The sequence below is a fragment of the Corvus hawaiiensis genome, chromosome 5, assembly GCF_020740725.1.
Source record: "Corvus hawaiiensis isolate bCorHaw1 chromosome 5, bCorHaw1.pri.cur, whole genome shotgun sequence".
Classification (NCBI taxonomy): Eukaryota; Metazoa; Chordata; class Aves; order Passeriformes; family Corvidae; genus Corvus; species Corvus hawaiiensis.
In genome coordinates this window covers 62,834,086-63,362,845 of record NC_063217.1, presented here as the reverse complement: position 1 = coordinate 63,362,845, position 528,760 = coordinate 62,834,086, and the positions used below count along the sequence as shown (strand labels likewise).

The 528,760-nt window shown below is 39.0% G+C and overlaps 3 protein-coding genes, 2 long non-coding RNA genes and 1 pseudogene across 30 annotated transcripts in view; 3 read left to right on the top strand and 3 right to left on the bottom strand.

Annotated features, from left to right (window-relative positions):
* Positions 1 to 32,268: 32,268 nt before the first annotated feature.
* On the bottom strand, positions 32,269 to 58,096 carry LOC125325818. 6 transcript variants are annotated; one of them, XR_007203556.1, is made up of 6 exons: positions 57,434 to 58,096; positions 55,745 to 56,456; positions 54,783 to 54,867; positions 53,020 to 53,124; positions 43,426 to 43,599; positions 32,269 to 40,944 (listed from the first exon to the last, which is right to left on the bottom strand). It is a non-coding gene; the product is annotated as an uncharacterized LOC125325818 (long non-coding RNA). The 6 variants fall into 6 exon arrangements; XR_007203555.1 differs by lacking the exon at positions 57,434 to 58,096 and adding an exon at positions 55,387 to 55,441 and having other exon boundaries at positions 55,745 to 55,828; XR_007203557.1 differs by lacking the exons at positions 55,745 to 56,456; positions 57,434 to 58,096 and adding an exon at positions 55,387 to 55,714 and having other exon boundaries at positions 32,269 to 33,886; positions 34,661 to 40,944.
* On the top strand, positions 47,711 to 79,129 carry IL15 (interleukin 15). Of its 5 annotated transcripts, XM_048303297.1 has the most exons (10): positions 47,711 to 48,158; positions 53,046 to 53,130; positions 58,148 to 58,277; positions 59,326 to 59,430; positions 76,607 to 76,716; positions 77,141 to 77,222; positions 77,375 to 77,416; positions 78,037 to 78,096; positions 78,253 to 78,396; positions 78,924 to 79,129. In XM_048303297.1, the coding sequence occupies exons 3-10, from the start codon at positions 58,215 to 58,217 to the stop codon at positions 79,035 to 79,037; spliced, it is 720 nt and encodes a 239-aa protein (XP_048159254.1). In that variant the 5' UTR covers positions 47,711 to 48,158; positions 53,046 to 53,130; positions 58,148 to 58,214; the 3' UTR covers positions 79,038 to 79,129. The 5 variants fall into 5 exon arrangements, with proteins under 5 accessions (XP_048159254.1, XP_048159253.1, XP_048159257.1 ...); XM_048303296.1 differs by lacking the exon at positions 53,046 to 53,130; XM_048303298.1 differs by lacking the exons at positions 47,711 to 48,158; positions 53,046 to 53,130 and adding an exon at positions 56,428 to 56,502.
* Positions 59,522 to 110,516, bottom strand: LOC125325819. 7 transcript variants are annotated; one of them, XR_007203564.1, is made up of 10 exons: positions 110,060 to 110,516; positions 105,647 to 105,746; positions 98,833 to 98,982; positions 82,991 to 83,085; positions 79,861 to 79,977; positions 76,616 to 76,720; positions 72,078 to 72,227; positions 62,364 to 63,567; positions 61,088 to 61,824; positions 59,522 to 59,609 (listed from the first exon to the last, which is right to left on the bottom strand). It is a non-coding gene; the product is annotated as an uncharacterized LOC125325819 (long non-coding RNA). The 7 variants fall into 7 exon arrangements; XR_007203558.1 differs by lacking the exon at positions 59,522 to 59,609 and having other exon boundaries at positions 59,921 to 61,824; XR_007203560.1 differs by lacking the exon at positions 59,522 to 59,609 and having other exon boundaries at positions 59,921 to 61,824; positions 62,364 to 63,561.
* Positions 110,517 to 140,000: 29,484 nt separating this feature from the next.
* INPP4B (inositol polyphosphate-4-phosphatase type II B) lies at positions 140,001 to 455,749 on the bottom strand. Of its 11 annotated transcripts, none has more exons than XM_048303080.1 (27): positions 455,336 to 455,747; positions 417,257 to 417,479; positions 413,929 to 413,987; positions 350,176 to 350,260; positions 340,945 to 341,169; positions 339,246 to 339,290; positions 316,120 to 316,238; positions 314,056 to 314,172; positions 269,803 to 269,853; positions 266,372 to 266,451; positions 258,220 to 258,331; positions 255,487 to 255,559; positions 249,697 to 249,844; positions 239,694 to 239,824; positions 232,285 to 232,389; positions 227,815 to 227,923; positions 218,515 to 218,692; positions 213,025 to 213,237; positions 205,121 to 205,265; positions 194,588 to 194,760; positions 192,958 to 193,081; positions 191,925 to 192,042; positions 184,936 to 185,076; positions 182,150 to 182,247; positions 177,458 to 177,570; positions 174,437 to 174,591; positions 140,001 to 145,294 (listed from the first exon to the last, which is right to left on the bottom strand). In XM_048303080.1, exons 2-27 carry the CDS (start codon positions 417,366 to 417,368, stop codon positions 145,162 to 145,164), a joined length of 3,162 nt encoding a protein of 1,053 aa, XP_048159037.1. In that variant the 5' UTR covers positions 417,369 to 417,479; positions 455,336 to 455,747; the 3' UTR covers positions 140,001 to 145,161. The 11 variants fall into 11 exon arrangements, with proteins under 11 accessions (XP_048159037.1, XP_048159044.1, XP_048159035.1 ...); XM_048303087.1 differs by having other exon boundaries at positions 145,169 to 145,289; positions 455,336 to 455,749; XM_048303078.1 differs by lacking the exon at positions 140,001 to 145,294 and adding an exon at positions 145,337 to 146,696 and having other exon boundaries at positions 455,336 to 455,749.
* Positions 431,476 to 434,054, top strand: LOC125325756 (annotated as a pseudogene).
* A 67,252-nt stretch (positions 455,750 to 523,001) lies between the features above and the next one.
* Positions 523,002 to 528,760, top strand: part of USP38 (ubiquitin specific peptidase 38) — an 18,819-nt gene continuing 13,060 nt past the window's right edge. The window contains exons 1-2 of the mRNA XM_048304463.1: positions 523,002 to 523,742; positions 525,064 to 525,199. Coding sequence (XP_048160420.1) covers positions 523,058 to 523,742; positions 525,064 to 525,199 — 821 coding nt within the window. The 5' untranslated portion in view covers positions 523,002 to 523,057. The remainder of the gene's footprint in view (positions 523,743 to 525,063; positions 525,200 to 528,760) is intronic.

Here is a 528,760-nt window from a genome sequence, read left to right as displayed (position 1 = left end):
CTTTCTTCCAGACAGAAAATTCAGAATGGATAAAAAAGAAATTGCATATATATAACAAAAAAGAAAAAAAAATGCAGAGAAATATTGATATTAATATTAAATCTTCACCTCAAATGATATTTACTATTTCCTTTGAGAATTTACAAATACAGATAAAGTTATTTCAGACTGAAAGTATTAGATTTAGTCTCAAATCATAACCTTGCCAGAAATCCTGCACCAGGAACTAAACTGTAACTCCACATCCTCTAGGTTGATACAAGGTGGGGTGGGACTGGATGTGCACACATCCTGTGAGCACAGGACGATGGCCAAGTGCTGCCATTCAGGGAGGACAGCCTCATTCTGTAACAGCAACACAGCAAATATGAAAAAGGTGATTTCAGGTAAAGCAAACTGTGAAATAAGCTTTACAAAAAGCAATGTCTGCTTCAGGAGTGTTTGTTTTCAGAGTTTGTTTCAACATACACACTGTTCATTATTGCCAATCACCCTGTACCAATTACTGCCTAGCCCAAAACCCTGCATATTTCTATATACATACACACTATATATATCTATAATAGACCCAAAAAGAAGATATGCAGCAAGAGAGTTTTGTGCTGTGACTGCAGCTGAAAACACAATCAGCAAAGTGGTTCTGTATTCTTCAGTTCTGCTGTTGCTCTCCACAGGACTTCCTGAATACTTGGGACTGTGTTACCATCTTGCCTTTATACTAAATAGGAGCATGCCCAGATACCACTTAGCAGACACTACCATTTCCATGACTTTGATTCCTGATAGAGTCTACTTTTTTTTTTTTTGTGGAGTCTTTCCTGCATGATTTAGAAGCATGACCTCCATGAAATATTTAGAAAGGAGCAAAAGAAACTGTGCTTTCAAATGGAGTAGGTTCTTTTGAAATGGAAACTAACCTGGAGTAGGTTGGTTAGAAAAATTACAGGCAGTGGTACAATGCTCTACACCCAGAAAATTGGAAGAATTTGTAGCATAAGAAAAGTTTTTAAAGCTCCTATAGAATTGCACCACTAAGAAGATAAGAAACCCAGATATTTTTCTTTTTCTTTTTTCTTTTTTTTTTTTTCTTTCTGATGTGAAAATAATAAAAAGAAAAGGTCAGGTATAAGAATGCAATATAAAAGCACTGGAAACACACTTTAGGACCTTTAAATGGACAGCACATTTTTTCCAACCTTCCTAAAAGAGAGTGCTGTAAAGAACACATTCTAAATTCCCCCCAGAATTAATTTCCACATGGCTGTGATATATGAGACAAGTCAAGATAGCATCATAATTGTGAGGCAGACAAACATTCTGTTCTCATAACGGAAAATTCCAATAGCCTGAAACTTTTTAATTAGAGCACTGAATCTCTGCTGCGGTACCAAGTTCCTCCTGCCAGTGCACAGCTGATTTGGTGACTACCCAGGCCCTTCCTGCATTCGTTAAATCAAAGGTAAAGGAATTTTCAGGATTATTACTGAAATTTGATCTATTTAAGGAAAGTAATGGCATTTTCTTCCTCCTCTTTTATTGAATACGGTTTTATAGGTAATTAAATTGAAATATGATTTTGGACACATTTATGTTACAGTGCTGCTGGCTGCTGTTGTTGCACACAGTGCAAGTGCTGTAGAGGGGAAAGAGATGCAGCTGCTCTATCCACAGAAGCGCTGCGGGGGTGATGACAAATGGGGAATTTTCTCCTAGCCACGGCACAGAACCTGTACATCAATGGCTGCCACGCATTCAAGGAAAGGTTATGCTCAGATGTTTCCTGGGTAGTCCCTACCAAACCCAAATCTGTCTAAGAAAGATAAAAAGATTCTATTATTATTTACTTGATTGATTATTCCATTGCCAGTTAAGCAGCCAGAAACCACAAAACACTTGCCTATCTCCCCAGCATTTGCTCGATTAGCCTTGCAGACTATGAGCCAGAGTGACCCTTTTCTCCCATTTCTGCATGTGAAACCTGAAGCACATTCTCATGGAGAAAAACAAATCCTTCAGCATCCTCTAAATGTAGGTTTAATTGCTTCAATGATTGCCTTCTAATGGAACTATTTCTGAGAAGCTGGGGAAAAACTGGAGTCAGCAAGATCCCATTTTACTTCCTCTAGATTTTTCTTCCAAGAAAGCTTGGGAGGACGAGAGTGACTTATTATAGACTGAAGTAGGTTTTTATGAGGATGGTTGTTTGGGGCATCCTCATCACAGTCTTGGCTACAGATGCATTCAGATTTTATATGAAGCGCTGTAATTCCAGAAACATGGGTCTGACTTAACATGAAGAAGCAAAGTAAAAATGTCTTGAATTCACACTTAGGAAAGAACAGGCTTTGTACAAATGTTTGCTTTTCTACATTGCCCTCTGTTAGCAGAATGATGTATTACTGTCTACAGCCTAGTAAGACAGCCTTACTTTTGCTCTGTGGTCTGTTTTACACTTTGCACACCACTTGCAATGGTATCATCGCAGTTTTGTTTTTCCTTAAGTGGAAATAAAGCAGCCAGCCCATTTTTAGCTTAGAATATCTGGAAGTAAAACATAAGTCATGGCTCTGGTATTTCTTAGTTCCTGCCTTCATGATTCTGAACCTCTGCCCAGCTGCAATTCACACACAAGGTCTCTTGTATGTTATCTTTCTGCATGTTTCATGGAAGTATGTAGGCAGGAAGAAGAGAGGAATGCTATCTGTGCACCAGCTGAGCATCATCTTTCTTCAGACACTGCAGAAATTGTGTGCTAATTCTCCCTGTGGACACTATTGAACAAAAAACTGTGCTCCAGGAACTCCATGTTATTACCAAGGAGTTTGATAGTAAGAGCTGGTCACAGATCAAAGCTGTACTCTGTTGGGTTCTGCACACATTTAATCTCTGCTTCACAACTTTTATAAAACACAAATCAACAGAGGGTGAGAACAAGGGGCAGCAGAGATGAGCAAGGTGGGCAGTACCATGGAACGTGGCCTGCTATCAGTGCTCCTTCAGGCATCATCACTAAAGAAAATGTTTAAAGGGGGTCAAAACCATTTTATTCTCCTTTATAGATGGAAAAAGTTCTGGATAGTTAGCAATAGGGTGCACTCCTACATCTGTCCTTTGCAGTCTCTGGATGTTTTGTATGTTGAGAGGCTGTTCCCAAAAAAGCACATCAGCTGGAGACATCACTTCAGGCATTGCCTGAAGAAGCTGGTCAAAGGACTACCATCAAAGAGGTCTGGACATCACCACAAAAAGTGAAAGGGCAGGTGAGGGGTGTGTAGAGATTAGAAGGAAACCAGTTGTCTGAAACTCTCTGAAAGTGACTGAGTTTCAAGAAAGAAAAAAACTGCAAGCAGGGATCAGAAGAACAAATACTTTCCTCAGTTTGATTTAAATTTACTGAATTACTTACAGTGAATAAAAAACTCATGCAAGGCAGTACATAAAAGCAATCTAGAATGATTTCAGATAGTTTCTCTGGATTTGTACCTCTCCTATGCTAATTAGAGAATAATTAGTTGCTGTACCTCTCCTGAAGTCTGTGCATCTGTCTGAGCTGGTGGCATCATGCTCATGAAGATGCGACCTTTGGAGTAAGCACAGTAACAGGACACTTTGGAATCATCATCAGTGAACAAAGCTGAAGTTCTTTATCCCTATTTCCTGCAGACGGAGCATTCCTACTAAGAAAGGGAGAAAGGCTGGAACTTGCCCCTCAACTGGGTCCTACTGCCAGAGCACAGCAGGGATGGAGGCATGTGGTACCACCACCACGTCCAGGCACTTGGTGTTCTCCAAAACACTCTGGTGTTATGATGGCTGATGTTTATCATCAAATTTATGCAAAAATTGGGTGTAGCGGGTAAGATAAGATTGTCTCAAACACCCTAGTACTTTGGAAAAAATTAAACTTAGAAGAGAAATTTAACCTATGTACTTAGGGAGTCATACATTACCTTTGTAGCTTTTGCTGCTTTTTACATGCAAGCCAGAGTAATACCCCATTTCCTATCAACGAGTAAGCCTGGACTAACAGAATTAACTAAGGTGGGGAGACCTCATTGCAGGCTGCAATTTCCTCAACAAGGGAAGAGAAGGGGCAGGCACTGATCTCTTCTTTGTGGTAATAGTTACAGGACCTGAGGGAATAGCCTGAAGTTGTCTCAGAGGAGGTTTAGGTAGGATAGCAGGAAAAGATTTTTCAGCCGGGGCACTGAAACAGGCTCCCCAGGGAAGTGGTCACAGCACCAGCCTCAGAGAGTTCAAGGAGTGTTTGGACAACACTCTCAGGCACATAGTGGGATTCTTGGAGTGTCCTGTGCAGGGCCAGGACCTGGACTTTGATGATCATTGTGGGTCCCTTCCAACTCAGGGTATTCTGTAATTCCATGACTCTAAATATAAGGGCAGCCTGTTGTCAAAATGTGCCTCTCCATGTCTTTGGCAGCAGCCTGTGCTCGTGTCAGTGCAGAGACTGCAGAGTCACAGCCTCAGCTTTACTCGCATTCCCCCTTGTATTGTTGGCGAAGAGTAAAAAAGAAACTTCAGCCCATGGCTTGAAGGCATGCCCTCCTATGTCACCTTCACCTCCATAGGCCCACGTGTCAGACTGATGGAAAATATTGAATATTTTAATTAATACTATCATAACATCATAATTTGGATCCTCAGTCTCAAGAGCCTATAACAATAAGAGCAGCAAGGCTGTCTTGTACCATCTTTTCCCTTCCCCAGGTTAGTCTGGTAGCCACTGGGTTTCCATACCTATGCTTTCTGCCAACAAAAATATCAGCACAACCTGGATAATTTCCTTTCTGCCTGAGAGTGAAAAATAACACAAAATACTCTTTTTTTTTTTCTTTTCATTCATGGCCTAAAGTTGACTTCTGTTTTCATCTTGTTAAGGAAACAAACAACTAAACCAAATAAAAGCCAAAGGCATCTTACCTTTCTTCCCTAGGCCAACTTGAGTGTTGACTCCTCTCAGCACTGACTCCTCCAGAAGAAACAAATGGCTCCAGGTGCTTACAATTCCTCTGGCTAATCATCTCCCTCTGGCATGGCATGTGCTATCACCACTCCTGTCCTTTCAATCCAGAGGGGTTATATCTTTCATCATTGGTTACATATCAAAAGCATGAATCTAACACATCTACAGTTTATGCTAAAGAGAGATCCTCAGTAATGTGTGCTGTACAGGAAAACATTACCTCTATGCAGTATATTGAAATAGGCATTCACAGAATCACAGAATTGTTGGGTTTGGAAGGGACCTCTGGAGATCATCCAGTCCAACCCTCCTGCCAAGGCAAAGACACCCACAGCAGGTGACACAGGAACACACCCAGGTTGGAATGTATCCAGAGAGGGAGACTCCAAAACCTTCCTGGGCAGCCTATTCCAGTGCTCTGCCATCCTCAGTGTAAAGAAGTTCTTCCTCACATTGAGGTGGAACATCTTGTGTTTTAGTTTATGGCATTTGCTCCTTGTCCTGTTGCTGGGGACTACTGAAAAGAGTCTGGCACCATCTTGTCACCAGTTTTGAGATATTTATGTGCATTAATGAGATCCCCTCTCAGTCTTCTCCAGACTAACCAGGCTCAGCTCCCACAGTCTCTCCTCATAAGAGAGATGCTCCAGACCCCTCATCATATTTGTTCCCCTCCTTCTGGACCTTCTTCAGTAGCTCCTTGTCTTTCTTGTCCTAAGGAGCCCAGAAACAAACACAGTACTGCAGGTTGAGCCTCACCAGGGCTGAGTAGAGGGGCAGGATCGCCTCCCTGGCTACACTCTTCCTGATGCACCCCAGGGTACCATTGGCCCTCCTGGCCACAAGAAGGACAGTGCTGGCTCATGGTCAGCTTGTCACCCACCAAGATTCACAGGTGCTTTTCCGCAGAGCTGCTTTCCAGCAGGTCAGCCCCCAAACTGTGCTAGGACTTGGGGTTATTCCTCCCCACATGCTGGGACTTGAGGTTATTCCTCCCCACATGCTGGGACTTGCATTTCCCTTTGTTGAACCTCATTAAGTTTCTCTCCATGCAACTCCCCAGTTTATCAAGGTCCCACAGAACAGCAGCAGAGCTTTCATGTATATCAGCCACTCCCGTAGTTTTGCATCACCAGGAAACTTCCTGAGTATTGATCTTTGGTCATATTACAACAATCCTTAATATTCCTGAAGTAATATTGGTATTATCTAGGCTTTAACTTTACTCAGATCATGTTCATTGACATGAAAGGAAGTATTTCTGTGAACATGAGTGGGAGTTAGATGAGGGTTAATTAAAGAACATACTAGAGTTGTGTGAGCTTTTGCTTTTAGTAGTGACATAAAAAAGAAGATAAAAATTCAGAAACACAGTTTGCATAGTCTTAAAGTTTTAGTCTCCTGAACAAAAATCTTCTCACAGGATTTCAGAACTCTAGAAAAGCGCTGTGCAAGCTGGGAGGATTTTTATGCTGACATAATGGTTACATCAGGAATAACGAGTAAAACAGAAGTTGCAGATTCTAGCAGAGGAACTAATTTCAACAATAAGAGGAACCAAACCAAAGGGAACTGAAATAATTGGATTTCCTTAATTGCAGCTCTTTCTAAATAAGGACAGGCATGGAAATTTTCAGTAATTTTGTAAGAGGAGTAACCTGTGAATGGCAAAAGCAGTGTTCTCTTTAATGCACACAGCTGGAAAGAGAAGAGGCAACCTGTTCAACACAAATCATGTTCATTCTACCTGCAAACTGCCTTAAAATCCACCCCTTTTCCTTTGGTAAAACTCTGGTTCAGGTTTTCATTGTCTCATCTCTCTACATCTGAAGCTTCGTCTTCCTCGTTTCAACACATCCACTTTCTCTCCCTAGAAAACAGTTTAACACATTGCATAAAAACGTATCTTGCTGACTTAGGACCTCTTCAGCATTTTCATACTCTACATCCCTCATCTACCTCTATTGGATCAAATCTGTTCCATGCTATTAACCCCTTCTATCAAAGCACACACTGCTCAGTGCTTGCTTGCAGCTGACCAAGAAGATAAGAGGTCACTCTCTAGCTGCTGGTGCTCTCCAGTACTGCACTACTGCCTTCTTCCTCCTTTATCATATTCCTTTTGGAAATGAGAAGCTTCCTGTAAAGAGAATCTACAGTCACTTCAAATTTCTGCTTAAGTCTTAGTCATGCCTTCCCATAAGCCTAACAGCTGACTCATTGCCCCTGTGTTGTGGTTACCCCCTTCACACTTATCCCAAACTCTCAAGCTCAGCTGGATGCTACCTTTGGTTTTACACCTGCTCATTTTCTTATCACGTACTAAGGTTACAAGATCTGTGAGGTGGGGGCAGGGCTTTATTTCCTACAGCTTCAGACACTCCATTACCAGATGAGCAGTTTAAGCTTTTCAGAGGTGTGTGCACAAGATCTCAGTTTATGTAAAGCCTGGGACATACATGGCTGAAATCCAGCTTCCTCCTGTGTCCCAGAGACTGCTGAACCTGTATTTAGTTTTGAAAACATACCTGGTTTTCCCCTTCAGCTGGGATAAAGTGGTATGCTTCCTGGCCAGCTGCCTGGGGGAGGCGGGAACAGATAACTGTGGTGCCTTCTGCACGCAGTCACTCTTTGATATCCTTTGGCTCATTCTGTGAGGAAAAAAAATAAAGTACTTAAAAGGACCAGGGACCAAAAGTGACAGTACTGCATTACAATCCACTTGATTAAGCTGGTATGTCTAAGGTTTGGTTCCCTTCGACTGTCTTCTGTCATCAGCTGCAGCACTGCAGGGTTCATCACAGTGAGAATGTCTTCAATGCACCTTTTTATTCAGGAAGAATTGTCACAGGGCAACTACGTGGAAAATAAACAGTTGCATAGCTGTACACAGAATACAGGTGTGTGCACCTGGTTTTCTTCCCAAAGCCAAACTGCAGTCCTCAATCTTGTCACCAAGGAAGACAGCCGCGCTGTGGAGTGTGACAGCAGGAACAAAGACATCAATTTGTGGGGTACAGAGGACTAAATTTCTGGGTAGCTTCAGCTTCTCCCTTTGCAGTGTTTTCAATTTGGCATGCATATTAAAGGTTGCCTGTAGACATATATAGATATAAATATTGGATTTGTCACCAGGTGAAAATTCTTATGTGACCAAGGCAAATTTCCTAATAAAAGTCAAGATTTTTAATTTAAGTATTCTCCCTGTTATTTGTGGGAGGCTCAGTGCAGCTGCACAGCAAACCACTACTCATACATCATCCCCTGACATCAACAGTTTTCAAAGAAACTATCCCTTGGAAGGTGCTCTCATATCTTTAGGAAAGGAAATAACAAATACACACAACTAAATAAAAAATAATAGGATGAGTGTGTGCATGCTGCTTTGGTGTCATGATCATTTTAATTAGTCAGAGACCAACAGTAGACCACACAACATTGTGAAATCATCAAGAAAAAAGTAGGTGTCTAGCTGTCTACTGGAAGTAGATTTTTCTATTTACTTAAGTTCTCTGTGTGTGTGCATGCACAAATATGTAAAGCCATAACCTGTAAAGAAGGAAAGAGTTAAGCAGAGAGCAGAAAATAGCAGAAAAGGGCAGGAGAAGAGGGATGGAGCAAGGCATCACTGCAGAAATGAAAAAGAGGTTCAAAAGCAAGAGAAGAAAGCCCAGAAAGAAAGGACTTGGACATCAACAAGCAAAGGCCACTTCTCAACAAGCAGTGACAAATTGCTCAATCTCCTTCCTTTCAGACTGAAAGGAACTGATGACAGGAAGCACTGGGGAGTAGAAGATACAGCCTGTACAGACCTGACAGAGGCCACAAGATCTTAGTCCAGAGCACTTGCACATGCAGGTCACTGCACAGTGACACACCACTGACAGTCAACAAAAAGAAAACTATTTACTGTAGAGATTAGCCCTGGAAAATGGGAATAACCATCCAGGGACCTAAGGGCCTTTGACAAAAGCAATGTAATTTCTCATTACTTGACTCCACAGAGTAATTAATCTTTTCAGAAAGCTTCTAGGCAGGAAACTCTTAGATTCATCTCCCCTTGTCCTCACTGGACAGATTTTCACTGGGCAAGGAGCCCAAGTGATCTGAAAGAGTGCAGCCCCTCAGAAATCACAGGCTGCTCAAGGTGACTGAAGGTGGCAGAAGAAAGGTCTTTCTATGCTGAATCCTGCCTGACCTCAGAGAAGCCTCTTCCTTTATAACAGCCTCCTCTTCATTTTCTGAGGCTTAAATTATCACCGTGTCTTTCTTGTTTATGAACATTTTAACACTGACATTATATGACAATGTTAAAATTGGAATGTCATTTCAGGAAAACCTATAGCCAGCCATGAAAGAAAAATATAAACTACTACAAATAAAGAAGTCAACATGAAAAACTCCTTGGGAATAACACAGAGGTGCCTGTAAATAATACAAATAAAGGTTTAATAGAAAATAGCCACAGAGAAAGTAACTATGAGAAAGCTGATAAGGAAAAAAATTGCAAGGCTATATGTGTAAATACTGAGGAAGCACAAGGACCTTATGATGTGACATGCTTAGATAATATGGATTCCAAGCATACTTCTATAGCAGTGAATTCAGTAGCATCTATATTAAACCACTAAGGAGTTTCCCTCTTTACCAACATCTACCCAGTAGCTGCCATTTCACACAAATCTGTTGGTTTCAATGATCTAAATACTAATCAAAACAGTATTATGTTACTTCCTGGAACTGCCCCAAATACCACAAATACACAGTATTTGGAAAAAGATTTTGTTAGGAAAATCTCCTTTCCTCCATCCTCTTTTTCCACTCAGTTTTACCTTTCATGTTTAGTTAGATTTTCTGAAGATCTCTTTTCTCTTGCTGTCAAAAGAACCAACAAAATATTGCATGTAATTTTTCAAAAGACTTTATCAAAGGATATTTCATGTAATTTCTTAGGGAAAAGTGGACTCTTCTCTTCATGCCCGTAAACACTGGGCACCTGGCAGGACATGGCTGAACACCTGGGCTGCAGTCAGTGCAATCACTTTGCACTTTGAACCAGTTATGTTTCCAGGGCAGGTTGAGGGGCAGTGCTTGGGTGCAGCCCTTGGTTCTCAGGCAAGCGTTGTGTGTTGGGCTCTGCTGAGCAGGTACATTTACTCCTCTGTGTCCCACTATAACAGAATCTGTAGCTGTGCTGCTGAAGTGTTCCACATAAAATAAGGCACCATATATGGGACAAAATTCAGGAGTTGCTGAGGTCAAGACCACCTTTTGTCATCTTTTCAAGTCACCTGGAAAAACCGCCAGAATTCCCTCTGCTGCATGACACAGACTGAAGATTTCAGCATCAGTGACAATTAATCCCACTTTTACCTGTTTCCTTTAAAGACTGCATCAACTAACATTCCTTGATTCCTTGGCATTTCTTTCTCACAGAGTTCGTCTTTTTCTTTCTTTTTTTTTTTTTTTTTTTAACAAGATAAGCTGGAGAGAGGGCTCCATTTTAAAACACAGCTACCATTGGGGCAGCGTTTCAGTGTAGGAAGATATAACACACCTCTGCACTGTCCCCCTGTGTATTATTTAATTCTTCAAAAGACCAAAAGGCAGACAGCAGTTGTCTTGGTTTGAAAGACAGGTGTCTGCTAAGGAAGGCAGTAGCCTCCCTTGGAATGGCAGATGCAACCTTCTTCCCTCCAAGTTATTATAACTTTGAAATCAAGGGGCTTTTAGGCAAAGATGTGGGAAATAGGAATAACAGTTCTTTACTACTGTATATCTCTATGTGTAGAACAAGTCAAACAAACAACAATATCTATGGCAGTAACAGCAAACAATCACAATCCCAGTCCCAGCCTTCTCGGCTGTCGGGCCCTTTCCCCTCGGGTGCAGTTCCGCTCGCAGCCGGCAGGGGCGCTGGCGGCTCCCGGTGAGCAGGGCAGGTGTGATGGTTCCCCCGCGGCTGCAGGGGGCGCTCCGGAGCGAGCTCGGGGAGCACACGGCACCAGTGGTCTGGGAGCTTCACAAACCCCTGGGCAGCCGATCCCGGTGTCCAGCCGGACCCTCGGGAACAGCAGGCTGGAACGGCAGGCTGGAGCGGCAGGGATGAGCACAAATCTCGGGTGGCAGACGAGATGTATCCAAGCGGGGAACCCCCCGGAGGTCTAGGCAGGCAGGGCGAGCAGGGCTACAACGCAGCGAAGGCTAGAAGCAGCGGCGGGGCAGGGCGGCCACAGCCCGGCCTCCAGCGGGGCAGGGAAGGTGGGCCCCCCGGGGATCCTGGGGACTTTCTCCGCAGAAAGAGAAAACGGCCGCAAAGAACAAGCAGCTTCTCTCTCTCGAACCCAGAGAGCGACTGACCCCACACCCAGGTGAAACAAAGGAGTAGCCAAGCCCACCCCACCTCTAGTGGGTAGCTCTTTGTCTTCCTTAAATACCCCAGCGATTTGTTGTCTTAGTAACAGTATGGGGGGAAAATTCCTTTAACAGAAAAAAAACCTAGAACTCTTAAAACCCCAACAGCAGTATAAGAAGATCAGCTGCACAAACCCATTAGTGACACAAGTTGCTTAGGTGGAGCACTTCTGAGCAATATTTTTTTATGCTCTCTGATTTTGCCTGTTGCCCGGGACAGGCATCTTAATAGTACAGATGCACTTTAATATGATATAATCCATGTCCTCCAAATTGTCCCCTGGAGCTATCCAGGAGGCTAATAAGTGATATGATCATTGAAAGTGTGGGACAGCCTCATTCAAGACAGAATGTTGGGGAATATCAAGACTTGGGGACTGTCTGAACATCCCCCCTGACTTAAAAAGCACAGAGCAGGTGGGTGGAGAAAGGGAAACTAAAGAATCTCCCAGATTTTAATCTTCCTTATTTTGGTCTTTTTAGTTGAATCACTTCTACACATTTTTTATTCACCACCTTAGCTGTTGGCCAGGCCTGGTAAACAAGCCAGGTGACTCCTTTATACATACAAGTGGAAATTAGATGGTTGAAACAAAATTTGAAAAAAATGAACAAATTGCTCTGGCTTAGAGGTTGCCAGAAGAAACCTGGGTGCTCTCAGCAGCACAGAATGCAGCATGGGTGAGGTACCAGCAAGCAGCTCAGGGGAGAATTAAACAGCCTCTTCACTGTGCTTGGGATACAGGTTTTGCCCATCTTACAGGGGTTCTTTCTGCCAGACAAGGCACTTGTATCCCAGATTGGTTCTTCGTAACAGTTTGTACTGATAGATCCAACACAGAAAAATCCTGTGCTTCACGGTGGGCACAGCTATTATGGCTTCAGAACAAAAGGCAAAATAAAAGCTGGAAGAAAGTGAAACAAGTTCACCCTAAATGAGATTAATCACATCCACTGCTGATACAATTATTTTCTTACTGTAAGTGCAGCTTTCAAACTTAAAGGCCATCCTTTCTAAACGCTGAGCCATGTATCCTGAGAGCCACTGGACAGGCTTCTGTTCCTTGGAGTGCCTAGAGGAAAAGGAGGACATGGCTCTGTTACAGATCTCAGCTCCATATGTAGCCGGGATCTAAGGTGGCTTTCCATTACTGACCTTCAGTTGCTCCCTTTCTCCTACAAACAGTGGGACTCACCCAGCAGACCCTTTTGACACTGCCCCACTGCATTTGAACTGCATGAGACGTTACCAAAAAGCTCTCTCAGCTTTGGAATGAGTCAAAATCACTTTGATTGCTCCAGAAAATTAGCAGCAGGTGTGAAAAGAGATAATACTTTATAATGCATAGCCAAAACTAGGGGGTTTGTAAGATTGACAAAACAGGGTGGCTACATCCTGTGGATTCAAATATCTCTTCCCAACACATAAAACAGAGGAGTAGCCAAAGTAAGGACAGTGCTTATATTTTCACTCTGCAGTGGCACTCAAATTACACCTGTCATTAACATTTGATAATGACTGCTAAATTGTGAAAAATGAAACTTTGAACACATAATAGGTTGTAGGGCTTTGTTTTGTTCTGCTGGGGGTTTTTTTGTTAAAAATTTTTTTTGTTAAAATTTGCTCAGAGTACTGGGCTACTCTGAGGTTTGGCTCTAGTAAAAAAAGAATCTCTTCTCCTCAAAGGATATAGTCAAGGGATTCTTACCATGGGAAAATATAGTTTGAGGGGTTTTTTTGGGGAACAGATTCAGCAGCACACAGTGAGTTAAAATGGAACTATGCGATGTGAGGATGAGAAATGGGGTTGCCTAAGCAATGTTACCTCCTGTGTCTTGTCTTGAGATACTCTTCACTGTAAACAGCGCCTATACATAATGTAAGAATCTCATCTTAACTTTGGTCTGCTCCTCACATGTTCTATCACATGCTCATGAGTGATGCCTGGGAAAAGCTCAGCAACAGGAGCCATTCTTGGAGTGAATTGGTCTTCAAGCGCTGGAAACAGTTAAAGCTACAGAAACAGGAAGGAACAAGCAAGACTCTCCCACAGAGACTAGAGCCAAACAGTCGGCTGGCAAAGCCTGAAGAACAAAGATGTTAATTTATGTAGCCTCAAAGATTTTTGTGGATGTCCAGCTTCCCTTTGTGGCATTAGTCAAGGCTCAGGCAGACTGAAGAGTAACACCTAGAGCCTGAGCTCTGCCAAGAGCTCGAGATAACTTACTGTGTGATCACCCAGATGTACTGCTTTGATCTGAATGAGGCCATGGTGGTTTTGGCAGATTAACCAGAGTACACAGCCCAGGTTTTTATGCTGGTTTTGTGAGAATAAACAATGCTTGATCTGACAGCATGCTAATACACCAGCAGGCTGTTATACCTACTGCTTTTGGACAAATCTGAATCTTCAGGGTGAGTTTACACTGGATCAATGCTGTGTTTCATGCAATCAGGAGCTCTCAGATTCCAATTTAGAAGTTTGAAAGTTGGATTTACTATATAATCAATAGATGGCCTCAGCTGAACTCTTGAAAATGAATCTGCTCAATGTACTGCACACCACCTAGTACACTTCTATTAACTATACCGGTAGAGAAGTATGTTTCAATGACAGCTGGAATTTCCCTAGCCCCTCTCCCTCTTGCTTCAGCAGTAGACAGAATCCCAGTAGGGTGAAAAAGGATGAGCATATGGCTAAATCCATTACTGTTGTTATTACAGCATTTAACTTCTGTCCCTGGGCTTGTTTAAATGCAATTTGTGATGCACCTTCTCTTTTTCCCAGCAAGGACCACTGATATGGAACATGTACACAGGCTAAAGCTAAAAGAGATCCAGTGTAAAAGAGGATGCATGTATCAAGGGCCAGGAAATATTCTATGGAAACATCATGCCTCATAGGAAGATAAACATGCAGCTGAGAGGCAATTTTGTAAGAGCTGTGGGAAACAACACTTCTGGGGCCTGTACCACAACTACCTCAAGAAAAAAAAAGAGTGTTCCATATTATGAAACAGTGATAGAAAGGGGACGTTGCTCCTAGTGTGAGTAATGCTTGCAGACACAGTCGGTTCACAAGCAGCCAGGCTGCAGAAGTGTCCTGCTGTTCCTGCAGCTGGGATGGATAAACAATGGGCAGCTGATTGCAGCTGACACTCAATCTCAGGAGACTGGGAGATTCACTGGAAAAGCAGTGGGATTAGAGTACATAAGTACACGGATGAATTAGCCTCATTTTGAGGCTAAACAACAAGTGTGGTTGCCAATAAAAGCAAGAAAAAGCAAGTCGTGTATCACTGAGAACATATGGCTGATGTACAGAATGTCAGTCGTGGCTGACCAGCAGGGCAGAACAAGCCATAGGCTTGAAAAATGAATTAAGTACCAGATTTCATTTGAAATACAAGAGGGAAGAGAACAGTAATCAGGAAGTCTCCATTTTGTCCCAAAAAGGATCGCTCTAAAGAGCCTCTATAATTTTAAGGAGTTTCCAGGACAGTAGACTGAGTTTAGAAGAAGTCCCCTCCGTGCCTGCCAACCAGACCATCCCAGCCTGTCCAAGCACAGGATTCATGACATGGAAGCTGGCCAAGGCCAGGCAGAGCTGCAAGGAAAATGCACCACAACCTCTTCTCCAAAGCTGGTGTAAACCCAAAGCCACTGAGCTGTGTAATATAAAAAACTGAGGCCATTCAACCTGGCCAAATAAGCCCTCCTACTTTAAAAATCTGTGGCTTCTTTGATGTCAGGGAGAGTTTCCACTGTGACAGAAGATACAAATCAGACATTCGAACCTTTGCCACATCTCCAGGTACAATTATTAATGGAAGACAGAACCTCAGCTGCCTGCCAAGGGACCCTGTGTCAACTGAACCAGATCCAGAGAGACTCATTGTCTCAAACATCATGACACTCCCACCTGAAAAGAGAAGAGGTAAAAAAAAAAGGATGCTGAAGTGTGACAACTATTAAATGTGCTGGGAATGGAATATTAGACTGAATATTTACAGGCTGAAGCCAAGAAGAAATTAAATCCCCTAAACATTAGATATCCATTGAAGAAATAAGAGCCATTATTTATATACCTACAAGACCAGCTACTGCGTAAGGCTCACACAACTTGTAAAGCTTTTAAAACAATTGGTTCACGATGAATGCTGTAAGGTGAGGATAGACTCAAGAACTGGAATTTGTAAAACAAAGTAAAAAAACATGCTATGAGCAAGACACTGATTTTGAAATACTACATGTTTTGCAACAAGAGCAGCAAAAGTTCTGTGTCCCAATAGGAGTCTGAGGAACAGCAGCACTGTTTTAAAACTAGTGGTCTATAGCATACACGAAAGGCCAGACACACAGGGGTAGAAATGCAGATATAATCTATGCTCTTGGGCATGGAGCAATTCTTTTGCAGCCTAAAGTGGATACATGGTCTGCCCACAACAAAACATCACAAGTGCACCAGGCAGACTGTTCACATCAGAGCACTGTATAGAGCACAGTGGCAACAGATCTCTGACTGCAGCAGACACAATGGCAGGCACATTTCCAGGGACAAGCACTGCATCCAGGTGCACTGCTGAAGGCCCTGCAACAATATTTCCCCACTGGACTTTCACTGAGCCAAAACACTCTCAGGAATCATAGTTTAAGGTTGGAAGTGACCACAGTGGGTTGAATTTCAGATGGCTTTTCTCTGCCCATCTCTCCAGCCTGTTGAGGCATTTCTGAAGGGCTGCACAGCCCTTGGAGGTATCAGTCACTCCTCCCAGCTTTGTGTCGTCAGTGAACCTGCTGAGGAGGCCTCTACCCCTTCATACAAGTCATTGATGAGCAGGTTAAACAATACTGGGCCCAGTGTTGAACCTTGGGGGGCTCCACTAGTGACAGGCCTCCAGAGAGACCCTGTGCCACTGATCAGAGTGGGATCTGTCATTCAGTTCTCTATCCACCTCACTGTCCACTCATCTAACCCACTCTCCTTGATTTTTCCTATGTGGATGCTGTGAGAGACAGTGCTGAAAGCCTTGCTAAAGCTGGGGCAGACAATCACAGTCCAGGGCTGGCCATGTGGTCAGGAGTAATTGCCACACAGGCTGCTTTCTAGGGTGTAAGTAGCTGTCTAAGCAAGGTCAAATTTTCCATTAAAGAGATAAAGTATAATCCAGAAAATTAAAAGTTGGTTACTTCCCCCTTGGCACACCAGCAATTTCTAGGCACACCACCAACAATACGGGACTCAAGACTAATTACTACTTCTTCTCAAAGGAGCAAGGTATTTACTTATAAGGTATATACTTGAAGAATTACTGCTAGCTCTTCAGCTTCATTGTTTTGAAGTTCACATTATCTCAAATATAATTTATCTGAAGAGGCAATCCATTTCCCTCCTGTATTTCTCATGAAGAATCATCAAAAGATTAACACAGAATATCTCAGTTTTAGCAGCTGTTGGCACACGTGTAACCAAAAGAGGACTAAACCCCAGACAAACTTTCCTCTGTCCTTTCAGGTTTCTCACATGATTTTTGAAGTACATTTTTCCTAGTGGATCCCAGCAAGGTATGACACTAATGTTTTTAAAAATCTTTCCCAACAGCATTTTATGGCAGAGCTGTCCAAGACAAGAAATGGCACATTAGTGATACAAGAAGTTTCTAACTAGGTGAAGTGCTGTTCTACAAAAAATTCCTTTTTTTTCCCCCTTCAGAGAATAGTCTCTGTATCCTTTCTGACTTTTTAGCAGTCTTTTCTTTTTCAAAGTCCATTTATGCAAGGTATTTTTCTAAGCTTGTTTACTTGCTTGCAATCCATGGAAATACAACGTTATTAAAATGAGGTCAACACTGATTTAATAGTCTCTCAGGGAAGTTTTATGTTTGGTATTAATCTCCACCACTGTCTGGCAATAGTAGCCTTATTTAAGATCAGTGCCTGAGGCCAAAAAGGAAGGGAAAGCTCTTTACTCTGGAGACATCTGGAGTGGAGCCTCCCCCATCCTCTACAGAGAGCTTTGCAGTGATATTGAGGAGAGATAAATGAAAGGGCCTAATGAAATGTTAAGGAGAGAATTTTTTTTTGCTTATATAGTTTTGGCAGTCTTTCAGTTTAAATTAGAGCAAACCACCTATTGCCAAACTGGAGACTTACCTTTGAAGAGTCCCTGGGACAATGTGTTGCAATATAAGTATCTCTTCAAAAAGCATAAAGTTGCTGAATTGATGCTTAAAATATTTTAAGTGGGAAAGACGTTACACTCTGCATACTCTTGTGATTAAATATACATTGACGACGTACAATAGACTTGGAGAGGGGTGTATGGATACTATAGCTGCCTTTGTGGGTTTCTTCAAAACAGGAAAAATTTGAAATAACTACATTTCATAAATCAAACATTTATCCCAGTCATCTCCTTGGTTGGTGTTTTTCTGGTTTTGCTTAGCAAGACATTATTGAGCCGACTGACTCCTGTTTGCATGTTGGAAACATTAACCTATTGCACACCAGGAAATTTGGTTTAATATTACAAAGCTTATGGTTGGAGAGGTTTCAACTCATTTTTCTCTCTTCTCTCTTCAATATGGTATCACCTGCTATTACCAACTGATCTGTTGCTGTCAAAAAAGAGAATCAGCTCATTATGACCAGAAAGCTTAGACTGATTTTCTACATTTCTCAAATTGTGTTTCAGTAATGGCTCATTTAAATTTGCAACTGGTCCCTGTTGTTGCCAGTCTAGTCACACAAGAACAGTTTTTCTTAACTATGCCATTGGCAGCAAGAATAGAAGTGTGTTTCCCAGTGTAAAAATGATCCTATGTAGGCTTCAATGGTCTGGCAACAAAAGTCAGGATCCTGTAGAGAGGCAAACTTCTCAACAAAGAGGCTCCAAAGACAGGAGAAACAGAGAAAGAAAAGGGAATGGCTCAGAAAAAACATCAAGATTATACACTACTCAGTCATGTCTATAAATTGTGTCTGAAACACCTTTGTAAATAGGCCATGACTTCATACCTTCAGTCAGCTCATCTGTAGGTGTGATTGAGACCATCAGATGGGAAGCTTGGCCTGTGTAAAACACACATACATGGGTTTCAATTTGTTTCAAGTATATACAATCTCAATTTTTATTATACCTGGTCCTGCCTATCACTTCTAGCCCTTCAGAGCCATTGACGTCCCCCTTCCTTCTGTTCTCCACATTTTCTTTTTGGCTTCAGCTGTGTAGGAAACTATAAAATGGATAGTGGAATAAGTGAAACATAGATACCCAAAGCAGTCCAAGCTGACTGTGCTTCAGCAGCTGAACTGCAGTTTGTTGAACTCCTGCTGAATTTTGTGCAAGGGACTGCTGGAAGTGTGTTTTCTTGCCAAGGAAGGACTATTTTACGTGAACCAGATTAACTGCTTATGATGAAATGCAACCATTGTCACACTTGGAAGCATCTTGCTTCTAATGCACCTTGAAGGAAAATTGTTTGAGTTTGAGCTGTGGAGAACTCTATAAGCAAAGCTTTTGCACATGCTTTATCTCAGTTACCTCTTCAGGAATGCAGCTAAACACGGAGACATATCTAAGAATAAAAAAAATCTCCATTTGTAATAGGATTCTTCAGTGGCTCTGACCATTTGCCTCTGATGAAGCAACATTTGGAAAACACTAAGGAATGCCTCAGGGAAAAAGCTCCCTTTCTGGTAACCTTAATTTTCAAAGGGCACAAAAGAGACTCAGGGACTGCCAGAATTTGTTACCTTCAGTGTCTCTGTTCCTCTTAGACTGCTATTGGTTTTTGAAGGTTATATTAAAATGAAGACTCCTTTTGGGGGAAAGCATTCCAATACTTCAGAACTTTAAGCAAACACATGGCAGGGCCTCCCTTGGAGTGGACAGGGCTACCTGAAAGTACAGATGCCACTGTAAAGGAGCTTATTAAAACATTTCAATATGCAACACAGTAGACTGAGAACGACCTAGTTCAGGAAAATGATTCAGTAGTTAGTTCATTACCCTTTTCTTCCACTGAATAGCAACATAAATGCTGTCCTAATGTATAAATAAGACTTATAACATCTGTTTTGAAAGCCACATCCCATATCAATTTTTGCCTGGAATGAGATTAAGATTCACAGGGCTCAAAAGCTCTTGTTATGAGTCAATGAATGTTACCAGTGGCATTTTCTCTATTGTTTTTTCATTTGACAGTTTTCCCTTTTAGGGATGACTTCTCACTGAGACATCAGCCCTTACATTATTATCAAATTGTTAAATGGTTGAGGACATAGTAGACCAACTATGAAAGTGAAAGAGCTATTTTGTTAAGCAGGAAAAATTTGCAAAAAAATCTTAGACTGTTTCCATGGTCTTTGAGACTGCATTAGTGGTTACTATATTAATCTTGGAAAACATTAAAGTATTGTTACTAAACTAACATCTTCAGAATGCAGTACATTTCCTCTAGAAATGAAAATTTTCTCCCAAAATATCATAATTTTTCTTCTTTAGCTTTCTCTTCAGACAGCAAGCAAACAAACTACATTGCAGTAATTGGAAAAGAAGAAATCCAAATACTCCATTTCTGCATCCTGAAGAAATGTAAGCCAAAATTCCTCAAACTTCATCCTGTGGCAGAGTTTGCCAAGAAAATGCAACACAGTGAGGGTTGCAAGATGGGAACCCATAGCTCAGGAAAAATCAGAAAGGTAAGTTCATTTGCTTCAGACTACCAGAAAGTCTTTGGGGTTGTTTTTGGTTTGTTTGTTTTATTTTTTTTTAATTTATTTTTTAAGAGCCTGGTAGTAATAGACTCCCTGATATATTTGATTTGCAAGAGTAAAAGCTCTTGTACTGTGATAGTAAGTTCCTCATTACTAAAATGAATTTGCCTCAAACCCATTAAAATAAGAAAGAAAGGGTGGGGGTGACAAGAGGCAGGGCATTCGATCAATTAGGCAGAGAGAAGGCATTGAACTATTAACCAGTAGTCAAGCAATTTTGCTACTTTTACTAATTTCAAGGGCATATTGTCACAACTAGTCTCAGCTTTTACCACCTGCAAGGTAGACTGGACACTTAATCTCCATTCTGGCCTGTACAGAATAAACTAACAGACTACACATTAAATTGCATAATTATGTGCCAAGAGAATTGTGCAAACCTGCTGTAATGTTGGTTTCTTGGAGGATGATAGGGAATGGTGTCTGATTTTGCAGATGCACTGGAATCAGCTGGGCTGATAACACCAGCCAAGGGTCTGGCTGTATGTATGAAGAATACATCTGACTTTGACTTCTGTGAGGGCAGATGTCTCCTTATTCACTCTCACAAGGACTAAAGTTTGTATTATAGTTCTAATAATAGAAGTGAAAGGGAAGATATCACCAGTACTCTTGATAATAACTGTTCTGTTCACATATTGGGTCAAGTTAATTTCTGAGATAATTCTAGCTGAAGCTGTTCAGCCTACAACAGGCATTAATTTAATCCATTAGATTTGTCCATTACTTGCTGTCTTGGGACATTCTTACATTCAGACTGACCAGCATGAGATGTAACACACACTGTTAGGAGAATAGCTGCTAATAACAATGACTTCAGTGAAGTGAAAACACATGCTAACTGAATTCCAAAGCATGCAAGAAAATACGCTGGCAATTGCAGCAAACAAAACACCACAGTAACTGTGCTACTGGCATCCTGCAATGGCTAGGAATATAAAGAAAAATTATAGATGCCACCCCTGAAGAGGAAATCTAAAGAACAATCCAACTACCTCCATAATGTCATTTTACATCAAAAGCACACAAAAATATCAGGGAAGTAGCACCAGGTACCTCATGTCACCATTTTTTCTCTCAGGCATTGAGAAAAACACTTATAAAGCTCAGGTCATCCATCTGATGAAAGGTCAGAGAGAACTCTGCTCTGAAGGATGGGTGGGGCTTTGAACAAGGCACATGTGTACTACGGAAACCATGAGGCAAAAGGATAAAATGGCACTAAATTTTATCTCTAATTGTCATATTCCACCCTAAACTGAAACTTTAATAAACAATTCTTAAAGAACTCCAAGCTATGCTAGAAAGACAAGCACATGGTAAAAGAATTTTGCCCATAAATATCTCTCCTAGGCTTTAAATAAAGCTCGGAAACTTGGTTGACCTGGTCACCAGTAGCAAATTTACTTTAGGTCATTGGTGCTGGCAATCACATCAGCCAAATTTCCGAGCTTTATTTATTGATTTAATTCAGGTCATTTTTGTTGAAACTTTCAAACTATTGGTGCCAGTTTTTTAACATTTTTGTCAAACTTTATAGAAGTAGCTACAAACTACTGGTTTATTCTCACAAATGCTATCAGAACAGGAACAGTAATTGCTAGTAGTGATTATCAGAAAGAGTAGGAACATAGAACTCTAGACTCGGGGCACAACACTGGAAAAGTAAAAAAAAAAGTTTTTATTATCTGCTCTGAGAATTTGTAAAATATGTAAATTTAAAGCAGCTGGAGATGTAGTATCTGTTCTTTCATCTTTGGTACCTGAAAATGGAATCAGCTTTCCCATTAAAAAATGGAAAAATCCAACATATTATATTTCAGCCCTGTTTTGAAAGCACAGACATTTAACCTGTGCTGATTTAGTCTGCTAACCCTTTCCTTGTGGGCATTTGCTCAGCACTTGCACTTGAGTACAAAAGTGCTTATTATATTCTATCACATTTCTAGTACTTGTATTAAAGTACTTTTTTCTCAAATACAGTAGCATATATTGTCCTTTTGATCAGAGACATTTGCACGGCATGACCCACTTAGGCCTGCAGCTAATACTGTCAAGTATTTTATTTTTTCAACTCTCCAGGGTAAGCAGTTACAGAAGGGCAAGGCTGCCTATACCTCGAAACACTTGCCATGATACTGCAGAACCACCATCTCTCAAGACACTAGGCTGAAGAAAGCAGCAGTAAACATGCAGCATGAAACTGCTCAGAATTGACTGAAAAGCAGTTAAGAAAACATTTCCATCTGTCCTCTCCCTGACACTTGGATTATTGCTAAAGCTTAGAATTCTGAGACTCAGACTTTGCAATCAGTAGCACTATACAGGCTGCACCAGCTCAGCACTTTAACACATCTCCAGTCTTGCCAAGGGAATGCCATCTAGGGCTAAATATCTCTCAGATTTCTTTAAGGTATGCATGAACAGTGAGACAGTGAAAGAGTGAAATAACTTCCAAAAAGGATTCCATTTCGTTTGTCGAGACAGACATAAAATAGCCAGAGCCATATCATGTCACGTTAGTCGTTCCAAAGCCTATTCCCAGAAACGTTGCCACTAGATTGCAAGACTGCTCAGCTTTGTTAGATCTTGGCCAACTTAATGCTATCATGAAAATCCGTCAGCAGGACAAAGTAAATGCAGTACCAATACTCTGATGTCCCATCCCAGAGCTGCAAGGCCATTCACCGCTGTGCTTTCTTAGTTTCCAGTACTTTGGTGACACCAAATCTTCCTGAAAAGCTGCTTCTGGCCAACACAAAGAACCAAGATGATACAATGGATGGCTTCTTGGTGCACAAAGGAAACCTGATGGTAAGAGCAGTGTTTTGGTGTTATTTTTAATGCAGTAATTCCTCTGTTCCAGTGTGCTGGTTCTCATTGCTTCTGAGAAAATAATGGAAGTGCTTTAGGATCAAGACTCCATTCAAGAAAAGTGGCAAGAGTAGAGTTGCTTCAGTCAAGGTGGCCTAACACTGCCTTCCTTTTCTCCTTTTTATTATCCCACTGTTCTCTGCAAGTGGAAAGTTCACTTTTCTTATAAATTACTTCCTCTGGCTCTGGGAGCTGTTTGACTCCCAGGACTTGCTCCTGATCTCTGCTAAGTTGTGTTTGCTGCCTCTGCTTCAGAAGAAAGTGCCTGGAAGCTTGCCCCATCCTTTTACCAGCGGATCTAAGAGGAGATACTGCTCCTTCATGCAAATCTTCCTTCTTTTATTCTGTAATAAGAGTTTCAAACAGGAACTCCTAGGGAAACAGCTTAGACAAGACATGTTCTACAGTATCCCTGGCAAATTATTATAGATTGACTATTTAAAATTAATGATTTATATGTGCAAACTTAGATAGAGATTTTTTAAAGAGGTCTTTTGGTATTAGTTATGCAATAAAATCAAAGACTGCTATTAGTCAATGAAGAAAGCAAAACCCATTACGTAGTTTCTAATTATATTCTATTTAAACAGATCATGATGACAAAATCAGAGGGTCAATTTCTATCTAATCAAGTAAATAAAAATACCCCCTTCCTAAACACAGGAAAACAGTATTTTGTCAGCACAAATATGTCAAAAATAGATGAAAACTTTAGACCTTATTGACTAATATCCATGTTTGTATATCCATTTTTCTGTAGTGATTTCAGACAGTATTTCCAAGAGTAGTGAAATTTTTAAATATATTTTCACCTTGTACCTGTAGCTTTATTTTCCTTTTAGGATGAAAAACAGGAGAAATGTTTTCAAGTGACTAAATAGTTCCTGTGAAACAGCACAAATTGCAAAAATCTTCCAGAGTTTTTCAAGAGAAGAACTAAGTAGGTCAGTACTTACACTTTTCTGAAAATTTGATTTTCTGAAAAAACAGTAGAACAATTGCTCTGTATAAAGGGACAGCATAAGGCAGGCTGAAATTGCATAGAAATAATGAAAGAGAAAAATATTGTCAAGATTTTGGTGGGTGTCTGACAGCTATCATTCCAAACCATTAAATGAGCATCCACTTTGAGAAAGAAGGAGGAACATTTCCTATAGGAAATAGCTTATTCTGAAGCAGCAATATGTTTTGTTTGCATTGTTAAAACCCCACCCAGGGACTCCTGCTTGAAGGCTGCATTGCAAAGGGATGCTTGAGGCATTTATTTCCAACAGTTGCAGTTCCATACTTGCTAAAATGTCGAAATATCTGAAAGCACAGAAGTTATTAAGCCAGATATGGGTGACAGCAGGAAAGGAAGTCAAAATTTGTTGAGAAGTATGTGCTACCTGTATCCTGTCTCAAACCAGCAGTGTAGCAGCTGATCATGGAGTCTCATCACATAGAAATTTAAAGCCAGTCGTCTGGAAAGACTAGGGGGAAAAAAATTAAGGCACTATTTGTTGTAGCTAGAAGATAATAAGCAACTTATCAGTGATGGACAGTTTCTCGTCAGCATTTAGACAGAAGAATTCTTCCAATTTTACATGTTATCAAAAAGTGCATGGAGATATTGCTACAATCCTTGAAAAAGGATTTATGAGCAATAAAAAACTAATTTATCTTAAAAAAAAAAAAATCCAAACAAACCCTCACCTTTTATTGCTGCATTGAGTTAATATTGTGCAAGTTCCGAGCTGCGATTCACAGAGAGTGATCCGATCCCTGCCCATGGCAAGGGGGTTGGACTAAATGACCTTTAAAGGTCCCTCCCAACACAAACTATCTTATCATTGTATGATAAACAACAATTCTGGTTTTTTTCTGTACAGAGATGTTTTAAAAGTTTTCAAATATACTTGCAGCTAAGCTTTTGCTTTTTCATTTTTTCACCATTTGGGGTTTTTTTCTTTCTTTTTCAAGTATGAAGATGTATTTCCTAAAATCTTTTCAGCCAGCAGGTTGTACATTGCCCAAAGTTGTCTCCATATGTCTTATTGCTCTGGCTTTGTAGCATCTGGCTTTACAACCATTTCAAAGGTAGCAGAAATAGGTGTTGTGAAAAACCTCAGGTAATTAAAGGAATAGCAAAGAAAGTTCATTTTAAAAAGTCCCATTGCACATCAAATAACAACAGCAACAAATGTAGGACAATTTCTCCTGCTGAATCTGAAAATTATGTTACTATTTCTGCACTGGAAAGTCCCAACATTCTTGGATTAGAGCTGTCATTTTTTTTGAAAAGTCTAAACAAGCTAACCTGTATTTTAAAAGATCCTACAAATCTTGGCATTTTGTTATACCCCTACTCTTGTCTCTAAGTTTTCCTTCTGACCTATGAATTGTCAGCATCTTTCCTTGAGCTTGATTGTCGGTGCAATAGCATCCTAAATAATCTGACTAAATTTTCTCCCCAGTGCTCCTGTATTTATGAAGCTGGATTCAAGAAAAGGCTAACATGAACAAGAATGATATGGCAATGTACGTGTTTATGCTCAAAACTGTAATTAATACTTCCCACCCCTCCTCTTTCCCCCTGCAGGCATGCTGCTGCCAACCAGTATGTTAAACACTAAACTTCACACCTCCTTCTTTTCTTGACTAGACTCGACATTACATTTCTCCAGGCATCTGTAATTAGATTTCCAGACAAACACGAAATTGCCATTCCTAATTCACTCTCTGAGTCGGGTGGGATTTCAAAAGCAAGATGGAAAGTCTCCATCCAGTAGGTGTTCTCCCAGAATTCCCACACCACAAAACCCAGGCCTCTGCAAGATGCTGTGTTAACATCATCCTTCTGAAATTGTACATTTAAGGCTCCCAGCTCTGAGAAGCTCAGGGTTTTTTGCTGTGCTTCCCCTGGCCAGTAGCAGACAGGTTATTTAAGCAAACAGTCTTCCCTCAGTCTGTGCCAAGAGCTGTAGGCAGCAAGGGCATGGGATCAGAAGCAGTCCGTTTTATTCCAGGCATATTCTATTTTCCTCCTTCAGGCAAGAGTCACAAACAATGCCGGACCTCATTTACCCATTAAAATATTCCAGTAGAGCTATTATACCTGTTTCTGGTTACATATTGTAACATATTGCCTTCTAGGAAGGATACAATCAAATGGCAACAGTCTCACAAGGAAAAGGGTCACCTTGATCCCAAACCAGTCCACAGCCAGACCATTAGGCATATTACTCAGAGGCCCAGGAATTCAGCTGAGGGCTCACACTGTACTCTGCATCTGGAGCTATAGTATTAACAGAAATGACAACCAACTGATTTTTAATAGGAAGGTGGGACACTGTGGTTTCTACTGAAAGGAAGGATGTAATTTAACTCTGTAGGGTTCTAGGCTGTGGATTTGAACAGAGAGATGTTGGGAAGGCCAGAATCTTAAAATTCCCAGTTAGTACCTCAACATATGTCCATGCCCAAGAAACCGAAACCAGGAAAAGACATAGATACAAAAAGCCCCTCTGATTTGCAGAGGTTATCCAAACATGGACAGCCCTATTTATACTTAGAGAATCAAAGAGAAGTTATTAGCTGAAAGTTGAATAAGACTGGGTATCTGCACAGAATTTAGGTACACTTGTTGCAACCAAACAGCTTCAGATCTTTGAGGACACCTTTGCTCTGTGCTCCCAAAAAAAGCAGAGTTCAGAAGAAATTATAAATGCTTTAATACAATTTCTTTGAACCATTCAGCTGCAAGTTAGAAAGGTCTTGTAGCATCTAGTAAAATCCCTGTAAAAAAGGGTTTTGGAGAGGAATGTTTCTGATCCTTTATTCTACTATTTGTATTAGAAGTCAAGAGGAGAAGAAAAAAACTTCTCCTCTAGCTTGTGTTGAAGGAGCTGCCTTTGTAGTAGTGACAGTGAATTTTTTACAGAAAACGTGTTTACAGTCAGTGGAATTTCTCCACGTCAACATTCATCCAGAAGAGAGAACAGGTGAAGCCACATACAAGCTATGCATATGGAAAGGGTTGTGGTAGGCCTGCTTTTACTTATGTTCATTTATAAATCCTAGATTTAAGCCATTTCCATGTCCTCAGTATTTCTCTTGGTAACCAAGGAGGTTCCCCATGAGAGGCAGAGATGCAGAGAATTCTACTTTTAGTTTCCTAGCTTGTTATAATGTCTGTACAGGTGCACTGCATTATCATGCTGCATTGCATGGTCCTCACTGTTCTTGGCTGTCACATCATTAATTGGAATTTAGGGTACTTAACACCTTGAAATACCTGTTTTTCAAAGTATCAATTCTCTTAATGAGTCTGTTTGAAAGACTACACACAATCTGTGTCACCTCAGAATTACACTCTAAAAACCTCAGTTAAATATTCTATTAAATAAGACTGCTTCTGGGCACACTCCACATTAAGAAACAGAAAGAGAAGGGACACTGCAATAAATTTCACGAAAACATACTTCAGGGAGGATTACCCACATTAAACATTTACTGTCCAGTTCTCTGTCCACTTGCATCCCTTGGCTGCAGCTGTTTTACACTCCAGTGTTCTGTGGACTGAACTCCAACTAGATAATGTTCAATTTTTTGCTGCAAACTGTGACAAGTCCTTTGACTCTGTCCTTTAACTGTCAAGCTGTGCTTCATGCACATTCTCATTTCTTTTTAGAAACAGAGGAAAAAAACCATCTAACCATCTATCTGAAAAATTATTCTGAGGGCTGGGTAAAAAATGCCAGAGGTTTCCTAGGCTGGCCAAAACCCCCAAATCTTACAATATACGCAAGACAGAGATAGTGATCCATCTTCACATTTTGATTTTGAAGTTTTAAGCAATAAAACGTGTTTATAAAACTAGTATGGTTCAAACTGTTCTATTACTTATTGAGTTCAGGCAAACTTAACAGATAGGTATCTATCAAACTGACATCATATTGTAGGATTTTCTTCCCTGCCTGCTTTTTTACAATCCCCAATTCACCTTTATTCCTTCCTTTCATTTGTAATCCTGAAATGTCCTTTTCATTTGCCTCTGAGTTGGACTGAGAATTATTTAAACCTCATCTTAGTTTCTATCTGTCTTTAACTTTCTCAGCTAATTTTCACTTCAATGTGCCTAAAAGCACGTTCTTGTCTCCTGATCCCAGGAAAGGCTTCTGCAATCCCAACTGTCATTTGAAGGCACTTAGTTGTGCAAGATACCAACAGCACCTACAAGTACACTGAGAAACTGCTGCAGTCACAAAGTCATTCCTCATGAGCCTTTGCTAGGCAAATTTTTCTTAAATGTGCTCCCTTTGGCAGTTAGTGATCTTAAAGGCCTTTTCCAAGCTAAATTTTTCTATGACTACTCACAGGGTCTACTGCAGAGACACATTTTCTTTATTACTGTAAGTTAAGAGAAAACACTCAGTGTTGCAACATGAAAGATCTACTGGGAAGAGGCACTGTAGTAAGATGAGTTTTTCTGTGAAGAAAACATAGAATTACAATTCATATTTAGAATAAATATTGGATGAAAAACTAGTAACCCAAGAGTCTGTGAAGAAAAATTTATTGAAATGGAAATTGCTACAGAACTAAGAGAAAACACAGAATAAGTAGAAGGAACTAAGCCTGTTTAAGGACAGGGTTGGAAGCACAGGGGAGTGATCCATCTGGGTTTTAATGCTTTTGTCCTGCTGCAGCTGCACAGGCAAGCACAGAAAGGATATTCACATTGTTAGTCCTGGACAGCTGACTTAGGGGTAACTCTGACTCATAATTTTCACCCTGCCAGATTCCTACATAGTGCAGGGATACCACTGCAGAAGGATAAGGACACAGATGAATGCTTAGCTTGGGTTTTAATAGACAGAATTTATGAGGACAACTCCCTGTGGAAAAGACTATGGAGCAATGATACTTCAGCCCGCCTTCACAATCCAACAGGAGTGATGCAGCTGTGCCAGCTTCCCAGACAGATAAAGTGAGCCCAGGGAGAGCTATGGAATAATTGTGTCTGGTACGTGAGTCAGCCCACTTAGCGCAGGACCCGCATTGGTGCCACGCAGCCACATTCCTGAGCCTTCCCTGCCTATCTGTCAAAGGTAATAGGCACCCCCTTTGCACAACAGCCACAACACTACTGCCCAGTGCACCCCTCCTCCTTCAGCCCTTTTCAGCCTTATTTTCAGGCAGATAAAAAGGAAGGCATAATAATTTCATACTAGGACTAAAGGTATGAAACTTATGAGATGCTCTTCTCATTATCCACCCATTCCATTTTACTTTCAGGTGACAAAATTTCAAAGTATTCCTATTACCTCAGTAGTCAAGAATAGTTTCTTCTAGTGGTCATCCAAATTATCTTGGTTGTCATATGCAATCTATAAAAAGGAGAGCTATAGGTCCTACTTTAAAAATGATGTGATCTAATAATGGGATCATTGTCTGTCAGCATTGGGTGAATTTCTGGTGACCAAATAGATGGAAGAGTGTGCACTGAGATATCCACTGAAACTACTGGTGGAGCATACAGAATGGAGTCTTCTCATCTGGTCACTCCTGTGTAAACTGGTACTGTCCTGCATCCTGCCCCTTTCACCATTTGATGCTGCAACTTGGACCAGAAAAGTCCATGGCCCTGCCAAGGTTCTGCTACTTCAGGGTAAGGAAGTCTCTCCTAAGATTTTCTGCATACCAGCTAACCCCGCACAGTCCAAAAATCTATATTTGCGCAGACAAATTATTCCTGTAGCTTCAATTTTATACAGAACGAAAAGCAGTAACCCATTTTCCCGTGATTTTCAGGAAGTTACTTAGGAAAAACCAGATGGGAAAAATTTCAGGTGCAGAGAAAGGATACACCCTGCATTCAGGCCTGCAATGATGAAAAATTCTTGTTACCCCCACTCAGTTACTTCTGCTAGTGGGAAGGCTTCATGTTCTTGAAGAAAATCATAGCTTAAGTGAAAGCAGGGTAGCACAAAGGACACTTCACAGTTCTGTGAGAGCAAACAGCAAAGTCCTTTCAGTAATAGAGGAAGATGCAAGAAACTTAACCCATCACAGCTGATATACACAAGCTACAAACACAGGGCTAAGCTCATAATTTCCAAAGAGGAAATTCATTAATTGTGTGAAGCTGAGAAGAAGCCAGACACATGGCAATACTTGCAAGACTGAGGGTTTTCGGCATCTTATATTAGGAAAGCAAGAGTTGTTGTTATGTCTATTTAGAGAAACAGAACTTTTTTGTAAAAACGGGTCTGAGGGAGCAAAAGTCTGAAGTGGAGCATCTGAGGGAGCTGGGCTTGTTCAGTCTGGAGAAAAGGAGGCTCAGGGGCGACCTTATCACTCTCTACAATTCCCTGAAAGGAGGTTATGTCTGGGTGGAGGTTGGTCTCTTCTCCCACCTAATAAGCAAAATAAGTGGAAAGAGGTTCAAGTTGCACCAGGAAAGATTTAGACTGGATGTTAGGAATTTTTTTTTCACTAAAAATGTGGTCAAGCATTGGAACAGGCTGCCCGGGGAAGTGGTTAAATCACCATCCCTGTAGGTATTTGAAAGATGTGTTGATGTGGCACTTGGGGACCTGGTTTAGCGGTGGATTGGCAGTGTTGGATTAATGGTTGGACTCGATGCTTTAAAGACCTTTTCCAACCTAAATGATTCCATGATTCTATGAAACTCTTGTCCAGATCTAATGGTGAGTTATGACCCTAACGGCAAGGTTTAGAGAAGTTGGTAAAGCTGAGCAGAAGCTGCCTGTTACACTTTTGTGGTGTGTAATAAACACACAAATTCTTATCATAATAGGACTGTAAGGTCTAGCAAACTTTTATTCAGAAATGGTATTGGTTTAGACAGACTTCTTGAGAAGGAGGATGGACTAGGTGACTGTAGCGGGTTCGGTTTGTAACCGGGCAGAAACACCAATTTAGTGTAGTGGTTTGGTCCAAAATACTCATTACTATTTACCTTCTGTAAGATAAGAATTAGGAGAAAAACAAAGTAGGCACTAAACTTGAAAGAATAAAAAGAAGTTTATTAAGACCTAAAAGAGGGAAAAAGAAAAAAATAAAATCATACCACACCTTCAGAACTCTTCTCCTCCCCCCACCTTTCTCCCTTCTCCCACTGACAATGTAAAAAGACAACCCTTGAGATGTTCAGTCTGTTTACCACTGCCATAATAGCCTTGTTCAGTTCATTTAGGAAGAGGAGTCTCTCTTGCTCATGCTATGGAGAAACTATCACAACGAGACAGCCGCCCAGGTCGGTTCTCTGCTTGCATCATGTGAAAGTCCCTTCCCACGACTTGCAGCTTTTCCCACAACTGCTTTTGAAGGTCCAATCTTGAGCTACTGGAGTACCATTTTAAGGTTGAGCCGTTCAGAAACAAAAGTTCTCTTCACCCATCTCTGGAAGCATTTCATCTCTAAGAATAGAGGCCCTTCTCCTTCCCTGGGAGCAAAGGGTCCTCCTCATCTTCATCTCTAGGACTATCTCTGGGAGCACCTCTAGGAACTGAGGTCTTCTCCTTTCCATTTGAAGCAAAAGTCCTCATCGCTTCCATCTCTCCCTGTTCAAACTTCTCATGAAATTACAGCTGCTTCAGCATCTGCCTATCTCAGCGCAGGTGCTTTTGCTCACAAGTATGAGTTGAACGCTCCACCCCCCATGCCTTCATGAAATTACAACAGGTACTCTGATACATCATAGCTTTACAACAGAATTTCAGCTTTAAGCATCTCCTCTCTCTTCCCTCAGGTTTTCAGCTCTTCACAGCACTAAAAGGGTTAACCTCACCCAGGCCTTGCAGCTGGAATGTCGCTTATCGCTGTTGCTCACATGATCTTTGCTGGGCAGTGGTGGGCAGCTTTCAGCTGAATCTTGGCCACACTGGAGAGGGGGAGCCGAGCTGCTCCGGCTGCCCACAGAGCAGGGCTGGGGGCGGGGGGGTGGGGGGGGGGAGGGGGGTCCGCAGGTGGAACAGGGCCCATCGACTCCAGGATGGCCGTGGCCCAGCCCGGCCTGGCCCGAGCAGGGCCTGGGTCGGGCCCGCTGGCCCCCGCACGGGGCCCACAGTCACCTGTCCCAGTGCCGGAAATGAGACAGAGCCTCTGCCTCGGGGTTTGTCTATTCTTAAATGTGGACCACAGAGGCAGTCACAATTTTAAGTGGCTTAAAGAATTGTCCATATTCAAACTGGCCAGCTGATAGGTTCTGTCAGGTCATAGAGGAGCTGTAAGAACCCCTTTGCAAGAACATCACTTCCGGGACTATGCTTGCTAACCCATGACAGTGACCTCTAGCATCTCTTTCAATCTATTTTTTTGTCATTTTCTGTAATCTCCTGGAAAGATTCTCTGAAGTGCTTTAAATTTACATAGGCTAAAAAGATAATTATTTTTAATGAGAACCATGATTTTAGTCTCACGGTGCAACTTCAAGGGTGCTGCATAATGTTAAGCATATTATTCAGGCCCTGTGGAGCTTTCCCAAGATAAAAAATGCCGCAACCATTCCCTACCTGAAATTTGGTCTGAATGGCAATACTGAGTCACTAATGACACTGACAGCTTTTTCACCCTTTCCTCCTCTATTAAAACAAACAAAAGTTATGGCTTCCTTCTTTATATTAGTGCTTTAGTGTTTCTTGATATTGTTGATTTTTTAATGTATCTTCATTGTACTTAGAAAACCCCCTAATGTTTCTACATATTTGCACAGGTAGGGAGTTTGACCTTTCATGGCGATTTTGCCTTAATTAAAATAATCTGAAAAGTGAAGTTTGCTCCTTTTAAAAGTAACTGGATTAATGCAAACATTTTCAGTGCCTACTTCAAACTAGTATAAATGGTCTGACATTAAATGAGGTTAAAAAGTCCCCTATAAACTACCACTACTGTTATTAAATTTAATTAAGATAGAACAGCAGGCAGTTTGAATGGGAAAGTGTTGCACAAAAATGGCAGCACAGAAAAATTATTCTGATGTTGTCATTAAAGCTAATTGGAAGCAAGGGTTTCTAAATGACAATATAATTAACAGGCTAATGAATACCAGATTAAGATTGTTATTAACAATGAAATTTGCAAATATACTTGGAAAACTAGTTAGGGGTATCACACCATTAGAGCTATTACAAGGTAAAACTCTACAAATTATACAGCACTTCATCTGATGATGGTACAGAGCTCCAGCCATGTATCAGCAATTAAACCTTTTGCCCTCACACCCTCTTCTTCTCCAAATTAAGTTATAATTATCACAGATTAGCTATAAAATGTGTGTTTTGAGAAATTATGCTAAAACCGTGCATAGAGCTCATGAAAATAGCATTGTTTGATAAGGCAATGATCAAAGTCGGGAGAAGGCCAATGGTTATGTGCAGCCTATGGCCTGAGGCTAAAAACCAGCCACTGCTGGGATTCACCACTGAACAAAGTCTCCACACATTGAGGAACAAGGGGTCTGCTAAATAAGGCTAATGTGGTTTTACGCAGAAATGAAATTATTTCTACTTTTAATGGGAGCATTTGGGCTGCCCCCTTTTCCATGAACCCCTGCTAAACAGCAGATGGAACCGTGCTGGCTCAGATCTAGGAGACTGTCCTTTGTGTGTCAGTTTGTCACCATTTCAGTGCTTGAAGTGAAACCTCAAGGACAGGGCAGGAATGATGAGGGCTCTTAGTGAGGAGGACACCATAATAAACAACATAAAAGGTGACAAAGTGAACAAATTACAGAAGAGCCTGATGGTCGCTTTCCTTGTTCCAAAAGATCTTGGCTGTGTTTGCAGTGCTGTAAGGATCCCGGTATTCTTGCTGGCTTGAGATAGTATCTGTAGAAGATATTATAGTTGAACAGGTATTAGGTATAGTATACTCTTCTCACCAGGCATGGTTTAGGTTTCATTCTGTTGCTGAAGAATGTGTCACAATTTTTTTGCACGTTAAAACCACATTTGCAAGTTTGGGCTCAGGCATGAACTTGCTTGTCCTGAGTCTAATTGTTAACAACTGCTATTATTACTTTCAGTAAGGAACGCAGGCTCTAGAAAGCAGTGTTTTGATTTTATAGGTTTTTCAATAATGCAAAGAGAATCGGTGAATAAGAGAGTAATTAAGCAGACTTGTGACAGATCTTTGCCTCTGGTTAGTTTCTGCAACATTGTCATTTGTATATGTATTTTACAATACCTCCATAGCAAGATGGGTTTGTCTTCTGCAAAATTTGTTAACATGAAGGACAGAGCTAAAAGAGCTGACAGACAAATATAACCTCAAATGGCCTAGCATGTTCAAATAAGTGAATGTTATTTTCTCAGAAGCTGCAAAAGGACAAAAAAAGGCCTGAAAAGAATACAGAGTATGCCACAAAACAAAAAAAATTGCTGGATTTGGGTTATGGTGGTAAATGTGCCAAAATTGCAGGAGTTTTTAAGAAATCTGAGAGGAAAAAAGTGAAGTGCTGAATAAAAACTTAAAAGCAGAATTTTAAAGAAAGATTTTACTTAACTAGCAACTACTAGATGAGAAAATATTCTACATGAGTAAAGGTATGAGTAAAAAAAGGAAGGAAGAAAATTATAAGAAGCACTTTACTGCAATTGTACCAGACTGATTTTCTTAGAAGACTTTGCAAGCTTCTGTTTATAAGCATTTTTACAGGTCAGAAAGGTTCAACTTTTGTCATGGAAGAGAATTGTTCAAATCTGAAGATTCAGGCTTCTAAGCTAGAATATAAAACAGTATCATAAACAACAAACTACACAATTTCCTTTGCCTCTACAACTAAGCATATCTAGATAAACACATATTTCACCCTTAACTGGGGCATCCAAACAAAATGAAGTGCATTCAAAAAATTCATCCCAAAACTATTTAGTGAAAAACTAAAAACATCTGGAGGAGACAACATAAGAACAAGCACAATGACAAACTGTAAGAAGAGATGATCTGAAAAAACCCAAGATTGATCTCATATCCGTTGACTCAAAAATTAAATTTCCCTAGAAGTCAAGATTCTTTTCTTCACAGTAACCATTGGGAACCAAAGAAAATTTTTCATCAACTACTCTTTTGCCAAGACTGAAATAATTCACATCCTTTAAATACAACTCTTTATGTAATCCTTGCTTCACAGTACTTGGCAGAGCCAATAAGGTCCAAGTCATACACAGTTGTGTGGACAGAATGAAACTCTTAAAACATCAGTAAAATTGATCATATTGAACCCTGACAGGGACTGCATCTTGCAAGATAAAAAGTAGATTATTTCAGCAGTTACCAAAATGACATCATATCAAAAGATGAAAATCTTTGTCTGGAAGAGACATTTCTTACCTGTAATCCCTTGGAAGGGAAAGGTACACCTTTACTTTTAGGTTGGCATTGAAATGACCTCAGCTAAAGTCACTTTATTCCCAAATGAAGGCAACACAACACAGATGTTAAAACTGTTCTTTATACATATCACTCTTTTTGCTTGGCCTGAGTTCTTCTAAATTGTTTTGTGTGGAAAAGCTCTTACATGAGTTAACATTAAAGTTGTTATGATATGTTCACACTTATGTAACACACTTTTCAGTTGTTGATGGGAATATTATAAAAAAAACACATTCATGCTAGTGTGAAACATGGCCTTAGAGAATCTTCCTGAAATTGGCAGCAAAAGCAGAACTCATAACTGAAAGAACAATGTTTTGTTATTGAGTCTTGAAGCTCCTCAAAACAAGCAGGGAAAAAATCACTACTTGTTTCATCAGACTATAAAAAAATACTCCCTATCTTTACCCTTGAGTAAAGCACCAGCATAATCATGCTATTGATAGAAACAAGATAAGGTTTTATTTGAAGTAATCCATCCTGTTTCTGTTCTGCTGCTGATTGTTTTCATTTTCTGTGAGAGGATGCCTTCTGTGTGGTCCAGAAAATACATGCACACATTGTTTTTAGATGCTGTAGTTGCTGAAGTCCAGCTGGCTTTCTGGCAGACATGGCACTTCTTAGCAAATTTCTGTCTACATTGGGTTATAAGCATTATATCATATCTACAGGAAGAGTGGTGCTGGTTTTCAAATCACAGTATGCCCCACTACTGATGGCAGTGTTTGTCTTGGGAATGAACACAGCATTATGTCGAGAGATTGAGCTCTTCCAAAGGGTCACTGGGTGGGAATTGCCCTGTGCAACTTCAGTTTCCACAGCTCTTGAGTGTGTAAAGCCCCTGGCTTTTAAGCATGGTGAGAAAGGGTCAGGGGGGGATGGAAAAGGGACTAAGTCAGTGCTCTGCAGCCAGAAACCTTTCCCTGTATGAGTCAGCAAATAGACACAGTAGTGAGTTCTGGACCTCACCAGTACAACAGTTAATGTTTACACTTTCTTCACACTGTTGACTGGCTTGAAAAATCACTATTAAAAAAGTAGAGGTCACACAATTATTATTTTGTTCAGAACACTTTAGCTGCTGAACAATATCCTATAAGTCACATCTAATAATGAAAAGTTCTCCACACAAACCTTTGGGCTTTAAAGGATGGGGGGAAAAAAAAGCTTAAATTCTGTAGAATAAATCTCCATTTACTGCAGAAAAATATCCCCAGGGTATGGATGTAAGCTGAGCAAGCAGTGAATTTTTCAACTATGTACTTTTTTGGTTTAGTATTCATTAATATTCTCCATCTGACAGTGGTTTCATTTACAGGTGTGCAAGAGAAAACTGAATTCTAAGATTTATTTAGTTGAGAAGAGAAAGCTTATAAAGGTCAGCTCATGCAAAGAGGAGACATTTTCACATAATTTCACATACTGCTCACTATGAATATCATACAGTAAATAAATAGTAATTCCTAGCTTTTATATAGTGCTTTTCAGTTACATATAAAACAAAGCTAACACTTGAATTTGCATTGCTAACTCCAAGTGCATAAAAGAATGCAATTTTAACAAAGCCAAGATTTGTTCACAAACTGCAGAATAATTGATTTATGATGCTGGTCTTCCATGGCCATTATAAATTAATTTTTCATTCAAAAGGTTAAGAAACAATTTGCTCCATCTCCATAATAAACATATCACTTTCTAACTTTAATTAGTTGGAGAGTTTTTGTCCGTGAATACCGGGCTTTTTAACGATTCATACCCATGTGCTTCTGGCCAGTGGATGGCAGGCAGGCTGCATCCTGGGATAACAGGTCTTTGGTTTGACTCAGTGGGGACTTCCTATTGCCTTCCTGAAGATCTGACTGATGTGTTGGGGTCCAAGCTGATAAAAAACAGGCTCAGAATGACTGTCCTTGAGATATGGGGGCAGAAAGAGTGAGTGCATCAGTCTAGATAGGTAATCTCCCATGCCTGAAAACCTACCACCAGAAGCACTTGCAGAAAATGGAAATTGGAGGAGGAATAAGCCCACATATTTCATTGTGGACAAATTATGACAAATTATTACTTTTGTGACAGGATAAAAAGTCTAAATTATACAGGAGAAGCAGTAGCTGTCACATCATCCTGACTTCAGTAAGATTTTTGACATCCTGTCCTGTGAAATTAATATAAGCAACCAAGGAATCTGCCAGCATGAGGGGGCACAACTTGTTGGAGAGGTGGACTCAGGAGTGCTGCGCACTCATGTAATTGAGAGAGGAACTCATGTAATTGAGAGAAAGGAAAATGGGTAGGTCATCCAGGATTGTTCAAGCAGTTTCGCTTCTGATGCAGCTATCAAATGAAAGCTCTGTTCACAAATCCTCAGGCAGTACTAAACAGAAGGAATGAAATGTTTTGGAAGGGAAAAGCAGACCACAAAATAATACTGAAAAACTTTTTCATGCATTTGCCACAGGATCCCCCCTTTACTGTTCACCTTCCTTGCATGTCCTATTATGCCATATTCCTGTAAAGTTCTTCAGCACACTGAACATTTTGAAGAGAACTTCAATAAAATATCCACCAGGTATGGTTTAGGCACACGTGCTCACACTTTAAGGCAGAAGGATAGACTAGCCATTATCAAAAATCCTTTTCAACTCAGTTTTTGATCTATTTTAACAAAGGTAACTCCCAAATTGTATTATCCACACAACTGAAGAACACTCCATATAAACACTAGAACATATAAACAACAAGAAATCATAATGATGACAAGAAAAACAGCTTTTCTCCTTCTCAAGTGAGGAAGTAGTATTCTTTAATTATCAGATAAAAATAATAATATTTCTAGTACTTTTAAAACCTCAGGTTATACTACCTGTCTCTCAGGAATCACACAGTGGCTATTTATATTCCTGAAGCAGCCTTGAGAAGTTTACCAGTTTCATATATTCACCCTACTTCTGAGAAATGTACAAATTAGCCCAAAACCCTCATTTTAAGCTAAACTTGTTACTTCAGCCAGAGCACAGAGGACTTGATTTAAAGTTGCTGAATATAGCTTTTGCTAATTGCGGTGACTGGCAATGAAAAAGGCCTCCAAGACCTTGTAGTTTAGGATAATATGAACTTGCACCATCATCAGTTTCAATTCACTTTTTCATACATTCAGTGCAAAGACATATTCCTTCCCCCTTGCCAAAGATTAAATGGATCTCTTGCTCCTCTGGGATGCCAGAAGACTGTGTTTATCAGATTCTTAGGTCTAAGATTCTATTGACACGTGTATGAGAGTAAGTTAGATTTCATGCAGTCACCCAGAAATGAAACAAGTAAATGCAATTTTAAGGACCAGCTCCATGTAATGTAAATCTTAGAAATCACAGAGTCTCCACCAGTATAAATACATGGAAGGGTTTGCAAGAAAGTGTTATATCAGCATGAATTCAATTCTATCCCTCCCCTAAGCCACACAACATTGATTTTTAAAGATGGGGAACTAGCTACCATGGGAGCTGTACAAAAATAGATGCTCTCTGGTACACAGTGGGAGTCACTTCAGAAGGAATCCTGTGGTTAGAAAAAGCAAATGACAAGATGTTGCCAGTAATGTAGGTATCTGGGAAGTGACAAGAAATACCATGGTCTTTCATATCTGAGGTTTTGGACAGGTTTTATTATTATTTATTTCTCAGGGGACATCACATCCACTGTCTTCTGGACCATGCCTACCAGTCATCCATGCCTTGCAAGTTCACTATGTACTGTCTTCATTACATAGGAATAGACTAGCATTACTATGTGTAGTTGCACTCTAACAAACTGAAATCTTTTTGAGGAAATGTATTTTCCTGAGTTTAAACTTGATTTAATTCCTTGATTTGCTTTCTTTCCGAAGAGCCACCTATCAATACTTGAATTCTCACTTGTCCTCTACAATCTCTTTAGCTCTTTCATAGTGCTAAAGTCTCAACTTTGTTCCAGTGAATAAACATCTTTGCCTCTATCGATTAAAATTCACAATATGTGATTTTTATTTATATTTCAAATATTTCTGGATGCTACTCTTTGGTTATATTTGACAAAGTACTGTACAAGTACACAAGACAAAAAAAGGCAAAGCAACCATGGGTGCTTTGAGTCTCACCTCTTCAATAACATATTTTTACAAAAACCTGCTTTTTTCCCCCACAATTTCAACTCTTCAGAGAATATAATAATCTGTTGACATCGTTCATCTATTATTTTAATACACACAAACTCTGATCCAACCATACTGACAAAAAGTTTTAGTTTATTGTGTTTCCCTAATTTCGCCAGAGTTGCCGCAGCAATTTAAAGAGCTGCTGCTGCTTTACACTCCATGCTAGGACACAGCCCAGAAGTTTGTCTTTTGTTTTTCTCTATTTGGAACAATCTGGAGCAGATTTCAAAGCCCATAGAAGAGTAACAAGAACATCAAGTCATATATTGAATTGTTAAAAACCCGATATTCACGGACAAAAACTCTAACTAAATAAAGTTAGAAAGTGGTATGTTTATTATGCAGGTGGGCAGCATGGGAGTCACCTCCTAGAGATGTGCCAGCCCCTTACACGGTTATTTGCCCACTGTTTATTTCACAAAGTGCTACATATTAATCATATACGTACCTCCAGCACCTCCCATTGCTGCTTCCTGTTAAAATGAGGTTACTAGTCCTTTGGACATGCACAATTCTTTTCTTGATTTGGGTCGGTGGTCTTGAAAGATGAAGTCAGGGATCTCTTCATCACCATGAACTTCCTACCTTCTATTGTGGCAAGCCTTGGCAAGCCTTCTGGAGATGGTCTATACCTCCCCCCTGTATTTGATCATGCAATCTAGGTGCTAGCTATAATTCTATCAGCTTCTTTTATCCTTATGACAGTTCATTTACTATAAGCAAAGTTTCAGACAGGTACATAATAGTGAATAGCACTATACTTCTTGGCTAAATTTCTAACTCTTCATTAACTTATCCTTTGGTTCAATCAGTACAAATTGCTTCTAACTCCTAGGTAAAGTTTAACTCTTCATAATCTTGACTCAATATCAGGGATAGCTAGTCATACCAGTATTAGTAAACACTGTTTGCACCTGCAAGCCAGCCCCATTTTGGACATTCATATAGACAATTCACGGAAGCTGCTCACTGGACAAGCAGGGTTCAGTGGTGTGATACTAGAGAGCCTGCCTATAAACACTTTGTCTGGTTTTGGGGTACATGAAGTACACACAGATAAATCATCAGGGTAACAGAGAGGACTGGAAACGCTCTGTACATTTCTCCTGCTCCTTGCTACTGTGTGATCCTACAATGAATTTCAGTCACCTAGCCTAGACAGTCACAAGGCAGAGGGTGGGAGAGTTCAGAGTGAGCAGGGGAGGTTAAAAATGGGGAATCTCCATTCCTGTGCATGTTGAACATTTCTGTGTCCCTCGTGGCCCCACTGAAAGCAAAGGCACAGCATTCAGAGGAAGCTGCTGCTCCTGAATAACAAGTGCTCTGGGGAGAGGTAAGAAGAAGCAGATGGGGAAAATCACTGGTCTGAGGACAATAAACTATGGTAAAACCCAGGTCTGAAATCAAAAATGAGCAATTATTGATGGTAAATTTCAAACTACCACCTTTTCATCAACTCCTCAAAATTTTGCCGGCTCCCAGAGCATTCACTCCTTCTGTACATAGTGTGCCACATGTTAAGATTACCTACAGAAAGCACATTGATTTTTTTATGTAAAGGAGTGATCCTGTGGGGTGAGGGAGTTCAATATTCCACAAGTGTCATAATATATAAAAAGTCTCTTTATGTACCCTAGAAATCTGAAAGCAATGTGACAAAACTAAAGACAACTTTGAATTTGGTATGACTCCTAATTTAAACTAGTTGGAGAAATACCTTTCCTCCCTTTTGGCTAAATACACTATGTTGTGCAGAGTCTCTTAAATTTTTAGGGTTTAAAATACATTCTGTCCACGTGGTAGCTAAATATCTTGTTTTCTCTGTTTATTCAGAAATTACTTTTCAAGAAGTGTTTTATACTTTTGTCACAAAAGCTCTCAGCATTAAAGAGACAGTTGTATTACAGCATAAAGGAACCATAAAACAGTAATATGAGAAAATTGATACATATATCACGGTTATTTTATTTTAGTATTAAAGAGAAAAAAAAAAAGAAATGATCTTGATGGAATGCACATCATTACTCAGTTGCATTCCTCTTTCATCTCTCCAGTTTATCAATCTCTCTCATGTTATTTCTTTCTAGTAGGACTTACTTGTATCATCATATGGGTCAGGATCAAATTTTCCTGTGTTTCTTAAAGCTTCAACTACAAATGGCAAAGTGAGCCACAAAGCAGGCTGCTAACCTCAGAGAGGGTGTCTACATGGACTGAGACTGAGAGATCTTGGGAAAATGTGTTAACAAATAGCTGAGAGGAAAGGAATCCATCCTCCCTCTCCCAGGAGACTCAGTTTCACTGTTATAATGTAAAATTTTGATTCTTCACCTCACTGTTCTGGAATTTCTGCTGAGAAACACTTACAAAATGCTTGTTTAGAAAAAAAAAGAAAATAATTGACTGACATGTTTTGGATGCTGTGCTTTATAGTGCATAAAGGCACTGCTTTCAGGGGAGGATGCTGAGCTACAGACCCTGGTTGGAGGCAGTACCAGTGCAACCAAGGCCATTTAAACCCTCAAAAGGCCCTTCTCAGCCCTGCTGCTTGGCTAATTTAGACATTGCTCTGTTCAGCATTTGCAACCTAACACGGAAACGTGCCTGCTTCCCCAAGGCACTGCTTTGGGCTCCAGGTACCCAGTGCAGAAGGTGTCCAGGCACCTGAGGTCAAGTAGCACAGCACCTAATTTCAAAGAAGCGCTTGAGTAGAGAACTGTTCCTGTGGGAACTATCTCGGAATGTAAGGATTAGAGTCATCAACAGTTTTGTGGATTTGGCATGTAGTTCCCTGTATCAGAGAGTGTGAACTGCAAGAGCTTTGTGCTCTGGCCACTCCACTCAAGGCTGATTATCAGAGAGAGAAATAACACAAGTGTAATCTGAGAAAACCTCTACAGTGAAGACACTCCTTTTGGGATGTTAGCCAGCTTTTTAAAAATTCATATAATTATTTTATATGTAGAATTTTCCTATCGTGCAATTTGAAGAGCAACTTCCTTAGGAAACTTGTAGGCTGTAATACTGCAAGTATTTTGTCTCAGTAGAGTAGAACTTGTCCACCAGGCATTTAGAATTATATGCTCCTCACACAACTCCAGCTAAGCACATTTCTCTGTGCTTTTTTCCCAGACTCAGAAACACATTTCTACACATTTTATGCATTAAATGCCTTTCCCTTTGTTTTGCTTTTGCTGACTTAGCAATTGATCTGGTTTTGCTTGGAAACACTGTCTCTTTAAATAGGAATAGCTCATTCTTAGTGGCTACAGTTGGTAAATTATAACATGCCAGAAATATTGTGCATGCTTCTGAAAGGTGTAATAATAATGTCTCTCCAGATGTGTCTAGAAATTAAATAGCAGTTTTGAAATGCCAGTTTTTAATAAGCAATCTGAAGAGTCTATAATTTAGGGAACATTTTAATTTAGTATGAAAAAAAGAGAGACAGATTATAGCCCTGTATGAGCCATGAAGCAGAAGTTGTCTAGATTTTCAGAGGGCACACATTCCCAACTAGTAAACATGTTTAGTACATTACATGTTCTGTTACAGCACTAATTCCTCCATAGAATTATTTCTGTCCTGAATAATGGTGTGTGTAGTTACAGCACTGGTGCAGAACAGGTACCAAATTCAGTTCTGTGTATGAAGATCATAATTTCCAGAAATTCCTACCTTACCTGAAAGAAAGATTTACATGACTCCCTCATCATACAAACTCCCCTCTGTCCTGTCCTTCTCAGTAGTAAGGCACTCACTATCACTAGAATCAAGGCCCCTATCACTAGAATCAAGGCTCACCTTTGCTAAACTGCCATGGAGTAATGGTGAATGCTGATGGGATGACTGGGATGTCACTTCTCACAGGCAGAAGGCTGTTTCCCCTGGAACTACCTCCTCTGGCTGCAACACTGGCAATGGTGGAGGGAGCCAGAGGTGTACATCCTTATCAGCACTTTATATCCACTCTGTCACCTAGAGGAAGAAAACAACAGTTCTTTCATTTTCCTATGCAGAAATTCATAGGGTTGGTAATTGATGGTGTCATAGTTCAGCTCTGCAGCAAAAATTCAAAGACAGCAGGAACACTATAGCGAAAAAAAATGTACTTGGGAAGAGGTACATTTTAAATTGCAATTATTGTCTTCTGCATGCGCCTGTATATTTGGGTTCAGCTTCTATAAAATTTTTGGAATTCATTTAAAGAAAATTAAAATCATTATAGACCATAATGTCTTATCAGAGCTGATAATTTATCAGTGAAGACGTGCATTTCAAGACCTTTTACTAAAATGACTGATACTGAGACAGTAGGTGACAAGAGCATAGTGCACTCCCTTCTTTAAGCATTCAGAAATTTAGCAAAGGAAGTTGGATTTGGGCTGAGTCAGCTGGGGCCATCCTAAAGGGGTCTGTGTTTGCTAGAACTGCTGGTGTTTGTGTACCCACCCAATCACACAGACTGCTCTGAAAAAGCCTTCTTCCCTCCCATTTCTTCACTCCTGCTCCTGTAGTAATACTTCCTCTCCTGGTGTTCAGCAACAAAACTAACACCAGTTCCAAAGGAATTCCATGAGAATATGGACAGACTTCTAGGAGCAGAGGAAGCACAAGCTTGTTGTTGAGTCACACACCTGCACAAAACATTTGGGTGATATTGCTTCAAATCAGGATGGTCATGTTTGAGTTCTCAGTTTTCCTGCTTTATTTCCAAAATGACAGTAATGCATTTGTTTTCACTTCACTGTTTGCATTCACATTCTTTGTCACTACACTTAAAACACTGAATTACAATTTAGCTGCTCTTTAGTGAGAATAATTGCCAGTATCTTGCCAAACAGCGTGTGTCCACTATAAATGAAACCTGCATAAATTAGAAAGGAGTATTTTGCTTGTTAAGAGACTCTGAGAATAATTTATGCTATAAAAAAACACCCTGATATGGCTAGTAGCAAGTAGATGATTATAAAATTATAAAATTATAAAATTAGGGAGCACATTTTTGTGTAATTAAGAAAATGAATGAGAACTAAATTTTGAGGAGTGCTGATGGTATTGCCACCCTACTGTAATATAGTACATACTGACACATGCATTACTTTTATATACAACTACTGTAATTTTTAGGAATAGTTATTATATTAAGCTAGAAATATATTTTAAACTTCAGAAATGCCAACAAAACACAGTGCTTAAAAAAAGAAAAAACCCAAACACTCAGAGAGATAGTGTCATACATGAAATCCCTATTTGTGCTTGGTCTTTGCATATTAAGTGCTTTAATTAATTAATTCTGAGTTAAATATTTTTAAATTGAATGTTAAAATTAACCCATCAGCCCAGGTACAAAAATCAAGTTCCATTATCAGTGTTTTCAGTTGTTCAAAGTAGTTTATTAAGAGAGTTGCACCCTTCCCAGTTAAAAATTCCCCAGTTAAAAATCCCCAACTTATGCTCCCTTTTCAAACTTCAAACCACCTGTACACCATAAGAGTTGTCTTTCCTGTGTTTACTGTATACTTTTACAAGTGTTTTAAGATAGGTTGGATGTATTTTAATACTTTTTTAGGTGTTTTTACTTGCACTTTGGTTCCAAGGCTAACTCCAAAAACCCCAGTTCTAACAGCCAGCAGCTATTTTTAGCCCCATAGCCGTTACCCTGTAGGCAAGCTCCATGGCAACCTGAATTTTAATGAAGGCATTTTAGCACCCTTATCTCAACTGATACCACCCCTCTGACAACGACGAGCCATTGGTGGACGGAGATGATCTGTCAAAGGGAAAGCACCAATCACTTTAAACCGAAGGGGCGGGCTGTGGGTGGCTGTGGGTGGGCTGTGGGCGGACTGGGGCGGAGCAAAGGCACTATAAAACAACGAGACAGGCTTCAAAAAAACAGATCGAGAGAGTGTTCCCTGCCGGTTAGTTGTGGTGGATGTCAGTGCTGGGCGTTAAAAGCCTTTCTCCTATTAAGGAGCCTTTAGTAACTTTGCTTTTGGACCAGCCAAAAGCCAGCCCAGCACTGCAAGTCCTTTTTCTCTACCTGAGGTCCAGTGCTGTCTCAGCTGGAAGATCTCAGATCCCTGCGCTCCTGGGGCATACCATCTACTGAGCCATAGGATCCCAAATTTTTATATTTTTCTAATTTCTGTAATTTTTCAATTTTTCTGTTTACAATAAATTTTTTTTAACTAAGAGTTGTCTCATTTCCCACAGATAGCGGAAAAAAATCCACTGCATATGTAATGATTCCATTTTGCTGTGTTCAAAGGAAACTGTTGGGAAAGTGATTTTTCAAAAAAAAGTAAGCAAGTTGTTCTTCTCCTCTTCTAACATAATTACTTAATACCTAGAGCTTGGGTGCTTTTTTTTTGTCTGTTTGCTTATAAATTTCTCCTAGTTTAGAAAATGCTGTCAAATTTAGCACAGCAAAGGTATCACATGAAAGAGAAAAACAAATGGAAAACACTCCATTTTTTTTCAGATTGAAACAGTGGCAAATATGAGAGACTTTGGGATCCAAGTTCAAGTACATACGTGTACACACATGTACACCTGATACCATTTATTCTCACTCTTTGAGCTGGAGTGAGCTGAAGAAACAGATCTTTATGACCAATTTTGTCTGAAAATAAGTGTTCTGATCATAAGACAGTTAATGAATGGGTATGTTCCTTTGGACTAAATATTTATTCAATCTGATGTTTTTCCTGCAATGCTGGTACTTCTTTTTATAATCTGTCACTAGCTGTGGAAAATCTGTATTTTTATTTTTGCTTTTAAATCCTGCCTAGGTTTCTAACAGTTGCCAGGTGAAGCAGATTTCACCTCTCATGTCTGTACACCTGCTTAAAAAGTGACAATCACCCCGTGCATTGAGGCAAAGTACAGGGCATGCAAGTAGCTGCTTTTCTGGAGGCACAGGTAAGGTATCATGTGAGAGAGCCAAGAGTCCCTGGCAAGCATGAAATTGTGAGTTCTGTATTTTTTTTTAGTTCTTTGCAGTGGCAGTGACTGCAAATCTGATCCCATGCAAGAGGTAATTAACATGGTGGTTTTTCATTCCAGTGCCTTCTCTGCAGAATGGATGCTGGACCCAATGTTGGACCTCAGGACACTGGGGTGCTAAGAAATGGCAGCAAGCTGTCCCATGCAATGAATTTGTCATGCAGCCACCTGTAACTACTCTCTGGAAACATTCAGTCCCAGGCCCTGTTTCTCTCACTTGTACAACCACTGTTGAATATACGGAAATCTTAACTTACGTTCATAAATAAACTTTTGGAATCTCTCTGTAAGAGAATATGCCAGCACAGTGAACTGACTGGTATTGTTTTATAAGTAGTGTTCCTGAAAAAATGTTATTTCACTCAGAAACAAGAAGGAAATGCCCAACTCCACATACTCATCTTTTCTTCAGTAAGGAGACAGTGTAATGTCTAAAACCCTGTCATTTAGCTGCAGAATATTTTTACCGCCTTTTAGTGTAACATGCACAGAATAACAACCAGCACCCAGAACAGCACAGATGAGGACATAAAGAAGATTACACAGAGATCAAGTACTGTTTACGCTGCTGTCTCTTGAGTGCATGAACCTTACACAGGTAAGTGACGGTTCCTGGAAACCTGACAGTACTCCTGGGGAGCTGCTCGGTCTCATCCTCAAGACATTCAAGTTTATCTCAAGGAAGAAAAGTTTTTATGGTGAGGTGTCTAAGCAGGACTTTAGGATTACAGCTGGCATTCCTGGTGATTATTATAGACACTAAACTTTCACTTTTCTTAACAGCTAAAAATCCCAAACTACTGATTTCAATGCAATTTTCAGGTTATTCTTTTCAGCTCCTTTATAAGGATCCCCTTCTGCCGGCCTATGCCACCTCTCTGCACTGTTGTTCCACAGCAAGCCAGATGTGGAAGCCTCTTTTCTGTCTTCACAACCCTCTTCCACGGCTTCTTTGTGTTGTCATGAAAGGCCACTGTTTTTTCCATCTGGAGGTGGCTGCCCCAGTAAAAAAACACTGTTTGGGCTGCAAAGAGGAGGAGTCACAGCTACAGTGTCTGCTACCAAGGTAAACAACTCTGCCGAGCCCTGGCTGGGAGGTTACACTTAAGCTACAAGATGCAGCAACAAGGGCACTAAACATGAGCTTTCTTGCCTTTAGGGAATGGTAAAAGGGAATGTCCAGGAATGTCCATGCTTTGGATAGCAAGCAGTCAGCTGCCTTTCGTGTTTGGCAGTTACTTGCCTGCCTTCTAAATTGTAGGCATATGTATTTCCCCACAGGGTTTTTTTGTGTTGTTTTGTTTAGGTTTTTTCCCCCCAAGTTTGAAAGTTGCTGGAAATGGCATCAGGAAATCCCTACTGTCTGCTGTCATGAGAATGATTTCCACGTTATCAGGTTCAAATTTATTTATACAACAACTGAAAGTAAAACAGAATGGAGGAGGGGGTGGAGCATTTGCTACTGTCACTCATGCAAACCTTATCCTAACTTCTGTGTCGACGTGCTGCTCAGCATTCTGAGACTTGTGAGTATTTCAGAACTTTTGACATCCTCTTGTTTTTCTTTTCATTGTATTAAAAAGATGAGGGAACTTAGAGATTAGCTTCAAATTATTGAATACTTTCAAAAACTGTCTCATAAGATTTCTTAGAAAAGATACAGTTTACGTATTGTGTTTAATGTTGCACTGGGATCTTGTTTCTCTGTTTCTATTGTGTTAGAGAAATCAGCAAATAGAGAAAACTGGTGCTAGCTCTTGAAAATCTGTCATTGTTTGGCAACAAATTCACACAGCAAAAATGAGGAGAAAACAAAGCTACTGCTCTGAGCCTAGTTAACACACTAAGGACAGAGACAAAAAACTAAGAGAAAAGTTGTTTACATACTAGTGTATACAGTTGAAAGAGCATTAAATGCAGGCAGAGAACAGAAAATCTGCGGTCAGTGGAATCCTACTGAAAACAGTGACAGAGTTTCTGTACATGATAGCAGTGTAATAGGAAGGTTTTAATCAGTAGCAAACAAGAGTAAACAAATGCATTGATGAGTCTTGTTAAAAATAACACTTTCTACCTAGTCATGGAATCACATATTCATTTAGGTTGGAAAAGAGAGAAAAGACGTGTAGGACAGAAACTTGTCAAGGATTGTATTGTCAAAATCTGCAAGATATATCTGTGTAAGTCTAACAGGAAGTCCCCATTCCTGTGCATAACCACTACCTTGTGATTCCTTCTGTATACAGAAGATATTTTTAGGCAGCTTACTTTTAAGAGAGTCTGATGCTGCAGAACAAACTCCTGATGATAATTATCACAACACGTTTGGCTATACTTTCCAAGTAGTAAATCGTGCAGCCCTTCCTTTTTCTCTCAGGATTGTGTTTATTTCCATTTACAGTTAGTTACCAGTTTATTTGACATGTACCAGTTAAATGGAAAGGTAACGCCTGGTTATTTTGTCTTGGAAGGAGATAATTATAGATCAACATAGTGTAAACGAACAATATTTATACCTCAATAGAGGTGTTAAATTTGGGCATCTACTGGGCTGTTCTAAGCTTAAGACTATGACTTTATAGCTGTGCCCTGCTCTGCACCCGCACCAGAGGGCAGCAGTAGGAAACACCTGGTACAAGCACCAGCACTCTGGGAATGGGGATATCCGGGAACGTGAGAGAGACAGACTGCGGGAATTACACCCTGTGCCAGAGTTCCAGGAACGAGGATATCCAGGGGTGTGAGAGAGACAAGCTACTGGAATTGCACCCCAAGACCGTCCCTGTATGACACAGGGGATTCCTGGTCCTCTCTCTGCCTGGCTCAGCACAGTGACTGAAGGGCTAGAGGAATGCTGTCATGCTCCTGCATGTCCCACCTGTGACTGCCCCAGCACTCCTGGTGACCTGGCACATTAGGTGGGAGGTTCTACAACTGGAATAGAACAATAACAAGGAGGATGGTCCATCTGGCTTGGAGCTGTCACTGAGGTTAATTCAGTCTATACCCTGTCTCAAAAATTTCTTCCATAAAGAGAAAGAAGATTCTTTCCTAAGGGAACAGAAAGCCCCATATGCAGATCAGGCATGCCTCTTCAGGAAGTCGACTTCGTTCCTGGGGCATGGGTTAAAGATATGAAGTGTCCTCCTGTGGCACAACCCTCCGATTATTATCCATTTTCTGTTTCTTCAGATAGGCAGTGATAAAGTTGCAACAAGAAGTTCAAGGGCAATTAAGAGACTCCAGGGCCTTGGGTAACTGTTAAGGGGTCAGGAGCACAGCTGTTGCTCTCCTCTTATCCATCCAGTTGCAGGGAAGGACTGGTACAATCCAGCAGACCCATACCTGGCTCCAAGCCTGGTGTCACCTGCAGAATGTAGGGATTTTGATCATGATTTGGCCTGCTCAACACCAGACCTGCTGGCAATGGATGGGATACACTTGTCCCAAAGGAGGAAAAGCATCTTTGCACAGAACTTAGCAGGGCTTAGCGAAACAACTTTAAACTAAAATGGAGAGAGGGGTAAAACCAGGCTCACTAGAGGCAAACTTGAAGGTAGCCCACCAGTTTCTGAGTGACTATGTGCTAGCAAGTTTTTTCTGTCTTCCACTAGAGAAGATGGAGGATGGAGATCTACATGGCAACAAAGACACAAGGGTCAGTGATGTTTTAGAAACCATGGAAGTACCTGAGAATGGTTGTGTAGGAATTAGAGCTTCTTTCCCAAGGAGGTGGTAGAATCAACAGCTCAACTGAAGTGCATCTACACCAATGCACACAACATGAGCAACAAACAGGAGGTTAAGCAGGAAGAAAATTAGGAGGGCTAAAGCCCAACTGAAGCTTTATCTGGCTACTGCCCTAAAAGACACAGAAAATTGTTTCTTTGAATACATAAGCAATGGGACCAGGGCTGTCAGCCTGACTGTGCTGCTGGGTGAAGGTCATGGAGCAGATCATCTTGAGTGCTATCCCATGGCAAGTACAGAACAACCAGAGGATCAGGCCCAGTCAGCAAGGGCATAAGGCAAGTCCTGCTTGTCTTATCTGATTTCCCTCCACAGCACTCTTCTGGAGAAACTGGATGGTCATGTGGACTGGTGTACTCTTTGCTGGGTGAAAAACTGGCTGCTTACCCAAGCCCAGAGTGGTGGTGAATGGAGTTAAATCCAGCTGGCAGCCAGTCACCAGTGGTGTTCCCCAGGGTTCAGTGCTGGGGCCAGCCTTGTTCAGTGTCTTTATCAATGATCTGGATGAAGGTGTCAAGTGCACCCTCAGTCAGTTTGCAGATGACAAGTCGGGTGGGAGTGCCGACCTCTCCTGAAGGGTGGGAAGGCTCTGCAGAGATCTGGACAGGCTGGACAGGCCCAAGGACAACTGTTTGACTTTCAACAAGGCCAAGTGCCGAAGTTCAACCCCATGCAAAGCTACAAACTTGGGGCAGAGTGGCTGGAGAACTTCCCAGTGGAAAAGGACCTGGGGGTGCTGGTCAACAGCAGCTGAACATGAGCCAGCTGTGCCCAGGTGGCCAAGAAGGCCAACGGCATCCTGGACTGGATCAGCAATAGTGTGGCCAGCAGGACCAGGGCCGTGATTGTCCCTCTGTACTCCGCACTGGTGAGGCCACACCTCGAGTGCTGTGTCCTATTCCGGGCCCCTCATGACAAGAAAGACATTGAGGTGCTGGAGCGTGTCCAGAGAAGGGCAATGGAGCTGGAGAAGAGTCTGGAGCACAGATCCTGTGAGGAGCAGCTGAAAGAGCTGGAGAAACTTAGTCTGGAGAAATGGAGGCTCGGGCATGACCCTATCACTCTCTAGAAGTCCCTGAATTGAGGTTGTAGCCAGGTGGAGATTGATTTTTTTCCCCAAGTAACAAGTGATAAGACAAGATGAAATAGCCTCATGCTGTGCCAGGAAAAGTTTAGATTGCATACTACAAAAAATTTCTTCACTGAAAGAGTGCTCCAGCACTGGAACAGGCTGTCCAGGGAAGTGGTAGAGTTACCAACACTGAAGATTTTTAAAGGACACATAGGTGTGGTGCTCAGGTTAATGGCTGGACTCAATGATCCTGAAGGTCTTTTCCAACCTAAAAAATTCCGTGATGTCATTATGAATGTTTGAATTCTCTGGGAAAAATAAGATTATGGTCAGATCCATTCTAAGGCTGCCTAAGTGTTCACTGAAAGGGGTCACAGGGAACAGATGTACAGGCTGATGCGGAGTAGTTGGACAGTATAGATAATATAATAGATTTTTTCTTGTAAGTGAAGAGTTCATTCTCAGCTTGCAGTGTCTTTCAGGCCATGGACAGTGATATATTTGACACAAACCTGCCAATGTCAGGTTCAGGGTTCTGTCAGAACAATGTTTCTCTCCTCTGTGCTCGGAGAGTTCAGCTTGTGCAGCCAGCAGGGAACAAAGCAGTCTGGAACAGCTCACTGTGAGACATTCTGTTCTGTCCAAACAGTGTGGTTGGTGGCATAGAGTGGGTCACTGCAGGCCAGCACAGTGCTGCTGCTTGCAGGGATCAGGGAAGCACAGCAGCCCATACTCAGTTTTTGGAACAAACTTGTTAGTCTGCACAAAAGTACAGATTTTATTCCGCTTGCTTTTTTACATGACTCAGTCTTGTTGCTATACTATTTCAACACTGCACCATCAGTAGGAGCTAAAACCCAGGAGAGTGAATACTCATGCATTCTTGGTTTTTATGAGGCTTTTCTGTGCACTTAAACACTCATAATGGAAAATAGTGACTTTAAAGGTTATTTTAATACAGGATGGTAATTCACTGCCAATTCTCATTATTATAATACATTCCCAATTCTTTACACCGAATTATAGTGTTAGGCAAAACAAGAACATCCCAAACATGTCCATTTGCTCTCCATGCATGCTAAAATCTTTCTAATTTTCAGAAGTGTTTTAAAAGTAATTGCTTAGAAATTGAGGGAGGAAATCCCTACTATCAGTTACTTATTATCAGCTACTTATTTCTCAGAGAAACATGTATGAAGCAAAAACTCATTTTCTTCAAGCAGTTCCCAAATTTAAAGACATGTTCTCACTCAGCTGAGGTGTCTGATTCCCATTTTACAGGTTTTGATAGGACAGAAATTAATTCCAAGAATGAATGCTGACATATTAACAAACAAGGTGATAGAGTTTGTTTCTGCAAAGAGCAAACTCTTGTGGAAGCACTATTAATAGTTCCTCATGGGAATATATTAATAGGTCCCTCATGGGACCTCAGAACTCCTTTTTGAGCTGATGTTTAATGGGACAGAGCCATGTTGGAGGTCCCTGGTACCTACACAAACAGATTATTCTTTCACAGAGGAAAGGAGTTCTGGTTTTGTATCATTAATCCCAGATCAATTTACCTTATCACTGCCTCTGTGCCCAACAGAGAAGGTTCCTGCACACTGAAGGTTCCTCTGCTCTTGCTGGTCCACTGCTGTTCCCAAGATCCCATGCTCAGAATGAACCTGAAGGTAGGACCAGAAGAGAAAGACATTTCATGCAAGCTGCCTGTACTATATCAGTGTAAACAGAGATCCATCCCACTTGGCCAGGGCTGTGTCACCTTTGAGATAATATTCTGCACAACTCTCTGAGAAGTCTGGTCTAGGATTTCATCCACATCCTTTAAACAACTAGGGGCCTGTTCTCCATCATCTATCAGGATTTATGGATGGCTGGGGCTAGATTTTTATGTCATGGTGAGAACACAAAGAATTTAGGCACCTTGGCATCTAATAAAAGCTTTCTGTGTTCCATTCATGAATTAATGTACTATTGTAAAATAAGAAAACTGATTCCTATTTATTTATTATTTACCTTAGAAATTAGTGACAAACAGCAGAAACACTTGGAAGTCAGCAGGAGATGTACTATATAATTAAGCTGTTGTCCCTGCTGGTAAGTTATTATAAGCAGGTAACCAGATACATGCATCATTACAAATTATCATGCAGTATTTCCTGGTGTAACAAATGAGGTATGCCCTTAGCAGCAGCATAGGGTGATCATTCAGACATTGTTGATACAGCTGCTATAAATTACAACTGAACAGTTTAATAGTTTACCAATTAACTCAAGTGTTAATGCTTAAATATTCTTTACCAAAAAATGGCTAATGGAGTTTTTTTGCCCACCAAGGAACTGCTTTTAAAAGCCTCTTTTATAAAAATACATGTAGACTAAATGGGGTTGCACTCGGTCATAGTTAAAAAAATCTTATACCAAAGTTGGTAATCCAGCCCACTCATGACTAAAATTTATCAAATGTATTAGGATGATATAATTTAAGAGAAGAAAATTTACTGACTGCAGTTTATTTTTGAGTAGATGGATCACCATATTCTAAACTGCTAGTCAGAAATGATGCCCTGCAGTCTCTGCCAGAAGGCTGTGAATGTCAGGTGTTGGTAATTTTCTTCCCTAGAGTTTAAGCTGTAAATAAGTACAGTGTGGGAAAGTTTATTGTCTCTGCTGGAGAAAGGACCTGATCTCATTGACAATGTCGGGTCACCATCTGCCACAGACTGTGTTTGTGCAGATACAAATTGGACAATGCAGTTGTCGAGCTAAAGATCTTGTGAACAACGTGTACAGTAGAAGACCCATTTTTTGTAAAAGAATAACAACTGTGACAAGGTTTTACTTCACATATCTTAAAACGAATTTTAGCTGTTAATACGTTGTTAACATATTATTAACATTGGTTCTTGTTGGTTGATAAACAACATGATAGAAAGTTGGGCATGAACTCTTTCGATGCTGCATTGGCTAATTAAGAGTTACGGCACTTCTACCAGTGGGGCCTGCATATATTCTGGCAAATGACAAAGCTGCTGTCTGTCTTCCTGTAAGGGGAAGTGGGACCCTTACCTGCCCTTCCAGGACTAAGGAGAGGTTTTGCCGGGACTCTATAGAAATCTATGTGCCTGACTTCTGAAAGCTGCAGCTGGTTACTGCCATCAACCTACTTGTAAGAGGAGAAGCTGTCAACATGAGCACACTTGCTCAAAAATAACCGATTATATCTGTTAGTATAAGCCATACAGTCAAGTAACCTTGGGCTGAATGTCATATTAACCTCAGGCTGAATGCCATGAAAATAATAGACACAGAAGAGGCATACCTATAAGAACCAAGGGTTTGTAGTGTGCTTGTAAGAACACAGGAGTGGGAGTCACAGTGGCTCTCAAAGGCTCATGTACTGTAACCTGTGGCAGAAAAACAAGGAGTACAGTTTGTTCAGCAATGGTGTAGTTCCTAGAGTGTTGCGGTGGGGATTTCTGCAACATGTATAGGCAGCGAGGCCCTTGGACAAGAAATAGGGAGCGATTCTTGATAGATGTTTCGGAGATGTTTATTTTCCAGCCACATGGCTGGGGTCCTGCTGAAGAACTCTGCAGTCACGGCACCAGCAGGGTCCTTCCCAGGCAGGGAACACAAAACAACCGATGGGGAATGAGGTTGACCAGGGGGTAGGGAAAGCTCGTAGGCTGTGTCTCTACTCCAGGGTCCCCTCCCCCTGGACCCCATGCCAGGGGGGAGGAACTCCAATACTAGAGTTTTTCTTTATGCTGCTTCTTGGCAGAGTAAATAGGTCAATTGGTGTTTCACATTCCTGAGGTTTAATTAATGCTGATACTATGATCAGTTGTACTCAGGGCTGTCATGTGCAGTGGAGAGGCTGGGCAGCAGAGGGGATGGGAGGAGGGGTAGCACTGGGAGCCCACCTGGGATTGCACTGGTGCCTGTTCTCAGCCTGGGAATTCCAAGGGTAAACCTGTCCTGCAAAGACCAAAACTGGATACTGGTGATGGCCAAAGTCATCAGATTGGGGTTCACGTATGCTGCCTCACTGCTTACAGCTTTCTTTCACTAATTTTATTTTATTTTTGGCCATTTTTATTGAATAAAAAAATGTCTACAGCCTTAGCTACACTATCTTATAGTAATTACTTACATGGCCACAAGACGTGATTTTATACTGGCTGGAATATATATATATGTATATCTATGTATGTATGTATATATATATATATACACACACATATATATGTATATATATATATATATATATATGCCGCTTACCAGTATATTATCCAGTTTCTTCTTGATCATGGATTAGTTAATTTTTCTCAAAAGTTCTGAAGGATAAGAAAACAGGAATTTCACTCTACAAATGCAAAAATATTGGAAGAACCTAAGTATTTTGGGCCCAGTATGTGATATCTGGAGATGAATTTTTATTTTTGTTTTAACTGATTGTTCAGTGTTCTCTAGGATTGTCTGTGTTCACTTTAGCCCCCAGTGTGTTCCTGTGCAGCTGTAAGGACTCGCAGCCATTTTGAACTAAGCTCTGCAAGGGCACTTTTTCTTCAAGCTGTAGCATCTACCCTGGAGAAACCTGAGCTAGCATCTGACCTAGCTGACTATAGCAACTAGAAATATTTACTTGGGGAGCATGAAGCATCCCATCTTAGGGGCAGATATGCAAAGCAACCAAAAGGTAGGATTTCTTGTAAGAGGGAACTCAGAAAATTATTGTTGCTTGTGAAAAAATCTGTGTTAAGGAGCTTGCCCAAATCACAGGGAGTTGGTGAGATGAAGGCAAGGACAAGACTCAGGGCTGCATCCTGCTGCCTTTGTCGTTGAACCCAAGTTTTCTTTCTGTGATCTTGTGTCTCCTTTTCTACACATCTTTTTTTCAAACAAGGACATTTATACAGGGGTTTGCTTTGGTTTGTTTGTTTTCCAGGAGCTTGGTCCACTCAGTGAAAACAATCCATCTGGCTCACAAACTCTGTAAAAGAAAAAGGAAATCATTACATCATACTTTGAATAAAGATGTAATACCTTTTTATAATTATGAATTCATGGGAAGGTAGTGAGCATGGGATTGAGTTTCAAGTTCTTGAATACAGTATGCTTTAGTGTTCATAAATCCTTCTACTTCTGCTACACTCAACCTTTCTCCTACCTTTCACCTCCACCATGTCTTAATTCTTCGCTGTGCTCTCCATCCAGTCATAACAACTCAAATTCCACTGCTGTGCACCAGCAGCATCACTGATTTCTGTTCCTAAGCCTTCACAATGCTGTTCCTGTAGAAAGCCTTTTTTATATCTATATACACATATACAAAAAGTTCTGCTTGCCTTGGAAGCTCTGAGATGGAATATGTCCGCGAAGAGACTGCTGGAGACCATCTACGCAATGCCAAAAAATCTATTCTGCAATTATGTAAATAAATTAAGTCACTCAGGACTTGGCCAGGTTTATGCAGGTTTTCTAGGCTGCCAAACTTGAAAACACTACCAAAAAGCACAGCTTTAATTAAATACTTAAAAACATTATATGAAAGAAAGGCATATTTTCTGCTAATTTGTTTCTGGAAATGAGTGAATTACTCTTAAGGGGACTTAAAAGAAAATCACTCGCCTGAGTAAATGACTCGGTGCAGGAAATTCCAGCTCCAACAAGTGCATTGTGGCCAAAATAAAGGTAACTGAAAACTGTCTTATTGTTTGAGACCCAGCTGCTGAAGGGCTACAAAACTGGCAACAGTGCCTTTACACATTACAGAAACAACACTATTCTCAGCCCATATCTCTGAAATTCTTGATACTTAATTTTCTATGAAGACAGTGCTTACGCAATCACACATCTGTATTTTCGTATTTCCATCCTCCACCACATTTCTTTTAATTCAAGGCCTAATTTCATTCTATAATTCACATTGGAAGAGGCACCTACAGGACCCTTCTTCAAGCCTCCCACCTAAAGCAGGGCTAACTTTGACATCACAGTGGGTTGCTCCAGGCTTGGTTGATTTTTCAATATCTCTGAGGATGGAGCTTCTACAGCTTCTGTAGGCAGCCTCCTTCACAAACTGATTTTCTTGCAGATTATGTTGGGACTGCTTTTATAAAAAAATGCTAATATTAATGTCCAAATAAACTGTTCTGTCAACATGCTTTTGTTTTCTGCTGTATCTCTTCAAGGTCTTGCTATGAGTACAAAACCAGTTGCTTGAACGAAAATTTGCTTGTTTCTTCAACCACAACCCTTGCAAGACTTGAACAAAAATCTAGGGAAAAAAATTTATAGAAGGGAAGTTAAACATTCCAATTGTATTTTATTGTGTTATCTGTAGAAAGGTAACAAAAAGGGCAAAAAGAACTGGTTAGACAGTCACCATGACTGTCATGAGAAATCACAAAAAATTATCCTTTGCTGAGAATATGCATTTTCCAGGGACCCCCCCTTTATCCTGCAAAATTCAAAGATGGGATTCTATTATCTAAATAAAAGTAACCTTTTCAGAAAGTCTGTCTTGTGTTTTCCATTAATTTAGAATATGTACAGGGGAATTGGAAAAGTTACTCATGAAATTTCAGCAGCTTCCTGCTTTCAATGATCTTAAGGATGGGCTAAGAGACACTCAGAAATCTACTGTGGCTTTATACTTGCATGTTTTTCCCCCACATGTAGGTCCTGAAATGTAGTTTCCTGATCCAGATGCAGTGCTTCTCTTCTGAGTAATGGTCCAGCAGGCAGGATGCTGGGGACGGCACGGCCAACACAAAACTCTGCTGGAGCATTGAGCAGCCTGCAAAGACAGGTAACAGTCACTTAATGTGACATGTGGAGGGCTGGGAGCCCTTGGTACAAGAGCCCTCTGCACTCCCTTGGAGGAGAGAGGGCTGAGGGCAAAAAGACTTTCCCCAGAGATAAGCAACCTTCCTCTGGGTCATGGTGAGAAAGTGAACCACCCCCAGCATGCCTTGTTTCTATATGGTAATAGCCTGTACCCAGTTGGCTAGTTGGTTTCTACCCCACTCTCTGCCTTCCCCATATAACCTCCGTCCTCAAGCCGTGATGGGAGGGAGTCTTTGTCCCTGGACTTCCCTTCACAGAGGCTGCGGGACAATAAAAGCCACCTCTGTGGAATTGCCATACGAGGCTGCTGTCTCTCTGTCCCCGAGTTCGCCTTGGGTGGTTTCACAAAGAGCTGAATCACACGAGCTGGAATCACTTGAAGCTGAGAAATGCTGAAATCACTTGCTGCCCAGGGAGGCTTGCCACCACCTCTGGAAGAGACACTCTCTCTAGGAAGGCTGTGGCACTCTGGGTTGTCCACCCCCAGCCTCCTGAATAGCAACAAAGACATTTTTGGAAATTTCAGCAAAGCTCTTAATGTTATTTTGCAACCCAACATGAGAAGTAGGTAACAGAGCAAATTTAAGGCTTGGAAACATCTCCAGTATTTTAGATTAAATCCCTACACTCTGTGATTTTCTACTTTGATTTTCCCACTCCTTGTTGTTCAGTTGTACAGAATTACATCATAAATACATCTGGGGTTTTTTTCACTTTCATATTTTTCAGTTGATTTGTGGCACAGCAAGTTCTAGCCAACTTTTCTGCTTGGACCTAATCCCTATATCTGGCTGATATTTCACAACACTGGAGGCCAAAACCCCTGATTCTCAAGGGTGTTTAGTACAGGGGGAAAGTCCTTTAAAGTGTCCAGCCTCTGTATCACTCTTCAGAGCTCCCCACACATCTCCTAGATGACTCAGTAGCAGTTGCATTTCCAGTAGGCACTGTGGCCTGGTGACCTTTTTATAACCCCAAAGTCATTAGCATTTGGTGTCATCCCAAAACAGGTTGTGCAAGAGGCAGATCCGCGCACAGAGCTGAGGTATTTGACTAATTTACAGTTCTGCCCAGAAATGGAGGCTGGATGGCACCTCCACAAAGCCAGAACAACGGTTAGCAAAACTTTTCACTATTTATAAAATTTTAGTGAACAAAGGCATTAATGTTCATTGGCTACAAGTCACATAGTTCTCTTATTCATATTAATTCTTCTACTGGTTGATGATTCTTACGTTAATGAGTCTCATGCTCGGTCTTTCTCATCTTTTCTGCTGGCTTTCCAGTTGTTTTTCTGCAGAAGTCACAGAACAAATTAATCATCTCAAATTTGAGTTAATTATTGATTGCCCAATAGCTTTGTAGGATTTATGCAAAGTGCCAGAGTGATTGCATCAGTCTTAGCTTTTATTAAAAGCAAGAAAATAAAGACCCCCTGATTTTGGAGAAAAATTTGGAACTCAAGTGTCACCAGTGAAGGCTATGGAAAACTGGGAGCAGGTCATGAATCAGTCTTGAGCATGCCAGTTCTTCCACAGTGATTGCCAGTAGTACATGTGAGTCAACCTAAGGTTATTTACTCTTCCAAGGCTATGAAAAATCAAGTGCACCACAAGCAAGTCTTTATTTATGCTGAGCATTTCAAATACAAATTCAGCCAATGTTGTTTTGACTACAGATTTTCCTCAACAGCTGTTAAAAGAATATATAAAGCCATTACTCTTGTAGCAAGAGGCAGACACAGGATTATGCGACCATCAGTAAGCAAGCTTGTTTTGCCCTCTGGTCATACTAATGTTGCTGCTGTTGTGACTTACCTATTTAAAAGCCTTCACTCTTCACGATAACTTAATTCTCATATGTTCTGGAAGAAATTCTGTTTGCTTCCAAAGCCAGTGAACATTTTTAAATACAACTGTACCACTACCTCTTTTAAAGATATATATATAAGTTTAGTCATCTGTTATTTTTGCTATTACTTTATCATCTCTTAAATTAATAATTTTATTCTGTTTCTTGTGTTTATACACAGTGAATGGTGTAGCTATGAAGGTGCAAATGAAAAGTCAACATCCTTCTCTATAAGGCTTAGTATCTAAAAACAGGTGTAACATACAGCCAGGTGTAACATACAGGTGTAACATCTATATTGGGCCCCTCGAAAGGATTAAAAAGTGCAGATAAGTTGAAAATATAAATCATAGTAGAATAATCTACTATTAGGAATAAAGCTGAGGGGATTCCAGCCACTAAGAATAAATATATTGTTGTGCACTCTGTGATTGTTTTCTACAGGTTCTTTTCCTTTAAATCTTTAATAATCATTAAGGACTTGAACTATATGATGCTTTTCTAGATAAGCTATGTTTTCGCTTGTTTTTAACAGAGATTGTTTATAAAATAGTCTTAAAAACTACTGCACAAAAGCTAACTTAAGCACATTCTGCTCATGTCAGAAGTTTCAGAACAGTTTCCAGAGGTCAGCTCAAAGAGGTATCACTCTGTGCAGAACAGACAGGTAGTTACAACATAACCAGAAATTTAGGAACCAAGGTTCACAGTCAGTTTCCCAGAAATCAGATCAGCCTTCCATTACCACAATTACTGAGTAACAGAATCTCTGTCTGTTGGCCACTTTACTATGAGTTATCTTCATATACCTGAAGAAAAGAGGCTATAAACAAAAAGTTAGTAAGTAGCTAGTCCTTGGGAACTTGACAGGGAAGCAGTCAAAGAAGATACTAATCTATAGGCTCACAAATAACCCCTTACCCTTAGCATATGCAGGGCACTGAAGAAGCTCCTGTTCAGTGCCAGTCTGTGAGCTGTGATGCTCTTCAGTGGTTCTAGAACGTCATTGTTAAGGATATTGCTGAATGAAAGTTTTCCCCTGACATGTTTTAGTATAAACCACCAAACTAACACAAAAATGAGACCAAATTTTAAAAAGAGTGAGGAGATGTATGTTTCACCTGGTGTCTTGCTTCACTGATTCTAAGAGCCACTAGTGCAAGGATTTTTCTCCTGTCCATGTTCCAATGACTTCAGTCCTCTGACATCCCTGGCCTAAGCTGGAATCAGACCTTTTTTGCAAAGCTGAATGAAAATGTGTTCTGTCTCCAAGTTTTCCAGATGGTAGTGGGAACAAGGGGAAGACCATGAAACAACCATTCCAAAACTTACGAAAAATACAATTTTCATTATTGGCACAAAGGAGAAATGGATGTTATATTTTCTGTTCCCTAGCTCCCAAGTGAGGATAATAAACAAAGTCTCTTCCATTGGTCATTCTACAATTTCTCGAGATTCTCCTGCCTAGGCATTTTGTCTGGTGACTGAATCACAGGCAGGGTAGTGGAGTGACACCACATCAGTGTCCAGCACAGACTTGTGAATCACTGTTCTTTCACAGCATTCAATAGTGGTTTCCTAAGCCAAGAAATAATACTTTCCTGAATGAAGTTATTCTGGGAAAAGTTTATTCACAGCTGGTTTTTCTTTTTTTTTCCCTGGAGGAAAGAGAGAAAAATGTCAGTATGGCAACTTACTTTCAAATGAAAGTGTCTTTGAGTGGCAGTATATTAGCACTTTTTTTTAAATTAAGAAAAGCTCTTCCTCTAAATACAATCTAGAAGTTTCACTTCACCTCAAGACAGGTGATTCATTAAGTCCTTTCAGAGGGAATGTGGAATTTTGTTGAACTGACTACAATCAAAATCCCCCAGTAGTTTCTAACAGAGATTCTGGGGAGGTCGGGCAGCAGTTGAGGGAGAAAAAGACCTCACAGTGCCATTTGTATGTACTGATTTAAGGAATGCAGGTACAGAAATAACAGTTATTTTGATGAATTCTGTTAGTTATAAAAAACGTGCAGTTTATATTAAAAAAATATTTTTCATGCAATTCTCTTTTCTGTGCTATCAGACAGCTTCCAACTAAACTTATAAAGAAAAGGCTGCTATAAATGCAGCTGTTTCTCCTGCAACATAACACAATGCACGAGATGATTTCTGTCCCACAATACTCTTTGCAAAGTGGAGTTGCTAACCTTTATGTTGACATTGACATGGCTGAATTCTTGTGTAGGTATCTCCCCTCTCTCTTGAATCCTAAGTATGCTTTTCTTCACATCTCCTTGTCTTACTTTCAAGCAAACTTTTCAGCAGAGAGCCTTGATTTGCATGATTTGTACTCTTTGCTTCTCTGTCCTTAATTGCTCTGCAATTTTTGTCATTTAACCAGTTGTTTGTGTTCCCCAGAAATCCCTAGCTACATACAAGTAGCTGTGACTTCCCATTTTCTACAGAAAACAAGATAATGACATGATTTTACTTTTTAATTTTGTTTTATTACAATTCCAGACAAACACAGTATTATTTAATGGACTACGGCTTTGCGCCTGCAGTTATGCTCATTTTGTTTCATACAAAAGAGATGTTTCTCACCTCATTATCCTGTTCTACACAGTTAGAGACTAACCCCATTTGCCTGTTCCCTTGCTTCTATTCAGAATGAGAGGTTGTACCATAATCTGCCTTATCTTAGACTTTTCAAGCATATTTTGGTGGATTTAGTTGTTCAAAGCTACAACTCTCTGGGCTTCTAAAGAGGCCTTATTTTAAAGTTTTCTGTAGTAGATGATGTGAATTTCATTTTGCATTGCGATACCAATGCAAAGGGGAGATGATAAAACAATATAGCTACATTAAGGTCTGGAATCATATGAATCAGCTACAAAATTTCTCATTCTTATCTGCTGTTGATTTGAAAGTCCATTTAGCTTGAGAGGTATGCTATGGCATTTTAGACTTAAGTTTCTGTCTTCATGTCCTTCTCACTGGGATAGAGTTTTCTTCCTAGTACCTGGTACAATGGTGTTTTGGAATTGAGATGAGAATAATGATGATAACACTCAGGTTTTAGTTGTTGCAAAGTAGAGCTTATGCTAATATGAGGACATTTTATCCTAAGATTGGCCATTCTTGCTACCAGTCTTTAATAAAAAAATTCTCAAAGTGCCAAATAAATTAGGACCAAATTTTTGTTTAGTCTGTAGAAAACAACTGATTCAACCAAGGTCAGGCATAATCCAAATTCAGTGGTATCTTTTACTTGCCTATTCTGACCAGCAGCTCCCCCTTCAGAGGCTCTTACAAATATGATGGCAAAAGGCAGTATTCAGATGTCCTGAAAGGTCTTTCCTCTTCTTTTCCATATCCTTTTCCATTTTGAGAAGAGTCCACATGCTGTTACTACAAGAGATTAGGCTGTGATATGCAGTTGCAGATGTGTTATGAGACAAATAGCTCCCCCAAAATGTTGAAGAATCTTTTTAGAAGCATAATATAAGTAGCACTGAAGTTCTAAGTGCAAAGTATGTGGTTTAGTAGCCAATCTCTCAAGAACAATTTCACGGTGTAGGCACAGAGGAGAAACTAAGGGAACTTCTAAGGAGGAGGATGGTTGTTTACCTGAAAATCTACACTGGCATTCAGAAGCGTGGGTATAAACCCAGTTGAAAACTGCTGTGGGTACCTGCTGCTACCATTTGCTTTGTCTCTAGATAATCAGAACACAAAGTGTAGCTCGCATGTATAGCATTTAAATTCAACTTTTCTCATGTTTTACTTTTGAAAGAGATCAAACTCACAAAGACTTTTTCAGTCTTTTTTACTCTTGTGGTTTTTTTTTTGAAGGACAAAAGCCACACTCATCTCCTGCCGGCATATAACGGAAAATGTCTCTCAGATTCATAAGATTTTATGGTTGCTGTAGATTATTTTGCATAATTTAAATGACACATGAATATTTCAGGTCTCATTTTAAACTGTGAGCAATTTCAGGATATATGGGTCACAGTGAGGACAAAGTAGTTTTCTAGTAGTTTTCATCCAGCTAAAGACGAACAATTTGACAATAATGCACATTTATGTGCTGTGAATGTGTGATAACTTTTAACGAGAAAATAATAATTTCACTAACACTCAGAGAAAGAGAGTGTTGAGAGTGAATCCTAACCCAACCCTAACCCTAACCCCAAACCCTAACCCTAACCTGAACCCTAACCCTAACCCTAACCTCCGTATTACCCTTAGTAAAAGTGACTTTTCAACAACAACGTGGTTCAATAAGATGAAGGGCTACAAGTGATACTCAGCCCTCTTTAGGATGTGAGGGGTTTTGCCAGTACCTTTCCTAACAGCGTAGTGCTCAAGCCAATATCGAAAGTATGGAGCAGCCAAACACTGGGACCGAGTGATTTATCTCAAAGCAACCTATGACACCTGTTTTGTCCTGACTAAAATATCAGAAAATAAAATATCCTTCATTTAAGTCATGAAAATTAATTTTTATTTCTGTTTATACTTATTTCCTAAGGATCATTTTCTCTAATTCATATAACCAATTAAAATTTTTGCAAATGAAAAAACCTCTATTTAAACATCCTACTTGGTGTTTCTAACCAGTAAGAAACCATAATGCCATATTTTAAGCAATTTTTAAAGTTATACATTCAGGTTCTCAAAATTGTAAATGACAACTTTTTGCTTTCTGGTTTGTTTTGTAGTTTACTTACAGTTTTTGTCAGTCTGGATGCCAAAGAAATGGGACTGGAAATAACATGATCAAAGAATATTTGAATCTTGTGTGAGTTAAATGTGACTACCTAAACTATTTCTGACACAGAAGAAAAAAAGGAGCATTCTCAAAGTAACAGTTACTCTTTTTGTTTGCTGTTCTTCAGATTTTCTGAAGGACAGGGAAGCACCTTTGGGAAAAATATGCTAAGCATTTGAGTAGTATAAATGCTTCCCTCTTACTGAAATCAATAGAATGAACTGGTATTCATCATCCCTTCAGCTGACCACAAACTTGGGTTGGTGGGGTGCAACTTTGCTATGTGCTCTGAAAAATTCTACACATTCCTGCCTTGGTGTAAAATGTAATCTTGAATGTATGCTACATAGTCCCATGTATTTAGAATTAATAAACAGAAGCCCATGTTTTTTGTAATTCATAGTTTAAAACTAAGAGAGAAGAAATTTGTTTTCTCTTTCTCAGCTAGATTGTTCAGTTTTGAAATGATGAAAATGTTCCCAGAGTGCCTGGTGAACTGAAAGAAAAATAAAGAGATCAAGCTCACAAAGAAATAAAACACCTCTTTTCAGAAAAAGGGTATCAGTATTTGCTCCATTGTAATGTCTGAAAGTAATATGTATGTTTATTCAAGACATTGTGACATTGTGACTTACAGAAAACTCAATCTGACCTAAAACCCAAAAGCTATGTTCTCTTAGGTTACATATGCTTGTAAAACCAGTGCTCTTCAGAAAATAACATTATGAAGAGGCCTCCTTAATGTAACATTTTGCATTTTTAAATTACTTGCCATCATATTTTATGTTTAGAACTCAACAGTGGCTGTAAAAAATGAAACATAAGCTGAAAATATATTTGCACAGAAGAAATTTTTACATAAAATTCCAAGAAATTAATTAAAAAGCAAATATTTATCTATGCTGTAAACAGCAGGGGGAAAAGGGCTAGAGAAGTTATAAACTTGAAAATGCTAGCCCCAAATGTTACAAGCTTCATTATCAGTCTCTTTTGTTGGAAAACAAGGATATACGAGGGAGGTATCAATAAGCAAGCTCTTCCCTTGGTATTCTCAGCTGGAAGCAGCTGGAGACATCAGGCCTTTACTTGCAGTCAGCTCTGCTATTCCTAAATTTTGTGTGCTTCTCTAATTCATATCAGCAGCATGTACCTATTTTAACCATAAGGAATATAACCTCATCCTATTACCCATAAGGTATATACTACAGGAGACCAGCACAGGCTAATGAAATGTCATTATATGGGAAATAATTCATCCAGCAGGGTTTTCTGCAGGCCTTTGAATGTGCAGAAGCTGTGTAAAGAAGTTATAATAGGAAACAGGTCATCAGCAAGATGACTTCTGTGGCCACTCTGATGCAAAACTGTTGCTGGCTGTTCATACAGATACAAGATAACGATCAGTAATGTCCTTCAGGCTCTAAAAGCAAAAGGTCGAAAACCCAGTGGGACAAGAGCAGACACAGCAACTTGCAGGCTCAATGTCCAAGTGTAAAACAAATAATAGCATTAAATCTGGCCTTATCAATTTGCAACAATGATTTTCTGAGACAGCATACAGTAGTGACAGGAAAGCCTAATGAAAAAATCAAGCACGTAAAATTTTGAAAATGAATTAGGAAGAACATTTTGTTTCCTGGATCTGAAATGCTGCTGGACCTGTTCTTGCAAAACCTGGGAAAACTTCAAGGTGTGTGTTCTCAGGAGGAGGAGTCTAGTGCAATAGTTTGGAAATTCAGCTGCTGGAGAGTGGGAGCAAAATCAGTAAGCTTAGAAATGTAGAAGTTCCTGGTTTTAGGGAAGGAAAGTGTTAAATTCTTCAGCATGCGCATTTCAGCCGTACTCTCTGCTATGCTGATTACCCAGTTTACATGTCCTATGGAGAGGGCACAAGTAACATTGGAGAAAGTTTGTGCTCTCTTGTGCCTTAAAATAAATGGTTTTTTTGCCTTGACAACAGCTCTGGTTTTCATTTGGGAGTTGGTGTAATCTATCAAAGTAGCAAGAATGTGCTGATGTGTTCACTCTGACCCAAAACAGATGCAAGACAACTACATTTTGTTCTGGTTTTGTTCCCTTTGTGGAAACAGGCAACCAATGCTATCAGTTAAGTCTTAAAAAAACCCTCAAAGAATAATGTTCACATGGACAGAGTCAGCTGGCTCCTTGGCCCCTAGAGGTCCCGCACTGAAATGCCCAGAGATTTATTATGAGCAGCATGTCATAGAGAATGCAGTCATAAGACTCTGGTATAGAGCTAAGTCTAAACATTCTCCAGCATACAGTCAGGGAAGTTTCAGGAGCCAGGTGGCAGGTTGGGACTCATCTGTGATAGTTCCCATGAATTTTCCCTGCTGCCTTCAGTTGTGTTTTGGCATGTGTCTCTATGGGCATGATGCCTATTTTGGCTTTCCACCAAAAGGTGCCAGGCTGTATGTGAATGGCCAAATATATTTGGTGACTTTTGATTACCAACCATGAGGACCTTACATGGTATTTGGGTAAGTATCTGCCAAAATCCAACTCTGTTAGCTGTTCTTTGCAAGACAGGAAAGTAAATTAGTTTGCAATGTTGGGCTTCCATTCAGGATGAGCAGATACCTTGCTGTGGTGGCAGGGAAGCGGTAAGCTGTTGAGAAAGCAAAAAAAACCTATATAAGACAGCAGGATTGTATTGCCTTCAGCAAACTGAGTTGTGTTCAGGCACGCAGTATGACACACAGTTATTAATATCACCAGTAATTTTTTTATTCTTAAATAGAGACCATGACTGTGAGACAGATAAAACACTGTATCAGTCCTTGTTTAGAATGACGTAAGTGTGATTTCTTGCTTTACCATTCAAAAGTGATGAAAAAACTTGCTTGAAAGAAAATATTATGGAGAAATCTGATCTTTAACTTAACCCATTCATATGCCTTACCACAATGTGGATGTGGCGCATACACTAAACCAGTTACCTACAGCTGAATCCAGCATTTGTGTCAGTGGGAGCTATGGAAAGCAGTCTGATTTGAAAATGAGGGTTTTTTTATTATAGATGCTAATCTGAAGATGTGCACTTTCCAATTTATAAGAAGTATCAATTTTTGTGGCAGATTACATTATACCCCAAATTTTTCTTTTACTTATCAAGACTAATCATGATTCTGTAAGTAATAGACACATATATGGGTAGAAAACTAATAGAATTGATTGGCTTTTTGCAATGTGGTCATGGTTTATACTTACAATGTGTATTTCATCTCTTACAGTTTATCTTGCTTCTTGTATGAGCACATCAGAATCATGAATTTTCTCTGAATTACTCTCAATGAAGTGAGTTGCTTCTGGCTTGACATTTTGTATGTTAAACCCATGAAGTAAGCAATCCTACAGTGCAGACCTGTAATTTTAGCCAAGAGTTTCCCCTGTTTCAATAGTATCAGTCCACACAGCTTTAGAATACAAAGGCATCCAAGGATTCATTTGTGCTTTGCAGTGTTGCCAATTATTTTATATACTGCTACATTTAACACCCTTTTCCCAATCTTTTTAAAAATACTTTTGTTTAAATGAATGTTCTCACTTGTACCGTCATGTCACCCCTTCTGAAAGAAAATTTAAAGTTTTCTGGATGAGTGCTGTGCTGCACTGGTAAGAACTATGACTACCACTTACGGTTTTTTGAGAGCTACAGTACAGAAACCAGCTTAATATAATTTAGTGTTGCATTAGGTCTCATTATTTTGCAAACACGCAGCTTCTTCCATTCCTCTATTCATTTTGGGTTTGGCTGCCAGGAAGTAAAGGGAAAATCATCATTCATATAAATTGAAGAAATCTCAAATATTGAGACCTACTGTATTGCACTCAGCCCCTGTTACATATAGAAAAAAGTGGACCAGTGTGCAAGCTCACAGTGGCTACATTCCACAAAAAGACATTCAAAATTTACATGAAAGGGGGAGGTTTCTGTAGCACACACACTAAAGCTTTTCCAATAATAGTTTCTCCTGTATCCAAAGACAAGAGACTAAGAATGATTGTCCTGTTGCTGTAAATCCTATTACATTGTTATTTGTACATGATTTAAAGTAACATAAAGCAGAAATAATTGGTTTTCCAAATTTTCTTTTCTTTTCTCTGCCTATCCTATGAAATAAATCTGTAGTAGTGACACTTTGTTCTTCTTAGAATCCTGATTCTGGTTTTTTCTGCCTGTTGATCTGCTAACAGTGGTTGTGTGCTGCTTCCTCAGTTGTTCAATGAATCTGTTTTTCTTTGGTTAATATTTTGGTCAAATTCTCAACAACTCTGGAAATTAAAATTTCATTGGTTTCAGGAAAGCTATGGCAATTGTCACATATTAGGATTCCATTCTGCTCTTTAAAGAAGATTAAGAGCGGAAGAAAAAGTAGAGTGTTTCAAACTGCATCCTGCCTCTTTAATTCAGGATCCAGCAAATTCCAGTAGAAGTATCACTGTAAAAGAGGGCCACAGATTATAATTCTTGTTTTTAAAAAAGCTCTGAAAATACTGCCTTACTTCACAATTTTGAGAATTCCATTTGCTATTTTTAGTCTTTTATCTATTACAAGTGTGTTATGGACCTCTATTAGTATATGGTATTATTCACAGTGTTTAAGCTGAGTATTTTGCTAAGGATGAAATATTATTTGTCTGTAGAGGGATTCCTTGTGGAATATAGGATACCCCAGGAGAGCTTGGGCGTCCCAGGGCTGCTGCAGAAGTAACCCTGATGGGGCCTCAGGCTGAAAGCAGGCTTGCAAGGCACCTGCTAGCCGGCAGCCTTGAACAGCCTTGGGAAAAGGCATACACTGGTCAGCTCCCCCGCTGCTTAGAGGCTTTCTCATGGGAAAGGGGCGTGAGCTTTGGAAAAAGTATAACTTGGGGTAACCGAATAATAAAATGGGGGCACGATGCTCAAATCGTATCGGTGTTCGTATCGTGACTCTGGCTGGATTCTCCTGCTCCCGGGACTCCCCCCCCCACTACATTTGTCCAGCAGTTGTTCCTGTAATAACTATTTTTATGGTCTCAGAGTTTCCAATTATATGCATCAGTATGACATCATTTATATTTTTTTGCTGTTTAAGTTTCCATGTTTAATACTGTTTTAGATGTTAACATGTTACCCCTAAAGGCACAAAAATTTCCTCCATAATTGTGTGCTCATTCCCTGTTGGGTATTTGTTGTTACGATAAAAATATCACAAATAATATTTACAAGGAGTGCCTAATATCAAACATATAGATCAGGACACATTTTGCTAAACAAACTTTAGTTCTGGCTCTATTTTGTGTGTTTTATTAATGTCCTTTACACTTTGAATCTCCTGTTATTTTCACTGCTTATTAATCTGTGAGAACTTATTCTGAAAGGCCTTTTAACTAATTATTGCATATTGCATCCTGAAGGGTATAATTTGGGGATAAATGGTCAAATCTAACCATCTGTGCCCTACAAATGAGTTTTTTGCTATGTACGTTTTCTTTACTGTGTGTTTGAGCTAAATTAATTTTGCCTCTAGAAAAACTTGGGGAGTCTTCTGTGTCAATCATCGTGTTTGTCAAGCTAACCTAGCATTAATATCAAATATCCTTGCATCAAGAAAACATTAAATTGATCTTTCACAATTTGAGGAGTGATTGATACCTTGAAAAGACTGACATTGCATGGAAGGAGGTAAAGAGAAAGAAGCATTCTTTTCTGGCTGGATTTTGCCATCTGGCAAATATAAGGTCTATAGCCAGGTACCGGACACACCTTCACTAGGCAATGGTCTGAGCTCTGGGCCTGAAGCCTGTTTTGCAGGAAAAAAAAGGCCAAAGGAAATATTTAACTTCTTAAATTTCAGGTTCTGATGTTTAAGTTACTGAGTGGAATAGCAATGACTCTGTGACCTTTTGGCAAAATTTTCAAACAGGCATTGTAAACTTTACTCTCTAGTGTAAATGCCAATTAGCAAGAGCATACAGGAGAAGGAAGGACTGTCAGGAGGAAGAACTACTTAAGCAAACAAAGAACATATAAATACAAAATGTGATTAAACTGAGAGAGTCTCCTGCCATGCTGACTACTGAGAATACTCTTGAAGGTTAGCACTACTCTAATACAAGCAGAATAAACCATGTAGGATAGTACTCCACAAGACAGTCACCACTATACAACAAAAACAAGGAAAGCTGTAGTTCTCGGGGGAGGGAGGTGAAAGGGAAGTAACCGAATAGGAATCATATTTAAAGAATAACCAGTTTTAATGCTGAGAAAAATGCTTTAGCCAGCCTAACTCTAGCTAAATACAAAACTTCTAAAAAAGCACTTAATGTCATAAAAGCTTGAAGACTTAACAATCCAAGGCATGGTTTGGCTCTTAGCCAGACAAGCATGCAGCCATATGATTCAGTTTAAGACCTAGTAATTCCACTGTCTTCCTTTCTGGATCAGTAAGTAAAAGCCAGACAGAAGCATGGAAAGCTCACTCTTCGCCTTCAAACCTTGAGGCGAAGAGCTGCTGATAACACCTGGTGGAGCTTGAGGGCAGATTTCCTAGGCTTCTGTGCAAAGATTGGTAGGAAGAGAGAAGAGGAACTAAATGGATTCAGGCACCATGATAGCATAGAAGCAACTCTTTAGTAGCTGTGGCATCAAATGGTATTCAGAAGTAACCAGAGATGTAAAATAAGTTTCTTTGGTAGATGGAACTAATCTGTAGAAATTGGAAAAGAATTTAAGGTCCTGGTACTAGATCCCATCATAAGTAAATATTACTTGTATTACTTCTTTCTGTTGATATAAAAAATTCCTGATACGCAAATAAATTCACCCTCAAAGTGTGTTTGAGGGCTGTACCTGTAGGTAGCATCTGTGCCAGAGTTTCTCATTGTCTCAGAGAACATTAGTGTGGTTCTCTGTCTTTATCTCTGAATTCAATTTGAATAATTACATTCTGATACTAATTCACATTCAGGGCTTTTCTTGTTTGTTTCCCTTTGGTTGTTTCCTGTAAGAAGCCTAAAGGAACTTAGGAATGAAAGAGCAGAGAGATTCTTCAGTGAGTCTGCTCCTTTGACTTTCAGTGTTTTCCAGCATTTACTCCGTGACAAGGCACTAAGAACATGTCTTTCCTCTAAAACTTACCCATGAAAATTTGATTTCAAAATTACTTATTTAAGAGCTCAATATGGAAACATCTGTCTACTTCGGAAGTACTGCTTTCTTTATGGGCTCCATTCCTCTTCCAGTCACTTCCATTAGTTTATGAAATCTTTTCTCTCCATGGCTTCTCCCCTGAAAAAAAGTAAAAAAGAATGTTCTTTTGGTACAAGACTAGGGAAAAAAATCTGATTTTCTTCACAGTCTTATGGACTCTGACATTCTGTATGCTTCTGAGCAGAGAGAATGTGCTCTAGTATTAAGCACAATGCACAACCTTAAACAGATACAGTGCTCTAGTTGTGCAGCTACTTGGCACTTGTCCCCTTGAAGGTAATTAATTGTACTAGAGCAAGACGACAGAACAATTAGTTAGTAGAGCCAACAAGCAGAGGACAGCAGAACAAGAGCCACAGGGTGAGATTTTGTTGGGGGAGGAGGCAGAGTTCTCTAAAGGAGGTTCTAATTATTGTGACAAAAGAAACACTGAAGAAGAATTGCTGCAACAATTCAAATGAGTGGGTGTAAAACTCAGCTCTGCATGATGTAGACAGTACTTGAATAGGGATCTAAAAAGACCCCTACTTTATGCATGAGATGTTGCTCAGTAAAAGGACTGGAGAGAGCTGGAGGTGAGGGTACAATTTTAGAGGGAAATTTGCAACAGTAACAGAGAAAAGAAGATTTGAAGTACTTTGCTGCACAAGAAGCCAAAGAGAAAATGCTGAGGACACGTATTGTAGAACAGGGGAGAAGACGAGACTGACTAAAATGGGGTAAATAATGTGTAAGAAGTCTATTGCACTACAGAATGAAGACAAGAAATGGGAAAATAGGTTGTTACGAGAGAGGTTTTTGAGAAGGCTGATTTGCCCATGGGAACAAGGAAAGGAAAGGGCTGATCAAGGAAAAAAGCTGTGTGCTAGAAGTCAGGAAGTTACAGAAAATCTGAGAGTAGCCAAAAATTAAGAAGGTTAGACTTCAGGGCTCTGGGGTTTTTTATAGGCGAGAGTTTTCTGCAAATAGTGAAAGGTTGTCAGGACATACCAGGATTTTGAAGGAAGTGGACATAAAGTTCTAGCAGGGGGAACATATTGAGGTCTGAGCCACGTGTGTGATACAGTCATGAAGAAAACACTGGCAGTAGACAGTTCCCTTTTTCCCATAGAAACTGAAAATATTATCACCAGTTTCTAAATCCCTCATAAGATCTAAGTACATTGTATGTTTCCGCTCACTTGTTTTCAAGAACAAGGAAGCAGATGAGGAATAAAGATATAAATAAAGAATAAAAATCAGTTCAAAATAAGGAGAGAAAAGAGAAGACCTTTGCCAATAGCACCAAATGGCATGGCCAGGAAATAAACTTTCTTACTTATGAATATCTCATCTCAAGGATTCAAGGAGAAATTTATAAGCAAATATTAATAAAGAAGTTTAGACATGTGGTGTATAGGCAGAAACATGTAATTTTAACTGTCTCTATTTTCCATCACATGTGACTTAAATACTGTAAAAAGCCATGAGTATTTTCTTTTGACTAACTTAGATTATTGTTTCTGTGACAGCTAAACCAGCAAAATCATTGGCTGTTTTCTGCTTTGTTAAAGAAAAGTTTTTTCATTTGCTTATACATTTGCTTCTTTAAAGAGAAGAACAATAGCACTGTATCTTAGGTATCACTCAGAGGTAACTGCTCTTAAAGTGCTTAATTTAAATTAGTTATTAAAAACCAGCATTCCTTTCCCAAACATTACTGTGTATATCATAATTGATTTTTTTGGAAGAGCATATATTCATTTCCAAAGGCTTTAATCTTTAGAGTAGCAAGTAATCAGGACACAAGCTACAGATAAAAATATTTATGTCCATAAATACGAGCTACTCCCTTTTCCAATGTTCACATGGGTAAATACCAGAGGTGTAATGAAGACAGAGAGTAATTGGTTAATGATTACACAGAGTAAGAAATCAAAACCAGACATTATGCAAAGAGAATTTTTACATTACAACATTATGTTTTCAAGGCAGGAGAGCATTTGTCAAAGCTTCTAAGCCGGCTAGCAATACTTCTGTAGTTGAATAATAGTTTGGATGAAAGAATCAAGAAATTCAAGTAGAAAATGGCCCTGCATTTATGAAAGGAATGTGTTGGGGGATGTAGTTGAAATTAAAGCCTCTTTATGAACAAATGGAGTACCCTTTAGAGTATGCATGTAGTATATTTTTCACATATTTATAATCAGTACAAGATTTGTATTACTCCTAAAAACTAAGCATCTATTTTACGTTAGCAATTATAATTTTATTAGTTACCTACCACATTTAAGAAAACCAAAGATGCAGACAATGACATTTAATCATTAAGAACACAGTGTTCTGGTGTCATTACAATGAACAATTATTAAAAACAGGACAGAAATAACAAACTACTGATAACCCTGGTCCGTTATTCACTAGATATTATAATATATTATTTCCTCACCATGAACACTTTGTTCTGCAGCATAAATTTGACAATGCATTTGGACTGGGACTCCCTCTCAAAGCTGCTTTTTAAGGACCCATAACACTAATTATAAATTACAAAGTTGGTTTGTGTTTATGGACCCATCTTTCATATTTTAATTTGTTGCCACCTCATCTCATTTGATAAAAACTGGCTTGTAGAACGATAAAAATGTTTAGCTACTGTAAAATATTTCTAGTATACTTAAAAGTATTTTCGTAGAATTTGGGGTTAAAACATGTTTTCTTCAGCTGTGTCCACCAACCAGGTGTAAAATTTCTTTAAATGCACTTGGAGTTTCCCCATAGGGCTATTTCTGAACTTCACTTAAATAATAATAATAAAAAATACCCCAAATCCAACAAAAATAGGTTATTTTCTAAGGATGAGCGTATCAAATCAAAGCAGTTAGTATGCATATTTAACAAAAAAACCCAAACAAAACCCAAACCCAAAAGAAATAACATGGCAATTTCAAATCAATTTTAACTGTAGAAAGGTTAAAGCCTTTCTGTCATACTGTAGCAAAATGATTTAGCTCTTTTGACCATATCCAAGAAGTTAATAATTACTTTCCATTGCTTTCCTGTACATTTGAAAAATATATGTGTATAAGTACTTAATATTTTGGGTTTAGTACTCACATATTTTCAATTTCCATTCATTGTGGAAGCAGTGACAGGTTTAGCCTTGCTTGTGGACCTACTTTGGCTGACCATAACACAGCATCTTCCATATGGAAATTGTTCAGAAGATGTAGGAGGTGTTACTTGCTCTGTCCTTACTGCAGTTTAGATTGTCATACAATCATTCATTTACATAGCTCTTATTTAACAGATTTTGGACAAGCAAAGGGGATAAAAGGGGCTGACACTGCTTCGCATTATGGGATGTGGAAATTTATGTAGGATTAGGTAATTATGCTATTTCAGCTATATCTTTGGGACTTGGAAACACAATAATTACAATGTATTTAAAGCATTTTCTGTTTAAAAGAGTAGCAAATATTTGTTACAAATACTCTCCAGATGTCCTGTCACACATGATGATTATTCTCCTGGGTCTGCTTTACTAAGGTGGCTTTCAGCAAGTGAGCTGCAATACTGACAGTGCATGGATCAACCTCCCATTTGGATATTTTTACCACTACAGAGTGCTAGCTCTTGTTTTATTATGTTCTCTGGTCCATTTAAAAATATTTACTTGCAAGTTTGCATGTAAATAAACAGCTGCTAAAGAACTTTGAGTCAGTTATAAAGTATTGCGTGTATATTAAGGAATAAAATCTTGGACCAAAACCACTGCACTGCAGTAGATAATTAACCTAAGCCTGTGAGGGAACTTAATCAGCTTAAATCAAAGGGCTTGTGACTTTGCAACAAAGGTTACCAGGCTGTGCACAGGGAAATGTTTCTTGGTGGACAATGCACAGCTTCTCACAGCTTCTCCTTATTTCCAGTTGCCAAACTCCACTGAGGAAATTCTTAAATGCATCACTGCCCACTATTAGACACACATACACTGTGTAAAGAAATGTAAGTATATACTCTATCTAAATATTATATTTAATAATTATACACATAACTATAGCATTTGATGCGTTCAATGCAGAGTCTCACATATATGCAACCACAATATTGGAATTAATGTTGTAGGTAATTCATTGAATTTGGGTGACAAATGGTAGCCAGGGGAGAGGTGGAAAACAAAAGTTCTTTAATACTGCCTCTGCATTGAACTGCAGCCTGCAGTATGAACAGACAAATAAATAGGGAGCCCAGAATGAGTTCAGGTTTTCGCAGTGTGCCTTCAGCATGATTTTCTACCAGCTCTTTGGTAGAGATTATGTATTTCTCCAAGCTACAAATCACTTGGTCTTTCCAGCTACACACAACAGTGTCTTGTCTTTATTGGATGTCTTGGCAAATTGGTTAATTAAGTCAGTACTAAAGCAAAATTCTGTGCAATCAGATTGTGACAAGGTATCACCTTGGTTGTCTTTCAGAATACACACCTGAAAAGTGCTTGTCTGCAGTATCAGCTGTATCGGCTTCTGAACAGCCATTGCTTTTGCCTTTTAAAGAATGGGATGGGACTAATCATCTTCTTCCTGTGGTAACTACAAAGTCAATGTCAATCAGACAGTAACTACAAATGATTTATGTTTACTATCACAGCTGTCATTTGTCTCCAGTCACTTCAGAGAGTGGATTTAGAATTTTATTTTTACACTTTAAAAAAATTTTAGGTATTTTACATCACGTAATTGAACTTTTCTCTTGCATTATGTTCTATAAATCTGGCATTTTAAAAACCCCACATTGTTTATACAGTGTGTGACGTGAGATGGAGTTTTTATGTATCTATGTGATTTTATGATTTGTCAAATATGCTTGCTTGCCCCAAACATTTACCATATGTATCTACACATGTAAACAATGTATCTGTAGTACCTTAGAATGCTGACTCTCTTTTTCAGCATAAACATGGTAGACACCTCCTGTTTAGCCTAATGGTCACTGTTTCTCTTCTGTTCTAGTGCTTATGTACCAAAGACAGAAGCAGGTCGTTGCAAGTGGGCAGCAGTTCTGGAAGATTTGGAGAGGATCAAGACATCCAAAGTAAGTTCATAAAACAGTCAGCATTTAATCATAGAAGAAGATAATCAAATATTTAGCGCTGTACTCAGCTAAGAAGTGCGAGGGAGAGGGAGAGGGAAAGGGATGGTGTTTGTTAGCTAATGTTCCTAATTCCAAATCTTGTTTTCTTGTAGGATATTGATGTCAGTTTATACACTGCAAACGCAGATGAGGATGTAAGTAAACTTCACTTATGACCACAAGTAATGTTTAATGTCATGGCTTCATTTCCTTACTAGAAAATTTCTCCTAAACCAGGCTTGTTCTAATTTGATAACTGTGTCTAAAATCAAATAAATTGCCTTGGAATAAATAGTTTTTCTAACCAAAGTGCCTATGATAAATTATGCAAGCAGGTATTAATTATTTTCATTTAGTCATCTGCTACTAAAATTAATCAATTAAAAAAGATGATCAAGGCCATGTTGGACAGGGCTTTGAGCAACCTGGCCTACAGAAAGGAGTCCCTGGGCATAGCAGAGAGATTGGAAGTACAGTATCTTTAAGGTCCCTTCCAACCCAAACTATTCTGTGATTGCATGATTCAAAAATATTTTATCAAATGCTAAAATAATGCTGGTATTCATTTGTAATTTAAGGGAGCATGACCTCCTTACCCATTCTGAATTCAGATCTCTGAGTTAAAGTGTTAAAACTACTAAGAATAATATCAATTTAATTTCACTATGTTTAGTTATATGCCAGGTTCCTATCCTAATTAATTATTTTCCTATGTTCTTCACTAAGACACTGTTTCACCTCATCTTAGCAAACTGCTTGGCCTTTTTGTTCTTAGCTTTCACAGTGCATCTCTGCAGATATTCAAATGTATTTGAACAGTAAGAAAAGATGCCCAGTAAGTAAAATTCAGCCACTTTGTGGCTGATTTTATCTTAGATTATATCTCACTTATATCATACTTGTGTTTTAAATTATATCATAAATTATGTCCTACATTCGCTTATTGCTTTTTAATCATAAAACTATTGCAACTGCATTTTTTTTTTTTCAGGAAGAATGCCAAGAACTTGTAATGAGGTGCTTTTTCTTAGAGACAGCAGTGATTATTCAAGAATGTCGTATCAAAAATTGTAGTAAAACACAGGATGTATGGAACATATGGAAAAATGGAAATGAAAGCTTTGAAAAAAATAAGGTAAGTAACACCAACAGTCTGGAAAAAAGGCAGAAATACCTCTTTTTTACATAAAGAGTGGGATGGTAGAGATGAAAACTAGTGAGATTCCAATAACCTGCACATGTAACAATGAAAAATCAGACCTAAGTGGTTTTTAGAAAAGCACTTTCAGGATTCCCATCAAAGCAAATACTTTTGTGCATGCATACATATGTCAGGGTGTTCGAATGTGTGTGTATAAATGACAGTTTGCAGCTTCAGAACCTGAAGTCAGATATATTAGACATATGCAGAAAAGTATCCTAATTTTCAGAGGGACAGTCATTTGCATCCTTCACTGAAGTGATGCACATCTCAAAGATGATCCTATTCAAAAAGTAAGCCAGGAACTGCACAGACCATAATGACCATGGAAACCTCCACTAATGATTTCTGTAGCCATTATCTGCATTGGAATTCTTCCCAAAAAGAAGGCAAAAAAATTAATTCTCTGTCAGGACAAATGGATCAGTATCCTGCTTTATTATTTGCATTTTGTTTTTCAGTTGACTTCCACAAAATCAGAAAAATGCAAAGAATGTGAAGAATATGAAGAAAAAAATTTTGCAGAATTTGTACAGAATTTTGTAAAGGTTATACAGAGGGATTGCAAACACTGACCAAAAGACGCAAGCTGGGAAACAAGATTCTTACATGAACATCTTCAGAGAAATTAGATTATCACCAAAAATAAACTGGAAAAAGAGCACAATTTACAATCCTCTTGGCTGTCTCTTAGTATATCTATTTCCATTGTGGTTTTCAGGTAAAATCAATTACTTCTTCTACTCAAGAACTCAAAGTCAAAAGTTAGAATATTTATTTAAAGACTCTTCCTTGCCCTTTCCCCCTTTGGTACAATGCTAGCATAAGGGCATTAAAAATTATCTCCAGTCTTCTCACAGAAGGTAAAGCTGGTGCTTGGTTCTGCTGTCCAATGACATGTTTTGTTCCTTCATTTGTTACGTCTAACGTGACTTTATTCATTAATGTAATGACTACAACTCCTTTATCAGTTACCAAAGATTTCAATTGAAATTTCAACCAAAGGAATGTTAATTTCATTCTCTGAACAAAGGAGGTGACCAAGTCTTTTATGCACTTAAAAAAACCCCAAAACTATGTGGTAGAAATCTTTCCTGTGAAGTAGGGTTCGTAACTTTAGTCTCCTTTTGGGAAAGAACTTTGAAGGCACAAATCACTTTTGACCAGTTACTGGAAATCTTAACTGTTTTTCTATGACTCAATGCAGTCAGCTGTCCTCTGGTATCTCTGCTATGTTTCCCAGTCTTCTTTGGGCTCTTTCTAAACTAACTGCTTTCCTCATGATTCATATCCATGTCATACCAGCTGCCATCCATAATAAGTAATTCTTTTCTCCAGGCACTTCCATTTCTCTATCTTCAACTGATAAATGGCTGAGTCATTCAGCTGTCCACTTACCAGGAAGGAAGTCTCAATCTCATTATGGCAGCAAACACACTGTCTGCTTCTCTCTTATTGTGGGGATGCTCCCAACAGTTAATCTTTAGCACTCTGAGGAGATGAATCTCCAGTAAACTGCAAGAGGAAGAACATAAATGTGAGCATGTGGGATGTCATCTTCCAGGGGACTTGTAGACAGACAGGTTGGTAAATTTATAAGCACATTGATGTCAGCATTAATCACTAGTAGACATATCACAAAATAAATAAATTATTTGCCACCACAAAACATCAACAACGGAAGTGTTTATTACGTAGTTTGGATGAGATAAAATGGTCCTACATTTTAAATTTTTCCTTAATTCAGTATGCACTGAATATGATTTCCCTTCCTGATGTCATATGCACAGGAAAGGTAACACCAAGTTACAACTTCAGTCAAAGAGATAAAGGGACTTTCCTTATTTCTAGCTTTGAGAGAGCAGCATTATACTCATGATGGGAGAACCAAAGAGCTGCTTTGCTCAGAGTTTTCTTTATCTTGACCATTTTGAAAATAAATTTACTGATTAATTTTATTTTGTTTTTCACTAACATATTTACCAGTGGCAAATATTTTAAATACTGTGAATTTGTCTTTTCAAAAAATATTGCTAAGTCTGTGACCCCTCAGCTTGTCACCCTGTTAGCCACTTTCTGTTGGACACTGGCCATATCCCTTTTATTTCATTTTACCTCCACCTGGTCCAGGTGCATATTCTGGAATGAAAAGAGGCCATTTTCTAATCTGCCCAACATTTCTCCTAGGGCTTACTTTTTCCTGAGAGCTAAGCAGCCAGCTTTACTACATCCTGAATCCAATGGTTACAATAAATTGTCTGATTGATATAAAGGGTGGTCTAAATTAAGGCCAGCTTGTTATTTGTTTGGGGTTTTGTTTGTTTTTTTTTAATTAGGAAATTCATATGTATTCCAGAGGAAAAACATGGACATATCTGATCTGACTTCTTAGTCCTGTAGGCAGAACAGTAAAAACTGATTCAGAATGGCTACTTTTGAAGTAAACATCCCCAGATTGAAGAAGGTATTTCTTCTATACAAGTTTGAGTTATTTGTGTGGCATTTACTAACTAATATTTTCCAACTGCTGTTGGCAAAAAGTAAGGAAAAGATTAATACTGTATTTTCTCCAATTAATCCTGCTCAATTTGGGGACTAAGGTGACTCACAGCAGAGTGTTTCTATGTACAGAAAGAACAATAACTCTACCTTTTGACATTAGAAGAGAAGAAAAAAGCTCTTCCACAGAAGTTTTGGACTACATAGTTCTGTGTTCCTGACTTTGCAATAATTTAAAATCTGCTTTTCCTTTCCATTCCTACTATTTGGTATCCACATTTCTTTTCTATATCCTAACAGGACAATGCAAGTAGCATTATCCTGACGTCCTCTGCCTTCTTGTTTTATTGGACCCTGAAGATAAATACGAGTTGTTCATCCATAGAATGTTGCCTCTAGTGGCTCCCAAATGTTCAAGCACCTGTTGATCGTGTACTGCTCAGATGATTTCACAGACATTTTAAATTCTGAACTACAGATACATTTCTTGTTGGGACCTTCACTGTTTTGAGGAAAATATAAAAGAAGGAATTCTTTACATGCAGTGAGATAGCTGGGGGATCAACAGCAATTTCAGATTATCCATCTTGTTCATATGGTTATGTGAGCAAAATAATACTAAAGAAATGTACTTTAAGCAGCTCCATGTGGCAAAAGCTCAGAGAGACAATGAATATTTGAGTCAGCCAGCCCAATGTACAGTGGTAACACTTACAAAGGAGGGCAAACAGTGTATTTGAGATCTATGTATCTATATAGTATATATAGATATCAACAGGCATTCTCCATGGATAAAGCACTGTTTCAGCTGCTTCAACCTTCAACCAAGGGTTCAGGTTCAACGTTAATAGCACCCAAGGTGGGTAGTTACTGTAGAAACCACAACATTCCAAGTACATCAATTACACACACAGTTGTTGTTAACTCATTTGTCCAGGCAGCTGCATCATAGTTACTGTGGCTCTGCTGCCCACTAACCCCAAACTAAGAGCCCTGTCATCGTAGTGAATCTTTGACTCTAAACCCTTTTCTATTTTTATGTGGGCAACACCCCAACAAAATGAAGCTCTTAATATTTAGTTGCATTTCTCATAGGAATAATACAGAACAAATATATAGGAACAATATGATAATAAAGTAACCTGAGATTAGCCTAGTTGTATTATCAACAACTCCTGTATCACAAGACTTGCCCTCATCACAGTTATACTGACAGGTGACTGAGCTGCCAACCCCTTCCTTGTAGTATCAGAAACACACGGAACATGAAACATCCACTACAGGAATGAGAGCAAAAAGGAGGAAGGAAAATGAGTGCAAGCCACCTTAAATGATAACAGTGAAAGCAAAATTATTCCAACCCACTGTGAATCAACTGCACCACATCTTTCTGAGCAGCAGAATTCAGCAAGGGGCTGGATGAAAATAAGGAAATTTGCCTGCAATTGGAAAGTTCAACAGTAAATTTCAAAGAGTACTTCCCAGAACTGCAGTCAAATCATTCATGTCTTCATCTTAACAGGAGCTAAAGGCAGCTTTCTTTGGACATTCCTGTCCTGAGTCTCTGAGTCAAGGTCATAATAGGATATCTTGGCAGGAGAATTAAGAATGTGAGAATGAATTTGCTGCTCAGAACAAGTGGATCAAATCAAAGCAAGAGACACAAATTTCATTGTATCTTCAAGTCGATATTGGTGTTCTTGAGAAGAGAAATAATATTAATTTTTATCCAAAGTGGCCTTCACTTGCAGCTTATACATATGAAGGCAAAACTTAGTAGCAATAGGAACAGCATCACATGCTGGAATTCCTGTACAGCATCAGGAGACTGATCAGCATGACACCGAGCCATACTTGAAAGGGACATTCTGTAATGTCTTAAAGGGTTATATCTTCTCTAGAGGCAGAGAAGAAACAAACTTTGCTCATATGAACTCTGTGGCATTTTACTCTCATGCACTTAGGGAGGAAAAGAAAGCAATAAATGAGCAAGCTAAGCATTTTTTCAACAAAAAGTTAAAATCAGCACCTTGAAACCATCTCCTTCCAAATAGTTTCCTTCAAACAATGTCAGAGAATCCACCTCTTCTTATCAAAAGGCTTAATTAAGCCAATAATCAACACCTTAAATAAAGACAAAAGGAAATAAATACATTTCATAACCTCACCCTCTTCTACATGCTTATTAGATGTGGTATTTTCTTGACCAAGTCAAGCCAACCAGGAATCAATTGGCTTTCTAAAAATGGGGGAAAAGATGAGGCAATACAGTAAAGAATGAAAAATCTGCTTAGATGACTGACTTACCTCTGCCATGACATAAGCACCTCACTACCTCTAAAAGTTAAAAACATATAGGAGGAAAAGGAGTGAAGTTAGAACATAAACAGAAATCGGGGGTTTTCTGGGAATTTTCTTGAGAAATACCAAAGGCTAAAAAAGTTTATTTTAACTTTAACATACAAATTACTATCTTATACTGCTTCTCTTCCTTCTGAGTCTGAATCAGATTTTCAGAGATGAATGGTGACTACTGGGTTAAAGCTTTAAAATCTCAGGCAGATGATGAATTGGGAGGGAAGCAGCCAAAGAAATATCAGGAGTTATCTAATGTGTGAGGCATAATCTTTAGAACGTGTTCTCATAAACAAAATAAAAGAATTGAGTCATCCTGGTTTAATTGATTATAGTCCCTTTGTAAAAACATATCCAACAGGAATGCATCATGACAGTTCCTATCAATTCTGATGCTATGTCACCTAAGGAAAGAATTGAATCTTTCATCCTATTCCTTCAAAATCTGATATTAATAGGGAACATAAAAGTGTTTATATTCCAGTGGGATGTGTCCACAGTTCCTTCAAATTTCTAAACCTGAATATTTATTTAAGATTTATCTTGTAACACAGTCTCTCCTTGTATTCGAATTCCCTAGGCAAGGAAAAACAACAGCGTGGTTTCACCTCCAGACTGTTAATTCCACAAAGTCCTCAGCCATACAAATTTTGCCCCTTTTTTTCTTTTCCTAGTGGGACTTAATACTCCTCAGGGCTTTCCTGTACATTAGAACTGTTTCTAATGTACTGCTTTTACAAGCTTTAGTAAGGGAAAACAAAGAACTGCAAGCAACTTCTTCTAAGTCAAGATGCTTTCTTGAAATCAAATTTTAAAATACATTGACAGTGTTGCTGAAAGAACCTTCATTAGACCGAAATACAGTATTTTGTTGTCAGGTGAACAGAAGCCATCAGCTTGCAGGTTTTTTTTATTTAAAGTCTTTCAGGAAACAACTGCATTCAGCTTTTCAAGATGAAATATTGTATATCAGTAATCCTTACAGAACCTTAATGGCCGCTCTACCACACACGACAGACCTCGATAAAGTGACAAAAGAGAATTTAAGAGAAATTTAAAATATACTTATGTCGTTGAAATATGACACAAACAATGATAACATTAATTGAGTGTATCTGTGCCACAGATAAAACTGAGAAATCATTCTTTTTAAAAGTTGCCTTTCCCAGCTCTTCTAAGAGTCACATACTCCCTGCAGTTAACTGGAAATCTATAGTCTTGCAGTAATACAGGACATATTAGTAATCCCAGCTCGGGGGTCTTTTGAGCCATTAGTTTCCCAATGAGCCAGAATTTTCTGTATCAAGAAAAGAAAAAATCTAGTATTTCTTATGATTGGTAGAATCTACTGTTTTTCAATGCAGTACTGAGAAGTGAAACCATACTTTTGGTCAATCTCAAGGCATTCAGGTCAGTGTATTCAGTCTGTAGTACCTGAAATTCCCCTATCCTCTGAGGCAGTGATACTGAATAGCAGTTGTTAATCATAATCCATTATAACAGCTGGGAATTTCTTCTCCTCGTTAACCTTAATTGTGGCTTTTAAAATCGTATTTTCCAAAAATCTTCTTTTTAATTTATTAGTTGAAGATAACAAATGAGAAATTACATTTCCTTTGGTTGTTCCTTTGGCAAGCTTGCTACAACTAATTCAAAGAAAATTAGATCATTATGAATAATTTCTGCAACTTTTTTCTATAACAAGCTTCATGCTTTCATGCATCATTTGACATTTTAAAGTTTTAACTGAAGTCTTCAGACAACATTTCTCTCTCTTATAATTCCTACTGCAGGACAGTGACCGGGCTTTATTTTACCCCAGACAATCTTCCTAGCAGTAGGTATCAGTCATTTGGATAAGTTAACTTAACCAAAATCCCTTGGCTGTAGGGTAGTTTTATCAAATTGCATAATTCCTTTTTAGGACCTTATCTTCCAGTATTTTATACCACTAATAAATTATGAAGATCTATCTGGGACAACTTAGACAGAATTCAGTGAATTTCTGAAGTTGTTTGTAAGTTTTAAGTTCTCCAGCTACAACAGATAAGATGCAGATGTTAAGCACTGTCTTAAAGACCTAAATGGGGGGGGGGGGTTTCAGTTTTTTGTCCCCTTTTTTCCCCATCGTGACCTTCTGGGATCTTCTGAAAGCACAGATAATTCTGGATAGTCAGTGACTTATTTCAGCAGTGGTGAAGGAATCTTAAGCAGACAAACTTCCACAAAGGGGGCATCAGAGCTGGGACATAAGCTTCGCAGATAACATGCTTGTATAGGGTCTCAGTTATCTGGTGACTGACAGTTAAGTCAAGCTACAGAAATGATGCCCTGTCCTCCTCAGTGCACAGGGAAAGGCACCATCACCAGCAGCCAGTGGCTCTTTGGAAACAGCTATTGAGAAGCCATAATTTCTGTCTCTGTGCAGCAGAGCTCCTGGAAGTCCCACTGCCAGCCAAGTAGGATGGTGATGATAGCTGTGAAACTATCTTGGAACATGGTGTTTATACAGAACATTTTCTTCCAGGAAAGCTGCCTTAAAATAAAAATTTCAAAGCGGTGTTCTCTGGACTTTATGAAAGGCCTCTATGCATATACAAATAAAAAGAAAGGCTGGGGAGGCCAACAGGCACAGCACAGCCTATTTGGGCTTGGCCACATGAATTAATGAGTCTGCATTTAGTCCCAGAAAGCAAGGAGCAATTTTAAGCTGCATTGACCTAAAGGGACAGGACACAAATAATAGCATTGTTGACAAATATGCTATAAGATAGGATGAAGGCATAGAAAGTATTCTTTTTCCCTCTGGTCCTTGAAGTTATTCCAAACACTAAATATTAAAGTTGACAATATTTGGAATTTAACACTCAGATATCTGTGACTCCTCTCACTAAGCTGTTACCTGCATCTTCCAAGTCTGCACACCATGACCAACTCAAGGAGTACTGTATGTTGAAACCAGAGCATTCTTTCTCCCTGACCAGCTACAAGTAGCATTTCAAGTGCAAACCAACTCAGTAATGGTAATCTCTAACACCTAAAGTACTTTGTAACCACCACAGTCATCCAAACTCTGGGAAACTGAGGAGGAAGATAATGCACAGCTGTTTTCTTAGCTGCATATCATGCCCCTGAATGCTGAGACTAGCAAATCTCAAGGTTCTGAGATAAAGGAAGTAAGAACTAAGTAACATATTCACTGTTTACAATGCCAACCTATGCTGAGAACACTTTTGTTTATTAATGATAAAAAACAAGATCTGCCTTTACCCTTCCCACCTTCTTGATTCATGGTAAAAAGCATTGTATGTGCTTCCTTCTACAGCCCTCTTCTCTTTAAGGGAGTTACACTTCGCACAATAGTTAGGACACGGGGACATATGTTGTAACTTGTAACTTGAACAGTGCAGCTGGACAATATTTCTGCAAAGAAAAGGTGTTTACTTCAAACAATATTCTCTCACAGCTGTTGCTACAACAAAAGCATTTCAAGAGAGCTCAGAAATCTAATCATGCTTCATCACTGGTTGTTTTCTGGTTTGTAAGCAGAGTTGCAAATAATTTTTTTTACTTGAAAATATTTTCTACCAGAAACATATTGCATCTTCAGAAACAGTGTTTGAAGCAACTTAAGCTGAAGGTTTATTATAAGTCTACAGATGTTATTGTAAAAAGAGAATAAATATTTTTTGTCAAAAATCATGTAGCGAAGTAGTTTGCATTTTTCGCAATTCCTAGGAAAATTCCTTGTGGCATATAAAGAGTATAGATTATATTCTCAAACTTTCTCAGTACTTGAGGGAAATTTACAGTGGTTTTTATTCTCTACTCCAAAAAGTCTTACTGGAATTTTCAACTTTCACTATCTTCAAACAAACAAAAAAAGGCAACTTTAAGTCAATAATGGTTCTCAGTCAATCCAGAAAAACCGGCTCAACAGTAAAAATCTTGGCTGTATCTAAAGCCGTTAAGAATTTTCCATTCCTTGTGTAAATGTAAAACTCAATCTCCTTTGAATACAAGTGTTTCTTGTAGATTTTTTCCAAGATTGCTCAAATACTATCTGATATGTACCTTTGGCAATAGTTCTACAATGAATTGTAAACTCATTCTTGTTTTGCAAATATAATGGTAAAATCCACATTGTGCTTGAAATTTCTTGTATTTTTCCTTGATGAAAGACCTGGAAGTGCTTTTTACTAATTAAAATCAGAGATGTGAGTTGTCCAAAATATATACAAGTGCTTTTAGAATCAAAGGAGATTTAACTCCATTTTTATTCCACATACAAATACTCAAAACTTTCTCAGAATATATTCTAACAGGGCAACATTACTGTAAAACATAAGTCTGAATTTTTATAACTTCTCTGTAATCATTTCAAGAGTTAGAAATTCAGTAACACCCTTGCTGAGGGTAGAGGGTTAAATAAAGAATAAAGAGAAAATTTTTAAAAATTGATAAGCAAAATAAATTATTTGAACATGAGCCAGATGACTATAATTTAATTTTAGTTTTGTATATTACTAATTTTTTTGTCTTATCATCTTCCTTATAGTCTCCCTTCCAGCATTTCTTTGAGTTAGGCTTTAGGCTTTTAAAGAAATCCCTTAAAGCATATGGTTACACCTTCAGGGTTAGATCATGCCTCCAGGACACAGCCTTTCATTTGGGTTGTGAGAATGGCATTATCCTGCTTAGAACAAGGAAGTTGAGGAGCAGTGAGATGACAACTCCTTGGGATGAGAAGCAGAATTTACAGAAGTCTGTGCATCACCAGCCTTCTGCTGTGGACAGCTATCAATGCTGTATTGTTTAGATGCCTTCTTTTCAGGAATTTGAAAGAATTTTATAAAAGCAAAAGAAAATGAGAAAGGTAACTGAGATGAGTCACTGGTAGCAACTCCTCTGCTGTAAGGGTCAAATTTCAGACTGATATACAACTTTCAGCTAAAAGGATATTCCCAACTACAGCAAAGTGGTAAACTCACTCATGGCCAGGCTCTTGATCGCAGGATCAAAAGAAAGAACAACGAATATTTTCTCTAATTAAATTAGTTCCTTTTTCCTTGCTATTTAACCTCAAATATATTTATAAATAAGTCAAAATTAGTAATCTTTCTATGCCTGCTGACATAAATATGTAATTTGCCTCCTTACCCTCACAGTCCTTCTTTAAACAGAGTTGCTAGAGGTGTAATCTTTCTTAGGGACTCATGTGAACATACATAAGATCCAATGTTAAATGGCAAAAAGCAGACAATGCACATACGAAAAGTTCTTGTCAGCTGTGCACTGTAATCAGCCAACAAAGAACCCCTGAACATCTCTTATCCCCTGCTACTGAAAATATCTAACTAGCTGTCCAGCCATCCACCTGTCTTGCAGGTAAACACTTTTGGAAGTCCCCCTCCTGAGGAGGGGAGTGTGTGGAAAGATGGGGATGTGTTTGGCCCAGAGGTCAACCCACAGTACTCACTCTGTGCACTGTCAGTACAGAGCTATTGCCCTTTTGAGCTCAGAGGCCTGCAAATTACAGAGATCCCTAATCACACTTCGCTGCACACAAATGACCTCTCAATTTATTGTTCCATCCTCAACATGCACTACTCAGCATATTCAGTGCACTAAGCACATTTTGGAGTTGCTGTGGATTAAAGATTAACTGTGACAAACTGAACTTTTCAGCCAAGTATCCAAAGGGAACATACCAATTAAGCAATGCTGAAGTTCCATGCAGACAAAGCACACATTCTAGTAATAGCTTTCCAAACTACATGGCCAGGAGTAATTTGTAAGCTTTACAACCAGGTTAACAAACTGGATATGGATTCTCTTGTGCTCCCATTTCTATGTCTGTGTGGTCCCAGAGAGGGTTTCTTACCAAAGTGAGGGTTAATGAACAAATGTATGCAGTCCTTTCCTCCCTGCAGAGCCATCACACTACCACAGAAGAAAACACAAATGAGTTTTGACTGTGAATGTCCTCAGACCATCAAAAGGAAACCTACTCTGAAAGATTAATCTGAGCTCTCAAGAGCATTGCAGGCTTAAGCTGCATATTAGTGTTTAGTATTTCACTAGAACAGTTAAAAAACCACCAAAAGTGAAAATCTTTGCTGCATTCTGGCCCTTCATGTTGGAGGATTTCCCAAACAACTTCTAAGAAATTAAAGGGGTATTTATTGTTATTATTACTGCAACAGTAATAGTTGACATAAATAGAATCTGTCTAGCTCAGTGAACTGTATAACCTCTTCTTGGAAGTGTTCAAGTAACACCAAGTTTATTAAAAAAAAATTCTTGAAACACATGCAGTTGTACAACTTCTTTCATGGAACAGACAGCAGATGATAAAATTATAACCATTAGAATAAATCACAACAATATCTCTTTTTAAATCTTAGACATCCATGATACACTTATTAGAGTACCTGTAAATTAAAAAAATAAAAAGAAAAAAAGTAGCACTAACAAAACCAGAAACAAAAAAAGCATGACTGGGCTGCTGATCTAGCAATAGGATGAAGGAATGAGTAATAAAAATCTCTCTTTCAAGCATATTTTTCTAGTAAGCTTGCAAAGTAGACAGCTCATGAGTGCCAGGTTGATTTGGAGGGAGATATATTGTTGGGGGTAAATGCACAATTTCCACGAAGGGATCAAAATTATCCTTGAACTGACAGCTGTAGCTGAAAGACTGAAAATAACCCTTGTGTTTTCAGTGCTCACACACTTCGTCCTTTCCTACGATTTCATTTTTAGCACATGCTTTATATACCTCGTGATTAGTCATGAACACCCAAAGGTGTTTGTAGTGCTGTACTTAGTAGAAGTAACTTTAGAAATTCCATTACTAGACTGGGTTTTTGCTGGATCAAAGTTCTAATGAAAACTCATTTAAGATAACAAAAAACTTTATACCTATATTTTTCTAGCAAATTTTGATTAAATTTAATAAAAATAGATGTGAGATGAGATTTTTTTCAGTCATAATGGGCAGGCAATTTAGTTGCGAGTGTTCTTTAGCAATGTGCAAGGTATATAGTTCTGCAGGTGTAAGTCAGGCACAGACCTGAATCTTTTTTTTTTTTTTTGGTCTATAGAGAAGCATGTAAAGATATTGTCCATCTATTAAAGTATGCAAAGGAAATGGATAACTGTCATGGGATTGCACAGAGAAGATTTACATCTTCACTAAAGAATTTGGAAATGCCATGAAACATTTGTCTGTTCGTGTCCGAGCATATAAAACACTTGTCTTGGAATTCCATTTAGGTAAAGGCTTCATAAGCTCTGGTTTAGAAATCACCAGATGGTTGAGATTGAAGGGACTTCTAAAGGTCATCTGGTCCAACCAACTCTGGTCAGGCAGAGTCATCTAGAGGAGGTTGGCCACAACCATGTCCAGTTGGCTTTTGAGTGTCAGTTTTCTTAAACTATAGAATGACAGATAATAGTAATGGATGGTGTCATGCTTTCGTTCTGTGCTGTTCACCAGGAAATTAAGCTCCTTGTGAAGAACATAAAAACAATTAGTTAGTTATACTTTATGTTAAGTTTGTCCTGATTCCTATAGCATCCTGGAAACAGCAGTCTGACTCATGGTGTTTTTAACTCAGCCCACTAGGAACAATATGCCAATAGTACTTATGAGAGTGGACATGATAGTGGGGGTGTGTATAAATAAGATCAGTGTTCTGAACCTTAAAAAATGGCTTTAAAGAGAATTTTTTTTTTCATATTGTATTCTGTGCATTTTAACTGCATTACACATCTGCTTGATGGTCAATAAAAGCTATTATAAAGAATTTCAGATTTTAATTATCACTCCTGGATTAATATTTTCATAGAAAACAGCAACATTTTCAATTTAAGGATAGATTGGGAGTTTTGCATGTAATTGCTTAGTGTACTCCTTCCAGATTAAGCCAAATGCCTTGGCTCTCTTAGGTACTTAGCAACACTATAGACAATTAAAACAGAAAAGCACAGACAAAAGAGCTCACTGTGCATTGAAACACAGCACAGAAATCAGACAGACTGATCTGTAGTTTCAAGAGGGTTTATTCCTATAATGCAACCAACCAACAGTTGACACTTTACATCTGATTTTACCTTGGCATATGCTCCTCTAGCTAGGCACTGGGAAGAGTTTCCTTTCAGATCACACTTAATACTGCTCCCTTTTATGAAGTACTTCCCTTTGAACAAGTAATTGAAAATACTTGAGTGCATTTCATTATAGGATTATCTCCCAGTCACATTCTAATAGAAATATATTTATTGTTCTGCAAAGACTTGTTGAGCAAACAAGAAAAGCCCTTGCCCTTCACTAGTATTCTATTTACCTGAAGTCTGATTTAAAGAATTTTGATGGAATGGGCATCTCTGTGCAGCATTATTTTTTCAAGATGCCTATTTAGAACTTGTTCAGCATTAAAGTTAAGTCAATTGGTTACTTTCAGTAAGATTATAATAATTTCCTACCATGCACATTAACAACAAGATGATTCCACACTATTGGACTACCTTATAGCACAGAAGACTAGAAGTTATATAGCAATGAAAACAAAATTGAATGTGAGGCAGAAAAAGGATTGTATTTTTCAGGGTTGGAAGAGATAGCATGGGGAGCTGGGAGAGGGAAAAGGCTGGTAGAAGGCAAAAGAGTATTAAGCAGGTTTAACTGAGAAGGCCTGGAAGCAAGCTGTCCATGAAAAATGTGGCAGCTTAGGTCTTGTGTCTGAAAGACACTTTGAAAGGTACCGTGAGGAACAGGAATTTTTCATTTCCCCCTTCCCCTGTTCCTCTGCTGACATGTTTTCTCTCCACCTCATCCTGTACTCCACAACCCATCCTAGACCGAGAACTCCACCCTCCTCCCCACCGCCAAAGGCATCGTAACATCCATCCCCCATTCCCTGCCTCTGATTAACCTGCTTTTCTTCCCTGCCCTTCTGGGCAAGGAGAAACTCCTGAAAATGTGAGTTGAAGACAAGACAGAACCAGAAGCCGAACCCAAAGATCTGTGGATCTCAGAGAATAAAGCTTTCTGACCTTTTCCTGGCAGACCTGAGGCAGATGTGTTGGTAGGACAATATCTGCTTTGGATTTGGGCTATTTATATGGGCTGCCATTGCCTTCCTCATCCTCACATAAGCAGCAGCATGTGGGGCAAAGATGGATTCTTTAGACCACAGCAGTCCGTCTTTGCCCGCTCAGGCACAAGCTAAACATGCAATTTGCAGCACCTACAGACGGAAGCTGAAGAAAACCAAGCAAGTTGTATGCATATACAAGGCACTGTTTGCATCCTACAATCCTGTTAAGTGTCCTCAACAGAAGAGGCTGACTGTTTAGGCAGTAGTGCATGGAAATTTGAGAGCAGCTGTATGACATTTCAGGCCTCGAAGGCAAGCGTGTATACAAGTGCTGTTATCGATATCTTAGAGACTTCACCTAGGACAGATATCGTACTCATCAGGGCTGCAGAGAGCTCCAGGTGAATCCAACCTGTCCCCCAGTTTTTGCCCTGTTTGTCAGTTTTCCTGCTTAGGGAATCAGTTGATTCACCCCAAACACAAGAGGATGTGTAGGTAAAACGTGTTGGTTCCTAATTCTCTCAGATCTCGTTTCCCACCTGTTCATATTTTGAGTTTTGCCCTCCTGTCTCTGGCACTTCCAGCTCTGCTTCATAATCTGCCATTCCCCAGTCTGTCCAAGCACAGTTTCAGGACAGGCAGAGAAAGATCTCATCAAATCTGAAGCAGGAGTTGGTCAGGCATTAACTTGAGAGACCCTGGAAATTCTCAGTATTCATCACTGAACATAACACTTCACTGAAGGGGAAAAAAGACATTGAGAAGTAAGAAATTATTCTTTTTGGGGGGGGATAAAAGGGGCAAAATTATCAGTAATGACTCTACAGTACTTTGAATATTTAAAATGCTATATACTTTATGCATTTATGAGGTTGATTACAAAAATCACAATCACGAGAACAAGTAATGGGAATGTGGTGTGCAGACTAATCTTAAAACTTGGGAGTCAAATTCCAAATGCCTAGAAATGAATTTCCACTCAGTCCCCTATGAATTTACTCACCACAGTACCAACAGGACTACTTGAACAAAGGAATGTTCTCCTATTTAATAGTGATTACATATTATGTATTGTAATTATTGCTGCTCTTACTTCTATAATTATGGAGGCTTATTCATGAATATAAAATTCACAGTTTGGGGTGATGATCTATTTTGAGCTAATAGGCTAAATTCAAACATAGCTGTGTCCAGGTTTCCACTATAACCTTCTAAACTTCAGTGTTAGTAGAACTTATGGTTCATTACCTACTAATGCCCACAACTCATTTAACTCACATAATGATATAGATGTTAAGACATTACTCTCCTCTATTCGAAGACTGTACTACCTGCCACAGAGCCACATAAATCATAAATTGTAGTTGGTCTTTCAAAGGTCTTAAATTCTACTTTTATCAGGGACTCCCTTTCAGAATAAAGAATAGTGCTTCTTGCTGCGGTCAGTTCTAATATTATAGCTAAGAGTCTTGGTGGTGTTATTTTTTGTATTGAGACAGGCCTGATTACAAGAAGGAAATACAATGGAATCATAATGATGTTACTTATTTTGTATTGAAGAAAAAGTAGAGGCATGTTCTGCTAGGCATTGCACAAACACAGCATAGTAGACAGTGACTGCCCTGAGGAGATTACAGTCCCAGTAGGATTTACAAAGAGTAGGGAGTAAATGACATCCAGTACTAGGATTCTCTTTCTTGGTTTACTGATACATGACTGCATATCCCACCTAAATTATTTTATTTGATGAAGAGATATTTCAAATCACTAATGCAAAGGAAGGAATTTTGATAATCCAACAAATCCTAAACTTCAAGCCTCAGACAACATCTATTAGTAAAGATGCTGTTTCTCACACAGAACAATTACTGTATCTTCTGGCTTACATTCAGTGATGAATACCTGGGAGCTGTGCTTAAAGCAACTTGTTTAGCACCATCACCTACCTTGTATGCCTTCTGTGTTTAGCAGACTAGAAGGGGCCCAACATGAAAAAGTTAATAGCCCATTCCATGCATCCCTGACCTAAAGAGACAAAATCAAGCCAAAAGGAATACTGCTAGTCCTAGCAATGCACATATATCTCTATAAAGAAGTTTTCTATCCCTTTTTTGTTACATCTAGTGTTAAAAACAGCACTGCTAGTACAATAAAGGCCATGGGTTTTTTAAAAGTGCAAATAGAGAAAGGTCAGGTATTTTTTGTACAGAGAATTCCATCAAACTCCTGTGTAAAGGAAAATGGCCAATACTGCAGCTGCAGTGAGATTCCAATGCTGTTAAACTTCTTGAGGCTCACTATTACCCCAAGGAAATTTTTGTTTTTCCAGTTTCATAAATCTCTGTTTTCTTTATGAACAAAAACCAAACAACAATGTGAGCAGTTGGGCCTGAGCGTGTGACTTTATGGTCAGCACGAGCTTTGCCAATGACCTTAGTGATCCCAGGAGGAGTAAAGCCAATGCACACATGAATTCTGGTGCTTTTCACTCTTCACTTCTGAATCTGCTTGTATGTCCTTAAATGCTGTACAAACCAGAAACATTGATTTCCCTTAATGCCTAGGTCAGCATCTGTAATGATTTAATTAAAAGCTTGCTCTCTGAGGGGGTTTCTCTCCGTGATGATATCCGTCCACTCAGTTATTTCGTTTCTCACTTCTTGAACTGAATAAAGTAGTAACCTTCATATTCTTGAAAATAAAATTTTCTATTAATTTCATCATTATTAAATCAGATTTAATTTTCTACATATGTTGACTTATCTCAGTTGGTCCAAATCTTTACTGAGGAGTAAGGTTTCTTCCTCTGACTTACCTGCTTCTGATACCTACACACAGCTTAGTCACATTTAAGGGTAATTAAAAATATTCCGGTCTCATTCTGTGGCACTGTGCAGTTTGTGAAACATGAAAAATTTCCAATTTGTACTATTTTATCTCTCAACTCAGTTGCTTTTTTTATTTTAAAATATGTTTGACCATTTTACTGGTATCAAATCATCATATCAAAGCATCAGATTCAAAAGAGCGATGATGGTGTGAATAAGCTGCATTGCTTTGCTCTTCATATGCCCACAGCTGAATTCTTTAGAAGGTCCCAATTTCAGTCAGGCTTAACCTCTGCCCTCATTTATGCCATCAAACACAGCTGGGTAAAATTCAGCATAAAATCTTTGGTTTATCCCTTTTGAAAAAGCAATGTGTGAGAAAATTAGAGGATGGTTTAACTTAAGTTATAACCTAAGATTTCTCAGTAAGACAAGCTGCCAGAAAGTTGTATAGTCAAAGCAAAAATCAAGCTACCAAAATATGTCATACTCATTCTTTTGGAATGTTGTCGCCTGAAGCAAAGAGAAACCATGATTTTCAACACAGTTACATTTTAAAAGAAAATAACACAAAATATTTTAAACTGAAATGTAAGAGAAAACCCACAACATCTCTCTACCCCATTGCCAAATGTTTTAATTAAAGGTTTTAGAACAAATTATAGAAGGACAATTTTGTAAAAAAAAGGAATTGTTTTGTTTGGAAGTCTTATGAAATGGTGTGGAACCAGATAGCAATTTTTGGTGTGTATTGGTTGTTCTACCACAAGTGTTACTTTTTCTCTGTCACTAAAACAAATCAATTAATGGAAGTGTACTATCTTGTATGTTTGAAAGACTGTTCTTGCTTAATAAATACTCTTCTGCAATCCAGAAAAAAACCAAAAAGGTTTTAAAAGAAATTAATTCTTTTGTCATGTCATGGTCTGGGGTTTTGTTAGTAGTTTGTAACGAATATAGTTTTAGTAGTCTATAAAACATATTAACTGTGTATGTCTGTGTGTTACTACATACATATTATAATGTGCTTAAACCCACCTGCATGATAATATACAGTAGTGTGTCTGTATATGTAATGCACATGGAGCAGTGTGGATAGATAGACGGCAAAACATGTAAACCGCTGCAATGTTTTGAAGTATTGGCAATTAAGCCTGTTTCTTCCTGAAACAAAATCACAGATACAATTCTAAAATATGCAGAGACATGCATATCTACACAAAAACTAGAATACTTTTTGCATTATGACTCCTATTTGTTTAAATGTTCCCAAACATGAAGTCCTCAAGACACACAAAGCCCTAGAACACACCTAGGTTATGTCAAAAGGGGAATTATAAAAGTTAAATATCTGCTCAAAGTATAGTTAGCAGTCCACTACTATTTTCAGAATGCTTAAGTCACTGGACTGCATGAAAGAACTATTCTTATTAACCTTAACACACTTAATCTAACAAAAAATAATTACCATAAATTTAGCTCTCTGACCCTTTCAGAGCCTAAGCTTAATCATAGCCCTATCTGCCCAGATGGTTTTATCAGACTTGGAAAATGGTATCATTTATACCACCAGGTTCAGGCAGAACCTCTTGATTCTTCCAACCTCTCCTGTCTCCAGCCAGTGTTCAGCAGTAGCTACAGGTGTCAATACTAATCCCAATCCTAACAGCATCCTTAACCTTATGAAAACCCATCAGGAACCACATCCACGCCTAACCAGACAGCCTATGTCAGGTCTGCTCTGAATTTAGCCCAGAAGCTTCTTCCAGACCATAAATTTACCTTTGGTTTTCTTGGAGACCTACCCCTAGAGGGGTGGTGCAAAACAGGCAAAAAGTATTCAAATGGGATGTTCCTAATTATGAAAGTAAGAGAACTCTTATTGGAGGTAAATGGATATTTTTTATTCAGTCGTACATGTCAAATCCCTTTTATCCCTTGCCCTTTTTGTTGTGGAAAGAGGCAAAGTATTTTAAGGAGAAAAGCAGTCCTTTAAAATCAAGTTGAAGGACCAGTAAAGTACCTTCTTGGGAATTTTGCAATTACATTTTATCACAGCAAAAAGAGGTTATGATGAAAAATTAGGTCATTGGTGAATCAAGTAAGCATGCAAAAGCAGAAATGAAGAGGAAATAATGTAAATCAACTTCAATTTATCTACGGAGAGAAGCTAAAGAACCCAGCTACAGCAGGAGATGTGTTCAAAAGTTGGTTTGGCCTGTCCACCAAACACTTGGGATCTCAAGCTGATGGGACAACACAGACAAAGTCTCTATTTCCAGCACAGCCGTTCCGTCCTTTTGTTTTCACTGTCTGGAATACGATTCTGAGCAGAAGCTACTGCCATTCTTTGTAACAAAAAGAGCAGATAAGTGTGGACACTGTTCATCCTTTAGCACATTTAAAACATGACTGCAGACAAAGAAGCACATGTGAATGGATGCATGTTGATATTGCTTAAATTCTTCCAACATTTTTTCCAATAAACTGAGCAAGAACAAACTGAGACCTCATAGAGTAATAGTCTCAGTTTGAGAATTTTTCAAGCTGACATTTGAAACTTCAGATCTAGTCCAAACTGCCAAACAAAACTTATTCTGTCAAAAATACATTTAACATGGCTATTTTTTTGCCAAAAATATTTTGGAAAAAAAATGGTCTTCTATGTTGTTTTTTAAAACTTATTTACAATATTTCAGTTTTTGAAACCACATTATACAACTGAACTTCAAATACTTTATGTGAAAACTGAAAGCACACATATGTCAGAACCATCCATCACTGGAATTCATTAAAATGAAATCAAGATCGGTATTTAGCATTTTGTCATTTTACTTTACTTGAAACATGTTTTAGTTGCTCAAATCATGAATGTGATGTAGTGGACCTGTTCCAGTCTACTTCAATGAGGCTTCCACTGGATCTCATATCCTGTGGAATTATGAGATGTTTTAATTGCTCAAACATAAAAAACTATGAAATTTTCTTAATTTGAAGGTTTCGTTTTCTGCCATAGACAACTCAAAGCATAGCCTAATTTTAGTTCTGTGACTGAATAGAAATCCTCACTTTGTACTTTACACATTCTACACTTTATAAGTACAACCCTTGGCACAATTACACATTAATTGACTCATTCTCATTGGTATTTGTAAGATAATAACAGAACTTTTTTGCACTGCATTTATATTCTATGGAGACTGCTTATAATTTTTAAAATAACAAAAATAGGAACTTTTCTTTCCTAGTATTCTTCAAATTCCTCTGTGTCTCAAACAAATTATTTTCACTGATGATGTTTCAAAAAAAACCCTCCCAACACAAAAATCCCCACATCAACATGTGAGCAGGAAGGACCTGAATTAGCTACCATTCTCCCAGAACTGCTAGTCTCTTGTGATAATGGTATTTACCTGCCTGCAACTACATATCAAGACATCAGTAGTCCAAAAAAAGTGAGTTGTAAACTACATTAATTGTGCATTTCCTCTTTTTTTTTTTCATGAAACACATAGTGAGACACAGCCTTCCATCCCTAGAAAATGGCAAGGAACGTTTCTACATTAGTGGAAAAGGTTATTCACCTTGCATTCTTTTATGAGACAGTAATTGCTTCTCTGAGTTATTGCCAAATGGTGCTGGAAACACTGGTTATGTGATCTCTGAAGTCTTCACAGACTGGCATCCACAGGCCTCTTTGACTGAGCTGATCAAATTCATTCACCGGATCCCTGCTAAAACACAAGATTTGCCCCCACGTCAGAGAGGGGAGTGAATGGCAAGCCCAGCTTCTTTTTAGTCAGGTATCAGATCTGAGAGGAGAAGCAGTAGCTCCCACATGAGGGGCAGTTAAACTATACCTAGAGGATGCAGTTTGCATGGACTACATGAAATCACTCAAAGAAAAGGCAATCATTTGCAGCCTGATGCCTGCTTCAGAAACTCGGTAGCAGAGAGGATCAAGAATGTGTCCAGCATACCAGTCTTTCACTTTCTTACCCCCACAGCAGGAAATCTGTCTTCAGGCAGATGGCTAATATCACCCAACTCTCTTTCTCCTCCAATACTCACTGAAACACCTGTTCTCCCTGGGTAAGGAGAAAGCAGAACACAGGGCCTAGAGGACTCGCCTTTTTTCTCCTGGGAACTGCAGTTCTTTATGCTCTATCTTTAGGATCACAATGTGTTCTAGGTTAAAATTCTCGAACTCCCTGAGTCCTTTGACTCTTCCTTGCCTAGAGGTTGGGAAGAATATCACATTACAGAGAAGTCTGATGTTGTACAGCAGACTCACAGATCATAAAGTGACTCTGCAAATATATTCCCCACTTCTAACAATGACTGTGCTGATTCTGTGCTGCCTTTCAAGTAGAAGAGTGATGACATTTCAGAAATAATGTAATTTCACTGTTCTGAATGAATGAAAAAAACCCTCATGGAAACCAGAGGCTTTAGATCAAGATCATCTCAATTATTTGGAGGCCATTTTTATCCTTTGCAACTTTCCAAGATAAAGAGAGTAGGATTGAGACCTGTCCAGCCTCAGACACTCTATCCTGCTTACACTGATCATTTGAGCCTCTGAGAATCTGGACTCTCATCTCTTTCAACTGCCTTTAAAAATAAAATATTGGTTTTATCTCACAAGGAAGAAAATGGATATGATTATTTACATCCTCTAGGGATCTAGCACAACATTTTTGTCTAAAAAGTTCACTCAGTTCTGCCATGTTTGAAAACACTGTCAATCTAAATTAGCTCCAATTTTCCTGGTTATTTCACTGTTTAATATTATTTTTCATGAAGCTATTCTTTTGGGGCACGGATTTTTTTTTTCTTTGTTCAACTGAGTTTTTGCTAATAGAAAAATATCTCTTCCATCTGGTGAGAACCTCCGGAGGCTATAGACATTAATAAAGACAAGGGTCACAAGCTTATGCAACAATTTTATTTTTAAGAAAATATTTCTCCTGGAGTTGTCTTCTAAAAATTAATACATATCAAATATGATTGCTGAGGGAAATAAGGAACATTTCTTGAATAACACCAGTTTCTCCTCATTTCTGTTTTACCCTTAAATGTAATACCCTCTGACACCATTATCTTTGAATTGCATTTCTGTAGTATATTATAGAAAAGTCATTTAATGATGAAGGTTTAAGCTGCCTTGTGAAAAAAGGACTATTTTCATGGAAGTGAAGGGGGTCTTTTAAAAGGAAGGTTAAAAAGACATTGTGTTATGCTCCAGAATAATCTTAATAATCTTAATTCTTACCATGCCAGTGCAGATCTTGAAAATCTTACACTTTCTTCCCCATTCCCTCTTCTCAAAATTACTCCTTCCTGTGAGTTTCAGAGTCCTGCAGTGTTTTATCTTCTACAATATCCACTTTTCCCCACAAAATTCTGTGCCAGAATTTGCTTCAAATAGGTAAGCTTATTTTCAGAGCATAATTAACAGTATCAGGATAACAAGTACATAGATCTCAGCAAGACAGATACTGTACCAGAGCTGCCCATCAGAAACCTTATCTAATTTTCCAAATTAAATTTTCCTTTACTTTTCATAAAAGTAAAAACCTTGATGCATTGAGGACATGAAAACTGTGGGATTTTCACTCCCAGAAGCCCTCAAGCAGAATGGTCTCAGTCCTGTTTAAGTCATTCTTTAAAGGAGTTAATATTTAATCGACACCAGTCAGATCCTTTCCTAAGATAACTACAATATTCCGTCCAGGAGGATGACTTGGGAATGCCTCTGCCAGTTCTCCTTGCAAGAAAATATTTTCATTTATTCCTTGCAATTTCAGAAGGCAAGGAGCAGCCTTTCTGAAAGATACCTGATATCTGTTCCTCTTGGGACCCCAAATGGTGGGGTTTTTTCAAAATTTCTCCATTTCAAGATTTGTGCGGCCAACAGTGGGAAGATGGCTAAGTCTGAAGCTGCACCTCAGATCCCTTCATTGTACTTGAAGAAAATTTTCTCAAACACAGGAAGGAGATGTAGCAACAGCTTAATTTGCCAGCTAGAGGTAGAATAAAGTGAAAGGCAAATTTCCAAATCCAAGTCTTAAGTAAAGTAATATGAGCTGTAATTCAAGTCTCCTGAAGACTTTACAGGAAGCACTGAAAGCTTGCTTTCCTACCTAGATGGTAGATAGATCTAAGAATAGAAGAGTTAACAATCTGTCATTTATCAGATAGAAAATGGATATTGACACTGTGACTTTTTGTATTACAAAAATCTCCAAACCAAAGTAAGAATCACCTGCTAATTAATTTATATTACAGCTGGTTATGTTAGGCTTCCAGAAAAGACCAAGCTTTTCTTGGACTGTTTTTCACTCTCTTTATTTACAACCTAAGCAGACACTAATGGAACTGCAACAGCAATCTGACGACATCCTGACAGTCCCATGCTGCCAGCCAATTCTAAGAAAAACTTTACCTGCAACATATGGCTAAAAGCCTACTACCATTTTGCTGTAAGTTGTGGCAAGTCTCTTCTCTTTCAGATGATCTCAACTTCTAACATCCTACCTCCCCCATTAAAATTCTAACTGATACAGTCATTGTCACTTTCTGACATGAAGGGGTCCATGGAGCCAGTGAGGCATTCATTGGTGACCTACATAGAAAACCTGTGGAGCCAGTGTAAGGGTGCTGCTGAATGCCCTGAGATGTCAGTTCGTGTAAAGGAATTCCTGGTGTTACCACTTCATATGGAGTTAATGTTTTGCAGGAGAAAAGGTGCACACACTATGCAGAACTGGGACCAATTTCTGTAGTAAATTATTATTATTCGCCTTTGCTTGCCTTCACTGAAAATCCTTGCTTGATGGCCTGCTGGCACCTACACAGAAAAAGAATGTAGGGCAAGACCTCATTCAGCCATCCCTCTTCAGAATCAGGCGTGCTTTAGATTGTCGGGAAGAGCAGACCTCTGTCGACAGCTACAAAAATCTAAATTGAATCTTTAGTGGACCTTTTCCCTTTCTGACAGGCACACAGGAATGCTAGTGTGGGCTATTCTTTTCCAACGACATTATTTGCGTGACACTTCTTTTCCAGTTGTCAGCTCCTTGTGTGTCAGAGGCAGTACCATACATGCACGGGCTGTACATTGGTGTGGGATTTGGGCTGCCCCCTTTGCTTTAATGCTTTTCAAGAATGGGTATTTATTTTTGGAATATTCACCAGACTTGGGAAAATCCAAAACTGACAGTGCCTTCAACATCTGCACTGAAATACTGCTTTCCTCTGTAAACTAGTTTCTACATGAAAAAGTCTGATGAAACTGAAATCCTGAAAATACATACTAAGCCCTGAAACACATATCACAATTGAAAGGAGAATGTTTTCTTTGTTATCCTTTTATTGATTACCAAACTTCACCATTAACCTAATCTAGATAATTCTTGTGTTATTCTGAGGGGCCACCGGCAGAAATTCTTGAGCACTGGTCAGACATAACTACTTTTGAAAATCTGTGGTAAAACCATGCTGGGAAAAGGGGCTACCCATAAAATAAAAATACTTTTTCTACTCCTTTAGGTGAACAAAGATGGATTTTTATGCCATCAACATGGAATCCTTTCTAAAATCAGTGGGTATTGGAGAAACACACAGATTTTGTTGCACCGATATAGTATCAAAATGGAGTCCCAAGGCTCCACTTGAGAAAGGAAAACATGTTTTTTTCTGACTGTTGCTCCACTTTGAGTCCTTATTAATTAGTAAGGAGAAATACAGCATTTTTCATATATGTTTCATTAAAAATTGTTACCAAGATTTCTGTAGTGATGCTTTTTTCTCTTTACATCAGTAGCTTTTGCAGCCCATGTGTTGTATTGATTTTCTCCTGAGAATATTTATGGTATGTTTGGCTATGACATTTCACTGCACTGATTTTGAAGATAATGTGTAAATAAATTGTCAATGGTTTACTTTTTCAGGGAACCAAAGTTGAACAACTTGCTGGTCTTACTAGGATTCAGAAAAAATCTGATGTAATGTGCTGAGTGATAATTTTCTGGAACATATTACCTGACATTTTCTCACCCATGTTCTTTGATACAAAGAAAATCATATTTTCTAGACAGTGAAAATTAGATTTTCTGTATCAGTTTGGCATGTTTTGTGAAAACAGGCAGATTCAAAAGTTATCAGTCTAGTAAGCAATAATAATAAATTAATCTCATCCAGAAAGATAACTGGTATCATTCAAAGAGAAATTAACACAATAAATAATTTTTAAATAAGCATTTGAATAGCCAAAATTGCCATTATAGAGTTGGCTGCAGAAAAGAAGAGGAATGAATAAAATATATGTGTTTAAAATATAATAGGGTCACAGAGTAAATTTGAAAACTGGATTGAAAAACTAGTGAAACACAGTCAGTGAATAAGACAAAGATTTTATATGAACCTGCTTCTTTTTACTTCGGTTTTGCACATAAAACCCACAGCTCTTCAGCTGATTAGTTTTCATTAGATGATCAAAAGCAGCACCTTGTATGACTTTCACAATTATTTTGTCCTCTCAGTTGTAGACATGGTACTAAGTGATGTTTTTAGCTCCTTGATAGATCCAAGCCTTTTTAGTGTAGCACATTTTCCTTTCAAGTGTGGCAACATTTGAGGCATTATTGAACACCAACAAACAAAAAGCCCAAACAAAAAACAGACCTCATTCTTCTTTGGGAAAATAGATTATTATGTTTACTATATTTCAGGACCACAAGATGGATATTACTCCAAGAACCGGCTTTGTTACCTTCATGAGAAAGTTCCATTGTGTAACCAATGGTGCAGAGCCAGGGTAAATTGCATAGGAGAGCTTTCCCTTCAAGTTAAATAAAGCTTGAGGACAATGTCAGACCATCACGGCTGACCCCTTCACATGCCAGTGAATTACCCATTGCCAAAATGATCAGTGACCTGTCTAAGTCTTCCAGCTAAAGCAAGAATGTTAGTTCTTAAAAAGAGAGCCTGGCCATGCTGTTGAAAGACCATGGAAGATGAGACCTGAAAGCCATGAAAGATTAGGAATTTACTTGAGATATGCCAAGATAATCTCAGAAAAGCTACTGCATGAAAGCCAAGAAGAAATGGGTAGCTCCCTGGATATTCCAAGGATTTTTAGACATGTATCTGTTGTATGTATTCCTCGGTGTCTGCTCCAGTGTCTGTCACAGAGCAAGTTCTCACTGCTGAACACAACTTCTGCCATGGCATTAACCCTGTTGCCTCAAACCCATGGAAGATTAATGCCACTGACACTAAAATTTTTCCTGCCATTTCATTAAAATTAGCCAACAATTTCTGAGTTTATTGGAGGACAAAATCAGACATGACTATATAAATCTTGTTTTCTTAGGAAAGTGGATTAAAAAAAATTTAAAGGTGCCTGGCACTCTGACCTGCAGAAAAAAATCATAGCCCAGGCATTCAATGTCACCATGAACATATTAGTAGGGCATGAAAGGCAGTGGAGAGGGGTCTCTGTCGCACCTCCCACCTTGCTTGGGATTCCCTATGTGATCTACAACTCTAAGTTGTCTTGGGTGTTTGAGAGAAAGAAAAATATAAATAAAAATGCCAGAAACCAAATTAGCATGAGAGAAAGGATTGCCTCAGGCACCTGACTGAAGTCCTGATACATGACACTTAACTGCAGTCATTATTTCAATGTGAAGATGTCACTCTGCCACCCCCAGATACTGACAGGCTCCTGCTGAGATCAAAACCCCCACCATTATCCCTTGTCCTATTATAAAATATCTCCTATCTTCATATTCAAAGACATCTACATATAATAAAGCTCTCTACAGCCTTATTGACTGATCTATTGAAAAATAATGCAAATGGAATGCTGTAAATTCACATAGCTTGTTTTCTGCCTAATCTACATAGCCCACTGTTTAAGCCCTCCTTTCTATTAATTTCCATTTCATACAGAAACCAGAACTGAGCACCGTTTCTATCTGAAAATTCTGTATGTGTTCATTCCAGGATGGCAACCAATCTTTTCCCAGAGCATCGTGCTGAAAGCAAATGTTGAGGCAATCATCTACAATGTATTTAAAAAAAAAAAAAAATCATAAAAAAGCACAGCCAAAACCAGACAAAATATTTCCACACACTCTTTTGCACAGTTTAACACTGCAGTTTTATAAGCTGATTCAAGTAATCCATGTAGGACATTCTTGTTCAGACAAGCCCTTCTCAAGTCCATGATTTCAGAACAGTACAAGTGAATGTGAACAAATGACAAACTGAAGCAAGATTCAAACCTGCACAAAGCATGTCTGCGAGCATCAATCCATTCATTACCACCAGCTTCCCCTCCAAGCCAACATACTTGATTTTCAGTACCATCATCTTTACAGCACCTACCAGAGGCCAAATCCCACTGGAGAGCCTGAACTTTATTCTGCCATGTGTTGTACTGAAATCAGTCTATTTCCAGGACACACACTTTCAAGAAGAAAATGTACTGAAATGAAATGAAAGGAATGAAATAAATGTGCTGGCATTTAGCGGTCAAAGGGGAAAATGTGTTAAACATTTCATCTCTATACATGAAAATTTTGTAGTATTTTTAAAATTTTAATTCCTCTGTTTGGAATCTATCCCAGCTACTTACACACATTCCCTATGTCAGTATCTGGGAGTCCACCCCACCCCTAGAGCTTTCATCTTAAAAGCCCTCTGAGAGCAACAGGAGAGTCATGCCAATAGGAATGCTGGCACAGAAAAGGCTGCCTGGCCTAAACTTGCAAATAGGAACAAAACATTTCAACCCAATGCACAGGCTGGGGCCACAGTGGCAGGATATAGTGACAGAGGCAAGAAAATCAAGGCTGAGCATCTGTGAATGAAGGATAATGCTGTACTGCTGCATATTTCTTATAGCTTTGGAGGCTAGACATGGGAAATGCTCTTTCCTCTCAGCTCAGTTAGATCAACACTGAACAGTGCAATTGCCTGAGCTGTAAAACAGTCCTTTTGTCACTTTCCACTAATCGCTAGTCTGCCAAAAATGCATTGCTCATTCTGTCCTTTGCCAGATGTAATTGAGGCAAATTCAGGTGCATACCAGAGTATTTTTTGCGTATCTTTTGTCACATCTCAGTTTGACAGCATACTATTAAATAACATGGCCCATGGTATAAAAGGAAAGGCTGTAGTGAGTATTCATAACTTTTGTACAAACTTATCATTTCTGATGTCTTGTATTTTAGAGGACATGTTTAGAGGACATGAAAGTTGTCTTCTTTCACCTTCCAGCAAACAGAAGTCTGAGCTAGGTAAGAGTCAAGCCCCTGCCATGCCTTGTCAGGGTGGCTAATGGACTGCAGGGCACAGGGATGGCTCCTTGCTCTCAGCTGACTGTGCTGTGAGGGCTGTCACCTGGGGAGTGTGCTCAGCATGCCAGGGCACTGCAGCCCTTCCTGCTTGGCTGGGGATTGCTGCCCTCCTCAGAGCAGGCTGGGGATGCTTCCTAGAGCATCCTGCTCTCCTCTCTGCCATGACTCTGGGACTGGCCTGCCCTTTATTATTCTAGGTCTGTTCTTAATCTCTCTGTAGCTATTCCTGTCCCATGACTTAAAACCTTAATCTTTTTCTAGCGCCCGCATTTAATTTTAAAATGTTCTACTTGGCGCTTGACATCTTTTGAAGAATTTCACCTGCACTGCCTACAGCCTTCTCATGCCTGTTTTATTTTATGTATCACCTTCCACTCCAGAGAGTAATATCATTAGCACACTGTCTGCATAAATCTTCACTTTGACATCAAATACAATGTTTTATTATACTGTAATTTTGTCAATTTCTCTGCGGCACTTAACAGTGAAGAGATATCTTTTTTAAATCTTAGTGTTGTCTGAACCGTCAGAGCTTATCAAGCCCCCTGAGTGCCAACATGGGTCTTTTTTATGCTGTTATTTCTTGGCTGAGTCATTTCAATATTCTGTGTTTTCCTAGTTGCAGTCACTTGATCTTCTTGACATTTATAGTAAGTACAGTAATCCAACTACATGGATTTAATTTCCAAGTTGAATCTCGTTTTCTAAGAATTACCACAACCAATTAAATGTGTCTCCCACTTAGGGATTGTCCAGCTTTGGTAACTGGAATAGAAGGCTAGAAAGAGAGGAGAGTGTAACCTGAGTTCCTCGCTGGTGGAGAATTTCATGCAGTGAGGCCTGAGAATGTGGTAAATACAGAGTTATATATTTTGCTTTAGAAAATGAGGGTGTATGCATGCACAGTAACTAGAACAGCTCTGCTGTTACCAGTGAAAAGAATGTCTATGTAATCTGAGTTGAATATGTTGTAATAATGTTCAATGTGTTCAATAAATAGAGATTTATTAGTTCATCCAGTGCTGCATTGTCTAACTTACCCACATTTCTCTCTATCCAATTGGAAAATCCAGGTTCTAATATCAGTGAAAATCCAAGTTCTAATATCCTATCAGGTAAGATTATATCACATCAAACTTTTCAGGTCTTAACTGCTTTTCCCCTTTGTGGTAGCCCTGCAGTTATTGCTTTTATTTTCTTTATAGCAGTAGTTTTCTATATGCAGAAAACACACCACTGCATTGTTAGTTCCATAACATTTCCCTCTTGATTTGAAGAGCATCCAGGGAAACCATGAAGACAGCAAATACCTTAATATTCATTCTCACTTTTAATCCCATTCAGATCATGATTCTGCATTGTCTCTGTACCTTCCCCCTCAATAAAAAGAATAACTCCTTGATAGTAACATTCCTAATTTTTTACAATATTAATACTGTACTATAAAGACAGATGCCTGTGCAATTTGCATCACAATCAACTTTTTGCAGTTAGTACAAAATTTGCCTTTATTTATGCTATCCACTACTACTTCCCAATTTTTACCTTTTTTAATTTCCTGAATCCTTTATACCTTTTTTCAAAGGTGTTATGTTTGCTACAGTCTAATAGCAAGGTTCCATTCCTGCAATTCATCAGCCTCCATCAGACATTCATAATCTGGGCTTCTGGTTTCATCACAGGAAGCAGTGGATTTGAGGAGAAGGAGTAAAATCAAAACCACAAGCAGGTACATATGATGCAGTGCTTCCCCAATATTTATCTAAGAGGCTTTTAAAAATTCAGCTGTTGTGTTCTTGCCCTGTATCGGCTCTGGTGAAGCAAACTCTTTGGTTTCTTTGCAGTTTTGCACAATGTTTGAGGAACTTTCACTGCCTCAGGAATGCTCTTTATCCATTATTTGTAAGCTTTCTTCCCCTGTTGCTTCCTGTGCTGTATGTTGTGTTAGACTGCACGTTTTTGTAACAATGCTTGTGTTGAGGGCAATGAGTGAGGCTTTAACAAGATAATACTCACAATGTCTGTGTCCTGCTGGAGGCTAAATAGGCATCCCCCTCTGCAAGGGAGGCAGTGCAGATGCCGAACTTGGGCTGGAAGGTGATAAGCCACACCCTACACAGAGTGGAGAGTGGAAGAGGAAGAGAATTTGGAACCTCTTGGCTTCCAGCTGCCTGTTCTGACAAGCCACAGGACTGGAAGCTGTACTGGATTACTGTAAATGGATTCTTTAAATGACCTTAAAACACTCATTCATGACACTCTGGGGAGACTGAATGGCACTGTTAAATTGTGTGCAGTTGAAGCAACCATGGGCCAATTAGCCTCAGCTGCCGAATCTTCCAGTAGAGCACTTCCTATCAGCATCAGTGCTCACTTTAGCAAGTTCCCAGGAATAAATCTTTTGGCACATTATGTCCCAAAAGAGAAAGGGGTGGGGACTTAGGGCACTCTGAGCACCTCACTCTCCCAACAAAAAACCTCAAAAGTTAATCTGAAAAGGAAGGTTGTTAAAGTAATTTTGACCCTTGAAGAATACAGGCTGTCAATACAATCACATCTAACTGAAAGCATCAAATATAGTTTATACCAGAAATTGTAATTCCACTTCACAAAGTGTTATCTCTCAGCAATACAAAATGGACAAGTAATTAACCTGTCATTTTTTAAATTGAAAAGTATGTACTAGGCAATTGCTTCATTTAATTAAAAAATACAATGTTGAAAAAAAATAAAAGCAATAAAATAATTATTCTTAAAAATTAGTCTTAAAAGGTTATTCATTGAATACCTGCTACCCCCCTGCCCAAAAAAACCCTCAAACCTCACCATGAGATCCACCAGAATTTTGTTCTTTATTTAAGGCAGAAAAGTTGTAGTCCATTCAGAAAATAGTATAAGAGTTTGTTCAAGACATGCAGAAAGTCTACAAAAAGCATAAACATGATCATTTTCTACATATCCCCAGGGATACTTTCAAACAAACGTATTGATTCATCTGTAGTGAATTCTATAAGAAAATTAACAGAGACAGAAGCTTGAAAGAGTCCTACTTGCCACTGATTTTTCATCAAACCAAATGAAGGAAAGTAGAAATAATTGTACCTGCTGCTGTGTTGTTTCTCATCATAAAGGTCCAACAAAGAAAAAGAGGTTTCCTGTGAAACAACTACAATGTACAAAAAGGATAAGCCACTGAGTGGACACTGCCAACAAAAGCAGTTTGCTTGAGGTAATGATAATGTCAGGAAACCATAATTAATATCAAATGTCTAGACTTAAATACAGCCTGATCAACACTGCTTCTCTCCAGGTATTTAATTTAGAGAAAATACTTGCTCATAATATTAACCTTGGGTTATTATTTTATGCAGAGCAGTCAGCCAGGAAGTCCAAAGAGCCACATTTCTCATAAGGAAAAATCCGCCTTTTGCATTCTTACCTCTTGAAGCTCTGCTTCCTTTTCAGTTTAGATAGGCTAGGTAGAGACGGAGGAAAATACATGAGGAGTGTCACCGATGAACTTTCAAGTTGTTTATGCAGATCCTCAAGAAGAGGTAACTTCTCAGCTGGCTCTTGTTGAGGGAGAACACTTGTGTGTCAAACAGAGCATTATGGTACTGAACAGTTTCTGAGGTAAGGATGAAGTCCTTGAAAACCTTCTGTCCATTTAGCTGCATAAAAACTAATTCCTACTGTGGGAAAGAAGATAGACTGTTGCTTTCTCCAGTGCTACAAAGAAGATAAGACACAGCTCCTTGATTGACTGAAAATTGCCAGTGCAGCAATTAATCTACTGCCAGTCCTACTTTGTCCAAGAAGTTGAATCAGAGGAGGCTTAGGTTGGATATCAGGAAAAGGTGGTTGGCACTGGAACAGACTCCCTGGGGAAGTGGTCACAGCATCAAGCCTGACAGAGTTCAAGAAGCATTTGGACTATCCTCTCAGGCACATGGTGTGACTCTTGGGGATGTCCTGTGCAGCGCCAGGGGTTGGACTCGATGATCCTTGCCTGTCTCTTCCAACTCAGGGTATTCTGTGATTCTAAAATAAGGGAAAAAATTCCTTATAGCTCAATGTAAGTTTGGGACAGATCAAGTCCTGAAATCATCATTGTGAAAACATAAGGTTTTAATTGTCCAGCATCAAAGGTACGATTTCTTCTCAGAAAATGTTTGGTAGAGACCTGCAAGCTCAAGAGACTAAAGTTCCTTGGCATTTCCAAATACTGGAAGTCAGGGAAACAGTTTCAGTTACACCATGGATTCCTTCACCTCTTTGTCCCTTGTACACTGTGGCTTGCAAGTGATTCTTTGGAATGGTCTCTTAATCCTCCTGTCTTTTAACCACAGGGAAATTGAGAGGGGTAAATTAAAAAGTTCTATGCAAATATCTGTTTTATAAGATTGTTAAAGGCACATTCACCTTTGAAGTTATTTCAAACACAGAAATATCCGGAGCTGGAAGTTAAGCAGGATATTTTGATAAGCCACCATGTCCTTTCCGCTGGCATCACCCATGCAGTGGAAAAGCAATTGTTATTTTATAACTTTCATGGAAAGGCAGTGTTACTGAAGTGAAGGCCATCTCTGACACCACTTACTGTCAGCTAGAGATGGGGCCATGGCCAGCCCCAGGACATTTGCACTCTGACACTCTCAAAGTCTCTAATTCCTGCATGTACTCCTCAGATCTCATGAAAGGTTTCAAGCTGCACTCAGGCACTGAGTTTTCAGCTCAGACTGAAAAGCTTATTATTTCAAGAGGATTAATTTGGTATTAAGACCATGATTACTCCTTGGATAGTTTTCAGTATGCTATCTGTTTGTGGATTAGCCTGATTCTTTATTACTATTGTTGTTGCTATGGACAGCACTATTTAATTATTTTTATTAAGTCTCTGTCTAAAAACCCCAGAGAATACTGCAATAAACAAATGACACAATAATAGTAAATCTATATACTGTTGGGAGTACATGATACAAGTTTGGTTTATGTCAGAAGCATATTACTAATAACAATTCAATTCTGAGCTTCTTTTCTAATAGTTTCAGGGAAACTATTAAAAATGGGGTTAATTTATAAGTACAGTTACCGCACTTCATGTATTTCAGTTGGTATAAGTTACATCTGACAGCTCACAAATGGTCAGTTACATTGACTGATCCATTGCATGAGATTTACAGTTTACTCTTTTCCCTTCTTGGTAAAATTCAAGACTTCTGAAAAAAGAGTCCCGATGTTTATTTATTAATCGATAATTCATATGGAAACTATAAGTTCTCATAAAAGCTTCTGGACAAGGCTACAAGACATCTTGTAAAAGTCCACAGCTGTATGAACTTTTCACCCCTCATTCCCCTAACTTTTCAATGAGTATCTCAATATTAGCACAACATATCTCCCATGTGAATAAGAACTTAGTTTCATGAATGTTGAGAAATTAAGGAACCAGCACTTGATAGAAAGGCACTACCTACTCATGCTAAATTGCATGAACTCATTGTAATTGGTCTTTAAGAAAAAGACACTTTATATAGAGAAAAAAAGCCAGATTAGCCGAATGATGCTAAACTGTCCATAGCCCAATCCTGGTTTACACAGTTTCATATTGTTTGATGGAGACACTCTCAAATCATACTACAAATATCCTTCCCTCCTTCCCTGCAAGGAAAAGTCATCACAGCACTTTGATGAAAGGAGTTCTGAATTTGGTACTTATATCACACCAATTCTCTGACACAATTTTTTTTTTTTTTTTTTTTTTTTTTTGAGGGAGTGAGGAAGGAAAATTCAGCAACATTAGTTATTTGGGTTAGTTACGCTCCTTCTGGGAATTTTTACATCTAGTCAGTCTCTTCACTGCGGAAATCCACCCTCCAAGTGCTTAAAAAAGAAGTGGGGAGGTCTGTAATACCAAAAAAGTGCCTGTCAAACCACTGCCAATTAGTTTTTCTTGCGACTAAACAGAAAGTCATGCACAAGCAGGGTGGTGGTCTTTGCCATGGATTCATTGCCAAGTGTATGGTTGTATAAAAAACCAATGCCTTCAATTCCCAACTCAGAGCTAGGGAAGTAGCTTTTAGAGGTTAAATCTAATATGTGTCACTTTCAAAACAAATGTTTTGAAAACAAAAATTTACAGAAGAATTACAATATTTCCTTCTATCCTAAAATGTCAACATAGACTGAAAAAGAAGAAGCCTTCAGCCCAGTTTTGGAAAGTTTGACCAGTCAAGTCACTTTGAACCTGGCCTCAAAATCCATTTTGTTTTAGTATCATTTCTGCATGCACCTTGGTACAAGGGCTCTCTCTTCAGTGAGCTTAATTTTCAACTGATAGGGAAAGAATGATCTTAATTTCTGAGCAGGGTCAGTAGGATTTATCACAATACAAATTAAAGCAGCTGATTCAGGGGAAGAATGGTGGAATATTTTTCTGGAGTTCATGAAATGGTTTATTTAATGCTGGCACATCTGAAATTCAGAATCAAAGAATTTTCAACTGGGCACTGCTCAGACCTGGCTACAGATAGAGGGCTTTTTTTATGGTCTCCTTGTGTGGATTCAACAGACTCTTGTATCAGACTTCACTGACCACCATGTAGCCAGTTTAACATCCATGTATCTCCAGAGGTTTGGCTCTATGTCCACAGATTCTGGGAATTCTGAATTTATATTTTTGACTCCTGAGAAATTACACCATACTCTAAATAAAAATCCTAGTTCCAGAAAAATAAATTAAAGAGAAAATTCTATATGGCAAATGAAGAGCCACGTTTTGCAGGTGGTAATAGACTGAAAATGCTGCCCTGAGGGGCAGACTGGATGGGACCTGCGGTAGGTTTAAACTTGGTTTCATGGGTGAGTTGTTAAACCAATGAGAAAACTGGTAACGCCTCTACGGTCTGCATATTTAAAGAAAGCGCAAGCGCGGGCTTACTCTGTGTTCGGGCTCCCCCGCCGAGGGTGGGGGAGTGCCCCCAGGCTGTGTCCTGGAGCGGGCCCGGGTTTCTGGGAGAGCTACTCCAGAGCCGCAGGCTGCCAGAAGCAGCCGTGAGCTGTGGCGCAGCAGGGCCCGCGCGGCCTCTGGGGTCAGCGTGGGCCGGTGGGGCCCTTCCACACAGCCAGCACCGCCCGCGCCGAACCGAAAAACACCACACGCAGCCGACGGTGAGAGACAGGACTGGTCTTTCCCCAGTGCCAGGCCCGAGTAAGATCAACTTCTCAGCTGAAGGCTTGCAAATGCCAGCTTTTATTCCAAGTGAGAAATAAGGGAAAGTTAGAGTTATGTGAAGGAGGCTAGCATGGCGACTCCAAGGTCAGTTGTGAAGGAAGGGAAAGAGAGCGGAGGCACTTCCAGCACCAGAGCTTAAATTTTTCTTGCAAGCCGTGGCGAGGACTGTAATATTACAAACTGTTTCTCTATAATTCATTGAAGTACATGGGGGGATGGAAAAAATCCACATGCAGCTCATGAAAAGGGCTCAATGCCAGAGCCCATAGATGTTGTGAAAGACTTTTAGAGATTGAGGAAGAGAGCCTTTGCTTTAAGGATGGAGTAGCTCATCCTTAAAAGACCAAACCCCATGGCTACTATGGCCCATGATTGGCAGTGTGGGAAGACTGCAAAATTCATGGGAGGGATATTTTTTCACTGACGCAGATTTTTCCGGGCGGACTGTTGGTTTGTGAAAGTTTGAACCACGCTAAAGAAGTTTGTAGAGAGCTATCTCTCGTGGGAAGAATCCCATGGCACAGCAGAAGAAACTCTTTTCCTTAAACATAAAGAAAACTCTTAAAATGAAACACTGACCAAACCCCATGTTTTGTTTTCCCTTGTGCGGGTTGGTGGGAAAAAAAGGAGGTACTGGAGGAAAAAGTGGTTTTGAAGTTTTGCTTTTATTTCTTATTCTCTTTACCTTTGTAAAGAGAATACTGTATATTGTATACTGTATATATATAGAATATTGTATACTGTAACTGTTCAAGTGTGGATCTGTTTTGCCTTGAAGGTTTTATTCCATTTTCCTCAATAATCCTTATTTCACCTTATGAAAAATGAAGTTTTAATGTCTCATTCTCTGCTCAACTATAACAGAAGTAAATAAGATTTTGTGTGCCCGGCACTTAACCAGTGTCAAACCACAACAGACCCTAAGCAACCTGATCCAGTAAAAGGTGTCCTTGCCCATGGCAAAGAGGTTGGAACAAGATGATCTTTAAGGTCCCCTTCCAAACCAAACCATTCTATGACTCTATGAAGCTGCAGTTGATAATAGAACACTAAAGACTGTGGGAAATAAAGTGGAGTAAAAGGACCCAAAGACAGCACTGGCATTACAAATTTTCAAAACATGGAAACTTCACTGCACAAAGACATTAGTTGCCAAAGTGAACAACTTTCTGTTGACAAGGGATTTCCTGAAGCACACATTAGCATCTCATAAAGGCACAGTCCTTTTCCAGTCTCCTTTCTCACCTTCCTCCCTCTTACTAGAACTCTGCTAAATCATCAGGGGTGTGGGGAGGCAGGAGTAAATCAAGAGAATATACTTGTCATATATGCTCTTATCTTTCTTTTTTACCCTTGGACAACATTAATAAAAGAAAGTTTGTCATTGTTCCAATAACAGCAGCACTGCAGAGAAGTATCCAATGGTTCTGCTTTGTCAAGTGGAATGTGTTGACATTCTAAAAGGCTGTCTGGGCACAGGTCTCCACAAAACCTTTGATAATGCTGTCCATTCCATACAGACCACTAAGACTCTTGATTGTCAAATCATAGAGAACCTTCAAAGACAGTGTTTCTTCGTAACTAAAAATATTTAACCACTTAGCTTATTGTGTGATTTGATTTCTGCTGGTCATCCTCACTCCCAAGATAAGTCATTAAAAAGCATGGTAAGTTCACATTTAAGCTATAAAGGTAAAAGGTTAGATCTTGATGCCTTTAACAAATTTTTGTTCAGACTTTATTCAATAAGGTCACTTATCCATTTGTGCACCAGAAAATAATCTGAAACCAGAATTAAATAAACCAGAGGAATCCCTGTACAGAAACTCCTACTTCATTGAAAACTGTTCTGCTTTTGCCCCTGTTTTTATTTACTGATCTGAAACAAAAATGTGTGGCTTATACTGAGAGTCCATACGGGCTTTACAAAGGCTGTCTGTATTAGTTAAAGCACAGCATGTACTTTTAAAATAATTTTCAGCAATACAACCTGTGCAGGAATAAGTGCTTAGGAGAGCATGTTTGAAAGTGAATGTGACACCTGAGGAAAAGAATGTATCAGCCGTCACAGTTTCAGCAACATCAGGAACCTGCCTGGTTCTATCTGTGAGCACGTTTAAGCTTGCACTCAACAATGTAACTGGTGAAGGAAGTCTAGTTCCACCAACAACTCACTGCTCTGACATGATGGTAGGTTCCTATTTTGTTCTATCCTGGAATCTGACTTTTTTCCTCTGGCATACTTAGGTCCTAAAAATGGCTTGATTGCTTTGTGCCATGCTAGGTTTGTGTATTGACCTCCCTCAGTGTAGACTAACAGGGAGGGGGAATCAGTTGTGCCCATAGAAAAAGTTGCATTTGCATTTTACAAGGAAACATTGCCATTTGCTGATTATGAGGGCTTTTGCACTGAGGAGTAATAAAAAACATAAAGAATACAGTTGGAACACATTTAAAGCAGTTTAGTTAGTGCAGAGAAACCCAACTTAAATTGTTTATTCAGAAAAAACTGTCAGGAAATAAAACACTTAACTGTGTGCGCCATTAGCAAATACCTTTTAACCAGCTCCAGTTGACGGCAGCTATAGAATACCAGGGATATTTTTGTTGCCATTGTTTATTCCTTTAAGGGAACCAGGAAGCTCAGAATGCATCCTGTCCCAGTCGTGTCTCCTTTTATCCTCCAGAAAGCCAGAGTGAACTTTTCTTGCAACATATTTTTTAAGCTTTGGGCATCTGTGTAGCAACATGGCATATGACCTCCAGTGATATATTCTCCCTCCAAACATCTTTCCCAGCCCATTCTCTGTAGCTCATTTGTTTTCTGAAAGATTCACTGTCTGCAGCATTGCAGGAAGATTCAGATGAACATCAGGAAAATCTTTCCAAGATTAAACATTGAAAGTCACAGGGAAAATTTGACTGGATTTCTGGGGGGCAGAGGAAGGATGCACTGTTTTTTCTTCTGTCTGAAGTCCCAATGGTGTGCCAGCAAGATAAATATCACTCAAGAGTGAAAGAAGGAGGGAGATGGGCTCTATAAGCCCCAGTTTTCTATGATTCAGTGCTCTCCCATCAAAATGAGAAATTATTTAAGGATAATTCACAGCTGCTTAGGAAGGATAAAAATAGGTCCTATCTGCAAAACTCAGATCCATGATTTACATACTGCAAAAACTAAAATGGACAAAGATTCAGAGATCTTTTCAGGGATGCTGCCCTAAGAAAACTTGGTTGTTATATAATACGAACTCCTACAAATACTAGTATCAGTTCAGTGAAAAAACCTGAAAGTTGCAGGTAATGGATGTATTTTTATGGCCCAGAACCAAGATGGTAGAAAAATCAAACCATTCCCAGTGGTCCTAGGTATAAACAACAAATGAGCTGTACTAATTAGCTTTCACTTACAAGTGCAAATCAGGTTAATTAAAAATAAACTTTACTACATTACTGCACTGAAGACACCCCTCTCTGTAATTCAAGTACAGATGAATGGGTACAGAAAATTTGATCTATATGTGTTCACTGGGTTAATTAAAAGTCAGGCATGCATCTGTAGAACCAGATGAATTTTTTTATTTCTACAATGTCTGTTGGCAACCTGGGATTAAGAAAAAGATGAAGAAAAAAAAAGCATCTGATATCCGTTGAAGTTGAAAGATTCTTTACACTAGGAAATCTAAAACACTGCTGACGTGAGAAATGTTGACTCTCAAGCAAAGCATTCCACACCCTGTCCTCTGCATGGCCTTTTTTTTTTCTATGAAGACTACTGTGTCTATGGTACAAACAAGCCCAAAAGCATGAACTCATTCTGAATTAGTTTACTGTCAGCCTCTTGTTTAGAAATGTCAGCAGCACTGAAAGCAAAATGACTAAGTAAATCTCTGTCTAATTCTTAAGATGATCTTGTTGACAGAGACTTTAAATACACCTTCAGAAGTCCTGGGGTCTCTCTCACCTTTCCTGGAATATTCTTTGAAGAGATCACAAATGATGCATTCCCTAATGTGGTACATAATCTCTTCAAATGGAAACTGTGTGTCAGGAAGAAATGTTACGCAGATCTCCTCTATTTGGGGAATCCCATAAATCACCTCATTCACTAAAAATTCAAGCACAGCCATGACTTAACCTGCCTCACAGGTTTATTGTGCTTTATATTCCTCCTCCTTTCCTCTTCAGTGGCACGAAATAGTAACTTAGATGCAAGAAAACACAATGTGCATGAGGAAATATTTTTCAAGAATGCTTCCTCCACTACACTTTTGACAAACAAATGGTTGTGCTCTCACACCGGCAGCCTCCAAGGCAGCACCAAGCAGGACATTGGAATATCTGAACATTGCTGGACAAAGAGGCTGAAGATGGGAGGACAAACAGTTCTACTGCCCAGGGACCCCTCAGTCACCTTCAGTCCAAGGAACTCAATGCGATACCAAAATGGCAACATTCACACCTAGAACTGGACAAGATCAATTCTTGCTGGATTTCTGCCATCACAATGTGAAAGGACGTTAAAAGTAGATGAGAACTGCAGAAGGTGAATCCAGTGCAAGAGCAAGAACCTGGCACTTGTAAACTCCATGCCAATCTTAGTTATTCCAGTGAACTATGAAATACAGTCAAGGATGACGAGGCCTCTGTCCCAACAAGGCTAAAAAGTCTCTGCTGTCTTATTCATAAAGCTGAGATAATTAAGCAATAATTCTACTTATGTTTCAGCCGCTACTTTTCCTGTAAAACCTGCTGAGTAATTTAACATACCCCAGAATGAAAACAAAGCAGTGAAAAATATGCTTATTTGAAGTTGCACTCTTCACTTAAAGAAAAACTCTTGGGGAGTATAAAACTAATTCTTAGTACTATCACAAGTATAAGAGAAGAATAAACTTTAATTATCTCACTGTTACAATTTTCAATAAAGATTTATTAGCAATCAGTTCCAACTGACAGCAGTTCGAAATCTTTCAATGCTGAACTTAGGATGAGGAAATATAAAATCTATTTGATTCCAAGGGAAAGAAGATATTTTTAAACAAAACCATAGGTGCAGAATACCCTGCATAGCCACAAGATTAATCTTTCTGAAACAAAACAATAATTAAAAAGGCATGTATAAAACAACATAATCTAAATACAAGTACCTTAATCATGAGTATAGTTTAATTGTGTATTTATCATTAGCAACCTAAGGTTGGCAGTCTAAAGCTTAGTAACCTAAAGAAAAAATCGTATGTGTTTTTCCAGCACCTGTTTTAAGGAAGAGTCAAACTTTCTGAATGTCAGCTGTATCATATTTGGGAAACAGATCAGATCACGGCTTCGGATAAAATCTGTCCTCATCAGAAAGCACCTGACATTCCAAATCAACTTTGTCTCAGATTACAGCAGCTCAGCATTCAGTGTTGAATTTTGAGTTGGACAGAACTCATCACTTTAATGCCAAAACAAAATCACCCAGCTGGCTTCCTACTCGCAAGTGAGCAAGGCTGAAACTGTTCTGAAATTTCGCTGTTAGCGTATTTTGGTATTAACAGTCATCTCTTGTTGAGGATATTCTAATTTCCCTCCTCACTACTCTCTTGATTTCATGTCAGAGGAAGAAATATGCCACTGATGTAGTCAGATTGGTAACAGCAACTTTGTTTTGGAGGGAGTGAATGCACCTAAAATCAGAGTGAAAAGCCTTCTTTTTCTTCACATCAAGCTTCTAAAAGACAGAGAAGCTGCAGGAACCTACATTGTCTTGCCACACTACCTGCAAAATCTATAAAGAAGCAAGTGTTGCAATTTCTTCAGGTGACAGAATAATAAATATGTGAGAAGTGAGCTATTCTGCCATGCTTTACTCTAAACAGATTCTTATTTACCTTTTGATATGAAGTCATTTGGAACTGAAAGATGGAAGACTCACTCAGCTTGGGTATGGTGCACTAGCTGAGATCTGATTATGAGTAGGAGAAAAGTAGGGGGGAATCATATATGTTCTCCTCCTCCATCTCTTGAAAGTTTGAACACATATTTTAACACTTGAATAAAATATTACTCTGTTTTTATTATACTTGCAATGCTGTGCTGAGCAGTTTCATTTGAATATTCCACAGATGGTGTTACCTCTCAAAGTATCAAAGTATCACCAAGGATTTTGCTATTATTAAGACACTGGAAAAGGGTTCAGTATCATTTCAGCCAGCTGGTTGGGAAAGGCAAAAGGAAGTTTACTCCTCCGATTACTGTCTCTTTCCCAAATGATTTGATCTTACTGAAAGGCTGGAGTCCCCCTAAATTTTCTCCTGCTGGAGACAACATCATAAGGTCAAATGAGAATCAATCATAGGAAAAATCTTTCTTCCACCCAACTCCCTCTCTGCAACACACAGACCCACCTTGCTCCTCTGCTCTGCTCCAGCACATGGTCCAAAGAGTGGGGTGTGCTTTCAGATGGCAGAACAGCAAAGATGGAGCACAACCTATCAGAATTCTCCTTACAGATCCACTGCTGGAGTGGAGAAGACAGACATACAAGCAGCATCGCCCTCCTCTGAAAAGGAAGGGGTCAAGGAAAAGGCAGAGAACAAACAGGCAGTGAAAAGCAGGGACAAGAAATAGATATCTGTAACACCGGCTGCACCTGTGTAGCAGGAAGCTCTTCCTAGAGCGGGGCAATGTGGATACAAAAATGCTGTTAGCAAGGAATTTTCCTGCTTCTTTCTAAGCCCGTGAAATACTTTTCTCTCTCACCGAAGATAGTAGCAGAGTTCTATAAACTATGAACACCTGCGACCTTGCAGAGCCTTGTTTATGGTACAGTAGAAAAATATTTTGACAATGGATGTTTTAGGATTTTAGCCAATCACCCCCAAGGGGTGGCTGGTCCTTTGTCCAATTAGACTATGAAGAAAAAAGTCTATAAAAGAGTTTGTAAAATAATTAAATAACTCAATCTTGCTGCACAGTTCCTGCCTGCTGGATCTTCTCTCCTCTCCTCCCTATGGCTGCGGGATACAGTAATAGGGCAAAATCACTTGAACAATACCCTGTCTGCAAAGCTAACAGTGCTGGATGGAGGAGGGGGTGTCATGCTGCTTTTGGTGCTGAATAATGCTGAAACCTGCCTGACTCATCAACCCCAAAGTTAAACATCCTGGCAGTGAGGTGGACACGTGGCAGACCTCATAAAGGAACAAACAAGTGACACTACTGGTGACATATCTAAATGATACTGCTGGCCCAGAAATATATGATTGATAGACAATCACTTTATATTGACATTATACATATATATATAAGGTATCTTTTTTATATATACATATATGTACACACATAAAAATATGTAACAGTGATATGTTCTATCTATCTATCTATCTATCTATCTATCTATCTATCTATCTATCTCTATCTCACAATAAAAGCCCAGTCCCACTTTTTAATGGAGAAGTTTCCTAATAAATCCCTTCTCAGGGTGTATGTGGAGATTGCTCCCTGGAGTGGGGACACCCCTCAAGGTTACTCCTTGAGGCTGCATGAAAGAGATTGCCACCATAGCAAGAGATTGCCATGGGTGAGTAACATCAATCTCTTCTTAATAATTGGTTTGCTGGCTTTAATATAATTGCTTCAAGATAATTGCTTTAATATAATTGCTCCAATATTGCTTCAAAAGAAGTGCACTATACTTCTAGTTATAGCTACCTATACTGTGTGGTAAATAATTCTGATTAAGATCTTCTAGTCTAATCATGTTCATAATAAATAATTTATTTTTATATAAATTTGGTTTGCCACCCTTAATCCTGCTGGACAAAGTTGGATAAAGGCTCAGTTAGACCTGTATAATCCTTTGGACATAAACCATTGACTAAGTCTGGGGCCAAGATTGGCTCCAGCTGCATGTAGGCTCCTCTGTGAGAAGGAGTTTGGAATGCAAGGGGATTCTTTCCACACCTTGTGGCTCAAGAGAATTGTGTGAAGCCAGACAAACATGAAAATTCTGATTCTACTAGAGTTAAGGATTCTAAATTCAGACTTTACAAGTCTAGATTTTGTTCTTGATTGAAATATTTGGAAAGACACTGGAAGAGAGAAACACATTTAAAATTACATAATCTTCTTTTTTTCCCCAACAGAAAGAAATCTCAGGTAAGAGAGAGACAGTTCTGTGGGGCTCACTATTGCTCTATCACTGTTACTTATGCCCAATTCTGTTTTAAAATTTGAGAAGGGTGTGAGAGAGAACTGGCAGCAGTTACTCTGTTTTAAAACAGCAGTATACAATTTTATTACACTAAAGATCCTGATAGATTTATACACCACATTCACATTTATTTCTTAAAGTATTTCTTTGCCAGGCAAGTTTTCTTCTACTCTAATGAGGACCTCAGAAACAGTTACACCATTTTATGGATGTTTTAAGGAGAGGAGAAATGCCAGGAAAAGTAAAGTAATTAGGTCCTTGGTGTGAAATTAGCTGCTAGACTGCAGGCATGGAAAAAAAAGGAAAAAGTCCTAGACAAAATTAATTGTCTCATATGCAGGATATGATCTCCATAGCACCAGGTGACAGAAAACCTCAAGCTAGTGAGAGCGAGAAATATAATGATCATAACTGTTAATGCCATGTCCATGAAACAGAAGTCAGAGAAATCACTGCCTTAATAACAGCTCCCTCTAAGGAGGAACAATCAATACCCAACTACACTACATGTCAATTATCTGCTTAATTGTCCTATATGTGTCACTACATACACCCTTTAAAGGGCTGCAAACAGATTTTTGCCAGTGGTTTTCCTAAGCAAACAGATCTGTCTACACTTATGATGCATTTTCCCATTTTCACTGCCTTGTGAATCTAATAGTTAAATTTTGTCTCTCAGGTGACTGCTTCTAATTTTTTCTCTCCTCCATGGCTAAGAGAAAATTCTTCATTACTTATACTTGATAACTGAACAAGCATCTACATGCTACTGTCTGTTAAGTACAGCAACACATACTGATCCATAATTGAATTAAATGAGCATTTGTACAGATAAGCAGAACAGAGAACTCTTATGAGAAAAGCAGAAAATATTTTTTAAAGCAATGAGAAAAACAGTTAAAAGTGGCCCCTCAGGAGACATTGCAGCTTCAGAAAACACTTTTGCATTGCTAAACTGAATAGAATGCTTTCACAGATCTCTGCACAGGCTCCATGAATTTTTGGCTGTGTAGTCTCAGGCTAGTCTGTGCACGGAGTATGGAGAGTGAACAAAACAAAGGCTACACCAACACATCTAATACATTTGGTGGAAGCTACTTTACAGATGCCACTTCTGGAATTCAGTGCACAGACTACATTTAACATGCACTTCCATTTTCCCAACATGCCTGTACTTCCACCTGAAAAAAACTGGCCATCATAAATTTCTGTGTTTGGTTTGCATCTCTGGACCAGAGGCTGCTCTATCCTCCACTCCAAATCCTGATGTTGCAGTATCAGTGCTGTACAGCAATCGTTCTTGTGTCCATTAGTGTCAGACACGCTGTAAAGACCCACATATCCTACAGCACAGTGAGTCAAGTGCTTTGGGCACACAGAGTTCACTGCACACACATGATCAAATTGGTTTATCTGATAATCTGGCTAAGCATGACACAGTGTCAAAAGGAGACAGTCACTGACAAATACGAACTGTAAAATACCATAACTTGGCACTATAAACCTGGTGGCATTAAGGGACTATTTCATTCCCATGAAAAATCATGGTGTTGTACAGAGTTCTCAGAACCCAGGTGCCTGAGGAATCTTCTCATTCCGTGGTGAACTCTGGTGATAGATGACTAAAAGCCATTTCAGAACCTTGGTAGTGTCACACATCAATTGATCCTAGCTAACTGCAGATGTTCAAGCATTTCTGTTCTTTTCTGCAGCCTCAAATTCCTCAACAAAGGAGTACCCTGTCCCGGGGTGATGTGATGAGGCTGCTTGTCCCTTAGCCGTCCTCTCAGTGCCCAAGGCCGCTGTATCTTTAAGACGGACCCGGGGAACGGGGCCGGAGCCGCAGGACCGGGTTCGGGTCGGTTCAGCGGCTCGGTCCAGCGGCTCTGGCTGCAGCGGCGCTCCGCCGTGCTCTGCAGGGAGGGCACCGGGGCCAGGGCACTGCTTCTTGGTGGTTTTTCGTTCCCGCTAGCTTGGGAAAAGGTTTTTTTTTTCTTTCCTCCCCCTGGCCTCCCTACCTTCCTTCCCTTCTCTCTGGTCCGGGGAGCTGCGGGGTGGCCCCGGCTGGTCCGAACCCCGAGGAAAGCCAGGCCACTGAGCGAGGGGACACACAGGTCTGCCAGCTTCGCCTGCTGCGAGGAGGAGGACCGGCGCCGGAGAGGCAGCGGGTTTTTTCCATCTGTTCTCCAGTTTCGCCTGCTGTGGGGAGGAGGACCGGCACCGGAGAGTCGAGAGGTTTTTTTCCATCTGCCCTGCTCCAGGCTGCTGTGTGGACTCCCCTTCCCCTTCTTGTAGACTGGGGGGACCAGTTGCAAGCCGGTATGTTTTTTCCTTCTCCGGGCATTTGTTGTATTTTGAAGGTTTTTTTCTATTCTGCCCTGTTTTGTTCTGTGTTAATAAACTGTTCAGTTTTTTTCCACTTTCACCTGCTGTTATCAATTTTTCTCATTGGCGGAGGAAAGGGGGTGGCCCTTTCCCTTTGGAGGAGGTGCTCATTCCGCAGCGCTTCCTCCTAAAATTTTGTGTCCAAAAACTGAGACAACCCATAATCTTCAGTATATTAAAGTTCTTGGAACAACTTAAAGATTGCTTCCAGATCAGCTGAGTTTTGCAGTCATTTTAAGGGAGGATAAATAGGTAGCACCATTTTGTTGAATTTACCATCAAACTGCAAATTCATTTTTATCAAGTAGTCCAACAGTGATTTGAAACACAAGAACCTTAACACATAAGGGTGCCTAACTTGTATGATAACCGTTGTCTAACTACAGTGAATTATTTGTGCTTTTGTAGGCTTGATTCATGCTCTGGGAATAACAATAATCAACAGTCAGCATAAGAAACTTTCCATGCATTGCTGTACAGTCCACTAGAATACAAACTGGCCTCCAGCTTTGGCAAAAGTTCATCTTATTTTAAGAAAACAAACATGAAACCTTAAGTATTTTTTTTAGGTCCCATATTTGTCAGGTCACTAGAGCTTGTAAGTCATAGAGTGATTTAATAGACTATATACAAAAAAAAAAAAAGGCACTGCTACACAGAGGTAATTCTAGTGCCTGAACAAACATTTTGTGTGAGTTTTATATTTGATATAAATACATGTGTATTCACCTGAGGCTGTAAGCCCAGAAAATGTGAAAAAACAACACAATAGTGTTCAAAGTCCACATATCTTGTGGTATCATTAATTTCATAAACAGGCTTACAAGGAACTGAAATCTGAGGACCATTATTGCCTGAAGAGACAGATACAGGTATTTAAATCTCACACACCAATTTGGCTCCTGACCAAGAGGTGTCAAAAAGGTAGAAGTAAGGTAACCTTGTCCTCTACAGTGCTTACTGAACGATATTGTAAAGCTGCAGAACAAGTGGTTACAAGCAGCAGGAAAAAAACCCATGCAATAGTCTGATTCAGAAAAATTGCATGCCAGTGTTAACTTTTCCTTACCTTGCTTGATATCTAAATGCTATCCCACCCTCACACTCAAAGGAAAAATATTATTCAAATAACAGCCACAATAAGTGCTCCCATCAGCTCTAGGGTATGAAATCAGTTTGGGAGAAAGAGTTATAAATCTCTTATTTTTAAGCATTTTCTAATTCTTAACAGTAGTTTCCTTTGCCATTTTGTATCTAATATTTGGTGGGTAAACCAAATATTTAAAAATCAGGGCACAGGCAAAGCAATTTTCAGCTTTCACCTCCTGATGTAGCATATTTGTAGGAAAAGAGCCCATGGAGCCTGGAAGAACAAGCTGACAGGTTCTGCTGCCAGAGCCAGCAGGGAGAGATTGCAGTAGTGCAAGGAATTTCAATGCCACTGGGTTTGTAGGCAAAAACAACTACCCACCAGTACATACCCTGCAATTTGTCACAGGCAGCTTGCTCTCAATTGTTCTTTTTCATTCTGTAAGCAGTTTTTAAAAACAGAAAGACAATTAAAGGTACTAACTTTTACATGCTGTTAGGTTACAAAATGAAGGCTTCTGAAGTTGTGAAGCTCCTGAGTTTTCCTCACAGTGTTGCCGTCCATGGCTGTACTGCACAAGCAGGTTTGATGCAATCCCCCTTGGAAATACTAATTCCGTGCAATGATCCTCCAATCATGGACCCTGAAATGCTCCATGCTCTGAGACCATGGGGAAGGCACGATCCCCTCAGGGACCCCACCCTGACCCTGTCATGGCTCTGAGGGGAAGCCGCCTGTGTCTTCTCTCCAAACACTTACCACAGCAGTAGTGGGAAGATCCTTGTCACAAGTTTCACTTGAGAAAGCTGATTTCTTTTCTTTCTTTTTTTTTTAATAGATCTCCCCTTCCTGCCCAGCTTGTCCTGACAAGATGGAGCCTTTATTTCGTGGAGGGTTCTCCTCACCTCACTGATAAATGGCAGCTTCCTCAGAAGGAAAATCACCATCACCACACAAACCCTCCGGCTCCTCCAGGAAGAGGCCTCATGCCCATCCTGGCCTCAGAGGCTCTCACTGTGTGTCCCCAGGGCTCCCGCAGCCCCTCCGTGGGGCTCTGACACCATTTGGAGGAGCTGCCTTCCTCAAACACACTCTCCAGAGCTTCCCAAAAGTCCCCCTTCTCTCCCCACACCTTCCAGAGGGTTCTCCTGCCCCATGCAGGAGATAGCCCCAAGGAGCTTTGGCAGGAGGGTCACAGAAAGCTGTGCCTGCCTGCAGGTGTCCCCACTGTGGACAGTAACACAGAGCTCTGGAAAACCCTCCCTGGAAAACACAGACAGTCTGGCTTTCCAGAAGGTGGTTCTTGGAGTAGGATGGTGGTACAGAGGAAGGTGAGATGCTGGCTCTTGCTGGGAGCTTTTATTCCCCATGTATCTGTCTCCCTTTCAAACTACAAATTAACTTACCAAGATTCATCCAAAAGACACCATTTTTCTGGATGTTAACACCATTCCTGCCTGCTCATTTATGATGCCTACGACGAAGCATGTCTCTGTGCGGAATTGAGGGAAGCACCTGGATTGATTGTTTTCCTCCATGGTGCTGCTTCCTCTGGACCCAGACCCAGGGAGCTATCAGAGGGTTTACACTCAGGGCTGCTTTCATTAGTGATTACCCCTGAAATGTATCTCGAAGGGTTGACAGAGAAACAAAAACCCCAAACCCTACCTCAACAAAACCCAACCCTTCAGTATTCAGTCCCAAGATGTTTAATATTCCCAGGGAGATCTGATTTTGTTTGGAATGATTGCTAAACCCATCTGTTTAAATAGATAATTCTGTTCCAATGACTGAGAAGTAGGTGCCATTAAAAGAGCTTTTCTGGAAGTGCTGACTCTGAAGACAGAATCTCCTCATTTATCTTTCTTCAAGACAATGGGAAGCCATTTTGGCAGGGAGGAGACCAAGGGCCATTTGGGGCAGCCAGTGTATTGCTGTATATTTGAATGCCATTGCTTTTTATGGCCGTGCAGATGTGAAAACTGCCAACAAATTTCTTGTCAGCACTGCTGTGATTATTATGGAATTTCAGTGCAAGTCTCAGCAACTCCTTACATTTCCTCCAAGCTCTGAGAAGCATGTCTCTGCAGAGAGGAATTCAGGATGTGGTATTCAAGCTCCTGCTTTATTTGTCAGCTTAATCTCATAATCCAGATGCTTAAAGCAATGTGGCTGTTGGTTCTTTCCCTTGAAATGGCAGTCTTGCATTCCCTCCTACTGCTGCTCGGGTCACAGGGCTGGCAGGTATTCCACTTGCGGCCATACCTGCTGTGCTGTCTGCCTTGCTTTCAATAACAATGATTTCCAACCTTTGCAGGTTAAAAAGCTTGGTCTTATGGTTCAGCACGGCTTTGTTATCGAATTACCACACAGAGAGAGAGAGACATTAAGAGTCTCTACATGTAGCTGAAAAGTATTTTATTTACCTTTCATTTTGAAACTTCCTTTCACCAAGTAAAAAAATTAAAGTTGATAAGCAGTTTGACCAATAGGCAACTTTCAATATTACTGTCCTGTCTGCAAATAGATTAAGGGCTAGAATCATAAATTACTTACTTACTTTTAATGTCACTGCAGAGTAAATGTTGTTGTTGGCTAAATTCAAGATGTGCTTCCTGATTATTAAAAAGGATCTTTGGTACTGAATTTTTGCAGACTGGCAACATAGTGCAGACATATCCATACAACCCCATGTTCACTTCCTTAAAACAGCTTTTATCTTGCTTTGCCATACCTTGAGGATTCTTGAAAATACTTTTTCTAACACATCTTAGGCTCCTCTGAGCTTTTTAAAAAACAGCTTCCTTTTCCTTTCCTCAGCAGAACAACACTGACAGCTGGCAGCTGCTGTGGCTAGGATTCAGAAATCCTAACTTTGGCTATAGGTGTCTAATTTAAACTCCTTTTCAGAACTCCCTATTTAGTCCCTTCTTAACTTAGATAAAGACTAGTATCTTTAGAGGACAGTTCACACATTCCTGAAAGAATTGGATTTATGATGTTTCTGGCTGTGGCCATTTTTCTCCTCGGAACGTAAATGACAACTAGACTAAGAATAGACAATAGAAGTGACATAAACCAATGCCCAAGTCTCCACTTTAACATAAAATCTCTGACTATATACTTCAACTTGCTGGTTTTGAATTGCCTGTCCTAAAACTAAGGACTACCTCACATGAACCTGACATGAGCTAAGCTGCAAAGTGCTCCTTCCTTTATCTAAATATGGCCAAGCTTCATCTATTTCTCATGCTGAAGGGTTTGGATTCAGTAGGCAACACTGGATAAAACAACCACTCCTGATGGAGAAGAGCGCATGAGAAAGTTTGCAGGTGATTCCTGCACATGCCGCTAAGGAGTCTGTATGCACATGTGGGGTATCAGTCATGGTCAGATGGGAAACTCTCTGAGAAGAACTGGCAGTGGCCTTGGGATTTGTATTGTTCTCCAGGTATATGGGATTATCTGGGCACACTTTACCTGGTTTATGTCATACCACAACCAAGGGATTTATGGAAATTTCTGGATTTTGTAAGCAATTAATTATATATTTCTAAAGAGTGAAGTCCTTCAGTCTAATTAAAGTGATCGGGTTTAAAGTAGAAGTACCTCTTATAACATGAAGCACGGAGGAGTTCATAATTTCTTCTGGCCTCAAGTCCTAGGAAATTCTGTTGAATAAAGCAATAGGATCTGACATGCCGTAGAAGAAGTGCACAACTATTTTTTCCCATATCCATCTATCTGGACCATTGTTTGTCTTGTTCTCTTTGTTATGGTAAGTTCAGATATAAATAATCTGTTATAAAAGTCTTTACAGGGAAGAGTAACAGTGAATCAGTTATCAACTACCTACAAATAGAACTAATAAAATGTGGACTTATAATAAAGATCCATCTTATAAAACCCACACCATTTTAAAATGTGATAGTCTTAATGATACCTAATTTATCAATGAGAGAAATGCAAAGATTTAATTTTCTTTTGGAAAACATTTTGATGTGTGGAATTCATCACAATTCCTCCAGCAGATCAAGTGAAATAAAGCAGCATTAAATTTAGATTGCAGTCTCAGGACTGTAATGGCAATGTATTATATCTTGCATCATTTGCAAAATCCCAATGCAGTTAGCGACTTGGAAAACTGTGATCAATAGCATTTTCACTGCTGAAGTCTACATCTCAAACTCAAGAATATATCACCACAGTGATGGTAATTTGCTGGAGAATAAGGCACAGAGAAAAAATGCATTATGTCTCTGTATTCCCACTGGTGCACAATATATATATACATATACATAGTTTTGAAGAAAAATACATATTACTGTGCACTACACTTTTGCCCTTTTGCTTCATGTCCTTTACTAGACAGTGGAAGAGGATGAAAATATCAGCCAATAAAAATTGTAGCAAATACCAGACAAAGAAATAGAGAAGTTTAACATACTGAGGTCAAGCTCCTGTGACATGGATTTCTTTAGGGAAGCAGAGACGTGTAAGAACTGATGTCTTGAAATGGCTACCTGAACATCCAGCTGCCTCAAATAGTAATAGATATAATACTTTCCTGTCTGCCTTGTGTGCTGAACTGGAATTTAAGTTGCCGTAATTGCTATTAATCTTCATTTTTCTGTTTGAATAACACGTTACAGAAGTAGGAGGTATTACGACACATTTCTGTGTCAAACCCAGTCATGTACTGAGCACTGCACAGGGAGAAAATGACTGAAGAAACTGTTGAAGTAGGATAAAGCTTTTAGTACCATTGTCATGGGTTAGCTAGCCTAGTCTCAGAAGTGATGTTCTCGCAAAGGAGTGCTTACAGTTTTCCCCATGACCTGACAGAACCTATCAGCTGGCCAGTTTGAATATGGACAATTCTTTAAGCCACTTAAAGTTGTGACCGCCTCTGTGATATACACTTAAGAATGGACAAACTCCCCCCCCTGCCAGTCTTTCTCTCATTTCCGGTGCTGGGACAGGTGGCTGCGGGGCCCATGCGGCGGCCAGTGGGCCCAGCCCAGGCCCTGCTTGGGGGTCACAGCCATCTGAGAGCTGATGCCCTGGTCCACCCGCTGAACCCCTCCCTCCACAGCCCTGCTGTGGGCAGCCGGAGCGGCCCAGCTCTCCCCCCTCTCCACTTCGACAAGCCACATTCCAGCTGCAAGGCCGAGGTGAGATTAACCCTTTTATTGCTGTGAAGAGCTGAAAACCTGAGGGAAGAGAGAGAGGAGATGCTTAAAGCTGAAATTCTGTTGTGAAGCTATGATATATCAGAGTATTCCGTTGTAATTTCATGAAGATATGGGGGGTGGAGTGTTCAACTCGTGAGCAAAAGCACCTGCGCTGAGATAGGCAGATGCTGACACAGCTGTAATTTCATGAGAACTTTGGACAGGGAGAGATGGACCAGATGAGGACTTTTGCTCCAAATGGGAAAGGAGAAAACCTCAGTTCCTAGAGATGCTCCCAGAGATAGTCCTAAAGATGAAGATGAGGAAGACCCTTTGCTCCCAGGGAAGGAGAAGGGCCTCTATTCTTAGAGATGAAATGCTCCCAGAGATGGGTGAAGAGAACTTTTGTTTTCTGAACAGCTCAACCTTAAAATTGTACCCCAAAAAACTTCAAGAGTGGACCCTCGAAAGCAGTTGCGGAAAAAGCTGCAAGTCAGGGGAAGGGACTCACATGCAGGCAGAGACTCCTCTTCCTAAATGGACTGAACAAAGTTATTTGGAAGTGGGCGGCTGTCTCGTTGTGATAATGTTTTCATAGCACGAGCAAGAAGAGACTTCTCTTTCTAAATGGACTGAACAAGGTTATTATGGAAGTGGTAAACAGACTGAACATCTCAAGGGTTGTCTTTTTACATTGGCAGTGGGAGAAGGGAGGAAGGTGGGGGGAGGAGGAGAGTTCTGAAGGTGTGGTATGATTTTTTTTTCCTCTCCTTTAGGTCTGTTAATAAACTTCTTTATATTCTTTCAAGTTTGGTGCCTGCTTTGCATTTCTCCTAATTCTTATCTCACAGAAGATAAACAGTAATGAGTATTTTGGACCAAACCACTACAACCATGCAAGAGCGCTGAGCTTGCTATTCTAGTTTTTACGTTTGAAGCTGATCAAAAAAGCCAACACTCAGGATACTTAGTTTTCCTGACAGGTTTGGCTAATTTTCATAACTTTTTTCATTTGTGCAATATCTAATTTCAGATGGAATGAAAAGTATTTTTGTCTTCCAAATAAGAATTACATTAGGTATAAATTCTCCACTGACCTATGGCCCTAGCCCAACCTGAAAATAAGGACTGTACCAGAAAAACTGTATTAGTTATTCCCCAACTGCAACCCCCATCAAAACATCAAACCAAACCTTCCAAAAGGAAATTTAGGACTAATATACAATATTGAAGAGTGACATACCATGTGTTCCAATTAATCAGTTATTTGCTTGATCAGCTGATTTTAAATATACATAAATACTCCACCCAAATCCTGGTTTTGATTGTATTATGAATAACATAGTCAGAATGTTATTTCTAAAGCTTATTTTTTGTTTTCTTGCTGTCAAATGTATTATTTGTGTTCCCTAAACATAGATTAACTTCATATTTGTGGGTGTCCACTTTATTCTTACAGCAGATGATACTTCAAAACTTTATTGGAGGATCAGATCATTTTCTGTTAAAGAGTAAATTAAATGTGCACCCACAAATGTCAAGTTTATCTACATTCATCCTGCCTTGGATGAAAAACACAAGCCCAAGTTAAAGAAATGGAACACAAGTCAGAACAAAATGTGTTCTATACCTGATAGATGAAACAAATGTGCACTTTGAAGAAGGTAAGTGGGAATTACACCTGACATTTCCTGAACTGCATTTGATTATCCTGCAGAAGATTAGGTGGGTAGTGGCTGATCCTTTTGCCTCATGATTAGAATAATTTTGTTACAGGTTCCAGGCTTTGGTTCTCTCACTGTGAATGGTGAATCCACACCATAACTTTGTCTACTTAACAAGTTTAGTGAAAACTCACTTTAAGACATAAATTTTCCAAGCCTTGGATAAGGTGTTCTACTTAACCTAGATCCAAAAAGGCTAATCTGCCATATTATCCCTACTGCATAATAAAGTCTGAACTGATCCAAAACTCCTACATTTTACTGAAGTGTTCTCTATTTGCAATTGGCATACCCAAGGCAAAGCTGTCCCGCAGAATTTTCTCCTGGTGGATCTGATCCCTGCTCCTGAGGTGTAACTTGGTAGCATGACTCATACACAGTTTGCTGAACCTGCACATTTGCCTTAATTTTTAAAAGTGTTCTCTGTTGAGCAATTCTGCAAGGGCTCAAAGGGCAAAGCTTGTACAACAGTTCTCCTGACCCAGTTCTCCATCCAGCTTCCCAAGTTACCAGACAACCAATGAATGCAGGAAGCTAGATTGTAAAAAAAATAATTCTGGCAAACTAGGAGATTCCTGTGGCGTCATAGATCTATATATTGCTGATAGTGGCAGGGATTTATTGAAATAGGGATGATTCAGATCCAGACTCACCAGAGTATCTAATCCATAGAAGGAACTTCTCATGTATCTGGTTATCTTTTGTAATACCATCCTTTCTGAGGACATGAACTCATATCAGCTTAAGTAGGTTATTAATTAAATCATTAATTACTAATGAATTCTTAATTAGATCATTACTTAGAAAGGAGATAAGAGGTGTTAGAACAAGACAAAAGGTCAGGATATTTAGTAGGCCACAGGATTACGACAGTATTTATGATCCATGAGGGTACAATCACAAACAATGAAAATACCCAAAGGTCATTGGATCCACACAGTTCCATTCCCAGCTAAGGTGTCACCATCCTTCTCCCAGACCCACCTCCCTGAAGGAGAGCAATGAGTTAATCTGTGTGTGAGCCCAAGATCTTGTTTATTGCCATTACTGAGGCTCCATGACATCGGTGGCCAAGGGCCCTATGCAATCCATCAGCCTTTGGGGCTACTTAAACTCAGTGCTCAAACCAATGTGGATCTGGCTGCTGCAAGTGGAGCACACCTGGGGGTAAGAAGATCTGTTTGTAGGCCCATCACTAAACATCAGTGAACTACTAGTTTTTGAAGAAAAAGAAATAAAAGTAGTATAATCACAGCATGATTAAATTAAAATATTTAAAACACTTAATGATGCTCCTCACAGAAAGATATAAGGAGCATGAAAACCTTCATGCCAAAGATGTGCATTACTTGTACAGAAGATACCTTATACTAAGTAGTGGTCAGCTGAAAAAAGAATCCATAATTAGGAAATGTGCCTTTCAGAACACTAATCATAGGAAAGGATAGTTTTGAATTAACGTCATATTGCAATTGAAAGAAAAATCCATTGACTCAGCCCCAAAAGTCTCCATTTAAAACCTGTCACCTCATAGCAGTCTCCTTCTCCAGACACCTAACAGCCATGGGAGCTGGAAGGTGCACCTCAAGCACAGAAATTAGTGGGAGTAATCTGTAATGATGGCTTTGCAAAAGTCAGGATCCTGTATTTTATGTGCTTCATGCTCTTGAACAGAACAGTGGCTCTTTCTTAACTCTACAATTTCACCTCGCGCAAATGGCTGTTTGTCTGTGTGTGTGTGCGTGCAGACAGTTAATAACTTGACAGGCATTTCAGTGCCTTAGTACTGCTAGAAGTTGTAATATTTTCATTTTAATGGTGTCCAAACAAATCATATGTTAAAAATAAACTGCATGGTAGCACAGTGGGAAGCAGAATTTAGCAGGCGGAAGATCAAAAGGAATTAAGTGCCAGAGCTCTAGCCTATGTGCTCGTAAAAATTGATTTGACTTAATAAATTTAATGCAAAAGGGAATTGCATGGTGTGCACTGCTTTCCTGTTGATTTTTAAAAAGTGTGGGATCACATCTCCCCTGCTGGTGTCCATTAACTATGCCCATGAATACGTGAATATAAAGTGGGTGCTGCACTTCTTTCATTTTTAAAAATCTTATTCAGCATTTTATGGCCAAGCACACTAACTGGATTCACACAAAAAATCTACTAACAGCTACTACCTCCCACTCATGAAATGATCACTTCTATTTCCCATACTGATATTAAAAAAATAAAAACCCTGATTTTCAATTTTTTTTTAATAACCCTCTCTTTCAACAAAGCGTGGAGGTGGTGTATCATGAGGAGGTAAAGATAGCCATTAAAAGTATTGTTTTATTCTAGCTAATGTTATTTTGTGAGTTTGGGAGTTTGTTTTTATTTCGCGCTGAAAATTACCTTGGTTTGTATCAAATATTCCTGTGGAAGAGTGTAAATAATTAACTTATTTAAACTTACTTAACTTAAAGTACTTACAAGCAAGTACTTTCTCTTTGTATCAGGACTTGCAATCAAACTCTAAAAGCTTTCATAATCTTTGGATGTGATTACAATTCTTATCAATCATAAGAGATTGCCTTGATGCATTCTTGCACTCCTTACCTTCTCAGCTGAGCACTGTCCTAGTCCCTTGCTGTTGGGAGAATGTACAAAGTGGTACAACCCTTTTTCCCTCAAAATCATTTTGCCTGTACGAGAATATGTGTGCACCATACCTGTTTGGCCAATCAGCCACAGCTCTTACAACAATCCCATTATTTGTTCAAGGTTATTTTTAATATTTATGTTGATAAATGTGTAGTCTATGTCCATCGTAGCTGCTACCACAGTCACAAAGCAGCAAAATCTTCCAACTCCAAGAACATCTCAGGTGAAGACAAAAGCTGAATGCAGTCTGAAGTGCAGAGCTTAGACATAACCTTCCTTACCTGTCCTTGACTAGTCTGGACATCTCTTTGCTCCCTGATTTAATGACACATGTTCTTATTTTTATTGCATGTTTATTTGCTGTGTGTTTCACATACATCCCATGAGCTGAACTCTGAGTTCTGACACATAACCACCACAAAACAGCTGCTCTCTGAACAGAGAACCCATGTGCCATGATACAGTGTTGGGGTGAGGGGAGGCAGTTGTGCTTGCCCATTAATCCCCAACACTGGAACATAATTCATGGTACTGAGTGGTAAGAAGCCTGGGATTTATTGAGAGGTTTCTTTTGGGATTACTGAGCTCCAGTTGAGCCTGGCTGAGAGCTGCCGTGTTACAGAGCAGGCAGCAGAATTTGGCTGCTGGAAACCAGCCCTGATGTTAACTACAGTAACATCAGTCTCATCTTTGTCACAAAGACTTTGAGTTCCCATCTGGAAACAGAATCAAGTCAGATGACTCAATTTATATACATTGTTTGACACAACCTTGTCACTATTTCCTGGTACTCTGGTCTTGTTTGAAAAATAGTAAGAGCCAGACTGTAATGTTTCGTACCAGAGAGAAGATAAATTCAAATAGAGAGTATTGAGAATCTACCTTGATTTAAGTAGGAAACCAGACTTAAGCTCATATTTATGTGATGATTTCTAATTGCTGATAAGTGCCCACGAAAGTTAGGTACTACATCTTACTAACAAAACCAGATCCCATTCAGATGCTTTTGAATATTTTACTCCACTAAAAAAGTCCTTCTAAAGAGACTGTGGTGAAGGCATATATTTCCTTCTGTGTGCAGGTTCATTAGTGTCAACTACTTATTGTAATAACTTACAGGAAACTGCCATCAACTTCCTTGGCATGACCATGCATAAATTCTTCCTGTGTGGGGCCTTGTACAAACAAAATGGTTTTTTCAGTTATGAACCAAAGTTCAGGAATGTTAATGATTCTGAAACCTCTCACAAATCTGGTCCTTGGAGTTTCTCACCTGAAGTGCCCCATTTCTGATTCTTTGCTTGTGAATGATGACTTCAGGACCAGACTTTAAACTTTCTGTCTCTAAAAGAAAACTTCTGAGGAGTGGTATCACCCAAGGAGTGAATTCTGCTCTGCTTATCTATGACAGTTGTTCTAATTCTGTTCAAGTCAGCAGTTTCAACTGCTTTGCAGTGCATAAATTGCAGCAATCAAAATTATTGTTCCATGAAAAATGGATATATATGTGGCCTTTGCTGGGGAAAGATAGAATGAATACAGCAGTATTCTTTCTTTGTTCTTCTGTTATTCTCCCAGCCTTGCACCTGCAGAGTGGTACTGTTGGGGCAGACACTTAGGAAAGTCATTGCTACTGGGACAGAATTAGCCCCTTCCTTCCTTCTCCTCCTGTCCCCCGATTGAAGCCTTTGGTTTTCATGAGAGACTCAAAGACACACGTGCACCAAGCTCACAACCTGTGAGCAGAGAGAACTCCCCTGACCAAGCCCACTTCAGTCAGTGACGACAGAGTTATGAGGGGGAACAGCCAGCCAGGGCTTGAGATCTTCAAACTCCTGACAGGAATGGCAGACTCCAGCCTGGGAAACACCTTCTCTTTCCCATTTCTCTCCCTCTGTTTTTTCCCCAGAAGCAACTTACCATTAGAGTCAGCACATGCTACCAGACATGCTACAAGCTAAAGCTTTGTTCATGTGAGTCTATCTTTGGTGCCACACTTCCAGTAGCAAAACTGTATTTGACTGCTAGAAATATCACAAGATTCATTTTTTTAACTGATCATATGTCACTGCCTTTTCCTATCCTAAAACATATAAAAAATATTAAAACATAAATACATTATGTATGTATATACATGTAAATAAACACATGGAAGAAATGTTTCCATTCAAATTCTTATCCCTGCTTACTTAGAAGCAGTTTACATCCACTCCTCCAATAATGTTAAGAATCTTCCCTGCAGCAGAGCAAGTGTACTTCTCATTTATGAACTGGGTTAGGACCAGGCACAGACAGCTGTAGTGGTTTGGTCCAAAATACTCATTACTGTTTATCTTCTGTGAGATAAGAATTAGGAGAAATGCAAAGCAGGCACCAAACTTGAAAGAATATAAAGAAGTTTATTAACAGACCTAAAAGAAGAAAAAAAAAATTATACCATACCTTCAGAACTCTCCTCCTCCCCCCACCTTCCTCCCTTCTCCCACTGCCAATGTAAAAAGACAACCCTTGAGATGTTCAGTCTGTTTACCACTTCCATAATAACCTTGTTCAGTCCATTTAGAAAGAGAAGTCTCTTCTTGCTCGTGCTATGAAAACATTATCACAACGAGACAGCCGCCCACTTCCAAATATTGTTCAGTCCATTTAGGAAGAGGAGTCTCTCTGCCTGCATGTGAGTCCCTTCCCCTGACTTGCAGCTTTTCCCGCAACTGCTTTCGAGGGTCCACTCTTGAAGTTTTTTGGGGTACAATTTTAAGGTTGAGCTGTTCAGAAACAAAAACAGAGGCCCTTCTCCTTCCCTGGGAGCAAAGGGTCTTCATCATCTTCATCTTTAGGACTATCTCTGGGAGCATCTCTAGGGACTGAGGTTTTCTCCTTTCCCGTTTGGAGCAAAAGTCCTCATCTGGTTCATCTCTAGGGACTGAGGTTTTCTCCTTTCCCGTTTGGAGCAAAAGTCCTCATCTGGTCCATCTCTCCCTGTCCAAACTTCTCATGAAATTACAGCTGTGTCAGCATCTGCCTATCTCAGCGCAGGTGCTTTTGCTCACGAGTTGAACACTCCACCCCCCATATCTTCATGAAATTACAACAGGATACTCTGATATATCATAGCTTCACAACAGAATTTCAGCTTTAAGCATCTCCTCTCTCTCTTCCCTCAGGTTTTTAGCTCTTCACAGCAATAAAAGGGTTAATCTCACCTCGGCCTTGCAGCTTTGCAGCTGGAATGTTGAATGTTTCTTATCGCAGTGGAGAGGGGGGAGAGCCGAGCCGCTCCGGCTGCCCACGGCAAGGCAGTGGGGGGGTTCCACGGCTGGAACAGGCCCATGGCTTCAGGATGGCCGTGGCCCGGCCCGGCCTGGCCCAAGCAGGGCCTGGCCGGGCCCGCTGGCCCCCACTCGGGCCCCGCAGCCACCTGTCCCAGCGCCGGAAACGAGAGAGAGCTTGGGGGGGGAGTTTGTCTATTCTTAAGTGTGGATAACAGAGGTGATCACAACTTTAAGTGGCTTAGAGAATTGTCCATATTCAAACTGGCCAGCTGATAGGTTCTATCAGGTCCCAGAGGAAACTGTAAGCACCCCTTAGCAAGGACATCCCTTCCGGGACTATGCTTGCTAACCTATGACAACAGCCTACGCAGAAATGCATAGGGTCTGCTTAGCTGGGCAGAGCAAGCAGCACACAATCTAGCTTGTATCTAGAACCTTCTTGTTAATTCCATTAACAGCATCTGTCACATAACTACTGAAGGCTGTGATTTGTACAAGATCTGTCATTAAACTCACAGGAAAGCTCTTGCCTAGCAGAAGCAGCATTTGTGTACACATTCTCTTAGCGGCAGCAATGGTCAGCCCAGTGCAGAACACTGCAGACTGTGGTTCAGGAACATCAGGTCATACACACAAGCACGCCATGAAGTAACATTGTAAAGGGAATTGGTGAAAATATATTTTTACTATCATATTACTCTATCATCTCACTACAGCTGTAGGTTCTTTCTCTTTTTCTCTCTTCCATTGTCATGAGAAGAAAGTGGCTCTCAGCTGACAGACAATAAAATCCATAAGCATGCAAAGTGACACAAAGTAATTTTAAAAGACTTTATTAGTAAGAGACAAAAACCCTAGGCACCTGTTAGTTGAATACTAACAGCTTTTTAACTTATTTCCATAAGAACCATTAATTTCCAGTGTTTACTAAAGGTTATCAAGAACCTTGCAAATAATGAAAATCTCACTGAATATATCTCAGTAAAACTAAAAATGCTAACGTATAAACAGAGATAAAAAATTATGCAACAACCTTCTACTCATAGTACTGATAATACAGACAAGCCACATTTTATCATATACCCAAAAAGAAGATCTGCTTGCTATATTTCAGCCAACGATGGGGAACTTACCTTTCATTGTGGTGAGAGACAGTATAATAAATCTAGACAACAGCAGCTCAAAAAAACAGCACAGAAGTAACCCATACTTATTTCCCAAGGTCCATCACTGAGATGGTGAAGATGTAATACCAGACAAAGCATGGCACATCACCTTTTTAAAAGTCTTCATTATGAGAGGTGTTGATCCCACCTGTATTACAGATCAACAGTTACGTAAAAGGGATTTCCTTACGGGCATGTGAATGTTTTGATTGCTTTGAACTAGAAAATGCATGACCCACTTGATTCTGAGATTAAAGTTGTGGTAAGACTAAGAAGAATAGGAACTATTAATTTTTGCCCATTTCAGGCTTTTAACTGTTGTATCAAACTTTTCTTAAATCCTTGCTCCTAGCAGTGATGAGACCTATGAGTGGGCTTCCACCAACTCCTTTAGGAGGGAACACACTCTCGTCAGCATGGACAATCCTCCTTCTGGGCAACACCACCGCAATGACAATGAAAAATGAATAATAAACAAAAAAGTCAGAAACATAAAAAATAAACATTACATTTATTTAAATAAAAATATACACACAGTGTACAATGGACATGGCTTACAGACAGCAAATGAAACAAAAATGATAAGTCCTGAAATATAAAAGGCATTGGATTGCTATAGCTGTGCTTCATTTCTCTGGAAAAACACATGCTGTGGACTGAAGTCCTGTTAACGTTACTTATACACAGCCCTGTGTGCTCCAGAATGTAAGACAGGAACATCACAAGGGACAGCTGCACAAAAGGAAAACAAGTACCAAAGTAGTTTGGGATTTTAGAAGTTTTAAAGTCAGACCATTCATAAACAGAAGTGCTGAAAACTTTTTAAGCATTTTGCACACATGGAAAGAGTAACCAAACACCACTGCCAACAGTTAGAGATCTAAGTAAGAGCAGCACGGCTCAAATCTCACCACTCTGAACCCTGCATGTCCAGGGCACTCTTTCATCATAGTCAGACTCCTACTGTAACTCTTTTTCTCAGTCAGCACACAAATCCCAAGCCTTATGTTTCAGCTCTTTGGAGTAGGAAGACGCTCGTTCACAAATGTCTTCTAGTTTATTTATCCTAAAGTATTTGCTCATATCTGAGCAATGCAAGTTTTCAACCTTGGATCATGAGTATCATGCTGATTCATGGTTGTTATATTACTTATTCAGCAGATGCTATGAAAGAAGAGGAAATAAATGTCTGAGTGCTGCAGAGTGCAAGCTGAATGCTCTGGCAAAACAACAGGCGAGCTGTTGCATGACTAAGGGAAAAAACCAATGTTTTAAGGACTGAAGTCTAGGAAGTTTTTTTCTCTCTAAAAAAGCATTTGTCTGATTTTTTCTTTTGTAAACATGCATTATACAAGGTAAGTTTGTGTTTTGAAGAGCAGCAAATTTCTTTAAAGCATTTTCATTGTAAACATCTGCTTTTAAGCTGCAAGGAAGTGAAAAGCAAGATGCAAATTCATGTCTCATGGCATTGCCTATACAGTATACTTCTTTACAATAGAGAGCATAAATACAGATACCAATGGTTTCAAGTTTATAACATAAGCAACACAATATACTTTTGAGACTGTTAACTGATTACATACATTCATTCACACAAGTAATTTTGCTGCATAGTTTTTAATGCAATTGCTTTCTCTATTACACTGGTTGATGTTCAGTGCATTTTCTGTTTTTTTTAAATGGACCATAGGATTTCTTGGAACTTGAGTTTAATCTAGAGATAAAAATAAGATTTTCCTGAAACTTTTAATAGGCATATTATAGAGTAGGCTTCAAAATGAAGTGTTGCACTTCTTTATACCTAAATTACTAGGGAAAATTTAGAATACCATTACAATGAGTTCCACTGCAACTAAGTGAATTTTCATCAGGAGAGATTGATTTAGACACAAAAAGTGTTTGTTAATTTCCTTGTTTCACTTATGTAATGGCAAAATTCAGACAGTACAAAAATTAACATTGCAAAGGACTTCATTAAGGCTATTTCTCAGTTAATATTTTGTTTCAGTTGTCCTCCTAAATTATTTGGTTTTTTTATAACACAGACATTGCTAGTATTTCATCAAAACACACAGCTTCACGTAGGAAAAATCATATAACATAATTTAAAATTTTTGTTTCCTAATTGCTCCATAAAAGCCAAAGTATAAACATTAACAAGGATGTATTTTAAATTCCTTAAAAGACTTCAGAAAAAAAGAACATACCTATGACTGACATTAAACAGGTAGGTATGTATTATAACAATATTACAATCATTTCTGGGAAAAAATAACTAACATTCCTTTCCTTATTTTTTTAGGCATTTTAGACTAGCTCTCTATTTAGACACTACTCTGTGGTGCAAAACCCCCATGTAAGTGTGTGATGCATTGTACAAATATTGAAAGCTAGAAGCCCTTATTTCAGGATTCCTAAAGACAGATCCTGATTTGATTTCTACAAATAATATCTTCTGTAAGACAAGATTTGGCTTTAGATGCCAGATGTATTTTTGAATTTTCACCTTTTAGCCCTTGAGAACTGCCCTCCCCTAAAAGCAGATTACTTGATACCTTACCAAAGTTTTAAGAGAGCAGGTATGGAACAGTTTCTGCGAAGCCACCACCAAAATCACTATGCTTACCTTATCTCTTTGCAAAACAATAGGATATATAAGCAAACAATGTAGTTTGCTTATAAAAATTAATTTGTTTAGTTTTACTCCTCTGATATCCACAGTGAGCTGCAAGATAATGTACAAGACCCCAGGGATGATTTAACTCCTCTGTTAGGCATTCAAACAATGCACAGGGCTGGAAGCTGCTACAAAGAGTAAATGTACTCCAAGTAATGCAACTATCAACCTGCAGGAAACCCTTCTTCGTTTCTTCACAAAAGGCGAACCAGAAAACCCTCAGATTTTGAATCCATGGTCACCTGAAAACTCAGCTGATGGCACAGCCTTTGCTCACAGGGACCACAGTAGCTCCCAGCAGGCAGTGACCAAATAGCAAAACATTTAGGCCTGTTTTGGTACTGAAGCAATGGGGCTTTTCCAGGAGACTTGGAACATTTAATCAGGTTTTACAAAGCTCTCCTGACCTACAAAAAGATGTTCCAATCCAAAAATTAGTGAGAAAAATTTCAGTATTATTTAGCACAAAACCCAGCCAACTCTTTTGTAATGGCCCAAGCACAATGAAGTTTTACTGCAGCCCACTGATGTGGTGTTTGGGGTTTTGTCTTAATTATGTTTAGCAAATATAAGATTATTTAATTTCACAAGAACATACTGTGAATGGCTGTTAAAACAAAAAGGACAGTAATCCAGTGCCAGTTTTTCTTTTTCCTCACCAAATCCATGGCTTCGACGTGAAAAACAACTTCAACACGAAAATAACATGGTAGTGACAATGGCAATTCAGAACCCAGGTAGGATTAAAATGCTGAGGCAAAATCTTGAAAGACCATTTTCCTGACAAGAAAATGTAGATAATTTCATATTTTGAACTTGACAGAATGCCCATGGGACTCAGATAAAGAACTGTAGGTACCTACAGCGCCCAGCAGGGAACACCATCCCCACTGAGATTTTTACAGATAGTTTCAGGATTACTGTACAACAGTTGGCATTCTCTACTGTATACTTGGGGGTTATTTCAGAGGTCCATGAGGAATTTATCACTATCTCTAAACTGCACATGCAGGGCTTTTGGAGCTAATAATAAACATGTATGTAGTGAGGGCTAGTGCAGCAGTCTGACAGAAGAAAACACTATTTTTCTAGGAAGGTTTACATTCCATAAATCCACAAAAAAGTTTCATACAGATCAGCTACGTTATATTCATAGACCCAAACACTAATTTATGCACATATCCAGCCACTCAATGAGTATTGCCCATTTCTACTGGTACATGACAAGAAGAAATCAAGGCATTATGTTCTCATCTGAGCTTATCTGTGATGCAATGCCAAGTCTTCAGACATCTACTGAAGCAATGCATTCCAAGAACAAGGAAGTAATTAATGATAGCACATTATATAATAGAAATAAAAAACTAATGCACCAAAACACTACTTACATTACCTACTTTTCTTTGGAAAAAGAGTTCCAATTAGTTAATATATTGTATAGGTGAATTTCTGGCTCCACTGAAGTCAATGAATATTAGAACAAGGAAAAGGCTTGTTTTCCTACAAGCTCCAAAGCCTGATCTTGCAAATATACACGATGGATTTCATTTTAGCCAAATGATAGATCAGTTCCATAGGATCACCCAAAAAGAATTTCCAGAATCAGGCTCTTAAATTCTTACTGTTATAGTTACAGATTTATACCCAGTAATGGGTATTAATGGATTAAAAAGAACAAATTATAACTCATGGTGCATAGAGATTTCTTTGACTTCCACAGGAGTGAGCAAACATTACCTTCTTTATCCATGGCAATTACAATTTCCTACAGATGCTCAAATTCCCAGGATATTTTCATTAGGATTAATTTCTTATACTTCTGCTCTAGATATGAAAATAAATGCATTACATAAAGGTCAGTAACCAGTGAATACTTGGGAGTTTTAGTTTGTATTTCTCTCTGGGAGGCAGAAGAAGGTAATAAATAGACACGATTAGAAAACACAAACGTTCTTTGCAAGACAAATTTCAGGGCTAACACAAGCTGGCAGAGCATTAGCATTCATTTTTAAAGCTGATAGTTCTTCATCCTAGAGTGTCTACCTGCAGCATTACAAATTTGATACAAATCAGCTGCAGTGGCTAACTAGTCCTAATACAGCAGTTTACTCATAACATTCATTTTAGGCTCTGTAATAACATACATGTTTTCATAGCCTAAAAATACATTAACTCCTGTGTATACAATTTATTTTCCTTACCACTAAAGAAAATTTACTTTTAAGGGTTTTCACTAAATAGGAGCTCAAATTCAGGTCACCTCACTTGTGGAATTAATCTCCCTGATTTCAGTGTGATTTATGTGAAAGTGAAATAAGTGGTATTTGGCTGGGGTACAGAAAACCAAGAGTGATACATCCAAATGAACTGCAGGGAATCAGAATGGAATTACTGACATTATTAAAAACATATTATGAAGTTACTATGCTTACGTAAAGAAGCTAAATGTAATTACCAAAATTATATTTAACCCAGGTATTAACATTAGCATCTTTCATAAATACTTCTGTGAAGGATTTAATCATTAGTGATCAAGACCTCAGTGCTCTGCTGGTTCCAGAAAACACCCTTTCCAGCAGTAAGAGACCTCTTAAATCAAGTCTCAGGGTTTGGTTTGGAGTCTGAATGCCACCTTCCAGATTGCTAAACTCTGTTCCTACAGCAAATGCCATTTCCCTTTTTAATCTTTAATCAAATGACCCCAAAAACTAATTCCAGCTGGCTTATGACTCATAGTAAGCTTCAATTTCACAAAGGTAAGTTGAATATATTTGATTTTCAGAATATCCAGTCCATTGCTTTTTCATGGTATTTATTTCATAATGACTAACCAGATTTATTTTACTGTAAAATGATAAAACCTGATAAAAATAGCACCTCCACTGGTTATACATTCCCAATTCACACGTCATAAACAGCAGTTGTTATATTCACTAATTAGCATGATGTATGCTCCTGATTACACTTTTGTTAAACTTAGGTGTCAGCTTTTCCATATGTCCCTTCTGGAGGTCTGTAGTACTTTGGGAAAGCCATCAGCTGTATCATGTTGAATGCATACTTTCTGCATTTGACATTCTTCAGAACATTCTCTATGCGGCATCCTTCTCTAGTGAAAGGGGGAAAAAGTACAACTTCATGAAACACAGAATAAATAAATATGCTTTATTTGTTCATTGCAGAGTTTCAGCAACAGTTGAAGTAAAAATAACAAAGATTCAACTCTACATTTTTGTTTTCCACGAGTGATGATACATCTTACAAAATTAAATCCAAGGCCAGGCCCAGTACAGTTATTGCCCTCAGAAATAGGTGATAAGATTTTCCATCCCCCCTAATATATCTGCCCTTGAGGTTTAAAGTTCAGTAAAAAAAAATTAAATACTTTAAGGATACATTTTGTTCTATTCCAGAAATATATTTGCCTTTTAAACCTTTTCACACCTTTTTTTTTTCAATTTGTTTGCTATATATGTGCGAGTATACGTTGCCCTAAAATGCGCATTCTAGGAATAAGGCATTTTATTAAGTCTGGCCCTAGACATTTGTGAAGGAAAGTTTCATCTCTGCTTCATTTCCTGTATGTTCAGCTTTGCAATGAAAAAAAAGAGAGAATGGCTTTTCAAACAGCCCAATCCATTTCTCTGCTTTATAAAGGAAGGATGTTCATTCACATACAGTACAAAAGTCACGAGTGCCAAAGTGGTGCATCAAGACATAAACAGGACTTTGTTAAAAAGAATACAAAAGTGTCTTGAAAGCAAAAGCAACTAAAGCAACAATTACAAACAGGTTAATTTCATTACAAACCAGAACTTACTCTATTCCATTTAGTTACTCTACAGAAAAGGGTTAGTTGTAGCAAAGTAATAGTCATTTATTAAATGAAAACAATCCCATCAGCTAGTAACAATGAAAAAAACACAATGAAGGATAAGTCTCACAAGCCATCGCCCTGCCAGATTCGTCCAGGGGTTAGATTGTGTTGTGCAAATTCATTTAAAATTTTTTTTTGTCAGACTAATTACTCTGGAACGAGGGGTTCAAGCATTCAGGATTCCACAACTTCTATACAGTGACAGCATTGTAAGTGGGCTTTCTTTGCGCTAATTACAGTGGGAAAGCTTTACCATGAACAGAAAGGCAAATCAGTTCACTCAATGCATAGTATACTTCTTGGAGTTCAGAAAAAAAGAATGAAAACACAGTACATTTCAGACATTGGTATCTTAAAGATGAATCCTTGGGGTCTGAGACTGTAGAAATATTACATCATAATTCCTTTTTTCTAGAGTTAGTTTGTTGCTGTTTGTAGAAAAGAAAAGAACACAAGTGAAGTTTATTGATATTTGGCTAATAGCAAAGCAAGACTTAAAATAAGCCACACAACCAGCAAGTGTGAGCTGACAAGCAGCAAGGCGACAGGATAGAAGTGTCGAGAAGTTGGCTTGTTATCAGTTAGACAGCCTGTTTCGGGATCATCCGATTCATTCAGTGCTCCCTGGGTTTGTCTGCTGTTAAACAGGGGAAGTTAGGAACAGATAGAACAGCATTTAAGCAGCAAAGAAAGCCAACACACAGGTATTTTGACAAAGTGAAAGTACATAGCCATTTTGATGAAATAGATTTATCTAAGTACTTCCAGTATAACTCTTGTGTTCTACAGCTGACATGGGAAGCACGAGGACTGGGTGGCTACTATGATATTAATCCTGCTAGGTGCCTTGGAGTAGTATTCACAAGTGAACATTAAATAACTTCCACAATGGACTATACTATCACTAAAATGAACACACACACTGAACAGAAATGAAATATGGAAGTTTAAAAAAAAGTTAAGGAAGCAAAGAAAAAAAGATCATGAGTATGTCACAGTGCAACACTGAAAAAATAGTGTCTCCATGGTGTTCACAGGTTTTTCAGGCCTGCTTCAGTATCTATTAGGAAGTTCATTGGCAGAAATAAAAAGGGCTAACACACTAACAGCTATTCTAAAATAGTATTAAATGATGGCAAATTGACTTCAAAAATTCAAAAATGCTGGTGACTCAGTTTCAAAGTCTGAAAAAAAAGCAGTTCTTTTTTTTAAAGGTTTGCACTTACATTCCTGTAAGTAAATCACCTTGTATCTTCTTCAGTCAACTCAGGGAGGAACTAATCTGCTTACAAGGAAGTTCTACTGAATCACTCTAAATTGTGTTGTCACTCTCCTACCAGAGCAACAGGGATACTTTCACTGCCAGGCTTTCCTGTTGTAGTCTTGGCAGCTTCTCTACAAGTAGAATTACTTACACTTCAACCACACTTCCTCAATCCCTCTGAAGATTACTTACATACACTCAGGAGATCTGCTTATAGACTTCCTTTGGGCAGTAAGGACTGGTAAGATTTTTATTTTTCTATTTACTATGAATATCCTGTGATGAAAAAATAACTCCCCATTTTTTTCTGTGGACTTGAGAATATCCAAATATATCAGATGACAACATAGTGCCTTTTCAGAAGCACATGTCCCAAGTATGCTCTTTTTTTCAAGAAAGAAAATGTTGGCAGACATAAAGAGGCTGTGGGACAGTAAAAGGTAATCTCACACAGCCCCAGGTAAGATGCAAAGGGTACTCTGAAGACAGCAGCAGTCACATCACCTTACAGAAAGCCTGCCTTTCTGACTTGTGTATTAAAGGGCAATGTTGCATTTCTTAAGCTTGGATACCAAGAGAAGTGCAAGAACTGCATTTACAGGTGGAATCCTAGGCAACGGGTTGATCAAAACCATTCCTTGCACAATTTCCCTTTTGAACAAGCCTTCCATAATAAGTTCTTAATTTTATTCTTTGCTTTGAACATTCAATCTGTATGTCACACTAATAAAGAGGACAAAACATGCTATTTCAAATAGCAAAATAAAAGAGAAAAAAATAAAATCCCTACTATTTTCACCTAGGTCAAAGCAATCACTGGTGGCAGCATGTCTACTGCTTTTGGTTTACAGATTTCAAGTGTCCATGGATAGAACTTGGGCAGAACTCAAACTGTACTGTAGATGTTCTCTCAGAAACTGTAAAGGAATGCATGATTTACTACTGGCTTTGTCAACACTGAAATAAGTAATTCTGTGTTTCTCTATCAGACCACCCCAGTTAATGTCTCTGTCCTAGGGTCCACTCCAGAACTTTCTTCCTCTTCTGCTCACAGTGACATTACCATTTGTGATCAGCTGTGAGGATTAACTGTGTTGCTCTGTTAATGTTTTCCTTCACCATGTATTTCTATACAGTTTTAAGAACCTGCTGCTTGCTGGTTTTCCTTTTTTTTTTTTAAATCTCCATAGCATTCCACAGGTCTGCCCCTTAGATCCTCTTGCACTGTCCCCTCACTCCCTTCCTACTCTTCAAGGTGAGCCTGCTGGTTTCAGCTTACTCCCCTTATGCCCACAGTTCAGAGCTCTAGCTCAGCCCTCATAGTCCCATCTCTTCCTTCACAGTCACAGAGTTCAGGTGATTTTTGTTTGCCCTGTGTCTCTTCCATCACAGATATCATACGTGAGTGATCCTGTGGCAGAGACCAAACTTCTTTTCTCTGGAGAAATCCACCTGAGCAGCAATAAAGTTGAGCATTCAGTAAGTTTGCACAGCCACTGCATTAACCAGATTGATTGAGTACATCAATCTGGAGAGCCTTGGCTTTGCATGCCAATGGTTTATTCCAAGCAGGCTGAGTCACACACTTGCAGGTTGTGCCTACAGGGATGAACCCTCCTACTTCTGTGGTGCTGGACTCCACATCTCAACAGTGTGACTGTCTTTTATCTACATTGCTACAAGTCCCATTAGCATCAGTGAGATTTATGCAGGTGTCATGATGGAAATACAGATAAAAGCCATTTGTTCTATTATTTTTTTCAATAGAAAAGCCTACAGTACATTTGTTCTTTGATATGCTGAAAAGAATGATCAGTGTCTTTTAACATAAAAAGTTCTATCTTCCCCCCAGGAAAGTGACTGTGAACAGCTGATGCACAGGGACTTTTGTTCCACAAATTAGTCACATAATTCTATGCATGATTCAATAAGACATCCTCAAAATAGAGCAAGAGGATCCAGCTGCATTATTAGCTACCTAAGAACAGGCTGAGCAGAATAGCTAAATATGCTTTTAATTTAAGAGGAATATTTGATCAGGGTCAGATGTCTTGCTAGGCTCTGCCAGTTTTTTTCAATGCACTGCAGTGACAGTGCCTTCCAACACACCTTAAAGTGTCCTCTGCAGTGACTATTAAACAAAGCAAGGCCCTACACCCAGCTGTCAGCATCATAACACTTATTTCCCTGGCTCATCTAGCCCTAGAGAAGTTTTACTGCAGACAGCAGGAATCCCACTTCCGCCCTGTCAGCTGGATTTATTTGGCTTCTGACTGACAGCACAATCCAGAACAGAGTGCTACATGTTAAGGTGTGAAGATTCAGTTTCAGATGTTATCTCAATTACAAACTGTACTTTAACACCAAAGGGAAGGAAGAAGACTCCCAAAATAACCAGCAAGCTTGTATTTCACAAACATATACGTAATTTTAAGAGGAGTAGTGAAAGCTTCCAAGGCTGTAACATCTGGAGTCATGAACACCCCACTAACCTATCATACAATTTTTATTCATTTACTCTCAAATTGTTCATTTGAGACTTACAGCACAACACAAATATATTGTAACAGCCAAGGGTGCTGTAAGTTAATGACAATATAACCATTTCAGCCTGCCTTCTATCTCATTTGATGTTTTATCATCTTAAACTCCTATTGGGATAATGCTGCATGCTTATCAAATGAGACAAAGGCAAAACAGCAGGTATTTTCTGTTGTTTTGAAATTCAGATGATAGATTGTTTGAATCTCAAAGCAGTGAAGCAGAGATGATGAAAATGGTGTGAGGAAAAAGCCTCACAAGTCCTTATAGAGTCAAGCGCACACATGAGGACACATTCTGGCTTTTGATTATCAGTCACACTGACACTCCTGTGCAAGGTTTTTGGAGGAGATGATTTTCACACTTTGGGATGTATGCTTCTCTTTTTAGAACTTTTCCAGCTCCAGTTATTAGTGACACTGGAAATGCTGAACTGTCCTACAGCAGTTCTTAAGGTAGAATAAATAGGCAGCTTTCTATCAACATGGGTCCCATGTGCTAGTGGTGACTACAGTTTGAATTCATGTCCTACTGCACTTGTATTTTATGGGAATTTTCCTTTTTTTGCAGACAGACTCAAGCAAGCAGTTTCTGGTCCTGTTGTGTTTTTCTTGTCAAGCTCCAGTGCTGACACAGAAAAATAGCAAAAGTGAGATGCTTCTCTAGAATCCCATCTGACAATAGCAGAGACATTTCTTCAAATAGAAAGGGTTGCTAACAGTTCTCAGTCTTACACAATTGTTATAACTTATCTGTTGTTTATATTTTAAGACAGTCAAATGCGGAACTTTCAAGAAGCAGCTTCTCTAAAGAAGTTTTTGGAATGAAAGCACCTTAATTTCTACACTAAACATGTTACTGGGATTGACTGAAACACTTCAAGAAGGCAGCCTTAACTTTTTCAAAGAGAAAAGGTGGGATCCTTGTGAACATCTCCTAGCCATTACAGAGCTGCTGCATTATAACGTCTAGAAGAATAAAACATGATTCAGAAGGAAATAAACAGGTCTCAGTCTAGTCCTGAAGGATTTCTGTATCAGAGCAGAACTAAGATAAAACATATAAAGGAATATTGGGCAATAAAATTTTATGTTGAAAGATAAAGTTGATATAATAAACCGACAATTTTTAAAAATAAAAAATGGTTCTGCATTGTTTCAAAATGGAAGATACAGGAAGGGAACCATCAGAGACATTTTCTGTATCAATGATCTTTACAATTATTCTTTTTCTGATGCACATTGTTGTCAGTAACTTACATTTTTTCCCCTCAAATCTACATGGCACTAAATAAAGTAGAAGATGCTAGAAATCACTTTTTGCTGCTTACGTCATCCTATAATCTTAGTTCAAAACAACCAACATTATTGAAAATGATGAGTAGTCGTAGATCTAAGAATCCTGAGGAATTCAGTCAGTGATTTAGAGACAGCTGCTACTTCAACATACACCAAAAACCCAGACTGTTTATCAAATTGTCACACTAAACCCCCTCCTCCTGTTTTACCTTCTGTGCTGCAAGTTTTTCCCCACTCTTTGTGCTTGTGCTGGCATCCTCTATTTCCCTACTCCTTTCTTTTCTCATGTGTTACAACACGTAACTTTTCTAATGCATTATTTAGGAAATAAAAAGGAAAGCATATCATATAACATGAGGCTTGACCACTGAGTTGGACTGAGCAGCAGATTCATGGTGTAGTCATGATGATAAGACACCTAGATCTTGAAAAACAGCTATTATGAAATAACTGCAGGTTTTGAGCTCAAAACTACTATGAGGTTTCATTCTGTCCAGAGCTAAAAATTCAATTTTGAGGAAGTGGTCAGAAACAGCAAGCTACTGGAGGCTCAGCTGTGGACAGGGTACAGATTTTAAGCACTATTATGAACAGGCCATAACAGTTCAGCACAGAGCAACAGATTAAAAAAGAAACCCTCTTGCAGCAGAATTTAATAACAAGCAAGAAGACACTTGGTCTTACAGCCACAAACCATATCCAGGAGAACCCTGTTGTCTTATGTGATCACATTGACAGACAGGGATCCTTTGGAAGGAATGCTGAAGTCAAAATTCAATTTACACAGTTCCTCTTTTCCTCCGCTGTGTATGTGTTCTCCTTGAAGTCAAAATAATTATAAATGTGCAAATTTCTGACCTATTTTATCAGCTTAGCTGTGTTTGGATTTCCCAGGGCAAGTGAAAGAGGCACACACCCTGCACTGCAGCCAACAAAACAGCACAATTCACTCCAGCTTTGGGCTATAGAAACATCTCCCAAAATGCTGGTTCACCACAGAACAACACCCCTACTATGTGTCTATGTTTATTTTTAACATACTGTTGGGGTTTTAGTTTAGTCTTAGTTTTTTTTCCTGTTAAAGGAATTTTCTCCCATATGCACGTTGCTAGGGGACAAATAGCTGTACTTAAGAAAGACAAAAAGAGGAGTGGGGCGGGCCTGGCTACTCCTTTGTCTACACCTGGGTGTGGGGTCAGTTCGCTCTGAGCGTCCGGAGAGAGAAGCTGCAGAGAAAGGAGCTGCTGCTTCTTTCTTTTTGGCCGTTCTTTCTTCCTGCTGGAAACAACGCCGGGACCCCAAAAGCCGCTTTCCCTGCCCTGCTGGAGGCCGAGCTGTGGCTGCCCTGCCCCGCTGCTGCTTCGAGCCTTCGCTACGCTGTAGCCCTGCTCGCCCTGCCTGCCTGGGCCTCCGTGGGGTTCTCCCATCTGGATACATCTCGCCTGCCACCCGGGATTTGCGTCCGTCCCTGCCGTTCCAGCCTGCTGTTCCTGAGAGCCCGGGATCGGCTGCCCAGGGGTTTGTGAAGCCTTTGTTCCATCCTTCCCGGGATCCCAGGGCACCAGAGCCGCGGGTTTCCCGAGCTCGCTCCGGAGCGCCCCCTGCAGCCGCGGGGGAACCATCGCACCTGCCCTGCTCACCGGGAGCCGCCAGCGCCCCTGCCGGCTGCGAGCGGAACTGCACCCGAGGGGAAATGGCCTGGCAGCCGAGAAGGCTGGGACTGGGTTTGTGATTGCTGTTACTGCCATAGTTGTTGTTGTTTTGTTTGACTGGTTATATACATATATATATAGAGTAAAGAACTGTTATTCCTATTTCCCACATCTTCGCCTAAAGGCTCTTGATTTCAAAATATAATAACTTGGAGGGAAAAGGGGTTATATCTGCCACTTCAAGGGGGGCCTCTGCCTTCCTTAGCAGACACCTGTCTTTCGAAACCGAGACACATACCATTAACTCAGAAGAATAGGTGAAAAAAGGGCAGTTTCAAGCTTTATATCTAACATGCATAAAACATATGCTATATGCTACTGGATAATATACGTCTCTACCAGTGTTAATCCTAGCACTTCAGAAAGCTTTGCTGATGGCAGAAGAATTAATATTATACTTTGTGACTAATAAAGAATGCCTGCAAGAATGTTTTTCCCTCAACATTAAGAATATCTATATGGTAAAAATTAACATTGACATAATTATTATTGTGAAAATATAAGAAACATAAAGAAAAAATTCCAGTTAGAATCACAATTTTTGTCACAGTAGAATATGTTTTATGTCACTGGTGCATTTGAGACACCTACATTAGCAGGTTAAATCCACCCTCAGCAGCTGAACAGCAAAACCAAGTTGACTTTCTATGCCTGTGTCTCTTAATCTGCCAAAATGGACAACCAGATACTGCCACACAGGAACAGTACTTGGTCACGCCAACTCGCAAACTGCCCTGGAATCACTTGAGAGTGCACTAAATCTGCCCAAACTGGTCAGGAAACATTTAAGAATTTCACTGTATAAAATGACTGAGATGATGTTCTAGACTCTATCCCCAGGGGTTTTTAATTTACAAGTATGGGCAGAGGCTTCAAGTCCTGCAAAGTCATTGTGGTGACTGTGTGAGAGATTAGCTTCAGAACTGAAAAGTGATGGGTTTCCACAAGAGATTCTTCTTTACCTGTCAAGACAGCTGAGCAGTTTTTGAAACATGATTTTCACCTCTATTATACTCCAAGGAAAGGATTTGCTGTTTCATTCTGCTGTTTACCAATACTGCTCTGCAGTATTATGCATCAATTCTACAAAGGTTTCTCTTTCTATCAAAAAGTATGGTTCTAATAATCTTCCTAGACGCTCTTCTATAAAGTATTAGAATTACATAGATATGGGAATTTCTCAGGACAAAATTACAATACCTTTCCTGACAAACTTCTCTTGCAATTCCGCTTGAATTTCAGTTTGAAATTCAGTCCAATGTACACCCAAAACTAAAGCAAATGTGGTCTATATCTTTGTGCAGGAAAATAACCAAACAAAACCTCACAGGTTTTACCTTCAGGTAAGTTCTGAAAACCTACAACATTTCCCTTCCATGAGGTTATGGCACTGGCATAATTGGTTAGCGAGTCACAGTGATTTCCAGACTGTTTCTGTCACAGTAAGAACGTTTTACTGAAGATGTGTTTATATATTTAGGTCACATAGCACAGTGAAACATAAATCCATGATAAATTCTTTCATATGTCTAATCAGGTTTAAATACCTTCTGTTGACCATGAAAATAAATCTTAGTGAATCATCCCTTTTCTTTTGGCAGAGATTTTTTTAGTCTTTTTCTCCATGATGAGGACAAGTAGCAAAGCTGATTTAAGAGGCAGAAAGGGCTTCCTATACTAGTTAACAGACATGCATGAAGGATGATGCTTAAAATCTGTCATTCATTTCTAGGTGTTCAAATCTATGGGTAGGATGACAATTAAGGTCAGAGAACTGTTGGTGTACACAGAAGATCATTTAATCTATGCTGCATCTGTAATTTGGGTATTTTAAGGGAGGAGGGTGCTGAACAGCAGGAATTCTAAATCTGAATGTTGTGACTTGCTGGGTTTTTTTCCCTGCAACTTCAGTTTGAGATATACAAAAGGAGGAATGTGACAGCTTCTGATTAATGACACCAACCCGCATAGTCTCTTCATGGGATTAACCAAAGTGTGAGTCATAAACCACAGGCAAGATCTGAAAACTGCTATTCTGTTCCAGCTAAATAATGCCAGTTCATTAAAAACTTTCACCTAACTCACTGATGTATTTTTTAAAAAACACATTAACGGTTTGAGATCTGATCTGTTCTGATCCCAGCTGTTCTTTGAGCAGCACACACAGTATGTGGGTATATTTATACAAGGGGAATTTGTGCACATTTAGATTCCCCAATCACAAAAATAAATGTACCTAAATCTGATTTTAGCTGCTATCAAGAACAAAAAATGTAGCCTTGCTTTGGTTAGGTAGGGAGCTACTCAAAGCAACCTATCCAAAAATTCATAGGCTGGGATGCCGACTGTAGCAACCTGGAGATTGTATCCCAACAGTTCTACCAATAAACCACCTTCTCTTCTCTTTAGTAGGTAGATTTTAAGAGAACTTCATAAAATGCAAGGAAAATTCTATTTGAATCCCAAACACACTACTTCCATCTACTTCCTTCAGGGCAAATGACAAAGCTGGATAAAATTCTCATTTAAATTCTTTGAATGCATTTGTTGCCTTTTCTGTTAATAGATACAATGTAGAGACTCAGAGGAATAAACCTTTTCTATGAGAAATTAAGAGTGAATATAATTCTTTCATCTTACTTGTTTTGTTTTAGTATCTTTTTAGAAGATGGCTAAAGTTTTTGGAGCCTGTTCTTCAGAAGGAAGCAATTTTCTTTCCCAAGTACCAAGGAGCAGAACTGAAACTGAAATATTTTAAACAATATATTGAATACAAGCTTTTTTTCTTTGGTTGTTAACTTGCATTTTTATTTGAATGCTACTGCAGATTTGTTAAGAAGTTCATTGTATCTCACAAAGACAATATTAGCACAGACTCACTTTTAAAGCAAAAATAGCACTGCACTGATGGGGAGAATTAAGAGATGAAAATCCATACTGTTTTGCCCCTCGTATCAAGAAAAAAAAGACTTTTGGAAGATTTGAGGTCACTAAGGACTAAAAATTCAATAAGCCATGTATTTACCTTCTGCATCCCTAAATCTTTGCTGGCAGCAAGGAGTAAATAATTTATAACACAGGTGCAAATATCTTCCTCTCTGTAATTACGCTACAATTTTTTTTTTCTTACTGTTACAAAGAGCTGAAGGATGTGGTTTTGCTCGGTGCACTCGCAGTAATTCTCAGTTTGCTGAAGATGAAAGATGCAGCTCTCAGGATAAGCTCTGTGAACTACGCTCAGGACTCCCTGAGCAGAAGAGGAGCTCACTATGCTGTCAGCATCACTTAACCATGAGCTATGTCACTGACAGATGAAAAAAAAATGGTAATTTACTTCCTGACCTGGACTGAACTATCAGATACATACTAAATTTTTAAAAAGTCAGTGTTTCCTGTGTTGCAGACTGTCTTCTCAAACACACAATCAGTAGTGAGGAAACATTCTCACCAGAGTTTTCACTACAATGCCTTGGGACCTTCTACACAAGTCTGCCAATTCCTGAATTGGAATCTCTGGGGTAGAGATATTTTAAGTATGAATGTTCCCAAGCATATGTTCAGCAAGCCACATATGCAAGTGCCAAGCAGAACAGCAATGGGGTTTTCCACTTTTGGTGGTAATTGCAATCACAAGTAAGTGGAATGGATGCTATTTTTAAATGCTTATAATTAGGAAAAGAGGGTGTTTTATTAGGAAAAATCCAAAACATATAAAAAAATTGGAAACATCCAAGATGTTATGGGAAACATTCATCCATTCTTATTTTCTTCTGAAGAAGCAGCAAGCCACTAGCAATGCTGGACTATTTCCTTCCTTCCCCAGGATGGGACACAGAAGGTAGCAAGAGGGTATAAATCTCTCACTGGGATGGTGGAGAGCTATATCTGTCTACAGAGAATTTTTCTACTCTATTATGTGCACTGCTTATTTTGCACACTGGAAGGAAAACAGTTTAAGAAACATTTCCATGCTTCATCATCTTGTGGTGCTCCCACTTTAGATAAACACTGCTCCAATTTTCCAGAAAAGCCCTGTATTTTGAAATAATTTCAAAATATTACACAACACTGACTGAGGTTGTGCTGGTGGCAATGCCAGCGCCTCAAATTTTACCCTGTCTTTGTAAGAATACAGTTCTCAACACAGGTCTGAGACACATTATATCCTGGTATTGCTCATGTTTCTGGCCATGTTTTCTTTAACCACTAGGAAAACCAGTAACACTTAATCACATGCTTCAAGTGTTTGAATAAATATGAGCCAGAGGCCAGATGTTCATACAGAAAAACCTACAGTGCAGCCAAAAAGCACATAGGTTGTTAATGAGAAACATTTCATCCTCTCCAAATGCCCATAATGTCAGGCCTTAAGGAATTCTGCTTCCTTTTAAATTTCTAATAAATGCTAATCCCCTTCAATTATCTTGTAACCCATCCCACATTAACCTCACTGGGAATGATACTGCCTTTCCAGGTGGGTGAGAGGTGTCAGCACTCACAGTCCTCTCTAGCACTTGCTCACGGCCAGTGGACTATTAAAAAATGCAGACACTGTCCAAAAAAGTCTGAGTAGGCTGATGCTGTCCCTGTTTTTTAGTTAATCCTGAGCTTCTGTAGCTGTTGGACAGCACTTACAGGCTTCTGGTAACTAAACAATTTATCTTTTTTTTAAAAGATCTCAACTATTCTTATTGCTTTACTCTCAATTAACCTTTATTAAAAACTTATTATCAGTTCACATCATCTTATCAGAGCCTAGTATACACATGGAAAGGATTCTGTTTGTCTCTTTTTCAATTCTGAGTGTGTTAAATATGCTATTAATGCATTGCTACTGACAGCTTAAATAAAATCTATAAAACACAAAAGCTGCAATTAAACAGCAAAAGCAATTTTAAAAAGTTATCTCTGCTGAGCTACAGGCATCTCTTGTTATCTCATTAATGTACACAGGGGACAGGGTTGGCTTGTGCACTGTTTATGTACCACGTGGTTCATAATATCCTTCCTACTCTCTTACAATGTAAGAGTTGATTAAAGCAAGCGCTCTGAATTCCCTGAACTACTTTCCTTTGGTTTTGCTCCTTGCATGAATTGTTAATGATGGCAGATATGAGATTCAAACAAAGCTAAAGGCATGTGAGCGCAGGCCAGCAGCTGCACTTGTCAGACAAGAATGCTCGTCAATGCAGACAGAGTATTTTGGTGCTTGAAATAAAAAATGACATTTTCCCAGGTATGGTACACAGTAATGAAACACATGCAGCACGCTGTAGTAAATGTAAAATATTATAATCCACCCTAAGATGGAATTGCTCACAGATAATGGAAATTGCAGTGGAAAAATAATGGGTTTACATTTGACCAATAATGGTCTCTTGAGTACAGAATAATCTAACAACTGAAGAAGTAACAGACAATCTGAGGGCAAGGAAAGAGTTATCTACTGAACACTTGCTTCCATAAAGAGGACATACTTTATTTAGAAAGCTTCCTCTCCCTCCCATTCAAATGATTAGGTGCATATTTTCACTAAGCAACACTGATTATAAGTTCTTTCTCAAAAATAAACACATCAAATCACAATGGTAGAAAAATTACAGCAGCATTTCTGAAATACTGAAAAAGTTTTGAAGAAAAAACTTCTACACATCTATCTACTCAAAATGGCTAAATATTCGCAGAATTCATAGTGTTGCCAAAATTATGTAAGCTAAAATAACTTTGCCCAGAAGAGTTACCCAGTAAAGTTTTTCTGTGAAAATAGATAATTAGGATAAGGGCATTATAACTACATTGCTTAATGGCTACTGTTCTCTATGTAAACAAGGAAAGTACCCAAAGTGGACTTTTACCCTTATTTCAAAGCATGCAATAGTTATTTTATCATATGAATTGAGCAAAAAAGCAAAGGAGACAGCCAATATATTGTAGCAGCTGAAGTTTAAACAGCAACTTAACAGTGCACTTTTAGCTTCTTACACATTTCTTCTTTTTAATACCTTCTGGCTTCCTTGACCTCATGATAGTGAATAAATTAGTGTCTAGTGACCACTGTATGTCTAAAAGCACAGCAGGTGATGATGCCAGCAAAATTTTCATCATGCTAAGTTTTGCCCTCCTACCTTTATTTCACCTTCAACTGCTTACCATGATAACTACAGAATACACTTCCAAGATCTGATCCAACTCCTTTAAAAGGCAACATTCCCTAACCATGGGTGGCAAGTCTTTGGGTGCCAAATTTAACAGCCTAGGCTTCCCCTACATCTACAGAACAGCCTCAGGAAGATTCAGGGCCCCTAAATCAGGCAACTAACCATCCTCTCCAGGAGAGTACTGGGAACTTGAGTCCTTAACTAGGCATTCATACAATAGATATCTAAAGTTTTATGATAGAAACAGCTTGATTTTAAGTGTTGCACTGAATTCAATGGTCTTTGGAAATAACCTCTCCAGTGGCAATTGCCCAATGTTTTTTTTCCCCCATCTTCACAGAGCTTAATGATCTCCAGCCCATACTTGTATTGCCACTGCATCACCTAAAAAAATGAACCTCACAAGCCTCAGATTTTCTCTCCAGCACCATAAACGTAGTCAAACGATGAGTAACAACATAAACTTTTTAAGCGCACTTGATGACAGAGTATTTCTGAAGGACAGTCTTGATTTTTCTCTATAATGTGAATAGAAGAAAAAACCAAGAGATTTACAAGCAAGCTTGTAAAGTTGTCTGGTTTGGGCTACATTACGATGTGGTACAGAACATTAGGCTTTGCAACAAGATTAAATGTCTTTGTTTCTCTTTCGGTATTCCATACCCAATGGAGTATGGATAGTGAGCTTCAAGTTTTTACTTTTGCCGTATAAGATCATTTGACTTTTTCCTCTCCATTGTAATATGTATTTCATTTAATAAACCTTATAATTAAAAAAAACACAACCCTAGTCTATTCAAGGATTACAATTCAGAGGGGGTTCATTTAATTCCAATAGATTTAACATCTGTGGTTTAAGTTGCAGAGAGCTTCAAAAGTAGCTATTGAAGTATTACATTGCTTCATTTACAAAGGAAATTGGATGCCTAATGCATTTTGTAGTACAACAATAATGAAGCTGTAGTATTTGCATAAAGCAGCCCACAGTAATACCAGGTGTTGGTCCTGTCTGAAAAAAGGTCTTCAGACTTTTGCTAGCCCAGTGTGGACTCATTATTCCATCTGGTTACACATTAGCAGAAAGATCAGTGAAGTCCTCACTACAGAAAGCCATATTTGGGGAGAATTGATACCTCATCTGTGCCTGAAAAGCCGAATGCATGGGGAGAAGGTGCTTTTTAATTTAACTATTGGCGTGGACTGTTAGTGGAGAGCAGACCAGCCAGAAAGGACTGACCATAGCATCATAAAAATCTGCATTCCTTTCCCTACTTGGGATACAGCTGGTGCAGCTGCTTGGAGCAGGGCATGGGACAGGACTCACCAGAGACCTCTGACAGCAAATTTCTAGTCAGTGTTTGCTGGTGTCATTCTTCTAACTTTGCTAGAGGTATTCCAGTTTTATTTCAGGTAAAGGTTGTTTGTCCATGAGTGTAATAAGTGTATGGGGCACAAGCCAGTATTTTGGAAAAGACATAAATGTCCAAATTCAAAGCACTTCAGGGAGATGGTGGCTGTTATCAGCACAGTACTTACTGGACTGCACAGCTGGGATTATGAAACATGTTCGAGTTTTGCTTTTTGGTCTGATCTTTCTCTGTTTCAGAGGATCAGTCTCTTTATCTTACCAAAATATTATTTGCTAGAATTATCTCATCCTGATAATCATGATGATCATCTTTTCATCTTTTGGGTATGTATTTATGTAGGTCTAATTCAAACCTAAGAGCTGAACTCCAAATGGTGTTACTGTATTAACTGTAACAACAAGCAAAGCACAGTATTTCAGGGTTCAATCTGCTCAAGAGAGAAACACTCTCAGAATAGAACCATGTCTGGAAAATATCTGTCCTGTGTCCAAGCATCCAGATAAGCATGCAGGAGGTATACTGTGCTGTGAGTTCATTACCGCCTCATTGCAGGTTTTCTACATTGGAATTAAATTGAGACTGAAATGAGTTTTGTTATCCCTATTGTGCTGCACGAAAGAAGATTCTTTGTGACAGCAGGAAGAATGATTGCCTTTGGGATAGAAAACATAAAATTTGAGATACATCTGTCACAAAATGATTTTTAAAAAGTCAACTAAGCCTACAAATACTTTTCTAGACTACGGTGCTCAGCACCCTCTTGCCAGTGAATACCCTTGGTGTGAAAGTGAGAAAATGTGTCTGATTTGAAAAATGTTACTGCACTCAAGTTTCCCTGAAAACCAAGAACAAGAGCTTGATCACATTATATGAAATGACCACATTTTCCTAGAGCTTCTATCCCACCAAAATCTTCATCTACAAACAAGGATCAACACATGAAGATAATAAACCTACAGGGCAACACAGGACATGAAAGTCTCAAGTGTTTCAACTTTTAATTAAATCTTTTAATTGCCAATCAAAGAATGCAAAACAAAGCAGAAACCACAGTGATACAGAAAGTACTCTAAAACCAGTTTCCTGTCTTGGAAAAATATTTGCAAAGTTTGTAAGCTATTTTAAATAATTCACTTCATTAAGTCACATAATTAATCAGCAATGTGACAAACAAAAATGTACCAATTCCTACATTCCTATATTTGCATATAATTTTGTGTGTGTGTGCATGTTATGTGCACTCTCACACCGACCAACATCCTAGGGAGACAAAGCTTTGATGTATGCAAGGTTGTCTTATCAAGCATCACCAAAAGATGATTTCAATCCCCTTTAGCCAGAAAAATATTTTATTGACTTTTGATCTACTAGATTGAAATTATGCAAATTACATTCAGACAGACAATAAGCACAGTCACAAAAGAGTATTCTAATACTTCTGTAGAGCAAAGACAGCATGAAGCATAAGGCTATATTCACACTAAGGGCTTCATGGAATTGTGGATGCCCCATCCTTGGGAGTGTTCAACACCAGGTTGGATGGGACTTGGAACAACCTGCTCTAGTGGAAGATGTCCCTGCCTATGGCAGGGGGTTGGAACAAGGTGATCGTTAAGGTCCTTTCCACCTCAAGCCATTCCGTGATTCTATGAAAGAATGTACTTTTCTCTCTGAGAAAGAGCAGAAGGATGTAAGTTGCTACAAGAGCACAACAGTATTTACAGAATGCAACAAGGCAACTTAACAGGGGAAAAACAATCCTACAGAAGCAAAAGCAAAACCCCTCTACCTGGCAGTATGTCTCAGGCTACTTCCACTGCACAAGAGAGAAAATAAGCAACATCATAGTGGTCTGATATGTGCTAGCTCACTTTAAAAATAAATTCAAGACGCATCTTCACATGGCAAATGATCTGCATCTGAGTAACAGAAATGTCAAACTAAGTTTAACATGATTGTCTACAAATTTGCAGATAATACTACTGTGGCAGCAAATTTTTACAGAGAAAGGTGACATAGGGAGCAACCTTCTCCCCGAGGCGACCACGCAGCAGGAAAGTAAGAGAGGACTTTATTCAGGATGATGTTGAGGGAGGACTATCCATCAACACTCAGGAGCTTACACACCAGTTCAGCAGTGTCCAGAAGGCAGAGAGCCTTGAACTGTGCAGCCAGCATTGCTGCATTTGCTATGTCAGCATGAACCCAAGTAGCAAAAGGGAATGTGAAAAGAGAATTAGTAATGTGCAGAATAGTGAATATCAGTAAGGTAATGAACATTATTTACAAGCTTTGCTATTGCACAGTCAAGTACAGCAACAGGACTCTTATTTAAAGCAAAACAGCCTATGAGAAGAAGCTCTTGTAAAGAAAAAGTAGATTCTAATTTAATTTCCAACAAAGGAAGGACTGTGATGTCATAAGGAACTTGGCACCTCTATATTAAGCTTTCTCCCACTTAAGAATTGAAAGAGATACAAGTGCATTTCTTTCTCTCACCCTTTGCTTGTGAATTATAAGCTTTTTAAGTCAAGAACATTTGACATTAAAAATTGCAAATGGAATAAATATTCTAACCAGTTATAACCAATATTATCAAAGCAGACTCTTGTGGATTTTCAGAATCATTTCATGGACCTTTGAGAATGAGATATTGTTGTAGCTGCTTGCCTCTGCCTGATGCTACTTTGATCACTTCAAAACCAGCCAATAATGCCTCTGCCACAGGGCCAATTTAGCCATTTTTATTTGCTTTTCTAAGGCTTTCAATATAACAGCCATTTAGCTGAAATAAACTTAGAACAGAGACCATGCCAGTCTTGGTTAAACTGAGCTAAAACCCAAAACAAACAAAACCAAAAACATATGAAAAACATTGCACAACAAGCTGTTGTAGACCCTTCCATCTTCTGCTTATCACACCACCACAAGGCAGTTTGCTGGAAGTTGCAAACCTTTCTGTGCTGATTACTTTGTATTCTGTAGATGCCCTGCTGTCAACAGTTTTGAATGAGTTATAAAGGGATTTACATAAAAAAATCACCAGCTTTGGAGCATTGAGGAATGATTTTTGCAAAATGAATATAAAACCCAACATTATTTTGACAGGAATTACATATTTTCATCAGACTTGTCAGTTCACCCAAGATACCAACTATTAACCAGATGATCCTACAACAGGGTCTTATAAAATACACAACTGTGTGATGAGATTACACCTTAGTCTTTCCAACGCTTTAGTAATCTAAACAAGTTCCTCAAATCTGATAATGCTGACTGGGGTGGGGCTGAGGAGTAAATAATTTTTTTTTTTTTAAACCAGGTGTATATCACTGATATACTGTTGATAATAATCAGCTGATGCCTTTTTAGCCTTTCTCTAGAAGCAAAGGGTACATGTTAGTTCTTGGTGTGAGGGGAAGGAACAGGAATCTGTGCATTCCCTCTGAGCACAGGGACTGAGTTCAGCTACATTGAAATGAGGGATAAGAAGCCTCAAACATTACAATGTCCTCTCGAGTGAAAGGAAATCTGCAGTCAAGGGGGAGGCTGTAGCATTAAATTAAAGCTGATGATATGTCAGGAAACCTGTATGATGAATGAGAGGGGTAGAAAAGAAAGATTTCTTATAAATGTACTACACGATAGTTTCATACAAGGATAAGTGAAGTTCCTGAGCACCACACGTGGAGGCATCTTCTGCCTCACTAACAGGTAACCTAACTAGGAGGCTGGGTCATATACCAAAGTATTTCATCCCATGACAGAAGAGAGAGGGAACAGTGATTCCCTTCTCGCCGTCTGACCTCCTGGTCTAAGGGATGTTAAAACTTGGCAAAGCCTTGCCTGGAATCACAAGACTCTGCAGAGGTAGAAACTTGCTCTGGCACCTTCCTGGGGCATTAGGAGCATCTCCAAGAGAGGAGAAAAGCCAGGTGCTTTTCCCACTGCTGGAAGACAATATACACGTGGCAACATCCAGGCTGGGGAGAGAAGACAAGCTGCCAGGGAAGTAAGGCCAGAGCAGGGCACAGGAGCAGCACTGAAGATGCACAGCCAAAGCAGTGCCCAGTGATTTTGGCATTAGGGGTATGTTTAGAACCACAGTATGACTGCAGCACCACTAAGTCCCAGGGCTGCAGAAACTACTTTAACTGTTCTAGCAATAGGAGTCAACCATGGAGTTGGCTGTGCATTTTGGGAGGACTCCAACATTTCCTTTGCATTAACTTCCTTATAAACACATGCTTTCTAGTCATACAAATTATAGTAGAGACTTAAGCTATTAAGAATGCAAGTTCCCAAAATTATCTCCCAAATTTATCTCTGGATGATCCAGAGTACAGGATAGCAATATAATGCTGCTAGCTCTATTACTGGGTGTAATTCCAGCTGACTGCAGATAACATCATGAAGGTAGGAAATACATAATAGGTATGTAATAATCCAAATGGAAACTCCTCTGGTGACTCCACTGCAAACAACTACCAGGACTTGCAGGTAAACACTGAGAATGAACTTGTTGCTGCCAGCTATGCCAATGAAAGGTTGCCAGTGGCTGCTGTAATGATAAGGACACGCTTATGAAATGTCAATCGCCAAGCTAGAGCTGCCACAGAAAGCAACAATGAGAAACTACTACTAAAACTAAGTCCCTCAGCTGAGCTGAGAAAGGCTACTGTCAAAAGAGTTCTTCAAAATACCACACACCAAGATGTTACTGAAAGAGAGTAAGAAACAGAGAAATGCTCACTGGAAAAAGAAAACAGCAGCAGACTGAAGGGAGAAAACCCCCATACAACAAAGACAGTTTCTCAGATGATGGTTATAAAATAATGGGGGGGAGGGGGGAGGGGGAAGGGGCAGAATAATGCCTCTCCTTCTATTTTGGTACCCAATATGATTTTAGATTCTTTCCCTCAAGAACCTGAGATAGAAAATTTCAGATCCAGTGGCTGAGGTTGAATAGGACCATAACTATTTGAAAGCAGAACTGTATAACAGAATGTGCCAGGTGGCCTTATGAATACATAATAATAAATGGAAAAAGAGAATATGGAGATGGAATGCCAGATTCTCTCATGTCATGTACGTAACAAGCACCAGGCCAGTCCCCAGAGATGGTGGCTGGCCCTGAGCCTGCACAGCACCCCAAGGGATGGAATTGAAGAAAGAAAACTGAAACCGGGGTGATGGACAAGAAAAGATGATTAGCCAAGCAGGGAGCATTCTGACAAAAAGAAACTAAATTTATGAAGGGATTAAGGGAGTCTAAAATGAGAGCAAAGATAAACCTTGAAGTGTCTGTTACCTGCTTCCTACATAAGCCACCCAGAGCTGTAGCCTGACACTGCATCATCTTTCTCCTGAAGAAATGCAGACTCTTCTATTACAAAACCACCTTTTTGAAAGAGCAGCTGGTTGTTTCTCCTTTCTGTGCCCCCTCCAACCTTTCAACAGTTTGTAGGTTGCTGGGACCACAGGAAGGAAGTTATGAGCTCTCCCTGCCCAAGTTATATTCTTCTGAAAAGAACATTGTTTTAGAGGTCAATAACTTCTTGAAGAGATTGCACGTTTGATAGCTTTAACCAGCTATTGTATGCTATTACTGCTCTCTTACTCTCATTTCCTGCTTCTTTCTTATCTAAATTTTAGACTCTGCAATGTTCCTCTTCCTGGAATTTAGCTGTACATGGCCAAACCCACAGTGATTCAGCTGTAGGACTTGAATTTTTAACAGAAAACAAGCATATTAAGAATGCAAGTTCTTTTCCCCAGGACTTTTCCCACATGCTCTTCCAGGAAATTTTAATAAAGTGAAATATAACAGGAAGAAACCTGGTATTACTCAGTCTGGCGATTATAATACATCTGATCTTTGATTTCTGGTAAGACCTAGTCTTTCATGGAAGCTCTAAATAGACAATAAAGCACCAAATGAATGAGACAATTAATGAAGTTTTCCATAAACAACTAGAAGAATCTCCAAAGTGAACACCAAACAATATTTTAGGATAATCTAACTGCTTGCATGCTAGATTTGTCTAACCATGACAGGTGAAATCCAGGAGAACTATGGGCCTGCAATATATGTATGGCAGAAGTGACAGAAACACTTTCCATTAGAAGAGGTTTTTAGGAAGCATTTTCCTTTTTAAATTTTTTTTTTTTTGGTAGTTAATCAAATGTAGTCTTTAAATTCCCTTCTGCTTTATTAAGCATCCAAACACAGACTGTGGCACTAAATGGGAAACCAAATTTATTGGATAAGCTTTTTCCATTTGGCTGGTTTTAAAAACTAAGTGACCATAGAGTGCACATGGTAATTAATTACACACATTTCTCACTGTCTATACTGAATAATTAAAACATTCACAGAGAGCAAAGACAAAGCTCTACTCTCTGTACTCTCATTTGGATCAAGACATAACAAATCTAATTTGGGCTACTTAACAGATTGTTTACCTCATCAATATCTCAGTGAGAAATAAAAAGTACAAATCAGAGCAGAACAACTCAGAGCAGGGCAAGTTTTTGATTGGAATTCCATGAATCCAGTTCTTCTTTGGAGAACTCTGGCACACACAACCTGAAGTCAAAGGGCAAAGGGTCTCTTCAGCAAAAAGATCACAGGGAATCAAGGGTTGTTTCTTGTCACAGAGTTGAAACCTAAGCATGGCCCGACATTTTCTTTTTCAACAGAAAAAAACTTTCTAAAAATATAAAATAAAATATTGTACACTGCAATTGATATAGTAATATGTTTTCCTATTATATAAAATTTACTGTCAGGTTCTGAGTCCTCTTGAAGCACTCACCTTCCCTAAGTAGTCACTGAAGGAGGAAGAGGTGACTTTCAAGGACTCACTCACCCAACACTGGTGTCAAAATTTAGACACAATACAGATTTCTAATGGCTCTACCTTCCCATCATGCACTGACAGGAAAACTAAGCATTATTTCAGAATTCTTGCTTACTGCCTGCTACATTGATGTACACTGAGTCACTTCTCTAAATATTCCTTGCAAAGAGTGGCAGAGGTTTTCACTGTTTTCCCTAGAACATGCCTTCCTCCCAAGTGATTGGTCCAATAATATTTATTATAGGTTCCAGGGGAAAGGTAATTATAATTAAGGTTACACAATGCTTTCCTTTAAGAACCTACTCTCAATTGTTAGTTCATTTTGAATGGGAAAATTCCAGCTTACAATGTCATTTAGAGAAGAAAAAAAATACAGCTTTTTTCCCCCATTTTTTTGAGAGAATTACTAATACCTCCATGATGAAGAACAGGATTTGATACTCTGCACCAAGATAATAAAGATGTGAGAGATGCAACTATCAAAAGAGCCTGCTCCTGCAAGACTCTCAAATCTCTTCCTAAAAAAAGCCTTGTTAAAATTCAGCAAGTACATACTTTGAGGATTCAATTTATGCCAGGTCAAGAGGCTGGACAAGGCTTTTCCTTGCTGTTTTTTCCGCTGGCAGAGGATGACCGGTATAACATGAAGCCAAAGCCATAAGGCAGGGGACTGGCTCTGCTGTTCTCTCTGTGCTGTGACTGAGGCTAGTGCCCAAATTCTGAACAGGAGAAGAGGCAGCCACGTGTCACAGAGGAGAAAGGAAGGAAATAAGCAAAAGTCTAGTGAAAAAGAGGAAGATGAGAAAGATCACGTGAGAGAGTTCTCCGGACTCTGACTGGGGTGCTGATCAGAGAGAAGTCTGAAACCAGCACTTCGGAAGAATTTGGAGAAATTAGGTGATGAGGTGGAGAATGAAACTTCTGCAGTCAGCTGGAGAACATCCCCTTGCAAAACATGAACTCAAACATCTGACCCCAGTGAACCAGACAAAACGTGTAAGGCTATATCATAAAACAACTGCCAATTCTACTTACTTAGTTTGTCCACGTAGAAGTCTGAACCTCAGGACCTTCAAGAGTGCAAATAAAGTGTGCATGGGTTGCCTTTCTTTTATTTTTTTCCTTGGTTTAAGGCTTTAAAACCTGAGAATTGCTTTAAAGATACATTATAACATTCAATTCTATAAAATTGAGAAGTTGTATTAGAAAAGCCTAGATTTAACATAGCCTTTTCAAGCTACTGCTTGATACTTTGCCCACAATGATTGTTTATAATCGTCCTCCTCCTTCCAGAAGGATGGTCAGAAATAGACCTTAATTCTAAAAGGCTCCTGCAAGGTGTCAATGGCATTGACTCTCATCACATCTTGTGGTCATCTCTCTCCATTTTGTTTTCTTTTCCTCTGCACCCTGTTGCTATTAAAAATCTCCAAACCAGTAATTTAGTTTTAGAAAACAAAATTGATGGTGGTTCAATGCACCAAAACTGGACCTGTTACTTAATGCCCAGGCTCCTGTCAGTACATCAGGTGATGCAAATCACTAAAGCTTTTACCTCAAAATATAGATGTTAAGTTTCTAGAGAGCCATAGAATAATGTAAAAATCTATATTGAAAGTCAGGCTCTCCATTTTTAAGTTTTGTTTACACTGTGCTAATACTTTTAGAAGGAAAAAAAAAAAGACGGAGAATGTCAGATGGGCTGGGAAAAAGGACTGGTTGGAGGAGAACTGTTGGGGTGGATCAGCCTGCTCTCAGGCTGAAAACATCAAATGTCAGTCAAACCAGGGCTATCCACTGGGTGGATTTCCCCACCCAGGACAGTGGATCGGAAGGCGGACCAGACGAGATAACTCAGGTCTAGGTTACCTCCCCCTGGGTGGCTCCCAATCCTAAATTACCTCCCCCTGTTCCAGAAAGTTCTCCCTTTTGTAGTTATTAATTGGTTCTCTGTTATGACTCCTGCCTCCCTGTTTTCCCCATTTGTTCTGAAAAATTGTATCCTCCCCTCTGCTTGTACCCCATTGGTTGTTTTCCCTTTCCCTGCCTTACTCCACCCCCCCATAAAGGGGGCTAGCCCGCGTCTCTTCGGCGCTTTTTGCTGGTCCCTGGTTCCTCCTGTAAATAAACCTGTTGGAATCCACACCAGAAGCCCCTCCCGCCTTCTTTGCCTCCGGGCTAACTCCAGCCTGATCATCGGCTGCCCGACGACGCGCTTCCTCTGAGGAGGAGCCAGCGCACACACCCATCTCACGCTGATTCCACTGAGCCGTCCAGCGAGGACGCTGTGGAGGCCAACGCTGCGTCCCCTCTGCCCGAGGGCACGCCGGGGCTTGTGCTGACAAGCCCCCGGTTGCGTTAGAGAACTTGTGCCTCCTCTTCTGTGTAAACCCCTCATGTGCTGCAGCTCTTGCCACAAGCTCACGGGGGCAGGGTGAAAGCTGGGAGATGGGAGAATGGCACAGAGAGATATGCACATGGATCATCCCTGTCTCTAATCCTTTTGTCCCTTTGTTCCTGCTTCCTAGTCCATTTGGCAATTACAGCTCTGGTGTTTGGTACAGGCTCTTCCCTGGCCAAGTCTAGCTCAGCACCCAGAATATCTGAAAATCCCTGATTAAAGAGGTATTACAGCTTTTTCTCCTCCTCAATTCACACATCTTTAAAAAATGCTGTCCTCAAACAGCTCTTTAAAAAAGGAAATATTTTCTTCATAATTGGCTCATCAAAAGCCCAATACCTCTTGCCCAGATCATTCATTCTTGGAACTTGTGCTTCAATGAGATTTTTGATAGGCAGTTTATCTAAAATACCCTGAAATATCCTTAACTGCTATTCCAAGTGGATACAGTGTGTCCCATATGGAGTCAAATTTTGTATTCAATGTCAGAAATATGTGACAGGTGGTGTACCCTGCTAAGAATGAGGATAAGCCTGACAGCATGGAATATTCACCACAGACAGTGGATTTGTCATTTCCTTTGTTTATTGCTACTTTTGAGGCTTTATTGAAAACATGCTCAATGACAGGAGATTCTGAGGTTGTTCACTACCCACAGCCTCCAAAAGGGATCCTGTCACTGAAACAATAAAGCTAAATAGGTTCAGAAAAGAAATAAATTTTAAGAAAGGAAAAAAAAAAAATCAAAATTTTTTTACAGAACTGCTTCATTATGCACTGCCCAGCAGGGTCCATCCTCACTTAACAGTGGCCAGCTCTAAAGACAAGAAATAGAATCATGTGACAGATACTGCAATGAACTCAGGTAAATCAGTTTTGTGCCCCTACTGTCTCTTGGAATAGAGTTAACATTGAATGATAGGAAATATTCATGTATTGGTGAAGGGAAAAATAAGAATATTGATGCCTATAAAAAATGACTTGGAAGTGGCAGCGGCATTATAAACAGTAATATGGTGTGAATTACAAGCACTTGATACAGAGGAGATGATACATTGATTTTCCTCATTCCACACTATGCATGTCACTAAGATCAATGGAAGTCACATACCTATATCAAGGAAATTATAATATGTGGAATTATTTATAGAGTGGCTGCTTCAGGTACACACTAATTGCAGCATCATAATGGGCCAACTTATGACTGAGGACAAAGCCATCTATTACATATTGTAAATGATAAATCTTGCATTCCCATCATTGCTTCATTCACCACATTTTTCATAAGTGAAAGGAAGATATAACAGAAGGATTCTTGTATAGCCTTTTTTTTTTTAATAAAGAATCAATAAACATTGTATAGTTTATCACTAAAAGACAACGGTTCCACTTACAAACGAAGTCATTAAAAACCGGCTACTGGCAGTATTTTCCAAAACAGGGTTACGCAATGTACACCAAAGCAAAGATGCTGAAACTTCAGGAATCACTTCTGGATTGCTCAAAATTCTGGGGACCCCAAAGAAGCTGAAAAGCAGCAGCACACAGAAGTTCAGCATCTCCAAACTTCTGACGGCAAGAAAGCAGGGATCTGTAAGCACATGCTTCCCTTTTCCAACAGTCAGCAAAGCTGTGTCAGCACTGGCAGGAAAAGAAAAAGCCTTACAGCTACACAGGCACCTTTATAATTTTCATATCTCAAAATGATGGCATTTCCAATAAAGGCTGCTTTTGAATCACCATTTACTTCTACAGCTCACTTAGTTTCACAGCAGTCTCTATCTCCTACTGTTAACTCTTGAAAGAAGCCTTTCAAAGATCAATCCAATCTGTTAGGATTCTGGATGTTAAAATTGAATTTTTCATGTCTACTTGTTCTTTTGAAAGGCTTAAAAGCAATTTATGGCAATCAGCACAAAGGGATTTGATTGACAAAGTTTAACAAAGTGATCTAGAGATGATTCATTGAGGAAAAACTGCTAAAACTGTAAATTCAATGGCAAATAGTTTTTCTCTGCCTGCCCTTGAAACAAAATAGGTTCTTTTAGATGTGAAAATAATTCTAAAAGCTCCTAAAAGTACCTAATGAAAAGTTTAGAAATGCATAGCATTATCTTTCAAATCTGCAAAAGTAATCAAATAAAATGAAACTACAAAAGGACAAGTACCACAATGGCTACCAAACAAGTCTGTTGACCTCGTTCAAACAAACCTCAAAAACACAGTTGCCAAACTTCCCTCAAGTGAAATACAGGACATTTAGCTGAAACACCTGTGGAAATTAAGGGGTTTTTCTCCTCTCCTTTGCCTATTTGCTCTTTCCTTCCCAGTTTGTTGTCTCAAATTGCCTTTCTCTGCAATTCTGCTTTCCCTGTCTACCGACAGGAGCAGTGCTCAGCTGGAGGGTCCCTGCCAGGCCACCCAGGCAGCAGTGCTGTGTCCCTTCCAACACTGCTCCAGAGGCACTCCAGCAGTGGGCAGTAGTCCCTGCTGAATGTCTGTGGCACCAAAGATACAACCCCCCTCCCCCCCCAAGATAGATCTTAAACTGCCAGGCCGACTCCCATTGGGAGCACTGTGGAGTGAAGTACTGTGCTCCCATTTGACATTTTTACTCTTCTGTTCTGAATTTTTGGGCTTGCATTGACCAACTCATGAGGGGAAAAAGAGCAATTTGGGAGGGAAAAAGAGTAATCTGGCTGCTTTTCTTTTTTTTATATTTTATTTTTAAACCTCCAGTTACATGGACAGTGTTACACTGAAAACAACTAGCAGAGTTAAAATATTTATTAATTTATTTATTTATCCTCATGGTGCAAATTATTTTGTATGTTACTGCCACTACTTGCAAGGTCTTTGCTTTAATAGTCATGCAATCCTACCACCCGAGTAAAAATTATTGCCTCCCATCAAACACACCTTTCACCTACTTTAGTTCACGTTTGAAATTCATTTACAGGGTAGGAGCAGGATAAAGCTTTTCTCTGTTTGAAACTACAGCATAACCAATAGATTTTACATTTTTGCAATGGTGCTTCAACCTCATACATCCATCTGCTAATTTAATTTTTAAGTATTATTCAGATTTTTTTGTCTTTAGACCGTTCTTTTGTGACTTCAAATTACTGTTATCTGCAAATATAACTAATGTGTTAATCTTCTCAATTTTCAAATCAGTCACATGATATAAACCCACTCAAAATCATTCACATTTTGATCTACAAAAACCTACTAGATTTTTGTACTTGCAAGTTAGGGGTTTTTTAAATTATATTTATGTCTGTAAAAATTTTCCCATCCACTACTCAATGCTATTCTAACATTATGATGTTTTTATATAATTGATTAGTTTTCCTGGTAACTTACTGTAGCTTACACACTTTTATGTTTATTGGAGACATAACAGAAAAAAAAAGCATTTGAAATGCCAACACAAATGAAATTTAACACAGAAAACTCAGAATTCATTAATGATAAAAAATGTAGTTATGCAAGACTGCACACAAGTCATTCACTCACTGAATTACTGCAGAGACTGAGGGATTTATGCAAGGTAACAACACATACAAAACAATACAGCTCAGTTCAACACGCCACATTTCACTGCATTAGCAGCACCTTGTGAACCAAACCTACAACTGAGCCATCTCTGGCCATTTACTCTTTATAAAATTACCTTTTTTCCTTTAGAACAGCTACCTTTGCCAAAGGACAAAAGGACATGTGGGTAAGCCTACAGTATTAATCGAGACATTAAACACCTAATAATAATAATAAATATGAATGGCAATAATAAATATGAAGGTCCAGAATTACCCATTACAGACTGTAAACATGATTGTTTACTTCATATGATCTGTGCAAATCCACCATACAAACAATTTGTGTTTCACTAAAGTCCAAGAAAGATATGATTCAGTTACTTCTGTGCAGGCTGACCAAAAGATTTTCTATCAGTTTTACAGTGACCTTTGTTCTATGTTATTCTAGTGTTGTGGATACATTTTTAAATACTCCTATAGAAAATATGATTAAAACTGTTATGATATGATTAAAATCATATGATTAAGCTCATTAAAACCAATGATGAAAGTTTCTTTGGACAATCTAGCATCTGGATTCATTTTATGATCAAAACTTGTTTGCTCAATAAAGTTTTTTATTCATCAAAGACTCAGGTAATGAGAAATCTTTACATCTTTTAATTACACATTCCTGATAACATCAGCCTCAATTTTCTGTTTAGAATAAAACATGATTTAATTAACTTTTTTTTAAAGCACAGTAATGACTTTATCAGATATTAATGGCAATCACCAACAGTCCAAACTTAGTTGGATGTTTCTTTTCAATAACACAAACTAGGAAGAATTGCCATCTGTAACATATGCTTCTTTTGCTTTCACAGTATTTGTATAAATGTTATACAAATTATTTAATGACTGTGTAAATGTTTTTAAAAAATACCCTCAAAACTGAAAAAACTTTTTTTAAAACCACTGCTGTTCAGACTGCTGCTCAGATTCTACAGTCAGTGAGCTGACACTCTGAAGGTTTCACATCTCTATCTCAGAAACTGTTAATTACTGATAAAACACACAGCTGCAAAGACCCTGCACTCCAGAGGTGACTTACCAGTGGTCAGGCTGCTGCTCAGACTGTGCTCAGCCAGGCCCGGGCTCTGCTGGGCATTTACAACCAGCTTTAGACCCTCTGTGCTTGTGGTCCTGGCCTAGCTCAAAGGGCACTTTGGAGCACTCCACCTACCTCCTCATGCAATCCAGCGCCCGAATGAAGAAGTCTTTGTGCAGCTGATGCTCGTCCCTCAGGATGGAGCACTGCTCCAGTGTCACCGACATGGATGTCCTGTCTTTGGCACTTTTGCAGCAGGTGAAGCGCACTCCGTTCAGCTTCCGGCAAATCTGAAACACAGGCAGGCCCCACAGGTTGGCCCTTCTCACACCAGGCAGGCTGTGCAGCCCCTACAACTCTGCAAGCCCAGAAAGTGCATACAGAAAGCTACAGTATTTCTCAAGAAGCAAGCACCTATTAAAAGTTAGTACCAGTGCATCCAGTTCCTGGACTTGAAATAGGACTTCTGTTAGCCTAGGCTATAAAAAAAAACCAGTTCCTTCACTTAATCTAGTGACCACCCTGCTCAATGAAAGCTTAATTGTCTGAACACCTAATGAATAAAGAAAAACCTTGATAAGTCTTAACTCACGAACATGAATGCAGCAGACTAGCTTCTTGTGAACATATGGATTCAGACACATCTGAACTTAAATAGTTTTTATTTTCAACAGGAAAACTGTTCAATGTGTGACTCACAATTAATAAAGTTTAACACAAATGACTGCCATGGATTGTCTACTTTTACTTACTCTTTGAAAAATTTATAAGAGAAACATGACATTTTTGAGGATAATTTCTCCCCTTAAGAATAATCTGTGGTTGTACCAGTTCATTAGTTTATACTTCGGTTTCAAACAATATTTGACTAGAAGAAGAAAAATTTGAAGGAGAAATGCCATGCCCAAGTTTGCATCTACCTTTCACCACATATAATTTGTCCTGAGAAAAGGTAATACTTTGCCTTGCTTACACCTATCCCTGGAGAATCATAGGCATATCAGAATGAAACCCCAAAATGTTTATGAGAAACATAAACAAGGCAAGGCAATAAATTAGAGCAGCAATCATCCAAAGGAACTTCCCACATTGGCTATCATGGGAGAGCTTGTAGGATGAAACTGGAACATGATCTCCATAGTGCCACTTCAGCAAATAAGCATTTCTCCATCTGTTAAGTGCATTCTCAGGAATTCTATTAAAATCAATGTCCCAGAAAATACTTAGTCTTTAAGGCCTTTGTGATACCATGGTGAGGACAATCTCAAAAGTTCAATTCAGGGAATCAATTAAGGGAATCATACTTAGAACCTGAAGAGGTACAGAGTAGTGAAGGAGAACCTATGAGTGTTTCTTCCATCCCGTAATTCAAAATTTTAAAAGTGAAATCTGTTTAAAAATTTGCACAGTTGCACTGGGATTTAAATAAAGTACTATACAATAATTTTCTTAAATAATGCTGTGAAAGAAGTGTTTAATTGAAGAGATTAATTCTCTTCACAATAGTGTCTTCGGAAGTCCATGAGTCATGGGGGCTATTCAATGTGAATGAGTCATTAAAAAAATTTAAAAGATAAAAAACCATAAAAAAATAAAGTCATAGAAAATCCCAGGCAATTACTCTGGATGAGTGATGGGCTCTGATGTAGGGAGGACACAGGAGGAGAAGAAACAGACTTAACTTCTATTAGATTTATTCTTACAGTCCTGTTATATCAGGGATTACATGTAGGTCCAGATACATATGTGGAATCTCATACACCTACTGCAATAAAAAAGTGATATTGCACAGCTACTGCACTGACAAAGTTATATTCTTACATCCTTTTCAAAAAATAAATGGAACATAACACAACAGTGTGTAGATCAGTGGAACCAGAAATACACATTTGAGAAAGTTAAAGTAAGGGAACCTAAAGAGAAATAGAATTCAGTGAAGGGAAAACCTGAAGCATTTTGTTATATCCAAAGAATGCTTTTTACCCATGAAATTATTTTCAGGAAACCCTGAAGAGATGGTAAAATACAACTTTCTATACCCAAAGATTTTGCACATTCTGGCATATTCTTTGTAACTCATTTTATACTGTACCTTCTACTTTTTTAAAAGCAATGTTTCATAGTAATTGCAGGACTGGTACTGCAAGAAAACCTTATATTTTTACTTACAAAGGATTTATACTGCAATAGCATGTGATAATATTTATTGACCACATGGCAAAATGTTATTAGTAATGTGAAAGTTACAGCAGTGTTATTAATACAAAGACATAGTTCAAAGACATAGTTAAGATTGTCTTTTCCCCGGTGTTAATAAAAAGTCATGGAATTTGTTATTAATAATTTTGTATCAAATATTTATTTGCCGTGAAGGGTATATACATTTGAAAGTCTCCCAAAACACAAAGCCTTGCTTCACTTTCAGCAGATACCAAAAACTCCCTGCTGGTATAAGACGGCAGAGATACCAAGGGTACTTTTCTAAATATAAGACAACTGCCTGGCTGAATTTCACATTCCTGAAAAGCCTGAGCTCTTTATAAACATCTAAGAGTTCTTTTCCTGGCCTTTTTTTTTAATATGTATGCGCAAACCCCATAGAATTGGGAAACAGAAAGGAGTTATGGGAAAAAAGCAAAGTAAGTATTAATCATTGTTAGATAAACAATTTTCTTTGTGTTCTCCCTGTGTCTGATTGTCTGTCCTTTGCATCTCTTTTGCAACAGTTATTTGTGAAATTAATTTAATTACAGAAAATCAAAAGCTGAATGTAGTAATAGTAAAAAAAAGCCAGACCAAGCAATCATGTCCCACATCATACCTCAAGGACATGACAAAAAAGAAATTATTTGGAGTAATTTTATATTATCAAAGAATGGATATGAATCAAATAGCTTGAAATCTGGCAGGTTCTACCAGTTTAAAAAGTGCAAAAAAGAAATTATCTGCAATTTAAGTGGAGGAAGAAGAGATGCATTTATGAGTGGAATGAGTGACTATGAGAATGGGTATGTTAGAAAATGATTTCAGCACATCTGCCTACTTTAACCAGTGAGTTCTCCAATCATATCCTTAAAATCCATTGCACTTACAATATCAGCAGGCTTATGAAAATTAGTTCATCATCATCAATTTCTTTGGAACAAGAGAGCTTACCGTCGCAGCCAGCCACATGATTTCTACATTCTTTCTCTTTTTGGCCTGGATATTTTGATGAAGACTTCCGAGCAATCCCTTTAAATCATTTTGTTCTTGAAAATGGGGCAGACCTGGAAAAAAAGGATGATAAAGTTGCTCATTATGATAAGGTTGGTGATATGGTTGTCCTGACTAAAGAATGCTCATGGTGAAGAACAGGTCTATTATATACAGCCTTGTTTGGGAACACAGGATGGAAATTACCAGCTAAATATTTAAGGAATAAGCAAACCTTATGTCTGAGTATTGGGTTGTCCTTCCTAAGATACTCATGTGGAAAATTAAAGTGTCTTCAACCTTTATCTTATAAATGGATGGTGAAAAACAAAATCAAATCTCTGCTGTAGTTCTGTTCATCAGCTATTACAGACATTCAATGGAAATCAGAAAAAAACCCCTGAATGTATTACAACCTGCTCTTTGATGGGATGATTTATTTTATTTTAAAGTAAAAAATTTTGGTTTTGTTTTCAAATTGATACATCTCATTTTTGTTTTGAAATGTGCCTTAATTTTGTATATAATGTAACATAAGGTTAAACAGCACTAAGTATCCCCTCTGAGGTTTAACAAAGTGTATTTCTCAGTCTGAAATTAAATGGGACTTTATTTTGAAGTAGAAAATAATTTCAGGTTTAGTTAAGATCAAAAATTTTACCTGTTTGTTCTGGGTATGGCATCTAAGATGAAGTTTAATTTGTCCTACATCTCTAGCAAAAATTCAAGAGTAGGTGATTTAATTTCCTCCTCTGTTTCATATGTATATATAGGAGGGTTTTTTCTAATGTAACTTTTATCTTCACTAGCTTTGAAAATCAGTAGAAACAAGCAGAATCTGTTTTCTGAAATTATTTCTTCTCATGGTGGTGAAGTAAAAAGAAGCTTAATTATAGTTATCACCAAAAAAGAAAGGCTCAGAATCAACTGAGACAAAGTAAAACTAAATTGGTAAATGAATACAGTTTCTTCAAGGAGAGAAAGTAAATTGTCCATCCAGTGAGGGGGGAAAAAACCAACAACCCAGGCCCCAAACCCAAGCCCAAAAGACTTATACTCAATTGAAAGAATAAAAATGAGAGAAGTATTAATGAAGGTCAATATCCATTCTCCTAACCTGATCCAAGCTGGAATGATCCCTCTTATCAACAGGCTTTTAACTTTTACATCTAATAAATTCTGTAGTTTCCCTTATCCATGATTCATAGTAAGAAGTAATTTAAATATATTCAAAAAGAGCGAAGTTGCTTTACTCATACTGTGCTGTCTAAAAACCCCCAAACAAATAAAGAAACAAATGAACAAACAAAAAAAAAAAGGGAGGAAAAAGTACAGTCAAACTAGTTTTGCAATAATGTCAATGTGGATTGTTTTAACTGTGTATTACAAGTCCTGATTGTACACTTAGATTATGCAGAACACATAAAAACACATCACAATCTGCTAGACTATTACACTTATGGCTGCATCTGTTTCTTTAAAACACAAAGTACACAGTGACAAAGATGCTTCGAGATTATGTAAATGTATCACTAAACACTTTATCGCTTCTAGGCAGCTTTCCTTTGGTCCACAGCAGAAAATGAAGCATCTCTGAGGGGTGACTTCACCACAGGTAAAGCAAAAGTCTCCTAATTTATAGTACTGCCCAATCAGTTGCACCTTGACTGGAAATGATCAATTGCTTAAACTCCTTGGGTCCCCCACAGTATTAAACCATCAAATCAGGCTCATCGATTATAAGGGGGAGGAGCCTGGAAGTACCAAACAGCCTTTTTGTTTTCAGTTAATTATCTACTACTGAACAACAATCTAACATTTTTGGACCCTTAGTATTCTTAGCTTTTGTTGGGGTTTTAAGAGGTCTAGGTTTTTTTCTGTTAAAGGAATTTTTTCCCCCATACTGTTACTAAGACGACAAATCGCTGGGTGCTTAAGAGAGACAAAAGACCTGGCTGCTCCTTTTGTTTCACCTGGGTGTGTGGGCATTTGGGTCTCCAGCGTTTGGACAGAGAGGAGTCGGCTTGCTTCGGCTGCTTTTCCTTGTGCTGCAAAGCCCCGGGATCCCAAAGCCGCCTTCCCTGCCCCGCTGGAGGCCGGGCTGTGGCCGCCTTGCCCCGCTGCTGCTTCGAGCCTTCGCTACGCTGTAGCCGTGCTTGCCCTGCCTACCTAGACCTCCGGGGGGTTCCCCGCTTGGATACATCGCATCTGCCACCTGGGATTTGTGCTCGTCCCTGCCGTTCCAGCCTGCCGTTTCAGCCTGCTGTTCCTGAGAGTCCGGGATCGGCTGCCCAGCGGTTTGTGAAGCCTTTGTTCCATCCTTCCCGGGATCCCAGGGCACCAGAGCCGCGGGTTTCCCGAGCTCGCTCCGGAGCGCCCCCTGCAGCCGCGGGGGAACCATCGCACCTGCCCTGCTCACCGGGAGCCGCCAGCGCCCCTGCCGGCTGCGAGCGGAACTGCACCCGAGGGGAAAGGGCCTGACAGCCGAGAAGGCTGGCACTGGGTTTGTGATTGTTTGCTGTTACTGCCATAGTTATTGTTGTTTGTTTGACTGGTTATATATATAATGGTAAAGAACTGTTAATCCTATTTCCTACGTCTTTGCCTAAAAGCCCTTGATTTCAAAATTATAATATCTCGGAGGGAAGAGGGTTGCATCTGCCATTCCAAGGGAGGCTTTCCTGCCTTCCTTAGCAGACACCTGTCTTTCAAACCAAGACAGCTTTTCTATAAAAGCAGTACCACATGGGTCCCTCAACCAGAGCTATATTTGGCCAGCATTTTGGTAGGAATCTTTCTGGGAACACACTCCTATTTTCAGTTTCTGATAAAAGAACATAAGATATTAAGAAACAGGTGAATGATGGAGTGTATGTTCATCTTAAAGAAGATAGAAAGTCAGTGTTTGCTTAGTTACAAGCAAGAATCTTACTGGCAAGGGAAAATACAGACATGAGAGGAAAACTAATAGCAAAGGTGGCAATACCTTTCTGGGAGTGGAAAATTGAATTTTTTATAGGGAATATATGAATGAAGCAGCAGGCGAGGGAGGCTGCCAAAGGTGGATGCAACAGCCTGGCAAACAGGGCTGTGAGTCCTCAAATTCTGTTGGGCTTTATGACCACCGTCTGGAACTAACAGCTTTGGGAACAGGGTCCTGCATTCATTTTGTAGCACAGATTTGGCACTACAGGAAATTATCCGGAAAGGTGGGACAAAACCATCAAAGAGCCTTCAACACTGAATGCCTCTCACTTGGCTACAGCACCGGGGCTGCTGCCAGCTCTGTATGGAGGTTTGTCCTCCAGAGGTGGGGGAACAGGGGAGGGATTAAAGTCGTCCCCCAAATGAACAAGTTTGAGGGCTTCACTTTTTTCCCAGCGGGCTGGTTTAAAAGGCACATTCCTCCAAGGCAGAAGAGTGATTCTGTATAATGGCAGGCAACTACTGGGAGGGCAATGGAACCAACAGGTGCTTTGTGTTCTATAAAAATTTGTATAAAGAAGAGACTCAGATCTTTAAGGTAGAGAAAAAAGAAAGAAGAAAGAAGGTTATAATAACCAGAAAAGAGATGATGAACTAGACAAGATTAGTTCTCAAAAGCCTGCACAGTCTGAAAGAAGTCCAGGAACTGTGTGGCTCACTAATAATCCTGCAGGAAGGCAGTACAAGTTTAAATTCTGTTAATGAAAACCACCAATACTATCTGCATGCAAATTTGTGCATTTATATAATCGAAACAATTTATGAGGTAGCAGATCTACCTTAGTCCTAACTCTAGACGAGGTTAGTTTTTCAAGGATATTTTCTTGGCAAGATTCCCCTGAATTAATTACCCAACTTGTGTGAGTTTCTCTGTAGACATCCTAGAAATACTAGGTCTGTGGGTGCATGGATGGGCATCCTGCCCACCTTTTAGGAACAGAGCTTTTGTTTCTGTCAAAATTATTAACAAATTAAAATCATCTTGATATAAAAGATAAACATGTATTCATACACAGTGACATATCAAAGCTTTACACAGGATTTAAAAATCAGGCTCTTAAATCTGCAACATTTGAGACTATAGTTTGGGCATTAAAACTACTTTAACAGGATTAGATTGATGCAAATGTCTTTTCAGTCCTTGCTTTCGACAATCAGAGTTAAGAGCATAGTAATGTTTATGATATCGAATTTCTATAAAATTGGCATACAGGGCCTAGTCTAATGAAACCTTGTTATTCATATTTTGATGATGTGGCTCTTTGCCTGTATTTGCATCTGCAGATTTCTCAGTGATTCACCAAACCTCAATACATTTTCAGAATAAGAACAGAGGGAATGACCGAAACTGATGACATTTCCCACTGAATATCTCTGTCCAAATACAGTAGATTCAGACTGTCCTTTACTTGAAATATTAAGACACTTATTATTTTAATAACTTAAAATAGCTGTTCAGTTCATCATTACTCTGTTTCATTCTCTCTGTAGTTTCTGCTGTGGCATTGGGCCTGAATTCATTCTTGACATCAGCAGGGCTGTGTACAGATAGAAAATGTTTAAATTTATGGAACAAGTTATGTGATTCTGCTAACATTACTGTCTTATAACCTTTTACCCATCAAAGCTTTTCAAAGCCATCTGGATATTGCATTGTTTTGTACTCACAATCAGGAGGCATTTTTTCCGTAAATAACTTGTAATATTCTTTGAGAAGTTCTAAGTTTTCCTGGTTAATGTTTTCCTGCAAAGTGGTATCTCCAAACCTAAGAAAATGCACAATAAATTATGAAAAAGAACCCAAACCCACAAACCAAAACAAAGATAAATTATCCTTCACCATTATCTTTGCATAAAGAAATAACTTTGATTTTATATTGCTTGTTTTATAGTGCTGAATGTATTAGATTTTGTCAAACGTGCAGTAGTTAAGTTCTTGTGTGCTTTGGAACTAATTTTTGGAAATGAGATCATCACTGATGGATAATTCATCCAAAAATTTATTAACATAGTAATCCATTTACAAATGTGCAGTAAGGCACTTATTATTTTTGCCCTCACAAATCCTGAATAAATGAAGAAGCATCCTGGGGGGATTCCAAATGGGACCATAGGCAGAGAACACCAACTCCTCCATCTCTTACTGCTGCTGTTGCTTAAGTATATGAATTTCTACAAGAGCTGGACAATACTGAAGAGACACAAGATGGAAGAAAAGCTTATCTACAAACTAACTATAGTTATAGCAACAAATATCTTTCTCTCTAAGACCAAGATTTCTACAACAGCCAAGTTTCACCCTCCAAAAAAATAAATCTCATGGTACCTCTCATGGTACTACAGGAGATGTGATTGTAAAGACAGGAATGTCCCCTGGGCAGTTAGGGCCAAGTTTTTGCATTTCATCTTTAGAATAGCTTTGAAATTGAAATGGAGGAGTAAAGGAAGAGAGGCATGGGCAGGTAAGTGAGAAACTCAGGTAGAGAAAAGGGGACACAAACCAGAAGATACCAAATATACTGCTACATTGTGTACAAGTGAAGCAAATATTTAAATTGGACAAAGAGGGAGAAGACTCGGCTACTTCCTCAGTAGCCACTGCTGCACTGTCACATGAGAATGTTTCCTTTAAATCAGAAATAATCTCAAGTGTATTCTATCAAAAAACAACAAAAAAAGGAGATGTTTTTATCTAATAGAGTAACATTTCCTAGAAATTTGCCACAAAAATGTTTTTATATTCTCATGTTCTATATCCCACAAAAGCCCCCATATTTTTAACCAAAAATCATGTGGAGTTTTCAGTCTCAAAAACAAATGTGCAACTTTAGGAGTTAAGCAATATTTTTAATTAAGACAAAAGCAGACTGTAACTGCATGTAGGAAAGCTGCTTCTGCATTGAATTGATTTGCTCGGTAGATATTAGTACATATCCATATTTATAGATATGCGGGTATTATTTTTTCTCTCATGGCTTTCTTTGTGCACAATGTAAAATGACCACTGTGAACAGTACCTCCTGCCACTTCACCTGCAAGCCAGGCATTTTTTCATGCCAACTCCTCTACAAGTCCCCATGTAATCAGGCCATTTTTAAACCTTGTCAAATCTTTCTTCAGAACATTTGTAACACTCAATCCCTCCTGCCTATCCTACCCATGTGAGCTCTCACCAACTTGCTTCTTGGTTACCACATACTGCCTTCTCTCTTATTTTGGAAAATTAGATGTACCCCACTCACAACTGTCATGCTTTTGCACATTATCACTTTTGCCATGTCACTTCTCTCAGCACTTTCCTCTTTATGGCATCAAGAATAACCTATTTTCATTTTCAAGAAGTTCCCAAATTCTCTAACCAACTACCCAAGTCTTTCACCAGTAAAATGCCAGTTCATACTGTCTTTTGATTCAGTCTATGTCTCCCATTTCAATTTTCTGCCTAAATTTTCTCACATATCACCACTCATCTTGGAAAAGTCTCCAATAAACATCCACAAACATACCTGATGGTCTTCTTTAACAGACTGATTTTACTTGGCTCTCTACAAAGAACAGGAGGTGAAACTCCTGGGGTGCTTAAATTCTTGCCTATTGTGCAGGTTAAGGATTTTCCCTGCCTCCCTCTATTTCTCCAGCTATACTTTTGCTCTTGAGCTTCTAGCAAATGCAATCTAAAGACAAGTATTATGTATTTTGGATGCTATGTTAATAAAAGCAGCTAGAAAAAAAAAGTTTAAAAAAAGTAGCTGTCTGTGTTGACATCTTGACTTCTACCTTGCAGTTTTAGCCCTGCACAAATGTGGTAATTTAACATGACCGACAGATACACTTCTCTTGGAAGAAAAAATTATTATGTTGGTGAAACTTTGACTGTTATTATACTAATTAATTAGTTTCCAGCAATCTGTTGCAGAGGAGTAATAATAAAATATCAGAACTTCATCAGCTTTCATGTTTCTACACACATACTATTAATGCATTCCCTATTATTACCTACCCCTCCACAACCCTGGAAAAAAATGGAAAAAAAAAAAAAACCCTGAGAAAATTTATCTAGCATATGACTTGTCCAGACTCTTCAACCTCACCTTTAAGATATAAGCATTTTTATTTTTCAGACTCTTGTTTGAGAATTTCAAAGTACAACATACAAACAAAATTCTGCATCTGTGAAACAGAAATCCATTTTGCATCTGTGTCCAAGAGAAACATGGCACCAACTCTGTGAAACGAAGCCCTGCTTATGGTCCTATCTTCATTTGGACTTTTTCATTGTTCTGCATTGCTTCACAGCCTGTGATTATTTCCTTTAATGCCTTTTAAAATATACACTAAGTCAATGTGAGACGGTCCAAGAGCAAATAACAAAAAAGATTTCTTTTTAATCCTGAGAGATATCCTGTACCAGCATGTAGTACTTGGACAGAAAACGAAACATGACTTTTTCTTACCTCTCTGCCAGTGTTTGCTGTTCATTGATTCCAACATTAAAGAGCACTGGATACATGCGAAGCAGCTTTCCTTCTTTAATCTCTTGTGGCAGCAGCTCAAACATCTTTGCTGGAAGCTGGACTTCTATAATGTAATGTTCACTAGGAAAAATAAAAACAAGAATAAGGATGGGGTTCTTGATTGGTTTGCTTAAAATAATCTTCATAAATTATAGAGAATGTGTAGACTTATAAATCCCTCCCTTTTTCCCTTAATTGAACCATGAAAAAGGATGATTCAGCTTGCTTGTCTTCAGAGCATAACCAAGCTATATGAAGAAAGGCAGGTAACCATACACTAACTTCTTTACTGAAGTGAAAAGAATGAAATTACTAAGACAGAAAGCAGCAAAAAAATCCTCTGCTAGCAAAATATCAATAAGAATACCTCAACTCTTAAAATGCATCTTGCTGAGTTACAAAAACAACTTCCTTCCAAAGTAACAACTTGATCTGGTATCTACTCTAAAAGTAATATGAGCAAAAACCTTTCACAAAAACTCAAAGTGAAACTGTTTTCTTCAGTGGCTGGATTTTCTCCCTGGGTGAAGAAAGCATCACCAATAACAAAATTGTCTCCGTGAGCATAATAATTGAAGGCTCATTACACAAACATGAATCCTGTTTTAGGAGAAGGGATATGATATATAGTAGATTGTATTTGTGTTTGGTCTGACTTTATGAAAAATGTGCTACTTTGGCTGCCAGGCCAAATTCTGATCACGTGGAAGCCCCAAGTTGGATTTCACCTGCCTTTGAGAACGGATGCCTGACCCCACAACAGAAACAATGGGATGCTGCTAACTTTGCTTTTATTGTTAGAGCAATCAGTCTAATCAAAAAAGAACAGACTAGAAGCAAATCCATTTGTTTCCAGGATCTGGCATTTTAATCAGAGAGGGCTGACTGATAATGGAGACTGAAATTTTCACTCCTGCAGAGAACATTTGGAATACGACACCACCACCAAGGGGTATTATAGCAACAGGAAGGAAGGAAGATCTATCCTGCCTACAGAAGCCCGGCCAAGGAAGTCACACAAGTTTTGTATGTAAATTTAAGATGGATAATTGTTTGCACCTATTTAAATAATCATGAAGTCCCTCCAACTCTTATTTCAATCTTATAATCCAACTCTTATAATCAATCACATACTTGCTAAAGAATAAATATGCCATCTGGATCACTGACATGGAGAATCTGGGTGAGAAAAGACAGAAAACCTTGATGATAAAGGTCAGTTTCTGCAGTAGCTCTGACACCTTTGGCAAGCTTGAGGGATGAGTGGCACCAGCTCAAGTGTTTGGATAAACAGGTTCCACTTGGAAGAGCCAGTGGTCATGTTTAAAGTTTATCCTGCTCATGTATCTGAGAACAAAGTAAAATGGATCCAGTGCAGACCTGTGACTGCAATATAATTGCATTCAGCAAGGACAGCAGCATCTGTTTAGTACAGGCTAGAACTGGCATGCAGTCTTTGAGCAGATGCCAGATGTTCCTGACTGAGAGGGAGTATCAGTCCTGCATGGACAATACATGTCTGGGGGGGAAACAAAGTAGTTCTACTTCCCAGGTAAGTTTGTGTCTTGTTTAATTAATGTGCAAGAAGTAGAGAGCTAGCTAAAAGGATAGTAAAGAATGTGGTTCCCATGACCTCTGTGGAGGCCAGTGGGCCGGCCTGCTGGACAAGGAATGAAGGGAGTCCTATGGCGGGACAACTCCTAGGTTCCTTTCTACGTTATGCTCTGTTCTGTTATGTTAATGTACCCCAGTCCTGCTTCCCTGGTTGGCTCTGTTGTCTGCTCCACCCCTTGTTACCTTATACGCCCCATTGCCACACCCTCAGAGTTTCCCTACTGGTTCCCTTACCCTGGCCCTGCCTTTACACCGCCCCCTGCCCTCAGATCATTGGTCCCTGGTGCTCTCTCCGCTCCCCTATATAACCCTGGCCCCCCTCATTGTTCAAGGCCTGCTTCTCTGGAAGCTTGCACAAGCGTGGCTGTCATAAATCTCTCCCATAGAACCCCATGCAAAGACCCTTCCTGCTCCTTCATCGTCGGACTGTTTTGCAAGCTATCCGATGTATGTGTGTACATGTGTGTGCAAGTGTGGTGGCTGCATCGAGCGGCTTCCTCCTGGAGACGCTTTTGGGAAGGTTGTGGCACTTTACCATCCAACTCCACCGCGACAGACCTCTACATAGCAGCATTAATTCTCAGCCTGCCTGAGAGCCCTCCTGGCTGCCGTCAAGTGCTACCAGAACACTCCTGTGATGGAGTGCTTTGATGAACTTGAGAATAAATGTTGGTTTAGTCTAATTCAAAGAGCATGCGCTACAGAACCAAAATGCCACCAAATCACTGCATTGTTACATTTCACTACTCCCAAAATCACTACAAATCTCTGCATGTGAAAGAACATTGAGAAATGCTGACCTTTATGCTTGATAAATTAGCATCAGAACAATTTGAGACTTTCCCCTTGTCCTTTCTTTTCTTTTTTTTTTTTTTTCCTTTTCAAAACACTTTTGAAGTCTTAGAGATAATCCTTGGTAATTTTAAAAAGTCTGTTACCAATTGCGCAATGAAAACAATGCATTTCTGACTATGTAACAAAAAGACTATAAAGCTATGACAGAGCTGTCTAGAAAGTCCAGAAATAGGACTGAAGTCAGGTGAAGAAAAAAAAGGAACAATTCAAAGTACTGAAATCCGGAGGACTTGTTTGACATCAGTTTACCAAAGATCTTACAGGTCTATGATTCTACTTAAAGAAGAAAAAGCAATACAACAGTAGATTTTATTATCATGTGCTTTCTCTCTTTTATGGCTAGATTCAGTGCAGAGATATTAGGTGATTTTGGCAGGAGATGGATTAGGTGGGTACAACATTTTCCAATGAGATGGAAAAATCAGTACATACTTTTTAACATTTAATGACCTTTCAGGAAAAAAGAGTGGAGAAATCAAGCATGTGTTTTAAGAGACTAAATAATAAATCTTCATCTATTTAAGAAAAAATTCTGTAAGTTTAGGTCTTAAATATTTAAATGTATCTTATTTGCCTAAGCAGGACTGCTTAAAAATATCCCTCTCTAACTTTCTTTGCATTATTCTCTAATATTTGTAATCATCACATATGATGATAGACGAACACTTGTAGTCCTGTTAGAAGACTTCTAAAAAGTAGCCCCCAACACAGCTCGAGGTCATGGATCCTGCAGCTGTTTTGAGTTGGCTGAAATTGCACACCTTTAGCTCATTGCAGCAAACCCAAAACAAGTCATTTACATGGACTTTGCTTTGTAAAAGAAAAAAAATGCACACATGGTCAGTCACAGCAACTCAGCTTGGAGGTTCTTTACCCAGCTCTTCTTTCAGCTGAGTGCAATGTTTTAGATCACTTCAGTGTGGTTTTAAGTGCTGGTCCAGTTTTGGGCTTCCTTGAAAACATGGTGTCAGTGACTGATACCTCAGAATTAATGTGCACAACGGTTTGGGCCGGAAGGGACATTAAAGATCATCTTGTTTCAACTCCTCTACTGTGGGCAGGGACACCTTTCATTAGACCAGATTGCTCAGAGCTCCATCCAACCTGGCCATGAGCAGTTCCAAGGATGGGGCATCAATAACTTCATAGTGCAACCCATCTGAGTCCCTCACCACCCTCACAGCAAAGAATTTTCTCCTAACATCTAATCTAAACCTGCCCTCTTTTAGTTTGAATCCATTCCCCCTTTCCTATCTCTCCATGGCCTTGTAAAAAAGTCCCTCTCCGGCTCTCTTGTAGCCCCATTAGGTACTGGAAGATACTGTAAGGTCTCCCTGGAGCCTTGTCTTCTCCAAGCTGAACAACCCCAAGTCTCTCAGTCTGTCTCCACATGAGAAATGCTCCAGCCCTCTGATCATCTTCATTAAGTCCTCTGGACTCCAATAGGTTGATGTTCTTATGTGGGGTCCCAGAGCTGCACGCTGCAATACTGCAGGTGGGGTCTCATGAGAGTAGAATAGAGAGGGAAAACCATCTCCCTTGACCTGCTGGCCACACTGCTTGTGATGCAGCTCAGGATACGGTCAGCTTTCAGAGCTGCATTCTATCAAATAAACCCACCTAGTTGATCTAGGAAAGCCAGTAGACATAACCTTTATGGACTTGCGCCATTCTTTTGATACAGTCTCTCACAGTATCCTTTGGGACAAAATGTCCAGCACACAGCTAGATAACTGTGTTATGTGATGGGTGAGCAACTGGCTTACGGGTCGGGCAGAAAGGGTTATAGGGAATGGGGTGACATCAGGCTGGTGTCCAGTGACTGGTGGGGTTCTGCAGGGCTCCATCCTTGGTCCTGTGCTCTTCAACATCTTCATTAATGACCTGGATGCAGAACTCAAAGGAATACTAAGTAAGTTTGCTGATGACAGTAAATTGGGAGGAATTGTCAACTCCCTCAAGGGCAGAGAAGCCCTGCAGAGAGACCTCAACAAATTAGAGAGATGAGCAATCATCAATTGTAGGAAGTTTAACAAGTGAAGGGCCAGATTCTGCATCTGGCATGGGGCAACCCTGGATGTACAGACATACTGGGGAATGAGAGGCTGGAGAGCAGCGCTGTGCAAAGGGACCTGGGGGTCCTGGCTGATGGAAAGTTGAATGTGAGTCAGCGGTGCCCTGGCAGCCAAGAGGGCCAGCTGTGTCCTGGGGGCATCAGGCACAGCATCGACAGCTGGGCAAGAGAGGGGATTGTCCCGCTCTGCTCTGCACTGGGGCGGCCTCACCTCCAGTGCTGGGAGCAGTTTTGGGTGCCACAATATAAAAAAGACATTAAGCCATTGGAGAGGGTCCAAAGGAGGGCCACGAGGATGGTGAAGGGCCTTGAGGGAAAGGTCTGTGAGGAGTGGCTGAGGTCACTTGGTCTGTCCAGCCTGGAGAAGATTGAGGGGAGACCTCATTGCAGTTTTAACTTCATCACAAGGGGAAGCAGAGGAGCAGGCACTGAAATCTTCTCTGTGGTGACCAGTGACAGGACCCAAGGGAATTGCATGAAATTCTGTCAGGGGAGGTTTAGGTTGGATATCAGGACAAGGTTCTTCACCCAAAGCAGTTGAGCAGGTTGAACAGGCTCCCCAGGGAGGTGTCACAGCACCAAGCCTGACAGAGTTCAAGAAGTGTTCGAGCAAAGCTCTCAGGCACATGGTGTGATTCTTGGGATATCCTGTGCAGGGCCAGGAGTTGCACTTGATGATGCTTGTGGGACCCTTCCAACTCAAAATATTCTGTGATTTTGTAAAGAATGTTCAAAAAGTGCATATTTTGGCCTCTAATAAAAGAACGTGAGTTCTTGAACAGAACTTCACCTCCCCTGGGTGGCCGGTGTCAGCCACCCACACCAGCAGGTCAGTGCTAGACAGTGCCACACACTTTGGATTGATTTGTTTGTGCACACAGAATCTCAGGCGTAAGTACTTCCCTAGAAAAAACAATTACAAGTGAAAATGCTGACTCTTCAAGATAAGAATTTGTAGCTTGATTTTCTGTCTTGCATTTCTACGGTCTTTTAGTCTCATTTATCGAGCCACACCATGTAACAACCAAACTGATCTAAAAATTGAGGGTTTGTTAAACAATTATTAGAAAATAACTAGGTTTTTCACTATCTTCTCTTTTTATGGTTGACTTCCAATGCTGTCTGATAGGAGCAGTCTCATCACAGCTCTAAGAGGAATGGGACTCCTCCACATAAGCCTTATAGATTTTATTTTTTTCTGATTCCAATCCCATCCAGTGAATACCTGCCAGTAAGTACAGTACAGCAATCACAGGCTGTAGCTCTTCTTCCTAAACACTGACTGCTCCATCAATACAGAATGCCTGAGGCAGCTGAAAGCTCAGATCTCCTTCAAATCCAGGACCTCCTGGTGTGACAGTTCAGTGTACCACAGTAATGGCAGCAAGCCAGTAAATGTAGATGCTGGATATTTCAGGATTTTTGGCTGCTGTGATTTACAAAGGATGTATTTCTTCTGTTTTATCCACACATCCTAATTATTCCTAATTATTCCCAATGTGGTGCCTATCATACTCCAGCCTTCCTGCTATTTACTTCTGTCCTTTCTTGGAAGGCCCATACAATGAGAGTGAATCATCCAGAATAATTAAGTAAATCAGTGGTGAAAGCCCCCTTCAGAGGAAACATATTTTCAAAAAGTTGCTGCTTCTAGCTGAATTTAATTTACAGTCATCTTAAGAATAATGATACTATTAAGGAAGTGATTTCTGCAAAAGTAAAAACATTTGGAGCTTCAGACTAGAATAATAATAATGATGAAAAATCCATTCCAATCTTGTTAACCCTCAAATAGCCAAAATTAGTGGAGTATTGCAGTTTATGTTCTGATATTCAGCAGTACTTATGTGAGATTCATAAAGTATAAGTGACTTTGTGCAAGGATTTCTAAGGTTGTGTATGTCCTGTGCGATTTTCAGCAGCTAAGAAAGTCTTCCTTTTTTTAAACTTGACCAATATGTTTTGGCATCTGAGTTTTTTGGTTTCCACCTTTAAAACAATCAAGGCTCTTGGAATTGCAATTTCATTTGTCACACTGAAATACAAATTCCGGACATTCGAAACCAAAGTTTCTCAGTTAGAGGCAATATTTATAAATAATGACCTTGCCACCTGTCTAGGATTCAGTATCTGTGTATGAATACTGCACCAGCAGCTCTGCGCAACACATTCGTATTAGTAACTGGAACTTGTAGCTTTTAATCAGGAGAGTAACCCAGAGCTTACTAGCCTTTAAAATCCCTACTACCTCACCTTCTGAAAAGTAAAACTGCTGCACTTTCCATAAAATAGAATTCAGCAACAAGAAAACCATTAGTTGGGTTTCATGGGCTACAGATTAAAACTGCAGCTTTGTTTCCTGGGCTCCAGGAAACAAAGTTCTTACCGCCTTCCAGTTATAATAGGCAAAAAATCTTCTGATTTGGCTTCAATGACTTTAAACATTACTTTCTGCAAATCTGAAATGCCCACAGCCATGTCCTCCAGCATCCCTGCTTCTTCACCTACATGAAAAGATTAAAGAGTTTATTAACAGAGTTGGCAGATCAGTCACTGGATAGGTTATAGTAAAGCAATACAAGGATTATATTTTCCAGTTTGTGCATCTAAAAATCACAGTCCTAAATCCACATTAAAGTAACCTACATAAAACCAGACTGATTTCTAGAACTGCTGACAATTCTGTGGCCTAAATGGTAACTATGAGTATTAGGCAACTCTGAAAATCAGCTTGCTCTATATAGGCATAGAATAACCTCAGAAAAGCCTTTTTTTTTTCTATTCTGAAAGTGTTTAAAAGGCTGTCCTGCTGATGGAGGACAAAGGTTTTGAGAATAACAACAATGAGCATCATGCAAAAGGGAGAAGACAGCAATCTCCAAGTGAGCAACTGCATTAAAGAGCTGTACAAATGCTAAATTCCTTTACTTTGATCACAATCTCTGATTTGGGGAATGATGCCAATAGATCTAGCTCAAAGTTTGAAACATAAGGCAACTTGTCCCTCCAAATGTCCTTTTTAATACCTATCAAATAATGGTATCTGTAACAAACTAGGAATTAAACAGTTTTCAGGCTATCCTCACATTATCAGCACTGGTGATCAGGGTTGAGGCTGATACAGGCAGTATCAGCTTTATAAACCTGGTATTTTGGGTCAGGTCTGCATGAAACAATTAGCAGGTCATGTTCTCAGAGGAACTCAGAATAAAATAGATGAATCATTTCTGCTGCAGAATTGACAACACAGTGTCAATGACTTCAGCTGTGCTATTATGTGCAAGTCTACTGTCTCGTAAGGATAATATTTGATTCAACAAGCCAAATTACTGGAAGCAGAGCAGAGGTTAAAATAAGGACTTTCTGGCTAAACTTCAGGGCTGGGGACAGAAGGAACTTTGTCCAAGAACAATACTTACTATATGTACTAAGGAGTCCTTCATATTGCACGAGCAATCCAACAGTATGAAGCTGTTGTAAAAATCCTTGATCATGTAAACCTGTGTGCAATTTGATTATGAATCCACAGACCAATCCAGCGAGCTATAATTAAGACACATGCAATTAAGAGGTGTACTGTTACACAACAAATAGTTAAAATGAGGCTTGCTATCGTTATACACAACAGAGGTAACATCTAGATATTTGAGAAAACAGCATAGATATTTCTGTTTAGTGACTATATACATGATTTCACAATAGTATATTATTGATGCTTTTTTTTGGTATATAAAGTAGTGAAATATTCCCTTAATTTATATTAGATAAGAGTAATTTGTTTTGTGGCATTGTGTGTTATTTACTGACATAAATCAGACCAGAACCTCACTTGTCAGGCTTTAAACACATAAGACTGTGAATTATGATGGATTTGAAAGTGGTTCAACATCTAATGCAACTGAATCTCCTTGGAAGTTGCAACACATAACTTATGGGAGAAATTAAATAAAATATTTAGAGAAAAATCTTTCTGAAATACATGATCGACAGGAGAAGATGTAAAGAGCTTCAGTTATTTACCAAGGGAAGACAGTTCTGAGGAGAGACATGCTAATAGTCTTCAAACACTTAAAATACTGTTACAAACTGAAAAAAATTATCTGCTCTCTATTTCCAAGGTCACCAGGAGAAAAAAAAATCCCTAGCCTGGATGCTGTCTAGCCAGTGCCTAGTGAGGCCACATCTGGAGTGCTGTGTTCAATTCTGGGCTTATTAGGACAAGAAAGACAAGGAGCTACTGGAGAGGGTCCTTAGGAGGGACACAAAGGTGATGAGGGGTCTGGATCATTTCTCGTATGTGGAGGGACTGCGGGAGCTGGGCTTGTTCAGTCTGGAGAAGACTGAAGGGGATCTCATTAATGCACATAAGTATCACAAAGGTGGGTGCCCAGAGGATGGTGCCAGACTCTTTTCAGTGATGCCCAGTGACAGGACAAGGAGCAAAGGCCATAAACTAAAACACAAGATGTTCCACCTCAATGTGAGGAAGAACTTCTCTCACTGAGGATGGCAGAGCACTGGAATAGGCTGACCAAGGAGATTGTGGAGTCTCCCTCTCTGGATACATTCCAACCCCACCTGGGTGTGTTCCTGTGTCACCTGCTGTGGGTGTCTTTGCCTTGGCAGGGGGGTTGGACTGGATGATCTCCAGAGGTCCCTTCCAACCCTACCTATTCTGTGATTCTGTGATTTTGAATATCAGCAAGACATAATCAAAGCTAGACTTGAGAACTATATAACCTATGAAGTGTAAAAAAAGATTTCTGGAGCTTTCTTTGTGCAAAGGTGAAATTAGGCAACTTTTCCAGTCCCCTCCAGACCTTCTTCTCTGACTCAGTGATAAAAGTACTATGGACTTCTGTTTACTATTTATTTTCCTATCACATTATAAAATATTTAGGTTAATATCATGGAGAATAAATGAAAAAGTTGTGTCAAATTGGAAAAAGGAAAAAAAAACCAACAAAAAAGAAAACCACAAACACTGGCATGAACAGTATGCTTATAATTACAGCAACAGAAGGAAGTAAGTGACACAAGACAACCTACTGCTTGGCTAAAGACGATGTCTCTTCTTAGGGTCAGCATCAAACACTGGGGCAAACCACAGGCAAGTTCCTGGAGCAGGACAAACGCCATGGATTGCTTGGCCCTTGTCACCACCTCTCCCATGCAGTCCTTCAGGGTAATCACCAGCGGGTACAGCTGTTCATACCAGTCACCTAGAACAAGACAGGTCATCCATTCCAAAGTGGAAAACTTGCAGTGAAAAATCCTTTTCCACGAGGAAGGACAGCTGCAGCAATTGTGTAGATCACCCTACCCTTTAAAATGACCCTGCCCACACCATTGCAGGGTCAGAAATGCCACTGGAGAACATGCTTATGAGTAGGACTCCATCTTACCACTGGGACTGGGATTAAATCCCTGGCCTGAATCCAACTGCACCATGAAACAATGGCCTTTTTTAACAGTCCTAACATCTCTGTAAAACTTGTATTTAAGTGTCACAAACAGAGCATACAGGCAAACACATAGAATCATTTAGCACAAGATAAATACAGTGGAGATGAAGGTCTCCTGTTCTTTCCAGGACTTACAACTGGCTACATAAGAAATGAAGTAGCATCAAAAACCCAAACCCAGGGAGAATAACCCTATATTTAAGAAAAATAGGTGCTGGAGGGCAAAACAGAATAACAAATAGGTATCTGGAAGGGTATTACCTGCTTAATGTACAAGCTGAAAAGATAATAAGCTTCAGATTGTATTCCTATTTTTTTTTTTAGCTTCTCTCTATATTGTTCTCTTCCAATATTTAGAGTTATTGAACTCATTTTTTTAGCTACTTCTATCAGAGAGATTTAGAACTAATTTGAAACATGTTTTGCTCTGTTAAAATACATGCTAGGAATATCAGAAAAAACCAAACTAGTGGAATGCTTGAAAAATGGGATTAATACATTACAGGAGTGGAGGAAAATCAGAACAGCTTATACAAACTTGCCCAGTTATCCAAGCTGTTCTTGAATTTTACAGGATTTAATAAAATCAGACCTGCACTGTACTTGCATATGGCTTTGCCTACCCCCTAAGTCAAGCAAATAATAAAAACAAACAAATAAATCCCTCTCCTTCAAAATCTACATTTCAGTTTCATTGTATAGTTTAAAATGAGAGAAATCAGCACTCTAGAAGACTCTATATAAAAGTTGGGAATGCAACTGACTTAATACAGTCCATCATTGGCTTACATTTTCTGTAGATTAGTGTAATTAAGAATCAATGATAATTAAAATGTTGTAATTGGGTGCAAGACAGCAGCATGTTGTTTCAGGTATCATTGTGAGTCAGGCCAGTGAAAACTCATTAATACTGAGGAAGTTCTTTAGGCAGGAAGACACAGCTGCCTGTTGCCAGTCAATTTGGCTGAGCTCCAGAAAAACACGTAAATTAATAAAACTGTAGCCAAGAAGACTGGAGAGAACTTTGAAAGCTGGGAGAAACTACAAAAAGTACAGAGCAGGAAAGGGGGAACAAGGACAGAGCAGGAACAGAGAACAACCTGAGTTCCTTTGTTGTCTTTGTGGTCAGACAACGTGTGTTTTAACACAGTCATACGTAATTAAACATGAGTAATACAGACCAAGGAAGCTTTCCCTGGAAAACAGTAGTTCTGAAGTGAGTGTCATCCTGACAAAACAGATCATAAGCCAGCCCCAGGTACAAGCTCCAGCAAAAAGAGGTAATTTTATACATGCCATTGACTAACAGAGTGATGACACACCACGTGCCAAGGTCTGGTGTACACGTTTTAAAGAGACTGCTGGAAAAATTGAGAGCTTGCAGAGCAGAGCTACCAAGATTTAGAGTTTAATCTCCTTAAACTGATGAAAAAGGCCAAGCAGCAACTTGATTTTCCTCTTTCATGAGGAGAAAATAACAAGGACTAACAGGGGTGTTTATTCTAGGGAATAAAACCTAAAGAACAACCAGAGGCTGCTGCAAAACACAGAGGAATTTATAAATAAGGTAGACAAAAGGGTGTGACGTACTGGAAGTCAGAGTAGACAGACCAGACAATCTAAACTCTCCTTTCAAGTCAAATTACAGTCATTTATTAATTTAATCAATAAACATATGCCAGCAAAAGCAACTGCAGCAAAATAAGCTCAAAAGATAAAATGCACACTGAACCAACAAGCAGGGCCTGTACGTGGTAAGAATAGAGCTTGATGGCTGCTTCTGACTTGAGCAAATAATGGAAAAGATTATACTTGGCCATTTTAAAGTAGACTTGAAGATACAGCAAACAGACATCTGTTCCCCTTCCATGGGAAAGCAGAGCTGGATACAGACACAGCCAAAAATGTGGCAAATACTCTGACAGCCAGGGCAAAAGAAAAAGCAGAATTTCTAAAACTAACCACACTTCTTCAACCTGCTATTAGAATTTCAGGTTACGTGGATAGGGCTAAGGAGCATTTCTAACAGCCTTTTTCATAAAGGAAGAGCATGTAGGGACAGGACAAGGGGGAATGGATTCAAACTGAAAAAGAGTAGGTTTAGATGAGATATTAGGACAAAATTCTTCACTGTGAGGGTGATGAGGGACTGCCACAGGTTGCCCAGAGCAGCTGTGGATGCCCCATCCCTGGAAGTGTTCAAGGCCAGGGTGGATGGGGCTCTCAGCAACCTAGTCTAGTGGAAGGTGTCCCTGCTCATGGCAGATGGGTTGGAATGAGGTGGTCTTTTAGGTCCCTTCCAACCCAAACCATTCTGTAATTTTATGAATAGAGGGGGTCACATACTAGCCACAGGTCACATATTATTTAGATCTGTTTTTACTGAGCTGCCACTTAACCAGTCCATCTGCACTGTGGATTTCTGTTTCTTCAGGAACGTAACTTTGTATTTGTCCTTACTGAACTGCATCCTAATATTTCAGCGCTCCATTTCATCAGAATCCACTCTACTCCTGCTCCCATAGTGCTTAAAGCCTCTCCCAGCTTTAAGTGTCTGCAAATTTTATAAGCATCATCCATATTTCATAAGGCAAGTCAGTAATAAAAATACTGAATAATACCAGACCCAGAACAAATGTAAGTGGATTCTCTTCCATGCAGTCTTCCCAGCTGGCAGTAAACAACTGATAACCACCTTCTATTATGATTTTACAAATTATTTTGCACATACCTTGTGGCAGCTTCAAGATAATTTTCTCACTACATTTTTTTGGGGGGAGACTACATGTTTGGAATACTAACTTACTAATGTAAGTAATTTTTGTCTGTAATAGTTGCATTAAAAGGAATTCAAAGATTTTAAATTCTCAAGGCAATTTTTTTCATTAAAGAACGTTCACACTAAATTTATTAAAAATAAATCCTACTGAGTACTTAATGTCCCAAAGAATACAGAGCCTTGCTTACATATGTATTTGGCTTTTCGGTAAACAATAAAAATTGTAAGTTTGTAGAAAACCTTACTCTAGCAACTGAAAAAAGATAAATTATTATAGAATATAAATAGAGTTGGACATGTCACTAGTAAAGAAGACAACCTTTGTGTGATTAAGTTTTCCAAAACAATCTTCTACTCCTTGCTCACACTGAAATTTCTCCGTCTCGGTTAATAAGGATGTCCAGTCCCCAGAAGGTGGAGCTAGTTGGCAAATCTGAGAGGGATTGCATTGTTTCTTGAAAAAAAAGAATGTTTGTGAATGGACAAGTATATTCTCATGCTTATCCTTTATTTTAAATCAGAATAAGAGGTGTATCAGAGACTGAGATATTAGAAAAGCCAACTCTAGGAAAAAAAGAAATTTTTTGCTCTCTCAATCTTTGCTCTGTTAAAACTGCACTGTGTCACTTGTTATGCAGGATGTCCTGCTGCAAATACTCCAGCAGGAATATTAATGAGGATCATTCATTAACAACGCACAAAGGTCCAAAAATCCATCAGTAACACCTGCTTATATGTAAGTGCTGTAGCTTGTAAGTTGTTTCTTGAAACTGAGAAGCACTGTGAAACTGAAGTTTGTGAAACAAACAAAAATTGTACTTTGAAGCTTAGAAGTAAATTCAGTAGATTTTGGAAAAAAAATATTGTCTTGTATGCAAGGCATAAATATGTGATACTAATACAATTAATAAATAGATATTATTTGTAAAGGGAGCTTTAAAATCCTTGTCTAAATTCAGATTTATAGTATCTGGACCTAACCTGCCACAACTCTGTTGACACCTGACACTGCTGCTTGCTTTTGAACTACTGCTGATGTGTCTAAAGGAGTTCTCTTAGAGTGACTTTGTAGAAGGACTTTGTATACATTTTAGAATATAATACCTTTCAGAACACCTTTGTAGAATCACTTCAGGAAAGGAATAGTACAAATTACTGCTTTTGTGTTTAACACATTCACGGACTCACACACATTGACTCTTCAGATCTCAACTTTCTTTTAAATTAAAATCACAAGATTTGTATCCACAACACACTGGAAAATCCTTTGAAAAAGGATGAAGAATTAACTGAATGAGTAAACAGCTAAAAAAAACACATTAGGAGCAAGAACAGAAGCAAAAAGGAGACTCTGGGATGACTGTCAGGTTGCTAAAATGACATGGGCAGCCTGTCAGTTTGGAATAGTTAGCATCCAAAAGAACTGTCAGACCCTCCTGATGAAGAAAAGAAACTCAATACAAAAATTATGCTAGTCAGCCAATGGAAACTAAAACAAGGCATAAAAACTAAACATATTAAAATAAAGAATGGAAATATGAAATTAAAAAGATAATATCACCGCTATGCAGTTAAAATGCGATTAAAACAAAAGTGTATGTTCAGCAAAGCACTGAGTAAATATTCCATGTCCATTGCTAAGAGAGTTGTGGCAGTTCAGTCTGTGTCAGGATTTGCCCTTTAGTTACTGGAAAATGCCCTTCAGTCCCATGTTCCTGTGATCAACAGGCCTGCACAGGCAAATGACCTGCTTAGCACCCAGCTAATCAGTTCTGCATGCTCATATCGGAGCTGCAATATGTCAAACCACATGTTACATTTTATAAAGTTTGGCAGAAAAGCAAGCTCCTGCTCTTTTCAAAGTCAGGCCCACTGAAGTGCTTATTAAAATATGCTGGTAACTAAAACTGAAAAGCACTGATGCTTCAGCATAGCACTCCTATCTCCTTTTGCCCTAGCAACAGAGAAAAAAGCCAATTTTGTCATTGCTGTTTGTGCCATTTAAAATCCATTAATGGCTTTAAGTCACTTCAAAACTTAAATGGTGTGAAGGTAAAAACTAAACCTGAAATAAAAAGCGGAAGAACGCATAATGTCATACTCTTAAAGCAAATGAGGGCACTACAGACATATAAATGTAAGTGTAACATATATAAGTATAAATGTGACATATAAATGTAACAGCAGATACCCAAGAGGTAACCTTTCACTTGAGTTAATCACTTTTACAGGGAGGTTTGAAAAGACTGACTTCGAAGAGTTCACATATTCAACTTTGCACCATAAAAAGGTCAGTGCCTTACTTCTTCATCTTGCTACCCAGCTCTTGGAGTTCAGTTTAACTCCAGCATGAGGGCTAAGCTCTTTGAGAAAGGATGAGGCTTTGTACTCATAATGCTGCAGCAGTTCTCACAGGAACAACAAAAACCTGAATAAGCTTTCCTGCTATTCCTGCACTTTAGAAAGTAGCGGTTTATTCCAGAAGAATGATTTTGAATTCTTGGGATTTATTATTCCATTGCAATCATCCAAGATTTTCTACACTGTCACATGGATTAATAGTGAAACCTGAAACCATCTAATCATACGTGCACAAGTATCTCAGCAGGTTTGGTCACTGTGAAAACAGAAAAAGAAGACAAAGGCAATAAAAGACAAAGCTAAGAAAATCTAATATACTTTAAACATAGGCGTAATGGATAAATCTTGCTCTGTGAATGCTGTGCAACTAAGTATTCTGATACCTTGTTTTAGTTTATTGATTCAGTTAAATAGTCTTTCTTTCCCTTACACAATTTTTCAGCTTCTGTTTATAGCCAAAGTACTTAGAGAAGGTACTGCTGAAGGGCTTGTCTTGTATTGCTGGGCTACATTCAGCCCAGGTAAGGATCCTATCAAAAAGAAAAGGATGACACAGAAGTGAAAGGGAGAAGGAAAAAAAAAAAAAGGCATAAGTAAAATTGATGCGAAGACAAGCTTAAGAGAAAAGGGAAGAAAAATTTGAGGAAGAGGAAGGGAAGAGAAAGCTTTTCAGATGTGATTGCTCTAAATAAATTATGTCTGCTACTCAAGGAGACAGAGACCACAGGAATATTTTTCATCTTCCTGACTAAATGATAGTTTATAAGAAAAGCTTTTCTGAAGATGCAATTAAAACTAGAACATGGCTTTACTTCCCATTTCTAACAGCATTGCATTGGAAGGAATGCACTGAAAGGATGCAGTGCCCATCCCCAGGGCATTGAAAGTCAGAAAGTTTGAATCTAGACTTATTTAGTCCCCAACAGGTATCAGATAATACAAGAAAAATCAACCCACATATGTCTACAGCAATGTGGGTATGAACAGAGGTTTCCTCTAATTCCATCTAGGAAATGTGGCAACATTCCCCAAGTGCTCTTCGCTACCTATGCTGAAGGTATCAGTGGCCAATTCACAGAGCTAATGATTCCATAATTCACTTAAAGGCAAAATCCAGGTGCAATCACACTGGCAACTCAAATTGTTTGAGATAATGTGGTGGATCCTGTATGTATCAAATTAGGGAGTTCTCACCCAGAGCCAGTGGAGGAATAGCTGGGTGGGAGCTCTGATGGGATGGTACAAGGAGCAGATGGAAACAACAGCCACTTTCAGCAGCCAAACACAGAGATCTGTCAGGGGCTGTGTAAGCACAAGAACAAACTGCTGTGTTTCACTGGCACCTCTAATGCTGCAGGACAGGCTTTCACGTTCCAACTCTCATGGAAAGTGAAAAGGCAAAAATAAAAAGAATTTAATGTTGTCACATATTTCTCCAAGGCAAACCAGACTAAGAGTTAAAAGAACAACAAAAAAAAGCCCCTCTCCTTAAAAATCCTTCTACTCTTCCTGATTTATCCTGCAGAGGATTCATAATACTGCAACTGATGAAACCATAGCATGTTACCTTGGTAACTGTAACTCAAATTCAGTCTTTAGAATACACTCAAAGGTCAGACTGCATGAAAAGTTAAGGCTAAGGAGGGTATAATTCACATTGAAAGGCAGAGTACAGAAAAAAAGTGCTCCAATATTTCCAATTACAAAGATTTCAAACAATAAATATAAACATGTTTGGAAAAAAAAGAAAAAGATCACACAATGTCAACACTGAGACTGCAAATATAAACCTACTTTAGGAAATTCTGAATATATGTTATAACAATATCTATATTTATATGAAGATGCTATTGCATCAAATTATTGTCATAACATTTTCTATCATCTAAAATGAACACGTGTGCATTCTTTGAAATGTTATTCATTGCTATATGCTACAAAAAAACCAGTCAGGTTCACTAAATAAGCAAAAATTTCATCCCATACTTTAAGGCATATTTATCGATATTTTGTTCAAAACTCTGTATTCTTTTTTCTTACAAAAGCAGCCCAGTTTTTCTGAGGATCCACTCCAGCACTAAAGCTGTTTCTGACTCAAGCATCAATCATACGTTTGCAGCATTAATGAAATACATTATGCTCAAATATGCTCAAATATATAAATATATAATACATAATAGCAAGATTTGGCAAGCTTTTAATTTATGTCATGTTTGTGAATTTTAAGTAGCACAAAAGTCTGTAATTTTAGAAATTTATCTATGCATGTATACACAGCGTGATTTTATATCTAGGAAAATGCTGTGAACTCACAACCAGGCTTCAAGTGTAAAATGAAGCAGAATTAAGGCCAAATTTATAACCATAAACTTAGAATCTCAGTGTCTGTGTAGGTACTTCACAGTGCACCCTTAGGGTTTCATGTTAAGTTTCAGAGAGGGAGATGCAGAGAAAAACAAACATCTAAACCCACACTCTCATAGAGAAGTCAAGCATGAAAAATTCTGGCCCCAAAGGCAATGGTTTTGAAAATGATTAGGGAACCAACTTTGGCACACACCTGGATAGCTCTTCAGAAAGCTCCATCTTTAAAGTTAGTCCTATAAAAGAAAGCAATTTTAAAACTTCTCCATTTCTATATGACCTTGAAAGTCCTATAAGCTGTCCAAGGCATTCCACAAATGATGTCTTCCTCAAAAAGAACATGAAAACTCAGCAGGCTGCCCCACAAATCTCTGCAGTTCTCAGGTGATGGAGTGTTACAGAACTTTCAGGACAGCTCAACAAAAGCACTGACTCTGCTCTCACTGAAGGGCACCTCTACTGTTTCAAGAGAAATAGGGGAGGCCCTGAAATGAAGGAAAAAAAGAAGAATTTATTCCAGCACCACAGCAGCTTGATATTTTTTGTGTCCTTGGCCCACCAGCTCCAGAAGACAACTTCTCAGCTGGATGAAACTCATCTATAATTTTCTAACCATTACAACTATCATTATTGCTTAGCAAGAGCTACCTTTCATTCTACTTGATGGCTGCTTATTATAGTACTTAAAATGATGTAACTTTCCTTTTTTTTTTGGCTTGTGACCTAAAAGCTCTAACCAATATTCCATTTGCCTGTGTAGGGTGTGAGCCTGAATCAAAGCTATGAGCACACTCGAATTAAAGACTCAAGTGGACGGGTTAAATCCATATAATGGCGTATACAGAATAACAGAGGACATGTTCAGGGGGTTGAAGAGAGTGAAGGAAATTATGTAAAAATTCATGTCTCTAGGCATGTCAGAAAGCATTCCAAAATAATAATCCTAAATCGTACCTTTTCTTTCAGATAGAGGAAGGAGGTCTGGAAATCTGAACTTTTGTTCCATGGCTATGAGATACAGATAAAACCCATGACATGTATGTCTATGCATACACACACAAATGCACTGCAGTCACCTGGGGGAAAGTTTGGGTGAAAGTGTACTACTACCACTTTGCCTGCAAAACATTTCTACAAGACATACTGGACTTCTAATAATAGCAGGAAAGCTTGTTAGCACCACAGGGAAGAGAAGGGAGTTAGGAACAAGAACAATATTCAGTTTTTCTCTTTTAATCACAATGAATATGCTTGGGTTCACCATCTGAGGATTCTTTCAAGTTCAAAACTACACCTACCTGACTGTTAAATATTTTTACCTTCTCTGAGGAAGGCAGGAAAAATGCAGAAAGCTGTGTTGATACTTTTCACCTGCAAGCCTTCACTAGAGAACAGAGATGATATCATCTACCTCTCTAACATTACATGCCTGGTAGACAGAAACTTAGAGAACCAAACAGATAAGGAATAAGCTGTTCTCTGGATTATTCATACAAAATCAAATCCAACACATCTGGCACTGAAAACAAGGACTCTCTCATACTGGTAAAAATGCAGATGCTACAGCTGCATTAAAAAATCAACACTACAACTAGAATCTCCCAGAACTCACCAGTACTTCACAAATGGCACACAGTTAAAAAAGTAATTTTAATTCTTATTATGTAAGAAAGAAATTACAAGTGAGTACTAATAACTTTAAAACTCTTGATATAAAATGATGTAATTAAATTCTGTGGAGAACATGTAAAGGAAGATACAGTATAAAATGCATAATTTAAAAAAAAAAACAGTCCAAACTATACAAAGCTCCATAAAATAAAGTAGTTGTCTTGGTTTGTTGTTTTGTATGGGGAGTTGTTTTATTTACTGAAGAGTGACACAAAGGTTGGCTCTGATTTCCTTATATTAGGACTACCACCACTATCACTAAGGATCTGTATCATTTGTTGCAACACACTTTCAGACTAGAAAGTCTCATCACACTTATTAAGCCGATCTAATCTATGCATCAATAATGCAAACATGAATAAGCCATAGGAGAAGATCAGAAGATTTGGTGACAAGGACCTGCCATGGACAAAATTTTCTTTACATCATCTCATGGAATTATTCTACTTTGCCTTTTGACACAGGCTGACAGGTATATCCAGGTAAGCATGAATTATATCAAATCAGAAAATAAAAATCAGTATATCCCCTCAGAGAAGTGGAAGGGTTTGCAGGAGAATGACACTGATACAGAATGTTCACCTTTCCTTAAAAGTTTTCTGTGGGGTAAGAGAATCCAATTTTTTTTCCCTCAAAGGAAATGCAAGTTTACATGCAAGTAAAATCTAAAGTAAATTAAATTTCATCAGCCTTCAAAAAGAAAACATTGTGGTTTAAAAAGGTTTACACTGTAGCACAAACAACTGAGCATGGCAAGCAGTCTGAGCACACAATAAAGCTGTACTTTGATAAATAACCTCCCTACAAGGGTGGAAAACCTTGCTATTAGCACTCTCATCAAAGATACTATGGAGTCTTCTCTAGATGACTTTTCTGTAGCTGTTTAAATTTTCATTTACTCTAGGCAATGATTTAAAAAAAAACATCTGGGGGGTTGCTTACCACCTGTATGCAACACCTTGGAATCTGCTGCTGAAGGCTCATTTTCACCCTCTTTAATGTTGCTGATGTCATCTTTTTCAAGCAGTCTGTCCACCATGGCAATAAGGCAGTTCAAACTCTTTGCCACATTGGCCCACACCCTGTCCTGAAAAGAGCAGAATTATCACTGCATGTTACTGAAGAAGAAAAAAAAAGAGAGACAATATTAACTTATTAACACCTTAAAGTGGAGACAGATGTGCAAATTACTAGAAATATTAGGTGTCAGCATATGACTGTTTCTCTCATCCTTCAGCCTATTACCAACCTAAGCCCTTTTCACGGAGTTTTTTCTTACAGTGTAAATGAACCCAAACTCTTACGCGTTTTAGACACTGGAGAACACGTGCTTCAAACTCTACATGAAAATGCAGGCAAAGTTTCAGGTCTAATAGCAAGGAGCTGAGCAGTTTGTCTATTTAAATGATACCTTAAGAGTGTAGACATACTCAAAGCCTTGCCAAATCAAACTTTGTGTGGGACTGCCAGTTTTGTCATAGTACTTAACAACCTCTTCTTGAAAATTTAACATATCCTGTATTTTATCACATCAGTTACTCTGCTGAAGCAAATGTAAAATTTAAGGACTAGAATGAGAAATTTGCTGTCACGGCATGTTTATTAGGTAACACAATTTCAATTTTGTTCCTTACCTCTCACATAAACTGCAACCATCACACTTAACTGAGTTTACAATAAATAAGAGAATTACAGAAGTAATAGAGTGACAGAAAAAATTCTGTGTGAGCAGAGAACAAAAGAAATAATGTGGAGTGTAAGATAGAGCTGTTATGGAACTGAGATACAGGGAGGGTCCTTCAGGTGCTGGATGCTGCAGAATTCAAAGCTCTTGCACCTACTTTTGTGCCACTGAATAAGAAGAAAAAAACCAAGCCATACAAGAAACGAGGATGTACATAAGACACACAGTCAGACTAAAACCAAACATAACAAACCCACAGAAAACCCCCCCATGTACATGTTTTAATGCTGAGTCATTCTGAAAATAATGCAGAGCAACCAGAGTTTGCTTGAGGGTTAAAAATGGGATAATAACATCACTACTTTGTTTTGCACTTTACAGTGCCAGAAGCATTATGGCACAAAAAAGAAGTTGCAAAAATAACAAGAGAGAAGGTTAAAGAAAATTGAAAACTCAGAGAAATACCATAGTTCCATATAAATGGCAACACTTGGATTTTGTGTGAAGGCAAAGCTAGAACTACTGCTACGGCAAACATTTAAATCTAATGTTACTTTTCAACTATATGCCAGGCTTAAGCCCTTATTCTCACTAGAGGGATCTGATCTTTCCCTGTTCCCTCCTCCTGAGGACACAACCTGTGACAAGTGGCATCCTGACCTAAGAGACATCATGTGGGCCTGCAGACAGAAGCACGGACTTGCCCAACCTGTACAACAGAGATCCTCTCCTCCAGCTCCCCAAACCTGATTCCTGGAGCATTCTTGTGGGCTGCGTTAAGGACAAGTGAGCATCTAGTTTATAGGTCAACGTAGAAATGATGGTTTCATTTTCTCCCTAGATAAACCCATGCTTTAACCATACTATGAAAAAGATACTGTTGATTTACAAGAGGCAAGAAGTTGGTCACACCCAAGAAAAACTGCATTTAATCCACAATATTTTAAGTGCTGCATGTACAATGCAACATGTAGAAATATCTGCACCAGTATACATGAAACATACATGAAGCCATTAGACACATATGAGTATCTGATATTCACATGCTTAGATACAATTAAAAGTCAAAAGACAGAGGACAGGTATATATTCCTTCAAAAGTGTCCTCCTACATGCACCTCAAGCAATCCTGAAAAACATTTAGAATATGTGTGAAACTACTGATTTTTACCACCCACAAGTGTAATTTTGGGGAGAAGGATTCTATGAAGAGCAGTGAAATACTGCAAATAGTAAAAATTCTGGCCCCAAATATCAGCAAGCTTTACCAGAGAGTATCAGGGAGCTTCAGAGCTTCCAATCACTGAAGTTGCTGCAGAACATGCAACTCAAGTTGCTTAGCGTGGCTGCAGCAATGTAATTTCCCTTTTCTCTGTCTGCTGGGGGAGTTTAATCCTAACACAAAAAGCATTAAGCTCTTAATGAGTATTTGGAGTTATTGCACAAGCAACACAAATATGAACCTCTGTTTCACTTTGGAAAGAGTACTTTTCTCTTTTCAAACCAACTATTAACCCAGCATTGAGATTATGTCTATGAAATATTCACACAAACATTCCCTGGGGGTTTAGAAGCAAAATTCATAAACATCTATTGACAGAAAGCTCACTCTTATTATCATGTATCTGGCTTTTTCACATACGAGCAAGTGAGAGGGAGCAAGGGCCTGTGTCACAGCTCTTTTTCTCCACACAGGAGGTTCCTGGGATTGTAGGCAGATAGAAAAAGTAGAGGTATGTATCATTCATTGAGATGTTCTTCTCTCTGCACCAAAGGCAGTCACATTTTTCTAAGAAGGCTGTTGAAATTCTGTAGTTTCGCAGAACAATTTTCAAGTAAAAATGCAGTTTCCAATCAGCAAAAAAGTCAAGTGGCTTTCTATGATTCTCCAGGAGAAGAAATTAATCCATTTCATATTGTCATCCTTTACTATTTCCAGAATATTTTCCTGTAGCCTAGCACACTTTCCACCAACCTTTCATCTCCTTAAGCAGTCTATTTTCAATTTGCCTAAGAACAACCTCACAAGTGATCATTTTACAGCATGTGCCAGGTTACAGGACAAAACACAGTCCATGCAGCCTCTTAAGTAAGCATTCTTGTAAACCCTCTGTGTGAAGTGAAGGATCAGAAGAATTATTTCTTCATACACTGAAGTACCCTTGTTTCCTAAGCAGGATATTTTTCCCCAGATCGCAGGTTTCTCATTAGTTGCTGGAGCAATGTGGATGGTAAGTTTGTGGTATGAAAGAATGAGAGAAACAAGATCTCTGTCTCCTTCTCATTGCTGCTTTTTTAAGTATAAAAGTCAAGGCAGTGGCAGGGAAGGTGGAAATCTGTAAGATTCTGTCACTGCACCTAACTGGATGTCTTGCTTCTAAACACTGCCAGCAAGTGGAGTTCCAGGGGCTGTCTCTTTGTTTTTAAAAGATTCTCAGCCTTTCTGAATTCACCACAGAACTCCTCACTCATTTCTTGTCCCTCCATATACACCACTGCAGTTGTGTGCTTTACTTGTGCCAGGTATGACACAGCATCTGCACTTCCCAGTGCTCAGAGGATGCTGCGTCTCCTTCCTGTGAGTGGATATTCAGATATTTCCTTAAGGTCCTTTTGAGCTCTGTTCACAGATAAAGCAAATATCTTAAATAATCTGCATGGTTAACACCCTCTTGTGCTGTGGCACATGGAATGAAATAGATCACACACACATCAGTCTTTCAGCCTGTCTTGGGGTGACTTTATGAAGTGTATCCCCTATTGCCGCTCTATGCCCAGACATGATTCCTGTGCCTTTCTGTGCCTTTAAAACTGGGTGCAAGAGAAGGAAAAAGAAAAAGCCAGATGAACTTTTCAAAGCAGTTTGTGCTCCAAGGACACAGAGATTGCTGCTTTCTGCAGCAGCAAGAGAGGAGAAAAGCACCTTGGTTTTTCCCAGCTCTCGGCCCCTTTTCTCTGGAGAAAGACAGAGAGTTAAACCATTTTTTTTCTGGGACTTCGGCTTCTTCTTCTTCTTCTCTTCTGGAACTGTTGAGAACACTAGAACTCACTGGAAGAGCTTTCCACCAAGGCACGGAGGGGCCTATGCCGAACTCCAGCTTGAAAGAGGAGAGAGAGAGACCACAGAAAGGACTCTAAATCTTCCCAGGTTTCTCTTCATAGTGAGAGGTTTTATTATTTTGCATTATTATTCTTTTCCCATGTGTTTGTTGAATAAATAGGGGTTTTTTTCCTTCACTTTCCTCCGAGGAAAATTTTTTTTCCCAAATCTGGTGGGGGAGGGATGGCTGTAACCTGCCTTCCATCAGAGGATGTTCAAATTTGGATGTTCCTCCAAATTTGTCTCAAACAGGCACACGGCCCCACATCTGATCACCACAGAAGCATTTGTACACAGTTTATTGGAAATGCCATTTTATCTGCTCTTTGTAGCTCCAGCCACGTGAACCAGTCAGTCAGAAGTGTAGAGTAGAGTCAGCTCCAAGTGGCAATGTGCCCATCTTTTCTTGTATTATACATTAAAACTTGCTTTGTGTCCCCCTGCAGGGAGGTTCTAGGATAGCAGAAGCAGCTGGTGAGAGGAGAAGAGAGTATCTACCCAGAGGCAATGTAAAACTCTCAAGTTAAATATTTTTCCTTTGACAGTGATGCTTTCCTGCTGCCTGTGCTTAGTGTACCAATATAAAAAGCTCAATCCATACTGCTGCCAGTGACTCTGGGATGAGTCTTTGTACTTCTGTGATGGTCATAAGGTGCCATAGTCATGTGAAGTGGATGGAACAGGGTCAGCTTAAAGAGTTGTTTAAGGATTTAGATTTCAGGCAAAACCAAAATTCCAACTGCAAAATGTAAGCAAGCATACTACTGCTTGATAATAGTGAGAAAAAAACCCCACAACAGCAAAGGAGGATACAGCACTGTGCAATGTACCTCAAAGTTTTTTCCTTTATAGTTGACTTTCACAGTAGATTAAGTATTTTTTCAAATTTTATATGCATTTGTTCTTTCTCTTTCCATAATGCTAATGACAATTTGATTATTAAAACTCACATTATATATCACCTCTGCTGACAGAAAGAACTGAAATCTATCTAAAGTCTAGTCTTTCAAATTTAGAAAAAAATCACAAAATTTCTCTAGGATTTATACTGTCTCAAATTTGACAGTGATTCTGACTCACTTAAACTCAGAAAACAGTGAAAGATACACTTAATTCAGAATGTAGATAATCTTACTAATTCAGCAGAAAAAACTAGATACAGTTTAAAATGATGCACTTACACATTTTAATAGGTCAGGACCAAGCACCTGTCTGACATTTTTTTATCATCAATAATGAAAACCAGCAAAGCTATCTTCTCTTCAGAGATGCTAAATTGCAGTATTAAATTAAAATACAGCTTGCACAAAAGTGCCATTTTTTCCAGTGCAAAATTTCTCTCTTCTATGAAACCTATTTTGTATAAAAAAAAAAATGCCCTAGGGTATATTACCGTGTCCCACAGCCATAGGGAGGAGGAGAGAAGATCCAGCAGGCAGGAATTGTGCAGCAAGATTGATTAATTTAATTATTTTACAAATTCTTTTATAGACTTTTTTCTTCATAGTCTAATTGGACAAGGACCAGCCACCCCTTGGGGGTGACTGGCTAAAATCCTAGAACATCCATTGTCAAAATATTTTTCGACTGTACCATAAACAAGACTTCTCAAGGTTGCAGGTCTTTCATTGTTTACAGAACTCTGCTACCTCTTCTGTGAGAGAGAAAAGTCTCTCACAGACTTAGAAAATAGCAAGAAAATCCTTGCTAGCAGCATTTTTGTATCTACAATTGTGTAATTTACATTGCTGAATGTTTCAACAGCTGAAAACAAACATTTTAGCATTAGTTTAAAGGAAAGAACCACAATTCCAGCCCCTCAGGTTGTTGAGAAAACAAGAAAAAGTGAATTCAAGGCTCTAAAACTAGAGGACAAATAAAAGAATGAGTTATTTATTGTTTAAATCTCATGACTACTTAATGCATGGGGCCGGAAATAATTGCCTTTCCTCTAGAAGAAATATATTCTTCTTCCCTTATTTTTGGTGTGGATAAAGATTACAGTTCAGGTGCAATACCACAGCTCACACAAGTTATTAATTATTTACAATAGAGATGAATATGCTGGCATCCTTTACATTTATAAGAATACAGTGATGAACTCAAAGTATGAGCCTGGACTGAATAAAAATAGCTTCAATATATATGTAACAAAGTAACAGATCTATTATGAAGACATCTACCAAAAAAATTGATTTATAAAATCTCAGCCATATAAATAATACATATCTTTGAAAGATATGCTAAGAATGTTAAAATGTAAAAGTTATATTTAATTCTTTTACACAACCTCAGACACCCTCTAAGAACAAAGTCTAAGGGCAAAGGGCTCTGTTTTGCTGGGGGTTAATTCATGTCTATTTAAACTGGTTACAGCCTGAGGGTTGGGGAGGAGTATCGCAGCGGGTGGGGAAGAAAAGAACATTTCCTTCTGAGCAGCATATGCTGTTCCAGTCCTTAAATCTGCCCAACTAGCAAAATCAACCCAAGTAGGAGCAAAGAAAGTCTATTATTCTGTCTGGGCAACAAGATACTCATCATCTTCACTGTTACATGCACAACCAGGCAGTCTCAGAGCAGCACACTGTATACTTAGGAAAATCCTTCAAACTGAGCTTCAAAATCTGTGATGCATCTGAAAAACAGGGTTTAACAATTTTGCACCCTTTACCCCTGTGTAGTGGTTTGGTCCAAAATACTCATTACTGTTTATCTTCTGTGAGATAAGAATTAGGAGAAATGCAAAGCAGGCATCAAACTTGAAAGAATATACAGAAGTTTATTAACAGACCTAAAAGAAGGGAAAAAAAATTATACCACCTTCAGAACTCTCCTCCTCCCCCCACCTTCCTCCCTTCTCCCACTGACAATGTAAAAAGACAACCCTTGAGATGTTCAGTCTGTTTACCACTTCCATAATAACCTTGTTCAGTCCATTTAGAAAGAGAAGTCTCTTCTTGCTCGTGCTACAAAAACATTATCACAACGAGACAGCCGCCCACTTCCAAATATTGTTCAGTCCATTTAGGAAGAGGAGTCTCTCTGCCTGCATGTGAGTCCCTTCCCCTGACTTGCAGCTTTTCCCGCAACTGCTTTCGAGGGTCCACTCTTGAAGTTTTTTGGGGTACAATTTTAAGGTTGAGCCGTTCAGAAACAAAAACAGAGGCCCTTCTCCTTCCCTGGGAGCAAAGGGTCTTCATCATCTTCATCGTTAGGACTATCTCTGGGAGCATCTCTAGGAACTGAGGTTTCTCCTTTCCCGTTTGGAGCAAAAGTCCTCATCTGGTCCATCTCTCCCTGTCCAAAGTTCTCATGAAATTACAGCTGTGTCAGCATCTGCCTATCTCAGCGCAGGTGCTTCTGCTTACGAGTTGAACACTCCACCCCCCATATCTTCATGAAATTACAACAGGATACTCTGATATATCATAGCTTCACAACAGAATTTCAGCTTTAAGAATCTCCTCTCTTCCCTCAGGTTTTTAGCTCTTCACAGCAATAAAAGGGTTAATCTCACCTCGGCCTTGCAGCTTTGCAGCTGGAATGTTGAATTTTTCTTATCGCAGTGGAGAGGGGGGAGAGCCGAGCCGCTCCGGCTGCCCACGGCAAGGCAGTGGGGGGGTTCCACGGCTGGAACAGGCCCATGGCTTCAGGATGGCCGTGGCCCGGCCCGGCCCGGCCTGGCCCAAGCAGGGCCTGGCCGGCCCGCTGGCCTCCACTCGGGCCCCGCAGCCACCTGTCCCAGCGCCGGAAACAAGAGAGAGCTTGGAGGGGGAGTTTGCCTATTCTTAAGTGTGGATCACAGAGGCAGTCACAACTTTAAGTGGCTTAGAGAATTATCCATATTCAAACTGGCCAGCTGATAGGTTCTATCAGGTCCCAGAGGAAACTGTAAGCACCCCTTAGCAAGGACATCCCTTCTGGGACTATGCTTGCTAACTAACCTATGACACCCTGCAATGACATGTGACAAGGACACTTGTCACAAACAAGCTTCAGCTTGTTTATACTGATTTGTAGGGTTTCGCATTGAACACCGACCAAGGGTTTCTGGCTACTTACCCACTCTTCCTCATCATACTCAGAATGATGGGGTATAGAGTCCTGCCTTTTAATCTGAGAAGGATGATCCTGGTGCTGTACATCACCCCCTTCTTCTGCACTGTTTCTATGCACAGCTGGTTTCTTGAGGACATAGCCAGGCCGGGCTGTGTACAGTGCTAAAAGGGCACTTCTGACCAGCTGGTCCTTGAATGCGTGCACGAATAACTCCGTCTAGGAAAAAAACAAACAAATGGAAAGGTTAGACCAAAGAATGCAGTACTGCAGCAAAGGTTTATAACACTGAAAGGGTATATGTTTCAGGCCTGACTGGGATGCAGAAAACAAAGCAGGCCAACAAATAAGGGGAACATTTCAAGGGTTTTAGGGATATCATCACATTCTACAATCCCAGTGTTCTAAGGATTAACACAAGAGTTCAGTATCTATTATAGACATCATCATCTTTTCACATTTTATTCGAATTCCAAATTTCGCCTGCAGAGGCGAGCCTCAACAAGAACCAGTTCCAAGAGTAACCAACCATTGCACAATAATTTCTGAATAAGTGTCAGATAAAACATGATTAACCAGTTTAATCATCTCCCTAAATAAAACCCACCACTCTACACTGCTGAAATAGCAGTATCTGCAAAAGCAGTGTTTCCAGAGATAAATTTCATTACCTGTAGGTATCAACCCAGATATCAGGGTAGGTGACACCTGATTTCAAGCTTGATTTTATTTATTTTTTAAAGAAAGGAAACCCTGAAGTAGCTTTCTCAGGTCTTCTGAAGATGCTATTCAATCTCTGTATCATTTTTCTATGTTGACTGTTACAGCTGGAATTTTACCATATTTTTTAAATCCTTCAACCTCCCTGCATTATTCACCTCCCTTCCACCACCACAAGAAAAGTACAATGCTTTCTGGATATGGGCTTCTCCATGTCTAGATTGCCATCATGCAACAGCACTTATGGTTGCCACCAGTGTGCCACACATGCCCATCTCCTGTGTCTCAAACACGTGGCCCCATCTCCCCTGGGAGACTTGGCTTATTCACTCCATCAGCTGGCAGAACCTACGGAACAGGAGAGAATGAGGTGCAAGGACACTTCCTTTCACTACAGGGTAGTAACCACTAATAAAGCCACAGCGACAGCTTGGGAGACTCCCAATTTTGGTTACTTCAACGACATTGAGCAGGGTTCATCTGTCACAGTAGGGAGACACATCCCACCCAGAGCTCCCCTCCCAAGATAGAAGTCCTAGTTCACAGGGGATGATGAAAATTTCTTTCACAGCACAATTACCTGAATTTATTTATCCCAGGTCAGCGGGATTTGCCTTCCTATTTTCCGAGAACATAGTGGATTGGCGTGTGCAGGCAGATTCAAGTGCTGAAGTGCCTTCTGTGCACACAATCTTAATTAAACAGGGATGTGGGAAGGTATGTAGATAAGAGTCAGAGGATCCGGCCTAAACAAGCAGGAAATGCTAGAAACAAAGGTTGCCCAGCCAGGCTTCATTCAGTCCTTATGTGCTGTTTATGCAAAAGCTGAAGAAAAACTAGCAAAAAAACCCCAAACCAAACAAGTTTCAAGTGTCAGCATCTCCCTGGAACTCCTGAGAAGATGCCTGGAAGTTTTTCTCCCAGTTTCTCCACTTCTATTCTTATCCCATCCCTTTTTCATACTACTTGCTCCCCTTTTGTATGCATCCACTCCTACTCAACTTCTTTCTCTTGCCTTCCTGTCTCAATACCCTCTCAAAAGTTTATGGATATTTAAGACTAAAAAGCTCTAAATAATTGATGGCTTTCTTAAGGCTCCAGCTGCTGGATTAGGTACTTGCTTTAGAAGTTTCTGCTTTTTCCCATTTTCATTATGTTTAGGAAAAAAAAAATTTCCTAATGGTTGCACATGAAAAGGCTGAAAACTTTTATTGCAAATAAATCTCTAAAGTTTTAAAAATAAGAACCTCAGGCATATCTAAGATAAGTTATTAATTTTTTAAACCCAAATCAGGACTTCCTTCAGACCTGACTTGGGATTCTTTAGACTTGGCAACACTACTCATCTCCCTGGCAATTTTACCAGACCCATTCCTTCTCCTCCTTACCAACTTGGTGCCTGACGGAAAGGGTGTTTTTTAACAGTTTCCTTATATGCAGCCCCTCAGGACTGTCTCCTTGTAGTCCTCAATTGCTCTGCAAGACAATTTCAGTTTTCTACATTTCCAACCTTCAGATGGTGCATGCTTGGAGAATGAATAAGTCTTTGAGGAATATTGCTACCAAACCCTACCATTCTTTGCCTTACCATGGCAAAATGAGATTTGAGGGGTTGTGTGGTAGCAGCAGAGTTCCTCTTCAAGACTATTCTACAGTTCCATATCAAGAGAGTTGAAACTCCATTACTTGTCTATCCTTAGAAACAGCAATATCATGGTTTTGCTGACGTTTCATACCTATCTTCCCCACAAAGTCTACTTGAGATGATTTCAAGTCTCTGGATCAGGCATGGCAGACTCAAAAAAGCTTTAAATTTCAGAAAATTGTGAGTACTGGATAGCTTCATGTAAAGAATGTTCACTATGACTGCAATGTATATTAGGTAATGATCTGAAAAGTTTAAGTAGTATAATTGAATAGAAATATTTTACAGGGAAAATTAATTTTTAAAAGCAAATCAGTACAGAAGTGAGACTCCATTTTTTCATACAGAAACTAAAATGATTCTTTAATTAAATTCCATTCAGGGTTCCCATTGGTTTAACAGCAATCTACATTTTAACCTCATTTTCTAACAGCTCAGTACAGCTAAATCTGCAGAACATCACTATTTATGAAATTGCATTGAAATCACAAAACCAGTTTATACAAAGAAATGAAAACTTTGCGAATTCTTTTAGATACTCTACTAAAGAGTATTTCTGCAAACAAAGATAGGCATAGCTGGAAAATGAATTTATCAAGCCTTCTGCAAGCTGCAAATGCTGATACACTTGTTGACAGCAAAAGGCTTCCTTAATCAATTAACAAAAAGTGATGATAAAAGGTTAGTCTCAGGAAAACACTACAGTAAATTGCAAATTATATATGGAGAAGTAAAACCATGCTTAATATGAGAAAATAAGCTCAATTTAAGAAGGAGCAGTGGAATTATTTGATTTAATTTTCCACTTTCAATTCATGCAGCCAGTCCTTTCATTTCCAACACGAACACTTAAATGTAATTTACATTATTGATAGTTCTGATTTACTCGCTGCTACCTAATAATTATAGAAAGAATTATTATATATATCAAGCTTATATTCTATCTATCAAGTGATATGATTTTTAATAAACTTGTGGAATTTAATCACCAGGGAAATAATTTTTATGACTTCTACAAACAGCTGTTTGATTTCTAAATTTCTATTAAGTTAAAACACAAGAGCTTTTTTTTTTAACATATAAGAAGTATAGGAAAGATGGAATAGCAGAAGCACTACATATTCCTCAGGAATAAAAGTAGGTATCATGTAATTATATTCAGAAGAGCATGTGCTACTCTATCTTAAATATAACCAGGAACACTTTGATAGTCTTGATTCTCCACTAGTGCACCAGATTATACAAACAGATTATTTTAAGACATCAGTTCAAGGCTTTGAATCAACTATGAGGGATCTAATTTCAGTATTGTGTTGGTTCACCCAGTTTGGGGCCTTGAAATGGTATTTCCCTTCCCTGAAGCTGTTTCTTGGTCTTTCCTCCCCCTCTCTCTTCCCCTCTTTACAAGCAGCTGTCCCACCACATTTGTTTTCTCAGCAATGGTTCCACCCTATTATTTCTCCATTATCCATCTTTTCCTGTGAGTAAATTTGGTAATAGACAGGGAAGCAGGTATTGAACCACTCATGCTGCAGTTGTTCAGACAACTAGATTAATCTCTTACAAGCAAAAGGTGGAGGCTAGACAGACATCCACAGAGTACATTGGGTGAGACTCCTTCGTCTGGGAACCTGAGCTCATGTACAAACAGCAATTTAGTCCTGGCCCTGAAAAGGTGATAGGAACATACACAACTAAGTCACCAGCTATAAATGTAAAGTATCTATGTCTTTTTCAAACTGAATTGCCTTTTTTGGCCCTTTTCTATAGCCAGAGTCTCCAGCAGGCTGTGGTTCAAGCAGTGCTTTAGTACCACAGCTGCCTGCAGCCCCTCTGGAATCATCCCCTCCTCCTGCCCAGAGGCAAATGGCCAGAGCAAACACACACATTCCTTAGCAACCACACTTTGGATCTTCAGAACAAACACTTCTTTGTCTGATTTGCTTTACCTGTGCATACAGATTTCTTTGAACTAACCACTAAGAGAGCAGCTCCACTTGTTCTATGCACAGCTAAAAACACCCTCCTACATGGAAAGGTACACCATAATTGCTACAAGCCCCCTCCCTAAATTCCTCTGTTTCATTTCAGGCTGAATTCTGCTTTTGTCTATTATCCATGGCATTCACAGTGACTCCAGTGTTCTCAGAGTTACTGTGGATTTATACATCTGCAACTGAGAGCAATGTTTCTCTCCCCCGTGGCTCCTCTGCAATGCCTTCACAGCAAGTGGCTGAGCTCAATATTCAGATTTGAAACTCTCCCATTGAACGAGGAACTGCTGGGATAATGGTGCTCAACAGACCACAAGGGCTGTCACTTCCCAATAGCTGAAGATATATTGAAATGGCTATTGATCGTGTTATTAAGCCATACTGGGATCACGTTACTGAAGGAGTGGCCCATAGAGCAATGGGAAACTCTTTGCAACCTCTCAGGTCATAGCTATAGTACTCCATATTTTTATAGGATAACATATGCTGGGAAGTACTACAGGCTTCAGCTAATCTCCATTATCAGTCTGTAAGACAAGCAGGAAATATTATCTTCCTTAATTTAGAACTAAAGGAACTAAGATGAGGAAGAGCCTACAGCTACAGAGGGATATAACAGGAGAAAGAGAATTAAAATTTGAGATCTCCTGGTGCCAACTTCCCAGCTTCTCCTTCCAGGCTGCATCACCATTTCTGATCATGTTATTATTCTAAACCTTACACACAAACCTGGCTTGAACCACCTCCCATAAGCAGCAGCTTGAAATATAACAGAAAGATAATGAAAAATAATGATTTCTCATACTACAAAATTATTTATAAATTTTGATATTTTGATAAACTGCAGTATGTGGCCACTAGAGGATAAAGAAGATACATGAAATTAAACTAATTACACTTTTAAAAAAAGATAATCTTTATAAATTTCATTAATTTTCTATAAGGAAAGCCTAAAGAAATGCTACACAACATTATTTTTCTAATAACAACATTTTGACACTTATTTTAGCTGAGTTTATTTGACATTTCCTGGTGCTGTGCAACTCAATTTATGCAGAACCACTCCCCCTCCCCCCACCTCAGCAGTTAAAGACTCGGTTATTCCATTTTCCATTGCAGTGAAGATTTGAATCTTACTTTTTCTGAAAGCATCTTTAAAGAATTCTTCAAGCTGTCTGGAGAACGTTGGCTTGCAGAACTAAGCAGCAGGTCTGCATGGCTTGATATGAGAGGTTGCAGATGATTGATGTTGCTGAGAACTTCTTTTGCCTTGGCTGTGTTTTCAGGTGAATAGTAAATACACTGGTATCCAGTACTGTGATAACAGAGAGAGATAACAGAGAGAGTCACATAATGTCAAATTCATTTCTGCTATTAATAGCAATGCTTAATGTGCTAAAAATCTTACCACTACTTTTGCAAAAAAAAAAAGCCAGATGCCTGAACTTCACAGATACCATTGAAATGCTCCTGCCTTTAGGGGTAAAAACAAATCTTTCCTTGAACAGTAGCATACAACAGACTGCCTACCACCACATGCTCCAAGTAGTACAGTTCAAAATTCCTGTGAGTGACTGATCTGAACATAAAACCCCCATATTTTTATGTGTTTCTTTTAAACACTGTAATTCTAGAGATAAAAAATATTTGACCAAGTAAGGTAATAATCCCAAAGAGCATAAGACTCCTTACTCTTCCAACTGAACTCCTCAACAGATTATTAACTACCTCACTAAGTCTTTCAAAATGGGCCATTACTGTTTAATTGATCAGTGGCCCCCACTGTGTTTTGATTAGCCTCAGTGATGTTCAGGAAGTGATGACAACCAGAGTTATCTCCAGTAAAAACCAGGTGCCTGATTTGCAAGAAGAGACACAGCAATGCGGTGTGGGAGTTAATCACTTCAAAACCACACAAATGCATACTGCAAACTTCCTACTTTCAGTTGTTCAAATTACTGCAGTTCTTTTGGAGGACTTCTCCTATCCATCTTTCCTCTTCCCCCCCTTACTAATCATGCAATATCTCCTTATACAATTATTCCCAAATAATTATTACCATTTCAGACAGCGCACACCCACTGGTTCTTGCCTGTAGTGCACAGCTCCTCACCTAAACCTCTTGTACATAACTCTTCCTTTTATAAAGCCTTGCTTCAGTCCTTCAGAGAAACTAACCAAATATTTTGCAGATTCAGATTAACACAGGAAAAAATGTAACCAAGCACCTCTTGGCACATCACCAGTGTCAGAGGAATGTACATACTACTCCCAGCTGGTTCTGTTTGTACCTCCCTTCTCTCCTCTTGTGTCTTTTCATCACAAGTACCTCAGTCCCTTCAACTCTTTCACCACTGATTTCTTTCTTAATTTTGCATACCAAGACCCAAATTTTGACACATGTTCAATCCTCTGAACTTCATGCATTTTGTTTCATTTCAGTCGTTTTCCAGATCTCTTCACTCCCCAGCTTCCCCTTTGTGTCTTCTACTGTGTCCTTTCCAGTTCCTTCTCATTAGTTTTCTACAAATTAGAAATTAAATCCTGATGGGTCCCTTCCAATTAAGCAGTGATTCTATAATTTTGGCAAATAAGGATAGCTTCAAGCACTCTAAAATTAAGACTCCTGCTTATATATTTTGCTGAGTTACAGTCCCAAATTCCCCAAGACCAAGACTATTTTTCTGTCTTTCACCAATGTCTTAATTTCTAGACACAATTCTATGTAGAGGCAGGCAGGATGAATGGCATCTAAGTGAGCAAAGCTCAGCCATGCTACCAGCCACATCTAAATTACTTACTATACATCTCCAACTTACACGAGGTACTAGACTCATGTCCAGTAGAAGTCGTAATTCAGCAAAATGAACCATATAAACTGTCTCTCCTAATGAATTAGGCAAAAAAAAACCAAAAAAAACCTCTGGCCCTCTGAGAAATGAGGAAACTGCCACAGTTCTACCTGTGAGGTGGCCACACTGTTAGTGAGAGGGACTTCCAGAGTCAAACCTACCTCTACATTCACTGCAACACTCAAGCTATCAGGCTCAGTAGACAGGGCAGAGACAAAGATTAATAGTCTATGTTAATTGCAGTGAAGACATAGTCTTAAAAGTCTTGATACTTCTGTAATTCCCCTGCAGGCTTCTCCCTCCCTTTATCAGAGTCTTTTTTGCAGGCTGAACCTGGCTAATGCTCTTATCAAGCTCACCACGCACACACTCCTTTCTGGGATTTCCCTCAGTCTTTAAATCATTTTCACTGATCTCTCATAGCTTTAAGCTTCACTGAATATTGCAGCAGAAAAGCTACAGACACCACTGTAAGAAAGAGGGAAGAGTGACACTAAAGGTGTGGGCAGTTCTCATTGCAATAAAGTAAATCATAGCTTTTAAGTAAAGGAATTAGTGAAGAGAGAATGACTCTTTCTTCAGAATGAAGTGTATTATCAGATTTCATTTGGCTAATTTTAACATTTCTGGAACCGCAGAAAGCATGAGACAACTTCAAATATTTAGTTTCTCTCAAAATTTGGGGGCAACTTCCTCCATCCCCCTAGGGAAGTGTGTAATTATTTTTCAGAAACAACATGTTTTGGGAGTATTTGAAGTTTCTAACTGTTGTGTCTCCACACTGTTGTATTTAGGACAAGCTGAGGTTTTCTGTCGCCTTACCCTTCATGAAAAGACATTACAACTTACAAGTCAGTGAAGTTTCCTCATCCACAACTGCTTTTAAAGCTTGCTGCTGCATATAGCTATGGTATATAAGTACTATTAGTTAGGAGAGGCAGCTGCCAATGGAACTTAAGAGAAACTTTTCACAGGCGTCAAGGCACAAACTAGATGAAACTTTTGCATTAGGGTAAAGGCCACATGGGTAGGTCCAGCAGCATTATGAAAACCTACCTTTGATATGTAAATTATGACTCATGTACCTACTGAAAAACTCTATAATAATGTCTCCTGGGTTAAGTTTCAAAGCTTTCACTAAGCATATAAAACCACACTTGATCATTTCCATGTATTGGCACTATCATTAACTATGAACACATGACTGTCAGCAGTCATTTCAGTTTTAAAATTGCTTTAAGGACATTCTCATGTAATTTGATGTCTTGGGGATGGTTTATATCCCATATCAGTTTTTGGTTTTGTTTTTATTTTGTCCAGAATAGCTACTGCCTCCCCCGGCTCCGGAAGCATCACCATGGGTGAGGAGCAACCCAGGATCCTGCAAGGGTTGGGGGCCAGGGGCTGCTGCTTCCTGCTGGTGGAGGTGATCGACTCATGCAGCACCCTGGGTCTGACTGGATATTCTGTTGCCCTGTGGCTTTTGCCTGTTTCTTTCTTTTCTTTTTCCTTCAGTACTGTGACTGGGGCTTGCTGGCTTGCTTCTCTGCTCCTCTGTCGTTTGGGAGCCCAGGGCTGCTGCATGCTGTGCCAGGAGCTGGGAGCCCTCCCTGCTGGGCCGCTCCCTCTGTGTGGCAGCCCAACACCGGGACCAGCCATCACTGGTGAGCTATCCAGGGGAGCGATCCCCTGCCCAGCCCTTCTGTTTTCTGCCGCTGCTTTGGGCCTTTTGCTACACTTTGTTTGCCACCCCAGGTGTGCCTGCCCCAGCCGTTCACGCCACTGCTCTGAGGTTCCTGCTACAGTCCATTCTGCTATCCGGAGGGGCACTGGGATCGGCTGCCCCCATGAGTTTGCAAAGGAAAGCCCCTTCTCTCTCTCTCTCTCTTTCTCCCACCGGCAGAGCCGCCATCGCCATGTGGAGAGAGACGGCCGAAACTCGCGCCACAGCGCCCCCTGCAGGCGCGGGGGAATCATCGCAGCTGCCCTGCCTGGCCGGGAGCCACCAGCGCCCCTGCCGGCTGTGAGCGGAACTGCACCCAAGGGGAAAGGGCCCGCGGCCGAGAGAGGCTGGCACTGGCTTCTGGTTCTGCTTGCCACTGCTGTTGTTGTTTTTGTTTGTTTGTCTTGTTTTATAAATATATATATATATGTCTATGTATATGTATATGTATGTATGTATGTATATTCTAGTAAAGAACTGTTATTCCTTTTCCCATATCTGTGCCTGAAAGTCCTGTAATTTCAAAGTTATAATAATTTGGAGGGTAGGGAGTCATATTTTCCATTCCAAGGGAGGTTCCCACCTTCCTTGGCAGACACCTGTCATTCAAACCAAGACATTTGAATAAATATTAAACTGGGTACATTTTAATTCTAGATTAACAAAGTTTTTGCTGGAGAATAAATACTGCAATATGCTAAATGTGTAATATATAATCTAACTTATAATGAACCTCCGAGTTACTCCACTCCTGCTGTTGACTGCGTAAGTTGTGTTACTGAGTTAAATTGTCACCATCTGGGACTGGCTTAAAGTCTTCTAACAATGAATATTTGACCTCTCATTTTTCACAGCCAAACCCACTGACATTAGCATCAAGAATACAATTCAAGCATAGACAGCAAGTGCATCTACCCCTAGATAACTTCAGTTTAATGTACATTACTGAAGATGCCGATTCAGTGTCTTACTCATGGATCACATGTGTTCTGTCTAAAGTGGGAACTTATGATCAAAAATAAATTGCTACATAAAAAACTCTGGATAATTCATGGTCTCAGAAAAAAACCTAAACCAGATGATCAGAGCTGAGGTTACGAAAACAGGCCTGAGAGACACTAGAAGTTTGAATTACTTTGTTTTTTTATTTCTTAAGTTTCCCTTGCCACCTTGGAAGTTCTAACTTTGAATATGAGGAAAATGAAATGATGCTATTAGTTCTGTCTATGATGATCAAATGTCCACAAATCCTTATCTTGAGGCAATGGCTAAGGGTGTATGCACAGAACTTTTCCTACAGCTCCTCTATTTTTCTTCATTCCTAACTCCATGAAGTCCAATCTCTCACACATATACATGCAAAAAATAGGGGAAAGTGAGCAAAGAATAACATCTCTGTGAAAAGTGTTAGGCATGACAGACATTCCCTTTGAGAATAAAGGTTACAATTAGATCAAACATAGATCCTTATTATTTCAACATCTCTGGGACTTACTGTGAAATGGTACCATTTCAGGTTCCTCAGAGAATGGAAATGGGTTGAAGGCTATAAAATTCAGGCAATAGGAACACAGAATATTGCAGCATTAATAACATCTCTGGTCACCAAACAGGTACATTAGTGAAGGCGCACACTTCATATCTTTGCTAGAAATCTAGGCCTCAAACAGAAATAGTCCTTTTAGACTGTTCAAGCCCAACTTAAATTATTATAGCTTTGTGGGGGAAAAAAGCCCAACAGAAAATCCTTTTCAGTAGTGTTCCAGTTTTAAGCTTTTGCAAATTTAAAACAGAATAATTTCCAAACAGCTTGCTGGAAATTAAACCACAGTGAATCACAGCACCCAATGCAACTTGTGGGACACCTCTTTTTCTTGATGGTTAGAACTGGGGCATTAAAAAACTTGCAATCATAAGCCTATGTGTTTTGGTTAAAACAGAGAGGATTAAATTAGATTTTAAATAAGAAAAAAAGTCCTTTGTGTATCTCAAAAGTGATTTATGAACATTTCAAGCAGTGAGGCATTATATGGATAAAACTTAGAGAATGTCTGATTTAAATGTTTCTGCACAACTGAGCTCTAAAAACAATAATTTGCTGTGCCATCTAGACTGATGAGAAGACAAGCCCTTCCATTTGCTGGAAGGAGAAATAATCTGTACGATCAAGCCAAAAAAAGACTGCATCTGAACAGCTGGCTGACTTTCTCTTTCATACAGAAATAGGAAAGGAAAAAATAAAAAGAACATACCAATACAGTATAATGAAAAATATTCTAAAATAAATGTATATCATACACAAGTAATTAATATTCTGCAATTATTTATATATATATAATATATATAATATATATATATATATATATATATATATACTTTAATCACCATATTTCAATTATTTTAGTGTAAATGCTGTCATGCCTAAACAAAATTTTTAAAAAGTATCAGTTGTTCTTACTTGGTCCTATGAAATTCACTACTCACTACTAAAGGGACAGACATACTTGACCCATGCCTCATAAGCATACCTGATTGATGTTTATAGTGGAAGGGCCTTTGATCTGTCTTTTTGGTACAGATAAAGAATAGTATGTGAATGGGTTATAAAGCAATGGAAGGGACTTCAGATCACATACCAGAAAGTACTATATTTTTCACCTGAAAGAAAAGCTTTTCTTGCTCTTATTTCAGATCTTTTTTTTTTTTAAAATAGGCCTTTTTAAAATTTAATATGACCTTATTGAGGGCAATAAATGAGAGAAGAATTGCAAAAACTGCATTTTTTATAAATACTATTATACAGTTCCCTTTGTGTCTGCACAAAGATGCATATTCTGTGTAACAGAAAGCATGCCAGAACTATCTTCAGATACACATTTTCCCCATTCTTCTGTTTGATAAACTTTCACAAAACTTATGTCTCAGTCTCGTTTTTGTTTGGCAACTGCAAATGCTACCAGATAACAGTTACTCTTGTCTGTTAATTCCAAAAGTCTAAGATTGAGCAAGAAATATTTTGAGATATGCTGACACTGCTGAATATTTTGATAAACTGTTCTAATAATCAGACTGAAGGTCAAAGACATGCAAGGCATTGTGTCACATCTTGAAAGCTACCAGGACTGGCTTGAGAACTAATCTCTTCCCAATCTTGCTCTAGGTCTTCAGCTCAGTTAGCCTAGAGGAAACGGCTGCTGAATCTGCATTTTTTTTTTCTGTTCATTCTATATTCTGACTGATATCTCAAGGTGTCACTTCTTCCTTCAACCAAATCTTCAGAAAATCTGTCCCCATTGTAAGAAAGAAAATTTAAATTGCAAAAGGTGCCCCTGGGGACACTATGCATCCTCAAAATATCTTTATGCAGCGAAACAAACAGGTGCATGCAAAATAACACTGTTGTCACCACATTGAAATACATTTCTCCATTGTAAGATTGAGAATGGTCCTTTCATGTACTCATTTAAAGCAGTCACCCTCCTGAACATTCAATAAATGAGATTGTATTGAGAGCTTGCTTGCTTGCTTCTGTCTTTCAACTCCCACAAGTTCTTATAGTTGAAGCTGAAAAACCAAAACATGGAGTTTTCTCTGAGCTGCCCTCAAAGATAGCAGGAAAGATGAATTTTGGAGGCTTCCTCCTTTCTGCTTTGTGGGAATTCATACACTAAGTAATCATTTCCCCAGCCTGCCAAGTGATTAGCTGAAAATTGTAGTGCACTGTTTCCAGTGCTTGAACTTAAGTTTGCTAGCCTGACTCAGGTTCTTTTGTAAGGAAGAGTCTGACAGGATAGTAACACAGCTCTAGTTACATGATGCTGAAGACAGACTTTTGCTTTTCCAAGAGAACCCAGAAACACAAAGGAAACTGTCAGAGTAAACTTCTTGTACCCTGTCCTTAAAAAGTGCCAAAACACAGGTGTTTCTCAGGGATGCAGGAAAATCTAAGCAGCAGGACAAGTGTAAGGTGATGTGCAGGCTCTTGAAATAGGCCTGAAATGCCTTTGTGAACCTGCACAAAGCTCTCGCCCATCACCTCCTCTCCCCTGTTACCAGCAACTAAGAAACAAGGGCATTGTCTAGTGATGCCTATGAGATACTGCAATGTGTGCTCTTCCAGGAAGTAGTTCTCTTCCCTATAAGACATTTTTCCTTTTCTCCAATGAAGAGAAATCACAGAGAATAATTTACCTCACCGCTATCCTCCATCTCAGGAAGTCACACTCTGCCAGCAAGTATATGCTGCAGGACTGAGCTAGTGAGAAATGGTTCATTTTCTGAAAGCTGAGTACTGTGAGAACTGTAATGTTCTTTGTATCATATGACTTTATAAGATTATGTCTATTATATGATTTATATCCTATGAATTCAGTAATAAATTATTATAATAAAAACCCACAAACCACTATTGCAAAGACACTAAAGGAGCAGATACTTTAAGAAATGTGTTTAGACATTTTCTTCAGCAGAAAACATGTACTTCGTAGGCCTCCATATGATGGGGATAAGGCTGCTCATGCCAGTCTGCTGACAGCAGAATATTAACACAAAGTTCATTGATGTGTCTTACATGATCAATGATGTACATGTTTCATTGGCAGGTTTCAGAATCAGAGGTGGTCAGGGAAAGAAAAGATTTTTAAAGATTTAACAGAGTTTTTAAATTGTGTAGTGCAGGCAAAACCCCCTCAATAATACAGCTTTCAAAGCAAATAGATTTGTTGGGTTTTGTTTGGTTTTAATATTGATGCCAACTCCTATTCAGTGTAGAAGTCAACAGCACATTTTTATAATTTTCCTTTTATTCTTTATGATATTGTATCTATGAAACTTTTTTGAGCATTGAATATAATGGAATTAATTTTCTGTGGAGCATCATGATAATTTAGATCAGAGTACTTCCTTCCTGAATTCTCTTTGGAATGGTGTAACACCGGGGTTAGCACCATCAGTTGAAGCACTGAGCAGTCACAACTACAGGCGCTGCCAGTGACAGCTGCACCTGCTTGAAAATCTTAACAGCCATAGCAACAAACACAAACACATCCAATTCTTAGGAAAAGATGTAACTAACACTTTTGTGCATGTTCAACAGTTAATAAAGCATTTGAGTTCCACAATAAACTGAAACCTTTACTTTTGATTAGCCTTATTTTGGCTTTCTGAAGCATAAGAGTAGTTTGCTGTTTCACAGGTGTACTAAATGTATTTTACTGTTAGCATACACATAGGACTGTCAGAAATAAAGTTACTACCTTAAGCTACAGTTTCTGTATTTAAAAATTCTCTACAGCTACATTCCTCTTAGCACAACAATTGCCAAAGAGATACCTCATTCTGAACAGCAGGTTTTCAAGCACTGATATACCTCCAGCTTCCTGAAATACGAGGAAAAAATTCACAATTTTGAACCATTAAGGTTGCAAAAGACCTCCAAGATCATTGAGTCCAACCTTTGACAGAACAACCACCATATCAACTAAACCATAGCACTGAGTGCCAAGTCCTGTCGTTTCTTGAACACTTCCAGGGATGATGACTCCACCACTTCCCTGGGAAGCCTGTTCCAATGCAGAACAACACTTTCCATAAAGAAATCCTTCCTGATCCCCAACCTGAACATCCCCTGGCACAGCTTGAGGCCATTTCCTTTATTTAAAATTAATCTTAAAGTAGACCGTGCTTCAATTTTCAGCAAAGCAGGGAAGATAAAGGAAATATTTTATAAATGCAGTGTCCAATCCTACTAGATTTTAATATTCCATGCATTCAGCAGGATAAACTGTTTTGGTATTCCATGAGCTCACAGCATTTTAATGCAACTCTAATGGTATTTTCGTAGCTACCAGAAAGAATACTTACTTTCGTCTTTCTGCCTCAAATTTACTCAGCAGTTTCCGGAGACCACCATTCTTAAATCCTTGGAAATGTGCTGCTGGGGCTCCCACGGTGATGACATCATACAGAGCATCTGGAAGGGAATAGACAAACACAGATATTTGAATGCTCCTATTCCCAAGTCATGGCAACACTGTGATATCTACTCTACAAAAAGTAAGGACAAGTCTTTATCATTTCCAGGGAATAATTGATAATCCATGTCCCAAGAAGGCCGAAGAGCTAATCAATCTTTCCATACAGCCACCTGCACACTTTAAAAAGTTCATCTGATTTATGGCTACATCTAAATTATGTGCCACAGTGTAGAACAATATTCCAGCTCTGCAGTTTACAAAACTGCCAAGTAAATTGGCCCATTGTGTATTTCACTTTATTGCCCCTTTCATTTTTTAACTTGTAGTCATGTTGAGATGCACAGATTCCAGCATTTTAGAATCAAAAGAGACCATTATGATGGAACAGTCTGACTGAATAATAGAGGCTACAGAATTACAGCTAATGATTCCTGCATCAAGCTTATGCCTCTTGGTTGAATGATGGCATCTCTTTATTTAGGCATCTAATCTTGATTTAAAGATTGCAAGTGACAATGAATTCACTGCATTCCCAGAGAAGTCAATCAGACTAGTAAAAATCCCTACCTCTTTTCTAGTTTGAATTTGTTTAGATGTAATGCTAATGTACTTTCAGTTATAATGGTGTTTAATGCTAAATTGGAGAGCCCTGCTCTATGATATACACTAAATTTTTATATATGTTTATGAACACAAAGTCAGTTGTTCTCAGCTGAGAAGCTACCAGAATAGGAAATAAACTATGCTACTGAAATTCTTGCTGAGACAACAAACTCTTGTCTCTTTCTGTATATACTTAATGTCTTATGGCATAGGGGATGAACTTTTTGTGTGGATATGTACTTACAGAACTGGAGATAAAACATCATTTTTAAAAGAGCTTGTGATTGATTGTCAGTACAGAGATGAAGATTTAATTACATCCCACACCACAATAATTATTTCTTCAAAGTTTAAATTTACATTTACACTAAGTAGTACCTGTTTTGTACTGAAACTTACTGGAGGTATAAAAATACAGTTGAGAATGCCTCATTCCTAAAATGTATTTCTAAAGGAAACATTACAGGATGTTTTTTGTGAACTGTTTTATTCATCAAGGAAGTCTCCCATGTAAATTAAAATCTAGTCCTCTCTTAAAATAGATCTTGTCTTGCATTCTGATGATAAATATCCCTAGAAGCAAGAACACTGTACAAATGATTCACAGTTAATGAACTATGCTTTACTTCCCGAGCTGAATCTCAGAACATATTTGCTCAAATTGATTTGAGTTCTAATGAGTTGGTGACTCTTCAATTTCCACTTAAAAGGAGAAGTGACATAATTTCATTAGCCTAAGGTGATCTTCAAGATTCTTAAATAGCCCATTCTTTCAGGCCTTAATTGAGATTTATCCATAATACATATTCTTTGGCTATTAGAGCTCCATTGGTATTTGACAGTAAGGAGTTCTGTTGCTTAAAACAGCAGTGGCTTGAAATCAAGATAAGAGATGAACTCATAAGGGTTCTGAATATGTTTAGAGGTAACTCATGAAATGACAGGAAAACATTTAAAAGACTAAACCCTGGTTCTGACTGTTTTAAAAATAAACATGACCCTGTTTATAGTTACTTTGGGAGGGGAGGATTTGTCCAGAAGGAAGCTTTCATTCAGCCTGTGGCCTCTTCTCAGCATGGTCGAGGAGCAGCTGTCTGAGACAGAAACCCACCCAGCACAGCTGAACACCTGCCTGACACAACCTACATGGGAGAGTGAGGATGGCAAAGGATGAGGAGCATCCATGCCTGGTGATGGGCACAGGACAATCTCACTCCCACTTCCCAGAGCACAGTGCAGCAAGGCTTGGGAGGAATGCCTTGTGATGTGCTCTACTTACACGTCAGTGAAGCTCCTTGTGAAGGACATGCAGTGTCAGCATCAGTGCCCTGCTACAGAAGTGCTCCAGTAACTCATAACCATCAAGCAAGAGGAGGCTACTGCTAGCACCCCTCTGCAATGAAGACAGAGCTCAAAATGCAGCAAAGCGCCACAGGAGCTGTATCTTATTGTCAAGAACAGCTCAATCCCAATTTTGAATCAACCTGCCCACCTCCACAGGAGGCAGTCAGTGTCTCAAACTGGCCAGATGCAAAACAAAAATCAGTTGACCAAATCTATTTAAAAACATCTAATCTAAACATTTAAATCTATTTAAAATCTATTTAAAACAAGAATACATTGTATAAGCAGGGACAAAAGCAAAGCTTTGTCAATATATAAATTTAAGCTCTCTACTATGAGGAAGAGACCACAATGTGGTGTTTATCAAATGGATAGGGATACACTTGACCCATTGGGAAATCGTATTTTTCTCAAAGATTTCCTACTGAAAGTTCAAGCGCACAGGTACTTTCTCTTCCATGACAGTACCCAGTAACAACCCAAATCAAAGTTCAGTAAAAGTAAACCTGTTATTGTACATGTCAAACACAAAAAACCCACACACCAATGTGCATATACAATAGGTGGGATTAAAACCTATCTTGCATTCCCAAAATTAAGATATCCAGTAGTGTAAGGGTTAATGACACCTCTATGGCTCATTAGCTTGTTTAAATGTCACCTCTATGAATTTTTATTCTCTCCCTTCCAAGGTCATTCTCCTGGTTATATTCCAGATGTCCTTTGCCAAGCAAAGCATGAGATGAAAAAGATCAGCTTACAATCAAAGTGCTGCCTACTCCAGATTGATTAGTAATTGCTAGAAACTGTTCAGACTGTGTATATCTAATACAAGACACAGTGAACATTAGATAAATAACAGAGGCAGAGGTTTATAATTTAAAGCTCCAAATTTAGAAGACAACTAGAAAAATTCTAACATTTATCTCTTTCTGCACCCTTTTTGATTATGGATTAACCATGTGCCCCAAGCACAATGGTTTTGGAGAAGAAAGGAGAAAATTCATAAAAAAACCAAAACAAAACTCAAGTACTGTAGAAGTTGTGGGTGCTTAAGTAAGTGACATATTTCATTCCACTTTTTCTGGCCACCATTACAAACCTAAAAATACTTTCGAGTTAATTAATTAACTTCAAACCATTAAATTGAAATCTGTGTTGTTACATTATGTCACTATAAGTCCCCATCTTGTTGAAATGTTTGGAAGCACCGGTTTTTAGTAAAAGTAATAAAATATTGAACCAACCAGTACCTAACAGATAATTGGAAGTCCCTGTGTTCCAGCTTAGAACTGGATGGACATCAGCCTCACACAGTATAAAACTCCTATGACCACTGTTTGTACTTACTGTTTTACAATCTTAGATGCAGAGTGTATTAATTAGGCAAAAACCTTACAGAGTGTAATTTCTGTGTTTGCAGTGACAGCAAATTTAACAGATCTCAATTTATCAACAAATTATTCACTGTGCTATGATTTGGTCATATATATGTATCAGTATAATCTTTGATCTGTAAAGGAAGCTGCTAAAATCATGTGCAAGCAGCAGCAACAGAATTCTGTATTAAAAAGAACCACAGAAGATGTTACAGAAAGTTATCCCCCCTTTCCAGGAGATGTTGGAAGTTTGCAGTATTTTCAGCATAATCAGTGAGGTATTTTCACTTAACACTGAGCAAATGCTTACGTGGGGTAGGTGGGCATGACAGGGTAGCACTGCATAAGCTGATTTAGAAACAAGCAGCGCTGGGCTCATTACAACTTCCTAAGAAATAGGATAAATTAAGTTTAGAAGTAATACTGTCCTTAATGGAACCATGTACCTCACATCACCTAGGCTGGTGAGCTCATCCCAGCAATCTCTGGAAGGAGAAGTACTGGACTGTGCTCTATCACTATCTCTGGTGGCAAACTGGCAGCAGGGAGGGAAGAAAAGCCACCTTAAAATGAGAGTGTGTTAAGTCTGGCTTTTACAGCATTATGGATCACAATGAAAAATTAAGTGGGTGCCCAAGAAGGACGTGAATCTAAATGAGCATTGAGCAGCATGTCACTACAAATCATGACAGTTCTGCACTGCTACAACAGAATATTTTTAACCATGCATAGCTTACCAATACATTTCAGTGAGCATATATTCTGCATTTACTTATTTGCTTGAAATGTCATAGGAACAAAATGAGCACATCCCTGGAATCTATTTTTAGAAAGGAACTTAGAAGAAATTTAGTTAATCACCCCTTAGTTTTCCAAGATCTGCAGTCAATGTCCACAACTTGTGGCATCAGAAGATGAGGCAGAGAAATCAGAGAAATCCCTTGCACAGCTTTAACTTCGGACCTGATTTCTAAATTTCAGTGTAACTGTATTTCAAAACATACTTTGTCATACTTGGGGAATTTTTTTACCTTTCAATCGAGGACTATGCACATGCATTCTTTGCAGATGAAGATTTATTGGGATGAATTCTAGTGTTTTTTCTCCTTTGCTACAGCTTGACTTGAAGGAAGAACCTGAAAAACAAAAGTTTAAAGAATCATTGCCTTAAGCATCCAGATGTTTCTATCTTCCTTTTAAAGTGAGGATGATACTTGTATGTCAGGAGTCATCTTTAATTTACTTTTAATGTGTAATTGTATATTATGAGATGAAATGTTCACTAACTGAGTCTCAGCATGTATCCATACTGGAAGCAACAAACCACCTTTTAATTCACAGAACAATCTAATTTTTTATCCTAGGAGATAGATACTTTTCCCTGCTCTCTGAAATCAGTCTACAGTCTGCTGGAGACAATGTAGCAGTTAATGTGCATTATGTTTATTCTATGCTAAAATCACAACGGTACAGAGCTATGATGGCACTGCATTTTTCCAAGTAACATTTTTTTCTTCAAAGAAAAGTCTTATATTGAGTGGGCTATGCATTCTTCCTAGAAAGCTCAAATAAAGAAGCACAAACTATCTTAAGGAAAGCTATAAATTAGTTCACAGGAGGCATGATGCCTTGGAAAAACAAAATGAAGATGAATATGCCTGCATATTTCAAAAGTATGAGATTATGAGTAGCTTTATGGCTGTGTAAATGAATATAATTAAAGTCTAGCACTATGAAAATATAATTTACCTGAAGGTATTTGATACAGAATCAGTATAAAATGAAAGGGTGTAGATTAGGAAAGAGATGTGATCTTGTTTTCTCACTCAGGCAGCCCAACATTTACTTAGGCCACTTTTTCAGCACCCTATCATTTTGCCAACTATTAATTATTAGAACTAAAATTAATCTCATTCAGATAGAATTTTTAAATAAATTTTGTCAAGGTTCAGCCTTTTCTTGAAACAAACCCACAAAATGGTAAAGGAAATATTTAACTTTGTTTTTTACTTGCTCAGCCAAGACTTGATAGCCTTTATCTGTTGAAACTTCCATAGTTTCCAGCAGGACTAAGCACTGAGACTCCCAGCACAAACTACTCTGCCAGAGGGCACCAATGATGCTCCAGACCAGCCAAGCCTGCTTAGGCTGCTCCCTAACCTTAGGAACTTGAAATAATAATTTAACACAGATGAAGAACAAAGGTACGAAGAAAAGCAATTTACAGGAGTCAAAATTTTAGATGAGACAGGAAACCTGAGAATGCAGATTGAAATTAGGAGATGTTGATGATGCAGTGTGAAACCTGCATCTGAAAAACACAGACAATTAGGGAAGTAGTGAAGGCAACTCAAACTATCAGAAAAGAAATGAGAATAGGGTAGGGAAGGAGACTGTAAGTAGTTTGGAAAGAGAACAGAAAGGGGGGAGATTATTTCTGAGAATTCAGCTGAAACCAAGTTCAAAGCTTAAGGAATGATAACTGGACCTGGACAAGGAAACACTGGCTAAATAAGAGGAGCATAAGATGACTGCACATTAAAAGCACAGGTGAAAGAAGAGTAGGAGGGAGAAGAGACTGCTCTCAGGAGTACACTTCTGTCCCAGCAGGAGCACAACACATGCAGCATTGCTGAGTTGTGTTACTCATTTTCTCAGGGAAGATCTGTGGAGCAAGTATCCCTTTCCATCCCTTGCCAGAAAATTACTGCATAAGGAACACCCAGCTGCTATCAGTTACTAGATTTGCTCAAGTATGAGATCCATGCAGCGGAATTAACATCTCAATCTGCATTTGCCAATAGCATCCACACCATAAAATTAAGTATAGTCTGTTTTTAAGTAACTTGCTAAGTTTTATTTAAGAACTCAAAAAAAACCCCCAAATAACATTCCCTCAATTGAAACAGTTCTTGTTATTAGTGTTGCAAGATCAAACTCCTCAAAGCTAGGAAATACCAGAGTATAGATGTAACTTTCATCTGACATGTACCTGAAGAAGAACTGTGAAATGGGCTTCAATAATATATCATATATCAGCTTTTCCCAGTTCATTGAATGTCTTTGCTGCTCATTTTAGAAGCAGTGATTCAAGATCTTGTGTCCAACTTTTATTTTAGTATGTATTCAGGATTTAAACATGTTGCTCAAACCTCCCTCAGAGTCAAGGTTATTACTTTCCTCAAACCTGTCTACTATATACATGTTAACAACTTCTAAGGGCTTTACAAATGTTTATAAAATAATTTTAGCTGGCTGAGTTATAATTTCACCCATCCTAATGTCAGAGAATAAACATTTAAGGAACAATGCGTCAATATAAGATATGGAGGAACTTGTCCTGCAGAACACTCATTTTAATGCAACGTCACATTCTATTTTGGAAGCACAGCTCCCACTGGGCTGAATTGCATCCATAGGTACCAAGCACTTCTGCAAAACAACTTGTGTTTAGTGCCAGGCTTCCAAAAAAAGAACAACACTTCTCAAGTCTGACTTGCCTACATAGGAACTTTGTGACAGAGGCAGGGATAGTGTCCAGTTTTTGAGAACAATATTCAATTGCCTTAGCCTTGACTGTCTTTTTTCCTCCTTCTAGGGCTGAATGAATAATAGATTTTTCAGTTTGATGACTGAAACAGAAAAAAAGTAAATTGGGATGTAGGAGAAATCATTTGGGGATGATTTCAGGTCAAACTGAAACAAATGTTCAAAGTTCCACTCTCTCTCAACATCACCAAAACTGTGGTTTAGATTCACCTGAAATTGTTGTGGTTTATGTTACTGTACTGGTTTTGCACTGCCTGGTTTTTGGTAGCCAGGGGGCCACAGAGATGGCTCCTGTGAGAAGCCCCTGGAAACTTCCACGATGTCCAGCAGAGCCAATCTCCGATGGCTCTGAAAGATGGACACTCTGCTGGCCAGAACTGAGCCAATGAGAGAGGTTGGTGACGCCTCTGTGATGACATATTTAAGAAGAAAATCAAAACGAAGTCACAGGTTTTTGCTTCTAGTCAGAGAAGAGGAGGAGGTGAGAACATGTGAGGGAAACAACATGGAGACACCAAGGTCAGTGGAGAAGGAGGGGGAGGAGGTGCTCCAGACACTGGAGCTGAGATTTCCCTGCAGGCCGTGGTGCAGCCCATGGTGCAGCAGCTGTGCCCCTGCAGCCCATGGATCCATGGGGGATGCAGAGATCCACCCACAGCCCATGGGGGAGGTGCCCGTGCCGGAGCGGGTGGATGCCTGGAGGAGGCTGTGATCCAGTGGGAGACCCGGTGGAGAGAGCTGGCCCCTGCTTCCAGGCTGGAACAACCTGTCCTTGGAGCACTTGTCCTTGCACCCCATGGAAAGAGAGAGCCGCGGTGCAACAGTTTTGGGAGGACTGTGTGCTCCTGGGATGGACCCACAGCGCAGCAGGTGCGGTGTGGCTGCTGCTCCTGAGAGTGGAGCCACGTTAGGGAAGTTCATGGAGAACTGTCTCCTGTGGGAGGGACCCCATGGCTTCACAGGGGAAGACTCCTCTCCCAGAGCAGCGGAAGGAAATCTCGGTGATGAACTGACCAGAAACCCCCATACCCCGTCTCCCTGCACTGTCGGTGGGAAGGGGGGAGGGGCTGGGGGGAAAAGGTGGTTTTTTACGGGCTTATTTTACTTCTCATTATCCTCCTCTGATTCTGTTAGCAATAAATTCAATTTTTAAGTTTAAATTAAGCTTGTTTTGCCCTTGAAGTGTTTCCTCCTGGTCCTTATCTCAAGTCACGAAGCCTTTGTTAACTTTTTTTTTTCTTTCTCTCCTCTGCCCAGCTGTGGCAGGGAAGGGTGAGCGAGCAACTCTCATGGCTGCCTGGTGCTGGGCCAGTGTCAAACCACGACAGTTACCTAACTCTTATATATCTTCCTGGTATGTTTCCTTCCAATAACAATACTTTCCTTTCTCTACAATTCTCACATTACTGAGGATAAAAGTGTTTGTCAAAACAACTCAAATTTGAAATAGCCTTAATTTTCTCAAACCTCCATTTTCAGTAAATATGCTGCTAAACCAAAATTGCTCTCTAACACGTGGTCTCCTGACACTTCCACAGCAATCTCTCGATTTCAAAAAGAAATTAAGTGGTCTCCTAACGGTCTTCTCTGTTGCGAGATGGTCAGTCTCTCACTTCTTTCTAGCTGTATCTCCACACTTCTCCACTAAATTCCACAAGTAGTTTGGTTAGTTGAAGTGGGTGTCACTCAGAAAACCCAAAATGTGATTGTGTTGGAGGAACATAAGAATATTTTGGAGAAATTTTATTTGCAGATGCTATCTGCCCTTCCGAACACTTCAACCCAAATTCAGGCAATATCCTAAGATGAAGAAAGACACCTGCACTGGCTAAACTGAAAAGCAGAATGGGGTTTGGCATGGGTTTTATTTGAAATATGTTGGCCTGAAAAGTCTGAATTAAAATTGTCCTCACATCCCTAATCTTAGCATTTCCTACTTCCTAAGTACTTGAATTTCCAGTATCTGCAATGTGCTCCCAACATAACTATTTGTGCAACTACAGTATTAAGTCAAATATATGTCTGGCTTGCTTTTCTTATCAAAGGCTATAATCTTGCTTTTTGAATTTATAAAGTGTACTGTTTATAGAGAAGAAATGAACAAATTAACACCTCATCATTGTTTCTCATATTTGCTACAATTATTAGGTTGCTTTGTTTTCTGATAAATGTCCCTTTTTTTTATATGTGCTGGTTCAGTCCTCCTGGATAGTCTCAGTTTCCCAGGTCCACTTCATTTCTCTCAAGACCCAATTAAGACAGGTCCTTTAACATTCTCAACCCTTTATAAAGTCACTTGGCACAATACAGGTCTTGCAGGGTTTATGCTTAGTAGATTATATTGTCTGGTTTTTTAATCTCAAGAGGAAGTCCTTTCAATATTTTCCTGCAAGTAATAATAATTACATTGATTTCTTCATTGTCTGTATTTATTGGCTTGCTTATGACACTTTCTGGAGTGCTTTCAAGTTGTAATTAGCCAAAGACTGAAAATACATGTATATATTATTTAAAACAGAATCACATGAAGTGTCATACTGGGTTAGACAGTAGTCTGCCAAAATTGGAACTGGAGTATTCTGATGACGGCAAATAATCATGGACACTTTGCAAACAAAATGGAAATTATTATACAACATTTAGTGCAATGCATGAGCTTTTTTTTTCCCCCAACAAATATTTAAGCAGTTGATCAACTGCTCCCAAAAAGCTTACTTTTAGTTAGAGAGTGGTTTTCCTTCATACACTAAAATAGGATTTCTGTTGTCTGTGACCAAGAACACTATCCCAGAGCAATCTGGTATGAGAAATACCATGTTCAGTCCTATATTAAAAGATAATAGCTGAAGGATAGAAGTACAGTCTTAATGCCTATTTTGGGAGGCAAAGATGTGTCTCACCTAATAAATGCAACAGATTCATTATACTGAAAGCAAATGCATCCAATTAGCTATAAGAAGAAATTATTCTTATGTATTTTATTTGTATAACGAACCTGATTGCTCCATTTCTCAGTACACACACAAAGAAGTTTTGGTTGGAATATGTAGAAAGCTAGAAGTAATGAAGAAAATACTGCAAATACTTCATAAATATTTGCCAGGTATTTCACAAGATGCTATCATAATTTCTATCTTTATTTTCACAAATATTCATAACCATAATGTATCTTTCTCTTAGAAATATTCTAGTGTTTATCTCTGACATGCACTGCTAAGCCTACATAAACAAAATTGTGGGAGCAAGGCCACAGTGGGAACACCTAATGGTGAAAGCATAAAGCAAAACAGCATTTGCAAGCAATAATGGCAGCATGGTCATTGAAAACACATCTCTGAGATGGTGATTGTGAGGACTGGTATTAGAAATCTGACACCAGCAAGAAAGCAGCAACAATGACACAGCCTTTGTGGTAATTCAGAGCACACGTGCCCATTTCCTTATGGAATATCTCATAAACTGGGCAGGGAGAGGGGGAGGAGGAAGGCACACTAGGCAGGAAGAGGCAGAAAGTCCTGCTGTAAACAGAAAACTTTGATGACAATACAGTATGATTCAGGAAATTATTCTGCTGGTCTTCTAAAACAGAAAAGAATTATGTAAGTTCCTTGAATGATTTGTGAACAAACAAACAAAAAAAGAAATAATTTGTTCTGCTGATTTTTCGTCATCTTTTTGTGAATAAGAAATTCTACAGGAGGAGAAGATCAGTTGTCTTTTCTGCACATTTGTCACTGATGCTGCCTTATTCCACTGGCATGTGGACACTGCAGTACCATATAGACCCTGACCACAGGATTCTGTTGGATATTGAGGGAACAAGCTCTCAGCACATATCGGAGTCCAGGACCACCATTTCCACATGAAAAAGAGCAGGGCAGCACTTACTGCTCTTTCTAGACTGACGATATATTTGCATTGCCCATCCCATATTAATTCTGTGCTTTTCTGGCACACTGTGGGCAAAGACAACTACTACACTAAGGACATGCATGGAAACCTCATAAGGTTTAACAAGACCAAGTGCAAGGTGCTGCACCTGGGTTGGGGCAGCCTCTGGTATCAACATAGGCTGGGGATGAACAGATTGAGGGCAGCCCTGCCCAAAAGTACTTGGGGGTGCTGGTGGAGGAGAGGTTGGACATGACCCAGCCATGGGCACTCAACCCAGAAAGCCAAACGTGTCCTAGGCTCATCCAAAGCCCTGTGGGCAGCAGGGGAGGGAGGGGATTCTGACCCTCTGCTCCTCTCTGGTGAGACCCCACCTGCAGGGCTGCCTCCAGCTCTGGGGTGGCAGCACAGGAAGGACATGACCTGTTGGAGCAAGTCTAGAGGAGGTCACAGAGATGCTCAGAGGGATGGAGTACCTCTCCTATGAGGAAAGGATGAGAGAATTGGAGTAGTTCAACCTGGAAAAGAGATTTCAGGCTGATCTAATTGCAACCTTCCAGTACCTGGAGGGCGCTTACAAGAAAGCTGGAGAGGGACTATTTACAAGATCATGTAATAACAGGACAAGGGGGAGTGGATTCAAACTGAAAGTGGGGAGATTTGGATTGGATATTAGGAAGAAATTCTTGAGTGTGAGGGGCATGAGGCACTGGAACAGGTTGCCCAGAGAAGCTGTGGATGCACCATTGCTGGAAGTGTTCAAGGCCAGGCTGGGTGGGGGTTTGAGCAACCTGTTCTAGAGGAAGGTACGCCTGCCTGTGGCAGGTGGATTGGAACTTGATAATCTTTAAGGTCCCTTCCAATCCAAGCCATTCTATGATTCTAAGATTTTAAGGTGTTTCATTCCTGGTGAATATGCCAGTATTTAGTAGCTAACAATCTAGTAAATTCTTAACTGTTCCAGAAAAGAGACTACTTCCATAAAATCACAGATTCCTACCTGTATGCTTCCCAAGCTCTGCAAGAGTGTCCTGGTACATGCTCAACATCTGATCACAGTGAGCAATTACACTTTTGCGCATGTTGTCCCAGTGAGGAGCAAGTTCCCCCAGGTCTTTAAGTTCTTGATTCCTGTACCAAAAGGCAAGAAGAGAAGGCACTAATTAACTCATTAATCCATTAAGATTCATCCAAATTAATCTAAAACAAGTTTGTTACAGAACATCAGAACTATATCCTAATCGAAACAAAATCTGTTTTCGGAATGCTTGTAAGATCTGCTTTTCATCTCTATTTTACAAGTACACAATAAAGAATGTCAGTGAATAATGCAGTAATTTTTGTGTTCAGGACTCATTTGGTATAAAGGCAGTAGCCTACAAACTGAAATACTGTTTCTTTTGTGGAGGAAAGAAGGCTGCCAGGCTCCAGAGAGCTGTCCAAAACTTTTTCTGAAGAAATATGAAACACCATTGGAAAGAATACAAAGTTTGCTTTTTCCCCAACACTTTCAATATAGTTGTTTTGATACACTGCTCTTTGGATACTTTCATACACATCATAAACGTAATTCTAGCAGTGTTTCTACAAAAGTCACTTCACCAACACACCAGCCCTCACCACATTTCTTCAGCATTCAAAACAAAACATACACAAAAAAAAACCCCAAAAAGCCACACCACCGGTCCCATAAAAGTCGTGTCCAGCCTTACAGTATTCATCAGGTCAAAACAGCAGTGCTATGGTAACCAAATATGTCACTGGAAATCCAAAAGGAAATCCAAAAGGAAATCCTTTAGTAAATTATCAGTTTTCCTGTACACTCTTGAGAGCTGACCTGAGTGAAACAGAGATAATTTTAATTTCCTGCACAAACAAGTGCCTTTCCCTGGGCTTTCTGTTTGGTTTTCTCTTTTGCAAAAGAAGTTTCTCCTGTATCTATCCCAAACCCACTTTGTGGGACCTGTTTTTAAAGAAAATGAAACATCTTGACTCTTCAAACATCTGGAACTGTGCAGGAGAACATTTTTGCAACACAACCAGTTGTCCTCATTTTCCTCGAAGCATCAAGAAGACTGTTTCACTGCAATTCTTGGAAGTCTCCAAAAAGACTTCCAGAGGACAGCTCTTGCATACAGAAAAATTACTGAAGAAAAAGGAAAAAAAGGGGGAGAAGGGGTGGAAAGAGGGAGGGAAAAACCAATGAGCCTGCAGCACAGGAACAGAGTTCACTTATGTGAACAGCAGATCTGACCATTAGTCAAAAAGTCTTAAAATTAAACAGAACAGCCACACACTGGTACAGTGATGTTTTCCCCATCATCATTAGCTTTGCATTAGTGTGAACAGAGTTAGAATAAGCTCTATAGGCCTAACTCTGCTCTTGGTGAACGTGACAACCAAAACCAAACAGATTGCACTGGAAGCAGAATTAAAGCATTTTGTTTATACATGTCCTTGAGAGTATCAGCACAGAAACAAAGATTACACCACATGAATTTGTTGAGAGTTTACTAATGGCATGATTACTTTTTGCTATTTAATTGCTCCTGAAGCTGAACCAATTCAACTTTTCTCCATCAATACAAACTGGCAATGTTGTAGCATAAGAATAATCTGCCGTGAAAGGATGAAACCAGCATTTTCAATGACCATTTTCCTTGCCAGTTTTTTAGCACCTTAACATGAGGTGTCCCTTAAATTAAAATCTTAGGGCTTTCCTCTTCAGAAAAGTGTGTAAAATTTGTTAGGATATGCAATTTTGTTTGTTTGCAGTGATAATATTTTGGCCCTTAATATTTATGGTGTCCGATTTAATAGTTTTAGGAACCATGTTTGGACCTGGCTGGCTTCCAAAACTTAACTGCTTCTTCTATATGGGAATACAGTATTCTATCCAAGAGTTATATCCCTGCCTCTATCTAAGCTCATGCCTGGACCTGTTGTTCTCAAGCTGAAGTTAAACAACAGCAGGAATAGAAACCTTTTATCTCAGACTAAAACATCCAACCAAACCCAAAAATTTGTTTAACAGGCTGACTATGAGTCAACTCCACTGACACCAATAGCAATGCGAAGGAGAAACTCAAATCCCTCAATATTAACTTTAATAGGTTTTCAAGAAATACCAAATCCTGCCCCCATTACTGGTGACAAGATTTGATTTGTTTCATCTCAGAAACATGGACCAATCACTGAAGTAAAAATTCAGCTTCTAATATGTCACAAAAAAAGACTACAATGCTTAAAGAAAGAGTACAGTGCTATAGCAATCTAGAGCATATGCAGGATGGAAACTTTGAAGACTACATTTTCTGAATTTATTTTCATTTTAAAATACAGCAAAATCAAAACCATGAGACAACAGGATTATATGACAGACACTTCCTCAGAAAACAGCCTCCTTGCACATTTAATACCTTTATTATTTTTTCTAATGGAATTATAGAAGACAGAGGACTTAAATAGGATTTATGTCTTGTGCTCTTTTACAATTTGTCACTGCTGTTGTTGACTCAATACAATTCTGAGTTATGGATGAAAAAAAAATTGTCTTTTCTATATCTAAACTCCATCAACAATACTCCATAATACCAAGCTTTATTATTATTACATGAAAGACCGCTTCCAAAAGTAAAGAGAGTGGAAAAAACATATTTTTCATATTTGAAAGTTTATAGTTCATACTAATACTCATGGTTTTGGAAAATTTTAATCTATTTTAATAATAATACTTTTATGATAATTTATTTAATTGAATAACTTTTGGAACACACAAACTAGTAATTGTGTCAAACAACAATTGTGCTGTAAAAAAATTAATATTTATAATAGATATTGGTTCAACAGAGGGCAAATCAGTTACTGATCCAACTTTTCAATGCATCCATGGAATTTTTAATAGCTTGTCAACTGAGCAGGAAGCTTAGTGCAAGCTCTGTGTTGTTAAAAGAGTTATTTATCATCTTATCCCCCCCCACTCCAAATCTTCTCTCAAAGTCTTTTCCAGATAATTGCTCTCATCACTGTGACAGATCTTGTGCTCTCACCATCAACTTAAGTTCATTTTACAGAATGAAATCCAGGCTTTGTCTAGAGCTGTATGTCTTTGTCTTGCTGTTCAGCTCCTCAAACTGCTTCCTGGACAGTTTTTTCTGTCATTGCCCAATGGAAACTCCACCTGAGAACGTGTCTTAGCTTCCACTATCTCCTGCCTTCATTAATCAGTTACATTCCTTGGTGGCCTTGTCATAATCTTGCTCCGTTTGTATCTAACCAGAATGTGGATGTAAACAGTCTGTCCCATTCCTCATTCTCCACCTTAAATATCAGCTAATTAGCTAATTTTTAAGTCTGTTTTAGTTACATTCTGGTTTTTACATGCATTCTTTCCTTTGGTAGACTAATTACGTCTTTCTATCAAGAAATGGCTGAGAACCCAAGGCTCAGATGAGTATTCTGCCTTTGATTTACCAACTCATGCTTTTTTTATTTTTCAGAAGACCTTAGGTGAGTGATTATGGTAAACCACTAAAAATACATGAAAGAGGCACAATGAATTTCCTGTATGATTCATGTTGGTAATTTCTACTTAAACAGCTCCTGCTTTGTGCCATGCACTCTAATGACACTAGTAACAGAAAATGACTTGCTCATCACTTTAGATACAACAGCTTAGAAGTCTGAAGGAAGCATATTCAATGCTAAAATACAAACCCTGATTTCTGTAACGAGCACTTTGAACAACTGGTATGCATCATGTTGCAAAATTAGAAGGAAGTCCCAATATTGAAATCATGTTTCCCATGAACTTGTTTTTGCAAAACTACCTCCAACAGTCCAGACACCATTGTGGAATACACAGTGAAAACCTGTGGTCAGTGACAATAAATTAAAATAGTGCAAAACATCAGCAAGATGTTAAGATGAGGAAGAGGAGTGAAAAGAGGGCAATCCCTCAAAGAACTTTCTTGAGTCTGATTACTCTGTCTCAGAAAAGGGAACAGCAGAAATAGCCCTTTGCATCATCAAGGACACAGCACAAATCCTGACAAATTGAAAGATAAAGTTGAAAAGATCAGTGCAATTAAAAGGAGATAATTAAGAGAATATAAGATAAAAGTACATAAACCAAAAATACTGTATGAAGACCAAGTAGCAATGTTTTATACATACAGCTTCAAAAATCCAATGATGCGATTCCCAGTGAAGAAAACATGACAAATTCAAAACCTAAAAAATGAAACTATTTTGACCTCCGCCAAGCAAAATTAGCTTCTAAAATCTACTTTCGCAAAACATCAGAAGCAAAGAGCTTAGCAGGATTCAAAACAACATGAGACATTTCTTGAGATTATATTTGCAAAACTTCTATCATAACAGCATAAAAATTCTGAATATTTATCAAACAGGAGCTTTGGAGTAAATATACACCATAAGCTTTGGGATATGACTCAATCACTCATGAGTAAAGGAAGCTTAGAAGTTTCTTTCTAAGGAAAGGAGTACAGGAATTATTTTTTCTCACAAAGTTCACTTTAAAATTCATGTACGTGTTTATGGATAACCATTTCATCTTTTTTTTTTTTTTTTTTTTTTTTTTTTAGAACAGAAGCAGATAAAATTACTCTCATTTCTCTTTGCTGCAAGATATGCTCCTGTGATATATAGCCAATAAACCCCAGACAAACAATATAGCATTCCCTCCAGAAATAAAGTAATCATAGTATTTTCACTGTATTGTTTCCAAAACAGACAAATAATTATTAAGGAGGAGTTAATCCTTTCTGGGGAAGCAAAAAAAAAAAAAAAACCAAAAGCCAAAAGCACAAGCATATTTTTCATTATTTACTAATAATTTTCTTTCAGAATCTCTTGAAAACAGTTGCCATTTTTGTCTTACAGAATTTTCCAAAATTATTCCAGGTTTTGGTAAGCCTGACCTGACAGGCAACTAGAAACTACAATGTAGGGTGTGCCTACCTTTTACATGCCCTGAACAGTTGTTTAGAAACAAATAAACAGAAAAAAAAAAGAAAAACCAAACAAAGCAAACAAAACAGACAAAAAATCACACCAGAAACACATGAGCAAACTACCAACCCCAAAAAAGCCAACAAATATATAAAAAAGTATTTTAAAGGCTGTTTTTGTATACATATGAGGAGAATAGACTGGGGTTTGCAAAGCCTCAATAATATTTTATACAGTTCCTAAGAGGTGAAATTTTTAAGTTCCTTTTAATTTCTATCCACCACCATCTCCTTTTTATTATACAAAAGTGGAGACAATATATAAGCTAAATTAAACTCATTTCTTCCTTCCTGCCTTAAGACCCTTTCCCTTCCATTCTTGCCTTAAACTCTTTCTCTACTAATGTCTCTCCCTTCCTTGGATATTTCATTACTTGGATTTATCTTTCAAAACCTCAACATCTTCAAAGAGCATGATCATTTGAGGTTAATTGCATGATTTTCATTTAATAGCAGAGGATAATTCTCCTGTATTAGACAATTGCAGAGTCTTGAATCCAGTAATACTTAGAATGGCATCTGTGGAATTTACACTTTTATCCTAAATTATATTTTAGTAACTAGAAATAGCATCTGGAATTGCTTTAGGGTTTTTTTGTTTGGTTATTTTACAGTTTTGATTGTTTCACCAGAATACAGTGGAATCAGCTTAAGACAATATTGCTTCAGTTCCATGATATAAGCAAAACCCTTTTATTTTCACAGTTTAAATTTAAAACTTTATTTCCTTCTTTCAGCTTGGAGTCATACATGTGGCAAGATTAATCGCATTATTAATTGAACAATTACTCAACCATTTAAACATTTTCTGGGTTTCTGTTTTCTTTTTTCCCCCAATTTATTAATCAGAATGCATCATTCAAAATACAGAGTGAGGATCTCTCATCATAAAACTGTACAAAGCTTTTTTAGTTGCCCTAATGCCTTAAGCAACAGGAACTGCCAAAATTACACCCGAGTCAGTGCTATTAGAGCCAAAGATAAGTACTGCTAAGTTCAAAACCTTTAGCTAACAGTGTAAAAATTCAAATGATTTTTGTGATGACAGAGTTTGAGTGTGTTAAAATAACTATAATCTTGAGAAAAAGACAATTTTTCACTTCAATTTTGCATTTTTTCACTATATTGTGGGAGGCTCTAATTTGCTCAATATGGACTTCCTTAGGGCATGCTGTGCACAAATATAACATCTGGAAATCTTAGCAGCCTTCGCTAAGAATGATTTCTCTGGAGTCTTAAAACCTGTGTGGATCTTGCAAAAAAGCCTTCTCTGAGAGGGCAGTCTCAATATAGAATGTAAGTTAGCATTTTATAGATTCAGCACTGCTGAATTCTAGGTAATGTTATGTAGAGGTAACTGTCACAAAAATATCAGTGATGTCACTCCATTCCAATGCAGTGCAACTTTAAATACCCAAAATCAAAGTAAAATCCAGCAAATTTTACTTAAGTCATCTATGAAAGCCCCTCTTAGACTTTCACAGGGGCTATCTCTTCCAAAATAGGTTGTGAACAGTGAAATCAAGAGGACAGAGAATTATGTAGTGTTTATTCATTACAATATTTTATCCTTTAGTTTATAACAGGGTTTAAAACTGATCTTGTCTGATGCAGACAATTGTCTAAGCACTATTTACAAAAGTCAAGCTACACTTATGTTCATATACTTATATTCCTTTATGCAGTAACTGATGGAGAGTAAGAAGAGCAATCATCCTTTGATGTACAGTGAGGTAAATACAGCATTTGTATGTATTTGAGCTACATTTACTGACAGGTTTGGGAATTTTTGAAGTGTTGAAAAGAAAGTACTTACAAGAAACAATGTTGTGAAAATTCTTAAGTGGACAGGCATATTAACAGTGTCTCTCTGAATGTGATTGATTCAAATATCTTCAAAAGTCATAGTAAGTTTACCCAAAATCACTTTTATTAAATGCTATCACCTCTTATCAATACATTTTTGCAATGCCACTGCTCAAAAACAAGTCAAGTAAATACCAGCATCCAAAGGTCCAAAAAAATCAAAGCCTACTCCCAACACTTGGCATTGGGGCTCCATTTCTCAATAGTTGTCTAATAAGAGGAAGTAGAAAAACATCTATTTTTCTGACAGCCTTAACTTTGTCATCATTCCATAATGTTACATGAAAGAAATAAAATACAATACATAGATTAAATAAAATACAGAGATTTGCACCAAAAAAAAAATCCTAGTGTTGATGGGACAGGACAGTCATTTCAGGAGAAAACTTGAGTGTGTGCTTTGTACTCTGGAGAGAGGGTTTAAGTTCAGTAATTTATATTTGAAATCTGCTTATGAGTTGTGATCACAAATGCCATGAGCCAAATTCAAGTATAGGTGGCATTTCTTTTCAGCCAAATCTCTTGCTGTGCGGATCCAGTTACACCAGGTGCATCTGCAACTGCAATCTTCAATTGTATGGGTCAATCAACTTTCTGAACCATTACTGTAAGCTAAGTCTTTTTTAATAATCACTAGGTTCAAAGAACCATTTGGCTAATCTTGCATGACACATGTAAAATATCAGGACCAGATTTGTGTAAAGAAATATTAAAAACAGTGGAAAGGACCCATTGGAACACCTTGAAGAGGAAACAGAAATAATTTTGTAATAAAAACCAGCTAAGCAGACTGTATGACCCTTGCTAGAACAATAAAAATTACCATATAGCTCCTATTAAAGTTTCTTCCAGGGAGGTTTGAAGGATAAAATCTGTAATGCATGCATTTCTTTAAAAATATTATTTCATGCTGAAACCCAAAGTTAAATACCCTTAGAGGTTACATATTTCAGAGCATCATGTCGGTAAATGAAAGAGTTTGTTTAACAATGAACACTGGAGCTTTATCAAGAGATAAACAATTGTAAGAGCTGTGAGGAAAGGGAATTTAAACTAAAAATTATAATGAATACTGAATAGGATTAACACTTACTTGCATATTTTTATAGGTAATTGCGTCAGACCTGACTATATTGAAGCCACAATAAAAATAAAATTAAACAGGCTGAGTATGATAAGAAGTGGCTTCTGAGACAAAAATATTTATCCTTTTATACTAACTGGGGGAAAAAGACACAGAGAAGTATACCTCAGAAGAGAATAGCCTGAAGATGGTGCAGTACATGTTTTGTGTGAATTCAACAACTAATATAGTAGCATCCTCCTCACACGTTTTACTTGATTACAAGTGTAAGGGCTCCACAAGAACACGTCTTTGCAATTATTTCAAAAAGCAAAGCCCAGACAAAACTGAAGCTCCAACCCATGCTCTTATATGATAATAGATGACAAAGATGCCCCTATTGCCACCATCTGCTACTATCCTACCACGTGTTGTTGCTCCTTTTGGTTAGTCGTACCTCCTCCCTCAGACTCTATCAATCACTTATCTCTCTTTCACACCCACACTTTCAACTAGGCTTGAACAGCTTAACCATGTTGCAAATCAGGAAAATCAGAAGCACTTGTCTCAATCTTTGAGCAACTTTTCCTTCTGTTTCTTTCTCAAAGCTTTTCTTTATTTTGGTGAGGAGAAAACCCCACCATGGTGATTTTTTACTATGAGTTTATCCAGGGAGGTGAATTCTATAATATGAAATAACAACAAGGGCTATTACTTGCATTATGCCTTTGGAGAGAATAATGCAGTAGTAGTAAAAGTGGTTAAAGTAATCCTCTAACATTTAAAAGACATTTACCTGTGGGGCAAATGAAAATATGGGAAGTGCATGAACTGTGCGAGTCAGCATAATCTATTTTTATTGCTTACTAAAAAAAAAGCCTTGCACATAAGTATTCTCAAACAAGATGAGGCCATAAATGCCTAAACACAGTACTAAATGAATAAAATAAAGTATCATAACAATTCATAGGATTTTTATAACACATCATCACCATGCATAAGTATGTGTCAGTCCACTGACTCTATAAAAATCAAGATTCCAGTCTTCTGCATGCTGTTCTATTGGCATAAAAACATCATACAGAAGCAACAGATGGGGTGAATAAAAATAGAAAAGAAGCTCCATATTGCAGGACAAACAACCTCTGTAAACCACAACAGGAAAGTGCACAGGATGGCTTTGGGATGCAGCACTAGGTCAGTGTTAGTCTCATACATGAGACCAGATGCCCATCTATGTGTGAAGCAACTTCCATGAGGAGAGAGGCAATATCTTCTACATCACCCATTAACACTGGATAAAGAAGGCATTCTCGTCAGGGTAGCCCTGGACTACTTAAAGGGGTTTCCCCACATTTTATCAGCACAGCTTACAAGGATTCAAGGACAAGCTGCCATTTTAATCACTGCAGTGGGAAATTAGACATACAGAGGATTTTGGGACACCTGTGTTCCCTATTCTCCTTTTTCCCCAGGCTGTACACATTGTAACGATTCTCAGACATCTCTCCTGGTTACAAGACCAAACATGAACTAAGGTTTCAAACAAACATTACTTTGGTATCCTTTTCTTATGCCACCTCATTTAGATTATCTAGAGGAATGTCATTTTTATCCTCATTGCTGATTTATTCACTACAAACTTGTCATTTTCCATTGCATAATGTCTGTCTGTGTTATTAACTCTACCCAGACATGTAGGCAAACACACCACAATGCTGTTCACACCCCTGTCATTTGCTGATTCTTTATAAAATGTTAACGTTCCAGATTATTTATATTGTTAACCAAATGTTGACATTCACAGATTTAAAGTCATGACCGCACTTTAGCACAGTTTGTTGCTCAGAACTTATGAGGTCACTGGAGTCCTAAAAATTCTGAGCAGTCAATTCTGTTGTTCAGTTACAGCTGTAAATTCTTAGCAGCCAGAAAGTGCCCATTTCATACTTCAAATTGATATTTTTTAGCTCATCATTTGCATGATTCCAAGTCAGAAAAATAAAATTTACTTCTTACTATTGCTGCTGCTTCTTCCTTACCTTCTCATATCCTCCTTTATGTGCAGATTTATTAGTTCTTTAGGAACATGGAAAGAGAGGGTGGTCTCAGCCATCTGTTCCCGGATCCGCATCCACTTGTTGTCAGAAGTAGGGAATCTATATAACTTACAGACTGGGTTTCTTAACACTGCAAAGGGGAAAAATCATATCATTGCTTTACTGTGGTTATGTGACTCTGAAAATTTATGGCAACAATTTCATGCAGAAAATAATATATATTGTTTTCCCCCTTGCTCACAAAATTAATTTTAGAACCATTAAAATTCTATTAAAAGCATTTAATTTTTATTTCATTTTTTATACCAGAATGTGGAGGACAAAGTATTACTAGTACAGTCATTAAATCACATTTTACCAGCACAGTAGCTAACCTGTGAATTTAGGATTTCAAAGTAGTGAGAATGTAAATGAGACTCTCTTTTCGTACATTTAAGCTGAAGTTAGGAAAACCAGAATGAACAAATGAACAATGAACTCAATACAGTCCCTACCATTGCTTGCCACCTGCTAGAACCACTCACAATTCCAATAAATTGCACAGGACTCAGAGTTCAGCTGCATCTTCCCCTTGACATGCACACACAGAAGTCATTAACACAAATAGAAGGTGTGCTTCTACATTAAAGGAAACAACTTTTGACCATTTTAGAGTTACCTTGATCATTGATGTGGTCAAGACATAGAAATAAATATAACAGCCCTGTCACTGTGTTACACACACTGTTTTCAGATCACTATTGCAACATGACATAAGAAAATCACATTTCTTGGTGTTTTGGAAGCTTACAATCCATCATGTTTTTATTTTACAGTTCTCACATGTTGGCTACATTTCCGTTCAGATCTTACAGTGATGCTCTATAATAAAGGTGGGAAATTTCTACTCTCTCCTTTCCATCTTTTTCTTTTACCCTGCTCTTATTTTCCAGAAAGAACAAATAGGGGAAAAGCTGAGGAAGAAAACGTTCTGTTTGACTACTTTGATAAGCTTACTTGGAGACAAATGATTGTCATTTAACACACATGTCCACAGCTTCCCAACTCGGAATGACTTTGGACAGCCATCCAAATCCTCCACTGGTGCCTTTCTGTCAGCCTTCTGGAAAAAGCTGCCTTCCAGCAGGCTCCCATTGATCTGCCGCTGAGTGGTCTGTAACTCAAAGGAATGCATTCCCCATGTGTGCTGTGGGGAAACTGCTGCTGTCAAAATGACATCTGCTAATAGACATTTCAATTCACAACTCCCTGACACCATTAATGCTTATGTAGGCTGATTTATAGAGAATAAAAAATAAAAGATACACAAACTCTCTTGTCTATCTAAGCAATCAGGTTTTTTAACAGAAATCCTTTAGGAAAGGCCTAAAACAAGACCAGAGATTCAAAGATACTGACAGTAAACCCATCGCTGGCAACTCAAAGAAAGGAGCAGTATTTAAGTAGTTGTACTGCTCTGTATTCCCATCACTCTACTATTTTTCAGCATTAGTCTTTGATGAAAAAACTGGAAGCCTTTTTAGAGTCATTTTGCCTTTAGTTATTAGTGATTTTACTTTCAAAAACTAAATTCTGACTCAGTGTTATGAAATAAGCCAAAGAGATGCTTGAAATCACTGACATATGAATAACAGTAATTTTTCTTTACTACTAATACCCAAAATATCTTAATGTTCAAACATTTTTCCGCACACTTTTAGAGTTTGAGGATCTTCACTACACAGATTTAACTACAGAAAAAAGCATCTCCAAGCCTATGATCAACTTCCACCCATTGTCTGGGCTTTATTATATCACTTGGTTAAAACATGCTGCAACACATATTTCCTATTTTCCTTCTCTTTTGCTGAGATTCTTGTAATCAATGAAACCAGTCTTGTCAGTAATACTAACAGTCTCTGTCATTTCACAAGGCTGATATATGGCACCAATCATCTCCCATTAACAAGGCAGGGAATACAAATTTTCAAATGTCAGGGAGAGCTTGGGAAACTAAGGGCTAATTCAGGTCTGGCCTTAAACAGAAAACTGCCGAACCAGATGATAATTTTGGGTTGGGTTTGGTTTTTTTCTGTTGTGCCCCCTGATCAGTTGGGAGCAGCCTGGTATATATTACCAGGACATTTTAAATGATGATGCCCCAGACACAAAAGACTCTTTTCTTTATTTTACCTTTTTATGTCTACTTCCTAAGGAGTTTATCAAAGCATGTTTTTCCAAGAACTGCCCTTAAATTTGCACTCAGAATCTATTACACTGAAAAATACACATTAATCTGTTAGAACCTAAAGCAAATATGTAGCTGAAAAATCTCTTTCCTTCCATCTCCCCCCTGTAACCACAACCACAACCATCACAAAGAAAAAACAAAACAAAAAAAAAACCAGAAAACCCATCAGGACTGCAGCAAGGGACAAAGGACACTGAAAATTTGGATCTAAAATTGTGACTTTTACGGTTGCTAGAATTATTAAACTACTCTCCAGGTACTAGCTGAATTTTCAGGTTTTTGATTCAGGTCTGAATTTTCAGATGGGGGTAATCTCAAGTGCCTTGTAGTTTTTTAAAATGGTCAAATCATCTCTCCATGGGTTTAGGAAGAAAATTTAATTTACAAACTCAGAAAAAAAGCCAGGGAATTTTTCCCAAAGAATCCAAATAATTCCAATATGCAGTATTATTAAAGCTTGAGATTGTCAATAAAAACTGCATAGTGCTTGATGTTTTCCTCATAAACAGAACTACTGAAATCATGCAATTCCATACAAATTTCAGGAGTGTCTTCCTTTCCAACTACAACAGTAATTAATTTCTAACTATAACAAGTTTTCTAGAACAGAATTCTAGAAGACATGTAAAAGCACCCAAACAATAAGAATGGCAAGAGTAGAATTGGCTTTTATAAAAAGTAGTTATTAAAATGAGTGGAAGTTTTGTAAACATGATCCCTCCTGTATTTAGACAGTGATCATGAGAGGGGTTAAAAAAAATAAAATCCACATGAACTGCAGTGCTTAAAAAAGAGAAAACCCAATTTTAAAAGCTTTTCTCTGTAGCATCAAGCCTAAAAGCCAGTGCCATGTATTTACCCATCCATATTTTTGGACGTTCTCATTTTTAAATGTGAAGACCTCTGCATTTTTTATTCCATGCAATATCCTTCACATTGCTTCCCTTGTAAGCAGAGTAAAAAAATAATAAAAGATTGAATACTCTGGTTTTATTTTCATTCCCTGTTGAACATAGATCAAAGCATATCTCTGCCATTTATTAATTTACTAACAGTGTTTCTATTTATATCTTTCTTTGCAGCATAGGTATATGATGTGTATTACCTCAGGAATAATAATTACAGCTTTCTTAATTTTGCTTAATTTCAATTACTTTTATTCTCTTTTTTATTTACAGTGCAATTTGTTTACATGCAAACAACTGGCAAACTCTCCAGCATTATAAATAAATGAATTTTGAGACGTGAATTCAATCTCTTGGGGTATAAATGGAATAGTGATAAGGCACTGAAATACACTACTCATTCCCACTCACTGAATAAGCATCTCATAACTCACTGGAGGGCTGCAAGTTCCCTATCCTAAGATTTAAATTTCAGGAGAATGCCAGTGTTCTTCTATGCCTACAGGCTTAAGGATTCACAGAGGGGTATTTTTTCCAGTTGCATCATTTTGAAGGCCTGATACACAATAAGAAACAGAAAGTACCAGAAAGCTTTACAACGATATACACATGTACTAAATATGTATGTATATGGGGGTACTTCTGTATGAACACAGCAGGGAAAGCAGTACAGGCACTGTTGATGTTATCAGGTTTCCTGACACTTTTGCACAGGTACCCATATGAGAAATCCAGTCTGTCTCCAGGCAACACAGAGAGCCTTAATCCACAGGAAGCCCAGTCACAGAGGCATGCTGGGGAAGAAGTCTGATGGGTTGGGGAAAGAGGCTGACAGTATAAAAGGAGAGCTAAAATTTTCTAAGAAAAGAAATTGGGAATTCAGTAAAAAGAATGGGACTGACAAAACCTAGAACCAGTGCCTGGTGTCAGCAGGAAAGTGGAGATGATGCTGGAAGAGAAAGTCACAAGTGCAGGAAACAGACTGAAGAGTAATTATTTATCAGAACAAATTTCCTGTGAGTGCAAACTCTTTCCAATATCCTGCATGCTGTCATTTCTTGCATATGCACCTGCGGTTCTGCTCCTTCCCCTCAATTCTTTTAAAAAAACCTGAAAACCCAAAAAATGACAAAAAAAAGGCCCTCCACAGTATGTTTGACTTTATAAACCCTAGTACTGTTGGGTGGGGTTTGGTTTTATACTGTGTGTTTGTATATGAGAATAATAAATGTAGAAACGCTGTCTAGATATGCTATAGAATCACGTGCAAATATTCTTGACAAATTGATCGACTTCAATATTCATAAAACCAACATCTGCCTTGGAAGTTCCAACAAAATACATACACAATCTACAGCATTTTCCTATACAAAAGAAGTCAACAAAAGACCCCAATCAAACCCACAAAAGGGAGGCAACAAATAGGAAAAATCAGTCGTGAATCAGTATTGTTCTCTGAGCAGAGATGTCATTTCTTTAAGTCCCACTATTCTGGATAACATATAGAATCAGAATCAAACAACTGCACTGAGTTAGATCAAATCCTTCAATTTGTCTCTGTATCTTGTCTCCAAGAATAGCCATAAATAGATACCTAGACATGCAAGATACCCTCCCTGCCTCCAGCTGTTTCCAGTTCAGGAATTTCTGGAGCCAGATGTAATTCCTGTACATTCAGTAATTCTCAATTAACATCTTTCTCACTTGGAATTGATGAAAAGAAATGGTAGCTCTGTAGGAGAAATTTTTCCATTTCTCATCTAATCTTAATAACTCACAGAAAAAAATTACAGCATTCATGCATACATGGAAGAACTTAATTTTTGGAGGTTTTTAGTGCTTCCTTCAGACTGCAAAGCTAGTCTAATGAGTCTGTCCTATCAGAAGTCATATGAAAAAGTTTCAGTAAAGGTTTTAAAAGGCTGTAAAATTTCAGTAACATTCCTCCTCAACTGTATGCAGCAAACACAGAATTCTTGACAGCGCTGTGGTTTCAGATGACCCATATAACTTATTTGTGACATTGTTACTGCAGAGTAATGGAGATTCATAAACTTGGGCTAATAAAAGTTTTATGGTGCAGCATATCAGCATGTAATATTTCTCAGTATAATGAAAGAGAAATAGCTCTAGTTTAACACCATGCACACAACCCCAGAGTTGACCTAGAATTGAGAATGCCTTGCCAACAGCTCCCTTTATTCTACAACAGACAGCTTCCAGATCAAACTGAAACTGCCACTTCATCAGCTATGCGAGAGATTGATTCTCCCAGGTATTCACTTACAAATAATGCATAATTATTTAACAGAATGCCATGCAATGACATGACAGAATCTTACGAGGTTAATTCCATGCCCATGGAAGTCACTGACAATCTTGAAAATCATTGAACTGTAAAGATGTAGGAGATGAAGATTTCATGCACTGCTTCAGAAAGCATAACTGACACACATTTCCTCACATTTCTCAATAAAATGATACTGTCAAATATGTATAAAACACTAAAATATTGAACTTAAACATCTGTGCAGCATTTGAAGAGTTTTTATGAGCTCTGTCACAAATCTATGTGCTTTCTTCAGGACCCGACATAGCATTGAAAGAGCCATCTCTTAGAGATGCTGGAATTCTTACCTGCATTTAAGGAAGGTAGGTTGTCTTTCCCACTTAGGCCTTCAGTGGCTGTACACTCACCAACCAATGCACACTGCAAAAGAAATGCAACAACAAATATGACACATTCAGGGGTCTGAAATAAATCCATGGCAGTTTATAAAAGGTAGCCAGAAAACCATCACTGATAATAATATAAACTTCCGAAGCCCTAATTATAATTTACATTTTTTCTTTATATTTCTGTTCCAAGACACTGTAACACAACCAAAATTATAGCCAAGAAAATGACAAAATATGATCAGCTGTTTCATAATAAAACAGAAAGGTTTCCTAGCAGTATAGTGGCAGAAGGGTTGAGAGATATTAATAGTTTAGCTTAATAATATATTTTATTATATTTTTAAGAATAAGGCACTTTCGTTTAAAACAATTTTTGACAAGTTTTGTGCTTTCAAAGGAGTTTCTTTAGGCAAAGCAGTTTTCACATGCACTCTGCAAGAAAACAATTAATTTTTAAACAAGGGAAAGGTAGGAAGCACATAAAAGTCTTTAAAATGTGCTTGCAGTTTGTGATAAAAGTAATATGTTATACAAGAGAACTGGAATATTTCTTTGATAAGATTAGTGCATAAAAGTATAAAAAGTTTATGGAAAAATCAATCAGTGTACACCTGTGTTAAATGTAGTATGAAGTATAGTTTTAATGCTCCTCCTACCCCCAGCTAGTAAACAAATGAGAGTCTCTAAAGGTGATAGGGAGCTATGTTCCCCAGTTTCTAGAAGTTCAGTTGGAAAACCTAAGGCAGAGAGCAAGACATGATGTATTCTCTACCAGTTGATATCTGGAAATGAATTTAACCATCACCTTCCTCTTCCATGAGAAATTCCTGCACATAGTTTATCTAAAAGTGAGCAAACCCAATTCAAAAGTTATTTATTTGAAGTAATTCAGTAACTCTACATTCTAACAATTGCATCCTCTCTTGGGGTGATTTTACGATGTGTATCCCCTATCTCTGCTCTATGCCCAGAAATTAATTTTTTGCCGTTTCTGTGCCTTTAAACTGAGCCTGAGAGGGGGGAGAGAAAAAAAAAAAACCAGCAAAACTTTCAAAGCAGTTTACAGTTTGTTTTCAAGGACACAGATACACAGACTCCTCTGTGTTCTGCTTTCTACGGGTAGAGAGTAGAAGAACCACCCTGCTTGCTTTCCAGCCAGCTTTCAGCCCTTTTTCTCTGGAGGGAGACGGAGAGTTGAACTTCTGTTTTCCTGGGACTTCGGTTTTTTTCCCTTTTCCTCTGCTGGACAGTTTCAACATCAGAATATATTGGGAGGACTTTTCCACCGAGGCCTTGGCCCTGGAGGGAGGCCCACCACCCCGTCCCAGCTCCAAGGAGGGGGAGAGAGAGACTACTGAAGGACTCTGAAATCTTCCCAGGTTTCTTTCCATGGCGAGAGGTTTTATTATTTAGCATTATTATTCTTTTCCTGTGTGTTTGTTAAATAAATAGTTTTTATCTCTTTCACTCTCTTCCGAGGAAAAAAATTTCTTTTTTCCCGAACCTGGGCGGGGAAGGATGGTTGTAACCTGCCTTCTATCAGAGGATTTTTTCCTCCAAATTTGTCCAAACTGGCACACATCCTCACTATGAACATATAAACCAAGACTCTCCTGCAACTAATTTGTACAAACTGAGGAATCCTTTAAAGACCACAGAAAATACATCTGTCGCAAGGCTGGTCTTTCTTTACAAGTATTAGAAACCCCCAGAAAGATGCTACTAAAGCCTTCTGTCTCCCCCAGGCCAGATGCAGCTCATTTATTACATCTCAAATAATTGCAAGGAGTCTCATTTCACATTTTGAAATGGAAGAAAAGCAAAATGAAAGAGAAGGCTGAAAAAAACCCTCATGTTGCATATCTTGTACAAGTTTTACAGTTCAAAATCAGAAAGGTTTCACAGCATTTGTTAGCTTTTTGGAACTGGTCCCACTCATCTACTGTTTTAAAAAGGCATTGAAGTCCTTTGAGATAAGTGGTGAAAATAAAGTGTAAAATCTACCCTCAGAATTTTACCCGAGACTGGTTTGGCTGAGCAGAAAATATATTGAAAATAAGGTCCTTTTCTCAAAAAATACGGTTTTATATTTTACTTCCAAACAAAAAATGCTGCATTCCCTCTATCAATATGTACTTTTTTTTTTCCCGTGAAGAACAGAATACACCACAGTGTTAAGCAGTAATCCATCGTATTAGGGCTGCAAAAATTGTGTGCTCCCATGAAATGCAGCTGAACCTGCACCTCTGCAAGGGAATTCACCTCTTCTTTGGCTTGCCTGTCTGTCATTCTTCCCAGCTTTTCAGTATTGTAGGCACAGATTGCACATAAAAATCAACATGAATAGGACTTCAAGGGCAGAAAGCAGAGCGGCTATCCAAGGAAAAAAGAAGCCATATTTACGGCATCTCTCTGGACAGTTTTTTGATCAGAAGAGATCAAATACATTCAGTTGAGATAAAAATAAGCTATTTTTTTCTTAAGGAAGGAAAGGGACTAGGAAACTCAAGTTAGAATATTACTCTGTATATTTTCATGAGGGTTTTTTTTTAGTCGAAGGAGATAAGTGTACATATTACTTACTCCAGAAATTTTGTTTTAAGTCCTTAACCCAATTTGGTAATTAGTATTTTAGACATCTGGTACAACTGATCATTCTAATTAACTTTGTGCAATAAACTGAGTTTCTACCTTTTGATCCTGGGTATCTGCTGTGATGTGGTCTGTTTCCCCCTCCTCTAGCTCTCCCATCTTCACAAGATTGACTTCAATGGTACCAACTGTCTTTCCACCATCAGATGTTCTGGAAAAAAAACAACCCACGACACTGGGTCACTTGCAGCATCAAATTCTTTCAATTAAAATATTGTCAGTAAATATTTAGTCCCTTCTCCATTCTGTACAGCTGCAGTCACCTGTATTGAATTGGTTATTTACAATCACAAACCAAATGTTAAAAATGAGGCAAATTCTTTAGGGCACTGAATATTTTCATCACAAAACTGAGAATGCGTAAGTGCTATAAATGGTGCATGAATCCACGAGCACTGCCAAGTGTTCATTCTAGACCTTATCCTGCCTGTGGACCATCGGATAAAGGGCTGTAGTACTGCACCAATATTCCACTTAGGACCTGCAATCCCATTGCAGAGTGCATGGCTTTGTTTCCTAACAATCTTCAAAGAAAGGACGTACTCAGTGTATTAATAAAAACCCTGCAAAACCAAAACAACAAAACTAATCTGAATATCACTTTTCCTTTTGTAATCTCTTCCCAGAGTAATTATTCAGAATCCATCCTATTTCTTGAACTACATAGGAATGGTAGTACAGTTCCAGGTGAATTCCTTTACTGTCATCTCCATAAATAGTTTACTTCCAATTAATCAAAAACAAATAGCACTTCAGATGTACATCACCAAGAAAAGAGCATCACTGACTACCTTTTGGAAGAGACAAGGGTTTAAACTCCAGAAAGATACAGAATGCTTTTTCAGCTTTCACTGCCAGCACAGCACCAAGGTTATAATGGCACAGTCTATCTTCCCTGGCTTATTCTGAACAGCTGGATTTTTTGAAAGGGAGGAAAGAAGAGTAACAGACCATTTCATAATAATGAGGGAAGAGTAACAACAGGCACCAAGCAAAAACAGGCAAAAGGAAATTACGAGAGTAAGTTCAGCAGAATTACAAAAGCACAGTGAGGAAGGAGAATAAAAACAAATGTGTTTGGGGCAATACTGTGTATAATCTGAGATGTGAAAATGAAGAGTGATGAATAAGGAAAAAAGAATACATAGGAAAGTTCAATGTCATAAAATCACAAAATCACAGAATTATAGACTATGCTGGGTTGGAAGAGGCCCGTTAGAATCATCAAGTCCAACTCCTACAGTAAAATCGCAAAAAATAGTTACCCCAAGCTTCCAATTTAAATAATTATTTTGGTTGCAAACCATTAGGCTCAGTAGAATACACTTATTTTGCAACTATACAAATCTGGTCTTCTATAAAACCTTGCAAAATAAACATAATTCTTCATATTTTACATGTTCAAAACTTCATTTGCTCTAAGGCAAATTAATTACTGACAATAAAGGAACAATTAAAAATGAACCAATTCCAGATAGTTTTGCAATTGAAGAAGCCTATGTTAATTAACAGAGTATACAGAAGGAAAGTAGAAAGGGTTCAATGTCCAAATGGTGCTTATGAGCAGAAATACATAATAATTTTGAAATGCATGAGAACAACTTAAGTCCCTTCTGAATGAAGAACTTTCCCCTGAGTTGCCACAGCCTCATGGTTTGACTTCACTTCTTTTCTCCTTCTTGCATCAAACCGGCACCCAAACTCGGCTATGTCAACAAATGCACTACAGTATTCCCAAGCAGAAAGGGAATACATTATTGTCAGCAAATCACATATAGCTTTAAAAACCAAAGTGTGTGGTTATAAGATTGAAAATTTTTCAACATCTTAAGGTGTTCTGATCAAAGTGCCAAGTGAATGAACTGATCCAAGCCAACAAGGCCTGTTGCTCCAGTAAAATAAAATGGAAATGGAAATGATAGTTGTACTTTTGCAGTCCTTGTCTCTTGTTCTTTAGAATGTGACATATTCCCCTTGCTGCTGTTATTAAAAGCTTGGCCTCAGTATGGCAGTGAGCACTGCATTGCTTGCCTGCATGAGGAGTAATACGAATTTTGTACAGGTTTAAAAACAATGATTGATCTAATTTCACTTTTACTTTTTAAAAAAAATTATTATTATTATTATTATTATTATTATTATTTTCTTGTCAAAATCACTCCTGTTCTGGTCTAATACATATGCAATATTACAATCTGGAACATACATTACCTGCAAGAGAAGGTAATGCAACACAATAAAACTAAACAGCCGGACTTGGTGCATTGTAGTTGTACTTCTTCCTCCAGTTATCTTCCCACACAGAAATATGAAAACACAATTTAACAGAAAAAGCCAACAACAACAAAACCAACAAATCACCAAATCAAAGTTTCTTTTGAATGCTACAGGCATACAAATCAGCAAAGAGCTCTATAAATGCCCAGGGCGAAACTGCTGTGAGCAGTGTCAGACTCTGTGATTTTAAAACCCCAGCAGTACATGACAGTCTTCAAATAGACATGTCAGGCATTTCAAATTTTCCAGCAATACCATGAGATTAGTATTTCACTTGAAAGAAAATTAAAAGGGAGAAACAGAAGTGATGCAGTGGGAAAAATAAAAAAAAAACCCTTAGTGATCATACTTTAATAGGATAAAACCTATATTATTTTACTTTGCACAAATAGTATTGAGCACACACACACACATATATGTACACACTTCGTGTCATTTGCCTGCACAGATGTGAAGAGAATCTCACACATACACACTGCTCAACAGAACACCAGAGAAATAGTTGACTGATTTTAGAACACTTCATAATGCATTAGGATGGAACCAGCTTATTTGCTGAAGTTTAGTAAAGCTGAGAAGGTCACTCTGCACCCGCATGGTGCAGTGAAGATGGTCCCTGCATCAAATTGCTCTCAGTCATGAGACAAGACACACTATATCCCCACAGAACAAAGGACTGCACCTTGACAAACTGCACAGGGCAAGTTGGGATGGGGGATACTGCAAAAAGAATAAAATCAGTGTCAATGTAAGAAGCCCATACATGGCACAAAATCCACCTGTCTTATGGAGCTGGAAATTGCTGATTTTGTTTTAGTGCCCTGGGACAAGGAGCAGCAATCATCTGATACCTGTTGACAGAGCACCTGCATTTGAAATAGATTTCTCTACCATCCCAAGTCCTTAAGGACCCCCAGGTCAGTATCAGTTCCCTCAAATGTGAGGAAAGGAGATCGCCAGTAACATCATGAGCAGCAGGAATTTGTGCCCACCTTATTACTTCTGGCCATAAGATGCTGGCCAAGGCATCCAGAGAGGAAAAAGGTAACCAGTTAGTGATGGAAAAGTAAGTGAGCTAGATGGACTGAGAACAGCAGTCATTTGCCTCCAATGCTGATCTCATCAAGTCTCATTACTATGTTGAATATGCAAATTTAGGCCTGCTAATTGGTTCCCATGGCCACACACCTTTCTTCAAAAAAAAAAAAAAAAGAAAAGAAAAATATTCAAAAACACACAAAGAAAAAAAGGAAGCAAACTGCATGTTTGCATGGCTGTGTTAATTATAAAAGACAAAATGACTGCCTGAAAAGCAGACTGCAGACTGGGTCTAGCAGGCAGCCCCTTTCTCCAGTGCGTAATACACAATAAATGCAATTAGCACAGATTAACTTGCAGATTGTCATAAAATTAATTTCTCCACTGGTATAATATATTTTTATATATCCAAGCACAAAAGTATTGTACTTGCATAAAAACGTTTATTCTGTGAATTCACAGTGAAGCCTATTACAACAATCAGTACTGGTTTTAAACAAGTCCACTGTAAATAACATTCTGTTGCATTCTAAGGTAAATAAACAAAGTTTTGCAATGCTCAGTTCCTTCTGTTTTCGTTATTTCAATGTACAGTTGATTAAGCTTCATTTCAGAACAAGTTTCACCTCAACTTTAGTGGAGATTTGCCTGACTTATAAAGCCAAGCTGTTGTTCACCAGCTTCCTGGGGTGGATGACACAACATGAAGCAGCCAAGAAACAATTTCAGGATGGAGACCAAGTACAACTAGTTGTAGACAAATTTCTTTTGAATTTTAATAGGGAAAAGTAGTGAAATATATAGTATTTTATGGTCATCATTTCCTAGGGAAGTTATGCTAGGTAGGTAAATGACTGCAGAAATCACTGTGCTGCTTTCCAGTTCTCTCTAGTTAGTTAAATTTTGTGAATATTACTACTACCAAAGTGCAGTTACATGTTTTCTGGCCCACTGAACTACAAGATGTTAGGAGGGAGGGAAATTAAGAGCACTTTCTTTCCAAAAATACTTAGGTTTATCTCCTTTATTTAAAGAAAATTCAGTCCTGTCCAAGATTAATGAAGACAAGTAAAATTAGATAGCTAGACAAACAGATACTGTCCAAGAGCTTAAGCACTGACGCATGCTTAAAGAAAGTCTGCATAGTACATGATTGATAGACATGCAGAGGCACAACCTCCCAGATAATCTGTATAATTCATGCACTCTGTCCTAGTTCTTGTTTGTTTAGCTCCACTGCTATAGAGTTCCTGCTCACAGGGGCCAAAGGATCTGAGTGGAATTGACACCAACCCAGTTTCACACTGAAGTACCCTACCTACACTTTTGTCTAGTTTCTTAAGAGCAGCATGACAGACATATGTACGTTATTTTTGCAGAGAACACAAGAGAGAACCATTATCTTTTTCTTTTGCTGCTTCTTACATGTAACTAAGTGGAAATCAAACAAAAATTGCCCAAGCTCAAGAGAGCCTTCCTGGAAACAGGCAAACTACCACCACAGGGGAAGGAGCTAATGGAAGTACTGATTGCTAGCTCTTTGCAAAAAGCCACAGAGCTCAACCAAGGGAAAAAAAACCAAAGAACCAAAACATTGTGCTGTTCTTAATGGAAGGGTATGGTAAAGTGTTCCTCCGAATTGAACTTTTAAATTAAATCAACTAAAAAAAAATCAGCTTTTGTTGCTAAATTAACAGCCCGTATACCTAGCTCTCATTTAGAAAGAAAAAAATATGCGTGATTCTTTTTTTAATTGGACACACAGTATTGTAGAGTCAATGTTAAGAAATCTTCTCCTACTGAAAAGGACTTTTGTTTCGTTCAACAGCCCATTTTATCCCATTCATCATCACAACTGTATGAGAAAGCTGGAAGCAAGTGACATTGCGTTATCACTGCAAAATGAAACATGCAAGTCTACAGAAAGCATCTCTCTTTTTATAAATTTCATATTGGAAACTGCAATCCCAAATCTCTAGCAACTAAATTCCTCTGACAACATCAGTGGTGTACACTGAAGTAATTCTACAAATTGACCTTTTTGTGTTTTGATGATTAGCTACACGTGCACAGATCTACCAGAAGCACTCAGCCACCAGTTTAGAGAACCTTTATGGTGGAGAAAGGACAATCCGAATAAAAAGTCCTTTTGTAGAGGTTTTGTAACTTGTGTCCCTAATTGCTATTAGGGTACAATGGTGGGAAAAGGGAAAAGTAGAGCACAGTGTGTCAACAGTAAGAAATTGTAGACACATGTTAGCTCTCCACAAAATAACAAAAAAATACAAGAATATTCCTTGAAAAACACTTTTATATTGTTACATTGTACCTCAGGAAGACAATGGCAAGACATAATAACTAAAGAATGAAAGGAAAACAAAAAGAAAACCCAGTTAAAAATCAACCAGACTTTATAATTACACCAATAATTACTGGGTACACCACAGAGCTATTTCCAGGTCCTTAAATCTCTACTTCTAATCTAACAAAGAAGAATCTCAATCACAGGCACTTCCTGATAAACTCATATCCAAAGAATATCAACAAGAATTAAATAGAAATTCATGCTCGGACAAGTCCCTTGATATATCCTTTATCCTCCTGAGAGGTACTATTACCTCAGGGTGATTAGAGGAAAGCAAGCTTAAATTAGTAGACTGCTCTGGTTAAATTGCCATCAAAGAAATGCAGATAATTTCTACTGACTTTCTGCTGCTGAATAAACATAATCAGAAAAAATCCCACATTTGAATGGTTAGGATTTTTTTTCTTAAAAAAAATCCAACTGACTATACCCTATCATTTAATGTATCTGGAAATTAATTTGAATTGGTGTATTTGTCTTCTAGTGTTAGCTGAACAAAGAGGACAACCACGACTAAAAATATTAATTAAACTTTTCATCTATTTCTTACAAGTTTTCCATCTTTACTTTTTGATTACAAATTGGATGGGTGAGATACAAAATACTTACTCTGAAACTGTCCTGAAACTTTCCATTCTGTCAGTTACTGTGCCATCTGTTGAAGGCAGTCTTCACGAATTCTCAATATGTCAGTTACAGAAGCAAAGTTTATCCCAAAGAGCTAGAGACGACTTGAATTCATGTAAGAATAGATTCTTACAATCAAAAAGCTGGAATTCATTTATCTAGCCTTCGAGTCCCATAGGGATCTGTCAGTTCACATTTTATTTAACTGGGTTTTTTTGTTAGACAAAGTTATCTCCTTGTTAGGTGTGGCATTTTCTGTGATTGGGAGAAATTAAAATCAAAGTACTTTGTTAACTTTGCCCTGTAAACTACACACATTTATATGCAACTACTCTTGTTGAAATAGGAAGGCAGGTGCCAAAATACTTCAACAGGTTATCATTTCTAAAAAATGTCCTTGACACAGTGGCAGTACCACGACACCTCTGAATGGGTCATAATTTGCTCCGTAAACCAAATTAAGGCTGTCTTCCTGTGCTCAGGGTAACAAATGTAACACAACTTTCCCACAGCACCTACGTACAATATCGCAGGCACAACATACACCAGTGTCTCAGTTCTCCCAGTCATACCTTCTTTCCCCCCCAAATGTTGCCTTTGTAGATGCATGATGAGTTTGAGCACTTGCTCTGTGAAGCTTAACTGTACCTTCCCAGTAATCCCAAATAAGCCTCCATTGCACTTGGAATAATCAGCTCAACAAAATCCCTGCACTATAAAAAGTCCAATAAATTTATTCTGAAAATCACCACCTAAAAGGGTGCCCATAACCTTCAAAAGGTTTTGATTTGTATCTTCATTTATCTTAAGCCATGCAGGAGAGTAACAGGGTTAAAACTGTTTTTCCTTCCTTCAGTGCACAGCTTTAAGAAATGTCTGTTCAGCCCAGCCCCAGGTTTTGAACATTGGCTCTGACCCTCCTGCAGCTCTGTACCCTGTCACTGGTTAGAGCTGTACATCACATCCCCCATAATTTCAGTATGGCTGCATATAACAATGAGTTTAGGAGACCACAACCATTTTCACATGGGATAATAATTAAGCCCTCCTTCTTTCAACATGCCTGATAACCAAACCAAACTGTATACTGTTAATTGTTTAAACCACACACAGTAAACCAAACTGGGAATCTTATGCTCCTTTCTAAAGGAAACTTTGAAAGAATATTCCCTATGCCAAATTGCCTGCAATTCTTCCATAGGTTATCATATTATAAAATCACCTTTTCTAATCTGGCACCTGGGAAGCTCCAGTTTATAGGGTTGGTATTTAATTTTGGTGTTTAATTTTGAATTTGTGCATGGCAGAATTAGAAGCACTTCAAGTTGACCTCTAATATATACCTGATGGAATATGGAGTTTAAAACCAGTCAAGCAGCAATCATAGAATTCTTTAGACTGGAAAAGACCTTTAAGAGTATTGAGCCCAACCATCAATCCAGCACTGCCAAGTCCATCATTAAACCATGTTCCTCAGGGCCACATCTACATGTCTTATAAATACCTCCAGGGATGGTGACCTGCCTACTCCCCTGGGTAGCCTGTTCCAGTGCCTGATAACCCCTCATGTGAAGATTTTTTTCCTGATATCCAATCTAAGCCTCAACTGGTGCAACTTGGGGCTGTTTTCTCTTGTCCTCTTACTTGCCACCTGGGAGAAGAGATGGACCCCCACCTCACAACCACCTCCCTTCAGGTAATTGCAAAGGGTGATAAGGTCCCCACTGAGCCTCCTTTCCTCCAGGGTAAACACTCCCAGCTCCCTCAGCCATTCCTCATATGACTTGTGCTCCAGACCCTTCCCCATCTTTGTTGACTTTCTTTGGATGAGAAGTGCCAAGGGTTATTAACTCACCCTGATTTGCAACAGAGGGAAACACTTACCTGAGAGTAAGGGTCAACTGTTGTTCCTTTGACTTTACCAGATCTACTACTCTAAATGTTGCACAGCCCAGGAAGCTTCGCTACAAATCAAAGCAGAAAGAAAAAATAACACATCCATTCATTTTTTAGTTGTTACTTCTTTTCATCTCACACTTGAAATTCTTTCTTTGGTACCTAAAAAAATATTGCATTTCAATATAACAGTTTGACACTCTATCCACTAGAAATTTTTTTATGCATCCGTATCATGATTATCAGTAAAATGTTAAAAACTTTGGTTTTATCGGCAGGAAACTTTCTCTTTTCCATTAAGAATGGTCAAACAACCTGACAAAATAACATGTTGTAAGACATACAGCCACAGGAAAAATTTCATTCAGTACAAGTATTTGCATTTTGCATCTATTTCTTTCTATTTTTCTAATTTCTGGATTACAAGAAATGCTAAGTTTTTTACCAAAGTTGTTCTTGTTATGGTTTTTCCTCAAGCCTTTGGCACTACCATGTATTCCAAATATGAACATATTTGCTAGGAAAGTATTTTAAAATTGAGTTCAGCACAAGTTTATTAATAGAAATGTTATATTTCTCTAGTTCTTGGCAATGCTTTAAGTACTTTTTTCCTCTATTTCCACTGTAAGGTGAACCTATTCACTGCATTACAAGTACAAAGAAATGTGCTAAGGCAACTAGAATGCCTAAAGTTGATAAGCTACACCACTACATCTTTTTCTTCTATGAAAATTACCTTCACACGTTAAAAAAAAAAAAAAAGTACAAAGAGGAAAAAGGATTAAATATTCTTTTGCACTTTGGTTATTTTTTAACCTCTCCTGGTATCCTGCTGCACATTGCTGAAATCCCATTTTGTCAACTTGGCCAGCAGTAGTATTCTTGCCTTGGTAACAATGGGAAAGAAGCTAACAGCCTACGGCCATCTTCTATCCATTTATCTTTCAAATATACAACACAATATCACTTGCTCTAGATAAATTATAATGAGATCATGACATTATATTTAATTTTTTTCAATAAAACAATAAGAAGGACACAAAATTTGTTTTTTATTACATAATACTAAGTTTACTGTTGGAATGGCAAATTAAAATTCCAGGCTAAATTATATACATTCTTGGATATACAAATTAAAGGAGAATCAAGTCTCTCTGAGTCAACAGAGGCTGCCTGCAGAGAGCAGCTTTCCCTTCAGGGAAAAACAGAAAAGAATTTGCTGCTGCTAAGAAGAGTAAATTCCTCTGGTAAAAAAAAAACCCTTCAGCCTGCTTTCTCTCAGGAAAGCCAGCAGGATATTGAGTTTTTGATTGCAAACAATAAAGCTCTACACTAAGATCAGTTTTCTTCCATAGAAAATGTACAGTTCAAATAACAATTTTGAAATTAGGTAAGCACCAGCACTGGTCTCCCATTTGGTAAACTAAGTCATGAGGTATGACTTGCTCCTATCAATGGCACAGGCTTAGATTTCCTATGCTTTTGTCGACACGTAAGCAGCAAAAGAAAAAAAGATACCAGTTGAGAGTCTAGGGAAGGCTGAGAAAATGGTGGATCTGGGAAGTGATGAACAGGAGTAAAGGAATCACAAAGGCCTGTAGGATATATATATAGAAAAATAACACAGCTGCGCAAGCAAAGATCACGGGTAATTTTCAGTGCCAAATTAAATGTACTTCTACGAAAAAGACATCCAGGTGTGGCACACAGTGATGCACAACCTTGCTGGAGTGAACACACAGGTAGTTCTGTCTTCCTTTAATTCAGTCAACATGACAGTGTTTCTGCACTAAAACTCTGTGGTCACACGTTTAGCCCAGATTATTTATCTTCTCCCAAGAGCATACCCTTCTTCACACTGTGAGAACACATTCCACAGCACAGGGTCTCTATGGCAGCCTTTATTCTGGCATTTCATGACATTTGAGTGCTTATGTTTGAAACCTGACCATTTGGAAAGGGGAAGAGGGGTATTTGGAATGAAACTGATAGGGTTTTGTCACTTGGGGCTTCTTTCTGCAGCACAATAGAGCTATAAATGTATTTAAGGATCCTAAGTCAGAGTCCTCATGTGACCAGGGCCAAGAAGCAATTACACTGCTCTCTTATACAGTCAAAGAGCTTTAGACATTGTACCCACGAAACATCTCTGAGTGTCTTATCTACTTTTCCAGTGTCATGAAATTAAAGGTGAATGATTTCATCAGCTTAAAACATTCTACTTAGTTCTCTTTTTTTATATTTTTATACTTATTTAGAAAAAAAGTTTCTTTTCTTCACAATACAGAGCTAGGTGCAAAATCAAACAAAATTTGAAATGATCCCATGACCCAAATGAAGAGAGTTATGCTAATGTTCAGGGGATCTGATATCAAACTGGAGAATAATTTTTCCATACTGATTTAGTTTCCAGTAGTCCACCCTGGCCTGAACTGGCAGTCTACAAAGCAATCTAACTTTGCCCACATGACTTGGAAAGGCTTGAAAAGTAGGCTTTAAACAGAATTGCTGCTGTAATGCTAATTGCAGAGTAATGTTCCTTTGGAATTTTGCTAGTCTTGCAGTCACAATAATAAATCTTAAGATAGGTGCCTTGACTAGTTTGATGAGTAATCTCAGCTAGCCAAAGAGAAAAGTCTCTATAATAGCTACATGAAAAGTTAAAACACATCAATTATTTTACTAAGATTGAACTTGCTGACAAGTTACAGATTTTTCAAACACTAGCTGAAGTCCTGAAAACTATGCCAAGGAAGTCCTGGTAAGGCAGAAAAGTCAACACCTTAGGCTAAAAATTTAAACCCTCAGTTATTTTACATGTTTGCAGACAGATCTGACACCTGCACCGGGTGGTGTTTGGTCTTTTATTCAGCTCTAGCAAGACCAACCTTTCCCACCCTCACAAGGTGTCCATATTATCTGGGAGGTTTTAGCCCTCTCAGACGCAGAAATTACTTCCCAATACCTTTGTCAAAAGCTCTATCTATAGATCTGCACATAAAAATGAGTCCTCTTTATGTTGCCACTGCACTTTCTGAAAACACAAACCAAAGGCAACTCCTGCTGCAGAACATTTGATATCCTGCAGATGAAGACCAGAAGGTGACAGACCAGGCTCATTGAGGCAATACCATCCCAGCCTCTCAATCTCATCCAGATTGCTTGTATGGCATTAGCAAGGAGTTTACAGAGTCGTGCTTGTCTCAGGTTAGCTTCATTTGAAAAAGATTTTCAAAAGAGATGTGAACCAGATTACATCAGTTCATGAGACTATCACTCCTGCATTGATTATCTTGTTCATTTAACACAACTTTTGCTATTAAAAAGGCTTGTCAGCTCCTGTTGAGCAGTGAGTGTCTGTGCCTGCTGATGAGATGAAAAAAAAAAACCCCAAAAAATCAACGAAAATTATTGCTTACCCCAACATCTGCTCTTGGTTCCTTGTGATCAGGTAGGACACTGGTGCGGACCTGAGAGAAGGGAGGGAAAATAAAGGCAATAAATCATTACATTTTTTGTTGTTGCTTCCCAATTAGAATGAAAGAAGTGATCATGCCTTTCTTTCCTCACACTTTTGACACTTTGGAGATAAATTTAAATGGAGCTATATATGTATATATAATTTATAACAACTAGTAATTTAAGCACAATATCTGCTGGTTCCTGTGAAGAAAGTATCTTACCACTGCCCATTTATCATTCTGAACTTTCCTGAGTCTCTAAAGGGAGAAAAGCTGTGTTCAGGTTTTCCTTTCCTGAAAGGAGATTTTTTGACTGTAACTTGAGTGACAGAATTCTTCATCTAGAGGCGTTATCTGGAAACAAAATTTTCAGCCTCAAGTGAAAGAGCATAGTACATTAGAAAGTATTTTCTCCAAGTACTTGCCTTTGCCAGCTGATCTGCAGCAGAAATCCTGATCCCCAGTCCCACTCAGTGTATGACCCTGCCTCCTTCTGCCACTTGCTGAGCATTTCTGAGGTAAGAGACATTTGTAGGCATTCAAGGAGGGAAAGTCTCTATATTCTCCCCTACAAGGGACCTCCAGTTGTCCCTGCATTTTCTGCAAGGTGGAGCTGCCACTGTACTCAACTGCTTTCATTTCACAAGAGCAAGTATGGGATAACCTGACTTCCTCTTCTGTATTTCCCAAAATATAGTATGGGTTGGTCTGTGGATGTGGGTGGGTGTGTGTCTTCAGTGTCTTCATAATTTGATTGTTGAGTGGTGGCTGAGAACAGACAACTGATTAACCAGCAAAAATTAGATAGAAAATATATAAGAAAACTTCTGTGACATCCCTCTCACATGGCCTGCCTGGGCCAAAACCAGCCCTTTGGAATAACTTGGTGTTAAAAGCAACACACAAGGGAGAATACACTGAGCATGAACATCTGTTTGATTACCTAGCCTAAATAACAGATATTCATTCCCAAGGACAAACTTTTGGCTTGACTTCCAAGTAAAACTCAAACTCATTTTGTAAATCTCTTGGCAAAAGACTCATTTTTTTTTCTATGCACTCAAATGTGACCCTCAATTCTTCTATTCTAGCTGCAACTTAGTACACAAAAAGAAGCTCTCCTTTACAGCAAAGATAATTTGTATGTTTATTATTCTAAATACATGTTGTTATAAAGCACCAATATAAAGTCCACAACAAAGACTTGACAAAGTAGAACCATGGTTTTTCTCAGCCAGCTCTTATCCCTTGATTCCCTACAGTGAGAACATTGTCTTTTCCACAAAAGCCTGAAAATAGTAAAAAGTGCTATAATTAATTTAATGAGGGACAGAATACTTTAGAAATCTGTGGGAGTCCTCATTTGGATGCAATTTTACATTTAGATTTTCCCCACTAATATAACATTAGCAACTCCAAAGCTTTTGGCTTTCTACAGAAAACTAGTACAAAATGTTCAATAGCAATATTTGTATTTAAAATTTACCTTTAAATGTTTCAAGTCACAAATGGAAATGAAATTACTGACATTTTCTTGTTGGTGATACCTATCTTTCCCCATTGAAGCTGGGGAAATAACTTAGAGCAGATCTGTTTCTTAAAAGAAAGATGGAGTATCAACACCAGACCAAAAATGCTGTCATTTTAAGATGCTAAAAAGCTGTTCAATGTGCCAGCCTCAAAGAGGTGATATCTGGCCCAACAAGAAGTGAGGTATTTACATTTTTAAATTATTATTATGGCTATTTTTTCAAGAAAAAATAATAATTTAAGAATTAACCTTCCTCTTCATCATTTACTTAGGCATTTGTAACCCAGCAGAGGTTCAGCAAGTATTTTAAAACGTGTACATGTTTTTATATGATACTAAGTTGTGCTTCACAGCAAGAGAAAGTTCAAGTATCTTTTACACTTATTGAAATCCAGGGAATTCAACACTCATTTAGAATCATAGAATATTAATTCCTTCTTTTGCTGGATAAAGTCTCAATTCAGGAGAATGTATTTCTGCTTTTCTGACGCAATGTAGAAGTGGAAAGGGATGTCAACACCTGACTAATCTAGAACCTTCCATATAATAAAAACATATTCCTGACTTTCAAATGGATTTAAAATACAGAAACAGTATCTGTTGCATTTTGCAATACTTTTTAGTTCAGCTAGGTTTGTTTCTTTTCCTTTGGTTTTAACCACTTTATAACCAGTATTTGTACAGCCAAATGTAACTGTCTTTGGTGGGACTGACATTAGGCTGTACCTCTCTTCTCCCTAAAATATATTTTGTTTGAAATTAAATTGAATATATTGATCCAAGTGTGTGCAAACATATATAACTTAAGAAAGAGGTTTATTATTTGATATTTACTAAAAGAGAGGCCATATATGTGTATGTAAATACATACATGGGCAGTACGATCTGATCCCTTTCAGGCTGTCTGTTGGTTGAGTTCCTGAACAAACTCTCTGAATGCTGCAATTATTGGGGTATCATTATGGGATGGTCACACAGGCCTCATTACAAACACAAAGTCAGCTCATAAACATTTATAAAACATAAGAAACAAGCCAGTTCTAGTCCCAATCCACAAAATGAAAGAAAAAATGGAGATAAATACAGAGGATTTGAAAGGTCAAATATCCTCCTAGTGCCTTTCCTAATTAAACAAACTGCCGCACTTTCTCAAACCTTGTCATAAATCAACTTTTCCCTACTGGCCCCCTCTAGAACAACTACGAAATATAAACACAAGCAGAAAGTCAGATTTTAATCCCAAGTATCCACTACTCTGTTAGAATTTCAGTTTTCTCATTTGCTCTAGGTTTTCCTGTGCAAAACGCAAACCTCTGAGTGGGGAGTTCATTTACAACTCGGGTAAGACCATGCTTCCCTGGAATAGCACACGCTACAGCTTTACCTCCTCAGACAAGAAGAGATCACAAGGGTATGCAAGAAAGACAGTTTGTGACCTAGGCGAAATGCAAAATGTTTCTGGCTAGTGTCTACTCCTGTGATTTTATTTGTAGAATAATATGGTTAACTTTTATACACCACAGGTTGTTGTACCAGGAAGAACACCAGTGGACAACAGTGGGCACTTGTGATACACTTAATTTTCTTTAAATCTCATCCAGAACAATATGCAATGAGTAATGCATTTTTCACAGACATATCTGTTAAATTTCTCTAGGCATAAATGCTAAATTCAGCTTCAATGAACTGTCCTTTAGTAGAAGGCAGTTTTGTGTAATTAAAAGGAACATTTCTTTCAGTCGTTTGCAGCACTCTGAGCCACATCCACACACACTGTCAAAGTACAGAAGATCGAACCATTATCATTACTGAATCTTTTTTGCCTGCCCTTAATTAAAGCCTTCACATTTCAGTTGATGATCAAAGGCCATGTTCAGAATACAATCAAGTTTTGCAAACAAATAATGCTAGATCCTTTCCTTGGTTACTATGGATTTACTCCATCAGATCAACCGTGGCTTCCAGTGGCTTCCCAGTACTCACTGCTTTTAGCTGCTCAAATGCTCTGCTCTGTCATCACTGCTATACACTCCTGGCATCTCACAGTAACTAAGTACGCACATCAGGCAAGGCTAGGCAAGGCAAGGAAAGATAAAAAGAAACTACTGAAAGCAGTCACTGAAAAATTGACTTGCACTCCTTCAATAAAGCAGCTTCCAGGAAAGCATTCCCAGCTTCAGTAAAACTGGCAGTCATATGGGAACATAATGTGCATACACATTAACCTGGAGGTGCTCTGGGACAGTGACCATCTGCGCCTTTCTGCCCCCACAGGGAAAAGAACACTGAACTCTGCTAACACAGCCATTCAGCTCCACAGACAGCTGCTGTGGGCAGTCAGCCCATCTTCACCACCACTGCCTGCCTGAGCAAGGCACCACCACCCATTAGAATCTAGGAATAATTATTTCTTGGAATTTTTCAGTCAAAGAAGTTGCAGCTTTATGTATTTGTGCTGGGTGAGCTGAAAATGCTGAAATTGTTACTGGGTTCTGCAACAACATCAATCAGCTTTTGTAAGATAGGACCCCTTCCAGTACATGCATCAAATTAATTCTTAAAAGAAGATATTGTACATTCACCAGCTATTTATTTTCATCATATAGATTAACAATTTGCTAAATAGCCCAATCAACATATTGTAGTCGGCAAAGTAAAACACTTCCATCAATACTTTGTTGGATATGCGCTTATTGGATGAAGGACAATACCAATACAGTAATTTTCCAACCTTTAGTGCACAATTATTTCCAAGAGGCCATGTAAAACAAAAGAGGAAATCTTTTCCCAATGGGCATGCACATGGTATTGCAGGGTTTACAGTTCCAATGCAAATGCTGATCTGCAGAGAAACTAATAAATATTAAAATTGAATTAAAGATGAAAACAAATACAGGGAATATAAGTTATAACAAATTACTTCAATGTTTTATAATAACTGTATGATGTTTATTATATATTAATGAAATTTAAAATTATAAAATATTTATATATATGTGTGTATTCCCTATTACAGATAGTAGGGAAAATACGTATGCCCCATTACTTGCTGTATAGCAACTGACAGTTTCATCTGTTTACTTATCTGAAAAGGTCAACAAGTAGGGCAGGACTATCTGCATCCTTTCCATAGGCAGTGTTTGAATGTGACTCTTTTGCAGAGTGTGGAGTCAAGACCATTTATTTGTGCAGCACTGACACTGCGTGCTGCCTCCAGGCACACTTCTCAAGACTTACTGTGAGGATAATAGAAAAGACATGCTTCTCAGTCTCTAAGAATCATCATAAACTGCTTTTCTTTCAGATGTCTCTACCGCTCAGTATCTTTCTCTGGGAGGCTGCATCTTTGTGTGCTTTCTATAGAATACATGGCACAAGAGAAGCATTACGAGATCCCCCAAGCAAAGACCGAGGTTAACAGAAATGAACAGCTTATGTAGGTACATAACTTGGTGTATGAATAATGAGCAGAAAAACACAAAAGTCTTGAGTGTTTCCTTACAAATACAGTTTCATTTGTCTATTTTTACAGCTTGGGCATTTGATCAGAATCGCCTTAAAAAACCCCACAGTTCAAAAAGAACAGATTACTTGGGAATTCTATACTGAGCACACCACAAAAAATATACCATCTCCGCAACATCCCCATGGAAACTGGAACTGATCAAGAAACAGAAAAGATCTATACATTATGAGTGCTTAGGGGCATGCAGCAGAGAGTCAGATCTGATCCAGCAAGGCCTATTAACTCAGCATAATTGCCAGCCATGGCAGAGCTGCACCACTTTGCATTGTGCCTCAATGCAAAATGACACCGGCCCTGTCCATGCAAGCACGCAGTGAAGCTCAGATTTCAAGCAAAGGTTTCATAGTGGGGACACGGCCCAGCTTGGCATGGATCAGAGCTTCAGCTGCTGGCACTTGGTCTGCAGATTACCGAACACTACTAAGGTGTGCAAAGAGGGAAAAAAGGCAGCTTCTGTTAGCAGCCTTTCCCCCATGAAGCACTAAGATCACACACACAGCTTGTTCCTCAGTACACTGCAAAAAAGCCTGAAAATCACAGAGCTGGAAACACCCCTTTGAAACACACTTGTAACAACCTCGCCATATTTAGGTCTATTCTATTGCACATTTATCTATTTTCAAATAGTAAATAAATAATTCTTGAAGGCAGAGTCCTAAGATTGATTTTTCTCTTGTAGTTATTGGAAATAAGAAAAAGCTGCCAAATCTAGCCACACAAATCTAAATGATCTTTAATATATTTTTAGTGTATGCAATGAAAAAATGGAAGGAAGGAAGGAAGGAAGGAAGGAAGGAAGGAAGGAAGGAAGGAAGGAAGGAAGGAAGGAAGGAAGGAAGGAAGGAAGGAAGGAAGGAAGGAAGGGAGGGAGGGAGGGAGGGAGGGAGGAATTCGGAAGGAAGGAAGGAAGGAAGGAAGGAAGGAAGGAAGGAAGGAAGGAAGGAAGGAAGGAAGGAATTCGGAAGGAAGGAAGGAATTCGGAAGGAAGGAAGGAAGGAAGGAAGGAAGGAAGGAAGGAATTCGGAAGGAAGGAAGGAATTCGGAAGGAAGGAAGGAAGGAAGGAAGGAAGGAAGGAAGGAAGGAAGGAAGGAAGGAAGGAATTCGGAAGGAAGGAATTCGGAAGGAATTCGGAAGGAATTCGGAAGGAAGGAAGGAAGGAAGGAAGGAAGGAAGGAAGGAAGGAAGGAAGGAAGGAAGGAAGGAAGGAAGGAAGGAAGGAAGGGGTTATTTACCTTGTTAACAGAGAACACAGCATGAGCACTGGATTCAATTTTTTTAACCAATTTGAAACAGCTTTTTTTTTCCTACAGAGAAAGATCTGTCAGATGTAAGGTTATGTGACAGATTAAAAGTGACAAAGAAAAATGGCCTCTATAAATTAGAGATAATTAACATTTGAGTCTTAGATCATGAAAAATAGATGTTCTTCTGCTACTCGTAATTAATTTGCTCTTTATTGAAACTTGGGGTACAGATACTCTGCCAGTACCAGTTGCTGCAGAACATTGCTTTATGGGGAGGGGAAAAGCTGTGTACTGCTGCGCCCAGTTAAACCTTCTTGTGTTGCATGATGAGGTCATCATCACTCCCCTCCCGAACAGCTCCCAGCAAAACACAACCCTTGCACTGTGATTCCAGTGCACACTTTGCAAGGAACACCTACAGGTAATGGCTCAGGCATTGCAGGGGGCTCAAACACAGCTGCAAAGTGTGTAACCGTGACAGGGAAGTGACACTCACCCACCCCAGTACCCCCCAGCAATGAGTGCTGACTGATGCAGACAGCAGCGCACTGCTGTTTATCAGTCAATCTGTTCGGTTTTTTTAGCGGTCGAATTTTTGCAATTAATGACCACTGGTAGCAAGCTAATGAACTACAGGCTTTTTCCTCCATCTTTCAGGCTTTTTTGAACAAAGCCCAATGATGTGAAGTAGCCTTCTAAAGTCTTAATAGCTACTGAATATTCTAGGCATTTGGTCAGTTATAATTTTAATAAAATATAATATAAAAACACATTTAAGTCTGTAGCTGTCACAATCAGCCAGTAGACCGTGCCCCTTCCCCATCGAAATTTCCAGGAATGACCCCTTTAAAGTCTGTTTCATCCTGGCAACAAGCTGCAAAATTTGAAGAGTAAAGATCCCCTTCAAAGTGCTTGTGATGCCTGCTCTTCCCTGCTTTCTTCCACTGTGAAATAAAATTCACAGAAGGCAAATTCTGGCTTCTGTCAGCAAGCTACAGATGGAGCACTCCTAAGCTCTTTTGGCTCTTCATTTACATGGGCCAGCCAATGGGGAGTTGTTACTTGCTCAAATCCAAATACCACAGGCTGGTTATTGCAATGCCACTATCCAAAAATCACTGAGACAGACTCCACAATCCAAAAAAAGCAGCAGTTAACAGCAGCCAAAGAAATCCAGATGTTCTGACAAATTATATCCCAAAGAATACTCACTCCAGAATGATGAAGAAAATAGGACATAGGAAGATATGCATAGGGGGGTTTTATCACGCTTTTTCACCCCACTACCCCCACATCCAGCTGTGCATATTGCTTCAGCAAAACATGACTATCTGGCAATCTCTCAGTCTGTCTGTCTGAGCATCTTGGTCCCCTGAAGCAGCAGACTCTAACCCAAGTGTTGAAGTAGGACTTTCAGGGGCAAATGCCTTCCTAGAATGCAAGATTTCAGCACTGCTCACAGGGCCTGAGGCAGATGGGTAGGAAGAGGAAAAAAAATAAATCTCATTCCCATATGAACATCAGAGAACGTGTCCAAAAAACCATGCTAGAGAAGCCAAGGAAAGAACTTGTACTCTAACCACTTATTTCAGGGGAAACTTGAGAGGATATAAGCCAAGGGTGGTAAAAAGCACATACAGTTGTCTGATGAACACCCAGGCCATCTCAGGGTCACTTAAGTGCATAGCAGACAACATGAATTAAGGCAAATATTACTGGACTGATCAGATGAGCTCAATGGCATCATGAAGTTTCCAGAACATGACCTTCTGCATGAAAATTTCAGGAAAATTTCAACTTTGACTCTGAATATCTTGACAAAATAAATTGAAATACCATATTTTTTTTGCTTTACTGAATAAACAGCCTTTTTTTGAGTATGCTAAAGTCTGCATTTCATAATTTGTATCTATTGCCATAAAAGTTGCATTAAGAAATCTTACTATAAATTAAACATGATGCCATTTCCACTGATGAACCAGTTACAAGAAACAAGATTTATATTTGCATCCTATAGAGGTACTTCCAGCACTCCCAGTTCCTCAACAGATTGCAACCTCTACTCAAGTGACAAAAGGTTATTCCCGTGTTAAACACAGAAAAAAAGGTCTTGCTGCCTTAAAAAAGTCCAGACCTTTCAATACTCTGCACAAAATGTCCCTGACTCACGGGAGAAGCTGAAATGGAGAACTCAGAATTCAACATGCTGGAGCAGTCACTTCCCCAGTACATGAAGCTCCAAAGTTCCCTTGAGAGGCTGGTATTATCCCTGTGCCAACACCTCAGTGAATTGCCAGCTGGGGGCCTTAAGTTCAGTATTTTGAAAGAGTTATTTTTATGTGAGGTACCGAACTCACTAACCAAATATCAGCTCTCACAGAAGCTAACAACTGTTTGATCAGCCCCCAAAAAAGGTTGAAGATTTTGTCCCCCACTGCTTGTTTGACGGTAACTTTTTAACACAAATTTTTAGATTTTGAAGTGAACATTTTAGAGCAATTAAGCTCAGGGAGCCAGTCTCGACCTTCTTCATTTCTCTCTGGGTGTCTCCGGCAGGGAATTCCAGCAGTGGATTTTCCCTGCAGCTAATGCTACAGGCAGCTGCAGCAGTAGCATCACCAGGAAGAACTTTCGTGAACACTTAAAAAGACTCATATTGATTCCCTACAGCCTGTGCCAGATGTACACGCAGAGCCATCCATCAGTAACCTGGACATCTGTGAGACATCGAGAGAAGCAGAGAAAGCTGCTTATGAAAGAATATGACTGGAGCATACATTTTCTGGCTAACCCCAGTCCCCTCAAAATCCATCATAAAAGTATGAAAAGCAAGCAAGACCCTAGTATTTTCAATAAAAAGAACTATTAGCAACACAGGGCTGTAAAAACCTTCAGATCATTTGTTTTATTATTTTACTGTCACAGACACCACATAATAAAACCTCCACCACCTATTTTTGAACTACACTTTGAAATTACTTGAATTTCTTCTCCCTCCCTTCTGACTGGAAGGTCATTCAAAAAAATTATTGCAAAAATAGTTCAGAGTCATGTTTTAATTTACAGCTCATCATTATTCATAGTGAGTTTATACTCATTTGCTCTTCTGCCAACATGGTCTTTTAGCTAAGTAATTATTTTCTGTTCCTCATACTGGTCTCCTGATGTATTAATAAGAAAGGAATCATATGCCCTCTCGTACTTCATTTTGTTAGGATAATAAGCCAAGCTTTTCCAATACGCTGTCATACAATAAGCTCTCCATTCCCCAGATCACATCATCTGTTCCAGTCCCATTCATCTTTCTTGAACACAAATGATCCAATTACTGACAGCTTTCCAGAACAGGCCTAACCTGTCTATATGGAACAGAGATTCCTGGATTCATCTGGGAATCAGTCCTGTTTCCCTCTCTCTGCTGTGTTAGAGCCACTTCTCAGTTACACTTTGAACAACTAATTTACCTGTGTTTTCCTTCGCACAGTTTGTTTCTGACTCATGAAGTCTTCGTTCATCCAAAAACTTCATGTGAGTAGAAAAACACAGGGTCATGTACTGAGAGACTACTGTATTTCATCCTGTTCGTATTACTACGGACTGCCTTGAATCAGTCCAACTGGTTAAGAATTGTGTCAGCTGGCAAACGCTTTTTCCTTAGGAGAACTAAGGGAAATTTCTGCACACACCAGACTTTTCTCTAGCACGTAGAAGCTGAAGGACTCTCACATAATTATCCACAAAAGCAAAGAAAATGATATTCGTCAATAAGGATTTTTCTTTTGTTCTTCTGACAGTTTGTGATAATGTTAAAAAATAGTTGAGGCTGAGGTCTGGTGGTAGTATTACCTAATAGATGGGCATTCACTTATCTTTTGGGGAACTAGGTGTAAAATTGCTCACCAGATTTACTGTTGTAGAAGGTATAAATATAGTTCAGACAGATGAGAGGGAGTACATAAATTTTTGGGGCTTCCTACAATCTCTATTTTCTTTGCCTTCATAGACAGGGTCTATCTATTCATAAAAGTCTGTTTTAGCAAGACTATAGCTGCACTTTCATAGATAATGGCTCTTCCAATCTGTGGAACCGCAGTACTCTCACAAGCACTACTGTTGTCTTCAGGGCTCCCACATGCTTCATCCACATTGCTAACAGTCCACGCTTGAGAGGAACAAGGAATTTTCTCAGAAGAACCTCCAGAAGATCCTGGGAAAATAAATGTTCCCAACTATCCAAACATAAACACTCCCAACTATCCAAATATAAACATTTCCAAAGCTATCTACAAAGAAAAAAATGTACTTTTTTTTTTTTTTTTTAATTTGAGAAAGCATTTTTTTCTTGGATTAAAGCAGTTAAACCTGCATAGCAAGCATTAAGTTCTTAAGTACACAAATGCTAAAACAAATAACCTCCTGATCAGCCATCTTTAAACAGACAGTCTTTGATAGTGCTCTGACCTTTGCACAATCTCCTTCTTTTCTGAGATGGGAAATTGGAAGGGGTTTTATTCATTTATTTATCAAATAAATTCATTGTTGGCTTTAGAAGCAGTTTCAAGACAGATGTGTCATCTCTCCCGCAATCTAAATTAGTTTCTGCTTTAAAGGAAGAAGGAGGTATCACTGGAAACAGGTATCACTGTGGGCCCATTTCACTCTGCAGCAAACTAAACATAACTTTTTCCCCACAAGAGAAGGCAAAAAGCAGATTTCACACAGTTCTTTCTCTCTCACAGGTTTATGTGAAGAGCATTTCATTTTCCTCTCAGTGATATTATATTCATAGTCACTTTGCCATTAAATGCACATGATTTTGCTCTCAAAACCATTTTACTGGAAGACTGGTTTTCCTCACCTGAGTGTCACTGCTTAATTGCCACTTAAGATAAACCCTTTCCCCCACTACAATGTCAACTTTAATTTTTTTTTAAAGCATAACTGCAATCTGCAAGACATGGTAATCCTTTTCTATAAGCATGATCAAGCTCTTGCAGAGATCTTACTTAAAACCAAATAAGCTATGAGCACCCTACTTTCAGATTGATAAGAAGGCTCAGGGAAGTTGATAGTCACAGCTGCCTGAGCTAAGTAATTAAATTCTGATTCTTATGAAGCACAAGGTGTGAATAAAGACATTAGGTATATGTATTTTAAGCTATCATTTTGCTTCTTTCAGAATTAATATTCTGAGGATGCAGAAAGATTCTAAGGCTCAGAGTAAGCCCCAAATATATTTAAATATTTTCACTACTTAGAAAAAACAAAATGGACTTTTTTCTAAACCTGAGAAGTGGTCTTTTTGGAGGACTGTTTCAATGATGGCTTTTGTGCAAATAAACAGAACTATTAGGAACAATATTCTTAGCAAAGCTGTTTAGGTCTGAAATTTGGCCACCATGCTTCTATTTCTAGACATGACTTATAGATTCTTTCTTGCTTTAATATTGCATCTTCTTATTTGTCTATTCAGCAAGATAATGTTTTCTGGGAAAGATAGGATCTGTTATTAGACAAGCTGATATAAGATGGAAACAGACACTTTTCTTGGCCCATGGTTCCTTCAGGAACTCAAGAAAGCTTGTGCTCTTGAAAATTTTCTCCATCATATCTGCTGGTCTAACAAAAGGCTACCTGCTCCTACAGACCCTTAGCTCATCCCCAAACTGCCATAAGCAATGTAAGAAAACAGACACTCTCTCTGAGGTATTCCATGATGTTTCAAAGCTAAGCCATCTCCACTCTATCCCACAAGACACATTTTCTGAGAGATAGCCAAATGTCAGCCACTGCAACTGCCAACACTGCAGCTTATTAAGTGAAGGAGTCACAACTGGTTGACAGAAAAGTTATGGCACAAACTCCAGTAACAGCATTCCCCCCTTCATATATTACATATTTTTGTCATTTGTGATGCGCAGGATAATTTTTCACTCTCACATCCTTTGTTGCTCCCAGCAGTGCTCTGCTGAGATGACAGGGCTTGCTGAGTCACCGTTTACGTCCTCAGTGAGTGGCATGAAATACTGTGGGGTGCAGAGACTTCAAGTCAGCATCATTTCTCAGGATATGTACAAATTGACACCAGGAATGGGAACAGGAAATTTTAAATAGGCCTGTGTTTCAATGCCACTGAACAAACTGCATTTTTAAAAAATACTCTGGCAGTAAACAGCCTCAGCTAAAACAAGTCCACTCATTAAGAGTACACTTGGTTTGGAGAAATGCATGACATTCTTTTTCATTTGAGTCCAGGTCTAGATAAATTAGCTTATGGAAGAAAGCTGCATTTTAAATCATTAACAGTTCTCTCGAATATCAAAATTGATATTAGAAATTCACTAGAAAGTGAGCCTACAACAAGAGTAGGAAATAAAAAAGGCACAAGCACATTTCAGCAGCAATGATTTTATATCATCTAGATTAGATGACAGAGTTGATTTCTGTCTAAACAAAGTCAAAGGAACAGATATATCTTGCATAGATTAACCTAAATTTACATAACTTTAAGTGGGTCACTACAGATAATGCAATGTCTTGAGGAGGGACTTCTGAAAACCAGTGAGAGATTCTATCTGCTTCATAAACCACATAGTCTATGCTTCCAAAAATGTGTTGGTAGCCTTATGTGTCATAAGGCTGTATGTCATATCTCATAGGTATCATAATTCATCTGAGTGCAGAGCAGCCTCACTTCTTCCACACTCAATAGAACCTCATTCCCTGACACAGGGAATAATTATTTGTAAAAGAAAAGCATTTTAATACATGATGAATGATGTGAATGGTAGCTTTACATGTGAAAATATGGTAATCTCTTCAGCTTGAGGACAGGTGGTGATATAGTACCCTGAATCGTACAGCATCCTATGTGCTGACAGGATAATGGTAGTTCTAGAAAATTAATGTTTAGAGGCTTCCCCTTCCACAACTCATGTCTAAAAGGGAAAAAGATATATGCAACAAAGAAGAGCTTATATGTGAAATAATGTTGTATTCATAGAATATCGTCCAATTCATGCAATAAATTCTGCATAAATCATTAGACCCACATTGCATCCAATATGACTATTACAGTGGAATCATAGAATCATTAAGGTTGGAAAAGCCCTCCAAAAGTAGGTCTCCAAACTCAACCATCTTGTAGATTGGACCTTCTAGCAAAAATTAGAAGCAAGATGAAACTCCACTGGATAAAAATGCATTAATTTTTGTCTAACTAATTCTAGGAAACATTTCAAGACATGAACTAATTTACCATGAATGTCAAGGCTCATGTGCCCAGTTTTCTAATAAAACCCATTCAATTTACAGTGTTAAAAAAGCCACATCCAGCAACTGAATTGTACAAGTTGATTCAGAACCAAGCCCCAAAAATAAAACCCCAAAAACACAACCCAAAACCACCCACAAATACCCCCTACACACAGAATTATGACTTTTATTTCTTATACTACAGGTAAGCAGTCAGGGTCCTCATCTAGAACAGTAACAACCACATTTAAAAATGACAAACAAAATAGGAGAATGTAATGATGAGGTCAACGAACACTGGAGATGGGAAGAGAGTATAACTTTACAGGAAAACAGACATTTTACAAACATCTTTTGAAACACCCCGTATAAAAGTTTATTGCATCTTTCTGAAGACAGAAAAATCCCATCCTCACAGGTATTCCCCAAGTTAGTAATTATTTTGTACAGTACTGGTATAATCAGAACTTGTTTTAAATGAATACTGAGACTTTCCCCCACCTTAAAAACTCCCATAAAGTTGGCCTAGATTAATTCTATCATTTCTAGTTCATTTCATAAAAGAAAGAATAAAAAGGGTCAAAATGTTTTTCAATATTTTGACTAGCAAATGGAAAAATATATTAAAAATCTAATAGGTTAATAATTTAACTAAAAAAAAAAAAAAAGGAAAAAAACCCCAGCAAAATCAAAATAAGTATTCCCATACATATTTGGTAGAATTTTCTACAATTTCTTCTATTTGCACATAAATGTTAGCACCATTAAAAACCTCTATTCAGATGTACAGGAATGAAAATGAGCAGTTATACCAAAGTACACAAATTGTTTATTTATACACCTTCAGTAGACACAGCCTAAAAGAGATTAATTTCTTTCTGTTGCAGTCTGTGATTTCATTAAGTCGCTCTGCTCAGCTTTAAGCACTAAAGATCTTGAAATAATACCAAATTTAATACTGTTGCAAGAACCTTAACTCCAAGGTTGTCAGCATAGACATCATCAGGGAGCCATTAATAGAATGCTCTTTATTGAAGTCCATATCTTTTGGTTTTGAAAATATCAGAGTGGAATAAAACCAACATTAATGATCTTCAGTAATTACTCCCTGCAAAAACTAAAACGCACTTGGACTTGCAAGTACACATTTAAAAATAATAGCTGAGCATTCTTTGAAAAGGAAGGCCCAGCACTGATACAAATTTCATGTGAGGCTTCAGCTCAAGATAATGTTTGGATTAACAAAGTGTGCATGGCAGGTCTGATTTAAAGACTGCAGCTTAAACTTCTCCTTCTGCACAGAGCTCATGGCACAGAAAGGCAGTGATTTATGTACCACACTCTACACCATCCCTGCTCCACAAACCTCTGAGCAATCCACAACTGCAAATATGTTGAGAGGGACAGTCTCAGGGCATGCGAAGGTCCCCAAAATCCCAAGAATTCTCAAAGTTGTTCTGAGTTAATGATACTTCCTTTTTCCCTTGTATATGCAAGAAGAAACCAAGAGCCCTTGAATGAAACCCATGAAGAAAGTTTTACGAACACAGGAGGGACAGAATTGCAGACCTCTGCAGGAAGGTCAATTGTGTGAAATAGCAGGCTCAAAATCTAGACACTTAGGGAAGTTATTTTCCAATCTACATCCATCTCATAAAAGCCATCCAATGTCTATGTAAAACTAAATACCTTTGTCCTCCAGAATGGAGGACCTAAGCTGCTGTAGTCCATATTGTAATGCCCAGATACCAAATTTCTGCTCCCCATGTCCTTTCATTTCTTTCATGATAATTTTTGTTCTTCCCATCACAATTTAATTCAACTGCTAATTTATTTTCTTACCCAGGATCTTTGTTCTTAACACATAGCAATTCCTTCCCATGCTTCCACAGTAAATCACATCATTCCTGAAGCAGCACCTCACTTCATTCCTCACCATCACTCACAAGAAGACACAGAAAACAGGATTTTCAGCCTCTGTCAGAGAGAATTCGACTCCACAATACCCAGAAAGCATCCAGACCCTGCTTTTCTTCAAAAGTCATGTGCCAGCTGAGGTGTATTTGTTTCCTCAGATCTTTTTCTCCTGGAAGCAAGAATGATTTTCCCTCCCTCAACAATGAGCTGAACACAGAGATCTGCAAGGCCCTGCTGAGGGAAGCTGGTATTTAACATCTCAGCTTTGACAGCCCTAGTATGGATCACATATCATAAGCATTTTTCCAGGATTTCTGGACTCCCAAGAACAGAAATTTTTTTTGGCTGGTGTGCCAAACTTCAATTCTTTTCCATTTTTCACTACCAAGAATTAAATAATGAAGTTTGCTGCAGAAGTTTCCTTTTCATATAAGTCATTATGAAGTATTACCACTGGTGTATGAAACAAAAGTTAAATGTATTACCGTTTTTTATATTATAGGCGTAAAAAGGAAACATATGTAAAGAAATTCCTTCATTAAAAAAATTTACCATTTCCCCTTTTGTAGTTTTATTTGTGAACAGGGATGGTAGAAGCCTTTGGAAAAGGCATACTGCTGCTGAAGGACTACTTTTTGGTGCATGTCTCTTCCAAATTCTTCCAAGTGACAGAACCTATTTTATTTCTAACTTCAGTTTCTAGTTAAAAATACCAGTTATCCATAACATATATTCACAGAAACTTGTTTCTTCCAAAAACAATGTTAAGAAGCAGCAGCTGGAAGTGTCAGCATCATGATAAGTATCATTAGTTCTGTGGCCAAAAAATTCCTATTAATCCTTCTGGGTTGCTGTGTGGATTGAAGATCATTTTATAATCAAGCACTTCACTTGACAAGTGCCTACACACAAGAGAGCTCCTGCCAGTACTATAGCTACCATCCTTAAAAAAAATAAATAAACTTCAGGCAAAAAAACTGTTATAAAAGTGAAGTCTGCAAGATTATTTTTTTTCCCTGCTAAAAAACGGTCTTTGGAATGGCAGAGAATTATTCATATTGTAACCTTTTGTTCATCTACTGTGTTGCAGATGCTAAAGATCTCTCAAGGGCAGAGCTACTATTCTTGTTCCATTTCACCAAAGACACAAGCACAGTGTCATCTCAGCAAACTACTCTTTCCAAGAAAGAAAATCTGAAGGCGGATTGCCATTTTGTCTTGAAAATATTTCTCTGTAAAGATAAACACCAGTGCCTAATGAATATCACTGAAGAAAACCAAACTTCCTGAGCAGAGGTTCAGTTAGCTTCCAGCAGTGCCTCCATATAGAAAAGCAACAATAAAAGCCACTTCCAGTTACGCAGTTCAATTGTATTAACAGCAATATTTTTTCCTCTCACTTTTTTCTCCCCTAAATTTCCCACATCCTATGCTGATAACAAACAGTTCCAATACATTCTTTAAAAATCCTGCTCTGTTGGCAACCCATGAATCATCTGGCAAAATAATTCCTCTTGCCTGCAGGGCACAGATAAAGGTTGCCCTGTGGCACAGGGCCAGTACCGCACATTCACTTGCTTGAGACACTAGGAGTCAGCACAGTTACACTGAACCCAGAAAAGGGCTTTAGTCCTTTCTTATATCTTTTTTCTGTTTTAGTAACCAGAAACCAAACTGGGCTCTGTGCTTGACTTAGAGCAACCAGTTCCTTGGTCAGCAAGTTCATGCCCCAAAGGAAAGTCCTCTAAACTCCCACATTCACAGCCTTTTTATATTGAGGCCTTTACAAACTCCATCTGCAAAGTTTCAAATTCAAAATTATCAAAGTTCACATATATGCCTTTTGACTTTCTTTCGTTACTCACCACAGCATTGGCAAACGTATTCCTGGGTGTTATATACCAGCATTTATAATAGGGTTCCACAAAAATTCTTTCTTGTACAAATATTTTCTGTACTTAATATATGTCACTTTCCATGAAGCCAGATAGACACACCAATGCACTTAGTGATTGTTCTGTAATTTAGTCCTGACTTTCTGGCTTTTTACTTACAGAGAATAAGATCTGTTCTCTCCATGTATGAAAAAATATTACTCACAAATGGCTTTGTGCTCCTGCAAATTACAAGAATTCCTGTACAATAGATCAGGAGAGCCTGACACCCACATTTCAAATTCTAAAAAAATTATCAAAAAAAAAAAGCATCTCCACTTGTTTCCATATTAAAATAAGCAACACCACCACACTCAAAATAAGTGAAAACAAGCTGCAGTAAATAATCAAGGTGAAGCCCCCAGAGGCTGACTGGCAGCAAAGTAGGACAACACAAAATATTTCAGTGAAGGTTACACACAGTAACATTCAAATTAAAGGCAGCTCAGTTAGATAACTAAATGGAATGCCAGCTCGAATCATGTTCCTGTTCATCACACACAGTAATACTCCATGGAATTCCCACCCCAGTGTATCTGCTCTTGCAAGAAAGGGTTAATAAACCCAGAAGCTATGGCAAAGCTTTGGATCCCAGTTCATTTCACGTAGACAGATGAACTCTAGCTACAAAAGCATTAAAAGAAAAAATCTGTTTCTACTACCTTTATTGCCGTGTACTTATATACCTTTGAGCAAGAAAAAGAAAAAAATGAAATGCATTACAGTTTTGTTACTTGGTTTATCTGTTGAGAAACTGTTTTAAATTAAGGCACTCTTGTTCCATTGTGGTCAGAACTCTGCACCAGAGGTGGGGGGAAAATTAGTAACTTGCTTTCTCCCACAGCTCAAGACTTCCAGAGATACAATTAATTACTTATGAGAAATTTAGCTACAGAAAACTAAAACCATTCCTCTCCACGAGTGATACTTTCACAAGAGGCATGAACAGGGCCCTTCAGAACAGGGCTGCTTCAGAACTCCTCACTGGAGTCAGAAAGTGCCTTTGGCACTGGAATGCATGCTGGTTTTGGGAAGAGGTGAAAAAATTATGTCTGAACAAGTGCACATAAGTTGTTGCACCAGGATGAAAAATAAATTCTAATGCCACTGGTAGCCCTCTGGCATCCTGAGGAAGAAGGAAGAAACTTAATTTTTCTACTTTGTTAGAAAGCAGATGTCTAATATCAGAGTAGCCATCAGTAGTGTCTAAAAGCTGGGGTAGCCTTTAACCAAGAACGAAGGACTGAAGCTGAAGCTTTTAGGACATCCATGCAACAGCACATGGGGACATCCAAACCAGACAGGGGGTGGTGTATTAAAGACTCCAAGCAGTTCTAAGCTTCTCAGCATTCCTTTATTTAAAACTAGTGACAGAAATGGCAGAGTTTTATTAGAAAAGACAGCTTCCTTGCATCCAAATATTGCTAGAAAATAAAAAAGGATACAGGGATGGAATGAGCCTGGCATTTTTTACATTATCTTCTGTTAAAAGAGAAAGGTAATTCTATAACATCCCCAGCATTTCTCTGTAAAATACTTAGGTATTTCCATCCTGTTTACCCAGCCACTATAGTGGTGCTTGCTTAGTTACTTGGTTCACTGCTCCTAGAAATGAATCAAAACATATTTAATCTCATGCACTGGGGGTAACTTTGCAAAAGAAAAAATCCACTGTAGAATAGAAATAAAATATTTGTGACTTGCCTATGATAACATAGTAAGCCTGGGGCAAAAATTAAGAGCATTGTTTTTTGTCTCCTATTCCACATACCACAGGATTACTCAGCTTCCTTCCTCTCTCCACAGCTGGGGGTGTCCCCCTAATGAACATATTTATCTATTCTAACCAGTGTACTGTGTTAATACCTCTTCAAAGTCCAAGACCTAATTGAGACCATCCAAAAGATCTGTGTGTGCCAGCCACACAACCCAGCCAGGCAAAGCTCCTTTAAAAGCCAGGCAACTCAGGGACTTCTCATCCAGCACCCTACTCAAGTGATTTGTCTCCTCAGAGGCTTTAGAAACACTGTTAGCAAAACATAAGGGGCCTCTCAGAGCTATGAGCATCTTCTTGTTCTGAAGAACAGTTTGGGTGCTAAGGACAGAAGATAGACCAATACAAATTCATTGAAAGAGCTCTGGTTGCTTAACCAACTTTTATAACCTCAGATCATCTGAACAGAGTAAAACCAGCTACGTAACTAGTTTTACTACTTGACCAGTAGTTTAGGGGTGGGTTTTTAATGACAAATTTAAAATTATTTTGAAAAAGAAAACTGCTAACGTAAGTTGTGATAAAATAAACTCAGATTTTCTATGTCATTTTTAGAAATATTTTTCATTCTGGTTGGACAGTGGCAATGTTTTCAAGGAAGATAAGCATAATATTTGTCACTCCCAGTTCAGAACTTTGGGATCTGAAAGCAAGTTCCCGTGGCTATTGGTGTCAATCAAAATTTTGCACTGCACACTTCATTCTCTTTTCCAGTAAAAGACACAGGACCATGTCAACACCTAAAAAGTGAAAAATGTCTTAATTCCTTGTATTAACGAGTCTCTTTTTGATGTTTCTTTTATAATAATGCTTTGGCATATCCATAACTAAATTGAGCATCTTAACTCTTAATTTCACTTCCCCCTCCCCTTTCCCTAAGTCAATACAAACATCACAGTAATATCACCATCATTGAAACTGCAACTACACTTTACTGCTAAGGTAAATGGTTTACATTCCAGGAACATCAGTAATTTCTGCCCTAACAGTGTTTAAGGCTATTGGTTATCATCTTCAAAGTCAGCAAAAGAAAGGGATAAGCTTAAAAGGAGACGAGAAATTAATGTCGTAACTTCAGAATTTCTAGACCATAACAAAAAGGACGAAATGATGGTATCATTTTAATTAACTGTGATATAGTTAATCTGAATAGCCCCTTCACCAAGATCCTTCATGGGGAAATGGATCCAGCCAGATGCTAGATGGCAGCCATTTTGTAAGGAAAGCACAATTTGAACAAAAAATGTATTCTTAACAGGGAAAGAGTCAATAAGTGCAACGAAAAATGTGCAGTTAAACCGATATTTTACAAACATGAATATAAATACCTCATGCTTTTTGCAAACTAGATACAGCTTAAAACAATTAAGCGCTGCTCCTAGCTTTGTAAATGTGAATTAAAAGCAAACCCAGGTCACTGAAGTAAAACCACTGCAAAACCAGGGGCTTTTGGTCTATAAAGGATAATCTGGGGTGGGGTGGGGGGGAAGTACTCCTTTGAAATTAAACCAAATGGTAAATTTTTACTTTAACAGAAAAAAAGTGGTATTTATATGGCTTAAAATGGCTTAACAAAACTGGGAGGGGGCAGAGGGGATGGAAATAGAATTCAATTATATTGCAATATCTAGTACATCGAGTTCAGATTAGGTGCACAATGTCAAATCATAATATAAGTTAACTCAATGAGTTGTTGGTCTAGGTTTTCAACCCCATTTCAAGAGTTTTGTTACTTCAATGCTGCTTCTTCCATGGAAAAGATTCTCTCACTAAAAAGGCAAAGGAGAGGACATATTCTCTTGACTTGTGTTGAAAATTCAGGAGTGTGTTTTCTAAACAGCTGAGTTTACCTCTGAATAAAATTGACCCATTCTTGCTTTTAAATACAAGAGCAGAATCTTTCTTTGAGAACTCCAAAACTGCAAATGAGAAATGCTACACAGCAGACATTTACCTAAAGCTTGTAAAACATATTTTCTCCATGGAAAAACAATTACTTGCTAAAGACAAGAAAATTATGCAATTAAGACCCCATAAAAATGTATTTTTCTGCAGATACTGAGGTACTTCCTGAGCTCATTAAAAAGTTTCTTGTCATCAAAGTTTAAAACGCTCATGCTAGAAGTATCTCAAATGTACATGAACAAAATTTAATCTTAATAATTCTATTATTTCAGGACAACAACTTAAAGTCAAGACTGTCTGAAGGAGATCTTCTATCACTTGACTTTCAACAATGAAGGCAATCCTGTGTTTCAAAGAAATCTGCATTATTTCTGACATGTTATTCTAGCTCAATGTTAACACTAGAGGTGACTAAAGAATCTAAAACTGAGAAGGGGAAAAAGTTAAGACAGATCCACACTGATATGTAGCAGCATGTTTTGGTTTTGTTCAACTCACCTGCTGCCATCTAGAACACACCAACAGGCTGAGAGCCAAAAAGATGTAAAGCTGAAGTCAGAAACACTTTGCAATTAAGCTATGGTAGGTACTAAAGGCTACATTGCCCAGTGTAAAATAAAAACCAAAACAGCGAGTGATGGAAAGTATTTAGGAATATAAATCAGTTAATATAAAATAAAAAACCCAGAATTAACCCTGCATATTAGATTATTAAGACTAAAAACATACCTTCACATGGCAGAAAGATCTCATAGATATCAAGCCTCTCAAATATGCTAAATAAATAAAAACAAAAAAACACCCACCACTCCAGAACTCCACCAGTTACAGTTCAGACTTTTGTTAATGCACTTCTGGCTCTTTCTTTTCCTCAAGTTCTATCATTTCAGAGTATTTCATGCCCTTTATAGTTTGACATCTCCAACATCAGTAGCATGACATGGATAGTGTATGATCTAGCTGCTATCTTACAATAAACTGCACGGTATTCTAGACATTGCCAGTAATTTAAGATTTAGTCATGATTTTGCATTCACTGACTGGGTGACTGTATTTCTGATGGTTGTCACTATATATATACATACATACACTATATATTCTTATTAGAAAAATACATGTGTTCGTTAAGAGGAGATCAAGCAGACTAATTGATTTTCCTTCAATGAGATAACTGCTTGTCTAGACAAAGGAAATGCAGTAGCTCTTATCTTCTGAACTTCAACAAAGCACTTGATATAGCGCCTTTTCAAAAATTCTTACTGAGTTGGAAAGGAATTAGCAAGATTAACAGAATGGCTAATCAGGAAATGGAGGGCTGAAACAGTAAGGAGATTTCCTTGAGATTTAGTGGCAGGGATAATTTTATTTCAGATTTTCACTGAATGCTACAGCAAAAGTTGCAGAAGCTTTATAATGAAATTTAAAAGGCAAAATCTGTAACAAGTAAAACCGCAGTGGGCTACAGAAGGAATTACGTATGGAAGATATGAGTAACAGAAATAGAAATGTATTAAGTACAAGGCAATGCATTCAATAGTAACAACCAGCACTTCCTCTATGCACTGGAAGCATGTTAGTTCAGAAAACACGGTGGCAGAAAGACTTAGGTGTATCAGGAATAAGCAGGCTTAGTAGCAGGAACAAGCAGCTTTTTAAAAAAATACAATTATGCTTTTCAGATACAACCAGAAAGCTATTTCCTGTTTATCAGCAATACTGTGTACACTTGCCATTCACACTCAAGGAACAGGATTAAGGATGCTGGTAAGAATGGAGAATGAATTTAGGTAAGAAAACTGAAATTGTTGAAATTTATTTAGCTTCAAAATACAACAGCTATGTTATATTTTAGTATAACATACTAAAAGGAGGTATGACTTTTAAATAAATGTGATGGTGCATTAGCATCAAAGGAAAGAGAGATATTTAGAGCAATGTTCCTCAGACTTTAAAACTAGGGCTGTTGGAGTTTGGAGAAGGGCAATGGGCCTTCCAATTTAATGTTCTCACTTATATTTCATAGAATCATGGAACGGTTTGAGTTGAAAGGCACTCGAAAAATATCTCATTCCAACCCTCCCTGCCATGGGCAGGGACACTTTCCACAAGACCAGGTTGCTCAAACCCCCATCCAACCTGACCTTGAACACCTCCAGGGATGGGGAATCCACAGCTTCTCTAGGCAATATATTTCAGTGTCTCACCACCTTCACAAGGAAGAATTTATTCCTAATATCTAATTTAACCTGCTGTCTTTCAGTGTGAAGCCATTCCTCCTTGTCCTATCATTCCATGCCCTTGTAAAAAGTCCCTTTCCGTCTCTCTTGTAGGCACCCCTGGAAGGTGCTATAAGGTTACCCTGGAGCCACATCAGCCCAACCCCCAACTCTCTCAGCCTGTCTCCATAGGATAGGTGCTCCAGCCCTCTCATCATCTCCATGACCTCCTCTAGACTCACTCCAACAGGTCCATGTCCTTCCCGTGCTGGACCCCCAGAGCTGGAGGCAGCCCTGCAGGTGGGGTCTCACCAGAGAGGAGCAGAGGGTCAGAATCCCCTCCCTCCCCTGCTGCCCACAGGGCTTTGGATGAGCCCAGGACACATTTGGCTCTCTGGGCTGAGTGCCCATGGCTGTGTCATGTCCAACCTCTCCTCCACCAGCACCTCCAAGTCCTTCTGGGCAGGACTGTTCTCAGTCCATTCTCCACCCAGCCCTGGATTTGCTTGGGATTGCCCTGACCCATGTGTACAAAAAAGACATTCTTAGCACCCATTGATAAAATCGATAAAAGTCACTGTCTGGAGCATGAATAATACCAAAATCATTTAAACAATAGATTCCCTTATGACTCAGCATAATTCTCTCTCTTTCAGAAAAAGATTAATTTTCAACTTAACTAAATGCTGCCCTCTAAAAGACCATATCTTTGAATGTAATTGAAAAATTGCAAATTCCCTTTGAGCTGTATTCCTCCTGAATTCTTTTGGGCACTCCATGACTGCTCCTATGCTTGCATTGCCCTGAGAACTATGACTACTATTCTGGACCAGAGCAGAGATACTCAGCTATGAAGCTGGCATCGTTTTTAACCAGCTGGCCTGTGTACACCCAGTATTCAGTGGGACAGGTTCACAGAACTCCAAATTCCGGTTTTGTCCTGAGGTACATAAATGAGTATGACCATTGTCCTTCTTAACATAGTTATAGCATTGTTGTGCTAATTACATACATCCATATATCAGTATTTTAGCCCCCACACAACTTTCCTCATTCTTCCTTCTTAGCCTATTCTCCCAAATTACTCCAAATGAACAATAAAAACCCCAAATAACCCCCAAACCAATAACAAAAACCCCCACAAAAGTAACCTGCCCAAGAAACTCTTCCAAACAAAACCATCATGCTCAAGCACCTAAAAACAACTATTTTAAAAATTAATTTTAAAAATATTCATTATGACATATATTCACATTGTCAGAATAAGAGGTGCCTGTATCAAAATCTTCATCAACTTCAGCCTTAAATCATTATATATTTAGCCTGAAGCCAATTTCTTTGCCAAAAAAAACCCCAAGAGAAGAGGAATTTAGAAAGGACTTGCTGACAGAGCTGAAATTTCCTAAATGTATTCTCATTGCTGTATTAAACACTTAATTTCCTTTCCAGTGGTCCTCTATAAAAAAGATTTAGAAGCAAAGGATCACAGCATTCATAGACCTTCTTGTGACTTGAAGAACAGGAGTAATGAAGACATATTTGTATCTCAGTTTAAGAGTTTTACTGCCAAGTTTTTCACTAAAAAACAAGGATGGAGATTGAAGCAAAATTTATTATTTTTCTTTACTCCTTTTATTTATTAAAATTCCATTTTGTTGCATGTAAGACAAAATTACATTGTAGTAACCATCTGTGTGTTCAAGTACAAAGAAACGTAAACAGAACTTTACAACAACTGAGACTTACTCAGTTTACCGACAGAAAGGTGAGGGAAACTGCATTAGTAATCTTTTGGAATTCAGTCCAAACTGTTTCAGTGGAAACTCTTCTGCTGAATTACCACCTCATTACAGTTATGGTACCTTTTCTTCTGAAAAATGTTTATCTCAATGCCATGTTCCTGGTCGTCTATAAACCTGCCAGACATGGGTTTCCAGGTTCTACGTTCCAAAGACACTCCTGCTCCTACCTGATCTTCAGTCCCCAGAGCTTTTGTCTCATTGTACGGATACCTGCTACAACTGCATTAAAACCTGGGTTCCTTCTCCCCTTTTTTTTTTAGAGCTTTTCAATCCTATAACTGAATTTCTTCAACTCAGTTGAGTAGAATAATCACCAAGATAAGGACTGGACACAGACGCATCTCTTCCCCAGTCTGCCCAAAGAATCCCTGAAAACATGTACCACTATGTAAGCCCAGTATTACCCCCAGCCTCCATCTGATTGTAGGAGAGGGCTCCCCCTTTTCCCACTAAAGACAACTTTTAGGCGCAGGTCTGAGGAGTGATCTGATGGCCAGGAATGTGTTTCATCCAGACCCCTGAAATTAACTCTTGGAAAGGTACTTGGTCTTCCTCTTTAGTTTACGTAGCATATTGCTTTGTGCAAATAGGCTGACCTCTGTATTCTAACAGAGATGCTCTGGTGGACACCACTCTGGAGAAATTAGGGTCACATCTTTCAAATGTACATGGAGTCTGAAAAAGGTGCTGACAGATTTCTTCAAGCAGCTTTAAAAGTGCCTGAGGAAGTATATGGGACTGGAAAAAAAAATACCTCAAATAGCTAAAATATGGGAAATTGGATGTCTAACTTGATTCAAATCCATAGAGCAGCCCACTGACGTCTTCAGGTGTATAACTATCTCCAGTCTGAATACCTTTATAAAATCAACCCATAAGCCTTAACATACTCTTCAGCTACAGCAGAAGTTCTAACATGAAGAAAAAAGGAAAAACATTGAAAATTCATGTTTCATTCTTAAAAAGCATCTTAGACAAACCACTGCCATTCCGGACTACCACGAGACAAACCACTACTGTTTTTCTCCAGCCCAGTGTATAAGTTATGATTTCCCCAAAGACTACTACAGCATGTAAGTAGTAACATCTACAGTCTAAGTAGGTTACTTGCATTCTCTGTCTATTAAGGGAATAACTTTGTCATGTGGGATAAACTGCCTTTTTTTCTTTGCACTGATGTAGTAGATCTATGCTAAAAGGCAAAAAGTAACATGCAACAGAGCCTGTCAGAAATTACATAAATCTAATTCTAAAGGTGAATGAATATTACATAAGAATCAACTATCTTTGCAGCAGCCAACTGAATGAAAAATATTCAGTGAAATTTATGCCAAAAATTTCTCTTTTTTGTTCAAGGGTGTTGTGCTTTAACAGACAAACAAACCAGGTAGGACCATGGAACAGAGGCTGTCACGAATCATAAAGCCATTGAAAAGAAACTGTTATTTTTTAAGGCACTTTTCAGAAATCTGCAAGTTTGACAGCAGAGTAAATAAAGCTGACTAAAATCCTTTAGTGAAGTTTTTAGCTCCTTTGTCAAGCCTTTACAGCAGCTGCTTCTGCACCACCAACCTCCAGCCGTGCTGGTTGCCCCAGTGCAAGCTGCAAACAGGGACAAACAGGGCCCCTCCAGCACCAGAGGGTGCTGGGGAGGCCACGGCAAGACAAGTTTGATTCACTGTTGGACTGACTCTCCAAGTTTCTGGAACTGAAAGATGGGAACTCCAACAGCAAGCACCATGAGCAACACCAAAAGCTCATAGCAAAGTTAACAATTTCCATGAAGATCAGTGAGGCATCCATTCTTCCTTTTTCTCTTTGCTTTTTTCAACAAATTCCCTTTCAGTTCCAAATAAGGACAGACTGATGAAGAACCCCATTATTTCTGAAAATACTGAATTCAAATACAAGTTCTAGAGATGTAATTGGGTAAATTTTCATGTACATTTACTGTAAAGAAAATTTTCATTAGAAAGAAATTTTCAGAGTTAAATTACACCCAATGTTCAATTTGAACATTTCAAAAATACTAACATCTCCTGGGGAGGAAATGCAGCTTGTACAAACACACTGCAAACATCATTTTCAGTCATAAAAGCTTCTGCAATTAATATTATCTGTAAGACTGCCAGAAGAGTTCAGTCATACACAATGTCATCGTTCATTCTTGCAGCATTTTACTTCAACATATCCTTGTTCATGGTGAGGGTTTAGTCCTGAAATGGAGGTCTGGATCCCTGTGTTCCAGCCCTGCTCTTCATTCAAACCCACCTATCTAAAGCCTCCCCGTAGCTGCAGTAAGTTATGACTTCAGCTCTTACCTTCCAGAGGTGTGTAGTGTTGCTGCCACTTAGTCAAACCATTGTTAACTCCTCAGATGAGTACATTTAATTTAATTTGAAGTCTCTCTCTTTCCATATAGAAATGACATCCCACAGGACAGGAGGCTCTATTTCCCTGGCACAATACTGCTTTTATTTTAAAAATAGAGGGTTATGCATGCAGATTTCTTCAGATTAATAGGGCAATCACTATCCTTATCTGCACAAATATTTTTTCAGGAAATAAATTTCTCTGAGTTACTATTAAGTATGAAAATATTGTGAACAGTAACATTTTTACAGAACCCTCAGAAGAGAGAAGCAGGAGTATTCAGTACATGTTGCAAACAACTCTGTGTTTGAAGTGATACCACCAGAGAAATACTGCAGTCACTCATCACCTCCACTTTCAGACACAGACATTAGAGAAAAGGATTGGTTAACAGAACTCATACGTTTCCAGCTCTGAAGCTAACCAAATGTAACAATACAAGCCCTACTTCCTTTAAATTCCTTCCCTAAAAATTGAAGGGTTAAGGAGAGACAGTGAACTTGATTAGCAGTAAGAAGGACCACACAGATTCAGAAAGAGAAAAAAAAAATCAAAGCCCAAACAAAAAAGTAAATGAAGATACCTGATACTGTAGCCTACAATCCAGCTTTTTTCTTTAAACATCCTGAAGAAACTGTACCTCAAAAAGTAGCACCTTTTCTAAAACTGCATGACTCTAAATACAGGTTAAAAAGTTCCTCCTGCATAAATAGGAGCTGCTCCATTAATATGTATCAGATCTTCAATGCTATTCACAATTTCAGTGCAGACTGTTTTCATCTTCTGTAGGACTTTGTTAATATTGACTCTAGAAACAGCACACAGAAAAAACGCAGAGCACTAAACAGCACACGCTGCTCTGGGGTACAAACTCCAATCTTTCCACCTAGCTTAGAAAATAAACCACATACATGTGATCTCCTTACTGATCTGAAAACCGGGAGAAGGAGTAAGAGATTAAAATGAAACGACTTAAGCTGCCTTCCAAAAATGGATGTAGAAACCTTCATGTAAATACATGCACCTTTCACAATTTCAGCCCTGTCTCCTGCAAATGCTATCGTTGCTCAGACACTAACCTATATTCAAGGCTGCAAGCAGCACCCCGCCCGCAGACTCTTGCCACCTCTAGCTCCAGGAATTATGCCACGTGGAAATTTTGACTCATCCAGCCAGCTAGACCTAGCAAGTTTAAAGCACCATCAGGCCAAGGATCTTACTAGAAGCAATCTCTTTTCCCCCTAAAAGCATCCCCCAATCAAACAAAACAAAACCTAATTCAAGGGAAATCAAACACACCACGTGAACATTCTTGGAATTTTATTCCAAATATTTAAAGGCTGCTTTGTCTAATATCACCTTTTAAAACAGTTTAAATTTCATGGAAGATAAGAAAAAGAAAACAGTTTAGAAATTTGAGCCAAACCAAATGCCCCCCTTAATTCACTGTTCTTCAGGAAAGTGAGGTGTTATTAGAGGTGAATGGCCTTACAGTAACAGCTTAGACTAATTTAAGAGTAAGTGATTATCTGCTTAAAATAACTGCTAATAATAATGCAGTATTATTACATTAGTTTAATAGTAATGACAATGTTTCCTTCTTTGGAAAAGGCAACTTAAATATTTCATTGAAAAATTAAATTACTTTAATAAAATATTGAAGGCTTTTTCTCATATTTTTCAGGACTAATCCTGAACAAGACATGAATACATCATATAAATGAGAAACCACAAATAAAGTGAAATAAAGTACTTGAAATTACTATTTTGGTGTAGGCATGCAAACTAGACACAATTTGATATTCTCTGAACATGTTTTTAAGATATTAAGAAATACACTTGCAAAACTCATCATATTGTATTTGGTAGTAGTATCAGCATACACTGGTTGCATTTTTCAAGGATAATGAGACATATGCTTTACTTGCAGCTGCTTTAGTTAGTAATGCTGTAAGTTCAATGTTTATAGAGTTTGAAACTGAATTTTTTTCCCTAACCTCAGCATCACAAAAAATTTATACCTGATGTTACAATATTGGCAACTGTAGAAGCCAATGACAATAACACCTTCACTTAATCTCCTATGCCTTAGGCCCAGAAAACAAGAGTGAGCAGATATACTGTACAGTCACGTGAACTGCAGGTATACGATGTAATTACATGAACTTTGGATTTGCAAAGCAATTGTAGGGGAACCTGTGGTCTCTTTCATTTAACCTGAGCTTTGTACTTACCTCACACAATGCTTGAGTCTTTGCTATTTTAATATTTTAACTAAATCTGTGTTTTTCACTACCAACTCAAAAGCAAAGATGTGTCATCTTAAGGCTCCGCAGTATTGACGGTTATCTCTTCAGTAACTCCCTCCAATTCTTTACATATGTCATTACTCTTTCCGACAACAAATACCAAAGGAATTAGGACTGGAAGCCCATTTTGGAGATCCAGCTCTATTTGTAGGCAAACAAATCCAGCTCTAATTGAAGGCAAACCTGAAACAGAATGGTGTGGGCTATTTAACTTAACGTAACAAAGCTTCACCATATCTTCTAATTTAACCCCTTTCTCTCTGAATATGAATCTCCCTAGTACTTTTTTCCTATCACATCCCTACCAATTATTTCACTTGGCCAGCTGCTCCCCATCCTCCACTCATCAGGTGCCCTAATCAAATTTCAGCAGCCATGGAACAGAACAGCAAAAAAAGTGTTTAGTGTGGTATGACATCTAAGAGAGCAATGATGGGCCTACTTTGCTAGGCACTATTAGATTGGTCCTCTAGATTACATCTAGACCCTTAAGATTTTTCCTAGCATCTGCCTTCCGCTCTGCACTTTGTGTTGGGATGTTGGCCAGACACTCACCATGTTTCTCCTCCCAGGTTTCAAGGTCTGGGTATCTGTAGAGGAGGACTACAGGATGTTACAGCAAAGCATATCTTCTCCCCAGTCCAGAAGTTGCCTTAGAAGCTAATTTTCAACATAAAGTTTGCTTAATTCCAGGTTAAACCCTTGTCCTCTCATCACTTGGTTGGGAAAGAGGTAAACATCTACGCACTCCTAAACTACATGCGCTTACTTTTACCATTTCTTATTTAGAAATCATAACAACTGCTGAAACCATCTGAAAATACATATTTGCTTTTCTTTATAGAATAAAGAAAATACACTATAGACTATAAAATAGAGCTTTGCTTTTTATCTGTAATAAAGCTATGCATTTTGTTGAAAATGTAAAATTTTTTCCCAGTCTCTAGACACACATTAAACAAGTTGCTATCATTATATAAAAGTACTTATTGAATCTGGTTTCAGATAGTGCAATCTCAGTTATGGAAAGTGTCAAGCAATCCAGATACAAAATACCTAGTCTTAAACAGACAGGGCCTACAGTGCTGAATTCCCAAAGTCAGAACCAACCACTTTGATTTTAATTGACTGTGAAGTGTGATGCTGTACAGGTTAACTTACAGCATCTCAATGAACTGTTACAGATGACAGCCACTCACTAAAGAAGCAAAGAATTTATTGCCTGTTCCATTTTTAATAATTCAAAGACCTAATCAAAAGAAATGTCTGAGTTATGCAACCTCATAAGATTCACTGTGATTATATCACAGACGCAAATATAGTAAATACAAATTTCCTGACAATTTCTGTTAAAGAGGAGATTGACAATCCAGAATATTTTATATTACTTGAGCTAGATGTTCAGATCGTAAGAGGGATGAATTACTTTGTCTAAATAACCTGAACTTGCAGGTTTCTCCTCTGTAAAGAACTTATATTCACTAGTAGTTCAACAGATACATGCATACAGATTGGATGCAATTTGTCTTAACTAAAATTTGCTGTAAAGTTTTTGAACCTTGATAGTGTGCCCCTGCCAAACCGTTTTTAGTTATTTTTACCAGAGCCCTCAGAGTGGGACTAGGCTGGGATTACCCTCATCGGCTTCACCTGGCCTTCCGCCTTCAGCTGCAGCACATCGGCCCCAAGAGGGTTTTTAAGCTCCAGACTGAAGGCTCGAGGGGAGAGGTGGGATAGGTTTATATTTGCTCCCTATCCTTTGCTGTCCTATTGTTTGTATTTCCTGGGCTAACTTGGCTGGTGATTACTGGATGGGTTTTGTTGCTGTCATCATCTCGACTCTGTTTGCCTGGATCAGGAGCCCCACCTGTTAGAGCCCTCAGGAATTCAAGGACTGAAAAGTAAACTGTGCTAAATTGGAAAAGAATTGGGAAAGAAGAAGCTGCAAAACTGAATACCAAGACAGCAAGGAATAGATAAAAAAGGACTGTGCTGCACTAGATTAAAACCAATCATGTTATCAGAAAAGTGTGTGTGGAGCTCATGGACAGAATAGAGAAACCAATCAAACAATGTGAGATCTCATGCACAGCAGCTGTAAAATGTATAAGTAGTGTATTATGTATAAGTAAGTAAAATGCATAAGTACTGTGTTATGTTGTAAAAAGTGTAAGTAAGAAAATGTATAAATAGAGTGATATGTATAAGTAGTATAAGATAAGCAAGTGAAATGTATAAGTAAGCAAAGTGTATAAGTAAGGTATTATATCAAAGTTGTGAGACATGTGAACACGGGTATTTTAAACAATAAGGTGCTTCTGCGTAATCGTATTGATTTGTTGATCAGAAGGCATGAGTTCCCACAAAAAGTGGAAAAAAAAATTCAGGTAACTCTAGGAGAAGCTTCATCTACGAGTTTCAGAAACATTAAATAAACAGCATGGTCCATCCCAAGCATGTAAAACAGGCTGCACACCTAGCAGGGAAACCAGGCTGCAAATCTGGAAAAAAATGAATTGGCAGGAAAGGGGGGAAAACAAACCAAAACCAAGGCAAATAATGCATTGCCTTTTCAAACTACATAACATCCCTTCACTTCAGGTTACTGTCTCTTCAACTCCTTCAAGGATTTTGGAGAACGATATTTTAAATGCTAAGAATGCAAGTATCCTATTCCTGTGGAGTTTAACGCAACTGGAGCCAACAGGCTTTTTGTTTTCATACTGAATGTACTGCTGATTATGAGGTTTCATGTGTCTGAAAACAGACATGAAAACTTTAAACGCTGTGGTCCTACCTACAGGAGCTTTTTCCAGGGGCCAGTGAGCTACTGCCTGAGGAACATTAAAAAAGGAGCAGAGAAAAGGAATCCACCCCTTCCCTCCTGTCAAATACTCTGTACAGGGCTAATTCTAAGTCCACACAGATATATTCACCAGGAGAGGATTACTAACCGATAATGTCAAGGTTGTTTTAATGGGCAATGAAACTTCAGACATGAATCTCACAGAGTATTGTGTGTACACAGGAAAAGTCTCTCAGGAAGACTCTCAATGAAATTGGGTATATGTGCCTATACTTTAATTTATACTGCAAGGACAGTCTTTCTTCTGTCATACCCAAGCCTGAAAGCCATTTGGACCCAGTTAATTATTCAGAAACTTCCTTGTCTCACAGGGGTGATGTTATTTCAGAACAGGGTAGCAATAATTGGGCAGTAACTGTGCAGAGCTTCCACATCCAGAGATAATTTCTTTAGCAAGAGCCTTGCAATTACTTCTCTTTGAAAAGCTGCCAAGTTATTCCCCAGGATCAGAGGCAGTGAGAATCTACAACTACAACAAATCAAGGACCTCCATGTTCGATTTCACTGAGGCAGTGGTGTGTCAAAATCCAAGCCTTCCAAGCATCTCAAAAACATACTAACTGCTGCCTTCTACAGGAAAAAAATCACATTTGTCCCTCATGATTCATATTTTCTGTTCAGAAGCAAACAACCCTGTCTGAAGGGTTCTCAGCAGGGAAATGGTTTCCTCCCAATGCAAACTCACTGATCTGCATTTTAAGACAAAACATATCTGCATACAACTGCTTATAGTAGAGATGCTGTTGAAATCAAAGGAATTAGCTTGTATCTCTCAATGCACTTCTAATACACCCAGTAAAACTGCTGAAGAGTAAAGTAGGGAAAACAAAACAGAAGAGCTGTGATTCAATGCTGCCTCAGCTGCTGCTCCCAAATTTTGGTGGAAGTAGTAGAGAAAAACTTCCAAGACTGTTATACCTGCACAATTTTGTGTAATAGACCCAGACTTCTACTCCACAGCGATCCTGTGATTTTCTTTCTTTCACTAAAAATACAGTGACAAATGCTCACAGTCTTACCTTAGAAACAAAAACCTGAGCAATGTAAACAACCATACGTAACAGTGAGACACATGAAGTAAGAAGACTTCAGCCTCCACCAGAAAGGGTTATCAAGTCAGACTAACGCAATACATACACACTCAAAACTTCCTTTTGTCTCACAAGAATACATATGCTAGAAATGGTGCTAATGTGCTCCTTTACTATTCCTGATGTGTATGGCAATGTCTGCTTATCAACTTGCAGACAAAATGCATTTCTCTATTTCCTCTCCAGTGAGAGCCCTCTGAATTTCACTTGAAGGTGGCTTAGGTGTTTTGTAGTCAAAGCTGACAGAACAGTCTTTGCTAATTTTCATCTTTGTTTTTTGCTCTGAGGTATCTTGATAGCTCTATGAGCCATTACATTGGTTATGCCTTAAATGCTGTGCCTCACTGAAATATGCTGAAGCCTGCAGGGAAAGCTGGGTAGAAAGATCCAGTAAAATAGAAAGTCATACTGTTCCCTACTCTGAACTGGAGGGGGGGAAAAAAAGAAGAAAAGAAAAATTAAATCTTATTAAAGTGGTTTGGATAGTTGTGACTTTCAGCTTTTTCATTTCACATTAGTGAGACTGCATATATGGCAAAGGATTTAAGGATGATAAGACTGCAAGAATAAACATCAACAGCTGCATGGTACCATAAAAGTCTTCAACTATTCTTGCTTTAAAAATACCGTGATTGTAATGAAAAGAACTTGGCAGGGGGGGAAATAAAATGCACTAAATTCACACCACTGCAAAACGGTGAAAAAAATCCCACCAAAAAGACTAAACAGAAACAAAACTAATGTCACTGTGCCAGTGAGTCCTTGGTTATAATCCACAATCTCATCAATAAGTAATAAATTCAAGGTCAGAGAAGTCAGTTTACTCCTCAGTGAAAGGACATGTCAGATAACACATAGTGCCATAACATTACAAAGCAGCTGATGCTCTGTTCAATGCAGTAACTGCTTTGTACACTGAAACCTTGGGCCTACAGTTGTTGCTGTTAATAATGTTCATTCACTTTTTATGCTATTGAGATTTTGAGAGAACCAAATGCACTAAATTTTGACCCCGCTACAGACTGCATTTGTCCTTTGTTCTCCTGGCTTTCTGACTATCACTATGCAAGCTGCAAACAGATCCTTAAAGAAAATGTATGCTAGAAGGCAGGGATTTTTGCCCTCCCCTTGTGATCACACAATCCGTGGTGAACAGGACAAAACAAAGAACAGATCAAAACAAAATCATCATTTCTGGCATGAAGAAAGCCAAGCATGGAGAATTTCAGCCACATGGGAATTTGTTTCTGTAAAATACTGCATAATGATTACATAAAGAGGCTTTGATTACTGTAAAATTCAATGATACATGCATTTCTAACAGCACTGGAAATCCTAAATGATTACACAAGCCTTTCATGTTTATTCATCAAATATTTAAAATACAGTATAATACAAAACATTCAACTACCTTACTCTGAGAGCAATTTACTATGGTCTTCTAGCAAAAACTTGCTCAAGAAGATAAAGTCTCACATTACATCCAGTGCATGTGTTTCTAATGTAATTTTTAATAGAATTATTTGCTCAGCTTTAGTTTATAAGTACAAAGTTTCAAATGTAGGTATTTACTGGTGCAAACATGGACATAAGTGGAAAAGGCACTTTTTGAGACACATGGTAGAGAAAAAAAAAATCTGTTCTAACACACTGAATTTGCTGTTTCCAGTTTCACAGAACCCACACCCCAAAACTTCAAAAGAAAAATCTGTTTTCAACCTCTGAGTGCCTGCTTTCATAACACAAAAGCAAGAGCAGACTTTCCACTGCTCCAAACACCTTTCTTTTCATATTTTCAATCCTTATTGGATACTTTGTTCTGTTTTACATCAATCTCTACAAAGGGTGTAATCTACAAATGTCTACAAACCCTTCAGAAGGAATAAGCAAGGGAGAGGTGGTGGGGTAGCCCTGTGTGTTAGGGAGGGTTCTGATTGTCTAGAGCTGAATGGTGGTGACAATAGGGTTAAGTGTTTACAGGAAAGGATCGGGGGAAGGGCAACAAGACAGATAGACCACCCAACCAGGATGAAGAGGTGGACAAAATGTTGGGAGAAGTCGCACTATCAGTAGTTCTTTTCTTGTGGTGGGACTTCAGCTTAACAGATACCTGCAGGAAATTGAACCCAGCAGAAATGAAAGGGTCCAGGACATTCCTGGTGTGTGAGAAAGAGGCATTCCTGATGAGTGAGCAAACCAGGGAGGGCACCTCATGGGACCTGCTTTTTGTGAACAGAGGAGGACTGGTGGGTTATGCGATGGTTGGGGGCTGCCTTGGGTACAGTGATCACAAAATGATAAGTTTTCAAGTCTCAGAAAAGGAAAGAGAGTCAGCAGAACAGTGAGCTTGAACTTTCAGAGGGCAAGATTTGGCCTCTTTAGGAATGTGGTTACCAGAGTCCCTTGGGTGGCAGTCCTCAAGGGCAAAGGAGTCCAGGAAGGCTGGACAGTCATGATAAAATCTTAAAGACACAGGAGCAGGCCATCCCAACGTGCCAAGAGACCTGCTGATGGGGAAGAAGTCTGGCCTGGATAAACAGCAAGCTTTTGCTGGAGCTCAGGGAGAAGAAGAGAGTTCGTAGCCCTTCGATGAAAGGGAAGGCAACACAGGAGGACTACAAGGATTCCATATAGGTTATGCATGGAGAAAATTAGAAAGACCAAAGGCCACCTGGAACCTCATCTGGCATCTGCCATAAAAGACAATAAAAAATGTCTCTATAAATACATTAGCAATGAAAAGAGGGCTAAGGAGAACCTCATCTTTTATTGGATGCAGAGGCACTTAAGAGACAACGCATGAGGAAAAGACTGACATACTTAATGTCTTCTTTGCCCCAAACTTTAATAGCAAGACCAGCTGTTATCTGGGTACCCAGGCCCCTGAGTTGGAAGAACTGATCATTCACCTGACAATAAATACAAAATTACCAATAAGAACAAACAAATCTTATCCTTGGAGTGACTCAAACATTTCCACGTTGCTGCATTTAGCTGAAGGAAATCCTTCACCCCTGCAATGCCTGGGCTGCAGTACCATGGGGGCTGCAGTACCTGGCCTGCCTGCAGCACCAGCCATCCCTCCTGAGGAGCAGCTCCTCCAGTGCCTTGTCCAGGGGATGTCAGCATCAAAGGCACTGGGAGGGAAAGCAGATCAACCCTCCGAAACGACAGAAGCATATTCTACAACTTAAGGTCATGTTGTCACAGTCAGGTTGCTCCACACTGACTACAGAAACACTGTGCCATGCTGTTTCCTCTATCCACTGCAGCATGCAGATTTCAGAGGAAAATATCCCAGCCTTCCATACAGGCATGTGCCCCTTGAACACTAAAAGTCATCATTTGAAATGACAGGGCAGTGCAAAAGCCACCTTGGATTTGTTTGACTGTTCTGTTGTGCTCTGTGCTGGTCCAGTGAGGGGCAGAGCAATGAAGGATATACGAGAATGATATATTTGCAAGCCTTTAAGACAGTGCTACAGAGACTACAACAATCACGCCTATGTTACTGAAATCCCTAGCTGGTTAAAATAAAATCTACAGGAAAATGTTATCATTTACTAATTAGTTCCTCTCTTTCTAATCAATCTTCAAGGAAACCCTTTACACTTTTAGAGAACACAATTGGTCTCATTGCTAGGTAGTTTTACAAATCCTTTCCCAAATGTCATCTCTTAGAACAAACCTTTGCCTGATGTGAGGCAGCAGTAGCATTTGTTTGGCAGAGTAGGTAGAAAAAAAAAGAAAATGGAAAATTAACAAACAGTAGGTTACAATTTTCCCTGAAGATACAGCAAATAGGGAGGAGTTTGCCTCAATAAGAAAAGGAAAAAAGTTACAAAAGGGTAGGAGAAAAAGTAGTAGATAGTTTCAAAGGTTTCAAAGGATAATTCAAAGATTTTTGCAAAGCCAAATCCTCCCACTGAATTTTCGAGAGCAAGGCACAAAGAGCAGTAAGGCTACAAATGGACTTTAAGTCTGTACCTGTAACTTTACCAGTCTTGACACTTATCCTCAATTTTCTTACAGATACACTAAGATATATGAAACCTTTTTGTACCCTCAGCCACTTCAAAGAAAGGTTTTATATCAATATAAACCCAAAGGAAGGTCAGCAGTTTGAATTTCCTTTTATGTATCCAAGACTTTTAAAAAATACAGAGAAAGACTGACAATAATACTTTAGGTGGATTCCACATGCAGGTGCCTGGAAGAATCAAAAAAACATTCCTCTTCCCCTCAATATCCTAATAATGATGTTTAGTAAGAACATCTAGTCTGATGCAAAAGGAAAACTAAATCTATCATCAAGTATATATTAAAAGAAAAAAACAGATTATTTTGAAGAGAAACGTGAACATCTAAAGCTTTATTGCAAGTATTTCTGTGGATAGGACTGCAGTACTCTACAGTACTGCTCTATTAAGAAGAATGAGATAATAAGAGTTTCTAATTTAAGGCAATATTTCTCTGCAAATCCTGCAGAGATGGCAGTGGACAGAACTGATAAAGGGAAGACTTAAGTGGGTTTTTCTTTAAACAAAGTATAGGACCTTCAACATTGCTTCAGTTTTTGAAGAGAAACTGCTTCAGTATTTTTAGCACTCACTGGAGTGCGGGACTGAGTGCACTCTGGTGCAGGCAGAGAGCAGGAAGGCAAGGTACAAGATTCCACATTTATCTCTGCTAATGCATTTCACACACTGCTCTGCAGCACTCCTAATCTTCCAGCCCTGAGTCTCTTCAGCAGCCATGGAAAAGCACTGAAGACCAAACTTCGTGATGGTGGTGGTGTGATAGGGATCAATGCCCATGAGGGAACACAGAATGCTGTCGCTTCAGATTGGGCTTCACAGCTCAACTCAAAATGCCTCTGTTGTGATGGACAGTCTTCATTTTCCACTCACCCCAGTGGGATTCAGTTTTAACAGGGACACTTGCAAAATCAAAAAACACACAAGGGAAAACCTTTTGCAAAATTTCATTCCTAGTGAACAAGTTTAATAGAAGATTCAAGCCTCAAGAGTTGAAAGACATGTAATTTAAAGCCTAAGTAATCTAAAATTGCCACTTTACAACATATCATGGTGTTATAAATAAAATATGTAATTCGTGCTATTATATATAAAACTGAAATATAATTAGACCCTACAGAGACCGAGTTTCTAAATCCCTGCACCAGCCTGGCTGAGAGAAAAATTTCACAACACTAAAAGTATTTCTTTCACAATAAGTGAGGATTCCACCTAGGTGGGGTTGGATCTTATCACCAGGACATTTGCACCATGATGACTTGATCACCACACTCTGATATCTACATTGCATCTGATAAGGAATTGGACATTCCAGGAACTAAGAATAACTATTCCAGGAACCAGAGATGGCCCATCCATCAGCAGAAATGGCCCACTCATCACCCAGGATGGACAATTCATCAGACCCAGGAAAGGCTTTGTGCGGCCCACTCCGGGACAAGAAAACTTCATGAATACGAGAAGAATAGAATTAATTCGGACTCTACCCAAAAACTGTATAAGAAGGAACCAGCCAAAGCAGCAGTCGTGAACTTGGGAGGTCTGGTGTGATAGAGATCAGATCTATGCGTGTTCACCCAGCTCCGACCCCGGGCTCGGTGCTGTTTTTCTCGATCGTGGCATTTGAAACCGATATTTCAGTCGCATAATAAATGTCATTTCTTTATAAATTTTGATTCGGCAATTTTGTTTATATTAATGGGAACCATATCCAAAACTGAACTTCTAGCCCCACTACTTCTAAAGTTATCAAATTAATCTAATTTTATTCTCAGTGATTGAGATGAAATTTGGGAAGTGAAAAAAGGGAGACCAGACTGTCAAATGTGTTATATTTCAACAACCTTCTAGACATCCTGTTTCTCCTTGCTCTCAGGAGACAACATTAGAGTGGCTGTGTGTAACTTTCAGCATCACACACAAATTCCAGTAGTGATATCCATCCAAAGGAGATTATCTTTGAAGGGGTGATGCAAAGAAAAGTTCTGAGCAGGTATAGAAAGTTGCTCCTGTCCTCTGCTCCCAGCACTTGTCCATGCGTGGATGAAAGAGGCAGCCCAACTTCACTGCATGTGAAGTTCAGAACTCTTGCTACAGGACACACATATTCCAAACACAGAGCAAAGACTGCTGCCTTCCAGATTAGTCACTAGGACTCCTCACAATGTAACACAAAATCATCAGCTTTGTATTTTCTATGGCTCTGTCATGTGGCAGTGGTACCTGACTTGTGCTATGCAGTATTTTCCCAGAGAATGCACCCGGCTTCAGCTCTAAAACTTGCTAGACCAAACTGGGCTAACCTGCATACCTATAAGAACAGCATGCTCGTGTAAAAGTAAGACAGAGGTAATTTTTGAACAGTTTACAAGCATATCATTCTGATCTTATTGGACAATGACAAAGAACAGGTACAGCCCCAGCCAACAAAACCCAAACTTTCTAAAATCCTAAAGACAGTGTAGCTCAAGCCAAGGGAACGTAAATTTGCTCATGGCAATATGGGAAGAAAAATCTTTGTGATGTAGAAACAGATGTCACTATACATTTTTCATAATGTGGCATTACCCACCTATCTGTATGCATGGTTTCACTGGATACATTTAAATGATATTTCATAAACGTTCCAAATACTCTAAGTTGTCCTGGGTTGCATTGTATTCCATTACCATCCTCATGAGCTGTTGAAATCAGGTGGGGCAGTGTTTCCTTGCCTCCTCCCCCCAGACTATCTTCCTGTTAATTGCCCATCATTGTCCTGCTGCATGACTCAGAGATAACTCCCTCCAGACTATCTTCTGTTAATGAGCCTAATCAACACTTGGCCTCATGACTCATTACCCCATTGTGAGATGCTCCACCCAGAGGGAGGAACCAAGCATCCCATCGTGGATATAATCTGAGACTCTGAACACCAGAGACAACCCTTTCCACTGGATTTCCAGAGGACAGGAGCTACACAGCCACCACTGGACCTTCTGAGGAAGAGCAGACCCCTTTACTACAGGATCACCGCTTCAGAGGACTGCAGCCACCATTCTACCAGACTGCTACCACCACCCTGCCTAATAGGGACTCAGGTTGTATCCTGACTCTGTCAGTTTGAACCAGTGTTTTCTTTTACTTTTTTTCCTTTTCTTTAATTTCCATTAAATTGTTATTCTGACTTGGTGCCTCCCACTGGTTTGTTTTCAAACTAGTACATAATTGTATCAAAGTAAACTGGGTACACCACAGTCTTTCTTTAAAGTTTCTATTTACATGAAAACTTACAGTAACTAATCTCTTAGAAAGACTAGTCAAAACAAACAAAAACCTCAGTATCATTACATTAAAAAGCTCAATTACAGAAAGTCTGACACAGCCAAGATATAATTATGATCAACATCAGACAGAGATGCATAAAAAGTGAAAAGTGCAGTCAGAACATAGTACAGTGAATGTGATCCCAGCTGCACAGTATTTCAATATAATTAACCCACACTTCTTACATAATATAAGTTAAGTGACAGGCAAGAGTGAAGTAACTATCTGCTTTCTGGTATGGGAATACTAGCATTGAAAGGTTATTTTCAACACTTTTTTAAAAGAGCAGGCCAAAAATAAATTCTGGTTGTTTGTCAGTGAGGAGAATCCTCATTCACTTTAATATTATGACCTGTGTGCACAAACCAAGAAGTATTTAGTTATTTTTGTATTAGAGTAAAAAACCAGCAGGTTTGAAAATCAGAGTTAATTCTCTTGTATAGATAGAGTCAGGTTTAGGCAAAACCCAAGAAAACACTTTACCCTGTGATGTACTTGCTGCCCTTTCGCCACCTTCTCTACAGTCTTCTATTTGTGGCAGTAAAATCCTACTGAGTTTAATTAATGCACAGAATTCACTTCTTATAGCTGCACTTTAATTACAAGAGAAATAAGAAAAGGTAAAGTATATATTTGTGACAAGGGATATTAGCTACTTTGAGCTTATTAAACAAGGCAAGCAGTGTCACAGCCCTGATGCTGATGGGAATTATTACTGTAGCACAATTTCTGTGAAATATCTCACAGTCAAATCCAAGGTTTATTTCTGCCATAAATACCCAATTATTTGAGCTAGTGTCTGCCCTGAAAGCTCAGCCTAGAAGAGCAGAGCATACCTAGCAGGCCTGAATTCCCCTCCACCCCCAAGTGGATTACCTGTCTGTTTGGAGGAATGGTTGGACTCTGTTTGGCAGCCATAAGCTGTGGCAGCACTTTCTGAAGAACAAGAAAGTCAGCTTTACTGTAGACTGGAGAATCAGAACTGTGACACCACAGCACTTGGAGCACTTTTACTACCAAATGGACACATCCCATTTCTTGGGTTGTGAAGCAAGCATAGAAGTCAGTGCTGGTGCAGCTATGCTGGTAATGGTATCAAATTATAGCTCATTTAAACCTGACTTTTATGAATCTACATAAACATCCAGACTTGAAAAAAAAGTCACCCAAACTAATAGCAAGTGTGATAGCTTCTACTTAATTACAGGTAAGAAAGTCAAGTTTTAGCATCACTGATATTTTAGTATGTAAACAGAAGTGCAAATATTGCCACAAATGAAGTTGCAACCAGGGTAGACTGGGTCATTCATATATGCTGCAGCCCACCTTGATTTAAATCTCAACTCTTTAATTTTTTCTTACCTACATCCAGCTTTAAAAAGGCTGAGTAGTAAAAAATGCTAAATGTGTGTAAACCAGAGATGGGATTAGTATTTTCCCCTACAAAAAGATACTACAGCCTATAGATCTAGAATGTTTCACATAGGAACAATGTAAATTCTATGACAAAAGACAAAGGTATTCTCTCATGATTTACAAGCTACGTCAATGGGATTCCTTGGGAGAGACTCTAGTCCTGTACTACACTTGTAAGGAACAGTTACAAAAAGTTCTTACGGGTTTGTAAAAAGCTTATCAAATTGTATTAATTCTCTAGGGTAGATCTTCTCCTGCATAAATGGCAGTAGAGAAGCCTGCAGCTAGAAAAGCAGTAGCACAGGAAACAGTACTATGGATCCAGTCCACTTTTATCACTTACAGATAGGATATTATTTTCTAACATTTGTGAGTCAGAATGAAACTGGAAGAGAAGGACAAAGTCCAACTCCATTCACTCAATTCCTGTTACCATTCCACAGGTGACAACTCTATTGAATAAACAATAGATCCCATTTTAAGCCCCTGCAGCCTAATCCATTACCAAATTTAAAATATATACATTTTGAAAATGCATGTACGTGCCCCTTCCCCAGTTATTCTTAAATAGAGAAGAAATCCAGACTCTACGCCTAAAATATTCCACACTTTTCTGTGAAAGAGCACAGTGAGGGGACAGAACCAACAAGCTGGCTCACAAAGGTTGAACATTTAAACAAATAGATCAATAATTTTCCACCTGAAAAAAATTATGAGTTCTCTAAAATAGAACTTTACTTTTGTAAGCTGTTCAAAGACAGTCTCAAGCTTTGAATTATGCCTTTTATTTCCTTCTTATGGATAATGAACACATATACAGTCAGGACATAAGCTTGCACTTGCTTTAATCACGCTGGGTGCCAACAACAGATATGTAAAGAGCAATTCAGCTAATGAAATACAGGTGTCAAGGGCAATTCTTGATGCCCAAGAGAAAACTATCAGCTGGACTCCAACTGCCACAGAAGAAAAATACACATCTCCCATAGGTCCTATGATGACATCTACCTCTGTAAGTCTTAGATCACCTGGAGCACATAAAATAGCACTCAAGCTCTGTATTTGGCAGTTAAATCACTCAGATTGTCCCACTGACCTCACATATCAGTTAAAGTGAGTAACTTTCCAAGGATAAAAAGCTGACTCTGTATCCAAGAATGTACAACACCAGAACCCCAAATGATTCACCTTTAGCAGTGGCACTGTAGAGCTTAGACTGCTACAAATCAATAATGGAAGCAGCGACAGAAAAGCTGCAGGTATCACCACACAAGAGATTAAAATAAAATATGAGTAGCTCACTCCCAGGTGACACACTCTACTGTCATTCTGGTTTGTGCATATAAGTAAAATATTATCAGAAACATATTTCTGAAAAATTATTCACAGTGGTGCTATCTCAGTCTATTCCATGTGTTCTCTGCCCTCAAAAAGCACGCCAGAGCAATCTTTTATTTGCCAGGAATACCTGTGCTGATTCAGGTAACCAGCAAAAAAGCCAATAGCAAAGTGCCCATTTTGAGTACATGGTTCTCTTTCTCTCTTCTCTAATATATCAACAGATAAAGTAGATTTTAGGCACAAGAGAACAAGAAAACCAATTTTACATCAACCCATTTCCCCAGTTTGCTAATGAGAGCTGAAGAACAACACAGCAAGAAACTTATTCCTCAGTAAGATCTGTGCAAGAAATGAAGCAAAGCACTTACCGTGTCTTGGGATTTATCCTTGACATCATAGACTGTTAGTTTTATTTTAGTTTCCTCATAGATGGGGTATTCCGGTGGGAAGGTCACACCAGTCAAAAACAGTGGATCTTTTGTACCCTGTGCAACATGAGTAAACATTCGGTAAGGTAACAGCTGTGCAATGTGTGGGATGTCGGTATGGAGGTACAGAAACCCAAAAGGTGTCAGCTGTCTACAGCAGAGAGATGGGAACAGCTCAGTATTATTACCCAATCAATGAGAAAAACAAACAACTTTAAAAACAAAAAACTTTATCAGGAAAACTAAAAACAAACAAGCAAAAACCAAACAAAACCACAACAACTTCCTGGAAACTTTTTTAACTGGAAAGGATATGAAGTGCTTCTGAGATCCTAGCAACACGTTTTTAAATATCTCAGCCAGTGTCAGGTTCTGGAATACAACCTGTAGTAACCAAACCCTTTCTTACTCCCATGACACTTTCTGAAAGTACCACAATTTCATCTTAATTTAAATGAATGTCGCAGTTTGACACTGGTTACGCACCAGCACCACGATTACATTCAACATACGATCTTCACTTAAAGTAGCAAAACTAAAGATTTAACTTCCACACACATACAAAAAAGAGCAATCTTCATTAAGTCACAATAATAAGCACATAGAAATGCTATGAAGACTCTCGGTATTGCATTAAGGATATTGATTTGTGGAGGGGGGATTGAAATACTCCTCTTTAGGCAGTACTGAAATAAAATAACATTCCTGTGCTTTGAAACATTATGATTATACCTAAAAGCTGTACACAGAGGTAACTGTATCATAGCAAAAGATATACAATTAAATGAATCATACAGAATGTTGCTTATAATTTCTTAATGTTTAATTATACTTAATTTCCTAAGATTACCAGGCATGTATCCTTAAATTTTCCATTAAGTGAAAAAAAGGATTGTGCATGACAAAGGTAATTTATCTTAAAGAAATAACTTTCTGTGCACCTGCCTTCCCCTCACCAAAACTTGACTACAAAGCTGAGAACCTTGACAAAACAAATTCAGGAATTTATTGAGGTCTAGGACATTGTGTTAGGAAATGCATCAACTTCTATTAAAAAAAAAAAAAAATAGTTATCTATTCATCTTTTGCACGACATCATTCCAGACAGTCTGCAATGAAGCATCCTGATCAGATACAAGATATTTGAATTAAGCAGTTTCAGGATGGTTGAGGGCTGAAACCATAATAATTTAATTAGTAGTTGGTTGAAAGTAATCGCACAAAGAGCTCGTGAAATATTCTCATTGTATTTAACAGTTAAAACAAGCCTCTGATGAAATTGTGTGTGTGTTTACAATGAGACTTCCCTGCTCTTAATGAGTCTCTCCAGTAAGTTAAGTAAGTTACACCTACATTGCTCACTCTTCATTTTCTCTGAACCATTTTTGCTGTTTCTGACACCGATGCTTACAGGGCAAAGTGAGGACTAGCAAAGCAGCCTCAGACAACTTTTGTTGTAATGTATGATGCAAGTTATTAATTACGTTACATAAAGTCACAGACATTACATACACACATTCTTTTTCCAAATTATAGACACAGGGTAGTATTTTTCAAATTGCAAAAGCATCAACTCTCTAATGGAAAAAATAGAGCAAGAAGCAAATAGGATGACACACCACATAATACACGTATGTTTTTCTGCCATTTAAAAACACCTTCCAAACTTGCTGTACTCTTAATTCAGCTTTATTTTGTATTGCCTTGTCCTTTCATGAGAGCAACCATTCCCTGTTTCATTCTGAACTTATGTCTGGAGAACTGGAATATTCTTCATGCCTCTACTTGGAACAACAGAGCTTTCATGAAAAGCCAAGTTAATTTCTGTTTATCCTGGTTAAATGCCAAGAACTACAGCACACTTAGGTATGCTTTACTAACTGCCAGAGTGTGCTTGTCTTACCCAAGACTATGCACTAACTTGTTTTATTCCTCATTCACTTTCTAAGGAAGAAATGAGCGATACATTAATCAACATGTTAATTGAATAAGAAAGACTCTCACCTCCACGATTTCAGTGCTTGAATACCGCGTCAAAATGTGCTCTGCTGGATGCACCACTGAGACTTGGATAAACGTATTTAGCTTCCGATCACGGGTAGCAGCCACTAGATCCTTGCATGCTGGAGACAGTACAAAATAAAATACTCAAAAGCAGACTCTGGGAAAATGCTGTCACAGGCACAGGACAAAGCAGACCATGCTCCGGCTCCAGATTAAATCTCCGGAGACAAGTCGATTTAACAGAGGAAGTCCCTTGGAAGTAACCTACAGAAATAGGAAGTCACATGCTGCAGAACTGAGCTGAGATCTCTTTTCCACTAAAAATACTTGCAGCTTCTGCAAAGCTCCCTGTCAGAGGCTCATCAGCTCCAGTCCACAAGCGTGCGTGCGCATACACGCACACTTACACACGCTGCAATAGTAGTTAATTTTACATAAGCACTCATTTAATTTGCCCACAAAATCTCTCTTAGCAGCCTTATTGGATCCTTTCTTGTCTGACAATTCTCCCAGTTACATGACCGTTTCAAACACGTTCTAAACCAGCTAATTGCTATCAGTAGTTAGGTTGGCTTATAGAGCTTGTTACAACTTGTGAACTTAGCAGAACTAGTTTTCAGGTATATATCTACATAACTAAAAGCAGACAGCAACATAACCAATTCTTTCATCAGTGATTGGTATATAAATGGGAATTGCATTCTGCATATATAGCATCATTATTAAAACTCACTCTACCTAATAGAGAAATTCAGTTCTGGTTTAATAATTCATTTTTATCCTGGGCTTAGAGCCATGCAGGTGACTGAGATCATTCTTTAGACCAACACACCTTGTGCCTTCAAACTGAAAGGGTGAAAGCACTGAAAAAAAAGGAGGAGAAAATAAATAAATAAATGCACCGTTAGCTGCTCCACAGAAGGGATGCAGATTAATGGGACATGCATTGGCTCAAAAGCAAAAACCATCCACCTTTCATCCTTCCCTAAGGAATATACAGCAGTGAACACTGCAGTGGGATCTACCCACAGCTTTCTGAAGGGTAACAAACTACCCTGGGATCTCAGAAGCTTGAGGCAAGCAAAGAAAAGCCTTCTGTTTCAGAGAGGGTAATTGTCAAGAAAGAGCTGAGGGTATTTTCTATGAGCCACTGCCTACCAGGGGCTTCCTCAAGTGCAGCTGACCTTTAACTTTTCAAAAGGTGAGTCAGATTATCCTCACAGCAAGCGAACTTGCTCTGATGAGAAGCCAAGGCTAGAAAAACTCTGATATGTACAAAAGACCAACTCAGCTTGTTTTGTACCTTTTTTTTTCCTTTGGGCTTGAACCTGCTGCTGGAGTAAATAAAAGGAAAACTGGCTGAAGCTTTTTTACCACTCTTTTATTACAGTTAAAAGAGACAGGGAGACAATTAAATCTAACCTTCAGGGATTAAAATTTTTGCTTTAGTCCAAATTGCTAATACATAGTCTCAAACTGACCCTATTATAATTTGGTAGAAAAAGTGGGATAAGCAAAAAAGTTTCTGCATGATTCAATCTTTACGAAACAGCTGATGAAACAGCATCAGGCTCAAATAGCAAGTTGCCAGCAAGTCTTTGCTGATAAGACTCACCATATTATTAAAATGACTGAATATTAGCACTACTTGACATCACCTGAAAAATTACATAAGTAGACTTACTGAAACGCAGTTGCCAAAGCAGACACCTTTTGACATTATTTGACATTACTTGACTTTGTCCTCTCTAGAGCTGATCAAAGAAGTAGTAGAGGATTACTGAGATTTCCAAATACAGCCATTTCTCCCCACAAAACCTGATCTCATGCCACCATACAACCCTTAAATATTGCACTCTATAATAATTTTTTTAGAATGTAGCACAGTTTCAGAGGAATGGCAAGAGAGCTCATGTTCACTATCAGAAGCTGGAACAGAGAGACAGTCACATTTTTCGCACCCACCACAAAGGAAGGCTAGCCAGCTCACAATTCAATGAAACACAACAAAAGAGAGAAAAACAGAGAGACACAGACACTTAGGAAAAATAAAATTAGATCCCCAAAAAACACTACCAGTGACTCTGGTAAGAGCCCTACAGCTGAACTCTTGCAAGAAGTACTAGTGCATGATGAATGGAGCTAAAACCCACACAAATAATAGTTTGATCTACTTGTGGATTGTCTCAAATACGTTATCTAGATGTGACTGAATCTTTTAGCTGCCAAGAGCACAGGCTTTTATCTTATTGAGAAACCTTTAACAATAGGAATAAGATTTGCACTAAGTGGTCACCACCTTGGTGTTAGCTGAGCATAGGAGACAATTTATTTCTGTGACAGTACTGCAATCCAGTCATTAGATCATTTTTCTTGTCTAAAGGTGGCTTAGCAGCATGATCTTGAATTTCATTAGATAGAGCTGACAGGAAAATAACTCATCTGCATATCTCCAGTAGGGAGGATCAGCATAAAGCATCAGAACTCTTTGGGAGACACTGGTGCAGAAGGATAAATGAAATTAAATGAAACCTGCATCTACTTTGATGACAGTGTTATTTATCTCTATTGTGACACTGGGCTACTGCTGTTCACAACTCGCCTTTCAGTCAGAGAGGATATTCAATAAAGTTGCCCTGGTAAAGAACACAGAAGCTGTCTGTTTAAGCCACAGTGCATCACTTCCCTTCAAAACAGCCCAAATGAAAAGTTTAACAAAACAAAAGGATTACTTTTAAGCTGACGCCAAAGAATAAAACTTGTTATATCCTGTTCACAGCCTGGCAAGTTTTACAGCCCCATGCTGCATTATTGCCCTTTGAACTATTTTACTATCAGTATCTCTGAAAATCTTAGGTCTTCAAAGAAACAGACCAGACAAAGTGAAACATTACACAGTTAGGAAAGCAGACCAGCTACATGTTATATATTTAAACGTGTGTTAGGTATTATTGGCATACTACTTAAACAGAAACTGATGAAAACGCAAGCATTCTGAGGCTGTTTCCTTAACTGCGAATGTAACACCATGAGAGCAGGTAACAACAGGTAACAACATCAATGCACTTTCCACCATAACCTATGCCCCAGCAGACCACAGGTCAGGTTACTTCTCAATACTTCACCATGTCTGAATTAATTCTGGAAAAATTCATCAACAAAACTCAGTGAAATGAAGTGCCAGCTTGTACTTACATGCCAAAAGTATGTGAATCTACTCATTGTGACTGTTGACTCAGTGTGTAAAAGCCTGAGTCATCCATTCCCCTGGTGATCCCACCACTGCTGAGCCTATCAGCATACAATGAATGTTTAAGGAAGAACTGCATTAGGAGTAAGTCATACTTTAATATCAACAAAGAAAAAAGTTAAGATAGCAGGAAGAAACAAATCCTTTACTGATATTTCACTGTTCTCTGTGCTGCACTGACATGATGGCTGTGCTCTTTGTCCTTTTGTGTGTGTGCCCATGTAAAGAAGTGAAAGACTGGTTACTGTTTCCTCATGGGATCTTGGGGGATTTTTTGAAAATGTTACTTCTAGAGGAAGAGAGTACAAAGAGAAAAACTAAAAAACTCAATTACTATATAACAATAAGAAGATAGGAAACAAACAAAAAAACCAGCCAATCGAACCCCAAAATAGAAATAGTCTGGAGATTCGTCATCTACCTTCCCTGAAACTGTACCACTTCTGCCCAGGCACTCAGTACTCTCTGCTCCAAGCACAAAGCCCACTAGAGCCAAAAGAAATTAATCTGGTAGAGAAACAGGGAGATGCAGCATCTCCCAGAACTGAAAAAGATCCAGTAGCTAGAACAAACCACATGGGCAGTGGGAATGAAAGACATCCCCAGCTCAGAGTTCACAGAGTTGTTTGGGAAATGAGCCAAGGAGGAGACCAAAAATTGGGAAATAGCATTGAAATGGAATTGCTGTTTTTTCTAGTGAGAAAAAATACAGTATATTGTCTTCTCATACTCTGGATTCACACAATGCATGTATTAGCCTACATGACAGTTTCCAAGGTAGCTCTTTCTTTAACCAGTAACAGAAACATCATTTCCCACAGCTTCATTCCTTCCCATATTCCAAACCAAAACATATTCCAAGGGGCTGGCTAGGAACAGGAATTAACAACACAGCCCTGTTATCTCCAGGGCACGCTATTTGGTACGCTATCAAAACAACAGAAAATTAGTAGTGTCTGCAGACCAGGGGCATGGGAAAAGCCTGTGTCTCACATGCACATATATAGGTGAACATAATGTTCAAATTTTTATTCATTTCATTGACAATGCAGCAGCATTATTATCCCAAAGCAACTTAGTTTATAAATAATAATGTACAGTCTGTCTTGATAAACGAATTAAGTAAGGTGTAGCTACTCCTCAGTGGGCAAAAGGACATGTTAAATGAGGGAACACCACACTCAGACCTGTGCTACCAGCAGAGCACTGAACAGGACACAGCTTGTTTTCCTCCACCCTGGGGGGGGGGGTGGGTTGGGAAGGGTAGGGAGGTGTAAGAGAAGAAAGTGCACACCACCACTGCGTCTGCCTTTGCTGAAAAGGAATACCTTGATTCAGCAACATGCAAAATCTTACGAATAATCCAATTTTGGAACATACAGGAAAGCTTTGGCCGTACTTTCGAATTAAGAGTGCAAATGCAACTGCGAGAGGGCTGAGAACTGAACAGCAGTGTGTTCTCTGCATGGCAAAACATGCCTGAAAGCAACCGAGATGAACATTTGAGGATGGGCATTAGCACAGAATGGTGTTAATAAGCACACCTGCTATTGCTCCATATTCACGGTGTCCTGCAGTGGTAGGGAGGAGAAAAGAAATCCAACAGGCAGGAATTGTGCAGCAAGATTCCTTTATTTAATTGTTTTACAAACTCTTTTATAGACTTTTTTCTTCATAGTCTAATTGGTCAAAGGATCAGCCACCCCATAGGGTGATTGCCTAAAATCCTAAAACCTCCATTGTCAAAATATTTTCCTACTGTACCATAAACAAAGCTTTGCAAGGTTGCAGATGTTCATAGTTTATAGAACTCTACTATTATCTTCCGTGAGAGAGAAAAATATCTCATGGGACTGGAAAGAAGCAAGAGAAATTCTTGCTAGCTGCATATTTGTATCCACACTCCATAATAAATCTCATTAATTGGTTTATTATAAATACTTCTGGGGTGTCCCATTCCCATGCCAGCAGGAATGCTTCAGTTTGCTGATGGGGACAGAAAGGGACAGAAAGAACAGAGAAGTTTCTCCCAAATTTGCAATGTGGACTCCCAGAACAATTCACCATGCAACACTAAATGTCAAAGGGTGAGGCCACAAAAATTGTAATGTCCATGTTACCACAAAATGAGGGCACAGCTACGTAGCCATGCAAGAGCTATGCATTAGAAGGGACACTCTTTAATACTGTAGTGGCCAAAATAGACACTCAGATTCAGGTGAACTCTACAATGAAAAGAAATGCTATGGAACAGAAGAATACATTTGGAGCACATATACAAATAAGTAAAGATCCACTGATTTTTACCTAAGAAGTTATTCAAGATCGCTGTTCCTGTCTCTGGGGATGAGACGCTTCTATAAAAATAATGTATCTGTTCTCTGGAACATACAGCTGGTTGCTAAAGTAACCTAGTTATATTTTCAAGGAAATGCACGTACATAAAACAATTAGTACCCTTCAGGGACGTCTGCAATAAATAGCAGGAAGAAAATTTCTACCAACAATCCAAGGAGAAAGATGACAGGGAAGTCTTACCAAATGAAGCATGAAAAAGGCTATCTTCTATGGCATTTCTGCAAGTACAGGTTTTGGGGGAATAAACCCCCACAAACACCAAACAATACTAGCAGTACTAACTGTAAATAATATATCAATATGCTGCCCAGAAAAACATCAGTCATTACCCACTTAATTTGCAGCTAAAAGAACATGATTATTTATGAGTCATTGAAATAAGATACACATAAATGATGCTGGGGGGAAATGCTGTATGCTGATGGAGGGTAGGGATAAGTGATCGTGGCCACGAGTTGAGATGCCAGCTGCACTCATCATCTTATTTGCAGATGAAGTGATAAATCTGGTTAGAATCACCACCATGACAATCAGAAGTGATCTCTTTCAGAGTAAGGCCTGTGTGAGTGTGGGGGGTGTAGCTGCAAAGGAGCTTTGATCCCAGCTCAGGTGATGGAGTGTGAATGCCAGAGTGGCTCCTGGATGGTCAGAAGGAAGGTCAGGGAAGTTTCCTTAGCAATGCCATTTCCTTAGCATTGCCATTGCCAGTATTTTCTGAGCAGGGGTTTCAATTCTTCTGACATGCTAGAACAGGCCTATTTCCTCTTACAGCTCTGCTATTTAGCCTGGACAGCCCCAGATACTTAGGGGTTTAAGTATGATAGATGCAAGAGGCTCAGGAAACAGGCTGACTGGATCAACACACAGCTCATAGGCATCAAATCTGCACTGCAGGAGCGAATGCACGGTTACACGTGTTAAGTACCCATCCAGAGCTATTTGCATTTGTTGTGCATTGATCTGCCACTACCATCAGACAATCTGTTCCAGCACATTCACACTCCTGCTCCAGCTTTATTTACAGTTGTGGAGAACTGAGTTCCATAATCTCTGTGCTGTACACTTCAGCTACACAGCAGCAACAAGAAGAGAACTTCCAGCTTGGCTTAGAAAAGCTGTTTCCTTAAGTAATGAAACAAACTGCTCTTGATCAAGATTTTAAAACTCTTTTAATTTTTGGAAATGTGCCTGAGAATATGTATCTGTTATCTCTTTCAAGTAATTACAAAAATAGAATTTTTCCCAAAAAGACTGCATTTCCTTACTGAGCACACTGTGACTCTAACAGCACAGAAAACTCTCTGGAGATGCTGCAGTATTCTTGTGACAGAAAAGCAGATCTCTTGCTGCTTGCTTTAGATTCTCAACTATCCTCTTTACCTTCTGTTCAAAACTATTCTACTCATGGCACCACCACTTAATGATATTTAGACTCTGACCTTCAGTTTTCCAGTGAGAGAGATGAGAAAGAAGGGAGGGGGGGCAGGGGGGAAAAGGGCTTGAAGCCTTACAAAAACTTGCTACACATTATTACATTCCAAAATATTATCATATCAAAATCAATTTTGATACTGCTATTCCAAGGCTGCAATTTATTTTGGTGTTGTTGCTATTTCAGAATACCACAAAAGGGCTTAAATCTCATGGAAACAGAGCTAAATGCCATTTCCTCTTTCACCTTTTCCTAGTACTGTCATATCAAGTATCTAATGAAGAAGTAATCTTGCTGTAATTTCTTCCACAAATTTATCACTACCCAAAAAAATAGAGCAGTTACGAGTTTAAGTACCAGATGAAGAATCAGAAGAGCTGCAAATAGTAAGCGGACTTCCATTTTTCTTTGAACTATGACCTTCTTTATACCATAAGCTCACAGAAAACAACTAGAACCTATAACAATTTCTTTCAGATTTTATAAATAAAATATATTCTGCTGATTCCTAATATTTTCCATCTCTTTGGAAATAAAATACATGTAAAAAATACACCAGCAATACCACAAGAAGATGAAAAAAACCAAAAGTGCCAAGTCTAAAAGTTTTCAGTCTGCCACATCTGTTTTTATTACAACAGCATGCATTGCTTCCTTTGACATGAGCATTTATTTACTGCTGTACAAGTTGTCAAGTGCAGCATTACATGGTTTGATCCTCAGTGTGCAGTATTACTTTACAACACTGTAGAGACAGGATTTTTCTCTTATGTAAAGAAAATTCAGCTGTTGCTTAGCCTGGCTCCAAATCCATGCCCCCATACACATCTTCACAAGATACTTTCAGGCTTGGCGAGGAAAAAAGCTCCCCTTTCAAAACAAAAGCAGACAGTCAAGCAATACAGGCCAGCAACTACAGCAGACAAGAAGGTTCAGCAAGAGCTCTAAACAACCTGAAATCTTTTAGGATACTTCTTTGCTGCATAACAGCTGCTCTGGCTTCTGGGTGGAAGTCCAGCTACAGGAGCCCAGCCCTCACGAGGGAGTGATCCACCTGGAGCTGGGACAAGATGCCACCCAAACCAGCTGATGTTAACATTGACTTGAGTACACCTAAGAAATGCTGCAGCTTTAGAGGCTGCGTTAAGGATTTTTTGTAAAGTTCTCTGGAGCCAGCTTTGTAATTAATTGTAAGCTAATTGATGTGTGGGCACAGCTCTGATGCCCATGAGATTCTGCTGGTGAATAAAACTATTAATTCCTTCATTAAGTAAAAATGTTACATAGTAAAGGTAATCAAATCAAGATGCCAGGACAAGAGATGCAGTAGGGACCTGTATTAACAACAGTAAGTCACAAAAGAAAAGACAGGCAATAATAAAAGCAAAGCTATAGGTCTACTGTGTTACTAAACAGCCTTAAGATTCATCTGTATGAGAAGAACTGTGTTCCTTCCTTTCATTGTGCCAAGAAAGGGGACAAGAAATGATGTAGTTTTAACTTCACAAATATTAAAAAAAAAAAACCAAAACCAAAACAAAATAATTTTAAAACCCCACCAAAACCACCTCCTCAATATACTCTAAGGGAAGACAGCAGGAATGTTTGAGCCCTTTAGTACTCTACATGTGTAGTGCTGAAAAGAGGTAAAATATGGCCTTTAAAAAAAAAGTAGGCAGTGTATAATTTTTCTTTTTTTAACCCCCCACTCTGCTGGGATCCTAAATGACAGGCTGGTTCACAACTGGTTCTCACTGCATAGGGTCTGATGTTGAAAACGACTAGTGAGACAGGCTAAAAAGATGGTCCTTACAGAAAACACAATTCAAAGCACTGACTAATCCCTCCAATATGCCAGAGGTGACCTTTTAGCAAAACAAAACCTACACTCTGACATGTTTCAAAGGAAAGCAGACTAAAATGTACTTCAAAGACAAGGCAAAAAAGAGCAAGACACACTTTTAATCAAAGTAGAAAATAGATTTCTGCAATCCAGAACAATCACTTTTAGCCCAGTAATGATTAAATTTCCTGGTAGGAAAATGCTTGATAAATTTTAAATAATCTGCATTCAAGCTGCAATTGAAAGGAAAAGATGTTCTAACATAAGTAAGCTTTGTTTGAAAAGGCGGCAGTTCTGGATTAATACCTAAATTAGAGGTCCAAATAAGAGACAATGCTTAACTCCTGAGCTGTGGTAGGGAGGAGAACAGGCAGGAATTGTGCAGCAAGATTCCTTTATTTAATTATTTCACAACTCTTTTATAGACTTTTTTCTTCATAGTCTAATTGGTTAAAGGATCAGCCACCTCATGGGGTGATTGCCTAAAATCCTAAAACCTCCATTGTCAAAATATTTTCCTACTGTACTATAAACAAAGCTTTGCAAGGTCGCAGGTGTTCATAGCTTATAGAACTCTACAAATATCTTCTGTGAGAGAGAAAAATATCTCACGGGACTGGAAAGAAGCAAGAGAAATTCTTGCTAGCAGTATATCGTATCCACACCTGAGAGGATTTCGAAGCAGTCATTCTGGCCAATAAATTATGATTGCTTTAATAGCATGGGACTTGCACGAGATAACAAAGTAAAACTTCTTCACAAGGAATTTAAAAAAAACATATATTTGTATTTTTTCACATAAATGACAGAGTCCAGAAATAATAAAAGCGCACAGGTCAAGGGTCATGTCAGAGGACGAGCTTCAAGGAATCCATCTCCCATGAGGATCCTGCATTTGTTTACTTGAGCATTCTGAAGGAATAACCTTTACTCCTAAAGTTCTCCAAAAAATGTATCTCAGCCATGAGAAACCTGGTGGTACAGACAAACAGCCTTCTAAAAAGTACAGGGTGAAATACACCATAGTGACTGTAGCTGTTGTGATCACCTAGATGTTATTTTAAAGTAACAATTTTAAAGCAGCACATACATTTCTGTTTGCAGTTTCTTCAAAATCAACACCAAGCTCATTTCCTCTCCAAGATACTGGCTCATAATTATTACTCTAAACTTCCAACTCTGCAGTTTGTATTTTGAGGAAGATTTTAAAGGGGAGACATTAATGATTTCTACAAAGGAGTAAGGCCCAAGCCAGAAAATTTGATCCTTATACTATAAATATACACTCTCATTTCCAGCAGAAGTTTCTTCAAGGGTGAAAAATGGCTATTTACACACAACAATAATATGTTTTAAACTGCCTTGATTTTGATGTGCTGACACATGTAAAGACATAGCTGACTTCTTCACAGAGATATAATTTTAAATTATTTCCACTCTTTGTATAAGGAAATATTAGTTAAGGATTAAAAGGAAACAAAAAAAAAAAAAAAAAGGAAAAAAGAAAAAAAGTCTTTTCTATGTCTCTGTAGAGAGACTCCCTGGCAGATTTGAGATTTAAATCCAGAATTACCTAGGTATTGCAGCTCTTCATCTCAAAGTTGAAAACAGTGCTAGCCCACTTCAGTTTTTAAAGCAGTTCATTTACAATCCTACAGCCAACAATCCTCAGCTTCTCAGGTGTGAAGAATTCTCATCTTCAAGGAACACTAAGACCAAATTCTTCTTAACCCATCGTAATGAAATTCTACACTCTTTCAATCTCTCAGAAATCAATCTTAAAAGAAACAGGATTCCAGATTGAAGCTTTAGCTTGTTTTGAACATTGGCACAAGATTGAAGTAAATTTTAAAAATGCTTCTTTATTACTTATCAGTTTTATATTCCACATAATAGGCAAAAACCATTCTAAAAAAAACAGTAGATCATAATAATTAAAGTGTCCATAACTGGACTGGAAAATTTATTAGCCACAGAGTGTTGGGGTAAAACAATGAAGAAAAGCATTCTTAAGCTTTTTGTTTGTTTTCAGTAAAGGACCTCAGGTCAGTCTGCCAGTCATGCTGCATTTAGTGTTGTGTGGGATTTTGTGCTGCTACATTTAGGAGAATTCCAATTTTCTCAGGCCCTGCAGGAGAACCTCATTTTTGTGTCAAATCTCACCGCAGGACATGCACTTCAGAGTTTCCAAAAATAAGTACATCTGTAACTAATGTGTTCAAAAGTGGAGGATGACTTTAGTCTTCTATTAATTAGATGTTTTTCTATTTATGTAACTGCTGTTTCCACATATAAGGATTAAAAACAAGTCCATTGGGAAATGTTTTATGACATGAAAGTATTACTGCAATTATTTCTACAGGCATATTCAGAGATGTATTTAACAAGTGCCATTGAAACATGTTCAGCTAACACAGCAAAGTACCATTAGAGTCAAAAAAGTCAAGAGCAATCAGGTTTTGAGTTATTAAAAATGTTTTCAGTTAATATATTATTGGCCTAACAACACACAGTTCCTTCATTTTTTGTTTAGTCATTAACATTCTGCATAAGAAGCACCAACTCTTTGACTACTGTAACCTGTAAATAATTTGCTTGCTTTTTGTCTTCCAAATAATCTCTACCCTTTTGGAATTATGAGGTGACTTTACCTTCACAGAGAAAGATACACAAGGAAAGAGATGGGCGGAATTCTCCAGGCAATTTTTCATGAAGTGTTCTAGAGTCTGGGCTAAAGCTTAGAAATGACCAAGTGCAAAAAGTGACAGTAAAAAAGTTGAACATAAACTCACAACAAGCCAGAGATATTCACAAGTGGGTTTTAAACCAAATACTCTGTGCCTCCACACACCTGCTACCTGGCTTTGGAGGTATTTTAAGTCCCCAGGCATTTAAGCTTTGAACTGTAAGAGGTCCCTACACACCTGCAGGTTGGCTCCTGGGCACATCCCGACTGTCTCAGCCCTGATGACACGGAGCAGCTCCAAGCCCACCTCTGGCCCTGTCAGGATTTGAAAACCACACACCTCTCCTGACAGGCTTGGGCTGGCAGGCAGTGGCAGGGCACAGCTGCTCGTCCGCATTCTGCAGAAACATCACTGCTGATTTCCTTCACAACACACCCGGCGGGGTGGCTGAAGGAGAAATGGTGCCAGTGCCTCTCTTGATTCAATTGAGCACTGGACCAGAAAGAGGTCACACATGGGGCAGATCCACAGGTTTAGCATTCTGCCCACCTCTAATGTAACAGCTGCAAACCACAAAAAGCTGCAAACAACTACACAAGAGAGAGGAAGACTTCAGAGTTCTGCTTGTATCCACTCAAAGCTGTCTCACCTTGACTGTAAAGTAAGGAATATTTTCCTGGCAGCAGGCATAGAGGGCACAAAAGATAAGTGTAATTTGGTATTTTACATATATTATTTTACATTCCAGTACCACTGAACTCAGGTCTCTGTCCATCATCACTCCAGAACTGAGGTCCACCCCCCTGGAAAAAGGGCACTAATCACTTAAAAGTCATCCTCAGCTTATTTTGTCTTTGACCCAAATTCTTTTATTCGCGGAGAAAGGGCTAAGAGTCTCAACTCAGGGTAAAAGTCCATTTCAATTTTATTCCTGACCAACACCACTGCTGGAAATACATGTTTACTAAACATGTTTTACTTCAAGCTTTCATTTTGCAAGCATTCCCACTAATAAATCTTCCTTGAGAGAATATACAGAAAAAAACCCCAACATGTATACAGAAATTCATAAAAATGAGCAACAATAACATCCAAGCCAAAAGCATTCACAAAACTAATTTAACAGTAGCTCACCCTGCCCTGTCCTGACTCTTTGCCCAAAAAGCAAGGCAATTCAGGCTGATCTGAAATCCTTTATGGTGTCTTCAGTGTGCCCTACATAAGGGCTTAATAACAATGCAAGGGTGGAATTTCCCTAGAACTGCCTGAGTCCACACAGATGGCAATAATTCTAAATAGTCTGATTTCAACATAACTGTAAGTGATTATTCAGAGATCCTGAAGAATTTTTAGATCACAAGTAAGGTATCAACCACAGTAAGGATCAACAGATACCTTACTGTCCATATACAGTACAGAACATTAGAGGAGTCCATGTCAAACCAATCTCTACCAGCTCTAAGCAGCCTCAAAACTCTTACTGTAAAGTTACTTGACAAATCCCTGGCACAGAGATCTTAGAATCAGCCCTAAGCTTAACAATTCCAACCCCCCTGCCCAAGCAGGGTCAGCCACAGCAGGCTGCATCCACTTGGGTGTTCACCATATCCAAGGACAGAGGCTTCACAACCTCCTGAGGTCATCTGTGCTAGTGCTTGACCACCCTCACGGTAAAAAAAGCATCCCAACTATCCCTGTCCAGTAATTCCAAAATAAAATTTATTTCTTGTTTCTGCCTAGAAAAAATCCCAGGACTGTAAGGGACATTAGGCAGCAGCAGACAAAAGTAAGATGTCAGCCACTGAAGCACACAACCAGGAATACTAAAAATGGTTCTTCAGCAAACTTAGTGGTACACACAATATATTTTTTAAGTAGATACGAAGTTTAAAATTTTAATGCTACCACACTTTGCAGTTTGATGAAAAAAAAAAGCACTGTTTCTAGAAACAGTGTAGTTTTAAAGGATTTATGAAGCTGTGGAGAAGACCAACATCTATTGCTGAAAACATCGTGCAGACAGTGTATGCCTTCTGAGCTTCCCTGACAACAGCATAGTTAAGGAGCTTAAAAAAAAATCTATTGCATTCCAAATTGTTAAAATGTCAGCTTTCTGGGAGGTAGGGAAAGGTTGGAAGAAGGCAGCAGGGCCAGGACTGGCATCCAAATCTCTGTTGTAGGTAAGGAAGTCTTAGAGAGCTTTCTATAGCAACAAAGGGATAACTCACTCTTATTTGGCTTGTTGCTCTCTGCGTACAAATGTCTGCAATAGAAAACATTCTCGGTAAGGACCTAAGTAGTCCTCTTCATTCAGACAAGTTTGCTGGACCCACAGAGAAATCAGTCATAGATTTATTATGTACCAGGTAAGCACAAAGCCATCCAGCCACTAAGGGGCTGTCCCTGTGGATGCGTGGTGATCCAACAGGACAGTGCGCTCAGGGCCAGTCTCACTGGGGAGATGCTGCCCAGAAAATCTCCTTCCTTGGCAGAAAATTGCCAGGTAGGCCAAGGTTCTTCCCTTTCCAGCTCAGCCACTGAACTGACACACCCTCTCCCACTCTCTCTCTCCTGCCACTCTGACATCCTAAAGCCTGAAGGTGTAAAGTGCTACACATCTATGCACACATAAACAGCCCCAAAAGTCAAATCTCCTACTCTGAGATCTACCACACCTACGTGGGATCCATCCAAGGGAATCTGAAGAGCCTTATTTGAGAAAATCATGTTCAAATATTAAACTGGAAAGAGCACACAGATTGGCAAGAAAAATAGAAGAAAGTATGCACAGTATGAGGTATGTTTTGGGGGAAAAGCAGGAAGAGAAAAATAATGATGAAAAAAGAGCAGCAGCATGTGCCAAAAATAACTTCTCTCTCATGCAATGATCTCTAATCCTACTTTCCTATGAACTAGTTTAAAAATACCCTGGAAACACAAGTTTCCCGTTTCATCAGAATAATTGAAAAAATAATGTCACATTCACCAGAATGCCCAATACTTCAAAAGCCAAGCACTATGCTTGTGGAAATACTAAAGGACAAATTAAGGTATCCACTGAGTTATTTGTTGGTGGTTTTTTAATACCTAAGTGAGAAAAAGTTTATAAGATAGCTCAATTTTGAGAGAATTGCATTAAATCTTTACCTACATCTATAAATTCTCAAGTAATTCTGAAGCCCTTTCCCTACATAGCTTTCAATCAGCCTTACAAATTATCATTATATTACTGGTGGGTGTTTTACCTCAGAAACTAGAAATAGTTCAGGTAAAGCAACATGGAATGAGGTAGATGAATGCTAAGACTGAGCTCTTGTAATTATCTGTTTCTCACTGGGATACCGAGCTGGCACCCATCTTCACAGAAAATATCACAGTTTTCAGCATAGACACAACCTTACCCCTTTGAAATTTTGGATAAAAGGAATTTTGCAAACATGAGGCATCAATTGCAAAGTCTATGAGAAAAAAAATGTCATAGACACAAGAGCAGCATTTTCAGTATCAAGAAAAAAACTGATTTTACTAAGAAGCCTACCAATTTTATTTATTTAAGATTTGAAAAAGAAAGGTCCTTCTTAGTCTTATCCTCCTTTTTTTTTCCCCCCCTGGCCTTATAAATGCAGCAGTTTTCTAACTGACAAGATTTCAGAATTTGTACATTTCTGACAGAATTTAATCCTATTATCTGCTGCATCATTTGAGAGCTAAGATGATAAACCCCTGTCTCTCAGCATGGTTAAATTCCAAAAAACCCTTTCAACTGTTAAATAGCTTTTCAAATTCAGGTATCTACAAACTTGTCTCTAAAGAGATTAGCCACAGCTGTTCAAAATTTATCTCTAGATAAGTGTTTACAGCAAAACATGTGAAAGTCGCTATGAGAATCTTTATGCTATTAGATTTAGAAGTTTCCCTTAGCCACTGCCCTGATTTATACATATTTATATTTACAAGGTTGTCATCCACTTTCTCCTCGTAGTTCAAATACAATTTTTTTCTTAAAAGCAGAAGCTTCTGGAAACAGGAAATACTTCAATTTCATGGAGCAGAATGGAAGAAAACTGCCTGAAACTCAGTTTGCACCTGGGTTTAATGCTGATACCCAAAACATCCTCACGCTCCTTACTGCTTGCATCAGCACATGATCAGATTCCTGTAAGTCCATCATACTGGAATATACTCAGTCAGTAATGATTTGTTCCCTCATGCTGGTTCATCCTCTGCTCTGACCCACTTCAGAGCAAATAAACACCCCTGCATTTAATGTGCCCACTGTGGGGACTAACTGCTACATAGCACCCTGGAATGTAGAATTTTAATCTGTAACACCTACACAGAAATTTAATTTACACAAGTCAAAGCTGGTTACTGAAAATCATTAGTATCAATGGATGCTGACAAGTTGGAAGTATTTCTGTGACTACTTCCATCAGGAATTGCTTCTTACTGACACAGAACCAAAGTAGATAACACACAGAAATGAGTAATGCTACGCTAGATATAATGGGTTTTCAGCAACAAAACAGATTTTCACATATATGAACTACATAGAATAGATATCTATATAAGTCTCTATATAGATAATTCCACAAAGAACTCTATATAACTGTGAAGTACATAGTATTCTAAACAGAGTTTTCAGATTCTCTTAAAGTGCAAAAAGCAGGGAGAACACTAACAGACCATCTTCCCAAGTTTCATTATTGGGGTTTTTTGAGTCCTTGCATATTCAGTGCTACAATTAGTACAGATTAATATTTAAGGACCATGACAGCATCCTGCTTCTCTATCTGCAATGCAAATGAAGACAATCTCTGCCCTAAAGGGATTGAAGGATAGACTTCTAGAATTACAGTACCTACAGGTACAGATTTAAAAATCCAGCTTAATTCTCTAGGACTCAAACCTACCATAGCTGAAAAAAACCCCAAACAAGTATATGAGGTTTTGAAAAGGATTCTGGTTTTAAGCTCTTTGAGGTATGTGTCCATGCCACACACACCCCCCACCCCACGCACCCCATTTTCTGGATTTGTTTTTTCCAACATTTTTTCATACATAATGCATTCTTAAGAGAGGGTTTAATATAGTGAACACTATAGGTTAGCATATCAGGATGGTATGATACATTATGCATAAATTGTGGGGGAATACAATAAATGAAATTGGAAATCCAAACAGAGAATGCAGGCTGACACTGTCAAATGGAATGCAACAACCTTCCTCAAGGAAGCTGGCTATGCCCAAAACAGAAGAGTCATGCAAGACTGGAACAAGGCAAGATTTTAAAAGGAAAACACACCAATACATCCACTTCGTATTTTTAGTTACTTCAGTAGTGAGATTATGACTACTTTATCACAACAAAGCAGCCTGAAATCACAAAGTCTTAATGGTAGCATCTAGAGAGTTTTGGCCTTTTTTTCTGACAGAGTATGCAACACGCAAAATTTGGGAGTGATGCTTTAAAGAGGTGCACAATGATGAAGGAGCAACACTTCAGAAAGCTGCCTATATAAAAACCCCAAAAGGTTAAGTTCAGTGCGGCGAGGGCTATCACAGAATCCCAAAAGACTTCTCAAAAGTGAACAAAGTACTGTGGGAGGAGAGGTGGATAAAAACATGATGTGGGCTCTTGGCAAATCCATCCTCAAATCACTTTTCAGCAGTGTTCACACAATGTCTGCATATAATAAAGCAAGCCTGCTGTGAGTGCCACAGAATGCAGAAGCACAGCAAGAGCTGACTCTCCTCAGGGGTCACTAACTCAACATCACTCATCGATTTGCTGGATGGGCATTATCCATCATCGAACACTTCTAAGAGAGGTGACAGCATGATGTGAAAGGTGATAGGCGTTCACTACCTTAGAACATTTTTGGAACACTGTTTCACTTGTTGCTTTATCTGCACTGAAACCGCATGCAAGTTAGCTCAAGTTCTCCTGCAGAAGTGGGGAAAGAAGAAACTCCTCCAGGAGTTACTGCAAAAACGTTACAAGTCCTAAGTCAAAACATGCCAACACAGTCTCAGACTGGGCTTGAATTGCTATCTCTTTGGGAGGATTCCTTTCAGTCAAAAAAGGACTCATCCTAGCAACACTGAGTTACTAAGAATAAACTGCATTTAAAGCATCTTATGCAGCAGTGCAAAGGTCTCAAAGCAGACAGAAGCCAAATAAGTAGTTCCCGGAGGAAAACAAGAGCATTCTTTCCAATCACATGGTAGCTTTTCTGCTTCCTGAATCTTTTCTGTTCAATTTGTCTTTTATTTACTGTTTGTTGTTGGGATGTAACAGTCTCTAATATATATCACTAAAACTAAAAAAAAAGCCTGAATAGCTGGTTTGGTGGAAGATGGAATTTGTGTGGGACCAGAAAAAACTCAAGTAAAATTCAGCATATTGTTACAACAGCAAAGAGCAAAATGAACAAATAAAATAAAATTTAAAATTCATGAACCCAGCCTTCCTTTTTATATTTTTGCTGCTATTGTTTCTAACATGGCCAACACTAAACTTTTTTTGAGGGATAAATACCCCTCAGCAATAAGTGACACTGTGAGTTTGATTCACAGAGAAACGATCACTTTTTAGATTTACTCAAAAGTGAGATGATGACCTTTTTACTATTTTATTTGGCTAACACAACAAATATCACTTATTCACCAACTCATAACTTGAAGCAGAAGGATAACCAAGTTAGATGGGCAAATTCTGCTGGGATCAAGACTGGCTTCAAGTCTGTGGTATGGATAAAAGAAGTCTTTCTGCTTATCATTCTTCCAGGAACAGCTGCTGCTGAAAAAGCTTCAGATTACGTTTCAGAATTGGAAAAATCATTTAGTCATGCTCTTTGAGCAGCATCAATGTACCATTTATGTTCAGTATGCAAAGTTAAATCTGCTTCAAGACCTTTTGCAAAGGGATGGCATCACAATATCACTTGGTGAAAAATAAGACCATGGAGAATAAAAACTTCTGCATTTACAGGTAGACTGCCTTTGTATCAACCCACTGTTTGGTAAAATGAATAAACAAATAACCTAGAAATTTTCAATTTTAATTCTTTCTAGTACTTGCTGAAGTTTTCTGTGAATTGTGCACTATTTAATGAGATTTTGTAAAAACAGAACCACAAGATTTACATTATTCTACACTTTGAAAAGTACCTAGAGGTTACTCAACAATAGACAAGTCCATCGAAATTCACTGCCCTAATATATTTGCAAGAAAAAAGAGTGCTTTTGGAAATGCCAGACAGGTGCTGTCATTAAAATTACCACCTGAATATGCTAGGATGCGTGCAGAGCCATTCCTTCCTATACAGCTATTTTGATTACTATTACCATACCACAACCACCATATCCCTTGCCCTCTCTTCACAACTCTAAGCAACAAATGAAAAAACACTAAAATTCTATTGGTTACTGAGAGAGTAACTAACAAACATTTCTTTTTTTTCTCCAATTTATTTCTCCATATTAACATCATGTTCATTACTGAGTGCATGTTTCAGCATTTTGACCTCGAACTGTGCATTCTACCCTGCTCCCTCATTTTTCTGATTGTTGCAGTTTTCTTGTGCTGCTTTGCCAGTTCCCTATCAAATACCTTTAGAGGTGCAAGCTCTTGAAAACTTCTCAATAGCATTCATCAATATGCACAATACAATTTATCTCCCATAACCATCACCTTCAGCTGGATTCACATACTTCAAAGTAGCCGTGCTACATCAACGTGAAGTCAGGAGCCTACAACATATTTAGTTAGATCTGGGACTCAAGGGCTGGGGTATTTTAGAGAAGCAACCAAGAATAGCAGCTTCAAAATAAACATCTATAAAAGATCTAACCCTGCATACTTCAAAGTCATGGAAAGATTTTTATCAGCTTCACTGGTTTGTTATTCAGGCCCAGTATCTGTTTTGATTCCTTTTGCTCTGCTCTTCCCCTCTACTCAACACCCTGCCCAGGCTGTTGTATCCTACTTCCTAATGCTTCATGGAATTGCACGCAGAACACAGGCACTTGTTCTGCCAAACAACAAGAGAAAGTTTGCAAAGTTAAACTTAGCAGCAGCTACAAGGTTCAGAAATCAGCCATTTTTCCAAAGAGTCTCCAGGAATATAAAACTCAAAACTCTTAGTCTAAAGGATGCTCTGACTCCAAAGTTATGCTACAAGACAGGCACACTCCTGAAAATGCTGAGTGTATTGCAGTGGAAAGCTGTAATTCAGGTGAGTTTTATTCTTTGCTTTAACCTCAGGGGAAAAGAAAAAATTACCACTTTATTGAACTTTAAAATAAAATAAGAGAAGGCAATATTTGGACATTTTATGAAGAGAATGCTTTCCAGTGTATTATGGATACAGGTAGCTACCACAAAAAAATACAAACCCCTAGGAAGAGTTTTAATACCATTATTTCAAAACATAGTTATCTTTAAACACTGAAGAGCAGTATTTAGATATAATGTCCCTAAATAAAACTCATGTATTAGGCAGCACCCAAGTATTATTTAAAAGCTATATTTTGTTTTAGCTACTAAAGTTCCACTTCTGAATGTTATTTATTGACAAACTAGTGACAAGAGACTTAAAATATAATTATGAACTATTACAATTTTTTAAACACATTTAAACACACTTGTATATCAACTGATACAAGCAGATGTCTATTTGCATACATATGTGTAAGTATGCTACTTAACTAATATAGAAATATTGATTATACAATGAGTATGAACAAAATTACATGTATAAGCCGTTCTTTCAGGGCTAGAGACCAGCTTTATACATCATTAACTGTTAGATTTGCCTTCCAAATTCTAAATGCCAAATACAAGCCTAATGAAGCTGAAATGTCTCTACAGAGCCCTAAGATTTGGTTACCAAAGCCAGGCACACATCACAGCAGTGTGCTTGCTTGAAGCAAATTCCTTTCTCATCCCTGCTTACCATGCCTTGGCTCATCTCAGAGAGAGACCTTGGAAGTCCTTGATTAGCTAAAGTGAATGCCAAGTCTTTAATTAGACAAAATCCCTCAAAGGATGGTATCAGTCAAGCAGTGTCCTCGGCCTGCCAGGTGAACAGCACAGGAGCATCTCCACCGGCAGCCCTTGCAAGGGGAATTTTAACTGGTTGGGCCAAGCAGCACATGCATCCTTCCCAGCTAAACTGTTCCTGTGTCACTCATCAGCAGGAGGTGTCTGCTGCCCATTTGTACAAACAAACAGCACAGAGCTGGTGACGGGGGTTGCTGGAGTTAGGAAGTGTTGGCATGGGAATGTTGATGTTCCAGTAAGAAGGAAACTGTTAAGATAAGAATTTCATGGACTGTTCAGTCACTAAAGGTGGATTCCCCTAATACAAATGTGTTATGCTTAAATATTTAGTATTATTTTAGGATCAAGACACTAAGAATCAGCTTTATACAGTTGCCTGTGTTGCCAAATATCCCTGACTTATGACTCTGGGCAGGAGTATCAGCCAAAACCAAGAGGTTTATGCTGCTACTCCTATTTGTTACCTGAGCAGCAGCAGGAGTCAGTGTATAAGATCCCTCACAGAGCTGCAATGACTCAATCAATAATTCTGCAGAACAAATCACAGAACGTAAATGCCTGACAGAAACAGCCCAATGCAAAACACAAATACTGACACTGAGGGAACAGAGATCCATTCAGCACGAGCCCAAACAAGTCTGAAAATGGCTTTACTTTGTTTTTACACTTCTGCCTGCTAGGACACATTTATCACTGAAAGCAACTTCTCCTGAAGCATTGCTCAACTAATTTGCAGTCAGCGCTTGTAGCATCTTCCTCCCTCTCCTGTACTACACCAGAGTCATTGTGGGAGTTTGTTATTGCTGGAACACTGCAATTACTGGCTCTGCCCAAATACTACAGTCACATCACCTATAAAATGTGTATAGAAATGGACAGAAAAGTTAAATCCACTCTTAATGATTAATATACCATGGTGATTCCCCCCAGCAGAGAATGAGGCCTTTGTTCCATGCCAACATTTAACAATTTCTGCAGTAATAGTCCATACAGAAAAAAACCCCAAGACCTACTCAACAAATTTTTTTGTAATGCCATGACTATCTAAATTTTAAAAGACATAACAATAAAAATACCCAGATAAAATTTAAGGTATTCTGAAAATAGTTGTATCAAACAGAAGTGCATATGTCCCTAAGGGTACAGCTCTAAGGTGTCAGCTATAAGTGTAGTTGTAGCAGCACACAAGCAAAGTGTAACCCAGTTCCAAGGACAAGGCCAGGAAAGAGGATCCCAAAATGCAAGGGGCAGAAATAGACCCTGCAGTCATATCACCGATGCCATCCTGTTTGTTGTGTTTGGGGGTTTCTGAAGGATGTTTGTCTGTAGGCAATTTAAATTCTCCAAGCGGTAGAGTCTAATTAATATTTATATAATATTCTGCTTACAGATATCTGTATTTCCCTCTCCCTCACATACACTTTTTTGCAACAGATGTTATGAGAGATTTTATACCAGACTAAACCTAAAAGATATTGAATAACACTGAGTAAAAGTTTCTCAGCGTACAGCTATACAACATCAGACAAATATTAGCAGGTCATATGGATTAAAAATCATAACAAATTTGACAGGTTTTAGTTCAGAATGCAGACAGCATATAGTATCAAATATTTCAAAAGCTACACTATTTGCAACTGTGTTATTTTACCATACACAGCAGCAGGGAATAATCACAGGATCATTTCAGTTGGAAAAGACCCTGAAGAGAGTCCAGCCACTAATCAACTAAACTTAGTTATCATTCTTATTTAGGATATGGAATTATTGTGTTTAGTGCTTGTACAGCACATAATTATTTCACTTACTATTTCAAAGTAAGGGGGTTTTTTTGCACTGAAAAGAACAATGCAAGGTAGCCAAGCTTGCTTTGCACAGTTTGGGCTGACATATTGTGCTCCCTGACCTATTAGGAATACACCCTTATTCAATTAGATTGCTTGACTTACTGAGCAATCTGAATCATTCAGTACCCTCTGAATGGAGGGGGAGGCTTGACCTGATACAACACCTCCCAAAAAATTCTGTTACATACTATAATATATAGTTCTCATATACTAATTACTTATACTAAGTATAAAATGTCAAAGTCAGGTAAACATTTATGTTGCCTCTTCACTACCAAATAATATAGCATTTAGACTGAATTTTGTTTTAAAGTACCAGTGCTTTTATATTGTTTCAAAAACTTCAAATCAAATGTCTTTTTCCAAATAAGTAGTATTTCACAAACCACATTTACAAAGCAGTTGGGCAGATTTTCAGCCTGGTAGAGCAGCACAACATTAGAGAATTCAATAAACCTTCAGCCATTCAAATCAAGAAACTAAAATCAGCATTTCAAAAGACATGCACAGGCACTTCTCCCATGTATAGCTTAATTTTTTTAAACAGGTCACATGTTACACTGTGTAACACTATACATATATAAAAACTCCTCACACACAGACAGGCCATTGCAATTCCAAAAATTCAAAATTAGATCTTACCAAGGCTGAACTCCAGCTTTGGCTCATTTGCAATTCTCTGAATACCTTAAAAGGTTAAGAAAAAAATATATTAGAAATAATTTGATTTCCATGTCTTGCTTTTTGATACACAGTAAAACTTTCACATGCCTATAACTACTGCCATTGCCACTGAAGTAATATTTTATGTTAGAAACTCATAGTCAAAGCAAACTTGGATGAAATAATTTGCCTGAAAAAAGGCTACTTTGAAAGAAGACTTCCTTCTTAATAGAAACTTTCTGTTGCTGGGAAAAGAAACTAGGAAAAAAAAACCCAGGCTTTCATGGATGTGTACTTGTAAGATTTTCAGTCACAACAACTGACTATGTATCTGTTGGAAAAATATTAAATCTAACAACTGATTTTAAAGTAGGTATGGCATCACATTAAAAACAAACCCCACGTTTTGTGAAAGTAGGGAAATCAGGTTAATGTAGTAGAATATAAACACGTTATTGATCTACAAAAGAAATGTAAAGCAAAAAATCCAAATTCTTTTTGTTGTAAAAGAAGTACGTTAATTCCTCTTCTCACATAGCAGGAACAAGAACAGTTTAAACCATTGTGGAATTATGTTCTACTGCGTAATTTACTGCAAAGGGCAATATCTTCCTGTGCTAAAATAAAGGCATGAACCACAGAGATGCAACAGGAGAAACATAGGAAGCAAGGAGGGATAGGTAAATAACACTGGGTGGTTCACCTGATGCAGAAAGTAATTGGATCACAACCACAGTTTCAAAGAACTTGTAGAAATTAAACTCTCTCTTGCTGACATTTTTGTATTGTCTCCAGTAAGCATTATTAATTATTGGTCAGTATTTAAGAAATTGGTCAGATAGGAAGGATTGAGTTAGTATATGAACTGGAACAAGATTTTTGTTTAAAAAAACAATTTAAAAATCCCATAAACAAAAAAATCACCCCAAACTTATAGCTGTGCCTGCTCCATAAAAACTTGATGCTGCTAAGTCTAGATTCACAGTATTCTCATTACTGTAGCTATTCATTCACATCTGTGTGAGAAAAATTACAGCTGCAGAGCTTAGAAAGGTCAAAAAGAAAAAAAAAATGAAAGTTTGTTGGCTTTTTTTTTTTAAATGGAACTTTAACAAATTTCTGAGTTGAACTCTGCCACTAGCATATTGGCCTGAAACACCTTCATGAATATGCTGGATACAGAATTGAATAAGTGACCAGGCAACTGAAATACAGTCTCCTGACTCCAGTGCACCAAATACAATGCAACATATGGCTACTTGCATTCAAATCCCCAGAGTGCTTTTAGATCACAAAGAACAAATCTGTGATACTAGTTTAAGTATTACTAAAGCTTTACACATTTATCAGAGTTACCAGACTATATTTTAAACACTAGTCTATATGTTCATATAGGACATAAAAGAGGAAAAAAGTACTTTAAGTCTTATGAAGAAAATAGGTTAGTGAGAAAAGCTCAGAAACACAGTAATCACACATTTGTTCCCCTGAAGGTTACGTGCATAAACCAAAATACATCAGGGAAAAACATTTAAAGACAATTTTTATCAGTTTATTTCCTCTAAACTGCACTCTGACAAGCAAGAAGTTGAACATCATTTTGTACCCTGCTTGTGACACGATCTGAACTGCCACGGAGACTGGGCCACCACTCCATAAAATGAGTACATGCACTTACTTGTGAACTGGGGCTCTCCTAGACTGTCTAACTGGGATGTGGGGAGAAACTGTTGTGCTTCATCTGATGATCTCTCCTCCTTGATTTCCATGACCAGCCTCTGGAGATGCTGAATTTTATTCTGCAAACCTTCTGAGTTTGCCTCTCCCAGTGCCACAGCCCAAGATTCACAGTCTGGCTTTGATGCGGCTTCTAGGTAAAGATCTGGTTCTCCACTCTGAAACTCTGCACTCAGAAAGCATAAAAACAGCTCTTAGGAACTGTGTTTCAAAAGGGGGATGATGGAAATATTGATGTCACACACAATGAAAACCACCACATGCACATTTTTGTTCATGGTCAAAGAACCATGCAGCCCCCTCCACCTCTGGAGTCAAACCCCAGCTCCTTCAGACTCGGTGCCGTACTAAGCATATCCACAGAGTAGTTCCAAAATCAGTTAACAGATGGATAAATTAGGTGGCAGAATCAAACCAAAATGGGAAATCCATTTCCAGCACAGATTCTGCAGCCTAGAAGGCAGCTCTCAGAGCTGCTAACTTGAAAAAGAATTTGGTTTAGCAGGAGCAGCAGACACGGTTCTGTCAGAGAGTGGGATTCTCCAGAATGAATGTGCCCATCATCTCTTCTATTAGAGACCTCCATTATGCTCAGCCTCTCATTCATCCTTGCCAGAATACAGATCAGGAACACATGCAGATAATTTAGCACGACATAACTCCTCTGTGAAGACTCAACAGGTTGTATGTGGGAGCTTCTGACCTCATTACTATCCACATATCATTTGCTGCTCTGCCTGGAGTCTAATTGTTTAATGATCAAATTTTCTAAGAACAAAAAAAGAAGACAGGGGGGAAAAAAGCTGAAGCTCCCAAGGAATCCACGTAAGTAGTGAGGGTCAGTCATTTGACTGAGATTAGAACAGGGAGAAAAAACACCTCTTAGACATTTAAAATTCTGCAGTATAGATGGCTTCCCAGAGTCACAAATTCAATGTGACATTTAGTGCAACACACACCAAGAAGAGCAAACTGGGAAAGAAAGAAAAATCAATGCTTCTTTAAAACAAGTTACTAACTAATTTAGAAACATAAAACTCTATAAAACACCTGTGCTATTGTATTAATAAAGATTGAAGTATTTCACTGGGCATCAAAATCATTCTGACCTAAATCAGTCATCTATCATATTACTGGATGAAACAGAACACTTAAAGGTTTTCATACTTAGTTTGAAAATCCAAACAACACTGAAAAGTTCTTTTTCATACAATGTGAACTTAAATTCCTTTTACTACCTTGACCATCTAACCTTGGGCACTTGCACACATGTTATTCTAAACCTGTTTGCACTTCATAAACTGAGCATCTGCCAGTTACAATTACCTCTACTTTTATGGTTATGGAGGGGATAAAAGATAAAACCTCAAGTCTGGAAGCCTCTAAAAACTGTGTACAAATCCCTGCGGAGGTGGGACCAGTTTTTTTGTCTGGGCTGGATCTAAGGAAATCTAACTGTGTAGCTGCAGATGCTGCTAAAAATGCTGGGTAACATTTCATACACCAGCTGGACTATAGATTTCATGAGGAAAGACTGGAAAGAAACAAAGTGGAAACACATCTTTGGCTTCAGGGGCAGTTAAAAAAGCTAATAGGGGTTCAAATGCTTGCCTCTAACCCTGGCTCAGGTAGCAAAACCAGGTATTCAGTTCTTGAGAGAAGAATATTCAAAATCCTAGGGAACTGCTGTTCATTAGATCCTGTTTACACACAAGATCTGTTCTGGAGTCACCAAACCTGACCAAGCTGAGCTCTACTGTTTGTCAAAAACAACTGTTGAGACAGAGAAGATTTAGCTGTAAGCTCTCCTGTGATCTGGTACTGCATGTGAGCCATGAGGGTAGTAACCTTCACAAAGACCAGTAGTTAGAAGAGCTGATAACTTTTCTGTTGCTCTGCTAAGATCTGCAATAGCAGAGTGCTCTACTCTGTTCTGTCATTGACATCAAGGAGTCAGGAATCTGTTTTATTTCATAGTATTTTGGAGCTACTAGTGGGAAATTGAAAGGAAAGAAAAGGCATGTAGTCAACTAGCATCAAGACCAAAATTAACTAGCAGTCACTCTAAAAAAAAAACAACACATAAAAAAAGAACAAAAACAAACAAGCAAAAAACTAAACAAAACCAACCAACCAACCAAACCTGGAAAAAAAAAGATCAACCCCTCCCCCACCAAAAAGCCACCAAAAACACACACAAAAATAAAACAAACCACAAAATTAACTTCTGCTTATACCATTCGGCCTTTAAAGCACAGGCAATTTTAATAAAAGCAGTTTGGATATCCAAAATACCTTAGTGAAGGAAAGGCTGTCAGAGAAACAAGTCAACACTTAACAGCCAAAATACAAATATACCAAGGTATTCTTTTCTTTTCTCTCTTTATCTTTAAATGGAAATAGGAACAGTGATCTTGCCTTGAAATATCCTATCAACTAGCTAGATAAAAAACATCTGCTTTGGGAGGAAATCAATGCTTTTCAATTGAAATAATGCTATTTATATTACCTCTTAGCTGTAAAAATCAGACTGCAAGCTCAAAAGGCATACTGAATCACCATTAATATGCATGGACCCAGAAATGGATAGTGAAATGCAGGAGTGGGCATAATTCACTATATTCTGATCTAACAGGTGCCAGTTTTGAGATGTGGAAATTCATTCTAAACTATCACTTCAAAACACTACAGTCTGCTATATATTTAGATCCTTGGAGTACTCTGACATCTAAATTAAATTCTGAAAAGCATATGAAAATGCCTGAAAACTACTCATCACTGCAACTGTAAAAAGTTTTATTCTGCAGGTCCAACAGCAGATAAATTACCTATTTCCCATTCTGTTTCAATGCATGTAATCACAGCATGTTTTGGGTTGGAAGGGACATTAAAGAACGTCTAGTTCAATCCCCCTGCCCCTGGACAGGAACACCTTCTGCTAGACCAGGTTGCCGAAAGTCCCACCCAGCTTGGCCTTGAACGCTGCCAGGGACCTCTACAACTTCTCTGGGCAACCTGTCCCTGGCCCTCACCATCCTCACAGTGAAGAATTGCTTCCTAACATCTAACCCAAACCTGCTCATTTTTAGTTTAGACCCATTCCCTCTTGTCCTATCACTCTGGGGCCTTGTAAAAAGTCCCTCTCCAGCTCTCTTGTAGATCCCCCTTTAGGTACTGAAGGGTTTATGTACCAAGTCATCTTACCAGAGGAAACACAACATGAAAAATGCACACTGGTAAAAAAGTCTGTTGCAATAAAGGAGCACACAGGCTTGTTTATGTAATAAAGATCATTATCTCTTTGCACTTCTCCCTCAAATTGTTGCTGACTATTATTTAAAATACAGTAATTCCTAACAAACTCAGACACTTAATTGCAAGTATCAGTAGGGGGAAAAAATTTGATATGAATCTTTCCCAAAATGAAACCAACAGACCCACAAATTTAATGAAGGCCTCAAATGAATAGCAGATATGTCAGAAGAGTCATATAAATAATTAAATAAACAATTTTTACTCCATGTTTTATTAAAATATTCATATTTTAATATATAATAGGTATATTAATTCATAAAAAGATAAATAATAAACCTAAATGCAGTAGTGTTTCATAGGTGGACAAAAGCACTTCATACTTTGCTCTTAAGGAGTTATTGTAGAAAATACAGGTACACTAGCACCCTTTGCTATCCTGTTACTGCTGACAGGAGTTACCATGAGTAATTTTGGAAAAAAAACCCTTACCTTTTGCAAACATTTACTACTGACCTCAACAACAACAGTTCCTTATCTAGTTTGCACTCCTAGCTTTACTGTTATAACATTTTTGAATAGGATGACATGCAAGATTTAAGAATATACAATATTAAGAAAATTTTCTATCTACTTGTGAATCTGCAATAGCAGAACAATAATCCTCTTCTTCCTGCTGGAAATCCCCAGTGGGGATCCAAATTCATAAACTCAGGGGGAGACCTTCAAAAAGTTAAAAACAGTGGTTTTCTTTGCAGGACAAACATTGAACTTGGGAGTACTAAATTGAAAGGAAAATTATATATCATTGTATCCTGATCTCTTGCTGCTCCTCCTCATTTTAGTAGCAGAGACTCAACTGAAGGCAAGACCTGAGGAAGGAGATAATGGAAAGCAAACGGGTCTGTGCACAGAGCCTCTTCTGCTCAGGGCTCTGTTCACCAACAACTCTTTTGCTGAAGCATGGTCTCAATGGGACTTTCTCCCACAGAAGTCAGCATAGAAAGCTATGGTCCCACTAGACTTATGCAGCTCAAATAAAGAACTCAATGCCCCTGCTCTAAAGGACTGCTGTCAAATAACGGAACAGCACAAAGAAAGCTGACGCATCCTCAGTGGCACTGGAAAGCCTTTGCTACTCTAACCCAATGGCCTAAAATCAGAAATGTATTTTGGTGTTAGCTCCTTCATCCTCAGATAACTTTTCCTTCTTTACATCATTTCATAATAAAACTTACGTTTCCCAAGATTTTCAATTTAACAATAGCAATTGCCTCTTTTGCCCCTAAATACTTTGATAGTTCAGTTGTTTTAAAAATGAAAACAAATTTCTTTGCTAAAAATGTCTGAATGACACTTCTCTAAATTTTTAAAGTGTATTTTATAGTAATTTTAATCGCAATCTTTTACACAGAAACCTTGGTTTCTGTGAATTCACCAAAAAAATTTAGGCAGCTATTGGAGCTGACTCTTGTTTTTCAAAAGACAGCAGTTTAATGGAAAGGCTTTCAAAGTAAAAACATAAATAAAATAAAACAAACACATTTCCACTTTGGTTTTACATCTTATTCACTTGTTATTAACTTTCTTTAGTTTTAAGAAGATTTTATTGGTTTATTTTACTAAGCAGGTAAAAGGTGACAGGAAGGCTGATATTCTTTGGCTTGCTTTGTTTTCCTTCATGAGAGCTATAACACATCATCATGTTGAACAGGACAAAGAAGAAATTACTGGGATGATTCAAATTAATAAAATGTACAAAGCCCATGGTCAACGTCCACAATGACAGCCTTGACTTTTTTAGAGAATCATTATTTTTCCTTCTGTTAATATGCAAAATAAGAGTTCAAAAAGGTCAAAGGTTGTCTGTCTCTTTTCACACACACCGGCAAAAAAGTAATTCTAAGCTCAGCTGCTAGCTCAGCAGAGGAAAATGGTTAAGAATATCAGTGAGTCACTGACACTCTAAAATATAAAGCACCATCACAGCTAACCACCATATGCTGTAACAGAAGTAGAATGGAAGCTTTGATACGTAAATTATATCCGCAGGATATTTCTAATACAGACATCAGAGGCTTTTAATTCACAAAAGCCTGTCTGAATTCTATATGCTGATGCATTTCATGTTCAAATTAGTAGTGATGAAATCATCCCATGGTTACTCATGATGCTATGTTAATCTTTCTTTGGAAGTTATATTTTCAATCAAAGATAAAGAATTTAATTAAAATTTTTATCTTCTGTGATTTTTTTTTTTTAATTTTGCAATGTTGGAATAGATTTATATAAGTTACTATTATAAGCTCCATTTAAGTCCCTACAGAACCTCGCCAAGAGTCTGAGTATTTGAAATTAATATAGCATGATGCCACAGGTTGAATACTGCAGTACAGTACTCTGTTTCTTTTAATATCTGTCAGCTTCCACACATGCCACACTGCTTCTACCCTTTCATTAAATACCACACCTATACTGGAAGCAATGCAAACCACACAAATATTTGAATATCACAATGGTATCTCAAGATCCCTGAACAAATACATTGCAGCACTCACTGAAAGTTCCAAAGATGGCCTTTGCAAAACAGTGGCCTGCTTTTGCTGAATGGAAGCAGTTCATATCTCTGGCTGGACCATCAGCCTGCCTTAAAAAAGGCAGGCTTCGGAGGTCTTCTTTCTCTGCCTAGATCTGCAAGAGTAACCTTTATGTTTGCATCAGTTACTCCATCTCTAAAATAGCAAGTGATCCTGACCTGCCTTTCCAAGCCACTACTCTTGAAACAAAAGTCTCCAAGTTATGTGGCTTGCATACTGCAAATGGCAGAAGGGAATGCTTGCTGTCTTAGGGGTATTCCTACATACAGGCCCCTTTTTTAATTGTTTTCCTGATTTGCTGCAATATGATTTAGATGACTGTGAGCTTGTATGAAAAGCTGTTTTCTTCCTTTGCTCCCTCCCACCCTCCTCACCAGCCCTACCTGGATGCTACGGCTTTTATCTCCCTAACTCTCACTAAGGGACCACACACAGTAATGCAATACAGTCTTTAAGCAATCTCTCTTCCTGAAAGACAGAAGAGATTTACAGATTAAGAGAAGGCAGTCCCTGCATGCTGTCTCTCACATCTGGTTTCACTTCACTGTGCCTGTGTCTCTTGGGGACATTCCCAATGCCGTGTTGCACACCATCACAAGGAGGAAAGGAAGCAGTTGTACATTCATGAGGCTCTGTACAACACAGTGGTCAACTTCAGACTGCTCCTGGGGGCAGTTCGAACATTCAATCACAGAGCTCCTACTGCCCTGTTCCAGGGAAACACAACAGTGACCCAAAGACCACCCTGTCCTCCTAATGGTGACCAGTTCCCTTTAGAAGGGCACGTAAGCCATCAGCCACATGCAGAGTTGAAGTTCACCAAACAAATCATTCTCTTTCTTCCCTGGTCCACTTGGAAACCTTCTGAGTTAGGCTGCTTAAGGAGCACCCCACTTGAAGCCCTGACAGGATTATTTGCTCTGTCTGACCTCTTCTGTACAGCCCTGTGGTTTCAGAGTCCACAGTGCCCTGAGCTAATCAGCAGCCCCACAGAATCACTAGATATTGCATGAACATGTTCTTATTTTTCCCTCCATGCTTACTCCACTGCCCTTCATTTTGTTCTCTTCCTAAATATCCCAGTCATTCTCCATTTCTCACTCTTACAACTCCTAGGATTCAATCCACTGGTCACAGACACATGGAGACAATCAGACAAAGGCTCTCCCCAACCCTCCTTTGTCATTCCAAATTGAAGCTTGCAAGATTAAGAAAATGTCCTTTTACCACCATAAGTTAAATCTCACAGCCTCCTTTCCTGGAGCTTCTGCTGTGCTGTGGCACAGCTCTCCTCCATCAGTTCCACAAGGAATTTGACATTGCGAGCAGGTATGTCCTCCTCCTACCCTGCTTTCATCTGAATCCTTTAAAGTCCCAGATACACATTCTATAGCTTTTCTTGGCTCCCAATAGCCAATGGATCTAATCTTGTGACAACTCAACTAGCTTTTCATGGTCAAAGCCCCTATTGATAAAAGCCTCTCTTCCTAGTTCCTGAGTTTTGCTTTTCTCTCCCATATTTTCTTCTGAATTTTATACCATCCTACAGTACATGGAATATTATTTCACTTCTTCTAGTATTTTATCCTCATTCAGTACACTGTATGTCATCTTCATTTGTCTTCAGTGTTGTTCTAATACCTCATAGTAGTCTGGCTTTTTTTTTCCATCCAACAAATCATCAGCCAGGTTTCCATCCTTGCTCTCCAGCACAGGAAAATTGCCAAGTCTGAAATACATTTCTCCTCTACCTGTCTGTATCTTCCTCTGTCTTCTGTTTGGTAATGCCCCAAGTATTCATCATCATTTGCTGGCTCTGTTTACCTGGAGTTTTCTACACTGTTTCCTCTTTTCCCCTTTAATATGTTTTTAGAGGATGCCCAGAATGCCACCCTTACCCCTGGTTCCTACTGACACACAACCAACCTTCAAAAGCTTGGTTTTAGAATGTCTGTCTCTCAGTTCCTGATTATACAAGCTTATTTCTTCCTCCACACATATTCACAGGCTCTTTTTTCTCCACAGGCAGCCTGAAGTGCTTACTCAGTATTCATTGTTGTCTATGTCCCCAGCTTTTGGGCTTAAAAACCTGCCAGTCTCGCTGCCACAGAAATTGTCCTGTTTGCAGGCTTCAAAGCTAATTGAGTCCTGTCAGCAATTACAGCTGTGTTCTGGGTTCAGTTCAGCAGTATTGTGTTCAAGCACTGTAAAAGAAGTGCCAGAAGGGAACTGACATGACTGTATTTATACTCATAAAGTCGGTATGGACTCATTGAGGGCACAATTAGAAAAGTCTCAATTTGAGAGTCAATGGGAAACATTCAGCTCTTATAGTCAGGGAAAGCAATACTTCCAAAGCCAGAAAGAAATACTTTTTGGTGCCGTGCCTCAACACCAGGCACAAAACATATGATTATGTTCCCTACAAAAGATGAAGGATTTGAGCTATTCCCCAGAATACTATTCAGATAAGGATAAAATCCACAATGAATGTAATTTAAGTCACTGCCTTCTCAAACATGACCAACCACTACGAATCACTTCAGCAGGTGAGGACAAAAGTCAGCATAATTAATGCAACATTTTATTAGAAGTGGGCTGGAGATTTTGCTGCATAAAGAAAGACGATAGGAACTTCTACTGGATGTAAATGTATCCATCAAGCCCACAAATGCAGCCTAACTTCTTTATCTCTGCTCTTAGACCATCACAGCTAACAGAAAATGGCAAACTGTTCTAAGGACTTCAAAACTCTGCAATGGTATCATAAAGAACCCATGTCATAAAAAAATTTCTAACACAATGGCTAGTTAAGGGACCCCTGCAGAAAAAACTATCAGCACTTTCTCCAAATAAAATCTTTCCCCTAAACCAAGGATTCTGATTTATATGAGATAGCTATTTTTTCTGCTGTTTTTAACAATTTTATGAATGAAGAATTTCTAGGAGGTAAGAAAAACAGGAAACCTGTCATTTAATAGGAAGTTTAGCAATGATTAGTTATTGAAGAATAAGATGCATTGACTATGCATCAACAGAAACCACATATTGTACAAAACGCCTGACAAAATAGAACCTCAAACTTCTATGTATTGTCAGAGGAAGACAATGACATGACTTACACTTGATTTCAGGATATTCTCTTTACACATGAATTCAGAGACCACCAGTATTTAAATGTATGCATTGCACAGACAGCAGGATATATTTTAGTTAAATTTCTAGCAAAGTTCCAATGAAGGGATGACTGGGTTTTTTATTTTCATTTTTGTTGGCAGAAATAAAAGATCCACACTGAACACACTGAGGTATGTCTTACTTACTGAGAACTATTGAAACACCTGTTTTACTCCTGAATTCCACAACCCAGCAGCGCTCCAGGATTACCACTTCAGAGGCATCAGAACTCTGTGAAACAAAGATGGCAAAACATTAGAGTTTGGAACCTGACTGGGAACTCCTTCTGTTTGGCTCTTCACAGCTGAAGCAATATGGAGATACAAAGAAGCATAGAGGGGTCACTGGGCAGATGGATACAGGCATTCTTTAATTACTGATCTGTGCCATCCTACTTCAGGTCAGTAAGTTACAAAAGGAATAAACTGTAAGAAAAGACCCCACAGGAAACTTTAAAAAGTAACTTCGGAGGGGTTTTTCATACTTCAAGTATTTGAAAGTTTAGATGACACCTCATTCCTAAGCAAGTCAGGCAAGCCCAGCTCATTTAAACTTTCGTATTTCCTCATATTTTCTAACAAGGCCAAATCATATGTCAGATTCTATTCAAAGAGTAAGATATTTTCAAGTGAACAAAATAACATGTAATTTTACAGAAGGTATTTCTCTTCAATTCTTATTTGAAAGGGATTTCTTTATCAGCACTTGAAACTTTGAATATGGTCTCTGGCTATGCAATTCAAATGGCATTAAGTGATATGGACCTATTGCTGAATGCAATAGGATGCAAATTACCACTGGCATTTTTTGTGAGTGCTTTGCAGACAAGGTGCGAACTCTTCTAGTTTAGTAAGCGTGACTCATATTTCAGAAGAGTGATGCTATCAATCACTCTCTCAGGATTAATCTTTTTTCCCTTAAAACTCTTATTATCCATTTTTTTATCCCTAACATCTGGTAACAAATAACCCTTAGACCAAGCACCCATACACTCCCTTCATTCCAGGTTCACAACATGAATTTCACAGAGCTCATTCTCCACTTCAGTGAGATTCTGCAGGGATTAATGCAAATTCTTGTTTTAACACTCCTTCCTCAGGTGGTACTTTATTCCAAGTGATCCTAAAAATGAAATATTTTTCATATTGTGCAGCAATTTTATCAAAAGCCTGAACTTTAATTTCACATATCTGCCACTTAATGAATGACTTCATAAAACTGTTCATATTTATAACACCTGCCTAATATGCACAAGTTTTCTTGTCTACCCCTTTCTCTGCATCTATGTGATGTTATTTGGCCTGCCAGAACCAGGCTCAAACTTTTTGCCAAGGGTTTCATGTTCATTTTCAAATGGATGTCTTGATCCTGCTTTTCTCACAAAAGGACCTTTTACATATCTAGTAATACACTGTCTTTCATGACCAAAACTGTGAAAATTCAATACAATAAGACTGAAAGACTGAATAGTAACAGAACACATAACATTTCACAAAGTCTAAAAAGGATTTCCTTGAAAAGTCTATATTTATTCTCTCTAACCTTTTACCACTACTAAATTAATATTCCAAACCCAGTCGTTAAACACAAATCAACACCCAAAGGTAATGAAAGGTTAAAATAAAACAGAAGAGCATGAAAAAAAAGCACATTGTGTTGTATTGAAATATGCCAGAATTCAAGAGACAACACTGTAGTATACTAAGAAAAAACAGACTTATCTAGAAACCACTTGTAAATTGATTTCTTTGAAAAATTATTCAGACTGGGCTGGTCTAAAAGGAATGTACTGTCATGTAGACAGAAAAACAGCCCATCTGATTGTTTAAAGAAAAAAAAAGAGAGAGAGAAAAGAAGAAAGTAGTGAAACAATGCAGTGAGTTTTGGTAGAAACACAAGTGCTATGTTGAGAACTTTTTTATTTATAGAACCCAGCAAGTCAGTGGCAATACATGACAACCCAGCAGCAGTTCTCAAGTGCTGCTGTGTGAGGCATTCTTTGACGATCTACCAGGTCTTTATGAGTATCAGCTAAAGTCAGTTTGGAAAAATAGGCAGTAATAGTCCAACAAAACAAACAGCAGACTAAGTAGGAAGAGCTGTCCACTGCAATGATCCTGGTAACTATTTTAATTCTTTAGATTTCAAAGCCCCAGTAGAGTCTCCCACATAACCCTCCCTTGGAAAGTAGATAATGCAGTCTCATTCCTTCAAGAGCTGGCAATCTTTCAGTGGAGATATGACCAAAAGGAGTTATTTTGGAAGTTAATGAAGGTCTGAGTCCATTTAACACTCAGGTGTGAGTACATAAAAGTTTCTCTGTCAAAAAGAAAAGTCAAATGACTCTTAACACTTTTCCTCCTTCCGTCCTTGCAGAAAATTGTTCATCTGGTGATATTCATGCTCCAAAGATTAAAGACAGACATATGAGAAGTCCCCAGACTTAACTTTCACTCCAAAACATGTAACTGTGGTAAGTGGATATATGTCAGTACGCAAAGAAAAGCACCTCCCTCTTACACAGCTTTCAGGAGAGTCAGGTGTTTGGAAAGACCAGGGATGAGGAATCATGAGTAGTTTGCTATAGTTGCCGAGAGTGCAAGACTCGATGTTTTGATTTGTACATGAAAGACAAGTGTATAATACAAATAAATTGGCATAGCAGGCAGCAAAAATAGCTTTCAAATAATTAACAAGAATCTGTGTCAGTGAAATCTGTCTCACAATGCAGTTGACATACAACAGTAACTGCAAACACAAGAGAGAAGATGATTTCAAGCTCTCTGCATTTTAAGCCCGCAGATGCTGCAGCTCAAGAGCATCTTTAGAGATAAGTTACTCCCCTTTCTGAACCACTGAAGCTGGAATGGAGAAATGCTGCAGTTTCAAATGAACATGAATGCTTTTTCAAGATACACAATCCAGAACACTGAGCAGAGAAGTTGTACTTACCTTTTCTGTATGTGAGAGGGAACAAGAAGGGAAACAAGAAAGGATGAAAGAGCATAAGGCTGCCAGAAAATAAAGCACATGTTGCTGAAAAACATTTCTCACATCCTGACACAAACCTGAAGAAAAATACCTTCAGAATTACTATTACGGCAGACTTTTCATCATTTAGATGAGCTGTGCTACGGTCTGTCACACAAAAAGCTTACAAGAAATTTACTTACAAATTAAATGACAAAACTGTAATCAAGGAAACCATTATGCATATCTGATAAAGGATCAGGTTTGGTTTTCAGTACCTGAAGAGATCCAAAATTTCCCTCTTACTTTAAGTGCATCACATAAGCTCATCTGGACTAGCTATTCTTTTTTTTTTCCTAGGTTTTACTTTATTAAAAGTAAATTCTAATACTTGGGTCTTTATGCATGGAAAATATGATCAAAATCAGATCTGTACCACTGTGCTAAGGTGTAATATATATGGGGTTTTTCCTCCTGCCATTGGTATTCTTCAATAATTCTTATAAAAACTTACTGAATCAATCCAAATGCCAAACAGCAGCTAGACAAACTCTTACATCTTTCTCTGAACACTGACAAAGTCAACAGGCACCCCACCACCACCCAGATCAAGAAATTGTTTTAAAACAGTGATTTGAGGAGACAATTCAATTATTTCTAAATCTGAATTAAGTATCTCAGTGAAACTGGTGGAGAGTCCCCAAACCTAGAAAATTAAAGCACTGAGAAACTTTTGAAGCTGTCAAAGAGTACATCATGTTTGTGCTATTTTCACATTCCTACAGACTTGATTTGAGGTACCATTGTGGGGGGGAAGAAGTGCGTCACTGTGAATTGATTTTACAATAGGAGATTTGTTCCTGGAGGTGGGGCAAGGAATCTTCTGATAGGTATATCAAGTCAAGAACTAAGCTGACAGTTAAAATTAGAAGTGACATTCCAAGTAATTCCTTTGTGCTAAAACAGTAAGTAGAAAAGTAAAGCTATAGCACTGTAGTAAGAACAAAAGCTACAGAAAGTAAAAACTCTATTAATAAGATGTTATTAAAAGCCTCCACAGTCAGCTGGGGTTGAGGTGCGTGTGGTGTGTGTGTGAATTGCACAGTGGATTTCTTTTAAAAGCATATATTCACAAATTTGAAATAATTAAATCAGAACCCTATAGCGTAGGGATGCTACATACACTAAACTACTTGTGTTTTTTCACATCAGTTGTTTTCCCTGGTACTGGCAAATGAGCTAATCAGACTGATGGCAGCTCAATAGGGCAGGCATGTGCACAGGTCACACTTTTGACTATGCTATAAACATTACCACCTACATTTGCTATTTCAGCATTAGCACAGATGATGTTCATCACTCCACAGATAAAAGTACAGCTTTCTTATAGATTCAACAAGAAAAAAAGGAACAGGAATTATAGGGTAATACCATTCATGAACAGAAAAGCTAATAGTCTTTTCAATAATTTCAGTAATTTCAATATATTTCTACAGCAATATGCCCATTACCAAATAGAGTAAAAAAATTGTTCTAATTTTGAGGTATTAACAAATGACTCCATGGCAATCACAAGCATATAATTTGCAGAATTAAAAACACCCCTTTAAATGCTAGCAAGCAGAATTCAGCAATCTGAAATCTCCTTTAATATTATATATTCTTCTGCTGTAATAATATCTCCATCCTGTATCTTAAATAATGCAAAGCCTACAACCCAAGCTGTGTGATAAGGAAAACTGTGGTAGCTGGCGTCTGACAAGATGCTTCAATTACTCCAGGCAAGCTGTAACCTGGTAGTTCATTACAAACACCTTTATGAACTGTCAGCTCATGAAAGATGCTCAAATCATCTTTTACAAAGCATGAGCTACCCACTGTGATTAAACCATCACGCAATGCTACCAGATCCCAACTTCAAGCTGACAATAAAATACCACTAATCTGCATTCACTTTGGAAAATGTTGACTTATGTCACCAAATAAGTTCTGCAGAACACAAAACTACCTTTAATAGATCATTATCTTTAACAAAAGTGAATACATAACCAAAAGTAGTTTCCTTTTCAGTTTCAAAATGCATCACTAATAATTATAGCGTACAAATAAACGTTCTCTTTATTCACACCCCATATTCACTCAGTTAATTATTTCAGCTTGAAAAAATCTCAAATTACCCTTCCCACCAGAATTTAGTTATATGTAATTCAGATACTAATTATTTTAAGTTTTTCAAAGTTATATTCTGGTGCAGGACTCCAGTGATATATCACAACACATACCTTGGATAACTCACGTTTTTAGAGAAAGTTCTCCCATTTTGTTCTACACTCCTGGCAGTTACATAAAATATGTGGTATTCATCTCTGCTCTGCTTCTAATATGTTGCCTTTTTACTTCAGAAATGTTAAGAAGCCCTGACCACAGCCTTGCCCCCAGAGAGATTGCAGTAATCCTGGGAAGTCTGGTATATTGGAGCATGTGCATACTTGACATAAAACTGACATGCAATACTTCCAAGCAAACAGCTGTATCAGACCAAAGGCCCCTTACTCTGCCTACAAGAAGTGACTTAAGGAAGTATCCGAGGAAGAGGAAAAGCAGGGCAACCACATGCAGTCCTCTTTCAGTTCTGTATGCTTTTCGCATTGGGATTTTTTCCTCAGATGCACTTCCATTCAATAATGCTCCTTGAGAACGCCTCATACTTTTCCCAACATGTATCTACCTTTAGCATCTACAGGGCATTATGGCAAACAATTCCAGTATTTCCACTACCCATTCCGTGAAAAACCACTTTCTTTTGTTTGTTTGCAATCCAGTTCCCCCAGCTTCATTTAACATCACACTGGAAGAGACAATAAACCATAAATCCCTATCTCCTTCTTCAAGCCGTTAATGCTTTTTCAGATTACTATCAGAGAACTCCTGGGTCATCACCTCTTCTCCAGGCTGAAAAGTTTTATCTTCTCACTCTTTGTCCTGATGACAATAACAGCCCTTTTTCTGAAACTTTCCCAGCACCTCGATGTCCTGTAAGATGAGGGCAAATTGACCGCATGGTGGATCTTTACAGACAGAGCTCTCTGCTTTGTTTTCTCCTTTCCCAACGTCTTCTAATATTCAATTTACTTTTTGACCACAACTGATCACTGACCTTTTAAGAGAAATATAACTCTCTACAGATCTCATTCTGGGGCAGAAAGGAAGGAATTGGTGCAAAGCCCATTATTTTGATGGGAAACTTTTATAATCTTTCTTCACATGTGTAACTTCACATTTATGGAGGTTGACTTTTATCTGCCACTTAATTGCTAATGGTAATGGCATTTTAAGATTACTCATACTTGGCACTCCATCTTGACTATTTAGCAAGTAACAGACTTTCTCACCTCATTGCCTACCTTCTTTTCACCATTTATGCAGACTTGACAGCACCAGGCTGTCACAGTTCCTAGACCTTATATTATATTCAACTAGTTATTCATGTAAGAGGAAGTCTAGAAATGTAGTGATCAGCATTATTTGCATCAGAAGGTGAGAAAAACTATATTGAAAGGCAAATGAAGAATGCAAGTATATAAGTGTGAATGAAAATAGTTGCTTTTTTTGTTTTCCATGTGCTCTTGGCAGTGAAAGATGTTTTCAGGAATCATATAGATCATTGATTTAAATGATGCACAAACTGCATGTGCGATTATTTGAATATATTTAAAGAACGAACATCATAAATGACAATACAAACTGCAGCAAAAAATGACATTTTAAGAATATTTCAAGAGCAGAGAATAACAAGACCAAACTGCATTCTACTCATTGGCCTCCAACAAGCAATATGTTGTGCAAATTACCACAACAGAGAACTGTGCTTTATTCAAGACTGAGTTTCATGAACCACAGAACTCCAAAGAGAGAGCCTCAGGATGGAACTCTTCACAACAAAATACACTTTCTAACCTTTCTTACGTTTTCCCCCACAAGTATTCCCGAAGTGAAAAACCAACCCAAAATTCCCTACATGCTATCCACTTTTCCCACAACCTTAGGATAAAAAAATTGGAATAGAAACATTGCAAAAATTAAGTGGTTTGAATATTTTTAATTATAAACTGCCAATATATCTAGTGTATGTACTGTAGAGATAACTCCTTCTGCTTCCTTGGACTGCTCACAGTAATGTTCATTTGAAAGCAGGCTGTGATTCTCCCACACACAGCCCCTGAACTTTAATCTCCTGCACAGTGTGTTTGGAAGAAGCAAACAGAATATTTTTCAGGATGCTAGAGACTCAGCATGCTAAGAGATGGATGTTGTGTGATTAGCTGTAGTCCCTAAGAGGATCAGAAGTCGTCCTAGCAGACCTGTAAATTGTCACCAGGCCCAACGTCACTAAGCACCAACTTCTAAACAGAGAACCAAATAAGAGAAGTATTTGAATTCTTTTTAAGCTTCTTCACGTTAACTTCACCATTCCTTCTCCAGCACTCACTTTTCCTTTCCTCTCTTTTTTACAGCTAAAGCAATGGTAGCCCTCCAGACCACTTCCAAATGCAATGGAGCATAAGAAGATATGTCAGAGCAAGGTACATGCTGCCTTTAATCTGTACATCTGTAGTGTTTGTAAGAGCAGCAGAATTAGGCCCTTGAAATATAGCAGAGATGTATAGAGGATATCATGTTTGAGGAAAAACAAAGCAAAAAACCTCAGACCACAGCCATAGAAAGAAAGATAATTGGTTTTTTTATCTCCCAGAGAAATTTCTTCTCATATTCCCTTGCTACCAGTAAGTCACTGGACATAAAAGGCAGAGTGATCAAATCATGTGTGGGCACCCAGAAAAAAACCATCTAGGTTATAAGCTCTCAATTTAGAAAGCTTACATCATACTCTTTGAAATGAGAGAGATTAATTAAGCTTCATCAATTTTAGTTTTAAAAAGAAAAACATCTCCTCTACTAATTAACAACATTATTTCATTTCAGACATCTTACTGGCTTTCTGGTGTTCAGGATTACATCTCGGAAACTCTCTCACAAAACAAAGCATTCATGTGACAAATTGCAGAATTTTGGTGCTTTGGAATCAGGAGGAAAATGTTGTAAACAGCAAGACTAATGTTTAAGTTAAATACCAAAGGAAATGGCGAAATCTCACAAATATTAAGCTTGCCCCACTTCATCCTTAACAGGCAAATTTTTATAGAGATTTTAGAAAAACAAGTGCTTCAACCCCCCAAAAATACCTGGTTTGCTTTACTAGAACATCATATATTCCTATATTTGAATATTTGTAACAACTGTAATTAAGCATGAACAAATATTTAAGAAAAAAGCACATTCATGCAGACAATTGATACAGGACAAAACCAGCCAGATATCAGCAGGAGGACACTTCTCATAAAACAGTTGTTTCATCTCTGAGCTCTCAGACCATCCTCAAGGGAAACCTACACGGCATTTCTCAAATCTGAGCTTTGGAATGGAGGATGCAGATTTACAAGGAACTAAACTGACATAACAGCAAAATTTCATAACTCTGCTAGATACCAAATACATCCAATGGGTCTTAAAGTAAAAATTATGAGCCCCTTATGATCTCTTCCCTCCACAGTCAACTCCTCACATTCCACCAGCTATGAACCACCTGTCTCTGATCCTTAGGCAACTGCTTTCTCATCTCTTCCCTCCGCCAAGAACACACTGTCTACTCTTTTCCTGCCTCCCCTCCCAGGAGTTATCTTCTGTATCTGAGATGGTAAAATTGATCTCTATTTAACACTAAGAAACAGTCTTCACCTTCTATTTAGCTTTGAATACTGATGTTTTGATTTCAAACCTTAACAAAGGCATTTGTGATCAAGAATGTGTGACTTCTCAGCTGTGTCACCTGGTCTAATAAACCCCACAGCCTCCAGCTACTGATCTTTATTGTGTTCTTGCATCAGATACACCACCACCACTATCATTGTTCAGAGTAACAAGCACAAAAAGAAAATAGGAGTAATGAGCCCACAGAAAGAAGTTTTAGGAGAGGTATTTTTAGCAGTTAGGAAAGAAAGATCAGTGAATATGTGTGAGCAAGGAAGGCACCTACTTGTTTGAGTGGGGACACCATCGCATGTTTAAATTCAAACTACATTTAGTGATTCAATGTGCAGTTCAAATAAAGTTTTCAAAGGTACCTAGCAAAGAGTAGCACTGGGATTTCTAACCTATTTAACAGAAATTCTTTTTAAAATAACGATGAGTAAATACATTAAAGCAAACTTTTATCTGTACTTAGACCTATTCCACCTTCTCTCTGTAAATCTTTTCTTTCTACATCGTACAAAAATCAAAGTATATTTAAAAAGGAAAACACAAAATTCAGTCCCAAACTGAAAACCCCAGGTATGCAATCTCTATTTGAAGCCATGAGCATGAAGAACAAAAGTATCCACCTGCAGAAACTACTACCAGTCTTCTGGATTCTCAAATATTTAAGTATTATGTTCTACATTCAAAGCAAAATGAATAGAGCCATTATAAAGTTGGATTATTGAAATGCAATTATCCAGAAACTGTTGATTATAGCATCAACAGGACCTAAATATTTCTTTATTTACATCTTAATTCAATTTTGATACATTTTGCTTGCCTCAAATACAGTGTAGATACTGAAGTCTACAGTACCACATGTTGGCTATAAACAGCAATCATCAAATTGATTGTTAAATTAGTGGTAAGTGAAAAGCTGTAAAATATGCTTGAAAATACATATCCTTCATAGAATAGTAAGGCTATTTCACAGGCCATTTTTGGCTGCTGTTTATGAAACGAATATCAGATTTTACCATCACCAAGATAATTGTCTCAATTTACTTCAAAATTTCTTCCAATATTCTATTATTCAAAAAATGCTGCACAATAAAGAAAACAGGCAAGAACAAAAATATTTTGAAATCCTTGCTATCTTCCAGAGAAACAGTATTGCTTATCCCTCCAGTCATGACAGCGTCTTACAAAGATTCAAACTGTTATTTTCCTAACCAGACTACTTTGACAGAGAAAGAGCCACAATTACATCACAACAGAAGCCAGAAAATTAAAATTTAAAAATGCCTAAATAAATAAACTACACAATAATTGTTGCATCTGTGCAAACAGCCACATAACATTGTATGAATTTATGACAGCAAGCAAAGGCAAATAAATAGGGAAATCTTTAAGAACAGGGCAAGCTCATAATCATACTCCTCTAAAACACCTCCAAGCTTCTGCTAGGCTTGCTCAGGGACTTTTCTGAACAAATGGGCAATTGTGTTTAATGAATTTATATCAATTCCTTCAGCATAACATATCTGCCAATGCATTCAATTCTTCTAGATTTTTTTTATAATTTCCTCACTTTTTTCCTGAAATTACCTTGGCTTTTATTTTAAATAACCTCCTACAAAAGACATTCTACTAGTTTGCTGTACTCCCACAACAGCCACAAAAGAAATCAAAATAAAATCCTCAGTAAACGTGTGTTTGAAAACACTTAGAAATATGGAGAAAACATACAACACAGATAAGTTTAGGGCAAGCAAAAGGACAATATGAATCACGGCAGAGTTCTTACAAAATTATATAAAGTCCTTTCATTTTTACCTCTGAGAATTTGAGTTTGGCTGCAAAACACAAATTGAACTGTTGCAAGAATCCTATCCTAATTTTTAAGAAGGGTTTTAAGCCTGTGACACATTTGCTGACTAATGCTGTGCAACCATGTTTGGAGAGACCAGTTCCAGCAGACAACAGATCATCCTCAAGGAAAACATTCTGTACAATGTCCTGACACACAGCCTCAAGAGACCATGCATTAGAAGGGTCCAAGTAAGAGGTCACCATTTGCTGACAAAACTATATATAAGCAATATTGAGCTAAAATTTATTGCATGCTATGCAGAATTAGGTTAAACTTATCTCACCATAAATGTGGACTGTGATCAACCACAAACACATTGAGAAAAAGAAACAAAGCAACAATTTCAAAATTTTTGATGTTTTAGCACTCAGGTTTTTGGGGTTTTTTAGGTTGTTGGTTCATATTGCACTTGGAGGTCTTTTGATAAAATACTCTAAAATCTCACTGGCAGCAAAGTGATTTTACTGCATGGTCATGAGCAAGTTAAGGTTAAATAGCCTTTATGTTGCCCTTCTGCATTTTCCTTCTTCTTCAGTCATAAAAAGGCAGCTTACAGCTTCTGAAGCAACTATGTCAAATGCTGAACTACAGAAAACAGAAACTAAGTTTTCCCAAGGATTTTTCAGCATAAAATTAAAACACATTCATGACTGTTATTGAAAGAAAAGTGCAGCTGAAAGTACTGGATTAAAGATGATAAAGCTGTACAGTGTTCTGGAAATGTCAATGTTTATTGCAACATAACAGCTTAGAAACCCTTTACAGAGCCAAGCATAACCTTCATATGGGCTTCATATTCCAACTTGAAGCTGTAATTATAGGTCTAAAAAAGAGCAGAAAAAACTAAGCCCTAAGGGGTCATAGTTTTAGCACTGTTCTCAAATAACAAATCAAAAACTTTCCAGACCACATTATAATTGACTAAGGGAAATTTCAGCCTTAGTACCCCCTCCCTAAAAACCAAACAAACACCAAGTCCCCAAAAAAGCCACATACAACCCCTTTTTTCTTTATAGACACCAAAAGACGCAGTAATCCTGTTTCAAAATCTGCATCCATGTATGTAATGCTTTCAATTGTGTGTGAAGACAAGGATATATGTCCACAAACACTACAACCACACATACAAAGTATCCCCCTGCAAATAGATACATGTACAATGCTAACACTGCGTAACACATTGGTTCCTTTGTGGTTTAAATGAGTTCTCCTGTGCCATGCTGCCAAATCCTTCCAGACTGACATTTACTGAGCAGTTTGCACACAGAGACACTTAGTGAGCAGCAAAGTGTAGGTTCTCAATCTAAAATAAATAGAACATTGTTTCTCATGCTTCCACTTACTAGTTTTATTTTCCGTCTAGAGCAAAACAGAAAAATGCTTCCAAAAAAAAACCCTTTTACAAACAGTTCTCTCATTTAGCAGCCTCATCACTGCTCTGGCATTTAGCCATCCTCAAAAAGGCATTTATGGCTTCATACACCATCTCACTGTAACTGCTGTGCCCTAAACATCAAATGAAGTATTAGATATTTCCCAGGAAACTGATCAAAATGACACAGCATAAAGGGCAACCAGCAATCTAGGGTATAATAAAATAACAGCACATTAAAGAATTAGTACAATATTTGTACTCAGTTGCATAGAAACCCTGTGAAGCTACTTACAACATTGACTTCAGCACCCACTACATCCATCATACTACTACTAATTTAAATGTCAAAGCAGCTAACAGTGACTTTTCAGTGTTACAGAAGGTGCATGTTTATCATACCGAGATGCTGTGATCACATTTGATAAGGTGTGAGGAAAACCAACCAGCTGAACATTTCCAAGTAATACACATGAATGAAACCATTTTGTTTTGTCACATCTACTCCAGCTACACTTAAGGACATTGTGAGCTTGCAGACAACCTGGTAAAATTAAATGGTTGACACAGTAACATCGCTACACATGCATTTTCAGCTCTCTTGGTCAAGCATCACTAAATCCCCACCAGTCAGGACCCAGAGATGGATGATCTCATGTCTGTGCTATCAGAGGATTGAAGGAATACAATGTCCAACTGGATTTCTACTCAGAGTGGGAATAAAATCCATTTCCTTCTCTTCTGGAATTTTAAGGGAAAAAGCATATTTTCTCCCGTTACTGGAACCCCTACAGATTTCTTGCAAATTCCTGTTTTAGGGAAGCCTGCAGCTACCAGCTCTCTCTCTACTCACTGAGTATATTGGGCTTGGAGCCCTGTTTCCCTAAGTCTTCACAGGCCACGAGTCCTGGCTCTTCTACTGCCTTCATCTTTCCAGTTTGAGGCAAAAGGGGGAATAAAGCTGTGCAATGTTGATTTTGTCAATGAAGTCCTCAACTCAAAAATCTTCATAGCAAGCAACAGCTTCCACTAAGTTGATTCTTGTCCTTTTCACATTGCTGTGGCCTTCAATCCAAACTAAACCAAAATTAGATAACGATATTTGACATTTGGTAAAAACTTCTAAAAATAAAAAAGGAGCCACCTACAATTCCATTCAGATGCTCTCATCTCTAATCATCTTCCTCCTGCAGGAGACTTGTATTCATCGCCTGTACCACGCAAAAGGAAGTCTTGACAGCCACAAGTCTCATCTTCTTGCATTAAACCAGCTCAGCATCACTCTCAGCACGTGCACAGCAAGACTGTCTCAACACACAAGACCTGTGGACAGTGATCCTGAGCAGAGATGTTCATGAAGAGATCAGGAGGAGGGGACAGAATGGACACAAAAGCAGTAATGAGGAAGATCAGCAAGTATTTCAATGCATGGAAGGTACTTAAAAGATCTGATTCCAAGTGTCATTTCCAGAGACAGTGAAGCACTTCTGGAGGGCTTCTTTGTTTCATTTTTCTAATATCAATAAACCAAATAAGTGAAACCAAAATGTTTTCTTAAGCTGGTAGCTGTAATTACTCTCCTCTAAAGACCCAATATAAATGTAGTAATTTCTGAGGAAAAGAGAATGAAATTAGGCTCGTTCCAACTAATCTTTCTCACAATTGCCAGGGATATGCACGATCAGTCTTTGTTAATTCTTTACCACAGAACTTCTCTTCAGATAAGTTTCTCACATAAGGAAGTCCTTAAGTAAAAGAGAATCGACTTTCCAGAACATCTTATCCACATCAATATATTAAAGATGAGAACTACATCTACATTTAACCTATTTTGCTGTGAATAAATTGAAACACACTGAGCACTTTCTTAAATGCAGCTAGAATTTAATCCAGGCAACCGGCTAGGAATGTTAAGCAGCAGTCTCATAACCACAGGTTTACACACACACACACACACACACAAAATCTAAATTTTCAAGGCTGACTCTTTCATTAATAGGAATTGTGTTGGTATCCCAGCTCTGAAAAAAGAAACCACTGGAGCCATGTATGCTCACAAGAAACACCCATGCCATAATTCCCCCTTCCCCCCCTCTTTTTTTAAATGAGCGCTTAAACAGGAAATTTGCTTTTAGGAGAAAAAGCAACGCTTTTATGCCTAGGTCAATGCATTCTTTTCATCACAGCTGTTGAACTCAGAACACAGACACTGTCTAGAAATAACACAGCAGAAAAATCTTCAACAGAAGGCCAGAATTTTTCCCATTAAGACATTTCTTATATTCATTTTTTAGCTGTGGAAAATGTAAATAAACTTTTCAATAGCCATATTAATGTAGCAGAATGTCTTGTTTTTACTTGGATACCCAGAATAATAATTTTCTTGCATACAAAACCTTTTAAAATATCTTTCTCTGGTACTTCCTGCCTATGCCATAACAGCTACCTTGTGCCAATTTCAAGCTTGTTGTTACAGCTTTTGAATATGTATTATCTGTAATTAAAATTTATACTATATTTTGATTCTACCTCATTATTTTTTAGGCCTTTTTTTTCTGCGTTTTATTCAATGGAATATCTAAAACTATGGGGTTTTTATGTAGCACCCCAAAAAATAGTTTCATATAGTTTATCTTCAGGCACCACCATCCATCATGTCTTTAGACTTTATAACAGCTGAACTCTATCAGAGACAATGGCACAGGCCAACCTGAGTCCAGAATGCCAAAGACATTAATAGAGTTTTTGCACCATAAGATGCTCCAGCTGTATGTTCTTAAATAGATAATCAGTCAACCTCACACTTTAATTCAAAGTTGACAGAAAAGCCTAAAATTTTTACAGATCAGTAAGTTTTATAAACTTCTACAAATCCGAATTGCTGACATCAAGTAATGTTAATGCAATGCCATGCTAGGTGAAGAAATAGAGGCTACATTCAAGGTTGATCTGTCTTGCTCTATTTAACTTCTTGGTTTTATTTTCATTTTCAGAAACTCATACTATATTAATCAGGGAATATATTAAAATCATATTGCCACTATCACTAAAATAGTTTTTCCACTGTGATAAACAGAAATATGGAAGGGCTTCCACCTTCACATACGGGACTGGATGGGCACACAAAGGCACAAGGATACAGGGACATATAAAGCACAGTAGAAGGACCAAGAGGTCTCCCAGACATTTGCAGCTCCTATCACAATTTCAGTTCCTATGAAGAGATGCATATAAAGACCACAAGGAAAGGAAGTACAGAGAAGAGAAGAGAATGAGCCTGTTTATATGACAGTTCTCCCCAATGCTTCTCACTAGTGGAGTGGTTGTGGCATCCTCCTCTCTCTGGGCTGCTATAAAACACAACTCGCTTGCAGCCCCAGAAAGCAGCAGCAACCCTGGTGGTTCACATATTCCCCAGCAACTGCTGCTACTTTAACAGCCTATCTTAGTATCAATTCCACCTGCATTTGACCCTGACAAATGTCAAATGCAGCAAGCTGGAAAAATTTGTCCACAAATCCTGCACCTTCATTTATACAATATTTAATTTGGGCTCCCTTTAATAACCACAGGTAATTGTTACATAACTCGCCTCATTCAGCCTTGATGTAAAGTGTTTCATGCAGAGTGTAAATCTTACCATCTTGCCATTTGTGAAGGCATCAAAATTACTTGAAAAGGTAATCTTAACTCAAAGTTCAGTAGATGTTGTGAAATGTGATTTCTATGACAAGCTTATCATTAAAACATACATCTACTCGCATCTTACATTTAAAATGAAAACATATCTTCTGCAAATATAAGAGAGTGAAGGCTGGAGATGCACATTATGGACATGTCCTAATGTGTGCACTCCAGACCTTCAGCTGAAATCATTCTATGGGAGAAGGAACAACCTCCCTCCAGCACTTTGTGGCTAATCAGATCTACTGTAAGTATAAGGTAGCCCTACAACCAGCACCATCAGCACAACTAACGAGGCAGCAAGTGGCAGGATTTTGTGTCAGCAGCACCCATTTCAGAGGAAAAAGTACATTGAGCCCCACCCTTACTGGCAGATGAGGGCTGAAAACACAGCTGGAGACAAATGCCTTTAGCACTTTCCTGACTCAGGGTCTTCTTTCACATAAAGCTCCAGAGCAGCACAGTAGCTTTACAGAGAGCTGGAACTAACAGAAGGAGTTCCTGGTTGCTATTGCAATTACTATCCAGCATGCCAGCACAAAGAGTCCAGGATTTAAACAGCCTATTTTAAGTATCCCAGGTTTTCAGCACAGCGACAGGACTTTGCACAGTGCCTGAAGACAGGCTGTCATGCCCAAGCAACTGCAGGCAGCTGTGCTGGGCTCCTTCCAGCTGCTCTCAGCTCTGCACAAATGCCATTGCTGATAAACCTTTCTGAGAGCAGTGCTAAGCACTACTTAAACTTCCAGTGGTCATTCATTACTAATTCTTTGGGTGTACCAGAATTTTAGCCTTAAATGAAGCTATGCTGACTATACAAGCCCCAAGGCCCGCACTTTGACATAATGGCTGTGAGTAAATACACGGATATAATTACAAGGTTTTCATTTTGCCAGGAAAAAGTGGTGTGTTTTACAGAGTAATTTCATTGTGAAATCACCTTTCTACAGTACATAAACTGAAACAAACTGTGCCTAAAACTCAAGACTTAAGTTACTAAAATTGTCATCGCTGTCATGGCTGTAATACACAAAACAGTTTTGCTAGTTTGCAAAGACCATAAAAAGACAGTGTTGTTCTGAAAGATTATTTATTCTAAGTTACACAATAGTACAAGTAGGCAGTAAGAAAACAGAGCAACAATTGTGTGTTAACATCTTCTGTAAGCTGCATTTCCCAATAAAAGGTTGATACGAATAAAAACATCTGAGTCATAGATGAAAGACAGAATTTTCTGCTGTTAAGCAGTTATCAAAGACCAATTAGGCAAAACGTGAAGAGATAAGTAAGAGGTCCCACTTGGTATTTCTACTCTAGGTTAAATAACCTGATATGACTTGGCAAGTAGAAGAAAGTTCTGTCATATTGAGATCACTCCACTTCTGCATCGCTGGATACAAACTCCTGTTAAGCCTTTAGGCTCCCTCCATTCTAGGTGTTAATTTCGACCCAGTTCTGGCCTCATTAAATACAAATCCCCAAGCATCCTCTTTTGCATAAAAAACCTTAAGTTATCACATATAAGGTCAACAAATAAGCTCGCTCTCATTTTCAGATTAGTGAGAAATCAGGCTACATTTCAATACTGTGTGGTGACAGACAATTCTAGGATAAGTCTCTTATTCCCATTCCTGCTCCTTTATGTTGGGCAAATGGGCTGCAGCAGGAACAAAAGGCTGGAAAGGCCAACCTGTCAGAAATGTGTCCTTCATGCAGAAACAGTTTAACACACACCCAAGAGCAGCAGCCCTCAAGGACATGGAGGTTAAACTTGGGCACTTCCCAGATCAGCCCAGCCTAAAACTACTGCCAATTTGACAGCACCTCCACAAACACACAAACCAGGCAGACTGCTCACTCCGTCAGGCTGACATCAGCCTCTGCATCCAGAATGTAGTTGGAGGTCCTGACCCCTGGATTTGGCAGGTCAGAAATGAAGCCTGAGCATACAGAGAGCCTTCCATCCCTCGCTCTCAATCTTCCCACATGCAGAAGATGGCATGGTCAGGGTAAGAGCTTCTCTGGGACTTACAAAAACATTGCAAAGGCCACTGTTTGGGCTGCAGCTAAGAAGTTCAACTGCATTACTCCTCATGAAAACTATTGCACAGGGAATTTTATCACCTTCATCATCATCATTATTATTATTATTAGCCATGATTTCTATCAAGATGGATCATAAATGACGAAATGAGAACACTGTTTTGGTCTTCACAAGAACCCTCTGAACTACAACAAAGTGGATGCAGAGATCAAGAGAGGTAATGTCTAGCATGTTACACTTGGAGAAAAATTACTCCAGTAAAACAGGTAAGATGCAAAAAAGAGAAGTCAGACTACAGCACATCAAGTTCTCTAAGAACATTTACACACATACTTTGCAATAATATAATACTTATTACAGATTTTTCTCCCTGATGATTGGGCAACTTTTTGGAAGTTAGTGGCAACAATCTGTAAGGCCTTCATTATCAAAGCTGTTAAATTTTCTACCAAGTTACATTTGCTTTTCTGTTAGCACTTATTTTACTACAACACCAAAGCAACCACTACATAACTCTTTGAGAGCCAAAACTCCAGCTTATGCCTGTAAGAGTGCCAAACATCACAGCTTCAAACTCCAAAACTACACCCAACCCAAAAAAGCACTATATATGCAACACATACAAGTTCAAAAAAACATAAATTGTGTTTAAGACCACTAAAAGCTAGTATAGTTACTCTAGTATGCTAGTATTATCTGTTACTTGATCTATGTTCACATTTTCATTTTTCAAGGCCACGTTGGATGGAGCTTTGAGCAATCTCATGTAGTGGAAGGTGTCCCCACCCACGGCAGAGGGATTGAAGCAGGATGATCTTTAAGGTCCCTTCCAACCCAAACCATTCTGTCCTTTTATGATTTCATTTCTTCAAAGCTCTCACTATTAAACATCTAAAAGAAACCTTAGCATGACTTACAGGCTCTTGAACTTGCAATGACAGAGATTCATTTGGAACAAGGAATTTTGGAGCAGCCTGCCACAAAATCCCATAAATTCAGGGTGAAAGAATAAAGGTAGCTGTGTCAGTCTAACTGCCATCCATATGTAGATATATCACAATATCTAGGGGTTTTGTCCTGTACTGCCACCTTCACCGCCACACACTTTGTTCTGGTATTCGCTTTATGAGACTCTCCGTAGGCTGTATCAAGTATTAGCCTGAAGATGAGTAAACCAGTAATACAAGGATATTTATCCTAACTTAGTGAACAAATCAATTCAAAAACCATCAGGAGAAAGCACAGTGATGGGCACAGAACCACACCACTGGGACCAAGGGTGAATTCAAGGAGTGGGATGACTTACTTTCCTTTAACAGCAACATAGTGTCAATCACTGACTACACTGCACACCTTTACCCACAGATTTAAACCACTAGTTAAAATGACCTAATGATAACCCAAATCAGTATTATTTCAAGATTAGTATAGGGTTAGAACAAATATTATTTATATTCCCTGTTCATATGTTATTGGTTTTCTCACATCTCTTAGAAATGTCTCTTTTTTAAAGTGAAAACATAAGTTCAAACCCATGTATTTTTCAGCAAAGAATAAACAAGAAATTGATTCCTTAACGAAAAGCACTGTACAGACACAAAGCATGCGGGATTTTCAATTTAGTCCATATTAGAACTTTAATTCTTCATTTCCTGGCTTCCTTCCCAATAAAATTTCAATTTGGCATTCCATTTAAATGTGTCCTTTCAACTTAGATATGACAGGCTTTAAATTTATGCATTTCAAGTTCAGTAAAGATCAAAATATTCTATTCAAAGATCATCATCAATTAACTGATGCCCTTGAAGTAGTTTGAGCAAACTTTTCTGGGCAAACAGAATTTTAAAAAAAAAATCAATTAGCACAAAGTAAACAAAACAGAAGCCCAGGAACAGACAAAAACTCTTGCCCAGCGCCTTGTACTCCTGGCTGGAATAAGCACCACCTCTAATTTCACCACAGCTGCCAGCATATTCTGAATATACAATGCAGTCACAGCTGTTTCAGTGACATTGGACCTTGCAGAAAAAGTCCTTCTTAATCCTGGTGACTGTGAGAAGTTGTAAATCCAAGGAACATCTGCCTCACTGCTAGCTGAACACATATAGAGTTTCATTTTGGTGCAAGCTAATGCCAGCTTGCAATCTGCTTTTGGCTTCACCTGTTTTTCATCAGGAAATAATCACCATATTAACATCATGAACTCCCAAAACACTTGCATGAAACAATTAACTTCAAGAGAACACATGGCAGTGCTAAACCTGACGATTACAGGGTAAGACTGGTTGAGACATGGAAGAAAGACAGACATGTATGATTAAAGATAAAGATCACCCTTAGTAGCAGAACTAAAACCCAGATAGTACATTCAAATGCCACCTACAATGGTGAAGCACCTAGGTTTTATAATAACTTAATCATTTTCCATGCAATATTTGGAATGATAACTCTCCAGATCCTTCAAGACTGAGCTTTGCTCCTGTTTAGAAATTCCCTACAATATAGAAACACAAGTTCTGCAATTCTTAGAGAAAAAGCCGTAACACATTTTATTTCACTTAATCTTTAGGTGATAGAATAAAACAAGCATCTTCAAATGAAAAAAAAATCCGCAACACTTTGAATGGTGCAATCAATAGACAGCACTCCAATCCAAGCTTAGCCCCAAAGGTAATTCTAACCTCATTTCAGTTTACAGATTGCCTCTGGGACTTGAGCCCATGCTACCAAGGATGTCCAGAAATGAAGAGGCGGCTTAAAATAGTAGAATTGCAGCAAACGGAATGCAGAGTCCTTATTCAAGCCGGTATAAAAATAATTCAGGTTATCCTATTATTTCCTGAGGCCAGCTATTGAGTTTATTAACAACCTTTACCACTAAGAAGGAATCAAGTAAATGCTCTGAGCAGAATACTTCAGCAATGAGACAATCAGTTTGAGATGCTGGCAAATTTCACAATACCTAAGGGTTTTCTTCTTAAATACTTGACAACTTCAGCCCTTGAGAAAGCAATCACTACAGGCAATATAATCACCACAGTTCAGGTTAGGCAAGTGGCTAGTGACAACTGGTGAAAAGATGTGTCAGACCTCATTCAAACAGCTTATCACTGGATGTGAAATCACAGGCACAAGTTCAACTGCAAGGACAGCAGAACCCAGCTCTGCCTGAAAAGAGAGAGAGGTCCCCAAATATTTTCAGCAAGGTTCCTTTTCATGTGCTATGTCCCACCTAGCAAATACACTGCTGCAATGCTGCAAATATGTAACACCAGCCAGCTGCAAGCTCATTAAGTACCTTGTGTCTTGCAGGAGTCAGCTTCCATAAAGCCATCAAGTCAGAGACTGTCAGGTTTCAGTGATATCCACTTGCTGTACTACCAGTCTTCCTTACAATTAGCTAGGAGATGTCACAGATCTGCCTTCCTTTAGTATCCCTAAAATCTAATTAATTTTTCCATCTAGACTAACAGCTGTCTCCCCAATCTACCTGAGAAAAGTTTATCTACAACATAAAATACTTTCACTGTTATCTAAGGATGAAAGGAATGAAAAGAAGTCTTTTTGCTTGCTCAAAGCCTCAAAGCAGAATCACTGTCACTGCCATAGAGGGATCCAAGTGTAGCCTAAAGAGAAGCTCTCCTTCCAGAGAGACTTGGACCAATAAACTATTAAAATCTAGAGGAGGTTTTTGAAATACTTAAGAATTTGAAAATCATGGCGCAGGAGCTGTTGTTTGAGAAGTTGAGATGAGGCTTTCCATTATTTCATCTTTTTAATTATTATTATTTTGATAGGTTCAAAAGAGAGGAAAAATGTTCATGTACAACTCAAGTTCACAGCAGAAACCAGAATTTAGGAAAACAGTATCTCTTTTTAGAATTCAAAAAACAAAAATTATTTTAAAAATCCAGCTAGTGCTTTCAAAAGAAGAAACTTTATTTCAACTGATAGCCGATATAACTCCTTTTCAGCCCAAAGCAACAAGGCCTAATCTTCCCACAAACAGGGCTGTTTTCACATAATTGGAGGAAGTCTCTTCTATCTCTACAAGGCACTGTGAATTTTACACAACCTATTGAGGTTTAGCACGAGAATTTGATTAAATTTTTGCAAACATTGCCAGCCTCAAAAATGAATGGAGCATTCCAAATTACAGAATATTCGACAATGGTACCCCACAACAAGCACACAGGAAGGCAAAACTGAATGAACTGCAGGTGTCTCATTAGTTCATAAATTTAGTTCAGCACCACTGTAAATACTCCCACCCTCCTCACAGAAGGAACCACACAAAACTGAGGATGCTTCTAGTTCTGAAGGAGAAGTGAGAAGTGGGTACATAAGAGTTCACCTAAACTCCTGATAAGCAAACAGGAAAAAAGAAGAAAAACCACTGCTGGTTTTCTTCCAGCAGTGATCCTATACTTGATCTCAGTCTCTCAAATGGTTGAAAGCAATAGCCATGTGAACAATAAAAAACAGCTTAAGAGTTTAATAAAAAGAGAAAATGTTTTCCCATTTCCAGTGTGACCTCAGCCAAAATGAAGCATATGGTGGTAACGCTACGAACAAACCACCCCTGAAAATGGGCCTGAAAACACAAGGAGCTACAGCCTATTTTTGTAAGTATCTAATGTTTTGAGATGAGCAGCAAGACAGTTTCCCCATGTCCCATCTTAACAACTCAATAAGGTACTTTTGCGCTCAGTACAGTATCAACTGAGAGGCTTCTCTAAGTCTATCCTATAATCTGGAGGAAAACATGTGAAGCCAGCCAATACGGCTTCTACCTTCCAGGAAGCATAACCTTTTTCAAATGAATGTGAAATTTGGAAAACTAACAAAAAAAAAAGGACAAGTATGGTCAAGTCCTGAAATTCAAACTTAATAGAAGTTAATCCTAAAGCAAAGTCACTGTGAACATACACCTGTAGACATTCAATCCTAAAGTCTGCTCTGCTTAATAATCTTTTGAAAGGCTTAGCCAATTTGTTTCAGCATTTTATGTTACAACATCCCACTTTCCAAGGCAGGACTTCAGAGAAATTACTGACGAAAAGCAGGCAGGACTCAAGTAATGAAAGTTTTAATGGTAAAAAAAAAGCAATTAATAAGTATATCTACGTATCTAGAACACAAAGAAATTAGCCTTGTATCTTACCAATAATAAATTCAGTTATCTCATAATGCTACCTTAACTCTAATGGTTTGGGTTTTGATTTTTTTCTTTTGCTGCCAGCTTTATCAGGTGCTGTTTACATGGCTTGGGCATCACAATTTGAAGTCCAATATAGATCTCCCATTTGCAAAAACTGGTGTGAAAAACTATGCACCCATTGTTGTAAACTATTTCCAGATCCTTCTTCAGCTGAAAATACTATGAAATTACCTAGTAGCACTTTTTAGGCTGGCAACAGCTGCAGAATAACTATTCAGCTAGTTTTCTGTAACTTGATACAAAGAGGTTTCTGTGATGCACAGCCGAATCTCTTCTTGCAGAAGAATGTGACAAAGAACAGAACAGACATTAAAATAATACCAATAATTATAAAAAATGGATAATCTCTAGATAGACCTACAACTCAGAGAAGTTTCACTGATCTAGGACAATATTCAACTGCGGCCAGAGATTACCATATTAAATATTTAATCCAACAAATAGCTAGCAAATCCATCTAGAAGCATATCAAAATCATGCATTCCTTATGCAAGCAAGTATTAATATATCCTACCAATTAATTCACATTCAACTTGAACAGGAAAACAACTGAGACACACAGAGTAAAAGTACTGTTCTAGGGCTTTTTCCTGAATCAGAACAAGAGTGTACACATGAAGTAGGCGAACAGTGAAACTTTCTTGCTGCTCATCTCAAAAGCAAATAAAAAATGAAAAAAAGTAAGACTTGAACGGTTGTGATGGTGTTTTTTTATTAAAAATTGTCAATTTCCGCACAGTCTCGGACACCGTGTCTATGAAATCCCTAAATAGTCAAACACTGGAAACCTGACGTAATTCTGCCACTAACCTGCTGTGACACTGTGGCTACCAAGCTTCCTACATAATTTGACAAGATTATTCCATTGCACGGGGGGGCAGAAAATCAGGCAATCCAATTCTAACCAAGTGGCTGTGTTAGTGCTAGAGCTTTGTAAAGCATTTTCTACATTCTCTATTCTCACATGCAGTGCTGGATCACATGGATTTCCTAAGTGGACGACTGCTGTTTGTATATGAGGAGACCTGTTTAGAGGTCCTTAATACTCTGCTGGCCCCACTTGGTGAAAAGAGCTGGAAAAGATATATCAAATAATCTAAGAACTGTACACAGAGTGGTCAAACAAATTGCTTTTCCTGCCACCCTGGTCACCATACTACTACTACTTCTAATAAAGAAAAACATGTGTTCATAGTATCAACAGTGACATCACAATTCATCACTTTTACTTTGTCCCACCTCCTTCTCCCTTTCGTTTCCTCTGTTGTCAACATGTTACTTGCTTCTTTTTATATGATTTCAGATTAAATCTCACCTTTACAGAGCAGCTTACCTTGGGATACCAAGATAATAGTGGGACTTGCAAAGTTTTCATCTCTGAAGTGAAGAAAGTGACAGACCTTAGAGAAATATTTATTTCATCCACATCCATAAGTGAGCTAATGCAGAATTCAAGTGGGAACACTATTTCCAACACAAGAGCCTGAGAAATAAAGTTCAGCAGAAGTTAAAGAGATAAGGTGTGTGGACCAGAAATAAAATGAAATCCAGCTTGAATACAAGTATAAAAACACACCTCTGGGAATAGAGCCTGAAATATAAATGTACTTGGTGAGAACTATTGCTTAAAGATTATGAGTAGTGGCAAAAATTCAAATACAAGTATTAAATGAGCTGCACTATTATGGAAGCTGAATGATTTGTGTGATAGGTAAGCGGGACATTTATCACTCTTCAGGGCTGTAACAGTAGTGAAACTTTCCTTTCATGCCCCTTAAAGCAGCTCTCTGCCCTGGAGAAATAATTTTAAACCATTCATAAAGTGTTCAGTTTTATTCCTTTTACTGCTTTTCTACCATTAAAGAGGATCTTTTCACTTCATCCCCCTCTTCTCTTGGCCCAAAATATACTGTTCTTTCCTTTCTCTTAAAAGATCCTCAGTCCATCAGAGCTGAGATGGGAACGGCGTCAAAAATCATCAAGACACTCAATAAGACAAAAACAGTAAAGGAGAAGTAAATAGAACATCCATTAATGAACTGTAGATGATTATCCAGTGACTCACAGGACAATAATTAGTCAAAAAAGCCAAATTCAAACAATTTGAAAGAAAAATGAGAATCTTTCTAAAGTGTTCGAACTTTATGACCAGATATATTTCTTGGGGAAAAGTCTTATAATTATAGTCAAGTACTTTACATTGAATTATTATAGAAATTACCTGAAAACTACATCAAGAATACCCTAAGGTATATTCAAACTTATTTTTCCATCCTTTCTCATATAGCCTTTTAAATTATATTAAGAATATATTCACCCCTTACATGATGGATTTTAGGCTACTCTTTAAAGATCTTTTCATACTTAAAAAAACTGTAAGTCTGAAAGGTACTCAAAATGTAGTGACATTGGGCTATATGAGTCTCTACTTTAATCACAATATCATTAAGCATTTATTGCCACACCAAGCAAATTTCCTTTCCCTTTCCAAGGGTGTAATTGGAAAATCAGCCCTAAGAAGCAGCATCCCCCCCCTCCAAAACTGGAAAATAATCAGACCCTTTGGAATACACAGCATGGAACTTTAAAAAATCCAATGAAAGGTAAATTACTTGTGCTAAAACATGCTTGGCACACATATAAAAGAATCCAAATATTAAGAACGAGAAACTAAAAGGGAAAGAATGTACTCGATTAGAAGACTCACGTTTTGCAATTCTCATTTTAAAAAGATTTCTGCATTCAAAGTACTAATTGACAAGGAGGCTTGTTCCCGCAGCTGGTACAGTTCACTGTACAGTTCCAAAAAACTTCAAATTCCTGGTGCTGTGCCACTGCTGTCACATTGTAATACAAGAGCCAGTCTCACAGCAAGTATCACTTAATAGACCATAAAACCTTTGAAAACTACAAATGCTAAAGAGGCGTGACTGCAGATAAACAAATCATCTAGAAATCTTCACTTTTTTTTAGGATGGCATCCTCTTACCCAGCCCCAGGTTTGATTTTAGGTAACTGAAATTAAGCCCATTAAAAAGTTTCAGGGCTACTTTAAGAAACAAACTAAGAAAGAAAGTTCAGAATGGTAATTTCAAGTCTTCTTCCTAGATGCCTCTAACTCTGGGAAATCTGCCTGCCTGCTTCTCTGCTTAAATGCATTGACTGGACTCCCATACAGCTCTGGTGCAGTTAACAAAAATAGGAAACCAAACCTTCACTTTTCATGTCTTTCATGAAGGGGGCATTTAGAGAGACAAAAAGAAGGGAAATCAAAAGAAGAAAATCAGTTTCGACACTTCCATAATGATTTGCTCCAAAACATGGGTTTAGACCACGTTTACTTGAGAATATATTTCTCTTGTACATTAAAAACAGTGTTTATACATTTACACTGCTTAAAAACCCAACAATGACATTAGAAACCATGTCTACTAGGCTGAATTCTGCACTGACATTGAGCTTTGAAAATGCTTTAAAAATTAAAAACAAAAAACCCCAAAACAAAAACAAACAAAACAAAACAAACACCAAGAGGGTGCATTAAGAAGCAAAAAATCTTAAGGTGTACTGAGAAACATGATGGCTTATTCCATGCTTTTCAGCTGCCATCTCCACATCTGTGGGTCAAATGTGTCCCTTGCAATTCATCAGTGACTCAGGAATTACACTAAGGACAAATTCCATTTCACAGGTCGGGTTTTGGATGAAGCTACAATCCGCACATTCAGTAGAATCACTGATACAACACAGATTGCTATTTTGCTGCAAAATTTCTTGTAGGATGGAGAAAGAAAGAAAAGATAATCTTATAATACTGCTAGCTACTCTGCTCTTTACAATACCTAAAACAATTTTCTTCCTTTTCAGTCATTGTAAAAGCATTACAGAGTCTCTTTTTACCAAAGGGTTCTACTATGTTGCATGAAAGTCACTAAGGATTGAAAAAAACCCAGTAGTTTTCCTTTTCCAAGGCTATGTAAACCCCCCATCAAAATCAACTCCTCTCCCTCAGTAAGCTGCCTGTAACACATATCCCTAATTACAGGGTTATTCTCGGCATGTCCAGCAAGATGCCAGCAGCGTTTGCATCTTTCCAGCTGTGCATTGCTGAGGAAGCCAATTTGAATCTAAAAAACTTGGTAATGTCAGATTCAAATGAGGTCCATCTTGTTGCTTGGTATTTTCCATAAACACTTTCTGGTTTCTGTCCCTCTGTGGTTACGAGCAGCCTGTGTAAAGCAGGTCCACATAGCCCCTCACTGTCTTTTCCTGGAGAGGGTTGTCATGTCCAGCTTCACCCATGAAGAAAAAATTATTATCCAATTAGATTTATACACAGAGACATTAAATACAAAATACCTTCATTTTCCTCATGTAGTCAAATAAAATAGTATTCATCTCTAAGATGAAAATGGGAAGAGTTTTCCTAAGCATCAAAAGAAGAGCATTTCTTAAGCATCAAAAATAGGTAAAAAGAAGACATAAAACAGTCAAAAAAGAAAACTGAATTGAAACTTGGCCTAACAGGATTTCTGTCTCTGCATGAGTTAGGTCTCTCTAAAATAATTTTTTTTTTTTAATGGTTCTTATACAGGCTGTCTCTCTGTTCTTTAGGAACCCCTGGATTTTAAATTATATTTATGTACAGGAAGCAAGAAGTAATTCCTCTAGGGTTTGAGCAGTGGTTTTGACAAGATTTACATAATTTAGACTCCCTTTGGCTACAACTTCAATCTAAATGGAACACTTCAGAAACATGACAATAGAGTGCAGTACAAAATGACACCATAATAAAAATAATACTTCCACTGGTTGAACAGAAAAGTCTTGGGCACTGAACTTGTTCCAGGGAAGGCTTTTTGCCTGTGCTGTTAGAGGTCTTCCTCAGGTTTGGGGTTTTTTAAAGAAATTTTTAAAAGTCATTACCATAAGGTTTCAAGACCAGATTTCCACACAGTTTTTCACTAGGAGTAGTTTAGCGAAGTCTTAAATGGATCTGGAACCCCAAAGCCTCATTAAAAACAGTAGCCAAATCCAAAAGGCTGTCTTACTGGCTTGCCTTAATAAAAAGTTTCCATTCCAAGATATAAGCTTCAACACTAACAAGAGAATTTGAGCAATCCTATCTCTGCATGCAGTTTTCAGTCTCCATTGTGCCACTTCTCCTGTGCCCAGTTCTGAATGGCACACAGGGGTCCAGTTTTAATTCCCACAGCCAACACAGAGCAGCAAGAAAGTGTAAAATACAATTCCTTGCAGTATTTCCATGGCACCTGTGATGCCTTATCAGGCCTCCTATAAACAGAGACTAGAAAGGAGTAAGGGAATAAAGGTAGGTATTTACTTGAAAGGCCTTCAAAGGTACACCCTGGGGAGCCAGAGGCTATTGCCAAGATGGACCCCAAGATGGACAACAGGTCCTGAGTTCTTCACACCTTTATAGGTTTGGTTCATTTGCATATCAGGGTTAATTCTCCAATTAAAGCTTCAGTTTAATGATGTAATTTTCTCTCTGCTTGTTCCCCTTTAGAAGCTTTTGGTTTATAGTTTTTGGGCCTAGGATGGTCTGGGTGTCCTTGGAGAGCAGGCCTGGAGAGGCTTTGTTATGTCTACCTAGCATGAGAGAGCAGAAATTAACAGGCTACAAGAAACTTCAGAGTTACACACTAAGCAGTACAGAATTTGAAAAATATAAAATATATAAAATAGAAGTTAAAACCTAAGGCATGACCTGAGTAAACAGCATTTGAAGTTGGGAATCTATTCCCACTGTTTTGCATAAGCATACCCTACCATTCCATCAATGTACACTCGGCTAATACAGCTCTGATCTACTGGTTTTGTCTTTCTGAATAACTTCTCTTTACTGTAAAGAACGTCTCTCACTCCTTCATGTATATAACAAGAAAAGTCTGACTTCACTATTAAACAGCTGGCCTACACTTCCATATCCAGGCAACAACCACTTTAATCACCTCATCACGGGAATTTTTAATTCACATAATTGCAAATTCTATGGCCATTAAGTTATGGTCAACAAAAACTGTATAACCCATCAAAGACAAGTCACTAGCAAAATTGTAAACTCCTGTAAGTTAAGCATTTCAGTTCTAATACCTAAGCAAATAAATACTACAAAAAATGCTTTTTCTTTTAATTTCAAGATTTTAACATTGATGCAGCTCAAAGGACATACTAGTTCAGTGTGGGATGTTGCCAACAATGCAGAGGAATCTGCAATCAAAACAGAATCTAGAGTGTCAGAAAAATAAATTTCCAAACCATGCAATGGTACTATCCCTACTGCATTTCAAGGCCACCATGCCACTTACTCACACTTAACAACATCCCTCAGCTCCTGCCTCTATGAAAGTTGAGGGCAGACAAGCAGAACACTGGAGTTACTGCCAAATGAACAGGTTATTGACCAGTATTGGCTCTTTCAAATCAGCAAGGTCCTTGTGTACCATTTCACAGTGAACTTGATGTCACATAGAGAGAGAAAAGACATTTATCTCACTTCCTCTGCCACTGCTTCTAATGATTTAATCTCACACTTGATTACCTCATGTGAAGTCTGACCTTAAGAACTGCCTGGTGACAGAGGAAAGTGGAAGAAGATCTCATGTAAACCAATGGCCACATTTTCTCCCCAAGTTTCTGCTTCTCATTAGCTCACCATCTCTGAAAAGACAAATAAAATTATTGTACTAGTTATGCCTGCACAGCTGGCAGGGCAAGGATTCAAGAACATGTCTGGTGTGTCCCATAATTCAAACTTTGTATATTTATTGCGCAAGTCAAGCTTTTTCTGCCCCACCATGTTCAGTTCTGGAGCTTCCTCAACATCTACACTTCAGCCTACTTGTGAATCCCAACAGGCTGAAACTTGGGGATTTGCTCAAAATGGAGCAGACAGACACAGAGGCAACTGTTACCTCTGCGAGCAAAAAAACTTACTCAGTTTTTAACACTCTCCCGTCTGAACATGTCAGTCATCAAAGTGAGAACACCATGAGAACAAAATGACCTAAAATAGCAGATTTTCTGCAGCTAAAACCCTGAAAGACAACCAGTAATATCCTTATAATCATTTGTAGTACAAAAAAAAAAAAAAAAAAAGCAGCTACAAGAAATTTGGCATTACTCCACAATTAAATAATTTAAATTTCTTGCTTCACTTAAGAGTATTATACTCCTACTATGTTTAATGAATGAAATTTCACAACAGCAGCGACTGTCTGTCTGTCTTTTAAAGTTCTCAGACAGCTGAAATCTTCTTTCTAGTCATCTATTTTGTAACTTTGATCTGGGGAGTAACACAATCATAACATAAATGTAGCTCTATAAACTCCAAAAACATTCTTTAATAACAGTCTCAGTCATTTGGGATATGCTTCTTAAGAGCTTTGGGGATTTTTAAAATAGATTTTTTTAATCAGCAAAATTGACATTATCAAACACTTTATATTTTGCTCTCTTCTGTACAGCAGTTCTAATTTTCATTTCTGTTATTTCATTTCATAATTTTCAAGTGCTGCAGAAAGCTGCATTACAGAAAAGCTGAAGTAGCAAGCATCAGTGTCTGGCATCAGGGACAGGCAGTCACATCAGATTCCTAAAACCAGTACAGCAGATACATTTAGGCAACCATGTATTTGCTTACCAACAGTTTGAAAACAGAGATGAAACTGATTTGAAAACGATTTTGTGCTTTTGAACTCTCCGCTAACACAGGTAGAAAGAAAGACAAGGGAATTCTTTTTTAAAAATGGAATTACATACTTAAACTACCAGTGAGAAATTCACACTTCTGAAAGAAATACCTATGTAATTCACAACATTTCACAAGACAGGTGAGAATACTACTCTCATCCAGGTCAGAAAAATTAAACAAAATAAGAACCACAGAATCATTTAGGTTGGAAAAGACCTTTAAGATCATTAAGTCCAACCATTAACCCAGCACTGCCAAGCCCACTTAAACCATGTCCCTGAGTGCCACATCCACATACTTTTTAAATCCCCCCAGGGATGGTGCCTCAACCACTTTCCTGGTCAGCCTGTTCCAAGGCTGGACAACTCTTTTGATGAACAAATTTTTCCTGCTATCTCATCTAAACCACCCCTGGCACAACTTGAGACTCTGTCCTCCTGTTCTCACCCTTGTTGCCAGGGAGAAGAAACAGACACCCTCCTTTCAGGTAGTTGTGGAGACCTTACTTACTCTAATGGTCCCCCATTTTGAAAGACCATCAAGGACAAGACAGAACACACTATTTTGGGACTGCATACAGTGAAAAAGTATTTTCACATTCACAGAAGTTATAAAAAATGAACCAAAGCTCATCTGTTTCACTTGGATTCCCCTCAAGGCTCAGTGCTGTTGCATGCAACAAAACCACTTTTTAAATTTCCTTTCCAAGCAGAGGAAAAAAATAAAGGTCTACTAGCCTGAAGCAGGTTTTCTTCTAGCCATGCCCACCCTTCCCTCTTCTAGAGACAGATTTCTGTCATGAGGTACCAACACTTACAGTGTTGAAAGAAGAAATATTACCCTTTTCTTCAAATAGTTGCTCTTAGATGAACAAGCCTGAATTTTGAATTAATTGCTTTGATTAAATAAGTTGATCAAGCTTTTGATTTGCTGGTTCCAAGGCCAATCTTATCCTAAATGATTAGAGTTAATAAAAAAGTAACATAAGAATTTGGTAATGATTTTACAAGGAAACATTATAAATACACTAAAAACAGCCTGCAGAGCTTGCGCTCTTATTACAATTATTTGCACTATCTTAAAACAAAGGAGAAAACCCTGTATTCCTCTCTGGCCTGAACTTGGAACAGAGTTCATACCACTGGTGGACAAATAAGTTTGAAAAGCAACATTTTTCTGTTAGAACACAGTTTCCATTCTACTCAAATTATTTACTCTCTCACTTTAGCAGCGGCTTAATTAGAGGAATAGAAGAAAGGGATATTTAGGTGTTTTTGGGGACCTAAAAATGTCAAGTACATAATAGTAAAAGTATTCTTAATTATTGCATATATTGCATATTAGGCCTACTGTGCATTTTTGTTACATTTAGAATTATTAGCCTTATTTATCTGCACAAGGAAGACAAGGGGCACAGCCCAGCTGAATGCCACAGGGGCAGGCTGGGGGAAGGAAGGACTGCAATACATTGAGGCATATATTCGAGCACAAGTCTTTTCATTGCACCAGATTTTTCTGGTTTATTATAAAAACTGAAAGAAATGGCCCTGGGATCCGCAATTCATTCCTATGTGCCAGGGTATTATTTGATCTGTATATGTAGATTTCCAGACGTGATTTCCCAGCTATTGCCAAGGCCATTAGAAACCATCTTTCTTCACTAGAGTGTAGGACTCCTAGCATAGCAATATCCTTATGAATTCAGACAGCCAAATCATGTGGAGAGCCGATTCCTAAAGCCAGCTATATTATTTCTATTATCTCTTTACAAAGAAAAATTATCTTTTTGTATCCTAGCTATATCTGTAACTACTCAGACTGCTCTCCATTTCTTTTTTAAATTTATCCATCCATTCTTCACATGCAAAGCCCACAGACATAATTAGTGAACGTCCTTTTAAGGTACCCTGAAGCAAACAAGTCTGCTTGCACATGGAGAGCATGAGCATAACAACTCAAAGTAAACCATCCCTCTTTCAATTTTCTGCTGTTAGCTAAATGTTGAGAGAATAATTCCCCCAAGAAGAGATTGGGATACCTAATCTGTGGCTGGGAAACTGCTGCCATTTATATCTGATAATTTTTAGCATCTCATTTTAATTCTACAAGAGATTGACTCCAGGAGAAGCAGGAGGAAGAAAAAAAAAAACAAAACTACCACACCTCGGAAGATAAAATATAACAGGCTTCAAAAACAACATAGCTACTATAAAATTTGTGGATAATAATTTTTTACTTTACAGTCCAGTGAACAGTACAGAAAATATACCCACATTTGCAGAATCTGAAAACATGAAACCATGTCTCAATCCTTCCCACAGCCCTTGCAAACAGGATGATTTTTCACTCAGCACCTATTCTTCTCTCCTGTTCACCTATTCTACTCTAAGAAAGAGAACATGATTCTGAAACACCAAAGGACCCTATTATCACATAGGTTCATTTCAAAGTGAAACCATTAGCGTCCCTGAATTCATAGAAATTGCTTTGATATCACATAAACATTGTAGAGAAAATATTTGGGCATTAAAGCATAGCAAAACACCAGGCAAACTCTACTTTGCCTGGATTGTGTGGACAGCAGAGAGCTGGTAACACCTTCTTGATCTGAGCTACTCAATTCCATGGAAAGCTGAACACATCTACGTGAAACAGATTGGTGGGAAACATCCCCAAGCAAAGCCCTACCCTAGACACAAATCACATCTTTGCTCCCCAGTGTATTAGCACATTTACATGAAGAATAAGAGGCTGATAAAGGAGGAGTTCAGACAAGAGAACTACTTTATATCCAGAAGTATTCTCCTTAGTGCAAGGGAAATACCACCTGCTGATACACAGCTAAAACCCAAGTGTCCTCTCTCAGAAGGCAAAGCACAATTATTTCAAGATATTAACAAGCCTACACCTCTGGTATTCAACACGACCCAAAGCATTTAGATATTTTGCATAGACAAATATTTCAGATAGTTTACATGGGAAAGCATTCATGTTAAATGTGTTCTTCATGATAAATGTAGCAGCTCAAATATGAGAATTTCAGTTAATTATCAGTTCTTAGGAGAAAGAGGCAGGATAACTAACTATTCATGTTAAAGAAATTAACTTTGCCAGTAAATCATGAAGGTTCCTTAAGAAATAGGGGAATTTGAAAATGCTTTAAAATTTACAGAGGGTGAAAAAAAATATATCCCTAATCTGGCCTCAGTCAATTTACTTTTCTTTAAAAGACCTTTCAGAAAACTGACTCTAAGCAGCACTTTCCATCAGCATTTCAGACGTCTCAGCAGAACAGAGAAACCCTTACTCCATGATGCCCTGAGAACTACAAGAAACTGTAGTTTACCTGCACAGCACATTGAGGGACACAAAAACTGAAAAATTCATACTGGAGTGTGAAAGCACTCACAACTTGTAGCACATGCTAACATCCTTCACCTTAAATAGATTATTCTAAGCCATTTATGAACTTGGAGTAAAGAAAAAGAGTCAATTTAGCTTTTTAGAATGTGTTTTGAAAAATAGTAAAGACTGGCAGGCATAGGATGAGCCATGTGCTGCGGTGGTGCACTTTTCTGGATTGCAGAAACAGGGAGCTGTGGTATTTCTTCACATGCTTAAGACAGGAATAGAAATGCTTACTGCTATGCAATATGTACCATATATTGTTTTCCTGTAGCAGCAATTCTGGCAGTTTGAACATGCAGTTTGTGATGCCTTCTAAAATGTTTATCACTGCTTCCCTCCCCTTCTGTCCTTCCAGGTACACACGGCTCTGCTTGCACACATATAGACATAAATTCAAATATCTGACTGAAAAAGCAACACACTGGGATGCCACATTTATTTTCTCAGGCAACCATTTAGCACATAAAGGGAAAGCAGTCTGCTGCATGCTTACAGAGCCTCATGGACTAGCTGATCTAGGGCAAATCATCTCAAATCACTTAGAGCAAAGATAATGGTTCTCTCTCTCTAATGCAATCAGCATGCTGCTTAGAGCACAAATTTGCTGGGGTGCTTGCCAGCAGAACAAACCTCATACACTGAAATATATATCCAAATCAGTATTTCAATTTAAAACAAAGATTTCTCCAAAGAAAATGACTGAGTTCAGAGAAGAATTTCCAAATCACTTTGTTCATATTTTGAGAATGTTTAACACCAATTTTTCCACTTCTAAAATCCAGTTACCATGAAGATTAAACTTAGTTTATTTCTATTAAGAAGTAGGAGATGAAGGCATAAAATATGATATCTAGAGATTTTCTATGTTTTCAGTCCTGCTTCTCTGCAGATGAAGCAATGCTTTGTGCAATAGAGCAGATGGGAACAATGCTACAGTCTAAAGATCAGGGGATCTAGAGCAACTCTTTGAGGCTACAAATTAGAAATTACAACACAGCAGAACAGAGACTGTGAGAAATTGTAAGGTTAGTTTGACTTGCTCATTATACTAAGGATACTAAAAATGAGAATATAAAAGCATTCAGTCCCACCTCTGTCCTGTGCAAAACACTTTTATACCAAATTTTGAGACTACCAGCTCAAAAGTTGCTCAAAGGAAACAAATAACCTCACCCATCCCTATCAATTGAACGCACCAGATCAATTCATTTGCTTTCTTCTGCCCAAATTAGAAATGGGCAAATGACAAATTTCAAAGAGTCAGGGAAGTTGTGAACAGAATAGGAACTAAAATGAGAAAGCTGATACACTTTCCTGACAATCTATGAAGACTTTACGCATTACAGTTAGAACGTCAGCGGCCTTTGCCTATTATGCCAGAACCTCATAAGGCATTATGAGATGCAGATCTGCTGGCTGAAGTCAAGCTGAACTAATTTAAAACCAAGCAAGATTCAGCTGCCTTTTTGTCTCCTGAGCCTTTTGAGCATTTAAACCTTTTGGTTGATGATACTTAAAATGACAATTATAGAATACCCCCAGTGGCAAGGTACCCACAAGGACCATCAAAGTCCAACTCTTGGCCCTGCACGGGACACCCCAAGGGTCAGCCTGTGCCTGAGAATATTGTCCAAACTCTCCTTGAACTGTCAGGCTTGGTGCTGTGACACTTCCCTGGGGAGCCTGTTCCAGTGCTCAATCACCCTTTGGGTGAAGAACCTTTTCCTGGTATCCAACCTAAAACTCCCCTGACACAACTTCAAGCCATTCCCTCTGGTCCTGTCACTGGTCACCACAGAGAAGATTTCAGTGCCTGCTCCTCTGCTTCCCTCACAAGAGAAGTATGGGATTGTAGTTTGCAATAAGGTCTCCCCTCAGCCTCCTCTTCTCCAGGCTGAACGGACCAAATGACCTCAGCCACTCCTCACACACCTTTCCCTCAAGGCCCTTCACCATCCTCGTGGCCCTCCCTTGGACCCTCTCCAATGGCTTAATATCTTTTTTATATTGTGGCACCCAAAACTGCTCCCAGCACTGGAGGTGAGGCCGCCCCAGTGCAGAGCAGAGCGGGACAATCCCCTCTCTTGCCCAGCTGTCGATGCTGTGCCTGATGCCCCCAGGACACAGCTGGCCCTCTTGGCTGCCAGGGCACCGCTGACTCACATTCAACTTTCCATCAGCCAGGACCCCCAGGTCCCTTTGCACAGCGCTGCTCTCCAGCCTCTCATTCCCCAGTCTGTCCATACATCCAGGGTTGCCCCATGCCAGGCGCAGAGTCTGGCACTTGCTCTTGTTGAACTTTGTACAGAGGATAAGCAAGATGGAGGCACCATCCTGTTACTGCTAAGCCTACAAAATAATAAAACTAAAACCAAAACTAATAAAGCACAAGATACAACAATTATTTTTGTTTTTAGAATCTATAGCAAAATAAGTAAATCAATTTGTTAACGCTGTTATCACTAATCAAAGTGTCTCCTGCCTGAGCATGGAATTTTCACCTGATGTAGCTGCTGACCTTCAAGAAAAACACCACCTGTCAATACAAACGTAAGTGTGCCACACCTGCTGTTCAATCCTCCAACTGAACAAAATACTGCTGGCAATCCAGGGATTGACCTTTTGCTTTAATCCTTCACTATTATTTCTCTATGTGGAATACTTTAAGTAGATGCAGTTTTTCACTCCAAATTTTTTTTTTTCTTCATGTAAAAATCGTTTTTTCTGCGTCCACAAACAACAGCACATTTTATTTATTGGCTTTTCCTCCCATATTTATATTATTTCACATGATAAGCTACATACTAATAACTAAAGAGTGGTTTATTTATGAGTAACAAAGTTATATATACTACCTACTTATTCATGGCAAGATTAGAGTATGAATTTGGCCTTCCACAGAATATTCCCAAATCAAAATACATCAAATTAGTCACCAGAACCAAAAATAAATACAGTTGAAGAGACCTAAATCTACAAAATTATTCCTGAGAGCAGCTGCCAGATTTTCTGTATTGCCAACAATTAAAGCTTCTGTCCTAGATGGTTCAAAGACAAAATACAGAAAGGGGCTTTTAAAAAACAAAGCCAAAACAACCCATCCAAAACCAGGAGGAGAAGGTGGGTAATTGTGAGTGACTGAGACAGAGACCCAGACCGGCAGGAAATCGGAATCGTTTATTCAAAGGAAGGCGCTGGTTTTATACACTTTTCTAAGGCACGGTATTTCCTTACATGGCGTGACCTATCCCATGTTGCCACATCAGCAACACATTTTCTCAATGTCCTTCTATGGGGTGATCACTCGCTGTTCATCCATCTGTCAGCTCCCGGCGGGCTCCTCTCTGTAGGGCTCTGCCGTGTGACACCTCCTCCCCCCAGGGTCCGGCGGAGACAAGCCTCTCTGTGCCGCCATGTGCTCCTTTGTGCTGCCATGTGCCTCTGCAGGCATGTCCTACAGCCCGCAGTTCAATTCTATCTTATCTCTCCTCACAGGTAATAGACATGCAGGAGCATTTCTTCATTCATTCGATGTGTACACAACTCCTCATAAGAATTGTTGACAGGAAATGGTTTTGTTTTTCCTGGAGTTTCTTCTGCAATACATCTCTCATCTATGGAGGCTGCAGCCTGTTAGCTTCCTAGCCATCCATGGCTACCCACTACCTGTCATTTCCCAAATCAGATCAATTTATGACTCTGATCCATGTTTTTGTGAGCAGCTGAAAAGGTTTTGTAACCAATTTATTATTTTGACAGATCTTTACATGAACTGATTTGTATCACGATATTTCTAATTGTTAGCTGAAAACAAAAATTTATTTCCTGTATTTTTTTCCAAAGAGAACTAATCAAGGCAAGAAAACCCATGCTCCAACAGAGGCAGAGGAGGACAACTTTGTCTCTGTGTAATCTTAGAAAAACAGGTCAACACAGAACCCTCACATAACAAAGAGATTGCTGTTCTATAGCTCCTTGAGACAAACAGCACCAGGCTCCAGAGCAAGGGTGGGCCTTCCAAAGATGTGCAGGAGGTCTGGTGCATCAGAGGCCTCCCATCTGCCCAGCACACCTTCAACCCAGCCACACCACAGGGAAACCTCAGGGAACATGATCCAACCCCACAGATGACCTCAAAGCAAACTTTCGCCTTTTTCCCAGAGAGCAAAAGCCAGGCAATCCTCCTCCTGCACTGCCTATTTGGATTGATCTTAGTGTAAAGAGACCCTTTCTGGATAACACTGATGAAACTTTAAATTGTAGAACTAATAGAATAAGATGGATAAGCCTAATACTACATCTATCTATAAATTTTTGGGGTTGGGGAACCACAGGGGGAAAAAAATAGAAAGGAAAATGGAAAAACCCCACACGCTTTCTCTGCAGGACTTGCCTTCTGGTCATGAACAAAGCATAACTATAGCCTTCCTCTGTGATTCTCACCCAGCCTCTATTAAAGTAAAACAAATTAGCACAACAGAGGACGAGCAAAACTTAATTGCATTTATACTGCAGAAAACTCCAGCTCCTTGAATTTTGTGGCAAATATGAGCAGAATTTTAACACAATGCTGTAATTTGTTTTGAAATAGCAATAGATTTAAAATTTTGATCAACAACTTTTTTTTATTGAAAATTAAATTTAGGAGTCCCGAAATTTGAGGTCCATCAGCTTTACAGTTATTAGTAAAAAGTGCAGATTTAATTCCATGCCCTGTATTTAAACTGAAAGAAGCTCAAGAGCTCGTTGTCAATAAGTCAACACAAGCCATACAAATTCTAGTAGCAACATCACTGTCAAGCACACAATTATATACAACCAGTTTTCATTCTATAAGCAGCAAGAAAAACTACAGTAGTTTTGCAGCTGTAGCCCAAGAAGCCTTCAGTTTAAAATATTAAGAAATGCTCTACCTAAAGGTGAAGATTGGCTGATATTGTAAGATAAGCTACTGATTTTGCTGGTTTACTGGAAAATCATTTGGCTCAAAAGGTTAAATGGGTGTTGAATTAGGAGCAGATTGTTAAAATTTGAATAGGAGGCACTGTATTTCTTATTTCATGGTGAACAATGAGTCGGTGTTAAAGCCATTCATCTCTTGAGCAACCAGACTCCTTAGTAGATGGAAAAAGCAATCACAGTTTGTTAACTGAACCATTTTACTGTTTTCCATCATTACCACATCCTTTCTAACATACATAAAATATTTCCCACATAAAGTAAATAATAACTTACTTTAATAATGTGGCATGGAATTAGTTCATTATATTAGTTACTGGCCTTTCTGTCTTGATTAATAGTTAGAGTTAATTACAACATACAAGAGTAGGAATCACAAAATATGTCAGGTTTAACGGCTTCTTGAAAATTGCAACATAATATTGATATGCCTGGTAACACTGAAATTATGTAGCCTCTAAAACATGGGTCACATGAAAGACCAGAAAAAACACCACTATAAAGTGAGAAAGTAATACAGCTAATGCAGGAAGGGTGCTGAGATGAAAATGGAAAAACTGGACAAAATGCAAAGACAAAAAGCTAAAGGGAGAAATAGAAGTAAGAGGCAGATGAAGAACTGGGAGTTTCATACAAAAGAAGAACGAACTACCTTTCCCTCAAGAAACAGGGAAAGAAAACTAACAAAGGTGAAAAGAATGAAACTGGAAGAAACAAACAGACCTGGCTAAACTAAACTACTTTAAAACCAAGATGAGGCAACTAGACTAAAAGAACAGCTGAAACATACTATCCCTGCAACAATTTGACATGAATGAAGCCCAAGAAAAGGGCTAAATTATTTATGTACCAAGGTACAAAAATCCAGTTTGGAGTGTTCAGGAAACACGCAACCCTGGCATCTGAAAAAAGGATCATCAGTCCAATACTGCGTTTACTGCCAAATGCTTTCCACATAGAATGCACATTCCCTTTGGTGCTCTTCAGGCACCTTGGGCATAGGGGTCTGGAACTGTGACACTTCATAAACATCTCTTCCTCATTTAATCAAAGCAACTCCACACATGGCAAACTGCATTTCCAGCTCTCATTTAGAGAAATTGGGAAGAAAATGAGACACAACAATATACAGTACCTGCCCCAATTCCAATTTTTTAATTTATTTTTTTTAAGAGCGGCTTAAATGAATGCTACAGTGAAGAAATAATTACAGCAGTCATTGCTCTAAAGCTCTGAATATCAAATTGGGGACAGCAGAATCAAACTGGTGCAGAGAATATGACTCTTTCACCAAATCAGACCCACCCCAGCTGCAATTTCTACAGTTTTTTAAGTACAAAAGGTCGCTCACTTTACCTGAGAGAAGTCAGTACGCAGGAGGCAATGCTATTACAAGAGACAGCAGGTACCTTGCTACCAGTGAGGGAAAAGAGCCATGGAAGGTACAGCACATGATGTACAATTTGGAAAAAACACTCTTTGAGACATAATTGCACATATATTCCAATTCCACCTTCAGAAAGCAAAGAATCCATAAAAAGGATTTAGATATTTTCTTTCATATTCACCACTTTTTCAAGCTGGTGTTTTCTCTAGGCACCTTTCTTCCCTGACCCTTAGTGATCCTCTTGCCCTGTGTTTCACATTGACTAGCACTATTCCATTCATGTTCCTACAAATAAAATATTTTCTAAGTATCCAGTAGTTATGAATGCTGTTAGAGCATGATTTAGCAGCATATTCAGCTCACATTTGGGAATCTCTGCTGCTGAAGGAACACTTCCATCAACCGCTGCTACTGTGCCAGATTATGTCTTTCTAGAATCCCATGAAAAGCATGGAAGAGGGGTGAATATTTAGCCTTCAGTTCCTGGAAAACAAACCTATTCTGTTGTTTGGCTCTGTCAGTAGCAGCAGCAAAGCAGAAGTACACACAGTACAACTGAGTCTATTATTAATAAGCAAGAACAAATAGAACAAAGGGACTTCAAGACCTGAAATGGCTCAGTCAAACTGCTGCCTTCCTGAGGTCTGTAAAGGATAAAGCCAGACTTACTAAAGAACAGTGTATCACATTCCAGAGCTGAGGTAATCCTTAATTAATCCACAAACTCTCTCCATGCAGAAACAAGTATCTGAAATAATACTTTCATTAGTATTGTTGTAACCATCATAATTATGCACTTTTAAAATAGCTCTGTTCTATTTCATACTTGTTTTTTCTCCTGAAGGATGTTACTCTACCTTGCCATAGGTAGATTGCAATGAAAGACCTTTTTTCAAGCTAGTGAGATCATGAAGTAGGATTTTCAGTACTTTAGAATATGCTTTCCCCACAGGAAAAAAAAAAAAACAAACAAACCCCAAACCCACAACCAAAAAATCCCACCAAGAATACAAGTGAACTAATCCCTAATAAACCTAAAAACCTGTCCTGAAAATCTATAGAGTCCTCCAACATGTTCCTAACCTATCCAGCCAAAGATACAAGATTCCTAGCTCAATACAAAAACCTGTGTTTTTAATAATTTCAATATTTATGTTCTTCTAGGCTTATTTTGATTAGTCACCTCTCATTTATCATCCTCAATACACCTGATGTAATAAAGCATATTGAATTTTATCTCTGAGTACATATTTTTCATCTCCATAGATATATTTAGCACATACTTTATTTTCCATTTTCCACTGTTTTGTCATTCAGTCTTCTCCTTGAAAAAATAACCTCAATTATAAAATTTTATCGGTTTCATGATGTCTGAAAACAAGTGTTTTAATTACATTAAAAACCCTTTCATTCACTTAGTTCTCTAATTTTAACATGTTTTGTACTATTTCAAAATTTTTTTCCTCTGAAGAGACTATTTAACATAATTAGCTTGCATACAGTATGTGGACACCTCACTCATAAAGTCAATATAACACACAGCAATGTTGAGTTTAAATTTGAGTTCTCGTCTCAAATATGTCCTACACTAAGGGCATAACCCCAAAAACCTTTAGTCCACAGCACTCTCAGCAAAGTCAAAAAGAATGACTTCTGGAAATAACTTGGGGAGTCTTGTAACTTCTCTGCTTCTCAGTTATTCTAACGTACATTACTGGTAGACAAACAGGAATTACAAACAAAGTGTAACCTGATGTATTGCTGACATGAAGTTATTAAGTAAAAATAAAGAGAAATTATTTGGCATAGAATTTTAGCTATTAAAGCAAGGTGAACTGTACTACAAAACTTTCATCTTAAATAAGAATACAAGCAAACAAAACTGCACTTTAATATACATCTCAACCGCAAAATTTAATGTCATCAATACAGACAAAAAAGACAAGACAGTCGTGTGATACAGTAATGGATATCAGCTGGAAGGAATGTTATTTTTGGCACCATGCACTGTTCCAAACAGAATTCATAGTAAAGTCAATGGGCTGCGTTTGCTGGACTTGGTTATCATTCAGCTTGGTTATCATAATTTGGAAGAATTACACTAACATTCACCATTCATCCTAAAATTTTCAAAGAAGAAAGGTATATTGACCCTGATTGCAAGATAAAGTTGCCTAAATTATGCCTTTGGAGAGCTTTGCTTAAATGCAAACATTTGTTTAATAGAAAGGAAACTAAATTAAACTTGGAAAATTCTAAATTTTCTTACTTTACATTAACTTTAAATTACAATATAATAGACCCCTTTGCCTACTAAAGCAGTCAGCATTATGGAATTCTAAAAACATACTCATTCTTTAAAGAAGAAATAAAAATTGCATTTTTTATTTCTTAAGGTAAGACTTACGTGAAATACAAATGACACTTTTTGAATGAAGCAATGTTCAGATAATACAGAAAAATTTCTTTTCTTTATACCTATGGACTTTTGAATCTCACTTCATCAGGTCTCAGAATATCAAGGTTTCACCAATAACAAAAAGTTTCTAAATATTGTTCTGAGCCAGCTTTCAGAGACATCCTGACCAAAAGAGTAGTAAAATCTCAAATTGATTATTGAATTCAAAGGATGTGTCATTGTCTTCCTTCACTGAGAACCTGAAGGAATTTAAGGAAGCTACATGGCTAGCTAGTGCTTGACAAGTAATATTGTGTTGGGTTGACCCTGAGTTGATGGACAGTCTTTAAGACCAATTACGCTTCTCACAATTTACATATTTAAACCGCACGGAAAGGCGGGACTTGCCCCTTTTGGTCGGAGCTCGCCTGCTGGAAGGTGGGGGGGGGCTCCGAGCCTCCCGGCCCCACCGGGCTGGGGCCACTGCCCCTTTCCCCCTTTCCCAACGCTGCGGCACGGACCCTGGGTCACTGAGGGGGACTGTCCCAGAGCCGCAGGCAGCTAAAACCAGCCATGGACTGCTCACAGCTAAACCCATCCAGCGCGGCTTCTGGGGACAGGCGGGTCCCTCTCCTCTCCATGCGGAGCCGGCGGAGCCAGCGGGAGCCGGCAGAGCCTTCTGTCTGCAGCCAGCACACTCCGTGCTGAACTGAAGAGGACATCACGCAGCCAGCAGCACAGAGGGAGCGAGGCTTTCCCCACCGTAAAGCCTGAACAAGAACACCCTTCAACATGGCGGCTTCAGAGTCAGAGAGAAAGAGAAGTGAGTCCCGTGGGACGGAGCTGAGCATGGCGACAGGAGAAAAGAGGGCGGTGCCGCGATTCTGGCGCGCAGCTTAAAAGAAACCTTCTTGCATGCCGCGGTAAGAAACTGTAATACCACAAACTGTTTGTCTCTTTAATCCATTTGAAGAACATGGGGGGGGGGTGGAGAATCAACGTGTGCCTATGAAGTTTGTGAAGAGTGCCTATGCCAGGCTATATAGAAGCAGTGAGAGGCTGTTAGAGACTTGTGGCGAAGAAAAGCCTCTGTGTGCAGGCCAAAATAACTTATCCTTAAAAAGATGAATAACCCCATGTGATGGCCCATGTTCTGTAGTGTGAAAGAACTGTGAAATTCTTCATGGGAGAGATGTTCTACACACAGCAGACTGTTTGTTTCCGGGCGGGTCTGCTGTTGGTGGCAGTTTGGGAACCACGTGCAACTGAAGGAAAACCCTTTTTTCCTTAAGCATAAGAGAGAGACTTTTCAAGAACTGCAACACTGACTAACATCCCATGTTCTGTTATCCCTTGTGTGAGCTGGATAAAAGGAGAGAAGTGCTGGAAAGAGGGAGGGGGGGGAATTTACTTTAATTTTGTTTTGTTGTTTTCTCTTTACTTTTAATTCTGTTAGTAATAAAGCTCTTTCATTGTACTGCAACTGTTTAAGGTTTGTGCCTGCTTTGCTTTTCTCCTAATTCTTATCTCACAGAAGGAAAATAAGTAAATAATGAATATTTTGAATCAAAACCACTACATTTAATTGGTGTTTCCGCCCGGTTTCAAACTCAACCCGCTACAAATATCCCATTTAAAGACTTCTCACTGAGACCTTTTCCTTTTCTTTTCTGTTTTTAATTAAAGGAGGAATCAGCTGCAGAAGTTGTCACCACGATGGCTATAGGACAAAGTTTCACAAAGGCTGTCTGCACTTCAGGCGGCTCTCTTGAAAGCTCTTTCTTGCATAGGCGAAGTTACAGCGTTTCAGGGAGTGGGTATGCAGAGCCAGCCCTACAGCTGTCAGCTACAGCTCGTAGGCATACCGGGAGCCGCTTTCTGTTCAAGTTACAAAGCATTCTATAGTTTTCTTTGCTCAGTATCTTCGTACAGTACAAGCAGTAAGCACCATACACAGTGATACCTTGACATTTGCCTGTAGCCTATCATGACTACTACCATTACCATATTATAGTCATTCTTATCCAATCACAAGAGTGAGCAAGTTACAACTTAAGCTCACAATGGAAAATTCTCAGACCTCTCTTTTTCTTCCTACTTCGACATTTCTTCTTTGCCTGCCATATCTCTCTTTTTGGAAAAGACATGTTTTCTATTTCCTTATGCTCTTCTTGAGACTGACTTACTTGGTGAAAAACATGTCTTTGTTTGTAGTCACATACCTTTGTCCTATTCATAAAAATCTTCCAACTCATCTCCAACCTTTGCCTTCTCACTTATTCAGAGATCAGTGTTTCAGCAAAACACCTTTTACTCTCTCAAGTCAAAACTTGCTTCCATTTCTACCTCATGCTAAGTTTCTACATTCTGAGATCTTTCTGCCAAGCCTACATATCTGTGAAACTTTCTTACCAAACTTTCATTCTCCCCAACAGTTGGCAAACTATGTAGAACTGTTGCGAGAGTAGTTGAGAGAACAGTCTTAACCTTTCTTCCAATTTCTAATCAATGTTTGCATTGATGCACACAAATGAACAGTGATGTGGCCATAATGCTGCTCACTTTTTACACTGCTATGTTGAAGAGCTTGGGAATTGTTAGGAAGCAGCTCATTTTAATCTCCTTCTAGGAGTACAAGTGTGTGTGTTGGGTTGACCCTGAGTTGATGGACAGTCTTTAAGACCAATTACGCTTCTCACAATTTACATATTTAAACCGCACGGAAAGGCGGGACTTGCCCTTTTTGGTCGGAGCTCGCTTGCTGGAAGGTGGGGGGGCTCCGAGCCTCCCGGCCCCGCTGGGCCGGGCCGGGGCCACTGCCCCTTTCCCCCTTTCCCATCGCTGCGGCACGGACCCTGGGTCACTGAGGGGGACTGTCTCAGAGCCGCAGGCAGCTAAAACCAGCCATGGACTGCTCACAGCTAAACCCATCCAGCGCGGCTTCTGGGGACAGGCGGGTCCCTCTCCTCTCCATGTGGAGCCGGCGGAGCCAGCGGGAGCCGGCAGAGCCTCCTGTCTGCAGCCAGCACACTTCGTGCTGAACTGAAGAGGACACCACGCAGCCAGCAGCACAGAGGGAGCGAGGCTTTCCCCACCGTAAAGCCCGAACAAGAACACCCTTCAACATGGCGGCTTCAGAGTCAGAGAGAAAGAGAAGTGAGTCCCGTGGGACGGAGCTGAGCATGGCGACAGGAGAAAAGAGGGCGGTGCCGCGATTCTGGCGCGCAGCTTAAAAGAAACCTTCTTGCATGCCGTGGTAAGAAACTGTAATACCACAAACTGTTTGTCTCTTTAATCCATTTGAAGAACATGGGGGGATGGAGTATCTTCGTGTGCCTATGAAGTTTGTGAAGAGTGCCTATGCCAGGCTATATAGAAGTAGTAAGAGGCTGTTAGAGACTTGTGGCGAAGAAAAGCCTCTGTGTGCAGGCCAAAATAACTTATCCTTAAAAAGATGAATAACCCCATGTGATGGCCCATGTTCTGTAGTGTGAAAGAACTGTGAAATTCTTCATGGGAGAGATGTTCTACACATAGCAGACTGTTTGTTTCCGGGCGGGTCTGCTATTGGTGGCAGTTTGGGAACCACGTGCAACTGAAGGAAAACCCTTTTTTCCTTAAGCATAAGAGAGAGACTTTTCAAGAACTGCAACACTGACTAACATCCCATGTTCTGTTATCCCTTGTGTGAGCTGGATAAAAGGAGAGAAGTGCTGGAAAGAAGGGGGGGGGGGGGGGAAATTTACTTTAATTTTGTTTTGTTGTTTTCTCTTTACTTTTAATTCTGTTAGTAATAAAGCTCTTTCATTGTACTGCAACTGTTTAAGGTTTGTGGCCTGCTTTGCTTTTCTCCTAATTCTTATCTCACAGAAGGAAAATAAGTAAATAATGAATATTTTGAATCAAAACCACTACATTTAATTGGTGTTTCTGCCCGGTTTCAAACTCAACCCGCTACAGTGTGTTACACGTCAACTGAGCTAATCAGAATTTAGGCTCTCTTACAACCCGCTGATCTGGAGAACGCAAAACAACTCATTAAGGTGGTCTGGCAAGTCCTACCTAGAAGCCAAGGCCTCCATGGCTCCTGAAAGGTGGCCTGGCCTAAGGGCAGCTCTATCTACAGCCTTCAGATCTCAAATTCCAAGAAACGGGCAAAAAGAGCTGCCCAAGACAAAAAGCAAATAAACAAACAAACATACCCAAAAGAACCAAGAACAGACCACAAACACTACCTATGTACACATACACCTGATTTTCAAAGAAAAATAGAATTCTATAGTTACTATTTAATTGAAAGTCCTGCATTTACTCCAGTTTTATGGAACATCTCACTCTAAAATTCTACTTCCCCCCCCCATTGTAAATGTTTGCTTACTTACTGAACTTGAAGATGTTCCTATTTCAGAGTGGGAGGAGAAAATAAGAAACAGCTTTGCCTCTAATTTGTCATTTTCTTTTTAATTTGAAATGGAAAAGGTCACTTACGACAAAAAATACTGGAAACATATTAATGCAAGGGAATGAATCAAAATGGGAACACCTGACTCTGAACATTTCTAAAGTTTAATTTATTTTAAACCACTGCCAAAAAGTAACTTTTTTTCCTCTTGGCGTTATTCTCCAATTCATATTTAAGTATGTCTTTTATAATTCTGAAAGGCGTAGCAGCCAGTAATACATCAAAATGAAAGCTGCAGTTTCACATATTCCATTTTCCTATTTCACAAGCCACAACAATATTACTTAATAGGCAAGAGCTGACTTCCTTCAACAGTCTCCTATCCACTTTGGATCAGAAATATATATTCCTGTACAAGTAGAACATTTGAGTATTTACAGCTTTGGAACTCCTGCAAGACTGGAAAGAAAGGAGAAGGAGCCAGCAACATTTAAGAACACCACTTCTTTGAGGAGATATTTCACACAGTTCCATATTTCACTGGTTGTTCCAAGAAAAAAAAAAAAATCAGAAATTCCCCTTGTGGACACCTTAAAGCAATAAACAAAAATCACATATAAGACTTAATACCAGGCCTTTTTTCTTCTAGCTACGCAATTCTAAAAGTCACTTCTGACTTTAACAGTATAGGCTCCTAACTTTAAATAGGAAAAGTCTTACAATATCTTAAAAGTGGACTCAAGTGATATTTTAGTTTTCCTATACAAATGGGAAAAGGTGTAGAAAGTCTAAATTAGAGATCTTAAGCTGACACCAGCAAGATTTCGTCATTCCAGTGAAAGGACATTTTGACCTAGGTGTGATGTTTCAGTGTAAATTTTCAGGACTGCCCTAGAAGACAGCAGTCACAATTTAGGTAGGTCTAGCACCAGGAAAAAAAACTATTATCATCTTGTTTCAGGGATAAGAACTGCTTTCTGACAAGGACACATACAGGAATAGCAAACATTAAAGTGGTGGAATGCAGAATTTAGGGCAAAATTTCCTTGTCTTTAGTGACCTCTTCCATGAAGCAGAGAGACAGAAGATGCACATGAAGCAATATATCTGTTAGAGCAGGGTCACTCAGAAAATCCTCATTCATGATAACCAGAGAGAGATGAAGATCATGGAACCACAGTTCCCATCTCCTTAACTGGAATTTCTAGCATGCATAAGCGCACTTCTGTTGCTTAGTGTTTTTTAGCCTCTAATAGTTACATACAAATCATTCATAGAAGCTAGACCTTTCTTTCAGGTTGTGTTTCCCTACACAGTGAGCAGGGAACAATATTTTAAAATGTGCAACCACAAATACTTGGCTTAAGAATACAGCTGAGCAGTGAAATAATCATTATAAAGACTCTTTCAATTTTGAGATTTACACTCAAAAATTATCACCTTCTAAAAGGAAGGTGGAGAATAGGGCATATAATTAAAAAATAACTGAGTATGCAATTAAGAAATCAAGTAACAAATTAATTATAGTTCTACCTCATTCTTAATTTACCTACTTTATATAAATTACATAATGTACTCAAAACCTCTTTTGAAAAATAATTAGAAGAACATTCCTTCATTCAACAAAAAAAGCACATTTAAAATACTGTAGAATTGAAAACATTCAAATTAGCTTGTACATATGCAAAAAAAGATTTGGATTCCCTGTTACTTATGTGGCAGCTAAAGAAACATCTTGGAAGAATATTTCCAGTTCCTTACAAGTTTTGGAAGAGGACAAAATCATTAGTAGGTCAGACATTTATCCAACTTATTTCCAGCACCAAGCAGGAAGAAACTGGAAACCTTTCCCCACAAAGCAAATTAAATTTTGAAATGTGAAAATAGTGACATAGGGGCTGAAACATAGGCAGTTCATAGATTAGACAAAAAAATATTTGCATCAGCTATGGAACTAGGGCATGGGGGAGCACAGACATTCTAAAATCCGACTCTCCATTAATAAAATAAAATTTAAAAGGCAAACAACACATTCCTGTAAATGACACTTTTGATCCTAGTCTCATGACACTTCAAGAGTTCATTCAGCCTGGCTGAACACCAAAATAATGGATCACTGAATAAAAAAGGACACATTATTGAATAAGTTATGAAAGTTCATCCTACCTTTTTGTTTGCAATTTTGTCAGGGGTGGGAAGGGGCAGGCACAAGGCAACATGACCTATTGCTTCACACAATACAAAGACCTGTTGTTCCCAACAGAGACATTCAGAACATTTCAGATATGAATCTACTTAAAAGTGGATTCACACCAGCATGTGACCCCTTGTAATGAAAAAGTAGTCAGACTAAACCTACCAACAAAGACAGAAATACAATACACCAGCGAAACAGAATGGCCCATCTGCACATCCTTCAGAGATATTATATGCAATCTTTCTGTAGTTTAGCATTAGATCAATGTATGTAATAGTCTAAAGCAAGCAAGCAGGTTGATAACCACCTGTGTAACCAGAACAAGGAAAATTTGTTCAGGTGAAATACCAAGCTTTTGTGTCTGTCTTCAAGAAACACATTTTAACTCATGTCAGAGTAGACAGGGTAGAACACTGAGTCTTCCCTGAGAGGGAAGGAAGAGAAATTCTGAACCCACAGTGCCTTTTTTAGAACCATAGAATTCCAGGTTGCAAAGGACTCCAAGGATCATTAGGTCCAACCTTTCTTGCCAAAAGCACCATCTAGACTAGATGGCTCAGCAACCTGTCCAGCTGAATTTTATAAGTATCCAGATTTGGAGAATCCACCACTTCCTTGGGGAGATTATTCCAACTAATTGATATCATTGTAAAAAATTCTCCTCTTGTGCCTAGTAGGAGTCTTCCCAGGAGTAACTTGTACCCATTAGCTCTCTTCTTTTCCGTGTGACTCCTTGTAAACAAAGGGGTCTCCATCCTGTTTGCAGCTACGTACTGGTATGTGGTGACAGTCTCCACTAAGCCTACCACTAAAACCTGTCCCTAAGCACCACATCTACACATCTCCTAAATATCTCCATGGATGGTGGCTCCACCACTTCCCTGGGCAGCCTGTTCCAATGCTGGACAACCCTTTCAGTGAATTAATTTTCCCTAATATCTCATCTAAACCTCCTCTGGCACAACTTGAGGCCTTTTCTCTTATCCTCCCACTTCCCACATGCAATTTTCTCCAGTCTAGATTACTGAGCATTTCAAATAATTCTTTAAAGATTTTAGTGGTAATATATATGAAAACATTCTTTCCCCTTCAAGTCACATCTTTTTAAATAGGCTAAACACCTAAGTCTTAATAGTGACAACTTAAGTGTTAATTATTTTTATGCCACAGGAGTTCTCTTTGCATCCTAGCTTTCCAGCACAGTTCTCAACCATAAAATTATTTCAAAACATTAATTTTATAACTTAGAGAATAGAGGTGATATTTTCCCCACATGTAAGTTAACTGAAAGTGAAATAAGTGAAGCACAATTTGTTCCAACCAGCACCAGAAAAAGCTTAAGATCCCACCTTTTCAATGCAATCATACTGTGATCACTGGTGACCACAGAAAGATTCCAAGACAAAACAAAGCAAGCACCCATACCTTAAAACCATTTTTAAAATCCAAGATGTGTCTTCAAAGTGTTCAGTGGGATTTGCAGGGTCAATGTTGGCACCATGGATCAGAAAAGAATGAGAGGTAGAAACAAACACAAAACTCAGGGAACACAGAAGTACTTCCCACACACCTGACCAAAGCTGCTGTGCTCATTAAAGAGAAATGCAGAGGAATTTAAGAGTATTCTAAACAATAATTTGGCTTCTGGTAGATGCCATGTGTCTAGCATTCCAGACATTAGTCCTAACTCCTTAAAATCTATATAAAACTTCCTAAATAGAAGAAAAGTAGTGTCAGTACATTTAAAAAGAGGAAGGGCACATCCAGAAAAACCTATACCACCCTAATGCTTCTTCTCATTTTATTGTCTCTCTTCAGCTATTTTAATTTCTTAAAAAATTACATTTCCCTATTGTAGGTACAAAAATGCTGTTAGTGAGGATCTTCTTGTTATTTTCCTAAGTCCGTGAGAGACTTTTCTCTCTCACAGAAGAGGTAGCAGGGAATGTAAACAACCAAGCCACCTGCAACCTTGGAAAGTCTTGTTTATGGTATAATAGAAAATATTTTGATAATGGATGTTTTAGGATTTTGGCCAATCACCCCCAAGGGGTGGCTGATCCTTTGTCCAATTAGACTATGAAGAAAAAAGTCTATAAAAGGTTTGTAAAATAATTAAATAAATCAATCTTGCTGCACAATTCCTGCCTGCTGGATCTTCTCCTCCTCCTCCTCCCTATGGCTGCGGGACACGGTGATATACCATAGGAACCAGGCCTGCGGTAATACCCTATTGCTGCATGTATCCCAAAGAATTCATCAGTTTATTAATTGGCTTTGCTCAAGGTGGCCATACTTGGTATTAAAACCATATTCAGCAAATGGAAGCTATCAAAGCTTTGATAAAACCCAGACCAAGTATCACTGATTACTCACCAAACTATCATTCAGAAAGTGTTCCTCATATACAGAAAACCTCATCAGTAAAAACTGATCATACACTCTCTTTATTTCTTTAAAAAGCCAAACAGGTTGGCCTCACTGAATCCCGTTGTTATCTCAGACTACACTGACTACTAATCCTCAAAATGTCCCAGTGTAGAAACCCAGAGTGCCGAGAATATTTCTCTGCCTGTTTTTAAGGCTTTTTACCCCCCTGAACAACACTGTTTTAGCTTCAAACCTTGGAAAAAATTACCAACGGTCTGACAACAACTAGAAAATACAGTGGTGTGAATTAGGTGATAGACTACTATGTAAGATTGTCACAGGGTGAAAAATTTAGAGGTTTTAGGCTTCTCTTTATAGCAAATAGATAAGAGTAAAAAATATCAAAATGGAGGATTGTTGTTGTTCTCTAGACCTTCTTCTCCGTCTTCTACCACTCCATATTCTGCAGTAAAAGTAGTTTGGATTGATTGGATAGAAAATTCCGCAGTTCCTAGTCGTGTTACTGAATAATTGGTAAGAAAGTAAAAATAATGTACGTTTTTAGTAACTATTGGTTAAAATGTCTTTAAAAGGCTGTGTAAATCTTGATAATTAGGCTTTCTCGCTCTCACTCCTACTTTGCCTCTTTCCATGCTGTACCTGGATCACGCTAGTGGCTCAGTTCCTCTGGTAAGACTTAATAAACAACTATCTGGAAGCATTGAAACTACAGAAGCTGTCTCGCTTTATCTTTTAAACTCCTTGCAAGGACTTTCAGCAAATTCTCTCACATCAGGAGAGACTCAATTTATGGCACAATAAAGTGTCACAGTAAAGTGTTTATTTAAGCTGTCTATGTATCTAGGAGACATCTATAAAAATCAAAGACTCTGTCAACTAAAAACAGTTCCAGCAACTAATTTCGAAATGGTGGTGTGTTCCTGGCTATTTATATTAGGGGTATTTTCTCCTTCAACTGTGTAGCACATCAACAAACCTGCATCATCCAAATAACTCCTGCAAAAAAGCAGTACTGCTGCATCCCATGATCCCTACTCCAATGAAATCAAACCACTTGAGGTGGGTAGGACTTAGGAGCTTGTCACACACACGCCATGCTGCACTGGTATCTGCAATGCACTTAACAGAAATAGAATTCATTGCAATTCTCTAAAGAGCTGATCCATTAGTGCTCATGTGTAAGGCTGTGAGAAAAAGGAGACATCAGGGCTAATGCTCAGGCATATCTTCTCTCATGGGAATACTTCAGAATGTTTTTATATTAGGAAGGCTTTTATACCCTTCTGAAACAGTACATAGATATCCATTTTTGTTTCAGGAGCTTTTGTGTTCCACATTTGTTCTAGTCTTTATAAATATTGCCTAAAGAAAAGGTCAATGGCAAAGGTCTACAGACACATTCAATATCAGGCAGACATTTCAAAGAGTGAGGGGAGCCAAAGTCTAAGAAATTGAGTAAGCATATAAGCCAGATGCATGTGATTAAAGAAAAACCAAAACAACAACAAACCAACACACACACACACAAAAACAATGACCAAGACCCCCACAAAATAAAAACACACTATCAAAAAACCCCACTAAGTGGGGTTTAACAGTAAGTAAAAAAATTTGGCTAAAAAAAGACTAGAAAAAAATTCACCCACAAGACCACATAATCAAACTCTCCCAAACCTAGAAATTCTCTTAATGTATAAAGTCTGCCATTGTCTCCTTCTTTCTACAAAGGAAAATAGAGCATGCATGATTTCAGCTACAGATGGTTTTCCGCATCTTTCACTTCTTCTGAACTTCTATTAGATAGCTAGAAAAATGCTCTAAGTATGCGAATTTTTGATTAATCTAGGTAACCTATTCAGTTCCCAAAAAAGTATTTAACTTACCCTAAAAAGCTAAAATTTGGTTAATATCTTGGCCAATCCTTGCCTGTAGCTAGTATTACTAATCTTCTACAAGCAGGCACATAATAGCAGATTTCAAACCTTTCTAATGAGGAACTCCACTGTGGTGGACTAATGGGTGGAAATTATAATACGGAGTAAAAGAAGAGAAATTTATAAAAATAAAATAATAGGAAGGTAAGGAGTTAACAGGTTTTGTAGAAGTGACATGTCACAAACTTGGTAGAGTAATCAGAAGCGCTGGTGTAGCACACATTTCTTTCAAAAAATGTTTACAAGGTCCTTGGCCAATTGCTTGAAAAAATTACACTGCAAAGGCATAAAAGACAAATATCTTCTATTAATAGATGCCCAGGTACAACAATGTGTATACCAAGGTGATAACTGAAAGCAGAGCTAATGGCTCTCAGTATCTCCACCAAGTGATCAAATATTAAGTGAAATTCAGTGCTGATAAGTACAGCCTGTACACATTTGGCAAAGCACAACCGATTTTATAACACTGGACTTAAATTTAGCTCTCACCACGCAGCAAATAAGCTCTGGTGGCACTGTGGAGCATTAAGCTCAGTTCTCAGGGCTGGTCAGAAAAAGAATGGGGATAGTAAATAGTGCTCACTGGAGATACTGAACAAGAAGGCACCATTTTGCCCTTAACAGTCAATAGCTGCTGACATCCCAAATGTGAGGGTAGGATAGCACTACAGCCTTTCTTATAAATCAGAGGTATTCAACTTCTTCAGGGAAAAATGAAAATCTCATCTCAGAGTGAGAGATGGGTAAAAAACCTGGCCTTTTTCTTCTAGGCACAACCAGATGCCTGAAGCCTTGCTGCTCTCCTCTATTTCATGATATCCCCGTGCTGGTGTCAAGATGACTCAGAAAAGTTACCTTTCATCCCTACAGCATGCAGGCCACGGCATCTCAAGCTGGGGCCTTGAGAGGAGTAAAACAGCCCCTCCCTCAGGCACCTTCTGGCAGCCACAAAACACATCCTATGTCAACCCCTCTCAGGAAAGGAGGTGGACAGAACAAAACAACCCTTTATGCTTCACTTCCCAAAGGAGCAGAGGATGTGGCAGGCTGGGCCCTCTGGCCCTTGAGATCAGCCTGCTTTCAGACCTGGGAGCCACTGCAGCAGCAAGCACTAGAGCTAGTTAGGATCACTAATGCAACTTAAAGAGCAGCACCCTGAAGTGCATGTGTGTACATGCATATATACATATGCACAGCCCCTCTCCCCCTCGTGCTAAACAACCTTCACTAATGAGTATATGGTGGGGAAAGCAGCCTTGCCCAAAGATCTTTAATGGTCTATTGGGTTCCACCCACGAGGTCCTTGGGCTGGCTGCCATCAATCACTTTGCAGCTGCAAGATGTCTCTAGCTGTACACAGACTCCTCTGACTTTCCTTCTTCACTCGTAAGCTGGCTCATGAAAGTCTAAAGCGAGTTTAATCAGCAGCCCCTGGCTTCAAAATCCTGCTTTAGGCCAAGAATAAAAGCGAGTTTTGCCCACACTAAATTACTTCAGTAGAGTGTTTTTCTTTAGGATTAGTTAACATTAATATAAGATGTTCATCCTAGGCTGGTAACCTAAAACTATTATCTGAGGAGATTGCTGCTGCCATCTACTGACAGTTTCCCTTATAAACAAAATTTAAAGCAGCTTAAACGGAGGTTGAAGTGAGACAAGCTGATGCAATAGAAAAGCCCAGCACGCACAGACTGGCAGACAGGCTACACTATCCATACAACAGAAAAATGAAGTACAAATAATACTTCATATCAGGCACAGATCACTTTCAGTGAATGAGGAGTTTAGCAACAGTATCTTCACAAACAAGTTTACTACCTGAAACAGAAGAAATCTGATGTGAGTCGTGTATTTTGAGGTGGTTTATTTTTGCTTGCTTGTTTTTTAAATAAAATGTGGGGGGTTCTTTCTTTGATTACTAGTCACTCAGCAATAAAGAAATGTAGGTATACTACTGCCAAGATTAATCTTTCACAGCATATTCTCTTAGAGTAATATCCCAGTTCAGACTAACATAATCAAACATGGCAGTTCTGTGCTTGGTTTGATACAGTTTTGTTTTCCTAAGAGGTCCTTCACTGGCATGCATTGTGCAGCGAAACAGTTTCATAGGCCGAGAAGCTCTTCCAGCTACAGTTGACACCAACTTCAAAACACAAACCAAAATGTTTCCGTGATTCCCTTCAGCGCAGATTCACAGACGGCAGCAGGAGTCATCTCTTAATGCAGCATGTTAATACACTGGTATTATTAGCCTTCCTCCATCCCTAGGTTTCTTTCATGTGTTAAAAGCTAATATTTAAAGAGATAAATACCAAATATTTCACTTGCTGTCTACTCAGTTATAGACTGCTACACAATTTCTGCTGGGGACTTGTGCACAGCATTTCAAAGCCTTTCTTGTCTCCAGTATAGCTATCAGTATTAGCTATCCTCTAACCCAAACCAGACAGCTATCAGAGTCCTCTTTGAAAACCATAGCTTGCATTGCAAGTACTGCCCCCCAAGTCCCCAAAACAGCACAGTATGGAAGCTAATCAAGTACTGATCTTGTAAATTTATCTCAAATAGTGAATGCGCACTCATTCCCAGGACTCTCTGCAGTCATGTGAGAAGCCGTTCAACAAAAAGATCTGACAGACTCTGAGAACTGCCAGAGTAGCACCAAATCCAGTAAGAGCCACTGAACTGAGACAGAACCACATGGGGATGCTCAATAACCTTTTGTTAAATACAGTTATCTACACAATTATCTAGTCTAAACAAGACTAGTGCTTGATTACCATCAATTATGTAATTGTAACACATACAATTTGATCTATTACACAATTAAAATACACCAATTGCTGCAGGGATAGCAGAGAACAAAACAATTTTTAAAAAATTAAACTGAGCTAATTCTATTAGATAACACTTAAAATTCAGGGATTTGCTCAGATTAAAAGTTTATATTTATCACCCAAGGGCTTACAAATGCAGATCAGGGATCACAGGACCCTATAGTATTAACCACTGACAGATACAGAACACTGATGATAAACAAGAAAGCTGGAGAGTTTACACACCACAGACATGCAAACCCACCTCAGATTACACAAGAGCCCATGAACATTAAATAAAAACATTATCATTGTGAACTTCTGGCAAACATTATAGCAAAGATGATTTTTAAAGGCAGAACTTTGGGAAAGATAATGAGATTACATTTTTTATTAAGTGTCTTGTTTTGGTACTTCCTTGCTGGTTTGACAGATTTATGAACACATTTGTTGTCTGCTGGACACAGCATCAGAACTTTAAAGAAAACTTCAGAACAAGAAGGGTACTGGAGACTGGGAAAAATCTTCACAGTGAAAACAAAAAGCTTACAAAAGGAGGGACACAAGCGTCTGATGCAAAGGAAAGAGTGATGGTCAAAAAAATACCCCGAGAATAATTGGTTTTGCAAGAGGTCTAATGGGTCTAATGGTTATAACCAAATGTCCGCTTTACCAAGAACAGCAGAAGGACATTTCAGTAAATGAAAATGCAATATTAGATTAGCCCAGTCCAGACTTCTAGGTGATACAGAGCAGGAAAGAGCTGTCTATCTTAAAAAGAATCTGTAAAGCACAAAGATAGCCAGAACAGGAATACTTAGAAACACATTCCTGTTGAAAGCAATGCTAAAAACTATATGAGCAGCAGGAAGAGAAGTGATGTTTGCTTCAGCCATCAAAAGCAATGGGAGAAAGAACTTGACAGAAAAGATTAAGCAGCTGTTTGATTCCCACTGAAATTGAATTCACAGCTAAATGCACAGGAGGAGGTCTAAATGCACAGGCAAGATGAAAGAGCAGTTTGGACAAACAGGTATTGAGGCAGGTCTAGATGCAACTTAATACTGAGGAACATTCAGTTTAAAGTAGCATTCTCTCATATATGCTTTGACCCTAGGTACAGCAAAGCATCAATCCCTCAAAAGAATAAAATCAATGGAAGAAGTTGACAGTGTCCGTTGCTTCCAACACTAGCTCACCCCCTGGCTGTGGCTCCTTTTTGGCCTTTGTCAGTCAGACACGAACAAGAGATGCTTCCCAGCTCTCATTTGGAAGAGTTTATTCAATGATTAGTAAAAGACTGTTCTGTAGAGTGCAAGGAATAGCAACAGGACCGGGGAGGATTCGGGGGGGGGAAATGCAATGGAGGACACTGTAAACAAAGCAATACTTCAGATATCAAACCGAGCAGTGGGCGCAGCTGGTGAAGCAGGCAGGTCAAGGACAGGTAGGCACAAAAGAGGAAGGAGCGTCATTAAGCCTGCTTACGCCATGGAAAAGCTAAAGGAAAGGAAGGCGTGGAACAAGTTAAGCAAGAGATGAAAGCAGACACTGAGGAAAACCAGGAGACAGAATGGATTATCTAAGTGAGAACAGGTTATAAGAAAGGTCTGACTCCAAGAGCAGTGGAAGGGAGGAGAGGGCTTTATTATGTGGAGAGTAAGTCAGTCATATCTGGAATGGGGAAGGAGAAGCAGCAAGAAAATGGAGGGAATCAGATGGCAAAAGAGAAGTAGGGCTTGCCAGGATCCTGTTAAGAAGGAAAATGAGATATAAAATCTTTCAGTTCATAGTAAAAATAGGAGCAAAAGATTATTCCCATCCCTCAATGGTTAAAAACTGCATTTTCAAGTACTGTTGGAAAGCAGACTGCAGCAAAAGTCAGCTCACAGACCTTAGTGGTACTGCACAGACCCTCGGAAACAAAATCCCAGTGTGCTCTTGCTACCCCAAGGAGAGGTGGCCTTCTGCTATCACAGGGCTTTGTATTGGCATTATGTACATCACGCTCAGCAGGGTTCTAAAGCTAGAGTTTACAGCATTCAGCTAGCACAGAGTTCTCTGCACAGCATTATCCCAATTCAAAATGGCTAAAACCATCATGAAATCTCGACCAAAAAAACCTATTTAAATTAAGGCATGCAAAAATGTAAGCTTTCCAAAATGCCTTCACAGTATAACATAAGGAGGAGCAAAACTGGTTCTTTAAAAAAGACCAAACATAAGTAAGGGACTTTAAACATATATAAGATCTCTCACTGACCTGAATGCATGTCTACAGTAACAGGAAAATACCTCACACTAAGGCAGGTTCAAAGCCCATGTGGCAACACCTCTCCTCTCAACACAACCAAATTTGTTTGAGTCCTTCACTAAACACTGCCTGATATTTACATATTTATGGATAGCTATACATTTATATGCACATGTATATTGTATAGACCTAACATTCCAACAGTCAGAGGACAACTCACATCCCAGTTAAGCGCAGGCAAAAGCACAGGCAACATTGGGGCTGAGAACACTCAGAAACACATTGAGACTTCTGAACCATGAAAGGGGGTGATAAGGCTTTCAGACCTGCCTGTACCACACTTTCGTAATCTTTCCACTTTCTTCTCCATTTAGCACACTTCCTACTGCAAATCAAAATCTTACCAACACAGCAACAACATATTTCACTGAAACTTACGAACACAGATTCACTTACCTGCTCCTCAGCTTGCAGATATTGCAGAATGTGCTCATAACTAATATCATACATGTAGTTTATAGGCAGAAAAAAACCACACTGAGCAATGACATTCAATCCCAAAGCTATGCTACATTGTGCAGCAGCACTTATTCAGCTGCTCAGTCTTTAAACTGACACAGAGCATGCTCTAGAAAATTAAAATCACTGCTGAAAAATGGTTTATAGTAAGTACATCCTTAGCCAGAAGAGACACTTTTATTTCAAGATGCCCTGGAGAGATCACTGACTTACAGAATGCTAAACCACACACACACAAAAACTTCATATTCTAACAGATCAGAAAAGACTCCACAGCTTCAATATATAAAAAGCAATCTCATTCTGTAAGAATATTTTAAAAATATCAAATTTGAGTGAAAAATACTAAAACTCTACAGCTATGAAAGGGTGAAAATACATTGTGTATGCCTGCCTGATGCATATAAGATTCTCTGATACATTCTCATGTTTTTATGGCAGAATTTACATACAACTATGCCATGAAAACCCAAATAACATTTTCACAGCTGCATTACAATGTAATTCACATCAGAAATTCAGGATTATGTCATTATTCTATTATTTCTACCTTGCATGTGGTTCTCTGGTTATTGATTTATGAGTCAATCTGAAATCTTACTTTCAGGCTTTTTTTGCCAACTGTTAGTAACACATTACACTTGCGATAAATGCTGTAACAACGTAATTTATGTTAAGCTTTCACATACGTTACAGGAAAGCTTGTTTTTATTGATAGCATAACCATTTGGACTTACTCTTTAAACTTGTCTTCAAAATCTTAAGCCAAACTGAGTGTGTTCATAGGATGCAAAGGCACATCTGCCACTTCCTGGCAAGCACACACAGCCCACACACACAAACTCAAGGTCTGAGAACTTTGCACAGGAAGGTATTAGCAAAATACACTTCCCACAGGGGATCGTATCTGTGGTTGGTCAGGCTGCCACCCACCCACCCACTCTATAATTGCCTCTTCTTAGCAGGACTGGGGGAGAAAATAAAATTTAAATGCTAATTGGTGAAGATGAAGACAAGGAGGTTACTTGCCAATAACCATCACAGGCAAAACAGGTTCAACCCAGGAAGATGAATTTAAGTTTATGCCAGTTAAAATAGACTTGGATAATGGATAATAAGAAACAAAGACAAGAACTAAACCAGCTTCCTCCAACCCCCTTTTTCCCAAGGTACAACTTCATATTCCTTCATCCTCAACTACTTAACTTCCTTGTCCACACCTCCTAAAGTGGCACAGGGTGATAGGGAATGGGGTTATAGTCAGTCCATAACAGCTCCTCTCTGCCACTCCTTCTTCCTCATGCTTTTCCCCTGCTCCAGCATGGATCCTCTCCATGGACTACAGCTCCTTTCAGAAGAACCAGCTCCAACATGGGCTGGCCATGGGCTACAGATCATTCAGAGTATATCCATATCCCCCTGTATAGTCTCCTCTACCTAGAGCAGATTCACTCCTTCTCTGATTTTAGTGTTTTCAAGGCTATTTCTCCCACTTCCCTTTCCTAAATATGTCTTCCCAGAGGCACCACTTGCATTGCTGGTGGGCACAGCTGTGTCCTGTGGTGCAGAGCCCCTGACCTTTTTTCACAAAGGCCACACTTGCAGACCCCTCACTGCTATAACTTGGCCATCTACAACCAATGCAATATGGCAGGGAACCGACTGGGGTGGGGGGGGAACAACAAAAAAACCACCCACCTACCCATACCACACAAAACCACACTGAAGTCTACAAAGGAAAAAAGTTTCACTAACACCAGCAAATGCTAGGTTGTGTCTCAGTTCAAACTAACTAACTTTACTGCCAGACCAAATAAAATAAATATCCTTAAGATGCCTAACATCTTTATTGTCCTGCATCTGAATATGAAAAAGTGGAAGAATTAACCACATTTTCTCCCTACACTGAAAATTTATTCCCACACTACTCAAGATTTACAGCACAGATAAGTGCAATTTCACAGAGAAGGTTCTTTTTATACAAGTAGCATAATTTTTGAACATCTGAACTAAAATGAGAGTCTGCCATTAAACTCTAAGTATTTGTATATACAGACATGCATGTGCCCCTGAGAGCAGTTAACAAATAGTAGCAAATCAGGCTTTGCTTCATGACAGTGACCTCTGGAGTTAATAGTTCAGCATTCAGATGATCTTCCAAAACACCAAATTGACTTTTCTTGCATGTCAAGCCATAAGCCAAGTCAGATTCCAGCAACAAAATAGAAACGTCTTCATCAGTGCTGTTTGGGACATATCTTTCACACACTGCCTACTGAAAGCTCTGCTAATTCAAGCAAAGAGCAGAAAACTGGCAACCATGCTTATTAAGATCCTTAATAACTTTTATCAAGACTATTTTTTGTTATTATACTGGCAAACTAGCTCTCAAAATTTAAACTATGACTTTATATGTCAACAATCTGCTTTAGACGGAAACCTGTTCATTTCTAGGATGATATAAGATGAGTGTACAGAGTACACTCACTTCTGTCCTCACAGCACACAAATTGCTTTGGTTTTACTTAGTATGCCTATAAATTGCATCTTTTGAAACATGGATATGAGATTCCAGAGAGATTTGTCTTTGTCAAAGAAGCTGTCCTTTATAGTACCCAACAGATGAAGCCTCTGAAAGTGACTGTTTTACAAATTCCTGGGATATAAGCTGACTAGGAAGTGCTACATCATTTAGTTTGATCCATTGTAAGACACTGCCCTTTAATCACTCAGTGGTCTCTGTACTGAGTCTGCTACGCTGTGACATTTTAAAACTAAGCACCTGCTGCTGTATCTCACCACACTTGGACTTCACTGCCCAATCATACTGTGATCAGATTCATTTGTCTGACTTCCATTTCCAAGTTTCTCTCTTATTGTGATCTCCCTAATTAAAGAAATTACCAGATAAAATCACCTTTTGAAATCTAATTAATTACTTTTGAAAATTAATCATGTCACTAGTCTTTTTATAAGCTAAAATTTGTCAAATCTCCTGCTTTCTCCCATAACTCCTGCAAATTCTGAAAACTTGTTTAAACAAAGAAACCAGAATAAGATGCTGTTTTCTAGCACTGACCTGGACGTAGAGCGAAAATCACCCACCTATTTAACTGGCTCCATCAAACTGCAGCATTTCAAGGGGAATTCCCATTTATTTCCTGCAAGCATAAATAATTTCAGCAACAAGACATTAATTTGTGTCTCACTCTCCAAGTTTCTCAAAATGCAGCTTTAAATTTCAAAAGCCTGAGTGGACCTAGCAGTTGATTTCCACAAAACTCTCCCACTCCTTTCTTCACTGTTGCAAAGTTGATCCAAACACATCTGTAAATGGTTTCACAAAATGCCAAGGCTCCCATGAAAACAGGGCACTTGGAGGAGTGTGGCATAGAAAAGAGTAGTTTCAAATTTAAAGCCCTTCACTAAAAATAGTTTCTGCAAGTCACACAGCAGAATGATAATTCATGAAGGTGTGACAAAGGGGTGGCCATGAGCTTGTTGTCACCTACATTAAACTTGTCAGACCATTACCAGCCAGGGGAATGCAGCTGGATAAAATTCAAGCCAGAGAAACCTTTACATCCTACTGTTTCCTTTTGTTTGCTAACATACAGAGATCTCTCACATGCTCCTGAACAGTGCTTTGAAAGCAAACACTGCTTTAAAAATGTACCATATGTGCACATTCATCACTATATTAAGATAAGTCACTATATCACATTGAAAAATCTTTCCAACAAAATACACACTCTGCCCAGCAGTACAATCATTTCCATCCAACTGCTGGTTCATACAGTACAAAAATATCCTGGAAGCCAATTATAAGTACTTACTGTTAACAGGTGAGCATCTCAAGCTGCACGCTATCCTCAATTCTTTGCAGTCCAGTGCTATTTTCAGGCAACTACAGAAGCATGTCCATAGTATCAGACAGAAAGGGTAGGAAAAAGGGCAATTCCACACTAAGTGCTTGTTCATTCCAGGAGATGAGTGGCCTAAACTCCTAATAAAGCCAATGACAAACGAGGGCACTCAGCAGCTCGTGCAACTCTTTCCACTGCATGCCAGGGTCAGAGCCTATTTTAACAGGCCCTTCATATTAGGCATATAATTGCCTTATACAACAAAGAAAGAGAAAATACCATTCTTTATAACAGATTTAGTTACAAAATCAAACTAAAAAGTTGTAGTCAAGGTCTGAAATTTCATCTTGAACATTGCTACAATGCCTCATTTAGCTGTGAGATTTTGTTTTCATTATTCCAGTGGATTTGGTGGAGTAATCCTGGATTTAGACCTGTGTATGTTATGAGCAGACCCTGGGTATATACTATTTGTGATTCAGCTAAAGGATGTTGATATCATGAAGAATAGCCAGTGTTACAGACAGCAAACAATGGATTTTTTTCCTTTCCACTCTTCTAATAATAGTGATTTATATTTTTTGTCCTTAAAAGCACAATGTCAATATAGCTATCATCAAAAAGGATTACTCAAGTTCTCACATTAGACTACCACGTCCAGAAAAGCAGTAGAGAAATGAATTACCTTATTTTTCATTAGAAAAAGTAGATTTCCTTTCAGTCGGCACCATCTCTCCCTCGGTTCTGCATGCAAAGAGGTAAGAGATTAATAAAAACCACCTTTTGTATTCACACATTAAATGCTTCTTAAAGAAGGTGAATTAGTTATAAAGGTCAGAAAAGCAAATCATTATCAACCAAAACAAGACAGCTTAACTCAATGGCTGCCTACGTTAGATGCCAAATAACTTCCCAGAAGGCTTCTTCTACTCTGCAGCCAGGAGAATTGGTGACTGCAGCACACACTCAACACTGTTTTCCCAGCTTTTCTCCCTCTCCCTCTTCCTCACATGGGAGCAGAAAAAGGCACTTCAGCATGCAACACCTTTTGCTCCCATCATTGCAGGAGATCTAAACTAATCCATGTTAAAGCAGAAAAACATTCACTATTACACTTATATTAGAACGTGCTAATCTGAAATTACAGTTTTCAGAACATAAGAAAAGGAGTAAAATGAGACCTAAATATTTACAGCCACTTTGCTATTACTGTTTTGCTATACTTTTTAAAAGTGCTTAACCCGTGGGAATAACATCTTTTTGTTTATAGACACATGGCAGGCATGTAAACAAACTTTTGAGAATGGGGAATGTTTCACAACTTCACAGTAAGTGAGTGGGTCAAAAAACTTTAAAAAGTTATTTTTCCATAAACAGATGATTTTTAATATTGCATTATTTTTCTTTTTACAAATACACTTGTAGGTGTATGTGTAGATACATACAGACACAAACATATTATAAACATACACAGATATAAATCTCACAGACAAATGTGATCTCTTTAGAGATAATTTCTTAAAAGAGTGTCCTGGATTGCAGTGTATTCTATTACCATCCCCATGAGCTGTTGAAATCAGGTGGGGCAGTGTTTCCTTGCCTCCTCCCCCCAGACTATCTTTCTGTTAATTGCCTATCATTGTCCTGCCACATGACTCAGAGATAACTCCCTCCGGACTATCTTCTGTTAATGAGCCTAATCAACACTTGGCCTCATGACTCATTACCCCATTGTGAGATGCTCCACCCAGAGGGAGGAACCAAGCATCCCATCGTGGATATAATCTGAGATGCTGAACACCAGAGACAACCCTTTCCACTGGATTTCCAGAGGACAGGAGCTACACAGCCACCACTGGACCTGAGAAAGAGCAGACCCTTTTTCTACAGGATCACCACTTCAGAAGACTGCAGCCACCATTCTACCAGACTGCTACCACCACCCTGACTAACAGGGAGTCAGGCTGTATCTTGACTCTGTCAGTTTGAACCAGTGTTTTCTTTTATTTTTTCCTTTTCTTTAATTTCCCTGTTAAATTGTTATTCTGACTTGGTGCCTCCAACTGGTTTGTTTCCAAACTAGTACAAAGAGGAAGAAATATTTTTACACAAGATGTATTCTTTTGCATTTTTGAGAGGGGACATGAAACCCTGTACCTCAGACAGTGTTGGAATTGCTAGGGAGCCGGAAGAACAGCTGTACCTTAAGGTCATGTTATTCTACAGCTGCCTCTGAGGAACGCTTGTATTTCCCTAAGCTGGCCACCACTAAGAACATTATATTGAGCAGAAGGATGTCTTGTTACAGTAAACAAATAAATAAAATTCTCTTTTCCTCTTGATAATTTCAATAGGCAACATTTGAAAATCAGAGTAGCTTTTTCCCCTCAAGAAAGTGGGAGGTTTACACTTACAGGCACTGGGACTTAGAATAACTGTGTTCAGTAATAACCTGGGGGGTTTTCTTAGAAAAGGAATTGAAGTTCCTGCATCTTTTCAGACCTACTAGTGCAAGGACAATACAGAAAATAACATAATATAATTTGATGCACATCCACCAACTAAAAACTTAAACACAGTCATCAGATCGAGTATGTAGCTTTAGAGTACAAGTACAGGATGCTGCTAAGATAAATTCCATCCCCCAGAACCCTGTGGGCACCAGAAGGAAGGAATCACATTCACACTGCAGCCTTTTCAGATAAAAGGCATTTTTCCATAGGATTGGGATAGTCATTACCTTATAAGTGTGAAAAATAAGCAAGTCCAAAGATTAGTCAGACTAACAATGACAAGCCTATCAGTGAACAGGATACACAGTGACCAACATGCCCTGGCAGAAAGAACCCTTCTTCTCAAGGGATCATAATGTGATTGCTGGGAGCCAAAAGGATTTACCAGGCAATAGGAACATCCCACACATGCATAGCTCCTTAAACACTTTCCCAGAATCTACCACTGACCATGGCACAGATAGCCCACGATACTGGGCTACAGAAATGTTTGGTATCTCTCCAGTAAATGTAAGGTTTTTAACAGTATTAGCAATAATAGCACTCAACATAATCATAAGTAACAGAAAATTCAAAACATCCTCAAAACATCAGATATCAACCAGGAAGGGCTTGATATGCTGCCAACAATGAGTACACAGGGTATGTAAACCTGGTGAGGAACCCCAAGGCAAACAGAAGTGAAAGCTTCCTAAAGCCTCCTGCCCAGGAAGTTTGCTTTACCCTGCACAGGAAATTCTGGCTATTTATGATTAGAAAATGCGTGTTGTGGTTTTACCAAGGGCATGTATAAACTATTCTGAAAATGTGGCACAGAACTTGCTCAGCCCCTTATAACTGAGTCTGTGCTGGTTTTGAGCTTGTTTGGGTTTTTTTTCTAATACAATAAAAGTAAATACAGTCACAATGAAGATCAACTGGGACAAGTGAAAATAAAACATTTGTTGTTCCTGAAATTATTGTGTTAAGACTGATTTTATCACTAAACATGAGCTATTTTCTAACAGCTACTGAGGGAATAGAGGTTTATTTAAGCTTACTGAAAATTGAAAGACATTTAAAATATGGTCATAAAAGCCTGAAGAAACCTGCAAAGGAGGTGGGAAGTGAGTCATGGAAAATTTATCCTGATAAAAGAACAGAGTCTTTAGAAATGGGAGGGGTAAATCCTGAGGAACTGGATATCTAATTTTTAAAACACAACAACCAGTGACTGGTGACTAGAATTTACTAGCAGAGGAAAACCAGTTTTTGTTTACAGGAAAAAAAAAAAAAAAGTCGTGTTAAGGACTTTGTACTCTCTTTCTCATGTATATGACAAAGGAAACTTGAGTAAATTAGTTTTAAGCCTCAGTATTCAGAAAGGTATTTAGCACTAGTCAAGCATCAGTAATAAAGAAAACAAAAACCTGAGGTGTATGTGATTAGTGAAACCAAACTAACAACTGCACAGAGCATGCACAGCAACCAGGAGTAGTTTTCAATGCAAGTCATTTTTACCTATTAATTTTTCATCCCCGACCACTCTGCAAATCTTCAGTTTTCCTTCCTTGTCAAAACAACCTGATGGGCACCTGGCCAACTGCACCAGATCTTTAGCATTGAATCTCATGGGGTTGCCAGGGAAGAGGATGAAGACGAGTAAGAGATGGAGGAGGACAATGATGGTGCTACTTAATCTGTTGAAGCTGAGCAAAATCTAGACAGCAGATGTGAAGGTCAACTGAAATGTTAAAAACAAAAAAAAAAACCTCAAAAAGATGCCTATGTTTATTGTGATTTCCATTCTATTGTGCACTCCAAACACTACTTTCTTTTCATAATATGTGAGCAGTGGAAGTAATAGGGGAAAAAACCCAAGGTCACATAGGTGACCCCTCACACTTCTTAAGAAAGAAAAATTTAGTTTCCTTTCAGTAGTTCTAGAACCTCATGCAGAAGCTATAATTTTATGCGGTATTTCCACAGTTAATTAATACCACTAAAAATATATTTTGGCTATAGGCATGTAAATAACTAGAAAGCTCAAATATGCATTTAGGGGGCAGGGGGAAGAGGGTAGATCGCCTTTTATTTCCATCGCCTTCATGGGAACAATAGCTCTAACAAAATACCAAGTGTTAACTATAAAAGTTTACTATTCTCAGAGTTCTCAGTTCTTTTGGAACATTTTCTTCTGTGGTTTCAGGAAACGAGTTGTGCATTTCTCTCTCTCAGCCCCCTCCTCCCCGCCCCCCCCCCCCCCAAAAAAAAAAAAAAAAAAAGAAAACCAACCCAGCAGCTTTCATTTATTGGAACTACATAAGCTGAACTTAATGAAAAAATTATACTTGACACATATAAGAGATCTTTGCTTCTTTTTCAAAACCTCTCCTCTGTTTATTGGAAATTATTTTAATATTAAGTTCCATAGGAGTTTTGACCATTGGAGATTTGAAAATAAGTATTTTTGTCCAAATTGCAGTTAACACAGCACCGTTTCATACTGTTGTAAGGATGAGAAAATAAGGGCAGAAAAGTAGTTCTAGAGATCTTCCTTTTAATCCCTGCAATATTCTATGCTTTTAATATGCAACACTTTTGTAAAGGCCTTTCTCAAAAAAAGAATTCTTGGTATGACCCTTATACAATCAAGCAAGTAAAGGCTGTCAGATGGATTTTAATACTCCTACGCAGTCTAAGAAAAAAAATCTGCCCAATCCTCAGCACATGGGCTTCAGAAACCAGTTTCAGTCTCTAAATCAGAAGCCTTTATTCTTCAGAGAGCAGCATTGACATCTTTATATGGTGGAGAACTACAGCTCTTAATTCCTGATCAAGCTCCTCTCAACTGTTGAGCTGAAAGACAAGTTACATCTTCTGCACTGTATCTTTCTGTGGGCCCCTTCATTCCTACTTTTACCTTTACATTCACTTTCTTACTGTGTTTATCTCCCAAGCAATGGCCACTGCTGTGTCCTGTAATTTCCAATAGCCATACCACAGCCAATTCCAATAGTTCTATGACAGTGAAAGCAGACCTAACTTAACTATTACTTTGTACATCTGAAAAATAACCAAGTCAAAAATATGATGTTCTGAAGACAAATCTCCAAGTAATTTTTTCCTCCTAGGGAGGTTCTACAGAGCTGGCATAAAACTAAAAGTCCTTTAGTTTCCCTTACTTTATCAAACACCCTGGCAAGCAAGGAAAAGAATACATGCAAGCAGTCCCAACATGTATCTAAGCAGTAGAGGTGCTGCTCCAACTTTTCTGTTCGTTCCCGCACATATCTTTCTTATTTTCCTTGAGCATCAGCAGCTATACTTCTTTTACCCCATCTTCATAACCTTCTTGAAATAACCTCATAACTTCGTGGTCAGCTCGAAACCTGACCTACAATTTCCAGCACAAGGATGCTGTTGTGCACAAAATGAACTACCAGAGGCTCCATCATGCAGGTGCAGCTGGCTGCCAATGTTTTGTAAATTGATAGACTGTAGCTGTTGGAAGATGATTGATACAGCACTTACAAATGGGATATTTATCATACACTGTAATCTTACACTATGAGCATATTCAGCACTGGAGACCAAATCCATCCAAATTGGCTGGTTGGGCCAGAGGACACATGAAACCCAGCCACAATGGACCCTTGCAAAAGGAACTTTGGAACTGGTAGTGCAGACATTCCTACCAGTCTCCATATGCTGAATGGAATTAATTCTTTATTTTGTTTTACAGCCACAGACTGTGTTTTTAACAACAGAGAACACAGTCTTTGCAATAGACCTATTTGCTTTTCAAGAAAAACAACAAACAAGTTTTGCAAGCTAAACAATTTCTGTAGTCTCCAAATGTGCACTGCTTTGGTTTTGGCTGGTTCCCTCTTAGATAGATACTTTGCACACCTTTCACACAGCTCATTGGTGCCCTTCTTGTTCTAGAGAACAATGTTCTAGAAATCCAACAGCAACCTTCCTCCTTATTGGTTTGTGAACCAATCAGTTCCAGTCCTTTTTCTAAGCACTTTATAAATCTACCCTAAACAGCATCTTCATCTACTTACAGTTATTCTTGATTGAAGCAATCTCTTTGAGTAATAAAGAAAATCAGAACCTATGAGTCTGGTCCCGGATGGAAAAGCCTTGAAAACTGTCAGTAATTGAATGAAACCTAAGTTATCAAAGCAAATAAAGGTAACTGGCTAAACTCTAATTATGCTTAAATGCACTGTAATGCACAGATATCTATACTCCATATAGAACTGCAAAACACAGAATGTCAGGAGATGAGACAAGTTGTAAAGCTCTATTAAGAAAGCATTCATTTTCCAGCAAAGGAAAAAAAAATGCCAGGTAAACAGAATACACAGGGCTTCTGGAAAGGCTATTAAAAGGAATAAAGAAGTTCCAGGAGGAGATGTGCATATTGATTTTGTTATTTTGCCCTCCAGGGGAGATAGTACATATCTTGCACTCATCTATCAGTAAAGTGGTAACAGCCTAGAAATTCCTTTTATCACATCTGTGCACCACTTGCTCTGCATAGGAGCCATAACATGTAAATCATGGAGAACAGTAAGAGCAGTACACAGCAGTAGAACCCTTGAGACCGCACACTTTGGTACGTATCATATCAGCCAGTACCTGGAAACACAAGGCAGCAGGGCCAGCAGTTCCACAGCAATAATAATCAAGGTGCCTGTTCCCTGGAAGTTTGCCAGAGAAGCTAAACTAATCTGACAATGTCTGAATATTATTCAGACCTAAAAGGTATAAGAGATCATGGGATTCAAACTTGGTTTTAACTTAGAAACTCGATGACCATCCAAAGGCTATCGCAGACAGTCAACACAACCAGGGATCACAACAATAAAATTAAAGGTAAACAACCCCAAAGGACATGTCAGTCTTCAGCTGCAGAACTGGGTCTCCTTGAAGTAGCAGAAAGACTTTCTAGCTCAATAATCCACTTCCCTTCTGCCTCCATTTCAGACTGAAACTGTCAGTTAGGGAAACTACTTAGTCATATATCACCTTTAAATGTTTGTCCTAGATAATTTCTTTCATAGCATGAACTCAGATAGAAAAGATATTATCTTCAGTTATTTAACACCAGTGGTTCAAGAGACAGGCATTATTTAATGCTCATGGCTAGAGACAGAGGCATGCTGAGTCTAGAGTCCCTCTCAACAATCTTCCACACACAATCACAAGAACATAACTTATAAACAAACTGGACCAGACAATTACATTGTGAGTGGCCAGGAGAAAAAGAGGTGGAGGAGTCTGTGTCATTAGAAACAATGATTTTAGAACAGATGACCATTTTGACAGCTCATAGACCACAAAATTTATCTATTTCTCTGCTGGATGTCCCCTGTCTCCCTGCATTTGAAGTTAGAGTTTTCATGATCACTTTCTATGGACAGGGAAAAATCAGATCTATTTGATTCGTGCGACACAGAAAGAGCTGCAACATGTAGTTACTGTAAGCACCAGCCTTATAGTTTCACATCTGATTAGTACAATGAGAGAAAAACACATTTTAGATCACTTGAAGAGATGTGAACCCACCTCTTACCCTCTACGAAAACATTAGAAGTCAAGAAACCCAGTAGCATGTTTGAGTACATTTTTAAATTACAAGGAAATTTTATCATATAAAACCTGCACAAAATTGACTTCAGTACTTAAAGGCTAGCATGAATAACAGCTACCCACTGAAAAATCTGCAACTCTTTCACCCTGCAGAACAGCTACCAAAGCATATTTTATTCGTTTCGGACAACCACCATGCTGTACCTGTCCAAAGCAGGAAGTGCAGGGGGTCACTACTGCAAGCACAAAAGGGAGTAAGCACCTTCATGGCTGCATGCACTACCCTGAAACAACACTTTCAGCAGTCTCTTAGGTTCCAAGTCTTCTTACAGATCATAAGCCCAGATCAACATCAAATCAGTGCATAATACCTTGTAGCTTTCATTAGTACTGCCTATAATTCTAGATATTTTGGTAAAGAGTTAAAATACAAGCCTTTTAATACTGCAATCTCCTAAACTTCTGAAACAAGGTCAATAAAATTGACTGCCCAATTTCACTAGTTTAGCTATGTCAAAAAGAAAAACACCAGAACTTACATCTTCAAGTCCTCAGAGATCCTGCCAAATACATTCTAAACTCCCATTCTCTTCCTTTGAAAAGGTACAATATTTTTAGTTCACATCATTTTGCATTAAGAACTTCTTTAATCTTTGCAACACACAGCACAGGAAACAGCCTTCAAAAGGAAAGCTGCAAAATTAGTCCATAATTTTGTCTTCAAAAATTATACTCTTTTTAAGCAAAGAGATATTGTTAATTCCTCATACTGTCTCTTTATTAGGTCATGAAATATAAATAACATGTTGTGCTCCCCCATTAAAACTCTCCATTCTATCCCTGATCCCTTCACATTGAAACAAAACACTAGATTTTCGGCCTTGGACTTAGGAAATGAGAGTTAAAGGCAGAGTCAGCAAAAAGAATTAATACATGGCAGGAGTTTCAAATAGGCAGAAATATGGACATATCTAAGTAAAAATTTCAAAAATCTATACTTAAATCTATATTTAAGTTTTTACCTTGAAAATCATTAACAGCTGATCAGCAGGGAAGAAAACTCCTGGTTGACATAAATTCAGGGACTGCATTACAAAGAAGGTTTCAGAGATCTGCAAAGGCAACCTTAATATAAAGGGAGAAAACAGTAGAAAGCAGTAGAAAAAATTATCTTACAAAAGAATCTTCTCTTTAGGTTTGGGCTGTTCTTTATTCCTCCCTGAAGTAAGACAGGCAAGACCTATATACCAAGTATCACTAAGTACTAGGCTATCTACAGAAGGTATCTCTTGGCGATACAAAGTTATTCATGCCTTTCTATACGAAGTTAAAGATGCTTATCAGCTGGCTGCATGCAGTCAAGCTAACTGATTATACCCAGGGAAAATTTCAGTTTCTTTCTAGCTGCTCAACCCTGTTACTTTGTCTCCTGGCTGTCTTATTACCTTCCAGCAAGGTCAAAGCTAGGGCTGATCAAATAATGTTTGTCGTTTTCACTTACACTTCAGTAGGCTGCAAGTACCATAGCAATCTATGTGAACAGATTATCATCCTTAACTAGTTCAAATGTTTCTTCCTACAATTTATCGGCCATTGTGCTTTTCAAAAACAATTAGAATCAAAAAATGACATGCCTGCAATATTCAGCAAGCTACTAAGTCATGCCATTTCCTCGGACACCCTTTACTGAGCATTGAAAACAACTTTGATATTTTTTTTTCATAGAAGAAAGGTAACAGAAACATTAAATAATTATCCATTTTCACATGGTTATTTCAGTTGTATTTTATGCTGAATCACACACACCATATTGTAATAACTTTATCCTCTGTAAGTTTTCAGTTCAGTCACCCTTATCTCACTATGCCCTTAAAAATAACATAGGAGCTCCACTGATATGGGAATCCCTAACCAGCTCCAGACTTCTTCTTCCAAGGGATGCATGACCTTGCAGTGGCATAATTGTGCACCACAGAAACCAACCAGCACCCTCATCCTCTATCACGGCTGTTTGCAAGTCCCTTTTTAAAAGTCTTAAACCAAACAAGAACTTAAAAGAGAAGTATCTCCTGAAAAAAAAGGCTGTAAGAGGTGAGCTATTCTATTTGGAGACAGATAATGAAAAATTAAATGCTAGCTTGGCTTGAAGGTATTCCCTTCAGCTGAAAAAAATAGCAACCATGCAGAACAGCTCCATCTTCCCTTCTGCTGACAGATTCCCCAGTCAAGCAAATTCCTAAATGATTCATGTAGTTTCCCAGCATTCATTCCCAGATCGCATTCAGACATGATCTTTCTGGGGGAGGGGGAAAAAAGTCTTGCCTTTTGTTTCCTCTAAAAGGGATAATACTAATAAGCACTTACCGCCAACAAGTATCACCTGACACACCCACTGAACGATGTACTTCCAGCTACTGACACTGATCCAGCTGAAAACGTGCCCTGTGAGAAGGAAGTCACTTATCTGTTGTGGGAGTTGTCCCATGGGGTTTTTGTGCACCACGCTAGGCAGAGATTGAGCAAGAATCTACTGCTTTGCTCAGCACAGCCACCTCACCGTGACACCAAGTGTTCGAAGTGCAACTTCCCTCGGGCTGCGCCGGAGCAGCCGCTGACCCGACACAGGTACAGGCTCCTGGGAAAGGGAGCCCTCCTTCCTCACAGCAGCAGCAGCAGCTGTGATGGAGCCATGCCGTCAGCTCAGGGAACTGACCTCGATGAAAACCTAACCAAGCTGTTTGTTCCCTGATCTACCCGGCTGCAGAAATGCCAGTGCCAGCCCAACACGGAGGACAAAACTGTGCCCCCACCGGCAATCCTTCTGCAGAGGACCACAGACATGTCAGCTTAGGATGATGGTGTAACTGCAGCCTTAGGACAACAACTCCCATATGAAGGGCCTCAAACATAGTCCTTGCTCAAGAAGATTCCTGAAAAATCCAAATTAATCCATGATATTTACTCAAATTTCCAACTATACTTTCAAGCAACACTGTGTAAATTCCTCCTTCTCCCGTGTCTACTCAGCCACAGCCATGCTGCAGCACTGGCTATAACTTTCTCTTGGGCCAGCAAGAAACTGGGTTACAGAAGTTATCTTCCATAACACTTGAAAACAAATACTGAAGGTTAAGTCAGTCTTTCAAAACCCTATTCAAAAGCGACTGCACCAACTAACATTTCAAGACATCAGTTACATGCAAACAACTGTGAAGACAAGTCCAGCCACTATTGTGACCCCATGGGTTCAGAGCAGGTAGACCCCAACTAAATATTAGCATTTTGGTCACTACTTACTTACAAATTTATTTACACAGCAGATTCCTTTCTCTAGTCTCCAGGAATGAAAATACCCAAACCTGTAACCTGCCATTTCAACAAAACAAAACAAAAATCCCAAGTAAATGAGCATTGCATAGCTCAATTCACCAGGAGCTCCTATACACAAGCCAGTAGTAAAGCCAGCCTGGAGGAGGTGGCTTGCTGGGAACACTGATCCCATAAAGAAATGAACAAAGGTAGGACACAGTAACCAGTTTCAAAAAATATTGCACTATATTGCTCCATTCTGCAAGATACAGTATCTGAGTGGCAATAACTGGAACTTTTGCGTCTAGAAGATTTATTTCCTCTCTCTTCCAATATCTATAAACATGCAAAAGATAGAAGCAAACTTAAAATACAAAAATGCTGTAGCATCAGTTTCAGTGGTCATTTCTACTACAAGAGACAAATTACCATATTAAGACTGCAGCTTGTACTCTTTAAGATACAGGATTTTATCTAAAGTTTGCAGTCCCCAACACCTTTGAATTTCTTAACCATTTTGGTTTGCATCATATCCTAGAACTAAAAAGTTTCATCAGTCTTAACACCTACATATATATATATACATATATATAAAAGAAATACCACATTGCTGAGAAAACAGTTTTTCTCTACCTCTCCCCTCCCCCTAAACTTATGATATCTGAGGAATATCTAAACTATAAGTATTAAAAATATTTTGACAGCATATTCAAGAGATTTGGAGTTCATTTGCGCTCCAAAACATTCTAGCTAAAAGGTGACTGAATCAAGTCACCCACAAAATAAAATACAACGTACCATCTTTTGAGATTAAAGAGATCAAGTACTTGGAACAAAATCTCTTTTGTAAGTTCCAGGCAGTTCTGGAATTCACCATCATTTTTCTCCTGGTAATAACAGGGAGGAGGAACTCCTCCCGCTCTCTTTAATAGCACTAATTCTGCTTTGGTTGACCTTTCTCCATACAACTGTCATGAAAGTAACAGAAGTGCTTTACCTCCAGAACTATCACAGAAGCTAACTCACCTGTGAAGAGCCAGCAGAGGCTTTGATTTTAGTAGTCCATATTTAGGGAGAGACCACATGTGCTGGGTTAGAGTTAATTTCCTTCCTGGGGCTGCTATGGGGCTGTGTTTTGGATTTGTGCTGAACACAGGGTTGATGATACAGAGATGTTTTTGTTATTGCTGAGCAGGGCTTACACAGAGCCAAGGCCTTTTCTGCTTTTCATGCTGCCGCACTGGTGATGAAGTTGGGGTTGCCTGGGAGGGTGGGAGGAGACACAGCCAGGACAGGTGACCCCAACTGACCAAAGGGATATTCCAGACCATGTGACATCACACTCAGTATTTAAAGTAAAGGGAAAGAAGGATGAAAGGGGGCACATTTGGAGTGATGCTGTTTGTCTTCCCAAGTTACGTGTGATGGGACCCTGCTCTCCTGGAGATGCCTGAACACCTGCCTGCCCATGGGAAGCAGGGAATTCATTCCTTGTTTTGCTCTGCCTGTGGGTGTGGCTTTTGCTTTGCCTGCTAGACTGTCTTTATCTCAATCCACAAGTTTTTAGGTTTTTACCCTTCTAATTCTCTCCCTGATCCCACTGGGAATATTATCTAACTTATGAAATGAAAGTGTTTCTTAAGAAAGCATTTTCTAAAGAAATGCAGTTCCAGGACATACTTTTCAAAGTCTGCTTCAAGACTGCAGACTTCGTGGAAAGAGCCACCAGAGAGTTAATTGGAATAGGATGCCACAAAAAGAAGGAAAGTTTGGGGACAGAAAGGAAAGAACCAAATATAGCAACACATTCAAGGTGAGGGACAGACATATCTATAACAAATAACAACTGAGTATGGCCTGGAAAGTCATTAGAGTTGGTGGGAACACAAAGCAGAGAACACATGAGAAGGATTATGGAAAGAGCCCTCTCTGGGAGCTGCTGGTAGGCCTAGAAGGGAAAAAAGAGGTAAAAAGGCAGCACACTAAAACCTCAGGGTCCGGGTCAGAAGGGAGTCAGTTTTTAAGACTCATGAACAGCTTCTTCTAGCTCTCTAAACAAGCCCAGCTAAGGTGGCTGGTTCTGGGGACCAGCAGCTCTTCTTCAGCTGGTAGAGGGGCACACTTTCTGCAACTGGTGTGTAACAGCCTTAAAACTCTTATCCCAAATAGAACATCATTGGCTTCAGGAGGCTTCAGGACTTTTTTCCCCCTCCTGTTCTTGAATTTTCAGATGTAAGCCTAAACAACTCTACCCATCTTACTTCAAGGCAGAAAAACAACTTGTGCAGCAGTTCAGACAAAAAAGTTTAAGAAACTTTTAAATTCTCCTGGCAAGTAGCTCTGGCATTCTTCTGAAAACTTCTTTAAATTTTCAAACTGCAAGCACACACACGTGCCCACAAACAGTATGTTATAAAAGCATTCCACTCATTTTATCCAGCATAGGTTGTTGTGGTTACCCACCCCCTCCTCAGCTCACTGTTGCATATTAACACCTTACAAGGGAGACAAAAAAAATTCATAAATTACTCAAAAATTAATTTCTTTATTTCTTTTAGGCAGTTGGGCAATTAGGAATATGTCAGTTGGAAGACACAACCACAGAAACTTGGCACTGTGCAGTTTCTCAAACTTACCTGTCTCCTTCCTTTCCCAGCATTTTTTAAATAAAATTTTAAAATAATTCTTTAAAATAAAAGATTTTAAAACAAATAAAATTTTTAAATAAATAAATCAAAGGAAGACTGACATTCTGCATTTTGCTTGAAATGCCACTAAGCTGGCACTTTCCTTGATCATTCACAGTAAATATGGCTGAAGTTTTAACTTCTGCCCAACATTTCTCTTTTGTTTTAGAACACTATTTCCCCACCTCCCAGCAGACCCACACAACTTCTTTATTTAGCTGCTTATTGTTTATTTTCTTCCTCAAATCCAACTTTGCTATATTTAATTAGTCCATGGATGCATCATCTGATTTCTCCTGCTCTACCAAAATAAGAAGATTCAACATTTATTTTGTTCTAGCAAGAGAGTAACATTCATTTAAGAATCACTGTGTTAGGAGATGCATAGACAACTCCCTTGCCATTAGCACAAGTGTCGAGACCAGTCACGTCAGACTCTTTGTCCAGGTGGATGGAAGACTGTGAAGTCTAAAAGTAGCAGGTGAAAGAGGGGAAATGTTGTCACCTTGTTTTTCTGTGCTGCTGCTTTTGAAATGTGTGAGAATGAAAGATTGTTCCTGTGATTACCTTTCAAGCACAAAAAAATTACCAAGGGTCAGAAACCAGTCAGCTACAGCATTGTCTGTTTTAAAGGCATGAAGTCCTTTAAACTTTCTCTTGACGTGGAAATGAAAGGCTTAGAGCAATTTTTTGTGTGTGTTGCAGTGACATTTCAACTTAATTGGATTTAATTCTCTTAAGAAACTAGTAACAAAAAGTTACTCCTTGTAAAGCCTGGACTATCTCAACAAAGAAAAAGACAAACTGACTTGAACCAAACACAAAATTGAACCCAGAAGTCACATGCTGGACACACAGGATTAGTCCAACCTCATTAAAAAACAGAAAGAGCCCTCTGAGTCATCAGACCTACAACAACATGCAACATCAAAACCTAGTACTTGCCACAACATAGTATTTAGCTCAAGCCTAAAAGTAGCTAGATAGCTTTGTCTCTATATCCCCAAAGGAACGTTGTTACAGAAACAGACTGGTTAAATTACAAGAACTGTCTGTAATTTACAAAGTAAATGCCTTAATATCTAAATTATCCACATTATTATGCCAACACTGACCTTTATCTTACATGTATGTTCTCTTTTTTTTCCCTTACTGGAAGTGTTAAAGGAAGCAGAGTTTCGGGTTTATTTCTTAATCCATCCCCTGTAGGAAATGCTTTCCAGTCCTCATAATCCTTCCCTGAACCCATCTCTCAGGAAAATGTATAAGACCAAACCCATATAAATCCTCAAGATATACAAGTCTGAGTTGAAACTACATTACTCAAAACCTGGTTTTGGTCCCATTATTTATTTTCAAATTTTAAAAACTGTTATACCTTTAAACCACGCTATCTTGGCCCTACCTACCATTATCAGCAGCACTTGCTCTCAAGCTGATATTCACAAAGATGGTTTCTCTTGTGATGTGCCCAGTAATTTTTATCTTTACTCCATTGCAATTACCTGTTTCCAGATTCAGCGCTGCAGAAATCCACCAACCCTCCAGAAGTCTTAGCACCTTTCACTGAACTGATATCAATCAGTGTGGTTTCTGTTTCACTAGCATTTCCTCTAAGTTATTAAAGCAACACTCTGATAACATTATAATATCATGTACTATAGTGCCACTCAATAACTTCTATTTCTATGTTTCAGTTGTATCCTTCAATATTCATATTCTGCTATGACTGCTATGCTATTACCTTACGGCTGTGATATCCAGTCTAATATTTTACAATTCAAATTATTCCATTTTATACCCCCCAAGCTCTTGGTATTTGCACAAAAGTGTTTCAGCTTTGCTTGCACTTCAGCTAATATAACCTTAACTGCACTGAAAGCTGGTGTAGTCATAACTGGTAGTTACATACCTGACTACTATTCTCAGAGATATTTATTGCACTTAAATTTTATTCTAATAATTGTCTATTGTTCTGTACACTTACATCACTTCATCTGCTATGCTATCCTTGGTTTTCTACCTCTTTTCATGTATACTTTAAAGAAAAAAAATAGGCATTATGCAAATCTATCACATTTCTCAATTTCAAGTTCTTCTTCAGCAAGAGAATAAATTCTCAATGCCAGCAAGCCATTTCTCTGGAGGTTGCAGTCTTTTCAAAGACTCCTCTTCCAGCAAATGTGTTTTAAATGGTCAAAATTTTCAAATCCTCTCTGTAGGAAAAGGTCTCGAGTGATATATCTCTGTTATCCTGCTACATCTGTGTTCCAATGCCTGGGAGGGCTCCGTTCAGTGCCAGGTAAGTCTGCACAGAGCCATGCAACTCCTTCAACCCCACTGCACTCTTCCAAAAGAAATCTTCAAAATCTCTGCTGTCTTCAGAGTCACAAGCATACACCTGCAATTACTCTCCAGTAGCCAGATTTCTCTTCAGCCTTGTTCTTCAGAGCCTCAAGCTTCCACTGGGATATTGAATAGCTAGGTTATATTGATTTACCAGGGGATTTACCATTTCATCTAGCACATCTGTAAACTTAGAATTTTGCATATGCTCATCTCTACATTCCACCACTATGCCAAAATCTTATGTGACCTCCAGCCTGTAAGATTTTGGTCTCTCCATGACAAAGCAATAAAATAAACAAAATAATTTAGCAGGCTTGGAAAAGAGGTTCATTGCAACTTAACATTTCTTTCACCTTCCCCCCCTCCCAAAGTAAAATGGGTTATGACCTTCACCACCATGGGTCACCTGGAGCTTCTAGGGACTCATTTTCTAACCATTAGTAACAGGGGTGGGGGAATTTACAGAAAAATACAGGGGTAATTTCTGAATATTCTCTCTTTTTAAAAATGTCAGTAGTCATACTCCTCTAGATGTCAAAAATCCAAGTATCCAACTAGAAACTTAAGGCAGTAAACATTCAAAGCCACACAAGAAGATGTGACACTTGTTCTATCCTCACAGCAAAGCAATGCAGTCTTAGCTGACAGAACTTCAGGGTACTATCATAGTAAGAAAGCTCTGAATCTGAAATGGTGGCTTGCCACTTTTCTTAAGCAACAATAAAGAAAATCACGACAAAGTGTGAAAGCAGCAGCCACAAATCAGTATTTCCATCCTCTTCACTTGTAAAATGAAGTCAGAAGTAATTTAGAATAAGAAACAATTGATAGCACTATCCCTGTCACTAGAAGATACTGATAGAAAAACAAGCTCTGCTTTCTAAAAGAGAATGTGAAATGAAAAAAAACACATGCAGGATAGAAGCAACAAAGACAAAAAGTTGCAGTTTCTCATAGCATAGAACAGAAAAAGTTAAATAGCAACTCTGTTCTGGATCCTCAAGACAGGTTTCTAAATAGTCCAGGTAACACTTAAAATTCCTTTGTGATTAAATTATTTACAACAGGCTAGACTTAAAGTTCAGAAGGTTATGATGGAACACTAATTCTATTTGGCATAATTATGAAATTATGTACTTCCTTCTAGGATAAGAACAACAAATCTTTTTAGCACGTATTTTCTGAAAGTGTTTGGTCTTCATGTTTTCACTGTTAAGCACAAATGTTGTTCGCACATACTTGAAGTAAGTACAAATCTTTTTACTCATTTTACATGCTCTCTCAATCTCAGTAACATAGCTTGTAATAACATTAAAAGTGACTTTTAAAGAAAAACAGCATCTTTCTCTTTTCCAGTGAGCTCCTTCTTCTATTCATCGTGGAAAAGAGATGGAGGAGTAGCTGGTATACTTTGCTTCTTTCTACTACTATATGATGTTAAAAAATGTGGGGAGGAAAAGTAAAGCAGCAGTTGCACACAACCATAAAAGTACAAGTTTGTTTTTACCAGCACTTGGCTTTCTCTATAGAGAAGATGAAAACAGGAACATTATCAAAACACTACATGAATTCAAAACCAAATGTATTTTTGTACTGAATCCGAAGTTTATGGAAAAACTACTCTAGCATTACACCAGATTAAGCCGCATTTTTTCATCAGAAAGCTTAATATATGCAGATACCATTCTTAAAAAGCTTTGAGCTGGGCTGTTGGAAATACTGAGCCTGTTCTCTCAGTTCAGACCGTATCACAGAATCCTAAGACCCTAACCCCAAAGTTACAAGTGCACCATGGCCGTGGTGGGCTTTGATCTGGGCTTCCAGAGCTGCTACATCACTGTGGCATGGGCCAGCAGCATCGAAACCATCACCAAAAAGTTCAGCAACCAGTGCACACTGTCTGTGGTTTCATTTGGATCCAAAAACAAAGCTATTGGTGTAATGCCTAAAAACCGGCAAATTACTCATGCCCACAACACTGTATCTAACTTCAAGGGATTCCATGGCCGTGCATTTAATGATCCTTCTGTTCAGAAGGAAAAAGAAAAGTTGAGCTATGATTTGGTTCCCATGAAGAGTGGTGGAGTTGGAATAAGGGTCATGTACAAGGATGAGGAGCACATCTTCAGTATGGAACAGATTTCAGCTGTGCTATTGACTAAATCAAAGGAGACTGCAGAGAGTAACCTGAAAAAGCCAGTAACAGACTTATTTCTGTTCCATCATTTTTCACAGATGCTGGAAGGAGGTCCCTTCTAGATGCAGCTCAGATTGTTGACCTAAATTGTCTTAGATTAATGAATGACATGACAGCAGTAGCTCTAAATTATGGAAGACCTTCCATCTCCTGAAGAGAAGCCACGGATAGCTGTTTGTTGATATGGGACATTCTGCATTTCAAGTACCAGCCTGTGCATTCAACAAGAGTAAACTGAAGGTACTTGGCACCGCATTTGACCCTTTCCTCGGTGGGAGAAACTTTGATGGAAAACTGATAGATTACTTTTGTGCAGAAATAAAATTAAAGTACAAACTAGATCCAAAAACCAAGGTTGGGCTCTTCTTCATCTCTATCAGGAATGTGAGAAACTGAAGAAATTTATGAGTTCAAATGGCACAGACATAAATATTGAGTGTTTCATGAATGATACTGGTGTATCTGGAAAAATGAACAGGTCACAATTTGAAGAATTGTGTGCTGATGTGCTGCAAAGGATAGAGATGCCTCTGCTTTCATTAATGGAACAAACACAACTGAAAGTGGGAGATGTAAATGCTGTAGAGATTGTGGGAGGAGCAACTCTGCTGTCAAAGAGAGGATTGCTAAATTCTTTGGCAAGGATGTCAGTACAACACTGAATGCAGATGAAGCCATAGCTAGGGGCTGTGCTCTGCAGTGTGCCATGCTTTCTCCAGTTTTTAAAGTGAGAGAGTTCTCTGTGACAGATGCTACACCTTTTCCAACATCTCTGCTGTGGAACACAAAAGCAGAGGACACTGAAGGAGTCCATGAGGTCTTCAGCAGAAATCATGCGGCACCTTTCTCTAAGGTACTTACATTCTATAGGAAAGGCCCATTTGAGCCAGAAGCTTTTTATTCTGATCCTAATGGAGTCTCATATCCTGAGTCAAAAATTGGTATGTATGTTATCCAGAATATGGCAGCCCAGAAAGATGGAGAGAAGTCTAAAGTCAAAGTGAAAGTCCCTGTCAATACTCATGGCATTTTCAGTGTGTCCACTGCATCTGTAGGAGAACCAGTTAAAAGTGAAGATTGTGAAGATACCAGTGCTGAGACTGAAGTGGAATCTCAGGACCAGAGGCCTATTGAAAACTTAAGTGATACAAATGATCAGCCCCCAGAAATGATCAGCTAAAAAACCCAAGACAAAAGTGAAAAATGGGGAACTACCCATTGAAGTTAACTCGGTTTAGCAGTTAGGAAAAGATTTCAATATGTATATTGAAAGAGAGGGAAAGATGATTATGTAAGATAAACTGGAGAAAAAAAGAAATGATGCAAAGAATGCAGTGGAGGAATATGTATATGAGTTCAGGGACCAGGTGTCTGGACCACATGAAAAGTTTGTTTGTGAAAAGGATCTGCAGGGATTCCCTGCCCTCCTAGCAGAGACAGGAGCCTGGCTGTATGAAGAGGGTGAGGATGAAGTAAAGCAGGTATATGTAGGAAAATTAGAGGATTTAAAGAAATTAGGTACTCCAATTGAAATCCACCATCAAGAAGCAGAGGAATGACCAAGGTACAAGAATTGGGACACAGGCTCCGGTACTACGCTACAATGGCTGGGGAATTCAGGAATCAAGATGAGAAATATGTCTATATTGATGAGATGGAAATGATGAAAGTAGAGAAGTGTGGTAGTGAAGAAGTAGAGTGGATGAATAATGCTGTCAGTGCACAGGCTAAGAAGAGCTTAGATCAGGATCCAGCTGTGCATTCAAGTGAAATTAAGGCAAAGCTACAGGAGTTAAACAATGTCTGTGAGCCCGTTGTGACACGACCAAAACCAGAAGTTGACTCTCCTAAGGAGGAAAACCCATTAAGTGAACAGAGTGATTGTAAAACTGAAGACATGGGAGAAAATGACAAAAATTCTGAAATGCCTCAGCAAAATGGTGAATGTCATCCAAGTGATCAAAACACCATTAACATGGACCCAGACTAAGCCACTGCACTCGCAGCAAATTATTTCATCCCATGACAGAAGATGTTTTGGCTGTCATATGTGATGGGGTGGGAACGCATTGTTTTGGAAACTATATTTTTTTCTTAAGACTTGTCTGGGATATGTTATGTTGTGGGAGGAAGAATAGTAACAGTGTTGGTCATGACTATCCTAAAAGGAAAATTGCCTTGGCAACTTTCAGATTCCTGAGGAATTGTGAGTTCATAGTAAGCTTCTGTGCAGTATTTAACCATTTGCATCACTAAAGATGAAAAGAAGCCCTTGCTTTGAAATGTACTGCTCCTTCAAAAGGTTGTAATTGAAACACTCATAGGCATTTGTAGAGGCCAAGGTAGTTTTCTTTTGTCAGGACATCTAATTGGATATGTCAGAAAAAGCCAGTATCTTTCCCCTTCATAAGGGCTTTCCAGAAGAAATCCTTCTGTCCTAAGGTTTTTGATTGTTGCAGTCCAAAGTACTTATCTGGTAATGAGGTGGTGAAATGTGTTAGTAGCATGCAGAAATGCTTATGTTTCATCTCTTGTTAAACAATACATTTTTCATGTGGGGTACATAAAATGAAGGAAATGCTAATTCTGTTTGTGTTATTTTGAAGCTTTTTAATGAGCGTTGAAATAAAGTTCATTTTACTGGTAAAAAAATTTTTTTTAGGTTGGACTTGATGATCTCAAAGATCTTTTCCAATCTAGTTCATTCTGTGTTTCTGTGATCTTTTGAAGTCCTAAAAATGCCAGTGTTGATTATTTCCATCTATATAATGGCATCTAAGAGCTATCCATCTATTCACAGAACACAACTTCACCAATTCTACAGAAAAAAGTCCAAAAAGGCCAGACATCCTCATACTTGAAATGCAACTGTCACCATTTCTCTCGTGAGCAGTACAGAAATGCAGTAACTGCTAGAAACACAAGAGGGAACGCAGCTTCTACCACATCTGCTGAAAGTGCACAACACTAATTCTCCCAGTGCATTTTGATGGCCGTGGACTGACTCCTTCAAGGAAGTCTGGCCCTCCTGCAAGCATTGACCTATGCTCATTTCTTGTCTATTCAACCTCCCTTTTCTAGCAGCTATTTAATTTTAGGCACAGTGTAAGCCACTTCGCCCTGACAAAGTCTGAGTAACTTGCCTATAACACATACTCAGACATGTCTAGTAAAACAAGAAGAGCAGGTTTGATGCACACTAGACTTTTTTTAAAGACAAAATAATAATCCTACTAGTAATTTAGAATTGGTTTCCAGATTATTTTTTAGCAAATGACAGAGCTCAGTTAGACTTACCACATCCACTTGAACACACACACACACACACCTCCTTACTATCAACCTTGCTTCTTGCCATTTTCAATCCAGCTTGATACCCCACATACTGACTATATTTATAATACACAGGTCAGCAAACTTCTGGTCTGCCTTTGACTATCTTTTCTTTATTATTTATTCCTTTTCTTTAATATTCAAGTACCTTTTTTTAACCCAGTTGCAACTTTGAGATTACTTTGAAGACAAACCTGTATTTCATAAAAATGATAAAAAGATGGAAGCTCCACCTAGACATTATGCAGGTACAAGAAAGCTAAATGCTAGCCTGTAAAGAAGCTGTGTGCATCAACTGATGGGATTAAAGTGAAAATTGCTTACTGAAAACCTGAAGTAGAATTGATCATATAAAAGATAAGTGGGATATACAAACGCATGTGATACCTAAACTAATCCATCTGGAATAAAGAGACCAACTCACTGATAGGACTTCTGGGTAACATTAGGTAAATGACTGAGAAAATCATTCTGGGTTTAGCTTGGGATTACACAGCAGGTAACTCTCAGTATGCCTGATTGCATCTGTATTTTTTCAGACACAATAGGAACCAACTTGTAACAATGCTCAACTTGCTTATTATGACTTTTACAAATTTTAAAAAACACTGAACAGCCTATTCAGCTACAAAAGGCCCTTGGGCCAAATAGAGAAAATAGGGAGTCTGGGTGTGCATCCTTAAATGGAAACTAATAAGGAAATTTGTAAAACCTTTAAACTTACTAATCACATAAGCAGGTTTTTTATATATTACAGCAATTTCTACAGCAGCCTCCAGAGGATAAGAGAACAGTATACCCTCAGAGGACAGGAAATACTGAGGCATCAAGTTCTGCTATTGAAAAGGAGAAGAAAAAGAAAAGCTAGTCCCAAAATAATAGGCAGGAAAAGATTAATTCAGTGCTCTCATAGGGACACCAAACCAAAGAGCTTCTAGGAAAGATAAAAGAACAGAAATAATGCAAATTTTATTTACTAATATATAAATCCATACTTTCTAACTTATGCAACTTATCAAGAAGATACAGATAGCTCAAGATTTCTTTCACAGCAAATCACTGTAGATGCATATAGGACTAAAACTCGCATATTGTAGGGTTTACTTTTGTTGGGCTCTATGCTTTATGCAAAAAAAAGAAGAAAAAGAAGAAGGCATAGGGGAAACTCTAAGCTACAAGCACTGTGTTACCAGAAACATCTAACAAGCAAATCTGACATTATGCTGCAATAGAAATCTACAGTTATTTCCCAAGGGGGTTTTTTGATGAAGAATATTAACACTATTAACAGCCTCTTTAGAGCTAGCTTCAACTAAAAGAGCAGATTTTTCATGGAATAGGGGACCACGCATATTTGTCATAAGTCTCTTTGGGCTACTACATGCAACATAAAGCCTATATTCCAATGATTGCTCCATAAGGCCAAACAGCTTTCAAATACCTTTATGAGCCAGGACCAGGCCAAGCACAGAAACAAAAAGAATACATACATATATAATGCATAATTGTCAAGAATTACTTCTAAAGGAAAAACAAATACCTTACCTGAGTTTAGTGTATTCAAGCCACTGTCTTCAAGAAACTTGTGTTGATTGCTTCTGATTATTCCCCTCCTCCCTGAAATTTTCAATTTTCTACAAATCTTACTCTCTCCCTCTCAAACAGACAGCATTGTATTTAGCAGTAACAATCTGAAACTGCAGTACTTCTGGCTGCCACTCCTCCCTTCTTGGGGAAGGCACCACCCCCACTGCAAGGGGACAAAAATAAAGATATGCTAATTCTCAGCACCTGCTGTTCAACACAAATGAGCACCGGTATCAACACAAACTAGAATACCTGGCTGGGACCAGTAACAGCCAGAACATCGTTTGTTTCTGCTGCCCAGCACTAACACCACAACAAACCAGTCAGGGAGAGTAACTTCCCTAGCAACTTCAGCAACATACAGCAAAGCCCATCATCTGCCTTCTCCTCTTGCTGTACTAAGCCAGGAGACAGGGATCTCAGGATGCTCAGTGATGTAACTTTGATTTAATGTCTGTATGTTCCTTTTAAACACAGATGAATCATAATCCCTGAAGGTTATGGTTTTCCATACTTGCAAGACTGCTCCTGATGGGATTAATTCTTGTAATAGCATAGCTGATCACCACCATTAAACAAATACAAAAAACACATAATCAAGCAGATGAATGTATTCAAATAAACAATTTCCTACAATCTGAAGGGACTTGGTGCTATGTCTAGAGAATGGCACAGTTTTATTTCTTAACCCAAAATTTAAGCAAAGCATTCAAAACCAAATTTCTCCAGCCTCCTAGAGTACTGATTATCCAAGTCCAGCTGCTTCAGTGTCTGTGTTGTTTTCTGCTGCCAATCTTCTCCAGCCATGTTCACTTTATGAGAGCACCTAATCTGCCCCACTGAGTCTGATTACAGACTAGACATGGCTAACTATAGACTGGTGTCATCCTGTTGGCAACAAAATAAATCATTCCTGAGAGAGCTCTTTACAAGGTGGCTCTGTATTCCTAAAAACCTTGGTAAATAAAACAGGCCTGGAAATCACAGATAGATGAATGTTAGTGCTAGGGTCCTGCAAATGCTTTTCCTTTCAATGACTGCTCACGCCATCAGTGACTGCACTGCTTCACTTTTCCTTCTCTTACAGCCTAGTTCTCCACCACAGACATTCTGGTCAACTAGGAAAAATCAAAAAATCAAAAAATCCCAAATCCTGAGTCTTCACATTCAATCAGCCAATGCATGGTTTATGTGTAGAGTAAACATTTCAGACATATCAGAAAGGGCAATGATTTACTTGATGAATTGTGAAACAGGGACCTCTGCTTACTCATAGGACTTTCATCTCAAAGGGACAAAATTCTGGTCCTATATGTTGAGCCTTGGAAGACTCAGACTCTTGGACACAGATTATAAATCTGACAGCTTGATTTATTTATTTTGCTAAGGAGTTGTGCGGTGGTTTTAAAGTTGCAAAGACATTAGTGTGTCTGAATGCTTGTGCCTCCCAGAAGGAAAGTAATTTTCCACTTTCAGGATGAAAATGGTACTCTAAATGGTATGTTCTCTGACTTTGATGAAAAAAGCCATTTCTGTACAGGTTGTCCTGACTGGAAGGATATGAAGAATGGATTAGCTAACTAACAAACACTTCTGGTAAAGAGACAGGCAGCACCAGTAATTCATTTTTCTGCTCCACTGCTGCTACCACCAACAAAAATCAAGCTGAGCAGAATGGATCAAGGAGCAGAAAGCAACAACTGATCAACTTAATGAAATTTTCGGCAGAAAAAAATCTCATACCTAAGTATTGATCAAGGACACAAAAAACACTGTGGGGAATCAGCCAAATTTAATTTTAAAATTCCATCAGAAGAAAAAGTGAATGTTTAATTCTGAGGATGTTTCCTAGTTGAATTAACATTCTAAATAGAGTATTGATGTTCAGATGAGCAACCATTTCACAGCCATTTGAAAAAAATATTTAAAACGACAATTGTGAGTTAAGTATTTTGTCCACTGCTGCAGCAAAATCTGAGGAGTGTATTGGGTAGTGTATTATTTATTCTCAGAAGTGAGGAGATCAAACACACAACATAGGCAGTCTAAGAGTTTTCTTGGAACTCATCACTGTGCCAAGATAGAAAGGGCTTCTGGGTACCCAGAAAAAAAAAGGTGAAAATGTGCTTGTTTTATAGGGGCACAGCACCCTCTGACACTGGGATGAACATGCAAGATGGCTGATGTATGAGTGTAAGCAATGGAGACTTATCTTCCGCTAAGGGCATTAATTATGGCATCCTTGACAAAACCTAACTCCCAGATACATACCTAGAATTTCCTGTGCAGTTTCAGAGAGATACTATTCTTCTCTTTGTCGTTAATGGTGGCTATTTAGTTCTGTTAAATGGCTGCTGCATTTTACCCTAAACATAGTAAAGATAAAGAATAAAATCCAGCAACAGAAAAACTGGCACATACCAATGTGTAGTTCAAGTATCTGTTTGCACAGTGTTTGGAACCATTTCAAAGAGAAGGGAGGAGAGGAGTAATATCAAAATTAAGCATTTCACTTCTCTGTTCTGAGCTAATCCTTAAAAGAATCCATAATGTGTCTGGTAGTAAATTAAACTCTCAGCACCAAAATGGTCCTACATTCACCCCAAGGAAAGAGGTGCTGAAAGCCAATCTGAGCATAAGAGAAGCAATTTACCCAAAGCACCTTATGCTTGGACTAATCCGAACAGCACAGAGATCGAGGCAGCAGCTCAAAACTGATGTAAATTAGGGCAATCTCAATTGAGCCTGGAGAGAGAAATGTAACAGCTTAATCTTCCACTGTCCCAAAATCCAGTAGTGTACTTCTGGTCTTGCACTCCAGAGAGGATGATCAGGGTGGGACATCTATTTAGTGAGGAGAAAAAGGGCCCTGCAGACAAAACATATCTCAGGTTTTGCAGTAACCCTGCTCTGGCTGCAGCAGTGCCAGGCTGACTTGTCACAGAAGACAGCTGTGTCACCAGCTGCCATGTACCAGAGGCGGGAGACAGTTCTAGGACACTTCATATATCTTAAGATATATCAGTAACATTTATGCTATTTGCTGTACAGCAGAGCATTTGAAATACAAAAGAAAAAAGAAGAAAAGGATAGTTTACCTCCTAATATCTGCTTTGCAGTAACCGTCTTTTACTATAACTCTTTGCCATACCTGGCCAGAGCTGAGGTTGTCTGGTTTTGGGTCTGATACTGTCTGGCAGCTGCTTTGCTGTTTTCCTCACATGGCAGGCATCACTCAAGATGATTTTAGAAAATGCTTTGTTCATTTGTTTTGTTTTCATTTGTAAGTCTTCAGGTTAGGTGAAAGGCTAAGTACAGACTCAAGCACGCAGTCTGTATCTATTTAAATATATGTCAAAGTTTTGAAATGCTATCATACCAAAATACTTCCATCAAATCCCTTATCCATAGGAAAGGAAATACAAGGAGGCCTAGCTCGAGGTCAAATTTCACAGCCTTTAAATGAGCACAGCTCCCACTGACAGCTGCATTCTCTGCCATTTTATTACATTTCCATGGATGCTGAGAAAAAAAAAAATTGTCTAGCAATTTACATATCAAACTAAAGGAAGAAAGCTAAATAAAAGGTGGTTAAAGAAATACAACAATATGTTCTGATCCCTAGATCATTGGCTAGGAAAGAATAATTTGCCTCTTTTTATGTCATCAGAGGATTCAATCCCACAGTACCAATTCTGCCCCTTCCTTTGTTGCTTCTGCTGGGTTGTGCTTTGAGGGGTGAAGAACACCAGTCCAGCAGTGGCTGCTGGCGGATGGACACAGATTCCAGCTCAGCACTGCACTTGAGAGCAACGACACTTCTGTTGTTACTAAATTACGTGCTTCAGTGATAGCATTCAGAAAATTTTATTGGATGACAAGTCATCCAGTACAATAAACACTGTTGTCCTGTACCAGCTGATTACAGAATATTCGTCATTCTTCTATTTCATATGGTAGAACTCAATACTACCTGGGAGGCTTTGCATGCTCTTCTGCCTTTTTCTTTCAGATTGCTTAATTAAGATTATTTATTCCTGTGTTAGACTGAAAAATTACATTCACATGGAGAAGAGTGGTTGGATTTTTAAATTAATTTTTGACTGTGACCTGCACACAATTTTTGATAGCCATGCAACTAATTTGTAGGCTACCCCAAAAAAATTGCATTCTATTTATAAACTATATCACAATTTTAAAATGTTTTACTTTATATTCAAAATTCATTTCTACACAGGCAGAGGAATGTTATTGGAAAGTGAAGGACTACTTTTGAGATTCAATTGATGGGGTTTTGTTTGTGTTTTTCTTTAAAAAACAAACAAAAAAGAAAAAAAGACAACAGCTATCTGTCATGCCCTGAATAAGATACACTTGAATTTTATAAAGGAAAACAAAGGCAGAAACTAGGGGAAATACAGAACTGGGATCTTTCCCCTTGTTCTCCCAGCATTTCTGTCATTTCTCATTTTTCTGCTCTAAGATTTTCTCCAACTGCCCAAAGGTTTGTGCAGTTGACTGACTTGCAGCTACCCTGCCCTCACTACCCAGAGGAGACATACAATGAAACAGTTTAGATAAACTTTGTTACTTTTTATTTGATTTCCTCAGTCTGAAACAACACACACAACTACAATTCCAACTTTCATTTTCTTTTTCTCGCTGCTGAATTAATAGAACTTATTAACAGAAAAGCCTCAAAAACTGAGGAAGAAATCAATGAAGACAGCAAAATGAACCAAGAGAGTGTCACTTCACCTGCAGTGACTGTTCTTTTAATCCTTATAAAATATTCTCCTCCTAAATATTTTCCTCCTAATCCCTCATACCTACCTCCTACTTCAATTATCCCTGCTGTCATTACAGGAACTTCCTAGTCTTTCTTCCCATAAAACTAATTTCCACCATTTCCAACATCAGCATTCTCTAGCAAAACCAGTCTGTTCCCAAATCTTTCCCAGTTTCCCAGTACCTTACCATGTTTGAGGCAGACATTCCCTAAAATACTCTTAAACAGTTTTATCTATCCCACTATTAAAAAAAAAAGAAAAAAACAAACAAACCAACCAACCAACCAAAAAAACCCCTCCTTATTTCAGCCAGAAATGCCATACTTTATTGTTGCAAAGAAAGTAATTAAACCTCCTGCATTCAGTGTGAAGAATAACACTGTAGTTTAGATTAAGGCAGAAAACTACCACTTTTAAATACACAAAGAACAAAGAAATATTTCAGTATATGGCAATACAGAGTCCTAACCAGATCATTAAGTAATTCTTAATGATCCTGTACTACAACTGAGCTGAAGAACAGGAAACTGGGCTGGTGAGCAGTTAACAGCACACATAAAAGTGCCTCTGCACTCAGGGACAGAGGCACAGAGGAAACAGAAGAAATCTTGCCGAAAATTCTTCAAAGAAAGAATTCAAATTCAAACCATAACTCAAAGCAAGACTTCAAATAAAACCACCAATGTGTTCTGGTTCTAATAATAATGCAGATTTAATGCTGAAGACCTTAATTGAGGTTAATTTCTTGATCTGATCTGAACCTTCTGTTCCAGTGAAGTCACCAACTCTGACCAGCGAACTGCCCTGCAAATTCAGAGCACACATCCAAGGAGACAGCTCTTCCACTACGTCCTACTTCCATGAATGAAAAATAGAGCTGCAAAACACCAAGTGCCAGCTCAGAGAAGCACAGAAGTAACAACTGTGCCAATGCAGACCTTAACGTAGTGCTGGCACAGATGACAAGTTTCAAGCTTTTTTTCCCAGATTAAGGTAATTTCAAAATCTACAAATATGGATGTTAATCTAAATTCCTTCCAATTTGGTGTTTATTTAGTTCCAATGTAATCTAACTTCTGGCAGTCACATACAAAGGAAGATTTTATGCCTTATCCCTTAAGCAGTGATTAAGAAGCACCAAAATTCCAAAGGAACTATGAGAGATATGTTATCTATTTCATCTGAAAAAATGACTGTACGTTATTTCTTATGACACTGAATTAAATATTAATGTTCCTTAATATTACTCTTAACATTAAGAATTCTCACATGCTAAATATTAAATCCACAACTAAAAGTAAGATGGGAAAATTACTTGCAAAATCTGTTAGACAACTATGCCCTGCAATAATATGAAGTTGAATTCAGTTGCTGTTATCAGGAATCACCGCCCCACTGAGCTAGAAGGGGATACACAATACTCCGACTCAAAACATTTCCGAAATTATGTCAGAGAGGCACAAGGTAGTAGTACAACTGGACACAGCAGGAAAACCTTTAATTCTGCGTAAGCACAGCAGCAGAAGCTTCTATGAGAATGCTTATTTCTGCCTTTTGGTTTGACAGGTACCTCTGGCCACCACCTTTGTTTTCTCCCTTGCTGCCCTTCTGGCACCACATTTTATATATGTCCACTTACACAAGAGCACTCTGTTCTTTTCCCTCCCAGCTTCAGTAAAGGGACTAATGCATCTGCATAAGCCAGTAAGAGTGCAGTAATTTATGAAGTAATGCTACTATTTGCAAATACCATATCCTGTAACAATTTAGCATACCAAGTACGAATAAAAATGTTCTTGAAAACTGAAGGTTTAAAGTATTATGTTGATTCATCCTGAATTTTTAGGTTGCCATTGATTTTAAAGTTTTAGATTTGGCAGCTCAAGGTTCAACACAGTCTCAAACTCACACAAACACCCATATTCACTTGAGCCATTGAATGTTTCCCTGGGTAATCCAGCCCAGAAATTCCTATTTCCATAAGCTTCCCATGTGCTAATGAGACGTTAAGCTGGTAATGCTGTAGCCACAATGGTTCAATAACAGACAAGACAAGGCTTGCAGACTAGGACAGCACCCACACCACCATATGCTGCATAACCTGAGCAACAGAGTTTGCTTCATTGCACAGATGGTCGCAGAATCACAGAAAGGTTTGGGTTAGAAGTGACCTTAAAGATCATCTCCTTCCAACCCCCCGCCATGGGCAGGAAAACCTTCCTTCAGACCAGGTGGCTCAAAGTCCCACGCAGTCAGGCCTTGAAAACTTCCAGGGATGGGGCATATACAGATTTTCTGGGCAATGTCTTACCACCCTCACAGTAAAGAATTTTTTCTTAATATCTAATCTAAACCTGCCCACTTTCAGTGTTAACTCATTACCCCTTGTCCTGCCCAAGGGTCCCTCTTCAGCTCTCTTGCAGCACCTTCTGGGATGCTGTAAAGATCTCCCTGGAAGCCTTCTCTTCTCCAGGTTAGACAACCCCAACTTTCTCATCCTGTCTTCATAGGAGAGGTGCTCCAGCCCTCTGACCATCTTTGTGGCCTCCTCTGGACTTGTTCCAACAGGTCTACATCCTTCTTATGCTAGGACCCCAGAGCTGGATGCAGCACTGCAGGCAGAATCTCACCAGAGCAGAGCAGAGGGGCAGAATCCTCTCCCTTGACCTGCTGCCCACAGTGCTTTGGACGCAGCCCAGGATATGGTTGTCTTCCTGTGTGTCCTTCTCCTTGCCCTAAGGATATTTCAAGAATCAGAAAAAAAAATGCAATTCCTGCTACAGATCTCAGCTTTCCCCTTACTTAGAAGTGAAAAATTAAATATTTCATGATGAAAAAAAGTATCAGAAAATTAGCATGAAATATATTTTAAACCCACAACTTTTGCAACCCATGCTGTTTGTACATTTTAAAAGAAATTTTAGAAAGTTTCTAAAATATTGCGTTTATAGACAGTGTTAGTTTCTGTAGAAAAACTAGTGGGTTTCCAATATATTTCTTTGGTAAATGGGTTAACTAAATTAGAATTTTGGGTTTGGCCTTTTTTTTTTCCCCATTGTTTTTAATTAAGTTGGTCCTTTGCCTGGAGCAGCCAGAGTTGTTTACCCACAATGGCCATGAAATTCCCTGTGCTTGATGGTTTAATTATCTCCTCATTGCCTGGTAATTCTTTTAAGGCTTTTTTTTCTTTTTTTTTTTTAATGTGGCACAGCAGACAAGAAGAATCATCTGTCTTCTTGGTTCAATCTTAGGAACTTACTTACACTGTCCCCTTCTTCACATACAGCAATTTTTAAGTTGATGGATTAAGGCAGTGTCTATTTTCAAGATAGTACAAATTATTTTATTTTTTCAGTTACCCAAGCCACTGCAGTCCATTACCCGTACAAACACCTGCTGCCTACACATACAGGATCTGAATTTTGTTTATTTGTTTGGTTGCATCACCTGTCAGATGCAGAAAATTCTGCTGAGAAGAGCATGGCAAGTTCCATGTACCTCCCACCTCAACACTGTCTGATTCTGTTAGTGGTCTGCCTGTGATGAGAACTAGGTCTGAAAGCTATGAATATCTTTCAGTGGGCTAGAATGGGAGCAACACTATTTGGACCAAAACAGAACAAGCTGAAAGATAACCACGCATGAAGAAAGAGGAAAATCCAGGATTGCTGACAAGCAGGCAAGTTGGCTGTAGTGTGACAAAGGCTTTACAAGTTTTCGACACTAATGTACACTTCTCATTAAGTTCCAAAAAAAAACCCAAAACAATTACATGCACCTTTCACTAAAAAGCAAAACCCAGACTGCTTAACAGTATGTAAGAATAGAATTTACTGTAGTCTAAAGAGGCAGCCAGCTTATCTCCTCATAGACACAGAAATTCTCTAAACACAAACAGGAACAAAACAAACTTTGAGGTAAGATGGAAAGTAGCCAAGCACACCAAGACTTATCTTCATTGCTAAAGATTCAGGAAAACTGCAATACTGAGACTGGTTATGGCATACTCCTTTTCCCATCTTGTAGGCAAATTTCTATTAGCCCTGAAGTTTTTATGGCTCCCCAGAGGTGCCCTGCTCTGCAGACACCAGCTCTCCTCCAGTTCCCCATTGCCATTCAACAGAGGCACGTCTCACCTTGCCTGTTCAAGGATTCAAAATTCCAGTCTGACCCTCAGGCCAATGAGTGCTTCCAAGATGAGACCTACACTTCCTACCAAAATATCAGCACACCTGGGTTTCTCTTACTATCTTGTCCCTTCTGTGCATTTCCAGAATCAACATATGAGAGGCTAAATTACTAATAAAATTTAAAAATGAAACTTTAAAACAATATTTTATTTCTTTTTAGAGAACAAAACCCAAAAGCCACGATCTTACAAAGTGCTTCCTTGAGCTTCAGCAAACCTACAGCACTGCAAATGGGGTCAGAATCTGCTTCCATCACTTAGGGGAGGTGAGAGATGTGTGACACTGCTGACTACACAACAAAGGCTCTTTTGAATTATTTACTACAGCAGAACTAACAAATCATCTGGGTGTAAAGCTGCAACACTGTTCCAAATACAGAAAAGAAAAACTAGGGTCAAAACTGACAGGCTGGTATTGTCTTTTAAAATTGCTTAAAAATATATCTTCTTGCACTTCATATTCCATAGAAGTATTTCTACCTTAACCTTCAAACTTTAGTGGGAGACATTGCTCTTCCAGAACACAAAAATAGATTCTCAAAGCTGATGTTCTTCAGAACTTAGAAGGTATCTCCCAAGACAAATTCACACAGACATGTGCTAGATCTTCATCAGTATTTTATTTAAAATAGGCAAAATGTTTTATGTTTATGGTTTACAGTGTTTTAGCCCTTCCCCTCAGGTCCCCCCCACCCCTAAATCTGGAATAGTTCATGAGGCTAAAGCTAGTTGCTCTTTTTCTATGAGGGTAAAAAAAAAACCAAAAAACCAAAGAGATATCCGTAAACATCAGATCTCTGCTTCAGGTAAAATTCCCAAGCATGTAATTCTGTTTAACACACTGAAATTGATTGTTAAGGTAATTTCAGAGCACTGAAAAAGCGTAATCAGAATTTTTCTTTTGCAAAAGAGTACAGTTTTTCTATATTTTACTCTTGATATAAATCTTAATAAATATTCATAGACGATTCTAGGACACCTCATTAACAAGCTGTTCAACAAGTAGAGCAAGGGATGAATTAGGTGTTTAAAATAATTGTTATAAATGTATCTTCTCAGACTAACATGGAAACAATTGTAGCATGTTTCCTAGTGGAATATCAGATTTATTTAAATATTGTAGCCAACAAAGGCTACAACATGGAAGAAGGCTCCAAGGTTTGGTTCTAGTAGAAAAAACAAGTGGAGAATTCCAGATGGGTTGACTTCCTTTTGTCCCCACTGCTCAGGTAAGAAGTGACTTGTTCCCAGAACATCTGGAGACTGTTTGCTTTGCTTAAGCTGGGATTCACCACTTTGCTTCCCAGATCAGCATCAGTAATGCCTTCTGTTTTCATGCATGGGTTATAAGACACAGGCCCAAACTGGACCGAAGGATTTCAGTTTCCTTATAATCATAGTTGGAAGTGAGATCTTTGGACATCAGATCAGACAGTTTATTTCTGGAATACTTTTCATCCAGGTCTAAAATAAGCTTTTTTAATCTTGTTTCAGTGTGTCTATTCCTTTCACCCTGTGACTCAGTCAGTGACTTTTCACATTCTGCTTTTGTCAGGGATCTGCTCTGTCAGGTTCCCACATATCTTTAGATCAATATTCAGATGCAAATTGTAGGACAATTCCTATTAACATTAATATGGGCATCCACAACCCTTCTTTTTTAATAAATTGGTGCTTAGCATGCTTTTACTTTTGTGCAAGATTACCACAGTTTGCCATTCAATTAATATCAGTCAAAACAAACAAACAAAAATAGCTGTGAATGCTGAACCAAAACAATCCAAACTGAGACAGGGCATCTCAATTAACAGTTGGAGTTTAAGCAACAACTAAGATTCAGAGCTGCCAAGGAGGATTTATGCCCGGTTTCCTTTGCTGAAAGCTATGAATGATAAAAGTTAAGGCTGAATTTTCCAAAGACTACATAAATGTAGAGGATCACTACTTACAATGCCCCTCCAGGACCCATACATATATTCAGTAAGTCTCCAAGCATGGGTTTACTTGACCATCTAAATTTTCTGCGGGTAAATCTTTCACATTATCTTCAAAATACTGATATGACAGGTATCAACGGTACTGAACATTTTCTTCTGTGAAAAGCATAATAGTATGAGCAAAAAGCAAGGAGGGGGAAGTGTTTCCTCACTAAACACTCCCACTGCTTCATAGTGCTTTTCTGTCTTCTGCTTAAAAGAACTCATTATCAAAAGTTGGGATTTTATAAAATGTTCATTCTTCAAACATATTCAGCATATCCTGACTTATACCTTATGTATGCACAGTCTTCTTCATTTACCACCAGATTAATTACTGATCAATTTTAGTGCAAGGTACTAAATATATTTCCATGTATATTTTGACAGCCTAAATTCATTTAATAACCTCAGCATGTGGACAGCTTTGCTTTTTGCAGTACACAGTTCCAAGGAAGCTATTGTGACCAGGCTTTTCATTTTTGTCAGAGAGAGAAAATCCAATTTATAAAAAACATAAAGCTTTCACGGTGTTACATCAAATTGCTTTCTCATTTCACTTGCAAATACATAACAAAGCAGTTCAGCAACTCTGCACACAACCTTCACAGGCTGGGTCCTCTGATCCCTCTTGCTTTATATGTTTTAGTAGGGAATCTATCTCTAGGCTATAGCATCTTGATGGCACAGAAATGGATTTAAAGGTTTCTGTAAATGTTATTTTCTCTACCCTGATCAGAATTTTTGTATCATCAGGCATTGCTGAAGGAAAACTTTGAAAGGACTCCAGCCTTTACTAACAAAGGATATACTTTGCTCACAGACAACTGTCCTGACTCCCACTGTCACTTAAGCTCCCTTGCAATGCTTGAAGAACATTAAGATGCATTTGAGCTTTTTAAGCTCACACATCCTACCATTTTTAAGGAGACTTAGATCCACAGCAACTGGGCAATGGGGGGGTTTTATATATATATATATATATATATTTAGATATATATATATATATACACACACACATATATCTCAGTTCACACATATATACATTCTCTAAGTAAAAGACAATAAACTCCAACTGTACCCGCAATTTGACAACAGATTATGTACAATTCCAGTAATTTTATTTTGAAAACAGTATATGCATACTACATCATCTTAGATAAATTATAAATGTCTATAATACAGCTATAAAATGTTAAAATGAAGTCTCATCCATCACTGTTTTATCAGTTGGCAATTTCTGTCCTGCAGATAAGAAATATAGATCTCACATAACATTTTCAACAACGTATGATTTTCCTAACCAATAACTAACTACAAACACAAGCCAGCTAACCACAATAAAAGCGCAGACTGAATTTTCAGTATACCAGCTATCTTACAGTAACTCTCCAAACATGTTCTCTGATTCAAAGAGGGTAAAGTCAAGACAAATTAGGACCATGAAAAATAAGTGACCTCACATCTAACAGGAGAATATGCAGTAAAAACATGCTTATCTACAAAATGAGCCATAAATGTGGCAGCTTCTATGGGGTTCCTAAAGAATTCCAAATGTTTTCAGGCTTCTTCATATTTTACACTGCCACCTAGTGTAGGCTGTATCGGTACATTCCAAGCTTCCAACTGTTGGCATCTGTGGTATCCAAAACCAAAACAACTTCCATAAAAATAGCAGCCATCACTTTAGTTTGTCTTACCTGGAAACTATCAGTTCCTAGTAGAAAAAGTCAACACTAGCCAGCTGAGACAAAATAGCAGTACTTAAAGTTATCTGGCACTGACAGCAGGACAGCCCAAAAAATTCCTAGAGTTAAAAATAAGTAATTCATAATTGTTGTAACTCTATGGCTAAACAATTATCAAATATGATCCATTTGGAAAAATGTTTAATGTAGATTCACTGAGTGAAATTTAATGCAAGTTAAGCATCTGTGCTTGTATAGAAACTGCAGATCAAATTGAACAATATTTCTCAATTGCAGGTCTAAACTGAGAGTGATGATTTCAATGTTTACTTTATTTTTCACCAGGTGTTTCTTCCTCATTTGCATTCTCTGTCTTTATTGCAACGTTCAATGACTGGACCACCACCTGATGATCCTGGTCACAGTGCTCCTGTGGAAAGAGATGCTGTGCAGGACTACAGGGGAGTTTGCTTTACAACCAGCTTTCCACACAGAGGCAACACTGTGGAATTCTCATTTCCAGCTAACGTAGAGAGGCTATGCCACATGGCCATTCTACAAAAGCCACCCAAGTTCTGTGTCATGACAGGCAGTAATACAGAAATTCCAGATCCAGTGGAGCTCTATAGCTGCCTTTTGAAGTGGGAGAAAAAAAATACTCAACCCACACACTTGCTTGGCTAAAGCAAAGAGGTGCTTCTCAGACACTACAACTTCTAGATCATTAATTTGAAAAATTAAAGATCTTCTCATCAATTGAAAGTATATTTTTAAAGCTATAAAAATAGCAGACTGACGTTATTGTGAACGTCAAATGCAGTATCTCCTACTCTGTGTACCAAACCCTGTTCTTGTTTACAGAATAAGATGGAATAACCCAATAAAGATATTATTCCAAAATTACATTTCTATAGCAGAGAAAGTTATTTCATTTCAGAAAACTCCATTTTACTGACAGCTGTTTTCTTCAGCCACTTACACAAAGCAAACAGAACCTGTTACTGCTGTTACAGAAACACCGTACACCACCAGAGTTGGTGCATTCTGCTTAATGCTCCATTTGCACAAATGCACAAGATACCAAGCCACATTTAACACCGAGATTTTACACCCATTTTCATGTTTCTGAGCCATTTTCACAACAGAAATATGCACCCTGGGTTTAGTGCATCTTACTAGCATTGCAATAATATGTTAAGATCACACTGGATAACTAAACAAACAATACACAGACTTGGTGGTATATGAACAACCATAAAAATACAATAAAAGCTTATTTCCCACAAGATTTTCTTCCTCTTAATTGTGCATTACATGTCCACCTCACAGTCACTTTAAAAAACAGGGTCTTTCTCATATTAAGAGATTTCATTCTATTTGCCAAATTAGTGTTTTTGCAGCAAGAAACTCCTATTGGCAAGAGTACAGATAACAGAATGAAAGAAATTGATACAAATGAAAGTGGTTCGGTTATTCATATATGTTAAGAGGAAGTGCTCCCCCGACTGACTTTACTGACGTACTCAGGATAAATTTTCACTGGGGTCACAGGGTGACATTTCATAGAAACAGGACACACAACAAAACAAGAAACATACATCAAACAAGCACAGATGGATTTGATTTTTAGTGCCATGACACCCAGCAACAGAGCACAAACTCAGCCTGCCAAAGTGACCTTGATAAACACCATCACATTTAACACTTTGACACAGTACCATGTCAAGTAAACACCTTTAGCTTGTGTTTTCTTATGTATTTTCATTAAATAGAGCCTTCTTCAACATTAAAAACAGTCTGAAGGAACCTACGGGGCAAATTCACTGACAAATAGGAAGAAGCTTAGGTTGCTAGACTGAGGTAAAAAGCCTTTTAGCATCCAAACCAAATTTTAAACCTCCTGTGCAGAGACAGAGCTGAAGCAACTGTAAACAGAACACTCCTGCCCAGTCTCTTTGGATTCAGAAGGGTGGCAAGTTCTTTAGACCTTGGATCTATAACACTTGAGAAGCAGAAATGACTCTACATTTCTTAGAAGTCACACCAACAACACTGAGATCAAACAATTCAAGACCCATTACTGAAACATGTAAGCAAACTTTATCATTGTAAACTTGAGAAACCTACAGAATAAGCAGATACAATTTGTTCTATTCACTCCCTCTCAAGAGAAATTAATAAGCATACCATGTACAGCATAAGATGTCCACTTCACTTTTCAGTATGTTATTTCAGTATACTTTGCCAAAAAGGTACACAAGACTTGGAAGACAGACAACGTATCCTGTCTCCTAACAGCAATTTTCATAGTAGAATGGATTGCTTAAATCTGATTTGCTCTTTTGAGATTCTGCCCATATTTTGTTAATTTATGATGACAGAAAAAATGGGGAAAAAAATCTTCCCCAAAAAGACCTGCTATTGACCTGGCCAAATCAACTGAATCTCCCTTTGCAGATTATGGGGAAAATGGACAAGAGGAGTCTACATCAGTAGTTCATACTTTTTTTTCCTCTTCTGGCAAGCAGTAAAAGCCTAGCCTTCCAAACAGCAGGATACCTAAATCCACAAACCTTAAGCCCTCTTCAGAATTGTCAGCATGGATTTGGTATGAAGACAAGCAAGTCTTTTTAATTAAAATCCTGTATCACTGTGAAGATATCTGTGAGCAGAAGTCCAGCGCCCCACTCAAACCTTGTGCAATCCAGCTGGCCTTTCACAGTTTGCCTCAGGTTTTCTGTAACATATCAACTATCCAGGACAGGAGAGGCCTGAAAAGCTAACTGACCAAATCCTTACCCGACTGAGTTAAGGAAGAATTAGGCATTCTCTTAAAAAAACAACCTAAAAGACAGCAAGAGCAAAATCAGCTGTGACTGCTGCTAAATGAAGGGATGGAGAACTCAGGACAAATTTGTAGTGAGATTGCCAAGTTTGTAGGTGAAATCAGGAACTGTGGGGAGGACCCCTAAACCCAGGGTAAGTAGTAGACAAGATCCAAGGCCTGATGCGGCCAACTCATCCCAAATAACATTTCGGCCTTCCATCCAGCTCATGTTCTGACACTCAAAGTGAGATTTACAAGTAAATTTAAAAATCCAGGGAAAAATATTTCATATAATTTGAGTTAAATCAGCCCAGCTTACTTCAAAGAAAGAATCCTTTATCAAAAGTGTAATAAACACTCACCATTCATCAATAATAACAATAAAATATTAGTGTAATACAAGATATTTAATAAGCCAAGCAAAACTAGCCCTTCCTAAAAATTTTCCATCAGTCAGAGCATTTGACATACAGAAGGGTTATGAAAATATAAATTAGGGAGAGACATGTAGTTAACTGCCCAAGTGTTTAAGCATGCTACCTCAAGTCATCAGAAGTCTTGAAGAAACTTTAGTGTTGGGAGTAACTGTCCACATTTGGATTTGTCTCAGCTGTCTTACTTCCTGCTGTAAATCTGTTACATAAATTCAAAAAGTATTGTTTTCATATTTATCTGCAGAAGTCATCTGCTAAAAATATATATCCCTAACAAGCTGAATAATTCAGCATACCTATCAATCCCACTGCTTTTTCTCAAAAAATTCACGGTGAATTTAGGCCTAGCCTATTCAAACAATTACTTCACCTGCAGACTCTCTCACAGCCTCCACTCATTACTGTCAGCCAGCAGCACTGTCCTCTACAGGCTGACTTTGATGCTCCAGGCAGGTCTTCCACTCCTGTGGTTTTTGTTGGGGTTTTGGGGGGCGGGGGGGGGGGGGGGAGGATGTTCTTCTTACAGTACAGTAGACTTCCAGGCACTAAGCAGAGTATTAATCTTGCATTTTTGGTTCACAAAACCTTCATCTAAGTGAAGGTTGTGAAATCTTTCAGTCAGATCAGAAGGTAAGGAGACTATCGCTCACAAAGGAGGATCTGTAAGAGGCACCTGGATACACCTGCTCAAACTGATACACCTTAGGCTGAGGAAGACAGAATTCTTTGATCAAAAAGAACTAAAGCAGCCTCATGGATAAGTCTCTCCAGAGAAAGAGAAACCAGAGGAAAAGAGGGATCAGCCGCACTTACAAGGTTTGAGGAACCCATGGAGAACTGGAACTTGAAGCTTCAATCAGTCCAAGAAAGCCAGTAAAAGAAAAGATGTATTTTAAAGGAAGATTTAATCTTATCTCAAGTGCTGTAGAGGGGATATATTGTAAGTATCTCACTGTCAGAAAGTGGAAGGGGAAAAAAGCAAAAATAGGGCTTTGAAGTAGTAACATTTCCACATGCTGTCACTAACACCATCAGGGCTGTAAAAATCTCACAGGACTAATTGCTGCTCATATTAATCTTGTGACTTGTATCTTAATTTCAGTGGAATTATCAATATGTGTGAAGTAAACAGCATTCAGTCCTGCATGGATAGATACAGCAATGAGGGCTTACTTACTCAAACCCCATCCAATATACAGGTTCACAGAACAAAAAAATCTGAGCTACTGCAGGGCTTTAAAGCTAGCTCAAATTTAATCAAGTAAAATAGAAACAACATTGAAAATAATCAAGTGACTAGAAAACTGCCTTTTTAAAGACTGCTCTCACACTTACAAATACTTATCTGAATAGAAGTTGTGTTAGTAACCAATTATTTACATACTCTTTCTTTGATACAGACCGAAAAAGAGACATTCCCCCCATCATTCTTGCTGTGTATTCATCATTTACATACAGAGAGTGCCTGTAAGCCAGTAAGGACTGAAAATATTCTCATCTTTGAGATTCAAAGTCAGATTTAAATGGCATATGTATGGCCTGATTTTAGTATATCTATTTTAACACATCATTAATGGGTAAATACACAAGTAAATTTCTTCTGGCAAGGAAGATAAATGGAAACATAATTAAGCATCAGATGAATACACAGCTCCACAAAGACTTGATCCTATTATTTCTCTTTTGGATAAGGTACCGGGTTAGTTTTGGGGACCAAACTAGTAGTCCCAAGCTCTGCCACCCATGCTTCAAAATCTCTGTGTCATTTCAGAAAAAGAAAACAGAGCTCTACTCGATTATAGATCAGAAATTGAACATCATCCCCCACCTCTCCACCCCCTTTCCGGGCTGATTCAATTTCAAGTTACAACTCTGCTCAACTTAATTATCTGTAATACCTTTCTTGTGGTTTCCATTACATCTCGGCAGACGCTGCTCTTTGCAAGATGGGGATAGGGATCCTATAGCTCAATTACTCCACCAAATTAACCCTTAACGTCACCAACAGAAGTTGCTAGCCTCACCTAAGTATCACCAACTTTCGAACGCGACACAAAACCTTTGCAGATGAGGTCCTCGAGACCCCCCGTTACCCCTTCAGGAGGGTCACAGCCACAGCTGCACGGGGGGGCCGGCACCGCGACCAAGGCGGCATTCAGGCTCCCGGCGGGCAACGCCGCCGCCGTCGGGAGAAACTAGGGGAGATCCCCGGTGGGTCCTAGCTGAAGCTGCCCCGGCAGCTCGGGTCCTTCCGCACGCCCGGTGGTCCCCAGAGGGCGGTGGCGGGCCGGGCACGGGTCTCTGGGGCGGCCGGGCCACCTTCCTTCCCTCAGCGCTGGCCCTGAGGCGGCGGGAGAGCGGCAGCCGCCCTCGGCGCACTCCAGCCCGGATCACCCTCGCCCAGCGGCGGCCGCGGCTCCCGGCGAGGGCGCCTTCTCCCGCTGCCAGGGCTGCGCGCTCGGCGGGCTGTAACCTTAAGAAACTTGATAAGGGAATAAAAGGGAGGGACTTTGCCAGAACCGATTCTCGGCTTCTAATCTCTCCTGACGCTCCGGAGCCCGCGGGGAAAACAAGGAAACAAAACCCTGGCCAGCAGCACGAGCCCCCGCACCCCTCCCGAGCGGCAGTACCTGTCCGGCAGCGGGGCAGGCGGGTGCCGGCGGGGTGGCCGGCACGGCACTTTCCCCTAGTTGCGTGCGGGAGGCACTCGGCGGCGGGCGAGCTGCTATTTATAGTCCGGAGCCTCCAGCAGCGCGACGGACGGCGAGAGGAAATGAAGGGCTGCGCGCCTGGGCAGCCGGAGCCGAGCCCTCCCGCCGCCCCGCTCCCCGCCGCCGCCGCCGGGAGGTCGAGGTGCGGCTGGCGCTGGGCACGGGCGCTCCTGCCCCCGGCGCCACCCTCGGGAGTCCCCTCCCAATGTCACCGCAAGCCGGCGGCGGCCCCGCAGGTAGAGGGGAGCCGCCAGCCGCCTCCCCGGCAGCCCTGCGGCCAGCAGGCAGCGCGGCGCGGCTCGGCTCAGCCGCGCAGAGGTGACCCGCTACTGCTGCTGCTGGAGGAGGCGAGACCGACACTGGGGTGTGGGAGGGAGAAGCTGGCGCTTGCCATTCACCTCCTGCCGCCCAGAGGGAGCCCGGCCGCCGCGGCCGCCTCTGCCGGCTAACGCGGGCTGGGAGGCCGTGACGGGAGCTCGCCCGGCCCGAGGGGACGGTCGGACGAGGCTGGGGTCGCTCCCGGCGGCCCCGGCGCCAGCTCGGCCCGGGCTGGCAAGCTCCACATCGGCACCTCCCGTGGCACTGTGGCTCAGGGGAAGGCGGCAGGACCGGTGGGAAACGCTAGTGCCTTCCCTCTCCCGGAGCTGGAAACGGAATCCCCCTAGAAGGCAAGCAAGCGGCTCCTAGGAGCCGCCGAGCCGGCTGCCTTCCAGCCTCAAAACTTTGGGGGGTGGGCGATGAGGGATGCCTGGTCCTGTCAGGGAGGAAGGCGGGAGGGCTATACCTCGCCTCCGGCCGGTGCTGCCGCTCCAGAAAGTACTAATGGCATCCATACACCCGGCCTTCGATCTACGGCATCTGAAAACTGGGTTTGTGTGTATGGCAACAGAGGAATTAAGACAAATAATTTCTAAAGCATGTTACTCACTTGATAATAATCTTCTTTTAATCCAGGGGGTTTTTATCTACTTCTTTTGTAGTTAGATAAATTCTGGTATTTGAAACTTCAATCAATCCTTTTGAGACTACTTGTGCATTATTGCAGGACACCATCTGGGATTTGAGCAGCATAACTCACTCCTACACCATCATTCTCCAAGCAACTGAAGTTAATACAGATTAGATAGCTACATTAGCCTACTCAGTATCATTTGTTTCAGGGTTGGATTTAGTGTTTCCTGTGTTGTAAAAACTGCAGTCATCTACAAGGCACCAGCCCAAAGCCTGACAATGATCTGTGCAAAGCAAGACTGATTCAGCTTTGAGAGCTTGAAGTCAAAACAGAGATACAGAGATACAAAGCTGGGAGCAGCGACACAAAGATGAGAGCTAAACAAATAACATTAGAAGCTACACAAAACTGAAGGGGAAACCCTGAGAAGGCACAAGAGATATTTGACCTTGTCCAAACACCTCAATAAAGTAAAACACAAAAATCTAGCTTGATGGAAATACCCACTAATGTAAAGCTACTCATGCATAAATGTTTGCAGCAAAAGGCTCAACAAACCATCGTAATGAAGTTAAACCACCTTTTCAATTCAGAGATTAGTCTTTGAGCATCTCTCATGTACAATAATTTGCTTCTCACAAGAGGAGTTTCTTCACAATCTTCCTTGTTCAATTTTTAATGTTCCACAGGGTAACACACATCAGGAAAGATCCTGCTGGCACAGGAATTGGTAGCAGTAGACTCAGGGTGCCACCAATGACAATCTAGATGGTGAACAGGGAACTTGCAAAACTTGGCTATGTCCAATTCAATTGCATAGGCTGTTTCTTTCTCTGTGCTCCCTTAAGAACAAAGTACTATTGAGGTTTAGTCTGTGGCTGCTTTTCAAATGAAAGCAATCCCAAACTCCTATATAAGTTCAGAACTGAGTTACCGAGTCTGTAAAATTGATATCCTGTGTAGATTTGGAAGGAAATGCAATGAGAGCCCCTGCTTAGTTTTTTCAGTAATAAAACATTGAATATGTATAGCATGGAACTTTATTAACAGCAGTTACCAAAAATGTTGTCTTGAAGAACACTTTTTCTTGGGCAAGACTTTATTGTATAGCCAGCCATACTGCAGACCACAGGAAGGAAAAAGGCTGATTTTTAGATTAGTCTTATGTTAGGACTCAAGATATTACTGTAATATGGCTGTTCAGAAATCTGCCCTATGTCAATATGGGAAAAAAATATGTTAGATAATCAGAGTTTCATCCAACTCTGAAATGTTTTAAAATGGATATATAGTCTAAAGCTCTTTTCTGTCATGCAGTCAAAATTTTCAGAGCTTGAAAATACACTTAAGCATAAAAAAAGGTATCTAATGCTCAAAAATACTGAGCTCAAAATTATTTTGAATGTGTTTCTATACTCCCTACCTCTGAAAATCACATTTCCTTAAGTGCCTAGCTATGGATTTAGGGTGTCTAACTGCATCCATTCAGGCTTGAAAATTTTAGCCTACCTCTACCTGTGCTCCACAATAAATGTATCAGAAAGCTTCAGGCAAGCTATAAAAGTATTCTCAAAAAAGCAATGCAGATTTGAGCCTTTAGAAGACAAGACATTGACCTAATAAAGTACTTGACTGTATAATTCAGCTCATTCTGGTATATGGAAAGTAGCATCTGAAGCCCAGCTTTTAACAGACATCCGTGGTAGAAGGAGAAAAATTAAACACCTCCTTATTATGGCAGTTTTATTATTAATATCTTTCCACATTTCCCAACATTTTCCAAATCAATGTCCTTATTGCTCTGAAATCTCCCACTTTGCTATCTCCCCAACTCCTATGTATAATGTCCTATATTCCACCTTAAAAATATGAAATATTTATCAGGAGTCTCTAGCTTAATGGAAAATGGTGAGGATACGGAGATCGGGGGGGCAGGGAGAAAACAAGAAATTAAATTGTGACAGACTTAAGACTTCCTAAGGGGACAACACATGGAGCTATTGGAGAATATCCCCACTCTGCTAGCCAGATCCAACTAACCAGATGCAATCTGGCTAGCAAGGTTTACTATTTCCAGGCCAAGGCTTGGGATCAAAGAGAACAATAAATCATTGAAAAACTCCAGGATGAGGATAAGATGTAGGATTTAAAGGCCTGTCAGCAGCTGGAGTAGAGCTTGTCTGCTGGAGAAGCTCTAAATACCAATCAAAGTCTCCCAGCACAGGGGGAAGTAACAAGGTTGATAGGAATTTACTAAACCTTCAAGGAAAGGCAAAGGTCTAAGCAAGAAGAAATGCAAATATTTATTGTCATAGGCCTTTTCTCAGAGTACATTTTGATGGATAGAAAGGGATTGTTTTCAGGAAGCTCTTTTTTTGTTATCTTCGATTGGCGTTTCATATAACATTTTACCAAGGGAAAGGACTTAATGACACCAAACACAATTGGGGCTGTCATGCTAACCTTGTTAGGAAGCAGGGCTGTGTCAGGCAGAGAAGTTAAATTTAGGTTCAGAATCAAAGAGGGGATGAAGAGGATCTAAAGCATTCTGTATTCCCAAGCAATGAAATATATCTGAAGGCACAGCTAGGGTAAAAATCCAAGGCTGTTCATTCTCCGGACAGTTGGTATGAATGACTGCATGGGGTAATTGCATTGCTTCTTCATACTAACCACAATACAGCAAAATTTGCTGAATTTATACCAGCTTTTTAACTGCAAAGAACCAGGGAATCAAAAATTAAATCCTAATGAAAGCATAAACATTTCCTCCATCACTGCATGATCACTCCCACCCCCTAAAGTCAATCTCCTGGTGGAACCAACAACCCTGCCTGAAACCAAAGGATGTTTCTGACACTGAAAATAAACCTAAAGCACTAAGCAAAAATCAGCAAAAACCACATCCTAGCAGGACTGAACTTGACTGGTAGGGCTTCCTGCACAACAGTGTCACCGTAGATTACTGCACAAAATTGAAATCTGTGCACTATGTCAGGCTCTCAACAAACAGACTCAGTGACCGTAAACTACAGTTTGGCTCTCAGTACCTCACACCTTGTTACGTACGCTGATGGTGGAGGTGTGCCAAAAAGCTACCCTGCTAACCTAAATATTGCAATTTATACCAAACATACATATTGCAATACAGCTACATATACATACAATGCAGAATGCAGAATGACAGTAGAAGAAGCAAGAAGATGATGACCTAGGTTCTGCAGGGGAATGGTAAACCATGACTTACTGAACAAATTGAAGCCTTGATTTTGCAGGTTGTTCTGTGTGGGCAATAGGTTGTACCAGTGGCTCCACTGAGGCCTGTGCAGGCCACTGCCAGCATCAAACAACTTGCAGGATCAACACCCACCAGAGGAAGAGCTGTGTAAGTAATAATATGGAGGTGAAACTGAGACAAATCCCATACTACCAAATACAGAAGAAAGCAATGCCAAAGGTAAACACTTCCTCAGTCATCTGAAATGGTCACAGACTTTTCATCAAAAGACATGGAGGAAAACCAATACAGAACTGCTGGAGAAAGCCCTGCAGAGAATGTATCACACTGTGTACTAAATGAAAGGGGGGGGGGGGGGGGGGGGGTAGTGCAAATAATAAAAAACCCCAAACCAAAATGATGTCTTATGCTGCACAGACTGCACCTCCTGCTGAAAGGCAGATGGATTTGCTTTCCTTATATTTTGGCAATATTTACTGTGTTTGTTGTACAAGTAGGGAATGATTGTAACAAAGTAACCCTGATGTTTTTCTGTGCACTGGATATAACATCCAACTATTTCTCATCAATCTGAGCAGTAATTTCTCTTTTGCCCCACTGCTAGGAAAAAGGCAGTCATAGAAATCATAGACAAAGCATTATTACACTATTATTGCTCTTTTCTTCAATAGCATTTTCTCTCAGTTTCAACATTTGCTGCGGTGCAAAGTTTCATGTAAAACCAAGGGACAAGAAGCAGAGTTCTAAAGGACAGAAAATGTGATTTTATCACTAACACAAACTTGGAAATATTCGTATGACGCAAAATGCTGAACAGCATAAGCCTTCTCTACTGTTCAAAACATTTTAATGGAGAGACTATATGGTAATAGCTTCCATGTGAGGTATCATCTCTTAAAGCTTGTGTAACCACTGTATCATGTTCTCTGGCCACTTTGATAACAGTGCAGCTGTATGCCCAAGCCAAATCTCGATCAGATTTGCCAGGTAAAACAGACATATGCAGATCTTATACTAAATACTGAGGGGCTGCAGCTTAAAAAAAACTTCCCAAAAACAAAAACAAAACAAAAACAAAACACAAACAAACAAAAAACCCCAGAGAGATGGAGTTTTAGTTTCATTTTCTGCTCACTTTGTACCAGTATAAATGACTAGCATGCAAGGCTTAAAAGAGTCAAGATAAATGGTTAAATCATTGGATCAGTTCCATTAGTACAAACTCTGTAGACTTCAGGGGTCTTTTACTGACCTATGCTCAGGGCAGAAGCCATAGTTTTATTAGGTCTACTAGTACTGGATGCCATTTTTCAGGCCAAATGCCCTGTTACTTGACATTGGACACTTAACCTCTGCCAAAAAATCACACTGCTCAATTTTATCTCACAAGGCAAAACCACTTCAATATCTTTCGGCAATACTTGTTTGGGACAGAAGGTGAAAGGGCAAGCCAGCAGTTAGTTTACTGTCTAAAACAATAAAGTCATCAGACAGGCTGAAATGGAAGCAATACATGGTTCCCTGCTTGCTGACAAGATTTCACCATCACTTTTTTCACATTTTCTGTGTAGGCTGAATTTCAGGGAAGGTTTGTACATTGCCAGAACAGACCTGTTTTAAAGCATTTTGTTGATCTCCACCACAAAAAAAAAGACCAAAAAAACAAAAAAAACAAAAACAAAAAAACCAAAAAAAAAAAACCAAAAAAAAAAAACCCACCCAAAACTCATAAAAACAAAAACACCTGTCAAAAAAATTCCTCAGAAAAAAAAATCTCCAATCGTCAAATCCCAAAATCCAACCCCATTCCTATAGCTTTGAAAGCAATTTCATGGCACTTTTTATTCCCCTACAACCACCCCCTTATATTATAGTTCAGACTTCCAGTTTCATTCTCAGAAGTTAGAACTGTAACTATTACATACCTACAAAAAAGAATATTACTGATCTTCTCCCTTTATAACTCTGCCAAAAACTCAAGAGGATCTGGCTTTGTCCTAAACTTAATCCCACATTCCCTTTGCCTCAACATTCAGAGACAAAACAGTCCTCTGGGATAGCACAGCCTACAAAAAAGAGTGTCCTTGCCAATGGGCAGCTCTTCCCAATTCTCTCATTTTTCAAAGGGACAATTTTTCAGAAAGCAGCCAAGTTCACATTTGCATTGCCCTCCACTGGTGTAATTATTTTTATCATAATATATTGAAAACAACTTTCTCTCAAACCTTGACAGCTATTTTTTTTAATTTGCATGGTGAAAATTAAAATATTTGATTCCATAGAATATGAAACCGTTAGAGCTTTCCAGTGCTTTTGTTGGAGTAGTTCTCACAGTAATTCACACTCTCCTTTGAAATAGATTTTTGCTGCATTTGTGGCAGCTGGTTGAAGATGAGCAACATCTGAAACCTGAAAATTCACAAATGTCTGCCAGATTGAAGTAGCAAGTTGATAGGATACCTTGTCATTGGTAGCTTGATAAAATGATTATGAGAACTCCATTCTTATTAAATATGTATCTGCCTTTACGCTGCATAAATATCCTTTAATGTATACCCTGTGAATTCACAGCAAGAGGAGCCCAAGAAGATCCCACACTTGTGTGAGGGAAAGTAAACACTTGAAAACCAAAGAAAATCATTTAAGCTGAAGCTTTAACTTCTCTTCCATATCTAAACAGGGGTTTAGAGCTTGAATAGAATGTTCAGAAATAAGGACTGCAAATGGAAAAATAACCTTTAGAAGCTGCATTCTTTTCTGTTTACAGACTGTCTCCTCTTGCACTGGGAGGGGGTCCAGGTATAGAACAGGTGCGGCTGACAACTGAGGGAACGCTTTGTGCAAGTCCATTACTCTTTTGAGCAGCATTTTTTGCCTTTAACTTGGATCCTGGCAATTTTTCCAGGGCATAGTTCATGTAAACAAAGCCTGGAATATTAAATTTCACAGCTCCTAGATGGATTCTTGACATGGATGCAAACAAAAACCTTTAGAGCTGGGCCAAACCTGGTGCCCTGTGCCATGACACTCTGAACCTCTCACATCTGTGTGGAGTAAACTGGGGAACTCCCTCAGAGAAATGAACATAAAGCTTCCAGCATATGTTTTTCTCTCACCATGTGTCATCCATACATCAAGAGGATGTCACTGACAACACAAGTAGATTAACTACCTCAAATATTGACTGACAAAAAATAAGGACTCGTAAGGCAGTACTCAAGTCAGCAAGCAGGCAGGTTTGAATAGCAGGTAGAGGGATGTTGCAGGTATTGCAAGATGTTGCAGCCCAAGGGAGACATCTGAGCAAGGGGCTGGCTCACAGCTCCCTGTGATACCAGGAGCAGCAGAAGCAGAGAGCTCTGCCTGCCTGCCACAGAAGTAAGATACCACCACTCAGCTAATTAGCAACATCTCATCTCTTGAAGGGAAAAACCCCTCCTGCTCTTGCTGAGCTTCTGCTCAGCTCCTGCTGCCACACTTTCTTCTAATTTGAAAGAGAAAACTACAGTTCTGACAACCCTTGTTTGAAAATTGCTAGCCCCTGTTCTAATCAGGCAAAACTTTCAATCACAGCCACCTTGATTTCAGAAAAGTTTTACTTGTAGGATAACTTTCTATCACCATTTAGTATTGGCTTATTCATGTAACTGTAATGTGCAGCCCTACCTTGGACAATGATTCTCCTGATTCCTAAACGTTGGCAGACCACATGCAGACTCTCACACTTGATCATTTTATACTGGTCACAGCAGGACTTCAAAAAGGATATATTTTACTACACAGATGAGCAATCACTTTCAAACCCCTTTGCAGTATTTTCCTACCTGCTGTGCTTCAATTCACAATTTGATGCCATTCAAAAATAGCAGTCTCTTGTCTGTGTATGATATTGCAGCCTGTCTTAGGGTAAATGGTTAATCTGAAATCATCACCACTTAACTGTGTATTCTTTTCCCTGTACTGCAATTTAAAAGAGCGATACAAAGTATATTTTGGCAAGCTTAGTATATGCCTAGCTGATTATGTCCCTCACTTCTCATCTCCTGATCTTTAATATATTTTGGATTTTGATCCTGTCCTGTAGAAATTTGTGTGCAACATGAATCAACTGTCTAAGGCTAATGATGTTCACTACTTAAAGTGGGCTGTCTGTTCTGCTGGCTGAGGTCTGGTTTTTTCCACTGTGTTTAAAAGTATTATCTACCTTGCACTGTAAAGTAAATGAAACAAATGGAAATAATGACTATGTGGTGATTGATGGTGAGGACAGTGGGGTTAGTTTCATCTTTGTCACTGACGTTTTACCTAATTTTGAGATTTTCACTTAACTTACATGAATCTGACACACTTGTAAAATAGCTATAATACCCCTCACTGACGTCGCAAGGTAAGTTAAATTTGGGCACTGGCTATAACTGGCCTTTGAACATTTGTGTGCCATTCAGGATACAAAAAAAGATTTTTGTCCTATGTGCTTTATTTTGACCAAGGAAAATTAATTAAGTCTGGGTAAGTGTCAAGGGAAACCCTCCTTTGTGTACCATTGAGCAGTTGACTGCCTCGAAGAGCATGGGAGAAAGTAGAATCATATGACATCGTTGGCCTAAAAAGGATCACAAGGCTTAGGAAGGAACCATATTTCCTTTGAGTGTCTGTCAGGCTATTGCCTGTCTCTCCATGTCTAGGAAAGTCTGGCCTTTAATTGAGTTGTTAGGACAAGTTAAAATCCTCAACCAACAGACTCTAGACAAGAGTGAAGTGTTATTATTCAGTTTAAGAAGAACACATTTAAGATAACTTAAGTCATGTTTAAGGTCATAAGAAAAGTCGAGCCCATTTGTATCAAGGAATGAATATCTGTCAGTTTCTCTGGTTACCAGAAGGTTGGTTTTGAGACCTATCCCCTGTTTCTTCCTGACTTGTATCTAGGTCATCTTGATACATGCACATATTCCACTGAATTTAATGTAGTTACTCTCACATAGCTTTAGGACCTCTTTCTGCAGCTTGACAACAAGAATATTTAGCTCTATGCTTTATGTACTAACTTGTCTGCCAACATTCTAATATTTTGCTGCTATCATGAAAAGTCAAGGGTTCTGTGTCCTGGAGCAGAACCACACAGAGAAGATAGCTTTAGTGATACAGCACATCTGGTTAGAGAGAAACATTTGTTCTTGGTCCTTCTCAAAAAGAATGTATTTGGTAGGTACATAACAGTAACCCCAGAGTGTGTTAATTTGCTTGGTTCACTGCCTATAGATAAATGTCTTCAGAATAAATACTACTTCAGCTAGTTGAAGGTAAATTGACCTATGTGACTGGCACTATTTTTGTCAAGTCTACTTAATAAAAGTTAATTTTCACAGGTCAAGTATAGATCCATTACAATATAATGTTTGTATTCACGGGTTTGGGGGCTTTTTTGTTGGGGGGGGTGTTTCTTTTATTAGTTAGCTAGCATTCGTTGCTAAGATGTTAACTTCAGGGTTATAAAAACATTGTAGCAAATGTGGATGGTGTTAATAACTCTGTAACCACTTCCTCCCTGTTATTTTTAGGGACAATGTGGGGTCAAGTGGTTTACACATGTATTACTTGTAAGTCAAGCAGGAGAAAAAATTAAAGGTACAGCTTCTTGGAGAAGTATTAAGTTAGCTGTATTTGATACATTGTGTCAGAATCTGTTTACTTTTTCCCCCCTGTGACAAATTCAGAGAAATTCTGTTGGATCCAGCTAAAGTGTTCTGAAGCTGCAGCATCTGAGTAAGAAGAGAATTCGCCCACTCTGCAAGAGATGCACTTGTAGCTGCCTTCCAACCAATCACAGGTGGAATTTACCTTGCACCTTTCACATTTCTGGTTAAAATCACCCAGCAGAACCTCAGGAAACATGAACCAAGTAGCCAAACTCTGTGGTGTGGGCTGGGAAGTGAGTGAGAGATGAGCCGAGAAGGAAGTATGGGGGTGGACAGCAAGGCAGAGGCAAATGCTGTGGCTGTGCTCCATTGCTCCTTCACCCTCAGGCCAGCATGACCATGTGTGTTGTGGCTACCTGTCCCTTCCCTGTGCTGTACGTGGCTCCACGTGCTTTGTGAAGAGACTTAATCCTCCAAGTCAACCTCAAAACATTTTGTGGGGAACAAAAGATGAGATTAAAAGACAGAAAGCAAATGCTTCCATAGAGTTATTGTCCAGCAGCCTTTGCCAAGGGAATCTGGGGGATATTTCCTTCTTTAGAAATGTTATATTCCTACTGCAAAGTAATTGGGACAAATACTGATTTTCTAAGGATTTCCCTAAAATCTCGTTCCAGAATATACATATGTTTTATTTTTCCTGCCTTTTGTATTCTGACAGTGATCTGCCTGAAGAGGTTTCTTGCAATGTACATAAAATGAAGACAGAAAAAGAAAATTGAGAAGAAACAATAGCAAAGAAAAAACTATGTAGGAACTACGAAACTCTGAGTTTGTATATTACATTTTTGAAGGCAAGTTCTCCTTTGGGTGGAAATAATCCTCCCAGAGGGGAAGTTTTTTCTGAACATTTATTGGATATAGGAAATATTTGGTGTAAATTAAACAGAGTCCTTGAGATAGAGCTGTTTCACCTCTGCCATGCTCAGAGGACATGCAGCATGAGCCCCAACTTACCTGCACAGGACAGGAGGAACATATGTCTCCTGTGGCTGGAAGAACAACATTAACTTGCATGTGAAACTGGCTAGAGAAGAAACATATATGCTGGATAACGTTTGTAACACAACACTACTTCTATGCTAGCCATTCATTTTCCTCTCCTTAATGAGGGCAAACATGGGGAATGAACAAGCATTTCACAATTAAAGGTGAGAGTAGGATGACAGCGTACAAGGGAAAAGCCTATGGTGTTGCTACTAGTAATGAGCCTCCAAGAGCTTGAGTCTGTCGAGTGCTTTCACTGGAGCTTTGCTTTCTGAGGAAACTGCTAAATGCCATCTCTCTTGATTATGACTGTGAAAATGGATTTTTTTTTCATGCTCATTTTCATATTAAATCTTAGAAACTAAGGAGTGATGAAGTACAAAACTACAGATTTCATGAAGAAAGGTGGAGGTACCTCAGGGCTTCTTGCCTTTCACTCTTCTTGTACAGTTCAATGTATATTTGTGTAGCTGACAATAAGATAATGATATAAAAATTTGGAAAAGTGATATGACTGCAGGGATAATCCAGACAAAATCTGAGCAAGGACTGAGAAGCACAACATGATCTAGTGCTCTTCAAGGTGTTGCAGTCCTTCATTTAGCATTGACATTTATTACCTCAGAACACATTGGCAATAGCATCTTTACTTTCTGCCCATCTGCATTGTGGTGCATGATATTTTCCTTGTGACACAACTTGTTACAAACAAAGGAGATGGAAGATTAAAGAAACAACCATAGTCATATCAAATAATTGCTCCCTCAGACTACAGGCTGATAGTTACTGTGCTGTTATACTTTCTATAAAATGTTACAGGATGCTTTAAATCTCAGAGTACAATTTCTGTAAATATGGCTGTTGGAAAAAAAGAACACAAAAATCTATCATAGCATGATAAACGGTCAAAATGGGGGAGAGCTGATATAGATACCAAGTTTATTCATTTCAGCACAGATGTAATCTACTCTCATCAGCACTGAGGCATTTATTCCCCTTACTTTAGGATTTCTAGAAGACACAGTGTGTAGAAGAGTAGTAAAGCAGCCTGCTGTTTGGAAATGGTACTCGGATAAATCCACATTGCCACTACAGTGCTTTTACAAAAGGTGACAGTGCCATAATAAAAAGGTTCAAATATCAGAGAATATGTCAAAATGCTTCTTTAAAATTAAACATGTAGTTGCTCATTGGCTACATAGAATCAAGCATATTTCTCAGCTGACATTTTGTTTAAGCCCTTTTCCAGTCTGTGAGATCAGGTAGTATGCATATGAAAAATATTTATTGCATTCTGTGGTACACTATATACAGACAACCCAATCTCTATGTGTCCATTTCAATAAAACAAGAACATTCCTGAAGTTCCTTTATTTACTGATCAAGCAAAACTACTAAGGACAAAAGAAAAACAAACCATTCCCAGACAAAGCAGTAGCATGAAATCTATGGCATGCAGTGTTAAAGCAAGACTAGCTTTTAAAGAAAGACAATTTAATTTAATTTTTTAATTAGGATGGTGTACTTAGGAAAAAAAAAACCCCAGCAATTCTCCTGCACCTAGTGGCTGGGCTGAAATGCATATTTTAATTCTATTTGTAGGTGTTCTGAAGTATTGGCAAGGATTCAAAATACCCACAACTGAGCGGAACTACTACCATCGATGAAGGTCCAATTTTGGCCCATATAAAATGATGGCATAATGGATATAGGGAATATCTGTAATACCTTTGAGAAACATGAAATAGCAAGAAAACCTGCCTTGGCTTCCCTGCATCACTATGCAATAGGGTTTATCAGAATGTTCAGCCTGAGCATATTTATTGCTTCACATTTAAGCATACAGCATTTATAATTTTAAGATTAAATGCAATAATTACGTATACCACTTCAATGGCCCTTGTTTTTCCTCCTTGGGTTTTCAAACAAAATCCAAAAGGAAGCTCAGAGAGGTAGAAGCCGAGACAGAAAGTGACTGATGTGTTCTCCATGAAGGAGGAACAGAGCAGCTTGTTCAGCTTCAGTGTGAGCTGTAATGCAGTGCAGGGTGTCCCTCCCTTCCATACGCTTTCCCAGCCAGTGGTTGCCATAAACAACTTTGCAATATTGTAATGTTGCAAGCATACTAATTATGGTTCACATTTGGGTGATAGCATAAACAGCATAAATGTCTGTTATGGCCACAATAACAGTTTCAGCACAGGAGCCAAGACAAGGAAGAATAGGACTAAAGAAAATAAGGCTGTTACACAGAGATCACTCTACTTAATAGATGAAGCTCCAGCTCCAAGAAGCTGCTTTTCCCTTTGCAACAACCTAATCAAACCTTTACTGCCTCTTGTTGAGGTGTGTTTCTACAGCACCATTATTTCTTCTTCTCTAAATCAATGGTTTAATTGATTTATCCGGCTTTTTGATATGACTGTCATTTATTAGAATAGTGAAGAAATATGGGCGAAGGCAAAACAACCAAAAAGAGGTGAGTTGAGAGGAAATGTGTAAAAAATAAATCATTTCATGGAACATGTTCATGGAACATTAAACTATTTAAAAAATCCCTGTGGTATTATTTTTGTACATACTATACAGTTTCATAGAGCATTTTAATGTATAATACACATAAAAATCACATAGAAATGAGGCAACTTTTTAGTGGGAATAAGTGTATTTTAGTGCAAAGTCTAGGATGTTCTATTTTATTTCTTTAGAAATAGAGAACTGAAAAAAAACCCCACAGCCTACCATCTTGAAGTATACACCTGGAAAAGGTGCTAAGTGGTCATTTTCAGTTTAACAGTTTAAAGTTTAATGCTTTTTTATAAAAATTGAGATGCCATTACGTATTATGAATATAAAACCCCCAGAAATATAACTACATGCAGTTGTGTAGTCAAGGAGAAATGCAAGTCAACAGTGAGCCTTCCTCTAAGTCGTCGAAATAGAAATCACCCAGTTCAGCCTGAGTTGCCACAAACCACCAGATTTCAAGAATAGATAACAGTTCATTTTACCACTACCTCACTTACCATAATTGGAAGAGGTAGCCATATGTGCATATATTTTCGCCTCTTTAGCATAAAAAAAATAGGGAAACAATTTTTCCCTATCATTTCTGCACTTTCCTGTTCCCATACAAATAAGCAAGGTAAGTTTGCTATGAGTGTTCCTTTTACTTGTTCTGCAGCTGAGCACTCACTGATGTGGTAACCTGACCATGCCTAAGCAAAACCACATAGGTGACTACACACCTGTGTTCAGTTTGCTCAACCTTTTCTTTAGAGAGGAGATCACAGCACCGGGAGGCAAATTTTGCCATCCTTTGACATTCCAAGTAGTTAGTGGCTGACCTTGCTCATCCTCCCCTGGATGCACAGTGGGGAACTGTGGAAAAAAGGGTGCCTAACAGTAACACTTCCTTTCCTCTAGCACCTTTTCAGCCACTTCAGCTCTTTCATCCGGAGCAATGTTTGCAAGCTGGATGTTGCAGTCTCCCTGCTCTCTGCCGAAGGGGGGTGGTCCCACAGAGCCTGTCCTATCAGCACACTTCCACCTAAATCCAGACTCCTCATTTACCTAATCCTAGCAAGACTTCCCATGCCACAGGCATGTGTTTGGTCCCTGATGGATGGCTCTGCAACCCAGTGCTGGATGGGTAGGTGCAAATTGATACAGAGCTTTAGTCATGTGTTAATAAAAAACCCAGTTAAGATCAAAATACCTTCCACAAAGTTAACATGAAAAGTGGTGTGTTGAATTAAATTACACTAAGGAATAAATGGCAAATGCCTCCTTATCTCTCTAAGCAGGACTTTCATGAATAATCCAGCATGCTTGCTAATGATAATGAAAGCATATGTGCCTTATATATCAGAATTACTTCTCCCTTAGCCTTTGCAGGATAAAAGCTTTGCCTATTGTTGCACACCAGGCCACAATGAAGGGCAGCTAAGCAAGGCTTGATTTTTTTCAGTCTACTGCAGTTAGAGGTGAGTTCTGGTTATTTGCTTTCCCACAAGCCCACAAAAAATAGTACTGCACACCTATGTCATAGTAAAAAATATATTTTCTATTTCTCAGATAATGGTTATCTTTTAACAAAACATATCTAAACGTTAAAACCAGCCAAAAATCTGTAAAAAGCAACTCTACCAGTTACCTCTATGCCACTCTCCTGGTGGAGTCATTAAAGGAGAGGCTTGGCTTTAAATTCAAAATTCAGCTAATACATGTAGTATCCCATTCATTTTAAGGTTTGCATCAGAAAGGGTGAGGTCAAGTACAGAGCTGGTGGAAAATAATCAACTCTTTTTATAGGCAAAAATATACTGACAGGAGTAACCCTGCCAAATTACAAAAGAGAAAGCAGCGTGGAGATGGGAACAGACTATAGGTTAGTCAGTTCATTAGGGCTTCTAGAATTTGTAGCTTACCCAAGAGACATTTTAGTTACAGGCTAATGAACTGGAAAAGATACTTGAAGAAAAAGGATATCCTAGTTGATATAGCTCACAAAGCATTAGTTAAGCTTCATGAGTCTGATGGACAACAAATTATTGTTGAAACAGCTCAAATCTAAAGAACATTTTTCTGTGTCATTTGTTCCAACTTGTTCTTCTTTGTCACCTAAAATCAAGAAAGTAGCTCTGCAACATGCATTTATGGGCCACATCAGTGACAAGTTTACTCTCCTACCATCTTCCTCATGCTTCTTTCCTGTCTGAAATCAAGTGGGCACGGACTACCTCTCTTGAGCAATGGCAGATTTAAGCTGGAACAGCCTGCTATTCTCTAATTTAAGACCATTTCACATTGCCCTGGCAGCATAGAAGAGCCTTAAAAGGATGTGAAAGGGTAACTTACACTACTTTAGTTCCCCTGTTATATTGCCAATGACGTATGTTCAGAGTACCAACAATCCAGACGGAAATGTTCGCAGTTACAATTTTATTGCATGCACAGTATTGCTACAAATATATAGCTTGGGATATTTGGTCCTGTTGCCAAGAACATAGGAAGATTTACTAATTACAGCATGGTCTCTAGTATAAACAAAATTGCCGAATCAAAATTTATAAGAAATGACATTTATTATGCGACCGAAATATCGGTTTCAAAAGCCACGATCGAGAAAAGCAGCACCGAGCCCAGGGTCCGAGCTGGGTGAACATGCATAGATCTGATCTCTATCACACCAGACCTCCCAAGTTCACGACTGCTGCTTTGGCTGGTTCCTTCTTATACAGTTTTTGGGTAGAGTCCGAATTAATTCTATTCTTCTCGTATTCATGAAGTTTTCTTGTCCCGGAGTTGGGCCGCACAAAGCCTTTCCTGGGTCTGATGAATTGTCCATCCTGGGTGATGAGTGGGCCATTTCTGCTGATGGATGGGCCATCTCTGGTTCCTGGAATAGTTATTCTTAGTTCCTGGAATGTCCGATTCCTTATCAGATGCAATGTAGATATCAGAGTGTGGTGATCAAGTCATCATGGTGCAAATGTCCCGGTGATAAGATCCAACCCCACCTAGGTGGAATCCTCACTTATTGTGAAAGAAATACTTTTAGTGTTGTGAAATTTTTATCTCAGCCAGGCTGGTGCAGGGATTTAGAAACTCGGTCTCTGTAGGGTCTAATTACATTCCAGTTTTATATATAATAGCATGAATTACATACTTTATTTATAACATCTCTATAGCATTCCCTGAGCTGTAAGACAGGGAACCTGCAAACATAGCATGGCCTGCAACTAGAAATTGCTTTGCCCTGTTATGGACCATCACAGAATCTTAGAATGGTTTGAGTTGGAAGGGATGTAAATGATCATTTAGTTCCTGCTGTGGGCAAAGACACCTTCCACTAGACCAGTGTCAGAGACTGAAATATTATAGCTAATGACTTAAACATTTTCATGAACCACCTTTGCTTATTATAACAAAACTGTATCACAAAAACTGCAGAGAAGACCACCACACCCTGAATAGGCCTTCGAAGTGAGGCCCTACACTGCTCACTGATGAAGATTAGAAAAAGTAACAACTCAGGGCTGGGGTAGAAGAATAGCATAAGCTTAACACCTTCAGGGTGGAGACCACAGCCCCAGGACTATCAGCTGCCGGGTTCCTTGCACCAAAGGATGGGGGGTGGGGGGAGGGAGGCTTTAGGTGTGTGTTGGAAAAACCTCTGGTCAGAGGCACAGTGAGCACCCATCCTCCGATGTGCAGAGGACCCCAGCTGAGGGGCCCCTTCACCCGGGGAAAAGCTTATCCACAGAGAGGGGCGTCATGGCCCACCAAAGGCCCCACCAAGGAGTCCCCAGACCCTGCACCAGATCACTGCAACATGAAGCAACAGATCCACAATGTTGCAAGGGACAGTGCCAAACTGGCCGCCTGCAAGGGAGGCAATGTGGGCATTCCCACCTGCCCAAAACATATATTAATCCACTGGATTCTATACTTTTTGGTGTGGCATGGCGTGGGGTGGCATGGCGCAGCAGCGGGGGACCCTCACCACCAGCAGACCAGATGGAGGGGCGCAACGAGATGTCATTGGGACCCTCGGATGGGTGATATGCTTCCACCTAACCCCTGTCATTCTCTCCCTGTCCCCCCCCCCCCCCCCCCCCACTTTTCTTTCTTTTCTTTCTTTCTTTCTTTCCTCCTTCCTCCCTCCCTCCCTCCCTCCCTTCCTTCCTTCCTTCTCTTCACGTCCTTTACTGTTAAATAAAATATATCAAATTTTTGGCATCAACAACTTGTTTGGTTTTAATCACATTTTCTGGGTATATTTTGAACCTTCAAAGTTCTTTCTGGTTTATGCACAGAGATTAATTTTCTTTGCTTTTCTGGGTTTAAACTGGATTGTAACAACCAGGTTGCTCAAAACTCCATCCAACCTGGCCTTGAACACTTCCTGAGATGGGGCATCCACAGCTTCTCTGGGCAACCTGTCCCAATGACTGAGAAAAGATTTTCTCCCCAGTCTAAATCTCTCCTCCTTTGGTTTAAAATTGGACTCCTTGTGCTGTCACTATCTGCCTGTGCAAAAAGTCATTCTCCCACTTTTTAATAAGCCCCTCTAAGTACTGAAATAATGTTACAGAAGAACATAAGCAAACCACATTGGGGTGTGAAAAAGATCCAGATAAACTAGTATTCTGCTTCCACCAATGGTCAAATGCAGATGCCTGAGAAGCATGGTCCTCCTCTGAGTCTCTCCTACTGTTCATCCTTTGCTGGCTCAGGGAATTCCTGAAATAGAGCTGGTTTCTGGGCACTGAGCATTCCTCCACAGATTTCCCTTACATAAGTTCATGTAATTTTCACCCAAATGCCTGTAAACCATCAGCATATACAAGGGAGTTCCTCAGCTCTGTTACCGTATCCTTTATTTTGAATTTAGATTCTGTTAGCTCTATTTCATGTCTTTTTGTTCTTGTAGTGGATGAAGCCGTGAACAATCAATCATTATGCACTCTGTCATGTCACTTACTGGTCTACACCCCTCAGGCATTTCTTCTGTCAGTCAGTCTGAAGGATTCCTGTCTGTTTAATCCTGCCTTCAAGTGAAGTTGTCCAATAACTTTGACAAGCCTGTTGCCATTTTCTGAACATTTCTAGTTCTTCTAGATCCTTAAAAATGCAAGGACCAGAACAGCATGCAGTATTCAGAGGCAGGAAATTATTCTCTATTGTTTTCTCTGTTCTTTTCCTCACAATTTCTAATGCTTTGTCCAGCCACTAGTGGATTCATTCAGTCTGAATGGAAATGAGTCTCAGTTTAAGATCTAATTTCTAGATTAACTTTTTTTGACTGCAGTTGGGCACAGACCAGAAATTTTCATAAAACTGTCTATATTACAAACTTGGACTCTTATTCTCTTGTACCAGTGGTAAATGAAGAGTTTGTATAAACTTAGGGGTATTCTTTCCTTTCACACTTGAGTTACATTAAATTTCAGTTGCCATTGTGTTATTATTAAGATCATGGGATCTTTCACCAGTTTTTCCTTCTTACTCTCTCAGTTAGTGTTATTTGCAAAGTTTTTCCTATCACTGCTCATCACCTTTCCTAGATTGTTTATGGATATACTGCATAGCCGGTATCCTAGCACTGATCCTGAAGAACTTTCCACTGTCTCTTTCCACTGCCAAATTATTCATTTACTCCCATCACAGAATCACAGAAAGGGTCAGGAAGGGACCACAGTGAGTCATCTGGTCCATCCTCCTTGTTCAAGCAGGGTCATCTAAGAGCACATAGCACAGGAATGTGTCCAGACAGTTCTGGAATACCTGCAGTGAGGGAGACTCCACACCCTCTCTGGGCAGCCTGTTCCAGTGCTCAGTCACTGCACAGTAAAGTTCCTCCTCATGTTCTGGTGGAAGTTCCTATGCATCAGTTTCTGCCCATTGCCTCTTGTCCTGTTGCTGGGCACCACCAAAAAGAGCCTGGTCCATCCCTTTGACACCGTCCCTGGAGATTCTCAAATCTTCTGATAACAATTATTTAACTTTTTTTTATCCATGCAAAGATGTTTCTCCTCATGCCATTGTTGCATGGTTTCATTAAGAGACTTTATACCTAAAATCCTCTGGAAATCCAGGTGGACTACATTGACTCAACAATGGTAAACTGAGTATTTAGACAATTCTTTTGAGACACGGTTTCTCCTTACAAGAAGGATTTTGCTCCTCACCAGGGTACTATATTTCTCCAAACTTTCTCTTATACCTCCTCACTGGTCGCTACTTCCTCAAATCTAATCTGGCAGGCTTTAACTTTTCTCATTATGAATACAATGGAATGGCTATGTTTGAATTACTACTCTTGTATTACCTATTTCTTTTGTAAGTCTCCTCTGCTGTAATGGTAGGTTATTCAGACATGCCTGCAGGATTAGGGCACTTTGAATATCCTGTCATAACAGTTGTCTGTTGATCACATTGAACTGAGTTCAGCACCACTGAAGGAATGGTGGTCTCAGACACTTGAGTTGGTATAACAAGGAGTAAATGAAGTCTTGCCTCATTATCACAGCACGCTCTTCATATGTTTTCCCCAGATTATAATTTTTATTGCTTTGTACAACTACTAGTGGATTCCTTCAACCTGAATGGAAAACAGCCCCAGTTTAAGATGTACTGAATTTACTCACTCCTGATGTTTTGTCTCCTATAGTCCTGATACATAGCCTCATTCATCTGAATCTGGTCCTGCCACATCTGTGCCTGTTCCACTCCTCTCTGCTCCACCACTTAAACCAGCATGTGCTGCAAGCCTGACTCTCTGTTCTGATGTACAGTCTCCTAATTCCAGGTTGCCTGTGCTTGTATTACAACCTGTGCCTGCACAGACCCAATGTTTGTAAATTCCCAGACCAAACAAGCTAGAAATGACTACTCTCAGTTTATACTATTTCCTTCCTTTTTAATTTCTCAGTAATAAATATCTCCATAATTAAGAAAACAGCTTTCTCTCAGAAATAGGTGAATGGTATTCCTTTGAATTCTATGACACAATCTAAGGACTTACACAGAATCTGTCCATGCCCTTCAGAGGAATGGGTAATAATGTGCAGACACAGAAAGCTATTACTTTATGCACCACCTCAAAGCAAGCTATTCCCACAATTTTTCTTGCTATCTCCTCATTAATCAATAGTAGGCTTTGTGAAAGTTCAGGAATGCATTTGGAAAAAGGAAGTAAGATCAAATGCCCTTTATCTTTCCTGTCGTTCTCGTTGGAGGCTAGAAAACCCTTTCTTAGAGGGTTCCAAGGCCAGTCGTGGAACCAGGCACTTGAACAAGGATCCCCAGGGTGATGGGAATCTTACCCACCACTGCTCTACCACTGCTTTTGACTGAAAACACCTCAGTCATTTGCTTTTTAGGTTAATGATGTAAACTCTTTCCCTCCATGTTACAATTTTGAAAACAAAAAAATAATGCAAAGAAACAGCCTAGAGATTCCCTTTTTATAAGAGTTTCTTTTTTCCACTCTGCCATGGAAAGCAGTGATTTGGCCCAAGGACAGTAGAGGAGGGAAGGACTTCAAGATCTTGTCAATGGCCCAGCTCAGTTCCCACTGAAAGAACTGAGTCTGCTGAGTCTACTGAAATCAGCCAGCTGATGAGCACTTTTGAAAACATGTGTTTGTCTCAGACAGACAGTGGTAGAGCTGGGCAAAAAATGTCTGAAATTTACTTTGCCAAGAGGGAAGTCAGCAAGCCCTGTCTCTCAAATTGCATTGAGGGACAGGACTCTTCTTTTCTTGCTACCATACCCTGATTAGAATTCAGTGTAAAGATTAGTGATAGCAGCATGGCTGGACATTTTTAGGCCACAAATATGCTCTTACATAATCGGATTATTTAATCTTTTCATAAAGATGCATTTCTTTATCATAAGAAGATACAGGGTTTGTTTGCTACAAGAAGTAATTGTTATAATTTATTAATAGAAGCCTGACTTTTTAATTCAGAGTCAAGGTTTTTATGACTCCTGAGCCAGTGACGCCCAGTAATTATATCTGTAGCTTTTGGCTCCTGTTGATACAGTGCGGCTGTATTAGAAGGATTACTTTTATATATTGGCCAGCCAAAGAAGATTTTTCTTTTATGAATACTGAAAATCTGAGAGGCTTTTTGAATTAATAACAGTGGAATTAATGCTTTGAAGGCATTTTTATTAAAATGGTGATCTCGGTGGACACTGTGTAGCTAGGCTGGTTGAAAAGTAGGATGTATGCTGGAGAGGAAAACCATAGGTTTTTTACATTTGTTTTAATTACAAGTCCAGAAAAAAATGTCAAAAAGCTCCCAATTTTTCATGAACCAACATGCTGTAAAATACTTGGAGGTGATACGGCTCCAATTTCTTTCTAAGGATGCAAAAGAGACCCTTCTCTGCAGAAGTGCCAGCCCCTGCCCCAGCAGTTTAGATGCTCTCAGTCTCTGTACACAGAAAACAAAACACTGGCAGCAGATGTAAATGGAGGGGTCTGCAGCAGATTCATCCCCGTTGATTTGCTTTCTAGTCATGTGGCTTGGAGTCTCTGTCCAACTTCAATTTCAGACAAAGGTCCCATCATTTTTAAGTGCTGGTCTGTCAGAAACTTATTTCCCTGGAGTTTTTTGTGGGTTTTTTTTTCCCTAGGTCACTGGAACGTGCTGTTCACCTTCGGAGGTGAATTCTGAAGAATTATAAAATTGTCCAGATTCCCTTAACTATTTGAGTCTTCCCACACAGGAAATGATCAGAGAACTTCTAACAGATATCTAAACCGCAGGGGATCAGATGCCTTAAGATATTGTTATGGACACATCAGACACCTTCAATGTATAGAAAGTTTTAACAATGGAGAACACTATGCAATAAATATTCTGTTCATTTTTCCTTTAAAGTTTTGCTGCCATATGCAGTCCAAGCGCTTCATAATGATTTAATCAAGTGCAAAAATGCTTCTCTAGGTCAATATTCTTGATAAACATGAACCCACAGATACTTCTCCTTCTATAAATATTACTGCTGTTCAATTCTTTTGTGAGATTTTTTGATCCTGTTTGTTACAGGGAGTGTGCATTCTTGGGCGAAAGAGATTTCCCTAAGGGCAGGATAACAGTTAAATGAAATGTAAGTGCAGGGATGGCATTAAGATATCATACAGCACAATACTATAAATATTTTAAGTCCCTCTACATTCTGTGTTACGATGCACATAAACTGACCCAAATTTACACTGTTCTAGTGCAGAATTATGTGATGCAAGTGCTTTACAAATATCACTAAGTTCCAATATGTGCATATTACCCAGAGAGAGAATGTTATTTTGGGATATTTCCAAACCAAGTGGCAGTTGTGTACATTTCCTCTGCATCCTCCAAGTCCAGAAATAAGGAAACTTTTGCCACTTACTAGTTTTGATCTCTAATGGTGCGTCCTTGGCCATAGCTTTAACCCCAACTTAAGAGCTAGTATTAGTACTTTTGTTTGACAATAATGGGGAAATAAGGATATTATTGCAACCAGAGCTAGCCAGGGAGCCCTTAAAATCTAATCAAAAAATATAATAAGGACACCCAAGTAAGAGAATAGTGTCTAAGAGTTCATTTTCTTGGTTGGTTACACATTTAAGTACACAGACAATGCCCCAGATCTGCTGGATCTAGAGCACCTAGAGTCTAGGTGCTCCTTCATGCCTAGCAAGGAAAATCAGCAAAACGCACTTTCTACAGTTATTGAGGAGAGAACAGGGGATGCTAACTTCTGCTCCTCCATCTCACAGCTGTTCTTCTCACCTGTGCTTATGCTCAGAAAAACCCCCCAGAATATAATCTTCTGTTGTAAGAAACAACTCTCTGTACCATATATTGCAAAACAAATGTTCAAATATCCATGATATTGACATGTATTATTTAGTGCTTTTTTTGTCCTGATTAAATTTTCATCTCTAAGACCTTGATCATTTTGTTGGATTCATGTTTTTCAAAACCTGTAGTTGTTTTACACAAAGCTACAGATAAGTTGTCCTTCTAAAAATCCGGAACACATATAATCTGAAACAGTCCCCTTTTCATGCTAAGGGCTTTTTTACAAATACTTAACCTCTTGTCCTGATTTACATAAAAGGTTTGTATGCCACCATCTAATTTCATGGCAATTTATCTTTTCTTCTGCATAGGAATGAAGTACCATCTTTTTATTTTATGTTTTTTCTATAAATTGAATAACAAATCTGCATTTTTGCAGCATGAAGTGAATATCTGGCTGATTGAAAAGGCTTAAAATGATTCCTTAGGAAATTTTTTATGCCTCTTTTTTCTTTTTTCTTTTTTAAGAAATGTCCCTTTTCGACAAAATGGTTTCTCCAGATTAAAGTAGTATTGCTGAAGTGGTTTTGGACATTGATTTACAATAGTCCTGCATATTGTTTGAAAGAAGGAGGTTTAGAGGGCAGTAGTCAGAGCAAAACTACTATGGCTTTTATGAAGTGAATAACACGTTGCAAAAAGCCCTGCGCTACAGAAGGGCTCAAGTTCCCTAATGGCACACCCAGCAGCCTTCAATCTTAATGTACCTGGTGTTTGAACTTGTTTCCAGACAATGATCATGGAGGTGGCTTAAGCCAACACTCCTTACCCTTACCTTGCAGCTGACTCGTGATGAGCACACAGGAGCAGCAGCTGCCACGGCCGAAGCACAGCAAACCATTCACTCCCAATCATCTGTCCCCATCCTGGCTAGTCGAGCCTATGGAGGAAGGGTGCCAGGGAGGCAATGTTTTACACAGGATTTTCCACCCACTCCTTTCAACACAATCTCCCACTTCCCTTGTAATCCCCACACCTCATTATGGCCAGAAATAGTAAATCTAAATCTGTTCATTGTACAAGTAGACCTTAAGCCAATTGATTCCTCCTCCTCACAGAAACCTGCACCCACAGAATGCACGAAGGAGGGAAGATGGTGACCTGTGGCACCAACATCTCTTCCCTATCCATCCCTGTCTTTCTCTTGGCTTTTGTGCATGTGGCAGCATTGACCACCACTTTGCTACCCTCCAGTGTACTCATCACATCAACAGAATATAAACGACTATGGAGAGGAATTTAGGTGGAAGAAAGGAATTCCACCAATCTGCTGAAGGGAACAGAGAGAGGAGAAATTTTGCTTGCTTTGTGTTATGTCTTCACACAAAACCTGGAGGCAGTCAGAAGCCAAGGAAAAGCAAGCCCAGGGTCTTTGTCCAGCAGCTACCTCTGTCTTTAACTTCTGCCTCTGCGTCCTTTTTGGAGCAGTTCCCACTTTGCCCGGTCAGCTCTGGACGCAGCAGGCTGCGGGGGCCAGCCTCCAGAATCCGGGAGACCAGAGGTCTGGCTCGTGGGTCCTTCCACGGGACCGCGGCAATAGAGGCAGGTGGTGGAAGAAGGAGGCAGGCTCAATTGTGGATGAAATCCGGAAGGTTTATTGTGTCTCCAAACAGGGAACCTCGCCCCCCGGGGGTGTCCAGCAATGAGCAACCCTGACCGCGCCTGCCAGGGGTTTTATGGGGGGGTGGCGACAGGGGAGGGATGACAACGGCATTGGATCAGGGAAGGAGAAGGATGGGTCTGCGGGATGAGGGACACACAAGGGAACCTATCTTGGGAAAGGAAGGGAGGGATCCTCCCCCCAAGACCAATCACTCGACGCCCCTGCCAGAACTTTCTAGAAGCTTGGGAGGGGTGCCGGAGCGATTGGCAGGGGTCTGGGAGGAGACAAATAGAGAAAGCAGGGTTATGAACACGAAACCAGGAGGGTATAAACTGGGATGGTACAGTAACACAAAACCCAAAGGGGAGACCCGGACTGAACCAAACAAAACACACTCCCACAAACTTCCCATCTCCTTCTCTATGCTTCTGTTTATGAAATTGTAATGATAGTAGTAAAACAAATGCAAATAAATAATGGATGGATGAATATATCTTGGGATAAATAAATTATGGGCGTCATGCTGACTTTCAAGAGTAAGAGTTATTGCAGTTCATGCTTGAGAGGGGCTGTCATGGGGGGTTTCTCCTGGATCTGCCAGCACTCGCACTGTGGTGCTGCAAGGAGTGGCCTGCACGGGCAGGGACAGGGACAGAGACAGGGGTTTGCTGCTGGAGGCAGGGTGGTCTCAGAGGCAGTCTCCTCCAGCTGGAGCCCTTATGGGAGCTAGTACTACAGACTGGAAGAAACTACACATTCCAAAGGAAAAAAGCCCACAGTAGTCCACATTAGTCCTAAGTACCAGTACACTTGCTGCTGGCATACAGAGAGAGCTGAGCAAGGCATCTGGAATCAGTGACTTCCCAGGCTCCCCAGCAGCCCTTCTCCCAACCACATGCCCAGACTCACAAATGGATTGCTTCACTTACCTTTTTTCCCTAGGGGGTTTTCCACCTCTTTCCTTGTAGCTGTAGGAGAAAAATTAAGATTCTCTGGTAGTATAAAGTGTCCATGGACTTCAGTTTTTCCCAGCAGAGGGTGAGATATTGACCTAGAAATATCAAATAATAGGATCAGATTTATTCCCCATTCTGAGATGGCAGAAACAGTTGGAGGGCTTCTGATAAGGGAGTTGAATGAAGTCCAAGCCTCAGAATGCTCTGGACCATCAGTTTTTGCTTCAAAATAGGACTGAGTCCAAATCAGTTCCTGATTTCTCTTTGATGGGATCTGGCACCATCTAAATCCCTTGCTGCATCCAGGGGTTTGGGAAATGAAATGCAAGTATGTCAGACAAAGGGAAGAACTATTGTAACTGCTATACTTTAGCTATGTCCCTAAGGCAGGTGCACCTGAGAAACGGGGATTTCTCAATGTGCGTAATTCCTTGCAGTCTTGATAAAGCTGAGGTTTGTATCTGTCTTGGGGTGACTTTATGTGTGTCCCATGTCGCTGCCCTATGCCCAGAAATTAACTTTGTGCCACATGTACCAGGTTCTGCACGTATTCTGTGCAGACACACCATAGTGCATGAAGTACAGACATTGATCTTTCTTGCTTCCTTGTACCCTCCCATGTACCCAATCCATAGACTGAAGCTTATCTTTTATTTATATATGGTTTATGTGGAACTGGCCCTCCAGTTCCAGCTCTGTATGTGTACTTCTCTGTTTATTTCCATTCCATTTCTTCAATACTGGTTTCATGTTCTCGTCACATTTAATCTAATAGGAATAAAGAATCCCCAAAATAATTTGGTTTCTACAAGTTCTGGTAATATAGACAGTTAAGAAGAAGGAAAGCCCTACTCAGAGCCCAAACTGAGTGAAACAGTGCTCACACATTATTAGACATTGTGGAATCTATGTGGATGATGGGGGACAGACACGCAGAGACACTTTTGAATAACGTGACAATTTGGAAAACAACACATTAAATTTACCACTTCTAAAATCTATGCTAAAATCAACTAATTTTGATTGACAACCAGCATTAGTTTCAGTGCTTATAGAAGGTGTTGTCTCACCTTGGGTCCTACTTCATCTCTTCCCTCCATGTCTTTAATACCAAATGACAATTAAGCAAGAATTAGTGGAACAGACACTGATCAGAACTACCATGGTCTCAGTACCTTGTCCATGCCCCTATGATGTCCATCTGTGTCCACAAATTTTAGTTTAAAGCCATTTCTACAATGTCATCACATTCAAAACAGAAAAGGGATTATTAATTTTTTTCACTCCTTAACAAAAGTCTCTCTGTTTTCTGGAGTATCTTATGAGCTTTGGCATTCAACCCAAAAAGATTTACCTCTTACCTGCTTGTGAAGTCTCCAGTGGAGTAAGGAAGTCATTTTCTTTTGAGAAACCTGATGGACTTTAAACTGCTCAGTGCATTCCAAGACATTTTTTTTAGTTTCTTCTGGCAGCTTCATTGACAAAAAGATGCCAAATTTCAAGAAAGCAAAAATTGTTTTGAATTTGCTGTTCCTTCTGGTGACAATTATGGTTTCATCATCACATTGCTATTTTAGCTTTAAGTCTTCGAAGTTCATGGCTTAGTGTCATAGAAACTCTCACTAAATTATCTTTTAAAAGCTCTGTCTTTAAGTTTTAAAATTCTCTCAATGCAGATTCACAGTGGATATGACTTCCCTGAGTCTTGTGTGTGTTAATGAGAAAACAGTAGCATTTTTAATACTTTTGAAAATAATAATAATAGTAATAATAATAATAATAATAATAATAGAAAAGGAATCCTTACCAGATGCTTAAAGTACTTCAGTGCTAGTAGCTTCAATTGTTCAAAAATATCCAGATAGGTTACCTTTTGCTGCAGAAACATCTGATAGCCAAACTAGCTCCAAATTAATCTCCAATACAGTTCTGATTATTTCCATTGAATGGCATAATGGATAATGGAGCATACCACTTTCTGCGGTTTCTAGGTTCTTCAATCCAGAAATACTGTGTAAGGGTAGACATGTAAAAATATATGGGCTTGAGCAGTAGAATTTTGTTTCAAAATATTTTGTGTTACTGAATACGTAACTTAGTAGTCTGAGACAAATGTTACTTGAATTTCTTATTAAGAAACTGATACAATCTCATCTCTTCTAAAAAACTTTATACCAAATGTATTTCTAGGTAGGGTTGCTCTTACCTGTGTGACCTGAAATATCTCCGATGTTAGATTTTAAATACAGGTAGAATTTTCCCAAGCAGACCATAGGATTCAAGGACTGGTTAGAGAAACAGCAGGTTTAAACACCGTAATAGCTGATTGAACCTGCTTCATCACCCAAAATAAAATATAATAATAAAAAAAATTTTTAAAAATAAACAAAAAAAATTTTTAGTCAATCCTGAATATTTCAAATTTTTCTGGTTTTGCTTGTATGGTTTAGACAGAAGGTAAGTATGAAACAAAAATGTAACAAGAACATCCCAAGTCGGATTTACCAGTTTTACCAGTTATGCCAGTAAAGATTTTAGGAAAAAAACCCTTATTTCTTTATTTGAGTCATATATTACTGCTTATCTGTTATTCATTGTCAAAGACTACCTGGTCTAGAATTGCTTCATCTGTTTCACTCAAACTGAAACATCCTGTTTCCTTGTACTGTACATCATTCAGTCGGTGCTTCCTTTCAGAGCAACATAGAATTTAAGGCACAAATAAGGGGGTTTACCCAAGTTTGCTGCAGTTTCTGGAGTACAGAAACACTGAAGAGAAGCCCAGCAGCCTGTTTTCTTCAAACAAAAGCGGATTTATGCTGGTAGCTCACACATGAGGATTGCTTAATGGTGCATCAAAATCTTTTCAAAACAGATGCAAGATTGGCAGCCAAGTGTGTGAGTGATTTTGGGTTGGGGTACAGGCAGGTGACCGAAACTATTCATTGTCTGACAGTTACCTTCTGCCTCACTTATATATTGATTTCTGCTTGAGCTACTTCTAGACAAAAGCAGCTGCAATGTGTGCATTTGCACCCCACATTGTTGAGGCTGGCTTCACTTCTTGTCAGATATTCTAGAGACCACTCAGCCTGAGTATGCATTTTAGCTAAAGCAGCCATTAAAGCAGATGGAGAATGAACTTAGAATGGTATCTGGCACGCTGGAAAGCAGACTCTGTGATAAATACATCTAGCACTTTAGATACTTTAGATTCCTCTGGGACAGCTGCAACATCTTTGAGGGATCACTGCATCATCAAGCTGTGGATCGTAGGTTAATTGGTAAGTTTGCTAATGCAATAATTGTACCAAGGCTATGAAGAGCAACACTGCTTCTCTGAAACATTTTACTTCAGATGCTCCAACCCTTACTTTCACAAAGAAAACCCACTGATATCTAAAAGCTGAAACAAAGTATCATACTTGCTGGTCTATTCTAACATTTACAAGGAATTGTTTCCAAAATTGGTTACAGATTTTAGGGGTCCTTTATTTTTTATTCAGATTAATTAAACAGATCAAAAGCCCATCAAATTAAGTGAAAATGAAACATGGGTTTCTTCTCTGCAAGGAAGGAAAGACAATAGAACTGAGCTCAATGGTAATTCAAATCCCAGGTAAAAACTAAGATGTTTTCCTTAGGGGATATTCTTGATATATTAAACAGCCAAATGGTTTAACAAATTCTGACATTTGTGTTAGTGCCAGATACCTGCACAGCTGGCATGCTTGCAAACAAGCAGGTGCTTTTCTTCCACTGGGTTCATTTCATAAGAAATGAAAAAGAGCATACTTTCAGGCTTGAGCTTTTGAGGTGCAAAGGGCAAACAAATAATGATGATCTCTTTGTAGAAGGCGTTCTGCACTTCTTTATGGTGAGTGGCTTTCCTCTCACTGGAGTTCAGTTGCTCTAAGAGAGCACAGGTTCCTCCACCCAGCTCAGCACAGCAGTGTTGAAAGATATTTTCTAGCATGTCAGGAGCCACAGGGTTTGTTCTGCCTGTTCTGACAATAATTATCAGCAACTACGTGTAAATGCAATGAAATTTGAGCAGTATGCAAGAAAAAGAGAGTACAATTGTGTTTGATTCAGAAATAAGTCTTTATTCAGACCCACCTCTACTGCAAAAGTGATTACCTGAGCATGAAACAGCTAATTTTCTGGGCTCTGAATATTACAGAGCCCAGAATATTACAGAGACTGGAAGGCATATTGAAAAATATTAAATTGCAAGACCATACAATAGTAATCCTTTTTCCATTTTAATGTAAAAAAAGGTGGTTGAAGGCAAGGAGCAGACATTATCATACCTACCAGACTCTGACTGTAGACTCTTAGGCTATTATTTGAAGCTGTGAATTCTTAAATGTGTTCTGTGAAGGACAAAAAACCTGAATGTCTGAAGGCATCAAACCCCTTCTTTTGCAGGAAATATAGATTTATCTGAAGAAGATTGTCATGTCAAATGTGACTGATAACACATCAGATAGGCATGGCACACTGGCCAAAAGCAGTGAAAATCAAAGCTCCCTCCCTGACAGTGGTGTGAAACAGGCTCCTCTCTGCTCTCATTCCTACACAGTAAACCAGGATTCTGCTTAGAAAGAAGTTTTGGAATTCTGTAACAAATTTATTGTATAATGTAATGGAATGTCCCTTTCATAGTAATGCTTCCTTCTTCCAGTCATTATTCTACAACCTGAAAGTGTTTTCATCAAGGATAGCTCAAAGGCCTCTGGCTAAAGAAACTGCAAGGGAAGGAGGAGAAACTGAGTAGAGAGGCTTCTTTTCCACAGCTGTGTCCACAAAAACGACAGCAGTGGATATACCTAGGCAGTTTTCATATCCCAGCCTTGATTTTTACTCCCATTGTTTTGGTGCATACAGGGACTGATCAGTAGAAAACCTTAGGTGGGAGGTTGGTGCAGAGCTTTATTTCTAACAGCATTTGCAAAACCAGGCAGTTCCTCACAAGTGTGTGGTGAGAGCAGGGAGTCCAAACCTGCCCCAGGCAGCAGAGAGGCCCTGGGAAGGTCCTCCCTAACTGTGCAAAACATATGGGGAAAGCTCAGTCCTCCCCTCTGACTTCTGAAGTTGTGCATATGGAAAAGAACCAGGTTTTAATTGTAATCTATCACAGCTGTCAAAACATCTAGCCAATTAAGTCTGCGATCCCTGCTATAAATCATAGCAGGAACTTTATGTATCTCTTTCTTATTTAAGTGTCTAAAATACAATGCAGGCTCTGGCCGGCTCCATCCCCTTTGGGTTCCTGCAAAGAACAGACACTGAAAAATGGACCAACTTCTCTGGAGAAGGGTCTCACCACAGGCAGCTTGCAGTAGGCATAAAGGTCCTGTAGCTTACCTACAGCACAACATCTGTACCTGAGGCTGGGAAGACAGGATGGGGCTTTGCTGCACACCAGGAAAACCTCACTGGCATCAAATATGAGCAGAACTTTTTCTGTTTTGTACCTGAAACCAGTCCTGTATCCTGTGGGCAGAAAGAAGGATGGTCAATCAGAAAAAATACTGCTGCCTAGTCTTCTAGATTCACTTTTGCTATACCATTGGTTTCAGTAATTATATAAAAACATAAAAATTGTAGTAATTATCATAGCTATTGCTTTACAATAACTATATTTTCTTATCATTGTGTTTATTTTTTGTTTTGTTTTCATTGTAGAAAGAGTGTTACTGTAAATGTCCTTGATTGTTCATTTTTGTGTTCAGGGCTTTTTAAAAAGTGATAAACCCATTCAAATAGGGTTTCTATTTATAGTTTTAGCTGTCTCCTATCTAAGGCAGTAAATTAATTAGGATTTTGAGTGGGAAAATATATTTTATATATATATATTCAAATATAAGTCATTTCAGCAACCATATAACTCTATTCTTATCTTTCACTACTCTACTGGTAAAAATAATGCTGAAAATTTATTACAAGAACCATATGAAAGCAATAAAATAAAGTAAAATGATCATAAAACCAATCCCATTTTTTATAGAAAATAGGAGTACAAAATCACTTTGTGTGAAGCTTCTTTACCACCAAGCAATTTATCATTTAAGAAAAGACAACATTCAGCTGTGTTTAAGCATCTGCTGTGTTCAACTTCTTGCGACCTATATGGGAACAGGAATAGATTTTATTATTTTCAATTCAAAAAGCTTTACTCATCACTGGTCATGCCAGCACAATCTTTTAGTGCCAGTGGTAGAGTAATTTGTTGGTTCTGGTAAGTTTGCAAGTGTTCTCTCTCTCATTTTACATTCTGCAATTTCAGGCATTTTGCATACACCTTCCTTTAGCTGAAAAAATCTCAATTTCTTAATACTCTTGGTATACTTTATTGGCCAAATTTTTGGGATGTGCATGCATAAACCCCACAATCTAAGAAAGTAAAAACAAATTTAATGCTACACTGCTTTGGAGAGACTTTCAATTAATTTGACTGAGATAATATTTCATATGTTTCCCCTTAAGAAGCAACTTGGAGTTCACACTCTTCACAAAACACTATTTGTGACCTAGGCTCCTTTTATTCATCTTTTATAGTCCTTGATATATAGCATTATTTGATTTACATTACAGGGAAGATCTATGAGCATCTTTAGGTAGTAAATTCAAATTGGATCAGTCACATTATTCCAGTTTATTTCCCCTGTTTCATTGCAGGATAGTAAACAATGCAAACATTATTACCTAGTACCCCTATGCCTTATCCTGTAACTCCATCCTAAAAATATGTTTGTTAACCAAAGTGGAGTTCTTCTTCAGGCATGTGCATAAGCTCTGTGAAATAACAGCATTGCATCTTCAGAGGACACTACATCCTTCTGAGTCATTTTTGTGCAATATAGTCAAAGGGAATTTTTTCTGTCCAAGCTCTACTCTTGTAATAGCATGTGCTGTTATTTTAAAAATGCATATAACTATTCATCTTGGCAGGCAAATAAAGTGCAGAGCTAAAACCCTCTTTAATTTTTTAATTTTACCATTTTTAGTGGACTACAATTCTGTTTATTACTAAGCTAATTGTACGTTATTCTCTCCAATTAGAGAATAGCTTAGTAATAAACAGTACTGCAGACCACCTATTGTACATTTCCTTTTTAAAATTGCAGTCTGTGACAAAATAGAAGGAAGGACTTGTCACTCTTAACTTGAATTCAGTACTCTTAGACTGCTGTAAAACAGTTATTGGAATGGGGAGGGAAGAAGTGAGCACAGGAGGAAGTAAAGCAAATGGAGCCAGAGATGCAAAACCTTTCATTTCTCATCAAAAAGAAGCAACTGTTGTTCACATAAAAGCATACTGCTTTAAGGATATGAATACCAGTCCCAAGAAAATTGTAAAAATATCAGGCTGGAGCATACCTTCTCTGAAGCTCAACATTTACAGAACGTGTTTTCTCCTTTTGCTAATTTTCTTAGCTCTTGGCTGTCTTCCCAGGCAGTAGTTTCTCAGGCTGGTATGTTGTGATCTAAATGCTAGGCTGGGTTATAAGCTAACTTGAAATGCAAATTAAAAACCAGTGCTTTAAAGTCAGCCTTTCCTACCTATGAGATGTACTGTTTCTCCTAAACAACCTGTGAATTTGCTCACAGCAGTCACTCTGTTTCCCTCTGCAATTACTCCGCTGGTATTCTAACAGACCTATGTGCGGTACTGAGATCCTTCACTCCTCAGCAAACTCCCTGCTGGCATCTCTGGAAATTTTACTTCTCTAAGGTTGGTTCAAAACCTTCCCAGTCAGTTTTTCTCCCTCCCAAACCATCATGTCTGATAACCTGATACAATTTCTTCCAGACTGTCTCAGAAGAGCTTAAGCAAGTGCCTGCTTGTCTTTTTTGTCTTTTTTTTTTTTTTTTTTCATAGAAATAGTCGTAATAAAATGCCACAGTAAGTCTGGACTTATTCCACTGCCTTTGAAGAAGCTAATCTGCATTTACCCCTGTATTACTGAGCTGAAATCCAGCTCCATGCACTTGTGTGCAAAATTTGGTCCTTGTAAAAGCTCATAAAATTGTTTAACAGCTACCACATAAATAGGAATGAAAACATAATCCTCAGCTGAAATCTAAGCAATTGATGATATTTTTTAGCATCATACTGTAGAGCAGGTAAAGTATTTCATGATAGTAGCTGGGTCAGCTCTCAAAATTACAGTTTAATTTTGATTTCCCACACTAATCAAGCTGTATTAGCATTAACGACTGCTGGTCTTTCCCCCTCTCCCCTTTCCTCCAGGTCTGGTATATTGATAGAGCAAAAAGAGATAATGAATTGGACTGTCTGGTATAAACAAGCCAAACAGATGCCTCTGCAAAGATTTGAAAGGGACATTGCTTCATCTTCCTCAGCAGAGAGAGCACAGATCCAAAAACAGATCAAAGGATTTGGAGGAAGGTTCAAAGGGAAAAGACGATGACTTTCTCAGTTTAATTTTTACCTTTTAATCCTTTCTTTTTTCTTTATACTGCAATCTCTCTTTTCTCCCTATCAGTGAGTTTGCTCTGGAAAAACGCCCTTCTGTTGAGGTCTTAACTGAAGGACAAAACCTGACAAGTCAGAAGTCAAAACTCATTCAGCTCTCTTCTTATCCAGTTTTTTGTGTGGAACCAAAAATATTATTTTTCTAGTATTTGAGAGTCCAACTGTTGTCTCTTCCAGCAGTTTCTGGGACACTTGTATTTTGGATGCTTGTCAAAACCTGCTTCTCTTTCTTGCAATCGAGAGCATGGCAGTTCCCAGGCCTTGTAGATGGGGGACATGTATTCAATTTAATCCACAAAATTTTAGGTAGGTAGGAGAGCTCCTAAATAACTGCTGTGGTGAGTTCACAGCAGCACCAGGTAAAAGGCACAGGGAACTGATGACAGCACAAGCTGGGAATGGCCATTAGAGACCTTAGAAAAGAAATAGGAGGCAGCAGTAATATAGGTAAAAAATGGATATAGGACCAGAACTCCTTAACCAGCCTGACAGTTACATCTCTGCCTGTAAACAACAAACCAATTATTCAGAGCAGCCATTAAAAGAACAGCTAAAAGCTTAGAACTTACTGACAAAGGCAGAGGATGATAAACTGTTTTTGTCTTGGAATGCAGACTCCTCTTTATTTCAATGTCAGTCAGACTTAGTTCTTTGCTCAGAGAATACGGAAAACAAAACAGAAGGTTTCAACTCCTTGATCAGGACCTACTGGTGTTAGAATATGTAAGAGGAGATTAAACTGCCACAAAACAACAAGAGAAAGCTTTTATTCTTTCCTGATTTTTTTTTTAATCTATGTGACAGTACAATGTAAATTTAAAAAAAAAAAAAAACAGAAAGAAAATGTTTATCAGGATTAACAGGCTGAAGATGGATGTTCAAGGTGCTAAGCTCTAGGCTGGGAGCAGACTGCCTTACATCCCTTTTCCAGTAGGTGGCAAGTCTGGTCATCAAGTCAAGTCTTGCAGGAATGCTGGAGGGACTTCAGGGAGAGCAGTTGATTGGGATCCCCGTCTGGTAATCAGAGGAAGAAACACGAAGGAAAGTCTATAAGCACCAGATAGCGATGAAATGGGACAGTCTGAGGCTTCAGGTGTCCTATGTGGTGTTTGGGGTGGCGTGAGGGACCATTTCTTTGAGCCCTAGAAGAGCTGTCCACAAGAGAATAAGGAGGATTTGGTGTAAGTGTTCCCATGCATGTTTAGGCCAGTACCAGCAGAAGCACCTATGGCTGGTCTATGGGACAACATGTGGTGCCAGATGTTGGTCACCATCAGCCCACAAGTGCTGCCTCAGTGCTCTCTTTGGTTTGCTGGTTTTCCTGAAGTCATCGATGTCCCTCAATGGAAAGGTGATTTCTGCCTCATATGCACTGTGGGAAGCCTTCCTTTTGGTTAGGGTGGCTCTGGGCTCAGCTTTGAGTCAAATCTGTCCTGAGCTGTGGCTCTGAAAGTAAAAGGAAAGCAACACCAAAGGGGAAGCAAAATGCCACAGCTTGTACTACTTTCAGAAAAGAAGAAGTACGTCCATTTGCACTAATGCTAACCAGGTGCTGAGCAAATACAGAAACCTATTAAAATCTAATGGTGTCCTTTAATACCCTCTTTGCACTGTCAATAAAAACAGTTGAGCAATGGTGACCTGGATCTCTCTTCTGCACTGAGACTACAGTGAACAAAACCGTCTCCATTTACTTAAACTCTCTTGAAAGACTTCAGCTAATAAAAGCCCTCACCATCCTGTGTTTGTATTTATTTCTTAACATTCCCTAAAATCCTACAATTTATGGAATGGGAGGCTGCTACTTGGTGCACATGTGCCCTTACAATCTGCTCTGCACAAGGCTATTTCAGTAAATAAGACAAAGATAAGATCCCTTCTCTTAGCTGCTGCTTGGGTCCAGGTTAACTGTATAAAACATATCCCACCACAAAAAGTAAAATCTCGCCAGAAACAGGCTGGCCCTCCCTGAATTCTGAGTGATTTTTCTCTACAATCACTTTCTTAAGAGCAATAAGCTGTTCAAATGAAAGTCTTGTTACTAAACAGGGGAGAAAGACACATTTATCTACCATTGTCAAATAATGAAGATTTGAGAACAAAGCTGGACTATACAAAGATGCTAAATATAAAGATAATCTTGACATCCCACTATTTATTCTCCTTCCTAAAATTAACTGCTAAGAATGTGATTATGTTCTAGGTACATGACCAGTGGCAGGAGGAGAAATATTGTTGCCTGTGAGCTATAAAAATCCAGGGATTTTATGCGTCACAGAGGAAGTAAATGCTATTGACTTATGTATCAACTGAGAAGAGGGGAGTGAGTCAGCACATTGGAGGAATGAACCTCCACTCTCCATCATTCTGTGCCTGAAGATGATGGGTGAGAGGCTGGAAGTAAGCAAAAGCTCCTCATTTCTTGCCTCTGTGCAAGGAAGGCAGTCCCATGGCTCACTTAGGAGCTATTACTAATAAAAACACCTCTGTGAAGGAGCAGAGTATTTGGTCATGACAATCTATACTTCAGCAGAGTATGGAAATTACTGTAGTAGAAAAGGTTTTAAATAAAATGAAAGACCTTATTATAAATGACAGTTAATTTTTTCAGGGGAAAAACAACAGTGCTCAAAAAACAGTCCTTACTGTTTATGTTCCAAGGAGACAGAATTAGTTGTCTTCCCTGTAGGCAGTTTAAGTTGAAAGGGCAAGGATTCCATAAACATTGTGACTGAACCACCCTTTAATGTCTCAGAGATGGTGACTGAGCATAAAGGCACTTTGAAAGAGGTGTCATGGGGACGTGAATGTTTTCATTGCCTCTGTGAAGTATCCTCTCTAAATAAAGGAATTCAGTCTCAAAGCCTGCTACGAGCATCTTTTATTAACTTTGGTGAATGACTGAATACAACATTTATCAATCTGAAATGGAAAAAAGCATGAAAATGCACACTGGTACTATTGCCTGCTGACACATTCAGGCACTACGGCCCCAATTTTCAGTGCCTGCATGTAGCTTCCTACTGTTTCATTCTTTCTTCTTAGGCCAGCCGTGTCACACACTCCTGAATCATCTTTTAGAGCAGTTTTCAGACTGTCCTAGCACCAAGTTGCAATGAAGAGCATCACCAGAAACAAGGACAGGCATGTCCTGAAGTCTTAGCTGTGCCACACTGCACACAGTTGCACTCCTGGAGTCCTAAAAGTGGCAGTGAAGTTGTGTTACCTGTCCTAGACCATGGAGAAGTCATGTCCTATAGAGCCAATAAGTTCTTGGAACAACTCATGCCCATGATGTAGGATCTAGCAAGCAAATATAATCATTTTATAGCTTAATTTCAGTAAGTGACCGTAAACTGATTGCCTTTTCACCCCTATCATCTAATTTAGGAGTTAGGCAGCACCACCCTCACAGTACTGGCAGGATCAGCTGGAAAGGACAAGCTGTGAAGTAAGGGACATGGGTGCAAGGGCTTGTGCAGCAATACACCCATGGTACACTTGTGGCACTGTGGTGACGGGGGGCCAACCTGATGCCTGAGGGTGGGGGGCACATACCAGTGGAGGAAAGAGGGACAAGGCTGAGCTGGCAGCTAGCTGGGAAAGCTCAGTGGCTTTGGCTTTCCCATCAGAAATTACTAAAACTTGAAATATTTTAGTTTGCTGTTAGGGGAAGGAGGACACATCCCAGAAGCCAGTGTGCAGAGTACTCATTGCATCAGGAAATGACATAAGCCTGTGTTTTTCCAACAGGATTTAAAAGCACGTTTGATTTTAACTCACTATCTGATCATTCAGTTGTCAGATTATAAATGTATGAACTGCAACAAGGTGGGCAAATGCTAGCCCGACACAAGCTGATCTGAGCTGTGTCTCAACCTGCTTTCTAAACTCCATTATCCAGTGTCATATGTCAGAGGTCTCCTCCAAGAGTGCCAAGTCAAATTCTTACATGTTCTTCATCCACTTTGTTCATGGAAGGTCTTTAAACCAGATGAAGAGGCAGGTCATGCTTAATTCTGCATTTAAAAGAGAAGTAAATGCAAGTAACAATTCAGCCAATGCTCCCAGACAGGCCAGTGCCCCTCAAAAGGACATCCTGCTTTGTCACATTAATGTGCACCTTTGCTCAGTGAGAAAGAGCAGCCCCTGCCAACAGTCATGGTGGTGTTCTTTGTGATATTATTAGAAAAGGAAAGAGACCCTTAAGCTACTAATTTGATTTAGGCTGATGACCAAGGGTAAGTTTCCACCAGATTCCCTGTCAATCGGATGAAAACAGTGCTGTATCTCGAAAATGGTGCTGCATCTCAGATTTTCACCCATTTAGCTCTCCGGAACCAGAGGATTTTTGATACACCTACCAGATAAGAAGACAACAGCTTAAAAATCAGAGCTTCCTCTGCCTTTATACCTAGTGTACCTGTTAGGGCACAAATTCTAGAACCTTGACCATCAAAGAAGAAAATCAATGTCACTCTGCAACAGACAAAGGATGGGGGAGGAAGCACATTTTACACACTCCCATCAATATTTAAAGGGCTCTTTTTAAATTTACACTTCCTGATTACTGTGACCCCTATAATAACTTACATTCCAGTTCTTCCAATTTCAGCAGGAATGAGACATGTCAAAGGAAACAGGTTTCAGGAAGTGATTCAGAAATTGGTATTATTACTTGTATCTTTTGAGGCTTGTTCTTTAAAGCTATATGTTTGTTTTTGAAATCCAGCATATAAATATCTGCTAAGTGTCATCTCACTTTACCAAGCTTACCATGGCTGGAAAATACAAGGGAGGGGAAAGTGGTGGGTTCATTGTGCTGCATCTCTAAACAGTAAGAGGAAAGATCATTTAACACCTGAAGCTTTCTGCAGTTCAGAAGACATGACCCAGATTGAATGTCCTTACATTCAAAAAGCAAACTTGTAGATTTCTAAAAAATATTTTTAGAATATTTCCTTTTTCCCCTTGCTGTTAAATCCTTTTTAAACTTCCTGGTTTTCTGGTTATGTTAGATGCCAGCCAGCCTCACTGGAATTCTTGACATGTTTCTCTAAAGTGACCTTTATCTTACACTGAACAAAAAGCTTCAGAAAGTAAATATAAGGTTTTCCTTACCATTTCCATGTTTATCTTGCTGCAGGCTGCATCTGATCACAAAACTGACACCACCCCACTTCACAGGAATTTTTTTATTTCGAGAAAAGGTAAGTAAAACAGCACAGCAGAATCAAGTCATAACAGATACTGATTGCACAGTGCCTCTCCCAGCCAGTCATGAATCACTTCCTCGGTGCTATGAGAAAGGGGCATCAAGTTGCTGAAGGTGCCTGATTTCAGAAGAAACCCACTAAGGGAGACGTTGAAATTGTTGTATTTGTTGAAAAGGACAGAAAGGGGGAAAAAAAAACCAACAACCCCCTACCACCACCAAAAAAAACCCCAAAAAAACCCCAAACCAAACCAAACCAAACAAAAAAAACCAAACAACCAACCAGCCCCAACCAAAACAACAACAAAAAAAACCCCAACAAAAACCCCAAACAAACAAACAAACAAAAACCCCAAAACAAAAACCCCCAGGAATTTGTATGGCTAATAGTTGCTTTTATTTTTTACACTACAGAGTGTAGGCCATTTTGGAGGCTAGAAATTAAAGCTAGAATAACTGAGGGCAAATTATGAGCTACTACAACTTCCAGAAGATCATCCCATATGACACCCACAGACCAACAACCTTAGAAACCCTGCAGAGCCATGCACAAGGGCTTTACTTTTACCCTAGTTTACCCTAGAGAGTATCTGGGACTCTCTCAGCATGCAGGTGCTGATGGGAAAACTCTTGCAGGCCACAAAGCTTGGGCTCATGCCCCACAAATTGCTTTTGCAGTGGGGTCCTCTGGCCCTGTAGGTCAAACAGTAACCAAAAGAAGAGAAAACATCTGTCCCAAAGTCTTAAACCAACTACTGTCCTTTATTTCGGAGCGATGTGATGAAGTGGAACTGCTGGATCTTACAGTGTGTCAAACATGGAGTGGCTACAGTACAGTGGGAGATTAATCGTGCCACACGTGTAGCTTGCACAGTAGTACTGCAAAAGGCCTGCTCTTGCACTAGCTAAAGTGATGATTCCTTCACCACAGAGAGCAGCAGGATGGAGACCAGGCTCTGTGCTTGCAACTTTTGGATTCCTCCTGCTGAAATAGGCCACATACAGACCGTACTGTCATTTTTTATTAATCACAGGTAATATAATTCTGCTCAATGCTATAGGCTGTTTTGTCGCTATATATAATCTTGCAACTTTCACACAATTTTTGCAAAGCAAAATGAGAATGAGGAACTAATCCCCTTCAAAACGTCTTAGGGCTTTGAGGAAGAGAGCTTTATCTATGTGTCTAGAGGCTAATTGTTCAAGTCCCAGCTGTTCTGCCAACTGTGGTTAATATTTCTCTGCCCTTCACAACCCAAGACATTACATCCAATTGCACAATAACTATTAGTCCCCAGTTATGCAGAAAGGGGAATTCTAAAAGTGATTTGGACAGCACTGAAACCAGGACATACAGGCCAGTATGGCTCCCACACAGACTGAGAGGCCAATTCAGATGCTTCTAGAAAAATTTTCTTCCTGTATATTAATCTAATATACGACTTCAAGATTCATGTTAATATATGTTTTCCTGCTGTACATTTTTTACTTTGAAACCGTCCAGCTCTTTGAGGATGAGCTGTGGCAGCCTCCTGGCTTCACAGGGATTGTGCTTCTCAGGCTGCAGCATGTCCTTCAGTGGTGCACCACCTCAAATGAGTACACAAACTGGGGTGCTTACTGGTGCTGCTGACAAGGGTTGCACCTGACAAGAATGAAGAAATAACATTAAGCACCCTTTGAACTGGGCAGCTTCACTTGTATTCCCAGAAACAAGGTGATTGGGTCTGTGCAAAATCCAAAAAAGATAAGGACTTAATATAATAAGCCTCTTCCCAGAACACAAAGTGTGGCAAATGAATGATACAGCCTGTCACCTCTTGATACCAAATGAAATCCTGCCTGGCTCAAGCAGGGATTAAAATTTATTCCCCACTAATTGATGTTTGGAGTCAGCACACTAGATTAATTAGTCTCAGCTCCAGCTTCTGCTTCATGTGTTTGCCTGCACAGCTTTGAGGTAGTTTTTTAGGTCAGACACAAACTCTCACTGTGTGTTTGTGCAATGCTAAGCACAAGAGAGTGCAAAGCCCCCCAGAAAGCTCCTGGTAGTAAATCCACCACTGTGATTGCAACCAACTCGGTCTGAATTCAGAATACTGGCAAATTTACTATAATTTTACCTCCCAAGGTCAGGCTGGTGAGAGTGCACAGAGCAGCAGACAGTCAAAGAAACAGGATTATTATCATTTATGTTGTGGGCTTTGGTTTAATTTTGTGATAATCAACATTTTCCTGCTGCTGGTGGTATAAAATTGCGAGCTATCGTGATCGAGTGCATCCTTTGTCCCAAAGCACAGCAAAATCAAATGTAATCACAACTGATGGAAACTATAGAAAAAGAAATAAATTTAAAGAGGCATCCCAGAGAATTTCTGTAGCTATTATGCCCACCCATTTCCATATTTCTTCCTCCTAAAGTAGTGGTGACTGGAAAATGAAGTGGTTTAACTCCAAGCTGGGAGAAAAAGGCACACTGTGATTTTTTCAATTAATCAAAATTTTTGTAACACGAGTCCACAGTCAAAACATGTCAATAAATTATAAATGTTTCCATTCTGTAATTTATCCAAAAACTTTTTAAATAGGAGCAAAACCCAAGGCTCTGCATTCTGCAGCTGTTCAACAAGACATTTAAATGTTTTCCAAAATAATTCTTCTCACATTAAAATAAAGTTTCTTCAAAGTAGAAGATAAAATGGGGATGGGAGAAGAACAACCAGACAGAAATTTTTTTTCTTTACAAGAACAGCTTCAATAAAACATTTTTTTATTGGTTTTGAGTACGCATGCCTCTTTAAAATTATCTGGAGAAAAAAGATGGACATCAGAAGGACTGAATGATATTAGAATAAAATTCCAGTTAAAGAAGTACAACAGGAAGTTCTTTCTGATTTACTTAGTACCTTTCTTCCCTTTGGGGGACTGTTTACTCCAACCAAAACAACCATTTCAGTTCACAAGAAATTCAAGACGAGCCGCTATAACAAACTGCCAATTGCAATTCAGCCGGGATTTCAGCCTACTCCAAAAAGCAGCAATCATAAAAGTTTTACATTGGAAAATACACCCTGTTACTGTACTTTAGGGTTTCATATTATTCCAGCAATTTCTTCCATTACCAGCCCTCAGTCCACCAATTCTGTCTCAACAGCCTGCAAGTAAAGTCTCTTTCAGAATATCTCCATGTTGTACTCAAAGTGTTTCCAGAGCAAAAATGATGTTGTTCTGGCATGGAATCTGTGAAGTGTTTCTCCCTGCACAATCTCATCTTATGGCCATTACACATATCTGTTCCTGACCTTCCTTTAACATAATAGAGGGAGCCAGTTATGATGAAAGGGACAGCTGATACCACCTGAAGCCACCCTGCCATGTCCTCAGGTCACTGTATTCAAGACACACATTTGAGTTGTGTCCTCAGACATTGTTTGTATTCACAAGGATTATATCTATACTGTAACATTTCCTAAGTGAACATTGACAACTTTATCTCTCTGTACAACTCAAAAAGATGGGGCTGTAGGCACACATCTGTACTGTGTGTGCAGTAATCCTACAGGCACCACACAAAGGTGGTCCCAGCAGCAGCGGCTGGCTTCGTAAAGGAGGCTTGGCAGGAGAGTACTCAGTAGGGGTTTAGTTGTCTGAATTGAAAGCAGGAAAATGTGACCATAGGCAGCTGCAGATAAGCTGGACTGGATGGGTCATGGACTAAGAATTACTGGCAGAGTCCAAAAATAAATTTGATTGAGCAATACTCAAAGGTTTACAAAATGCCTCATAAAACTTTAATTTTTAGAGACTTCACAGTCTTCACTGCACTCAAAAGCATAAGAAGGACAAGAAGAAAGAGTGAGGTTTTGTTGCAGTCTCTCACCCCTTGCAATCGGTGGAGCAAAGTGCAAATATTTTTCTCCACTCTTCAGAGGTCAGGAAAGGGGGAAAGGGGTCTTTGTGCATTCTCGCTCCAGTACCAGCTTTTCTAATAGCTAATGCATAATAAAAATTTTATCCTGACAAGTCATTTGAATATTGCTCTCTGAAAGCATGAAGTACTGCAGTTAAACCTACAGCACAGATAACATTGCTGCGTGCACTGGAGCCAATTCCCAGCTGCCAGAAGCTCTTCCAGGAGGTGCTCCTTCACAGTATTTGTAAACACCTACACACACCATTGAAGAGGATTACAGAGATTTATGAAAGGGGGGAAAATGGCCTACAAAACTGAGCATTTCTTATCAGATATGGTGGGGTTTTTTCCTTCTGGGGTTTTCATTTCTGGCAGAAATAGAAATATGGTAAACATGCTTTCTTGATTAATTGACTTGCAGGTGCTGGCAGATAAACTCGCTTTATTTCACCCATCTGTTCTATCACCTATTACACTTAGAACAGCTATGTTCCATATGATTTAAGGACATTTGAATATATTTCCTTGTACTGAATTTTTGTACTTCACATTTTGCTGGTAAAACAGCAACATGAAACATTGGTTAATAAGTATTGTGTAATTCTCCAATGGATTTAGTAAATCACTCTTCTACTACGGTCTTTCAGCAGACACAAATAGAAAAAACAAGGGAAACTACATGTAACATTTGTAATAAAATCATCCAAATTACTACCATTTAAAATGTTTATATAGTACTAATACAGTGTTTGATCATGAGAGATAAGGAAAAAACAAGTTGGAACAAAATGTTAAAAACCTCAAGAGATTATAAAAATGATCCTTTGTATACAAAAGTCTAACCACATCATACAAAAGTGATTGTGGTGGTAAAAATAAATGCATGACAGCTTATTTTTCCATATGTATGTTATTTGCCACTAAGCACTCTATCAACATCATGTGGTAATATCAAACTGCTGCAGGATTGGGACTTAACTGCTATATGTTTACATATACATTTACAGAACAAAAAGTAATCCCTGTCTCACCCAAAACCTTGCTGCTGGACCAGTCCTGGAGGCTTCTGACATAGGGTCAGGATTTTCCTGTTGGAGGAGAGGTTCCTATCACCAAGGTATTTTCCACTCGTAATTATATACATTGTATCTGAATTTGCTAAACAACAGGGCTTCATTTACTGTTTATTAAAGAAAAATAGAACTGTATTTTTAAAAAAAATTTTGTACAGCTTTCTACTTCTGTCTTGTGTCTTCTACTTGGGAACCTCACTGTCTTAAAGCATCACCTCAGGGCCCAGGTTAATAGGAACCATTTCCAATGACACACCAAAAGCTAAATTTAAAAACACCCAGCTACTCTGTCACATAAAAGAGACCTTCAAGATTTGTTCAGCATGGCAATTATCCACAACAGCCTCTGAAACGTGTAGAGGCAGTTGATTTCAATATGAACCTGGCTTATTGTCTCAAAAAATATCTACCAGATGTATTAGTTCATGCATTAAAAATATTTCTCATTCTCTACCTCCCCTTTTTTCCTGCCACCTGAATTACAGACCCTTTGGACAGGATTTTGAAACTTTAGTCAGGCTATCTCCTTATGCACCTTGACCAGTATATGGGTTTTGAAGGCCAAAGTATCTTGCATGGAAAGTTGATAGAACTGGGAGAAGCATGTGCACTGCACTTTTCTCTGCTGAGGTTCAAAATAATCTGTTGTTTGTACTCTTCGAAACCTAATGGCATAAGCAGCACTTGATTTTATTTACTTTTAATGGAAGACATGACACCAACTGACTCATGTATTTATAAAAAAGCACACATTCCCTTTTGATTTTACAGCACTCATTTGCAGGGATATGCTAAAGGAAATTCATTTTTTATATCAGATATACAAAACCAGTATCTTTGGTTTGTTATCACCAAGAACTGTAGAAACATGACTCTTTCCCACTATAAAAATGTATCTACTTTGCCAATGTTAAATAATTTCTGTCTTGGTTCTCTGAAAATGTGATTACAAAAATAGTTCCTACTTCAGCAACAAATCCACTCTTGAAGTGTGATCAGAGTCACATTTTAGTGATAAAAGCAAATTTTCTTCCTGTCAGACTCTACAGCTGTAACAGGTAAGAGCCCATGCTCCAGAATCCAAGGACAGAAGTCAGATATATTCTTCAATGAAATAGTAAAGAGTGGTGCCTATAGGGTGCCAAGATCCCTGTATTTCCAGTCCATGGCAGTGGCAGTGCAGGGGCTCAGTGCTGCAGTGTGTCACTCAGAGACTTTATATCTTTGACTGTCATTTGTTCTCAAGCAGAGATATATGCAGTTGAGACTTTGTTAATGAGGTATGAAGGCTACTTCTGCACACAGTCTCAGGATCAAAGTATTCTTGTTTACCTCTGATTTCATGTGCTATTTTTCTGGGTGCCAGTCATGGCTGTTAATCAAACACAGCTGCTCCTGTCTGTGCAAAGAGGGGAACTAGGGCTCCAGGGCTAAATGTGCATGCATTTTAGTAGCTTCTAAAAAAAGTAGGTAAGACCTTCCCTCAATAAGATAACAATTACAGTACAGGACTGCAGGTCCTTCCTAAAACAATCTATAGCAGCAAGGGAGAAAGAAGCCCTCTCTAGCAAGAGGGAACTCTGGAGGGAGAGTGGCCATAGGAGATCTTCATTTAATGCTTCTTAGCCTCCAGAATTCCCTTAATTACAAACTGAAGAAGGATGAAAGAAGTTACAGAGCTATGGCAAATCTCCCTGCCCCTAGACACTAATCCCCTTATTCTCCTGTCAGTTGGTTAGTCAGGTGAGACAAAATATTTGCCAGTACTTGTAAAATCTGAGTCCACCTATACTTAGCAGAACTCTCAGTGGTTTTGATGGGTCCTGGGTTAAGTTTTGACCACAAATCTCAGTATCTGGTGTTAGGATGAACCAACCATACAACTTGGAAAGCACAATACTCAGGACAGCTCTTGACTTGCTTTTGAGTCACCATGAGATGGCCACCAATACACTTACTCAAATAAAAATGGAGCCTCAGTTTCTGTGCAAAGTCACAAAAATTAATGTTTTGCATAGGCACTCATGGCTTTTCCTTCTGTGCATGTGCAGGCCAGCCCAGCCCTGCTGGAAGTACTGCCTGGCAGGGACTGCCATGAAACATCCTTTACATCCAACATAAAGGAAAGAGCACAGGGGTCTGGATGAGCATACATCTTCCTTTCAGAATAATCTCTTCTGTTGGTAACAGAAATGAGGCATCACCCTGAGGAGGAGAAAAGACAACTCAGTTTCGTTGCCTCTACAGAGCTGGCGCCAGTTACTGGTTAAACCACTAAACCATAAACACAGACACAGAACCATAAACAGAAATATCTGCCAGAAATACTACACTGGAGTTTCATTTTGGTAACTGTCATTTGGCTGTGCCAATTAAGTAGATTAAAATTACTTCTCATAGTCATTTCCCATTGTATTCAATGCCATCATCTCTCACTCAGGATGAGGGAAGTAATAACCATATGGATGGCACAGAGAATTTTCCTATAAGGCACAAAGGAATTATACATGAATAAGATAGAGAAGGCACAAGGGAAAGGAAAGAGGAAAGTGATTTAGCAGAACATTTCAAATATTTTAATAAATCATAAATTTACACTGAAATGTCACTTCAGTGAGTTTCCCTTACAATGATACACTGAATGTCAACGTATTCTTTGTCTGCCATATATGTGGAATGTGCTGCTATGTTTGCACAGCATTTCTAAGGAAAAATACTGATTGGAGCATAAATAATTTCAATTTTTACTACTACCAGTCTTTTCACATAGTCTCTTTTAGATCACCATATTTTAGGAAGAAAAATGAAATGGTACAAATGTACAGTATAAGCAGAGATCTCATTCCTTAAGAGTCCTTAAAAATATGAAATCTAGAAAAACCCAGGTTCCTATTACTTTGAAAATGGAACAACTTTACGCTCTAATGATTTTTTAGTGCAGCAGATCTTGGAGAGGAGATGTAAGTTGATGCCATGCAGAGATGCAAGAAAATATTTTTTGAAGTGGAAGAATCAGATAAATCATGAATCACCAGTGTCACTGCTAAATCTGCGCATGTTCTCAGTGCTATTTTTAGATCACTGACCACCATCCTACCATCCTTGCCCAAGGATTTTAAGCACTGTTTTCAAAGACTCATAAGCAAATGAGACAATCAAACATGAGAAATCAGCATAATCATCACAGTACTTTCTTACTTTCTATTCTGCTCTGAACTGCAATTTTCCATGTAGACCACTATTGCACCCCAAAATTTAGAGTTTTAAGCCAGAAACTATTTGCAGATTCAGTTACAAAACAAGTGATTGATGAATGGATGTAAAAATCAATAGGAATGGATATAAGTCATCAGGTACATGCTGACTATCAAAGATACTATAAAACTACATCTAGTTTTTCTTCCACAGAAAATATTCAACCATGCCAAAAGCAGATATTGTAATTAGTACATTTGCTGTTGTTTTACAGATAGCTCTCTTTGGAAGATAGATTGTAAATGGTGTATCCTTATGCATATTCCTGCTACATTTCAAGATTGTATTCCTATACATCTAGCTCTTAACAGTGTTAAACTCAACAAGATTCAAGAAGATGCATGCTAAGAAGAGCAAATACTTAAAAAAAACTCCTTTTTAAAAATGTGCTGCCATTGCACTGCTGTAAGCATTGTGAATTGGAGTCATTTGGACACAGCAGCATTTTCTTAAATATTCTGAAATAGCCCAAGACAGAATAAGAACCTAAGAAAACTGTTTACAGTAGAGAGCAAAACTAGCACTGTCTTTCCCCCTTCATCCTCCCAATTTCTACTTTCTCACCCCAACACATCAGCTCTTTCATAACCACAGAATCAGGGAGATGTAGGCTAGAAGGGACCTCTGGAAGTCATTTGGTCCATTGCACCAAGTATCATCCACTTCTAAGTCTGATCCGGCTTCAAAACTAGATTAAATTTCTGAGGGTCATGGCCGGTCCAGTGCTGAATATCTCTAAGGACAAAGATTCCACAACCTTTCTGGGCAGCCTGATTGAATGATTTTCCAACCTAACTTTTTTCCTAGGGTTTATCTGGAATTTTCCTTGCTGAAAGTTGCACCTTCTTTAAGTCCACACCCTCTTTCAGTTCTTGTCAGCAGTGATGGAGGCAAAATCTGGGTACAACATGACCACTTCTGTTGCTTTAGACAACCATTGTGTTGCAGTAGTCCTTGCTAATTGCATTCAAACTTTCTTCCAAAATCCATTTTTCAAATACACATGCTTTAGGGCTTTAAGTCACCTGAGGCTTTGCTGACATGGGCTTCATGATGGCATGTTGGGATCTTTGATCAGCCTACTGCAAGACACATATCTGGTTCGCAGAGAAACAAGTTCTCATTGCTAATACTGAGATCTACATCATTTAGCTTGATTTTTTAGCAGAGGGAAGATTAAGATATCCTAGTCAGTATGAAGTCCCTGGAAAGAAGTCCCTGGAAAGAAATTCTTGAAAGAAGTTAAAATTTCTGTCAGAGAAAAAGGAGAAAAAGCACTGTTTGAGAGATGCCAAATTATCTTCTGCATAAAGCTTATATAGCCCAAGGGAGAATATGGGATGGCAGAAAAAGGGGATGACTGTTTTTAAAAGAAAACATTGCTGAAGCAGTATTTCATATAACTGAGATTATAGTGATAATTGGGTAAGTGTAGGTCTCCTCAGATGTTACTGTGGCAAAGAAGCACTGAGATAACCGAAAGAGTTAAGGAAAACTCATAGAGATGTAATGTGCTACTTTACTGATGTTTGTCACTTGGTTTACACAGCAATATGATTGACAGCTGAATGAGAGTTGTCCTTCACATTCTTTTTTTCCACTGAATGTTTGGTTGGGTGTATCTGTAAGGAGGAAAAAAATGGATTCTAGGTATTGACAGCTTGACATAACAGTTTAGATTAGCCATTGCACCTTGTAAAATAATTAGCCTGGAAGTAAAGAATCAAGCTCAGGAATGTGCTAAATGGAGCAATCATCCAGCAAAGTGAGCAGAAAAAGAATTTTGCAGTTACAGTGAAAGAATCATTGAAACATCCATCTGTCCAGTACATAAGTCCAGTAAAGGAGGCAAATGAAATACTATTTTTTTACATGTTCTGCTGTGTGAATTAAAACAGGTGAGCTTATAGGATGTACTACTGTATTAGTTCCAGTGCCTGCTTTATGGGGCACCATGCCTTTTGAGAGCTACTAAAGCAATAAAAATCATACCAGATCTCAACAGCATAAGACAATTTCTGTGGAACAGGAGACGTACAAAAAAAGAAAACTGCGGTGTGGCCTAACAGAACTGAAAATTGTGGAAAGGACTAGTAAAACTGATGGAAATAAAGTTTTAATACTAGCAAGACGTTTACAAGCATGGAGAGATAGCTCCAGGAAGCCTTCGTGTTGTTTGACTAATGAACTCAGACAGCTATTCCACTCAAACACCAGCAGTCATACAGAATAAATTACCAAATAACCCAAACAAACTTAAAATGAATTCAGTGACTGCAAGTGACAGTTTGTTTACTTTGGTGAGAAGGCAGAAAACACACCTAATAAAAAAGTAATCTGCACATGCAGACCTCTGACTGTAGCCAACACATCCCGGGTCAGCACTGAAAGTGCTCAATTTTGCTGTTATGAAATAGTCAGTGTTGGGATCCTCCCCCCCGCCATGGAGCCCTGGGAGATGGGCCCTGGGGGGGAGACACGGGGTTTCCCTGGCCCCTGGTCAGCCTCATTCTCCGTTGGTTGTTTTGTGTTCCCCTGCGTGGGCAAGGACCCTCGGGTCCCGTGATTGCAGCAGTTCCTCAGCAGAGCTCTGGCCATGAGGCCGGAGAAATAAACATCTCTCTGAAACATCTATCAAGAATCAGTCCATATATATCTCTTTTCCACGGGCCTCGTTGTTTGATATGCGTGTTGCAGTATCCGCACTGTAACAAGTCAGCAAGCTGATTAGTGGGAGACAAAGCTGGCATTTAAAAAAAGAACGGTTTATTGATTTCTGATCAGACACTCATCCGTGTTACCTCAAGCACACTCAGCAAGCAGTTTTATGCTAGGGACTCCCTAATCTAAGGCTCTGTTCTGCTGATGGGAAGGTCCTGCCAGGTCAGGATCACGCAGGACTGCCGTCCCCTCCGCTCTGTGCTGTGGGTCAAAGTGCAGCACATCAGGGACAGCTGCCAGGTTTTCCCTAATTGCTCTCCCCTGACCTGTACCAACGCAATGCCTGTGTTAAGGTGGATGTAAACCAGTGTATCCAAGCGAGCTCCTGCTGCGCGGTACAGCTCCACCTACTGATGCGAGTATTCCCCCAGTCACAGGACGGCTCTGCTGCCTGGGTTTAAGCAAACATTTCTGGTTCAAGTGAAGTGCCAGTATCACTAGAAGGCATTCAAGGACAAGAGCAAAAGGAGCAGGGGCGTGCAGGGACACGACGCTAAGACACCTGAAAAATTGTAGCTCAGGTTTACACAAATGCCAAAAGAGGGCGCTCAGAACTTCTTGAGAAGCAGCATGACACAAAATTCTGAGTAGCCCTAACCAAACATAAAAATCCATCTCTTGAATCCACTCTCTCCAAGTCACACCAGGGATGAATATGACCCCTAGTGGAATGGGACTATAATCAAATTACATTAAGGGAAAGGGCTTTAACTAATGCCACTTAACTATAGTTGTATTATTTTCATTGTACTGCTGTATTTTTGTTATGTATTACTTATTCATCTTTAAGTGTTATTGTGGTAATATTCCCCAAGCTGTGTAAGATTTTATTAGCACTTTGTCTTATTTGAAGGTTTTATTCATGCACCTGCTCAAGAGATTTTATAATTTTATTATAATATTAGTAGTTACTAATATATTCCTGGATGAACACTGGAATAAGACATTACAACAATTTAACTAAAGAAGAAGGAACCTAATTTCTTTTTGTACTTGAGAGGTTACTCAGTTTCAGCAAGTATGAAGAATATTGTAGCTCAGGACCTCCTCTGGAAACAGAAAAATTTTTCAGTCCTCAGCTAAATCCCACGTTTCAGATTAACCTCAAGAGAGGAGGAACAACTTTTAATGAATTTGATGATGATGCTAAGGCCCACCAGTATTCCCCAGGGAAAGATTCAGCTTCCCTGGGGAGCCACCTCAAAGTTTTCCTGTTAACCAAGGAAAAACTATTTGCACCATCCTCTAACCTCCACTCTTAGAATAAGGCTCACGTGCGGTGTCTACTGTGGGGAACTGCTATTTTGGCACCATACATTCAAGCTGGCAGACGTTAGCTCACAATGAAAACACCTGTATCTTCAAAGCTTCTGTGCTGAAACATGCATCAGAGGAGAGTGGACTACTGCTTTTAGCAGCAACCCACACAAACCAGTCAGGTAGATGAACAAACCAAGGAAGACAGTTGGCAAATGAAAGTTTACAGTCAGCCTGTTTTTCCTCAGGTGCAACAACACTGACACCTATTTGTGGACACGGGGTGGAAACGAAGATGTGTGCCTTGTCTTTGGCAATACAAGTTCTTCCAAAAACTTCTAAAGGTACGGCCAGATCCTATGCTGATAAACCCCAGAGGCAGTGGGAACACTCCTTCTCTTACAGATACTTGGAGAACACCCACAGAGTGGAGAGTTGTTTACTCCCACAATGCAGTGTAAGTGCTCAAGCCCAGACTGCCAAAGCCTCAAATTCTGTTTTCCATCTTGTTTAGGATTTTCATCTGTTCTTTGAGAAACAATTATACCAGTTTTGCCTAAAAGATTTTCTCCTTCTTTCTCCTATGGAGATATTTTACCTTTGTACAGGAAATTAACTACCCACTTTGTACAGTTTATTCTTCAACTCGTCTTTCCTGTTTATGCACTCTGGGTGGCATTTAGATCCCTACAAAAGTCTCTGCTTGACACTGCCAAGAAGATGAACCTCCTGGAAGCCCTTCCTATGGTCCCTCTCAGCAGATTTGGAGCTCCATTTGGAGCTTTCTCCATTTAATACCTTTATTGCCTCCCCTATGGCTTCTAGGTCACACTTTTTGCTCCTGATTTTGAAACACATTTCCACATTGGGCACATTTTACTTGGGGAATTCAGATAGCTCCCAGATAGAACTGGATTTCACACATCAAAACTTTTCAAGACACACATTTTAAAGGAAGACAAATTTTATTTTCTTTGTGTAATGTTTCCCTGTAATTATTATTAGCAGCAAAGAACAGTTACATTAATGCAATCAAGCTGAATAAGTAGGTTGTTATAAGTTTATCTGGGAGAAAAAAAGGACGTGAGTCTATCTTTCAGTAATGGATGTTTGTTTTTTAAATGTCACTGTGATTTTCAAGCCTTTATTCTCTGTGTGAGTCTTTTTGAGTACAGTAAGAGTTGCCTGCTCCCTTAGGAATGGGAGCTGGGGGCAGTGAGGGAAACCCACAGGGTCTGTCAGGGCAGGATCTGGCACAGCTGTGGGGGGCTAGAGACCAGCCTAGCTGGGGTGTTGCTGGGGCAGGGGCTGTCCTTTCCATGGAACAGCCCATCTTTCTCAGTCATCCACTGCTCCTGTGCAGTCTGACAGTGGAGACAAACCAGTTTATGGATACAGACAGGCAGACAGAGGAGACAGACTGCCCTCAGCCCCCCACAGCCAGGTCTCCTGTGCCAGCTCACGTTGTGTAACAGTGTTTGTGGGCAGTCTGTAGAGACAGAAAAGAAAGAGAGAAAGACAAACCTCTCTTTCCGCATGGGGAAATGAAGTATGGAGAATACTCACACTAAACCCAGACTAAGATGGGAACAGACTCAGCTTGACAAATGAAATGTCATCAGTGCTTCAGATGAAGACATTCACCAACAGAGGCATGTTTTTGCCAGCTGGTTATCCACCAGACTTTGGGGAAAGCAAGGGCAACTGAAAGATAAATATAGAAACCAGTGGGTGTTCCATGGCTTTGAAGTGCTGGCAATATGCAGACATCTGACTGCAGGACCAACCATACCACTGGCCAGCTTAAAACTGGAATTGTGGCGCCTCTCATTTTGCAACTTTAAAACATGCAACCAGCTTACTGGTGCTGTTTTGGACAACGCTATATTCCTACAGAGCCACAATGGAAAATCATGGATATCCTGACCTGCTCCACTACTCAGCCACTCCAGAGAGGGATTGCTGCAGCCAGCATGTGCTGGATCAGGATGAGAGAAGCACAATGAACTGAAAAAGCTCACAGCTGCATAGCTGCAGCAGGAGACAGTGTGCCATTAACTAACCAGTGAATACACTACATTGCCCAATGTCTAAATTTATCCTTCCTCAGACAGGTGAGTACCTGAATCAAGTCAAAATCTTAGTGAAGGCATTAAATACTGGAAATAACACACCAATGGTATTTATAACACATGGGGACATGACCTCATTATTTTAAGAAGTCTGCGGCTTTTCTGCTAAAAACTTTGTGGCTGCTACATTTTCTAATTCCCACACTGCATCTGAGTCTCAAAAACTCATGAAATTAATTGGAGGAGTTCACGGCATCAAAAAACATGTTTTACGTGTCTAGACAAATCTATCATCATGCCCTTCAGAAATATGCTATATTTTCCCAGAATATCAGATTTTACATAGCATTACCATTAAATGTGGTCTAACTTCAGCTGACAAATCAGAGAATAATGATTAGGATGGTAATTTACTTCAGTTTTAAGAGATTAATTATGTTAATGTCAAGTAAGATAAGATATTTGACAATGGCATCTGACAGCTCTGAATAAAAACTCCCTTCATTTTATGTTAAGTGTATTTTTTAAACATATTTTCAGTACCATAAGTAAGTAAGGTAAAATAAAAATCAAAGTTTTCATTGCATGCATTTTGTCATTGACTAGTGTGAAAAAGGCAGACCTTACTAAATAAAACCAGATAGAAGCTCAGGTTATCACTCGCTGTTTCCCTGTTTTGTATCTAAAACCAGCATGCACAAAGCCATGCCAGGAGCATCATAATCCCAAATTCTCAGTTTCATGTAAAAAATTAAGGTACAGACAGCTTAAATATTATGCTACTGGTTACACAAATGAGACCAGAATGTCCATGGCCTATGGGCAATGAGCTCCTGCCCCAAGTAACCAGGAATGCAGGGAGGACAATGTAAACCAACAGCTGGAATATGAACACTTTACCCATGCAACCTCTTAGGTACAAGGCAATGAGCTCTGCAATCAGCAATTCTCCCAAGTTCTGCAATATTACACTCACCTGTGTTGGTCAGTACCATTCAGAGGATAGTTTGTTGGCTGCATGAACATGAAAAGAATTATGTTTCACATAAAAAGAGTTGTGCTGTTGTGCATGCCCTAAGCTTTGCCCTGTCTTAGTTTTAATTAATACTACTCAATGCTTTGCAAGGACAGAAGTAAGGCTGCTCTTCTTTTGAATCCCTTCTTTTTGTAAATCTTCCTGTCCCAGTTAAGCTAATCAACATTCTTACAATGTTTTTTTCATATGAAACTGTCACTATTCTTTAAAAGTGCTGCTATCTACCAATTACCATTTTCTACCGCTTATAACACTTCTTCCTTTTTCATTAGCATTTCAAAATATTCTCACGTTCTACAATACCTCATTAAATTGGAACGCTGATTATTTCTATTGTGCTAGCAAGTGTGTCACTGGCACTATAATGTTCCTTTTTTCTATTTTAACTATCCAAATGAAGCAAAAATCAGTTTCATTTCATTCTCTCCAGACGAATCCCAACTGCTTTTATTTAAGCATCTGTATTTGTATTATACAATCCCTATTTATATTTCCAATGTTACACTATTGCACTGTAATGAAACATCTTTTCATGGCATGTCCTGTCAGGATATAAGCATGCATACTAAGGCAAAATTATGAACAAGATTTTGGCAATTTCCACCTCATTTTGAAGCTCTTCTTAGCACTGCAGTGGCAAACAGTCCCTGTGTAGGTGGGGTTCCCTACTTACAGTTAGGTAGAGGCACCTCTGTTCATGTAATACTCAGTTGCTTTATCCCTGGCATGTAAAGTTGATGCATTATTGCTTTGAGATTGCTGGAAATGTTCACTGTGAAGCAAGATACGTCCTAGCACATGCTGGAAAATCACAAAATGGGAAGAGCAGTCCCGTTCTTAAGCACTGCTGATGTAAATATGGGCCAAGAGAGAAGAGATAGCAAACAGATGAAGCGTGAAGGTAATCACAGAATTATTCAGGCCAGTGAAAACAAGGAATGATCACAGAAAGCAAACTGGATTTTTTCTGTAGGTATCACATCAAGAGGTAGTTTGACAAAGAGTGACAAAAAGAGAATGAGATGGTTTTGCAGGTATTTATAAGGTATGTGAGATGGAACTTCATGAGGAAAAATGTTAAGGTGTTTACAGAGATGGATTTTCAAAAGCACCTCAGAAATTTCAGAACATGCACCCTATTGGCTTTTAGTAAGGCTGATACCACAAAGCACTTTGAAACTGCAAGTGTAATTGCTTTTCCTCCTGATCCACTTTTAAAATACAGATAAATTACTGTCTAAACAAAAATAAATTGCTTTACTAAATAAGGTCGAGCATAATTCTCTGAGAGTCCCAGGTGCTGTAAAATCATTATTTGGCCTCTGAATGATTTAGACTGTCTACAGTGATGTCTATTTCACAAGCAGTTTGCGGGCTACAATTAGTCTTTTGCAAGGGTTCTAGGAGAGAGTAGGGAAGACAAACTTTAAGTGACCAAGCACTAAAAGCCTTCAAAAAGCATTGGTATTTGTGGAGTATTGGTAGAAAGCAACATGGCAAACTGTAGACAATCCAGGAGACTCCAGGGATAACTTCTTAAACCAGGTAATAGCCAGCCCCACCAAAGGGAACACGACACTAGATTTGATGGTCACCGAAATAAGAGAGATAATTAGGGATGTCAAGACTGGACATAGCCTAGGTTGCAGCAATCATGCATTGGTGGAGTTTGCAGTCTTGAGGAATATACGTCAAGTAAGCAGTAAAGTCAGGCTTCTGGACTTCAGGAAGGTAGACTTCCAGCTCTTCAGAAAGATTGTCAGAGGGATCCCTTGGGAGACTGCCCTCGGGGACAAGAGAGCAGAACAGAACTGGCAAATCTTTAAAGAAGTCTTCTATAAGACTTTGCTCTTCTATAAGAAGAGCAAAAGAGCTAGAGATTCCCAGGAGCAAGAAATCATGCAAGGAAGGCAAGAGACCAGAATGGCTGAGTAGGGACCTGCTGGTCAAATAAAGGGAAAGAAATAAATGCAGAGGCAGTGGAAACTGGACAGGTAACCTGGGAAGAGTATAAAGACCTGGGAAGAGCACAGAAAAGAAGTACTATTGTGTAGGGAGGCTGTGAGGAAGACCAAGGCAAAATTGGAACTGAACCTGGCAAAGGACATAAAGAATAACAGGAAAGGCTTCTACAGGCACGTTAATAGGAAAAGGAAGGTCAAAGAAGGTGCAATCCCCCTGATAAACAACACTGGTGAACAGGTAACAACTCACAAGGGGAAGACTGAAGTAATCAACTTTTTTGCCTCAGTCTTCAATGGCAACCTCTCTTCCCACACCTCTCGAGTGACTGGATGGAAGGATGGAGACTGAGAAAACAAAGCCCCTCCCACTGTAAATAAAGATCAGGTTCATGACCACCTGAGGAACCTGAATTCACTTAAGTCTATGGGACCTGATAAGAGGCATCCCAGAGTCCTGAAGGAATTGGTGGATGTAGTTACCAAGCCACTCTCCATGATATTTGAAAGTCATGACAGTCATGGGTGACTGCAAAAAGGGAAATACTGCACCCATCTTTAAATAGGGAAGAAAGGATGGCCCTGGGAACTACCGACCTGCCACCCTCTCCTCTGTGCCTGGAGAGATCATGGAACAGACCCTCCCAGAAGCTCTGCTAAGACACATGGAGGACAGAGAGGTGATTCAGGACAGCCAGCACGGCTTCACCAAGGGTAAGTCGTGCCTGACCAACCCAGAGGCCTTCTGTGATGGGGTGACTCTATCAGTGGACAAGGGAAGGCTTACACATGTCATTTATCTGAACTGCTGTAAAGCCTTTGACATGGTCCCCCACAACATTCTTTTCTCCAAATTGGAGAGAGATGGGTTCAGTGGGTGGACTGTTAGGTGGATTAGGAATTGGTTGGATGGTCGCATGCAGAGGGTCAAGGGCTCAGAGTCCCAGAGGACATCAGTGACAAGTGCTGTCCCTCAGGGGTCTGTACTGGGACCAGTGTTATTTAGTATCTTCATTAGTGACACTGACAGAGGGATCGAGGGCACCCTCATGACTCTGCAAGCTGAGTCGTGCTGTTGACACTCTTGAAGAATGGGATGCATCCAGAGGGACCTGGACAAGCTCAAGAAATGGCCCATAGGGATCTCAAGAGGTGTAACAAGACCAAACGCTGGGTTTTACACATGGGTTGGGGCAACTCCCAGTATCAAGCCAGTCTGGGGGATGAACAGATGGAGAGCAGCCCTGCTGCTGGGTGAGAGGTTGGACATGATCCAGCAATGTGCACTTGCAGCTCAGAAAGGACTGGAAGGTGATTGGCCTAAAGGGAAAAAGCCAGTAGCAAGTACTTTTGAGCCCTCCCCAGGGGATCAACTTAAGCCATATCTTTGTTGAAAAGCTAGAATGGTAATTCTTTTTATCAGAAAGAACATTTGTATATATGTTAGATGTCTGATATACATTAAGCTAAATGAACATTAACAAACCAAGAGCAATTTATAGACACTTAAATAAAAATTAATTTTCCTCTCTGTTATCCGCATTTTCCTACAGTAGTTTATGACACTATAAACCTTCTGTGATCCTCTCATTGTTTTAAATCTTTCTAGGAAAATTAAGGTACTCAAACACATGTAACAACTAAATGAAAAAAAGGTGTCCACCTTCTTTTTATTTAGGTAAGTTCTATATCAAGCTGTCAGTATACACTGGCTTATTTTAAAAAAGATGGGGCTGGATCTGCCTCATTTTTTAAAAAGTTTTGGCCAAGAGTAATGAGTTTTCATTTTTTCATATTGTAGATAATATGTAGTAGAGAATTTTGTCTTCAATAAGAAAAATAGTTGTTTCCTTATAAGTATTTATGCTTTGCATGAAATTTACTTTAAATAGGTTCTCTCCCAGAGGAATGATATCATTGAAATCAGGACAGAAAAGTCCATAGTACACCCTGACACATGATTCAACATAAATAAGCCCTATAAGCTTATTATATTTGTATAATCATATGTTATTTATAACATTGAACATTTGCTTCTACGCTGCACTTCTCAAAGCATTTTCTTTCCAACGAATTTTAGTGCATACAGCGCATCAGAAAAAGACTATACTTCCCTCTGATTAAAAGAAATCTGTTACTGAAACTGGAACTGAGTGAGACTGTGCCCAACTGTTCAGAGAACCAATTATTTTACACATTAACCTAAGCTCTCCTCAGCAGCAACTGTAAGAGAAGAACATGTCAGGTCCTGGTTTCAGATGAAGACAAAATACCATCACTATTGAATTATCACAAGCTCCATCTGTGCTGAAATTTAAAATGGAATAAAAAAAAAGTGTTTACAAAATTTCACATTTCAAAGTATATTTTTGACCCTGTGCTGCTTTTCTATACCCCATAATAGTTATTTTCATGGATCTTAAGTAAGCTGGAGGTACAGAAAATTTTCTTAGTGATCCAAATTTTTACAAAGAATTCAGCTATTCAAACCAAAAGATGGTTACAATTCCTTTTGTTGTTATGCATTTCAGTTAGTGCATCCAATACCACACACAAGGTATCAAAATATGGATAGATTTGAATTTGAAATTTGAAGATTATCGCAGATTTCAAACCAAAATATTCTGAATTAAGATACATGGCTTTGATGTTAAGAAGTCTTCAGGGGATTTGAATATTGAAGTTGAATTTTAAAAGCAAAAAATTCCACTATCTGCTAGACAAATGAAATTGCAGCTGTGCAAACTCTTCAAAAAGTTCACTAAACTGCATTGACATTTCTGGCAGAAGATAGAAACTAATTGTACATTCTGATTACCAGTGTGACTATCCTGTGTCTTAGGGCTAAATTACTCCTTGTGGTCTGCTCAGTTAAGGGTGAAATCTTTGAGGATGCCTGTACAAGACCAACATAATGCACTTCTTATGCTGCCCTGATCTTGGAGGATATATGCTAGTGGGTCTGCATCTGACTTCTGTTTCATTAAACATGCTTGCACATTTGCCCAAATTACTCTTTCTTTCCCTCGTTATTGTCCAGAGCTGCTGTGTTCCTCACTCCACAGCACTTCACTTGCTAGGTGAATTTATTCAGTGTATGATCTCTCTAGTGTTTTGGGATTCCTCAAGCTGGAATTCAGACTCTTTTTCTTAGAGTTACAAGGGAAGGAGGCATATGTTGTCATGTCCCTGTGTCTGACCTCCTCTTCCTCATCATAAGCATTAGGATAAAAGGGCTGATTTCACTTGGATTTGACAAGAGGTACAGATTTCAGAGGTGTAATGCTTTGACCCTGACGGTGGGCTCTGAAACCCAGTGAATTACCTCATGAAACAGACTTTTCTCTGGACAATGAAGGACCTACCTACCTCCCATCAAAGGATACTGCAGAGATACTTGAACTGGTGGCAGCTGAATTCCAGTGCCAGAACTAGCAGCAGTTTAGCTGTGCCTCCATGAGTTGCTTTGCTTACTATTGCGTCACTTATTACTTCAGGCAGGGTGCAGACACACCTGCTCAGGCTGGAACTATGCTGGGTGTCTCCATCACTCATTGTAGGTTAGACGCAGTCACAAGGATGACTGAGGATAAAAGGGATCTCTGTCTGACATATTTAACACAGAGTGTTTACTGAATAAATCAGAATATCATGAGAATAACCAAGCAGCATACTTTTCAAAAGAGACCAAAAAAAAAAAAAAAAAAAAAAAAAAAAAAGCCAAGAGATATTTGTGTCTGATGTACAATTGACAAACCCAAACCCATTGATGGCTTAAGCAGAAAAAGGAAAATCATGGCTATTACCTGGAACAAAATTCTCAGAACCTGGGAAAACCAATGTTTAATCTTTGGCAGAATAATCAGAAGAAATTAAGTCGATGAAGTTGTACAGTCCATGAGATGGATGAAGCCTGACCACTGGTAATAACAGCACTACGGAAGTAAGAGAAAATATAGACTCTATGTATGCTACTAAAAACCCAACAAACAAACAAACATACAAAAAAATGCCCCCTCTCCCCCCCAAAAAAAGAAAAAAAAAAGAGAAGCACCAACCAAGATGCAAGGCACAGTAAATTACTCCACTTTGGAGGAGTCTGCACACACCAGTAGAACAGCAAAGGCCCAGGCAATGATGATCAGTTGAGCCTTACAAGAGTCCCACTGAAAATAATGAGATTTCTTTTGTGCCACATTATCAGGCATATACTGAAACATTTTGTTTAGTTAGCTCAGGGCAAAGGGTTCCACACATACCAAAATGCTGGATTAGTGAGAGAAGCGCTATAAATGTAAGGTAACAACTAGCAAAGGTACACAGAGATCCTCACAGGATGCCTAGATATTGTAATACTAGCAAATCAATGGACTCCAATAAGGTGAATCTTTTAAAATACACACCAATCAAGCCATGGGCAAGTCTCTCAGGAATAAACTTTTTGTTCTGTGAAACTTTACTTTCTACTTTTTTTTTTCTGGTTTCCCCATGTATTTTTAGAGTTGTTTTTAATGATAATGGTGCATTTGGTCCTCAGTTATGCCACCAAATGCCATCCATAAAATATATATCAGAAGATATGATAACATCTTTGATATTTGGTCTTGGAAAAATTACATCCTTTTATGGTATCCTTTACAATATACATAGATAATATATAAAGAAGGAGACAGCAGAAATCTCTAAGTTTGAAAGGTGATTTGCACTCCTCATACAAAGAAACAGGAATAAAAATAAGAGATTTATGATACTATTTACTCCTTCATTAAGCAGCAGACATTGTGTGTGTTAGCCAACAGCTACATGGATTTCAGTATTGGTTCTGCCAAGTGTCTCATTAAAAACTGATAAAAGAAACAGCAGTCTAACTTAAGCTAAACCTGCTACTTTTCCAAGTGAAGTATGCTGTCACATTTTTACAAATTAGAATATGTATCTATTTGGATGCCTGTGCAACTACTGAACACTTCACGAAAATGTTACAACTATCACATCATGAAAAACCTGTTAAGTCAGTTGTGCATGCTATGCAATGAAGTACAATGCTTGATATTTTCTTCACCTACTGAGTCTCTTCTTTCTTGCAAAAGGTGTGATATTTGACACATCTTTTGCGGAGGATTCAATCAAGTGTGCATTGTTCTCTGCCATAGCCTCACAGCTGACTTCCACAGTCCATATTCTGTCTAATTTCTGAGTCACAGATGACCTTGCAGGCAATCAACTTTTATTACTTTCTGTCAGATAGCTGGGTTGATGCATAACTCTATTTCTATAAACAGGCTATTTCCTCAGCAGGTATCTGAATTTTATCAAATGTATCATTTATCAAATGAAGCTCTTCATAGAGGCTTGCTTTTCTGGGTTTAAGAGCAGTTTGTACTTGAAAGAGATGATCACCATTACAAATTTTCCCCTGAAAATAGTATGTATCATTGCACATAAATTCCTACATAATGCCACATTTTCATATGAACACACTCAAGTTGCATTCGTATTGCAAATTTATGCATGCAAAGTAAGCATTTGCACAAGTAAAATAAATAAAAGATTGCACAAATTTGAAGGGTTTTGGGACAACTTAGTCTGATTCACTATATTTAAACATCTAGCCTCACACATCCTAAACATAAAGGAGTTTATGTCAACTTTAAAATCTGGGACGTTTACCATGAACATTTTGTGCAATGCAAGAGAAAGGAGATAAGGAGCCACCAAAAGTTCACTTTTTACATTGACAGGGCTTGGAAAAGTTATGCACCTCTTACTGGTGAAACACAAAGCTGGCATATACATTGCCTCTGGGTTATAGATGTGAATGTCTAGGGACCTTAAACCTTCTTGGCCACTGTGGGACTTCACTGATGTAATTCTAAACCTCACAAAGTGAAGAACAAGGAGAGTCTAATGCAGAGCTGAGTTTCCAATTGTCCAAATATCAATCTAACCACCATTGTTTCACTATGGTTAGTACATCCACTTTCTTTAGTGTGTGCATTGAGATAGACATCACTGAGAGAAGCATATTTGGTAACAAGCAGTATTGTTTATTCATGTAAGGGAGATTAGAGAGAAAGATGTGTAAAGATTTGCCAGTTATCCTTTTGAGTAAAAGGAAGAAATACAAATACACTCATCACAGTGGACTGGTGAACCCCTTACTGAGGTAGAGTACTTAGTGAAGAAGGCAGATGTATCTGGCAAAGAAGCCTGAGTCTAGACACAGTTTTTCAGCCAAAATATATCTGAGCCATGCTGAATCACAGGGATGATTCTTATTCCTGGAAATCTGCAGTGGCAGATACCGTCTACTAGTTTATCTCATGTGGATATACTTGCCTTTTAAAACATCACCTTTCTGGCCTCACAATCCACGCTATATGTGTTTAAGGCCTGAGTCTCCTTAAACTTTCTTCGTGCCTCAGCCTGGTACTGTGGCAGATTATTGCCACATAAACGTTAAGGAGCTACCTACATCTCCCACCATAGCAGCCTTTAATCACAGCTGTTAATAGTCAGTTCCTTGTCTGAAGCTACGGATGCTCCTCGCTTTCAAGGCAATTACTGCACAGGTCTTGAATACCAAATGCAATCCCTCCAACATCTCTTTTACAACTGAGGAAAACTGATACAGAAATAGAAATAAAGCCACATTCAGTCAGATGTTGCTCCTTGACATGGCAAATATATTTATCTTACATATGCAAAACTGAATCATGACAGATTGTATCTGCAGGAGGCAAAACAGCTCTGTCAAATCAAAGCTTCTCTCCTCAAAAATAAATAATTGCATCATGATAACAGATTTCAGTAACACTGGGCCGCATGCAGTGCTGTCTTGATTTTTGGATAAATAAACCTATACCCTGTTGTTTATCAGTTGAATGAACCTTTGGAACATGTGACAGTGTACAACTAGAACATGATGATTCAGCATTCAGACATTTCTAATCAACACTTCAAAACTTAAACCACTTAATTAATAGTCAGCAAACATTATCTAATTGAACCTTATAGCGCTCTCAAGCACCTAGCTACCACTCTTTGATACCAACCCTGTAGTTAATTCAGCTGCTTGCAGCCAGCACTGGAGTTGATATGGAGGCCACGAGTAGTGCTCAGGAGCTCCAGACTCATGGTGCAGTTTCATGTCACAGTGACACTTCTAAGAGCAAGCTGTGACTGAAAAGAGAAGCCTGCTCCTCATCTTCCCTGGTCTCCTGTTGCCTGTCTTGCCCTACATTTAGGAGCAATCACACAGCCAAGCCATGTGATGCTCACTGTCAGAGGGCCTGAACCTACTGCAGACACAGGGGATCCTGCCTCTCAGGGAGCCCAAGCTCGCTGGACATGCCATGTGGATACCTCTGTACAGCAACAGGAAGTACAGCATGTTAGACTGGTTCACGTGGGTGGCAAAAGGAATGGGAAGATGCTACATCCAGAGCCTCACGAGCCTTTAGCATGGCACTCTTACTTATGAAATGTTCTGCTAGAAAGAATTAATCTCATGCATAAGGCTGACAGGATATCCTTAGTAAAAAGTTTCCTTTTTGCCTTCCTGTCATTAAGATTTTTGAATTATCACAGAGATGCCACCATGGTTAACCTTCTGCTGCTATTTGTGCTTTTTCACAGTAAGAGTAATTAGTATTTAACAATAATCATTACTTTTCATGAAACGTGACTGGATTTTTTTACTTACTTTTTCAGAGAAAGTATTTGAAGATATATTTTATTCACTGAAGAATGAATTTATTTTTAATTTTGTCACATTTAGCAATACACTCATACGTAGGAGTTAAATTTCACTGTAAACAGAGGAACAGTCAGTGTTCTAAATTTTAGCTCGTAATTATAGATTGGTAATTGCATAATTGTAAGGTTGTAATTAGGATCACCCTCACAGTTCAGGTTAGTGTTAGCTCTGAGGTCACAGGCAATTCAGTGACTCAACCAAAGATCATAACACTTAACCACTTGTTTTTCATTGCTGGCTCTATTACTTGAAATACGATCATTAAATAAGGACTATGCATGCTTGGTCATCTGCATGCAAATAAAATCACTATTTCTAAGCTTCTCTGCTAGAATTACCTTACCCGCCTTCCAACTATACACCTCGAGCTATCAATTTTAATTTTTATGGGGGCTGTAGATTTTCAGACCTTCTTGTGGCTTTCAGGAAGAATTTGCTTTATCTATGCAGTGACTGCTGTGACTGGGCTGCAGGACAGAATGGTCCCAGGCTGTCAGGAAGACTGTTCCCCTATCCCAAGCAGTGGGCAATGCCTCCCCTCCCATCCACAATGCTATGTAAACAAAGGGCAAAGCACTGAAAACCTCCTGAGACCTCTGATCTCCTGGCTCACAGGAGCCCCTGATCCTGCTAATCTGCAGCTCCTCATGCTTTCAGCATTCCCCATATCTCCATGCTCCTGCAAATCATCCATACGTCTCCAGCTTTTCAAATGACTGTTCCAGCTCTTCCACATTTGCTTCCCTATTTGTGGCAACTCCTTCTCTCATCATCCCTCTGTTTTTCCTACTGTATCACATGCCCCACGAGCCTGCCATACCACCTGCATTTCTCCCTTTCTCCTCCTTTATTCTCTTTCACATAGACATCAATATATCTGAGAACCTTGGCAGCTTCTCATACCTCCAAATTTCCTTTCTCCTTCCATTCTCCACTATTCACTGCCCAGATAAGGTCTCACTTTATCCTTTTCCATGCATGTGTCACTGGCAACTTGATTTCAGTGCTTCTTTCTTCCAGAGTTCTGTTTGGGATCCTGAGTGGACTCCTCCTCTCCTCTTCTGGCTTCAGAACTCACCATGAACCAGTGCTAGAAAAAAAATTTAAAAAAAATAAAGTTCATACTAGTAAACACAAGAAAATTAAAACTCTCCTAGTCCAGATTACAGAAGTCAAAGCATTAAGTTCCACAGGTATACAAGCCACACAACCTAACACCTCCTTCAAGGTTAATTTTTATGTATGTTTATGGAAAAGCCCTTCTGAAAAAAAAATAAGTTAATTTAGATATCATTCCAATACAGTACACTGTACAAACACAGTTTAGATAGTTAACATGTTGGTGGTAACAGCCTCTGACCTTTGTAAAGTTCTTGTAAAAAAGCCCTTGATCAACACACTTTATACTGGACTGTAATGACTCAGTAACTGCACAGTAGTTTCTAGAACCAGACTTTACATCTGTGAGGAGCAAACAGAAAGCTGAAGGACAGAGGAGCAAAGTTCAAGACATCTAAGCCATTTAACTGAGCAATTGAAATATTGAGGAGGGGCTCAATTTTCAAGCCAACTCTGAACTTCTTGGTTTTGTGTTTTGTTTTTTGACAGCTGTAGCATCTTACAGCTGTCCCTGCAGGGTTTGCAGGTCTTTTTTCTTATTCTTAAATCAACAGTATCTCTTGTCAGCCTGAGATCCAGCTCAGATTCTGCACTTGTTCCGCTTCACATACTACCAGGGATTAATTAGTCTCATTTTCCATACTCCCCTGATGCTGAATTACAGGTATTGCTCAACCACATAGCATGAAGATGTTTGTTTTGAGAAACAGCAAACCAAGATGGCTTTGCCAGCACACCCAGCTTATGTCACCAGCGAGCTGGCCTAAAGGATTTTATTTGAATGAGTGGAGTTTGGTCTCCAGTTTGTTTACTGGCAATGGTGGTTTTAATTCAATTTGTGACCTTTCTTGTTACCTAGTTCTCAAAGAGATAATATGGACAAGGTGGATGGAGCCCTGAGAAAGATGACATAGAGAGGGGCATCCCTGCCCATGCAAAGGGGGGACTGGAACTAGATGACCTTTAAGATCCCTTCCAAGCTAAACCATTCCCTGATTCCATGACTGTATGATAATATTATCCTCATAATTTGCAGAACTTTTTCTTTTTTTCGTTTATACTGAAAATGTATTGTGGTATGAAAATGCAAGATACATTAACAAGATTCGATTGTTGGAAACTGGAGCTAAATTGCATCAGAAGTGAAGGATTACCAGGCTTAAATAAGGATGGGAACACTCTCACAACAAGCACGTGTGTGTTGGCATTAATTGCTGCTCTGTTAGAGCGCTGCTGAACAGCAAAGGCTTCTCTGAGAAAGTGCTGCTGGTCATAAGCATACTTGTAACTAGCATTCAAAAATGAGCAATAACCAAAGCAAGGATGAGCGGTAACTGAAGCAATAAATACACATCCCAATAGGAGCTGACGGGCTGTGCACGCAGGCCGAGGACCGGCACGACCTCGCGTGCGCAGGCGTGCGGGCGACAGAGGAACAACCCCCACCGGCTCTGAAGTGCGGACCACCACGGAGCCCCTCCCGCGAGCCCAGCCCCTCCCGTGCGGCCGCTCACGGCCTTTCCGCCAGCCCGGTCCCTCCGCCCCCTCACGGCCGGGCCCCGCCCCGCCCCGCCCCCGCTCTCCATTGGACGCTGCCTGCGCGAGGGGCGGGGCGTATCGCGGCTGAGCCGGCGCCTGCGCGATGCCCTCCCGCCCCCTCTGGACCGGCTTCCCGCTCGCGCGGCTGCGCTTCCGGGTCGGGGCTAGAGCTCGGCCGCGTCTGCCGGGGCCGCCTCAGCCGGGCCGGGGAGCGGGGCCGGGGCCGGGGCCGCCACCGCCACCGCCACCGCCCGGGCGAGGGGCGGGCGGGAGCCGTGAGGGCCGCGGGGGGAGCGGCGGCATTGCGCGGCAGGGCGGCGAGAGGGCCGCGGGGAGGCGGCGGCGGCGGCGGCCTCCGCCGAGGCCTGGTCCGGCCCGCCGCCGCCGCCGCTCGGCCGATGCGCCCGGAGCCATGGACAAGATCCTGGAGGGGCTGGTGAGCTCGTCGCACCCGCTGCCGCTGAAGCGGGTGATCGTGCGGCGCGTGGTGGAGTCGGCGGAGACGCCGCTGAGCCAGGCGCAGTGCCGCGCCATGTTCGCGCTCGGCACCCGGCTAGTGCTGCAGGGCCCCGACCCCTTCCAGCGGCAGGTGGGGCGGCAGGTGCTGGACGCCTACGGCCGCTTCCACCGCGCCGAGTTCGAGGCGTTCTTCAACCGCGGGCTCGTCCTCGGGCTCCTGCAGCGCGGCTACGGCGAGCTGAGCAACCGCGACCCCGCCATCCTCGACTACATCCAGGCGGGGCTGCGCCTCATCATGAGCTGCCCCTCGGTGCTGGAGCTCTTCGAGCTGCTGCAGGTGGAGGCGCTGCGCCTGGTGTGCGAGCGGCCGGCGCCGCCGCTCTGTGCCCGCCTCTGCCAGCTGCTGGGTGACTTCCCGCAGTGCCTGCCCCGCGGCAGGAAGCTGTCGCTCGCCTTCTGCCAGCAGCTGGTACGCAGCATCGCCCACTTCCAGAGTCAGGGCACCCGGGAGGCCGAGTTGCGCCTTTACGTCTCGCAGGTGACCCAGGTCAGCGCGCTGTTGAGGAGCGTCTGGAAGGCCGAGCCGGACACGCTGCTGCCCTCCCTGCAGGAGCTCTTCGCTGTCATCTCCGCCGCCGGTGAGTGAGAGCGGCGCGGAGTAATGGGGGCGTGGGTTATCCAGGGAAAAGCAAAAGCCTTAGCGCAAGCGATGGGCGCTCTGCAGGCATCGCCTGGGAGCCACTGCTTTCTCACCCAGATACTAAAAGGCAACTTTTTGATGGTAGAGAAAGCAAAGCCTTTTTTATTTCTTGCCCACCCCTAAAAGCTAGAATGGAAATAGTGATTTATTTTGCTGCAGAGCAGGATCGTGTTTGGAAAAACTCCTGGTGCGGTGCTTTAAATGAGATACTGAAATGAAGTTTTTGGGTGCTGTGTTAGAAAGATTTAAAGCTGTCAGTAGTAAAATGCATATAAATATCTCAAAGGCTGTTGCTAAGAGGTTGGTGTCAGACTCTTTGGTGGTGCCCAGCAACATGACAAGGAGCAAGGGCCATTAACTAAAATACAAGTTTCACCTTAACATGAGGAAGAACTTTAGATTGAGGGTGGCAGAGCCCTGGAACAGGCTGCCCGGGGCGGTCATGGGGTCTCCGTCTCTGGAGACATTCCAAACCGACCTGGGCATGTTCCTGTTTTACCTGCTCCAGGTGACCCTGCCTTGGCAGGGAAGTCGGGCTACATGATCTCCAGAGGACCCTTCTAACACAATTCTATGATTCAGTGAAAAGCTGCTATTCCTCCTTGCTCCTTGGAACTGTTTACCAAGTTGGGATTTATAAATACGTATACGTAATATATATAAAAGCAATATATAGACCTTTGCTCTTTTAGGAAGAATCTAGTGCCTGAGTAATGGAAATGTGATTGTAAATAGGTTCTTTCTGACTTCTGAAATCTCTGAAGTACTATGTTAGTTCCCATTGGAAAGTGCCTTTGCTGTTGAGGTGCCTGGGAAACTTAACATTGCATTTTGCCATAAGTGGTATGGTTAGCAGAGAGTTGTTGAGATAGGACATGAGGAATACCATCTGCACTAAATCCCTAGGCTTAACATGATGTATAATAAACAACTTACAGTACTTCTTTTTAGAAAAATACAAAACCTACTTATCAATTCCACTTAGGGTAGAGGAGGAGGAGGAAGTTGTCAGATGGTCACTTTCTTGCATGGATATGAAATGAACTAAAGGAGTTTGTAATTCAGTGCTGTTCGTTGTCCTTAATTCATTGAAACATTTTAATTTTGGTTTCATTTGTGATAATACAATGCAAGATGTAGGATAGATTTATTGTCACTTTCAAACTATGGCGAAGTTGTAGAATAGAACATAAAGCTTTTTTTTTTTTGTGGGGTTTTCTTTTTAGTTCCTTACATTATGTCTTGTTCACCTATTACAGATACTTCATTCGAACCTTCTGTTGCACTGGCAAGTCTTGTGCAGCACATACCATTGCAGATGATTACAGTACTCATCAGGAGCCTTACTACAGATCCTAATGTGAAAGATGCAAGTATGACTCAAGCTCTGTGCAGGTAATGTATTTCATTGTGAAGGGAGAGAAGTCTCTTAATCTTGCCTTTTTGGACGTTATTTGTTACTTAGGTTCCATTAAAAAAACAACCAAACAAAAACATAGAAAAGAGGAACTTTTAAGATGGTATTCCAAGACATGCTTTTGGCATGTGAAGGTTATAAAGAGATCTATATGTGTGTATATATATATGTATATATAGATAGATAGATAGTTATATGATGCTGTGGATGTTACTGGCATGGTTTCAGTTTAAGGTTGCTGCCTTCATTGCTATTGTGGCTTCATTCTCCAGCCCTACTGAGGTGGATGAAGAGGGTTAAATAGAAACTAAGAGGAAACACCTGTGTTCCTCCTAGATGGCCTCTTGAGTGAGGTTTCCTACCTTCTGGAAGGTGGCAGAAGTAGGAAACTTCATGGGGTTTGCAGTCAAGCTGAGAAACAAGGCCTTGTTTTCAGGAGATGAACCTTTCTGCTTTTCCAAGAAGCAGGGTAGAATTCTCACATGATTGTTTTAACCATCATCTCCTGCTCTGAAGAGAGGAGGCAGTTCAAAAGGAGTTCTACTGCTTAGTTTTGAGGGTTTTTTCTGCTTAGATATCGTCACAATTTTTTAGTAGGATTCACAGAGAACAGTCTCTATTACCCTTTTTACTCAAACCTTCTTAGGTTTTTTGGATGTTCTTTGAATGACAGAGGAATAGGAATGATGTAAAAGCAATCGCATATTATCTAACCTTGAGTAAACGTGGTGGAGATGAGTAGCAGTGTTAACAGACTGGGATTCAGATTGCAATCTTGGTTAGTATCTTCGGATATGTGAATAACAGTGATGTAGAAAGATGACAGTGATAGAAGGATGAAGACCATTGAAGAAGCTGTTATTGAGCACTGAAGGGTAGAAAAATGGGTAGTGCAGTTAAATAGGGGACTCTTAGAAATTTGTGTTGTTTAAACAATAACTTTTAAGAAGGCTTAAACTAAGAGTTTAATGTCTGCAATATTATTACTTTTAAGTACATCCATTTGAGTGTAGTGTAGTACTTAGGCATTCATGTAGTGTAGCACTTGAATATCTTGGTGAAATACTGAGGGCTTTTTCACACTGAAAAACATTTCTTGTGTATACAGTAAGTTGAGAAGCTGTATTTCAGTCGAAAACATAGTGAAAAGAAGCAGCACTAGTAATACAATTTGGAGTAAGACATGTTGTTTAGGGATTTTAAAAGAATTTCCTTCACTGAACAGATGTCAGCGAAGCTGTGTGCCCAGTCTAAATGTCAGAGCTGGGAGATTCTGGATTTGGGCATACTAATAATTTGCCAGTAGTGTGCTGGTGATTAATTTTCAAGTTACTGTAATTTTAACATTTATGTTGCATTGCTGCATCAACACAGTATGATCATATAACTGTAGCCTAAGAATGGCTTCGCTGTGTGCCTCTGCTTAGGGAATTAATGCAGTGCTGAGCTTTGGTTACAACAGGAGCTGTTATTATCGTGTAAGAGCTCTTTTTTTACTACTAGCCATGTAGTGGGTTAGTTTTTCTCTTGTTTTGGAAAGGGACGGGCAATCTTACTTGCTTTGTTCATTTTTTGAGGTAATACTCAATCTCAACAGCCTCTAGTTTTGTTCCATGGAACCTTGTTGGTTTTGTTTCTGGATATTCTCATGTCAACACTGCATCCAACTTCTTTCTCTACCTCTGGCAGCCCTTTGCAGTTATTACTCTCTTCTGGCTTAGTGGAGCAATTGTAAAGAGGTTAATGCAGCTGGAATGTCTGGAGTACGAAATGACAACGCAATCATCAGGCAGCATTCCCAGGAGATGCAGAACTCCAGGCACAGCAAGGTCTGATGAGAGTCAACAGAGCTTTGGTGACTGTAAATTAGAGACCTTGTTGCTCACTTCCTAAGTACAACTTCATGGCACTGCAAAGTCTGTCTAAAGTTGAATACAGAGTAGTAAATAATTTATATTTAACAGACTCATAAATTGAGTTTGTTCAGAGGGGGCAGTATATTAGACACAGGACAGTGTTAAAAAGGGTACTTGGCTTTTGGCATGAGCTGTTTTTGATTCACTCAGCTGTCTCATGAAACCTTACCTGAATCATCAGTGAGGAAAAGCAGAAAATTGTTGAATCTCCTTGAGGGTATATGGCTACTTTAAGGGTCTACTTCAGAACTCTGGGGGAAAATGGACTGGCTGTACTCAGGATCCTGACAAGTGTAATGTTTCTTTGCACTTCAACCCAAGTATCTTTGTTAAGAGAAACTGAAAATTTTGCTAAGAAAAACTGCAGGTATAACCAGGTGCTCTGTCCTATTGGAAAAAATGTAAAATACTGTAACATACTTGTAATTTATTGGGGGTGCCAGATGGTCTGAGGATCGTCTGTTGCTATTTTGGGGGTTTTTTTCTAATCTCAGTGATTCAAACCTGAGGTTCCAGATTCTTTGATGTGGTGAATAAGATATTTTGTGAAAAAAGTTACTGTCTGAGATTGCGCAAATAACTTATTTTTCTATTTGAAGATAGCAAAAATACCGTCCTTATTAGGCACATATATGGGTAAAAGACCTGCTCATTTTAGGGTGGTATGAGGCAGAAGGTCCTCTTGAGGCTTTTAAGGTTCTCTTAATCTGGTCAAACCCAAAAAAGCATCCTATGTTTATATTCATGATCATCATGGCCCATACTACTATCTGCCTTTGTATTAAAAATGCAGTCATTGATTGCAAACGAGCAGAAGCCAAGTAAATGCAGCCAAAATACTTAATCTTCACCTACCAGGTCTAAGATTTGATCCATTTTGGGACAGTCTCAAGCAGGTCTGCGAGTTCACTTCTGTTTTTTCTTCTGGCTTTTGTTTGTGCTCTCAAAGGCATTAACTGTCAAGGTTAACAGTCAGATGATAGATGATGTAGGGCTCTACAGAATACTTGTCTCAACAGTTAAGAAAACGAAATATATTTTCGTTAGGCTTAAATTAGCTGTGCACATGTTTCTGCCACTGCTGAAAAATAGCAAGCCTACAAATCAGGGAGGGGAAGATTTGAAGATGATTGGGCTATGAGTTGTGGAGGTTTTTTTTAGGTTGAGGTTATTGCAAATAAAAATAGTTTGGGCCTGTGTTTTTGATTGTTTTAGAAAGTACATGAGAAAGTTGCTCAGGGTAAACATGTTCGCATTTAACATCTTGAGGAAATGAGAGCTTTGTGTAAGTTCAGAGCAATTATTACCATGTTGCCATGTTTCTTTGCAAATTTTTTTTTGTAGTGACATGGAAGAAGATTTGTGCTTGTTTGTTAAAAAGGCAGTTCTAAAGATCCCTTTTTTTAGGGAAACCATTGAATTTTATATGTGCAGATAGTACCTAATTCTAAGATACGTATATATATATATATATATATAAAATAACTTGTCTCAGTATCTGTCCACTCTTGTGGTAGAAAGTTTTTCCTTCAACTTAATTAGTGCTGCCTCATCTTGTTTGATGAAGGGGGTCTTGTTGTCAATTAAAGAAAATTCAAAATATTGCCAAGTAAAATCTCAGAA

Bases quoted from the DNA above. Each gene is read 5' to 3' on its own strand.
- INPP4B (XM_048303077.1), bottom strand. From the start codon at position 417,368: ATGAGATTCAATGCTAAAGATCTGGTGCAGTTGGCCAGGTGCCCATCA. The intron at 193,082-194,587 runs GTAGGTTGTCTT...TCTTAATTATAG, and splicing joins ACATCGTCTTTAGCCAAGCA to CTCGCTGGATTGGTCTGTGG. The intron at 174,592-177,457 runs GTAAGCTCTCTT...CCTGTGTTTCAG, and splicing joins TCATGTGGCTGGCTGCGACG to ATTTGCCGGAAGCTGAACGG.
- IL15 (XM_048303296.1), top strand. From the start codon at position 58,215: ATGCTGGGGACGGCACGGCCAACACAAAACTCTGCTGGAGCATTGAGC. The intron at 59,431-76,606 runs GTTAGCAAAACT...GTTGTCTTTCAG, and splicing joins TCCACAAAGCCAGAACAACG to AATACACACCTGAAAAGTGC. The intron at 78,397-78,923 runs GTAAGTAACACC...TTTGTTTTTCAG, and splicing joins AAAGCTTTGAAAAAAATAAG to TTGACTTCCACAAAATCAGA.